The sequence below is a fragment of the Hirundo rustica genome, chromosome 2, assembly GCF_015227805.2.
Source record: "Hirundo rustica isolate bHirRus1 chromosome 2, bHirRus1.pri.v3, whole genome shotgun sequence".
NCBI classification, from domain to species: Eukaryota; Metazoa; Chordata; class Aves; order Passeriformes; family Hirundinidae; genus Hirundo; species Hirundo rustica.
The window spans coordinates 82,734,283-83,310,998 of record NC_053451.1 but is presented as its reverse complement, the minus strand read 5'-3'; the positions used below and the strand labels follow the sequence as shown (position 1 = coordinate 83,310,998).

Genomic DNA, 576,716 nt, shown 5'->3' with positions numbered 1-576,716 from the left:
ATCAAGTTCAGTGTTTTGTATATAAAATATAAGACTACGCATTTTGCTGTGAAGATTTAGAGACACAACAAGAAGGTTCCCATTGAGATCAGGTTACCGTGCTGCTCTTGATGGAAAGCCTTTTAGAGCTGCAGGGCTACTCTGGGCACCAGCTGGAACTGTGTTTGAATGAAGAACAACAGAAAAAAAAAAAAAAAAAAAAAAAAAAAAAAAAAAAAAAAAAGGAAATATTTCAATAATGTACAGAAAACCAGAACTCTGATATTTCTAGTTTTTTAATTATTTGCATTAGCAGTTCAGCAGTGCTCTTTGACTGCAAGAAGGGATCTCTACACGCACACCCCCCACCCCCCCTCAAAACCTTGGCTGAAAACAAGAAGAAAAATATGGCACTGCCTTTAACCTGAGCATGACATTTATGAGCTTCACCTTAAGAACAATTTAATACTGTGTTTTCTAAAAAGGGTAGAAATTAAATGGAATTGAAAATAAAACATTTCTAAGAGTTCAAATGAAGCAAAATATGTTTAAAAATTGGTTCAGATTGTAGTCCATAGGAAGCCTTCTTTATAGACTGACCAGTGGTAACTTTGTTATGAACTGCATTGGTGTAAGTTATTTTTCCCACAGACAAACTAGGATTTTTCTGCTGCATTAAAATAATCCCAGGGCACAACATTTCTGTGTCCTGACATTCTCTAGGGGACAATTTTATATTTTGTCACTGATCACAGAAAGAGTAACAAGCCTATCTAACTGCCTTAATTTGTTCTGGTGAAGAAGATTTAAAGCTACTAAAAATATATGTTGCAGGATTTTGTCTCTTTTCTGTGCTTTAAGATTCCTGTATGTTTTAGTGCCATGATTTTCTGAGAAAGGTGTAAGAATATGAGCAGGGACATACTTGGCGAGCCTGTAACTTGCTGTGGGCTCTTTTGTCTGATTTTCCTTCCTCATCAGGGTAGTGAGTTAGATGTTTGCGCAGCCTAAGTCCAGCACATTCATAGCTGTCAGACACAGAGGAAATAGAAATGTCAGCTGATAACTAAACATCAAACCTATCATTTTCAGTTCTCATAAAATAAAATACTGGCAGAGATTTCAGGGGAACAGAGAACATTTAGAGATGTCACAGTAAGGGCACTGGAGTTCAACCAGCTCAATGAGCAGCTCAGTAGCAGTATTTCAAGGGTCTTTAAGTTTGGGTTTTTTCTTTTACATTTGGAGGAATTGCTTTATGTTTTTGGTGCCTGTTTTTCCTACCTATTTGGCACATACAGTTATTTTCACTGGTTCTCACAGCTCTGCACATCTTCCTTTAAAATTAACTTTTTATCTTCAAGAGCATTTATCAGAGCAACACTGAAATCCAAAAAAAGAAGAGCTGAAGGGACAAATACCTAGAGCTGCTTTCATCAGATTGGCAGCCCAGCAGAAACCTGTACTGTGAATTAGTGAGCTTCTTCTCAAGACCCAGTCAAGCACTGATCCTAAAGACTTAAAATTAAACGAAAAGATAAACTCCAGTCTTGAAGAAATGAAAACAAAATACAGTAGATATCTTCCACCATATTTTGTCTTGATGCATGTTATTACTTCCATATTACTTCCATTGCATTAACAGTTTCTGATTCATGAGCACCAGCATAGGAAACACTCAGAGCTGATTCTACCAGCATAAACCCATTCACAAAAGGGTCTGATGACTCCATTTTTTATGACACCTTGCTACAGGTAAAGACTTCTTATGTAACTTTCCCATCTCACTCTAAGTAATCTAAAGCCATCATTCAGAAATCAAGGTTTCATCTTAGTGTTAATAGCTAAAGTGCATTTCTGCTTCAGCACTGGCATCCTTAGCGGCTCTTATCTGTCATTTAACATCAAGGTGGCAGTCAGGCTTTCCCACAAGTTCTATGGGAAGACAAATTCTTTTCCATGGGAAAAATCTGGAAGAAACTTTTCCAGATAGACGTTAGAGGTTTTTTGTTTGGTTGGTTGTTTGGTTGTTTGGTTGGTTGGTTTGGGTTTTTGTTTGTTTGTGTGGTTTGGGGTGTTTTCCTTTGGTTTTGGTTGGTTGGGTTTTTTTGGCTACGGTTGTATCCTTTTTCTTCTGAGAAATGCTGCAATTGAGTATAATTGAGTATTCACCCTCTCATTTTCCTCTTAAGCATGGTAGAATATCTACATGAATAATTTTAGGTCTCTTTTGAAACACATTTTGAAAATAAACAAGCTATGAAAGTCAGAAATCTTCTATACTGAATTTGCAATATAGCTAAAAGTATAAGTATCATTTAATTCTATTTACCTGACTCATTAAAGCCAACTTTGAATGAAATATATATATATATATACACATATAAATTGTGCCAAACAATATGAATTATTCTTGCCACATTTTCTTTCCAGATATGACACCTGGAATAAAGTCCTACTTGCTTTTAGACAAGATGTTTCCAGAATAAGCAGCTAAAATGAATAAGGGACCCAGGAACCTAAATTCCAAATAATGTATTTTCTTTACTAGTGAAATAACAGCTAGGCAGAAACTCAAGCACAAAGATGGTTAGGGCAATAATTATTTGAGAAGTGTTTTCTTTTTTTTTCATGGTGGCAATTATGTTTGTTTGCCTGATGATATTGGATATTGATGCTCATGATATTTTTTTTCCATAATGTCTTGCTGATGGTGCTTCCTGTAAATTGCTTTTTAACACAAAAAAATTTCTTTTTTTTTTTTTTTTTTTGTCTTGTTTTGTTTTGGTAAGATAATTGCAGGATCTATATCTATACATCTCTGTGGAGCCTGTTGTCTGCAGTTATACCTTACCTTGGTTTTAAATAACATTTGAGAAAGGGAAGAGACTGCTTGAGAAATTACCTTAAACACTGGGTCTTCACTTTGTCAGTCTCGAGCAGTGAGCACTGCAGAACAGCAGCAGGTTGCAGAGCGCAGATAATGCAGAAACCAAATGCACATTGTCCTATTTTGCTGTAATCCTTTTAAGAGCAAACTGCAGGGCAAAAGAGCAACGTAGGTGGCATTATACCAGATGCTTTTGTTCCCGGCTGGAAGAATGTAATTTTATAATGTATCTCTTATCAATTTAGTAAAATAATTTTTTTTTCTGTCCAGATATAAAACAGTTGTAGTGCTCCAAACCAATATTTAAATTTACTTAGTAAAATCACAATTTTCTGGATAGAAGGAAAATCTTAGCCAGCATTTCAGCATTGTTAATGAAGTTCTGTCATTCAAGCAAATGAAGAGGAATCTTCTAAGTCCAGGTGTTAGCTCAGTGCTGGGACTAGCCAGAATTGTACACAAACCCCTTTCTCCTGTGTTCTGATTAGCTAGCATTGGTTATGACTGGCTTTTTCTGTGAATCCAGAAGATGGTGAGTAACTGGGAGTTTAAACTTACGCTAAGCCCTATGCTTCTGCAGACAAATCACACCATAATGCTACTTGCAATTTGCTGTCAAAAGAGGTACGTTCAAAGTTAAACATGGGCAAATTAATTAGTGCACTGCACTGCTTTTCCACACTGCATCTTTGAAATGCCTACATCAGGTAGTAACCAGTGGAGGATGGGGGCCAGCAGCATTAAGAAGACAAAGATTTGGAAGCCAATCAGGGGCATGGAACTGACTGGAAATTCCAGCTTCAAAAAACTCTGACCTTAGATCCATACATATCTGAGGCTGTTTCACTATTGCATTGAAACTGAGGAGCATTTATAACTACTGGAATAGGGACTTTTGTCCTCTCTGAGCTCCAGAGGAAGAAACCTGCAGCTAATTGGGTGACAGGCCATTTGCTCTGACGATCCAGCTGGAAGGGGAAAGGAGGCACTGTTCTTGCACCTGCTGTCTAATGGCCTCCTGTGCAGACAATGAAGAGAGAAAGGCAGTTTAGCGTGCTGCTAAAAAATGGCTCGAAATCACTGAATCCATTTTGATCTGTCAAAAGCCCAACAGATCTCTGTTGCCTCTTGTAGCTGAATTTCAGCTGATAGCGCTGTGCTCTGAAGTCTTCACATAGCTGGAGCTGGTCTGTCATTTGGAAATTTACTTGTAATTTAAGACTTACAGGGCAGGGAGGCCTCACAAAAGATTTCAGGTGAACAGAAGCAGTGAGTACAATGCACCCAGTGGCATAATGCAATTATCAGAATTTCAGTGACATTTGAAATAGTGGTTTTAGACACTACCTCGTCACATTTAAGGTCTTCTGTCACAGGTATTATGCACCCAAAGAAGCAGGAAAAGCCATTGGAAAAGCCTATTAACTAAAAAAAAAAAAAAAAAAAAAAAAAAAAGGAAAAGAAAAAAAGAAGAAGGAAAGTTGAAACCACTTTTAGCAGGGTTCTATTATATCACCACAATAATTAGGAGCAGCAGAAAACCGACAGATTGATGTGACAGCACACTGGAAAGGAAAGAGCCAGTTCAGTTGGATCATTGAATCAGTGCTTAGTGCCTCAAATACCTTATATACCTCAAATGCCATTTAAACCAGTGTGTAAACTACTTTTGGCATCAGAAGGAAATTTCATGTCAATTTCTTTAGTAGCAACTAAAAGCTGAACCATCACTGGTTCTTAGCAGTAACTCACACAAGAAACCACAAAACAAGTTTGTTCAATGTTAATGCTAAGAACACTATGCTAGGACAATAGCAGAATAATTCAAAATCTATCTAGATTTGGTTCTCAAATCTGTTTCATCTTCAAAAATTCTGTTTAAACTTGATCACCACATTACAGGGCTCTCTTATTAATATAACTATTATTTGTTCTTGTTTTTCTAAATGATTTTAGTAAACTGGCAAGTATAGTAAATACTAAGGTGGGCTATGAAATTTGAAAATGTATCCTTTGTTGCATACCTGTCCTAAATAGAGAAAAATATCACTCATTCTATTTTAATTCCAATTTTTCAAGAGCAGAGGGCCATACCATTACAATTCTCAACTAAAAAGCTTTTCCAAGAGTAACTTGGCAGGCAGCAAATCCTGTCTGGACACCCCCAGTCCCCTCTGCTTAGAAAAGTTTATTAGAGTGGATAAGGATTTGCAATTAGAGGCCATTGGAAAGATTGAGGCTTGGGTTGGAAGAAAAGACCCTGTTTCCTACAGACAGGAAATTATGCTTTTCACCAGCATCTTTTCACATTAGAGAAGCCAAGAAATGACAACGCTAAAAATTTCATAGTATTGCTGCTGCCTATAGCATGTGGTATTATCATGCAATCTGTGGTAAGCATTCTCATGCCATTTGTTAAAACTGCAGTACATCAGATAACCCTGTACTCAGACATATTGATCAGGAAGTATAAAAATGTCGTTACCAAATCATTTCTCAAAAATTGTGAAAACTGCATTGAAAAATTACCTGACAAAGGGCCAGGTTTGCCAATCTCCAGATTTTATTATGGCTATCAGAATGTTTTTCTTAAATATCTGGTAATACAAGACCTTTGAGCACAAGGCTAACTTCTTACCCCTTTAAATTAAATAATGTCAAGTTATTTGATTTATTTGCAATCAATTCTATCAGCTAGTTGAAGGAAATGGATCATCAAAGTGTGCACCATGGAAATACAGAAAGAAAGAAAAACACTTTTCAAAACATTTTTCTGTTTCAAAGAACCTTTCAAGGCAGACACTGATTTGAATATTGAAAGTTTTCAGTGGCAGTAATGCATTACTTTATTTCCCATTTATGCACGCACACCTTGAGTCTCCTCTGGAGGTACCAATATTATATGATAGAACTTTTTCCAACCTCTACGTTAAATAAAATCTGCTGATTTTAAGCTCAAATGTGCCAACTGGGGTCCAGAGACAATTTTGACCAAATTAAGAAACAACAAAACTTGTTGTGAATGTTAAGAATGGACTTTAATTCGAACAATCTCATAGAAATTGTCATTCCTGCTTTCTGAGCCCGGAAGTGGAACAAGCTTAGACGTGCTGCACTGTTTAAACCAGAGCTTCCTATGCTGATGTCAAAGGCTATGGATGTAAACCTGCAAAGGATGAAGCTGGGTTTGCAATGGGCCCCAGGGAAAGACAGAGCCTTAACCTAGGTGGAATGGAAGAATCCTTCACAGGCCCAACACATTTGGGGCACCTGAACAAGGCTGAACAAGGCTGTTGAACAAATAAAATTGACCTAAGGCAAATACTTCATGACACTTGAAAAAAAAAAACAAACTTGAGAATTTTTAAGCTTTTGATTAATTTTGACAGCAAGAAACAAACTGCCATCTTTGTATGCCATTACCAAATCATCTATTTTGCATGATCAAACTAATTCAGCAATATTAATGATTGCACAATTAAGTACTGTTGAGCATGTGCCATGCTGCTTCTGCTTTACACAGAAAAAGATTCATGGTGTTTGTTATTTTCCTTCTGCATGCTTCACTGGTTTAGGTACAGAACATGAGTTTACACTAATTTAAAACAGTACTACTAAAAAGAGTACACACTACATGTATAGAGGGTTTATCTTTGTTAAAATCACCTCATTTAAATTTGATTCCTAGGCAGCTTCCACTAAACTGAAAGAAGTCCAATTTAAAATGATGAGTTTGCAATTGTTCAAAATCATGTATCAAATTGATCACTATTGTATTTTACAAAAATAAAAACTCAAGCTAGATTTTCTTGTGCCCTACATCTAGCATGGATAATCTAGCTTGATACTCGAAGCACTGGCACTCGGTGCTGCAAGTAGTTTATAAGAGAATGTTCACTTTATGCGGCTGTAAATGCCCACTTAAATTATAGCTCCATTCCTTTCAGCCTCTGTGATCAGAATCACAAATCAAAGTCTGTCCTAGCTTACACCATAGGGATTTCTTCTAAAATGGGTAGACAGAGGTCCTAAAGCACAATAAAAATGGTTACAGAAAATGATAGTCAGAGCTACTCTGCTAGTTAAAGATGGCTGTGTATGAGTTAGTATAAGAAGTTGTGTTATTTTGGCAGCACAGGCATTGGATTGGGCTGTCCAGGGAAATAGAATCACCATCCCTGGAATTGTTCAAGAAATGACTGAGGCACTCAGCATTATGGTTTAGTTGGCTTGGTAGTGTTCAATCAAAAGTTAGGCTCAATGATCTTGGAACTCTTTTCCAGTTTTAATGCTTCTGTGATTCCAAAACCACTTTATCGTGTCTATTTGAAGCCACTGCTGCATCAAATCTTGTATAAATTCATTGAATGGTTTGTGTGCATTATAAACATTTTCTTGGTTCCATTTGTAACACAAAGAGAATAGCAATATTTTCACATAGTTATTGAAATTTTTAAGTTGGATGGTACCTCTTGAGATCATGTAGTCCAACTTCCCTGGTCAAGCAGGGACAGATCCAGCAGTCCAGGAGATTGTCCAGCCAGGTTCTGAATATTTTCAGGGCTGATGATGCCACAACATATCTTGACAGCCTGTTTCAGTGTTTGACTGTCTTCATCACAGGAAAAAATAAAATTTATTGTGTTCGGATGGGATTTTTTTTTTTTTTTTTCTTGTTCTGTCATTGGTTAACATTAGGAAGAGTCTGGCTCCCTCACCATTCCCTCACAGCTGGTATTTCCATACCTTGAGAAGATATCTCCTGAGACTTCTCTTTTCCATAATAAAAAGTCCCACCTCTCCAGTTTGTTTAAATGTTTTCTATGCTATTCCTCCTCTATCAAGGGTAAGTCTTGGTCCAAAACTTCTCTCTGGCCTCAAGGGCACAGCCAAGATCCCTGAATGTCAGTTTTAATAGTAAAGACCTTTTTTAACAAGGAGGGAATTTTTCTCTCTCAGTTGGGCTGATTGAGTCAGAAATATGTCTGGGCTCTTCCCTCTATCCCTGCCAGGAATTGCTTATATGGGTCAGAAACTAGGCTTAGTCTGCTACTGTTTTACAGGATCTTGCTATAGGCTTAGTTCATCAACAAAGTGGAAGATTCTTGATGGAGCTTCCACTGTCTGCTATGGACTATAGTTGAACTAGTTTATTATTCCCTTCAGATTTCAGGCAAAGGGCTGATAAAGGCATCCAAAACAGCCTGGGACCCTGATCTGCAGCTGGTGCTAGCTACACGTACAAATGATTAAAGAAGGAGTGATGATCAATGCAGTGTGAATTATTAGTGGGCAGTTTCTAAATGAAGAGAAGTTAATAAAAAATAGGGTCCAATTAAGTCATGCTCCCTGTGTCTTATCTCTGCCTGCATACCTGATGCAATGGCTGTTATACAGGTAATCTGTCTAGCAAGTACAAGAGGAAACAAGTAGTTTGTTGCCCCTCTTGGAAGAAATTAGGTAGGAGAATGATGAATAAAAACTACTGGGAATGTGATTTTTTAAAATTATTTCTGTGAAAAAAATTGAAATCTGACATATTTTGTGTCAAAACTTTCTGGGTATAGTACTGCTGAAGATATGTGAGACTTTGTACTTCGGGTGCCAGAATATATGAGGCTACAATTCCTACGTGTTCCAACCAGTTAAAAATAAAATCACCATCTCAAGAAATGGTTTCAGAAACTTTGCTAGTGCAAACTCTTTCTTAAGGGAGTTCACATTGAAGCACCATTCTCTTAAAGGTGGCAGGAGAAGTCTCTGGTGCTCTTTCCACCACCACTGTCATTCAAACAACCAAAAAGAAAGAATTCAAGCAGTGGGTACTGCTTTTAGATGGAAGATAGAAATGCTGAAATAAATAAGACTTTTGGTAGGTAGAGTCTTGCCTCCCATGTAAATACTGTGAATTTTATATATTACCCAATAGTAAGAATAATTTAATTTATATATAGCTGTGGGATAAGTTTCCTGATTTTTGACAATAACAATTTAATTTGTCTTTGGTTTTTAAATATTTCTGCTAGGAAAAAAGAAAACATGCTAAATTTTTTCAGAACTTTTGTTCCTTGGCCATTCAGAAGAAAATAAAATCTGGTGTTTCAATCCCTTTTTGCATTTAGTCTCTTTACCTGGGTCTCTATTGCAAAAAATTTTAAATGGGTTGCAGGCACAGGTTTGACAAGCAGGAATTGGGAACCTAGAAAAATGGGTGTCTGTCCACTGGCACAGTGCCTGATCTTCTCTCTACTCCTGTCTCCAAAATAACTTCCCCTAGAATTATTAAAGAGGCTTTGCTATACTTTTCCCAAAACACTTCAGGCTTTAAATTATGATCTTATGAGTTATCTTTATTTCTATTTGTTCTACTGCAAACATAGTTGAAATTCTGTTGAAATTCCCAGAAAAGAAGGAGGGTTACTTATTCTCTTAAGAAAGTACATGTTCTGTGAATAAGGTAGCTGACTGGAAAATATTTTCTTGAAATTTTCATTATCAAAAAGGTGTGGAGAATATGAGATTGTGGGGAATACTGAACTATTTTATAGTTCAATATATGTTAATATTAAGGTTGACATGCCTCTCTTTTAATTAATTGGAAGGCATTATGTTTGTCTTGCTCTGAGATGAGACAATGAATGATAGACAAACATTTCAGCACTAAGTACCAATGGATTGACCACATAACTAAGGAAATAATCTGTTTATGGAACATGAAGTTTCTGCCAGATCCTTGCTTTTTGCAAAGAATGCTCAGGAGCAGCTGTTACAGAAAAATTTAAGCATCAGATAGGTTTAGAAGAAAAAAGTTGAGAGCTAGTGAGTCTAGCAATGTCTTGAAGAGAGTTGCAATCTAGAAGAATCACTTCATATATGGAGAGCAAGATGGCCTGTTACTCTGTAATGTGGCTGAGAAAAACTTTCTGTGAGAGAAATGATCAAATAAATATCCCACAACAAAATTTAAATTTATTTTGTAGTTTCAGGGCTTCCTATGAGTATCCACAATTCTAGAGTTTCCTATAAAATAGTTTTTGTGGTTTTTTTTTTTTAAACTGTTCTGCTATGGCTTCTGTAATGTGCCGCAGCTCCCACAGGGCTTTAGGAAAACACCTGTGCAAATTCCACAGCAAAAAAATTATGTTTGAAAGCTCTTATCTGATGAGAAATTTTGACTTCTGACAACCTTCGTAACTACAGGAAACTAACGCACATTTATCTTAAGTGTGAATCTGTCTGAATTTATGTTGTTACTTTACAGCAGACTTTCTGTTCTATATCATCCTTGAATAGCAGGTTTGGGGGTTCTGCTGTTCCATCTTTTATTCAATAATTTAAAAATCCCTTTAATAGTGGCCTCTCTTTCTTCTCTATTATGACTGAAGTGTGTCACTCCATCCACAACATCCACCCAGTTTGAGTTCATTTAACTTGAACATAGTCAAGTGGCTTCTGCACAGTTATATTAATACCCCACTGATGCATATAGAAGGATTGGGAATTATACTTTCAGTTTATTTCTTCTTTGACAAACATTTCTAATTTACCACTTGTCCTGTTTTCAATCAGTTTTGAGTTTCTGTCAGGCTGAGATGCATTCTGTGTTTAATGAAGCAAATTGTTGATTAAGGCCTTTAATATCATAAAAGTTATTTGGCCCTTATTTTCTATCCTTTTTACCACTGTTATTAAAGAAATAAGCTGAATTTGGAATGATGAGGCTGACAGCGATATTGGTAACAGTCTAACTCTTTATTGTGTTGTTTGTACAGCCTTTATTACACTAATACAACACAGTCTTTATCACTAGTGCAATCCTTTCTTCTGGGGCATAACCACAAGTGTTCCATATACTCCCTTTAATGTTCTAACTGTCAAACTTTTCAAACTCAAATTTTAAAAAAGAAAAGGAAAAAAGAAAAAAGAAAAAAGAAAAAGAAAAAGAAAAAGAAAAAGAAAAAGAAAAAGAAAAAGAAAAAGAAAAAGAAAAATAAAAATAAAAAGAAACAGAAAAAGAAAAACAAAAAGAAAAAGAAAAAGAAAAAGAAAAAGAAAAAGAAAAAAGAAAGAAAAATATGTGGTTTCATTGTAATCAGTGTCCAAAAAAATCAATATCTTCATTTTTCACTGTAATTAAAAAGATAAAATAGTTAATTTGATACACTTCATCTCAATTAGGTGCAATCTAACAGATTATTTATGAGTGGCATGTCATTTTTGCCTTTGGTAGAGGTTATTTCCTCCCATACTAACTTTGCTCATCAACTAGATTGGGACCTTAAACATTATTGAATGTTATCCTAAATTTAGCTAGATTCAAGTTCTGATGTTCCAACTATAGGAAAATGTAAAGTACCATCAATTTTCTAAAGTTATCAAAAATAATATTGGCATTAAAAGTTTAAAAATTGACAAAGCAACTCCCCAAGCCCCCAGTCGACTGCTAGTTTTGCTATTCTACTTGCAGTTGATGTTACCTAATTTTTTCTTTCTGTGATTTTAAATATGCACTATGTATATGGTAGACTCCCTCATTTTTATTTCATCTTCTGTAGTCAAACAGTTCTTTCTGTGCAGTAGTGATTATTACCTCCTGCTGTATTCACAGAGAGCAGCACTGTCTTACACTTCCCTAGACTATTATAAGGAGCTGTTATTTACACTTTGTGTGATAGTATCTCAGTTCCTTTGCTCTGCTTTCTCTGTGTTTGCTTTAGCATGATCTCATGTGCTCTGAGTTCAGGTGATAGGGATTTTATTCATCCTCCCACATGAGCTTTGTACAATGACATAAATACTTCTCCATCTTCACAGTACCAGATCAATCGATACAGTCTTGACTTGGTTTTTAACATTACACTGTGCTGTTGAATCATAGTTATCCAATGAGTACCTAATGCCACAGAATACTATTTTCCTTTATAATTTCCAGTGGATAAATTCCACTCCAGAGCAGAAATGCTCAATATTAAGTGAGTGACCTTGCATTTAATTCTCTTAAGCAGCATTTTTAGAATATACAGCATTAAAGACAGACAGTTTCCCTTTTTCTGAATCTTCTGCTTCTCTGCAATCACTCAGCTTTCCATCATCTCCAGATGTCATCAGAAGACTTCCACTCTTTGTCCTAGATTTTCACATTTAGCAGAATTTGCAAGTGACCTCAGGCTCTGCTCAGGAGCTCTGCTGATAACCTCAGATTGCATATTCAAACATACTCATTTTTCTCTCTCTGCCCCCCACTCCCACCCCCAAATGGGTCAGTCTCCTCTCCATCTGACAGGATTTTATTAATACCTACCTTCTTCAGCTGCACTAATAAAATGTCTTACATTACATCCCATCAGATAATTTGTGGCAATCCAGAGAGTTTAGATCAATTGCACCTCCTCTGTCTGAAAATTTATATAGCTCTACATGTGAACAATAAATAAGATTTGTTTAAACAAATGTCAAAATGGTAACAAAGAATCGCATATTAATGCAACTCCTCCAAACCAGAACACACAACTGTTCATGTCTTTTCAAGTCTTCAATTACATAAAATCTTCTGCTGCCAAACTCCTTCATTCTTCAATTTGTTGAATACATTGAAGCAGAACTGGAAGGAGAAAAAAAAAAAAAAAAATCATTCCTCTTTGTGGTGTATTTTGATGTTTGGAAAACTGTTCTCATTCCGACTTAGATCAAAACCCAGAAATTTGGGGTTTGCTTGAAAATAGTATGGGATTTTGGCATTAGGAACATCCACCTGTCTGCCTGTCCTGCTGCTCCTGGAAGACCCAAAGCTAGAGGTTATGGCACCCAGCAGGTGCTTTATTGAGGAACCACAGAGATGAGCTGGCAGGACACCAAGAAAAGTTTCAAAGCTTGTCTGATGGCAGATTTCCAATGGGAATTTGTCACAACTGGACCATTTTAGCAGAAAATTTGCATTCTGAGGAAGTAAAAAAACCTGCAAAACTAAAACATTTTCTTTGGATTCTCTGACCAGCTTTTGTTGCTGTGTCTTTCTTGGAGCAGCGCTCTGTCCACCCAGGCTAGCTCTGACACTGTGATCAGTCGGGGAAAATTCCTCTGGATTTTGGGAACCAGAGGAGAGGCTAAGGGGGGGTTTTCCCCTTATCACGGGAGAGACCTCGCCAAAGACAGAGAGGGGAGTTGGACTCAGTTGGAGGGAAAATCCAAGGTGTTCATTTAGTCCCAAGCGGGGACATCTGAACCTCAGGGAATCTCTCCAGCCGAGCCGCCCAGGGTGGTGAGCTCTGGGATTAAATACAGGGGAGGGACAAAGGGAGGAGACAAAGAAACATCCAATGAGGGACAAGGTGGGAGTGGAACAGGGTTGGAGGGACATTCAGAGAAACCAATGGGAACATAAAGGGAGGAACTTCCTCGGCTCCTGCCCTATCACTCGACGTCCTTACCCAAACTCTCTAGAAGCCGGGAGGAACAACTGAATGACAGGCAGGGCCCGTAGGAAGGGGCTGAGAGGAATATGGGAGGATTGACAGGGAAGGCAGCAGGGACAAACCTCGGAACATAACATTTCTGAGGAGAACAGGGGAGTGCAGAACAAACCAGTATAATGAAAATAAATAACATAAAATACATTATGATAATAACACAAAGCACAATGCAGCAAGTTTTAATGTTAATTATTCTTGCTATGGGAAAAAGCAGATAATCTCTGTGTGCTACACAGATTGTGAACTATTTACCTACAGAGCAAGTATAACTATTTACTTACAGAGCAAGTTGGGACTTGCTCTGAACACACTTCTGTGTCTCCTGTTGGGGTTTTGAGGGCACTACCTGTCCCTGCCCAGCTTCCCTGTGGCTTCACCCCCACCCTGCCCACAGCACAGACCCCATGTCAGCCCCCCAGCGCCGTCAGTCCCTGTCTCACTGGCATTGAGGCAGGTCTGGTCTCCTGCCCCCCACCGCCTTGCCCAGACATGGGGACATGACAAAAGACCTCCACTGCTACCAGGTTAAGTTGATGCTACATTGTCTGATTGATGCTTTGATGAGACATGCTTTCAAGCAGCCTGGTTAAAAGCATGTCTCATCAGGGAGGTGATATCTGGCTGGGTCATAGCCCTCTCTTCTGTCACTCAGAGCTGGCAGCAAGTCTTAGATGGTTAACAAGGTCCATATTTATCAGAACTCTCACTGTAGGTGAAAAGGAAATGGGTTTGGTGAAGCAAAAGTGCCTTGCCTGGGTCACAAGAAGCCACAAGGTCTTCATGAAATTCAAACTTTTCTCACAAATTGCAATCTTAAAGCACATTTTGGATTATAGCATGCTCTGGATTTATATAGTTTGACGTAAATGAATTAATTTGTTTTGGAAGTCTGGTCATAAGGCAAAATTGAGGGCATAAAGTACTTACACTATAGCTCTATGAATATTTTATATTTTGATAAATCTAAAGAATTGGCCCAGGATTTAACCATATAAAAATTATTCCTTATAATTAGCTGGTGTAAAGCCATAGTTGTGAGTGAACTAGGATTATTAACTCTATGTAAGTGTCTGGAATAAAATCTACTTTGAAATTTGAGAAGAACTATAAATATAACATTCGTTGTTTAGAAAAACTTCATGCTATGCAGTTGATCCATCTAAAAAAATACTAACGTAGGTAGCTTTTTTAAAAAATAAAAAGATTTTTTTCTTCAGTTCACATCCCTTTTCCTGTTCAATTTAGTGTGATCAAACTTATGAGCTGGAACACTGGGTGAGGAAGGTAACAGAAATTTCAGAATGCTGAAAACCAGGCTAGAATATAAGACAGGAATATGAGTATTTAAGTTGGTATTGCCTGCAGAAAGGATGTAAAATGATGAATAACTAAGTAGGTTAATTATAGCTTTCTTTGTTTTTTCTCATATTTAAAAACCTTTCTAAATGTGTTACCTATTTCTATTTGCCTTTAGATTAAGCTGATGGTGACTAAAAAGTATATATCTAACACAAAAGAAAATCTACTGCCTTTTTGTGGTAGTTCCTTTACCTGGAACTCTAAAATATTCATACCCAGCTTGGATCTCCAATGTATTTCCTTGTAGTAACATGAAAATGGTGCTGCAGGAATCAGTTTGAGAATCCAAAGAACCAAGATGAATAGTCATTTCTCAGATGTTTCATGAAATATTGTAGTTATTTAGGAAACACACATTAACAACAATTATAGCCAGAACGTAAAGTTTCTAAATTGAAACTTGCAAGAAAAACAATATTCAGGGCTTAGCCCCGCTTCAAATCCAATTCACATTTCAGAATATTTATCCATCCTTGTGCAAACAATTTCAAATGCACAGTTGCAAAAATATTTTTATCCTACCTAATATAAATGGTATTTAAAGCTTATGCTCCAAGACACAAACAAGTCATTAAGCCAGAGGAGGTATGAAGCAATATGTCCTAACAGCAATTTATCCTGTATTTGTCTATGCTGGAACTCCTTGGTCCTTTTTAAATCATCTGGTGCTAACCACAGTGAGACAGGATGCCGAGTAAAACAGGCTAATGGTCTGATCCAACCTGGCAGGTTTTGTAAAGCTAAGTCACAAACGGAGGTGGCTTTATCTTATAGATAACAATGGCAATTACATGCTTGTTAGTACATTTTGACCTAGTTTCCCCTTGATTTATGCACAAGGTGACAACTAAAGCTAATCTATGACAACTATTGTTAAAGCACAAATATTGTGGAGTTCTAGAATCATTTAAGAGCAAACACTTTTATTTTCTGCTGTCTCCAAATATCTTTGTAAGCGTCTATACATGAGTAAATTCTCTTTTGCCATTGTATCTCCCAGTGTGGCAACACTAATGGTATTTGAGTTTTGTATTTAACACAGAATATATAATGACTGTTTATTACCCTGTCTGCCTCTCTAATGTATTTATAAACTCAAATAACCACTGTATTGGGAGTTATACCACATCTTAGAAATTGTGACTTCCAATGAACATGGTATTCTTTTTTCTTTTCTAACACCTGTTCTTCCTCCCTGTGCACCCCCTCCCCCCGCCCCCCAACACACACACACTTTTTCCCCCCCTTCACTCTAGAATATATCCCTTTTGCTTCCATTTTGATTTCTTAGCTGAGAAAAAAAGTAAATTAAGACTTTAGGAATTGGCTTCCTGGTATTACTCGCTAGCAGGACTGTGAGGTCTGAAATATTACTTGAACCAACCTTTCTGTGTTTTATTAAGTCTTTTTGATGAGGTAGTGTGACCTGCAGAGATGCTATGTTACCCAAGTGATTTGCTGTCTTTGCACTCCTGAAACATAAGGAAGTCAATAATATTAAATAAACTTCTAGTGTTCACCTCCTGTAGGTTTCAAGTGCTTCCTGTCTTAATGAATTATGTTTTTCTTAAAATGTAAGCTCCCCTGGCTATAAACTGTGATGTTTTATGACTTAAAAAGTCCTGGATCCATTTATTTGTCTTCAAGAAAAAGCAGCTTGGCAATGAGTTAGGTGGCTCACCCTGCAGTGCATGGAGAGAGGCGGGCGCTGCCGACTGCGATGCCCCGCTGCAGCGCGCTGGGCTCCGAGCTGCCCCAGGAGGCTGGGGGACTGCAGAGGAGGTGACCTGCACTCTGCTCCTCCCTTGACTGCAGTACCCAGCTGGGATTGAATGGACAGATTTACACGATTCTGCAGTCCTTAGCCTGGTCACTAGAGTTCTCTGTAAGACAAGGAGGGCTAGGGCATGTAGTTATTTCAAAAAAAGCTACCAGTGAAGGTGATATTTGAGTGGGATGAGTTTACCCACTTTTGAAAGTGGGAGGCCTGAGTTCAAAGCCTTCTTCTGCTTAAAGAAGTGTGTTTCGTACTTAACTGAAGTTTCTTTAACCACCAGCTGTTCTGGGTTGACCTTTCTTCGAACTCCTTTCATTTTGCTATAAAGAATATAAGATTCATTGCCTCAGAGACATGGATAAAGGAGGAATGCCTGGGTCACAGAGCAGCACCCACCTAACTCAGGGAGAAGAAAGCACAGCAGAACTGCCAAATCAAAATAATAAAAGTCAGAATATTAAGGCTCCGTCTATATTAACAATTTTGGGCTTGGGCTGCAATGCAATACTGAGACAAACCTCTTGATTGCTCCTAATAGTGACTTGGTTAAAAAAAAAAGGTTTGGGTAGAAAAAAATGAGACCCCTTTCAGGAGTAATGACATTAGAAACTTTGCTTCAGGTGTTCACTAAATGCGGTCTAACCTCTGATGGGAAAATAATGTTCCCAGGCACAGACTGCTTCTTCCATCAGATTGAAATCACATGTGGTGGGGTGCCAGGTCCAGGAAACTCACTAGCTTGAATTAACGCCCCCTCCCCAGATTGCATTTATTAGAGATGTAGAATTCTCAGGAACTGCTTTGATCTTCTTCTGCTCTTCTTGTGCTGAAGCTTGGATCAACAGAGAAATAAATTTAAATTATATTGGGCCATAAATGAAAATTTAGATTTTTGAAATGGATGGAAGAAAGAATTCAGCCATGAAAATGGATGCTGCCTAAACACCCCTAGACTAGTTTTAGAGCAATATGCAGAAAAAAGTTGTTGAGATAGAAGCTATTGAGCCAAGAGGCAATGGGAAACAAGAAAAGATTGAAGTATCATTAACTCAATATGATTTTCTTTAGTTTCTTTGGTTATTTAACTAACAGCCCCTAATACAAGATAACACATAGTTTTCATTGAAGATACATAGGCTACACGTACAGTCTCTTATGTTCCAGCTATTGAAAGTATTGCTGATAGAATTTCTGAATGCCTTCAGATCATTCATTTTGATATGTACAGCGTCATCTGGGGAAACCACACTAATGTATCTTTTTAAAATGCCTGAATGGCCACTTGTAAATTGTTTCTGTTCTTATATGTAGTTCTGTTTTCACATGCAAATGAAATATTTAATAGGATATATTTCAGCAAAACTGCTATTTTTCTTTAACAATTGCTGGTTTACCTTTTTAGATACTTTCTTAAGAAAAAAAAAAAATCCAGCAATTTAAAATAAAACAGACAAGTAGATCTTGAACTAAACTCTATCAGTTGTTAAATGAAACTGCTTTTCAGTTATATTGAAATGAAAGTCCATCTACTGATAAAAAACAGTAGTAATAGAAGTATTGTCCTGTATTTTAGAACACTCTAAATCAGATAGTGTAATCTAAAATTGCATCTCGAATAATCTGCTTTATCTCCTACTTCTGTCATGGTTTCAGCAGTTAATAAGTGAAAAAATATACAAAGTAGAAACAATGAGTAGAAATACATAGTTTCTTGGAAATCTTGGAAATTAACTGCAGCTCTCTCTTTGAAAGCAGTTCTTGACTCAGAGGTGCCTTACTCTCAAAATGACATCCAATATCTAAAGTTAGATGCATGGGAGGAAGCAACATGAAAAGAGATCAGAAATGCAGCACTGAGCAGGGCACCCCCTAAACCAGCTTGATAGAAAATGCTGGGAAGTTCCTGGAATTTTGTCACAGGCTGGGGATCAGCCCTTGTCTCAGGGCAACGCACCGACATGCCTGTCTAAGCACAAGGAACATGAAATTATATCTTGTAATGCTTGTGTAACTTGAACTTTTATATTCATGCAGTAGAGTGGGAAGGTGTCTTTCACGTGAGGGCAATATAGCAGCTCCTCAGGCAGCACTGAATCTGCCTGTGCTAACATGATGCAGCTTTGAAGGCGAGCACAGTGTGCATGGAAAGGCACGGGATCCTTTTGGCTACACTAAGGAGCCGAGTGAGCTATGTACAGCAGATTGCAAGATCCATATGTTGAAACATTACAGTCACAATATATATGGAGGAATCATAAGCTAAAATTTGTCAGGAAAATGTGCATATCTGCTTTTACAAGCGGGCTTTTACAATTAGTACATTTAATATATCTTGTGATCAACAATGACATTTGGCCCTCAGCTACTGGAAAGTATACTGGAAAGTATACAAATTGCCAAACTCTGGACAAATTACTTTTAGTAAGGAACAAAAAAATAGTCTTAGCTTTTGGAGGAATATAAATCAAATCCTAGGAGAGGAATTGCTACCAGCTAGGCATGTCACTAAGTAGGAAATGTAATGAATACTTAGATGTTATTTTAGAAATCTTTCATGTGTGGTTGAATCTGGCCACAGCTGCTAGCAAGCCACACTGCATCCAGACATGAAGTTTCAGATATTTTGGATCAGAGAATAATATGGCAAAGGGTTCAGATGCACATCACATCACCCTATTTCAATCCAAACTTCCATGAACTTAAAGAAGATTGAAATAAATAGGAAACTTTTCCTTCTGCCACAGCAGCTGAACGATAAAATAATGGGTTTTTTTCTGCGTTAGTAACAAATTACATTTTGCATTATGGTGATATTTGAAAGCCAAATCTCTCTGTGTTAGATAATAGTCCTACCATTCAGTGAAATAATTTCTGTTCTGAAAATTTTACAGTGCAAATGTACAAGCAGAGTTGATACATAAAACAGAAGGTGGGGAACGGCAAGAAAAAAAGAGACTAGGGAAAGTTATACAATACCATTTCACATCACTCTTTTATAAAGAAATAGACTCATTTCTTATCTCTGGTTGGACTAGGACACAACTGATAAAGAAAAACATTTCTAGGTGGCAAGGCTACTGTTCAGATCGCAAGATACTGGCCCGGTTTCAAAATTCAAGAATCATCATACTGTGTGTAGGGTATTTTTTCCTGTAGGACTTTAAGAAATCTATGGCTGATATAGAAATAAAACTTTAGCATGTTGTAAGATCTGACTAGTTAACTGATTTAGGTTAGTGTTCAACAGCTTTTCTTTTAGAAAGAACGTGTGGTTTGAATAAGTCACAGATGAACCCAGCAGAGGAATCTGGGGTATTGTTAGTTAGAAATTTGCATTACAAGAGGGCTATTGATAAATGACAGGAGACAGGAGGTGTCTCTGTCAAAGGTAATTTAATGATTAGTATGCATTGTGAAAATTTGCAAGTTCAGTTTTGGAAGCAATGTTCTGGACAATTTTTCTTCGTGATTAGCTAAAATTAACCTTGGTACACGAAACTTTAGTAGGTCATCCATTCTTACAAGATTCAATGCACTTTAGGTTGTGCTTATATACTGGGACTGTATAATCCAGCCCATTTATACATGCATACATACATACATATGATATAGATGATATAGATATAGATATATAGAGCTAGAGCTAGAGCTAGAGCTAGAGCTAGAGCTAGAGCTAGAGCTAGAGATAGAGATAGAGATAGATACATATACAGATACAGATATAGATATGGATATAATTAGATACATATACATATACATATACATATACATATACATATACATATACATATACATATACATATACATATCTAAAATAAATTAATATATATTCCCTCAGATAACCTATGTCTTGAACATTTCTCACAATTGTTTATAATTTTTAATCTGAAATAAGTGAGGCTGGTTTGGCTGTCTGACAACACTACTTCTCCTAGGTTAGTTACCCTGACTGCCTGATATGCACTGGTTTTCCTGCTTCTGAACCCCTCCGGCAACCACTGGATAAGAGTAAGCACAAAATCTGCACTAAAATGTGGTGTGCTTGAATGTTAAATGATAAGCTTATTAATTAAATTGGATATTTATATATAAATAAAACCTACCAAGAATCCCTTCTATCTCCTTTTGTCCTGGTCATCAAGAAGTTGAGGACTCTTTCCCTGCAGGGGACCCTGATTTCTTTAGACTTTTGGACTGTTTTGTGGTGGCATCCACAAGTGCATCTTTACAAAGAACCTAACCTGTATTTTCTTAGTGTCATTCTTCAATAAGAGTGTTTGATCACACCCACATCACCACCTCTCCCTTTATAAATGTCATACTGTAATCTTGCTTTTGTTGGAGTCTAGGCAAGATTAGTCTCTTTAGAAGATTAGACCCATCTAAGGTTACCAGCTAAGGGCCTAATCTTTTTTAAAAAATTAAAAAATTTGGAATGAAACAGTCTTTACACTGCCTTATGTAATTTTTTCTCCTGTCTTATAGATGAATATCTGGAAATTGGTGGACTTGCAAAAGTAGTTATGCTGCTATTTTCTAACTTATTTTATTTCTGACTTTTTTGCCTTAATAATATTCTTCTAATATAGATTTTTTAATGTGTAATATATTTTACTACTTCTTCTTCTTTTCCCTAATATTTATTCAGCTGCAGTCTGCAAGCTGGCCTTGTGTGCTTTTGTGTCTTTAAATATTTGCTCTTATAGGAAGTCTCCTACATGTACATTTCTGGTGAAGATTCTAATGAGGTACCCCAGCCTTCAGGGCACAGCTCTGTCAGCAGGTGCTCCATTCAAAGGAATGTTCAAGCTTCCAGGTTATTTTCACAATAATGTAATTTTCTGGAATGATTCACCTTGCAGTGTGGGAAATACTGGCAGAGGGCCCAGAGAACTTAAGCATCTCTTTTTCTTCAGAACTAATATTTACATGTTAAATAACACATGCCTTATAATATAAATAAAAAGTTAACATTACCAATACTGCTGGCATTGTACTGGCAGTATTTTTATGGTGGTCAATTTTCTTCATTTAAAAAAAACCAAAATAGCCAACAACAAAAGCCCACTCCTCATGCCCAAATGTTCAAGTTGCTGTTAGACTTGTGATTACAAAAGCAGAGATGTTTAACATCAATTTTAAGCTTGCTAGATTTGCTTGCAGGTGTCTCTTTTCATTCTATTTTTTGGTTATGAAACAAGAAATAAACCTGAATAAATTATTCACTCTTTTGAATTTTGTGATGGCTGTGCACAGTGGCCACCATTAAACAAAGGCCCCTTTATATGCTTGCAGCAACACGTATACAGTATAAAACCACTGTATATTGCACACACATCTTTTTTTTTTTTTTTTTTTTAACTGATGATGATAGGTTTTTAAAATATTGTAAAAAAAGAAATGCATTATTAATCCATTTGATATTAAAAATCTTCCATAATTACAGTAGTGTCTGTAAAACAGAGTATGAATTAAAAATCGATAGAGACTTTGAATTTTAAACAGAAATTTAAAGAGAACATTATGTATCCAAACTTCCCTATTGAAAGTTCATGTTTATACTATGAGACATTGAAAAATTTTAGTTGAAAAAAAAAAATTAAAAGCAAAATAGCTTGGTTTAAAATGTCATTATGCCAAACACAATTTTAATCAAAATTAAGCAACCTTTCTTTAATCCATACCCTTTCAAATTTATGCAATTTTTCTCAAAGAAGACGTATGACCATTTAAGGTTTATAGCAAAGATCACAAATTTTTGTCATCTCTGTGTGCTGGTCCTTAGAATAATTGCAGCCCTGAGTCCAAAAATGAATACTGTAAACGATCTTTGCTGGAAAGTGTTTTTAAATGATCTTGCAGCAGTCAAGTGTATCAATCATCACTCTACTTTTTGACAGTGTTCTTCCCGGTAAAATCAATATTAAGTCGCACAGGTAGTACACTGTGAGAGATTTCCATTTTGTATCCACTGCCAGGAGTTACTGCCAGAGAACAGCTGTGGTGCTGCCCTGTGGGGACAGGGGAGCCAGGATACAGGAGCTGGAGGGAATGGTGGGGAGGCAGGCACGGGCAGTGGGATCATCAATCATAGAACACTTCATGTTGGAAAGGACCTTCAAAAGTCATCTTGTCCAACCCCTCTGCAATAAGCAGGGACATCTTAAATTAGATCAGTTTGCTCAGAGTCCTATCCAACTTGACCTTGAATATTTTCAAGGATGGTATATCTATAAGCCCTCTGGTCAACCTGTTCTGGTGTTTTACCATCCTCATTGTAAAAAGGTTTATTAAATATTTAAACTTAGTGTAAGTCAACCTTCTTTTAGTTTAACCAATAATGCTTGTCCTATTGCAAAAGGCCTTGCTGTAACATTGTAGAAACACGTAGAAAGTGGTTTTACAGCCTATCTCCCTTTGCTTTTGGTATCATCCACTTGCCAGTCACCGCAGTGAGGAGCTGAATACAAGCTGACATACCCATGGTGGTGTTGAAGGGAAAGTGGTGTCCTGCCAGTGAGTCAGGTGTGTGCAGCTTCCCTCTGCACGAAGAGCATATCCTCCAGGGGCCACAGGCAAGGAAGGCCAGACCTGAGAGTGTCAGTCAAACTGAGGTGTGAGGTCATTCGCCCTGTCAAGGGGTTTCTGAACCCCGGTCATGTATCTTCATGAAGCTTATGTTTAGACAAATAATTAAACGTACTTCCCTTATGCTTCGAAATTCCCTTACGCTTAAAAGAACCAGCAGAAGATCTGATAATAAAAAGAGGAGCACACAATGAATAAAAAACCAGCAGATAGTCAACTGGATTAAAAATTTGTATCAACAAGGCTAAATATTTGAATCTAGGTGATAAACATCTCCATTTAAAAAGTAAAAATCAATTTCTTACAGTAATTTTCTATAAATTCACTGATGATGAATGTTATTAAGATGGAATGTTTCAGATAAGTCTGAATATAGGTTAAATATAAATTCTTTATCATGACTCTTCATTTAGTAGACAAGATCTTTCACTGGTTCATTTGGAGAAGGTCATTTAAAGTCAATAAATGTTGGAAAGGCCAGATGAGAACATGATCTTTTTTCTTTTTTTTTTTTTTTTTCCCCCCATTGGAGGTATTCAGGAAATTGATCCAGATAAAGATATCTAGACAATATAATAGTAGATACAATTGCTATTGACAGCTTGTAACATCATTGCAGAATGTCTGAAATGAAGATAACTGAATTAATCATGGTTTTTTCATGTCTTTCATGAGATTTTAAAAATCTTTTTTAAAATTTTATGTGTTTGTGAAGACCATATGAATATCACTGTTTATGAAATTCATTTATAACAACTTCTTTAAAAAGCTTTTTCAAGTTTTTTTCTGAAACCATATTTTGCATGAAGAGCAACGGTGATTAAGATTTCTCTTTGAAGTTGAACACTTGTGGAGAAACAAATGAAACATTTTATGCACTTTTCTCGGTGCTTTAAGCTAGCCAAAAGTAAAGAATTTGCAGATGGTTTTGAAGAAGGTGGGAGGGAAAGAATCATTTAGCTCATTTAGAAATAAAATTGTGCCATAATGGTGAGATTTCAATGATGGATTTTGTTTTGAAATAAAACAGAAATAAATATTATTCAGTGCATGAGAACCCCTAGGTTTCAGGAAATTTGATGTGAGGCAGTTTGAAATCAACAGCCAAGATAAAGAGCTGCTGCCTGGGAATGAAAGAGATATTTACTGCAATACTTATCCTGGGGGAGATTAAGGTGCTGTTAACCACAAGAACAGAAGCATACCACTCAGTGGCACAACATATAATCTGTTTACACAGAATATGGCATAATGACTTCTGTGCTCAAATCTGAGATTCTGAGATGTCTGTTCTTTGGCACTAGCACACTACACAGTCATGCTAACACAAGTCCCTGGTTTCTCCTTGGCTTTGACGCAGCTCAGACACCACAGTGGACCTGAGGAAAGAGGAATCACACCAACCAAATCCTGTCTGGCAGCCCCAGCCTCTGATTGCACTTAAGCCCAGACTGATACAATGTGCCAGACACCCAGGTACCAAGTGACTCCTGAGAGGTAGCTGTTTTCACTCTTTACTGATATTTAGAAACCGATTGGCAGAATAATGCAAAAGGCTTTTGTACCTATGTAGCCACAAGCTGATGTTTGCAATTTTCCCCATCCCATTCCCATCCCCATCCCCCATCCCCATTCCCATTCCCAATCACAATTCACTACCTGTGTTCCCGTCATCTTCTGTTCTTCTGCCCCCAACCAGTTCTAGAGATGCCAAGCTGCTAATATCTCATCTGTTTCCTTATTCCTTTCCTGCACATAGCTAAACCACTAGGGCAGGACAGATCAGCCCAGCCCATGTCTCATTCAGCCTTTATCTGTGCATCTCTGTTTCTGTGAGCAGATACCAGTACCACCTTACCAGTGAGGGCTGGGCAGCTGTGCTCAAGGCCCCACCTACCTGAACTATGCTTTCAGATATGCTTTATCTTCCAAAGTTAAATATGCCTGTCATCAACACACCTTTTTCTCCTGAAGACAGAATTCTCTACCAGTTATATGCATAATTTAAAAAGCCATTTAAAGAAAAGACAAACCCTGGTCCCTTATAAAGAGTATTACAGTCTAGCAGGTGGTCTAAAGCTGCCTAGCATTTTTCCTGGTTCTATTTTTGCATTTCCTTTGAAATTGCTTCAGACAAATAAGATCACATTTAGGTACTTTGTGTATTTTGGTTTTGGGTGATATATTATTAGAACAGGATAAATGGCTTTCAAGTTTCAGACACAGATAGGAAGAAACATTCTGGTTTGTAGCATAGTAGTCATTATATCTGCTAGATTTTATGAGGATTTTTGTGAAAATAATTTCAACTGCAGCCAGCCTGATACTTCGTAATAAAACAAGAAGATTGATTTTAGTGATCTGAAAACAGAGGGGTAATTATATTCTCATTTTCGTGTTCATGATGTGCACAATTCTCCTATCAAACTTTAATGGTTGTTGCAAATCCAAAAACATATGCAAGAACATAGGGAAAACACCGCAAAGCTGTTAGCTTTGAAACTCATTGTCAGATAGGAGATATTATCACTATAAATCTTAACTTTCACAGTCAGCAAGAGCTGCAGGCTAGACCAGAGAAAAGGACAGGCATGGAACTGTAGCTGTGCATTAAAAGCAATACACTGTGCATTGATGAAATATGTATTGTGATTAAATTAATATTGAACAGAGAATTTTATAGCTTTTTCTGATTTTCTTTTCCCCAGGCAAAAATCAACACTTTTCTAACTCCAGTATCCTTCACAATTAATTTTCTGTAGCATCAAAAGAGCTGTATTAAACTCTGGGAAAAAACACGCTCTCTGCTATGGTGGCAGCAGGGTGCATATGGTTTCATAACAGCATTAAAAGCTCATCTTTCCTGCTCTCTCTTTCCAGGAGTTGCTGTGGGAAGGGTGACACAGAGGAGAGAGTGCAATCCCTGTGGTCTGTTTTCAGAGAGTTGTGAAAAAAGACCATGTGGGGGAGTGCAGGGTGTACTAACTAACATCTGTTCCTAAATGGATGCAATAACATCCAACCTGCTTAGCACAAACAAAAACATGTCAAGTTAAATAGGGTATCAGCAGGACTCTAGGTACAGCATGTGGAAGTCATGAAAATAAGCAAGTGGATCACTAACATTTGTGACACTGGTCAGCTGCATAAATAGGCTGGTGCATTCCCGGTGACATGTCCATTTATTAAAAACACAGGGAAATGTGGAACACCAGCCATTTGAAAATTACAGAAAAGAAGCCTGTGAAATTGTGATTTACAGTATGTGTTTATAAGAAGTCTAGAGGGCAGGTAAAGTGTTGTCTCTTGGGTTTTGACCCAATCAAAATTTTAAAGGTAAAACTGGGCAGTTTAAAAACATGAAAATAAGAGGAATGCGAAGTTTACAACCAGAGAGCTGGACTGGAATTTGAAGGGGTAGTCAGAGACAAACTCTTTGGGCATGCCACTGCCCATATTAGTTAGTGCTCCATGTTAAATCCTCCCTGCAGGAAACATCTCAAACACATCTCCTGCTTCAGCCTTTAGTTGCAAGTTTTCATTTCCCCAAACCAAGCTGTTCTAGAAGAAAAAAATATGATTTTTGTGTCTTCCCAGAGACACTACAGAGACACTTAACATGTTGGAAAACTAAATCTTTTTTTTACAGTAGGAAAACAGACAACAAGGACACAAAAAAGAAAAATTTCCAGGTTTTGTTTGTTTGTTTGTTTGTTTTTTTAAGAAAGGAAAACACTGCCTTCTATCAGAAATTAGAAGAGGGTTTGGAAGATAGTTTTATACTTTTCTGCAAGGGGAAATAGTTTTATACTGCTTTTCCAACAATTATGTTAAACATAAGTCTGGCAGCTTCATCTAATTTTTCAGTCGTTCTTCACTCAGTGCTACACGCTGAGCAAAATTTGACTCACTCTACTCTGGTAGTTCTTTTAGTGGGTTGCCATGAAAAGCAGCATGACATTTTAACCTAACAGCATGGGAGCAAATACAGTCATGCATCTCCAGTGGAAACAATATAAAATAGGAAGTAGGCAATAATACCAATACTATATGCATGATACTGCCAGCATCCTGTGCCATTAACCATGTGCTTGTAAACATTACAAAACAGAGAACACTAACCCACAGATTTTGCGTTCTTAAGGTTTGATTTTGTGGACCCCCTGTGCCTGGCAGCAAATTCTGCAATATCCAAACTACTAGATGCCACCTTGTTTTGATTTGCTTTTTGGTTTACAGCTGGATATTGATAAGTGAGTGCCAACTATCAGGTTTATTACTTTGGCTCCTTATTTATTTGCTCTGTTTATATGCAAAGGAAATAAACAATTCTCTGTTTGGCTATCAGAAAGTCTTTGGGCTGGAGTGTAAGGTGTGAGAGTCCTTAGTCTGAATTAATTAAGAGACAAGATCTGATCAAAGAGTGGCTGTAGAAGAAGGGAAATCCGCTTGCTCTAAAGAGACTGCCTATGAGAATAAACCTGTTAATGGAGGATGGTTTTCTGTGTGTAAGAGGGGTGGAAAGCAGGAAGGGAAAAGAAAACTAGCCAAAGCATGTTTTTCAAAGTTTTTTGTAAAACGAACTCCATGCTTTATTGTTAAGAGAGAAACTGGGAGAAGTATCCTTAAGCATTGCAGTTAAAGTGTCTGATCTCATTTTGAAATAATATCTTATACTTTTAAATTTCTTAAGAACACTTTTGACATGGAAGTCATTTTGAAACTATTTTTGTTCTAAAAAATACAGGAATTCTTTTGGTAAAATGCAGAGAGTAGCTTTCTTTGGGTTTGATGATAAAAATAAGAGTAAGAGAAAAAAGAGAAAAACATATGGAAGTGGCATATCTTTGAATAAATACAGAAGGATCACAGTAAAAATTAACCTATATTTGCAAATTTCTTGTAAGAGGCAGCACAATAACTCACTAGTATAAATTTCCATCTGTTGGGAAAGCCTGGATTGTATTCTGGGTTGACTTGTTGATTAGACAGGAATGCAGGTGGTGCTCTGCTCAATTCCTTCAGTAGCAGGCATGAATGCTGAAAGGAACAGGAAAACACACGTGATAAACAAGTGGATGAAGGACTGTTGTTATCAGCGCAATTTTTTTTTTTCCCACGGGGCAATTTTTATGGCAGCAGACCTGCTAGGGTCAGATGGGCTTTGTCTATCTAGTAAGGGCAAAAGCATTCGAGCCCATGAGTTGGCAGGGCTGAAATAAAGGGCTTTAAACTAGGTTTGAAGGGTGAAGGGGATGAAACCAGGCTTTCCAGAGAGGAACCTAAGGGTGGTAAGCCAGATTTAGGGTTGAAACCAGCTGAATTGCACATACATGGGTAACAAAACAGGAGGAGCTTGAAGCCATTGTACAGAAGGAAAGCTGTGGCATTATCACCAACATGGAAATGGGGTGGGATGACTCTCATGACTGCAGACAATGGATGGCTACAAGCTCATCAGAAGAGACAGGCGAGGGAGAAGAGGTGAAGAGGGTAACTCTGTGTGTTAGGGAATCTCTTGACACTACAGAACTTGAAGTCAATGATGGTAAGGTGTAATGCCTGTGGGTAAGTACCAGAGGGAAGGCCATGAAGGCCAACATCCTTAAGGAAGTCTGCTATAGGCCACCCAACCTGAATGAAGAGTTGTATGAATTATTCCATAAGAAGCTGGAGGACATTTCAAGATCTTCAGGCCTTGGTCTTGTGGGAGATCTTAACCTGTCAAGTAGCTCCTGGGAGCTCAACACATTGGAGAAAAGACAGGCTAAGAAGTTCCTTGGTGTATGGAGGATAGTTTCTTGTCAGAGTTGGCCAGTGAGATGACCAGGGCTGGGGCTCTGCTAACCTGCTTTTTACAAATAGAGGAGGACTGGTGGGAGATATGGTAGTTAGAGGCTGTCGGGAGCACAGTGACCATGAAGTAATAGAGTTCTCAATATTTGATGAAACAAGGAGAAGCATCAACAAAATTTCCACAGTGGGCCTCTGGAGGGAAGACTTTGGCCTCTTCTGGATGCTGACTTGGAGAGTAGCTGTGGAAGCAGCCCTTAGGATCTGGGAAGGATGGACATACTTAAAGAAAGAATTCTTGAAGACCCAGGAGCAGACTGTCCCTATCTGCTGAAAAATGAGCCACTGGAAAAATGACTGGCCTGGACAGACTGGCAGCTTTTGAGAGAACTCAGGGGAAATAAAAGGGTGTATCACCTCTGGAAAAAGGGAAAGGCAGCTCAGGAAATGTTTAAGGATGTTGTTAGATCATGCAGAAGGAAAATTAGAGGGGCAAAAAGTCAATTAGAATTTAACCTGGCCATTGCTGTGAAGGATAATAAAAAATGTTTTTTTAAATGCATTAATAGCAAAAGAAGGGGCAAGGAAAACCTCCATCATTAATTGGACCTAGTGGGGAGTACAGTTAACAAAGAAGAGGAAAAAGGCAAAGGTACTTAACACCTTTTTTGCCTCTGTTTTCAACAATAAGACAGGTTGTCCTGAGGACAATTGTCCTCCTGGGCTGGTAGATGGGGACAGGGAGCAGAATAGCCCCCCTGTAACCCAGGTGGAAGTAGTTAAAGACTTACTGAGCCACTTAGATGATCACAAATCTATTGGACCAGTTGGGATCCATCCTAGGCTGATGAGTGAACTAGCAAATGATCAGTCCTGGATAACTGCATAAATCCCAGATGACCGGAAGATGGACAATTTAATGCTCATCCATAAGAAGGGCAGAAGGAGGATCTGGGAAACTCCTGACCTGTCAGCCTGACCTCAGTGTCCAGCAAGATTATGGAACAGGTCATGTTGAGTGCCATCACACAGCACCTACAGGACAGCTAGGGGATTAGACCCAGCCAACATGTATTTGGGAGGCGTCTCCCTGCCTGACCAGCCTGATCTCCTTTTATGACCAGGTGATCCGTCTGGTGGATGCAGGAAGGGTGGTGGATGTTGTCCATTTCGACTTCAGCAAGACCTTTGACACTGTCTCCCACAGCATATTCCTGGCAAAGCTGGCAGCCCATGGCTTGGACAGGAGCATTCTTTGCTGGGTTAAGAACTGGCTGCATCCCCAGGCCCAGAGAGTGATGCCACATCCAGTTGGTGGGGAGCTGCTAATGATGTTCCCCAGGGATCAGTACTGGGCCCAGTCTTGTTTAATATCTTTACTGATGATCTGGGTTAGGGGATTGAGTCCACCATCAGCAAATTTGCAGATGTCACCAAGCTGGGAAGAAGTGTCAATATGCTGGAGGGTAGGAGGGCTCTGCAGAGGGGCCTGGACAAGCTTAATTGATTCGCCAAATACAACAATAAGAGATTTAACAAGCTCAATTTCCAAGTCCTGCATTTTGTCCACAACAACCCCCTGCAGCTCTACAGGATGGGGACAGAGTGGCTGAACAGTGTTCAGACAGAAAGGGTCCTGTGGGAACCAATTGACAGCAGCTGAACACGAGCCAGCAGAGTGCCCAGGTGGCCAAGAGGGCCAATGGCATCCTAGTCTGTATCAGGAATGGTGTGGCCAGCAGGAGCAGGGAAGTGATTCTTCTTCTGTACTTGGCACTGGTAAAGCCACATCTTGAGTGCCCACTGTGACCAGTTCTAAGACCCTCAATTTAGGAAGGATGCTAGAGTGTCTCCAGAGAAGAGCAACAAAGCTGGTAGAGGGTCTGGAACATAAATCCTATGAGGAGCAGCTGAGGCAGCTGGGGTTGTTCAGCCTGGAGAAAAGGGGGCTCAGGGGAGGCCTTATGGCTTTCTACAAGCCCCTGAAGGGAGGTTGTAGCCAGGTGAGGGTCAGGCTCTTCTCCCATGCAACCAGAGACAGGACAAGAGGACACAGTTTTAAGATATGCCAGGGAATGTTTAGGCTGGACATTAGGAAGAATTTCTTAATAGAAAGAGGGACTGGGCATTCGAATGGTCTGCCTAGGGAGGAGGTGGAGTCCCTGGAAATGTTTAAGAAAAGATAGCATGTGGCACTTAGTGCCATGGTCTAGGTGACATGGTGGTGTTAGGTCAGAAGTTGGACTTGTTGATCTCAAAAGTCTTTTCCAATATAGTTCATTCTGTGATTCTGTAAACCAAATTACTCTTCCACTGCTCATGGTATATACAGCAACCTTAAGCCTTGTTCTGAAAAGAGAATAGAAAGTGGTTCACAGTCAGTGCCAGGCATTCTCAAATACAGAGAATTAAAGTCTGTTGGCAAGGTTTTCTCAAAACAAGTGGAGTAGGCTTCATCTTGCATAATTCTCAACTTCCACAGCATAGATAGTTAGATCTGAATGAGCCAGGTTCACCTCACCTTATAGACAGTGTAGAGAGAGAATTACAACTCAGCTCACCTGTGATAAAACCATGAAATGATTAGGTGAACTATTATTAAAAAAATAGTTTCTTCATCCCTAGTTCCTTACAGAATTAATGGTCAGGTGTAGACATTTGCATTAAAAATATACATTCTGTTTAATGAATCCTCATGTGACTTTTCAGAGATTTCTCAAAGTGGTCTCAGTCTTCTCTGTATTCTAGCCAGCATGATGAGTAGCCACAGTCCCTCCTGTGGTGAGGGGCTGCTGGGCCTTTCTGGACAGCAGAGGTGGAGGCACATTACCGGACTTGGCTGAACACACCATTATAAAGCTTATCCATTTGACCGTGCTAGACCTACAATAGAGTAAAAATTTTTAGGACAGAGTAGTACTGTCAAAAGACAAAAGACTCCAAGTATTTCAGAAGGCAAAGAGTATAGAAAGCTTTATTGTCTAATTCTTATCACCTTTTATAAGGTGTTCCGATACAGACTTAACCTGACTGGTGCACAGGAACAACACCTCTCTAATCCCATTGGTGAAACCAGAGAAACAGCAAAACACCACCTAGAGAAAGATTGTTTTGGGAAGGATAGTGGTTTTGCCAAGATTGTTTTGAGAAGAGGCTTTCTCGAGAACTTTTCCCTTGGGAAACAGTTAGCACTGCTAGCAGGCTAAAATCTCTTCAGACTTATAAATGTCAGGCTCATATAGTACCTATTAAAACATTTTGTAAATTTGCTACTGATTGTTACCAGAGCTCATATTTAAGGAGACTCCAAGCTCCCACTGGTTTAGAGGTGATTAGGCCTTGTCTTTTGCATATTTTCAATAAGCATTGTCATTCTGATCTCAGCATGAATTTCATATTAAGTTTGCTTAAGGAGTAAAAAAAAAAAAAAAAAATGACACCTCCAATACTTGCAGTAACCCCCCTCCATATTTAAGTGAGGTGACAGCAGTACATCTCTCAAGTTTAGTCATTGGCCTGGCAACAGCACTGTGATATGGATGACAAATTTTCTTATCTTTATAACAAGAATTACTTTTTCATCAATAAATCCTTTGGGTTCAATAGAAAGAAATTCCTCTGGAATTCCTCTGGATTTACCTCCAAAGAGTTTTTACTATTATACTTGTTAGCTTTCTTTCCAGCTCTTAATTTTTTTTTCCATTCTGTGTAGAACTATATTAAAGAATGCTGTAAGAAAGCCCCACAGGTTAGAAAAAAAAAAAAGCATTTTTTGGAAAGTACAAGGATGACAAGGATTATTTAAACTTGCCTGAAGAATTGAGAGTTGGGACAAGCTCAACAAAACTCCAGGCAGCTTGGTAAAATGTGGTAGCTGATGGGAAAAGAGCAAAGGAAACTGCTGCTGTAGAAAAGAATAGGCTGAACACAGCAGCAGAACAAAAAATTCGCTTGCTGATAATGATGTAGATAATGTGTTACAATAAAGAAGTGTGAAGGACACAGGAGAACAAAAGGTTGACTGACAAATTGTATACAGTCTCTTTATAAGGGACCAGTAAGGTGAAAGCAGAGATCCATTCTAGAAAAAGCTTTTCAAGGCATTTTTATTTCCAGAAAGGTGAATGACAGCTTCATTTGTTGTCCTAAATGCTAAGATGCCTCTAAATGCAAAATGTCTATTTTTTCTACTCCGAAGTGAAACATCTGATTTGTGAGATATGTCTTCATTTTACAAATTACTTTGTGAAATTGATTAATTTTAAAAAGTCGTGGGAACTTTACGTAAATTGATACTGTACAGAATATATTTTAATTTACTAGTTAACATTTGATTTTTATGGTAATACAAACTATATTAAATGCAACTATGGTAAACTTATGCTGATGAAGAAGATTATGGTGATAGTATTAAATATTCCTGTACTGTAACAGCTACTGAGGAGAAATTAACAGTACTCTAGCTCAAACTAAGGCATCTATTTCGACAGATGTGATCATTGATCAGATTTAATAGTTGCATTAACTGTTCCTCTGCCTTACTATACTTATAAATAGGTATTTCGTACAATTTTCTAAACTAAATCTCCCTTGCTGCAAATCAGGCAGATTGCATTACTGAAATACAATAATTATCCACCTCTTTTCTCACTAACACAAGACAATTTGGAAGTGGAGTAAACATTTACATTTCAGAATTAAGAAGTTTGAATGAATAGGGGTTACTATTGAGAAGCTCTTGAAAAGTGAAGTCAAAGCACACCATGTAAGAGGGTTTTTTTTAAAAAAAAAAATTTAAAGTGAAAGTGATTATATTTGTAGGATTGCCACACAAAGAGACACAGGAGAGGATGGTATTATATGAAAAAGAGGCATGCTACTTTTTCAGTGAAAAGCAAGTTTTACTAGTTGATGCCAAAAGCTCATCTTCTGAATCATATTACCAACTGCAAAATGCTTGATTGTAAACATTTCAGTAGCAAATTACAGGATTAGCACACTAAAATTGGGCTTGACACAGCCCATCCAAGATAATTCACAGTTCAATGTGGAAGGAAATGAAAACTTCAATGGTACATACAAATAATAAACAAAGAATCAGAAAAAAAGATTGATTTGTGACAAACGCAATGGTGTGGCAAAATACAGGAGAGAAGGGAAAATGAGCAGTTTTTTGATCCATGTTGATGAACCAGGTGTGGTTAGAACACTGATGAGCAATGTTGATCCTTTATTTTTTTTCAAGAATGGTTAGAACATTTCTAACACTTGGATAGATCTGACCATTGAGCAGATTTCATAGCCTCAGTAGCTATTTCTTTGGCTTATGTCCTTATAAACAGATACTGGGTACAATTTTCTTAAATACATCTTGCTTGTTGAAAATTAGATTACTGAGATATATGAATGGTCAATCTATTTTTACAATAATTTAAGAAGTATCTGGAAATACCTATTACATTTTCTTACATTCTTTTCTAAGCAAATCCAATTTACTTTTATATATTTTTTTCTGGGTAATGTTTTCAAAACCTTGTTTTTCTGTTGTTCTTTCAATTTATTCCAAATTGTTGGCATCTTTCTTAGTGTGGTCTCTGACTTGTTTTCCAGATTAGGCCTACCTTGCACGGAGCAGTGCAAAATAATTGCTTTTCATAAGATAACAATGACACATAATAATGGGGTTTTATACTTAGCAAAGTGGCCATTGACTTTTATTGAGTCATCTATGGTTTTCCTGCTCCCTGGTAGAATATTCTCTGCCTTCCTTGTTTCTCTGTCGTGTTTATAAAAGTTTTCCTGAGTTCGTGTCCCTTATTCTTATTCCTTTAAGTCTTTTGGTTTTTTGTGTTACATCTCTATATAGGTACAAATTTTCTATGGGATTTGGTCTTAAAGAAAGGGATGCTGCATACCAATATTAGATTCTGTAGTACTGATGGCATATAATGTTCCCTCTTTTCTCTGTATTAAAATAGTTTGTTCGTTTGACTTAATATTGACATTTGTCAAAACAAAGCATGTGTGAAAAAAACAAAGCTTTTTCTGAACTTTTTATTTCCCTGCCTGAGGTCTATTCTAGCAATTATCTATGTGTTGTGGTTTCAGGCAGATTTTGGGAGAAACCCTCCCACGGGGCCCCCCTCCCCTCCCCCAACTGGTTCGGGAAAAGATTTCCTCAGAGAGAAGTGGAAAAAACCTGTTTATTAAACAGGCAAAGCACTCCCAGCACAATACCCGGTGACAAGAGCTTAGTGCCGCTTACGGAGGGATAACAAACTTAAAGAAAGTCTCCTCGAGGGTCGTCACTGTGCTCCACCGCTCCGTCTCCACTGGCGTTGGGAGAAAAGGAGATGTGCAGGGCTGGTCTTGGCGGGGTGGGTCCCCTGTGGAGGCCCCCGGTGCTTCCCCAGGTCCTTAGTCCGGAGAGGTTGGAACAGTTCTGAGGAGAGGACAGAAAAAAAAAGGAAGGAAAGAAAAAGGGAAAAAAGAAAGAAAAAAAAAGAAAAAAAAAGAAAAAAGCTTCAGCTGTTCTACAGCATCTAACTACGCTAGCACTAAACTAACTAACTGCCAGGGAAAAAAACAACAGAGCTTCTTTCATCTTGCAGTGTTCCAACTCCCCCGCTTCAAGGTCACTCCGATGAGCAGAGTTTTCCTGGGGAAAACAAATGGCGCTTCCCCTCCCCTTTACACCCAATAGACGATTGGGGGATACACAGTCACCCTAGGACACTATGCTGAAATTTTCATTTGTTTGAGCATTGTTATCGTTCTACTCCTTACACTTGTTCCCCACCTTAAAATCACAAAGTATTGCTTTGTGATCAGTTTTATCCATTGTGTTTTTTTCTACATTGAGAGATGTCTTATTCAAAATGTACTGTAGAAGAGCTGCTCTTAATTTTTGCTTCCAACTTTTTCAAACCTATTTTTTTTCAAATACATACTTTTGTGTATTTCTTTCAAAAGCATGGTGGTAAAGTCATCCATAACTATTTTTTTGCTTCATCTGAAAATTCACAAAAAGATAGTTTCAGTCACAATTTTCATTAATTTTAAAGTAAATTTCTACATCAAGCTTGGTTAATTTTGTTTTATTTTCAGCCACATCCTTTAAGCAGTTATTTCTTTCAATTCTTTAGAAACATCAAAAAGCCTGAGATGATAAAGGTTGTTCAAATACTGAATCAAGAAACAAGCATATGGTGCACTCATCTGTAAAAATCTTCATTCTTCTTTAAAGTAAATCTTTATTCCAGGCATTCCCCGAAAATCCTATATCTTGTCCCCAGAAGATCCAGAAGGTACCAAAGCAGAAACTAAAGATTTGTGCAAATTTCTTTCTCTTAGCTACATTTTTCAGAGGGGTATGTACCATGTGTATAAAACACTCCAAAGCAAGGAATGTTCTTTAGTACTGAAAAGGGTATTGAGCAGATCAGTACTCAGAAAAATCCAAGCATTCAAAGGTTGTCTCTTTTCAGTAATCATTGCCTGTTGCAGTTCAGGAAAAAATGGTCCTTGGAGACAGCAAGAGAGAATTCAGAAGCTTCAGCTCCTGACTATCTTTCTGCATAAGCAGAACATCTCAGGATAGGTAATATAATTTCTAGATCAGCTCTTTTTTTGTGAAAGGTGAAGGACTTGAAGCTGTTTTGGATTTTTCTGTTGTTTGTGACTGGTGGCTCTTTTTTTTTTTTTTTTTTTTTTTTTTTTGTGAAAAATCTTTTGCTCATTTCCAATCCTCTTTTCCTCTTGTGACACTTCTGGTCAAGTGTATTCTCACTGTTGTCCAATACTGTAAAATGTTACCACCAGTGAAGTTTGATATTTGTGTCATTCTTCCCATCTACCTTCTTGCTATAATATTATTAACTCTAAAATAGACAGTCTTTTCTCTTCGTAGAAACAGCAACGTTTTGTCAGCCCAAGGACTGATCTGGTCCAATATCTTGGCTATAACAGTGGCAAGGAACATATGCTTGAATAAAATGAAAAATAAAATGAATCCACTAAATACACTTCCTTTAAATACCTTACTGACTTCTGGCAATCAACAGTTTAGGGATTCCTGCTGTCTAGTCGTAATTACATTAGACAGTATCTATATCTATCTATATCTATATCTAATTTATATCTATATCTAATCTATATCTATCTATCTCTTTCCTGCCAGTTTGTGAATTCCAGTGTAATCATGTGACAGTGTGAAAATGGGAGGATCATTCACTGAGGTGCTTTACTACATGTAGTTTTCCCCACGAGACCAGACGGCTGCCGATGGCAAGAGTAAGAGTCTGCTCTCTGGCACCGGGTGGAATTTTACAGCTTTTATTCTCAAGTCCTGCCCTGCTTTGCTGAAGACCTTTCCTGGTGAGTCGCCGGTGCCAGAGAGCCCTGGCCCCACCCCAGCCATGGCTTTTTTCCCCAGGGGGCAGGGCCCAGAGGCAGGGCCCAGAGGCACCACCCAACAAGGGAGAAGTGGGAGGGGAACAGAGTTAGGTTACATTTCAGTGTGAGGGATGGGCACTGCTGGGCAAGGACAGATCACATGATACATAGAAAAAACATTACAAATGCGACGAACTATAAACCCAATTGATGCATTACAACATTTCTCCTTTTCTTATTAAATTAAGGAGGAGGAAGGCTCGGTTTGTGGGAGATGGTCAGAGTTCAGACCTTGAGTACCTTTAGAGTTGCAAAAGAAAAATGACCTTTAGTGCAAACTGTTTAGAGAAACACTGTCAAGGACTAATGATAATTAGAAGGAGAAGGTTCAGCGCTTTCTCCTCCTCCAGGCAGCACCGGCCACTTGTGGGCCCTCTGCAGGGGGTTTTGCAGTTTTAGGGATGAAAGATTTCACCCACTCAGCTGGCACCCACTTGAGACTTGGGGAAGTGGACACATAGGTGTACCTATGGCCCCAGGTTGTGTCTGGTTCCGTCCCCGCACCGGGCGGGAGCTGACCTCCGGCTAGCTCCGGTCAACACAACCACAGAAGGTCCCAGTTCGTTTCGGCTTCTCGGCTTAGCAGCTGGACCAATAGTGTCGTGACAGCAACAGCAGCAGAAGAGAAAAGGCTGGCTCTCAGCTTAGCAGGTTAAAAGATGTTTATTAGCTCAAGAGCTGAGGAGCAGGGAGGCTCAGAGCTCTGAGCTGAGAGGCTGAGAGCTGAGAGACTGAGAGAGTCTCTCCACGACCTTATAAGCGGGGGAGGGGTTCCAGGGGGGGTACAATAAGACAACAAATCAGGGGATTCAGGGGGTAACAAGGGGTGCCCACCCCCAAGCTTTGGACCACTAAAATCCAAAGCTAAAGGAATTCCCCCAGGGGGCCTATCACCTGAAGCCCTCTCCCTGAGATTTCGCAACCTGGGAGGGCTCCTCAAAGTGACAGACAAGCTGCCCCAGAGAGGGGGGTTGGGGCAGAGGGGATGTTACAAGTCAGGTGAGGAGTGGGAGGACTGACACAAAACACCTTATTATATAGGCAACACAAAAGGGATACAGAATTGGGGATACAGTGAAATGAACCATAACATAAACTTCTTATAAAAACCTAATAAAACAGTTCTGCACCACATTGGACCAGGTGACCTGATCACGAGGACTTTTTGTTTCTCTGGTCACTGGATCCATTACTATCATATCTGGTGACTTTTGCTGAAAGGCAGAACTGGTTAAAGCAGGATTATTTAGTTTAACATTTACATTTTCTAGTTTCTTTGAAAAATTCCCTTTGGACCTTTGAGACCTCCCGCCCCCATTGTCCCGAAAGTCCAGAAATTGCTTCTTTAAAGGGCATTGAGATGCCCAATGTTCAGCCTGATCACACAGGAGACACGTTGTTCCTCTCTTGGGCGGTGGCCATGGCACAGGTACAGGAGGCACAGTGTCTGCAGCAGCAGCTTTTTGTGGCGGTTTGACTCTGGAACTGTGGTTTTGATGAGCTTTTACGAAGGGAATCTTCCTGGCACACACCTGGAGCATGTCATGTAAAGCTGGAGCTGGTTCTATAGACAGGCTGAGGATAGCTGCCTTGCACCATTTGTCTGCAGCGGCCAGAGCCATCTCCTCCAGGACCTGTTCCTGGGCTCCTTCATTCTTAACCTGTAACTTGATAGCTCGGGTTAATCACTCCACAAGTATTACTAAAGGCTCTGATGGAAGCAGCTTTATTTTACTATAAGGTTGGAAAGACTAATCGGGCTGGGTTGCTAATCGAATTGGCAGATTCTTATTACCAACAGCCGTTTCAGGATTTTGCCAAAGCTCTGGAAGCAAATCTTTTTGGAGGTCTAAGGGAATTGAAGTATTTCGTGCTAAATTTGCTTTTAAACAGTTGCAAAAGTATTCTCTTTCATATCTGAATTTGGCCTGAGCTTTGCATAAACCCTGAATCACTTGTTGGGGGAAGGGGTCCCAATTACTGTGGACAGCACCCCCTCTTTTTGACTGTTGATATGTGACAGGGGTGGCAGAAAAATTGGGATTGCTTCCTGCTTACGCGTTCCTGGCTCCACCCCCACCTGCCCCGGGGCATGGGAACCGGGACTGTGGGCGGGGAGACCGTGGGAACCAGGGGGAGGGAGGGGCTGGAGGCTTGAGCCACGCGGGGAGGAGTCAGAGGGCGGAGGTTTGAGGGTAGGGGGCAGAGCCAGAAGAGAGGGCAGTGCCGGGCAGTGCAGGGGGTGGCACCGAAGGGGAGGAGGGGTCTGGGGAGAAGAAGAAATTGTGGGAAGGAGGGACAGACAAAGGGAGAGACTCCTCATGGCTCAGGAGCACATGGCTTTGGCCATTTTGGACAAAGAAAACCCCTCCATCTTGTGACCCCCCCCACCTGGGGACCATAGAGATGGAAGGTTTGAGCACTCGGACTGCCTGCAAAGGTACAAGCTGGGGAAAATTCACAAAGAACTGGCTTTTTTTCCTTTTTATTTTGCTTTTGCAATGCAAACTTAATTTTTAAGCTATAAAAAGCAAAATTTGCATCTTCTTTGTTATTAGAAGAGCCAGATTCGACTATTTTTTTTGTTATAGCCTCCCAAAATTCGGGGGAGCTTATTTCCTCTAATGATAAGTGTGGAAACTGAGAAAACAACCACAGAGTTAATTTTTTCAGCTGTTTCTTTGAATAATGGGTCTCGCCATCATCCAAGGTATACAAAATGTAATAATAGCCTCTTTTGTGAGGCACAGACAGCCTAGCACCCATTTTTGGCTCAGATTTTGAGATTCCGTGTCCTCTTTATTGTGACTGAGAAACTGAATGGAAAAAAAAACCTCGCTGGAGAGAAAAAAAGCCAAAAGGGGAAACAGTTTCTTTTTCCACTCCCCCCCCCCCCCCCCCCGCCCCAAGGCTGCTGAAAGAAGTGTGCTATTAAAGCACTTTGAAGGTTTACTCTGAAAGCAAAACCTTCCCCGAAAAAGAAAATAAAAAACCTTTTCCCTGAGGAACATTGCCTCTGAAAAAGATTTTCCCTTAGAAAACCGAAAGTGGTACTCACCAAAATTCCAGTGTTCCTTTCCTTTCTTTCTCAATCACTCCTTTTGCCTGAGACTGACCCTTTTAGGTGCAAAAAGAGCTTCCAGTCTCAGTTCCCAGGGTCATATTTCCATTAACATGTGGTCACCTTCCCTGGGAGCAGCCTGCCGTTCGGGGGGCTTCTTTGCAGCACTCCAATGGGGTTTTTGAGTCCGAAGGTGAAAACTGCAGCCCTGGCCTGTAGAGTCCTGTGTTTTGGAGACTCCACAGCGAACGCCAAGCCTGACAGGTCTGTGTCTCTGTGTGGGTGGGCTACGTTTCATGACTCACGTACCTGCGTGAGATTCCTCAGCCACGTGCTCCCCGAGTGGTTCTTCCAGCTTTTTGGGAACCTTTTGTGGCTTCAAGCCGCATGTTGTGTGCCAGATGTAGTATTTCCCCACGAGACTAGATGGCCGCCGATGGCAAGAGTAAGAGTCTGCTCTCTGGCACTGGGTGGAATTTTACAGCTTTTATTCTCAAGTCCTGCTCTGCTTTGCTGGAGACCTTTCCTGGTGACTCGCCGATGCCAGAGAGACCTGGCCCCTCCCCCTTTGTGGCTTTTTCCCCAGGGGGCAGGGCCCAGAGGCACCACCCAATAAGGGAGAAGTGGGAGGGGAACAGGGCTGGGTTACATTTCAGTGTGGGGATTGGGCACTGCTGGGCAAGGACAGATCACATGATACATGGAAAAAACATTACAATTCCGATGAAATATAAATATACAATTCCGATGGGCAAGAAAACCTCAGCTAATTAATAACAAGAAAATAGTAATCAATGGGCGCGGCAAATAAATCAAACGAGGATTAAAGATAAAAAGTGTCTTTTTTAGTTTTAGCTGTATATATACACATCTTTATAACTGATGTATACATTACAGTTTCAACCAAAAATTAATGTAAAACTAAGAAGTTATAGGATACACGTAACTTGAGAATGTTGAAGGAAAGACTTCTTGAGGTTCTGAGCACAGTCTATGAAGTAAATATTTTAAAAACCGTGGAGCCCCCCATACTATAGAGATGTGAGAATGCAATAACTTTGGTTCTGGTGCACCATCTCCAGCTGAACTGATTTAACTTTGCTGGTTTAGACTGTAAACTATGAGGTCCTCTGGAAAAAAGTTATTAAAAAACCCCAAGCAAATCACAAAAAAGAACAACAAATGCAACTGAAATGAGTGGAAACTGAGAATTAAACAGCTAGGCTAAATTCTGCAAGAGTCTATGTATTTTTTAGCTGGTGCTGCACATTCTTGAGTCTCATTACAGACATGCAGTTCCTAATGATCTTAAACCCTATTTTAAATACTTTACTATGGAAGTGTTCATCACTAGATAATCTCATTCTTGTAATGACTGCCAATACAGCCATTATGCTAATGAGACAGCTAGAAATGAAAGGAGATAAAAGGAAAAAATTATAGCTAAAATCCAAAGCAAATTTAATGCTTCTAGTTTTAGTTTAATTATGTTCTTCCAAAGAATTATGACAGAATTAAGAAGAAAAGAGAGTAAATATTGCAGATTAAAGAAAAAAATACTTTTAACACTCGTGTGAATTCTCATTAGCATTGTCATATTAAAGTAGGGCTTCTTCCTGAAAGATCTCCCTGAGAGACATTTTGACTTCAGAGTACTTTGGTAAACTAGATGACACTATGATAGTTAATAGGGAACATAAAACACCAAAGCTAAGATAAACCTTAGAAGCTGAATTGTTAGAATAGCATGAGAAACAAAAAAAAAATAGTGAAATAGAGTTTAATTTTTTTGCTTGAATGATTAAATGATGAAACAGATTAAAATAGTGAAGCATGATTCAACATAGACAGAAGTGGAAAGATTAGGTTGATTCTAAGATGGGTAACTGGCCTCTTTTTCTGGCCAAATACTTTGGAGAAGATCTTCATGAATACTTTGGACACTAATAGAGCATCAAGTCCATTCAATCTTGAAACTAGGTTGAGAGAACCACTGGTGGTTTTTATTTTATTCCATAAAGAATATATTATAGTGACTTGAGAATAATCTCACATTAATTAAGCTTCTTTGTTATCAGGAATGCCATAATCCAATATAATAATGATTATCAAATGCTGCTTCACTTTCTGCAATAGCCTGCATCACCTGTAGAAGAGTGAGGCAGAAAGAGTTTGAAGCACATTTTGACCTCATTCTGACAACTGGTTCTAGGTGTCAAGTCTGACTTGGGAAGGTCTCCTCCTTTAAGAAAGCTTTTATCCTGAAGAGAGACCACTCCAGAACCTGATTCTCGTTCATTAACCTCCCTTCCAGTTACTTTTCAAGACTCAAAACTGTATGTTGACTTCTAGTGGGGTTTCTTTTTGTGGTTTTTTTTTTTTTGTTTGTTTGTTTGGTGTTTTTTTTTTTTTTTTTTTTTTTTTTTTTTTTTTTTTTTTTTTTTTTTTTTTTTTTAAATGACAGCTTCCCAGGTGGTGATGACTAGTCCTGAGTCATATACCCATGATGTTTTTCATTCCATGACTTCAACCATTTCCAACATCCTAGCCTGACACATTCAGAAAAGTTGGAAAGCTTTAGAATATCTCTCAAGAGTAATTTGTTGTCATGATGACTACACAGAGCCATAAAAGTAAAATTCTGGAAATAAATAAAACTTACAAACAGCATGAAAATTGATAAAATAAACATACACAATTAGGAAGGCCTTTAACAATGCGCCATTAAATTATACTAGGTCAACTTAAATGGAAAGTAAGCGGCAGTTGCCATATTGCAGAACTCCCCAGTGAATCAGTTTTGATTTCTCTCTCATGATACTATCCTGAATGAGGTAAAGGGGGCAAGAGAACAATGATAAATATAGGGGGGATATTAATTTTTAAAAAAAAGGAAAAGGAAAATAAAATAACTTGGAAATATTGGCAGAACACTAGAAAACTGTATGTTAAAGACACCTAAACAAGGTAAAACTGAAACAAAGTGTTTGAAACGAAATGCTAGAAGATGCAATCTTTGTTATCATTGTGCATTTCATCAAAATCTAGTTGTTTTTCATAAATAGGTTTAGGTTAATTATATACAGAATATATGTCAATAGTATTACATAAATTTCATAGGGGAAAATCCATGAGTCTTGTGAGTCTTGTGAGTCTCCACCAGCATGAGAATTAGGGTAGCTAATAAGCTAATAATTAGGGTAGCTAATAGGAGAAAAAAAGACAGTTTTCAGGAATATAAAAGCTTGTTAGCAAGGCAATAATCTGATTTTCTCATCTGTATGAGATAACACTGGAAATAAAACCCTTAAATTGCAGCAATAAACTGTTGTAAACTAGGAGGAGCTAAGGAAAACAAAAAAAAAAAGAACCAACAAAAACAACCCAGAACTTTTGTTGCAATAAATGCATTGAACTACTCTTCTCAGGGATAATGCAGATTCTCTAGTATTGGAGGTCTTCAAAAACTGGTTAGTTAAACATCATCTAAATATTCTGTAGTCAATGAGCATAACTGTAGCAAAACTGCAATTCATACTTAATGCTGCAGACCTCTTGGTTCTTACATTTAGTTTAGATATGCTTTTAGCTAGTGATCTCGGGGAAAAAAAAGTAAAAATATGTATTGTTAATTGAATTATGTGTTTCAGGTAATAGAATACAGTTTCTGTAGTAGGAGATATAAGACGAATACCTGAAACAAGAAAAAACCCTCACCTGACAACAGCTGTTGAAACTCAGGAAAGTTCTAACTTCTTATATTTGCACTTTTTTATTCTGTCCAGTAGACGAGAATCTGAACTAAATGTGACCTGAACATAATCTGAACAAAATTTAATCAAAATTTAAATCCCCACATTTACAGTGGAAAAGATGACAAGGAACAGCGGGGCACAAAGATGTTAATTAGGATATGTAGCAGGGGAAATAAATCTGATTTAATGACAGAATATTTCTGTGCAAGCAAGAGAAAACCTAACAAGGCTGGCAAACTAAAACATTGAACAGACATGAAATAAGATTGCTCTGATTTGGGCACCAAGCAGAGAGAAGTAAAAGTCTATATTTTCATGCCAAAGAATTTAATTTAATCCAAGTCACAGAACAGTTTTTAACCTTTTTTGCAGAAACAAATTCTTCAGCATGGAAATGCCAGTGAAGACTGAACAAATGTGTCTCCTGATGTTACAGTCTTCAGCCCCCTCTTAGTCCACCCCCACAATTCTTCATTTGGGAGAAAATTGAGGCAACCCCTCCTACTGTCCTTTCTCTTCCAATCATCGACAAACAGATTCCCAGAGAGATATTAAGCAGTCTCAAGATACTGAGTTAATTTAGTTTGTTTATTGTTGTGGGTTGTATTTTTTTCTACACTGAAAATGCACTTGTTTTCAGTAAAGAAATTCCCTTCCCTCACCACCTCCAGCTTTCTTTAAGTGAGGCCATTTGTTTTCAGTAATGCTGAATTTTCTTCCCTCCTGTAAACATGTTCAGCTTTTGCAGCTAGAGTACAAACAGCAAATGCTCATCAGAATCGCTCACCTCTACTTTTTCTCTCCTTCCCCCATACCCTCAGCTCAGCTCTTTCCACAAGCCCAGCAGCAGCACGCCTATGTTATACATTAAAAACAGCCAGAAAAGGTAATATTCATCTGTATGCTGCCTGCACTCTCAGGAACTGCAGATTCAGAAAAATTATGTTAATTTTCCTCAGCTTGAAATTTTTGGAATTTCTCAACAGATGATAACACTTCAAAAAGTTGCATGGTTGAACTTATTAATTTTTTTCTCATGCTTTCCAACAATTATTGCTAGTGTATAACTAGAAGAATGCATCTAACTTTTCCTCTAAAAGGAAATAATATTTTCTATGTCTATATATTCATTTATACTTTATGTTTCTTATTTAACCAAAATTGACATAGTTAACCAGTTCTGAATAAAAACACCCTTCTAGCAACAGGTAATGAACAGTGCACCTATTGTCTAATCAAGGTGCCAAGATACCACGGCCTCCTGACAGAAATATGTAACCTTTATTTTATGTTTGAGTGTTACATTTCTGTGGTGCTCCATAACCTTTGTGTTACAAAAAGACTGCATCTGTGCTCTTTATGTAAAAGATTTTCTTTGTATTTTTAAAATTGGCAGCAGTGGGAGTTTTGCTTTTGCAGGATCTGGTTTAAGGAATACAATGACTAGGCTCTCAGAATGGAGCAAGATAGGGGAAACAAATATGAATATATACAGAAATTCAAAAGTCATCTGCATTGTCCATATTCTTCTTCTATAGAAGTGCAATGAGAGTTTTATTACTCCCTTTAGCAGAACTAATGTCATTCATTTTGCAGTGCTGCTTCTGACTATTTGATGTCTGAAGGCATCCATCCACAGCTGAGGGAATATTGAACAGAAAAATACAATGAAAATGAGATGTCGCATGTCTTTTCTGTAGCACAGTCTATATTTGAACAGCTCAGACTGTTCAATATTTTCTTTCTCAAACAAAAATTGTTTCTTCTTTGCATAATTTTCATATTTGTTATTTGTTTTGAATGAGCCAGGAGACAGCCAGTTGAGCAAACATCAGTATCACTGATAGCACCACTTTTCTCCAAGATCAGCTCAGTTATCTGATTTCTCACTGTCTGCTGTGGCTGGTACAACATTTAGTAAATAATAGTAGAAGTCCAGAGGTCAATTTATTCTGAAAAATCTATATATATATTTGATTGTAAAGTGTCTATTTGTTTATATAAGTGATAAAAAAATTATTGCTGTAAATTCACTAAATCCCAGTTAGTGGATTAGTTGTATTAAATTTAAACTCTTTTTTTTTTTTTTTTTTTTTTTTTTTTTTTTTTCCCTGAAATGGGTTGGTTTTACTCCAGTATATTTCCTATTTTCTTCTCAAGTTGCTGAGCCAGGTGAAATCCTGATTATCTGATCTGGTTTTGTTTTTATGTAATAGCTTATGTTCATCTTTGAAACTATGATCCATCTTCTTGAAAGCCTCCTGGCTGCATGATCACTATACTACAGTTTTCCATATGATTTTGAAGGATGTTACTCTGGTATTCCCCACCTCCACACCCTAAATCTCGTCATTCAGCTAGTTTCTTTTTTACCCTTCTTTTTCAGTCTGTCATCTGCTGAACTGAACATTCCAGGCTGGGAATGGCAAATGGGGTGATGTACTCACTTATGCTGGGGAAATCCTACTTTAAACATCTTAAAGCTGGAAAACTATGTCAAGCATTTATCACATGCACTTTTAAAGTCCTTTTGAAAGTTAAATCCTAGCATGCAAATTCTTCACCAAGTAGGTTATATTAGAAGTTCAGGACAGAACAGATGATTTGGGGGTGGGGACACTACAACCCAGACACTGGTTCCCACCATTTCTTTAAAAATAGTTCTTCCTAAGACTTTGCAACTATGCTCTGTCTCCCTCTTACTGTAACCTAAACTGTTCTGTTATGAAAGAAATTTAACTTAAAAGAAAGGGAGTTTATTGTTTCAGCAGTCTGTCTCCTCTATACTCTCATGTAAATCCTTCAGGTGTTTGAAGCTTCTAATGACCTCCCTGGTTTATATTACCCTACAGAATAGCCCCTTGTGAAAACACCAGGTAAATTAATTTTCAGGCCACACAAACTTTTAAGGTGTGTTTAAGACAACAGGACAACATGGACAGACTGTGAAGAAACTAATATATTTCACTGAGTACTGTCAATGTTCAGTTACTGTATGCTGTGATTTATATGCTGATTGAAGAGTCAAAGTTGAGCATAAAGTTGTGTCAAGATGTTAAAAGTTTATATGAATGAAACAATCTTTGGGGGAGCAAAACTGGAAATTTCTACTGTGTTTTTCAAGTACTTCATAACTTCAAGTTCAGTAATCTTTTCAAATCTTCTAGAAGGGACAATTTCTCCACTGTTATCATGATGTGAGTTACTAAAATTTAATTTCCCAATTTACCTTCTTGAAAAACACTGTTCAGTCCTGAACTGTATCAAAAGAACGCAAGACATGTAACATATTTTAGTATTAATTTTTCTTTGTTTCTGTATTTTTAGTTAATCTGTAAAACCGTTCACAATAAATGACAAATGGATCCCCCTTGATGTTTGTCTGCTGGCGTTTGTGTCTGTTTATGTTCCACCATTGAGATAATATTCCATGTGGTGAGAAAATCATTTCATGATACTTTTAAAGATGTTCAAGAAACTCCAGAGTAGTAGTCCATTGGGAAGTAGAGATAAGCAACTTCTGAGAAGTATGTGATGTTGAGGACTAAAAGTAAGTTTTTTCAGGAAGAAATGGAAAATATTTCTGAGACAGTTTACTAGATCTCTTTGTAGTGGTTTCTATAACCTTCCTTTGCTTGAAGGTACTGGGAGCCTGGAGCATTTGAGTGAGGTTGTTGTTATTCTTCAAGTCTGTCTGTCTATCTATCTATCTATCTATCTATCTATCTATCTATCTATCTATCTATCTATCTATCTATCTATCCTGAGTTGTTAAATAACCAGCTCCTGCAGCTCCTATGTTCTAGACAAAAGAGCAGCTTAATTCCCATAGCACTTCAATTTCTGTATGCAGTTGGGTTATACTGCACCTTCCAGAAAATGTGGTTGTGGTTATTATATTTTTTTAATATTGTACATATTTTTCATTCACTACTAGAGCACTGGCAGATACTAAAGAAATAGAGAACCCAATCTTTATTCTGTAAGTTTCAAATAAATGTCCTTCTCTAGGTATCTGAGAAGTGCTTGTCTGTATGTAGGCTTAGTCTTTGCATGTCTCACTGAAGCTGGGCCTTGGTACTTTCCTTGATGCATTATTTCTGATACTGAGAAGAGAGAGGTAACAGGTATCCTAACAGTAATTTCATAGGAGGAAGAAAAATGATGCCTGCAGCTGGGGCTACTTTGTATCTATCGGATTCTTGGCAGAGAAACAGATACCAACATAAGAGAAGTGCTCATATCTCCCTGAAAGTTTTATCCATTAAGGTCTTGTGTGGAGAGTTCTGAAGAGTTAACAGACACCATCAGCGAAGGAAAACAAGCCTTATTTAGCTCTTTGCAAAAACAGTTGGTAGGCATCTGCCATCAGTATTGCTGTTTCCAGATGTTGATCAGACATAGTTACACCTGTTGCAGCCCTTAATGAGATGCTCAAAAATCGGATATGAGTGGGATTATAGACACTGTCTGCAGCATTTGATTTTGGATTGGCACCTCCCCACTCTTCCTGAAGCAACTTTAAATGCCTCCCTGGGGTACTTAACTATCTCTGTATATTGTGTGATTACAGATATCTAAATCTGGCCTTTGAGAGCAGGGTATCTTGGTAGAAAAAGGTAGTTTTCACAGCAAGTCTTTCCTTATATAGCTCAGATTCTCAGTCACTCTCTCTGATCAGCCTTGTTTAGCCGGCAGTTAAATAAAGGCTCCACTTTTTTAAGTGGCTGAAGCTCTTGAACTCTACTTCATTTGCAGTATCTATCAAGAGATTGCTTCCTTGCTGAACATAGGGCAAAGGGAACTGTACTTGCAGATTTACTTTGTAAATCAGCTATTTATTTCCTGCTTGCTTTTTTATCTGATTTCATGCTATGCAAAAACTCTTTCTCTGGTTGGGAGAGTTTTTAATAAAAGTTGGTAACTGATGCCTAGAATGACATTAATACAGATATAACAGAAACATTTCCTGCTCCTTCAAGATCTTCAAAGAATTCAGGGGAACAGGGGAGGCTGCCATGATCTTTCATTGTTTTCCTTCCTGTAGAAGCTACTTTCAAATAACTAAATATTGCATACTTTGGAAACTATTTGGATGCTGCAAAACCAAGGAAAACATTCTCTCAGATTAAATACCCTTGCAAAAGTCATCTGGTGTAGTAGTGCAGCAACTCAGGATAATATTTCCTATGGATTGGGTCCACAGTGATAGACTCTTTGGAAATATGCACAGTGAAAATAATTTAAAAAAATATTAAAAACAAACAAACAAACAAAAAACCAAATAAATAAAAACCACCAAAACCCATAATACACCAAACTTTGGCAACTGTGAAAGTGCATTTCTGGAATTTGGCATAATCTAGTTAGACTATAGTTATCTCTTTCTTGAATAAAGGCTGGTGCTATTCATTTGATGTTGAGACAAATCAGAAACCCTGCTGAGAACTTTAATAAGATACCTAACAAGGGAAATTCTCCGCATTAGGCAGTCTGGCTAGCTGACAGTTACTGCTGTGCTATTTCAGGATGCTTTAATATGCCTCAAGTTAATATAATAGACCTCTAGGTTCCAGTTTTGTGTAATCTTTATGGAGACATTATGTGCATATGTGCGCATAAATGTGCATTTATGTCTGTACTCCACAAGATGAAGTAGTACAGCTGGATGAAGTTATATCACCAGGTGAAATTTTTGACCATAGTAATAATCTTCCACTTCAACCTATTAAAAAAATAAGATTGTGTTCCAGGGACAGAAATACAGCATTTAAATGCTGCTGTTGTATGCTAAGGATTTAATTGAAAATATAACTCGAAGTGACTTTCTTTAGGCCCAAACTCAATCGACTTGAAAATTAACAAAGAAAAAGGGAATGAGTTTGCAATGTTTTTTTAAAAAATTTAATTTCTTATACTGTTTCTCACTTTTTAAATATAAATTAACACTTTTAAAATTAGAAGTAGCTTTGAAAAAGTAGACTCTTGCAGTTTAAAAATATAATGAAATTTTTCAGGTTATTTTCAATTAAATTTATTTTCAAATAAATCTAAAAGTAGGGACAAGCAGCTTCTATTGAATGACTAAAAATTATTGACTTTTTTTTTTTTTTTTAATTAACAGAAGCATTTCCAACAATTGAAAAGTTAGCATTTGTTTTGTAAACATATATTTGTTACAAAGTTATATGGGAAGGGTTGGAGTAATTCCTTCCATTTGGCTTGGGATAGAAATATGAGAGAGTCCAGAAAGGCTATGATATATGAAGCATTTATGCTTTAGGGGACTTTGAAAGGAAGGACTGTTCAATATAAAAAATAAAGGAGAATAAATAAAAATAATTTTTCTCAATATTTGGCTTAAACACGCATGAAACTTTGGAATACATTTCTTAATGAGGGGGAGGTGCTGAAGCAGCTTGGTGACAAGTGCTCAACTAAAAATCTCACCTGATTTTTCTATACTGCTCACTTTCTCAGAAGAGATTCATCTGATCTTTGTCTTGCTGGGTGATTCATATTTCTTTCTACCCACCAAGACTTGACCCTCAGACCTTTGTTGCAGGCTCCATACTTGCCAAGTCCTCCCATAGGATTTGTTCATGTCAGTTTGCCAGCAAACCCTCTCATGAAGTTGTTTACCAGATATTTAAAATAAACTTGGGCACAATTGCTTTGGCTGTCATATAGTACCTTCTGGAATTACCTTCCTATAATGTCATTACTTACTTGAAGCAGCTTGAAGAAAATTGTCCTCTTACAAGAGGACTGTTGTTTTAAAAACAAATTTCTTTATTCTCTAGGTTGGATTCTTGTAATTTTACCTATTAAACCAGCTCTTGTTATTTAAACCAAAATGCTGCTGGACATGATTACATTTTTTCTATCTTTAATATAAATAAGGGAAACAGTTATAAATAGTTGATGAGAATCTGTGCATGCACAGTGTTTTTTAATTGTTGAGAAGTTTCTAGTACATTCAGCTTGCAGCTGGTTGTATTGTTATTCTGTTGGTCACATTATAGTTGGATAACTTATTTTTTGCCTTCCCAGCTATATTTTGGGCTTTGGATTATGCTTTAATAAGCCCAGATGGATATCAGCCTAAGTAATACATTTAAATATAAAATATGGATTAAACTCATTAAAAATATTGCTTCAGCGCCAATGTTGGTAGTTACATCTATTGAGTGATATTCCTGTAAATGTGTAAAATTATTTCTATTGGGTTTGGACAAATTGTGTTTTTATGCAAAATACAGTCCTTTATAATCACACTATCAAACTTCCTAATGAAGATTTTGTTCATCTCAAAACAGGTTCTGGGTTTATGCTCACATACCCATACTCAGAAAAATACTTAACTATGTGCTGAGTCTAAAGAACTACTTAACTTAAAATGCAGGCAATGTTCAAAGCAGATCTGTATACTTTGGTGTTTTATTATGGAGCTTTCATTCCAGTCTGAGCATGCCTCTGAGAATTAATCAGACAGCATGTATCCAAGCTCTGGAAGCACAGCAGAGCCTATCCCTGCTGAAATCAGCAGCCGGTCAGCCCATGGACTTCCTGCTTAAAGGAAGAGACAGTATGATATATTTGCATACAAAAATGAAGCATGCAACTCAAATGTTTGATATTGTCTAATTGCAAGTTAATAACGTGCTAATGGCTGTGACCCTACTGCCTGTCACACCCCTTGCTCACACGTCCCAGTTGGTGCACTGCTTGTGTGGCTTCTTGAGACTCCAGCCAGGCTGCAGTTCAATTCTCTGCTTTGGTCAGCACGAGATCTACCCTGGCACTCACAGTGAGGATGCTGCTGCCTGTTTGTGGTACTGGGAGATTGTGCGATTGTTTTTCAGTTAAAAGAGAATTGCAGTGATTAGTTAAAGCCCCTGAGACAGTTAATTTTTTTATTGAATAGGAAAACAAAGTTTTATACATATTTTTTTCTCCAAAACACAGAAAAAAGACTAGTGCTTCAGAGTCCTAGTAACTGTGGGTGTTTCTCAAGAGAAACTGTCAATTTATTGTTATTGTTAGCAGATGGTCCAATACCAATGACTTTTAATAATTGCTTTTTTATTAAATAGTACTATACAGCTGAAAAATAGTAAATGTTGTAGATATTTTAAATGTTGTAGATATTTTAAAAAGGCATAGAACACTAATAGTCTTGCTCCCAGAATGTAAATGTTTCAAAGGTTTTCCTTTAAAAAGTAGAAATAATCAGCTGTGGTAGTAGGTAAGAAACTGGAAAAAGTATATTAGTTAACTGAAAGCAGTATATAATACATGTTGCCAAATCCATTTTGCTGTACTTATATGATATTTTCTTTGATAAAGTATGTCAGTTTTTCGATAAAGGTCTTGCATTGCCGGGCAAACTCAAGAAGATAATGGAATAGTCTAAGAAACGTAGGGTGTACAAAAAGCTACTATAAGGATTATGATTAATACTGTTTTGGAAGGAATTTAGTAATGATAATATTTAGAAGTTTTCACTTCTAAATGCTGTTTAATATTTTTTGTTTCTTACTGTAGCAGAGAGACTAGCAATGTTCTGCTTTTTTTTTTTTTTTTTTTTTTTCCCCCATCGTAACGGTAGGACATATTATCAATATGTGGAAATTTTTAATGTCCTAAAATAACTAAATGAGATTAAATAACCTTGTTTTCAACCACTGTAATATTCAGTTAGGAACCATGTTAATGACTACTGGTGTAAGCAAGATTTTGGGCTGAATAATGGAGGGGACATAAATCAAAGGGTAGTATTAAGGCATGAAAGACAGTCAGACATCAGTGTAATGTGGCTGTGAAGATCACAGCCTTAAGATATACCAACTGCAATATTTCTCTAGAAAGAAGAAGATATAGTGCCATTGCAATATTCAAGTGAAAACTGAAGAGTTCCCCAGCTCTAAAAGATCCACCCTAGTTTATCTGGAGTAGCCTTGGAAAATATTACTCAGATGACCAGGAAGAGGAGAACCTATATTCTATGAATCTAAGTACATGGATTTTTCGGTCCAGTAGAACAAAGGTTAATTTCTGTGTTTAAATCCAAGAACCAAACACCAGGAGGGGAAAGTATTTTTTTAAGGATTACATTTTAAAGAGAAAAGTGACTATGAGCTGTTAAGGAACTGATTCAGGCCTGAAGTGTCAAGTTTCCAACCATGTTTAAAAAAAAAATCTGGAAAAACTTCCAATGGAATGGCAAGGCAAAGAATTGAACTGGCTTTGAATGGTCCTGCATTAATTCAGGAAATGGTTCATATTATGCATCAGGTATGGTGGTATCTCTATGGCTGCCCCATGAAATCAGAGTTTTGAAACATTTTTCTCCTTTTGCTATGAAGAGTTTTAAGTAGTACACCCAGGTTATAAGCCATGGATGGTTCACATTAGCAATACACAAAAATGTTTTAACATGAACAAAAACATAATGATTCTAATGAGGTTTTGACTAGTATTTCTTACAAATTTCAGTTAATCCACATCAAAATTCAGTAGCTCAAGGCTGTGTATTACATACATTTTTTCAGCGGTCACTTCCAAAAACTAAAATTTCTCCAAGGTTTCTCTATCAAAACATTAGACAGATATGATAAAACAATTATCTTAAAGTGACATAAATTTATTATTCACATTTTAAACATGGAAGTAAATGTATTCTCTACATTAATCAGCAGATTTAAAATAATTAGTTTCATTAAAACTCATATTATTAAAGATAATCATAAATTTGTCTTTACCTGAGTAATTAGCCATCAGTGTCTGCTTGATTCTTGCTTTTTCTGTACATATTTTTTTATTCCTTTCTATAGAGAGCTGAGGGTTTTTATCTCCTTTGCCCACTTCTCAGCCTCAACAGTTCTAAGAAGTGCCCTTTACATTCTTGCAGTTATGTCCACTCCATCTTGAAATACTCTTCATTTTTTCTTGTGTTTAGAGAAGGATGAATAACCCAATAATAAAATTAATTGTTCCCTAGCATTTTCTCCTAACAAGGACAATGAATTTTTAAATATGGAAAACAAGAGAAATCTTTGTATCACTATAGCAATATTATATAATCATATTTATAGTAGAATGAAAGAGAAAATTTTCTCTCAAGATCAATGATTACTCAAATAAAAATAATTTTATCTTTGGAAAGATGAAAGCTGTCTCTCTTTTTTGTATACTGAAATGCTTCCTTAAAAAAATTAGGGTGCTCACTGTTAATCATTATGTAGTTTGGTCAGATTCTGAAAACATAAAGATGTAGAAAATCAAATATAATGAACCATGAGAACAAATACAACTATGTACTGCATTAATACAAAGATTTTCATCGCATACAAGAGGTACTAGCAATCACACAGGCTTGCCTACTTTGATCCAAATTATGTGAGCACTTAGCCATAGATTGATTTTTAACCACAAGAAAGTGAGATGAATTACAAGGCACCCAAAAAATGCCTCCTGAGCATTAGAAAAGGAAAGGATGTTCTGCAGCTCAGTGCCCAAAAGGCATAACATAGCAAATGAACCAGGTGTGACAGCTGATATTCCCTCCCTGAGACCTAACCAACACATACACAGCACTTGAAACCTACACTTGAAACTAAACAAAATGTGAAGTTGATGAGAGTTTAATGAAAACAATGCCTAACTTCAATTAGTTACAGTAGAAGCTCACCAATTTTCACTTGGCCAACTCCCAAACTCCAAAATTTTAAAGGAAATGCTATCTCGCCCTTCATCTCAACAGAAAACAGAAAGTCATAGAACATTGTTTCAGAAAGAAGTTATTACCTTTCTGAAAAACAGAGCATTATACTAAAAAGCATGTACATGGATCTTGCTGCATCATCACAAAAATAACTGGTAATGCACTGGTCATACTCTTTGAGGCTCCTTTGACAGCGCTGAAAATTGAACCTAACCCATAGCGCTCTATTGTGCTTGTTGGAATGAGATGTGTAGTTTGTGTTTCCTAGGTCTTCATTTTTAGCCTGGAGAGCAAACTCCTTGACATAACTGGACCGCAAGTAGCTCATATTTGATTTTTAGTTTTGGTGCATTAGAACTAGACTGATCTTTTAAAATTTTTACATCATCTTTCCTAATGCATCCGACTGGGTTCACTTATAGTCAAAAAACACTTTATACAAATCAGAAACAGTGTCTAGGCCTAAAATAACTCTTATCTAATTATTCTCTCCATAAAAAATATTGAAAAAAAAATGCGGGATCTAAATTAAAGCGTTATCTAGTTCATACAGCACAGCTAAGCAGGTACTAAACAGGTAGCATATTCAGATGAAAAGCTGACTCAAGTGGCTTTTTGCTGAGAGAGTAGTCCCTAAGTGTAATCTAGAGGTAATCTTAAACATGCATATATTAATAAATAAATAAATAAACAAATAAAATAAAAGCCAACAATAGTGGTATCTTTATAACATGTCTTATACTTTAACTTAACCTTAAAGTGTGCTTTTATTACACACTAATCCTTTAAAAAAATAAAACAAAAAAATATCTTCTATTGGAACAAAAGATCTTTTAAAAATAAAAAGTTTCACTAAGAATGACAGAGAAAATCCAGGACAGAAGATTTGTCTAATCATTGATCTTCTGAAAATGAAATCAACAGCTCTGCGTGAATCACTTAGTTTAATTGTCACAAAGGATTTCACTTTCTCTGTATTTTTATGTAAGATACTGTCTTCAGTTTTATGAAATTAGTTGTTCACTTAGTGTAACATACTGGAATAATCTATGGCTTTTTTATCTTTTTTATAAGAATTAGTATTCAATGTGCAGAAGGTTGATAGCTCATGTAATTTATGCAGCACTTAAATTTTCTTTCTATTTTCTTTCTTTTCCTCCTTCAAATAGATTCAAGACTACTTTCATTGCACTATCTGCATAGTTAAAGACATTTACATTTACTCAGAGTTTGTAAACTGTATTTGGTGATTAGTCATATTCTTTATGGGCATTGCACAATGGTAATTTTTTTTAATTGGAACAATCATACACATCCATCTTAGAAAACAACACTTTCTAATTAATGTCTTTATATTTCTTTAGTAGTGGCTAATCCTGAAAATCCTTCTTAATGTAGAAGGTCTTTACTGAAGCTTCCCATTAACTTCAAGTACATGGAATCGTGATGTATACTGTAAAGGAAAATATGGACATCTGCCTATCAGGATATCTTTCTGTGCATATTTTTATTATTTCCTATCTACCCTAAGCTTTGTGATGTGCTGTTACTTCTTCTGACAGTTTTACAGAGTTGCAAGGGTTAGCAGTCTAAAAACTTGCTGCTCTGCTCAAGATTTGCATAGCATTCCACAGAGAGACAACAGTCCCCGACGCTGGTTCCTTATGAGAATGCCATCTTTACTTCTTCTATCTGAATCCTCATATTATGGTTGCTTTCTTGTTCCTTGTTAGCACATAGTCCAGGATAGATAATGATTGCCAATTTAGGTCATTTTCTTTTATTTCTAATGTGGCAAAGTAGGCCAATGATAAAGCAAAAACATTTTCTGTTTTGTTTTGAAGACAAAGATAACACTTCACTTAGTGGAATCTCAGCCGACTAACAGATTCTTTGGCAAACATTTTTAGAAAGATATAGCTGTAGCTATAATTGCCCTGGAACTGGCCTGATGTTCACAATATTTAAAATCTTCATTCTTCCATTTTATTGCAGGCAGAGATCTCAGCTAAGGAGACTCCAATACTTTTAGTATTGAAAAAATAACTTACTAAGAGGAAAAATGCCTTTAATTTAGCACAGAATGCTGTAAAAGAGTAAAATGCTTCTATGTTTCTGCCTCCTAAGACAGACCAAGATTTTCTGATGAATAAGTGTATATGAAATAGTCCTCCTGGTGCAGCAGTTACTTTTAACAAAGGGTAGAATCCAGTGCTCAGAGGTGAAGAATGAGTATACTCCAAGGTGCTCAGTAGTTGTTTCAGTTTGCATTGCTTCTTAACTAGATGTGTTTGAATACCTTAAGATGTCCCAGTGCATTCATTATTGGGACATAACTTTCAGGAGGTTCACCAGGAGGTTTTATAAGCGGATGAAATATCAAAAACATTTTTCTTTTCTAGTTGATCAGAGATAAAGAAAAGGCTGTTTTGTTGTCTCAATTTCTTTAGTACAAAGAACCTGACTATGTTTTCAAGATGTAAATCAGTTTTTTGTAAGTAGTTGTTTCAATTTTCACCAAGTGAAAATTTAGTTTACTTTTTTCCTTAAATAATTTACCTTTATTATCTTGGATATACCTTAAAGCTTTTTGCTTTACCTCAGGCTTACCTTGAATTATTTGCATTGCATTAATAAAGAGGTATTATTAATGTTTGTTACTTTCCTTGTCTTTACTTATTCTGTCCTGTGTGCCCATTTGTTAGTATTTTCTTCTCTTCTTAGTTTGACATCACTGCTTATTTTTTTATCCTCTCTTCCTTTCAACCTACCCTATCATCAAATATCTTCTTCCATCAGCTTGAAAGTAAATGCTATGGTATGTTCAGAGGGTGGGCTCAAGCCAGGTTACTGTTCTACTGATGTTTTTTACTCTGAACATAAACTTTACAATGTGCATTTATTTTTTAAAGATGAATTTAAGTACCAAATGCAAAATTTCTCCAATTTAGAGATTTTCTTATAAATTCAGATCTGATTCCAGGCACAAACATTTTTAATCTAGCATTGCTTGAAGTTAGCATTAGGATTTCTCACACATTGACTTCTTGACAGATTTTTTTTTCTTATAAACAATGTCATTTTCTTTCAAGCTGGAATTTCATTTGCACTATTTGGAATTTTCTTGATATATTATAACAAAGTACTCATTAAAAAGTACACTTTCCAGAACTGTTAATTAAAAGGGCTTGCTGGGATAAATAAACCCATATGTTGTTGATTAACCACCTTTTAGGGGTCAACAGTTGGAATCTCCTGCTGTGCTTATGTTAATTGTTGTCCAAAATTTTACCAGGAACTGCTTTGTCCATATGGCACTTGCTGAAAATGTAAGGCCTATAGAGAGAATGAATAAAACCCAAAGAAAAAAGATACCTCAGGCTGTGCTCTGTGCGTGGCAACTTCACAGTGGCACTTAACCTGCTCTGTATCTTACCTTATGTAAAACAGAGGAAAAACTAAAAAGCAATAGAGAGCTTATGTGGGTGTATGATGTGTGTATTCATCATTATCATGTCTATGAATATCTGCCACTATTTATAGAGAAAATAACTTACCTGCATGTAAGGAAATAAAAAATTATAGATTTTCCAACTAATGAAAAATATAAGGAGAATATGTTTTAAAGCCCAAAACAACATGGCAAAAACACACTGTTGACTTTGGACATGTTTTTTCAGCTGAAGAAAATTCACTTTTCCCTGTAATACCCAATATATGCTGACATTTCTTTTTGTTAGTTAATTACGCCCTGAAGATCTCTGTCTTCACGCATGGTGAATCCCAGAAGTGTGTATAAGACTGGAAGATTTGCCCTTTGATTCTCCTTTTTGAAGTTTAAAAACACACTCACTGAAAATTGTTAAATTTTTAAAAAATTCTTTTAAAATTCTACACATACAAATTTTTCACTTCCATCTTTCCCAATATAAAGGATTTATGAAATTATTTGCAGATGAGTTTAAAAAAGCCAAACAATCCCCAGACCTTATGCAGAGATTTAAATAAAACCAGAAGTTTTGCCTAAGGCTGTTAAAATTCAGTACCTATTGCACCAAATCTCTGCTGAAATTATGAAACATGGCTGTCCAAGTCTGAGCTTCAAACAGTGGTATCAACTGGGTCAACTCCAGCAAAAAAGGCTTTATTGATCATTTCTTTTACTTACTGTGGTTTTTTTTTTAAGAGAGAAAATCAATCACTATTGAGAAAGCCTCAAACTTTAAAAATCCCCAACTTTTGCTCCAAGAAAGCCAGAGAATATTGGAGGTTTTGATTAATTTAGTTTAGTTTTTCAGTTCAGAGGGAGATTAGGAGTGACATACCTAAATACCTGGATTGCAGTACTTCCAAATGCAGGGGTGAAGAAAACTGCAATTTTCAGCACTATATTTGCTGCCCAAAAGTTTCTACAAGGTGCACAGCTGACAACGGTATCCAATTGAAGATCTGTCTCTGCATACAGTCCTGTCTATCAAAGAATGAGAAAATCCTCTGACAAATCTACTGTAGTAAAACAGGATGAATTAGCATCCTTTTGTTTCACAGGCAGCCAAATGATGCTAAATATATGGCTGCCTCCACTCACACTGAAATGTCTTTGTCTTTAGCTCAAGAAAAGCTGGAGATGGCGATGAACTCAATGATGACCACACAAAGTGCTTGACTAGGTTTAATGCTCTGTGACAGCACAACCTCACAGAAGAAAGCCACTTACTCCTGGCCGAGTGCTTGTTCATATTCCACATTGGCAAAACAGCTTTGTCTGGAGAGAAAAAGTAATGAGATTTTTGGTTTAGGAAAAAAGAAATAATAATGAACTATTTAAACAAAATATTGCATTGAGGCAGCTGTGCTTTATACAGAGCCTCATTCTCCCCAGGCTCCTCATGGCTGTACACAGAAGCAATTGTGTATAAATATTGTTCAGCACAAAACCTCTTCTGGCTCCTCATTGGTCAGAAAAACTAAAACAAACACTCCAAACCTCAGTCTGCTTTTTCAGACTACTTTCCTTTTCCACAAGGTTAGTTCTCATCTTTTTTTTATAGGCCTGTGACCTTAAGGAGTATTTTTAGCTTGTAAAATAGTTATTTGGCTTAACTCTCCTCTATGAAGAGCAATTACAAACCACAAACAAGTCTTTCTGGATACAATGCTTCTGAAGCTATTCAAGCTTGAATCGGTATCAGCAGCAGTACAGTAAAACTATGGAAACAAACATGAAAATGGATTTCTTGCTTGCTTGCTTTCTCCTTTCATGCTCCTTTCTTATGCCATGCTCACAGTAGCTGTAGAGCTAGTTTCTTGACATTTCATGGTATCCCTCAGCATATGTTTCCTGGTTATTGTCAGGGATGATCCAGTGGGAGGTTTGCTTTGTTACCGCACACAGGTCCAGGTTTGGGGTAATAAAATGCTCCTTGGCCAGGGAAGGTGAAAAGGCCAGTAATGTCCAACGTCAGCCTGGGAAGTCCAGGTCTGGCAGGGACAGAGCTGGAGATAGGCATTCTGAGAACATCAGTGGGTCAGGGAATGTTGGCCTGGGATAGGCTGAAATGGAGTCAAAGGGATATGGACAAAGAGTGGGAAGACACTGAGGGAGGATGGGCAGCAAGAGGTAAGCGTGTTGCTGCTCTCAGGGCTGTGAGAGGCTATAATGCTTCTTTTTGAGTTTCCTCTTTCACCAGATATAATTCTAATTATCTCCAATTTTTGTATTTCATCCAGAGCAAGCAATCACGCAGGGGTCCCCCCACTCCCAAATTATTTTCAAATATTTCAATTGTTGGTGCTTTCCACTTCCTCTTAGCTTGTTATAAGTAATAGGAGGATAACTAAGAAAATAATTTTGCTAGAACTGACAGTTTCAGGCTGATTAGAAAACAGTTTAGGTGAGAGCAAAGGAAAAAAAAAAGGAAATTAGTTGTGTTCAGAGAGCTATAGAGAAATGGTTTGTGCTGGCTTGAAGGTAAAACCAGTGAGAGACTCCAAGTCAGAAAAAACAATTTAATAGGAGAGAAAAAAAAAAAAAAAAAAAGGTAAAATAAAACAAAACAAAACACATGCAATAGTACAAAAGATCACTGACAGAGTCAGAATACAACCTGAAACCATGGTGGTAGCAGTCCAGATGAAGTGGTCTTGTTGAAGCAGTGTTCCTGCAGAAAGTTCTGGTAGCTCTTGTCCTCTGGGAATCCAGTGGGTAAGGCTGCCTGTGCTGTCCCAAATCCCAGATTATATCCAGATGGGAATGCTTGGCTCCTCCCCCTGGGTGGAGCATCTCACAATTGACTGATATCATTTTATCAGTCTTGCAATGGGTCCTTGATTGCCCATTAAACAGAGATAGCTCCTGGAGGGAGTTATCTATGAGTCATGCGGCAGGGCATTGATGGGCCATTAACAGAAGATAGTCTGGAGGGAGGGGACACGGGAAACACTGCCCAACCTAGTTCCAACAGCTCATGTAGATGGTGATAGAATACATACTTTGGGCACATCTTACATTGTAACCTAGGACATGGTTAATTCATATTTCCACTAAATATCTTTTGTTTTTCTGAGATCTCTTAGGTATCAAATATATTTTCTAGCAGTCCTGATTCCAAAATATCCTTTCAGATTTTCTGGAAATAACTTCATCAGATGCTGCCCATATGCTAGTACCATCCCCAGCTTCTTGAAGTAATTCAGGCCAAAGTTTTTACAAGATATTCATGAAATTTGTTGAATAGTTCCAAAAGTGAGGCATAATCCTCTTCTCAGCAATGGTTGATGGTTGCTGAGGGTATGCTTTTCTCTCTTTTCTGGTGTACTGGGACCTGATGTGCACCATTGCTGGACTTCTCCAGCTAAAATAGGTTTGTTGGCTTCTTGGCAAACAACTCAACATAGCACAGGATAGACTTATAGTAAAAAAATTGAAATTAAATGTTTTACAATAGAAATGCCACACTTCTACAAATCCACTATTGGAAATTCAGGCTATAAGAAGAACCTAAAAAACCCTTCAAAATAAAGTTGGAACTTTTAAAAATGTATGGGCAATGACTATGAATGATGCATGCCCAAAAAATGTAAAAATAAAAAAATCAGTGGTTCAAATTTGCCTTTTCCTTTCCAAAAGCTTAGAATATTCCTCTTAAAATACAGGAGTTCTATATGTAGATTTTGACCAAACTCACGTGGGTTTTTTTTTGTTTTTGTTGTTGTTGTTTTTTGTTTTGTTTTGTTGTGTTTTTGTTTTGGTTTTTTAAGTGTCAGCTGGCTTGGTGGTTTTGAAGCTAGAACCAGTGTCTCTTTTGTAAGAAAGGTACTACCCTGAACTAATCTGCCTTAATGAAGTGTGATTCTCTGTTGATTTTTTTATGGCACAGGAAAGAGTATTATCAAAGAGTTGGATTCAAGCATCTAGGTACTGGATTTGGGGTGAAGGTTTTGAGAGATTACATTGTTATGAATGAAAACATTGATTTTTTATGTAGATTCTCAGCTGGTGTTGTTTCTCAATGTAGTTGCTCTGATTTATGCCATGCAAGGATTGACTTCCACTCTTTGTTCATTTTTACTAAAATTGTCTTCTTTTGTATCATTCATTAAAAAAATTATTTAAAATCTGGAGGAAAAGTGCATCTATAAATAAGGAAACTTGCAGATAATGCATTGTTTAATTTAGTACATATGCACACTCACATACTGAAGCTGTTGATGATAATATGTGCCCTGTCTAATGCTCAATAATCTGTTTTAAAATTTCAGAGCCATCTAGCCTTGGGTTAGGTAGTTCTGCATGAGAGCATATAACAAGCCAGAGTGACTGTGATGAGTATTCTCTACAGCTTAATACACTGCTGATCACTTATAAATATTCTACCAAAGTATGTTATTAGATTTAAATTTATCACTTTTTCTTTTGGTTTCTATTAGAAATACCTGCCCAAGGCACTCGGAGATGTCATTTTGCATAATGAAAGAGGGCTAACAGGAATGCAAATTTCCAGCAAATATTTTTCTTTCTTTTAGGGGCAAATTCTCATGAAATTTTCCCAAATAAAATTCTACTCCTTTGGCTGTTTGTCTCTATACTTCTATATGCTTTCCCTCACCTCATTTTGAATGTCAAATTCAATCTTGATCCAGAAAAAATAATTTAAATTTTAAAAAAATGAATTAAAATAGTAACTTCAAGTGGTTGAAAGTACTTGCAGATGAATTGAAATAAAGGATATAGAATCTTCATATTTCACATTACTCATCCTAGAACATTAAACTGGAGAGTTTATCCAAAGTTCTTACTGCTACACTGCTGACAAGGATCTAATTATAAGAAATAGAATTATCTTTGACAAAGTACAAATACAGTGCAATTGAATACAAGAACTATATTTCTTAGGTAACTAATAGGGAAAATCATAACATAAAAGCCCAGTTCTTCCTTGGCAATTATGCATGCTTAAAACCTTAGTGACACCACTCATTACTCAGCAGTACATTTGGAAACTAGAGAAGTGCTTCCACTTAAGTGCTTCTTTAGTGTTTACAAAAACCAATTTGAGGAGATGTGCAGTCATCTTCCCGTGACTAAGTTATCATTAAAAGAAACTGAAAACATTAAGTAAAAGGAAAAGATAGGTCAGACATACATAAGAAAGAATAAATAATCTGTTTCAAACACTTGCTAAATCAAGAAAGTATGTTTCATGAACATTACTGAGATTTCAATATTGTTGATGCTGACTCAACCCCCAAGTCCACATCCTTGCTTCTTGAACACAGATGCAAATGATTAGTTTTAGCCCTATACACTGATTATCTTTAATGTCAGGAAGATGAAGATAATTGCAGAAAGGGATCCATTTACACATTATTCCCCTCTTCTTTGCATAAATAAAATAACTTTTATCTTTCAATTTTTGGCATGTCTGTCTTCATTCTTGCACTTTTTTGATTAGTCATTTTTCCACTTCTCCTTTGTCTCTTGGCAAACTTATTTTGCCTTTCTTCAGCTGATTTCCTTGCACTATTTCTGGAACATTTCTACATTTTTTCCACTGCTTTAAATGCAAACTCTAGCTAGCTGAATGTTTTTATCTTGGTATTCCAATCTGATTGTACATCTGAGAACTAGCAAGTACCTTTGTCTCTAATTACAACAGAATTTGCATGGAGGTATAGAACATTGTTCTAAAACTGCCTTAAGAGAAATTCTAGGTCTTCCATTCCCCAAGTGGTTTTAACTAAAGTATTCCATTAACAAAAACATCTTTGTTTTTTTAGCCAATGTTTCATATAATTAATTTACAATGCTACATCATTATCTCCACTATTATCTTTTCTTATCAATACATAACTTACCATACCTCTATTTTAGTCATATTTGACTTTGATTGTCCAACTCTGGCTCTATTTCTTGTAACATTAGATCTGCTTTCTACATTTTGTTGATCCTGTCCTTCATTGTCCTGCAACCTACATTCAATGAGAGATGATAACTCAGATAATTAAAGAATGAATAGAACAGAAAAGCTAATTTATTAAATTAAAATGCAGTAAGCTGAATGTTACCAAAAACATACAAAAATTCACCCATTTTTTTCTGAACACATGCACTTTACCGTGCGGCTTGTCAAACCTGATAACTTCCTATTCCAATTTCTGTGCCACAGAAAACCACGGCCGTCAGGTTTTTGACAGCAACCGTCATCTGCACTGTAGATGCAGGTAGGCATCTCAGCCTCTAAATTCAATTGCATCCCCTGTCTGTGACTGGTGCGCTGGTCTAGAGTTGGGCAACCACTACCTTCCTTCCTCAGGAGGGAGGTGTGAAGGCCATGCTTGGCAGAAAACATGGTGTTCCGGTGGGAATAGTAGGCAAAGAAGGAGTTTGTGCGCTTTAGCCTCCACACAAAAGCATTTTTTAAGGACTCTCTTTTTATTATGTGGAATATTTTGCCTTCAATATGTGGTGGAAAATGTTATTTGTTCTTTTCTTTTTTTAATTCAGTTTCAAGTCATTTGCAGCTGATCACAAACAAGGGGGCTATTTTACTTATTGTCCTTCCATAAAAAAAAAAAAAAAAAAAAAAAAAAAAAAAAAAAAAAAAAAGACATTTTAAGCAGGTTTATGCAAGAAAATTTCCAATAAGCTTGTCTACTGCTATTAGATTAAAGTGTGTAAGACTGTTTTCCTTAATCATATGAATCAAATCAGTCTCTCATGGACATCAAGAAAATTTTCATTGATGTTTTTATTTACTATTTTGATATATCCACCTTTCTCTTTAATAAGGTGAGATATGATGTTGCTCATTCCTTTCTCATTTTTAGTGTTTTCCTAATTAGAAAATAATAATAATAACATAATTTAGTATAATTTTAATTATTGCTAATTTCATCTTTGTGCCCAAGTAATTTTTGAAATACCTTGTTTTATCAATCGCTGTTAAATTAAGTAGCTATAACCTCTGAGGCTGATATTCCTGTATAGCATTTGATTGTGCTGTTAGAAAGCGTCAGTGTCCGTTTTCATTCTGACAGTGGTAGAAAGACTTTGCTTCACTCTTTTTGGGTGTGTAGACATGCTGATAAATATTAGTCAACAGCTATGTGGATTGCACTAACTCAGGAACAGAAGGAAAACTTTTCAAACAAAATTGCTGTGATTTCCATCCAGTACACATGAGTGTCTTCCTTTCCACAGAAACATCCACTAACGTGTCATTGTCAGTATCTCATCCTCCCTCAGCAGTCAAAACATGCTTTGGAAATAAATGCCACCTACCCTTAACATACTCCAGTGTAACATGCAAACAGACACAGTATTTGTTGCACTCCTCCCATGCTGGGTGATTCCATCTGAAATATAGGTTGATAGCTCTCTTTCTCTTGCAATTTCATAGTGTGTTGCTGTGAAAACAAAATCAGTTTTAGTATCAGGGGATTTTTATTATTATTATTTCTTATGTTTTTCCTACCCTGAGTCTGCTGCTAGATTCTTCAGTTGCCATGGTGAGCAGGGGTGTAGGCAGTTCTTCTATCATAGAAAAACAAAACAAAAAAAAAATGAAATGAATGCTAATGTGAGGGAAAACTGGTAATATTTGTTTTATAACCCAGTCTGGATCATAAATAAAGAGCTTTCCACCTCAGGCTTTCGTGGCACAACACAGGAAAATATAAAAAAATTAGGCACTCAAATTAAGTGAAAGACCATGCAGCAGAGAATAGTCTGGTGAATAGGTAGGTGAAAGACTGGCACCACATTCAGGTCTCTTTGGCAATCCAGCTTCTGGTCTCCCTTATTGAGAAGATCAGCCAACAATATTTTTATTAGAAAAACACTAATTTGATATGTCAGTGTGTACTAGAGCCTCATAAATGCTAGAACCTCATAAACAGAGTTAAAATTTTACACACACATTTTTCTAATTTTAAAATTTCAGTTTATTATAGAATTATAGAATGGCCTAGGTCAGAAGGAATCTCAAAGATCACCTAGTTCCAACACCTCTGATGATGTGGGAAGGGACATCTTCCACTAGACCTGGTTACTCAGAACCCCATGCAATCTGGCCTTAAACACTTCCAAGGATGCAGAATCCACAATTTTCCTGGACAACCTGTTCAAGTGCCTCATTACTCTTGCAGCAAAGAATTTCTTCCTAATATCTATCCTAAACCTAGTCTTTCAGGTTGAAGCCATTTCCCTTGTTCTCTCACTACAAGTCCTTGTAAATAGTCTCTCTCCATCTTTTTGACAGGCTCCCTGAAAGTACTGGAAAGCCAAAAATATGTCATCCTAAAGACTTCTTTTCTCCAGGATGAAAATTCCAATTCTCCTAGGTTTTCCTCACAGAAGATGTGCTTCATTCCCCTAACAGGGTTTTGGTGACCCTCCTCTGGAGTTGGTCCAACTAGTCAATGTCCTTCCTGTGCTGGGAATCCCACAGCTGGATGCAGTACCTACCATCCTTCGGAATACATCACCCTTCAAAATATAACAAGTTTTCATGAATTACATAAATTTCTTCATATCTGTGTGAAATACTGCTTTCTTTTCTATTTTCTTCTTTCAATTAGAGCTTTATTTCTTCTACCTTTTCTTAACTTTATTTTGTTTTCTAATTTTTTAAAACACATGCGGAAGTAGAAAATCACTAAAGAAAATCCTAATTTCTTTGAAGAAAACTTGATTAGAGGCACTTAAAAGCTTTATCACAAGATATTTTTTCTTCCCCTCTTGCAGTCTTCTCTCTAGGAAAACAGTACCTGATAAAAAGTAGACTTTGTTGACTTTTACACAGGGAATGTGTTACATAGCTTATTTATAGTTACAAGAGTTATTCCAAGGCATAATTAACATCTATAAGCTATCTCAACAGCCTGTGCTCTACTAATGCCTAGCATTACTGTCATTGACTTTGAGTCACTAAAGAGCTTTCAGAAACTAGTCAATCTCTTAGCTTTAATTTAGACAAGGTGATCCTGCAGATTAGTTGTATTAAATCAATATCTCGTTGGAGGAACAACAGTATGTTCCCTCCCAGCTTATTAGTTATGTGCTTTATAGTGGAAAATTGTTCTCTTTAGAGCTGGATGAAATTTTGCTGTTATAGAAGCTTGTGAAAAGAAAATTTTCAGTTCTGCTTCTGAAAAATATCCATAATAATTTTATTTTCTGCAATTGAAAGAACCAAGTCTTCACTTAAGACCTGCTGATAAGTTATCAGTAACAGTCAAAAAAGTGATTTTCGGTATGTTTCCAATGGGAACTGCTTTATATTTATATACTGTGAAATTTGGTGGAATTAATTTTTATCTTTTATGAGAAATAACTTTTATTTGCTCAGCTTTAAGCTTATTGATAACTAAAAGTATGAAGTTATGTCACAAGAGGACACAAAGAAATACTTACAGAATCTCTTCACTCCAAGAAGAAGGCAGAAGAAAAGACCTTTATTATTTACAAAGACCTCACTTATATAGATTCTGAACAATGACCAGGGATTGGAGAACAAGGTTACCACCTCTCCATCCCACTGGCCAGGTTAGAAATCAATCAGTTGACTCTCATCAGAGAAGAATGTGAAAACAATTGTTTATAGGGCAAATTGTGAGAACTTAGCTACAGAGCTGTAAACATCACAAAATGCTCACATAATATAGCAACAAAGATAACTTTTCAAGGAAATTAAATAAATTGGTTTGCTTTTTTTGTGTTTATGTGTGAGATTAAAGGATAGCCAAGCACAGCAGTCACTAGACAAATCTAACCTAGGATGCACATAGTCTTCAGCTAAGGAATTTTTATGTCTTCTTGCCTGGGACAGGGAAATGAGCCACAGAAGGCCATGAAAACACCTTTTGCATGCAAAACTTCTTCAAATCTGAGGCTGAGGCACAATAATTGCTCATTGCAGTTATCCCAATAAATCCCTTTACAACTCAATATTGTAGGAACAATGCTCTAGGCAAGGTCTTGATGGCATGAAAATAAATATTTTGCTTTTTTTTAAGTTTTAAAATACATTTCCCAGAAGTTTTTTTCATATACTTAAAGATGAGACAAGTTCACTTGACAGATATATCCCACCACAGCTAAACTGAACTATTCAGCTGCTTAACAATAAGAATGTTCCAGTTTATTTGTTAATAATGTTTGCAGCTAGAAGTCTTTAAAAAAAGAAAAAAGTTAAATAATAAACCAAAGAACCTCTCACTAATTGGACTAATATCTACACTTAAAGGTGTAGAGGGCTGCAGCACTTCTCCTAGGAGGACAGGCTGAGAGAGATAGGGCTGTTCAGCCTGGAGAAGAGAAAGTTCTTGTGATACTTGAGAGCAGCCTTCTGTTACCTAATGGGGGCTGACAAGAGAGGTGGAGAGGGTCTTTGTGCAAGGGCACATAGAGATAGGACAATGGAGAATAGCTTTAATCTGAGAGAGGGTAGATTTAGGCTAGATATCAAGAAGAAATTCTTCACACGAAGGTAGTGAGGCACTGGAACACGTTGGCTATAGAAGCTGTGGATTTCCCATCCCTGGAGGTGTTCAAGACCAGGCTGGATGAGACTTTTAGCACCCCGGTCTAGTGAAAGGTGTCCTTGTCCATGACAGGGAGTCTGGAAGCAGATGGTATTTAATGTGCCTTCCCCAACCAATATTTCTATGAAAAATAAATCTTGATTTTTTTCAGCCATAAGTAATATGTTACTTAAGTAAGTTTGCTTTATACATATCTTGTCATTACTATCTTGATAGTATTAATCTATTTTTGCTTGAAATAAGAAGTCTAAGCTTTCCGGGAAAGCTAGTAGAATATTGTCTGAAGAAATTTTTGCTCTTACCTTATTGATTAAAACAGCAATTCTTTGGGATGATATAGAAGGCAAGAAGGTTTGGTTCAGCAAGCAACAGGTTAAAGTTAATTCAGGTGCAATAATTCTCTTGTATTATTTCCATCAGAGTGATTTGTACTAATATTACACAGAAAATATGACTAGTGATAGTATATTTATTGTAGAGCACAGAAAATGTTGAAGTCAAATTATGCAGCTCCAGTCATTTTTAGGGATAGAATAATCAGTGATTCACTTTGTCACAGTCCTCATGACCTACCTTTTTTTCATTTATGTGGCTGCCCATGATCTGTGCATGCCTAAAAAAGAATGAAAAGATACACAAATATAAGTACTAATTAAAAAGTCACATAAAAATGTGGTAAGGACTGGAAATATAAAACATTCATGCTGTTGTGAATAGGGCTGGATGCAGTTCAGGTATGGATATGGAGCCACTGTGGAGCAGTCTACTTTCCTCTCTCCCTTCGTCCCAGAGTACCTGACATTCTGGGTCATACTGGCATGGGGGTGGATAGCACAGCCAGCAATCTTCTGAAGACCTCCCTCTGGTTTAAAAAAACACCCATGACTGAAAGGGAGAAAACACTGTTACAGAAGTGTCAGTGACAAACAAGCTTTATGGGTTGAGATACAGATTTTAGATGAAGAAGAAGTGAAGCCTGACCCATATGTGGAAAAATGGCTAGGGAGAAGTTCTATACATATCCTAACAGGTTATGGAAACTATAGGGTGAAATACAGCTTCTACTCCCTGCATGGAACATGGTTGGCATGGTCCACAATGATTCCCCAGACAACAGCAAGCACCTGCTGAGGGGGTCAGAACAGACGGAGCAGGTGGGGACACCTCAGCCAGGCTCCGTTGCAATCTTTGCAGGGAGGAGAACTCAGTGGTACTTTGCAGCTAAGGAACCACATAGCACCTGACACTGAAGGGAGATAGATGACAGGCTGCTGAGCCAATAACTCCAGAATAATAATTTTCTTCAGATGAACTTGGTTCATTATAAAATAACTGTAATATTAACACACATCTCCATCCCAAAGTTACCTGCCTCTGAGGTACCTTTGCTTTTTTCCTGTGTATGCAACCTCAGCAGCCCTGAAGTGTTTTACACTCAACTGATTTGAAAGCTGCACCAAAATTTAACTGATCTCACCTACAAATATTGAATCCATTGGCATTGGCAGGACATGACAGTAAGTTAGGCCTTGTCTAAAATGCAAGATGAAAGATTCCAGCATACTCTCGTATAGTGTAGAGCAGCTTTGCAACAGACCCCAAATAGGAAAGGTATGTGCCTGTTCTTATGGAATGGCTCATTCAAAACAGCATCTTCATGTGACAGGAGCCAAAATATTCTGAGGTAAGACTTTTTTTAACTGTTTAAAAATAATTAACTAAATATACAGTGATCCACAAAAGGCAGCATTATTATTCTACCGTAACTGAGATACTAATCTGGTATATTATTAAGTAAAGTTTGAAGCTCTGTTCTTGGCTGTGTGTTGTATAAGAGTGGGGTTGTGTAACTCTAGGAGAGGATTTGAGGGGCTAAGAATTTCAAATTCTGTACCATCAATGATCAAAATACGGAACTTTAGAGGGACAGTGAACCTCCAACAAGTAAACTTAGGCAGCTCACAGTACTGGCAGCTGACTTCTACGGATCTCAGTCTTCAGTCTAATTCTTGGTGTACTGGGGGAGGGTAGCTACCTAATTTGAATTTTAAGTTGCATAGGATACCTTCTGAATTATTGGCATAAAGTCTCATTTGGACTCAATTCAGAGAAACTGGTTGTTGTTATGCCCTGTTCCCTTTTAATGGACACTGGTTAGCTCACTGAATCTATATTTCAACACAGTGTGCACACTCCTTTCCATAAAAATAAACCCACATGAGCTTTCATGCAGTGTCTAGGAGGTGTAAATGGTACTTTGAAGAAGAATCTACTTTTAGAGGCTTTTGGCATGCCTTCTCATTAAGCATTTAAGACAGGAAAAATCTTTCATAACAGAGGATCTTAGAATAGGTCAACCATTTTTATTTCTTCTCAGTTAGAGTTGAGCTTACACTGAAACTGTACCAAAAATGTCATAACTTGGGCCAGTCTCTGTGTTCACAGCTTAAGTAGGGACAATCCATGTTTCAAATCAGTTTAGGCTTATTGCAAGCAAGATCAACAGTAATCAGTAAAAACCAGAAGAGCTAGTTTCTGGCCTATCTTAAGATGAATTCTGTAATTTTGATTTTATCACCAAAGTAAGCCCTAGAGTAGTCAGATGTCAGTTACTACTTATTTGACATTAGAGGAGGGATTTTGTGTTGGATGGCAAGGCTTTTGTAGAAGGGGAGCTACAGGGGTGGCTTCTGCAGAGCCTTCTAGGAGCCTCCCCTACAGCTGACGAAGCCAATGCCAGCTGGCCCCAAGATGGATCTGCCACCGTCCAAGGCTGAGCCTGTCAGCAATAGCGCCTCTGGGATAACAGATTTAAGAAGTGGCAAAAAAACCCCTTTGCAGTTGCAGCAGGAGAGGAGTAAGAATATGTGAGAAACAGCCCTGCAGACACCAAGACAGTGAGGCAGGAGAGGAGAGGAAGTGCTCCAGGCCTTGAAGCAAAAATCCCCCTGCAATCTTCCCCCTGAGGGGGCAGAGATTATATGTAATGAACTGACCACAACACCGACAGGAAATTTGGCATATTTTGGCAGCCAAGGTTTTAAAAATTTTAAGATTCTAAGTGCAATACACCAAAGTGAGGCATGAAAAATCAATACAATTTCTGTCACAGGATTTTACAAATGTCAAGTCATTAGTTTTTAATGTATAAAAAAGATAACACTTTTGGCCGTATATTGACCTCTAGTACTGTGCTATACATTGATTTTGATTTTCTAAGAGGCCTAGATATTCCTTGGAGGTGTCTGCTCCAAGTATTAATCCATCCTGACCTGACCTAGCTCAGGAGATCTGATGGGATCATAGTATAAGATAGCATGTCTAAAGGCAGGTTTTCTTTAAAATATTAAAAAAAAAAAAAAAAAAAAAAACCAAAAAAAAAAAAAAAAAAAAACAAAAAAAAAACCACCAAAAACCCAACAATGTGGTTCTGCCATGTAAAAAAAACTATTAATAGAATAAAATATAAAACAAAAATGAAGATCAAAGAAAGAAAATTAATAATAAATAAGAGTATTTTTAAGATAAACAAAAATAAGAATCGTAAAGTCATTTGAAATAAAGCGAATTATCTAGATTTCCAAAGAAGCTACCAGAAAGGATGGGGGTAACAGGAGGAAATTGAAGGTTTCCTTATAAAATAGTCTCCAAAATAACTCATGACTGGAAGACACATTTTGTGTGTCTTCTCTGAACCTGCATGGAAATTTAACTTTTTTAGGAACACGTCAATAAATTAAAATAAATATATATATTTATACATCTCATGATTTATGGAAGTGGTTTAAGCAGACAAGTCAGTTATTCACTTAGTATGCACTGCTATACAAGGAGAATTAGGTCTGTTAATCACTTAGATATTTGTAAGTGTCACTAGGCAGCTCTCCTTAGCTTAGGTACTGAGGACTTCTGTATATTTCCTGGTGCTATGCAGATGTATTTTAGGACAGTTTTATTAGTTTCTTCTATCAAATTATTTGAACTACAGCTAGAATAACTCTCAAAAATTGTCTCATTGTTTGATGGTGCAAACAAGTACTGGAAGAACATCCATAAAGTAAGAAATACCTGCTCTAGAATGGAATGGAATGGAATGGAATGGAATGGAATGGAATGGAATAGAATAGAATAGAATAGAATAGAATAGAATAGAATAGAATAGAATAGAATAGAATAGAATAGAATAGAATAGAATATGTTCTCTGGGTTTCAGTTAAGACAGAATGTCCTAGCTAGATTTTTTAGAAATTACTATACAAAGTCTCCACTGGCAAGGGATAATATGTGTAGAACTTAAGCATAAAGAATTAGGGTGAGACAACAGAGCCAACTGTGATCTTATTCTCAAGAAAAACATTTTTTTTCTAAATGTTTGGTTTTGTGGGGCTGTAGTATGGTGCATTCAAAATCACATATCTTATTAGCTGTAGAAATCCTTCCAAGAAACTGATTTCATCAGACCAAACAAATATGATGGCTGATTTTTCTTCTTTTTCACTCTGCTTTATAATCCATCAAGGTAGCAACATCTTGAGGCATTTTCTTCACTCATTTATTGTTACTAAATGCTTCTATAACTGAATGTTCAGTTAGATAAGAGAGACTCAGAGGAGGGCATCCACTCTGCACTTGACAAAGTACACATCAAATCTTCTCCAGAGAGAAAATTTTTGACTCTTAGACTTATCTTTTAGAGTATATGTGATGTAGGAACTTAGATTTCCTAGAAGTACAGTGAAGAAGCAGATGAAATCTTGACACATCTGGCTGCAAAATGTGCTGCCATTTTAGCTGGTTGGCAACTGCAGGATGGATGACAATGTGCAACAGGTGTTAGAGTATTAGTCACTGTGTTTTACTTTCTGTGCTGAAGTATTTAGGAGTTATTTGAAAGATGAGCCTTGACAGCTCACGTAAGTTTTTTTCATTGTGCTGAAGCTGGAGAAATAATCAGGCCAAGCTGCTCCAAAGAAAAGAATGAATTGTCAGAGATTGTGTGAAGTCTGCCGTTAAAAAAGAAAAAATCCCTAGCACCTCCACATAGGTCATTATTTAAAGGCTGCTTGGGTAATAATTAGGACTAAAATTGTTAAGACTGCGTCCATGAGGAATAGGCTTTCCTCTGAGGGGGGCATTAGGCTTAATGCACAACTGCTGAGTAGCAGCTAGTTACTCCTGAATTAAGAGACATTTTCTTGGTGAAGATTAAAATGGAAGTCTCAAGCCTGCACAGAGGTGTCTTGTTGAAAATGTCAAGCCTGGAAGACTTTTAGGATTCAGGAAATTAGTTATTTCTCCTGGGATTTGAAGCCACATTTTGGATTCTTACTAGAGAGGAAATAACACTTTCCACTGAGTCAAATTCACAAATCCTAATATTAGAAAAAAATATTATTCCCAAATTCTTACTGAAATTATCCATTGCCCTGTTTTGATTAGAATTATTATTCTTCCACTGTGTTTCTATTACATATTCTTTTTTGTATAGGTGCAAATGTGGGATTTTCAAAACCACTAAGACCAGTTCAACATGTGGTGTGATATCACAGGTAAGTTACAAGTCTTTGAATATCCCCTCTATGACCTATCACCCCAAAAAACAAGGCCACTGGCTCCTTCAAAAGCAATTTATACTGAAGAGCAGTATATTCTTCTATGAGTGTTAGCCTAGCTTAACAGAGAGTCAGTGTTGAATCATTGGGAATACCTTCTGAATTCTCATTTCTCAGGGGAATAATTTTGAAATATAAAATTCAACTTTGTCTCTTGCCTCATCTATTTTTTTTTTTTTTTTTTTCCCTATGAATTCCAATTGGATGGACACTTCACAAAAACAAAATTCATGCCAGCTGCTCTGAAACAGGCAGGGTCATAACATACAAACACCAGAGCCTGAGCAATTATGTGATGACAGGAGAAGGTTGTGTACCTTCCATAAAAAGAAACACTGATCCTATGGAGACTGATGACTGTTCAAGGTGCAGTCATTATTTCCTTGCCCATGGGTTGAATAATGAATTGTACTTTACTGACAAGTGGATTTTCAACCTTCCAGACACCTCAAATCATGCTTATTTATACTCTAAGTTGAAAAGAGATCTATCAGTAAGACAAACATTTGCATGTGTTTCATATCTCCAAACACTGTGTTTCAAATCTCCAAACTTTAATTTGCCTTCAAAACTATTCTAATGAATGGTTAAATAATCGAAGAAAAAAGAAATCCCTCTGTATTGCTCAGATCCTAGACTTAGGACTGCTTGTTACAAAAGACACAGTTCAGTGCTGGGCAGCTGAATTGTTGCTTCTTTCATACCATCCTAGGCTTCTAATTAACTTTACTTTAAAACAACTTTTGATACCACCAGATTACCTTAAACAAACTGGATTTTAATATATGATACAGATTTTTTGGGGGTGAATTTCAAGAACTTTTAAAACTTGTATCTTATCAATACTTGAATAATGCATGTTTTTGCTGGCATCTTATTTGATGTTGAGTCACTAGGAATAAAACTGAAAATTTCACCTGACTTTTGAGAAAAAAATCCACCATGCAATATTTTGACTAAATATCATTTTACTTTATATTTGTCATATCTTGTCAAACTGTCTTATTCTTCTTATATTTTCCAAGCTTAGTTTCTGCATATATTGAGCAGAATGATGTATACTGTCTAAAGACACTAAAGACACAGTACCAGAAATCTGGGATTTACTGGAGACAGGTAACTGTGGAGGCAAAAGGTAACCGAAAACCTGTAGTTATTGCTGCCCCATCTGAAGACAGGAATTTTAGAATATGTGGCATAAAAGTTCCACGCCTATTCAAATACTGATTCTGAAATTCAATTAGAAAATGAAAATAGCACTCATAATCTACTGACATATTCTGGAAATTTTACACCAAAAAAAAAATTGGTGTGACTCACCGCAAACACTTATGTAGGATTTGCAGGAATAATCAGTTTGGCCATAGAAATATTTGATTCACAACTCCCAAGATGAAGGCAAAAAATACATCAGGCTGTCTATAATCTTGATATTTTTAAGATATTAAAACCTGAATGTTAAATATAGTGTAGTCAATCAGAATTATAAGTCAGACATCTTACATATTCAGAAAATAAACTTGTAGGAATTAAGAATTTGTGTAAGTAAGCCCATTTTAAACAAATTAAAATACACAAGTTAATTTAATTTTCAAAATAATTTTGTACTCTATTATCCTTAAAATCTTTTTGTAAAGATATTAATATTGACCATATCAATTTTATATAGATTTTCATATCTGAAAATGTTTCATATTAATGGGAAAAAAAACAAAAAACAACCAAACAAACCACAAATAAAGCAATGTACAATTTTCAAAAATCAGCATTATGTTCTGCAGTGGAGTTAATATCCCACTTTTTTTTTGTTATTATCTTTGGACACAAGTTTCCTTTAAAATTGCACAAAAGAGAAACACACAAAAATTCCCAAATCCTACAGCCAGTGCAACATGGACAGAACACATATTTTCAGGTGGCATTTTGTTTTTTGTTGCCCTGAGATTTTAGCCTTCTGATTGTTTGCATTTTTGTAGTGGAGTCTCTCACGAACTATAACATAAACAAAGTGATTGTATTTGCATTCCTCCTTGGAGGAGAGAAAATTGATGGACTTCTAATCTGACCAGTGGGATCGGAGAGGTAGAAACCTCATTCTCCAATCCCTGGTCATTGTTCAGAATCTATATAAATTGAGGTTGAGAAATAAACTCTCAGTCTTTTTGTCCTGACCACTTGACTGTGTGTCGTTCTTTTTGTGTCCGTCTAGTGACAGTTTTTTAAAGATGTCTTATTTTCTTTTGGCTTATTGTACCTGCCAGCACTAAAGTCTTAACATGATCCTTCTGTAATTCTATAGAGTGAAGTTGCTTATTTCACAGCAACATTTGGACTATGCCTGAATGTCTTCTGTATTAAAAACTATAGAAATAAACCTTCAATATGTATGTTCTGCCTTTATTGCTAATATTGGTTAAAATAGGCTATACTGGGGGCTTAATTTAACTAGGCAAAGTGAAATTAAATTCAGCTTCATTGATTTTTAGTGTCAGTGTGGAACATTTGCATCCATACACATCACTGAAGACTAAGTTACAATCAATGGGGAGAAATAAACACTGTCAAAGCGTGATTTGTCAAAGCTAAGGCAGATACCTGCTTCAGGAAAAGGTATATTTTACCATCCCAGTGCCTATTTCTCTGCAGTAGGTATGGAGAGACCCCAAAGTGACCAGTTCATATATCAATATATGCAAGGTGTTTTCTGCTTTTTATCAAATGGATCATAACTCAAGAGTCAGCCTGATCAAATTTAACTCTTACATATCCAGGCAAAACCTTCTAACTGCCAGTCTGTTTTGATGGAAAATCAGAAATCATAAGGACTTTTTAGCAATTAATAATACCAACTTGATTTGGCACAATTTGATTTTCATGATGATAGTTTCAGTTTGATTTCTATGCATATGACTGGAGGAAAAGAGAAATATACGCTTATCTCCTTTTATGGAACACAAGAGTGAATAAAGAGCTTAGGTGAGTCTTTATCTGTAATAAATACTGTGTTTAATTGCTTCTCCAACACATGAAATTTTGCAAGAATAATTTTACTTAAGCATGTTAAGTATCAACTCAAAATTTTAAAACACCCTCAGGAATTGCAATAGAAATTGTCAAACATGATTCTTAGCAATAACTAAAGACAGTCACCTAGTCTCTTTTAACGAATGTGCATCATCCATCAAATTCATGAAGAGATGTTTCAAACAGTCTTAACTAACAAAAACAAATATAGTCATGACATTCATTAAATGATTCTGAATACAATTAATTTTTCCGCATCTTACCATATATGGCTATAAACTTTTTTTTAACCACTCATACGCTCCTAATTTGTTATGAGAAACATTTTACTACTTTCTGCGTCTATTTCTTTCCCTCTCTGCTTTTTTTTTTTTTTTTTTTTTTTTTTTTTTTAATATATATATGTATTTTGTATTTCCATTTTTTCTTCATAAAACCAATGCTGCTTGGGATTTTGGTTGTCACAAATGACATAATTCTGAAGAGTTACTCTCCTTTACTACATTGTCCCCTTTAAAAATAATTAATCTGTAAAAACTTAAGAGATTTTTCACCTATGTAAAATTTTAATTTCAGAGAAAGAATGAACAAAAAATAGAAAGTTTTTGAACATGATTGAACACTTACTTGAAAGTATTATTAGAGGAGTTCCAGAAGTGAAATGAAACCAAAATGAGAGCTAATACTTGACAAGAAGAAATGCTGTACATTCTCAAAATAATTAGATGTTCAGAATAAGAGATAAACCAATCAGACTGCCTGGTTACATGAATAGATTGTTTGGGGCAATTGTACTATGGAAAATTATGAATTTCAGTGTTAAAAAAAAAAAAATCTGTGATACATTTGAGCATAAACAAAAAAAAATTAAAAAGATACTTTAAAAATGCTGAAGATATATTTGCAGAGCTTAGATAATGAGGAAAGAAAATATTTTTTAAAAAACCAAAAAAATTTAAAAGTGGGAGACTACTTTCATAGAAAGGATAGAAACCCATACTTTACTAAGATTGTGTAGAGGGAAAGCACTTAATGAAATTGACCTTTCTTCTTTCCTTTAAGATTTGTAAATTGTGTGTCCATTCCCATCTTTCAAGCTTTGCTCAGAAATTAAGAGTTCAGAGAAGAAGCCATGGTTCCATATGTCCAGAAAAATATAAAGGAAGAATGTGTAATTTCGTATGTTTTTGGTGAATAGTCACTGAAATGAAATTAAAAAGGCTATGTAAAATAAACTCAGCTGAATCAGATGCATGCTATTTAATACAGGGTTTATATATTTTCATATATATATATATATATATATATAATTTTGAGTTTTAGCTTATTTGCTCCTCCCAGAATGTGTAGATGATATGTACAAGAAAAACCTCCAGTTTAGTTAGGAGACTGTGGACTGTCATTTCAGTATCATTTTTCTATATCCTACTGTGGTGTCAATAAGCATACCAACTTGCGTTGTTGTCTTCAGTCTTAGATTCTAGGTGGTCATAAGTACTTGCTCAGCTGCTCTAAGTTGCATGAAGTGACCAATTCTCTTTGTGTGGAAGCACAACCATATCAATTGTTAGACTATCCTTGCCTTTATTTTCACCAACACACATTTTACACTAGGAGTCACTTTTCATAATTGATGCTTCCATAATGAAAGTAACTCCTACAGTAAAACTACTGAATTTATGGTCTTTCAAGATTTCCTCATGCTTGCTTAAAGGAATAAAGTTGAATAGGGCAGTCAGGATCAAAGAAAAACACAATAAACACTGATAATAAATTATCTCCTTCAACACTGTAGAAAATATCTATTTTCTTACTATTGCTACTTGATGTAACTCAAATGCAAAACAATGCAACATTGAATGTGAACAAAAATACTCAAGTGATTCATAAAAGTGAAAACTTAACTGCATGAGAAATGCACCAGGTTATCACTGCAGAAAAGTCAGAGTGTATCTGTGATCCAATGTGGTGGGGCAGAACTGTTTTATTAGGTTTTTGTAAGAAGTTCATGTTATGGTTCATTTCAATGTATCCCCAATTCTGTATCCCTTTTGTGTTGTCTATGTAATAAGGTGTTTTGTGTCAGTCCTCCCACTCCTCACCTGACTTGTAACATCCCCTCTGCCCCAACCCTCCTCTCTGGGGCAGCTTGTCTATCACTTTGAGGAGCCCTCCCAGGTTGTGAAATCTCAGGGAGAGGGCTTCAGGTGATAGGTCCCCTGGGGGGAATTCCTTTAGCTCTGGATTTTAGTGGTCCAAGGCTTGGGGGTGGGCACACCTTGTTACCCCCTGAATCCCCTGATTTGTTGTCGTGTTGTAACCCCCCTGGAACACCTTATAAGGTCGTGGAGAGACTCTCTCAGCTCCTCAGCCTCTCAGCTCCTCAGCTCTTCAGCTCCGGGTCTCTGGCCTCTCTGGCCTGAGGTTTGGACCAGCTGCGGACTTCCCGCAGCTCGACCTGAATAAACATCTTTTAACCTGCTAAGCTGAGAGCCAATCTTTTCTTCTGCTGCCATTGCTGTCATGACACTATTGAGTCCAGCTGCCGCTGAGAAGCCGATCCAGCAGGTAAAGATAGCCTGCGTGCTCCCCGGACTAGGAACATCTGTGGCTGTGTTGACCCGCGCTAGCCGAGGTCAGCTCCCGCCCGGTGCGGGGACGGAAACAGATGCAATCCAAAGTGATCAAGATGTTACACTGCTTATGCAAAGAAACAATAAGTAAGATAGAGAATGTTGTAATTACTTGATACAAGTCAGTGCTGTGTTTTCATCTAGGATATGCAGTCTTGCACTGCTCTGCTCAGTTCCAAAAGAAAAGCAAAAAGAACACTGTTAGGAAAGGGTGAGGATATTGAAGACCTCCCATTGACTCATATAGAGAAAAACCACAAAACAGGAAGAAAACAACCCAGCTGAGAACTCTACCTGGTTGAGGACATCATCATCTTTCAAAATGACACTGTGCTTCACAGCTAGACAACAGCATATTTCTTCCACATGCTCCTAGAAAAAAGTCATTCCTGAATTCATCTCCACCTGGAGAACTTTGTTATTGTCACAGCCTATCCTCTGTGTCCACCCTCTCCATACATACCTGTTGTGTTACTCCATCTCTTGGTCTTAGCACAACAACAGTGTTACTCTCAAGGCTGGCCTGGAAAGCTCAGAAATAACTCTGGAAAACAGTTCAAAATAAGAGCTGCAGCCTATATGGAATGACCTACTGGGCATGTCTTAGAATCCTTCTAGACTTAGAATAGTTAAGGTTGGAAAATACCTCTAAGGTCATTGAGTCCAGCCATTAACCCAGAACTACTATGCTCACCATTAAACCACATCCCCTCGTGCCACATCCACATGCTTTTCACACTTCCAGGGATGGCGACTCTGCCACTTCCCTCAGCAAGGGAAAGGAGGTGCTAACACAGTGACTGCAACTACTCCTGACTAATATAGACTTTGTTCAGTAATTTGTACACATTAAGTTAGAGTACTACAAGGTGTTCTACTCAGAATCCTTACAGAGACTTTCAATGCTTCTGGTCATAAAAAAAGTCAGGCAAACCAACTTTATAAGGACATAATGGAATATAAGGGCATACTAGAATACTGATGCTGCCCTGTTATTCAAGCAGCATCATTATTCTAGTATGTCTTTAGAAAGAAAAGAGGCAGGGTGTGAAGGGAAGAATGTGAGGGAAATTATGTAAGATATATATTTTCATCAGCAAAGAGTAAAAAAGATTAAGTTATACAGAAGTAGTGGAAACAGGATAGATAGAAAATCCATAACAAAGTGCTAATATGTAATTAGGTCTTCATAAATAATGCTTTTTACCTGATTTGTTTTTCATGTCTGAAATTTTTAAACTGATCATAGACTCCTGAAATGTGTGTTGTTCATGCTTATTTAATAACTATCCCTTTTGAAAGCTTATTCAGAAATTTTATATTGTCAAAAGGTATTTATTCAGACAAGGCACAGGATGTAGCTTCTGTTCCTGGATTGGAAAGCCCTTCCAACTAATGTTTCTCTGTATTTTCTATTTCATCTTAAATTGTCTGTGAATGTTTTTCTGGAAAGTAACTGAATGGATGCATGAACTCATACAGAGCAGTTTAATTAATAATTGGCTTTGTTTTGCCATATACCCTTACTCAGCCCTAGTGGTCTAGTGGTTATTAGTTATCACCAGTAGAAGGGAGTGATAATAGGTCACTAAGATCCAGTGCAGTGAATTAATTAGGCTAGCTACTGGAGAAAAAAAAAAAAAAAAAAAAAGAGGGGGCGGGGGGGAGTTTGACAGAGAATCCAAAATCTTGCTCCAATTATTCCATGAAATTAAAAACATCCCAGAATTCAGTTTTCCATCTCATGTCCTTATAAGTTTCCCCACTTGAGTATCCTTTCACTTATTCTGCATTAATTATGTACTCTCAGATCTTCATTTAAAACAAACAGTCTTATTATTACTTTGAAATTTGAAATGTTTGAAAATTCAGGGCGGTTCATGTGTATTTATTAAATTATGTTAAAAAAATAAAAAATAAAAATCATGCTTCTGTTTTTCCACAAGGAAACTCTCTCCCTCGAGGTAAGTTTGAAGCTACAATACCTCAGCTGCAGTAACGCAACCCCAGCCTTGAGTGAGCATTTCTGTGTAAGTAAAAGAGTTTTAATTTACCTGAAACATATAAGGAAACCTAACTAGAAAGTTCTGTGTCTTTCTCTTTGTAATTGGCTCATTGTAATATGATGGGGATGTCAGCATGTATTTTGATTAGTCTTTCCAAATACATACATTTTCTAGGAGAAAAATAGAGAGTGTCAGTAATACAGTTAATTTACTTAAAGGAATGCAAAGCATAGCACGAAATGTAGGCTGTATACAGGCAGAGAAATTAGCTTTCTGTAAACTAGTCCAGAAAGCTTTAATTAATATCAAACTCATACTCTGTGCACCTTGCCAGCTTAGATTTAAGGAAAAGCTTTGAGAAATATTTATCTGAACAGATGTCTCACTAAGATAGTTGTACAGAAATACATCCAAGAATTATCCAGTCCTTTCAAATTTAATGTTGCTGAGTTTATTTCATAATTAAGAACATAATTGAAAATACAAATGTTTGAAATATTAATAAAGCCTACACTGCTTCTGTATTATCCACCCTTAATAACTCTTCCATGTTTAGAAGGAGAACAGAGACACTACTTGAAAAATTCCTATTGCTTTACTGGGAGAAAAAAAACCCTAGTAATAGAGTACCCAAGTTTATAGCAACAGAACTTCGTTCCTCTCTTAATTTCTTTTTAATATCTAAATATTAAAACTGCACTTTGCTTTCTAATTTTCTTGCTGTAGCATTAGAATAATGGTAGAACCATTTTAGTTTCATACAGAATGCTTCTGCTTCTCCTAGGCACACAAGTGTCGAATTTAGGAGCTGAGGAACTACTAAATTAGGAACAACTGAGGGTGCTTAAATCCATATGAGAATATCTACAATTAATCCTATGATGGCTTTATATTCACTTGCTTTTCCCTCTGCCTAAAATTAAGTATGTTTGGACATTATATTCATAGCATCTATGGAAATATTTTCTCAAGATGAAATGTGTTCATCAAACCCGCCAAGTAAAAGATGGACAAATTTAAATCCCCTGATATGAAAGATTCCTGGAATGATCACATATGTGGAAAGGCAGGAAATTCCTAAATTCACCTTAGATTTGTGATTGTTATTTTCAAATGGTTCAAATATTTTGTAATTCGTGGTGTGTGGTGGCACAAGTTGTGATATTTGATCATAATCAAAAGCAGATTACCTTTCTCATCTCTTCCTGAGGATAGATGTCTGTATGTGCTTATGATAAGAATGTATTTCTTCATTCTTCGCCATGAAAATTTATTAACAGACACAGTTAATATTTTAAAGATAACTTTTCCTAAGGTTCTTGTTTGGATTACTTCTTGAGGCAAAGAGAGTTTGTCGTGTACAATTGTGTGCATTACCCTGGGAGCAGAATTCTCAAATGCATCGGTAAAATGAAAATCTTTAATTTTGGCACTGGAAAACTAAACTTATATTTTCTGAAGAACCCTGAAAGAGCCTTTCTCTTTTTTCTTGGCCAGAGAAAAGTCATCTGTGGTGGTGCAAGAGTTGTTTTAAAGTTATTTTTGTAAGTTTTATAAGAAGTATTTTGTAATGGTTCATTCCACTGTGCCCCCCGTTTTCTGTAATGGTTTCCCCCCTATGAGTTGGTTATATAACCAGTCGTTTTATGTCAATCATTCCTCTCCTGCACCTGTTCCTGTCAATCCCCCCTCTCTCCTCATGGTCACCCTGTCTTTCACTTCGAGATCCTTCCCTGGATTCTGGAAAGATCCGGGAGAGGCATCGAGTGATAGGCTGGTGCCTGGGAAATCCCCTTCTCACCTCTTGGGATTTGTTTGTTGTTCAGAAGTTGACACCCCTTGTTACACTTACACCCCCATGTTCCCTGACCCCTTGTCACCACCCCTTGATCCTCGTCTGTTTATAAGTCACTGCACAACTTTGTTTTGGGTTCTCTCTCTGGGCAGCAAGGGTCTAAGGCGGAGCTCCTTGCTGGACTCCCCTTTAATAAACCACCTTTAACCCTGCTCAAAGAGAGCTGACCTTTTTTCCGCCGCCGTAGTCATGATGCCATCAGGTCCACTTGCCTGTGTGGGGAACCAAAAACCCACTGGGAGGAGGTTACTCGTCCTGCCTGTAACCTCGACAAATCCAAGTTTGCCGGAGTGCAAAAACTGAGCTAGCCTGTGGTCAACGCCTGCTAGGCGTGAGGGACACTGCGACAGTCATCCTTACAATACAACTAGCTACTAAGAATAGTTACTGTTTCCCCCAAGAATCACCAGTTTATATGGTTCTACTATTCCAGTACCTAAAGAGGGAAAAAAATTCCTAGGAAATATGTCAAAGCCTTTGAAATGAAGTTATGTAAAGTATATAGACTGGTTTTGTGCCTTGGTGGACGTTCATTAAAAAAAACCAAAATCTTAGCAACTTTTACCATGGTAACTTTTTGAGATGCCTAATATGAAAAAATATGCCAATATTAATCCATCTGTAACTTCATCATCTGACAGGTAGGTAAATTATCATTAAGAATTCAAATTTCTGATAGAAAGCTACAAAACATTTTGAAGTTTTTGAGTCCTAACATCACATTTCTGGATGGAATTTCTTCATATGACATGGAGTTTTCCATATCACTTTATCTATAAAGCAAAATATTTTTTCCACTTTTCTTGTCCATTTTTTTGTGTCACGTCTAAACCAATCTATGTCTCCTTTGTTTTTAGAATACCTTAAGAAAAGAATATTTTCACTCCAGGGTTAAACTTAAAACCAGCAGCTCAAAGAACTGTTTAATTTGGTCTGGCCTGAGACCTTTTATGAGCAACACGAGTTTCACTGTTCTGAACCCCCAAATTTGTCTCTTTATTCAAGCTAGTCACTGCAGAAAGTACAGACTGAAAGGAAAGAGGGAGGCTTTTACAGTTACTGATAAATAAGGCAGCCAGAAACATTAATTTTAATTAAAAAGAAAACAAACTTGGAAAAAAGTGAAACCACAGTTTTCCTTTTCAAAAGGATTTGTCCAAGCGTCGGTGATGTCAATGAGTTGCAATGTCCCCACAGGTTATGTCTGAACAGTGAATTTACTGCTATATAACTCTCACCCTCCCTCATCCTGTACGTCTATCAACCACTTACTACACCTTCTCCTGATTTTAATGTATGTGCCCTGCACATCAGAGACTCTGGAGAGCAGCCTTAACCCTTACATTAGGAGCCAAATTAACCATGTCCCTCCTGGGGCTCAGTGGACAGAGAGGAGAGAGATGTTCTTCAGGGTGATGTGGAAAAGGGGGCTAATTCAAACTGTTCCCTGCAAGGGAGCTTCTCTCTCTGCACTGACTAAAGGAAGGACTTCAGAGATGAGCTATCTTACTTTAATGAATTCCTTCACAGTCTGTGTTATATCAGGCATCTAAGGTAAAGTGGTGACTCCCCCTTCATTTTTGCATTTTTGTTAACTAAAAGCGATACGGTCTGTAATTCAGGATTTTAAGGAGTTGTTGCCTTCAAGTAATGATAAGAAATGTTTTAAAAAAAGTAATGACAGTGAAACTGCAGTATCCTTTTAGAGAAATTCCAGAAAGAAGTTGAAGATCACTGCCCTTGTGAAGTGTTTTCTCTTATTGTTTCATGAAGGCCTTATGCAGCAGAGCTAGCCAACCTTTTATGAAATGATGGTCTGTGAATTCTGAGAGCATGCAGTTACCTCAGCAACACACAGTGCACTTCCACTGACCCTGGGCCAGGCCTGTTTGTGGCTTGAAGCAAATTATACCTATAATGGTGGTACTTAGAGGCAGAATCTCTCTGCCTATCCCTAGCAAGGCTCAGAATATGCTAGGTAAAAGGCTGGGAGGAGTATTTGCTCTGGTGCTATGGGAAAAGTGAGTGTCACACAGGCACAGCCAGCCATCCGGGGCTGCCTCCAGAAACAAAATAAAAGAGAACAAGATAAAAGGAAAGAGAAGAAAAATAAACTTCAACGGAATGGAAGAGTTAAATCTAAGACCCAGTGAAACCAATTAGGAGACTACACCACCCAGTGTAATTACATTTCTTTTCTCTGTCTTCCCCCACAAGATAAAAGCATGCAAATAAAGTACCTCTTTTCCAGCAATCTACTGCAATGAAAATGTAATATATTGCCAAATAACAAGTAATGTATTTTACTGGAAAATTAGAAAAACAATACTGTTTGTTTACTCTAAGACTGAGAGTGATTTGAATGATATCCCTTTTGTAGAAAATCTTTGTGTATTCAGAGAGATCTGTACGTCACTCAGAAACGGAGTGCAATCTCTTTGAAACAATAACAAATATTCAGTACTTAGGAGCTAGATGAGATAAGAAATTATATTATATACTGACCTACATAGTAATTAATTTTTTTATTATTTAAAGCACTACTTTGCAGGCATTACCTAATTCTTCTAGCCTCCTCTGTTTATAAATAGAGATATGTCCAGAGTCATATCCATCTAAAGAGTGGAAATAGACTAAAATATCAGGAGCTCTTTGCTTTTAGCCTGTGCTCAGTTCTCTGAATCTCTTCTAAGGCATATGGAACAGAAGCCAAAGTTTAGAAAATTGCTGGTGATGTTGCAGACAAAAGGAGACATTTGTCTTTGGGTCAGACACATTAAATTGATTGTGGGATGGCTCCAAGAAGGCCATAAGAGCTTGAGTCATCCTACAACTTGAGCTACATGCCTTCTTCACAGGAATAACCCTGGAAGGCAGAGTGAAAAAACCCACCCTATCTCTCTCTTCCTGGCAGATGGCATTGCAGCCAGTTGGCAGAAAGCGGGATATTACATTTTGATGGAAAATGATATGACCTAGCTCCAAAAATAATGACTGTCAATGTATGGTTCATTCATGCCTGCTTTACTAGTAACCAAAACTAGAAATAAAAGTTTTTGAAAGTGTCAAATATGTACTTCAATGCTCATCTGCAGTTTTTTCTGCAGGAAGAATATTTTACAGAGCACCAAGGCAGAGCCAGAAATCTTGCTGATTAATTTAAAATGATTGCTTGTCTTTTAAATATTACAAGGTGGGTGCAATAGTATCATGCTCAAACCCCACCCAGCAGCTCACTCCTCTCCTGTGGGATGATGGAGAGAATCAGGAGGGTAAAAGGGAGAAAACTCGTGGGCTGAGATAAAGAAAATTCAGGAGGTAAAGCTAAAGCCACATACACAAGCAAAACAAAACAAGGAATTAAATCACCACTTACCATGGGCAGGCAGGTGTTCAGCCATCCCCAGGAAAGCCAGGCCCCATCACACACAATGGTGACTTGGGAAGACACACACCATCATTCTGAACATTCCTGCTTTCCTTCTTTGCCCAGGCTTATATGCTGAGCAAGGCACCATGTAGTCTGGGATATCCCTGTGGTCAGCTGGAGTCAGCTGTCCTGGTTGTGCCCTGCTCCCCCGCTCCTTGTGAAGCCCCAGCCTCCTTGTTGGTGGAGTGGGGTGAGAGGCCTTGATGCTGTGTAAGAACTTTTCAGGAATAACAAAACCATCCCTGTGTTATCACCACTGTGTCCGGCACAAATCCAAAACACATCCCTGTGTCAGCTACTCTGATGAAAATTATTCTCAGCCAAAACCAGTTTTAGGTAAACAACAATGTAAAGTTAATCAGGGATATTTCTTCCATATTTAGTGTAAAGAGATGGTAGAAGATGGCTTGCCATACAAGAGTGTCTGTCTTAGAAACCTGTTTAAGGATGGAATGAGCTGTGTTGTGCAGGTAGCTGTATTTTCTTATTAATAACAAGATGAAAGAATAAGATGACTGGATGCTTAAGTCCATATAGCTAAAGCTAAATGAGATGAAAAGTGTTGAAATTGTTTATATTTTTAGGAGATATATATGCATGTTTCATAATGGTAATTATTCAAGCTATATTTAAGCTCTATATCAAATCTATAGATAATTATGTATGTTTTAGTAGTAGGAATATTTCTTCTGGTCAAACAAGAAACCCCCATATGTAGGAGTGCCTTCTGCATGCCCATAAAAATTCATTCATGCAAAATTTACACTGCAGCCATAAGTGCTTGAAACATAAAAATACTGGCAAACTTCAATATGGTCAATCTGAAAAGAGTTATATAGGATGGCATAATTCCAAGGAATGAGGAATAAAATGTGTGGTGAAAAATAAAGAGAAGTTTACTTGCTAGCGTACAATATTTCTAAATTAGTTCTTTCTTTTTTTCCACATCCTTCATACCACAGACATTCAAGTCTGAATTCTGGAATAGATACATCATATCAATACATCAGAAAACAAAACCTACCTAATGCAACCATTGCAACTAGGCTAATACAAGACATTCTAAAGAGGAATAGCATGCCTAAAGAGGAAACCAGACTGTTAATGAAACAGTGAGGTAATCTCTAAAAGTACTTTTTTTTCTTTCTATGAGAGTAAGAGAGAGAGCAAAGGAAAACTATTTGACTGATTAACAAAAACCTAAGACTTTCTAAACAGAGCACAGATGTTCCTTTTCAAGATTATAAAAGAATATTTCTAAGAAAAACCAAATATCTTTTTTCTATGAGTTGAATTTTGACAAAAGGAAGAGCCAGGATACCTATAAGATAACTAAGGAGAAAAGACGAAAAATATTGATGTCTGTAAAAGCATAAACACATAGTGAGGTTAATACATTTATTAGAAGACAGCAAATGTATACAATTAGTAAGACAGAGAAACAAGAAAAAATATTTTGTAAGACATAATCTACCTTTTGGTGGTGTTTTCAGCCCATTTTCCTTCCATCCCTATATAGGAGGAGTCTTTATTCTTCTCTCTGTTTCTTCTACATGCTTGGTTTGAAAACCCATTGCAATATTTTCCGTGATCCCAGCATGCTTTGGATGAGACCTTATTCTAACAGGCTAAATTGTGTGAGACATTTATGTTATCTTCTTCCTACTGCAGTCATGTGCAAAAGTTATATTTCACTTTTTTGATGGCTTCAGTTAATGAAAAATAGCTTTAGCTCATTTCAGAACATGCTCAAATATACCCACTGGATGTAATATTATGGCTGAGCCCTCATTATAAAGATGCCATGATAAAGATGACCTACAATTTTTGGAGAGGCATTATCAGACTCCCTATGCTATCCATTCATTGTTCCACGGCTGAAAATGTCAACAAACAAAAATATATTTTCATTCTCTAACAAGAAGTCTCATAGGATACCAAGAAAACATCTGCAAGATAATTCAATCCATGACCTCAGTATATTCAAAGTTTGTACTCCACAGCCTTTTAAAATCCACTTGAACAAACTTTTATAACTTGCTGAGTGATAGTTAATTCTATAATTTGTTAAGGAAAGCATAAAAAAATCAAACCAAAGAGACAGAATTGGAGGTAATGTGGAAAGTGTGAACAAAGGAGAATGGAAGAATCTTAAAATCTGCATTAGTGCTGTTCGAACAAGGATTAGAAGTTTCTGATAGCATTAACATAAATGTCCCATTGCTGAGGAGTAATCACAAAAATTTCTCACAAAAATTGAGCTTTCTGAAAAATACTGAATAGGAAACTAAGACATTAGGAATGTGATGAGAGAAGAAAAAAAAATCTTCAGTATTCTTAACTTATTTATATCTTACAACCATCATGGATATTATTCTTATCAAATATATTGAGATAATTAAATATCTGATTCACTTTCCAGGTAATAAGTAATATAATTCCCAAACTTTGTTGTAAAATGTTGAAATAAGACAAAAACTAAACAACCCTGAGGATGTTAAACCACATAAATGACATATCATTTTGCCTACAAAGAATATATAGATATCCCTATTGAAGGCAAATTCTTTAAACTGTTAAAAAATCACTAAGGGGTACTAGTAAAGGGCCTGATTATTTTTGCTTGGTATTAAAAATGGTGGATGACCCTCCAGTGCAAAGGTTAAACTGAGTATTTCTATTGATAATTTTTGCAAAAATTGCTCCTATCAGTAGAACCAATCCGCCTCCAAAATAAAATGAAATCTAATTTCTGAAAAATAACCAGCCTTTTACAAAAAGAAATGCTGCTTAAGAATTACAAAATAAGTTTCTTCTTACATAAAAAATATACATTACAAAGAAAAGATGTGTCTCTCAAACCTTTTAAAAGCATCTGAAAGACCTGTATACTGCCCTTTTGATGTTACATTTTTGTAATCAACAAAGCAAAGCAAAAGAATGATGCAAGAAATATAATTTGCATGGTATTAGGCAAAAATATAGCATTTACACTGAAACAGCAAAATCTTCTATTCAAAAAGAGTTTATTACCATTGTGTTGCATCAGTAAATATTTCTGCTTGTTAAGCTAAAGTATTTTCACAAAGAAAACACATGGTATGTAGGTTTAACAATAGCTCCAAGTACCTTGAATTTGTGCATGCTCATCCTATCAGACCTTGTCTGTAGTGCTTGATAAATCAGTTGTCTTACATATTATGAGTCAAAGAATTAAAGAACATCAGCTCTGATTGTATTGATTAAAGCACAGTGTGGCAGAGATGACACTGAACACATTACTTTAAGGAGATCCATCTGTGAAACATCTGGTGGCTCCACCAACTAGGGAGACAGGATTCCATGAGTTCTTCACACTTGCCAAGCTTTGAAACGCGAGTAATAAATATTCCCAGTAAAATTTGTAATTTCAAAGTGAAATATTTTGCACCACTGGAGTTATTTAGGAAGAATTATGACTATGGGGACATACTTCTGAAGCGGTATTTTAGAGGAAAGTTCTTCCCTTTTCTTCCCATTCATATAACTCATTAAACTACTTAAAATAAAATGTTGTTATTTAGATAAGATTTATGGTAACAAAATTTTGAAGGAACTTTGAGAGAAAGCAGCTACAATGTATACTTCAAATTCTTTCCCTTACTGCATACAGCTGCTTGATTTTCAGATATTATTTCATAGTCTTATTTTTTTTCCCTTGAGCTCCAAGACCTAACACTAAGGGGCACCAGAGAACTGAACTGCGTCTGTTCAGATCCATGAGGAACCAGCTACTGCAACTAAGTTGCAAGTTATGCGGGGTGCTAGGTGGAGAGAGAAAGGGGCTTTGGGCGAAACAGAGGAGGCGAAGCAACTGTTCCGCATGACGTGTTCTCTGCTACAGAAGACTGTCACCAGAAAAGCAAGGACATGATCATTTTGAACATACCAAGTGTCTTATTATAGTTTATTTCTAGGTGTTTCTCGCTCTATTTTTCCAGGCAGAATTTGGGAAACGTGTAAAAATATTACATGACATGAAAATGGATTTTGTTTGAGAAGCCAAGTATATCTAAACCATTCCAGCATACTGACTTTGAGTATATTTGCTTTGATCTTAGACAAATATAAACAGAGGAGCAAAGACTTAAGAATTAATTTTTATATTAAGTTTCAAAGAAGATCTGAATATCAGCACGTTTTTATTACCAATTCTTGAAGTTCCACTATGGAGGTAAAGAACTTTTAAAATTTCATTGTGTATTGCAAAATTACCTATTATCCTCTCATTTTCTCAATATGACAAAAGGAAATATATATATATATATATATATATATATATATATAAATATATAAAGCTTCTTTTTAGGTATGGATTCCAAAGCCAACTTTCTTCACCTCAAATTTGTCTGTCAGACACAGAACAATTACCATCACTGTCACATATCTTAGTAGAGTACATTCTGAAAATATCAGACCTGATGTCAGGAATCTGTTGCTTATCCCAGTTGTGGGGTTTTTTGTTTGTTTGTGGTTTTTGTTTGTTTGTTTGTTTGTTTTTTCCTGTATTTCTGCTTCAATCCCTTTATTCTAAAAAGAAATACGTACTCAAACTAGTAAAATGTAATTAAATAAATGATATTACATTTTAGAGCAGTAAAGTTGTTCTGAATGCTTTTTAAAACTTGGTCACAGTCTTGTCCCAAAACAGAACGTATCACAGAAAGGCAAATTCAGTACAAAATCCAGTATGCCGAATAATTTCAATCAAAGCATCAAGATCAAAATGAATAATGCACCATTAGCAGACAGTGTGAGCTGATTGGCTGAAAAGTGCAAAGACACATTCTTTGCACTGTTCGAGTACTTTTTGAGAGTTGAGTACTGTAGACCTTTCCTTACAATATTAGCACGTATTTCTGTGTCTTTAAATACCCTAACAAAATAAAATCCACAGGTAACTTCTGCTTGCTGTAGTATGTGACTCACAGATCTTGTAAGGCCTGATGAAACCATTATGATAACACGCTTTGACCCCCAGCATAACACAGGGCATAGAATCTTGCCCCGCAACTCATACCTCTGGTCTGTATCTTCTGCTTGGGTTTTACCATTTCTTTTTGAAAGACATCTAGCCTTGATTTACTGCTCAAAGTGACAGAAATTCCAACACATTCCTTGGTAAGGTTGCCCTTCTGTTAGCAACAGCTGCAGTCAGATAAGGTACAAGTTTTGTTCTCCTCTGATATGGTTTAGTCTCAGGTCTTTTCCCACTACACTTTTTGAAGCTGAATCCAAGAACCATCAGCAAGCTGTATTACTTTATAGACTATTAAGAAAAAAGGCTTTATTTGACCAAAAAAATGGGGCAAAGCTGCCTTTTTCAATGTATTGTATACCTTTTTCAGGGGCAATTATCATTCCCCCAGGATAGAGAAAGACTCTGGAACGAGGAAAAGTATGGTTTCTAAACCTTCTGCCGGTCCAGTGGAGAAATTAAAATACACCAGCTCTTCATCATTTCATGTTAAACCTCTAGCAGGCACCTTCTCTTGTCTTGTGCAGGATCCAAGTGTTTCTGTTGCTGTTACACTAAGTTGCATAAGTGAGCCGGAAGAAAGGAGTGAGAGACACATAGGAGTGTTCAAAGAGTATGTTTATTTGAGCAAGAGACCTTGATGGTTGGGGACAGAAGAGGTTTGGATCTCTATCATGGGTCCAAGTGGGCATCAACACCCTATGTGATTTCATCATCCTAGAAGAAGGGCTAAGCCTGGCCCCTCTGTCTTTCTCTCTAAGCAGTAATACCTAAGCAGGGAAACACATAGGCAGTATTTACCCAGCTCATGGGCTGAACCAGGGTTTTGCAAAACTTCTCTTGAGGAAAGAGCTTGGGGTTTATGGTCATTTTGCTTTCCAGGTCTCTGACTGAGAGACAGGCAGCTGTGTGTGCATTTTACTGTGTGACCAAAACTGGCCAGGATGCAGAGCCTGTAGTGTCATATGCCATTTGTGATTTGCTATGACAAGGACAGACACGGAAACAGACCTCTCCAGCCACCATCCTCTTTGGACACAGTCTTTCATGGCCACAGAGGGAAGAAGACCCTGAAGGAGAGAGGGCTGGACAGCAGTACTGAGCAGTGCCTTCGCTAAGATGAGTAGAATGAGTTGCACCGAGGAAGCCCTTTGGAGGGTCCATGTGGTCCCCAGTGCATCTCCCACGTCCTCCTCCTCAGGCAGGAGGAGGCAGAGTTGCTGCTGCTGCCAATGCGCCAGGATAGAGCGATCTCGGCGCGGGAGGAGATGACGCAAAAGGCAGAGCTCCCCCCAAAAAAGTGTTTCTCCAGGACGAAGATGGCGGCAACTTAGCCCAGGGGCCCAAGATGCCTGTGCCCATCGGGGGCCCCCAGCCAGGCAGTTCCGCCCCGTGCGCCCGGGGACACCGCGCCCGGCGGCAGGAGCGGCGGCAGCCGCAGCCCATTGTCACCAGCAGCGGCGGCGGCCCCGGCAGCCTCCTCCTCCTCTTCCTCTTCCTCCTCCTCCTCTTCAGCATCCTCGGCAGCGCTCCGGGAGCCCTGCAGCAGCGTCTCTCCAGTTAGAACGGAGCGGGGAGAGAAGAAAGAGACTGAGACAGCGGTGCAGGCATCTGTGCCGCGGCTCGGGGCTGAGGAAGAGGAGCAGCGGCGGTAGGGAGGAAGAGGAGGCGAGGAGCCCTCCCGTAGCCGTCCGTCGGCAGCGGGGGACGCGGCATGCGGTTGTCCGGGGGCAGTGGGCTTTTCTCAGGAGGGAGATGGGGAGCTGCGATCTGACCATGCCTGGGTGAGAGGGGGAAAGGACCAGTCGCGCAGCCCCGCCACCACCAGCTATCACCACCACTACCACCACCACCATCTCCTCTTCCTCCTCCTCCTCTCTCTGCATTATTGCTCTTATCTTCTCCACGGCACTCCGCGTTGGATGGACTGGGGCTGTTTGGTGTGGTGAGACCAAGGCAGAGCCACCGGCGAAAAACAGCAATATCTCGGAGGAAGAAAAAGAAGAAAGAAGAAAGAAAGAAAAAGAGAAAGAAAGAAAAAAGGGAAAGAAAGAAAGAAAGAAAGAGAGAAGGGGGAGAGTGGAAAAGAAAGAGAGAGAGAGGGAGAGCGAGCGAGTGAGAGAAGGGAAAGCAGGCAAGAAAATCCCCCCAATCTTTTAAGTCAATGCATATTGTGGTGACACTGGCAAAGGAGCCCTCACGGTGGAGTCGGCCAGGGCTGTGCGTTCCCAAAATATGACCAGGGGTGCTTGGATGTGTAGTCGGCAGTATGATGACGGCTTAAAAATCTGGTTCGCACCCCGGGAGAACGAGAAACCCTTCACGGATTCAGAGAGGGCTCAGAAATGGCGACTGTCCCTGGCATCGCTCTTGTTTTTCACGGTCCTGCTCTCTGATCACTTGTGGTTCTGCGCCGAGGCCAAATTCACGGGGACCGGAGAGAAGGAGCAGCCGCCGCCCGAGAAGCCGGAGCCCGCGGAGCCGGAGCTGCTGGCGGGCATGGGGGAGCCGGCGCCCCCCGCGCCCCGGCTCCTCGCCCCCCCCTCGCCCTCCCTCCCGCCCTCCCCCGGCAGCAGCGGCGGCGGCAGCCGCGGCGGCCGCGCCAACGGCACCGAGCCCCGGCACGGCAAGGCTGCTTTCCTGGGGAACTCCACCGCCAGGCCCCTGGAGACGTGTCCCCCCCCGGGCTCCTCGGCCGGGCAGTGCTTCAGCGTGGGCGACGCGGAGGCGGTGTGCCGGCGGCGAGGGGGGTCGGGGCGGCCGCGGGGCACGGGGCAGAGCCCGGCGCCCGGCTGGGACCTGACGGATTTTTACCTTTCCTTTTGTAATTCCTACACACTTTGGGAGTTGTTCGCCGGGTTGTCCAATCCGGACACTTTGAACTGCAGTCTGGATGTGGTGCTGAAGGGGGAAGGCTCCTGCAGCCAGTGCGTCCAGGCTTACCAGCGCTACGACCAGCACGCTCAGGAGAAATACGAAGAGTTTGAGGTTATGCTCCAGAAATATTTACAGTCGGATGAGTACTCGGTGAAATCGTGTCCTGAGGATTGTAAGGTAGGAGCCCCTGCTGTGTTTCCTGTCCCCGGCTGTCGGGCTGGCGTGCCTCCCTCGGTTGTTGTGGCTGCCGTGGACCCTGTTGTGCCTGCTTCGGTCTCTGCCCCTGGCGCCGCCGGCCGCGGCTCTCACGGCGCAGGCGATGCCGCGGAGGGTGTCGACCGGGGTGCCCCCCTTAGCGCATTATTAAAAGAGAGGAAGAGAGAGGGGGAAGCTTGAGAAAACGCAAAAAAGAAGTGATACTCGCTCCTCTGGGAGCGTAGCGCTGGATTTCCCCTCCTCATGAATATGCGATTGGCTCCGGCTCGGCTGCCGGCTTCCAGCGGGCTGGGATGAGACTTGGCGGCAGGCAGCGACAGGGTCTGCATGACAATGAGCGGGGCTCGGAGCGGCGACCGGGGTCGGGGCTGCCCGACGGCGCTGCCCCGGCCGCCGGCCCTCGGCCCTGGGTGGGCAGGGGGCCGCGGTGCCCCGCGGGGCCGGGGCCGCGCACCGGAGGCTCCGGGTACGTTCCGTCGGGCACTTGGCCCGGGGCTGTCGGGACTGGACGGCGGCAGAGCGGTGCGGAGCCGGGCATCCGCGGGAGCGGGAGCGGGCCGGTGTTTTCAGGCGCTCTGCCAAAATCTGTGGAGCTGGGGAAGGCTGGAGGACAAGAGTGTCTGTTGACGGGCGCTGGAATGGCCCTTGGTTGGGAACTGATGGTGACAGCGTTTTGATTAGCTGCGGCTGTTTCCTTTGGTGCCACTGCTGACGGCTCAGAGGGATCCAGAGGTTTTTCTTTTCCTTTGCTAAAAGGCAGAGGGTCCCACTTTGACTCTTGTAGTTGTTGCCTTCTCTTTAGTTCTGCACAAGATTAGTTGGCCTATCTCTCAAGACACGGCAGAAGAGTTGTCCTCGGTGCTTAAAATAGCGATCTGCACGCTTTTCCCCCCTGTTTGAGTACTTGGTAGGAGGTGGATGCTTCTGCCCTGAACTAATTATCTCAACTAGTGTAGCACTAAGCAGTCTTAACCAAATTCTGCTTTAGCAGTGGAACACAACAATGCATGTGAATCACTGCTTTAAACAAGAGGCCTGGCAGCACCTCTGTGCTCTGTAACTTCAGCAGGGCCTTCTGAAATCATTCCATGGTAACAGCCTATGCCTAAAAATCCCATTCACCAATAACTTAGTATAATTTGCACATATATTTACTGCAAAAAGGGATCCAGAGTCCCTCCAGAAACTGAAATAACCTGCTATCTAGTTGGATAAAACAGGAAAGTTGTATTCATTTTTTCTTTCTAAAGACCTGACAAAAGTAAGGTAGACTCACCAGAAGTGTTGAATTGACTGTTTTTAAAATGTAAGCTGTGTGTGTACACACTTGTATATATGCTATATACTCAGTTACTGATAATGTAAGCATATTTTATTTCCAGAGTGAATTGGATAAGCAAAAAAGGCTACCAAAAGTAAATAGCTGTCTACTGCTGTAAGGAAATCTTTGTCATTTCAGTATCTCTGTAATTAGAAATTGACCTACTATTCCATGCTGCCAAACGATCAGTGTTTGCATGCTTAAAGTGATTTTTTTTTTTTTGTATCACAGTTTAGTTTGACTGAACTTTACCACAAAGTGCTCAGTAGCTTTACATGATATCAGGGTGTAAAAGATGTTGAAAATGAACAGAACAACAAATTTATTCCATTTAACCTTTTCCCCTTCACTCACTCAATGAGGAGAAATACTTTTTTTAATGATAGGGCAAAAGTTGTTGACATTAAAATGATTGTGTGAAACTTTAATGAAGTAGACAAATGCCAGTGACCTACATATCTGCAGTTCTGAGCGCCAGATGATATTGCTTTATGTTTTGAGAATTTGGCCAACCAATCTGTGTTAAAAATTAAAGACACTTCAGAAGGGGAAAGGGAAAAAAACCCCCATACCATGGGTGCAATTTAGTCTGCTTTTCCTTTCTCCAGGGAATCTGGTGGGCAGTGCAGATGCCCACCCAGTGCGGGTGGGGAGCGCAGTGGGGTCAGCCGCGTGGCTGGGTCGGGCTGAACTTGGCTGGGCTGAGCTGGGCTGGGCTGAGCTGGGTTGAGCTAAGCTGAGCCGGTCTGTGCGGCCCTGAGAGGAGGGCCAGGAGACCGCTGTCCAAGGTTCTGCAAGACAGAGCGCGCACAGCCCGTGGCCGGGCAGAAGAGATGCCGCTCTCTGCCCCCGTGCCCTGATTTTGGTGCTTTTGGGTCCCTCTGGAGCCTTTTGATTCCTGCGGGTGGTTGCGAGAGCCAAGTGGATGGCACGTCCAGAGAAATGACTTGTGTGTTCATGTGCTTGTGCATGGGTTTCCTTAAGAGGTGAAACTTGAAATTCAAAACTCGAATACTTCGTGACTGTTGCAATATTTTTCTGGGCTTTCTGGTGCTTTATATATATGTGGTTTATAAAACTCAGTCAGGACATTCTGGTTTTGTGTGTGTGTAAGTAAGTATTCTCTTTTTTTGCATGTTGGATATTTAGCTAATTCTTAGGTAAACATCAGAATAGAAAATAACTTGACATCTAGCTATGTGGTTTAGGTACACATTATTTGGTGGGTGTCATGGTTTATGTGGTGACCTTCTTTTTCTTTTAAGCAAAGTGCTAAAAATAGTGCCTGTACTCAATAATCATGTGTGTAAGCCTTGGCTCAATGCAATGAAAGGCTTGTTAACTAGTCTATTTGTATTTAAGATGTCTATATCATTCTTGGAGGGCAGCTTTGTTCACAGGAAAAAAAAAAAAAAAAAAAAAAGTGATTTTCATCCAGTTGACCAATTATAGCTGATGATAAACAATAATAAAATTTACTCTGAATAACAATCAAGCATAAACTTGCAATTGGATGTTGCTTCCCCCTTTCCTAACTCACCCCAACAGCATACACCATCCTCAACTCAGTCAGTTCTCACAGTAATGTGGGAAGATTATGATGGGTTTCTTAGCAAGTTATGCCTTTCCAGAAAGTGCTATTTGTGATAACAAATAGTACATATCAAAAATACTTTTGATGCATGAGTATAAACCTCAGACTTTATGTTTTCATTTTTTTTTCTGAAACCAGAAGGAGATTAACTTTACTTTCAAAATATTCTGTCTTCTACTACATGTCTCCTGGTCTCTGAAGAATATTTTAAATTAATTGCTTTATATTGCAGAAGTTTGTAGACAGGAATTGTTTGATCACATTTAGCTATTCTATGTGGTGAGTTTCGGTTTTAATATGTAAGTATACTCAGGGGTTTTTTTGTTTTGTTTTGTTTTGTTTTGTTGTTTTGTTTCAAGTGTGCTGTCCTGTAATTAAGGTCTTACCATTATACTTTTATTGAATTGCATTGGGGTTTTTGAAAGTTTTGTAGAAAATGCAGACAATTTTTAACATTTAGAAAACAACACTTTTTGGTGGTATCAATGAACATGCATATGCCTTTTATATTGTTTGTATGTTAGCAGACTTTATGTGTTGTTTAGAAGCTTGGGATATCAGTGTTGTCTTGCTATAAATCCATCTGCAATTTATTTCTTATAAACTCTTCATAAAGTCTGATATATTGTTTCCTTGTCTTGATAGTCACATATTAGTAATGGCTAAACAGTAAACAAGAGAAATATCTGAATGTATTACACATTCAACTAGATGGTGAAACAAATTGCTATAACTTTATTGAACCAGTAAAGTAAGAGTAACTGGAAATCTGGATTCACACTTCTGTTTTTCTGTGTGAAATTTAGCTTAGATCCTTAAAAAGTGTTTATTAAATCATGTTATCACCTATTCTAAATTTGTGGTTATATTTGCAGGGAGTTTTCTTTGAAATATGTATAATTTCTTGGTTTACAGAAAATAATTTTTTATATGCAGTGTGTCACAGTACAGTATTCAGACGTTTAACAGAAACTATATTGGCTTGACGTTGGAAGACACAGTTCCTCATTATGACTTGACAGTCTTCTATCAGGGGAAATACTCAAGCTTTTATCCTTAAAGCAATCGCTCTGTGGAATAAAAGAAAATTCTGGCTACTTCTGATTAAGAACTGGGTCAAATAACTAAGTAGGACATAAAAATATAAATTATATATATATATATATATATATATATATATATATGTATGTATGTATGTATGTATATGTAAAGGATAGAGTTCATATCTTGGTGATTAAGTGTCAGAGGCCAGGGCTTTCCTGGCAAATGTTTTTATTAATGTTTGAACAAGATACCAGCCATCATTTTTGACACAGGTTTCCTTAACCTAGTGTGAGTCGAGAGTGTTTAAAATGTGGGCTTTCCTAGAACTAGTTAAAATATCAAAACGTATAATTCAGGTAAGTGCATTATAATCAAAATAACACTAAAATAATTCATTTTCCCTCAGAGAATATCAAAGAGGAAAAATATAAAGATACTAACTCTTCTTATATGAATATTGCTAAAAAGAAAATTTTGCCTGACATCCTAGGTACTCAACACATACACACAGATTTTTGTTTTTCAGGAATTAAATATCATTTGATAACTTCCAATTTGAAGATTATGGAATTGATATAAAAAAATGTAATAGAATACTTGAGTTACGATACAACTTAGTTGAAAAAAATGTGTCAATAAAGGCTTTCATCATTAAGCATAGATGGTACAGTTGATAGGAATATAGAGTTCATGTTTCTGTTACTGGAGAATTTTTTTTTTTTTTATCAAAGAAATGTGCTCAACTACTTTTATTTGAGTAAGAGGGTGATTGGAAGTTATTTAAAACAATTAAAATCACATTTCTTCTTAGATGTTATCTGGAAATTTCAAAGCCTATATGAATCATTACTTTCCTAAGAACTTTTTCCTAAACAGCATATGTAGTCTAATTAGGTTTTGATTTAAAATCTCTGTTAAGCTGGCAGAAAAGAGCAGATGAGAAATACAAACTCAAAAGCTCAAAAGATAAAAGAACTCTTCAGATACAAAAGACCACATAGAGCAGCATCTGCCACAAAGTTAGATATTTTAGTTGCACATCTTAGTATCATATTTATACAGTGATAGTTCTATGCAAGAGTGATACCTAAGCTAATCAGAAGAAACATGTACAAATTATACCTTGAAGATCTGTACTTGTGGTCTAATACAAACAAGAAAAATCCCCATATTAATTACTGAGCTAGTGCCTTTTCTGAATCCCTTGATATAATTATTTATTTTAAAGCTCTTTTTTTAAACTAATGCTATGCTGTATTGAAAAAAATACATAATACTTAAATGTTTATACTTTTAAAAACTTTGGTATAAAATGCTGTGAAACTAATGTGACTGTGTAAATTGATGTTTGCACAGTTTTATGGGGTTTTGATGTTACTTGTTCAGGTGTTTTGGTTTTCTTTAAGTAAATATTTAATTATTTTTCAAAACTAATTTAAGAAAAATATGTGGATGAATTTAGTATAACTCTTCTTGTAGTATTGGTATAATTCAAGCATCAGTACTGAGTCTTCACTAAGCGATTTGTATTTTGGCCTAAAATCCTGATGCAGCAGTCTGTCTCAGTCTCCTGTTTTGAGCTAGATGAATGGCACTGCACTCAGGGAAGACTACACACATACTTGTGGTCATTCAATTGTTTAAATGCTTTGCTGGATCGGGGTCAGATCTCTTCACTCCTAAAAGAGAAATCTCCCAGGATGTTCCTTCCAGAAGTGTATTAGCCCCACTCAACTTTTAAAAGTTTGCATCTACTTGATTATCAAGATACTCATCCCATTCATAGTGTCAGTGAGTACATCTTTCCTGAATGGGAGAAAAAAGGACTGCAGATTACTAGCATAGAGTAGAGGTGGATTCTACCCTAATCCAGTAACAACCATTTAATATTTCATGGTATTAGCGTTACATATCTTGGGACCTCATGGCTCTGCTCTCAATTTCACTTTGTTCATTTGTTCTCTTTACATCAAGCAGTGTGCTTCACATGCACCTTGCAGAGACTCTGACAGTCTTGCTTCTTCATTTCAAGTTCTTCTGGGAAAGGTAATCAAAATGCAAATTATAGTTCTATCACTTATCCTGCCTAAAAATCATTTGGTCTATACATAGTCATTTATAACTTCAGTCTTGTACTAACATCCGTAATGCATTTAGATCTTTCAATTGCCTAAAAGGGAAAAAAATAACTTAGAAGCTGAATTCTTAAATATTACCTTTTTCATAAATATCAGTCATAACACCCCCAAAAACAGAAAAATACGACGGGAAAAAAGAAAAAAAAGAGGCAGCAAGCTAGATATCCATTATGGATATTCACAAAAAATATAAAAGTTTATATTTGCTTTCTAGGCCAGTGGAGATATATAGGTAATTCTAGAGTCCAAGTCAGTCCATGGTGAAGTGGATATCTAAAACAGGTCAGATGGATTATGTCCTAAAATACTTACTTTATGTCTGTTGTCTCTAAAGAGGACATACTGTCATTTTATATCAGATACAAACACTTCCACCTACTTAAAAGACCTTAAAAGTCATATTAGATGAATCCTAACAAAGTGCTTTTGGTGTAAAAAATAAATTTGAATGAAATTATGTTCATCTGCAAAATTTTACTGCTAAAAAGTCTGTAAAATTCTGCTACTTGTGATGTCCTGATGTCACCTAGTGAAATCACAAGTCTATTTCACTTCTGTAATATCTATATTCTGTTGCTGAAGAATGTGGGAGCTGTGTAATCTGCTTCTTAGGGATGAGAATGGGAAAGGGCCTTGTATGACATAACTGCATTTTCATCAGTTTTTTTTGAGAGAGAAGACCAAAATCTTCTACACATGACTTTTCCAGTTGTTATTTCTGTTGAGAAACTAGACAATAACAATTGTGGGTCATCTTCTTAATAGACATTTTTACAGATAGATCTGCCAGAGACTATTTCTCTTATCCTCCCTTCTCTCCTTACAAGGAAGGTGGATTTTTTGGGGAAGTGGAGTGTATGAGAAAGTATGTATGAGAATTCCTTCCTTTAGTCCAAATCAGAGGAAACTCCCAAGATTACTCAAACTCCCTCACTCAAGAAACACATTTCTGCCACTTCACTACAGTAAGCATACTGTACTTTTCTATGTACTTTTCACTGTACTTTTCTCTTGTCAGAACTGTAGAGCAAATATCTCTAAGTGAGAATGTGTGTGAGCTTGATTTCCTTTACAGCATCAATCAGTTAGATGAAAACAAATGTTGTGAGGCACTGGAGACATATCCTGTCTTGTAGAGAGATTTGATTCATTTGAAGATACATTAAAAAAATAAAGACCAGATTTCTTTTTGGATTTGTGAGTTGACCTTGTTTGCAAACTGGGTAAGTATATGAAATATGTGAATTTCTCTAGAACACGCACACTGAAGAGCTATATCCAACTAGCTCCCAGTCCATAATGACAAAAAAAATAGGGCATGATGTAAGTGCCTCTGAAGTGAAGCTGATCAACATCTGATACTCTCCCGCCCTTCATTTCATCTTGTCTCCTCTCCTTCATCAAAACTGATAGACATGTATTGAGAGCTGTGTTTGATATAAGATTGGCCTAAAGCCTTTATGGAACAATCTGGTATGACCTTTGAAGAACTGATCGGATGCAACAAAATTGTTGGGATGAATGGTGATAATAAATGCTGAAATGACAAAATTCAGCAGGGATATATGAATATTTTGGTCATTTGAAGTGTCTTTGAGACCCCAATGGAAATGTTCACCTTTAATATATTTTGATTCTGACAGCTGATTCAAATGCTTTTTAGAAAAAAATCTCATGATTAAAAAGCAATAGTAAAGATGATCTGAAGTTACCAGCAAGAAATATGTTTCAGTCTAGGCTTTTAGAAGTCTTTAGGAGCTTGGAAGTCATTGTGGATGTTTTAAATCACTTCAGCAAAATTAAAAGGAAATGGTACCAGACAGATCACAAATTAAAAAAAGGTCCAAATTTTCACTTTTAGTGTATATTGGTATTTTAATGATTTTTAAATGTTATGATTTAGACAATTTCATTATTGATGCATTATATTTTCAAATGTATCAACTATAAATTTTTTAAAAGGGGGGGGGAAAAGAATTGTATTATGTTTGCATTTTGGAATGTGCAATATATTGCAGCTTTCAGGAGATATTTTCCATGGAGGAAGTATGATATCTAGAGTGCTTTTTAAACGTGTTTAATTCTTGTTGATCCTCTGCATGTTAGATTAGATGTTGCCTTCAATTTGCCTGAACGCTTATGTAAATGGTGTCTTGGGCCTGTCAACAGACTTAATCTCCGTTAAGCATCGTAATGAAGTATCTTTATTACATTTTAAAGATATTAGCAATCCAGAATCAGAGGACATTCTTTATTAAGCGGATGGGAAAAAATATGAGATACTTAGAAAAAAATGTTTTTCTCATTTTATTCATTCTTTTAGGAGAATAAGAGTTTCCAGAGTTTGCTGATTGATGATTTGCTGATCATTGCTCTACATTGGTTAGCTTACAAGTTCTACTCAAAAAATGAGACTATTTATTTAGATGAATGCTTGGATTTCAAGGGAGAACTTGAGCAACTCTTAAATACATTAAAATCTATATTAAGTTAATTACATATCTCGAACACGTCTATGTGTTGTAATAGACAAGTAAATGTAAGATGATAAATATAAAAAATGTATTCATGTAAACTTATTTTTCATGATGAACAGTATACCAGATGGAAAAGCTTTTACTAGTGTGGAAAGTATATTCTTAACTCATATTAGTTGATTTGTTGTGCTCATGCATCAAGAAAATATAATATTTTACTAGTATGACTTCATTTAGAGGGGCATTTTTTTCACTGTTAAAGTTACATTTTCAAAGGCACTAAAATAATCTCTGCCGAGAAAAATTTTTGTATTTGTATACTCACACACTAGGTTATGAAAACAGATGTTCTTTAAAATAAAACCCAGGTTGTAGAACAACAACAAAATGGCAAATGAAAATTCAATTTGTTTTTAGGCTATTTATATTGAGAATAAATAATACAAGTATATATCTTTAAAAACATACCCACAAAAATTACATGCAAATTTTGTATGAATACATTGCCTTCATATATATTTGTTGAAACTGGATTTCTGTATAGAAGGGCATCGGGGTAATGAAGACACACTTCTTAGCTGGAAGTAAAAAATCCTGTGTATTGAATTACTTGCAACTGATTGTGCAACTGACTGTGGTGACATCTGGTATAGCACATCATTCTTCAGAACTAAATTAGTTTTAAAATATAAGAGAACTATAAGTTCCAGCATATATTATCAAAAAAAGGCAGTAAAATTATGTATGTCAATTATAATCTTTATAATAAAAACATATACAGAGAATCCTAAATCCTTGCTTTGGTAAAGATTAAGATCTCTGAAGGGTTTGAAGAGAAGTATTACTGCAATGTCTGTTTAGAATACTGATTGTTAGTAAACTCCTTAAGCAAGTTTCTGGTGGTTTCCCAGTGGATGTGTCTGTACTGATTCTAGCCATGTTAAAGCCGGGAAATCAGTGTAATCAGTGGAAAAAGATCCATGTAATCAGAAGCTCATTTACCGTAGTTTTTTTTAATTGTTTAGTAAAGTATCCCAAATGCATCTGTTTTGGGATATTGCGAATTTTTTACCTCTAGAGGTATAAACCCATCCTTTCATGTTTTTCCTATCACACTATATTCAAGCTGTAAATATTGTGGTACAGTACTTTAATGAGAGACTGGGCAGTTTTTATTACAAGCAAGTTTTTTTTTTTTGCAGGAGGGAACAAGTATGGGAAGCTCACAGCATCCAGTGTGTGGGGATGTCCCAACATGTGCTGCCTGCCTGGAACTTAGAAGCTCTGCCCTGGAGCAGGGCCAGGGCTGAGGGTGTATGAGGATTAGATTCCACTGGCTTGAGGTTCTGCAATTAAAAAAGGGAAGCAAGTCAAAAACATAGCCAAGGTCCCCTGGGATGGCTTTTAAAATTCTTCATGCATCCAGAGATGAGATATGTTAGTTTCCAGTCCTGATCTGCTCTGGAGTTAAAGTCTTGATGTAATATTTCTACAGAGAATCTGACAGAACTTGGACCAGTATTATGAAGAAGTAGCAGTTTCTGAACAAGGTACATTTGAAATATTACCCAAGTTATATTGAAAACAGAAACTTTTTTTTTTTTTCCCCCATTTATGCTTTCTGATATAACAGTCCTTGGGGAAATGACCCCTATTATAAGCTGAGTTTAGCTAACAAGATATAGTATAGCACTGGTGTTCAGGATATGAGTTTTCCTGTTTTATACTCCAATTCAGTTAGAAGTGCATTATGACTTCTTTTATCTCTATTTAAATCTCATAATTGTTAAAGCTGAATCTTATAAATGCACATTTTTTGTTGCAACCTCACTATATTAATGGAATTAAATCATTTATGTAACAACAGATTTTAAAATCTAGGTACTGAGATTAATTCCTGGGACCAGAACAGAGTAAATGTACTGCAAACCCATCTCAGTATGACAGATATTAATTTAGAATATTGTTTTATTTTCATTTGTAAATACAGGCCAAGTTTCTTTAGTCAGCAATCCACAGTGACATAAACCAGGACTAACTCCATTGAAATAAATGGCTTTACTTGAACATAATACTATTTTGAGAGGAGGAACATGAGAAGTTTAAAACTCAAATATATGAATTCAGAAGGACAGTTTGACTCAGACAGATTTGCTTTACAAACCTTGCTACAAAACCCCAATATCTAGAGTGCTTTAAATACTCATTTTCCTGCCTTTAACTGACATTACTAATTTGTAATTGTTGTGGGATTGATGTTTTTTTTCTCTTTTATTTGATGTTATGCATGGTCTTGATTGTGTTCTCTTATTCTATTGATTTTTCAGACACTGCTGTAGAAAAATATTATGAGCTTAAGTTGTTCAGCTATACAGGGAGAGGAAAATCTTGAAGAAAACAAGGCAAAATTATTTGCCTTTTCCAGCCAAGAGTGTAGGTCATCCACCAGGGTTAAAAGGAGAGATGATGATCAACAGTATTGCTAGTCTAAATCCAGAGAAGATGCTTTGATTGTTGCATAGACATTCTGTATTTATGCTGGCATAAAATACAGATAAAATTTAAGCATAAGTTAAAGAACTGATCAGGTAATGGAAGTTTTGCTCTGTGGTACACTTCAACACTCATAAAAAAGGTAGTAATTTTAACTATGATTCATCTTAAATAAAAATTATAGGTTTGATACACATGTATGTGTGTGTGTGTGTGTATATATATATATATGTGTATATATATATATATATATGTATATGTCTTAAAGGAAAGGTTGATGTAGGCTCAAGCATTCTGGAGAGGCTAGCACAGTCCTGCAGTAGAGTCCTATAGAAATCTGAAAAGTAATGACTTATGGAAAATTAGGAAGTACAGGAAAATGTAACAATTGTTTCTAAATGGTCTTCTTTTTTCAGAATTTGTCTGTTTCCTGTGTGGAAGTGTAAATTACTTGGGGTATTTTCTTTCTTTCATCAATACTTCAGAAAGGTTCCACAGTAAAAGTGGAATACACATGCATCTATTGTTGGGATGCCCACTAATCTTGTCTTACATCGGTCTTCACAATGCATTTGTAGAGACCCTCTGTGGGATATTTTAGATTATTTTTGTTTCTACGTCTCTATTTGCACATTACAAGAAAGTTTATTTTTCTGCTTAAGTTTTTTTTTTTTTTTTTAAGACCAGCGTATTTTGATCACTGTGATTATCTGTGAGATCAAGTTCTTATTACTGCTGTATAATGTGATTTTTATATTTTTTCTGAAAAGGGCAGAATGATGTCAGCTTGTGCAACATAAGCATTAATTACAGTGTGACTTCCCAAATATTTATTTAAAACTTTTTTACAGTTTCTGTGTTTTCTTTCTTTCTAATTTCTACAGATGCAGTCCTCTTTTAATGATGGTATGAAAGTAAATATTTACAGCATGGCTTTTTTGGGTTTATAGGTCTTATTTGAAGAGAGCCAATAGAAGTTTGATATGGAAGAGATCTTTTTCTTCTTTTATAGTTTTTGAGATCTGCAGGAGGAGGAGATATGTTTTGCAGCTTGCATCTCAGAGTTTTACCAAAATCTTAACTGGTAGGGAAGATTAGTAGCTCATAGGAAGGAATGTGATAGCTGCGAATATCAGGAAGCTTTTTTTTTTTTTTTTTTTTTGAGTTCCTCTAAAATTGTACTGCTGAGTACAGGGTAAATTATATATTAATAAATTAATACAGAGATGTTTGAAATGATTTTATGATGTGTTTGAAAGAGAAGCAAAAGACCTGAAATCCTTTAGAGGGTTTGTGGGTTTTTTTCCTTTCCCTGAAGGTAAAGGCGCTACTGGGGAACCCAAATGTTACAGTAATTCAGCAGTTCAGGGGCCCACAGCATGCAGGTGCACCATGAGATGCAACTGTGATATTGCTCAAAGGGCCGGTCCTGCTTCACACTCTCTTCTTGACTTTGTGTCTTAACAGAGTTAAAAGGCAGCTGTTTGTTTCTTGCAGAGTCTGTACACACTGGGCAGCACAAATGACAAGTGCCTGAGCTGTGTACAGGCAAGCGGCCCTCAGGCTGTCTCCACCAGCATTTCAGTTCAGGTCTGGGGTGTGCTTTTGAAACTTCCCACTCACTCTCATTGCCACTCTTACTGCTCCTTGATTCACCACACAAACTGCATTGCTGTCTGCTGAAAGGCAGGCAGGTGCCCAAAAAGTGCACCTAAAATGAACTGCAGGCACTAAGGGATGTGCAGTCCCTAAAAAGAACTAGGGCTAGCCCAAAGTAAAACCGGCGAAGCACGTGTAATGTAGGTACCAGGCTCTTGGCACAACTTCAGTTTACTGAGTGTCTCTACAGAGCCACACTCCTTGTTAATATTCATATAGTTATAGTTAAAGAGGCTGAAATTCAACCTGGAGAGAATTCCCAAAGAGTATCTCAGCAAATTCTTTAGGACTGCATCTCAAGGCCCTGAGCCAAATCGCTGAAATGATTCACTGCACCTGGCTCTACATAATCATGGCAGCAGAGATCATGTATTAACTTTTTAATTTTTTTTTTTTTTCTTTTCTCTTCTGTTGGCATGCCTATGAAGGTGATGCAGATTTTTGCTGTATGCTTTCCCTGCACCTGCCAAGCCTCTGTGCAGCAGAACCACTGCAGCTCTGCTGCATTTCGGGTCTGCCTCTGTCCTCACTGTGGATTTTACAGCACCTTCTCAACACACAGACATAAGGCTGAACAGAACTGTCAGTACTTCTTTATGGCAATTCTAGAGTTCTTTGTTTCAGAATGGTGCAAAAATATCTAAATAAGCATGAAAAGGAAGAATTTCTGAGAGGGAAATTGGCAGCAGTGAAACTAGTTGTCCTGTCTTCATATAATAGTGTCCTCACTATGTTCTAATGTACTTTCTTGTTTCCTGCTAAAATAAATAAATAAACAAAAAAACCCAAACCACCTTTGATGCAGTGTTTAGGCTAGATTGTAAGAAGCCACTGAACTGACAGTTATTCAGGAAAACCTAAGTGGCTGATTTTCTTTTTTAATTATTTAATTTTCTATGTACGTGTAAAGACTTCATTTTCTTTGGATTTCTTCAGCGTACAAGACAAAGGTGTGTCTGTGTTATGGATTGATATTTTTCTTCACAGAGTAAACCTTTTTTCTTTGAATGTACTAGAAAGTACTGTGCAGATCATAAGAAAATAGGACATTGGAAGACTATTTCTCTGCTGATAGAATATTTGCTGTTAGCATACTGGGAAGTGCTACCTTTCCAGTTTTTATTATTTAGGTATTCTTATTGCAATATGCCCAGTGATTACAAGTAATTTCTTTTGAACCCTGACAATTCATGCCATGCATTGAATAAATTTAACGGACTTGTAGGAAGAAAATTAGTTCTTCTAGAGATCATATTCTAATAGTAAATATGTTCCTGATGATCTGTGGGGTTTTTAATATTTTTAGCCTTTGGTAATCATCAGGAAGCTTTCTTACCCTTTCCTCAACTTGAAACTTAAGTAGGGGTAAAAGGAGGTAAAAGTGATATACTGACCTAGAAGAAATGGATAAAGAAATAATTGGCTGAAATAGTATCAGTGTGTGTGATTGCTCAAAATGAGGGGAACACATGCCAGGTGATCAGCACTTTCTGCACCACCAGATGCTACTGACCTGACCAGGAACTGCAAGGGAGACCAAGCAGTAGAGACAAGACATTGTCCCAGCCAGCAGGAAAAGCAGTCAGAGTGGCAGACAGCCAAAACTGCAGATGTTTAGCTAAGGTCAACATAAGAGTAGACAGAAAACATGTTCATGTAAAACCAGTCAAATGCATCTCAGGTTATACTCATGTTGCTTTACCCTGAAGCCTGAAGGAGCTGATACTGAGGAATCACAAAACTGAAAAGAGCGTGTTTTTTGGCAAGCAGGCTGTAGGAATTGACATACTACACTGCTCAGTGATCTGCTCTGGGAATAAGCTTGGAAGGTAAAATGAATTTTACACCAGACCAGAAAATTGTTTGTTGGTTTGTGAAGTTTCTTCTTACTTCATATTTGGGCAGTAGTCAATTTATCATGCTTATGATTCAATAAAATACTCTTCCATATTCTTTTCTATTAGTGTATTTTTATACATGAAGAGGTATCCTACTGTTAGAGATAAATTTCACTTTTAAAGGTACCTAGAATGGTGTTCAAAAACTTAATTTTCTCTAAATGTGTAGCAATTCCACCAAAATTTCATCAAAATCTGGTTCTTGCTGTTTCACATGTTAAATCTGTTGGTTCTTTTTAATAACTGAGTAAAGATTTCTGTTCCTATAGTTCTTACTGAATTTTTGTGTAGCTCCTCTAATTTTATATATATTTTTAATATATCTAGTGGCAAGCTGTTAGACTGAAATGGAGACTAACGTAGAAGGAGATGATTATATATATAAGAATTATATTAAAGAATTATATTAAAGAATTAAAGAATTAGATTAACATTATATTATATTATATTATAGCCAAACCAGTAATCAAACCCAGGAAAACATAATTTTGAATATACTGAAATACTAGTGGAGGGATCTGTTTCCTATTTGGTCCTTTCACATACAGTTTTTGGGCTGTATCAATGGCTACTGACTGATGAAGGCATTTAAGTGCAGTTTCTTGTTTGACAGACAAGGATTTTATTTGTATATTGTCCATATAAATGAGAATGTCTGTACATCTGCTGCAATGCAAGAGTTTCCTACATCTCTAACACATTACAATGTGGGTGTTACCTGTGATTCTTGGCAAAAAGGATGCATGTATCAAGTCTTAATTTATTAAGATTTTGCTATTGGCAGCTGCTTCTGGTAGACAGAGTTTCACACATTACTGTTGCTTTAATTATCTAATGGACTCTGGTACAGGCCACACTTCCTAGTCTGATGTAGCAGTGTTGTCCTAAAGACATTTCCAACTTGTGCCCACCAATGGTAAAGATGACAATTGAAAACACCTTTTAGGAAATAGCTATCTTTTCACTCTTATTGTTCATCACTGCCCAGCCTTTTCTCTTTTCCCCTACCTAAGCTCTCTGCAAAATCAACTTCTCCTGATAAGTTTGACTGTGGGTCTTTGATGCAGTAATATTCTCTATTAGGATGGACAATTTTCTAAAAGGGGAAATAGATTGTGAGTATCCACGACTGAAGGCCTGCAGCTGAGAAGAGTGGTTTATGATATATAGAAGTTGGGATAAAAATAAGCTGTGTGCCCATGAAATAGAAGATGATAACTATAGAGGTAGCCAGACTTTTCACTTATTGTTTGTGTTGGTTTGATTCTGACTTGCTGTACTGAACAGTGTACTGTGAGGAACTTTTATATATAAAGCCACAGAAAAATCAAAAATTCCTCCATTAAAATGGTGTTGCCTTTCAAATTGGCAACATCAAATGCGGAGTTCTACATCTTTGAAATAATAATGAAATACAATTGTCTGTTTTAAATATGTTGTTTTCAGTTTTGCTGAATACTTTATTTGCCTTATGAAGAGAGTTAAGTAATTATATAACTTATTTAATTTGTGATTTAGATTTACTTATTTGTGTCTTTTTAACCTCTTCATTTAAAGGTGTCACACTTTACCCCTAAAAAAATCAATCTCAGCCTTTGTAGCCTTTATGCCAGTACGCTTCCCTTTCTACCTCTTTCTCAACAATATCTTTATTTTAGATTGTGATTGGTTCCAGAGGAGTATTTTCATTGATCTGTGCCTATCAAGAGCGTCTTCCCCCCCTTCAGTGATCATACTGGGTTTTTAATTCTAGATGAAGTATTTCATATGGTTCTGCCCCCTGTGCTTCTATTAGGCTTGGCAGTGCAGCATTCCATCTGCCATTGTTTCCCCTTTCACTGAGCTCTTTTAAGCAACCTAAAAGCTTCTTGGCCTCTTTTGGCCTTAATTAATCTAAGACTTCTTGTGTCTGCTCTAAACATGTCCATCTTATTGTTAGTCCCATTTCCAGATGACTCATAAATAGATTAAACACTTGCCTCCTTTGTAAAGAACCTGAGGGCACCCTGCTGTTAACCTTTAGCCACCTGGAGCAGTGACCAATAACAAATGCATTCTGCTTCTGTGTTCTCCTTTTTGTAGCTGATTCCTAGTCAATAACAATACTTTACTTCTCATCCTGTGATTACTTAGTTTCTCTAATAACCTATTGTGGGAAGCGTTCTCAAAGCCTTTTTGGAAATCCTGAAAACTTGTATCTGTGAGTTCTTATCTGCTGTTTATTAATATGCCAAAAGAGTACTGATAGGTTAAAGACATATACAGGGCATTAAGGCTTCTAACTTTTATCCACATATTTAACTCTTTTGCTTTTAATTGGCTCCTCAATTATTTCTGCAGAAATATGTGTGTGAAGTTGAATCCTTTCTCAGTTTCTCTCAGGAGTTACATGAAGATCACTGCTGTCCTGTGTGGTTCAGTATACTAATCAATTTCAGAGGGAAACTGCATAATTGTGTTTTTCCTTTGATTAATCTTAAATTGCTTTGGAAGTCTTGAATAAGCAGTATCCCATTCCTGAGATACATTGATCTTTTATTTATTGATCCATTCCAGCAATTCCTCTTTTGATAATTCAACCATCAGAAGTTCCTTTTCTTTATTTGGAAACTCTGATGAATCCTTGATGCTATGAGTCAAAAAAGTGCTGTAAAAAATAATATGCTTTCTCTTCTATATTCTTATCTTATTTAGTTTCCCCTTTAACTTATTAGGAGGGGAGTCTTGGTCTCTCTTGTATCTAGTTACTACATATTTTTTGTACCTCGTTATTACATAATTCTCATTTAACCATCTCACTTCCCTCTTCAGAGGTACCTGTCGTGTTTTATGCATCTTATACACAATAAGCACTTTGTGCCAGATGCACTGGAAAATCCACAACTCTTGCACTCCCAAAAGTAACTTGAAGTTTCCAAGTTGAAAGATCTGATTGGGTTGAAATGTAATTTATATTTTTTTATTTTTAGCTCTGTACCAATTGGAAGGGAGAGTAACAGGTTTTCCTCAAAGATGGGTGCAGAACTGGAGCCAGTGTGCTGGGTCATGCAATTGCATCATAGCTGGAAAGGGAGTAACAAGGTAAACTTACGTTCTGAAGAGAAATCTAGGACAAAAAAGAATCCTGGGAATTCTTAGTGACATACTGTTTCTAAGTACTTGTTTTCCAAATCTTTCTCCCTGTATATGTTGCAGCATCTATGAACGCACATGCCTCATTTTCTCAGGTGTCGCTTGATAAAACCATTGTTATAAGCATGGGTTCTGTACCCATTCATTCAGAGAAACAAGCAGGTTTGGGTTTTTTTAAAAACTCTCTCCTCCAAAAACCCAGCAGGCTCATGGATGCCATTCTCCCCTATTTGTATAATTGCCTGGTATCTGGAGAACTGTTAAAAGGTGGAGAATTTGCTGGTGTTATGTTCGGTGTCCTCCACAGCTTGAAGATATTCAAAGGCACTTGAACATAGTGAAGCAGGGGGAATAACATCGAGTGGTAGCTGAAAGATGTTAGATGAGAAATATGTAGCAATAAGTTGCTCAAAACTATTTGGTCTTTTTCTCTGTATCTTGAAATTTCCAATTAGATTTTGCTGAGGACTTTTTTTAATGACTAGTAATAATAATAATTCTAAAAGTATTTGGATAAAAAATTCTCCAACCATATCTGATGAATTTTTTTGTTTCATATATGTCTTGACATTATTTTCATCTGATACAGAACTCTGAGGCTGTACAATCCCCTCCTCCTTTGAGTAAAGAAAGGTGCTTTTATGTCACAGAAAGTGTGGAGTAACTGTTCAAACTCTCCTACCTGTCACATTAATGATATTGGACTTAGAACAGAGCAATAGTGGAACAGCTAGCCTGTTTGAAGCCATTCCCACCTGAGTATACCTACATCAATATAGGCCCTCCAGGGAATGTTTTACACCATTAAAAGCGACAAGGTTTGAAACTTTACCAAAGCTATATATGTGCAGCAAAAGACCCAGAGGAACTTTTGCCTCAGTAATAGCTTCTTCTGGGTCTTCCAGCATACACCAGGGCATACTACAAACATCAAAATATGCTCAGTGGATACAGGCTACATTTCAGTTCCTCCAGGGATGTTTTACAGTGATGGAAATAGAATCCCTTCTCTGTTCTACTCTCATAAGCATTCAAGTGGGAGTTACTTAGGAACACAGCCTCAGAAAACAGTGTCTAAAGGATATTAAGAGGAATGACCTGGCTTTCAGGGATGCTGAGTACTCACACGCTGAGTTAGGACACAAATTAGGATCTAATTTCTATCACATGAAAAAAGTTAACCCAGGAAGAAACACTTTTCAATGAAACTAAGACAGTTTAATGTACTTGGTAGGAAAAAAATGCAGTCCTTTTTGAATATGAATTTTTTTAAAAGATATTTTGATGTTTGCTAGTGATATTCTGTATACTTCTGTAAAATCTTCTTACAACCACAATAAAGAATAAAGTATTCCATCATATTATAAATTGTATTTTACTGTTGGGGTTATTTTTTTCCCCCCAAGCATACAACAGAAACAGTGGAGACAGTCTATAAGAAAGTAATTGTTTTCACTACAAGTGGTTTATCTAGAGATGTTACTGATGCACTAGCCAGGTGCAATGTCTATGCCTCTTCTCTTGAGAAAGAACATGCTCTCTATAGACTGGAAGGAGGTGAGTTTTCCAGATGGAAGCAGAGAAATTCAGACAGTGTGGTGTGCAAATCCCTTTAACATGAACCTGAGCTGCTTAGCTGGGTTAATACTAGGGATTTTGTGCTTGTAAACAACTCACTTCAAGTTGACATCATGTCGGGTTTTGCATTCTATTTGGATGTGATCAGTCTTACATGCAGGGGCAAAGGATTTTGTGATAAAGTATTTATGCTTTCTGTTTAGCTAGAAAAAGACGATGGGCAACTGAAAAAGTTTTATAATTTAAAAAAAAAAAATATTTACTTTGCTATCCTGGTTAAGCAGCATATTAAAAGAAGTTCTGCACTCCCTATGTAAAATAGTGACAATAGAAAACTGTTTGGAGGAATCATTCCTTACACATTACTTTTCAAAGAAGGTCAAAATCTCTATCACACACTTTGTGAACAGGTTCAATGTCAGTTTTCTTCCTTTCTGTAATGAGAAAGATATTTACCATTTGCCTAGTTAGGCTGTATTTATAAGGACCCTTTTACCCAAATGTTTTCCAAAAGTCTGTCCAAAGACTGTCTCACCTTTCCAAAAGGTGAGCCCAATTTTTTTAGGTAGTATTTCAGCCAAGAGAAGTCTCCCACAAAGACTGATTTTTTTCTTCTTCTGCTAGTCACCTCCCTGAGATGAATGGAATGCTTTCCAGAAGTAGTCTCCTCTTGCAGAAGCTCACCATTCAAAGGGTGAAAGGGTACACACAGCATCTTTACAAGGTGGAGGCACTTTCCATGCTGCTGCCTTTTGAAACAGGTGCAGCAGTAGCTGCTTCCTTGTAGGTGACGTTCCGTGGACAGAGCATGTCACGTGAGACCTTCTGGAACTTACTCTGGGGCATGTTCCTTTAGCACTTCGTGAAAGGAAAGCAATTGACTAGTTTAAAATAATTCCTTGTGGTTTCCCACCATAAAACCGGATACATTTTGCTCTGTCAGCCTGGAACATCTATAAGATGTTTCCATGCACAAGATGTTCCCATGTGCTGGCAGTCACTGGCAGTTGACTCAGTTCCTTGAGATTATCAGCAAGAATAAGCAACAGTAACTCATAGTTTTGCTTGTGGCTGGCATTAAGATCAAACTGAAATTAACATTTTTGAATGAGCAAAAGGGTTAACTAGCTTTTTGAGCAGTAGAAGTGTTTTCTCTACATAGCACTTAATTTTTAAAGGTTTTGGTTTTTTTTCACTAAATCAAGAAAATTAACATTAAAAACATAATTAATGAGCTCCCTGTGTCCAAAAGGAAACCAGGGAAAACCTGTTTTGGAAAAATGCCTATCACCTTTTTTTTTGGACAGAAGATTATATGTTTTCATACACATTTTAATTTTTAAAATGTAGAAACTGCAGTGCACTTGAAGATATTAAAAGGGAATCTGGATTAAGAATCCTCATAAAAGATCAGAATTCAAGGTACATTAAAATAATGATGTTATAAACATCTCAAATACTTATGAAGTGGAAACTTGACTGGGTATTACAGGAAGTTTAGACTGACTACCATTTGATGCTTTTGTTCTGTAATATCTGAAATTCTATATTTATGTAATGGAGTTTACAAGAAAATCATATAAAAACCTGGATGGATGGCTTTACTCAATAAAAAAAATTATATGCTTTATATGAAATCTGTTTTCTGTTTTGTTAATTCAGGGATCAAGTATGGTATCCCAGAGCTTCCTGGATCTAAGAGATCCAGTGTGTTTATTTCAGGCTTAATGAGGGTTAGTGAGGGTCTGTTAATTTCATAGGTCCATTATCCTCCCAGGGATTTTTTTCCACAGGTCAGTTTTCTTCAAAAAGGCAAAATAATTTGCTTTCAGAGAAATGTCATTTTTATTTTTGAGGGACCAAATGCGCACTGACAGGAAAAGTTAAAAGTCCCTTCTTAAAGATTGACTTTTCTATACTATAATGAAGAGTTTTTCCTGGAGTTCAATGATATTCTGCATCTTGAATTTGTATTTACGGTTACTACATGCTTTAGGCTGGTTATTGGCTGTTATTGAGTTAATGAAAACATAAAATTACCCATCTTTTCTTGATGTAAATAAACAATAGCACAGTGTCCCTTTAGAAGGTCTGAGTGCTGTAAAATATTGCACAAGTGAAGTCAGTTAAATCACTTTGGAATTCCAGCTATGAACAGAATGTGAAAACAAATTGTTTCTTTCAGTACTTTTCACTTCAACCTTAAACATTCCAATCACTCATAGAAGAATTAGATTTGCTAACATGAAAGTGCATTTAAGTAGGGCCCTTGGATAAGAATTGTGTAAGTTACCTTTTTTTCCATTACTGATTTTTTTATGAAGAGGGAATTTTTCAATGTGACCTTTACAATTGCATTCCATCTATGTATTGATCCAGGGGCTGAAGATGACCTAACAGACCTTAGAAGTGATATTTAGCTTGGAGCTGTTCTCCTTTGTCTAGAAAAAAAGGCATCCCTGAATTATGTTTTTTTCACTGGCAGAGAGCTAAATCATGAATCTTCTGTAAACAAGCTTTATGAGGGGCTTTGCTAGGATTTGAAGGGATCAAAAGAAATCCCCTTTTGGGCTGCAGAACACTTGGGTTGTAATTTGTCTTAGCAACTTTTGCTGTCCAAAAGCTAAGTGTCTGGTTAAGCAAGTTAACTTGGCTCCCTACATAGTTAATGGGGAGAAATGGTTTCCTCTCTTCGCTAAATAGGCATTTAAAATAGATGGGTTGAATTACCCTCTGGAGTTTCTGCACTCTCTCCATTAATTAGGGAGAGATTCATCAGTTCTAGCTTTAATGTCTTGAAGTTAGACTTCAAAGTCTTAGTTAAATACTGTGTATCCAAGAGGATAAAACAGCATTCCCAAAGAATCGTCAATCTTCCTCTCATATGGGCATTTGTGATAGCGCAAATAAATGTATGAAGGGAGCCTAAGGTGACAGATATCTAAGAAAGATGGGAGGTTACTCTAGATATCTAAAATTAAAAGAGATGAATTAATCTCTGGTTACTCGGACAGCAAGTTAGCCACAAGAGCTGCAGATTGGGGTGTTTCTATGCTCTGAGGAAAGCAGGGCTATGAATCCATCATGTTATAGATGTGCTACTGATCTCCCATTGCCTTTTCTCCTGATTTTGTGTTAGGAAAAAGCTATATGGTACTTCAAAATATGTTTGAGAAGTGAAGTGCCTCTGCAGGATGTCTCTGCATCAGAGCCCTCTGCACTGTGGAAGCTTTTGATTGCTGTGCCTTTGGATGCTTTCCACAGACATTCTGCAGGTTTAGATGTCTAAAAAGGGTAGGGCTGTTGTTTGCAACAAGACTTTGTGAGTGGAAATACTACATTTGCTACGTGCCAAGGAATGGCAGTTCAAATTATTTTTCCATGCAAAAGCAAGGATTAAGGAATTTAATGAACTGAATCTCTCAAGATGTACGTGGTTCCCCTTCTTAGAAAACGGTGTCATTCTGCATTATATTCTTTGTACTTCTCTACCATTCAATGATTTCATTTTAACCCACACTTAAAAACAAGCTTATCTTTAGCAGCAGTCTGGATTTCAGTACAAGGGGTTTTTTTGAGAAAATTTCAACTATTTACTATCAATGAGTCCTTGCTGCCTACTTTGACTGCAAATCTATTTCTCTAGGCTTTGGTTTAATGAGTAAATTAGTGCAATGTCAAGTAGAATACCGATGTGCAGGATGCCAGCTTCTATCCTTTAATTGTCTGTGTGAATATGCTTGTTCTCTGACAGTATTAAGAGCAGTTCAACACTACTTATTCTATCCACATTGTAATATTAAGCAAACATATGGAAACATGGAAGGACACATTAAGAAATGGTGGGTATTTTCCCCTTTTTCCTTTCTCCCCGCTCCCTACCTTTCATCCGGGGTCACAAACATAAAAGTGTGGGGCACAAAAAGAATAAACACTTCTCTGATTGTCTCCAGGCAGTTGTTCATAGAAGAGGGACAGTTAGAAGTTGAATAGTGACAATGGCATGGGGAAAGTCAAACAAAAGTTAAAGCTGTGGTAATGAGCCTATGGTCTTCCACTTACATACACTTTCTTACCCAGACAACTGTAATAAGATTACCCTAAAGTTCCTTAAGGTTATCCTTAAAAGTAATCCTGGTGATAAGACCATATTTTGTTGGCTTTATTCTATCTTTTTGAGTCCTGGACTTGATCTTGTTATTTTCATTCTCCATACACCTCTTTCCATGACTGTGTCCATGACTATTGGAACTATTCTATTGAAACCCCAAACAAGAAAGGAATGGAGACTATCAATTTATCTAACCCTCTGAGTAAAAATCACTGTGTCTCTCAAAAGCTCAAGGTAAGCCAAAATATTTAAAGATTGTGAAAATTTGCTAAAATTATTTTTTTACTTGATTCTATTTGCTTTAGTAAGGCTTATCTTTTCTTGTGTTCCTCAGAAACAAAGAGAATGAGTACTTGCCGCTTTCTTTCTGCTGTGAGAATTATTTCCAAATTGCCTCTAAAGAGCACGACTTAAAGACATGACATTCAGAAAGAAGAATGCAATGCCAAGAGTTAGCCTTAATTCAGTGCGGTTGATACGACAAAACATTAATCTTTTTTTAGGGAATCTTCAATGAACATATCTATATTAGATTTCCTTCCTTTGCTTGTACCCTGGTTGCTAAGGAGAATGAACGATAAACATAAGAAACATGCCCGATTAGCAGCACAAATGTAAGGATCAGGAAGATCAGGCTGGGAACTGTGCAGAGCTTCCCGAGAGGCAGAAGAATGTGTTCTGTATTGTGCTGAAGTAACAGGAGGTTTTAAGTTCTAAACCTCACAGTTGTGGGCATTTATAAATAAGTTTTCTCCAGGTGGTTTTTGTGTTATTTTTAAAATATTAGACAAGAAATATTTGTTACTTTTCTAGATAATCTATTTTTCTAACATTTGTCTGTCTATCTGACTTTTGTGTGAATAAGCATCTGTTTCTGAGCCTTACATCATCCTTTGTCCCATCCAAATGGATGTTCAGCATATGGTAGAAGAAAGCAGAAGACTTAATTAGTCATACTTGTGACATAATGGGGAATTACAATAGAGGCCACTGGAAAAGTGGTCACTGCTGTTGCATACTTTAGCTGAAAAAGAAAAAGGAATAAAAAGAGTTGACATGCTAGAAGAGGAAAGAAGGAAAAAATTATTTAAAAAAACATCAGTTGGGTTCTAACTCATAATGCTGGTTTACAGGGGTGGTATTGCAGGGCTAAGGCAGCAACTAATGAACCAAGAGAGGTGTCTGTGTCCATGTGGACAGGTTTATATGTGCTTATTCAAGTGGTTTTCCTATTGCACTTCCAGGTCAGGTGGGGTTCTGAAGGAGGATAGGGAGAAGGAAAAGGAAGAAGAAAATCTAGGAGAAATATAGGAAGTCTTTATCTGTTGTCAAGCTGAAAAAAACCAAACCAAACCAAAACCAAAAAACAACAAAAAAACCCAAAACAACAAACAACAACAAAAAACACCCAAACAAACAAACAAAAAAACCAACCCACAAAACAAACCAAGTCTTCACATCTCCCAGATGCAACTTGAAAGTCAGATGCAATTTTATATGAGCTGTAGTAATTTTATCAAGATCAAGCAAATTTCATGCTAAACTGGGTGAACCTCTGTCTACACAGAACAAGTGACACACTTTAACAACCACGATGTGGTTATAGGACTTACAGAAACTGAAGAAGCAACATAACCACAAAAGTAACTGAAAAAATGTAGGTCGCATTACGAAACTTTCAGAGCCACACTGTACAATTCAGGGAAATAATTAGTAACCACATCATCAAATATTATAATGATCTAGAAATGGACCTCACATTTTAGAAAAGCTAAGAGTGAGTCTTGAACAGAAAAATCAAGTGATATCAGAACTGAAGTAAAACTTGAACCTTTTATGCTTAAATCTCAAAGTTTGAAAGTTATCCTTTTGTTTATGAGGTGTGAACAGAAATAGGACCTCTGCTCTTGAGTTCAGAAGAGAAAAAGTATTAGCTATGGGATTTTTTTCTGATTCTGGGAAAATATTGCAAAATTCAGATTTTTCGGAAAAAATCATGTTCCAAATGAGTTTTCTTTGTAAGAATTAAATAAATAAAAGAGAAGATTGTAGTCTGGTTTTGAAGATAAGCTTGAATCTGAACCAACCATAAACAAATACTGTTATTTGAAGTCTATGAACACAGCATATGAAATTATTAACTTGTGTCATAAAAATGTTTATGGCTTCTTGTTCACTAACTCTGAAATCTAACAATGCGTGTTCCAACAGTTGAAAACGGATAATTTGTTAAAGTGTCAGTTTAGCATCTTGGTCAACAATAATATCAAGACCCCCTTAAGATGGCTTCTCAGATGCAAACAAGTACCTGAACTCGAGTTTGCCTTATCTGCAGTTTGCTGTTTTCTCAAAAGCAGGGGTTCAGCTCCTGTTGGCTCAACAAGATAGGGAAATAAGGCAGAAATTGCTATGCTGTTGCTCCTTCTTTTTTAACTGCTGTGGTCCCTTGGCTGTCAGTAAGGCTACTTCATGAGACAGGTGGACTGACATAGGGGATGTTTAAGGCCTGCAGGTTTCAGTTTTACTTCTGAGATGTTATTTCCTCATTTTATCTTTGATTGGCCTTGAGCTGAGAACAGAAGTTGCATGTATTTTGCAAACAGATTAGAAAAAGATATGCCACTCCACTATCTCAGTTACAATATATTAAAAAAAAGAAAGAATAGAAAATAAAGAATATAATAAGAAAAAAATATGGGTTATAATTAAAAAGAAAATAATATAAAAAAGAAAATTTTAAAAAAAGTAAATCAATACACTCTATACAGTCTATACTGACTTTTCTGTCTCTAAATCACAATATTATATGACTCCACTATAAAAAGACAAAAGGAATTGTAGAATTTATATATAATTCAATTTCAGAGAAACTTTAGGTATGCTTTAAAACATATTTGAAGCAATAACAAAAACTGCAGTTAAGACACACAATCACAATAAGATTGCTACTTAAACTCATGAGATTTTTGAAGGAATTTAGCTTCTTTTCTATCCCTTTTTATGGGTTAATAATGGCCTTAAATATGTTGTCACAGTCTAGGAAATATGTGTGTGGACAACAGGTTGTATTAGAATCATAGAATCATTAAGATTGGAAAATACCTGCTAGGATTATCTTCTGATCACCAACCCAGCACTATCACCATGTTCACCACTAAACCATGCCCTCAGGTGCTGTAAACATGTTTCTTGAACACTTCTAGGAATGATGATTCTACTTCTTCCCTCAACAGTCTGTTCCAATGCTTGACAACTCTTTCCATGGAGTAACTTCTCAAAATGTCTAGTCTAAACCTCCCCTGCTGCCACTTGAACCATTTCCCCTTGTCCTGTCTCTTGTTAACCTGGAAGAAGAGCATGACCCCACCTTCCTCCCCAGTCTGGCTCTAACCTTCTTTCAGGTGGCTGTAGAGAGCAATTAGGTCTCCCTTGAGCCTACTTTTTTTCCTGGCTAAACAACCCCAGCAACTCCTCCTAAGGACAAACTAAAGTTACTGCAGAAGTGGCAATGGATAATACTGGTCAGGGAAATTAAATGGTTTTATTGCTGCGAAACGTTTTCAGGAAATCTGGGGAAATCATATTAACCAAGGGAAGCATAAGAAGAGATGGACCTGTACTAGGGTAATATATATCAACTTGATAAGTATTCAGCTGGAGAGATCTACTAGAGCTGTGATATGTGTTTAATTTTATGCAGAGTGAGTACTTCCTGGAAAGACAAACCAAGACAGTGCATATGTCTTTGTGAGACAGAATCCTGAATTTAAAGTATCACTGAGTTAGAACTTCGAAAGCATTGCCACCCATCAGATGCCAGTAAAATACTCATGAGCAACTTATTGATTTGCTTCAAATACATTCACTGCTCTAGACAGGCACTAATGATGGTGATGGGGTGTTCTGTTCATAGAAATAAATAAATCTGACAGGGAAATATGATCATGGAAGTGGCCTATCAAAATGGTGTAGATCACTTTCACCTGAGAGCACTGTCAGTTAATCTGTCTGTATGTTTCTACGTGACCCTAATTGTTTTACCTTCTTGAGAAAGTGACTGAAAAAACGCTTGAAGGAATGGCTGGTGAACAGATGCAGCTTTAGAGAGCAGTGAAGGACAAGTGAGTTTCATGTCTGAATAGTTTAGGTTATTGCTAGAGGGTGAAAATTTAGTTCATACGAGCCAATGAGGCTTTGTTGGCGCGATGTTCCAACCAGCCATTCACAGGTGGCGTGCTATTGTAACTGCACTCAAAATAGCACTGGCTTTTTTTTTTTAAACTGTAATGATAATTACAAGTTTGGCAGTCAAATACTTCAGATCATTCCACTTTCAGCTTGTTTGGTGGAGTTAGTCAACGGAAGTACAATACGCTGAATCTCTGGCAACTGCACAGGAGCAGCTTTTGTGGCTGAGGGGTAGGTATTAAAAAAGGAAAGCTATACGTAGCATAAGCATGTATCATTTAGAATATCACTTTTCTTACTGTGTAGGACAATGGCATCTAAGATTAGCTAGGGGTGCCTGTGCGAGCAGAATATCACTAGTAACATTTCTCGACACGAGTCCATGGTGCTGTTGAGGAAATACAACACAGAGTGTTGACTCTAAGAATCTGTCTGACTTCTTTGGATGTTGTCTCATGAACGCTAGGTAAGAGGAACCATATCGAGTTGCTTTTGTGAAGCTGTGATATTGAAGTTTGCTTGGTTTTAAAAAGCTGCTTGTGTTAAACAGTTTGGGGAATGTGATAGTTCATATCTTATCAGCCACTCACATTTTTCCAGAATATTGTTTTTATATTTCATTGGATTAACTTTGACTGTATTCAGATAGAAGTACATTAAAAAGATAGAATTTAATTTAGAATGGGATTTTCCTCATTTTCAATCAATAAGAATAGTAGGATTTATATCTTTGGGAGCAAAACAGGGCCCCAGAGATATCATTATTTTTCCCCTAGAGAATGCAAGACACCACATTTTGGCAGTGGTAGCCTTGTCATTCATAGTAGAAAGATTTTTTCTAAAATAACTAAAAAATTTTGTTTTTAAAAGGTACTTCCAGTCTGACTCTCTACACAGCTGAACGTTGTCTAATAATCTGTTTCGGTTTATAGGTGGAGAGATACTGTTACCAAATTAGATTGTGATAGTTTTGTGAACTGACTTGGAATTAGTGCAAATGAGCACATAATAATCAGGGCAGTGAGAATTCATGCGGTTGGAAAATGGGTTAGCTAGTGCTACAAATCTGCTTCCCAGGAAAATGGCCAAGTAGAACCTTCAAATCTCTTATTTTTTGCTTGCCTTCAATCAGGAAACAGAAAAAAAGTGTGAATCAAATAATTTGTAAGTTAGTGATAAATGTGAACAAACTTGTAGCTAGTAGCCAAAGTTAGTGGCTGAAATCTGAAAGATCATTTTAAATTATATATTCTGGCTTCATTTCAAGCTTTGTTTTTTGGGTATATTTCCCAGGAACAAACCTTGTTAGGAAATATTTACTGGGGTAGAATGATAGAACTACTAAATCAATCTGGAATTAGGAAATGTTTGGCTAATTTCATTAGGTGAGGGAAAAACCTAGCTTTAGAGTCTGAAGGAAGTGGCAAACCTGGTGTGACTTCTGCTAAAAGGTATTGGATTCTCCTATCCTGTGCATATGTGTGGTTCAGGTACAATAGCATTGAAATTGCTGATGTTATGTTAGGCTAAAAGTTAAGGGAAAAGCAGGAAAACTGAGAATAAAGCTTATTAAACAAAAATAATAATTTAACTCTATATTCAGAGAGAATTGTAAAAGAAGAAAAATACGTCTCATATTTTTATCTGGAAGATGTAAGCATAAGAACAGAGGGAACAGCAAATGAACACATAAGTAACTTCCTTAAAAATCCTTAAAGTATGTTTTTTTACAAATATGATTCTCTGCTAAAATATCCTGCATAATTTGGTATTTCCAAGAGCAGTAAGTGTGGTTCTGGGAATTTTTTTTATTTTTTTTTCCTGTGTACTGTTCTCTTAAGAAAAAGCCTGTTTTTAAAAGGTTGAGCTCATTTTGATAACCAACATAAAGTACTCTTTAGGCATGTGATTTTGCTCAAAAAGAGAAAATTTCATGCTTTGTTGAAAAATACTTTAATTTCATTGTCACTACTCTAGACTTGCCCATCAATTTTATGGTACTTGGATAAATTTCTGCTGTCACAGATATGGACAGAAAAGATCTCAAACAGAATGTAGGTTCATCTTAGTCTTTTCTATAGTCTGCATAGGCAGGAAAGAAGGTAACAAAAAAAAAAAAATCTAAATATCATTATCAGTCTTTTTCTATGAGTATTCCTGCTAACAGCTTCTCTTGACTACTTAGATTACTCTGGAAAAAAAAACAAAAAACAAAAAACCCAAAAACGTAGATGTCTTTTTTTGGTCTTTAGTGATTTTTGCATCGCTCAATTTAGCTCTCTAGTAGTCCAAAGGAATGGAAATTGAATTTCAGAATTCAGCCTCAGGCTCTTCCGGATGTATCAGCTTTTTGCTATTCGCTCATTCCAGCACCCATGAGTCAGGACACCAAATGTTCTCAGCGAGGCTGCTTCCAGTGCCTCGCTGAAGCTGCAAACAGTTAGTCACAGATGAAAGCAGCATGGATAAGTATCCATGTGGCATCAAGAAAAATACCATGGAGATATCTTTTTCAGCTGAATAACACCTGGGTGAGATATTTACAGCCACAAGCAGCCTCATTGTATGTGAAAATGGGAAGGAACTTTCCCACCATAAAGCACTGGGCAAACAGGCAATGTCAAGACACGGCCGGGGTTATCTGTATGCAGAAGCTGGGCTGAATTAACTGTAGAGTGGAGAGAAATATTAAACCATTTGTATTCTTTGACAGTATATTCATACCACATTCAAATTACAAGAAGTTGTTGGATTTCCTTAAATCAAAGTATGATTTATATAATTACTGTATTATGATTATCTTTATTAAAGGACTTGACATTTTGTAATGATTTCTGCAAATAAAAGGGAAGCTAAACAGGATTTTTTTTTTCTTTTTTTTTTTTTTAATTTTAAGGGAACTGCTTCATTCATTATTTAAATGAATTCATTCATTGTTTGGCGTTCTCTGACTCAAGATTATGCTTGAATGGAAGATTATTCATTCTGATTTTTTTCAATTTCATTGAAACTTCTTGTAAACATAATCTGTAATACAGAATCCATCAAGACCCAAGATACAAGGACTCATATACAGAAAAAAAAAAAAAGTCCTCAAAAAATCCAATGCATTCTAATTATTGAGTTAATTAAAATATGCTGCAGTGATTTTATATGTTTGGTTGATTGGTTTTCTTCAATTTCTTTCATGGAAACATGGAAAATATTAAGTTTTGTTAGCTTTAAAAAACCCAGTTGCCACATTTATCTTGTTATCTAGGCAAAGTAATTTATCATTTAAAACCATATGTCATAAACATTTCTTAAATCTGTATATGAATGATGTTCAAGCCAACAAAAGAAATGAAGCAGAAAAAGAAAGAAAAGCAATCAAATTTTAGACCAGTCAATAGTAGAGCTCACATCATTATGTATGCATTACTTCTGTACAGGTAGTCTATGTTACAAATGCTTTGGCAGAGAATTAAGAAATGGAGAAATGTTGTTGCTTAGGAAGATTAATTGACAATATCACATTTATAACTCATTTTAAACCCATCTGTGTCTCATGAGAAAGTCACTGTTTTAAATTTCTGAACTGGTCTGTAAACAAGAGTTTTGCTTATTATTGGGAATGTTCAGGATGTAATTATAATTTTCTCTCTATTTGTCTCAAGAATGACCTTATTCAGGACACTTAAGAAGACTGAAGTCCTCTACTCTGCATAAGTGCTGCCTAATCCATTATGTGTTCTCCCTCATCATGGAAGGCAGTTGTACTTACTGAGTCTGTACAAAATGCTTTATTCCTCCGTGTACTATTGAGCTGAAGAATGTGTCCATCCTGTTCCACATTTTATGTTGAAAGAAAATAAAATGTCAAAGGGTCAGATTCTGCATTATAACCTAGTGATAGAAGTTTACTTGGTGAAGATCCAGAAAGCAAAGTCAACTAGCAGCTCTCCCAAAAACTGAAGAGTTACAAGACTGTAACTGTTACAAGACGGCTGAAACTCAGGATGGAGCTAACCATATTTGTGTAGAAGAGAGCTAGCACCAGACACAGTCCTGAATCTGGTATATTAAAGTCAAACAAGAGGAAAGTTTGACTGAGTCATGACAAAAACTCTTTATCTTTGTCATGTCAGGAGAGTCTGTGTCTGTGGAAAGGGAATTCTAAACCCAAAAGTGATGCCCTGAGTTTTATGGCACATGACCTATTTTCTTCAGACATGAGACTACTCTTCATTCAGGAAGCAGTCTTATGACTTAATCACCAAGATAAGGATTTTTATAGATGACTATTTCTTGGTCCCTCTACTGGTTATATACTACAGTGCAAGCAGAAAAACAAAATTTATGACCAACCTGACAACGGGCCAAGAGATGCTTTACCCTGACATCTGTATTTTTTAGTTTTGATTTGGATTTCCTTCTGGACCCTCTTTTATCTTTATAGTTTTTCCGTTTTTGACTCTACTGTGTTCTGTAGCATAATACTTGTCTAACTGGAAAACAATGACCATAAGTTCAACCCTTCCAAAATTCCATGAGGTTAGGGACCAGTATCCATTTTCTCGGTAGGTCCTATCACCAGAAGGCTATCATGTAGCAAAGGGGTAGCAGGATAATGGTATCTTTCAACTGAGATCTGACTAATTTTAATATGTACTAAACTAGCAAAAAGAGTGCTTTAGAGTACTTGCGTGGATGACTGTTTTCAGGAAGATGTGAAATTTTTTGAGTATATGTAATAGCACACGATGAGAAAAAGAGAAAAGTTCCACATAAAACTCAGAGTTTAAAATCTTTTTCAATCCTTACAAGGCATTCTTGAATTAGTTTTCTGAACACATTGCATTAAACTTGTAGCCTGGACTACTCTTTCCACTGAGAGGTGTGTTGAGAGTGGTTAAAGACTATTGTTATATAAATGACAATAAAGTTCTGTAAAATAGTAATCTGACACCCAGTAATCTTAAATCCATTTTAAACCACTCAGTTCTATAAAAGGCAGATCTGATTGCTTTTGCCTAATGAATTATTTTTTATTTATTCGGTTGACATTTACAATCAAATAACTGGGTTTTTATTTATATAAAGATAATTTTTTATTCATACAGAAATTTAATAAATAAAATTATGTCTTAATTCTTAATTTACTCTGTTTCTTTAGTTTCCTGTAATATGTTTTTAGATGTTGCTTAAATTAACATTTTATTAAAATAAATAAGTCAATCTCTTTTCAACAAGTAACATTAAAGTCTCTTTCAAGATTTCAATAGATGTTAAACCTCGCTGATTTAATGGCCTGACCAAATAACTCTTATGATGAGAGAAAGGAGACTTGTGAGATATCTGAAACAAATTTGCATTTTCACTGGACAAGAAGTTAGGAACAAAGGTGATCTTTATTTACCACTTGTGTTCATCAGACTTTAGAAGACATCTAATTGTGAGAATGAAAACAAATGTATACATGTTTCCTCTAAGCTTCATAATGACTTAAAATAGGAAACATACTTTATTGTGAGAGCAGAAATTATCCTGAATACCAGTATTTTTTTTAGTTGTAAAACTGGACAGTTAGAAAACTCACTGAAGTCCTCTGGCCAATACGAACATCTGTTACATTAATTATTAATCTGAACTTAAAAGTCAGTTGAGGTGAAACAGGAAGGTGGGTTTTATTGGATCTGTGATAGGTTATTAAATGGGACTTTTCTGTAGGTCTTGTCTTCTTGAAATGATTAGATAGTCTAAGTGTTTGGCTTAATGTGGGGGTTCTTTTGAAAGACCCAGACGACTGCTGATGACAAAAGGCAAGAGCCTGCTCTTTGTCCAGGGGGTGAAATTATAGCTTTATCTGGTTCAGAGCTCCTTTAGCTCCCTCCCGGTCCCTGTTCTGATGCCAAAAAGACCAAGCTCTCGGATGTCCCGGGGCTTTTTCCCAGGGGGGACGGGCCCAGAGGCAGGGACAAGCCACTGCCCAGCCAGGGATAAGGTGGGAGTGGAACAGAGTTGGGTTACATTCCAGTGTAGGGGATGGGCAGGGCCGAGGAGGGACGAACCACAGGATACAGTTTCCAAGGGGATACAATAGAAAACATTACAAACCCCAATATAAAAATGGAACACAATATAAACCAAATTAACACACTGTAACAACTTAAATGCAGACATCAGTTGTTGACATCCCAGAATAGATTAATCCTCTGAAAAAGGCTCTCTTTTTTCCCCCCTCAGCTTTGACTTTACTACAATGGACGTAGGACTTGGATTTTGCAAAGATTTCAATGTTTTATTTATGACCCAAGTTGCTCTTTTGAAATTAACCTCTTGATCATTCCTGCTTTTGAGCTTTGGTTCACCTTGTTCAATGGCCTCAGAGCATGTGAATCAGATAGATATCTTTGGGTTGAAATTCAGCTGGAAGCTGTGCTTCACCTGCTTACAGGCATTCAGTCTGTACAACCAGGCCTAGACATAATCTGAAATCCTTGTCCCCAAAACATAAATACAGCGTACATCAGAACACCATGCCAAGTCTTCAATGCATAAATTCCCCATATTGGGTTGCACTGGTTATTACTAGAGAAAACATCAAACGTCACTTCTTATTGATAATATAGACACCTCAAATAGTGCAGATAACTGATAAAGTCAAAAAGAGGTGATAGTAATATGCTGGTAAAAAAAAAAACCCAACCAACCAAACAACAAATTCGGCAATTTTTACATGTCATTACATAATTGAGTGCCATAAAAGGGAGTCAGGGCAAGAAGACACCTTGAGCTGGAAAAACAAATATACAAACAAAGATAAAACACTTTTCATATTTTCATTGTTTTTAAAAATCCAAAATAACTACATATCTAATACTCAGTTTTGGCATTTTTTGCTGGACATTTTATACAAAAATAAATTGGTTTTAAAATTTAATCTGATACCTAAAAACCTCAACCCCAAAAGTGCTCACTAAATTAGTGCTCATTATGTTAATTATTAGGGTGGTGGTTTTTTTCCAAACAATGTGAAAAGTATCAATTAAATTTGCTTCATCAGAAATCTGTGAAGAGACTGATGGTCTTGTTGAAACAGAAGTAGAGAGGGAGCAGTACAAATATAATAGTATTTCACAGGTTGATTTCCATCAATCATATTTATTATGAGTAATGTATAACATACGTATATTTCAAACCTGGTGGCACCACATTTTGAACAAAAATTTTTCCAGTCCTTTTACACAGAAGAAAGTTTGGCTGCTGAGTAAAACATTAAGGAAATTAGATGCAGAAAAAAAACAACCCTACCCCCCCCCTCCCCCCCAAAAAAATTCTGATTAAATTAACAAAATTGTTCAAAACCCATTTAGGTTTCAAAGCTGTAAAGCACTCCTGTACTTAAAAATTTAGGAGGTTAGGAATTTGGGTAGGGACATGGCAAGGTTAGGAATTTGGGTAGGGCCATGGCAACCGTGCTTTTGCTAGGAAGAATCCAGTTGAGAATACTTCTCACAATTTGGGTCTTGTGTCTATTTTGATTAGAACCCAAATCTCTGCCTGGTGCCCAGGTTCAGCCTCTTACAGATACCCTCCTTAATCAGACAGACCTAACAGCTTTTGGAACCTGTAAGCTCATTTCCTCTGGAGATCTCTGATGACTCAGGTATACTTTCAATTCCAATCCATTTTTTTTCTTCCACCCACAAGCTGCAAAAAATGTGAAGCAGACAAAATAAAATTCAACAAGAGACTGAGTTATAAATTTCTTTAATCTAACTTAATTTCTTTCTGGTTTCCTTTGTGCTTTAATTTGGAACAGTCTGTTTCATACAGTCCATGTGTGTGATTATGTCTGTTTTGTGTTTTAGTTCAGGTCTAGGCCTGAACAAAAACAAATAATAATGAAAACACAACATAAACACAAATCCAACTCACTCCAGGGAGTGTATTAGTTTTGAATCAAAAATCGACTGGAAAGCCACAGCTGCTTAGCAGAACAGCTTATATGGAGTTTATACCCATAAAGAAGTCAGAAGCGGGCAAAACACTCACTGCACATTGATGGAATACTGATCAGAAAAACATTAGAAACCCGTTAGTTACCTTTTTCCTTCAGAGCAGCTGATGGAGTTTTGGAGGCAGCTTCCATTTCCACCCCTAACGCTTTCTGCCCAACAGCAGTCATCTGTTGGAAATGTCCCATCAGGTATATATGTCTCAGCAGCAGGGCAGCGCTAGCTTTTGAAGACACATGGGATTGACCAGAATGCTTTTTGAATTCTCAGATTTAAGCCTGCTTCTCTTGGGCTCATTTTTGTATAATGATCCACCTGACTATGTTTGAAGGGTTTTTTTCTCCAGCGAGAAGAATATTGATGAAGAAATGAGAAAAGGGGCTTTGAAGGAAAACAGGTACGGTAAAACCTGTCAAATAACATTAATGCAGCAAGGTTTCCTGTATTACATTACTTTTATTTAATATTCTTATATAACTACAAAAGTAAATCCCCTGAAAATTGTATTCCCACTGACAGCTTCCCTGCTATTTTATGGTGCATCCTCTATAGTTAATGGTCTATCACAGTTTCCACTGCAAGTTCTGATTTGTCAAGGCTTTATTGTAGCAACCAAATTGTTAGAAAGGAATTTCATTCTGTAAGAGACTGAAAAATGAATTTTAGTTAAATTGATTTAGCCATCTCTAAATTAGAGCAAAGAGGGGTTTGTGGGTTTGTTTTGGTGTTTGTTTTGTTTTTGTTTTTGTTTTCCCATTTTTCACATTTTATCTATAATTTTTCTTTAATAGGCCAATTTCTTTTCCATTGTAAACTGGAATAGTTGCTCTGAAGTTGAAAACAAAAGATCTAGAAGTTTAGCTCCTGGCTAGAATGCTGTTTCCAAAATCACACAAGAATCTATTTTACTGCTTTCAATGCACTGCAGATCAGAGTCTACAGATATGTACTTGGTCAATTTTTCAAAATAAACCCAACAGTGGGAGAAATTTATGATGTGTGAAGGAGATGTACAGATGCTATGCATGTTAAAGCCCTTGACCACTTCCTGAATTACTGATTTTGTGTGTCATTTGCATTACTATTTGCTCTTCAGTTAACATCTGCAGCACCTAAAAGCTGCTAAAGGTCTTTACTACTTTTTCAAATCTAAATATCTATAATTTAAAAAAACGGCTCTTTTCCTACCTGCACAGACTAAAAGTACAATAAAAAGGCCGGCTGTTGTTCTGAATCCCTCATGCTTATGCCACTGAAGACAGAGTAGACACAGAGCTCTATCCTGGGCACCCTGATGAAATGTCAGGCTCTAACTTATTTGATACAACTTCAAGTAGTGCTGAGGAAAAATTAGAGCACATCATTTGCTAAAATGACACCCATAAGAAAATAATTTAATTCATAAACAATATAAACAATGGAATGAGTGACAATATAACTCCTACTTAAACAATTCATCTGTTCTTCTGGACAGAGAAAGACCATCTGACCAATATTGTAGTAAGAGAAATGCAATTTTTTTTCAACAAATAGAATACACCTGAACAGCTTCTTTTGCACCTATAAATCCATAATTTAGAAACAGTAATTGAATATCTGTTGCATATAAATTATTTCTATGGTTCAAAAAGGTACAAATTCCAATTTTTTCTTCATTAAGGTTAAACAATTGATTTTTCCATGTACAGGATTTGTGCTATAATTTTAAAGAACATCAAATAGGATAGACAGATTCAATGTTCATATTCAGTGCTAGAAATGAAAATAACAGTTTAAATAAACTGTTCACTAAGGTGAAAATATGAGTCTGTGAAATTCATAACTTGCTCATTTGTTTCTTTACTAACAGAGGAGTCTGATGGAGGGATGTTTTCCTTTGAAGTCCCCCTTCAAATTGTGTGGCTCTCTTATAAATAGAGTTCTACAGGATGCAGTGACCATTAGCAACTCTTTTTTTCATGGGATACTGCCCCTCAGCCTGATGAGATACAGTGAACTTCTGAATGGTGGAAGAAAAAACATTAGTTAGGCCTGTTCTATGAACACCTTTCAAGGAGGTGTGGGTGGTTTGGGGTTTTTGTTTTTTGTTTTTTTTTTTTTTTTTTTTTTTTTTTTTTTTTTTGGTTTTTTTTGTTGTGTTTTTTTTTTTTTTCTTTTTTTGTTTTTTTTTTTTTTTTTTTTTTTGTGCAGAGCAAAATGTGAAAAAAAAAAGCAACCTCAAAAAACAATAAGTGAAGACTTACATACATTTGTCTATGTATAGAATGCAAATAGTCTTCTGAGATGTGTATATATAGTAATTTGATTTTATCTGATAGTGTTCTTTCATTTCCAAGTGGCACTATTGATCTTTATTGTATATTATAGTCTAGAGCGTTGCTTATAGTCTAAAACTGCTGGAATTTTATTTTGGAAGTTTACTTTTTTTTATTGTAGAAAATGTGTAGTAATAGGCAGTTGCAATGAAACTAAGCTATCACAAGTGTTTTCTGACCAGATCCTCTTGAAGTAGTCCACTGCATTACTGTTAGGTTTTTGCCTGTCCTTCCCCTCCTTTTAGGACAACAGTCTGAGGAAAGCAATTACCTGGCTGTGAAACATATTTCTTGAACAGCAGGATCTGGCTCTGTGGCTTGCTCCTTATATCTACAGAACTATTCAACAAATGATGGCAAGAGGGAAAACAGTGACCCTTTAGCACCTGTCTTTTCTAGTTAAACTGTTGATTGTTTTTGCCCAAAGGCTGTTTTTTAGGAAGGTAGTACTTGGTTTGGGTACTTACATTAATTTCTTCTCTCCTGTGGTTGTTTGATGTTAAATCTCCGGTCTGTATATCAGTTAAACGTCTGTGTGTATGTAGGCTTGCAAAAGGGAGGAAAAAAAAAAAAAAACACTTTCAAAAGCACAAATATATATTAAAATGTCTTTAAATAAAGATGTTCCTTTTAATTTAAGTTCAGATAAAGATGTTATCTTGTTGACAAGAACATAGATAATTAATTTGCTTGTTCAGCTCAATCCAAAGAAACACGTATTCTGCTGATGGGTTGACAAATGGGGATTTTCTGTTGGTAAGTTCAGTGAAGAAAATGTGTGCTCTTGGTTTTTAATGCACAGAGATTGGTGAAGGATTAATTCTCTGCAAAGTTCAGAGAAGGGTACATGCCTGATTATAACGGCACAGGTAACCACCCTGCAGGTGTTTGTATCCAAAGGACTTAGGATTTTTCTACTTGTGTAGAGGAACTCCTGGATGAAAGTCTGCTAAGTGTAAGTAAATAAATCCTGATACTCTTGTTTGTAAAATAATTTTATTTCCAAATCAGTTCTGGAATGTATCTTAAAAATAGCAGGTTGATAATCAAACACACTACTGGATAAAGAAGATTAAAAAGCTGTCTCTGTGATCGATAAGTGAATATTTTTAGGTGGTGTAGAGAACCAACCTTGTAATTTTGTTCTATTTGCATTCATGGCATGTGATAAAATAGATTATAAATGAAATATTTATTCAGTATTTTACTATTATCTCTTTTTAATAGAGTAATCCAAAGGACATGTATGTGGGTGGAAAGGGAAATGCTTTTCACTGCCCATAGTTTTCCACCTGGCCCCTAACCTGGATGTAACTATAGTGGCCTGAGGGAAAGTTTATACCTACCAGAAGTGTGGTGTTTTCTCAACAAGGTGAGGCGATCAAATGGAAGGTATTGATTATGCCTGAAAAGCTCGCAGTCATGTCAGCACAAACATTTACATCAGATGTTCTCTCATTCATTTGTAGCGGATTCTCCGTTTGGAGCACAGAGCCTTTGTTATTCACTGGTAGCACCTGCCAGAGTAGAGCTGTGCACAGTCACATGCTTTGTTCACAGCTCCCAGCAAGCATGACTGCACTGCCCCTCTGCCCCTTCTCCCTGTCTTTATCTAGGGAAAAAACTCATGCGTCATGCATCTAGCCTTTCTTGGATTTTGTTTGTTTGTTTGTTTGTTTGCTTGTTTTTAATGTTAAGATTTTGCACCTGCACACTAAAGAGCAGGATGTCTTAAATCCTGGTCAGTGCCTGGCACTGCTTGGACCACCTGCCTTCCTCTGGTCCCTTACACATTAGAAAACCAGTTTAGTTCTGCTGGGGAAGAAAACAAGCAGCAGCCCCCACTGAAGAATATTTAATTAAAGATATCCAGGGCAGTTAGAAGTGCCCAGGCATCCCTGAAGTTTGAAAAACCAAAAGTCCAGACATGCCCTTCCCCTTTATGAGTGTGGAAGTCTGAGTTTTAGCAGTATTCAGGCTGCTTTGCACATGAAAAAAGATTCCCATCTAATTTTCTTATGTGCAATTTCTGTCTCCACTGGCCATAATTTTATCTGACTGTGGTCAAACCACCAAAACACCTATCATTACTGTGCTGGTGAGATTTCTCCCACTTCACTCACTTTGCCCATTCTGAAAGTGTTTGCCATTAAAATAATCTGTATTTTCCTTTCCTCACCTTTGTTCATTTGCATTTGTATTTTGTCAGTAAGTTGTATCCCACATGCTTCTGTTCATATGTGTGTTCCTGTTCCTATACATGTTCCTGTTCCTGTGTTGGACACCTCTTTTTGCTTAATCTAGTAATATATCTGGAGTCAGAAGGAGAGATTCTCAAACAATGCCTGTGTTTAAACCTAGATTTATCTTGATTGACATTTACAGCATTTTCCCTTGAAAATTCTCTTCCAACTCTCCTTGTGTGATATTCAGTGTCATATAAAACCTGATATTAGTTTGGTGTGCTTGCCTGGTTTCCTTAGAAACCTTTCTGAGTTATTTCCTGTAAAGGAAATTATCATCCCACATTTAGGAAGGTACAGTTACAACTGAATAATGTTTTGACAGAATTATCAAAATTAAATTCCACACCTTACTTGAGCACCACATCTGAATTAGTCTGATTTATATTTTCAAATCCTAAATGCCTTCTCACCAAATCTGAGCTAGAGATCAATGTCCATGATGTTTAGAAAGGCATCCAATGAAGAAAGGTTGTAGCTAATCTAGACACTGAAGCATAATATGAAGTAAATTCATTTTTAAATTCTGATTGTTTTAGAGACTTTTTTAATGTGAAACCAGACATTTGCATCAGACTGAGGAAATGATATTACACCAACAGTAATTTTTGTTACCAGCCTTTTTTTCAGTAGCATACAATGCGCCGAAATTTAGTCTGTCTCTGAATTTGGTCTCTAGCGCTGTGTGAGGAATAACTTCGTGATGTTAAAGCTTAGATTCATAATTGGCAGGTTCATTTACACTGGCTGATATTCATTTGAGACTTCAGATGCCATGGGTCGACTTAAGATGCCATGGGTCATGCAAAGAACTCAGACATGAAGCAGAACCATTTGATTTATCCTGCTTGCTTGCCTATGAGCATCAGTATCAGATTTATACACCTTGCTTTACTACTGGTCTTGCGCCCTTGTGTGTGTGTGTGCCTTGTGCTACTGTTCTACTGGAACTATGATGTTACAGGACTGGCAGTAACTGCTTGTTGTTAGTTTGCTTGCAGAAATGTAAACAACATTTTAAAAAGACTTAGATACACATTTATTATTAAAGCAAATTATTCATTATATGTATTGAGATAAATAATACTATATAACAATATTGTTTATGATAAATTGAATGTAATTTGTTGCAATTGCCCTCAGCCATGAACTCTTTACTCAAAATAACCCAATATATTGCAAATCTTTCAGAATTAACAAAGATCTCAAAGGCACTACTTTCCAGAAGAATAGCGTAGATATTTTTATCCACCTTTTTTAAAACGTATATATTGAAAAGTAATGTTCCTGGGTTTTCTGCTGAAAATTAAATGAGCTGAGCATTTCTGACTTCAGATAAAATCTGAAAATATTGGTCATATTAATGTATGATTGCTCCCAATTTTTTTTTTTTTTTCTCCTCCACATTTTATTTGTAAGGAAACACAGGAATGATGTGGGTTCATGTATATGTAAGCACTGGGGGCTGAAGCTTGCTTTTGTACTGTGTGCCCCTTGTGGCCAAAACATATTGTGGCCAAAAAATATAAAATATTGTGTTTCATTTCTCTCTCCTTCCTAATATAAACTGTTATTATTTGCCTGTGATATCAGTCAATTCTTTCCTTTATTTGTAAAATTTTTGCTCTGCAATTCTGTGAGTATTCTGCTGAAACGCAAGATTCCCATCTCTGTTCAACATAGGATTCTATGGTAGATGTTAATATACCCATGAATGCAAGAAATACTCAGGTCTCTTTGTAGAAATCTCTGTATCAGAACTATCCTGCCCCTACCAAGTTTAACTGTTCGTCATAAATAATAAATAATGTGTACATATGCATGCTCTGACATATTAAAAACATATACTGGTAGAACCTTACATGTTAAATACTTAACTTCATGGTTAGTAGTAGGCTGATGTAGTGTGATGATGTGGTTAACTAATTCTGGGCTTTTTACATGGTGGTATAAAACTCTCAAGATAAAAGCTAGAGCTGCTGGGCAGTGAAACTCACATGGATGCAGCACTTTCCTAGTCACTAATCACCTTGCTGCTGTTAATTTTTAAAATCTACTTAGGGTTTAGATTTGTAATCTGCTGGCTGTCATGGAATTGTATCATGGAATTGTATCATATAATTATAGAATCATGAAATGTTTTGGATTGGAAGGAACCTTTGACCACTAGATCAGGTTGTCAAAGGTTCATACAACCTGGCCTTGAACATTTTCAGGAATGAGGCCTCCACAACTTGTTCATGCAGTCTGTTTCAGTGTCTCACTACCTTTACAGTGAAGAATTTCTTCCTTGTACCTATGGTAAAGGTACTGTATTTCAGTTTAAAGCCATTCCCCTTTGTCCTATCACTACATGTTCTTGTAATATGTCCCTCTCCAGAATTTTTATTGGCTCCCTTTAGATACTGGAAGCCTGTTTTAAGGTCTCCCCAGGGCCTTTTCTGCCCCAGGCTGAACAACAGCCTCTCATCCTGTCTTCATAGGAGGCTGTAGAGGGCTGTAGCCCTCTAATCATCTTGGTGGACTCTTCCGGACTTGCTCCAACAGATCTCTGTCCTTTTGCTGAGAGCTCCAGAGCTGGATGCAATACTCTGGGTGGGGTCTCACAGGAGCAGATTAGAGGGGCCCTGCTGGCGCTGCTGCTTACAGCCCAGCCCAGGATATGATTGACTTTCTGGGCGGCAAGTGCTCATTGCTGGCTCATGTTGAGTTTCTTGTCAATCAACACCCAACAGTCATAGGACTATTACAAAATGGATTAATATTCTGCCATATCACTCTGATTTGAATTTGTGAACATGATGTAGATTATGTGGTCAAAATAGATAAGCAGTATCCCCTAGAATTTTGATATTTCAAGTAAGATTTAAACAGATTTTTTTTAAAAGCTGTTCCAAGAGAAGTGGTTGGGTTTTTGCACATATAAAATTAAAGTGTTGCAGTGCAAACTGCACCTGCTTTACAGATGAGATTAAAATCCAGGCCAATAGCAGCTCTGTCTTCATAAGGATAACTGATCTGTTGTCAAATGGGATTATTGAACCAAAACTGAGAAATTCAGTGTTCTTGATATTCCAAAGGGAGATTCTCTCTTGATGGATGATCTAAGTTGAGGAGATACCATGCGTAACAGCATTTAGATGAATCCCTCTGCTAGTAGACACTTTCATAAATGCTTTTTCACCTAACTCAACAATATCTAATCCATAATATTCCATAAAATCTCCAAGCATAAAGAAATATTTAGCAGATTTTATACATTATTTAATAAAGTTTTTTTTTTTTTAAATCTGAATGTCATGGGTTAGTAGAGTTTGGTTTTTTAGTTATAGAAGAATGTAGAATAAATTTCCAGGTCAGGACCTGGGATTTGCTTTAGAAAGGACAGGGACCTATCAGAGAGTTAGTTGGAATATTGGCATCTGTTTTGACCACTGAAAATTGTCACATACGACTTCGGAAAGTACCATATAAAACCCCTTGATTTCCTGTAGGTGGGTCTTTTTCCTCCTCTCCTTTGGCCAGAGAGAGACAGGTAACATCAAGCTGGGCATGCTGCTCCCCGCTTTTGGGGGGAGCTGGCCTGAGGCCTGGCCGGATTCCATCAGCTCCCGGGTCGGCGGGGAAGGAGAGATTGCTGCTTTACAACAGCTACTTTTTCTAAACTTCCCTGGAGCAGAGAAAGATCTCTGCCGTGCCCCTGATAAGAGCTATGGGCACCGTTTAGGCTGAGGCCACCCCAATTTACACCGAGGGGTGGGCTGAGAAGGCATTTATGATCTTGCCTGTTTTTTTTTGTGATTCTGGACTGCCCGGGTACTCCAATGTCTGATGTTTCTGTGAGTTCTTCCTCCCTCATCAGCTCGGCCTTGAACATCTAACACCACGAGCTACAGAGGGAACAACAAAAACTCCGACCGGATTTAACCCTTTCCTGGTAACATGTAGCTTCCAGAGCTTGGCCCTTATCTAAGAGAGTAAGAAAGGACAGACTGAACATAAAGAACAACAGAATGAAGTGAGTAGAGCAAGAGTGAAAAGACTATTGGGACAGAGAGTTGAAGAGTTAGTTGTTCCATTCTTACTTGAGCCACAGAAATGAACTTTAGATCATTCTTTTAAATCACAGGAAAGATAAGCATTTGGGGAGATGATTGTTTCAATTTGTGTGTAGATTTGAGCAAAGGTGTTTGTGATAGCCTAAGTAATATTAATTCTATAAGATGCTTGAACAGAGATAAAGATGAGACGCTCTCTGCACCAGTGAAGAAGTGAGAAGATATCTCTGTACCTTGAGATGAAGGATCCTTTGCTTTGGAGTTATTCATCTTTAAAAGGTGACACCCCAGTATGCAAAAGTCTAAGACCCATGACCCATAAGCAGCTTGGGAAACTGCTAATGGGAGGGTCACAAAGGCAGGTTTCTCCTGGCGGTTGTTTTTGTGACAGTTTAAAACCCACAAGAGAACTGTTCTAGGTTATCAGTGGGATCCATGACTCTAAGAGAGACTCTTCCCCTAAAGAATTCATGGAAGACTATTATCAGATAGTAAAACTGACTGAAAGTTACAAGTTTTGTCTCTATGTTGTTTTGTAAGAAAGTGAACAGTTTGTAAGGGGAGGGAAGAGTGTTTTTGAAATTTCATTCTGTTCTATTTTTTTTCCAACTTTCTTTTTTCTATTATTTTAATGTGTGTTAATAAAACTATTTGTTAATTTTTATGGTTGAGCCTGCTTTGTTTTTCTCCTAGTCTCTCTCCCACAAAAAGTATTAAGACCAGAATTTAGTGAATGTGAAACCACTATACTGAAATATTCTGTTAATGATTTTTTTAAAAAAAACCAAAATGCTTCTCAGATGTCCTTAAAAAAGATCCTACTTTAAGCGCAGAGATACAGCAATTATAAAATGTTAAGTCTCCAAAGTACATAATATTTTTATTCTACTTGCAATATAAAATAGGAAATGCATTATTTCTATTTATGGATGCAAAGCTTTTATTAACATTTTCTAGACACTGTCCAAAAGATTATTCTATAGCTTGGCCTTTCACATTGAGTAAAGAGTAGATTCTTGAATCTTTAGTACAACATGTCTGCATTGTGGTTTAGTGTAAGTAATAATAAAGTACTTTTTCACAATAAAATAAGGAAATATAGTGCCATTAAGTTGTCATGTTTTGCTGTATTTTGCTGTTGTATTGTGAACTGTGTGCTGGTCTGAACTGTAAAAGCCAAAATTATTCTGAATAGTTATTAGGATCATCAAATATAAGACTTCTATCCATAAAGAAGATTCCATTCCTTAATCATTTTCACATCACAATTGTAATAACTGTAACTCTAGCTGTCCTCTTTCTGAGGTTTTTCAGGTGGTTAATGAAGCTTGAGCATTAGCTTTTTGAAAAAAGATTTTTAAATCTAGAGACGAACTTTTTTTTTTTTTTTGTGATAAAAAGCCTGGTGCTTTCAAAACCTATTGTAAGTAGTATAGTGTCATCTCGTGCCTGGTGATAGGGCACTTTGAGGAGGCGCGACACAACGCCCGGGGTCCGGGAGTCCTAAGCAGTCACTGCTGGTCAGTGTAAAAAGGAGCAAACTGGGCTTCACATGCAGTTTGAGATTCCTTTATTAGCATCACATAACTCAAATACAGTGCAGAGGTGAAGACAGGGAACAAACTTGGACCATGTGTTTTAAGGGTCAGAATCAGGGTGGAGTTTGGGGTCAAGGAGTAAACAGGGAGAAGACCAGGCAGGGACACAAAGTGAAGTTTACAAAACATAAACACAATGGGAAGGTTAATTTGATGAAATTTAGATAAACAGACCAATGGAGCCTTGAGGAATAGGGGATTCCCCAAGGGGCAGTTCAGAGAGGGGCTGGCACCAGGAAGGATTGGCAGGGAACATTCGGGAATAGGGGTAGGTGTCAGAGGAGACAGACAACCCAGGCTAAACCACCACCCTGGGGTGGGGAAAGGAATTAACCATAGGGTATTAAAACACAAAATTGCACATTGCAACAGCATAGTGCATGCACAGTAGTTGAACAGACAAAAACAGTACTCTAAGGGAGAATCCCTGCACATTTTTGTACCTCTAAAGGAACAGTTTCCAGTGTTTTACTTCATTGATCTGCCTCAGGTACTGTTACACCGGGGTGGGAAGCAAACAAATTAATTGGAACAGTGGGTCTGTTAGCTTTACTGCTGATAACTGTTGATAGACAACAATAACCACCTCTACACTCATCCTTTCACTGAGTTCACATTAGCATACCCAGGTTCTGAACTAAAACAGTCTATGTAAACACATGTGGAAAAACTGCCATATGCTGTCAATTTTAGAACTGTTTTCATCTGTTGTGTTTGAACAGTGTAGCCAAAGTTCTGTTTTGCGTAGTTGAGCACTGGGAGGGAGACCAAGATGTCAGGTTAGTTAGCTAGTCACCCTCATTGCTCATATCCTAAGTGGTTATCTGGCCCAAAAGCCGATGTCTTTCCAGAAAACTGTCCTGGCAGGCCATGGCTGTCCATCAGACACACAACTCATGTTGTGTCACTAACAGCTGTTCTTTAAAAGATGCTTGCATGGCAATGCACAAGGTCCCAACATATTTCAAACTGTTCCATCCTTGTTGTATCTGGATTATTTCCTAGCATTAGGATTGATGTTTATAAAGATTATAAGAAAAAGAAAAGACTAAGCTTTGTGAGCAAGAAAAGATTAGCTGTTAGCTAAGGTGTATGTAACTTTCATAGAAACACAGAATCACAGAATGGTTTGAATTGGAAGGGTTCAAAAAGACCATTTAATCCAATACCCTTGCTGTAGGCACGAAATCTTCCACTAAGCCAGGTTGCTCAAAACCTCTATCCAACCTGGCCTTGGACACTTCCAGTACTGAGGTATCCATAGATTCTCTGGGCAACCTGTTCCAGATTGTCAGTCTGTCTGTTCATGTTTTATGTGTGTGATCTATCACATTTGGACTTTTTTGGTTGTTATTTTTTTGTTGGTTTGGTTTTGTTTTTTTGCTTGTTGTTGTGGTGGGGTTTTGTGTTTGTGGGGGGGCTTTTTTTGTTTGTTTGTTTGTTTTTTTTGGTTTTTTTTTTGTGTTGTTTTGGGTTTTTTTGCGGTTTTTTGGGGGGGGGTTGTTTTTTAGGTTTGTTTTAAATTTTATTTTTTATTTTGTTTGGGTACTTTTTGCTGCAGCTCTATGTGGAGTAGAAGAGATATTTCAAGTACATGTGAAATCATGTAGATGTACTCATGAAGATTACTGCTTCCATCAAGGCTATAGACACTTGCAATTCAGAATGCAAACTGGGAGAAGACCATTTTAGTTATAATTATTGATTAGTAATTTAGAGGGGGAAAGAGCGACAGAAAGAGATATTTTTAAAGTGCTATCAGCTTTTTAAGATTAAATGGAAATTTTCCCAAGTAAGAGTTGACATGAAATGGCAATTCAAATATCCTTTTTGTTTACTGAGATGTTTTAAGGCCTTTACCACCTGCTGAGTGCCTGGAAAGATGAATAAGCATTGGAGTGACAGGTTTCACACTGCTATATCATAGATTTGCACAGCAGGACAGAATGGTTTCCGACACTATTGGCTGATCTGTTTTTCAAATAGAAGTCTGCATTTAAAATTTTGAAAGAAAAAGGTTCTTTTCTTCTTTGCAGTTCAGAAAATAAATTATTTTTTAATGTAATCCTTCCTGGAAATTATGAAATTTCTCCAAGTACACAACTTTAAAAGAACAATATACTAGACAATAACCTGAAGAAGGGAATATAATTTAGGAGCTTAAACCCACAAGAAGAATATATGCATTTATATTTGTGAAAATTACCAGAAACCATTATTCTGTTTAAATTGTCTCCTTTAAAACTGTTCTTTTGTAAGACCAATAGAGATACCAGTTGGTGGGAAAAAAGGTAAAAGACACGAAGTAAATCATGTTGTAATTCAATTATACTGGGCCAAGGTAGGGTTCCCATGGTGGCAGCCTGACACATTAAGTGTTGAGACATTGGAATAATTCCTTTGATCATGTCCAAGTTAGACTCACAGCTTTTTATTTGGGCAGTTAATTCTCAGCCTTGGTGAGGAGCAAGGCTTGCATGCTGTTCTTTACCATGACTTGTCTGTGGGTTGTAAAAAAGTTTAATTTATTATTATTCAAATGTTCAATTACTGTTTGGCAAGCCCGTAAAGAAGCCCATATACAAGAAGTAAAATAAATACACATTTAAGTGGTTTATTAATTTCCAACAATAATCTCACAGTCATTGTTAATAGACTATTAAGGAAAGAAACACTTAAAATAAAACAGATTTTTTTTTTTTTTTCATTTGTAGAGCACACTTAATTTTAGGAACTTAGAACTCTTTCAGGTAATGATTAAGACGTGGCTATAGAGGCAACTATTCTAATTGTTTTTGTAGATAAAATTAATCAAGACATTGATTTAAGTTTTTGATCACAGACATTATATCTTGAAAGTCATCAGCAGAATATAACAATTTGTTCTTTCTTATTTTTTTACATAAAAGGACAGCCATAGAATTAAAAAAATAATAACAAATATTAAAAGTGTGATGTTCACCACACCAAGATAACTTAACAAGATGTTCTCAGTAACAGAATGAAATATAAAACTGCTGTGATGGTGTATAGAAGAAGATAAAAAATTTATGAGCGTGTAAAGGGTTACCTGTCTCTCAGATTTTAAGCTGCCATTGCTGTCCTCTTCACAAAAAAAGCCAATAAAGGCCCATCAGGATGCATGCAGCAAGGATTTAATTTTTTAAAAAAAATATTTTATGCAGGGAAAAAGAAAAGTTACTTCTTAGAATTACTGAAACTGAAAAAAAAAAAAAAAAAAAAAAAGCAGTTGCAGTGGAATACAGAAGACATGGATTCAATTTCTTACTCCAATTTGTTCACAAGATCTTGAAGTCAAGAACAACCCAGCCAAAGTGAGTACCTACAGGGTACCTTCTGGACTGACTGTGAATTTTTCTATATTTATGTTGTTGATGTTCTTCCTGTTTATGTAAGTAAACAGCTGATGGTGTAGAAAATTGAACCTGAGTCTCTTCTTCTTGAATGAACAAATTGATAACTAAATAGAATCAATGTCTCTTATGTACCTTCTCAGCTTTTCTTCTTTTTTTTTTTTTTTTTTTTTTTTTTGGCAACTACCACCTACGAAAGCCAGTGTTGTCTTTTCTTTACTACTATTGCAAAAGAACATAGTATAAGCTACAATTACACCTTCATTCTGGTAGCCAACATACTATATTGCCTTCAACGCTGTAGTTACTTGGTGCCACCTACTCATAATGTATTTATCCTCACAGTACTCCTATGATGTTGAGCAGATGGTAAAGTGAGTCATTAGGTACAGAGCTTGACTCTTCAAGATCAGACAAGATTGTGGGAAACCAGTCCTGAGTTTCCTTCATCTTTCTGCCAGACTCCTCATGTGTTCCTAGGAGCTGTGAGAGCCTTCCCTCAAGGGACAATGGACATTGGATATAGATAGTAGATAGGTTCTTCTTTACCTACACCCTTGGGGAAAAAAGAAAAGAGGAAGTCATGTGGTGGGCCATGTGGGTAAACATCCAAAAGTGGTGGTTCCAGCTTGGCATAGTTGAACAATATTGTAGAGTTCTCAAATTATGTTGATTATGAGACTGTTAAAGGCAATTTTGAGACACAAAAGAAGTGCAGTTCTCTTGCATTTCCTCTGACTCCAGCACATGTTGGTTCCTACTGAGTTCAGCCAACAGAAGATTAATTTTAGTCTATTGATTCTACTGGCAACTACTACAAGTGTCTCTTCTTGGATAAAGACACGGGAGCTGTGTGTGATGTATTACACTCTTTCCATATAGTCTTCTGCACAAGGTACCCATCTGGCAGCACTTCTGTGAGATGTGGTAGGTATGACTGAACGAGGCAGATTCTTTTCTGGGAATCTACTCATCCTCCTAGAGTGAGACACCATTGTTTCCTACTCAGCTCATTTGGAAACTGTGTTGTCTCTGACACACCACTGGCAGCCTTTCTGGCTGCAGAGGCGAAGATACCTCACTTGACACTCTTAAAGTGATTTTGAGCTTTCACATTCGCAAACGTGTATTCCATTAGCCATCTTGCACAGTAGTCACATATTAATTTGTGTAAAACATAAATGTCTCAGCATGATATGGGAAAGGTTCCCAGAAAGTACAAAAAAAAAGAAAAAAAAGCTTTTGGTACTTAGTGTAACTCAACAACATGGGAGCAGAATACAGTTTATTTAAGTATGTCAGGTGCTATCTTTTCCCAGCAGCCCCTAGATTCTGATTTCCTTCTCTTTTCTCTCTTCTGTTGTCTCTTATTTTGCCCGATATATTCACAGGGAAAAATACTGAATTATGAAACTTGATTTTTTAATATGGATAGTTAGGGTTTTTTTGTGGAATAAGTTTCTTTGGGATTTTAGTTTTATATTGCTCTTATATTTAAAACATTTGTAGGGAAATTTAGATTTCATAGAATATGCTGGTTCTTAGGATACTTTTGGTATAGATTGTTTATAGGATTTAGCATGACTTTAATGACTTTGCTCAATAAATTTAAAAAAAAATCACATCAGAAATCTAAAATTAAGAGAAAAAATCTAGAATTTCTTAGTTTTAATGAATTACTAAGGTATTTTATCTAACTTGGTTATTTTTTATTTTATTTGGATTAAAGAAAATCTGTGATTTTGATTTATCATGCTATTTAGAGTGGAAGGAATATTTAAAGCCTTGAAGTTTTTATGAGGAAAAAACCCTCATTTTCTTCTATGATCTATTTCACAATCTTTCCAATAACTTCTTGTTGTAAATTTTGGCGTTGAGACATATGAACCAACGGAGCTTAATAGGTATCTATCCTGAAGAAGTTATATTGCAGCTGATAGTGTGGTAAGGAAGATGTTTACTGTTTCTGTGTGAAAAGCCTGGCAAAGTAACACACAGGAGGGTACAAGACACTAAAGATAAACCATATGCTTAATGCTGGGCTTTACAGATTTTTTTTTTTTTTTTACATTAAATAATAATATTTAATATTTAATTATATAGAATGTATAATTTTGATGTTTTGGGAATAAGGTTTCACTTTTTTTTTTTTTAAATTCAGTTTTCCATTTCTAAATAATCTCACACAAACTCAGCAACTTTAAGCAATAGTTGATATAGATTATTGCAGAATTCCCAGATTTTTTTTGGAGATTATTTTTATTATTTTAAATTTGTTTTTTTATTTTTGTTTACTTGTGAATTTACTGATAATTAGAATAAAATTAAATTTGTTAATATAATACTAAGAAGAAGAAGGATTTATTAGACACAGTAAAAACTTACATGACCAAGTTTACCTGTAAACTTCTTGCCATTCTTGTAATTCAGCAGTAATTTAAGCAGTTATACTGAAGGAATAAGAAGAAATTTTACAAAGATCTCTTTTTATTAAAGCACCTTTACCTGTGCTACTTCATGGTATTTCATTTCCTTCTTCTTTTACAGAATTTACCCTCTCCACTGATAGGCGTCGGACTTAACCCTGTCCTTTAATGCTAGCATAGACATCTAAGCACATGGAAAACATCAGAGGCTGCTAGTTTTCTATTAATTTATTTTCAAGTACTAATATTTTCTGGAGGTTTCAGAATTCCTGTGTGTGAATTAATATGTGTTAAAATGTTATTGTTGTGCATGTAAAGTTTGTCAATCCCCTCTGAAGCTTTTCTATATTTCTAAAGTACCAGGGCAGTCATAGGAATAAATAAAAGTCTGCTTGGGAAGAAGTCACCACCTACAGTATGGAGGAGGGGTGTATTTTAGATGGCACTCTGCAGCTTTGGGGCCAGGAGCTGAGGGGCCTGCTTCCTGAGGAAGCCAGTTTGGGAAGAGTGCAGTTCTTTGCCCTCCAGGAGGTCCAGATAAGCAGGAAGTGATCTCCACTGCCAAATTATTTTAAGATTGGATCAGTAGGATGACTGGCAATAAACATAATCTTAGGTTTGAGAAATAAACCTGCAGGTCAGCAAACTGTTCTAGTTGGGTTGCTGACATCTGCCCTAGGGAGTCTGCACTGAAGTATAAAACATATGATGCAATGCTGCAGAACAAATTACATTTAAAACAAATGAAGGAAAGGACATCAAAATGCCCAGAAATGTCAAGCTTGGTAGAAAAATAATGACAGGAGATGAGCTGAGTTAGCACTAGTAAGTTAACGAGCATGGTATTTAGTCTTCAAGCAAGTGAGAGGCTGCTACAGAAAAAAATTAATGTCCAGTTCTCTGTGGCCTCTGGAGGTTAGCCAAGGCATGGGTACAGTTACTCCTGCTTTTGGACAGGTCTGTTGGTCATAACCCCTTCCACCATACATTTTGTGAGGGTGAATCCAGATATCATCATCTAAAGGAAGGAAAATTGACAAAGTGAGGAGTTTGGTGGTTTAAAGTTTTTTTGTTGAGGCACATAGCACATTCAAACTAAAAAATAAGAAATACCAACCAAACAGCTGAGGGCTTATATTAAGGCAGGGGACATGAGCCAGGTGGCAGGTGGCAAGCAGCTCCTTAGTGTCCCACCAAAGAAGAACTGATAATGGTATATATTATGGTTTCTGATATGATGATGGAGGATGGAACATTCTTTTTGGAGAAAAGTATGGAGAGATCCTTGAAACTGTTTGTCTCAACTGCTCTCTTCAAAATCTGCAATCTCAAAATCAAGTTAATGCTGCATAGCGTAGGGGGTTCAAAGACAGCAAAATCAAAAAATTTCTTGAGAGTTCTAGATTCTGGGGAACCTAATTCTGTCATATTTTTCTACAGGAAAAGAAAAATGAAAATAAATTTGTATTGATTTCATTGTTTTACATTCAAAAGCTATGCTGGAAATGCTTTTCAGGAGTTTCAGTGAGAGGCATCTTTGCTCCAAGAAATCTTATCCTCTAAATTTCAAATGTGACAAGACGAATGAGGATGACATGTAGTAAGAAAGATGCCGGGGTAAAGAGAACCAAAGAGCATAGTGATTAAATGCTACAGGGCTCAGGTTAGGCATAAGAATAAATTGCGTGAGATAACAAAGAAGAATAGAATGGTGACCGTGCTGTTTTGCCTGCTCTGGTCAATAAATAATTTCAGTAATGTTGTGAGTATCATCCATCTTTATATACCACATCAAGGGAGACCACTGACCTAAGACCTGTTGCTTCCGGGCTTCCTTCAGAGCCTCTCCTCACCAAGAGGCATGATGGCACCTCTGCTTTCTTCAACCAGTGCCCTCGTCACTCAGTCAAAATGTCTTGTGCTTCCCCATCACCACTGCAGTGCCAGAAGCCAGGCTCTGCTGAAGGGGACGGGCAGCATGCCACTGGTTTCATCATAGCCAAGATTTTGCTTGAGCTAAGAGTAGAGTTATGCCATGTTTGGCAGGCAAGCCCTGCTTGCTTCATCTGCCAACGTGGCAGCAAGGAAAGCATCTGGAAATAAGAGCTGGTGCTTCCGCCTTCCCCTTGCTGGGTGACACTCGTTCTGCCAGCCGTGGGGTTGTAGTGGGCACAAAATAGTATAGAGATGGCTTCAGAATGGAAATCTAGGCACATAAGCAGACAGCTTTTGGCCAGAGGAGTCACAATAATTTCTGGTAATAGAACCTGTCACAATAGTGCCTGCCAAGAGATGTAAAAAAATTATCAGGCACCGAAGTTGCTAAAGAGTAAGAGATAAGGCAGAAAGATAAAACTAAAAATCGAAGCATGTGCTGTGGATACTCTAGGGTATCTCATGGTCAAACCAGAAGCATTTAGTTTGCTTTTCACACACAATGTGGCAGATCCTGCATGGTTGTTCTTGACTGCGATGCTTATGATTTCAGATGCCGTGTAATTAAAAATAATACAGTTTATTTTTTTGAACCACTTACAATATCCATCTATTTATTTTTAGGAATACAAATGCTTCCTTCATGTTTTAGATTAAAATGGCAAGCTCATTAATGATAGAGAAACTCTACAAAATTATTCATTTTGAAATAATGACATTGTAAACCTTTTCCCAGGAGTCTATAAAGCAAACACTCCACACTGATATTTTGTTGCCAGATTTTGAATTTTGATTAAGGGAGGCTTATGAGATGAATTTTTTTTACCACACCAGTAATTCTCTTTTGAATATAGCTATTCTTTAGATTTTAAAATGCAAATTAAATATAAACAAACAGAGGTTTCATTTGTTGTAACAGAATATCAAAACATATGTAATTTTCTTTTTAATTAAAAATTTAGTTATTTGAGAACTTAAAAAATAACTTCTATGTCAAAATCGACTAAAATTATTCAGCTAAAAACAGTTTGAAATGAACATTTACTCATTTTAAAATAAAATCTGAGCTTTATGCCTTTGCAGCATTGAAGAAAAAGAAAAATTAGATATTATATTATCTCACCCATATGATTGTGAAATAATGACCTTTTTGTTTAGAAATATTTTCCCTATAAATCTTCATTTGTAACTACAAAGAGTATACATGACTAATGAAACTCAGAAGCCATGAAATATAAGTCTATTGCACTGTAAAATGTTTGCTTTCTGGAATTCCTTTTACGTCCAACTATTGATTCAGGTTTTCACATCTAAAAGCAAGACCAACTACACTACCTGACCCTGATCCCTTTAAAGCCCACTTTTTGGCTTGGCTTAAGAGAACGGAAAATGTGTTTCACGTTTCAAGTGGAGCAATGAGATGTGCTACAGAGTCTCCATGCTCCGTTTCAAGCTCAAGTGACTTCAAGCTCCTCAAAGTCCAGTGCAAAGAATCAAGTGGCTCTGCATAAACCCTTTTTACTTTTTTTGGTGTTGTTTTTTGTTTGTTTGTTTGTTTGGTCTTTTTGTTTGTTTTTTGGTGGTTTTTTTTTGGAAGTCAGATTGTTGGGAAATATGTTTTGTACAAGACTCTGTGGAAGCACCAGGGGACATGGGAGATGGTGCAAGGGTTAGGGAGAAGTTTTGTCTTTTGTCTCTGTAGCACAAAATCTGCTCAGATAGTTGAGGCTGCCTTGGGATTAATGTCTTATTTATGGAGAACTTCCCTTGCTTGAAATTTTCTCCTCATTACCAATGAGCAGATCTCTGTTCTCTTCTTCCTACTTCCCCTTCTTCTACCTACCTCCTCACTCTTGCCAAGTCATAGCTTCAGATGAGTATTTGTGAGAAATTGATATAGTATGTGACTGAACTGAGCTTACCTCTGCTGCAAAACTAATGTAAAACTCTTGCAATTTTGCAAGATATGACCTTACAAGGGAGTTCACAGCAGGTCCTTCTAGGTGACTTTTTGAATTAGGGCATCAGGCGACAATCCTAGGGATACACTGAGTACTGAAATGATTGTACAATTAATATCAATATAATTCCATCTCTCTGTCTCTCAATATAAATCTAGTAAATTGATATTAATACCACATATTGATATTGATGGACATGAGAGGAATCTTGTCTAATGAAAGTTTTTCCCACAAGGAAGCCTATATATCAAAACACAAATATTTGCTTAGTTCACCTTTATTTCCCATTTGAGGTGTAAATGTATCTTGTGGATACCATAGTGCTGGGTAGAGAAAATTTGAGAACTGAAAGCAGTGTATGTGTGCCCCACTTGTTTTGCAGGGCAGGCATGGCTGATACTGTGGTTATACAGTATAAACATGAGTGATATTAACCTCCTGCACACTCCAAATGCTATTTTGAAGGACAACTGCAGTTTGAAAGTTCATATAGAATGGAGAATAAGCTGTACGAATGCTGGCCCAAAATGTTTTAATGTTTAAGGAACAAAATTGGAAATATGTATATTAAAAGTATATTAGCTCTGATCTCTTATCATTTTTACACAAGTATATTTACCTAATTAACCCTGTGCCTATTCAAAAGAAAGTAACCTAGTGGTTGTGATGAAATATGTTTCTACTGAATTTTCTGCTAATATTTGGAATGGCACTTTTAAAACAATTATAATCAGTCAGTTAAATAGAAGATTTGTTTTTGAATTGACAGGAAGCTTATTCTATACCAAAATTAAATTTTCTAATTTCTGACAGGATGCTTTGACTAAAATGCTTCTATTTCCCTTCCAGCCTGGAAAGTTAAACTCAGAATTCCCTATATAGCTGTGCTCATCATTTCCATAAAACCACAGAAATTCTTATTTTCTGTTAGACAGAACCTATTTTATAAATTAGGAATTCAGAGTTTTCACTTAGAACTGTTTGAAAAATTATTCTAATCACATTCTGATATACATTCTCTCTTGACAACTGAAGCTGTATATAACAGGATTATAAAATCCATTTAAACAGACTTTGTTTGGAAGTGGGAAATACCTGTGGAGCTATATCAGCTCTGGAAGATATAGAGATAAAATCCTTTCAAAATAGAAAGCAGAAAGATAAATCATCTCAGGAAGAACAAGTAAACAAAATTATATTTGAAATCCCCAGTTGTAAAATTACTGTTTTTTACTGCCTAGCCCAGGAAAAAGAAAATAGTAGAAGTGAGACACCTGTGCCCATTGAGAGTGATTTTTTTTTTTTTTTTTAATCTGCAGGCCAAAATTCCCTCTTTTTTTTTTTTTTTTTTTTTTTTTTTGTTCTACCTCCTGTTTAGCTAAAGATGGGACAGGGAGGAATGTTCTGGTAAATGACACAGAAGGGGAACATTATTTGTAAAATACTTAAAACCACATATATTACATTTATTTTCCCCTCTGTCTGCATTATATATATATATATATATATATATATATATATAATCACGTTGTAAAAAACCTTCTTGACTTCAGTGAATGAAAGCAGGAATATGATAGCAGAGTGTCCTCTTAGGGATGGCAAAGGGCTTAGTTTATTACACTAGGATCTGAAGGCAGTGAGGAAACCTTTGTGCTTCTGGTCCCTTTTTGTCATTTCAGGATCGTTGGTGGACTGAGTTGAACTTCTGTGCTTCCCCCCCTGTCTTTTGACTGAAAAGGAATTTTGTGCTATCACAGTCCAGCACACATGGGGTCCCCCAGGGAGCCAGCCAGCAGGCCCCCCAAATGTGATGATATTTGGAACTACTATTTTAATTTTACTTTGGCTTTGGTTTGCAAGTACCAAAAATCTACAGAAACAGCTTATACTCTGATAATTTAAGAAGGAAGAGATGTAGTCATGCACAATATCCTCTCAGATGAGTCTGTTTGGAGTCAAGCTGGTATTGAGCTTCCAAATGAGCTGTTAAAGACCTGCTCAGATTTTTTTCACCTCACACAACAAAATTGCCTGCCATGCTGCTAAGAGTGCACCTTTTTGTGCACACTTAAGTGTTTAACACAAAGTGCTTCAACACAGCTTAATGCCTTCTTATTCTGAAGCTAATACACACTTTGAGAAAAGTGAGCATACACACAAGTTTAAAAGGGCAAGGAAAAAACAGATTTTCTATTTATTTATTTATTTATTTATTTATTTATTTGTCTGTCTATCTATCTATCTATCTATCTATATGCAGCAGTTTTTCTATCAAAATATTTGCGAGTTTTAAGACAGATCATAGCTGAGATTGGAAGGAGGGATGATATGGCACTAAAATGACAAATTTTTTCTCTGTTGAACGTTTTTGGTTAAGTTTGTTTGTTGTATTATTTTTTAAGCCAGATTAGGATGCAGCAGGAATTCGAAGGAAGTGATTTTCTTCAGGCTGCAGCTGCAGAGTCCTCTAAGGTCAATTTTCAGGGTGTTTACTTTGCCCAAAGACTCTTGTCAAAAGTCAAAACAATCAGTTTTAGATATACTCTTGAATATAAGATCTTTAATAGTCCTTTTAATTCTGAGGAAGGGCAAGGAAATAATAGCTGAAGATAAAGAAGATTTGATAGAAGAATACTTAAATGAGAAAAATTAGTAGTTGGAAAAGTGGAATGTCTTTTGAAGTTCTCTTCAGAAGCCCATTCTACTTGATGCACTATCTTGCATCTATATCCTATTTATCCAGTCTGTTACTGTTCAGACTATTTTTCTCTTCATGTGTCATTAAATATGCATAGATTTATATAGTTCAGTCTTCACACACAAACAGGCTCATGGGTTATATGCATAAATAAGTTGTTTGCTGGAGTTATCCAAATGATGAGTGATATTAAGAATATAATTCTGATTTATTTTATCAAAATTGGTTTTAGTTACTTGTTTTCCCCTTCTGTGGCTGAAGGGGCTCAAACAAAAAAAATACAGTGAAAGCAGCAAGCAAAAGATCAAGGACAGAATAAAAATAACTTGGAGGCTTGCATTCCTTTGTGCCTTCTCTTAGGAAAAAAAAAAAAAATCAAATTGCCTGAATCTGTTTGGGAGAAGACTCTAAAATGGATTCAGAATATGTGACCCAGTGATCCACCAGAAAAAGTTCTTTTTAAAAGTACCATCGGAAGTAGGTTAACTGGGAAATTTGCCATGCTGTGTATGCGTTGCTGGTACCTATGTTAAGCTTTAAATAAAATCTGTTAAGGAAAATTGTGGGTAGCGTTGGATGGGAAAGGTTAAAGATGGAGATCAGAATTATGGCAAAATGGTAATGAAAAATTTGCAATCACATTTATTCCTCTCACTTCTGTCTGGGCATATATTTCAACTTCCCAGGACTGTAACTTGAAGTTTTCAGTTCCACAGAAAATATTTCTGTCCCAAGGGCTACAGCAAGATCTGTGCTTCTATTTTGACCCTGATTAGTTTATTACTTCCCTCCAAGTTGAAATCACTGTCTGCGCATTACAATATGCTCTATTCTTGAAAAGGCTTTTAAATGTGGAACAATAACTAAAAATATACTTTACCCGACTTTAATATTGAAAAATGCATGGTAAAGCATTTTGAAATACTGTTAGCCAGTGAGTCCAATAAACACACACACCATTAAAGTAGAAATCATATTTATCCTAATGATTAACAAAAGACAATACAATTTCTAAATTGATTCATTAAATTATGTATTCTTTTTACAGACATAAGATGCAAGTGTAAATACGTTTTAGCATCTTTTATTGATATTATTTATTCCAACTTTTCTCTTTATTTTAAATATATATATATATATATATATATATATCCCATTCTACTTGATACAATCATTAACAATAGTCATTAACTTTTGGCAAATATTTGGTTAAAGCAAGTCGCATATATCCATAATTTGGTTAATTTTTACTTGTAAAACCAGAAACAGGCTGGAGTTGAGTTTCTCTTTGTTACCTTGGAAACAAATGGAGGTTTGACTTCAAGAAGCTCTATACTTGAAATGAGGGGTGGAGCTTTGATGTTGTGGTTCTTATTATGATGCAGAAAGGGAAGGCAGTTCTTGAAGGGATTCTGGCATCTTGCACTTACAAGCATATGGAACCTACTTAGCATAATAGCAACCAGGTAGTTTCATGTAATGGGATGAAAGGGAAATGAGAAAATGGCAGTTACATCAAGTCAATAGCTTTCAGCTTCTGATGTTGGGTTGGGTAGCTCATCCTCCTGCAAAGGTGCCTAGACAAAACAGGATAATTGTTGCTGCTAATTTATTTATCTTCCAAATATGGTAAGAAAATCTGCATTTTTCCTTGCCAATAATTTGCAGTAAAGCATTTTTGCTTACATTAATAACTTATTTGCAATTTCCCAATCAGTTCATGGATTGAATTAAAGTTTCTGATGTTTCAGGGAGTGCCTAGTAGGTAATTTTTTGTTCCTGATGAGGCAAGTTTTGAAATTCGACCAAGTATCCCTCTCTATTAAATCATTTGAGTAAGAAGACATTTTAAATAGTAGTTTGGATAATGACAACATCAAAATGAGTGATATTTTTTATAATTTTGTAGTTTAGTTTCTACTATCATCTTTTTCTTGTGTATTGTGAACAAAATTATTGATATATAACATCAAGACAATTTCAAAATAGAAAAAATAAGTTGTGGAATATTAATACTTTGTTGAATTTTACACAATAGAATGAGATAAAGGGCCTCAGGGAATTAAAGGGATTTGAATTAATTCTCTCTATACTCTGGATGTGGTGAGAACTATTAATATACTCATTTTATAGTAAATGTAATTAGGCTTTCATTCCACTATTGATAATACCTGATCTGTGTTCTGCTGGATGACCCAGGAGTGCTAATTTCATCTGAATGAGGAATGGACACACAATTTTATTTCTGGCAAATTAGTCAGAGCACATGTATAGAGTTTATGTTGACCTCTCACTTTTTTGCTGGTTTTTGCTGGGCAGCAGTGGACAGACAGTATTTGAGCAATCTCAGGCTTGCCAATGTAAAGCTAATTCACCAAAAAAGCCCTACTTTGCACTCCTTTGAATCAGCAGCTGGTGTTTCCACATGATCAGTGGTGAATGAATCCATGATGGGTTTGCTCTGACTAGGTATTTCAAAGCTGGCTTTGCTTTAGTATCAAATTCCATAATTAGGCATAGCTTTTGGCAACTAGTTAATATTTTGGAGGAATTCTGTAGGAATAGGAAAAGGGAAGATTAACATTCTGGTTCAGTTTTTTGTCTCTAAACAGTGGTTCAACAAAGCTTGTGAGCATGGGTTCTACTGAGCATGTGAATAGTGCTTAAGGAAAAGTCACCCTGAGCCAAATACTACAAATTTACTCCCAGCTGTGTGATTGATGAATAGTAATTGATTTGATCATTGTGGATGGATTTTTCTCTTATTATCCTCTTTCCTATACTTTCTGATGACCTTGTTTGATTTTATTAAAAACAATTAAATAAAATGTAGTATGTTCTTGGCATAATGCACATTAGAGTCATAGATAATTTCTCTAAAATTTGTATTCAATGTAAAAAAATGTATATCATCAGGAAAAACATTGAAAAAGGGAAAAAAACCACAATAAGGTAAACAGTAGCAATATTTAAATAAACATGATCAAGACAGCAGTAATTAGATATACTTTAGATTTCTCTCTTTCATTGCTATCTTCTCTCCTATATTAATATAATAATAAATTATTATCTTTGATATATACTGCTTCTGAAAACCATTGTTTGGTAAAGTATATGGCATGTGATTGTTTATATGACTAAGAAGCTGTTCACAGGAATTTATAGTATCAGTTGCTGATTTACTTTTCCCTTTTTATTTTTACTTCTCAATATCCTAGTTTCACTTAGGGTGGGTAGTGAAAGCAGCTTGCTGTCTGTTTCAGTTAGTTCGAGCTGTAGTCCCCAGCCAGGGTAATTTTATGGTTTACACGTATTAGCAGCATTGGCATGCTTGGGTTTCCATTTCAGCAGGAACAAGAAAACCAAATAAGTAAGCTGTTTCAATTGATTTCCTCTGTAAAAAACATCATGGCAACATTACCACTGAGATAAATCTGTGCATTAAATAAAAACCAAGCGCATGTTCCCTCCAGCCAAACCCAAACCACCACCAAATAATAGCAGGACTCAATTATGTGAAATGGTTTTATTTGGGTTTGGTTTTTTGTTTTCGTTTTTGCTTTTTTTCTCCTTCTTGTTGTCTTGCTTTTTCTTTAATTTTTTAATTTTTTTCCCTTGTTTTGTTTTGTTCTTTTGTGGATACTGCTTTATATTCTATTTTGCAGAATAAACTTTGGAGCGTCCTTGTCTCATTCTTAACTCTATTATTAATAAATAAGTGGCTGCTAATTTAGGAGTAGTTTTGTTCAAGAAACTTACTGCCTGTGAAAGGGTGTTTCAGGACAGTGTGGTCCTCAGCCTCATGTATGGCAGGAACTCTGACTCCTCTCTCACACACCTCAGGCACTAAGGCTCCATCTCCTATTGTGCATGTACTGATGGCAGTAGCTCTCCCCACCCCTGCCTGAGCCCAGCAGTGAGCCATCCTCATAGCCAGCCACTGCAGAGCCCTCACTGCATTCCTTCTTCTTGCCAGCTGGAGCAGATCCAGAAGATGATCATATTTGGGGGATCCAGAGAACTGGGAAGGCTTTGTCTCACTCCTGCTAGTGGTCGCTCTTCCACGGCACTTTGAAGTACTGCTGGCTGAGGATTGCTGTTGAATCCATGCTATCAAATGGGTTGTGCTTGCAACTGATTTGAATTAGCAGATCAAGCATTTGTTTCATGTAATTTCTGGATTCTAAGTGAAGAATGCAGAGCAGTGACATTATCCTAGAACTTTTATAAACCTGCTTCTTTCCTTGCACAATATGGGCAGTTTAATGGGATGATTAAGGTGATGTGGGTCTTCCTTGCTTCAGGGAAGTTGGCAGGATAGCCAGACAAATACAGCGCATAGATATACTACCATATGGCCATTTAAAGAGTGGTGTGGGCTTTTTTTTCTGATTAGATCCGAACTTTGACCTTTTAACTACTACTGATTTACTTACACAGAACGTTCTATTGATCTACTTACATCTGAGCTCATTAAACACATAAAATGAGCTACAAGGAGAGTAAAATATAGCACTATAGAAACTAACAGAGAGATCACATTGTTATAAGCCTAATACTGCTGTTTATTTTGTTCTCTGGAAGGAGAAACACTTTGGATGCCTTCTAGCATTCATTCTAGCATCTTCTGCACTGGTCTGTCTCCTGCCCCACAGAGTTTTAGTAAATGAAAACACAGTTTAATTTCTTCTCAGCCAATGAACATGTTCACAGAAATGCTCAAGTGCTGTACCAACATAAAATGGCAAAAACACTTGTGAATGTGCCCAGAATGTGTAGTGTTATATGCAAAAAATGCCAAGGCTCTAGTGGCCAAACAGTCATTTTTAAAGTGCTTTACAGTAGTAAAACATGCTTTCCTGTTGGATTGTAGCAAAACAGAATGGCTTTGTTTATGGTCATAGTCATTAATCCAATTTAAGAGGTGAGAACTTCCCACACAAGGGGTGATATAGTCTAGATAATTCCCGTACAAAGTTGGATGCATTTTTTCCCATTCATTTTCCTTCATATTTTCAGCTATTTGTTGGCTTAGCTACTCCTGGCAAACTCTGGGATAATTCCTCTGAGTTAGGTGACGCTATATTACCTCCAATTGTCATGAGGACATTCAGCATTTAGCATAGAAAAGAGATTAATGAGGTAGTTTTTCCTTCCTTTCCTTCCTTTCCTTCCTTTCCTTCCTTCCTTCCTTTCCTTCCTTTCCTTCCTTTCCTTCCTTTCCTTCCTTTTCCTTCCTTTCCTTCCTTTCCTTCCTTTCCTTTTCTTCCTTTCCTTCCTTTCCTCCTTCCTTCCTTTCCTTCCTTTCTTTCCTTTCTTTCTTTTCCTTCTTTTCTTTCCTTTCTTTCCTTCCTTTCCTTCCTTTCCTTCCTTTCCTTCCTTTCCTTCCTTTCCTTTCCTTACTTTCTTTCCTTCCTTTCTTTCCTTTCTTTCCTTTCCTTCCTTCCTTCCTTTGTTTCCTGGCCTTTCCTTTCCTTTCCCTTTTCCTTCCTTTCCTTCCTGTCCTTTCCTTCCTTTCCTTTCCTTTCCTTCCTATCCTTTCCTTTCCTTCCTGGCCTTTCCTTTCCTTCTTTCCTTTTCCTTTCCTTCCTTTCCTTGTATCCTTTCCTTCCTGCCTTCCTTTCCTTGTTTCCTATCTTCGTGCTTTCCGTTGTCCTTCCTTTCCTTCCTTTCCTTTTCTCTCTCTCTCCTTTCTCTTTCATTTTTCTTTTTCTCTCTTTCTTTCTCTTGTTTCTTTTTCTCTCTCTTTCATGTTTGCTTGCTATTGCTTTCTAACTTCCTTACGTTCTTCATTTTTTGTTTTCTCACTTCCTTGCTTTGCCTGGTTTTTTTCTTCCTTCCTCTCCTTCCTTCCATCCTTATTTCAGTGGTAGCCATAACTAACAGGAATACTAGGAAAAAAAAAAATTCAAAAGCAGATAAACAAGATTCTGTCTTCAAATAAGATGTTTCTTGGTTGTTTTAAGTGTGAACTGTGCAAAATTTATCCTTTTTAACATCATCTTAATAATCTTAACAATTCTGAAAGCCTAGCTAATGTTTTCCAGCTACTTGTCTAAGGACGAGTAGATGCTTTATCTGAGCAGTTATGCGCATGTATAGATATCAAGATCAGCAATATTTTTTTCCCTAATGCTTTGTTTCACAGTGTTCTGGTATTTTTTTATATTTTTTGTGTGTAAGTATTTTTATAGCATATATGTATAGCTATCTTAAGATTTATATATGCCATCATAAAACCTCTATTCATATTAGTTTTTTATATCCTTCCACAATTAAAATAGCTTAAAACCATGCATTTGTTGCTGTGCCTTGACTAAGGTTTAGAAGAAGACTAAGAAATACTGCTGACACCAAATATGATTCATCATTGACTTCAGAATTCATCTATTGAAACATTTGATATTTTCATTCATGTTTCCACTGATCATATAAAGTTATAGATGGAGAAGAAAAGATAATGAAAACAATGCTTTCTCTGTGGTGTAGTTATACTTTCAGGAATAATATTATTTCTTTTAGATGGATGTGCTTGGATTCAAAGCCACAGACCCACTGTAGTCCTGTGTTTGCAGGCTGCAGTGATTGCAAGGAAAAAAATGTTCTGTGTTTGTAGGATAGAAAGCTTTTGGGGGAAAAGTTGAATGGGTTCTATAAGGAGCCCATTTACAATGTGAGCCAAATAACCGAATCTTCTCAGAGGAAGACAAAAGCAAGCCAAAACTGATAGTAGAAGTCTGTAAGTCTGTAAGAAGCTTACTTGCTTTGTGATGTGGAGGGAGGAATTTATATCTGCTACATTCAGATTCTGGGGGCCTGGCACACTGTCCTTATCCTAAGGTTTTGTTCAGAGTTACGGAGATTTCTGAACATATTATTGCCAGACACCAAGCAAATCAATAACTGTTGCACTGCACAATTAGCTACAATTTGTATTAATCAGAAAAATAGGAAAAATTAAAAAAGCCTACTTTCTTAGATTCATTTGTTGTTTAAGAAAAATCCTGAGCAAGGACATGCTTGGGCAAAAATTACAGAATATGACCATTAGGCTTGTCTGCCTTGCTCTTCCTACCTCTGCTTGTTGTGTACCCAATTCCCTTGAGTATCGAAAATTTTGATGAATTGGGTCATATTTACGAAGCACTTTGAAGTTGGAAGGCAGTGAACAATTATTCAGCATTATAACTTTATTTTTGATTAGAGTGAGATACTTGCTGTAAAGCAATGAGTGCAATTTAAAGTTACCATCAAAGACTACAAAGGACGTGTACTCCTTTTTGCTTTGAAAATATAATTATCATGTGTTAATATAGTCTAGGAAGTAGGCTATCTTCTCATGCACAGACTCTTCTGAAAAATGGTGGAGGAAGCCGGAAGACCTAATTTCCTTGTTTGGGTTGCTCTGAGATGTATGTACTATAACAACGGGGAAATCTAAGTGGTTGCTCATGGGATGTGAAAGAAAATGTCTCTGTCCTTTAATCCTGCCTCAAGATTTCCTCTGTTGTTATGCACATTTTGAGAATATATTTCTTATTCTATGAAGTGAAAATTAGGTGTGAATTACAACATGAAAACAGAAAGAAACAGAAAGACTTTTTAAAGCTTTTTAGAGGAGTGACCCTATTTCAATCCTACAGTTATGGTCTGTCTCTCTTGTACTCCTAGATATCATCATAGTGTTAAGAATTATAGATTTAATAGTAAAATAATATTTCTTGCTCACGCAGATAATGCCAGTAGCAATACCAAGTAGTAATAAAGAGCCCAGAAACATAAATATACAAGAAAGTCAAAAGACACATTTCCAGATGATAATAAAGAGGGCAATTTCCATTATGTACATATATGCTAATAGCACTATGCACCTGATGCTATAGCTTCTGCCCAAATGAACCTTAACTTTGATACCCAATGTTTGGATGGTAAAGGTCTATTTTACTTTTCTTACAAGAAAAAACACAACTGAATGCTATGTTGGAGCTCTGAAACGTGATGATTGTAGTTTATTATAGCTGAGTGGACACAGATTAGTGCTTGTATGAACAGTGATACTGATCATCGATTCCAATTCAATTATCTGTACCTTAGGGGAAAAAATCATAAATAACGATGGAATACATTTTAATAGATTTATTTCATGCTTGTAAATCACTGCAAGCCTTTAAAAAACCCCACAAACCTACAAGAAAGACCTTTAAATCTAAAGTATACTACCAGCTTAGGTATGCTTATACCTTCCTTCTCCTGAGTGTGTTATTCAGACAGGAGCACTCTGAAGACAATGTAATACTTAGTAGGTGTAGACGTAGTGTGCTGAAGAAACAGCTTGTGCTGTTGTATTGTTCTGCTCATATTTTTCCCCACAAGGTTTTATAGCCAGTATGTGACTATTTCAGAGAATCACCAAATCACAGAATGGTCACAGTTGGAAGGGATGTTGCCACGCCACTGGCACCAGTGCCCTTTTCAAGCACGACCATCTAGAGTTAGTTGCCCAGGAACATGTCCAGATGGCTTTTGGACATATGCAATGATGGAAACACCACAACCTCCCTGGACAACCTGTGATCAGTCAATACCACAGTAAGAAGCCTTTCCTAGGCTTTAAGGGCACTTCCAATGTTTCAGTTTGTCTCTGTTCACCACCAAAAAGGGCCTGGCTCTGTCCCCTTTGCACCTTTACTCCAGGAATTTATACAGTAACATGGTCATCTTCTCTTCTCCTGCCTAAACTGTCCCAAGTGTCCCAGCTACACCTCACAGGAGAGATGTTCCAGTCCTTCAGTCATCTTAGTGACCTTCTGTTATACTCTTCTTGTACTGAGGAGACCAGGACTGAGCTGTAGATCACAGTTTGATCTTAGTGTTTTGTTTCTTGCAGCTTTTGGTAATTTAAGAACACTGTCCAAAAAAATGAACTTTGGCAGTAGTCTAGATAAAGCTTCTTTATGTTTGGGGGCTGTTGCAGTTTTCTATCTTTAATAAAAACCTTTGCCATGTTTGCAGCATTTGAATACCATAAGGACAATTATATTGATTCTACTAGCAAAACATGGGAGCACATTGTATCATTGATTTTGTATGTAATAAGGTTACAATGGATAATTGAAAGGAGAATTTAGCCCATTGCTCCTGAAACTTAATTTTCTTCCTCCCAAGCCTGCCTAGGCAGACCAGCTGGCTCCAGGCAGTACCTATTTAAGTGCAGAAATAGTGTTAAGCCACCTTAATGTGACAAATGGCAAAAAGCACTTTGTAAAAAATTCATTCAGAAACAAAAAAGTGAATTTTTGAGTGAGCTTGTGGAATAGAGAGGTCACAAGTAGATTTTTATTTTGTCTCCAAGGATTTAAAAACCAAGCTGGAGATCTGGGCTAAGAGGAGAGAAAAACCAAAGATGGTCTAGTAAAACCCTCCAAATGACTGTATTTTTGGTGTTAATTAGTGTAAAAAACTAAATTTTGTTTTGATTCAAGTAAATCTTATGCTGCACCGTTGGTGGTAGCTTTTGGCTACTCTCTGACAAGATGCTTTTTCCCCATCCTGCTTTAGATGTCTTGAAGAATGAATCCCACTGAACTAATGCACTTACTTTCGTAGTGACGGCTGCCAAGGTGCTGTCAAAGCCAGCTGTCTCATTATTCCTCTTTCATTACATTTTCTTGTTATTCCTTGTACATGCGAGAAGAACCATATTAAAGCATTCCCTGTGACTCGGTTATAATTGCACCCTCTGTTAGTAATTGCTCATCCATTCAAAAGCTTTGCTGCAATATTTTGAAACAAATTGACATCATTCTAGTTCTGCAGTTAATCTGCTATTCAGAAAGGCATAGCAGGGGGATGTCTTATTGCTGTACTTTCTATGCATGGGTACTTTGGAAAGAAAATTAGCTTTGGAGACACTGTTTGAACATTTTAATGAAACCATTATATCTAGGAGACTGTAATTTCTAGATTTCAGTCTGATACCAGCTACCCCTCTTTATAGACTATTGTCATGCTCTGGTTGTGCATGTCTTGATTTTGTGTTACATGTTGTGCGTATTTTACTTCAGTGTGCATAAGAAGCTTGACATTTTATTATGTGAAATGATAGAAATGCATGAAGAAATTTAACTGTCATACTGTCAACTTATATCGAAACCCTAATGGAGATCCATTATGCAAAGCAAACTCTCTGGAATGTTACGGTCAGGCTTCTGTAGAATGGCTTTCTTTGATGTTGTAGCATCTCATAAAAATAATGTAAATCACTAAACCAAAAGACCAAAAAGGCATCTACTGTCTCCTTCCTAACAGAAGATCCTGTTACTCTCCAAAATGTAATTCTTCACACAGAAATTTTAAAGATTTAGCTTGAAATACAGTGCAACAATGTGTACAAGCAGCATTAAGAAACAGGAAATATTTGTCTACATATTAGTATTTAGGAGCAATAAATATCATTGACAAAAACCCAATCTTGACTTGAATTTTAACATTGCCTGACTGTGAAGAGTGGGAGAAGTACTGACAAATGAATATGAACGATAAATTTTCCAGACAGCACGTAAGCAGCGTTTTGACAGTTAAGGATAATCACTATTTTAAAAAACATTTTCTGCCAGTTCTTGATTTGAAAGTGAATGCAGTTTGAAATTTAATATTTCCCTGTTCCAGTGACAATAAAAACCTTGTATACTGCTTGCAGTTTTGTCTTCTGAGCTAATGGCATATTGTCAAGGCTGTAAAAATTAAAATTATTCTTCACAGTGAGTTTTTGGTTGTTTTTGTTTTATTTTGCTTTGATTATTTTTTTTTTTCCTTGTGAAGATTCACCTTGTGTTTATAACCACTGTTTTCTCTTCTGTGAAAAACTTTCTTCTTTCACAGCCTAAGAAAATAGTGAATGAAATTTGCTATATGTCAGGATTATGGCCATTTTCTCCCCTCAGTTCTATCACCAGAGGGCAAAACACCAAGAAACTCAAGGAAATTTTGAAGTGTTTCCAAAAGTAAAGTGCTGCATCACACAACAGCAATGCAATCACAATCCCTTCTTTCTTTGCTTGTATATCAAAACATACAACTTTCACAATATGTCTTTGCCATTCTGAGAGTCAATATAAATTTTATGACATGGTATTTAATTTTTGAAAACAAGAATTATCTGCCTACTTTATTTAGCCTTAGACCTGCACAAAAACTAATATACTGATGATGGTGCCAAGGTGAGTATTTCATCAACTGTGCTCAAAACTGAAATGAGATTTTTGTATCCTGTGTTTTATTCTTCTTAAATCTTCCTCTGTCAGTAGGGTTTAGGTGGCCACTGGTTAATGTTTTCTGCTATAATTTTCAAAATTGCAGTAGGTATTATCTAGTATTGCATCAGGAGTTTTATGGATCCTTTCATGAAAAAGTTTATGTAGATTTGAGGCTGATCTTCTACAGGACCAAGTGGATACAGAGCTAATAATTTACAGGGAGACCTACATAATGATTTCTGTCCTAAAAATGATGTCAATTTTCATTAATAACAGTGTAACAACACAAATGATTTTTAACCAATTTGTTATCACTATAATGTAGCCTATCTTCTAAAAGTTGTATAATTTTACTCTATATTATTCAATATATCTGTGTTTGCATTTATTTTCTGGGCCATTCTTCTAGAAAATCTGATGTAGCTCTGGAAAGGTCTGGCTTTTGCAATAGGCAGAATTCCTGGATTTCATTCAATTGTTTGTAAATGTACAATGAATTTTTAACCTTTTCATGGTTGCTCCTGAGAAAACAGAGCTCAGATTGGGAAGCCATCCAGTTTTGAAAATCATATTTATAATTTGTATATTGTTTTTTTGGTTTTTGGGTTTTTTTTTTTAACAAAGCTTGGTTTAGCTATAAGACTTTTTAAAGAACTGTGTTTAGTTGACTTCCTTAGCTTGTTTTCATTTTTTAAGGTTTACAATGAGCACAAATCTTTCTGCAGTGAAATAAGCATATGCTATAACTGAAAAGTTCACTCAGAGGGCTCTTCTGATTTTCCAATTTATATCTGGGTATCTGAATTTACAACACATTTTTTAGGTATGACTGATTTGAACTGTAACTCCACTAGAAATGAATTAACTGTATGTGTCTCAGATATCTCGCTACTCGGAAAAATCTTTTTAACTAGTAATATTGAATGACTAGAGGGATAAGGGGAAAGCCTGCAGCATAGCACTGAAACATTAATTTGTTCTGTTAAAAAAGACACAATAATTAAGACATTAACCCCAGACTACTCTGAGAATATTGACTATAGAGTCAACTAATTTAACCTTGTTGCAGACATGTAATTAGTATTGATAGAAACAACTTAGAACTTCTCTTATTTCACTTTTTATAGTTTTCAGCGAACTGTTCTGTTTTGAATGTTAACTTAATCAAGGCAATATGACTTGAAATTATCATATTTATAGCCCACCACAATGGTCTTCAGGATGACTATTTAGATCTGTATTTAAAATATATCTGTTATAATTTGCAATATTTCACTATTACTAAACAAGACATTATATTTCCTAAGTATGTCTGATGTAAATGGCTTTAAAGTTAGTTGTTAATTTGCTAGAAACTTTATTTGTTTTATATTTCAAAGAATTTGGTCTTTTCTGTGGTAGTATGTTTTCCCATGTCTTATTACAGAATATGAATTAGGTTTTCTTACTTGTTACTGGAGTATTTATATGAAATCTTGAAAAAAAAAAAAGCATAGTGGGGGAATACACAATATTTTTTCATCATTTTAACAAGAGTCTATCCTTCATGTATCTTCAATAAAATCTTAAAATATTCTTCCAGAAAGATATGTCATATAGTGCCCATGGCTGGTGGTTGTAGGGGCTTACTTAGGTGGTGCATCTTAATTGGGCTTTGCCAAAACAAAGATTTGCTTCTCCTAACATTGGAATACAGCTCCAAACACACCTCTACCTCTCTACATTGTGGAAGTAAAAGAGATGCTTCCCAAACTGATGCACATTTATGATTCTTATTAGTTCTGGAGGGATTCAGGAACTCTGAAAAGAAAGCCAAATTGTTTACCACAATCTTTACCCAGTCATATATATTGAATTTTTCCATGCTGTCTGTCATATATCAGGATGCTTTCTGCAAATATAAAACCCCCCTTCCCTTTTAATATTCCTCTGAAGCAGAGAGGTCTGTATGCATATGTACATGCATACATATATATACGTACACTTTAAAATAAAATTTTCATAACATAAAGTGCTTTTAATTCCAGAAAAGGAAAGTACTTGTTTGTGAAAAGAAAGAGCAGAGAGGGAAACACTTTTCTATGTACTCTGTAAGTAGGCACAGAAAATTACTTTAATTAGTCTAATGATCAGTATGGGCTCTTCACTGACAAGAGAATGCTCCCTGGCTCATATTTGCTTATCTTCTGTGAAAATGGTAGCTCTGTGCTGTTCTTTAGCAAGCTGAACTTAGGTGGCCTATAAATCTTATAAATTCTATTTATCATTGCCTTCTGGAAAGTAATGTCATAGTCTTACATGGAAGGGTTTTAAGATTAGGTAATTTCATTCCAGAACCAGATGGGACCCACAGGACTTGGTCTAGCAAAGTACAAATAAGTCTGTCCAAAAAAAGTGTGTGTTCTTGGGTCTGTGGTATGTGGCAGTGTAAAATCAAATCTGCAATTCCTTGAGAGTTATATCAAAGCTAACTTGAATTCAGCCTTTTACACATATAAAATTTTTTGAGGGAAATATAAATTTTTACATGGTTACATTCTCTATTTTTATAAACAATATCTTCATAACTATCCATGAAATTATGAGAGTGCATATTATAGTACATATTTCTGATATTCAATCAGATGTACATGTACAAAATCCTTGCTGATTACACATAAGACCTTTCAGAATATTTTAAAAGCTTCTCAGATCTATAGACACAAAAATTCCATTATATTATAAGTCAAATAAACTCATGTGCTTTTAGTATGCCTATGAGTATTCTGAATGATGAGGACACAATAATTTCTCTTTCCTTAATAATGACTAATTTATTGATGATATTCCTACCTACTCCTGCACAATTTTGGGCCAATATGAAGGTTTAATGCTATGCATAATTTTCTTGAGAATACAGCACGGTTCTCAGATTCTTACTTGTGAAGATTTTTTTCTTTTCTTCCCTACACAATGCCTTTACATTTAAATATTTGACAGTTAGCACCTGTGCTATTGGAACAGCCATAATTCAACAATTAATTACTAATTACGGAACTTAGATTTGCCAGTGAGGTGATTGAACATAAATTGTATAATCATGTTAATTTGTCTGTGAGGAGAGAGCAGGGCTGTGGACAGATTTACTGGAAAAATAGTGACCAAAGAGATGACATTGTGGGAAAAACAGGGGAAATATTATGTGCACTGTCACTATAAAAATAATTTTGAGAATCTTCACACAGACAGTGTGCTGTAATGAATTGTGAAAGATAGCTGACATCATTGAACAGATAGCATCTAAGGGTTAAACACAGCAATGAGGATTTCGGCTGTAATGCCTGCAAGGAGAGCCCTGTGATTGGTATTGAGTAGTGCAATTGATTGGTCATCTGGAGCAAGCTGTCCAGAGTTCATATATTGCTGAAATTAAGGCAAGGCTTCTCTTATTGACTAGATTAGGGGGAAAGCAGTTGGGAAGAGTAATGAGAATAAATGTCATTGCTGAGCATCAGTAACATCATATATAATGCAATCAATAAATGACAGCATCACATGAAGACACTTGAGACACAGAAGTTAAGATACTAATTTGATAATTGAAAGGTATGGAGGAGTACTCTCAAAGGTAAAAGGAATGGCAAAGATAGATCCAAAACTGTCCACAAGTAAAAGAGGAGTATAAATATTGCCACAGTCCAGCTCAAGTTGAAAAGGGTACTTCCAGGGGTATCACATACATGTATATACAGAGTCCTAGGGAAATGAGTATATAAATAATAGTAGGTAAAACTCTGAAATGGAAAACCTGAAAACATTAGATTTGTAGATATGCACAGTATCTGATAAGAACACCGATGGTAGTTAGGGTTCTGTGTGCAATTTATAAAAGTGATAGCATTACTGGCATCACTGAAATTGAGTAATAACACCAAGTTAACACTTGCAGACTGATTCTGTATTAAATCAGTTACCACAGATATGCATTTGGCAGTCAGGCTGCTTATGTAAGCAGAAGCAGGAACCTGAACAAATTCAAAATGATAGTTCACTGATAATCACAGAATCACAAAAGGATTGAAGGAACTTTAAAGACCTGTAGTTCCATACCCTCTGCCATGGGCAGGAACACCTTCCATTAGACCAGGTTGTTCATACCCCTATCAAACCTGGCCCTGAACAATTCCAGGGACGGGTTATCCACAGCTATTCTAGGCAAACTGTTCCAGTGCCTCAAAGTAAAAATTCTTCCTAGTATCTACTCCAAACCTACTCTCTTTCAGTTTGAAGCTATGTTAAAAGTCCTGCTTCATCTCTCTTGTAGGCCCTTTTTAAGTACTAGAGGGCTGCCCTAAGATCTCCCTGGAGCTTTCTCTTCTCCAGGCTGATGAGTCCAAACCCTCACTTTGTCTGTGATAGGAGAGGTGCTCCAGCTGAAAAAGCAAAACTATGTAAAGAAGCAAGGAAATTAAAAGCACTTTAGTAAAATAATAAAACCAGCAGCATATTTTAGTGGCAGGATGGATTTGACTTTGCTACTGAGAGAATTTGACTTTGCTACTGTGGTCTCAGATCACAATGAAGTGCAGTTGAACTTTACCCAGTTACGAACTTAAACGACTTTCTAGGTCTGAGACAAATCAGTGTTTAAGTAGACACTAGATGTCATTCTGTTGTGATTTTGTAAACTAAAAATGTAAGCCAGCTATACAATCCATCATCACAGCTCAGTGAAAGCAGGACAAAAAGAGATAAGGAAGGCAAGACCTTCCTTGTTTTCCTGTATGATGAACAGATTCAGAGATTATGCGATATGTGACATCTGTGTGATAGTTTTCCCATGTGATAGCTGCTCTCGCAGTATTTTCTGCATTGCAGGTTCTGCATTACCTACACAAGTCCCTTCAAATCCCCCACAATTCAGGTCTGTATTAGTCCTTTATATAGCTACAAGAGGGTAATATTTGAGTTTCTGGTGGAAATCTTATGCACTGTTCTTAAAAAAAACCCCCAGCATTATAGCCCTTTAAAAATGCTTGTTTATTAAAAATGTGAATGATTAATGTTTTGGAATGGGCAGATGCTAAAGTGATTAATAATGTGTATAAAATGATAATTGACAAGAAAAATTAAGAAGACCACAGGGAAGAAATGAAAGAATAAATGTCAAAAACAATGATGAGATTGTAGAATGACAATACAAATGAAAAAAAGTAAAATATTAACAAAAAGATGAAACATTATGTTCTGAAATACTTTCTAATGAAAGGAAAAACAGATTTATTAAAGAACTCCCAAATTTAAAATTTGGTCATTAATCAAATTATCATCATCTCCTATGCAACAAGTATGAGAGAACAGCCAGGGTGTATATTCCCCTCCTGTTACGTCTGCCTTCAGACTGCAGGTGTGGCTCATGCGACTGGGGCAGCTTCTCTGCACCACTGGAGTCAGGGAGCAGAGAAGGCCATGTGTGAGCTCAGCCCAGATCCATGTAGGAGGGTGTCTTGGTTTGGCAAGACAGATGTCTGCCAGGGAAAGCTGGAAGTTTCCCTTGGAATGGAGAATGTAAACCCCCTCCCTCCAGATTATTATAATTTTGCATTTAAAAGCTTTCAGGAAAAGATATCGGAATAGGAGTATCAGTTCTTTATTAGGACTATTAAAAATATAAATGTAGTAATACAGAAAAAAAAAAAACCCAAACAAACAAACAACAACAAAATCCTGACAGTCAGAATATGACCTGACACCCTGTTGGTCAGGGTGTTGGAAGCCGTCCAAATAAATCCTCCTGGAGTAACAGATGTGGTTCTGTTGGAGTAGGGATGATTCTGTAGAAAGGGCCCAGTGGTGGCAAGATGGGTCCAGTCTTCCTCCGGAATCCAATGGAAAACAGGCTGCTTTGGTGTTCTGAATTGCAAGTTTTATACAGGTAGAAATGCTTGGCTCCACGCACTGGGTGGAGCATGTCACAATGGGATGATGTAATTGTATCAGTCATGTGGTGAGCCTTAGTGGCCCATTAACAGTAGATATCCCCCTGGTGGGAGGATGGGCCTGGAAGGGATAAGAACACTGCCCCACCTGGTTTTAACAGCTGGCCCATTAACAGAAGACACCCACCCCCTCCCCCTGGAGTTATGAAGGATGGGTTATACAAGAGATAAAGAAAAACACCTCCCCAACCATTTTCAATAGATGGAAAGTAGAATACACATTTTTTGGTTACATAATGCAACCCAAGACAGAGGGAGAGAAGGTGAAGAGAGGTGGCGGCGCAGTAGATGACTTCACTGACACTGGAATGCTTGGAGAGTCTGGTGGGCAGGGCACTCTCCTTCCTGTGCCAGTGTGGCAGCGAGTAACCCCACAGATAAAGCTCAGTCTTGACTGCTATGTTATAGATCCACACTTATGCTTAGGGACTGAGCCTCATTTTCAAAACAATTTTGTGAGGAAGACATTTTCTCAGCCATCATATTTTTACATTGATCGCTTTAAAGAGTAGCTATTAGCCAAGATTGTTGGAAGTTGTTCAGAAGGGAATGTGATTTTTGGAAAACTAATTCTCCATGGGGGAAAATAAAAGTATTTTGCAAAATTCTTGCCTTCTTTTGTTGTGTTATGTATGGTTTGTTACTGATCAGGGTCTACATTTGTTTATTCTTCGCTGATGTCCCTGGTTGGAGTGCACCCCCCAGGATCACTCGTCTCTTTTTCAGATACAGCCCATGAGACCTGCCTGCAAGATACATGTCAGAACTGTTAAGAAAACAAGAAGAGAACTCAAGCTGAAGCTAATAGGAAATAAGTCAGTAGCTAGGCAGATATGATACAATATTAAAATGAATGTACAGGAATTATTCTGTTGAAGAACATGAAAAAAAATTACGTTAAAGACAAAATATGGCACAAAGGCATGGCATTGCTTATAACATAATTTTTAGGAGCTTTTGTTTGTTTGTTTTGCTTCCTGATGTAGTAGAATCCCATTTGAAGTATGGAAAAATTCTAGTAGAACTAAAAAACTTTGATATATAATGAATTTTTTGAGATGTTCTGAAGAATGGGAATTTGATATTAGTTTGCTTCCTTGTTCAGATATGCACAGAGACAGAGGTGCTCACACACAAATTTATGCCTCTTAATGGTGTAGCTCTGAGAAAACCATGGTATTCAGGCTAGACTCTTGGGTGATGGGAAAGAAAACAAATATATACCACTATAAGTGGAAGTCAATTACCCTGAATTGAGAAGTAAGGGAATAAAAGATTATTTTTCCCACTAGTGTCCCAAAGTTAATTCTTCCCTCTTAAGCATGCATTAATTTTTGGCAAATATTTTTGTGAGGTCTTTTAAAAAATCCTTGTGACATACTGCTTTAGGCCTCAATTTGATTTGATTTGATTTTCTGTTTGATTTACCTTTGTCAGGGTTTCTCTCTGAATAAAAGGGTCCACAAGAAGTCTTCCCAGGCTGGCATACAGGTCCTGATATTTCAGGGTTTTTTTTTTGTTATTGTTTTGGAGGTATTTGTTTGCTTGTTTGTTTTGTTGTCATTGTTTGTTTTAATTTTTTGGGTTAATTCAAAACCTAAAGGAAGTGCAAAGGTGCATCCATAAGGTATTGAAGACTTACGGATATACATGGAGACAGAGTGAAAACTGTTTTGTCAAAAGATCTGGTAATGAAACACCCATGTGGATTCATGTACTGCTATCTGATAATGTGTACTGGGCCAATATCTATATTAAAATAATAATAAAAAAATTACATAGTAGTATGAATTTGAATAGGATATATGCTGATATGCAAATAATATTCTAGGCCAACTGATTAGCTGGAAGCTGAAGAAAATAACTCGTTATTCACAATGCTTTGGCACTATATTTACATAGGCATAATTTTAAGCACTTTGCAAACATTTCTGTATAGGTTTTTACTGGGATGAATTTTTCTTCATAGCAACATGTAAGGTGTTATGTTTTGAATTTGTGTAATTTGAGTAAGACAGTGTTGATAACACATTGTGAAGCTTTACTTTACATACTCAACTGTCTTTATCTCATCCCAGGAAATTTCTCACTTTTACCTACTTATTCCCTTCTCCATCCCACTGCAGGGAAGAAGAAAGTGGCTGCACAGGGCTTGGAGACCTACCAGGTTTATACCATGTAAATTTTGTAAATAATTTGTGGTATTTACTATGTTGGCAAAACTAAATGAACTAAAGCAGTATTTCAAAATAAGTTTTGTATTACTGAGTTGTAAACAGTGCAGTCAAGACACTCACCACTGCTTCTAAGAGGCAAAGAGAAGAGCTATCCTCTATTATTAACAGATAAGCAAAATAATGTAGAGTTCTTGCTCACACTTACTTTTGTGCTACTACTTTAATAAATACACATGCAAAAACCTTAATTTTAACAGGATTATCTTTCCTTTGACACCTTAAATTCCGCTATCTTCTTGTATTGGCTTGGTGATTTAAGTGTGTTGCAGTATTTTTATATACGCTCTGCTTTAACTACAGTACCACAAGTAACCTGATCTATTACAAGTGAAACAAACAAACAAACAAACAAACAGGAGAACATTAAAAGTTTGAAAATACTTTCATTGTAATTATCTTTAATAGAGTGTGCTTTTTCAGTGGTATTTTTGGAGTGTCTAAGTCTGGTGGTATGGTGAAAAACCTGCAAATTCCAAATTCCAATTAACACAAAGGGAATAAAAGGTGAAAGATTTGAGAATAGAAATCTGTTTAATTTTAGGGTTTTTTTTTTAGCTAGTGAGTTTCTTGTAAGTTAATGGCTGGCATATTGAGTTGATCTTAAAATGGACTGCAGACTATTTTTATATCATGCTGGCAGTATTACCAGTAGAGGTCTAGTACGCCTGCTGCAATATTATTCAGTGTTAAAGTGTGAGCAAATACTTGCATAACTGTGATATGAAATTTGGGGTTTAGGTTTCTATCCATGCAGCAAATGCTATTGTGGTAAAAAATGACAGCTTTCCTATGTTTCCAGATTTTTGTGATTGCTCTGTTCTTCTCATCCATATGTAAATGTTATGAATGCCAGGCAGGATTAACTGAGAAGTGAGTTAGAACTGGATGGAAGCCCAGTTACCTGATGCCTCCATGAAGTTAAGACAACAAAATCAAACCAGGAAAAAAGTTTTTCATCCAGAGGGTGGTTGGGCACTGGAACAGGCTCCCCAGGAAATGGTCACAGCACCAGCCTGACAGAGTTCAAGAAGTGTTTGGACAATAGTCTCAGGTACATGGTGTGACTCAGGGTGTCCAGAGGAGGGCCAGGAGTTGGACTCAATGATACTGATGGGTGTTCTCAATCTCAGCAGAATCTGATTCTATGAAACCTAGTCAGCAGATGAAATGCTCAACAGAATGTTTCATATTAATTTCATTGGTTAGGCTCTTTCTTTTATATTACCTTTTGGATATAGCATCAGTGATTTTTGAGGAAGAGGTACATCACATAAACACAGAGGTTATTGATCAGGACTAGTTGTGCCAGGAAACTAATATACAAAACTGACAGCGAGAACTTTGTTTATGGGCAGCATGCTGGAACAGAAGAAAGGCACTCCTGTTGAGGTGTTCTTTGGAAGACTTGGCAATGTTTAATAAGTAAGAAAGCTTTAAATCACTAGGAAAGCATCTAAATTAGTGTCTTGACTACAAGCAGCCCTAGTTATCTCATAGTTTCCACTGAATCATTTGATGCCTTCAACATTTGGGAATATGTCTCCTAATTACATGCCAAACTAGAAAATTTATTAATACATTTTTAAAGGAGACTGGCGTTGACATTCTCACATTATAAAAAAATCTGAAGCCCAGATTTTTTACTGATTTAAAATTATATTTATGTCACAGAATAAGACAGTTTAGACATAGCTAGTTTAAGATTTTTGATAACATGTACTATTTTGTCTCATGCTGTTAGACTCCTAATGAAAATCTTTTCTTTCTCCATGATCTAGTACCTGTAGCAGTGTCACTTTTTTATCAGGCAGCTAACAGTTTATTTTCAACTCCAGGACACAGTGTGGGCAGGCATCTACATGCAGCAAATGCTGCATGCACTCCTAGAGCAAGTACCTGCTAGGTAAGAGAGGGTTGTCCACCTGAAAACTGCAGGAGACTGATGAAGCTTTTGGTATCCCTGTTACCCCCTGCATTTCTTTCCACTGTTTCCAATGCACTAATCTATTTCTCAGAATTATCTCTCAAGCGCCTCCAGCAAGCTGGATTGATTTTGAATGAGCTCATATGTCATCATCTCTCCCATTAACAGTAAGGACACCATTCTCTGAATCGGGCTGTGGAGATGTAATCTATACAAGCTGCCTGTCTCAATCTTTTCTAGGAAAAAACTTTGTTAAGGCACATGGAAAATGAGATGAAGCCAACACTAACAGCTTTGCTAAAGGCAACCCATGTCTGACAAATTTGGTAGCCTTCTATGAGGGGGTAGCAGTGTTGGTAGATGAAAGAAAAGAAACATATTTCATTCACCTGGACTTGTTCAAAGCATTTTATACTGTTCTGAACAACAACCTTGTCTCTAAATTTGGGAGACATGGATTTGATGGCAGGGCCAATTGTCATATAAGGAATTGGTTGGATGGTGACACTCAAAGAGTTGCAGTAAATGTCTCCATGTCCAAGTGGAGACCATGAAGAGTGGTGTTCCTCCACTAGGACCAGTGCTGTTTAACACTGAATTCTTAATACTTTTTCAACTTCAGTGTGCTCTAGCATCCTCACTTACTATGCTTCTTACTAGCCATAAGTCTCCCTCAAACATAGCAAAAATTTGATACAAATATTAGGTTAAAATGATAACTAATAAGACATTATAATTTAAGCTTTCTCCATCCCAGAATTTTAGATTTATCATCAAGAAATATATTACTTTGCATTATTTTTCTTGTGTTCCTTAATGGCCCCCTTCACAGATTTGGAAACCACACAACTAGGTGCTTCTGTATATTATTGCTCTTTTTTTTTAGTATTGTCACTCTATAGAAAATTCGGAGTAGTACTCAAACTTACTGTTTTACCTGGAACACTACAGCCATTACAACCCTGGAGGAAGTAAATTCTTGAAATGCTATCAGCTTACCAACTGGTAAAATATTGTCAGTCTTTGTGGAGTATCAACATCGTATTTTGTAACTGAGTACATTGTCTATCAAATGTTTTAAAATACAAATGGATAGCAAAAGTGTTTATAGCACAGGATTGGAATATTTTAAATTTTATTTTGCATGTGGAAAATTATTTTATATGCATGAATAATTCTAAGATTTATAGGCCTATACATCAGAGTCTCAAAGTAGAAGGTAATAAATCCAGCTACAGAACTACTGTAAAGAAAGCCATCAGTAATACAAGACTAAGAATATGGAAAATGAGTAAAATTTTTTAATAGGTGTAGTGAAAGGAAAGATAGAGAGGAGAAAGGAAGCTGTGGGAGAAACATGGTATTGAAAAAGCTGTTTAATTTACCTGAATTTTATGACAGCTGTTTAGATTTTAACAGGTTGCTTATGGTTGCCCAGAATGGGATGCATCTTTTATGAGAACTAGCAACACCATTCCAGTTTCAGCACACTAAACAATTCCCACCTTCAAATTTAGATGGGTACATATGTTAATTCATAACCATTTAAGTACACAGCAGTAATGAGTTTCCCGCTAGATTAATTTGTGTCATATTCAGTGTAAACACTTGAGATCTGCTGGTAATCATTGTATAAAAGCCTGAACAACAGCATGATATTTCTCAGGAAAGTTTTTTAATTATCTGGGGAAAAGATAATCATTAACACCTTATTTGGTGTTTCCTTGAAGTAAGCAGAACACACATTTAAAAAAAGAAGAAAATAAAAACAGTTTGGGAACATGTCTGTTGCAATATAATTAATCATGTGCCAGAAAGAGTCTTTAATAATATGGTGTGAGCTGCCTGAGGCAGCTGGCTGAGTATCTAGATTGCATTGGCATTGCTTATTAATTTGACTGTATCATATGTTAAAAAGAAGGCAAAAATATTTTAAAGTCACTTTTTTAGACTTAAAAATTATATCAAATAGATGTAAAACCTATCACCTATCTCCGGGTGAAAGCACTGTAAAATATATATTTGCAGTTTAAATGGTTGTATGCATTTTCTGGATTGTTTGTAGTGGATTGATGATAGATACTCTGTTTAGACTTGGGTTTTCCCCATTGAATGCGGTGAACATTTTCCTATTGATTTTAACTGGAAAATACTAGACTTTCTAGCACGACTGCCCCTGTGGACGCTTGACCAAAATCAATTAAATACTGAGAATTCAGTTAAAAGACTGTGTTGAGAATATTGGGGTTTTCTGTCATAACACAGTGCTTTAAAACTGGATAACACATAAAACACATTTGAGAGACAATTTCAGTAATGTTGATTGATATTTGGTTGTAAAATACTCTTGTTTACAGTGGATTGTTATTGTCTGTGATGCAAGCACATAGTGAGACTGCAATTCTGTCATTCTCCTTTCAGTTTAAGATACAAAACCTGAACGCAACTGTATTATGCCATTTATAGAGAACACCATTAAAAAAAACCTTTAGAAATGCTTAAATAAACTTAAATGCCTGTAGTTGAAGCATGTAGTTTTAAATTTGCTTTTGAAGAATGGGAGTGTAATTCTTGGTAAAAAGGCTTTCCCAAACTTTCTCAGCACACCATTTGCATTTTGTCATGCAGAAGTGAGAAAACTGTCATCCAGTCCCAGAGCAGAGAGTGAACATTTTGGAAGGAAATGAGAGGCAGGAAATTACTTGTTAGAAGAAAAGAAACAGGAACCCATAGAACAGACAGTGTATATACAAACAGAGAACTGGAAAGGAATTCTTAAAAAATATATTAATTAAGGAACAGTTATAACACATATATAAATGTGATCTTCCCAGCACTTAATCCAAAGTTGTAAATAATGTTATAAAGGTGATAGCAAAATGATGATAATTGTTACTTATTGTATCCAGGAAAGGTCTGGTGCTTTTGGTGTTCACTTTATTCATCTAGAAAGCCAAGAGATATTGGAGGATGTCAAAAAGCAATCATTGTCGCCATCTGAAAGAAGAAAAGATAAAATCAGACTGCAGAAACTACAGTGTACTGTTTTTGTTGACAGTTCCTGACAAAATCTTGGCTAGATTTCTTATTGACTGCTCTGTATGACATGTCATCTGTTATGTTCTGCCTGATGTACATTCTGTGACTTCAGAACCAGTGATGTGCATATCAAGTGTTATTTGGTGTGTTGTCAGTAGAGAAAAAAAAAAAAAACCCACAACGTAGGCAGCATGTTGACAAAAACACCCAGCACTGTGGGTAGACCTAGCTAAGGGCATGAAAGTTTTAGTGCCCAAGGGACTATACTGATGTATTGAACTTGTTTCCTAATATTGTAATTCTTGCTGGGGGTTATGTATCAAGGAAATCACTGAAAAACTAGTGTAGCTTGTTGTTTGAAAAAATGAGTATGTTGTTTAGGAGAATAGATGAACAGACACCTGTGAAATTGATATCAGAAGCTGGAAGACTGACAGTAGAGTAGCACAAAGCATTTGGAATAGGAGTAGCTAAATCAAATTTCAGAAGCAAGGTGAAAATGACATTCAGTAGAGGCAAAAAATATCAAGTGCAACTGGCAGAAATTCCAGTCTCCTTCCAATACCTACATAACCAGTGGAGTGAACTCTTTTAGCTTGAAGATGAAGCCATTGACAAATTTTTCGTAGATTATGAAAGACAACAAGTGTGGCAAAAAAAATCACGTGTGTCATTTAAAGAATAGTTGAATGACATTTAGGTGATTTCCATATGAGGTGACTCGTATGGAAAGCAAAGCAGTGTTTGAGTCCTACAAAGCATCTGTTAGTGAGTGTGAGTAGTTTCTTCTAACATAAGACGCCAGTGGAGAAACTTGTGGGATCAAGGTATGAGGAATACATCCAGAAAAACAATGCAAATCCAGATGGCAGAAAGATAGATAAAAGAATACATGTTATAGCACAGTAGGGGCAGATATATAGTTGCAGATAATAAGAACCCCCCTGATGTATTTAGAGGCTGTTCTCAGAAGGGAAAAGAAGACAAACATGCATGTCTGCCTGGTGTGTGACCACTATACTTCTCAGCTGACGGTGTTTATCGCCTAACAAATTTGGTTTTTTGAGAAGGGCCCAGTGCAACATTGCAGGAGGGAGTAGCTACAGCCTATTGGTGATGTCCCATCAATGTTCCAGTCACAAGTAACATTGTGAATGAACTGGTAGCTCCACACCTGGTAGTGTATCTGTGCTAGCATACAATGCCTTTGGGGTGGCCTGCTGAAAATTAGGAACAATTGCTACCTCACCTTAGGTGCCTATGGTGTAAAAAAAAGCAAGTCTTAATAATGAAACATAGAATAAAACAGGGAACAAAACTGATAAAAAGGTAGTTGTGAAACTTCCTTCATGGTTTTAGTGGAAAGTGTTCAGCTTCACTCTTGTTTACAGACAATTCTTTCACGATCAAACTCAGGAATAGTGAACATATTGATTTGAATTGTATTGAACTCACATGAGGGTGGTGTGAAATATTACTCCAGATTTCTCAGTTTAAACACCGTTTCCAAATATTTCTAAATAAGTAAGCCTTCAACTCTGCCTCATAGATTATTTAAAGCTATTTTTCTTAACTAAATATATTCCTCACTATTTGGGCAGTGTAATCAAATTTGGTTTAGATATAGGATATCATTATATCATAATTTTGAAGACTATCATATATTATAACCACACAATAATTTTTGTAAGAAGGTGAAATTAAAGAAGTTGGCATAGAAATAAATATCTTAATATCTAAAACCTATCTAGAACTGCAATGAAGTTTTTCATATATAGATATATATATATATTTATTGAAATTACAGAAGTTGTCAGAGCTTAAGTTACATGACAGTATTTTTCTAGCCTTGTTTTAAACAAACATAGAAGCAAAGAATAATTGGAAGTATATGGATATTTCAAACAATGTTCACAAACTTTTTTACCTCAAAATCAAGAATGCATTTTGTTGGAGAGTCAGGCTGGTGTTTCCTTAAGTCATTTGAGGCGTCTTGTCTGTCTTCAACAGCGCAATCATACATAGCAGCCAGAGTAGATGGGTACTTTACCCTTTTTGGTTTCAGATTTAAGGCTAGAGGTATGTATATGCCACATAAGTATGTATAGTTTAATAGAGGAGCTTTTGCTGTGAACTTTGCATTCTGCACCATCTGTCACTGCCTACTTTCCTGCTGCAGAAGATACAAAACCTTTTTTACTCTCCAAGGATTTCCTGGAGATCTCTCACAGTCCTCCAACACCTCTTCATCTAAATAGTGCCTGCTAGTAGTTTTCACTGAAATCACAACTAGATATAAGTCAAATGTAAGCATAATTCCAAGACTTTCCCTGTAATTGTAGGACATGAAAGAAAGATGAAAGACTCCAAGTATTTCAGAAGGCAAAGAGTATAGAAGGCTTTATTGTCTAATTCTTACCACCTTTTATAAGGGGTTCTGTTAGAGACTTAACATGATCGGTGAACAGGAACGACACCTCTCTAATTCCATTGGTGAAACCAGAGAAACAGCAAAGCAACACCTGGAGAAAGATGGTTTTGGGAAAGGATAGTTTTTTTGCCAAGACTGTTTTGAGAAGAGACTTTCTTGAGAACTTTTCCCTTGGGAAAGAGTTAGCACTGGTAACAGGCTAAAATCTCTTCAGACTTAGAAATGTCAGGCCCGCACTTCCCTTCTAAATTTCTGACACTGTAGTTTAGGGAAGATTTCAACCTTTCCATTCGTATTGCCTTGTACAACAAAGTGAGTATGAAAACTTGACATTTTTACTGACCTTGGCAGGTGGGGTAGGGTGAAATGCAGACCTTACAACCACAAAAGAACAAGGCAATAAATTCACACATTGTGCAAAACCAGCAAACCCACAGAAATGCCAGGGATTTATCCTTCCTCTGACTCAAAGGGTGATGGAAGGCTGCAGAAGCAGCAGAGCCACGTAACCTGCTGTCTGTGGTACCTGATGACCTGTGGATGGGCTTGTGATATGTGAAGGCAATTATATGGTGTTTTATGTGGATGTCTTAGAGTTCTTATTAATTCTAGTTAGTTTCTTTGGCCGGGGAAAAGTTGTGGTTCTGGAAACCTTTGCAGTGTTTGCATGGGGAGTAATCTGCTGAACAGAACTAGACCTCACGCTGCACATCTGGCTTCATGATTTGGGAAGGACAGTGTTAATAGATATCTAAATCTCACATATCAGTGCAGAATAATAATTTGATAGTTCTGGTATATATAGAAAGGATCTGACCTTTCAAAGCTCAGAATGCATCCTTCAGCAACTGAGAGCCTGGAATTCAACAGTTTTATGATCACACTGAAACAAAAACATTCTAATCCCTTCTGATAAAAAGTGTTTACAGGTATATCCTTGCAATGTCCCAAATTTTTTTTCTTGTTGTGTTACTACAGAATTAGGGAGAAGTGAGAGAAAAGCCTAAACTATATATATATATAATTTTTTTTTTTTTTCCTCCCTAGAATCCACAGTCAGTACTTAAAATTAACTTGAGGACTGTCAGGTGTTTAAGCAATAAAGAAATATTTCTCCCTCTCCCTATCAGGGAGAGACTTAAAATTAAAAAGTTAAGTTATCAAAGATAACATTAAAAATCCACGTTTGGTTAATTACAAGAGACCTTTTTTTTGTTTTGTTTTGTTTTTTGTTGTTTTGGTTTGGTTTGGTTTTTTTGTTTATTTGTTTGTTTTGTTTTGTTTTGTTTCTGTTTTTGGGGTTTTTTTTTCTGTTTTGTTTTGTGTTTTGTTTTTTTTTTTTTTTTCCTTGCCTGTATTAAAACTATTTTTTCCCATGCAAACTTATTTAGTTTGGGGGGAAAAAAATAAAATAAAGTAAATTTCCATAATGAAATTATTTTTTCTCTAATTAGAGAAATTACATCCCTAAAAAGTCTAGTGGTCCTGGATATACTCATATCAAGTTCAGAAATGAAGTGACATCCAGTTAAATAAAAGAGAAGATATATGCTTGTAATTGCCATTTCAAGACATTTTTTCTTGTATCTATAATTATACATGTCCTGAAAAAAACCAAAAAAAAACCAAAAAACCCCCAAACCCCAAAACATAAAACTTGATTTTACAATGACATTTCATGAACTGACACAATTACAGCCTTGTCTGTTACTAGCAGCTGCAGAAAGCCCTGCCAATATGTGCTAAACAAGAGTAACACCAGTATTAAGATCTCTGGTTATTTTGCATCCCTAAGAAAAACATAAGGCAATTTCTACATAAAATGCCATTTGCATGTTTTACTTTACAAATATGATTGTGCCTATGTGTTAAAATATGTTTAATCTAGAGTGTCAGCCTGTTTATGCTGCATTCAAAAACTCATTTATAAGCACTTGCCTTCATAGCGAGGTTATCCACTATCAGGCTGTCAGCATCTGAAATTACTGCAGCAGAATTTAGAGTAATAATCTTTTCTTTTCAAGGAAAATACGACAGGTGAGTGTTAATTAAATGTCAGGGGAGAATAACTTCAGCCACACTTGAGCATTCTTTAGTCTACAATGTCTATAACCTGTGTACTTCCATCATTACATTCTGTCTTATCAATCATCTTTGCTGAAGCTTTCTCTGTGGGATTAGTCAGGTGTTGTGCCAGCTGCTGAACACACATCATGGGAAAAAAGCTTGTTCTATGGGAATCCCAGAAGTTATAGAAGCATGTAAATTACCTTTTGACCCTATGTTGAATGTTTGTAGATACCATAGTAGGGAAGCATTCATACGTTTTTATGAGCCTTTACAGACGTATGTATTGCACAGTCTTTAAGAATTCTTTGTTTTTAAACGTCAGGGAGATCTTGCACCATAAAATCATCTCTGTGAAACTAAGGCTTTTGGCAATAGCATTTGACAGCTGGTATTGGCAGGGGAAAAATAATCGGCAAACTGCTTTCAAATTATATTACAGTATTTCTTCCAATTATTCAAAATATTCCCAAGTTACATCCTTAAAACTAAATTTGAGTGAAGAGTTATTTTTACAGGGATTTAGCATACATTTACAGAGAACAGTACTAAAATTGTCAGTTTAGCCTAAGGGTTAAAATTATCTTCTATTTATGTATTTTCTGTTACCCTTTCAGACATTAACTGACCTATGCTTTATTTGGAAAATTGATATTCATATTGCACACCTCCCAATAATTAATTAGAATAGTGAAACCTCTCCAGACGTATTGAGTATCCTTGAGGTGAAAATACACATAATACAGAGAAATTCCTATTTAAAAATTCAAAACAGACCAAAGCATTAAGCTGAGTACTTAACTTGCAGGTAAGACAAATAAGTAATATATACATATATTAATGATAGTGCTAAATGCATGTACTGTATCACTCAAGAGTTATTGATACTTTTTTTTTTTTAAATCAGAATCACTAAAACTTTTGCATGAATACTAAATATGCCAATCCCACCCCCTGTTTAAGTCATCCCCAAACTATTTATGAATCTGTGATGAATTTGTAGGAAGGCATCAAATGGAAATAATGGGAAGAGGTGAGAAAAGTGAGCTGTGGGAGGTGTGAGATAGCTATGAGATTTAAGACTGTTCTTCCCATATGAGAGATCACTCTGCATGCCTTGCAGAGTATGCTAACTACTAAAATAGTTTGTAAAAGGGAATCTCCTCTGATGGGTATTTTCTGAAACTGATGCTGTATATTCTTTTTTTTTTTTTTCTCTCTCTTTTTGTTTGTTTGTTGTTTGTTTGCTTGTTAGTTTGCCTGGTTTTAGTGTTCCAGAAAATATATTTTATTTTCTAAGAAAAAATTTGGAGAAGCTTGTTTTAGTGGAGGAATAAGAATCCTAAGTGATGTGGGGTTTTTTTTTTTTTTTTTTTTGGTTTTTTTTTTTTTTTTGTTTTGTTTTGTGGTTTTTTTTGTTTGTTTTTTTTTTTTTTTTTTTTTGATTGGCAGACAAATAAAAAACATATGCTTGTGTAGTAAAGGTGGTGGTTTCTAATCCATTCTTTTATGTAGCTGTGCTCCTTCAGAGGCAAACAGGGGATGGAAACAGACTGTGGTTGATTTCATCAGTACCAAGTGTTCAAGAATATAGCTTGTAGTCTTCTCTAGGTGTGCAGATCACGGAAAAACCATTACTATATTGCCCCATTTTTGTCAGACTGAAGATTGCCATGGCTACAGTGTATGAATGCTTCACAACTGCTAATTAAATTCTTTTCACAGGACTCTTGAGATAGAACACTTTCCTTGTCCTCATTTTCTAGAAATGGAATTGAAATACAGAGGAATGAGGTGCTTTGTTCAAGGTCACAGAGGAAGTTGGGACAGAACTTGGAATAGAGCCTAGCTCAAAAATTGTGCCTTAACTAATATACCACTTCCCTCCCCCTGAGGTATCTATGCAAAGGTAGTCACAACACAGCTCTTGGTGAATCAAAACTCCTCCACAAATAGCAAGCAAAGCTTGAAAGGCTTAGTTCCAGTAGGAGTACCACTACTTCCTAAGTAAAGGAGTTAGTCTAGAAATGTTCTTTAGGAATATTTTGAAGTTTCTTCTTTAAACAAATTAAATCCAAATGAAATCACAGAGGGATTTTTTGTTGTGAATGTTATTCTATCTTGCTTCAGTGTTTCAATATGCCATCTAAAAGCATGTTTATCCATTGAAAATTTACAAGCAGATTTGTAGTTGGTCTCTGGAAAGCAAAAAGAAGTTGAAGTATATTATCATAGAAAAATATATTTTTCATTGTCTTTTATTTAAAATTAGTTATGTTTTGTGCATTAGCTAAATCCCATAATTTTTCATTGAAGTAAAAGAGATGGGGATACTGAAAAGATATCAGATTGTTTTTCAACAGTGTCTAGTGTCTGAAACAACTTTATTATCAGGGAATAACTGGACTGAATGCATGCATCCACACTGAAGGTCCATTTGCAGAGGCTGGCAGTCTTCTATATTGTAACAATAATCTGGTTTCTAAACAGTAAATCTGAAATTTTTGATTGAAAATTCTTGCTTTCTTGTAAAAATCAAGTAATGTGCAAAGTTATTAATAGATTCACTGTAAAACTAGTAGCCTGGTGAGAATAACTTGTTGGCTATCTAAAAACAGCATGGAAAGTGATTTTTTCCACCTTGTTCACTTAGTATTTAATACCTCATGAAATTACTGCAGTGGTGGATTTAGAACCTTACCATCCAGGTACAAACCAAGGCTCTAAAAGTTGTGTATATTGTTATCAGTCATTTGCACCTGTAAATTCCTAAGTCAGTACAACAATTTTTTACTAAAATCACTCTGATACTGAGAGTTTATCTAAAACACCTCAGAAAAACTTCTGTCTGGCTTGTGGCGTTACAGGTGCCTTGTCTTACCCAAGGTCTTCTGAAAAGTGAAACAACCTTCAAAAAATACATTTGTGCTGGATCTTTGTTTTGTAAAAGATGATGAAGTAAAATTTTATGGTTTTAACTAATAAGTTCTCATAGAAGCATCTTTTAATTAGTCACCTTAACCTTATTAGAACCAGTCTTTGTATTATGTAACATATTTGGCCCCAAATCGCCTCGTAGACTGTTACTTTTCCTATTGATCAAGCATTTCTCCACAGTGGTTTGTACAGTTAAATGCTGTGCACTGGAGTCATCTCTGTGTTTTGGAGTCGATTGAAAGAGACAGGGCAGCCGCTGCAGGTCGGATCTGCTGGGGGACCTGCGTTGTCATAATAAGCCTGTTTCTCAGTAACTTACAGCAATGAAGTTCAGAGGCAGCCATCTCTAGCAGCTGCTGAGCAGACTAAATATTGATTGGGAGGGAAAAATGAGGTAAATGTTGACCTTCTATTCATAGCCTGACATAAGAGTGGTTGAAATGATGCTCTTGCTAACACGGTGCTTTCCTAGTTATCTTGCATAGCAACAGGAGGCCGCCGTGCTTCCCTCCTGCCTCAGATCTTCCACTGCTGACTTCTGACATCAAGTCATTAACTTTGCTAGCCTTGCTCCTCCCATGGAGTTTCCTAAAGGAGTGAAAGAGAAATTCTTCTCGACTTGAGCCTCATGAAAGTCATGAGAGTCATTTTCAAGTGTAGTCGAAATGAAACTCCCTCAAGCCTACCTGTATTTTCAGCAATTAATGGAAGAAGTATTTACCATTCAAAAGGCTTTTGCTGTTTGGATTTCCTCCAGTTCAGAATCAGCTCTATCAAATTGGCCAGTGCAATTTATTATCTCCTCAGGGACATTCAGCTGTCCCAGCTAACCTTTCCCAGAATAGATCCAGCTGTGTCCTTCTGGATAAAATCTTTCCACTCCCCTAAAAATGCAGTCATTGTAAGGATGTCCTCAACAGAACTATTAAAGATACCCTTAGGCCCAGCTCTGCATTAATGACCTATAGCTCACTACTTCCATTTCAGCTGTATATATTTTGATGTGAGGGTTAAGAAGGATAGCATAGGTTAAAGTATAGCAGCAAGATCCCCAGGGAAACAAAAGTGCAATTATTCTGTAAATGGCAATTCAGAATTAATGGTCCAGGAAAATGACTTTGCAGAGAGGTTCAGCTCCCATGATTTTATTTGGAATTGACAGCAGTTAGAAGACAGTCCATTACATGACAACAATGCCTTGCATTTTTCTTAGCATGTTTAATCTATATATCTTGGAAATTTTCTATGTCTTGTCTCAATTTTGTAAATGCTGGCAATGAGAAATCTGGAAATGAAGGAATGAGTTTAATCTACTTGCTCAGAGACGTGTTCAGATGGTGGCTACTAGATGGAATTGCAACAGAGGCATCGTAGTTCTTTGGTGTAATATCAGTTTATTCTGACAGGTACTTCACCGATTGTGCTTTGAGCATCAGTGGTGAAAAATTACATGAATGATAGAAGCCAATGTTTTGAAGAAGTACATTTTACTTTAAAACATGTAGAAGTTCTGTATCAAAATATACACAAGAGAGAAAATAACCTCATTGAAAGAATATATTAGAAAACATGACAGGAAGGGAAATTTATTTACCCAAGGCATAAAAAAAGTCTTACCTAATAGAAATATTTCTATAATATTTAATGTAATTTTACACATAGCATGTAGATATCCTCATTTATATGAACAAGTTAAAGATAAACAAGAGGGGAAAGCCTACCTTAAATTATTACTTTCCTTTTTAAAAAGTCAAGGAAACTCTTAGGTCCAATAGATTATCTTGTAATGAAAAACAATCCTAACTGGGCTGGTGGAGTGGCAGTTGGGTTTTCCATTGACAGAGGATGGAGTTAGCACTTCAGACTGTTTAAAAACACAATCAGCTGAGCAGCGTAGCTCACAATGATTTATCTCTTTCAGGTGTATTTTATTGGTCAGGCTACATCCTAAATTAGGCTTGTTACTTATCAGGCTTTTATTCAGAAACTCATGTCATGTTGTTTTATGGTCATGGTTTTAATGCTGCCTTGATGACTGTATTTGTTGAATGAAGATTTAGGCTTTTCTGTTTGTTTTTAAAGAACTGAAAAGCAAATATGCTTTCCAGTATGTTGAAAATCTGTTGCTGCTTTGTCTTTATTCTTCCTTAGAAGGAGAGTATTTTTTCCTTGGGTGTTCATTTTTTGGGATGTTCATTTTCAGTAATCTCCATAATTTTGTGAAGTGCTGTAAGTAGCTGTGTTACTGGAGAAGACAGAGAATCTCATTTAGAACAGTTTATCCTCTTGGTTGTTCAAATCTGACATGGGCAACTTGATGTTGATTTATTTTGATTACAGTTTTATCAAAACACCACCAATAAAGTGTTAGAGATACTTTCTGTGAAGGGGTTTAGATTTCTTTCTTAATGGTAATTGCTTTCTAAATCTCTGTATGAATGTTGGTAGGTAAGTAGACCCATGTGTGTAAATTTTTCTTTAAAGTTTTTAAGTTTAGTTTGTATTTAAAAATCAGTTTCAGCCTAGACAGAGAAAAAGAAAAGACATCAGAGAGATAATTTTATAACTTCTTGATCTGTGACTTTAATTATTTATCATTTTAATGATTTTGTATTTAAAATGCATTCATTTTTCCTAGAACGCATAAGGAAATGCTCTCTTTCAGAAGCTGAGGTACCTAAAGCAGGTCTGTTTTGTTTTGTTTGTTTAACAGTTGATCTAATGGTTACCCTTAGTGATTATAAAGATGGTGTCTTGCCCCAGCTAGGATTTCTGTGTGCTTTACTAAGTAAATCGTTAATTTTATGGGTGCTAACATCGCAGACTACATTTATGTAAATGTAAACCAGCTGCACCTACATTTAAATCTGTTCTTTGATCTGGACAGCTATTCCTATGATTTAGTTCAGTATCCTGTCTTGAGCATTACTCATAACTATCTAGAATACAGCAGTCATAATGATATGGTGATTTGGGTGAAGGAAAGGAGAATGTGCAAAACACATGTAGTATGATAAAATACATGGAACTCATTCTGGTGGCATTTTATAAAGGATGACTAAGAATTTTAGAAAACTCTGTAAAGTAAAATTTAAAAGAAAACCCTTCTCTTAAACTAGTACCTTAAATAAAGATTTTAACATTCACGTTAGGGCAAAGGTTTACCTAATTGGGTCTTAGACTTAAAGAGTAAGAAATTTCATTTTTTGTGTTCACAACACATGCACAGAGTCACACATATATACATACTGCAACTCAGATCATGGTAAACTTACTTCAAAGTTTGCATTTTCCAGTCCAAAATTTTAATTTCAATATAATTTCATCTTTGCTTTGGATTTCACCTGAGAATATTGTGAGTCTGATCTTAAGTGGAGTGCTCACTATTCAAAATGTTTTTGTGAAGAACTCAAAAACCTCAGCAGCTCATATGTTAAATAGTTCACAGATTCTGGCTAACTTTTAATAACTTTTAATGTGCACCTGAGCATCTACCCAGGTGCATGAAGGAAAGCTTAGGCTATTTTGGATGCAGTTACAATGCAAATAAAGGTCCAAGGTGTAAGAAAGAACTCTAAAAGCTCAAAATGTCTCTTTCAAATGAAAAGCCTCTAGTAATGGCTCGAAGTAAAGTAAAGGCATGAAGGCAGAAGAGCTGCTTTCCAAGAAATTCTTTAATGTTAGTTGTATACAGAAAGGGCAGTGAGACCAGTGAGTTGCAGAAAAGGGGGCCACAGCGTTGCAGAAATTCTTAATGCTGCTGCCATTTATTTGGTAAGCCAATGAGATCACTTAATCTAGACAGCATTTCAAATGTACTTTAATTCTATCTACAGGATCCTCATCTCAGGCAAGGAAAGCAAAAAGGAGTACAAGCATCTCACCTAATCTTACAATCCTTGGGAACTAGCAGCTGTGCCCTATGCTGCCTGGAGAAACTTGTACCATGGATTCTGATAAATCCCCCACAAAGTGCAGTTACAAATATTTCTTCTCTCCAGAAACTACAAATTATGTGCAATTTATCTTGGAAAATGTAGAAATTCAAAAAGTAATTCTAAAAAGAAATTCTAAAGTAATAATAAGAGATTTGTTATTTGAATATAGATCCCATTTGTTTCTTTAATAATGAAAATGAATACTGGGGAAAAAAAAAGAAAAAAAATGATGAATACAAGTAGAAATAAAAAAAAGGTAAGACTAAAGAAAAAGTTTAAATTTAGCTTAACAGTAGATATTTTGAATTTATATTTAAATAATACTAATTTCATGATATTGTGAAAAGCAGACTGTTCACATGCTCATTTTATCTTTAATTGTAACACTTTTTCAAATATTAATGCTTGAAGACAGAATTTTTAGTGAATAATACCCCATGAGAATGTCACACCTGACTTATGGGATGACTACATGCAAACTATATTTTTATAGTAAAAATATTTTAAGGCACAATAGAAAATTCTAACCTTTACAGTGCTAAACTACAAACTCATTGAAATAAGAACTAAGGAAAATAATAGACCTTTTAGATCTAAAGTACTTTTTATCTTAATTGCATTTTTCTGGATATAATTTTGTGGGAAATGGAATCCTGAAGTGACAGCCACTTCACTCACCATCTAGGTAACAACCATCTATCACCTCCAACAGTTTCTAATCTGTCTTCAAAGTCTGACAGAGCCTTTGCTTTCAATTGATGTAACCATGAAACAGAAAAGCTTTATGGAGGGTGGAACATGAGGAAGACCTCATGCTAAGAAGTGTCATACCAGGTGAGTATAGGTACCTCTAAACATAGTGGCCACCAGGGCTTGGAGCCAGAGCAATGTGGGTTTTTTTTTTTTTTTTTTAATTACTTTCCATTTTCTACTTAAATATAAATTTAGACACCAAAAAAGGTCTTGAAAAGTCAACTGATTCATTGGATATGTATTTATTGTTGGCCCTGGATGATTCTATACATGAAGGCCTGTATATTGTAACTGATATAATTGGTTGCTGCTGTTCTAATTGGTAGAATTAAATTTGTTAAGACAGTTTTATTTTACTTCCTTTTCTGAGTGCATCAGCGTGGGCCAGCAGTTTCTTCATGTAGAAATTAAAGGAGGCCAGAACAAAGAAAAGGAACCACTAGGGCATATTATAATCACAAAACATCTCAACATATATTGCATCATATATTGCAAATACAATAAATTCCCGTTTCTTTTAGTCATGATCAGAAACTAACAGAGAGTTAATGCTGGTTTTCAACATATGTAGGCAGGATAAGAGTGGTTTCACACTACTGGGGAGTAATAATTTTAGTTTTTTTGGGAAGTAACGTATGAAGAGAGATTAATGAAATTCAGAGAACTGAGAGCATTGCAATATAAATTGCAGTCCTGTGGCTGTTTCTGTTGAAGTGGGTGCGTGTACCTCTGCACACAGGTAGCAACCCTTGAACAGCACAATATGGGGAAGAGAATTAAGAATGTTCCTTGTGGTCTGCAATATAAATTGCAGTCCTGTGGCTGTTTCTGTTGAAGTGGGTGCGTGTACCTCTGCACACAGGTAGCAACCCTTGAACAGCACAATATGGGGAAGAGAATTAAGAATGTTCCTTGTGGTCTGTAAAACTGTGAAGTAGCCCACAAGCAATCTGAGGAGATTAGCTACGTCCTGTTAAATCAGACATATACTGCTATACTAACATTTCATGTGAGGAAAAATGTTAAATAAAAGCTTGGTAGATACTGTGTACAATAGTCTTGCTATCTACCTGCTGCTGACTGCATTTCACTCTCTCTCACTGTCCATCTGCCTGTTCTATTTTCATCCTAGCTTGTGATGTACGTCATTGCTCTTTTCTGTGATGTCAACAGACTTTGTTGTTGATGTAAACAACTGTGGACTCTTAAAAGCCTGTGCCTTGTGAGTCATGAGTACCTAGGGCATCCAGGATTTTATTGGAATCTTTCATTCTGTATGTGGGTACCAAACGCTCCTTTAGGTACCAGTTCCATTGTGAGGAGAGAAATTTATCAATTTTTTTGTGCCAGGAAGAGAGTACTAAAGAAAAAACAGCAGTGAGAGCTGCTGATACACGTATCCAGGTACCTACCTAGAGTAAAGGTAGTAGTGCTTTTAGAAAACAGGAATACCAAACCAAGAGGGGAAAAAAAATCAAAAACTATCATCATTCTTCAGATATAAGGCTATCATAATAGGTGATTCTCTGGGAGACCACTAGAACCTATACCAACCATGTCTCAAAAAACAACTATGAAGACTTTCAGAGTTTCTGATTGGGAGCTCAGCTTTATGACAACTCCTTATGTACAGAAGAGACCTTTATTTCAGAATATGAGTACAGTTTGAACTGATAGATTCCTACAGCCAGATTGTAGTGCAAATATCACAGAGACTACAATGTTACTAGTTGTTTGGGTTTGTTGTTGTTGCTGCTTTTGAGAGAATAATTCAATTGTAGCAAACAGAGTAAAAGAAAACATATATGAGGGACTTCTCAACCAATAAAGACCAAAAGTGTAAAATCAGCTGAAGGGTTGTTTGAGGTCAATGTCTTTAAGAAATAACTTCATCTTGTAAATAAATATAAATAATAAATTACTTATAAAAGAAATTTTAATAAGTTCACATTCATGTCTGAATGTGTACTGCAAAAATTGCAACTAAATAACATTTTTTGGTTATAATAAATGCTATAATTTGAGTTATAATAACTCAAATTTAAGAATTTAAATCTTGAAAAGATTTTATATGAATTTTGAATCTTGTAATATACATGATATCTATTAATGCTTGTTTTACAGCTAGAAAAGTAGAGACACATGAATCTTGCCTCCCAGTATCATTTGTATTTTCACTTTGGGGAAATGAGTAATACGATTTCAGGCTAAGGAACTGCTATTTCAAACAACTACATTTTGCATATTTAAGTTCAAGAAAGCAGCTGTATATGTGTACTTTTTTTTCCCAGTGTTAATATGTAAACTGTAATGATCTTCTATTAGTCTTACAGTTTTTTATGTAAAAGGAACACTATCAAATTTATTTTCTCTGAAACTGTAACAAATATACATAGAAAAAATGTAATCAATTTCTATGTGATATTCAGTACCAATAAAATTCAGTATATTTTAGTAGTTTTTATCACAGTCCTTCCGATTTTTATCTCATGTGAGGTACTTTACCTGAAAGCTACAGATCCTAGGCTCATACAAGTTTGTTAATATTTTAGGTTTTAGTAGAAAAACCTAACAACTTGATGAATACCACAGGAACCCTCCAAGTGCCAGCACTAAGTTGCAATTAAAAGGAACCCTTTTTTTTTTAGGTAGCTTTTTTCACTGAAAAGTGAAAAATACCTTTTTTTTTCCTTTTAAAAGTACTATAATTGCAAATTTTTTTCCTCATGAGGGATGTCAAATCTTTGCCACATTGCTAATGAGAGCTTGTTATTTTCCTTATCTAACTTTAGCTCATTATAAATTGCTTTTTATATGTTTCAGCTAGGACAGCTCAAAAGTTCTTTCTTCAAAATTTTTATAATTATTTTTCTTCTTTATAAGTGCATCTCAGTACACTTTTTTTTTTAATTATTATTTTTATTTTTTATTTTGCATGACTTCCCTATCAGAACAAAGATTAATGAGTAATGTTCTGGGTCCTTATATTTGGTGAAAAATTCGTTTCTTGGACATTAATATTCCAAGCATGAGTTGTATTTTATGAGGAAAACACATTCTAAGAACTATGCTGTTGATTGTACACAGAAAAACAAATCAACCATAATTAAATGTCATGTTAAGTTCCCATGAAATGTCAGCGGGGAGTCACAAATGCACTTTAAAATACTTTGAAAACAAAAATTGCCTTATATTCCCTGGTTAAAATGATGTTATCAACAGGCAGACCTTTATCTTCATTTTAATCTTCTTCCAAAGTAATGAATGGAATTTGCTGTGAAGAATGCTGCTAATTGAAAAACAGTCTGTGTGTTTCAGTCCAAGATGTGGCCATTCCCCCTCACTCCTGGAAGCTTGCTTTCAGTATAACTCTTTGTTTTGACCTTCTGTAATAATGTTGTTTTTTGCACTCTATTCTGCATTAAAAATATGCTTTCTTGGGACTGACTGCATGTGTGCTGGAGAGGCAAGGACGCAGTGAAGGCTTGGAGAGCTGTGCTGGAGGTTCTTGGGGAGTACTGGGGTTCCTCATCAGCCACCACAGGAAAGGCTGACTGACTATTATAAAATGTGAAGTTTGAATGAGATCAAATTTTAAGCTTGCTTTCCCTCAGTAGCGTATTACGTGCCATTACACTTTTCCTGTTCCTCTTCTCAAATTGCTGACAAAGAGAAATCTTACAGCTTTTCCTAAAATCAAGATCCGTTTTGCAGTTTAAGGGTGACCAAAAGGAAAAACATCCACTTGAACTGTCTTGTTTAATTCTCCTCTCTTCAGAAGGAGGCAAAGATGCTGACCAAGGACATTCTGTGCCCTAAACCAGATATTTTTATCAGTTGTTTTTTTTTTTTCCCCACGACTTATGAACTTTAACTTCACAAGCAATAACACAGATGTGTTTTAACTATATATGGAACATAAAGGACTTCAATGTATGAATTATGATTTCATTTATTCTAAAATTGAGGAGAGTAGTTAGATTGTCAAAGTGGTTTTCATGCCTAATAAAAAATATACAGGATGAAAAGTAAAATTTGGTTTGAATTTTTAATCTCATGCAAAAACCATAAATCTCAGTAAGAAAGTAGCTGTTTCTGTTTGTTTAATTTTCAGTCTGGATTACTAACGCGTCCGAATGTCTCAATTTTTTCATATTTGTATCCACATAGCTTATGGTAGTAATGATAATGGCAAATGGAGGGCATTATTAAAGAGACCACTGTGAAACTAATGAAATGTGCAAGAAAGAGCAGAAAGGAAGTGGATGGAAATAATTTTGGATTATGACAGAAACTTGAATTTTTAAGGTTGGTTGGTTGGTTTTTTTCCTTTTTCGAAATCTCTGTGTGGAGCATATGCTTTTGTCATCTATTAAACAGCAGCCAGCCTCATCACTAAATTCTTTGTTTGAACACACAGCCAAGGCAGAGGTTTCACTGACAGAAGTATATTTGTTGCTACTTATCAGACTTGTGTTTTGTTCTCTTTTAGATAACAAAAGGTAGAGAAATCTTGAGAGATGTGTGAATGGATGAGCTAGAGTTGCTACAAGACAGGTTAGAGTTGGTTTGCACTCAGCAAAATCGGAACTCTTCTGCAGTTACGTTTATGTGAGACCTATTGTTCTGCCTGATTTTTTTTTTTTTTTTTTTTTTTTTTTTTTTTTTTTTTTTTGATAAGAGAGAAAAAATAAATCAGGATATGGCAAGTTCACTGACAGTTCTGTAAAAATGTTAATGAAACTTCTAAATACATACTAACACTGCTGTGTCTTCTAGGACACAAAAACTGTATTTTGGAAGGAAATTCTTAATTACAAGTAGGCATCCAGAGCCTACATCTGTTGATGTTTTGCATCTCCTCAGGAGCATGCATGACAGGCTTTCTTTCAACACTGAGCACTTTGCAAGCAAGTAATTTGGCATATTTAGGCATATATAAGCTTTCTGTTCTTGACACAAATGTGCTGCCATTGGTGTGCAACTTGTTTGCATTTTTACAGCTCACATCTCAATAAGTTTCAACTGTTTTATTACACCGATGGGACTTCAGTACCATTCAGATATTTCAATGTCATTTTTAGTACTTCTTTTTTTTCTAGTACTTTTTAAACAGATTCGCCACCTGTTTGCACAAAAAAGTGCCAAAAGCTGTGTGAGAGGAAAGATGACGAGAAGCTTTGTTGTGTGTGTGTGTATATATATATATATATATATATATATATATAAAGTGTGTATATATATATATATATATATATATAAAGTTGTACTGCACTTGAAGAGGTGTCCTATGAGACATTACTTGCTAAATGCACAGATTTAATGCAGAAAATCCTCTGTCTTCTCTTGATCAGACTCAGTTCCTAGGTGTTGGCCAGCTCCAAGTCACTTGAAAATTTGGGACAGACTGACAAACTCGGACCTGAATTCTGCTGATGACATTGCTAATCATATTCCTTGCATGGAACATAAATCAGAGAACTTTACAAAATATAGATAAAAAGCATTGATTGTACATTAAATCTTACTCTATATATATATATATACTATATATACTAATATCCTTAAAAGTGTCTCTTTGCTCTCACATTTCTTATATTAACTTCTTCGTTAACAACACACTTATATCCAAGGCTCTTGGGAAAAGATGGCTGGAGTTAAATGAGAGAAAACTGGGAAGTTATACAAGCATTCTAACAGAGGTTGTAATGATATATAAATTATAGGGTGAGACGTCCTTGCTACTCACTTGATGGAAGGTGGTTGGCAGCTCAAAATCGGTTCCAGGGTGGCTCCCCACACCCGCAACCTGCAACATTAAGCACATGCTAAGGGCGATGGAGTGGAGGGTGGGGCGGAGTGGGGACACCGCTGCCCGGCCCTGTTGAAATCCTTGCAGGGAGGCGCACTTATGGTACCTTGTAGCTGATAAAGAGCAAAGCAGCTGTCAACCAAGCTGACCTGCCTGCCAATCGAGCAGGCAGCTCTGTGGAGTCCCCGCAAAGGGACACTGATACACTGGTTGGGAATAAGATTCTAGGCTTTCCTGGGGAGCCGACAGACAAAAGAGACACTGAAGATTTGAGGAAATCTCCCCTTTTCACTTGATGGCTCTGAAAGAAGAGATTATTTGTAGTTTTACGCACATTAACTATGTGGGCAGGAACTTCCTACAATGTGTTCAACTGTAGCTCTGTCTAACTTTTTCCTAACCAGGTATGTAGAGAATAACTTTGGTAGAGCTGCTGCATCAGGGATGCAAAACTTAGGAAGTAAGATGCTTCTGTCAAGCAGACTGTTTCTCAGCTAATGTGCTGATGTATCAATGCATACATTCACAACTTGCACATTGAGCCTGTACTTACAATGTATTTTATTAAATTGCATTATTGAGTATTTTGATATTTGTTTCTCACCTAGTGTACTATTTTGTATTGATACCTTGTCTTTGTTGTAAAAATCATCATCATAAAAGCTGGAGTGTTGTCAGCTTCTGTCAGAAAGGAATGAGTGGAGTTTTTTCATGCATTTTCATTCATACTATTAAAAAGCAGCTTGTTTTACACTGTCTAGTTCATGTCTTCTATGTTTCCACTAAAGGTAATGAAAATTGCAATTGATATTAAATAGCAAAATAGCAAATTCAGCCATTATGAACGCATGATAAGATGAATAAAAAAACTCAGAACTGATGTTGTGAAACAGGACTTGGGAAAGAAGTTACTGCTCTATTAGGAAACCAGTGCAGATATAGAGGATTACTAGTATAGAATCTATTAAGTTAAAATTCTTAACAGTAAAAAACCAACCAACCAACCAAACAAACAAAACCAACAACAACAAAAAAACAGCAAAAACCAACTCACAGTTAAAATACATATACAAATTTTGTTTACAGGCATATACTTTCAAGTGAAATCGGAAGTAATAAATGTGCAAGTCAAAGCCCCTTTACTGCCTGTAAAAAAAATAGATGCAATGTAATGATAATTTTTTGCCACCAGAGAGCTCTTATTGTATTGTATTAACAATGCTATTCAAATATTTATTTATGGAACACATAATTAATTCTCAAGAAGTTAAAATACCTTCATATTGATATTCTCTCCTCTTTTTCGTTCCCTGCTCTACTTGCAATTCCCACAGGGCTATTTCCTGTCATCAAATTGCATTAAGGGGAAAAAAAAAAAAAAAAAGTGTCTGCATAACTGACTGCATAGCCAAAAAAAAGATTTTCTAAAATCACAAAAAATTAATTACTTACAGAAACTAGTTTAGCTTACCATTCTTTTTACATAATACATGTTTTAAAACCCTATCCATCTTCCCATCATATATTGTCAAGAAGTCCAAAACTGTGAAAACTGCAATATATTTAATGTGTGTGTTTTCTGGGAGGGAAAAGTGGCCAAACTTGAAAGAACTGATGAGGAAAGAGGTTGCTGAACAAAAGAGGAAAAAAAAAAAAATTCAGGATTTGGAGTTTGACTCCATTCAAGTCAATATTAGTAATGCATAATTAAATTGTTTATGGACAGATCCTGTTTCTCCTATGGCTTCATACATGATTTTTATCTATCAAGAGGCTGAGCAACTAAATTTGTTTTAGCAGAGACTTTCAAAAAATTAAACCATGCTACCTATGTATTTGTTTTCTTACTTGAGGCATTCGCATTCCTGCTTTAAGTTTCTGGAACTATGATATAAGGTTTCCTGTCTGGTATGGACGATAAAGTTATTTTTTGTTGTTTGAAGTTCAAGGGGTTTTATGGGCAATCCTCCAATGGATTAACGTTAACCTTTTCTTCTGCTGTTAGCATTTGGATTTTTACTTATCCATATTCCACTATCAGCCTACGTGCTTTCTATACATGATTCTAATTCACCTTTCACCTTGTAAATATCATATACAGACTGAGTGTGAGAAATGACAAAATGGGAAAAATATCACTTTACAGATGGCTTTGCACAAGTGCAGGTATTAGCCAAGGTTAAGGAGTATTAGATCAAGCCTCTTAGGAAAGGCTTTTTAATCTTCCCAAGTAACAATTTTTAAGATATTTTCACACATGCAATTTAAATTATTAATTTTAATTTAATTTATTATACATAACATAATAAAATACTGTTATCTTTTCCTCTTTTAACCTATTCCTCTGTTTGTCCCTGTTTATTTGTGCACCCCCATGTCCTGTGTAATACTGGACTGATTCATCACACATTCAAACTACTCCAGACACCTAATGGCCAATATGAATTTTGTGGGCCAAATTTAGTAAGTTTCAAATGCAGTTACTGATAAAACCAAATTAATCAACAAAAGATCCATACTCCTGTGTTAATGTGGCTGGCACAGTTTCTGCCAATTATGCTGCAATGGTATTTTATCAGTTTGACTGCTGATCTGTGGATAAAATAATAAATATCTAGCCTGAGTATTTTTCTTATACTACATATACGATGAAAAACTTTTCTAGTATCTTTAGTAATTTTAGTAAAAAGCTGATACGACAAACAAGTTAGGGTATTCAGGGCATTCTCCACAAAACAAAATGCTTGCTATCAAATCTTTAGCTAAAGAAGGAGTGAGATTTTCAGAAGTTCTTTCCCCCGTCATGGGAACCCCCTTCCCAGAGCTTCCTTACTTTTGAAACCCTCCATTTCCATCCACTCCTCAAACGTTAACCTAAAATCTTCTAAGGTGACTTGTACCCTGCGCATAACTGGACACCTGACAGTTCTAAGCTCCATTCCTCACGTCCCCTAACCAAGATTCTGAAACTAGGGATGGCATTTGTCCAGTCACAGTAAATGCATGGCATTTACCATACATGGCGGACCAAGGCATGAGGTCTAATTTCAGTGAGTCAATGAAAAGACATAGGTACAGAAAGGATGAGTGATTAATTCAGGCCTCCACCTCTACCTTTTGGAGAACAAGATAGGTGACATAATGCTGCGCTGCCTCCCACTCTTGTGGACCCTCCTCTCCTGCCTCCTTTCCATGGCTTTCATCCCTTCCCATAGAGTATGTGCACAGAGAGAGGTGATACAGAGGATAAATATACCACCCGTCATTGGAAGGAGCTTTCCCCACATCCCAAAACTCTGTCTCTGCGTGGGTTGTGATATCCCTCAGAGCTGACAGTGAATTTCCCAGCTGATTGCCATTTCTTTGAAGTCTGCATTAATTGTAGAATCAGACAGCTAAACTATCAAGGAGGCTGGATTTGATTCTATATTCCTGAAGAATCTCCATGAATCATTTGGACATCTGCTGTAGTTATTTAAGAAACAGGTAGTATATTCTTGTCCTCTCTTTTTCTTAATTCTAATGTCTAGCAGGATTTTGCACATGGGACTTGCAGTAACCCACTCATGGATTACTTGATGCTTAAGGTGATTTGTCAGTTGCATTTATCCGCTTTGAATTGAGATCAGCTGCTTGACTTCTACATTTTCACTTCTGCTACCAAGAAGAGTTTGGTAAGAGAAGTTACAGAATTACTTGCAGATGCTATGAAATGGTGGTGGTGTGCTGTGTGGTGTTTAATCCCAGAGACTGTAGCTAGAAATCCTCCTCACAGTGACAGCATTCTCAGTACTCTGTAAACCGTATTTGCTATTAGTAAATTAAAAAAATATTATATATGAGAGGTTTTCTTCTTTCTCATGCTTCCTATCATACCCATCAACTCCATGTATACTGTGTGAGAAAGAACTTTAGTGAAATACTTCTGTCACATGTATTTAATTTTGCTCTGCTTGGTTCCACAAAACAATAAGTACTGTCAGGAAAGGTCTGCTGAGCTGACAACTATTTCATTGTCTTGGTGAGGACTTCACTACTTGGCTGTCCATAAATGACATGTTGTGAAGTAGCTCTAGTGGTGACAGGTTCAAAGCTGTCGTCTCTCACCAGGGTTGTGTCTGCATATGTGGTTGGTGATGTCCAGAGAATCCTGCAGTTCCCACAAACCACAGTCTGAAATCATGATGTTTCAACCTAAGGATAAATCAAGAACATCCCTTCAGGCCAAGATATAGATTCCATCTGTGCTTCAGTTCTTCTTCACTGGTGGTGTGGCTGCAGAAACAGCCCAGTGCAGGCTGCAGCTCTGAAATACTGGGCTGCCTCAGGGTATGTGGAGGTCTGTGGCACAGGCCACCGTGCAGCAGCTGTGCTGCAAGCACTCCCCACATCTCCTCCAAGCTGGGGGTAAGAGAGAGTCACGCTTGAGGCTGCAGCCAGGACTAGTTTATACCACTATTTATACATCATAAATGCAGTGGAAAGTATTTGAGGATGGGTTGCAAATGGCAAAATTAGCATCAGTTTTCTGAAAGCTTGGTATTCAATTACAACAAATTGAAAACAATTTCTCTCTAGTTCAAAAGAGTAGGGAAAGAAAAAAAATGGGACAGATGAGATGAATTCTGAGCAGGATTTTGTAGTCAAAGTAAAAATGATAACTCGCCATTCAGATAATTTTTAAATTCATAACGTAGTTTCCAATCTTGGCTAATTTTTCTCAGTAAGTAAATCCACAACACACATTTCCAACTAATGGTGTATTTCTGCAAATGGGAGTTAAAAGTCTGATTGATATTACAATAATTAAAAAATATTTCTCTAGTAAGATCCTTAAGTAGGTGGAAATGTCTAATTTTATTTAATGCATCATGCATGGAAATCTTTAATGTTTCTTAATTTCAAAAGTATTTCTTCAAGTGGAAGAAATGTTTTACCAATCATTTTTGCTGACAGTCCAATTCTTAAGTCCATTTTCATCTGTTCAGTCAAAGCTTGGGCTTGATGATCTCAGAGGTTTTTTCCAGCCTAATTGATTTTGTGATTCTGTATCATGGATAAATTAGAGAAATAATTGTGACATATTAGGTAGATGCAGAAGTTTGATTTGGGGTGTTGTTCAGACTAATGCTTAATTAACTGTGAGAAATCCTGGGGAAAAAAAATTCCTCTTGTGCGATTTCATTTATATTGGTGACATGTATTTCATAAATTCACTTCTGTTCAAGAAAGGAACAGTTACAAAGCTAGTTGAAAGGGAAGAAAATATTTTCAAAGGTATTCTGTTTTTTAATTCAGATACTGCCCTGCTCTGACACCAGTGTGGTGACCTGGGAACTCTTTTATATGACTGCTATTTTCCCTTACACATTGAAATAAGGGAGAATTGAAGAAGTCACATTATCATAAAGAATGTTTCGGACTTTGTTAAAATTATTTCTGCAAAACTGAGGGAGGAAGATGAATTGTGTGAAGTTACTCAAAAAATCTCTTGAGATAACTCAGTTGTCTTCACAAGATTCAGCAAGTATCCTCCACGGGCACAGTGCTACTGACCGAGAAAGGACGGCAGCCACTGGTGGTTACTGTGACTTGGAGGCACTGCGCAGGGTTACAGCAGCTCTGCACTGCTGCTCCTGTGAGGTGACTGTAAGCATGGCCAGCAGCTTCGTGTCCTGTTAGTCAAGCAGATCAGGATCAGCCTCATGCCCTCAGCCACTAAAACAGCCTCAACAAGCCCTCTGCTATGCGTAGGCTGCAGGGAGCCTGCTGAAGAGAAGGAAGCCCTCTTACAGAGAAGTCTATTTTGGGGGGAGCCTTAGCAATCTGAATTGTTTCCTCTCTCTTAGTCATTGTTTCTGCCTGGCTGATATTTTGGTGTAATAAATCTGTCACCATTTCCTAAATCCTCAATTCATTTCAGCGTAAAACTTTATTGTGTGAGTGGTTGATCAGGTGTAGAACTCTTTTCCAGCTTCAAAGAGAGTTCCAAGCAGCAGCTAAAATACACAGATGTCAGTTCCTTATTTTGTGTAATGTCACATAGCTCTAAAAACAATTCACAAATGCACACAAGGGAAATATATTTTCTAAGGGATGAACAAATGATTGTGAATAACACAAAAATTGAAAAATAGCAGTATTTTTGAGGACTTCATTAGCTCAGACATGAATTTGAGCATTCAATAAAACAAAAAGTAATTTCAGGTTGTCGTATTTGTTATAATATATATTGCAATCCAAAAATAGGGAATAAAGTTGTTTAAAACAGTCATTGTGAAATGCCATTATGTAATTTTTCAGGTCAATCCATTGACAGAAAATTGCTCCCTAACCTGCAAAATCCCAGACTGTGAGTACAGTCTCTGAGTGAATTTAAAGTAATGGACTAGGTGAATATATTTGTATACGTAAACTGCTTTGCTGCAGAATTAATTTTAACCTGTAGAATGCAGAGTTTTAATTAAATTCTAAATTTCAAGATAATAGCCTTCAACATAGAAATTACAGAAAAACAAAATTATTTTCAAATATTGATTGAAGGAAAAATAAAGTATTTTGAAAATTAGGTATACTCAGGATGTGGAACAAAACTCAGATAGCAACTGATGTGAATGTGAGGAGCAAAGGTAAACCTACTAAGAAGTTTCACTAAACATGATATAGTTGTTATATAGCTAAACTAAGAGAAGAAACATGTTAAATGTTTATTGCAAGTCCTTCTATAATGGTGAGTAGGTCTGCACAGTGCAAACTTGTTTCTTAGTCAGAAATGCTTGTAAACTATCACATCTGTCACACAGAATGCTTTAACTGAAGTTACTTTGGTTTCAAATTATAAAATTTAAGCTTTGAGTTCACCAAAGTGTTCAGAACCCTCACGTTTTGTTGTTTTTTTTTGTTTGGTTGGGTTTTTTTTTGTTTGTTTTTGTTTTTGTTTTTGTTTTTGTTTTTGTTTTTGTTTTTGTTTTTTTTTCAATCTCTGTTTTATTTTCTTATGCACTGCTGCACTCCTGCCCAAGCCATGCCAAGATTCAGCCTCAGGAAATGGAATAATATTTAGTTATGTAAAAAAAAAAAAAAAAAAAAAAAAAAATTGATGTTGAAATCAGCACCATAAAGTCTTTCAGGACAGAGAAACTACCCAACTCAATTACATTCTCTATTAATTTTTGTTTTCTCAAAAAATAACTTTTTATTTGGATGTATGAATCACTGTTACTGAAAACAGAAAAAAATGAGCTGGATTCACCAGATTAACTATAATGGATTTTTTTATTATCATCTGTTCTAATTTAATCTGAATTAGATTAGATGTCTTTATTTATCTGTCTATAGAGAGCAAAAATGTGCAATTAAGTGTATGTGAGTTGTACCAGTTGGAAAACTGCAATATAAAATTTGTAGCCTGATCAAAATGAATCTGAAAAAAAGAGACAACAAATAAATACATACATAAATGCACATAAATACATATTATACTTATAAATGTGTGTGTGTTTGTGTATGCACTTAGACTGATTTATACATCCAAAATTACATTTTTAATTTTTATAAGTTTTATATTATATAGTTAGTCTTCATATAGTGTTATTGCATTCCCTGGATTTAAAAACAAAACAAAACAAAACAAAACAAAACAAAACCCAAACAAACAAACAAAAAACCCCCAACCTATCTAATAATTTTATGCATGTAAAAAAACCCCCTCTGTTTTGTCATGTTACAATAAAGAAATTGTATTCTAACCCAAACTTATGTTAATAAATTTGACGACTTTTTTTATCAATATGCAGAAAACATGGAATATCCATTTTTAATGACCTAATGATTTCATGGAGTAAAACATTTAAGATCAAATACTCTTTTCTTATTGTATGTGAGATAAAATTCCTTTTAACAGATGTACAGGATCCTGTTTGGAATACTCTATATTTCTCTCTTTCTCTGTTACAATCTATAAAATAATGACTTTACAGACAGCTTGTTGGCAGATAGATAAATCCAGGCTTCCAGCCTGTCTTTGTTTCTCACATGAATATCAGCAACAACTATGTAAAATCAGCAACATACAAGTTAAACAGAAGTAGCAGATGGGTGAATTTCACACAGTCTTTTCAAAATTTATATGGATGGGGGGAGAGGGCAGCATGAGAAATTACAGTGTTTTGTTAGTATAGAATGATGGAGTTGAAAAATATTAGCCTTTCACAGCAACAGAAAATCTAGAAAATAGGAAAAGATTCTGGACCAAATGAAATTATCTGAATACTTTCTTTTACCTACTTTGGCAGATGTAGGGAAAAGCTTTCTTTGCTGCTACTATTTTTTCTTTTCTCTGCATCAGGAATAAAATAATAGAAAAATTAATTTCAAAATCTCCTTCCATGTTAGAAAGACATAATAGACAATTGTTGGTCTTTAAATATTTTAACTGCTGATAGAATAAAAATTAATCTTATTTGGTTGCTATGTATTTGAAGTCTTTTGGTATGTCAAAAAGAATTGATAATACACTGTTGTTAATAACATCAGCTGTCAGTCTACTAATTTGGACAGCATAACACACACACACACCAGAAGAAAGAATTTTGCATTATGATTATCTTTAAATACTCTGTGCCTAAGAAACTGAGTTTAACATTACCAATGGAATCATCAGGCATATACAGACAATAGGCATTACACAATATACTATACATACTCCAGATACTGGCATGGAGGTATTTTGCATTTCTGTTAAGTGTAGCTAGTCATTAATTAGAATTTCAAGCTGCAACAACAGACATGACAGAAATATGTAGCATAATTAATGATTTGATTTGTCTAGAAATAAAAGTAGAAAAAAAGAGTAGAAATCCACAGGAAGAGAAATCCTGACAGGCAGTTAATACCTGAATTTTTCTGCAGGGTTGTAAATCATGTGAATCTTATGAGCAAACCAATACCTTGGTGACTAAAAATAGGTTTCATAGCTCATTAGGGTGTCTGTGGTTTTTATGCAGATTCCTTAAACAAATGTATATTTTACAATTTTTCCTATGTGCATTTGACTTGGAAAATCTATGCAGAAAGTAATTGGCAGAATCAGACTGACAATACATTTAATCTGTTGCAATGATATGACGAGCCTAAGGATGAGTTATTTATATTGCTTGGTATTGGGGAATTTCCACACCTATCTGTCAGAGAGAAAATTCTGCTCTGAAATTAAGGTTTGGGTGCCTTCACTTCTGTACTGCATATCTATATTTTGTTGCAAAGTCAATAGGAAGTGGCATGAAAAAGTACTGCACCTGTCACAGGGCTCATAATGGAATATCATTAGGTACAGTTTTTCATTCAGTCAAACAGAGATCTTATGAATAAATGGACAGCTATCACACAAAGCAAACTGAATTTTTACACCTAAACAACACCATTGTTATTAATGAGGAATTATATTGACCTGAAAGGAGTCAGGTCCATTTAAAAGAAAGTGCTCCCTAGATGCACAGGGTGCCTTCCTCCTCATATTAGATAGAATCAGAAAAGTGGAAAAAAAAAAAAAAAAGAAAAAAAAAGAAAAAAAATCAAAATATTAATAAAAAAGTAGGAGAAGCAGAAATATAGATGTTAATTAGTGCTATTTCCTCATATTAACTGAGGGAAGGAGTGGACCACAGTGCTCCTGTGACACTTTCACATCTATGTGCTTCAGTTGCCACACGCTGCTGAAGAGGTGAGTTCTAAACCCAGTGCTCCTCTCAAGGCTGAAACTGTGCACAAGAGAATGCGCTTACACTATTTGTTGCAGAGCGCCAAGTATCAGCACTAATTCAGAGTTCTTGATAATTTATTTTGTACAGAAGAAATGGACAGAGGACGTGTGTTCAGGTCACGTGCCAGAAGAAGGGAAAATAAAAGTCTTCCAATCTGCTAGCATCAGAGGATATTTCAATATATTATGTTAGCTAAAGGACATAAGACTTAACCTCAATGGATTTTTGGGAGCCAGCTTAAAGACCCTTGCCACAATTACACAGTCATTCTGTTAATTCACCTGAGTGCTTTAATCTTGGTGAGAAATGCTGCTTTTTTTCTTTTCATTTCCTACTGCAATTGATAGTCATTTTGCTTTTTCACCGTAGGGATTCTGATTGATATATGGAGTCATTGCTTACTGCCTTATTATTGTGGTGTGGATGAGTGGAACAGCCAAATGAGCCTAGAATAAGGTAGCAAATTTTTCTTTAATAAAAACCTGACTAGCTATGTTTAAAACAGTATATATTCTTATTTTTAAGGTGTGTATATACTTGCATTTTAAGTATATATGTATCTACACATACTTAAAAATTATAATTACAAAATGCCTCTTGTAAACCAGATGGTTTATGTTACCAGACAATTCTAGTTTACAAGTCATTTAAGAGTGTAGATAATTCAGACCATTGTCAGGCCTATGAGGAAGGCACTTCTTCATGTATAAATGTTTCCTGTATTTGAAGAAGTTTTGTACTGAATGTACCTGTGCACTGTTTGTAATGTAATTCTGGGGAAGCAGTAGTGGTATCAAAGTTCAAGAAACCTTGAAACTTATTTATCTTAAGATTTGAAAAGACATTTGAAGTGACAAAAGAAACAATGAAAGAATAAGAAGTTCCCAGACAGGATTTAATATAGTATGGAAATAAGGAAAAAAAAAAGACAAAAAACCAAACAAACAAAAAAACCCCCACAAAAACCCCACCACCACTTAAATTAGTTCTGTTTAAAAGCCAGTCTTGCAGACAGGAATTGAGTCTATTTTTCACCAGGTTTTAAATTAGGACTTTAACCATTGTACTGTCCTTTCAAACTAAAGTTGATGGTTAGGATGACCTGAATGATAAACTAGAAATAAACCCCAGTTTTTGAATGCTGGGAGAAATTCCACTGGCCTTAGATAAGATGTCAATGAAAAAACCAGCAACATGTAATTAATTTTTGTTGGTTAAAAATAACCAGTCTTAATAAACAGAAGAATATATTTGTAGTAATCTCATTAATGACTGTAGTATCTCATTTATGTTTGTAGTATCTCATTAGATGACTTCCTTCACAAAAGAAAAAGAATGACTTTTAAAAGTCACTAACATAAATATTTTGAATCAGACCCAGAATAGTCTCTGACCCCACAGATACATGCACTTGTGCAGATGAGCAATCAGACATTGAAGCAATTTTCAGTACTTCTGTACTTACTTGTAAAATGTTTGTTCTATTAGAAATATAAGGATTGATTTAAGAATATAAAATGATCCCCCACTCTTCCTTTCCAGCCAGAAAAAGTACTCACTTTTCTTCTAAAACTAAGATTTTGAGTCCTGAAGGTCTGGTTTCCAAGACCCTACACTTTTCTCACTTTAAGGCAACACAGACCAATATACCACAACAAAGGTATTTGGCTCAGCATTTTAGGTGTAAATCTGTGGATTGGAAGTACTTTCCTGGTTTGTTAAAAACAGGTGCAAGTCATTCAGATACTCTAAGAGTGAGCACTGGACACTAGTGTAATTGAAGCTTAATTGTAAATTCTCGTGCAAGATCAAATAATAAAAACATTGCTAGAAAACTCTGTGAAGGCTGAGGTCAAGTGGTGAGACACCATTAGGAGAAGTAATTGCACAGACTTTTTATAAAATTTGAGGGGTGAATGACTGAATTATACTAAATTGACTAAAGACCACAGATAAGCTGGATTTGTTGTGCTTGAGTCTGCACAACCCAGAAATTTGGGATCCCAGAATACACAGTTTCCAAATTGCAGGTTTGATTCTTCAGCAGCCTCCACACTAATGGCCTCTAGAAGGATTTGTTTGCATCCTTTTCCATGCTAGGTTTCTTTGTAGTGTCAGTCCTCTTGTCTTTTTTTCGTTGGTGTTTTTTGTTTGTTTGTTTGTTTGTTTTTTGTTATGTTTTGTTTTGTTTCTTTTTTAACTCAGCTACTCTAGATTAATTATCTTGTTAATTTGAAATATCTTTTATACAGGATGTCACCATGTGTTACCCTGGTTTTTCTGAGTTTCTTTATTAGCCTTTTGATTTTCATAAATAGAGTCAGATCTTTTAGTTACTGTACAATATTAAGAGCAGTTTTCTACCTTTCCCACAGACGTAATATAAACAAATCTTTTGGTTTTCATTCTTTGTCCTTTGTTTGCATATTTCTAACCTGAAAACAATTGTAACTGACAATTGGTCTGGCCACTGAGGCTGAGGGGTGGAAACCCCAAAAAGCCAATCTTCTGCTAGACCCACAAATGTATAAAAAGTAAAAATAAACAATAAAAATAAACAATTTTTTCTCTCCGCTCTCTCAGCTGGGAGTTGGGATCGGAAGGACTTCTGTGAAAATCTCTTGTCTGCGTGTGACTGCTTTGTGTGTCTCAGTGACAACCGTGGGTCCATTAATGAAACATAGTTGACAATGATGTTTTTTTATGGAGAAGACTTCTTGAGAAAAGGGGTTAGAGATCCAAAGGACCCAGTAATTTTCTTTCCAAAATTTCACACTTCCTGTCATAAATAGAGTATTCAAGGAAATTTTGACAGAAGCTTTCAGGCTTTAAAGAATTGCTCAAAATTAAATATTTAGTACAGTGTTGATACATATAAAGATCACACACAATTAAATAATAAGAAAATTCTAAATTCCTTTTAAATAGTTCAAACATTAATTTTTAAAACATCCCATATGTAACTTTGCATAATAGAAAGTGTATCTTTTCCAAGATTGAATATATATACACATCTTCAACTAGATCAGGTTGCTCAGAGTCCCATCCATCCTGATCTTGCCTGTTTCCAGGGATGGGACATACACCAGTTTCATCGCCCTCATGGTAAAAAGCTTCTTTCTTTAATGTATTTGGTATGTTCTGAACAAAGTCAGAGATATTTACTGACAGAAGGGGAAATGAAAACAGGTATTTTCTGCCTTTTTTTAAAGGCAGAAACTCTGAAAGCATCTTAATTAAAAGAGAATTTCTTGAGTATTTATTTTGAAAATTTAGAGATAGAGTTCAACTTTTCAAATAATTTTCCTCGGATTACCCAAATGCTTAAAAACAGGAAAGAAACTAATGTCAAACAGCATTTTGAAGTCTTTAGAGCTGAGATGAGGATGCTGAAATAGCAATAAAAATGGGAATGCTCTGATTTGAAGGCTGGGTTTTGCTCCTTGGCATCTCTCATCCATGCCATTGCATCAGTCCACATTCTAATAAAATGTTAACACAGAAATTGCATATGTGCAAGAACTTGCTGTGATTTCCATGAGGCTGACTTTTGCTGTCAAGTTGTTTGTGTGGGAGGCTAGAATTTAATGTGATGGGCTGATTTAACATGAATTGTTCTTAACAGGCTACATGCCACAAACCTCAAATAGAGTGCTTGTCAAGAGATGGCTAACAAAGACAGGCTAGGCAAAGCTGAACAGCCCAGGAGCTCTTTGTGTTCACGCAAGATCAGCCTTAGTGAAGTGATGGAAAATGAGCCCAGACAAGCCTCTAGGGTCTTCTGTTTTGTAGGTTGTTTACTAAAGAAAAAGAAAAAAAATGCTAGGAATCTTCTGGGTTCTGTGGGGTTTTTCTACCTGTTTGAGAAGGAGCTTCTTTCCCAGGCAGGGAACAAGAAGTGTGCATTTTCACTGCTGTGAAGGACTACTCTTAAAATCCCCAAGCTATTTTGATTTGCAGTTCCCTGAGCAGTAATGCAGTCCTCCTAATCAGGACATCACCAGGTTTGCCAGGCATTCTCTATGTGTATGGTCTCTCCTAGGTTAAATTGCTTAGTTTAGCTCTGAGAACTTCTTCATCATTGAAGAAGTACACTCATCATCTTCATCATGGGTGTACTGCTACTTAAAGCTTCTTTTACTGTTAGTGCCAAAGTATGTATTGACTGGCACAGTAATTAGCCAGTTCTCCCTCTGCTCAAATATAACCATTTTCTGGCAGAAAACAAATTTCTTGCCAAGTTTTCAGCAACAGTTTATGAATTTAACTTGTATTCAAGATTGTACTGTGTTGCTAAATGAAGCCAATAGCTAGGTCCTTCACTTTGCCTTAGTACAGGATGCATTCCTAAATAAGTGGTCCTGAACACTGAACCTACTTATACCTCCTTTCATCCTCCATAATTTCCTTATGAAATATGGAAATATGATGTTTGCTCACATTTTTTTCCTTCCTATTTGTGATAGCTTCAAATTTTGCAAAAAAAGAAAATATTTCCTTTTACAATAATATTGATTCTTCAATATGGTCTAATTTTTTTTCACCTGAGCAAGGAAACAAAGCAGATCCCATGAAGGTTTAACAGTGCAGTGCCTTTTTTATAGAGTGTATTCACATAGGTTTCAGATTAAAGAGATTGTGAAGTACTTTGGCAGGGTGTGTTAGCTGGGCATCCATTAAAAGTGACCTGAACAGGGCTGTAAGAATCTTGTGTGCTATACTAAAATATGTCCTTTAGATTATGTGCATGTTAATAGTATATTAGATATTTCTTTTGCTTTTGGGGAAATCTTTAGAAATGTAAAGATAATGTGTTTTAAAAGTGAAGACCGTACTTCATTGTTGTCTAAATCCTAATCCACACTTCTCTGTAACACCCTGTCATAATTACCTGCATTTTAATGAAATGCATTTCTGTGCTTGTTCAGTTCCTCTACAGTGAAGGTTCTCAGGTATGAAAAGATAAAAAAATAACACTGTTTTCATGAACATCAAAGGTAAAATCACCCTTTATATGTAAAGGTAAAATGTTGTGGTTTAGTCACATTTGTCCTTTAAGAGAAAGTGAAGCAGGAAAGGAAACAATGGAACAGCTTTTCCTTGACTTGCTGTGGATATAAAGACCTATAATTCTTTACTGTCAGTGATTTACTCAGAAATCATTCCAATACTTTTCAGTGTAGCACAGCATTAGCTGGATCAGCCCTTCTCTGTCCTCCCTTCTAACTGCATTAACCCGTTGTCCTTGAATTTCTCCTTCAAGTTGTGAACAAAGACCTCTTCAGCTTGGGTGGAAGTCGGAAATGTGTTATTGATTTAGTCATGAATAAATGAATGTGTGCTTGAATGTACAAACTAATAAGTAGATATATGCTATAAGTTTTGTAAATTATAGAAAACACTTTTTTGTTTTAAAGGAGTATGCACAAGAATGCCAAGAGTCAGACACACACATACATTATTTCCAAGCCTTTATAACCTTTTGAGGCTATCTGTATTTATGTGCTGAAGTAGGCTAATAGTGCATTTTAGAACAAGATACCTCTGAAAACACACTGCAGTCCTTTCTGGAGGAACAAACACTTGGGAAGAGACACACTTTTGAGGATGTTTCTCCCTCAGAAAATCAGGATTCCCCTCAAGAAGGTATCCTAGAGAAATCTGTGGGTTTTGTGAGATAGATACAGATTCAAAAGCCCCTTCCACACCAAGCTTTTAAATATAGGATTTTTGGGTTTTTTTGTTTGCTTGTTTTTGCTGTTGTTGTTGCTGTTTTGTTTTATTTGGTTTGTTTTGTTTGTTTGTTTTAAGTTGGTTTTAGGTGAAATGAATTATCTATAGTTATTCCATTACATTAAAAATTCTCCTTTATCTCTACCTGGTTGCCTTTATTTGCACATCTGCCTTTCCCTGAAATCTGTGCCTTTTAGAGGTCTCTTTACACAATAATACTAGTTATCCTAGTAGCTATGTGTATATCATTCATGTCTTGTAGAGTGTAAAAAGCATTGCAATTAAATTATTAATGCAACACAAAGAAACATATGCTTCTATCAGAACAGCTTATTTTGATAATAGACGGAAATAAATTTTATGTTGTAACAGACAACAAAACACCAGCTTGTTAAAAACAAAACTGAAGGTTTATTAGTTTAATTATTTTAGTAAAAGCAGCCTCCTCATAGGAAAATTAAACTGGTATAAAAGTTATGTGTAAATTAGCCTCAAGGGTAAAAAAATAAATTACACTGTCATACAGGCATGATTTTCTGATATTAGCTGTATATTAACCAAACAAAGTGCCTAGTAGCTGAAAATCAGAAATTAAGTGATGAGGGAAAAAATGTTATTGGACAGCCTATTCGAGGATTATTTACTAAAGAACCTATCAACTAAAATGAAATCTCTTCCCATTTTAATGGATGGATATTCTCCTTTAATTTAGGTGGCAAATTTTAAATCTAATGAAAAGGAGAAAGGAGTGTATTTTCTTAGCATAGTTGGGTGAAGCAGTGCTGCTAAACAGCAACAGCAGTTGCTGAGCCCTGGCAACGCTAATATTAACATTACTGAGTCAAGGAGATAAAGAAAATCATAGAGATTAAAGTTTATCATAGTTTTTTTACCAGAAATGCACAAAGGTTTCCAATAGATACACTTTACTGTTAGACAATATTTACCAATGCAAGCATATAATATTATGTTCTGTTCTTCTTCCATCCTGATATTTCACCCATTACAGAAGAAAAATACTGTTGCCATCATAGCTGGGTAGGACAAGGGGAGTGGATTTGGTAACTGAGGAGTCAGGGAATGCAATTATGCCATTGCCTTGTCTACTATTTGTCAGGAAAATAAATAAAGCTTCACTTCCCTGAATAAATTTCCACCAAATGAAGGAAAGAATTAAGGGAATTTGATGAAATCTGCTGTTGTAATCCTTTAGGAAATTACAACATTGCAAACTGTAATAATCCAAATCTAGACTATGATCCCTCTTCCATTCTGTTCAAAAAGAAAAAAAATCAAAATTATGGGCAGGTTTTTTTGCCTCTTGATTCTTTTGACTTTTTTTGGAGATATTTAATCTGAAATGTGTGAGAGAGAACTGTAAAACTTTTTTCAAGTTTTTTCACATTCAGAAATAGTGACATTTCTTGGTGTCTAGTTGTAATGAAGGAATAAGAATGTAATTCTTGAAGATGCATGCATGTATATCTATTTCAAAAGATTTCTTTTAAACAGTGATGTTTTAAAAGCAGTCATTTGTTAAGCCGACCAAAAAAAAAAAAAAAAAAAGTTGTTGTCTTTGAACTGAATTTATTAGTCCTCATATTTCCCATAGCTGAAGGACAAAAGGATGACAGTGTTTCTACACCACTATTTATAAACAAATATCTGATTATATAAGCAGGTAAATTAGAGTGCCTCAGACACTTTTCTGTTTCTCTTTTGAGGTTTGATCCATGGATCTGTCTTGTTTGTTTTCCTTTTCTATTTAAGTATATTGCATATATGTTGGTAATCTCTTACTTCCTAATTGTGTAGCAGAAGGTAGAAATAACTGAAAACATCCATCAGCTCAGTACTCTACATTGACTGTAATTTGCAGGTCAGATCAACTTCCTCTGATACTATTAAGGCTTCTAAATTTTAATCTTTCTGTAGTCTTTCCCTTTTTTCTTCTTCAGGGATGTATCTTTCTTCTCTAAAGGGTGCCCAATGTAAATTTTCTTCTTAAGAGATTTTAGATTATTTGTTATTAAAGATTTTAGATTAAGATTTTATTTTTGTAGTTATTAAAGATTTGATCATTTTCCACCTAGCACTGACTGATATACTGTTAGTTCCAGAGCATCCCCTATTCATGTTGTATTAGAAAAGTTTGATAGTTTGACACATCCACTTACAAGCAAAATTAATTTTTTGCTATCTGATGCTGTGTAGGGACTAGATTTCAATGCAAAATCTATTTCATTGGTGATCTGTGGCACCTTCAACAATGCTGAAGTAAGGTGGTTCTGGTCTCCCCCACTGGATTTCTGCCTCACAACGTGCATAGCCTTCTTTTAACCTTCACTTCATGTCTTAGACGAAAATGAAAGATTTAAGGATAATTATAAAAAACATGGTTTGTAATTTATCTTTACTAATATATACTCTCAGTAGCAACTCCATTTTAATTTGGGTTTTGTCAGGGAATCATTATGCCTACAGATAATTAACTAATACGTTTCCTAGGCTGTGTAACAGATACAGTTGTCACAGCATCTCAGCTTTGTTCAGCCTCAGGTGAATTACATTTCTCTCCTAGGCAGTTACCGCTAAAGACCTTGAAATGAAGCTTTCATTGTTTGCTGACTGCTTTCAGTTCTGCAAAATGAAACAGCAAACATTTTATTTATTCTTTGCTGTCCACATATGAAAAATTAAATTGTCTCTTTGCCATTCTGCCATAATGAAGTTTTAAAGGCAGTTAAAGCAGCTGTGCTTTAAAATACCTTTTAGAATCAGCAGGTTAATAAAATAAGTCCTAGAGGAAACACAGTCCAAATTTGATGCATCCATTATTATGTAATGTCTATAAACATAAAATTAATTAGGCAGTAGCATATCTTGATATTTTGGAGGATGACATCTGTCAGGTGAGCTTTGTGTATCCCCGCCTTTAGGGCCGAGTGTGCCACTGCTATCAGCAGGCTGCACATCTCACAAATGTAGCCCACAGCAAATCAAGAACTTGCCTGAAACGCGGCTGCGGCTGTGGCGAAGTTGCCACTCCTACTCAGAACTTCCAGAACTGGCAAACTCTAAGATGTTTTCACAGCCGTGCAAAGAAGCCTTCCACCATAAATCTGACCTTGCCCCTTACATCTGCCAAGCTACATAAACCGCATTTTGTAGCTGGATCACTTAGTGACGCCTGGAAGTTTTATTCAGTAGTGAATGAGAAATAAGTTATGTTAGGTTTCTTATCCTGAGCCCACACTCGACTTCCTGTGGACTAAAGATCATTCCATGCAACTTACCAAGAATAGTAAGAGATCTTTATACTGTAAATCCTTTTGCCTGCTTCACTAATATTACTTTAGATACGGTCTTAGTTGCTACAGCTGTCTCCTGGGCAACATCAGTTAAAATCCTACTTCTTCTAAGAGGGCCTCTGGGAGTTGGTTTCCTGTCAGAGCCTGTTGATTTCTGAGCTCAGCCCTTTTCTTGTCAGTTAATGGGTACAAATTGAGGAAATGGGCAGCATGTTAGAGCAGTGTGAATAAAGGAAGCATTGCTAAATGAGGTGGGTGGTGGAACCATCTGGACATTTGAAAACTTGCCTATTTCTCAGCTAGATAATTATCTAATTTCACTATTATTAGGCATGTGAAGTCCAAATGGCAATAACTTTGCCTGTGATCTAAAATACAATATCAAAGTGCCTGTTTGTTTTTTTTTTTTTAACATGTTAAGCTGGTTATTTTTCTCTGCTGCATTATTTTTAGTTGTAGTTTTTATTTATGTTTCTTGCGGTTTTACTTACTAATAGAATGTTATGTAAGTTATGACCTTTTTCCTTAACTTTAACAACATTTTTTAAAAAACTTTTGCATACACTTACAAATTAACAATAATTTTCAGGGCTTTCTAGACAGTGTGCATTAGTGATTGGTCACTGTTTTAAATTTTGGTTAGTATGATGACAATTGTGAAACCCTTCTATTAAGGAATTCAGTCTCTAAACCCCACCTTATAATCAGGGGCAGCTGCAGGATATACTGCAACAGAGTATGAAACAAGAGTTGAAACAAAGCATCTTTTAACCTCTTTGGTTCAACAAACAGAACATTTTTCCTGGTATCAGATTAAAAAAATATTCTTTGTTACAATTTCCATATAAATTCCTAGGGAGACTAATGTTCAAATGGAATAATAAGCTGGGGGCTTTTACTGGCTTGACAGCAGCTGTTTTTCCTCCAAGGAACTTGATAATATTCAGAGAGAAGGGCAAAGATGTAGATGCACCTTATATCTTTAAAACTTTTGCATAATTTCTGGGAAACAGATAGTGCTTGTTGTTTATTTGTTCACTGAACTTTACTAGAAAGTCTTTGCAGTGATAAAGAGATTTTCCTTCAAAATGCACATATACAAAATTTTACTTTGCATTTATAAATGAAGAGCATCAAATGGAACAATTTAGACATCTCCATCTCTTCAAAGAGGAGGAAAGAAGGACAAAGAAAGAGAAAAACACCAATGGACAGCCAGAACAAAAACTTAGTCTGACTGAAAATAAGGATGAAAAAGAAATCTATTTTTTTTTTTTTCAAATATTCATCTTCAAGATAAGAATTCGTTGTCATTTTATCTTCCATCATGAAGTTCTTGGTAAAATAAAATGAAAATTAGCAGTATTTATTCCAAATATGATTAATAATTATGATCATTAAATAGATAGATATTAAAAAAAATGTGTTCACAATGGCTTACAGTTTTAATCCCAGCATTAGAAATCTGTTAATACTTCTATTCCATTTTTTCATAGCCCTTGCTTAATCAGATACTGAGCAAAGACATCCTCTTTTCTACTCTAGAATGTATTTCCTTCCTTTGCATATGAAAATAACTATGCAGAGTCCCAAAATGCATGAACAGTATGGTGGGGTGTTCTCTGAAGATGCCAATTTTTTGTGTTTGAGAAAAAAGGTAAAAAGCTTTAGAATTGTGTCTCTAATATCTCTAACATGCTGTGGAAATTTAATGCTCTGGAAACTTTCTTCTTTCAGATCTCTTGCTGTCTGAGTGTTACTTCCAAACTTCACATTCATTGCTTAACAAAAGACAGTGAAAAATTAATTAAGATATTAGATTATGTCCGTTCAGAGTGCGTGGGGTCTTTCCTTTTTTCTAGTGCCCTCATGTATCTTTCAATCTAGTGTGCAAAGGGATAACAGCTGCTGGAAATTTATTGCTGGCTACTAAAGGAACACAGCAGGACTGTCTGGTTTATACTGGATTTGAAATATGGGGAATCACACTGGTTTGAAAGGGAAGGAAGACAATGTTTTTATGTAAGTAATGAAAGTCAGATAGACTCCTTTTTCTTTTGAAGAACAAATAGATGTTAATTTCTATCTCATTTATCCTCCTTCCTTTATGTACCCAGAGAAGTCAGCATTTTCAGTGGTGCCTTACACAGAATTTTGCCACTTCTGGTTCATTGGGACTTCTCTCCTGTCTCAGGGCAGTTCATCTAAAGAGGTACTCTATGGCCAACTTGTGGATAAATAATTTAATTAATGCCTCACACTAATGATAGTAAGCTGTCTGTGGCATAAAGTGACAAGAGTCCACCTCTTGAGGATATAAAGATGAAAATATGGAAATGATTTGGTTTATTATTGTTACTATTATTACTTATGATGTCATGGTTTAACCTCAGCAAAGAGTAAGTCCCACACAGATATTCACTCACTCACTTGTGGTGGAATGGGGGAGAGAATTGGGAGGATAAAAGCAAAAAAACCCCATGGGTTGAGGTTAAGAGAGTTTATTAGGTAAAGCAAGAGCTGTGGACACAAGCAAAACAAAACAAGAAAGTCATTCACCCCTTCCCATGAGCAGGCAGGTGTTAGGCCATTCCCAGGAATTCCAGGGTCCGTCACATCAAGCGGGGACTTGGGAAGGCACGCACCATCACTCCAAACTTCCCTCCCCATACTCCTTCTTTCCCAAGTTGTATATGCTAAGCATGACGCCATATGATATGGGCTATCTTTGTGGTCACTCGTGGTCAGCTGTCCTGGTCATTTGGGGTCAGCTGTCCCCTCCCGGCTCCCTGTGCAGCCCAGCCTGGGTGAGAAGCTGACAAGGTCCTGGCTCCGTGCCAGTGCTGCTTAGCGACAGGGAAAATTCATGCCTGTGTTATCAACTCTGTTTCTAGTACAAATCCAAAATAAAGCCCCATACCAGCCACTGCGAGGAAAATTAACTCCATGCCAGCCAAAAACTGCACAAATGGGAAAAGTAAGAAAGCAAAAGGCCTACTCCCAATGGAGGCATTAGGAAAAGCCATGGCTGTTCTAAAGGAATTAAAAATTCAAGAAAATAACAAGCTGTTATTTATATGCATTCTTTCTAATGAATTACAGAAGAAAACAAGAGGGACTTGTGTTCCTTTATCAGAAGAATTCCCAGAGGTGATAAATCATACAGAATTTTTGGCTTTTTATATCATCTGCAGTTTAACTTAATTAACAGAATTATTTGTGAATGAATTTGTCCCAGGAAGAAGACCAGGCAGGTTTTTGGCTATCTGTGCTCTAACAGTCTCTAACATCACTGAGCCGAACTTCTGCACCAGCCAGCTGCCCAGAGCAGCTTGAACACTTGCCAGGAAGGCAAAAGCCCTGTTCACCCAGCCCTCACCTCTGCTAAGAGCCCAAATCTCTCTTGTTTCTCTCCTGTGTTTCCGGTTTCATGCCCAGGGTATTGATTCGTTTTCACTGCAAAATGCCCTTCCCACACACACCCCATAGAGTACTGCAGCCACAAATTCAAGTAAGCTAGTGTTAGAAGACTCTCTGCACTGGCATAGGATCAGCCCATATTTTACCAATGATTCCATGTCTTGCAGGTCCCATAATCCTTCCACTCTTGCCTGCACCCTCAGTCTCATGTCAGGAGGGTGTCCCACAACTTTTGTACATAACCAGACACAAATATCAAGGCAGAGATGTACAATTTTCCTAGGTTTCTCAGACTGATTAAAGAACCTTAATTTCAGTGTATTCTGGAAACAGTGTATCCTGAAAACACTGCTGCAATGATTTTGGGAATTCTGTCATGTACTATGCCAGTTCAGAATTACACCATTAAAGATACAGCTGTACACGAGATTATTTTTGTAATGAAGATTGCAGCAAACCCGAGTGAATCTAGTAGAGGAGGGAGGAGAGGTCAAGAATGATGGAGGTAAATAACAATCTGTAAAAGAAAGAATGGTGTCAAGGATGTTGATAACCCAGTGGACTGTGACAGGCATAGTTATGCTCAGTCTCTGTGGGACATTTCTGTAAACAGTTGGATGCTCTGGAAGAAAAGATGTGGGAGCTAGCTGTACAGTGAGATTTGCAGAAACTCAAGACAAAAGCTGATGATTTTCTTAAAAATTCAACTGTTGGACAAGTTGGGACAAGCTAGACATTAGAGATAGGTTTAATGTGTAGCAGATATAAATCTATTTCTTATTTGTATGAGCTATGAATTTGCTTTTGAAGAGTTTTGGGCTGAGATTTTGGGAATTTTAGACATGAGTCTTCCTCAAGCTATGTCTGTGAGATATACCTGAATATATCTAAACTCACGTTTGCCTGTGTACAACAGTGAGAAATGGCATTACTATGAATATTTTAACCCTCTAATCTCAGTTTTAAACTGACTTTAGATCAATATAAATACTACCAGAAACAGTTATGAGAAATTATCAGATTCTGAGCCCCACCATTTCCTTGATCCAGTTTCTTGGTCCCTGCCCCATCTGTCAAGCAGTCCCAGTTCTTGTTTTTAAAGAAAACTATGTGACCTGTCCAATAAAACAAATTATGCTGGTGGAGTCACAAAGATGCCTAAGATTTTTGGATGTTGTCCCTCTGGCTCTGCTTTCAGACAAATTTTCTTGACAGAGATTTTCCCAGCGTTTTTTTGTGCTGAAACATAGGTTTGATCTCTAGTCACTGCTGGGCAATAGCTGCATGTTTTATGCTGTGTGCAGCGACCATAGGTCATGACAGTAAGAAGAATTTAGATTAGAAACAACCAATTTTGAAGGTTGAATGTATTATTAATTTATTATTAATACAGACAGACAGCATATAGGATTTGCAAATTAGCATCTAGGAACATTTAAGTTTGTCTAATTAAAAGTCCTTGCTGCCTCTAGGCAAAAGTTGGCTTATTACAGAAAGCTTTATGTGAGGATGGGACCAGAGGAAACACTTTTAGGGGTGTATGGTAATAAGGTAAAAAATTTATTTCTTGAAGTTAGTGAAGTTGATTAATCTTTTTTTTCAACAGGAAGCATTTTAAAAAGTCTTGGCTACCTAGGCTTAACTAACAGGGGAGCAAATTCCAGTATTCATCCCTTTGAAAACAATTCCACAGCCTAAACATTAATGCTTCATTCCTAGTGCTGTTTTCCTTCTTCAGAGTGCTGGAGGTACCTGTGCAAGTATTGCCCAGGATTTGCAGGAGAGCTGCCTCTCCCTGTAGCAGCAACAGGAAAGTCAGGGTGTTCAAACAGCTTCACCCCCTTAGCCTTGATGCTGCATCCTAGGTTTATTCTCCTTTCCTCATGAATCCAGTCAGATATCAGTCTTTCAAGAAATAGAAATACTTCTGGAGTCTTCCCTTTCTTTTCAAGATTTTTCTGATTAAGATTCTCACTGATCTTTCAGAGATGCAAGTTTTCTGATTAGGATACTCAGACACATCTTCAAGAGTCTCTTAATTACCCAGCACTCCTGGAGAGAAGAAGCAGGATTTGGGATGTCAAGCTGTTTCTTTTTTCCCCCAGAAGATAATCAAGATTCTCCAAGAAAGGAGGAAAAGGAAACCCATTTCTGTGTACAATTGGCTAGAACATTCTACTGGGGCTACAGAAACTTGGCTGCTGGTTTCCACATTTCTATTTTTGGCCAGTGGCTGTTTACAGAGTGAGCGAAGAACAAATAAAAAGGAAATGTTATACTAAGTGATATTGAAGTGCAAAAGCAGTGTGAAATGCATTCAAGGACTACTTATGTAGACAAATGATATCACTTGAGTTTTATCTCATTAAAAGACAGTTAGAAGTTTGTTAAAAGAATACCTCTTAATTCGGGCTATACAATTACTAATGGAAACTTGGCTAATTTTGGCTAAAATAGTTGAGGCTTAATTGACAATTCAGACATAGTTCTTTCAGCTATGCTTAAGATTGAACACAAAGTGTTTTCAATTAAAAAGAAATTAATAAAAGTGGAAGAAGTCTCCCAATGTCCATTAATGCCTGCATTTAAATATACTGGGGAACTACATGCCTGCTGTAATTCAATGTCTTCCTTGGAGTTATATGAAGAAACAAGTTTTGTAAACTGTTAATACCAAACATCCTTAATTTACATTAATGATAAAACTTTTAGTCAAAATAATACCTATTTTACTGAGAATTATTTTAAAATATTAGTACTAAGTCAAATATAATTTCAGTATAATTTCAGCTCACAAAGGTTTATGGCCTTCATGTAATAATGCTTCTCTTAGAAATTCCACTAATAGACATAATTAAATTATTAACTAATTAAATTATTGACTAATTGACAGAATTGAATGAATACTAAGCACAATCAACTAGTTTTAAAAACTTGGAGGGGGTGCTGCAATTTTCAGAGCTCTTACCTGTGTTTTGCCTCAGGACTGGATGCTTACCTGGGCAAAGCCAGCTGCAGGAAAGAGTATTAAATTTCTTCTTGAAGATAGCACAGACACTGGTTTAAGAGGGAGAGGAGGGGAGATCAGAAACAAGGTGTACATAAGGAAGTTTGAACTTCTGCATCAGCTGGCAGTGTGGGTGCCCTGGTGGTAACGTCACTTGGATGTAGTGATGCAATCCAAACAGGCTGCTGGAGAATTAGGCAAAGGAATGCCATGAGTAAGTTTTGGAAAAGAGTATCTGCACTTGCATGCAACAAGAAAAAACTATCTCCTTGAGGCATCCAGAATGAAAATTTGTGAAAGGTTAAGCACAGAAATTAAGACAAGGTATTTCCTGTAGTTACAACAGCATCAATAAACTCAGCAGAACCAGGACTCTGGCTTTGAGCACTGTCACATATTCATCCTTAATAATCCTCCTCAGAGTTTCATAACACAGCTCTTGGCTGTACCAACACATTTCCAGAAAGTGTCCGTGTTCACTTCAAAGATACTCTGATCAGGACATGTATCTAATATGTGCGTAAACAAGACCACATGCTTTGCTGAACACAATGTTTAATTATTGGGACACAAGCTCTGCTTGCCTCTTATTTCTGTTATTAGAGAATTTGCCCTTTTTATTTAGTAGAACAGTTGCAATTTGTTGGCCTAGTAGTACCTGAATCTGCTTGCTACGATTTCACATTCCTACATTTTAGCAATGGCAGGAATAGCTAACACTGGGTTTTTCACAGAATATACAGCTTTTATCTTATTTTGTAACTTACAGTTCCATAAATTTTGCTACTGTTTAATATCACAGAGAGATGTTTGGGTGCACATAGCTGTGACTATCGAAAGAATCCACCACTTTTCTTTCAGCACCAAACTAAAGGTTTGACATTTTGACATTTTGACAACTGTTTCTGGTAACTGTGTAATTGTTTGTAGAATCATTCATCTAATTTCAAGGAGCATTACTTCCAAGAGTGCACTCAATAATTTAAAAAGTGGTCCAAAGTGTTTATTAAAGATTTCAGTATGTGGGGTATGAGCTCAAGATTCAGACCGATTTTATTAAGTATGTCAATAAATGAAGGAACATTGTATTGTGAGGTCTAAACGCACACATGGTCAGGGAAAGCTGATCTTTCTCCTTTTTGTAGGGGTTTTGGTATAACATGACACTCAGCTGCTTAAGAACATTCCACTTTATTTTTCCTTTCAGTGTAACCTGCCTATTTATTCCTCTGGAAATTGGAAAATTAAGTTATGATTTTTCTTTTGAGAGCTTTCACCAGTCAGATTTGCAGGTAGTATTTCTCTCTCTGCTGTCTCTTCTCACATTGGTCTTCACTCTCACTGTTCCGTGGGACTTCTAGCTGATTCTTTTTGCCTCTTTGCTGGGTGATTTGTCTCTTAGAGGTAGATTTAAGCAGTTTTTATCAGTGAGTGAGAACTGATAAACTGGCTATTGCTCTGCTTCCTAACATTTAATATGTGTCATGGACCTACAGGTACTTCTGCAACTGGATCACTGAATAATCTGAAAAAATGCCCTGCAAGCAGAAACTATGATACCACTTCTTATGCCCTGAAATCAAACTGAATAGAATAAGATCATTCATCTTTTCTGGGGGAAATCTTTTATGAGGCTGTATAGAATATTTTATCTCAAGCATGGGTAGTAAAACGGAGATTGCAGATGTAGCTCCTATGTAGTTTTGTAATTTGTCTGCGCACCGGGAATTTGACCTACTTGATAAGACTCACAGCAGTTATTAACATTTTTAACTGCATGCATCGTACAGGCAGCAGAATCAGTGGGCAGTTAGATTTCCAGGCTAGTAAGTGAAAAGAAAACCCGGAAAGACAGTAATTTAAATAGAGATAATACATCAGGTAGCCAAGAATGACAAGGGTCACTGGAAGGACAGGTAGAATAATAAAGGACTAAAAGACAAGGGAACATAATTTGAGGAAATTAAATTGGAGCAGAAACTATAAGCATAAATTAATGTTAGCAGGCTGACAGAAGGAAGGGGGTTGTAAGGACAAGAGCTGAAGGATGAGAACTGTAGTGGGCTGTGTGATACACAGAGGATCAGTAACCAAACAGTAGCTTTGCAGCATCAAATCGTGTGGGAGAAGGACAAATCTCTCTGTACAGTTAGGATTTTAGGGCATAATATTGCAGAAGAGCAGATGTAGACACTGAAAGGGCTTAAAAAATGGCTAAAGCATAAGAAAATATGAAAAAGGAGCAGCAACTATGGTGTAAATCTTCCTGAAGTTCTGAAATTCTTGAAAGAAATACTTTTTGATGGTTGAAGACCTCTTCATACTGTTTACACATTGACTTCTCCCACATCCTGTGGCAATGAGTTTCATAATTGGGTTACTTGTCAAAAGAAAAAATAGTCCTTAGTGTTTGCTTTTTACCTTTATATTTTGTAAATTTTCAAGTGTCCAATAGGCCTTGCATGAGGAAAACAAACAAACAAAAAACCCCCCCTTCCTTTCTGCTCTTTTCTATGTTTTTTTTTTGTTTTGTTTTGGTTTGGTTTTGTTTGTTTGTTTGTTTTGTTTTTGTTTTTGTTTTTGTTTTTTTAACTTTATAATAGATTCCTACATATTAAGATTTAAGTGCAAACCTGTCCAGGTGCACTTTGGTGTTAACAATCCTTACTCTATTTGTCTTTCTAATCACTAGTGAAAACCACTGTATGTTCGGAGGCCCATCAACAATTTGCAGCATCTTGTTTTTTTCTTTGGTAACAGATAATTTAATGCACCAGGCAAATATAGTTAGAATGGTTTTTCTCTGTGTGTGTTCAGATACTTTTTATTGGTCACTAAAATGAAGGTTAAATTCAACCCCTTAACAGCAGGGGTTAACTCCTTCATTAACTCCTTGGTGTCAGCCTTATTCTTGATTACTGTGAATAATTTTAAAATGGTGAATACCAATCATATTTTCTTGGTCTCTGAAGCTTCTCTTGGCTTTAGTTGAAAGGCATTTCCAAAAACTGTTGTTTCCCCATTATGCTTAATCCATTTCATTCATATTCCATACTCACTGTTTCTGTTAAAATGCCCTATAATAACTTTGTAAATTCTGATTAAAACAAATGCTATTAAAAAACCCAAACAAACAACAAAAAACCCCACCATAGTTACTATGAGTCTACTGTCATAGTGTTACACTATCTATGTGTTGCCTAGAAATCCAGCATAACAGAGCACTTCAGAAACTGTCATAATTTTTTTATTAGCTGTTGTCCTCTCATACTGAGGCTGGTTTGAATGATAGTTCACTACTAATTTAATTCCTAGAGAAACTGAGTGATGGATCCAGTTTGTGGCAGATTTTTTACTGTTCTTTTTTTCTGAGTCTTTCCAAAATATCTTTGATAGATATTTGAATAGAGCAAGATATTCCAGCTGAGCAAGTTTTTCTCAGTCTTCCCATTTAGGTTAAAATTAGAAGCGTCCTAAGCTGTTTTGCAGTCAAAACTGATGCAAAAATGCAATTTATTTTTTTTTTCCTTTGACCTTGTACCAGTGAGGGTACTTTTTACACCTTGCTTGTCTGTCAACCCCACTGTATCTTTTCCAGGTTCCCTGCTGGTGTTGAGGCCATAATGAACATCTGGTACTTGATATGGAAAGATATCAGAGGCTGAAACAGGGTTGTAGACAGACAAGAGACACAGTGGCAATAAAATTTAAGAGAAGTAATTATTTTGGGATGTCATCAATAAGTACTGTGTAGGAATAGCTAAAGCAAGAAAAAATAAAGTTTTGTCAAAAAAGAAAAATAAGGTAAGAAAGAAAGGAGCTAGCAAGGTCCTATAAAATAAGTGAGGCAAGATTTTGAGACTTAGAGAAGATGGAGGTGGGTATTTTAAAAATATATACATTTCATTATTCCCAAAAAAAAAGAATAATTCTTTCCAAAATGTTCACTTTCCTAACTCTGAACACTGGACCAAGCCAATTGGAGGGACAACATTTGTTATCTTATCAGGTCGTCTAATTATCAGGTTCATGACACACAAAATGAACAACTGATATCTCCTGAGGGCCATTTCAGCTGACAGTGATGTCAGACCCATGCAGAGCTCTTTGACTCTTTTGGATGGTATGCAATCAATGAGATTAGTTGGAATTTGACACACTTGGTAATCAAACCATGTGCATAGCTTGTAAGGATGGATTTGAAGAGATAAAAGCTCTAGATATTTTAGTTTAAATGTTCTTAGTCCTCTAAGAATCTCAATTTCTTTGTTTGTAGATTATGAGTAATATTTACTTCTTCTTGAGGAACTGTCAGTTTCTACTCAGTTATTAAGTTGTGTCCAAATGAATCCCTATAGGAATGTTAAAATTCATAAAGCTCAAAAATTGAAAGGTCTGTATCAATGCTGCATAATTTTCTTTTTGGTTCTTCCAACACCAAGACAGAATATGTGGCTTGGATGTTCCCAGGCTTACATGGGGTGGCTGTTCAGAATATTGTATAATGTCCTGACTTTTCTTACCCGTTGCATTTCAATTGAAGTATGAATATCAACAAAGATTATAAAGGGCTCGTGAAAGTACAAAAAGTGGATCTCAATGTCAAACAGTAGAAGGTGAGTGTTTGCTGAGCATGTAAAAAGAATAGTGCGGGTGAATCTAGCTGGCAGTTTTAGCTAGGAATAATCCAGAGGAGTATATAGATAGCTGAGCTTCTGGAAGCATGATGTAAATACACTCTTCATACCTCAGCTTTCTGCTGAATTTCTTATGCATCTGAGCTGTTCCCAATGTAGCCTGTCTTATCTTGCCATCCTGCTTTGCTACATATAAATGTTGTTACCCAGGGAAGCCTTTTTTCGTTAGAATTATATTGACAAAAATATGTGTGGTTTTTTTTGGTTTTTTTTTTTCCCTTATCACGGAGCATAAAACTGTCCTACACGCCCACTGAAGGAGATGGCCTTATTTTGGTAGGGTAAACAGTGCTCTAGCCTCAAATGCCTGAGATGATTTGGAACAAAAGACAAATGCATATTTTCCTTATAAATTATTAAATATTCTGATGTCTGTGACCTTTGTTTCTATTTTCATCTTGTCATTGCTCTGTCCACCCTTTTTCCTTAAGCAGGACTATGGCGCAAGTGCCAGATCTTGGAGTTGTTAATTTGTACCCAGACAAACTAACACCTAGATTGTTAAATTCAGACGCAAGATAAACTATAAATGATCCACAGAGATCAAAGGTATGGGGTTTTCCCCCTAAATATTAAAATATATCAAAATCTATAAGCTTTTTTTTTTTTTTTTTTTTTTTTTTTTAATTAAGTATAATGGCAACTATATTTCTGTAACTTCAGAGGCCCTGTTTGTGTCAGTAATTTTATTTGAGTGTTCACTCTGTATCTGTAGATCAAATTCCTGGAAGGATTGTCTTCTGTTCTTAAAAGTAAAAGGAATTTGTAAATGTTTTCAAAATGAAGGTGCAGATGCAGTGACTTGTTTTTCTCTTATTATTTCCTCTTTTTTAATATAAGAACTTATTCTGGAGAGTATTTATTATTGTGCTAAAACCTGAAAATGCCTGGCTTTTTGCATCTCATTCCTCTGATAATATTTTGGAGGGATTTTTGGTTCCATATACGTCCGTTAGTGCCTATCATGTTAAGTGTTGATTTCCAATTATTTTCTACATGTTTATATTATCTATCACAACATGAATCTTTGAATGCTTTCCTCATCCCATTCTTTTCTTCGTAACATTGTTCTTTAAAACAGAAGAGGCTTAAATACTTCTTCAAAATATTCCATATCATCAGATGTTTTGTCTGAGAATGTGGACCTGAGTATGTGGTTCTGTGCATGGAAAACCTGCTAACATTTTAGTGACTTTAACTAAGACCATATGTCAATTTGAAAATTTAATCCCAGTGCCCATGCTGCCACTTGTACAGATATGGAAAGTTGCTGAAATCTTGTGTGTTAGTAGAAATGATGTGCTACTTTTAGAGGCAAAGCACACAAACTGTGTCTCAGATACCTCCTCTTGCTTGCTCTACAGCTTGGACTAACTCTTATGTTACTCCCAAGTTGCAAAGTCATTCAAATCCTCATATTCATAATGGGATAATTTAAAAGCAAGAATTGTTGCTTTTGCACAGGGAAGACCACATTATGGATGCAAAGCCACGTGATGTGCTGTCATTTGCTTGACCCTGAAGCAGATGAAGATGACTCTCCCAGAGCTAGATTCAACCTTCCTTCATTTTAGCTCCCAATAAATTTGTGTGGCAGAAACTTGTGCAACTTGCTCGATTTCTAAAGAGTATTTCAGCCATGAACAGGTCGTCGATTTTAAAGATAAATAAGCATCTAAGGTACCAGGGGGAATCTGAACATCAACAGAGGGTAGAATTTGCACTGAAGGTTTATTATGCTTCTTTTGGTAGCCTGACACTGTCTTTTCCTTTCTGTTAATAGGAGGTCTTCAACCAGTTCATAAAATCATAGAATCATTATAGAATCAATAAAGTTTGAAAAGATCATGGAATACAACAAGTAACTTAATAATTTCAGGTCCACCACTGAATCATGTCCCTAGGTTATTTCATTCAACTTAGCATGTAGGCTGCTGCCAGAGAAAGAGCTGAGGATGGTTAATATCTCTGAGAATCAGGTGTTCCCATCTATCAACTCATGCAGCTTCTGGATTTTAAATCTGCATGTTGTCTTCTCTGTTTCTATCTGATTACAAAAATCCATCGTATCATTTTAAGGAAGTCTGTGCAGCTGTGACAAATTAAAGCAAACAAATTACTCCCTAGACTAGGGTAGCAATGGAGAGATCTCAGAGGACCAAAACAAGTGATGAAGGTCTCATAATTTACCCTCAAGAAATTTGAAACCTGAGTTTTGTCCTAGAGAAGTCTGTGAAAATGTCTTCTTTACACTGAAATAGCCTTGTTAATTGACCATTGTTAATTGGCCAAAATCACAAAAGTAAAATTTTAAAAGATATCAAAATACTTGAGATAATTTGCAAAATTATCTTTCACTGTGGGAAATTAGGAAATTTATTTTGTTTTGGTTTTGGTTCAGTCAGCTCAGCAGTAAGCACTAAATATAGTGTGGTTGCTACTACTACTACTACTACAACAAAAAAAGTTGATAAAAATATTTCAGAAATTTTCTTTTTGCAGCTCCGTTTTTTCTTCTTTTTCAACCACCTATAAAATTGACTTTTCTAATTGAAATTTTGATGGGGAGGTTCTGAAAATCAAAGATTTATTTGATCCTTTCATATTAAAGTTAACTAACCAGTGTGATCGAAAACCAGATGTGATTGCCAAGCTAATTGTTCCTAGGCAAAAAATTGCATTTACAAAAGACTTTTCAATATCTAATCTGATTTAAAGACTTGTGGAAATGTTTCCTTTTTTGTTTAACATAAAGAATTTTGGTTTTAAGTTGGGAATAATTTATTAATCTATGTATTTAATGATATATTATGTTATTAATGGACAGTAGAGTAAAAAAAAAAAAAACAAAAAAAAACAAACAAACAAACAAAAAAAAAAAAAAAACAAAACAAAAAAACAAACAAAAAAACCCCCAGAAAGATAGTGCACTCCTAAGTGCTTATTAAATTTACTAAAGTTTAATATTTTCATGTTATTACAGTCTACAGAACTTCACTGATAATCTTGATGATATTTGATTTGCAGATTTAAGATTTATGGTGTTTTTCTGTCCAGTCCAGTCATACTCAGTGTTTATCTTCATTGCATCCCTTTGTTGTCTGGCACAATAAGGACCTGATATTGTGTGAAGCCTTCTGGGTCATATTGTCAAAAATAAAGGAGAAGTCTGATATTCATATATCTAATTGAGCCATAATTATTGTTACAAAAATTATTGTGCATCTCACCTATGTAAAATATTGTTCAATGGTAATTTTTTTTGTAAGAATTTTAAATGTAAGGCATAGTAGGAATAAATAATGGTTGTTATGGTATTGGCCATTTTTTTCCTCCCAGGATTCAGCTAAAGAACTCTGGCCTTGACTCTTAGAGATTAACAAAACACATCTGTTCTACTACCTGATCAATGTTATAAGTCATAAGCAGAGACTGTACCCATAGATAAAATGGTGTAATTGGGATTTTGCCAGCCTCATTAGTGTCATTGATTAGTGTGCATTATTCTGTTTTATTTCCACTTCTTCAGAAGTTATGTCTCATTCTAATTTTCCTGTTGCTACATTTTAAATATAATTGCAGTTCTGTGATTGTTTTGTGCTGTTTGTTTTGTGTTTTTTTTTTTTTTTTTCTTCTGAGAATAATTCTTTGAAATATGTTTAGGCTCAGATTTGTCATGATAGGATGTCTTTTGAAATTGTGTAAAGGAAAATAAAAGGGTAATAATTTACTAATATGAAACCTGAGGTAACATATAAAAAGTAGTTACTATAATGGACAGTGCAGCTGAGCGAGCCTGAAAATTTACAGGTGACTTAAACAGCTTGAACTACAGAAGCAGTTTTGCTGAAAGACTGGAAGACTGCCAACACCACATATAGATGCACCCCAGTTTTAGCTAGAGAAAGTCAGAGACAAAGAAACCTTGAGCTTTGGATTTATGCATACGCAGATGATAACTGTCTCATAAAGGAGATATTACAAAAGAGGGGACAAAGTCGAACTGATAAGAGCTTGTCAGTGTGATCCAGGCTCAGCCAGTCCCTTTCTATTTGAAAATTGTCTGAGCGCCACAAGTATGCAGGCAAAATGTTGTCCTGTCATACTGAGTGGTGAAATAAGGGGATGGGCTCAGAAATACAGTGAAAAGTATTCAGGATGCAGACACGACTGTAGGGTTGCATTAGTGTGGTGTGAGAAGTTAAAATCGTCACTCCCTTGCACCTCTCGTCTGCCCTCCAGCTATTGTCATACCCAAGGATGGAATCATCTCAGAGATTAATTTCGTTTCAGATCTTAAAAAATTAGGCAGATAGTCTGAGCCAAATGCGTACTTCTCTTTCCAATCAGTGCAAAATGAAATAGGAAACTTGAAGATGTAATTAGTCTCTGATTCTTGGCCTCAGTGAAAGGAACGAAATTGTTGGAGAGAAACCTCACAAACTGCAGAAACTGGAAAACAAAAGTTTGCAAATGAATATATGTACCTGCAAAACACACTGGGGGAAAAAAATAATAATTTTTGGGGGAACAGACAAAATTTTTCGTATGAATTTTAGACCCAACCTAAATTAAAAGTACCCCACAAATTCATTTTTTTTGTCACAGACCTGCTCTACATTGGGCAAAATGTGGTGTGGCCAAGAGGATTTTTTGAAACTTATATAAAAGACACATCTAAATTGAGATTAAAGATTTTAGAAAAAGTGTTTTGGAGACTGAAAAGCAGGTATCTCTAGCTTAGGAGAAAAACTATACTCTTGTAGTATAGTTTTGAACATCTGAATTATTTTTAAAATAATAAGTTTTTCTGTGTGCCCATAAATAGTAAAAATATTTACTTGCCTGAGCATCCCATTGGTCTGTGTATTAAAATAATAATAATAATAATAATAATAATAAATAATAATTATTATTATTATTATTATTATTATTATTATTATTATTATTATTTTCTTAAGGTTAATTTTATTTGTTGGCAGCAGTAGCAGTACACTTAGCATAACCCTTTGTAACTCACAATGTAGGGATTAGTACAAAATTGAATAGTCAATAGTGCAGAAGTGACTCCTACCTAATACTGGAGAATATTTCACCATTATACTAGCTTTGCTTATTAATTATTCACACCAGTAAAAGTACTGCTTTTTGGAGAATCTTCTTACTTATCCAGACACCATCAAAACTGATGCCAAATTTGTGCTTGAAAAAATTCTTGACTGAAAAGCCACCGCACAATAGTCACCTTGTTTTAGTATTCTGGGATGCTTTTTTGTACGTTTACTCAACACAGACACCCTCCATCAAAGTGTGTTTGCCTCTCTGCATCAGTTGCATTTGTTTGGTCTGCTCTCCAGACGCTGTTTGGTAACCCCGTGCAACACCTGCGGAGGATCTTCAGGTCTGGATGCAGCAGGTTGCAAGCAGACCTGTCAGTGTGGGGGTGTCCAGCTGCTGTCCTGACATCTCCTATTTGACTCCTGCCGAGCTGCTAGGACTTGCTATGAATTTTATGGAGATGAATGGAATGCGGAGAGGAGTCATTTGGGAAAGATTTCATGACAATTTTTGCTCTGAGCAGCTGGATGTCTCCAAATCTACTAGATCAACCCAATAGTACTGTAAAAGGGAAAATTTTAGTGATGGGTAAAAGGCATTTCCCGAGAATCAGTTCTTGCTATAGGAGTGACGTTTTCCTTTTCCAAGTCAAATGAAACCTCAAAGTATTTGTTATTCTATTTCTAATATATGTTTAATGTTTTAAATTAAATGATGTAAAATGCTTTGTGACATATGGATTGTATAATTACAGTGTTTAGTAGTCATTCCATAATTAAGCATAACTTCTCTCATAATCATTGGGGAGATAGATAGATAGATAGATAGATAGATAGATAGATAGATAGATAGATAGATAGATAGATAAATAGATAGATAGACCATAATGGTTATAATTCTAGCAAAGACTGTGGTTTAATATCAATTTGCCTTGTTTTGGTTTTCAGTCAAATGCACCAAGTGTGAGATGTGGTGCCGGAATACGCTGGCTGTAAGTAGTTTTAAGTTCCCCATGAGGTCAATGAAGTCTAGAAAGTAATTCAGCCTTTGTATCTGAAGAAGACACATGGCGGTTACATATTGAATTGTTTGCTATGTTTCACTAACTGCAATAGGTTACCCTCCACACCCTGTTACGGATATCATTTGCAGGTGTTTATACCTGAAATAAGTTCCCCCCCACAGTCTTTCTACTTGCAAAAATATCTTTTGTGTGAAGAGGAAAATTGAAGTTTGCTGCTCTAGCATTTTGGGTTGCAATAAATGTTAGCAAATAAGAAGAAGTATCAGCAATAACTCGAGCTGTTACTTTTATGGCTCTTTCGTTTCATGCATCTTTTGGGGGTTTTCAAATGTTTGGGTTTTTAAACAGCTTCTCTACAGATGTATTCTGTCTTTTGAGATGTAATTTCAGAAGATTGGGAAAAAAAAAAAAATCAGTAAATACATTAAAAGATACGGGCTATCTCCTGGCCTACTAATTAACGTTTTCAACCTTTCTAAAAATTCATTAAGTTCAAGGATTTTCCTTGAAATATCAGCTATCAAATTTTTTATTTTATTTTATTTATTTATTTACTTTTTTGTGAAAGAAATTTACTATTTGACAATTCTTATTACGGAGTTAAGTATAATTAACTAAATATGGACTGGCCTCTGGCATCTTTGTTTTGTTTTTTTTTTTTTTTTTTTTTTTCCCAGTGATTAGACATGACAGGATGTTATCTTCAACTGTGAGATGGAAGGTAATTCAGTTTTCAAAGAACTTTTATGTAATACTGATTTAATTATTATTTAAGATATGTGCCATGTTTTGTGTAGGGCATTATATGCTTACTGCTATTATTTATGATTGAGCTGTTTTACTACCTTCTAGGTATTCACAGGTGTGATGGGTTCAGAGAGATATTTACAATGAATAGTGGAAAGCAGACTGATGTTTTGAGATTTTAGAATTATGTTCTGCATTTTCTTTAGTGTTTTTTTGAGTTTGTCTTTAAATCATGCACACAAATGGCAAAAAAATTTTGCCATCAAAAAGCCTGCAGTTCGCTAGATGAGTTTGGAAAAGTGGCCTTTATGAGACTACATTGCAAGTGGAAGGGAATGAAGATTCAAATGCAGCATTTTGCTGTGTTGCAGTAGGTAAATTACTACTTCACTGTTGCATGAAATTGTTAAGAGTTTTGAAATATGTGATAGCATGTATAGCGAGGGAATAACAGTTTACATAATAGTTTTATTCCAGAAAATGAAAATCTCAGTTTTACTCTCCCCTCTGCTAGATTTGTTTTTCAGCAGTTCATTAAGAACAATGAAGGAGAATAAATGTTCCTGTTTTGTTTCATGCTCAGAGTGATTTTGGTGATGTAAAGTTTTGTGGAAATAACATTTTCCTGTAATTCAAACACCAACATGTGTAGACTAAATATGTCTACTATTTCTGCATTCTAGACTTTAATTTTATGTCATTTTATGGTTTTCATGAGTTTAGATGTTTATTTATTAAACTATTAGGCATTAATTTGTTTATTGGTAGTGTAACCTAAGGATATTGTTAAGAGTTCAAATAATAGTCCTTTTTTCAGTGTCTGGCACATCAAAACATTTACACATGCCTAACATGACTTCACCAGCCCTGTAAAACAGAAGGTATTTTAGTATGTACCCCAGGAGAATTCTACTTAACTTAGCAGAGCACAGAGAAATCTTCCTTGCAGCTATCATAGTTTTGGAAGAATTTTTAATATTTAAAGTCTCCTTATAGCAGTCTTGCCTTTCTCTTGTTATGAAATCCCCATCAGTTTTCTAAAGACAGTAAGTCTAAATGTAATTGCCTTTATTCTGTGTTGAGAAACAGTATTAAACTACTTTCTTTACAGAAAGACTAAATGCCTGCATTGGATAAAACATGCTTGGATTTTTCTGTTATAAAGCATGTATGAACCTTTGGCTTTCCCATTCTTGAGACCCCCCATGAACTCTGTGACAGAAGCAAAGAGAGGCTCAGCAAGGCTGTTGCAGCTTCTTTTCACTGATAGTTCAACAAGCTGAACTCTATTGATGAAATTTCAAGAGGGTCACCACAGAGAATGAAAATCATGGAGTAAATCATTGCATGAAAGGTCCATTGCTGAGCCTGACAGAGATCATAACAAGCTTCTTACTTCTTTCATAACATTAATCAATAGGAACATTTGTTAGGGGGGTGAGATGCTTGATTTTTTGAAATTTAAAAGAAGAGATTAGTTCAAGTCCTAGCAGACAGAGCCAGGATGGCATGAAGAGAATCATCAGAAATAAAACATATCAGAGAGGCTGCTGGGCTTTGAATAAATAGATATAGTTAGTATATGGAAATATGTGGATCCAAATGGACATTTTTGTGGTTTGGAATAAATATAGACAATACCTTCTCAACAGCAGCAAATCTGGCACAGTGTTCTAGCACCTAATTACTTACTCTAGCACCTAAGTAATGAGTGAATGCTTATTGAGCACAGCTGAGAAGATTTTCTTCATCTTTATGGAAGCAGAAATGCTTACTTTACATTTGGCTGTATTTTTGAGAGTGTTGAAGTGTTCCTGCCCTCTTGGTGTAGAAATGAAGACCATCATCTTAAGGTGTCTCAAGTTGCTCGTGCAAAAAAACCAAACCAAAACAAAAAAAACCACCTCAATGCCAAATTTTTAAAAGTGAGTCATGGTTCTATTTATAAGGAGTAGGTAGGAGGATATGAGAACTCTTCAAGTCCTCTTAGGTTTTAGGAAACCCACAGTGAAAATAACTTTTAGTTGCCTAATCTGGGCAAATACTGTGTGTCCATTTTTTCATGGTACCTCAATAAACTTCCATTCTTACTTCCTGGAGTGTTAATTTTGAGAAAAAGGAGGTAAAGAAGGGACGCTATCAGGTAGTAAAAAGTGGGAAAAGAAACATTTAGCAATCACTCGGTACCCCTTTTTCAAACTGTCTTAGAAACAGAATCAACTCTGATAAGGAGCTGAATTCCAAGCCATCTGTGAATCCTCAAACTTGTACACCCACAGTGGAAAATGGGTATAATTTGTTTCTATAGCTGCTTATGGGATCTGCCAAACTCTTTTCTTCCTCTTTTGGTTGCTTCTTTTTTCCATCTACATCCGTCTTCATCCTTATTTTCTCTGAATTTCTGACCAGTACGAAGAAGATAGAAGCACCATCTGTTCTTGAAAAGCTCTAAGTTTGGCTTCTTCTGCTGTTAATCAGCAGCAAATCAGACTAAAGCATAGCAACTAGTATTCTTCAACTATAATGTATGTTACAGCAAACATGAGCAAAAATTATATGGATCTGTGTTTAGTTACTAAACTAAATATGGCATGGCTGCTGTGGGATTGTTGTTTAATTACTTCAAAAAATATATTGACCAATCCATATTTTTCAGTCCTGAGGACATTTATATCTGTAAACAAACTATATCTGAACATTTTTCATTCTTTTTGGCATTTCATTTGCAGTATTTACTTAGGTATAATCTATACTCCAATTAACTTTTCCTCCAATGGTAACACTAAATGTTATTTTACAAGTAGAAATCATGTTAAAAGCTGTGAAGATTATTTTCTTTCTTTTTTGTGTCTCTTGGACAAACTGGTGTAAAATCATATAAAAGAGAATTCACACTAATTGTAAAAAATATGTTTCACTTCAAGACAGCATTGCTGTTAAAACTCCACCTGGCAATTACACTAATAAATATGTTAGTTAGTTTTTCCTTTAGAGCATTGGGAGTTCATAAGTCATTAGTAACCGTGAGTCCTTAGGTGCAAGTGAGTCAAAATAATTCAATATTGTGCATGACTTTGTGAAGAAATGTGATGAGAATTGCTGTTTGAATCTGAGTAGTGTGCTGAGTTTTGTGCTGTGACATTTGAAGACTGAAAATGCATGTATATGGAGTACAGTTTCCTCCCCTTGTGAAAATGGAGGAGTAAATCTTAGCAGTGTTTTGTCATGACTCAATCTTAATTTTGATCCTCTGCTTTTGTAACTACAGCATATCCAGTCTTTTTTCAAACCAATACAAATAAAAGCATCACAGTCAATTCCTAGTTTCTGATGTTATGACAAACTGCAGTGAAGGCCCATTATTCTGTCGCCTTTCAGTGAGCAGTAGATGAAGGAGGAATTTCACCCTAAGTGCTTTTTTCACTGGAATCTCCAGATGGTCTGGTGTTACTGTGCTGCATCCGATGCATTGACAAATAGGCTGTCAGTGAAGATTTTTCCTGTAATGTACACTGTGAAACCAAGCCATCTATTTGTTGATATACTTTGTTTGAAGTGTGTGCAATTTGCCATGAGACATCATGGGAAGGTGACGCATCTTTACCCCTGTATGAATGCAGTACTTGATTGAAGTGAAACTGATGTTGTTGTTCTGAGATGTCAAATGAAGTAACGTGTCAGTGAAGTAGCTATACAGAACTAAGTCAAAAGTATTCCTAATCTTAACAGGGTATTATTGGCTCTGTGTAGGCCCTCAATATTTTCTTATGTGGCTTGACTGGATGGAATTAGCTAAACCCATCAAAGTTTTGTTACCTGCCATTAATTAAAATAATAGAAATAGGGATCCTCTTATTCAGTTCCTCATTGGATTGAAAGCTGCTGCAACACTGGTGATTTGGAAGCTTGAGTAAACTGGAGGAATGAGAATCAACCTGTTTCACCTGCTTGGCTGTATCCCTTCATAGAACTTCACTGGAAGTAGCTTAATTTCCCTCACATTACTACTGTGGAGGATTTTGACTACAGAAATTTTCATGTTGACCATGTTGCATGTTGATAACTAATTAGTTTCAGCGAATCACATATGTTTTCTTGGCTTTGTTATTTTAAAGTGAGTCCTAGTTCAGGGTGACCAATATAGATCTGCATTTAATCTCACTGAATTACTTTTCCATTTGTTGGAAGATAATTTGTTCCTCAAACTACTTAACTTATAATCCATATGCATGTCAGTGGTTCACTGGAGTAGAATACAATTTCCAAGGAATGGGCGTACACTGTTCTCCCCCAACATCCTTCTCTAAATTGGAGAGAAATTGATTTGTTGAGTGGACTGTTGGATAAGAAAGTGGTTGGATGGTTGTGTCCAAGGGTAGTGATCAACCGTTTGGAGTCCTGATGGACATCAGTAACAAGTGGTGTCCTTCAGGGTGTCTCTATTGGAAACACTGTTATTTAATATCTTCATTAATAAAATAGATGAAAGGGTCAAGCGCATCCTCAGTACATTTGCAGACAATATCAAGTTGAGTGGTGTGGTTGCCACATTTGAAGGACAGGATGCCATCCAGAGGGACCTGAAGAATCTTGAGAGGTGCGCTCATGGGTATCTTGTGAGTTGTAACGAGGCCAAGTACAAGCTGCGGTGCCTGGGTTGGGTCAGTCCCCAATATCAATACAGGCTGGTGGATGGACAGATCAAGAGCAGACTGAGAAGGACCTGGGGGTGCTGGTGCACATTGCTGGTGCAATGTGAACTGGCAGTATAGAAAGCCAACTGTGTCCTGGGCTGCAATCCAAGGTAGCAAAATCAGCAGGTCAAGAAAAGTGATTCTGGCCCTCTACTTCCTTCTCATGAGACCCCACTTTATCCAACTCCGGGATCCTCAGCACAGGATGGGCATTGAGCTGTTGGAGTGAGTCCAGAGTGGTGTCACCAAAATGATTAGGGGGATGAAGCACCTCTGTATAAGGATAGGCCAAGAGATTTGTGTTTGCCCAGTTTGGAAAAGAGAAAGCACTGGGGTGCACTAATTACAGCCTTCTAGTACCTGAAGACACCAAGAAAGAAAGAGGGATTTTTTACAAGACAGTGCAATAAGAAGACAAGTGGGAATGGTTTCAAACTGGAAGAGGGTAGGTTTGGATAACATATTAGCAAGATATTCTTGACTCTGAAGGTGGTAAGACAAAGGCTGGAACAGGTTGTCCAGACAAGTTGTGGATGCACCAATACTAGAGGTGTTTAAGGCCAACTTGAATGGAACTCTGAGAACCTGGTCCAATGTAAGATGTATCTGCCCATGTGAGGGGGTTAGAACTAGATGATCCTCAAGGTCCTTTCCAACCCAAACCATTTTGTCATTTATTTTATCTATTGATATTATTCTTCCAGAAATATGTGTTTTCCTTGAAATGGCAACATGAAAGATACGATTCAAAGCAGTCTGTCACTACATGCAGGCAAAAAGGAGCTAAATACTGTCACTACCTACAAAAACCTTCCCATCAAATAAATTTATTGCTTTGTTTCACTCGTTCTGTAAGTGTATGTCTCGATTTCTAGCTGTAATTTTAATTATGCTTGAACCGATTTAGTATTTCCGGAAGTTAAGAGTTTATTGTCCTGAATACTTTTGGGGAAAAATTTGTAGTTTCTCACTTTAGTTTATAAAGTTGAGAGTCTATGTATTTATGTGTTTACATTTATTTTCATATTCTTAATTTATTTGGAAATGAAGATCCATAAGTAACGTATATGGCTCTCTATGCATAAGCTGAACTTCTGCATGTTCATTGCAGCATTTAATAAAACTTCAGAGTATCAGCGCTTTTGACATCACTTTCTGCTTTCTTTTTTTCCCTTTGACTCAGTCTGTTAAAATAATAATTAATTCCTCCAAAGAGATTGTTCTACAATTTGGTGTTCAGTGGTATGGATGCCAGCCACCATCAATGCAACATGTAAGGAAACAAATAACTTAGTGAGGCTTATTGTGTTCTACCCTACAGAAACAACTGAATCAGCAAGTACTCTGAGAACACAAACCAGGCAGTTTCACTTCAGAAAAATAGACAAGGAAGTGACTGGGAATGAGGTGGGCAAATCTAGTTTGCTTCTAAATGGTGTTACTATTCTTGTGTTAGTATAGGATGACCTTAAAAAAAAAATAGAAAGTTACCAGCAGGATTGACAGAAGGTGACTTTCAGAACCAAATGTCAGTTGTCGACTGAACAATCTGAAATATTGCAGACTAGTAATTTATTCAGATTGACTGAATTTATATCGGTTTAGTACATTTAATAATAAAAAAAAAAAGCTAGGATCATAAATATGCTGATCCTATAAACATTATGGGATGTAGAGAAGTGTCTGAGCTAGAGAAGAATATTTTGCTGCCTTTGTAAAATTCCACCCAGGTTTGACCAAATGGCAAAAATCCTAGTTTGGATAGGCTCAGTGACAGTTTTTGGCCTCCAGCTAGCTGATATCTCCCAGAAGACTGGCCTAATAATTTAAAATACTTGCATATAATCTGCTCTGGGATTTCAGTAATACTTTGCTCAGACAAAGAAGCGTTGAACACATCTCTAAAGGCTAAAGTATTTTGAAAAATTAGGTGTTAGGTACCTTGAGTTTGTTACCCAGTGTTGAAAGAAGTCTTTTATTTCAATACATCTCTTTTATCAAGCTAAATGTTCACTAAAATCTAACCTCATTGAATAGATACAAAGGAAAAGAAACCAGTCTTTTCAAACATTGTTGTACAGCTAATCACTCTAAAATCCTGCTAGGAAAGACTAATTGGGCCTTCAAATTAGGTACCAAAGATATGCAATAAATAAGTCCCCATATTAAGCAACTTCTGAAAAAGAAGGTACTGGATACTCATTTAATGAGAATCGCATATAGCAGAGTCTGTGTTGGAGAAAAAAATTGTACACAACCATAATATACATGCACAAGAGATCATTTTTATCGTTGCTCTTTCCTGGCTCTATGGGGCATGACTTTTAACTTTAGTAAACTTCTCATGTTTTTCAGATCAGAAATATATCGTTAAGTATAGCCCTTAAGATCATATTGTGTGTCTTCAAATTTAATAAAATGCATGATATTGCCTTGAAGATAGATTACAAATTGTATAGACAAAATATAAATATGCACAATAAATTTATTTAAATAGATTTGGACATGCTTACATATTATGTTATTTTGTTATATATTTTAAAACATTACTGTATTTCTGCTTCAATTCTCCTTTGATGAATTGTCCAAGAGAATGTAATGTATTTTAATTAAAAATTAGTAATTATATATTATTCCTCTATATTAATGATAGATTATTCCATACTTCATTATGTTGTATTTTTAAAATATGAGTATCTGAATAAATCATACTTGATTTTGGCCAAGACTGTAAAATGGGTTCAAATAGTCATTTTGGTAATTTCTGGGTTAGAACAAAATGTATGCTGAGGAAAGATGAAAATTACCTTTCCAGGAAAATTATCTGTTTGCATATTATTTTCCCTCAGACTCAATGAAAAAGTCATATGAAAAGTGCAGGTTTTTTCAAACAACAAAATATTTCAAGGACTTCCACTGTTTTTTCTTTAAGTGTTTGTTCAGGAACCTCTGTAAAAGAACAAATATCATTACAGAGTGTAAAAGTGCACCTAGGAGCATCAGTCCTGTTTTTCCTAACATTTCATCATATGATTATGCAGTATATGCTGCATCTTTAATGCTTGCTTTCTAAACCGCTTGTAGCTATTCTATGCCAGAAATGAAATACTGGAACATTAAGAAATGAGGAAAACACGTGACACTAAGGGAGCTTCAAAATCAGTAAAAATTAATTCTGGCAAAAAATTAATAACTATATTGTTAAAATAGGTAATTTTTTTTTCATCTGTCATCACTCTGAGAAAGAGATTAATTCAGTGTTCAGAACATCAGTCAAAGTGTTCGCATCCATAGAGGACATGAATTAATTTATAATTATCTGTATAGTATGTAGGAGCATTATGAATAATGAGTCATACAAAATGTGTATGGACTGGGAACGTGCATATGCATCCAGATAAATTTCAGCTCATATTCGAAGTACCTGTCTGTCTGGATTACTATAGTTGAAAAATGACATAAAACATTCTCTCTGACAAATCAGCATCATAAGAAGCTTGTTGTACTTCAATGTTACCTTCTAAAAACCAAATGATACCTGAATTTGACAGAGCCCTCTAACAAATGCTTCAATGGCTTGAAGATAGGACAGGTAGCTTCACTCCACTAAGGGTAAATTTAAAACTGTTATTATGCATTTTACATGCTAGCCAAAAGGAGAGCTGTGATTTGGAGCCATTAGTAAATTCAGACTGTTTTGAAATAAAATCTCAGATTTGTTTATTGGTTTTGCTCTTTGTTTCTTGTCAGTCTCTTAGAACAGGAGGAACTGTCCAACCTCAAAGAGTTACTTGTGAGGAGAAGTTATTTATGTTGCCTACTTTGGGCAGAGCAGGTGCCCTGAATTTCTAGGTGCAGTCTCTGAAGAGAGCTGACTTTCTTCAGGGTTGAGGTTCACAGCATTGCACATGTGCTTCAATTACATCGCCTGCTTTGAAGGTATCTGCCACCTTTGGTCAGCTATACAGGGAGCTTCCTATTGAAATAAGGTTCCTTAACTACATGCTTACATGTAAGTGGGGTGAGATGCATTTAGGTTTGGCCTTTATAAAATTCTCCCTCTTTTCTGCTTGTTTCGAGTTTCAGCATTCTTGTCCTTTTTTTTTTTTTTTTCCTTGTGGTTTTGGGTTGTTTGTTTGTTTGTTTGTTTGTTTTTCATTTGCTTGGGTTGGGGTTTCTTTTTTTTTTTTTTCCCCTTGTGTTGTCATTTTGCTCTCTACCCACTCTCCTAGTAGGTAGCATTTCCTTCCCTATAGTTTAGAGTTAAGGTTACAAGACAGACTAAGTAATCAGGCTGATTCTGTAACCAGTTCTTTAATAGCAATATCTGACTGTACTACTATCTTGTTATCTTAGGTTTATTTTCCCACAATTTGTGTTTAGCTACTCTTGCTTCCTATGCAGTAGTATCAGTCTTCTGAGTATTCCCATGATTTTAATATAAAAAGACATGAACACAAAAGTAAAGGGGCGTTGAATCTGTCCTGCCTGTCTAGAAATTTTAATCTTAGAATATGGCAAGAAACTGTAGTGAAAAACTTATTGTTTTCTTTGTCTTCATTAATAATCAAAACAAAGCTCCCTTCACTGTAGGTTCTTCGAATATACCGGACAAGCATAAAGGTGATTTTTCAATTTTTAGGATGTGCTTTTTGAGGAGAGCTGGCCTTTGAATTTTGTAGATGCAGATTATTCAATGTGGCTTTTTGGTAGCCGCCGGCTGTGCCTCCCTGCATTCTGTGGGGACCTTTCCTACTCCCAATGTACTGGCAATTGTACACCAAAGTGTTTCTTCTGCCCAAATCACTGGCAGTCAGGAGAAATTCATTCAGACCAAATGAGATCTCATTCTCTGAATTTATAGTGCATACTTCAAATGAGATCAACATTCATAGAATTAATGCCCTCTGCCCCAGTCCTAAGTCATACCACTTTAGTGTATTTTAGGTCTATCAAATGATGTTTCATGAATTGGTAGATAAGAGAATGCATATTTAATTGAGCAAGAATGAATGGATTTAGGGTTTAGGGTGGAAAAGCTGATGGATTTGGCAAGGAATTTACTTAGGTAAAGTCAGGTGGGTTGGCAGTAAGCAGAAACATATTTTATTTTTTGGCAGTAAAGCTGTTATGCTCAGGGAATATCATATGTCTTGTTGACTGAGGTGGAAAATTTTGGAGAGATCCTCTTGTAAAACTTCTGGAATTATATCACAACCTTTGTCAAGATGTAAATAATTCAGTATTGCAAAGTCATCTGGAGAACAGTCAGGAAAAGAAAGCAGGGATTTTTTTATATTGATGCTTTTCTTATATTCTGGAAAAACTAGTTCCTTGATCCCTTTTATATAAGCACTGGGACTGTACCAGCCAATGGGATAATGTTTTTAATCCATAAAACAAAATGCTATGCAAGTTAAAAAAAAGTCTGAGTCATTAATCTCTATAAAACAAAACAAAACCCCAAACCAAAACAAAAATCTTGTCCCCCCCCCAAAAAAAAAAAAAAAAAAAAAAAAAAAAAAAAGTGAGAAAAAGCAAAGAAAAAGGAAAAGAGAAAGAAGAAAGGAGGAAGGAGAAAGAGGAAGGAGAAAGAGAAAGAGAAAAAGACAGAAAGAGAGAAAGAGAGAAAGAGAGAAAGAGAGAAAGAGAGAAAGAGAGAGAAATAGAGAAAGAGAAAGAGAAAGAGAAAGAGAAAGAGAAAGAGAAAGAGAAAGAGAAAGAGAAAAAGAAAGAGAAAGAGAAAGAGAAAGAGAAAAACAAGTATTTAACTTACTGAAATGGTTGGACATTGTCTTCACCTTTCATTTATCTCTTTAATAATGAACAGTATCTTTAAATCATTTATCTTCCCTCTGTTCTTTCCTCACTTACTTTTGTTTGGAAGCAATGTTTCAAGGAATTTTTAGAAGGTAATTATTAAAATAGAAACAGTTTAATCACTCTTTCATCACAACTAGTATGATTCAGTTGTGGACAGTTTTTGGTTCTAACACTATGTTACATGTGGACACAATTAGACATCAAGACTAACTTTGGTGAATGAATTATTGCACAAATAAAGGTCTGTTAAAATTAGATTTGATTTTATTTGATTTAGGGTTTCATTTGATACCTCTAAAAGAGATATATCCAATACTTCTATCTTTAATGATTTTAATTTTTTTTTAATTAATTGTGGAGAAATTAGTGATTTTGATTGTGATCTTTCTATAATGCTTACCATTTATTTGGCATTTGATTAGCCATTGTTAAGACATTTGTTGTTCTACACAATTGTATTTAATGTCAACATGCCATTTGTGTAGGTATGGGTGATGCAACATGTATCTTTGAGGTGCATACTTTTTGCTCTGAGTGAGAATTTAATGTCCCATATGCCCAAAACCTGATGAGATCTTCTGATAAGAATAGTCTAAATATCCCCTCAGGGTGTATGCAGTAATATGTGCATATGTACATTTTTATTTATAAGTAGTTTTGGTACCCTGTTCCCTAGTGACCTATGTATATCTTTCCATCTGTGTTTGTGGGTAAGTGTGTGAACAGTGGTGTATTTTTATGAGTATGATTTATTTCTCTGAAAAAATCTACATAGCAACATACAATTTTACCCACATTCACTGCATGAAAGGAAAAGTTATGTCCCCATTTTTTTAAATGAAAATTTTATTGTTTAGTGGAAAATAAATTTTAGAATAGAATAAGGAACACTGTTAGCATTAAATATGGGGGGTTTTTGTTTGTTTGTTTGGTTTTTTTTTTAACACAGAAAGGAATCTCTCTAGTTAATCATAACAATTATTTTTAAGCTTGCTATAGAGCTGCTGTAAAATATTCAGGATATGTACTACATCAACTTTGAGACTCATTCTATTTTTCTATTTTTAAAATAATTTTTAATGTATATTGGGTCTAGGTTTGGGACATGGGACATTTCAAAGCCTTTTTTCCCCAGGCTGCAATTAATGAGAAAACATAAACATCTTTTTGATGTAAACCTTAAAAATGTTGGTTTATACTAACGAACCTGGTCAGAAATGTTCAGTTAGACTATTTTTCCTGTAAGTAAAAGTATTTTATAAGCAAACCTGAAACCTTTGGAATCTTTTCATATAATTGTGTCTTCCTTTTTTTTTTTTTTTTTTTTTTTTTTTTTTTTTTTTTTTTTTCCCCAGAATATTGAATTTTCATTTTGGAGTCATATCTGACACAGCAAATTAAATGAAGAAATTAAATACAATTTGTCTGTGCCTGCTGTGTCACAGTCATATTTCTTCCTGTCTGCAATTATTTCAGTCTTGTGATACACCAAAATGCTATCTAGTCAACTTTATTTTCTTCAAAGAGAATAAAGTGTTTTGAAACCATTAGACATATAGACTTCAGAAAATTAATTGGGAATTCAGCTTTGTTCAGAGTCTGCAAAACAGAGAAAATATTGTGCATGGTGATATTGTTCAAATTTTGCTATGAACAAAAAAGTGTACAATTTCCCTAAAGAGGTCAAATTTAAATTGCAAGCAAGCAAGCAATTTGTTATGATGCAAAATGCACAAACATAAGGTCTTGTAAATGATAAACATGGAACTATATTTTCTTCTTAATAGGCCAACATCAGTAGATTAGTATAAAAAGAAACTGTTTCTGTTGTAAAACTCAAATATATTTATTTTAATACAAACTAAGTAACTTTTAAGAACATCTTCTCTCTTTCTCAATTGCCTTGGAAGTTCTGTGCAAATGAAAAAAGGAGTAACTGGATTAAACAGTCTGAAATGAAAAACCATAATTTTCAGATTTCTTTTTTTTTTTTTTCCATCTCTTTCCTCCCTCTTTCTCTAGGCTGGGAAATAGAATTTCTATGGATTTCCTGGATTGCAGACTCTCAAATCTATAATGCCGCTTTAAATTTAGGGTTGTGTTTTCTTTGTCTTGGAAGAAAAAGCCCCGAAGCTATAAACATGCTGTTACTTCTGTTGTATCTCTTACAACGAAAGCCTTACCTGAAAATACCTCTATCTTTTCTATGATTCAGTAAAATAATTAAATATCACTATTTATAGATTGTTGTAATGTTTAAATAGTTTTGCTAAGTGAAAACTTCCATATGTGGCTGTAACTTTTCAAAATAAAATATTTGAAAACTGTGATTGCACGTCTTGTGGTTTTACTGCTATTCTTTACAAGCATTACAGTAACACATGGCGCACCAAGGAGATGCTAAACTGGACTGACAGCTCCTATCCAACACACCTTTACATCCATCTGTCTTCAGATAAATTCTTATTTTTGTGTTTGATGTTTAGGAAGTGAATAAAAATGAGGCTGGAAAAACAGAAAAGTAGTTTATTTTATGAACAGCTCCTACCATAAGTGTCATAATACAGGCTTAGAGCTGCATCTTTTTCTGTATTCAAGTGTTGACTGGAAAACACATAAGGTGCAGTGAAGAGAGAGATAAATATTGTTTTAACTCATATACTGAAGAAAGTGAAAATATGACTTAAGTCAAGGTTGGCCCTGCTAGTATGCATTACTTCTTGACACATTTCTTCTACATCACCTTTTCCTGCCTGGATCTGTTTCTGCAAGACCTTGCACGCATGAGTGCTCTCGCTAAACATGACAGGATGGCCGTTAGACTTGGCAGACCTGGAGCCAGTACCTGCCACATATCCCCGGCACTGCAGTGAAACCAGATGGGTGTCAGGGGACATCCGTAGCTCAGACCTTAAAGACTCCGTCCCTCCTGCTTTCACATAATTTTAAGTGTTTTTAATTATATTCTATCACTCTCAAAACCCATGAACATTGCTTTGCTCCTTACTTACTTCTGTTTTCTTGATCTGTCTCCTTTCTTTCTTTCGGAGCATAAAAAATTAAATTACCTTGAGTACAGTATCTGATACTATCTATATAGCAAATAAGGCAGTAAGGGAATCTGTAATTTCTGTGTACTAATGGGCTACCCTGTGCTGGGAGTCTGAAGGGCTTAATCTCAAACCATTCCCAGCATGGGAATAATATAATAGTTTAGCAGTGCATGCTCAGAGAGCGTAGTCACTGTAATACACACTGTCAGGGTTTGTTTCGGTGTTGGTAGTAAAGATTAAAGATAATAGCACAGTGTAATTGTCACAGAACTTTGAATATATTATAAATAGAAATCAGTATTGAGATTTCATCCTTTATCAATATGGATGGGAATAGCCCCTACATAGAAAGTGGATGTGTGAGATCAGGTCTCTCAAGATTCTCAACAAGAGGTCCCAAGGAATCTAATGGCAAACAAATGGAAGGGATAAAATAGTCCCCCAAACCACGAAGAAGGCTAGTGATTTTTTGGGGGGATGGGATGAATTCAGACAACTTGAGTTGCACCAGATATAAAATCTTGAATTGTTCTCTGATTTTGCTATCAAAATAGTATTTGATTTATCTCATACTCAATGACATCTTACGTTTTAATGTCAAAGGAAGAAAGCAATTATATGTGATAATACAAGACAGCATCTGGGGGGAAGAGATACTTAATTTTCCAAATTGTCCAGTGCAATGAAATTACAAGAAAAGCATTTCTAATGCGTGGGTTTTTTTTTCATTTACTCTTCTCCATTTCTTAAAAATAATTTTGAAGAAATAGTCTGGTGTGATGTTAAGTGTTTAGGTTTGTTTCTTTCTACTGTGTCAATCAGAACATCTGTTTAAAATCTTTCTGTACTCTGTAGGTGATAGGGATTTTGCAGTACCAACAATGCAGGAAGAAATGAACTTGCCCATTCGTATTTCCAGAGTGCAAATTTCTTTTATTCTTTCCTTTTCCATGTGTCACACTGCTGCAACATTAGTAATTTTACAACAATTTGTTGAGAATATGTCTAGCATCCCATTTACCTGGTTATGAACCACACCTGGTTGTGCTGGGATCAAGGTTTTAGATAAAACTTTTAAGAACTAGCAAAAGCAAGAAGCACTACAAAGAGGTATTGTTTAAATTCTTCTGTAATTTGAAAACAACCTCTTGATGAATGAAAATATCTTTCTTTGCTAATTTTCAGAGACATTTCACTTTTTTCCATGCCCCATAGGAGGAGTGGACTTTGTGGGTCTCTTTTCCTCCATGAGATGTTCTACAAATACTTTCAGAATGTGTTTCTTAGTGCAGTCACTGGGGGATATTGGCAGAAAAACATATGTACAAATATAAAACTGTTAGAGGCAGAGAGTGAAATAGATTCAAACTCTTTTTTAGAGACAATAAATTATTCAATTTTTACATTGCACAGAACTTTCTTCTGTCTTGCTTGGTGAGAAGCATTTTATATTGTGTTTTTGTATGGTTATGCATAAACCACCCTAGCATTTGCACACCCTTCTGGAAAAGGCATTGGTAGACTTTTTGGAGTCAAAGTATATTCTTTTTTCAAGTGAGAGCCATGGCTGCATGAGTTGTAAGGGTTTGGGGTGCATCTTCTTTATTAAAAAAAAAAAAACAAAAACACCACCACCACCAACAACAAAAAAACAAACAAACAAAAAAACCAAAAAAAAAAAACCCAAAAAAGCTGACATTTATTGCATGAATGTCTTTGCATTATTCCCTCAAGCACTTTTCCTTCCTGTACATAGTCAGTAACACAAAAGACACATCTTTTACAGGAGAGAAAGTAATGGTCTTATCTTACATAACCTAATGCAAAAGTGAAATCTCAATCACTTTAAGAAGTTTATTGTTTTCGTATTTGTTCAGCACTAAAAATAAAAAGCTATGGAAAGGTTAAAATTACTATTATATTTTTCCTCAATTCCACTCCCTAAGACAAGGCCATAAACCTGTAACAAAAACCCCAAACAAACAAACAATAACAAAACCAAAACTCCAACACCCTGCTGTATGAATAATTTATGTGTTCACTGTGTTCACTGTGTTCACTGTTCATTGTATGCAGAATCTGACTTTTAATAATGATGGAATAGTATAGTAATGGACTTGGTTGAATCAGTTAAAGGTAGGAGAACAGCAACAATTTTTCTCACTTCACTGACTTCCATCCATAATGTGATCATAAACTCACTTACCATTATTTTAGACTGTCGATTTTTATGGAGGACAGAGAAAATATTTTGTATAATACTGGTGGCTGAAGTTCTTATAAGTCTTAACCTTTCTTCACAAAAGGTTGAAACACCTGTCTTCCAGGACACTTTTTTTTTGTGATAGGAGTCCCTTTCTGAATATTTTTCTTTCCTGATTGCTGCCATAATTTCAGTCATTTATTCCCATTCTTTTTCTCTGGCCTCTCTTTCCTTGAAAAGAAAATTAGCCTTTTCAAAATTTCTTGTGACTAGATAGGATCCATTAGTATATTTTATTTCCCTTTCCATTCCCTTCTCTAGAAAATTATTCTCTGTGCACCTTAATCTTTGCATCTGTTATGGTGAGAAAAAAAGTTAGCAAGTTAAAAGCCAATGGGAAAAAGAAAATCTAAGTATATTAGCAAAACATGAATGTTATCCTTTATTTCCTACATCACCATTCATGAGATTGTCGAATAATGTAAGGGCATCACACTAGTGGCAGTTTTATAGATTGTGTAATATTTTGTTTAGTCTGTAGTGAATTTTGATGTTACTGAAACCTTTTACTATTCAACTTTGCATGCATGTAGGGAGTGTAGAAGTCAAGAATTGTGTTTTCTTGCTACTTCACAAAGTTCATTTGTAGTAATTTGGCATTTTGCATGAACAATTCTGCAGCATGCAGAATTGCTTTCATTTTCTTTACACACTGGCCATACAGTTTAAACAGTGTATATATATATATATAAATGGGGAAAAAATAACACTTTGATACGAGTATGGTAATCTTTGCTCCATTTATATATGCACTGCATAAACAGCTTTTAAATATGCTATTATAATATGCAAGAGTCTATTTCTGTCTGTGATATTCCTGTGAGAGTATCACAGATATTCCTGTGAGAGGGAAAGACGATCGTCTGCAAGGTGCAGTTGAGTGGGAGAAACAGTCTTGCAAGTTACTGTGGGTAATGGGGAGGCGAGAACCATGCTCTTGTTGGTTAAGAATAACCTTCAACAAGCACTCTTCAGTGTTTTGGCAGTAGTTGAAGCAATTGTCTCAGGTTTCCAGGAGTCTGGCAGGGCCAGCAGGAGAATTATGGATGTCTATGCCTATAGTCAGCTCCTCTCAATCTGTTGCCCATGTTGTAATGTATAGGTCAAACCTGAGTCAGCATTCATAAGCATTGTATGAAATTACAATGTTAGTATCCAAGCTGGACTAGTCTTCTGCACCATGACACTGCTTTTCTGAATGGCAATTTTTGCTGACATTTAACATGAATCCCAGTTGAAATTATCTTTCAATGCATGGATGTCTTGTTGAACTTCACATTCCTAGAGAGGTGACTCCACAATTGCCCATTATACAGTCTGTTTTACACAGTGTTTTTAATATGGAAGGCTGGTTCTCCAAGCTTAACTGCTATGACCACAACTCAAAGAGAGTATCAGGGGTTTCTCCAAACACTCACCTTGGGTCATAGTATTTTTTATGGAGGACCACTTAGTCCAGATTCATTCATGATGTTCCAGGGCAAGGAGGCCAGCGAGTATGGAGTCCATGTCATTTCCCGTTTCATCATTCTTTCAACAGTTTGGGGGGTAAATGAATAAATAAATGATCAATCAATTGTTCCTTGCACCTACTGTCTATATACCTGTAAAAGGCTGAATATATCTTATGTGCAATAGAGTACATTACTAAAGAATGTTCTGTTTGGGAGGGCACTGTGCCAGAATTTAGTCAGTTTATGCAAGGAGCAGATTTAAGTTATGATAATGCCAATGCAGGCCAACAACACACTTGTGTTAAAGCTGGTACTGGTTTTAACCCTAAAACCATACTGGTTACGTACCACAGTTTGAGATTATTGTAAGAATGGCATTACAGTATACAATGTAAGGATAGCCATACTGCAATATTGCTCAATCTTTGCTGTTTTTACGTCAGTTCTGTCTCATGAACCCATTCCAATGCTGCAGTCTTTCCATATTGCATCTTATTATATCAAGTGCCAAGAGCAATAACATAAAACCTTTGTTTTTCCTACATGCTCCATTTAATCTCTGAAAGCGGGACTCAGCTCAGTGGAGTGTGTACATACACCAGCATTATACCAGTCCCATCCTGGATCCACAGCAGCCTTTGCTCATAAATTACCAGACCACAGCAGTGCACAAGTGAAGCATATAGGTGAAAACTATGAGAGTTTAGTATCTAGTAAATCTAAGATTCACTTTCCGTAACATTTGCAGTAAACCCCTTCTAGATGGTTGTATTTTAAAGCTACATGCTCCAAAGAAATTTAACCTTGTCTTGGCACCAGCTAAAATAGGATGTAACGTGTGCAGAACTTTATATTGCATTTCAGTAAGTTGATTCATTTCTTATTAGTTCTGGGTGGATGTGTGTGGGAGAGGAAGTAAAAGAGAGGGTGAACTTAGTTCTAGGAATATAAATTTTAAAAAATTCAAAATGTAAACATGGTATTTGAGTATAGAGTGTCATATCTTCAATGACACTCTTATAGTAATTAGCACTTTTTGAAAGTGTATTATTTGCCTCCAGAAGAGGAAAATATGGCTTTAGTGGAGCTGCATGTAAACAGCTTCAAGTGCAAGTTGACATGATTTTTCCAAATAAAAAAATCTAGAATAGGCCGAGACCCAACAGTGCTTGATATAGAAAAGCTACTGTTGATGCATACATAATACATTTCTAGAAAGCTAAGAAAACCAGTGAAAAGCAATCTAAGACAGGACTATGGGCTGCCTAACTTCAGAAAATTACAGTGAATTGGGCTAGACTCTCCTGAAAATGATCACTTCAGAGGAACAGACACTTACAAGGGGTAATAGATCACTTCCCAATGTGCATGCCTACTTTGGCGGTAACTAAAGTAAAGTGCACATCACTCCCAATGACCATCATATCTATTTTCCATACATTGTTAACATCTTCTGGTAAAACAACTAGAAATAGAAGCTCAATTTTTCAACATTTTGTATACCAAACTTATAAACCTTATCTCTTTCAAAAACCTTTCTTCCCATGTCCCAAATTTGCATTACCAGTGGAATTTTATTATAATGATCTTCGTGTGTTAGCAGGAAGGGGCTTGTAAGATGGGATACAGGAAAACTGTCACTCACAATTGAGTAGGATTAAAGGTAACAGTCATGCTCCATGTGGCTGGACAAACATGTGGCTGTCAGGAAGAGCCAAATGTATTTGTTAAATTATTTACTTTTAAATTTAGCCCTGTCCCATCTGTAGTTTTTAATTATTGTACTTGTTTATTTGCTTTTATTTTTACAATGGTAAGCGGTAGGTGTCATGGCATATAAGATTCTATGTGGTTTTAATTTGTGGTCTCTCAAAGCAGTAGGCTATCTTTGGTTGGCATTTGCATGCTGTCCATGTTTCTTCTGAGTGAGCTCAATAAGTCATCTACCAACTTTTCTTGACAAAGAAAATCCATTTTTAATCTCAGCACCTCCAGTTTTACCCATTGCTGGTTGACATATTGTTCATGAGGAAGGCAGGAAGAAATGGAAACTAAAAATACTGGAGTAATAAGAAAAAGCTTCATTTTTTGAAAATGTCATTGAGGCTGAGATAAAAATTAAAACCAGGCACAGTATAGTTGTCACCTGTCATTTAAGTTTTTCTGCCTTATAGAGAGAGTTTCTAGTTTCCCATTTGTGTGTGCTCACTCTAATTCAAGCATTATTCAACACTTAACGTCCAGTAATAAAATGTGATCCTAGAAACCTCATAAAGAAATACTCTGCCCTTTACTAAATCCTGTGTTCTAAGTCAGCGTCAGAATGCTTTAAAAGAGAGAAGCTGTATGACTTGCCTTTCTAGGGAAAAAAAAAACAAAAATCCAAACCCAAAACCATTTAAGATTTGTGTAAGTTTGCCTCCTAAGATAAATTTCCACGGTGTGTTTTCTGTGAATCCATTAGCTGCCTTGTAGCTTTAGGAGTTAAAAAAATTAGTTGACACTGATGAAGATCTTGCAAAGAATAAAACAATTGAGGTTTAAAAGCAGAGAATAGGTCAGGTTTTGTGGTGAGTGACAATTGATCTCTAAAACTATGCAAAAAACAAAGACAAGAAGGGAAAATTTACTCAATATTCCTTTTGAAAGTGTGAGGGAAAGAGATAAAATTTCCTTAAAGAAAGAAAAAAATATATTTCTCCAAGAAAGTAGGCAATGTTAGAAGCCTGCTTCTCTCAAAAAACTTTCGCTTATGCTTTTCTAAGTTATGAAACTTTTCCACTTGAGGACTACATGTTCTTGTTTATCATTGATACTCAAATGATGGGAGTGTATATATGTATTAATTTACTCAGTATTACAAAAAATAATAAATATAAAAATTTGAAGACAACTAAAGAGAATAAAATTCTAGCATATCATCCAGTAAAAAAAAAAAAAAATATATATATAAAATTGGAAGCTTGCATTATATATATATATATATATATATATATATATATATGTAATGCAAGCTTCCAGTAACTTCAGTATTTTATATATTGTATGCTGGGCATCTGGTTACAAAAAATTTTTTAATCTCTAACAAAAAAACCCCCCAAACCTGTAAATAACCCTGCTTATTCAAGCTCAACAATTCAGTGCCTTGATGTTGACCACAAGGGTCAAAAATTCAGTGTTTATTGTCAAACCAGACACTGTGCAGTGAGAAAGATAGCAGGGGAGTTGCAGAAAAGAAGTTTAAAAGAGAGCAAAACCAGAAATCTGTTTAAAATAGTTGAGACAAAGTGTCTCTGTGCTTGAAGATGCTGTACTGTACTTTCTGTTATACAATACAAAGGAAAGTGATTATAGCAAATTGGCTGTGAAAACACAGACCAGTAACATTTTGTTCTTGTTTTCTTGTGGGGAAAAAATGTATTGTAGGCTCTGGGGACTTGAAAGGAAGTACATTGCGGGAGGTCTGCATGAAGATGTGGTTGAGAGATGAGTTTCCAAGTTGCTAAAGAAAGCATAAAATGAGCAATCCTAAAAATAGAAATGTGAAGAAATGAGAAGATGCACAATGGGTGAACCAAAGATGATGCACAACCAGTTAAGCTTCTTTCAGAATAAAAGAATAAGAAACAGTGTCAGATTGGAATGATTATTCAAATACACATCTCTTCTTACATTTTTATTCTTCATATTACTAAGTGTGTTTCTTCTCTTTTTGTAGAAATTTTTAGGAATAAATTGTATGTTCCATTTTTAGGGTCGCTATCTGTCAATGTACAAGAAACATGAAATGTCAATAGATTCTTTTGTTCTACTGAGGTTGCTGAAAAAAATAAATCTTGAAAGTAACTGATGAGAGAGAAAACTAGATATAACATCACCTTTAACTGATGGGAAAAAATATGAGATAGATATTGGTTCTCATTTTAGGGCAGAGAGGAACCTTAACTTAAAAAGTATGTTAGAATTTTAGAGAATAATTGTGCCACTAAAGCTACCAAGTGCACAACTTCACACAAAACACACAGTCCCCTAAAACCCTAGCCTATCTGCATAAAGATTCATGATATCAAGTCCTTCACAATCTGCTTAAAAAAACCCAAACCAAACCAAACCAAAACAAAACAAACAAACAAACAAAAATCACAAAACCAAAAACTGTGAAGCTTTGACAACAATTAACCAAACTTTTAATTACCTTTTGACTTAAAGCCTTTGGTTTTGCAGAAAAGTACATAGGGGTCCTGTGAAATACCAAGTTGTTCACGTGCCAGTAAAATGTCCTTGCTGTAAAGAAGGCTAATAGTGTCTTAGGCTGCTTTACACAAAGTATTGCAAGTCAAGGGAGGTGATCTTTCCCCTCTGGTCAACCATGGTGAGGGCACATCTGCAGTGTTTTTTCCAGTTCTGAGCGCCCAATACAAGTGACAGACATAATGGAAAGAATCCAGCAAAGATTCACTGAAGCGATTGAGGTCTGGTGCATCTCTTCAGTGAGGAAAGGCTGAAAGAGCTGGAACTGTTCAGCCTGGGAAGAGAAAGCTCAGGAGGATGTTATTATTGTATATAAATTCTTGAAAGGAGGTTGCAAGGGGACAGACCCAGGCTCTTTCAATGCTGCCCAGTGACAGGACCACAGTTAGTGGAACAAATTGAAACACAGGAGGTTCTCTCTGAACATCAAAAAATATTTTTTCCACTGCAGGTGTGACTGAGCACTGGCACAGACAGCCCAGAAAGGTTGTGGAATCTCTACCCTTGGAGATATTCAAAAGTTAGCAGAACATGATTCTGGGCAGCTCGCTCTGGGTGGCTGGGCTGAAGCAGGAGGGTTGGACCACACAGCCTCCAGAGCTCCCTTTCAACCTCAGTTATTTTCAATTCTATGATTCTTCAGTTTGTTGATAAGATAAAGGCTGGTCTTAATGTTTAGATTCAACTACAAGTATCTTTTCAAGGTCCTTGTTAAATAATATCTTTTTTCTCATTCTGTTCAAGAAATTCCTTTCTTCCTTCTTAGAGTCTCAAAATAATACCTTCTTCACTGTTACAATTGTCACAACTCGATTTGTATGCTCCATGGTACTCTATATTGTATGGATGGGTTTACAACAAACCGCTACATTTACAAATTCAAAATCAATTTCTAAATTTAAAAAAAGCTACAATAGTAACATAGCAAAACTTCTTGAATTATAAATATGCAAAATGTTTCTTATCCACCAACATGTTTAAAATCAATAATTTGTTGCTCAAATCAAGTTTATGCCCTATAGCACAATTAATCAATGAGAAATTTGTTCCATCATAACAGAAAAGTAAATGCAGTGAAATACTGCACAAATTCAAAGCTACAGAAACACATGAATATTAAATATACATGACCGAAATACTATGCATGTTGTGTCAAAGTTGCAAAAACTTTTTTTTTTTTCCCATTAATTTTCTTGTCAGTTCTGCTGAAATGTAGAATTTACCTTTTTATCTGCAGAAAAATTCAGGCCAAAACCCATGTTTATCTTTCTTGAAAAGATAAAAGCTAACTTTTCCAACTATGAAATTATATCATTCAAATGAATTACTCAAAACATATAGCTAAGGCTCTATTCAATTTGAGCTGACAAAGAGGAAATAGAAGTAAAATTTTTGCAATACAGAAACAACAGAGAGATATATATTGTATGAATACCTTTTTCAAACATCCGTCTATTTTAAAAGGAAATTTATCCAGTAAGGCACATAGGTTTCTTGTCTTAATAGCTACAATTTATTTAACAAGGGGAAACTATCAAAAATACAGTTACTTTCTTACATAATAACAGTTAGATAATAAAAAAAAAAAAATCATAAAATTGATGAAATTACATTTATCATAATGAAACCATATTATTTATATAAATTTATATTTCAAATATCCAGTACTTCTTTTCCCATTTGAATGCAATCTGCTGTCAGCCTTATGCAGTAAGCATCTGCAGTTTCCTTTAGCTGGCTAGTATAAAAAAAGAATTGTTAATATAGAATTAAAAGCCTGATATTTTAATAATTTTTATGGCATTTGGAAGAAATATCCATATTCTTGTTGTTTCAAGCTTGTGGATCTGTAAAGGTTTTCAAATTTTTCCTTGGCCTTTATTGTTTGTGCTTAATTCAGACATTAAAAATCCCCAAACAACCCAGAAAATTATTTCATGGGGTTTTTTTATAATGTTAGACACACGTAATGAAAGTCTAGTAATAAATTGAACAAGCTTACCTCATGTAACCATATGAATGCTGGAATTCTCTAGTTTCACTGGCTTTTCCAAACAGGGCATTTTCAGATGCTACACCACCTCCTTGTGTTTTTTCTTCATCTGAGTCTTGGGAAGATTAAAATTTCACAATGTGGCTTCCAGCTATACACTACTGTACCAGTGAAAAAGTTCTTCCAAAAATGTGGTTTGACTGTTGTGCTTTCTAATACTGCTTGCTCTCATTTATATCTCTGCTGCTCAAGTAGGCTGTTCTGACTGTCTCCTGAACTTCTTTGTCAGAACAAAATAGCTCTTGATTTCTTCTCTCAGGTCTTCTTACTAACCCTTCCCTGAGGTCAGATCTTTGGACAGCTTTCTTGAGCTTTGATGGCCCAGAACACAACACAATATGTATTGCTCAACTAAACTGCCATCTTGACTTAACACTTAGGCTGACTTGAAGGAGAATATTTTATTTAGAGGCAGGTCATGCAGTTTTATCAAAATGAATAAGAGATGTGAAAGTCTGAGGAGAAATTAACATTTTCCAATTGCTTTGTTCAGTAATATTTAAAAGAATCCAGATACTTTCGCATGTGAATGAGTCAGGTAGACAAATTCAAAACTTATGGGGCCTGTGATGTGCTGTCCCTAAGTACTGACAAGTGACTCAATTTGGAAGAGCATTTTCATGTGTATTTTAGCTAAAGTACCTCTGAATTTTCATACAGGATAATTAAACATTGCATGTCAGAATCTTAAAAGAAGAGTGTTGTTATTAGCCTTTTTAGAATTGTTTCAAAGCATATTTCATCTTAACCACCTACTTTTACAGTCTAGGTAAACATTAGCTTTCTTTTCATCCTTATTTTTAGCTAGTGTATTGTTTGTGTGACCATGAGAGTGAGTGCTTGCTTTGATTTCTCATGAGGCTGATTTCAAGCCACATTACTAGAAATCATTGCTCAAAGTTCACCCATAGACTGCTGAGATAATATGTCTTTATTATAAATGTATGCTATCAAAATTATATTAAAAAGTAAGATGGAGCGGTAAAGAGACCAGAACACACTTGTGATTATTTCAAGATCCATGCATGAAATCCCTGCTGCTCTATGAATATTCATCAACATTTTTCTACAGAGCTGAAAGTAAGAATCCAACGCATGCTAAAGATGTTAAAGAAGCAGGGTTTTTTACTTAACTTAATGAGTTAATTCAGAACACAACACTGTGGTGTAAGGACTTTGCATAGCGAACATGTTCACATTCCAGCTTGCTTCAGCTATATTTTACTGATGCAAGTGATACCATGCATTGCTGATTAGGTTCTATATTTGATATCATGCCCACTTTTATTCACGTTACCGAACCAAAACATGTATGCTGAGTCTTCAGCAGTGAGTCATGGCTGCCTTGAACTTAGCTGCCTTGTAAGTCCTGAGAGTGCCTTAAAGGCTACAGTAGGTAGTCTAAATTGGGTTACACACAAGCTCTCTTGATTTGAAGTACTTGGGTCGGGGCCTTCAGTGACAGGAAATTTGATTGGCATCAACAACTTGATTAGTGCAAAAGAACTTGGAGAATATATTATCATGCTATATATCTAAACTTTGCTATCTAAAAAAAAAAGTTGAAGGAAACTTGTAATAGATTGTTTTATCTGAACAACTAGTACATAAGTTTGCCCCAAGAAGATTCGGGGGTCATTTGAACAAGAAAATAATTGCTATAGCTTAAAAAATGAGCCTAGTCAGGCCTGGGGCAAAAGAAAAAAGTTATATTTTCAGGAAAACTCATCCAGCAGTATGATTTCACTGTTGCTACTAGTAGTATCCACTCTTTTTAATGGGTGATGTTACTTTGATATCTCAAAAATACTTCTGGAGAAATATTCAGTTCTTAGGCCAAAATTTCTCATTCAGTCTCTCTACAAGACACAGAGGGAGAGAAAAACATAACATTTTATACAAGAAAACATCGAGAAGAAATCATTTCAGTGACCATCTGCTATATAAATTAAAAATGGTAAATATGAATAAGATATTTAAATTCAGAGTATATGATAAAAGTCTATCTCAAATGGTAGTCTTTAAGTAAATCCTTTTGGTTTTATTTCTTCTGGAAGAATATGGTGAGGAGCCTTGTTGATATTTCACCCCAGCCAGCAGCCAAGCCTCGAGCAGCTGCTCCCTTACTCCTTCTCCAGCAGGATCAGGGTGAAAATCAAGAGTAAATGCTAGAAAACTCATGGGTTGATATAAAAACAGTTTAATAGGGAAAGAAAAAGCCATCCACACAAAAAAAGCAAAGCTAGGATTTATTTCACTGCTTCCCAAGGTCAGGCAGGTGCTCAGTCATTTCCAGGAGAGCAGGGCCCCATCAGGTATGACAGTGATTTGGGAAGAAAAAAACACCATAGCTCCAAGAATTCTCTCCTTCCTCCTTTTCTCACCACACTTTATATACTAAACATAATGTCATTAGGTCTGGAATATCCCTTTCTGTTGGGGTCACCTGTCCCAGCTGTGTCTCCTTTCAATCTCTCATCTACTCCAAGCTTCTTCACCAGCATGGCAGTACAAAAAGCAGAAAAGGCCTTGGCTCTGTGTAAAACCTGGTCAGAAATAAGAAAAACATGTCTCTATTGTCAGCTCTCTGTTCAGCACAAAACCATAGTCCTGTACTAGCCACTGTGAAGAAAATTAACTCTACCTCAGCTGAAACCAGCACAAGCCTTTACCACAAATCCCTTGAGCTGCTTGAAAGTTCTTTAAGGGTTCATTACTAGTCATCAGCTTCATCTTTAAATCCATTTTCAACATCTGCCTTGGAGATGCTCTTTGCCCTTCTGTGTTCTCTGAAGTAGCCAGGCAGAGTGCACCATCCTGCTCCTTACTGGTGAAGACTTCTCCAGGCTTCAGAAGTAAGTTCTGTCTGTATCCAGCAAGCAGCATATTTTATATAAATTTGTAAATATTAAATAGAAAAAAAAACTGAAAAAGTGAAGAAATGGGATTTTATTGTCTAAAAAATTGTTATTTGTTTTAATTTACAGGACTCTTCATGTGCTGATTCTGTATCTGCCAACAGACATTCTCCTGTATGCCACAGTTGCGTGCTGTCACTAGAGAGTCGCTGGACATAAGGCTGCTTGAGTAGTTTAAAAGAAAAAAGAGGAGGCAACAACTATTCTTTCTAAAGCTCAGTAAAACAGAGAAAGCCTTGAAGCAGAAACTTTTCTTTCTCAAGTTATTTCCCTTCATCAGTAACCACCCAGTTTATCTCAAGCAGAGGTGTGTGTTGCTTCCAATTTTCTGAGAAAAGCAGGTATGATACATAGATGCTTAGAGGATGTACACAAAGGAGAACATGCCTGCCTGCTGTAATGGACTTGAACTGATGAAAAAAGAACATCAAAATTCAACTTGCAGAGAAGACGAAAAGCCAGTTCCAAATCCTGGAGCAATTATGTGACTTTCTTCCAATTCATTCTCGCATCTTCTTACCGAAATAATTTCTTGAAGGAATTACTGAAAGAATATCTCTGAGAATGAAGCTTTCAAAGGAATATCTCAGGTCAGTGAAGAAACAGTCAAACACAATAAATTATCATTCAAGTTAACATGTTTTTATCATGAATGTTTTATCATTCAAGTTCATGTTTTTACCTTTTTTTGGGGTCAGGGGTTTTAGTTTGTAAATAATTGAGAACAATTTTTTTTTTTTTTTTTTTTTTTTTTTTAATCAGAACACCTTGCATATTCCAAGGGGAATTATATTTTTGGGCAGCCCTAGGAGGATTGCTTCAAGTGTGCCTCAGAGTTGACTCCTTTTTAAAAAAAAGGAAATAGTGTGACACTTGTGATCATGATTCTGTAATTTTGCACATTTTATTCTGATACTCTTTTTGTAATGTTATTTCAAAAGGCATAATAAAAGTTTTGTTTTAATGATGACTTCTATGAGCTGATGTTTTTCTATTAGGCCCAGCATAAGCAGAAAAAATCATAATCTCTCTTTCTTTCAGTAACTCAAATTTTGTCTTAGCTGCTCTTTTCTTGTGTTCTTCTTTCAACCTCTCCTAAGATATCCCAACAGCAAAATATCTGTATTTAGATTACAGATAAAAATTAACAATCACAGGCTAAACCCTAATAAATCTATTGGGAAAGCATATGTATCATAGAGGTAATTAATTACATAAGAAATATATGAGTGCAGAAAGAGAGAGAGAGAAAATTTGGATATTAATCTGTTGGAAGGAAAAAGTAGGAAATAAGGAAGATTCAGAAGAATCTCTTAGTATCATAGGTAAACTTTCATGTTCAAACCTTTTTTATTGTCCTTCTCATGTAAATGCCCTGTAAAGTATCAGTGGTGAGAAAAACTGCTTACAGTACACTAGTGTCCATAAAATTCAAGATGCTTAATTGAATGCTGCCCCAAAAGAAAAAAAAAAAAAAAAAAAAAAGACATGCAAATTATTATGTTTAATTTTTTTTATTATTTTGGAAATAGAAAACACTTAAACTTCATTTTATGCTGAATGCTCAGGATACAAACCAAACTAATCTTTTAGGTGTAAAGATGCTAGAGTAATATTTAAAGTGCTTAGAAGGTGTTAAATTTCCTCTTAAAAGAGCTTACTTTAGCGATAAATACTAACTTGCTTAGAGCCACTCAATTATTGCAACTGGGAAGACTGCAAATGTACTTCAAAATTCATGGATCAATACAGGAATTTCCACCCTAACAAGCTGCAGCTGTGCAAGGAGGCAGAGCATCATTTTTGTGCTCCTGAGGCTCAAAGCTTGAAGGACCTGGCGGTGTAAAACAGTAGCTTGTTTTTTTGCAGATAAGAAATGCAAAAAGTCAATAGACAGGATAGCATAGCATATCATATTTCTTCTACAACACTGTAGAAGAAATAAAACAGAGATGACAAAAGGGGAGGAAGTGTGTAACAAAACAACCAGAGCAGAAATGTGAGTTTTGAGACTTAGTGCACAACTAATCAATAACAACAGACAGACTCAGATTTGTCAGAAACATGAAATATCAGTGAAGTCTAGGGTTGGTGATCTTTCATATCTGTGGCTGACCCATATATTTTATCTCTATTTACTCAATCAATGTTTAGAATTAAGTAAAAAACACTAAACCTTTGAACATAGCTTAAGCTTGATTCATAGATAAAAGTTTGGGTGACATTTTTAACCTAGATGTCCTTTTTCTGTCCGTTCCATGTGTAGGACCTGATTGCAGTCTCAAAACACTAGAAAATTTGATGTGAATTAATTTTAAGGCAGAATAAGCCTGTTAATGTCCTAGAAAAGTGTGTCCACATTTCTTTTTGTGGGTATTGTCTACCAAGATTAAAGCCAGCACTTCCTTTTCTTCAACTGTGTGGTCTAGTAAACATTTATTCTTCCTAATTTATTTGGGAATTACGGCTGAACTGAGTGTACACTCAGCCAAAGAGAGAGATAGCCTTCATTCAGAATAAAACTTTGCTTCATGTTTTATTTGTAATCCTTAACTGATTACTGCATTATTTGGCGGAATGGAAGCACCCACATAAAATATGTGCAAAGTGATCTTATACCCTCAGTTTTGAGGAAGAAAGTTGGAGGGGTTTTTTTTGTTTTGTTTTTGGGTTTCATAATTTTTGGGTAGGGGGTTTTGGGTTGTTTTGTTTTGTTTGTTTGTTTATTTGCTTGTTTAGTAGCAGAAATCTTATTTTTAGCTGCAAGTTCAAATTAAGTGTACCTTAACTTTTATAAGGCAATGGACATGGTCCAGCACAACACTCCTGTCACTGAACTGGGGAGATATTGTTGAATGGACTATTGGAAGGATAAGGTATTGTCTGGATGGCCAAAATATTTATTAGCCTTTTCCAGTGGAGAAATTGAAGAAGTCCAATTTTAGCAATCACACAATTTCAATAAAACTTAAACAAGAAGAAAATGGGACAATAATTAAAAGTATAAATTTAAATGCTTAGATAAAATCTCCTAGAGAGAACTAATTTGGTTGCAACTTTCCTTGAAAATCTTTCCTTCCCCAGAAAATCACTTTATGCATGTAATATATGAATGGAAAATCAATTTACTAATTGTGCAACTTCAATGAACTTTCCTGTGAGCATCTTTTCACATATACATCAGCTGTCCAAATAGTAGTTCAAGATGAGACTTTTTTTAACAGCTCTTTAATATTTTCTTGCTGGCTGCTGAGAAACAGAGTTAGACAAAAACATAATTTAGGAATTGGGAAAAAGACTGTTGGATTCCTTGAGCCAGCAAGTGTGTAGGTTTGCATTTAATTCTCTGCATGTGGGGATCTCTGTTACACCGCAAATCCTGTTTAAGTGTAGAAAGCTAATCAAAGTCCTGCATGTGTGAAGGAATTAGACCTTGTTTCCCCACTGAGGTTAAATGCTACATTTTTCTCTGCTAACTCAGGTTTTATTAGCTTTGAAATATTTTAGATTAAGCTTTGCCTCGGGCATGTGGTGAGCAAGGTGATTTACCTTCCTTTATTTGTCATTGAAGCAGTGAAGGGAAATAATGTATGATCTAGAAGTTATCTTGCTGCTTAATAGCTTGGCAAGGTTATGCAATATGTAAATTACTGAAAAGTAGACAAGTTTTTCCAAGCAGCCACTATATCTATATATCAATATATCTATATATCTATATGTCTATATATCTATATATCTATATCTATATATATCTATATAGATATATATAGATATACCTATATATCTATATACCTATATATAGACAGATATCTTATGTACTTTCCATTCAGGAATTCAAACCTCTAAAAGGTTTTATTCCAAGGTCTACAATGATAAACTTCAAATAAAATTATTTCCCTAGGTCAGCTGCAGCATCTCAGTTCAGAGCACCACCACTCTTGGCTCTTCTCAGAACTTCTTTGGTCTTCAGAAACCTCTTGAGAACCTTCTTTTCAGACTCTTTCAGCCAGGATTTGACTTCTAAAACAGAAATTAAATAACCTGTATCCAGTGATCATTTCTCAATCTCTCAATGATTTTCCTTAGAGATGAATTCTGCCTACTAGAACACAAACTTCTGACACCTGATAAAAAAAGATTTGATTTTCTTTGCTTCTATGCAGTCTGAGTTTTAATATGTTAACAAGACAAAGTGCTGGATGGTTTGAGTTTGCTTTTTGGCGTTTCTTTTTGTTTAATTGGTTGGTTGGTTGGTTTTTTTGGGTTTTTTGTGTGTTTTTTGTTTGGTTGGTTTGTATTGTTGTTATGTTTTGTTGGGGTTTTTGTATTGTTTGTTTGTTTGTCTTATCCTAGTAACCTAGACTTTTTTAGGTGAAGTTCACGATCATGTAGTTTTACCTTGAGACATTGGGAAAGTTCAGAATCCTCCAATACTTTCCAAGTAAGTAAAGAGATTTAAGGCACCTCTGCTCTGTAGATATCAAGTGCAGAAAGTCTTGCTGTAAAAAATACAGTTTTGATGGGAGCTGTTGGGTGGTTTCCATGACTTTCCCACATAGCACCCTCTGCTCTTATTTCCTTCTGACATCTCAGACAAAGCATACTTAAAGTGGCAGCAAAATAATTCTCTAGTAATTTAAAAATAGACTTTATTCATATTGGAGAATCTTTCTTAGACTTAGTTTATCACAGAATGCTTTATTTCTTTTTGTTGAAAAAAATGGTGTCCCAGGCTTGTTTACGGGAAGTGCTCTCATGAAGGCAAGGCATGTTGCACAGGACAGGCAGAAGCCTCTGGAAACATTTGCATCAACAAATATTTTCAGGGAAAGAGTGCTGTACCTCTGTGCTACTCTTTAGCAATTTGTAGGGAAATGTTTCAACAAGCTAAGACATTTTGTCTGTGGTCATCCAAGTTCCACAACCTGGAACTAATGAATTTCTCCATTAATTTCTGCAGTGTCTAAATGAATGGGAAAGAAATAAGATTAAAAACCTATGGAAAAGTAACAATTTTACAAAGATGTTAATACTAGGGGTTTTTTTCAACAATTGCCTGGCACAGTGCTGGGTGGATGGATGGCAAAGAAGAAACCCTTTTTGGCACAGCGTGTGTTTGTTGCAAAGATTACAAAAGGTCTTCAGGAGGAACAATGCAATTTCTGACCATTGTAAACAATATGTAGTAAAACTGAACTGGGAGGTGAATAGGCTGCCTTCCAGCCCTCCTGCAGGTCCTAACAATTATTTGGTTTCTAATCCCAGCTTTCCTATAAATCTTTCCACTCTCTTATCTATATAAGTATCAAATGAATTACTCACATGAAATTAGCCTCAGCATGGAATCAATCTTGGTAATTTTTGCTTCTTATGCTTATGATTTTTACTCTTAAATAATATTAAGTGATCAAATCATAACATACTGAATAGTTCACATGTCAATGTATCCTCTGAGTCTGTCCTGGTGATATTTTAATTAAGAAATTATCATAATTATTTAGTAGGGTATCCAAGATTAGCAGTCCTTTAGAACATTTAAAAGTCCCTGTCAGCTTGTGGGAACACAGTTATCAGATGAACTTTCTTTTGTGTAAACCTGGAAGGTTAACTACTAAATCCAATCAGAACACTTTTTCTGGAAGATTTTATGCTATTGAAATGTCACAGGTTTTTGGGTTGAAAGGTACATCAGCATGTCCCTCATACACCAGTGCTCCAAGAAGAGCCAACTATGAGGTCAGACCAGGTTTCTTAGGACTTTGCCCAGGTGACTCTCAGAACCCTTCAGGGACTGGAGCCTGCCATACCTGGGCAATTCATCTCTGCCTGCTTCCTGCCTGTCCTCATAGGGAAAGGTTTCAGTACACAGCCAGAATCCTCCTCACTTTCCTTCATGCCTGGTGTACCTTGCCCTGCCACACACAGCTCTTGAAAAGCCTGTCTGACCCTCTACATCCCTCTACACCCCTAGCAGGCACTGGGGTGGCTCTGATGTCCCCCTGAAGTTGTCCATGCTCCAGACTGGACAAGCCCCACTGCCTCAGGCTCTGGGACAATGCTCACAGGGCACCCTCAAGTCCTGAGAGTTGTGGGGATGAGCTCACTTCAGGTTGTGTCTTTCCTGTGCTGGAAGAATTAGGGGCATTAAACTAGCTACCATATCCAGATGTGTCTGGCAATGAGTTCTGGGCAGAGGTGACAAGCCCTGCCCTGAGCCCTTGGCAGTGCTCCTGCTGACACAGCCTGGGGTGACGATGGACATCTTTGATGCCAGGGTTCATTGCTGGCTCCTGCCCAGTTCCCAGGGTCCCAGTGCCAAAAGCCTGCCTGAAACACATAAAAGACATTCCTGGTGTTTTCTTTGTTCACAGATGTAGTCATTTTAGCCCATAAGGCAATCAGATAAGATTTGCATGATTTATGCCTGGCGAATCCATCCAGACCATCCCCAATCATCTTGTTCTTCTTGTAGCAAATCAGTAGCTCTGCCAAACCAGAAGAAGGATGGAGAACAGAGAAAGCAAACTCTGGATTCAATGACATGGTTAAATTCTGATTTAGAAAAGTGAGATGTAGCTGAAAGTTTTGTTCTATTGATATGAAATGAAGAATTTCTGATGTAGATCATGCATGCAGCCCATGGACTCCAACTGGTAACTTTTTACAAAGCCACTCCAAATACTCAGGAGGACTTTTGTTCTCTGACAATGTTCTTTTTTTTCTGGAAAACAGTTCCCTGCCAAATGCTGTTTTCACTAAAATGCTCAAAATGCCTGTGTTCCACTAAGTAACAAATATGATTCTGAAAACTTCAGAAGTTGCCCAGAAAAACAATTTCTGTTCTTGTTCTGTTCTCTGTTCAGTTCCTGAGAATGCTAAATAGATTTGGTATAATGACACCAAGTAGAGGAAATTATGACATAAGGCCATAGTCATGTAAAGTAACACTGACTTAAAAGGAGCCTGGAACAGCATAGATTATGAGAAATAGAGGTTCTTCTGTACATGTGCCTCAAATAGGTTCCTTCTGAAGAGATTACAGACACTTTGATATCTGCTTTAGCTGGGGGGACACCATACTTCCTTGCTGGTTTATGTAGTCCTTCTCTCTAAGCTACAAGTTTCTCCAAAGAACTGAGGAGCACAAAGGTATTTGGCCAATGTATACTGAAGGTGGTGTATTGGGCAGGAAGGAAAAGAAATGTGAAAAAAAAAAAAAATCTTGTCAAATATTAATTTTAAGAGAGTGGTCATTAAAGATTGATTTCAATTTAAAAACCCAAACACTTTTCACCAAAACCACCAAACCAGACTATGGCATAGTAGATCTAAGGAAGTTATGAAGTGGTCTTGGCTAACTGAGTTAAATAGAGAGATATAGAGAAGAATAACTGTATAGTGGGAGTTGACTCAGGAAAAATGGCAGTGCTTGTCAACACAAATTATAAACATGAAAAAAAAAAAATACAAGATTTATTGTCATTTAAATTGTGTGGACCTGTGAAGTTCTTTGAAGACCTGCTGTATATTTCCTGGAAAAGGGTCAATGCTTGTTATTTGACATTATTTAAAATGAAAAAAATACTAAGGAAATAATTTTAGGGATTTTAAATGAAAAAAGTAATATGCGCACCTGTGTAGATGCACACAAAAATTTTGGGTATTTTAGTCAGTGCTTGGACTGCATGCTTTAGAAAATCTTGCAAACTGACAATAGAATTTTGGATAATGGATGTTCCATAAATACTTTACCTTGATGGGATATTTAAAATTGCCATTTAAAAGCAATTTTTAAAAGCATGAAGGATTTAAAACACTGCATAGAAACTCACAATTGAAAAGAGCAAATAAAATTAGCTGAACTGCACAGCCTTATTACTTTTTGATATGTAAAATAGTTTTGCAAATTTATTTTGGCTCATTATCTCTTTGATTTGTCCTATTCTTGCAAGTGTATTTTTATTATTATACTGTGAAATATTTTATGGAATGTTGCAAGAGTTAACGTTTCACAGTCTTTCCAAACACAAAGTACATTAGATAAAGGGCCATTCTACCTAGAATAAAATTGCTTAACAAATCTTTAGTGGCCTAAGTTTAATAATTACTTGCTATAGATCAGTTATTCTGTCCACTTGACATGTTGCTGGTGGAAAAGAGCAAAATCACTCAGACCAGCTTATCTACCCTGCCTTGCATAAATGCATGCCTTAGTGAGAACAGTAGGAGATGCATTGTTAAATATATTTTAGAGTTCAGATTGCCAGAAAATCAAGCTATAGAAGTGCAAATGAAGTGATTTAAAACATCAAATAATGTATTAAGAAATTGACCTGTACATGAAGCCTGGCTTTTTATCTTTTCTGTTCTGTTTTGAAATGAAACATTGTATTGGATAAAAGCAACAGGGTTCTATTAGACTCTTAACAGGCTTCCATTAATATAATTTGAAAAAAGGCAGTCTTTGCTAGCAAAGCAGATGGCACAGGTCAGTTCCCCTCTTTTCTTAAAAAAACCCCAACAAACGACAACAACAAAAAAACAACCAACCAACCAACCAAAAAAAACCCCACCTCCAAAGGAAACAAACAAATACACCCCCTAACTCCCTTTTGCATATTTTTGTAACACAAATTTTTCTTTTGGAATGTTTTTTAAAGTGTGCAAGGAATCTGGACTGTCTATCAAGTTGTAGTCTCTTGTGTTTTAAATCCAACTTTTCCCACAAAGGAATATGCTAACAGCATTAATACCTCCAGCTATATAGGTGTTCTGTAACACACTTTTATCTATAGAGAAATGTTCCTTGTGTTCAGCTGCTAAGCAAGATGGGAGACCCCACAGTGCTTCATGGCGTGAGCTGAAGCTGAGAAACCTTGCTATACAGGAAGAAAAGTAAGACATGCTTACTTTATATGTGTGCACAGCCAATTCCCTCTCCTTTCCCTGCTTTTTCACACCCCTGTCAACTCTATAAAACCACGTCAATGTAGACTCGTGAAGTCACGCAGGAGGCCATGTGACAATATCTTGCTGTTACTCTCCTTGTTATACCTAAGTATATTAGAAATACAATTAATTTTCTCATGAAGAAAGAGCAAAAGCATCTTGATTACTCTCATCAGTCCTCAGAACATATTGTTGCCTCACTTTTCTTTTTAACATATGTTCATGCATGTGTATGATTTACTACATTGTAAATAAGCAATTAAAAATATTCGATCTAACTTGCGACTAGGAAATTATGTTTATTGGTGGGAAGGAGAAGAAGGGAAATGTGAAAGTGTTTTATCTTACCCTGAAGAGACAATGGAAACATTAGTAAGAGTCAGGAAGAAAAATTGGCAGGAAACAACATACTTAGAATCATAGATTCAAAGAACCATTAAGGTTGGAAAAGAACTCCAAAAGATTGAGTTCAAGCTTAGACCTAACACCACCAGGCCAACTAATCCCAAGGGTCTAAGTGCACTGAACATTTCAATGTGACCCTGAGCAGCCTATTCCAATGTTTAACTAACCTTTCAGTGAGAAAATTCTTCCTGATGTTTAACCTGAACCTCCCCTGGCACAGCCTGACGCTATGTCCTCTTGTCCTATCACTGGTTTCCCGAGAGCAGAGGCTTACCTCCAAATCATTGTCTATGACTGTTGCGGAATTAAACACATCCTTCTGCTCAGCCAGGACCAACATTTGGCCCTGCTTTTTCTTGCATATGTAAACCAGCACCCAAATCCTCCCATCCCATGTGTTGCTTGAGATGCGGTAGGTGAACACCACTAAATAACTAAAAGCTACTATGAAACGCCACACACTCTGGAGAAGTAAGCATACATAACTCATATTCTTTTCTACTCTTATGCACCAAAAGAGTTTTTTCATGTTACTCTGGAGTTCTGTGATTTTAACCTCTCACATAAAGTTTTAAGAAGTAACTGTTATATACACTAAGTTGCTTCCAACTTCTTGCAATAAAAATTGCAGTTTCTACTGGCCAACCAAGTCTGAATTGACTCAGGCTAAATTCTGAAAAAAACCTGAAATAATAGTAATTAACTAGTAAATTAGTAAGTCATCACAGAACTCCTGACCTTCATTATAAGATTTTCTAATAAGTGTCATAGTAAGTATTATGATAATACAAAAGGAGCCTGAGTATTCGCTTTTATTTTAATCAGACAGCAGCTGAGAAATTATTGTAATGGAATCAAGATGGTTTCATCCTTGATCTCTCAAGGTCCTCATTTCCTTTCATATCTTCTCAAACTCACTCCTTAAATCCCATATGCCAGAGGAAATATTCATATATTCACTGTGTAATTAGAAAAATTCAGACCTCATTTGCTTGTATAAAGCATAGTAATTAGCTCAGTAAAGGATATTTCTTTGCTGCTGTTTTGGTTGTTTTCATTATATGCTGCCCAAGTTTTACTGAAAACCTCCAATATGTTTTGAAAAATTATAGACCCTTTGATGTCAGAAAATGTTTAGAAATGGGAAAAAAAGACATGTGCATGCGTGTGTACAAAAGGAAGTACTGTTATGAAACTTTGAAGGAATGCTAGAATATTTTATTAGTATATTTGATTTTATTCTGTCTTGTCCATTTCCTGTTATTTTCTTTATAGATCATGTATCTGTTTGATAACAATGTAATTGAAAAATGCTGGAAGGTGTGAGTATGTGGAGTGTTCACCTCTGTATGCTTATCAATCGTCAAATAAAAAAACCATACTGTGAATGATTTAATGGTTCTTTCTTTAGAACCCCTTTGACAGAAGGTCAAATGCACGAGTTGTGAGATGTTTCCAAAGACAACCTTCATTTTCCTGTGGATGAGTGAGTCTGGCGCCACTCCACAACAATAAAATAAAAAAAATACAAATTAAAAAAGTCAAACAAACCAATAAAGTGTGTGTGGCTTAACAATAGTACTTTATAAATACACATCTATCTATATATATGGAAATACATTTAGTTGTATTTTTATTTATAGTATAGATTAAAAAATGGGCATTTTTTTATTTGAGGGAAGACACCTGGTCTTGAGTAACATTGCTGCTAAGCCCACACGCTGAATCACCAGAAATCTAAAAATCACTGGCTTGAAAAGAAACTGGAATAAGTAACTCCTAATGTATATCTGGTGTATGACTCATAATCCAGTGTTTTCAGTATCTGTCTTAACCAGCTCCTCCATTTCTAGATAAATGATTCTATTAATGTCAAATAGTAAAACAGAGTATTTAATATTTAAATATTGAAACCAAGTTTTCTATGGCTAACTGAGCATAATGTCCACAAGGGAGTAAAAAATCCAGCAGGTGTTTTTATAAATGACAAATATACTGTTAAGAGCTAAGAGATGGATGTGAAATAGATGGTATTTATGTAGGATATGTATAGTGACAACAGTAGCTTAATGTTAGCTCAGACCTAACTCTACATTTCCTTTATTTTGCAGTTGAAGCTGGTTAAGTTTCCTGCACAGGAAGATATACTTATGAATTAAACCTTAAAATCAGTGGTTTAAAACCATATTTAAAAAAAAAAAAAAAAAAAAAAGAGAGAGAGATTAATATATATAATGAAGAAAAGTAAAAGTGTACTTATATTCAATAACACTTACCAGTGATGCTGGCAAAATTGAACTCTCTTAAGGCATAAAATGTAGCTCACTGTTGTTGGTGTGGCTTGGGAGACCAAATTTTTGTGAAACAGGTGATGTGTTTTTCTTTGGAAAATACATTGAAGCTGTGTTGAAGCAGAAGTTGGCCTGTAAGTGGGAAAAGGCCCCAAACATTAAGTTTTAACTATTTTTTTCTTCATTCTTCCCATCAATTCCATTCCTCACATAAACTGCTTTTGTGTCTATTTAAAATGTGAGCAGCATTCTTTGCAAAAGATTTTGTATCTCTTGCTAAGTCTCTGACAACAACTCTTCTATAGATGTTAAATTCCTTATGGTCAGAAGTCTTTTTCCTTTAGTCTGGTAAGTGCAGTCTCAGACTAAATACATCTGTATTGCTGCTTCTGGTACCAAGCACAATATTGTTTTATAATTTAGAGGCACTCCATCACAAGTTTTCAATTTTCCTTATTTTGGTGACGTTTAAAGTGTCTGGCTGTTTTTGGTTCAGAATAATGTGGTTGCATTGCCATATTTTATTTAAGAACTTAGTTCCTCATCCAGCCTAAAAGACCCTTAGACATCTAGGTGGCAACATTAGAATAAATATCTACTGATTACATGTCAGCTTCTATCCCATGAGAAAGCCTCTAAAACAGGAAACCTGAGGAGGTTGCATTGATTAATGCCTTAGTTTTGCAGGCAAAATGTTTCAATTTTGTGCTATGTACCAAATGTGCATAAAATTGTGACTGAATAATGTTTTAAATTCCTCTAAACTCCTCTCTGTTTGCTACCATTTTTAAAGGAGAGTGATATCTCTTCTTTCTTAGCATGTATTTAATTGAGAATAAATAAACCATGAATGGTCTCACTCGATATCTGTAAATGCATACTGAAAACCAAATGCAAGAAATACATTTTGTTAATGCAGGAAACATAAATGCTGTAGAATTAATTTTAGCAGCTAAGTGTTCATTTTCAATAACCTCTGTTTCATAATTCTATAGTAATTATTTAAATAATGTCCCTGGTTATTTGGTGATTAGCACACTTTAATGATGAAAACATTCATTAATTAAAAAGAAATGTGTATTTTCCTTATGGCATGGTTCTTCTCCCTTCCTTGGTTGGAATGGATAAAAAACTTAGAAAATTTAGACAACTACAAGCTCTGCACTTTGAAGAAAATCTCTGTGCTTTATCTGTCTACTCTACAGAACAGACAAATATTCCTTTTCTCTCATTAACTGCTTCTCTTCCTTCTTTTTTACAACTGAAGGAAAAACCTCCACTCTTGTTCTGTCTCATGCTAAAATATTACTTGGCATTAGCTGTGCTCCCAGTCTACGTCTCTGTATTTGAAACAAATGTAGAACCTTTCTATGGCAATGGGTTTTGGAGAAGTTTCATATCAAATAGAGAGTAGAGTATAGAATCTGTGCTACTTACTCCATCTCAGGTCACTGTGACACAGAGAGAGCTGGAACAGCAGCTTGAAGCTTAATGAATCAGCTCATATGTACCATTTGGATGATTTTTGATCCCAAACTTCCTTGGTTTAGTTCTGGAAAGAGAAGATTCAAGTGGATATGAATGTGTGTTCTTGCTAGTTTAAATTTTTAAAAGTTGGGAGTTTTCCAGTGTCTCTACTGCTTCTTATTTTTGCAATACAAGATCACTGTTATTTTCTAGTTCCAGTAACAGGCTCCAGCAAGCTCCTGCTAAAGAGAGATCTTCTAATTCAGGTGCTGAAACCAGACATAGATGGACCTCTTGTCCTGCTGCTCAAGCATGATAATACAGTAGAGAAAGCTCTTAACCTTCAAGAGTTAAACAAATTTATTTGTAGTCTAAATTATGTTTTCAGAAGACAAGGAAATGGCATGACTAAACATAAACCCAGAAAATTAAACGCCTTTGATTTGAAATTAGAGTTTTGTAGAAACTTTGCATTAGGGCTGTACACCAAAATAAATAAAATTAACTATTGAAATCATAATTATTAAGAGAAATATCAATATTCATCATAATACCAACCTTAAATCATTAATTCAGTACCATTTTATTTCCCAACTGTGTTAATATATTATATTAACCATATAATCATTAACCATTTAACCATCGCATACTTATTTTTACCCCGTCCTCAGCTTCTAAATAAACTCTCTGCTCCTCAAATATACTGGGATTTTTCGTACCATAAATAAAAATGAGGTTGCATTTTCCTTAAGCTGAAGCAAAGATTACCCAATTTGTAATAAGAAAAGTTATCTGCTTCATTAATTGAGAAGTCTTAAATTCTCTATACACTTTATGATATCAAACTCAGAAATATATATATTTAAAAGTTATTGCAAAAAAAATATTTGTCTTTACATTATTTTTTTAGATAAATTCAGAGTTAATGATAAGTAGATGACCAATTTTTAACTGAGTAGCTAAAACATAAGGAATATAGGGAATTTCTTGAACTGGATCTTTTTTCACTTATATGATATAAAAAGCTGCTCTGTTTTCCACAAAATTGCATTGGGTAACTGCAGAGAAAATACTTAATTTCATTTTATTGTCTCTTAAAATATTTTTACAAGATATAAATATCTGACCCCCCAAAGTTTTCAGAAATTCTTTTAGTTCCTCCTTTTTATGACTGAATCCTATGCAGTTATTATTGTGAATTAATGCTAAAAACATTTGATATTCGGCCTTAGATATCTAACTGTCTCTAAAGCACAGAGCTGTTCCTTTTTTTTGTATTTTTCCTATCCAAAAGTCACTATTTCTGCACAACCCCTTCAGTCCCAGACAAGTTTTTGTATATCCCAGTCACTTATTTGCTGTGCAACTAACAGCCTGTTTTCATTGACACATTTTCCTAAAATCTAAGAAAGACTGTTATATAGACAAGAAATCTGGGTTCACCTCTGCTGCTAGATGAAGTACATTATAGATAATTCTTCTACCTAGAAATCAGGTTTAACCTGACACTCACGAGTGCAATGTGCTTTTCAGAAAACTCCCGCAGCTACTCAATACGTAGGAGAAAGTTTTATTTCATGCTTAGATGTTTCTGAAAATACATTGTGAAGGGAGGATTATTTGTTTATTATACTTAAGACCCAGAGACTACTGCCTTCCCATCCACAAACAGACACATCTCTATTATTTCTTTCATGAGAAATGAGAGTAGGCTTAGATATATCCCTGTCAGTACACTGAATTTACTTGAAGTGATTTTGACAATGTATGTAGCAGAAAAAAATATGAAAGGAAAGAGATCAGCATAGTTCATCTAAATAAAAGTTGGTGAAGTAAAAACTTGTTTCATTGTCTTCCTCATTGGTTTTTGAAATCTCATTATCATCCTGCATATTCTTGATACCTCTGGATTGGATTATGTGTTCATTTCATGAAGAGAAGAAGAAGAATAGCCAGTGTAGTTGCCAGTGCAACTGCCTCTGTCTAAAAGGCATGAGCTATCTGGGGTAGGCACAAGCTGCTTGTTATCTGAGTTCAGCAGCAAGTCAACTCTTTTTTTCAATAGGAGGTTTCACTACAGTCAGAATCAGCTACCACGGTTTGTGGTTTTTTTAGTTTCTTTTTTGTTGTTGTTTTGGTTTGGTTTTTTGTTTTCTTTTGCAATAGGAGAAAGCAAAGCAAACTAAAAATGCAATTGAGGCTAAACAAGGAGAGGGGAATCAAGGGACCGGTTCTGAAAAAATGGCATATTGGCCAAAGTTTGTACCATATTCTGGAAGTATTTCCACAGAAGTGGAGTTTTTTGACAACAATGATGATTGTAGGAGTATTTTGAAGGATTTCAAATATTCTTTGCATATTCCAGAAGAAGTTCAAACTCATTAAGACTTACACCATCCTGTCTACTACAACAAAATAATTTACCTATGTTTACTATTCTAAGCTACTTTCTCAAGGTGGCAGGGTGTATTTATTAATTGTGTGTATATATATACACACACACGCACATATACATGTGTGTGTATATATATATGATATAGTATGTTATGTATTAAATATAATGTATGTGGGTAGTTTATATACATGCATATAAAAAGATTAATATTTATTCACGTCCATATTTTAAGAAGGAAACTACCCTCTCCTGGCATTTTTTTGTGAGCTTGTATCCTGGAACTCTTTTCTTTTCTTACTTTCATTTATGTTCATCACTGTGTTTTCTCCCTTCGGTCATAGAAAAGATCATACAGCGCTCCTCAGTGGGTTTTCTCCCTACAGTCACAGAAAACATCATACACTTCTCACGGGGTTTTCTCCCTGCAGTCATAGAAAAGATCATACAAGACTCTTTCCATGTCTACTGATGCAAAATCAAACATAACATTCACTCACTTTTTGTCTTCCAGTTATCACTCCTGCTGACCTTTTAGAATGTTGTCTTATTTCTCCTCCCTGAACATTTTTCCTTCCTTCACATTTTTTGGGGTTTTTTGGACAATGTTTTTGGTTTTAATACTTGTCTATCTTTAAAATTTAGGGAGGGAACCACTTCATTGCAGTTAATAGAACCCTTAAACTAATTTTTTTAATGTTGCTTTCCTGACTGGGGTCACCTCCTAATTTTTTTTTTTTTTTTTTTTTTTTTTTTCTTTCATGCTCAGAAGTGCATGGGAAGGACCTCCAGCTTTCCACTCTTCTTCTAGAGGTTGATAGCGCAAACTTACAAGTAGCAATGTAACTCATTAGAGTCAGTCTTGGGAAAAATGGATTTTTCTGGATCTTCTGAGAAACTAAATAGCATAATGTGGACATTTTTCATTGAATTTCAATAATTGTTTCTAAGAAAGTTTTCAGCATTTCTTATGTATAATACTTATATTGAAACAATTATCCGAAATACACTTTGAGGTGGTTTTGTTGTTGTTTGTTTGTTTGTTTGTTTTTTGGTTGGGTGGCTTGGTGGAGTTGGGGTTTTTTGAGTTTTGTTTTGTTTTTAATATTATTTTTATTTTCTTAATAGCAACCTTAGAATGTGTCATAGCATAAAAGAAAAATATTAGCTTACATACATGTGGGATAAGTTCATGTGCTGGTTAATTTTCTTCACAGTAGTTTGCATGGTGCCATATTTTGGATTTTTGCTGAAAAGACAGCACAATTTGCGATCTTTTAGACATTGCTAATCTAAGCAGTAGGCTGAGTGTGCACAAGAATTTTGGAGGGCGCAGTCAATCATTTGGATAAATAAAAAATACCTCATTAACACATTAACCTTGTTTTAACTCTTGTATTGAAATAGAACTAGACTGAGTTAAAAATAGTTCTTAATTTTTATGTGCCCATAATTTATAAATTTATACCTTAGATATATTTTTATGACCATTAATTACAGTCAGATCTGGTAACCTTTTATCATAATGATGGAACCTTTGCCTGAGTGGTGACTACTCAACTGAGAGGTGATTAAATACATATACTATAAGTTAAAATGATCAAAATAACTTCAAACTCCAGAAAAATAATGCCAAAATCTGTTTAAAGGAAATGAGGTTGCTTTAGAGAGTGTGGTGTGCTGGATCAATTAATGTCAGCAAGAGTTTTGTCATATCATCTAGTTATTCAAGCTTTAGGTCAGTATGGATATAAAATAGAAGTGGAGTGGGGTTTTTTTTCTTGTTTGTTTGCAGTAATAACTATGTTGCATTAGTATGCACTATAATTATATCGCACAAATACAAAAATCTTGTTTAAGAGTGTGTACTGATGCATAAAACCTAGAAGCTGACTGCAATATAATCAGTTCCATGAGGTAAAAGAAAAATTAACTTTATGAATATTGCTTGTGTCAATAGAAAAACACAAAAGAGTCTTTCAAATATGTGTTCTTGTGTCTGGTTTCTTTCTCACAAAATATTGTATTTGAGTAATTCTGTGATAGAAGAAAATTATTTACTATTGCTGTACTATTACTTTTTAAAAAGTATTGGTAAAAGTATTTATTGCTGTACCATTACATTTTATGAAACAAATTTGATATTAATCTGGCTAGGTGGGATCTGATCATGACACTTGGGGTATGAACAGTGTTGAAAGAGTGATTCCCTTGGCCCTCTGTGCTCATTAAAAAGAGAAAACACCACAGGACAATGGAAAATTGGTCCTCAAAGAGAGATACATACTTGAATATGTGGCTTTCACAGAATACTAGTAGTTCATCATTATTAGAATCAACGTATATTTATAGACCAATCCATTCTTTAGAATAGACGTCTGTTTTTTAGGAGCTGAGAGAAAGGAAGATAGAAAGTTATCATCATTGGAGCTTTTACATATCAACTGTCATAAAAAATTCAGGAGAAATGACAATGATGTTCAAAGCAGATGGTTTTGCTTTTTCTTTATTTTGATGGTCAGTGATATATATTTAATGGTCATGTTGTCACCATGGAAACTTAATGACTTCCTCAAGAAAAAAAAATATTCTTCTGTCCATTTGCAAAGACCTGCTGATATAATACACATGTAAAAACAACACGAATCCTAGTACCTGCTCAGGTGAAATAAACTTCTACCAAGAAGCTACATTCAACTCAATGGAAGCATTTCCTGCAACAAATCCAAAACCTAAAAGCAGGAAGTACAGTTTGCTGACAAGATGAATAATACTGTTGTCTTTCAGACTGATAGCTACTGCACAACCTTAACTTGACCAAATATATCTCATACAAAAAAAAAAAAGAAACAAACAAAGAAACAAACAAACATAAAAGCCACCAAAACCAACCAACCAACCAAAAACTCCCCTGCTGCTTATTTTGCCAGAACATCAAATTCGATGAGCAGACACTTCAAACCATGTTCTAGGGATACCATTGGCATAACAATGGTGGTTAGGTACATGAGAAAGAAAAGATAATGTCTTGAAAATCACATAAACTGTTATATAATAATAAAACTATTAAAAAAATAAAACATATAAGGAGGGTTCACTGCCATTTTGAATGGGTATTCAGATGTGAAAATAATGGCTGTTGCGTAAAAGGATTTTGTGTTTTATTAAGACATGCAAGTCCAGTTATTAGTGACCATCATTTTTATCTGTGGCCATCAATGGGATTTGCAAATTAGTAACATATTAATTGGAGGGAATTTAAGGTTAGATTTATCCTTTCTTCTCATTTTAATAACAACCATGGAGATGACACAATATAGAATAAGAAAGGCAGACTACAGCTTGAGCTTTTATTTCTTGCTAGCCAATAGAAAAATGACAAAGTGATCTGGCATGTAGACCATTTATAATTATAAGGTAGTTAAAAGTGGAGAAATTGTCAGTAACTGCAAGCATTTGGACAAAACCCCTACAATTTGAGTTAATTATCTCTCCAGAGTTCTTGTTCTGAGCAAAACACGTGTTGATGTAGTACTATTGTATTAGGGCTTTATTTATGCTTGGTTTTTACATAGCCTTATTAAAAATAAAAATAGAGATCCGGAAACAGTGTTTGAAAAGTTTGTTAAAATAGATCAACTGTCATTAAATAGACATTGGGATGCAAAGCATTTCTAACAGTCTGTTTTCAAGTAGCAACAGCAAAATCCAGAATCAAGAAAGGGGAGGGATGAAGTGTGTTTAATGGCCCTGACTGCGTTCTAAAGCAGTGCAAGGGTATGTAACTCTGCTGAACTCAGAGGACCTGTACCTGCCTTATACAACTAAATTTCTGAACAATTATGATTTAAGTCAGTGCTGCTGTCTCTGTTTTGTTTTGTTTTTTTTTCCCCACCGCTTAAGAACTGTCTTGTTTCTCAAACTGTGGAAAAATCCCAAACTTTGTGTCTTTCAATTATGTACTTTTTAAATACAATTAATTGCTATGAATTCAGAAAATGGAATCAAATTTGAGGGCACACTTGTCTTAATGGAAATATAAGTAAGCAGACCTAAATATTGCATGCAATAATGATAAAACACAGAATTGCTAATTACTTGTTAGAGCTAAGGTAGATAAAATTTTTGAAACACTCAGCAAACTTTAAAAATAAAATTCAGTAAAAACTCTGTTAAGTGAGTGTTTGTGCATCTAGCATCTAACAGTGATTGAAAAGTTGTTGTCTTCTCTTATGTATGGGAACACTGTTATTTTGATGAACTGTAAACTGTAATTATAATCAATGTGCACCGAGTATAACAGAAAGTATAAAATTAAATCATAAAAATACAACTTTCCAGAAGATTTCTTATGATCATAAATGATGGTGTCCTAATCTAGAAGCATGCAGAAAATAACATACTCCTACTTGACATAACCAGGAAAGTAAAAACCCCTATGTAGAAGAACATAGCAATTTTTTCCCCATACTTTTAATGCAAAAGCAGTGCCAATTACAGGAAAAAATTAGCTGAGTGGTATTTTTGATTTTTTTTACCTATTACTATTCAATACTTTCTTCATATCTTTCAATAAGTGAGGACTGGACTCAAAAGGAACACACTGCAATTGGACATAACTGGCTATTCTTCTATTAGACCTGCTGGTACCTGGTTAATGTTGTATTTAGTGATAGTAGTTGCTGGTTTTTTTTAGTTTTTTTACGGTGTGAAGCAGTCAGAGCTCTAGTTTCCAATCAATATTCCAATGGGTTCTTCATTTATGCTTCAACATCACTGACAGATGTGGCAACCTGATCTAGAGAAAGGTGTCCCTGCCCATGGAAGGAGGGCAGGAAGGAGGTGATCTTTAATTTCCCTTTCAACCCAGAATATCCCGTCTCTGCTCCCTCTGGTTCAATGCTTCAACTGAACAATAAAATATTCATTCTCTGCTCTCCTGAGACATTGCCTTTTGCATTCGTTTTCATCCTCTCAGTCTTTTGCACTCCCAGATTGCTTATGTCCTGTTGTGGTCACACACTGCAGTCTGCCAATATTGGTATTTTGGTTCAGGTCAGACCTACCTTCACTTTTGAAGGAATCTCTCAGTACTTGCTGGCTGGTTTTGCAGTGGACAGTGGACTCCTTTCAAGTAAAACTAACCAGCAAGAGACTCCAGAAGCTCTCTTAATGCATTCTAGGTGCTAATGAATGCTCTGTTTACCATATCCGAGCTCTTCAGCAGTAAACTTCCCCTGAATCATGTGCAGCGAGGTGTTCAGGTACTTTGCACCAGCTGCTCTGCCCTAGGGATCCATTGTTATTGCACCTGGTTGCTAATGGAGGTACAGTCTGCAAAGTCATCATCCAGAAGAAAGGTTTCAGCAAGATGGGTGGGAACAACTTAAGCATAAGGGTAAATCTTTTGTTTGTCTGAGGCTGTAGCAAATTCTGAACTCCAGGCCAGAGTCCTTATGAAAACTTCCTACTCCTCAGGCTACCCTAAAGACATGGGCAAAAAACACTCTTCCCTTATCAAACAGAAAATCCTTTTGTGTCACTGCCACATTTTAAACTTACATTATTTACACTAAGATAGAAAACACACATTTTAGAAAAAAAAAATTCTTAATATTCTTCCATTATGGATGTCTTTTGGAACAGGGAATGTTTCTCCTTGCTTTGCAATGGGAACAGTCTATCCGTGCCACATAGCAGGGAGGTCAAGTAAATTAGTCCTGCTGCAGGGTGGAGAATGTAGCTGCATGAATGAGCACTGAGTCCAAGCTGATAAATTGCCTTGTGTATTGATGTAACATGCCAAGGAAAGTATTTGGATGGAGGCAATTCTATCTGTGTTTTGCTCTGATCTCTGAAGTGCCTGCATATATATTTTATATATATGTGAGCGTATGTGTATGTGTGTATCTTGTATAGTTATACATTGCTTGATTTTTGCCATCATGGATATTTTTCCAACCTGGAGCATCTTGGATTTTCCATTTTGCCCTTGCATGACTTCTTTCTTTCCTTACCATTTGCTGAGAACTGCTTAAGCTGAATTTTCAACAATCTAGTATTTCATTACCATGGCATTTCTCAAACAATTAAGTCCTGTATTTCTTTTCCTAAATTAATGAGTTCATACCGGTGGGACTCTGCACTTCTGAATGGATGACTTGTTATTGGAAGTATTTTCTAAAAGGCAAATAATAAGGCAAATTGAACTCATGATTTTGTTACTCAGATTAGTCTTCCTACAAGGGAGAAATATGTTATGAGTTGTCTGGCTTGCCATTATACCTGATTTTATATCCATACCTGGGCTACTTCACCAGGCCTGCTATAACTTTGCTCAGTGATAGCAAGCAATGACTTTTTGTATCTCTTGGGTTCAATTCAGACCATCTCCTTTGTTTTTGGGGATTTAACCCTTTAGAGTAAAATTAAACAGCAAAAATTAAGGAAGCATTCTCTCAAATGAAAAGTAAAGTAAGATAAGTTGAATAATTTTTAGTTCAGAATGTTTCAGTCTCAAGTGATCAATACTATTTGCACAGTTTCTTTGGGATGGGGAAAAGTATTTGTCATGCCCAGAAGAGAGCAGTGCTCTGTTCTGACCTTTACTGTTATAACCGAAGAGAGCTGAAACGACACCCGAGCTCAAATGGTGAAATATGTATTGATGTGGATTTCCTACTCAATGTCTACCTACTACTTTTTGTTCATGTGTTCCATTTATAGATCTTGATACCACCCTGTTTTATGACAAGCAGACGACCTACAAAAGCAAGTTATGTTCCACGGTTACTGATGAATATTTATAACACAATTGAGAATGCTCTCAATATGATAAATTTTGCCAATTCTCAGGTTTTAATGTATAACAAGAAAGCTGAAATACATCATAAATTTGAACTACCAGTGGGCATAGATTCAATAAATTTGGAAATAATTTTAGGTAAAAAGTCAACTTAAATGATAGTTTATCATAAACAGTAACATTTAAAATCTATCTCAGAGCATGTAGATAATCAGCACTGAATGCTCATTAAGATTGTGGAAGAGCAAGACTTAAATGCTCAGGTGTTGCATCATGAAGATGTCTCTCTCATATTTTTGAACCTCAGACTTGTCCTGTGAGGGGTGGATAAGGTGTTTCAGCTAGAGAAAAGGGGAATTTCTGCAGCATATTTCCTTGCATAGGGTAAAAGGATTTTAACTGTTAGATGAAAGTGGCAGCCTCTCACCAGCAAAAACCAGTTTATAGCAGTTTTCTAGGACAAAAAGCAAACAAGTAAACAAACAAACAAACAGACAGAAAGTCCCTCACCAAAAAACCAAAACAACAACCAAACAAAAAACCCCAAACAAACCCAAAGAAGAAATTAGAAATTTAGATTAAGACAAGTTTTAGACGGCCTATAGGCTTCTATATAGGTATTTGTGCCAAGTTCATATGATACTCATATTATTTGGCTAAAATTCCTCAGTAACATGACTCTATGATGACAAACTGAAGAGAGTCATGTATATGATATAATTTAGGACCTTCCACAGGAAGAAAAGAGAAGCCTTAAAATGCATTCTTTTAGTATTTTAGTACAAAATAATTTTATATTTCTTTCAAATAAGACTTCTGTCTATAAAGATGCCAAAATCCAGACTAAAGATGTCTCAAATGATTTTTTTCTTTCCATTTTGTAAAGAAATTCCAGTAAAGGATTTTTTTTCCATCAGACTTGAAATAATATTTTTACCTTCCTTATTTTTTTTTTTTCTCTTACCCCTACTCTAATGAGTAGTTAGTGAACTGAAAAATTAATTATTTGCACAGCAATAGGGGAGCAGGAACAGCAGAGCTCTGGGTTGTTCTTCCTCTGGAGTCTGTAAAATAGGACTGAGAAGCCTAAGCTTTTTTTTTCTTCTTCTTCTTTTAATTTCATTCATTTAATATAATCCCTTAACAAATTTATTCAAGCATGACATAAGGAATTAAGAGTTTTCAAACTCTTTACTGATTTTAGTGGTTTATCTTCTCTGAATGACAAAGGTGGGTGGTTTGAAAATTTTAAAAATTATTTACTTCTCTTAGATTGCAATTGGATAGTGTCTCCCCTTTATATTGGTTTTAAAAATAAAATTTTAATTTCTTAATGTAGTAATCTCAATCTTGTTTTCCTGCTGCAACTTGTTTCATTTAACTATGACAGATGTTTCCTCAGTAACAGAATTTACATTGTTGCCATTGAGTTTTCAAATTTCTTGAGTGAAAATGGTCCTTTGCATTTACCAATTTACAATGGAAAAGCTGATATTTCTTTTTCTATTAAATTCCTTTCAAATTCCTTTAATGCAAAGCAAATATTCAAGTGATGGAATAAATATTTCCAATTATTTCCTGGAAGCCTGTATATGGTGTCTGTGACAGATGATAATAACATCTGTCTCCAACTTTCTTCTTAATAAGATGATTTTAAAAAGCTGAAGTGATTTCTTTTGTCCTCCCCACCATTCAGCTTTATCTGCTGAGCTCCCTTAAGTATTGGAAGAGTGTTAGAGTGCTTCAGTTAGATATTTACAGTTATCAGAACTATGAAGGCTTGTATGCCAGATTCTGCAAAATCCTGGCTCTTTGTATCTGTTTTTCTATTCTTTCTTTTTGGAAGGGTTTTTGGTATTGCCTTTTTTTTTTTTTTTTTTTCTTTTTCTTAACATCTTGAGACAATGCCAAGCTTATTCTTCTAGAATTTTTGAGTCTAGGGAGGCAAATTAAAAGCTTTGTTCCTCAGAACTATCTTATTCCTTATGTTACTTCTTAACACTTTCAAACAACAGTTTCAGTCTGTTATTGGGTAGCACTACGTTCCCACCTAAATGAGGGAGTCATATAATCATATAGCTTTATATTTAGATAAAATTTAGGAGTAAACCATTTTTATTTCAGATTTAAACAAATATAAATTTTTGGATTAAGTTCAAGTGCTTGAGTTTCGAAAAATGTCTAAATATCTGTACCTTCCATCACACTCTTATTTTTTAAAAAAACAAACCTTTGTCTGTTTCAGAAAATATTCTTAAGTTTGTTTGAAAGGCTTTGTTTTCTAGTAAACTTTCTTTGATATGTCATCTGCTGTCTTGTAAAGCATTTTAAGATGAAGTATTTCTTCAGATTCATATAGCAAAATTAATTCATTTCCTTCACTCATTTGTTGTTTATTTTTTAATATTCTAAGCAAAATATTGGAAACAATAATTTTGGCTATCTTCCGGGGGAAAGTTTCTCTAGTGAGTGGTAGCCCCCCCTAAGAATTCATTTTGATAGTGAGGAGAAGGAAAAAGGATATGTTAAAAACCACTGGGATGTGTGAGTGAGTGTGTGTGTGGTTTTGAATATCTGGTTTTTATAATGTGGTGTATTACTTGACTAGGTGGTAGAATTCTAGATAGGATCCAGCAGCAAATTCTTAGAGTACTGTTTCACTTTTCTTAGGAATACCCACTTTCTGGTTTTCCTTTTAATGTGTCCTGGCATGGCAACACCATCTCTCATGCTTTATAAATTTTGAAAAAACATTGCAGGCCTTTGTGGGTCATGACGACATATGACTAATATCTGTATATTTCGTGTTTTCTGTGCTGTCCTTTCAGACACTTATTTTCCTTTACATTTAACACAATTTAAATTTTTGCATACAGGTCAAATGTTTATATATTCACCTAATTTTCAAAAAAACTTTATTTAGGGTGTTTTAAATTTTAAAGTCAAGCTTGAGTGACATTAGAGAAATCATATCTTCTGAAGGGAAGAGTAATTTCTTCACAGAAATCCATGCCATGTTTATTTGCCTTACTAATTTGCCTCAACTTCTATGTTATTGTATTGCTACTGCCACAATTCTGTTCTTGTAAGCCTGTTCTGTCCCTCCCTGATCAAGCTGTCTTTTCTTATTCCATCTGTTTTTGAGCCTCATAGCCCTTGTTAGTAAGGGATTTTTTTTTCCTTCTAGGATTCCTTCATACTCTAAATACTTCTTTTTAATTATTAATTATAGCTAGCTGTTAGTTTGGCTACTGATGATCACCTGGAATCTAATTTGTAGTCACAGAATGTGTTAAATTTATACGTATTTTTGGGAAATTCCTGGTGCCACCTTTTGGTTCAATTGTAGAAATGCATCTGCAACTCCAGAGCAAAGCCAGTTAATATAAGTTAATTAGTTACTCAAACTTTTAGGTGTATACGAGCCTGTGTCTGACTTCATAGAACACACTACTAACTTCTAGTAACTTTATAAAGTTTTAAAGTATCTTTTTTCTACTTAAAAGATTCAAGTAAATATCAACACTCCTCCTCAGCTGAAAACTTCAGCAAACATTTTGGAAGTGGTATATGGCAGCTACTGATCCTTTCTGTTAATTTCTTCCCAGTTAATTGGACAACTTTTTTTTTTTTTTTTTTTAAGGAGTGTGCATGACTTTTAAACACATTTCCCATAATTGTTAGAAGTTATCAGCAGTTGTGCAGACTCATTTCTTTATAAAATATAAACTTAATCCTCATCAGTGTTTTGGCATAGACTTTAATTTGTGTGGATATAAATATACATCTAGCCTTTTCCTCTCTAATATGTAGTCTTACTGGAGAGATACAGTATTGTGCAGAAAGCTTTTAAATTACCCATTTATGTGGGAAATGCAACTTCATGTATTTTACCAACCAGTTCAAAGTAGATAGCAACAAGTGCAGTGCATTTCTGAGCATAGATGATTTTACTTCACAGCCACTGCAGGAATAGTGATTTTACAGACATGCAGATACACTTCTATTGTATTGTACTGTCTGGTGGCCCTGTCATACAAGTTAAGTTGGATTTGTAAGATTAATTCCATCTTAATGAGAAGAATTCATGCATATTTGTGGTTGAAAATTGAAGTCCTGGCAAAGATGATAGATGATTAATTACTATTAAATGCCTCTTGTTATACCTACTTGACAAAATCAATTTTGTTTCACAAATATGTAATATTTACTTGAATTACCTAATTGTTTCATTCTTATCTAGATTTAAATCTGACTAAATTTCTGAAATTGATTTACCTCATAGAATTATCTGCATGTAGATACTACATCTGTCAGATAGTGTGCTTCTTTCTAAGAGATAATATTTTGAAATTTAGCTGAACAAGAAGTGTTACTGCAAGCCTGAGATAAAGCAATGGTTGTTGCTTCTTCAGAAAAATCCATATACAAAGCAAATTCAGAACCGTATTATTTTATCCCCTTATCTGTTTTCATTGTTTTCTATGAATTTTCTATGAATAGAAAATTTCAGCACACTCAATTGTCCAGTTTATTAGAACAGAATATCTGTTAGACCCTCTGTGCTTTACAGATAGGGAGAATACAGCCAGTGCAGATGTGTTTGTAGTTTCAAAGTCATATTAGCACAGGTTTAGAAAACGGATCCTGTTCTGCAGTTTTGAACTTGTACATTTTTGAAGGCAGCATCCAGCTCAACGGTCTGTCCTCCAAAATGAGTTGTGAAAACACATAAAATTTACGTGAGCAGTACTCCATAATTATAGCTGGTAGGATTACTAAGGAATAGTAGTGTGATGAAAGGTCAAGTAGAAATTTTATATAGTTCTGAAACCTACTCTTAACTGATATATAATTTGGGAGTACTTCTTGCAATAATCAATCTGTTGTATGACACCTGTGCTGGTCTATTTACATGTCACATTTTACCTCTGCACAACATGTTCATCGAATCAGTGTGGATAATAGGATGTAAATAGGATGATATTTAAATTCTGGTGCTTATTTTGCACACACACAAGAGGGAAGAATTCAGGTCTGAAGTCACACATTAACTTCTCCCACTGAAACGTACTGGGTTTTTTCCCAAAATGGGATGCAGAAATGTCTTTTTCTCACCCAGCAGGTGAGGGCATGATGGTGCAGGCTGGACCAGTCATATTGTACCTTCTCCTCTGCTAGAGTAAAAGCCCAGCCCACTGCCCTGGCTTTGAAGAGAAGTATCACTGAGAAATCTCAAACATAAACCACTATATAAACCACTCATAAACCTGAGGTTTATGTTTTCCAGCTGGAATAATACTTTAACCACTGTCTGTGGGTTAAATGGGGCTCAGGATAATTACTTCCTTTCCTCACAGAGGTGTTGCAAGAATTAATTAGTTAACATTTGTATGGCTCTTCCAAGATACAAAGTGCTATACATGTGCTAATTAATTCAATTATTATTGCCTGTATGTCATTTGCACTGCCAGGAAATCCATACAAGAGTAACCCAGCCCAATAGTTCATTTTTATATGCTGCATCCTAGTCCATGGATTAGAAACACCTCTCATTTAAAAACAAACAAACAAACAAAAAACCAAAACCCCAATAAAAAATAGTAGAAGAAATAAAGGTGTGTATTGTGTAGCAAAAGAGTTTTTCCACCCAAGAGTTCCATTTTCATATTGTAAACATTAACAAAACACTGCTGTAGAGAGCGTTAATTCTCAAAACAACCATGAAAACAATTTTGCGACATAAAGCATTCTGGAAGCCAGAACTTCAATTACAGGGAAAATTTAAAGTTGCACAGAAAGATGGCCTTTGATAGGAGGCAGGGTCCCATCAGCTAAGAATGTATCTATAAGCAGGCTCCTGGATTTGGATAGAATTAAGAATCTGACAATATCTCTGCTAGAATATTTCCAGTAGTATCATTCGTAAGACTTGAGGCTAAAGCCACTTTATGTGATGACCTTACAAACACAAGAAGAGCAAGAGTTCTCTGAATGTATGTTCCAGGGTAGCACTTGTGTGTTGCAGGAAAAATAATGTATTAAAAAGAAAAGAGCTTCCATGTGGACTACGACACATGAACACTTATTTTCTTGAGATGTGTTTTATCTCAAAGTCACTCATATATCTTTTTAACAAGAAAAGACTAAAGCAATATATTTTACATACTAAGCAAGGAAGAAACAGAAACACCCAATATAAACCATTCCTAAAAACATGTCTGTCAAACGGAATTTTTATAATAGCTTATGGTTCCTATAGTATCGTCTTGTACAAAATTTTTTAATCAGTAAGAAGTGCAAGTTATTCCACTCTCCAACATCTCCGAGATGCCCAGCATCTTACTGATTCCTCTTTCCTAGTCCCATCATCTCTATGCAACCCTTCAATGTTTCTATTTTATCCTCATCCTGTCTGTATTCATCTTGCTTTTCCTTTTCTTCTCTATATCGCCTTTTTAATACAATTTTCTGCTATTTATATTTTTCTGAGACTGCATTGTAGCTTTTTCCTTGGGGTTTTTTGTATTCTTTTCCCTGAACTGAACCTGATTTTTTTTTTCTTTCTCCTGTCTCTTATTTTCCCTTTTTCCCTTGCCTTGCCTTGCCTTGCCTTGCCTTCCCGCACCTTCCCGCACCTTCCCTCGTAAATGATTCTCCTGTAACAATACTGTATTTCATGGAATATTACTATCACTGTGACTTATGTTCTTATGTGTGGAAAGCACTCAGAGTCGTGGGAGGATTAAAGTTTTCACAGTCATAAACCCCCTGGAGCTGGGAATATAATTTATCTCCCACCTCCGTACTAATGTTGTCTCTGACTTCAATCAGCATAACCGTATGCTTAAAGGTGATGTACGTGTTATGCTGTTCTGCTGATGAGCCCACCTCTGTTTAAAATTTTAAATCCCTGCTATGCTTGGGTGATTTCCATATAATGAAAGATACCTAGAAGAGTAAGAAAGTCTTTTTGTTTATGAAGATTTCTTCTCAAATAGTCCACATGAACTTGTTGCTATACAAACTGCTCGTCCTCAAAGATATGATCATTTCATGACTTGTGCTAGCAGCCACACTGTTATTCAACTCCAATTCATGAATAGCCCTCATGAAAAGGAGGAGGAAAGATTGAAAAGGAACAGTAGACTTCTGTGGGCACTGTGAGTAAAACTGATTTACTACCAGTCATTCAATGCTAAGATGCTTCATCATCTGGAAAGTGACACAGTGCGGTGATCATGGTGGAAATTCATCACCTAGAGGTGGCTGCTGGCACCTGTACCGTAGGGAACAAATAGCTGTGGAAGCTGTGGAACTGGCTGTGTTGATTCTGTAAGAGGTGTGTGCTTGCAATTCTGTGCAATCTGACTTTTCAGTTGATTCTTACAAGTGTGTTGAACACTTTCTGACACCGATCAAACATCTTTTCAGCTTCCCCTGCTTTTTTTTTTTTTTTTTTTTTTTTTTTTTTTTTTTTTTTTTTTTTTTTTGGTGGGTGTGTGTGGGTGTGTGTGTGGGTGTTCCTGCACTTCCACAGAGCTAGAAAGAGAAATTGTATGAAGTGCATAATATTTCATCTTGAAAGGTGTGCATGTGTATATAATATTTATATATATATTATATCTATATTATATATCTATTATATATATATATTAAAATTTATATATTTCTATCTACATGTATAAATTTGGCTGTCAGGATGCAAGATCAGAATCTACCTTAATATTCAGGTATTGTTCACAGTACAGTGGAATTATTTTTTATTGTAGTTACTCTTAGAAATACTCAGTCATTATTCTCTCTCACCTTTCTGCCTAGCTTAGGACTTTGCAATAAATCCTTTTGACTTTTACCAAAATGTGAGAAGAATATGATGAAGTAGTTTCTTTAAAAATGAAAAAAAAAGTGACCTCAGACTGCTGCAAGTCAGTATACAAGTCAGTAAAAATGAAACAAATTATTTTTCCAGCGACCAAATACCCTGGAAGATTTCTAAGGAAATATTGTAAATATTGTTCATACGAGAATCATTTTCAGGAAATGTTTTTCACAATGTCATGCCCCCAGTTACTGAAATATCTGAAATTTATCTTTATTTTTGGTTTATTACCTGGTGAGTTGCAGTCTTTGTAGTATTTGTTTTTCAGTCTAAATCCAGGATGCTTATACTAAAAGGCTAAAATTTTGTTATATGAATTCATGGTTCTTTCTCCTGTATAGAAACATCTTTTCTTCATACGTCAGCAATTTAAGTCACATTAAAGCACCTATGCATGTTAAAGACCCACTCTCAGTGCTCAGTTGCATATCTTTTTGGTATGGTTCTATGCCTAAATAGAAAATATACATCACATCTCCCATCTTGTGAAGTAAATCTGAAATATCCTTATAATCAAATGGAGACTTCAGGGGGGAAAAAAAGTGTGAATACTTTGAGAGGGGAAAAAAAAAAAAAAAAAAAAAAGGCAATGCATAAGTTGATTAACAACAGTCACATACCTCAAAGTCCTGCTTTCTACAATGCCAGTATTAAGCACTTTCAAGACATGTAGAGAGAAATTCTGCATTTAGCAAGTGGAGGGCTACCTGAGCAAAGGAATTGTTGTGCAAGATCCACGCATCTTGTACAACCATAGAGAGTTTTGGGTTGGAAGCGACTTCAAGACCATCTAGTTCCAACCCACCTGCCATGGGCAGGCGTGCCGTTCACTAGATCAGTTTTTTTCAGGACCCCATTCAACCTGGTCTTGAATGTTTCCAGGAATGGGATATCTACATCTCCAGACAACCTGTTCCAAAAGAAACCTCTCTGGGCAACCTATTTATAAAGGCAACTTTTTTTGCTGCAAAAACTTACTGGGTTCCTATTGGAAGGTCACCAATTCAAATACATTTCTAGTGCTTGCATTTTATAAATTTGCTACTTTTAAAAAAATAAATAGATTTGAAATTTTTTTTCAAACAACCGTCTTAATAACATCTTCCCAGGGGAACTGAATAACAATGAATTACATTTGTAAGTGACAACTGAACAATGGCCAACAAATTAAAGAAAAGGAGAAAGAGAGAGATAAATAAAAACAAAGGAAAAAGGTCAAATCTAAAGAAAATATTTGAAAATGCTAAAGCCAGACCTTTCACAGAAATGAACAAATGATACACAAACAATGAAGACACATGATGGAAAGTCTTGTCTGGAGTGTATTATATCTCTTCTCATAACTACTTTTGGAAAAATTTACTTTCAACTTCAAGCCTTTCCTTAAGGTAGAAGAAAAAAAGAAAAAAAAATTAGAGAATAATAATCATTAAAAAAAAAATCAGGATGGAATAGGAATTTTAGTAAAACACAAAATAAAAAAAAATTACTAAGTAACCCTGATGACTGTAGCTTTTATCCTGACTTTTGTGTTTTGTAGAAGTTCTGTCTGAATTAAAATGTGGGTAAGAAAATCAGGATTTACTGTAGAATGATTGCATATAAAAGGCTTATTTTTTCCAAGTGAATGCAGGTAATTAGAACCTGTGGATATTCTATTCTCAGCTGTGGGAAAAGCAGTAATGGTAATTTTGAGGTGTTATACATCACACTTCTTTTATGAGGGGTAAGGTACATTGTCTTCAACATTGCCTTTAAAACCTTCCTTGAAAAAAGCAGATTAATATGGTGAGGACATATGTATTGTTTCTCCTTCACTATAATTTCAAAGTGAGTATGTTGTTGAAAAACAGAAAAAGCACATTTCAACCTTTAAAGATTTTTCTATTTTATGTTTTGTGGCAAAATTACATTTCTCTACTTTCTTAATGGAAATTATGAAAAATTTAGGAGGCTTATTATTCCAACTGTTCTCTGCTTCTGAAAAAGAGGGAGGTAATTTGAAAAAATACTGCAATTATTTCATAGAGAATTATTTCAAGTGAAGTGGATTCTTTAGATTTTGCATCAGTGGGTTATTATTTACTCCCCTTAGAATTCACATTGTTTCACAGAGCCTGCTGTTATCACTGTTTTCCAGTAAATATAGATATGAAATTTCTTCTGAGTTAAAGACAATAAAAAAAAACAATTAAATACTTTTAAACTAAAGCCAGATTCTTTCTCCTAGATGTTTGCTTCAAGAAGGACTTTTCCACATATTAAATCAATTATGAGTATCCAATACGTCACACAAAGATACCACAAAGCAGTCAAGAGATCTGAAGGTGTTGATCTATAGAGAGGCTTAGAGAACCTTGAGTCAGAGGTAAATATGCTCGATTGAGCAAATACAGGGGGAATCTTGGCCTCATGGACACTGGTAGAATTTTTTTTTTTTTTTGGTCTTCAATAGAAATGAATGTTCCAGCATGATTATTTTGGCTGTGTTAGATTACTGATCCGTACATTATCACAGATACATAGTTCTAAGAAGTGCTATGCCCAGAGGGATGATACTGCTCCACATCACCACATATTTCTGCTATTTTTTTCGGTTTAATGTTCAGACGTGGTGATCTGGACTGAGCATAAAGATTTACAAAATGAAGTTAATATAGTTAATTGTATTGGGCACTCCCCAGAGATACAGGGTGTGTATTGGCAGGTTATTTTCACTCTATAATGGCTGAAACCAACTCTGAGTACCTCACAAAACTTTTTTTCAGTCTCTTTTTCATTCACTGAAAAGAGCTTCAGTGAATGTGTTGGATGCTTTCACACACATAACTGGTTGCTGTGCTTCCTTACGCTAGGTCTTTGAATACTCAAATTCTACTGCACCTTGCAGGATATTATTCAAACACACAGTGCAAGGATAGACATTGGCATGAGCTGCAAGAAAAACAAGACACAGTTTTCATTTCATTGCCCTTAAAATTTCAGGAAAAAAATGACTCTTCATACTCCTTTTTTTCCATGCTATACTGAAGGATTTTGAGGAATATTTAGGTTTTCACTTAAAAAAGAATGATATTTCATTTTGACAGAAGAACATCTCTCTAGCAATTCACACACACTCCAAGCTCAATAGAATAATTGACCTTAATAATAATTATTTTGTATTAATATATATAATATATAGTTATTTATGTAGTTATATAGCACAATATATAATGGCTATATAATATATGTTATTTATATTAAATATAACTTATAGATTATTATATATTATAAATTATTATATATTTTATTTTAATATTTATAAATGATAATAATGTTTCATTTGGATTTTAGTTTAACTGCTACAGACCATATTACATATATGTACAAAAATTCAATTAAAAAATTTATCTTTATTCTTCTGGGTTTTTTTCCTAAAAAGTTAATTAAGTACAGCATTTGTTATGAAATTAAGACCGCAAAATTCAATATCAGTTAGAGTTGATGGATTTTGCTGCAGTTTCCTGAAATCCAGTCACATAGTGGATGAAAATTAAAATATTTTTTGTTCTTGAGTGAAGTGAGTGGCTTGAGTGAACAGGAATCACTCAAGCCACTCCCAATTTCCTGTACTATTTAAAAGTCTCCCATGATTTTTGCAGCTTGAGGAAGGAATTCCTGTTCCAGTGGCTGAGTAGCTTTTTCTCCTTGAGGAAGTTCCTTTGTTTAATAGTTATCCTTATGTTACACTCCTGCAAATTAATACAGTTATTATAACATGTATGCCTTTCTCAATTTAACATGTCTCTCTTTCTCACTGAAGTAATGTTCTTTAATTTAATCACTTTTACCGCGTACAAGATCATGATCTGCTTGTTGTTCCACAGTTGATTCCCTAGTTTATCTCTTCTGAACTTTCTGAACTTGCCTCAGAAAATCCTAGTGGAATAAGAACACCATGCAGGAGGTTTAAGTTAATCTAGTGTGCATGCAGTATGATAGCCGCTGTTTTGAAGGACATATGATATGTTTTCCTGCCTTGCCATCTGATATATTTACATTCCTTAGTCCCCTGGGGCTTTGATTACTCCAAGTGAAAAGTACAGTAATGGAAAGAGTATAAAAAGTAATGAAATAGATAATAATTGGAGTTTCTGCATACAGGAGAGTAAATTCATATGAAGTGACAGGGCAGCAAGGAGGGTACACAGTAAACTCACTACCATGGACTTTAGGAGAGCAGATTTGTGTGCTTTCAGAAAACCAACCATATCCTTGCTGCATCAAAATCAGCATGGCCAGCAGGGCAGAGCTGGTGATTCTGCTCCTCTACTTTGCTCTGGCATGACCCAGTGGGAGCGCTGTGCCCAACTCTGGGGCCCCCAGTATAAGAGAACCTGGACCTGTTGAAGTGAATACAGAGGAGGCCATGAAGATAATCAGAGGGTTGGAGCACTTCCGTGAGGACAGGCTGAGGAGTTGGGGTTGTTCAGCTTGGAGAAGAGAAGGCTTCAAGGAGATGTTCTAGCAACTTCCAGTACCTAAAGGGAGCCTACATGAAAGCTGGAAAGGGTCAATTTATAAGGGCGTGTCGTGAGAGGGGAATGGCTTTAAACTGGAAGAGGGTAGGTTTAGATTAGATATAAGGTAGAAAGTCAGTACTGTGAGGTGGTCAGGCACCGGCTGTCCAGAATAGTTGTGAATTCCTCATGCCTGGAAGTGTTCTAGGTCAGGCTATGGAGTTCCAAGCACTTTGGTCTAGTGGGCAGTGTCCCTGCCCATGTCAGGGTGATTAGAATTAGATGATGCATAATTGGATTATGGCTATTCCGTGATTCTGTGATTCTATGACCTTCTATTAAATGGAAAGATTTTTTTTCTGTCTTTTTTAATTAGTAATGAGTGGCTTATGAAAGGAACTTTGCTATCCTTACTGGGTATATCCCAAAGTTCCATGATAACTCACAGTGCTTCAGACTTCATCCCAGTGGTGTAGGAATGGAAGAAGTAAACCTCTGGCTGTATTTACTTTCTTTGTTTCATGCAGGGTTCCGCTGTAGCTTAGACCTTGGCAGAACTGCTTATTTGTGCCCCAGCAGCCTTCACAGGTATTCTATAAGCTTCACAGGGAAAGTAGTTATCTTTCTGTCTCCCAAACAAGGAGGATCTGAAGAAATTGAAACAATGTATTTTTACATGAATATTTTATCCTACTTTAAAAAAATATTATATTTTCCATAATTTGATTAGGGTTTTTGTTTTCATTTTTGTTTTTTAGTTCCGCTAGAATTAATTTTGACTTCTATTTTATTTATTTCATGCTTTCAGGTATACAAATTTTGTGTTATTCATGGGCTGAGGCCTTTAGTTCTGTCTGCTGCTCTGTCATATTGATGCAGTTTTCTGAGTTTTATTTTGTAGCCATAACAGCACTATAAATGTCTAACATCTTACCTCTGAATTTTTAAACCCTTCAAAATTTTAAAAGTATTATTGTTTATAATCAGGAGAACATTGTCTTTTGAATCGGTTAGTCTCTATTGTCTCTAGGAGCTGCCTTAACCCACTGAATCCTTTAAATTAAAGACTGCTTAGAGTAATTATTTTTCTTTCTACTACTTTCATAGAATACTACTAATTAAAGAAATTTAAAAGGTAAATTATAAGTTCAGGTAATAAATTAGTTCAATTTCTTTTTAAAAAAAGTTCCCTGTTGGGAAAGAAATAATGTCTAGAGGTGTTTCCATAAAACAAGAACACAGAGATCATGCTTTGTTCTCTTTTGAACAGGCTCTGACCAAAGGGAAGATGTACTAAAAAAAAAAAAAAAAAAAACAAAAAGAAGAACCCACAATAATATTTTCTTATTCTCACAAAATCCTTGTGTATATGGACTATCTTTCCCCAAGGATGTCAGGGAACCGTTCCTTTCACAGTGTGTGAAGGGAAAAAGACAACAACTGTGATGAAGCTCATTTGCATCTCCCACTGAAAAACACCCAAGGACCAGGACATTAGATGGGTTCTTGCACAGCCTAAGATACATTTTGGCAGGAGCAGCTGTGTTTGCCACAGGAACTCCTGAACAATGCTGGACTATCTACTGCAGATTTCTAATAGTGTAGAAAACAAGCAAGTATTTAGCCAACTACTACTGCTTGCCATAACTTTCTGCCATACTGTTAGGTTTGCTGCCAAATGAGCCATTGTTCTACCACATTTTTTAATGAACACTTACTTGGTGTCTCCACAGAGCATTGTTTTTAGACGTTAAGTCCTCCCTGTGCTCCCCACAGTACAAGGGATTTTGTCTTAGGCCGTGGAAAAATGTAGCATCTCAGTTTCAAAAATGGCAGCAGTATTGTAGTCCCACAGGGGAGCAGCAGGACTGACTTTTGCAGAGATGAGGTTCATCATCTGTCTTTAGCCCACTGAAGAAACCTCTGAAACATGAGCTTGGCTGTTTCCATATTGGCATATTGTTGCTATATTGCTGTTGCTTCAGCAAGATGGATTATATTTCTTCTTTGAGAAATGACAGAAGTGACTTCTCCTCTAACCTCCCCCTTTCTGTTTCCAACAGATGGAACAACAGTCCTCCTGCTCACAGTAGGAGACATGGGAATTACAAGTCATCTAGCTGGCCATCAGGGAATGTGCTGCTGATACTTGAACTAGAGCATCAATAATTTTGCTGTACTGTTTGCAACTAGCAATCCTTTTGCCAGGGGCTGTTTTTGTATTTGTTGCTGAAATTTTAAATTCCTTCCATTTCTTCCATTCTACTACTACTTCCATTCTGCTAAATTCCTTAGCAGCAGTAGAAGCTTTCACAGGTTCCTGAGAATCCTGTCAGTTCCTTGCAGATCTGATAAACTTTTCATTGGTCTCTTGGAGATTTCACCTTCACTGGTGCATGGGCATATTCTAGAGGATGAAATAATGCGCAATCTCATGATCAAAAATATTAAATTCTACACGGTGTTCACAATTTTAATATTAAAATAGAATTTGAAAGGAAAAGAGTATTTGCACATGGCACCTGCAGGTAATCTAATGTTTTGAACCTGTGAATACACAAATAGGGGTTATTCCATTGGATTTCCTTGTTGGTTGAATTTGTGACAGGCAGGTTTTCATTTGTGCATATTATAGAGCCATGACAAAAATTAAGTCATTTTGATGGGTGAATTTTTTTTCTGCTTTAGGTTTGTAACTTCCAAGCAATTCTGTACATGATGTATTGTTACAGCCATGTCAGTGCAAGTTAAAAGAATTTAATGTCCTCATTTTTTTCAAAGCATTCAGATTTTATGTGATGTGAGATCTGTAATGATGTTGTGCATTAAAAAGAAAGTGCGAAGTGATTCCTTAGGATGAAATTCCTTTACAGCTCACTACCTTTCATTGATTTGAAAGGCTCCTTCACACATTATAAATGGATTTTGACCATAGCAACATTGCATTCTCTACTGCTAAAAGCTGGATTGCCTATGCAGTGGCAGCTTCATGACTTGCCAGAATGACTGACCTTGGGTGTGAATCCATATGTCAACTTATTACAAGCTGATAACATGCATACTGAAATAGCAGAAGCTAAGTTTCTTGTCAAGAAATCCTTTGACTGATAAAGGACAGAGAGATGAACTCAACTGGTCTCGATGATCCATCCTCAGAGGAACAGTAAAAGACAGAGAGGACTGACTGACTGCTGAAGGGAAGGACATCAGGGATATTTTGTGTGCATATCTCTTTAGCTATTATTCATTTATAATTCGCAGTAGGACTCCCTTTATTAAATGGTGCGAAAGCATAGACTTTTCACCAAATTATGTGCATCTCACTTGTCTACTTTGGTAATAGTATAAACACTGCATGGGGGCTGGAAAAACACACAGAAACAAACAATTTCATATTCTAAGAAAGAGGTCCAAAATATCTTGGCAGTGACCAGCTTGTCGTTTACTGCCTCTGTTGTCCTTGCCAGCATTTAAATTAAGCTGGACTAGAATCAAATCAGTTCTATCACTACCCTGTTCCAACCTTTGGTTAAGCTGATAATTTTCAACTTGTTAAAATATTTAATCTGTATCAAAAATACATCACACTACACTCCTTGGCACATTTTTGTAACTGGTGAATAGGACTCTATTTTCTTGCGTGTTTACAGAATGTTAATTCCATGGTGTCTTTATGAGACACTTGGTGCTGTCTGTTACCTAATGTAGAGATGCAAAACATTTTTTCTCCTCCTGAGAAATGTGATTTATTAGATTTTTTATCCAAACAGAATGCCTTTTCAATAGTGCCAAACGTGCACCATTCAAGAGAAACATTCATGAGAGAAGATCTCCACCACCACAGTCCAGATGATGTGTCTACTCTCTGTGACTCATAATTAATTTCCAACACCTCCTTTTAGATGGATGAAAGAAATGTTTGCATGTGTTTAATCTTTTTGCTCAGTGTTGTCACTGGTGACATATTTGTCAGTACCTGATGGTCACACTGAATAACTGAATAATGGCCACAGGCCAGACCCCAGCAGTATTTACTGCTTTATGTGACATGCTATAGTTTGATCCGTGTCTTTAGAAATTTTAAAATGTACAAAAACAAATTTTTATTGTTCTTTTTTAAACTTCAGGTGAAAATCAAAAGAAAAATTCACTAAACTAGTTACAAAACAAAGTGAGATTTCATATGTCCAATATACCAGATACCCAAACTTATCAATTAAGGAATCCAGTAAGTTATCTTTATTAGTGTCCTGCAGCCCAGACAATCACATAAAAGGTAATACTGAAAAAAATTGGAAGAAAATATTGCATCTGATGAAAACACAGTACAATGTTAACTAAGTTGCATTTTCTATTTGTTTCAATATTTTTTATTGGTGAAATTGAGCCATAGAGGAGTATGTGATAATTTTCCTCTTTATAAAGCTGCCCTGTAAAGGTTGTTGTTAATAGAAAAAACTGGCTGGAGAGGAGATCTATTTTGGCTGTTATATGGTATTCAGTATCACCTGACCTCAAAACACCTTTTGGAGAGAAAAAAAAAAAAAAAAAAAAAAAAAAAAGGGATCATACTTCATACTAGGCAGAATTGAAAAAAAAAAAAAAAAATTAAATCAAGATTACAAGAGTGAAGAATTTGGAATTATTATCAAAGAAAGAGTTAGAAAATATAAAATATCAAAAGCATCTGTCTATTCCCATGGCTATAACTCCAACTCTTTCATTTGTTGCTGTTTCATCTTCCCTGCAGCTTGTTTCTCGGGAGATAGACTGGAAGCAGATTTCAGCATCTCTTCCTCTTCTCACTTCTTCAGTTCAGGTGTCCTTGTGCTGCTGCTTTCACACTTGAAGCTGGATTTGATGTACATTTGCTAGAGGCATCAAGCAACTTCTTGAAAGCATTTACTGAAAAAATTCTAGGGAAAATTACTTCATTAAACTGTGAATGTGAATTGAGGATAAACTGGACACTCTTTCATAAGGTTCTGGTGGTGGACTTTATTAAAAAACACCCTCCTAAGCCATTTAACCATGATGAGAAAAGAAAGCAGTGAGGAAGGTTCTACTTCTGCTCTGTAGATTGTATTTTTGCTGTGTGTTGTGCCTCCACCTAGCAGAAATATAAACATTTTATCAAATACCATGATTTTTTTGTTGCAAACATTGCAATGACTATTTGTGAAAGAGACAATAAATCAAAGGTAAACTTGTCCAGCTCATAATAGTGTTATGGCTTCACTCTTATCATTGAGAAGGTGGATTTGGGTTCTTCTTTAAATAAGTTTTCAACAGTATAGCCAGCTTTTATTTTTTATTTTTTTTAACATATATTTTAAACATGAAATTTAAAATCCTTGCTGCCTTGTTTTATAGTGTTTTTACCAAATTTTCATTACTAGAATATATAGGAGAAAAGAATAGTGAGTAAAGGGCCATTTGTGTACCAGATTGTTCTGTTCTGTTGTTTTTATTTTTTTTGTTTTGTTATGTTTTGTAGTGTTTGGGGTTTTTGGTTTTTTTTGGGTTTTGTTGTTTGGTTTTGGCTTTGATTTTTTAACATTTCTGGTGTTTTGTTTTGTTTTAATAATACACAAAATTTTCAGGTGGCCAATGGTAGATTAAAGACTGGTGCTTCAAATATTCTGCCAGCTAGGACTCCTTTTGAATAGGGATACTTTAAGAGAAAGCCCTTTCAGCACTTTTTAATAGGAAAGTGAAGCTTTTGCCTCAAAAATACTTAATCTTAAGGTGATCTTTTGCATGTCTTTTTCTTTCCTCCAGTATAGATCCTTTTCTGTTTTCATCAATGTTTTATGAGAGGGAATGGGAAAAAGGACACGGAGAATAATTTTATAAACACCTTCACAGCTTGACAAGGAATACATATCAGAGAAAGCAGCAAACAACTTGTTAGGTATGAAACAGAAATAAGACATGTAATTCTCTGCTCCACACCTGTCATTCTTGTCCAAGGATATTAATAACACATGTATTATACAAAATTTGTGCTTAAGAAAAGAGGTATCCTATTGAAAACTGTGTTCCTATTTTTTTTCCCTCTAGTTCCCACCCCATTACAGCTCCTCCCAGTGTGAAGCTGTTAGATGCCTTTACTCAAATTGTGCTTCCGTGAAACTGACTTTTAATGTTAAATTTTAGCAGTATTTCAAATCTAGTTCCATTCGTATTAACTCAGTTTTACTTAAAATGCCAATATTTGAGCTAAAAGTTTTCATAGGCGCTTCCTGATTTATTTGCTTGCTCTGGAAACTGTGAGGAGAAGTACATGGCTGTTACACCAATGTGAGGATTGTTTTGTGCTATATACCAATTTCTGACATATGTTGTTAGTAGGTGAAACAACAGAGCAGCTGGGGGTACAAAATAAAAATTTGAGCCAGAAAATAATGGGAAAGATCCCTATTTATTGTGATGATAATAAAACTTTCTTTTGCTTAATCAAAAATATCTCTGTGCATTTGACTTGTGGATTTATTGATTGATTGATTGATTGATTAATGTTGTGCTTTTGTGACTGCATATATTGTAATCTAAACAGGTAGGAGAGTATACACTTATGTGAACCACATAATGGAGGGTCATGAAGGGAGTGTTTGTACTCTCTGACCTTCTTTTAAGGTATCTGATCATGGGCATCAATGCTGTGCTGGGATCACACTTAGAAAACAGTCCCTGCGTGGCATGTTGGGATGCAGGCTGCCCTTCTTCCTGGGTGCCCCCAGACTTCTGCAGCACATGGGAAATGGAGGGAATACACAGTGTGAGGAGTTCTGAAGAGCCAGACACATGTGTTGCCCTGATCATGGTTTGGGATTATCAGATAGCACTGAACAAGGAGAAGGATGGCTGTGAGTAAGAGCCTGCAGAAAATTCTGAAACTTCAGGGTTTTTTTTAAAATCCAAGTAAGTACTTTTTACTGTGCCTTGGGTGAGCAGATTTAAGTGAATAAGACATATTTAAATACACATTGAACTGAGCAGAGTGTCACCTGGAAGAAATCTTTACATTTTTCTGAATACAACAGGTCCCTGCAGTGTAAATTTCCACTTTGAATTTTCTTTTTTTTTCCCTCAAATACTCTCTTTAGATTTTTAAGTACACATACAACACACCGAAGAGATACGAAACATCGACAGTTTACAAACACCTGATATTTTTTCAAAGAACATGATTGAGCACTGAGCATAAAAGAGTTATGCAACTGTGCCTACTCTTGATAAGGAAAAACTAGGAAAAAGTGAGAGTAATAAAAGTGTTATTCTGTGGTAGTATTCTGAGATGGGAAAGCTGTCCTTCACGGTTACCCAAGAAGAGATGGCAGGGCCTGACAGTGAGGTTAATAGGGCCCTGCAAGCACAGAGCAGGCTATGATAAATGATGGTTCCTTTCTCACAGCGGAAGGGCAGTCCAGAATGCTTCAGGAGAGTGAGTAGACACTGGAATAGAATAAAATATCATTTGAACAACCTTCTGATTTTGTTTGTTACAAAAGGGAAGGTTTGTTACCTTTTGTCTAATTATTCTTCAAAGCATGGAATGTTCTTAGAATTTCTTCATTCCAACTCTGCCTTGATTGAACAAATAATCTTGGCTCCTCTTAGTTAAAATAACTGCATGAGAATAATTACAGGGTTATTCAGGAAAATAACCCACCATCACATTTCAAATAACTTTTTTTTTTTTTTTTTTAAATAAAAAAGGAAGGAGAAACTTCAGTTTTAATTAAAAATCAAGCAAAACTTTGCGGAATCCAGATATAGCTGTATACTAGATCAAGAATAACCAAACATTTAGATATTTATGCATTTAATTTTATTTCAGTAACTTTTCCAATCACATTTAATGGAAAGTGTGTTTCACAGCTGCTGGTGGCTTCTCATCACCTTTTTAGTGTGGTTATCTCTGTAGTATTGATTCTGAAATGTCGAAATTGAAAATTTGTGTGTACAGTGCTGACTTAGTTTACTTTAGTTCATTAAATCAGAGCTCTTTACCATTTTGAATGGCAGCACTGGAATACAGGTATGAACTGCATTATCAAATGGAATTTATTTAATGTCAATGTCCGAAAACATAGGTCATACTTGAGGACTCCCAGAGAAGACATACCTAGAAAAACAAATTTTAGCATATGTAAGCTTATTAAGCAAAGTCAAGGAAACCATAAACAAACTGGACACAAAAAACCAGACAAGGTAGTCAAGATCCTCTAGTACTTTAGATGGTTTTATTCTTACCTTACACTGAAAAAAACAAAAAACAAAACAAACAAACAAACAAACAAACAAGCCACAACACCACCTTGTATAAAGCTCTTCTTACTAATTCTAGATAGTATTTTAAAGAGAAAAATATTGGCTTTTTGGTAGTTTTTTTTTTTTAATTTAGTTTGCATTTAAAACAAGATAGCATTCACCACACACAGAGTAACTTAGAAGAGCTGGGGCTGTCATCCCTACATACAATATATGAAGAAATGAGGAGTAAAACGAATGAGCAGAATAACTGACTTTGTGTTAGTTTTATCAAGGAAGCATGAATTTGAATAATGACATTCCAGTCACTTTGGCTGCCTTGTTTATATACAATTAGGCACCAAGCTTCCGCTGAAATAAATGAGGCTTTGATTTTTCTTGCTAGCTACATTAATTATGCTGCTTTTATGCTTTTAACTAATGTGACTGTTCCTTTATCAGGTAATACACATCTGTGTTATAAACCAGCATTCACAAATACCTTTATTAGGTGAGCACTACAGTCATTAATAATGAGAACCACCATGATAATTTATCAGGAGATATCATGCCACAAGGTTCACTGGTTTCCCCGGTACAATCAGTAATTTTGAAAATGGATGTATTGGTTGTTTTCTAGTAAATGAAAGGAAATTGTGATACATTCAGTAGAAGATGTAGTATGTAATTTAAGGTATAATATGTAGATGTACTTTTGCTCATGTATGCAAAGTACCAAATCTCTCCCGAAGTCTTTGGAAATATGTTGCAGATGTGCTCACCCATCTTTTAAGTTGTAAAGATGAACTGGACATCTTAGCTTCTTTTGACACCACTCAAGGCAAGGCTCTTCATCTTTCACCCTGTTGCAAGCAGATTGGGATGAAAATTATTATTAGAGTTTTTCCTGCCTACAAATGTTAGTTTTATTATTCAATTTTTATTAAAGAAAAAAAACTAAAACAAAACAAAAACCAACCAACCAACCAACCAAACAAACAAAACCCTTTATTTTACTCTAGAGTATGTAACAGGAGTACAGCTATACAGAATGGAGTTAGGAAATGTTTGGAAATTTTAAATTTTATTTTGGTCTGAAGTGTAGTGGAGATCTGTAGATTCAGGACTCTCATCCATAGTTTGAGAAGAAGGTCACCTTTCAACAAAGGACTTCAGTACCTATCACTCAAGCTGGATCCAAAGGAGACCCTCCAATGTGAAATTTTAGGAATTGAGTACTGCAACCAGATGTACTGGATGAACACCTACGAATAAGGAAAGCCAAAAGCATTGATTCCCTAGGCTTAGAGAGTTATCCAAAACACATGGCAGAATTTTGCTTGAAATACTGTTTGGATCTTGTAAATTTAATTTTGCCAACATGATTTCACATAATTTCTACCTAAACCATAATGGCAAATATGGAGTGTTTGGCAGGTTTTTGCTTCTGGAAAACATTTCAGTTTGACACCTGACTGTAGCCATTTGTGCTCACAGATAGATGCACCATAAACCTGATTGTGGATTCAATGCCACTGGGAATAGATCTAAATGTTCATGTGTACTGTTAAACAATATTATGTGATTATTAGACAGGAAAAATGTCTCTATTTTCCAATAAGCAGAGTTCTTATTTAATTCAAATTAAATATATTTAAGATATAAATGCTGGTTAATGGAAACATGATCCTATTGGTTTTCTTTAAAAAATCATGGTGGCACACCACCCTAAAAGCTATAACTTGTTTTTTTTTTTCTTATGTATCCAATGAAGCTTACCAATTATATCCACTAAAGTGGGCTATGACTCTTTATGTGAATTTTTAAAGAAAAGTAGACAAGCGTACAGTAAATAGCTTTTCAAACTCATATTCAAAACTGCTCTTTACATAAGTTCTAAAGTATTTCTTGCAGACATATTTTTTTAATCTGCTGTCACTGGTATCATGCCTTAGGTGTAAGAGAAATTTGCCTACTGAAACTATGGATAGTCTAGGGAAAGAAAAGTTCTTGTTAAATCCCTTCTCAAGGGATTTGTGTTAAACATGACAAGAATCTAGAATAAGAAGTTATAATCCTGTTAATTTGATTCTTTCAAGTAATGGACCTGGGACACAAGGCACATTTTTAAAACAACACATTTTCAGTTTCTTCATTCCTATGTTATATTTTTTATAGCTACTCATGAGGCTAGTTCTCAATGATGCTGGAAACCTCTCTATATCTCTCTAAAGGGCTGCTTGATTGGGAAGGCTATGATCCATTGTGTCTCTTGAAGGAACACTTCCTAAATTAACAGGGATTATAAAGAAAGGAAGTAAGAATATCTCTGGTATGTCATAAAAGGTCAGAATTTTTTTGAGCCCGAATTTAGAAGCATATTATTTTATAGACGGCTTGGTTTAGTTCTGTCCTTTTTCATAGAATATCTTAAGTATTGCAAAATCTGATTAGTACTACTAAATTTTCTTGCCATATATGCATATACATCCCAAAAGAGTCTCTCTCTTTCCCTTTCACATTTTTTCTTTCAGATCAACATTTATTCAGCAAAAAAATGGGTATCTTTGTCAATTTAGGTGATGATGTACTTCCTAACTGCATAATTAATGCAAAATGAAAATATTCTTTGATCACAAAAAAAATGTCCTGGGGAAAACAAAAATCTTGTTTCTGATTTGATTGTTGGATTTTGTCACCATTTTTTCCCAATGTATCCTTTGAGAACATTAGATTTGCAAAAGAATAATAATCTAGATCTATGTCTTCAAATGTAAAAATGTTTAAAAGACATCACTTAAACTATATTCCAGAAAACAATTCACAGAAATGATCAACAAAGGTTTGGTTGATTTTTTTTTTCCTCCCCATAGATGGGAAGATGACTATGAGTATCCATGCTTGGATTTTTCAAACGTCTGTTTTAATAGTGGTCACTGGAGTGGTATTCAACAGAAAAGGATTTCAATACCATTTGAGATTCCCTTTCTTCTCCCAGCCCTTGACCTGAGTTTACTGGTCTTCAGATCACTGTTAATTGCTTGAATATAAATATTTATTTAATATGTTCGATACACATAAGCAATAAACCTCACTGTCAGAAAGAAACTGTCTTACTCTAGCAGTGATTATATCAAATCCCAAGCTCTCTGCTCAAAAGTAAGGATGAATAAGATTGTCCAGCTTCTCCATACAAGCTGTCTTCTGAATTTCTAAGTTGCTGGTTAGTGCTATTTGCTCCTGTATTCACAAGCCAACCTAATAAAATTACTAGATATTTCACGTCAGGAAATAGGAAACAATTTTCCTCTGGGCAGATGGGAGAAGATCATTAGGGAAGTGGCTGCATTTACTTCTGGATAACAAACTCTGCACTTCAGCAATTCAATTCATTACTGGCAACCTCCTTATCTCCTACTCTCTTGCTGATACCCTGAGACATATGGTCCTTTGTACAGAAGTGTTAAATGTGTTACATTTTACAGGTGTCTCACATATTTATTGTACAGAAGATAATAGTGCAGATGTTCTGGAGAATGCTTTTGAGTTCAGTCTCTATTGAATTGTTTCCCGCAGTTGCAGGAGACTGGATCTGGCAGCTGATGCAGTCTTTTCAAGCCCCGAGTTTAATGTCTTGAGGCATTAAGGAATTTGGGCATAGAAAATAAGAATACCTGAGTAGAGGTTCTGCCTATGCAACACACAAGATTATAAAAATGAAATTTTAACGGACCTTTACATTTTACTTAATGTGAACTTTGATAACATTTAAAATGGCAAAGTTTTGACCCTGCATCCCTTGAATGCTGTGTTACAACCTTTCCATGTTGAGATTTCAAAATATTTTTTGAAAATAAAACATCTTAATTTTGTAGGTGTTGGTTCTCCTGCAAACACTTTAGCTTGTGGAACAAAATAATGAGCATTTTTAGCCTCCAGCAATCTAAACATTTTAAACATAGATGGAAAGATATGAAGCATGTCTGTGATTGTTCTGGACATTTCTTATATACAAAAAAATTAGGAAGAGATAAGGAAAAAAGAAAGCCTTAGGATGCTGAATAGTAATGTTTAGATTGCAAGCGGTATTATAAAACAGAGAATGTCAGAATTCTGTTCCTGTACTTTCTGGTGTAACATCACAGGGGTGACACTCTGCAGTAATGCTTACAAGAATTTCTGATAGTGTTCAAGAGTATATAAACCCACTGACAATATGTAAGTATGAATGTGAGTATTTAACAGCTGAGTGAAACATCTGAAAAGTCAATATTGAGTTTTCTCTCCTTTAACAATGAGATTTCTTCATTGGAATTTAAAAAAAATCAGCTTTGCAAGTTTGCAGAAACTGCTCATGTGCCTAAAAACTGCTGAGATTTGTTGGAAGAAAAGGAGGGAGAAAGTTAGGATCAGCTGTCTGTTTTGGCAAATGTTAAGAACCAGTGAGTGAGAGGAGCCTCTGCCTCAATTAAGGTGCAGATGAGATCATATGCAGAAGTCAACAATACAAATTTTATTTAACAATAAATGTAGATAGAGAGATAGAAAGGAATAGAAAAGAGGAGATAGAGAAATCAAGCAGAAGATTGTCACCACCAATGGATCCAGAGGCATCCCACTTCTTCTTCTTCATACTCAGCTTCTTGGTCGTGGAATTCCTGACGTTGTTCAAAACTTTTCACCATTTATACATCTTAGCGAACATAGGAATTAAGGCTCATTGGATACACAGTTCTCTTATTCTGTTGGCTGAATGATTCCCTCACTTCTAATTCCAATTAGTCCCCCTGTTCAGTCTTTCTCTTCTTCAGAATTGGTTTCTTGAGCTGATGGGTTGCAAGTCCATCACCACAATCTCCCCCTGCCAGAACTACCTTTTACCCATCAGAGTGCATTTCAGCACAGTTGTTAACTTGGCTTTCCTTTTGTTTGACCAGTGATATACATATAAGCAGTTGCTTCTTTACACTGTTTCCCCCAGTGGGAATTTTTGTCAGGATGCGTTAACCAGGATGAGCTAACCAGATCTTGGCTCCACCAGACCTTGAGTTAGCACCATCCCATCTCTCCATTTTATGCTTATCGCATGGCAAAGCCCACAGACAACTATGATCTTTAGAAAACAAATATTGGACTGTCTTATTAACGCCTAGAGCATAGATTTTCAAATGTTCTTAAAGGAAATATACAAAGGGAAACATTCTTTTAATTTGAAATCTAGTCCAAAATTGCATAATTCTTACAGAATTCTACCCAAGAAGGAAAAGAAAAAAATTTTTAGGTTCATTAATTATTTAGACAAACATATGAGACATCTAATATTCATACTTCTAGTACTTATGCAGAGAATCTTTCTATAAAAACCTAAGTCTTACTAAAATGACAGATATGGCTTAAAATGTTCTGCTACTATTATCTGCCTCCTTTTCATCAACAGTGATGAAAAGCTGCAAGCACGGTAAACAAGATGCAGACGAGGTGGATCTTACCCTACCTGGGGTAATATTGGTCCTCTGAGTCAGTGCCTCTATGGTAGACCTTCATTGTCCCAGTCATGCTGGCTGAATACATACAGTGGGAGGAAAACTTGAAGTTTGTCCTTTTGACTCTTCATTTTGTGAAAATGAGAAAATTCAGTCTCATTTAGTCTATGAAAGATTGGCGTTTCCTACATGACATTCTGAGATGTCTTTATTTAAGTATTGATGGAAAAGGCCTCTCAAATTTTAATGTATATAAAAAATCATCAACTAATAATGTATCTTTGCCACCGAACCACTGAAAATCCCAATGAAAATCAAACCTGAATGGTAAATATTGTGTCTCTCAAGGGTTTCTCATTTCTAGCTATTTTAACATCAGCAAAATGCAATCTTAATGATGCATATCAAAAATATATGCTCAATACTTGTATGCTCTATTGAGGTATTCTGAATCATATTTCTATCTCAAACATCAGTGAAAAGTTCAAAATAAAAAATATCATTATTATAATAAGTTAATGCCACTTATTAACTTGAAACAAAATGAAACGTCTGCTTTATCATGGGAAATATTTAGCACCAATGTTTTATTTTTGGAAGTTTATTTAAGATTTTAATTGGAATTTCATATCAACTGACTTGTAGGAAATATCTCAAGACTAGATTTCTAAAATAATACAGAATATAAAAAATGTTAATGAAGAGAAAGTAAAATAAATTGTCAAATGTTAATATTTGTTGCAAAGTTGTATTATGTTGTACTTCTTTGCTCTTTGTCTTTCTTTAGTTTCTTTGGTTATATCTCTAGAGATTTCCCTTTACCCTTTAAGTGCTCTTGACTTATTCTACCTACTATCCTTTCCTCTAGTTACAGATGCACAGAAAAAAAAGTATTCAAAAATCTTTTTATCGATTAAATATTTTCCTTTGATTTCATTATTATTTTTAATCTTTAATTTTCTAAGCCTTTTTATTCATTATTTTTCTATAATTTTCTCTCCTTACATTTTTCTCATTTGTCTCATGTACATAAAATTTATCTGCCACTACCTTTCTCTAAGATTCTAAGATTCCCCCTTTCCTTTTTTTTTTTTTCTTCTTTCCTCTTGTCTTTTCCTACTTCTCATCCTCCCTCAATCTGTTGTATTTCCCTGTTTCCTACCATAAATTGATCATTTGTCTGCTAAAATCTGGATTTTAGAAGAGTGTTCTGAAACTACATCACTAGCAACAAAAGCAAAAGTTGCAATACCATTGCTTTCATTTTATATTTATGTTATGTTCATGGTTGTAGATTGTAGTGCAACACTCCAGAATGCTTTTATTTCAAAAGCTAATATTTATATTGTAGTGGAGCACAAATATCTTTTTCTTGGATAAGAAGCCTAGGACAAGTATTCAGATTAGTAAGCATGGGAGAAGTACAGAATGAGAAGAAATTAGGAAATAAGAGACAATAACATTATTTTTCTTTGGGAACTATTTCTTTTATTTTGCTCTGTGGTGGATCATGCTAGAGAATGATTAAAATATTCAGGGAAGTGGATGAAACATATTCAGAGGGAATCACAGATTAAAGTGTGATTCATATTTCAAGTTTCTACTGTTGTCATTCAAGATGGTACTTAATAAGAGCAATGCATTGAGGTCAAGATGAAACTCTGTAGTCAACATCACTGATAAGAGCTTTTTGAGTCTTAATTTGTGTATAATTAATTGTGTTCTGAATAGAAGTTTTTTATTTTTTTATGTCTTTTTTTTAACTCTGATTTACTAATAGTACAGATAAATAAAGAATGTGAATCTAGTGCTGTGTGGATAGCAGAAGGACCCGGAAATCACCAGAGAATCAGAGTTTTTCATTCACTGCTTTTTCTTTGCAGAGTCAAAGCTTATTCACTGCTTTTAAAAATTAATTGAATGCATGTAATGAATCCCATTCCACAGGTCACATGAATTTTAGGGAACCCTTTAGAGGACCACATAGACCCATATCTCCAAAATGTAAAAAGTTTTCCTACTGTGAAATTACAGACAGATAATAAGGAACATCCATATGACCATGGATGAAGAACTGGCAGGTCCTTCCTTCCAGTCTGCCCAGAGAGCAGGGTGGAATGACCTGTTAGGCAAAGCTCGTGCCTTCATAAGCAGCTGGAGAGCAAGCCTGCCCTGCTAGTGAAGTTCTGTAGTTCACATGGCAGCTGAAGGGGCATGCAGGACCCATGGAGCTCCTTCTTTCCCAGGTCCAGCTCACTGCAAGGCTGAGTACATGCTCCCAGCAGAGACATGCACAGTATTGACGTGGCTAGGTGTGCAGACTGACAAAAGTGTGTTGTTTTCCACACAGCTCTCTTACCAACATGAGCAGCACAGGCTGTTCCTCTGCTCCTGCTTATCAGGATGAGAGATAATTAATGCAGCTGGCTAACTGTTGCATAGCTACCCATACCTGCTCAATCCTCTTCTTAGGAAGTCTCTAAGCCACAGCTTCTCTAACAATTGGCAGTCAGGACTCATCAGCATGTGGTGTCTCATTCTTACTTGCCTTGGCCGGCCAATGTTGTCACCTTCTCCTTCATATTTGTTCTCTCATAGACACCTCATTCCCTTCCTTTCCTTACCTTTGATTCTTCTCCTTGGCATCACCTATTAAGTATCTCACATCCTGCAATCCCTATCTGATAAGTCTCATGCACTCCCCTACTCCTCTGCTTCCAGTCCATTGAGAGTCCCATGCTCATTGAGACAGCAAGCCCCTTCTGCTGCATGCAATTAGAGGGAAAAGCTCTGATCAGGGACAGAGGTCTCATGGAGTGGTCTTAGAGATTAACCATTAGATAATTTAGCAATAATGACTCCCACATGTCAGGTAGAATTCATTATTTATTAATAACAGACATGAATAAGGTGCACAGATAGTTTTAGGTACTTGTACCTGAGGAGAAAAGGGTCACACCTCTATTGAGACACCTGTTATAGGAGAGAGATGTCTCATAATCTCATGTACATATATTTTTCACCTCTAAGGTCTGTATCACTTCCTTCACCATAGATATAATTTGAATGAAGGGTTTTAAGCAGATGTCATTAACGTGACTAAAGCAGATGCTATGGCCCCTATATTATTTAATATACATAGGTATTAGAAAGGAAAATAAATAAGTAAATAACTTACTGATTGATGGAAGATGATTGGATGGAAATCTATTCTTATGAGGAGTTAAAATTAGTATTTGAAGTTAGTATAGTTTTGGTTGTTTGGAATATGATTCTACCACCAGTTATTTCGTAATAATATCGGTTAAAAATATTCAATATTGTTTAATTTCTGCTTTTTATTTAGGCCAGGAGGAATAAAATAAATACAATTACAATTATACAAGTAAATGTTATTTCAAACCCTCCAGCAGCAGGAAATAGCTTCTTAACAAAATTATGTAACAGCTTCTATCACTAGTGATCTGTGTGATAATGTTTTCTCTCTCTTTTTCATTTATCAATAAGTGTTATTTCATGGCATTTTCTTCAACAGATTGTGTAGTGAGGAAGAAGTAAAGCATATTTAGGGTACCCATATAAATATGGAAATAGTAAAGCAGTCTATGTTCTTTTACTTTGACACAGAAATGTCTTTGGTCTTCTTTGTGCAGTAAGTCAGTTGTCATCTATTTGTTTTGTTTTACTTCTAATCACTAGAATGACAAGAGGTTGCTCGGGCCTTAATGAAATAAGCACTTGCTTTACATTGCATCAGTATTTGTGAAAGACTGAAAATTCTGTCTGCAAACTAGAAATAAGGTGATTTTGTCATAGTTAAATATTATATATGGATTGCATGGTAGCTGCATAGTTAAACCAGCAACATTATGCAGTTAGAATTGCTGAAAAGTCAACTGGATTTTTTGGGTCAGTTCAGCTATGAACAAAAGAGGAAATAAGTATTAGCTAAGAAAAAAAAAAAAAAAATCAAAGAACATTGTGTGTATTGAGCAATACTGCAAATATGTGATACAGTGAGGAGGATGTTAATGTATATCCTTAGAGACCTATCTGGTAGCAAACATTGATGTAATGTGTGGAGAAAATTATTTTGCCCACAAGCTCCTGTGTACAATAAATTCTATGAATAGTTTCTAAAGGAAGTAAAAGGCATATATAAGTCCAAGATCAGTAGAATTCATTTTAGAAATGAGAGTCACTTTGATCCTATGACTTGGTATTTATCAGGTACAACCAAGTATTTATGACTCTGCCCCAGCAGTGGTTTCTCAGTCCTTGGACACCTCTGACTTGTATTGGAGAAAGTCTTTATGTTATCATACCTGTATTCTTCCTTTAAACATGTTGCTCTCAATAACTTATTTATCAGTCTTGTTGATTTTCCAGCAAGACCTACCTCAGACAACCTTTGAAGAGGTTAGCTCAGCTGTCATGAACCCATTCTAGCTGTGGCTATCAGAGGAATTTTCTAATCCTAGATGACCCCCTTACATCTGGGAAAAATGTGCAGTGACATTTTGGCAAAACCAATTATGTTCACATGCTTTTCCTTTAGAAATCAATTAAAAATCAATTAAGTCTACATGCCAGATTCTAGAAAAAGTCAGAAATCTGTTGTCATTTTCATTACTTTGTATGTGCTAACTTAATGTTTTCCACAAAATTCCTGAGCAGCATGTTACCTTACTTTTGAGAAGATTTCTCCACTCCTGCAATTGTTTTCTTACTGGAGATGGAAAGAGATATAAATTCTGTATATAATCTAAGAGCTAGTAACTTGTTTCCCTTTATGTACATTTTAAGTCTAGAATAAATAGAATTGAACATAAAGGAAGGAAATGATAATTTCTTATATTTACAGTAACAAGACCCAGACTACTAAGTCCTTGTATGATCAAGACTGCATTTCTTAAGAGTGCAAGGGCTTAATTAAGCTAGAGATCAAGACAACTCATACATTTTCCTATGTCAGATCATATTTGCCCTAGAGTTCTGTAAAAAAACCCCAAACAACAAACAAACCCATTCTAATAACATTGCAGCACATCTGCTAAGTCTAAAAATTCCATGTTCATTATAAAAAATAACTTTGAATCATTTGCAATTCAGTCATGTTTCAGTAATTGCTATCACTTATATTTGATTGTTTAGGAACCTTTCTCTCACCTTCCCCTGTCTTTCAATTTCCCCCACCTCCCCCCCCCCTTTTTTTTTTTTTTTTTTTTTTTTTTTTAATTGAGTAGTTCTTAAAATGAAATGAAGATTTAGAGATGGCAGCACATCAGGAGAAAGGAAAAGCAAATAATAAGCCCAAATATTCCTTCAATCCCTAAGGAACAGAAACAACCAGACATTGTTTCTGACTCACTTAATTAAACATAGTCTAAGCAAAGGTGCCCAGGTTGAGAAAGCAGCCTGAAATGCTTTAGAAAGTTCTGGTTACAAAGTGACAATACAGAAAATGTTACATATGGAAATGAAATCAAATATGCAAGCACATTAAGAACTGGTTCACCATTAAAAACAGTAATCTCATCTCTTGTCTTAAAAAATCACCCTCCGGAATATGAATTCCAGTTCTGACATGCACTCTTGGTTAAAAGATCAAGGAATCTAGGATCCCTGAAAGAGTGCAGGATATCACAGAATTGCAAGAAAATTTGGGTTAGCAGAGACTCCTGGTATTCCGCAAGCCCAGACACCTGCTCAAAGCAGAACTAACTTCAAAATGGATCAATTTGCGTAAGACTTCTAGGTCAGTTTTGAAAATCTCCAGGAGCCTCTCTGGAAAACACAGCCTCATGTATAAATACTTGCAACTGGATCATATTTTTTTCCTTTTTCCTCTGGCAGGAATTGCCATACTGTTGGGTTTTTTCTCCGAGATTCAGGTGGGTTTAGAGTCTTTTTGCCCTCTGCAAAGCTCTGAGCCAAACACAAGAAAGAGACGGAGTCTTCAGGTTCTGATTTTTCAAGGTTGCGCGCTTCGTTTATTATTTCTTATCTTACCATTTTCTCAGTGCCCCACAAAGGTCTGTGCAGCTGCTCAGGCATCTGCTGACTCCTCGACTCCTCCCGAGTGGGGCTGTCGCTATCTTTTATACTAATTGCTACGTATTCTTTATTTATCATTATTTGCCAATACCTATCACTTATACTAAACAGGTCATCTCTGCTTTGACCCAATCTCTTTAAACTACTTTGTGCCACCATCACTGCTGAAAATGGAGTGAGGGAAGAAGAAAGAAGAAGCAGGAGACAACGCCCCAAATCCTCCATCTTGCCCCCATTCACTTCAATTCTAAAACCCCAAATCTACTGTTTTTTCACCCTGCGATAAGCTAAACTACTATCATTCACACTTTTGTGGCTTGCAATCCTTCCTACAGTGCAGGAAGCCTTTCCCACAGACTGAGATCAAAGCCAATGTCCCTCTGGGTTCTGGGCCAGGGTCCCAGACCCCCCTGTCCAGGTCTCTGACCCTCCAGGGCAGCCAAAGGAATGCCCTGGACTCCAACACCATACTACATTCAACCTATTGCTTCTCTGTTTTCTAGTACACCTCAGGGAATAATATGACTCTGTCTTTCCTATTCCCCCATTTTCTGTAGTGGGTGAATATGGAGTAATTTACAGAGTTACAGGTTGAGCATGCATGTAGGTAAGTTTTATACACATAACCTGAAGGGCTCTGTGAAAGCTACTCTTCTTTCCCAGCCCCACCACATTCAGAAGAGGATTTCTGGCGAATATTTTACAATCATCTTATATTAATTTTCCAAGAAGAAAATGTTAGTGTCCCCTTCATAATGCCTTAGCATTCTCCACTTACTCTTTCCCAATGGTATAATTTCACTAACCACTGAAGAAGTTGGCATTTTTTCTCCTCTTCCTTTCTACTACACAGCCATAGCATATAAAATATTGTCCTTTTTTGTCTTGAGAGATACAAGACCATAATTTCTTAAGTCTCATGTGATCATGATCATTTGTACCTGAAATAATTTCAGTGCTGCCTTGGAGCAAAGATGCAGTTGGTGTAATTTTTCTCACAACACATTGCACGATAGAGTTGGCTCTGGTGTTTCTGATTTCCCAGCCTGCTTGTTTGACTAATTAGATGTTGGGCTCTGTAGATGGTTTTGAAGTTGTTTATTCCCTGTCTAATGACATTACACGTGTCACAGCAACTGGTAATGTGAGGTGCTCAGCTTAGAAAATACACAGGAAACATCTGGACACCGCCAGTCTGCAGAGAGCCTTGATTTTTCTTTACCACAAAAAAGCAACCTAGAAAGGGAGGGAAAGAAAGAGGTAAATAACAACATATTAATACTCAGGCATCCCTTACATACATTGCTAATACATGTTCAATATCTCAGAGAGAGGAAACAAAGGCCCTACGTCTGCTTCTGCACATCTTCCCCTGGTCTGCAATGTTCTGTATTCCATTTTGGGCAGTATCTACTTTCTAGTTTCTAGCAGATATCCTAGTAGTGTGTGGCTAACAGTAAATGTATATTCATAATAAGGAAACAACAGCTTTGGGTTTTCCAGTGGATTCTAGATTTATTTCACACATTTCTCATAAAGTAGTTTTGTATTCCAAATGATCACGTCTGGCAGATACCCAAGTAAAAGAGCCCTGCCAGCTGAAAGACACACTGCCAGAGCATTAATATTCATGCTGCATTTGGTCTTCTCATTTGTGTACTTAACTCTCTGAACCACAGGAAGGTCCGTGGGGAACACTGATGTGGGAGCTTCAGACTGTTGTGCATCAGAATTTCATTTAAAAAAAAAACAAAAAACAAAAAAAAAAACAAAAAAAAAAAAAAAACACCCACCCACGAATTTAAGAAGCTTAGGCCCACTACTGCCCTTAGAGAAGCTTAATAAATAATAGCTATCAAACATAAGGAGGGCCTATAACTGGAAGTTGCTGAAGCTGTTAACTATCTTAGTTTTAATCCAGAAGAATAGTAGGTTTGTGCACCAGCTTCTGGCAGGCATTTGAGAAAATGTAATGCAGTTCCTACAGACATCTGTAATGAGGAAAGTGAAACATGTTGTACTTTCCAATTAAAAGAAACTCACAAACAAGTCTCTTTTATAACCCATCAAATTTTAGATGAATTTTTGGTGTATTAATTTATAAAAGCAAATTCCAATATACTCTATATATATCTTTTATATATATATATATATATACACTCTCTCTATATATTCTAAATTAAATTTATTGGAAAATATATTATTGATATTGTAAGAATTTATTTTAAAATTCACTTTTTTATAACAAATTAATTACCAAAAAAAAAAAAAAAAAAAAAAAAAGTTGTTTTTAGCCTTCCCAAAATTCATCCTTGCATCCTCCATACCTTTAGGAATACCTTTTGCTATGTTCTCTGTAAAAAGCAAGCCATTGTGTAGTAACTAGAGGGTGGTTAGAGGAATTTTTTTATGGCTCTTATATGAGGAACTGTGGTCCAAACCTTCAAAGTGTTCCTAGAACTCCAGTTAAAACTGAAGGTAGTTGCAAAATTCCTCTAGTAGAATAACATAGATAAGGAGAAATCTTACAGTTTTTCTCTTCTTCATTCCAGATGGACTGTTTTCCAACACATACTTAAATGCTTTTTCTGGGCAGGGTAGGTTAGTGTCTTGCTGTTGTGCCAAGTACAGCATGGTTTCGCACGGCCACATGTGATAGGAAAGGCAGGCATGGTGAGGGTCCTGCTCATTGCTTACTGATCACAGTCAGCACAGTCCTGTTCTTTTCTTTAAGCAGGTGCAGCTTATGAGCCAAACATTTTTCATTCCATGAGGTAAAAACACTGGTATTCCAAATTAAGGAAGAATTCAGTGTTTTTAGAATGCAAAACCAACATTGACTAAAAATATCCTAATTCTTACTTCTGAAGCCTGCCACTTTAACTCCTTGGTGTTTGTCAGTTTAACTTCTTAGTTGTTGTCTCCTTCATCTAGAGATAAAATACTTAGCTAATTTTTACTTTACTTCTTCCTGTAGTTATAGAAAATAAAATAAAATAAAATAAAATAAAATAAAATAAAATAAAATAAAATAAAATAAAATAGTTTGTTGTGTAGAGAGAAGTTTAGAAAAAAAAAATATTCTGATACAACCAAGATTCACTTTAACTGAAATGTGCCTAGAAAAAAAAAATTGAGAAATGGATCCTGTCATTAAAAAAAAAAAAAAAAAAAAAAAAAAAAAAAAAAAAAAAAAAAAAATCAAAGATTTAAAATAGATTTTGTCAAAATACATACAGTGGGGTGTAACTAAAATGGCATTTTATGAGATTAACCTTTTTTTATTTCAAAATTTTGGAGGGACTTAGCTATCATTGACAAAGAGAATTATAAAAAGCATCGGATCTTTTTTTTGTAACAGAGGGCAAAAGGATAGGTCAGGGTACTGATAGGTGCTAGGAGAAGGTAACACTATCCCTCTGAGCTTCACTATCTTTTCTGCTCAACAGTACAAAGCAGGGATTTTTATGACAGTTTAACCTTTCCCAATCTTCATGAAGAATGCACAGCAAGTAACCATTAACTTTTGGAGCTTATGCATCATGGAAGATCGAGTATTCTTTAGCATGAATAAACCTCTGCTAACATTTTAGATTCTTCATCTAAAAATGTAGTAGGTGAGTAGCTCATAAGGCATACACAAGAACATAGCGTTTATCCAATATTGCTGTAACAGATTCAGCTTGTGGTACAAAAGAAAGATTTAAGGAATCCATTTCAGGCCCCCCAACTAGTTTGAAAAAGTAACTTGGTTATTTCAGACTATTTGCAAAGATGATTTTTACTCAATGCTGAACATGTAAATGATAAAAACCCATTTGCTCTTGTGCTATTTTGGTCAGTCACCAAAAACCACTTTTCCATCACACTTGCAGAGAAGCCCTAGTACCAGATTAGAAATCTATTCTTTGAAATTGACGAAATGTATTGTGTACCTTCTTAGTAGCAAAACTTTTTTACATCAACTGACAGAGACAGAAAAGCCTAAGAAAGGTTAAAGAGTCTTTATTCTTCTATATGCACATATTGATATGCTGTGGAATTAGCTACAGAAACAGCTACTTGACTCCTCTCAGACACATATGCCTATGGAATTATTTATGTACTTTCAGATATTCATGGCATTCTCTCTACCAAGATCTTATTTGCTTATCTTGAAATACTTTTCCAGAAGAAATCTGACACTTGCTTTCCTAGTAGACAGATAGATAAATAATAAATAGATAGATATGTTCTCTTTGGCTACATAAAACTGAACACTCACTCTAGATAAGAGATATTCTTTGGCTGCTATAGCACTGTGTGGGAGTATGTGGAAGGGTTAATCATTAAATAATTATGAAATGAAAAAAGTGATTGATTTATTTATCTAGTTGGTGGCAAATGAGAGAATTATAGCATAGCAATCATATTTTTAGAAAGTGATTTTTCCAGTCCATTTCCAAGCTCTGTGTACCTGTATTATTAAAACAAATCCCTATTGAGTAACCCTATTTATGCATCATGATTTACTGTCTACAGTGCTCAAAGCTGATGGTTGCCATCTCTTTTTGTCTAAATACCATAGATGCCTTGCTGCTCAGGCAGTCCACAGAAAGCTGTATGAGTGAAATTCTGGCCTGCAGCTGCCTGATTTTCAGTTGTGAAGGCAAAAGGACCTTTACGTAATTCTAAAAATGGCAATATTTTTCATTTTCCCTTAAAATTGCATGCAACAAGATGAAGAAAACCGCAGTAGTGGACAACTATGAATGTGGTATAACTAATAAAGACAGTGCTTAACCACAGCTCCATTTCAAAATGAAATGTGCTAAAGTTGCGTGCAGGTTATATTTACAAAAACTTAATTAATAAAAATATGCCTTTTCCAAAACATGCCATTGACCTCACACAATTCTGGTATATCATGATATAGTAGGCTACCACCCACCCCATTGCCAAAATGTTCTCTTTTCCAAAACCGTGGAAATTATTGCAGTAGAAAATACATTAAATCCTTTTTTAAAAATGGCTAATGTCTCCTGGGGGAAATTAATTAATTCTCAGTGTTCCATGCTGTAGAATAAAATGTGTGTTCTTTGGACTCCTTAAATTACATAAGACCTGGTGATAGAAGCAGTATGGTTGTACAGTAAAAAGTCAGAGATAAATACAAAGGGCAGCTGAACTAGTGGTGAGAATTCTGTGGTAAAATCACAGCATTTATTTAATTTAGAATTATATACATTTGCGGGGTATGGTATTTCTTAGGACCAGGAGTACATCAGAATTGATATTAAACAAATGTCTTAAAAATAAACGAAATATTTTTGTGGGTTTGGTTACTTTCTTCATTCTTTCATCAGAAGAACCTAAACACAAAACTTCCATATTTAAAATCACTCTTGTCTTGTAAATGAAAATCTAAAAATTCTTTCTCTTAACTGTCCTTGAAAATATTTGCATGACAAGTGAAAATAAGTCTTTATTTTTTTTTAAAGTCTTTTCAGGTTTCTTGGGGAAAGGCAGTTTCAGCTAGGTTTGTTATTTCTGCAGCTCAGTTACTTACAACTTAAATATTTGTAAAGAATGAGAAAAATAACTCCATTTTCTATGTCTGATTCTGAAACCTTTGTTCCCTTGCTTTGAATAGGCATAGGCAAACATGTAATTTGTCCTGCCTTTTTTCTAACTGCAAACAATAGATTAAGTTGAGCTGAACATGCAAGGGAAAAGACAAAAACAAAAAACTTTCGATTAGTGCTTTTTGTTTTGTTTTGTTTTGTTTTGTTTGTTGGTTTGGTTTGGTTTGGTTTGGTTTTTTTCCCCTGAAAATGCCAGAGTGTGGTAAAGCTTTTCTTCTTTTTGTTTTAATAATCATATCCAGTGGGTATGGCTCTCAAGGAAATTGAAAGGTCAGGACATGTACACACTGGGCTGGGGTGGTAGCATAGGCTTGTACATCTTCTGCCAGAAGCTTTTGGATCACAGCTGTAAAAAGATGCAAAAATTTTACTTGTCTAACACATAATCCACATTGTCTCTGAGATATTATTTCTTTCCAATATATAATCTAAATCTACCGCTCTGTTTCAGTTTAAAGCCATTCCCCCTTGTCCTATGCAAAAAAGTCCCTTGCCAGTTCTCTTGAATCCCTGGAGCCTTCTCTTCTCCATGCTGAAAGGCAGACCAAGCAGGGAACACTGGAGCCCATGATATTTCTGTGTTAGCTAGTGTGGATAAAACCCTTGCACAGCAATTCTTAAGTGTGAAGAAAATTACAGAAAATTGTACTGCAGAGTAAATTTTATGTGACAGACTTATCCCTTGTTATAAAACTTCTGCTTGTAAAGTGTAACAGTTTTTTTAATGTAACCCCCAAGATATAAATTACAGTAGATTTACTTACAAATTTACCTAATATATACTTCTCGGAACAATTTTCTTACATTTTGGTTACATTTTGTAATAGATATTAAATGTGGCTCATGGCAGTATGACTTTTTGATCATATCACAAGTTCACATATATGCAACTAGAAAATTCATGTGGAGGGAAACAAGCAGCTTAATATTAAAATTCAATTCATTGAACACTGAAGCATCATAGGAGTGTGATATTTAGTTTTACTGAAAACCATAAATATGTGTCTTAATTTGTTCATATTGTTTTGAGGTAGTTTCTGACTTGAAAAACTGTAGGAAACCCCAAAATTCCATTTAAATAAAGCACACTAACTTCAATCATTTATTGAACTCCTGAGTAAAAGTGTGGTCTTATGAATTTGAGTAATCACAAAGTTCATCAACAACACAGGAAAGGCCATTTAATTTCTATCCTCTGTTCTTTGGAGACATGCATTCAGCACTCTTGAGACAATAAGCCTACTTTTCATAATTGCTATATTTCTCATAAAAAAGTTTGTGATGAAACAATCATTTCACAGAAAAAGTATGTGATTTCCTACTTTCTAATCGTCTCCTGCCACACAAGGTTTTAGTTTTGTAAATTAGTAACAAACAAGTAATTTTTTGCCCATTCTATTGTATAAGGAAATAATATTAAAAATTAAGGCTTTTTACTCTACCTATGATTTAATTTGCAAAAAAAAAAAAAACAAAACAAAACCAAAAAAAACCAAAAAACCAAAGCTAAATCTAACTTTACTATTTCTAATTTTAATAGCAAAATTCATTGCTATGGAAAAAAAAAACTGCTCATAGAAATATTTCTTAGAAGGTTTACATTGGGACATTTTAAAGCAAGAAAACAAACATGAAAAATGTCTTTCACAGTGATGGTGAAAGGGACACACCAAGTGAAGGGGTCACTTCTCTCCAAACCTCACTGTATCTAACTGTATCTGAACTTTTTTTGTTTGTTTGTTTGTTTGTTTGTTTTTCTAGAAAAAAAATAATTTCAGTCAAATACATATACTATTTTGTGATGTCCACCATATGCTTTGGAAAAGTCATACTTTGGTTAAGTGTTTGTAAACATAACCTTCTTCCCAATTTAGCACACCCGAGAAACAACCTAACACTCAAAAAATCTTCCCAATGTCTGTAAAAGAATATATAAAATTCTAACTGCTAAATGTTATAGATGTGCTTTTGTTTTCCTTTGACAATTGTGTAATTTGGAAGAAAAATATTAAATCTAACTGTATTTAGATTTAATACTGGAATATGTTGGTATGAAAGGGTAGGCTTGTTACTGTTTTGCTAAAGCAGAACAGTGTGAGAGTGATCATGAGACTAAATGTGTATTAAATGCAGATGAGCTTTGGCACAAAAAGTGGCTTTCCTGTGTTCCTAATATCACTTCGATTCCAATGTTCAGCAGAGCATGAATGAAGTAAGGATGGAAATGTTATGTTTTGTCTTGCAGTGAGCTAAATAACACTTTAGATTTTGCGTAGCCAAATCTCCATCTGAATTAGAAACTATGTTCTTTACAGGGAAATATGAATCTTGCTAATTAGTGTATGGCTTGGTATAATTTAATTAGAAATGCTTTAAACATAGGAGGGTGCTTGTCTGATAATGCTGAAGAACAGAAAATCAGACAGTATGCAAAACTTCATTGTATTGGGTTTGCACAGCCTGTTTTTTGGGAGCGGGGGGACCTCAGAGGTGGTTTCTGTGAGCAGCAGCTGGAAGCTGCCTCCACGTCTGGCAGAGCCAGTCTCTGATGGCCCCAAAGATGGGCATGCTGCTAGCCAAGGTTGGGCCAATTAGAAATGGTGGTAACACCTCTGTGATAATATATTTAAGAAGAAATCCAAATAAAAGTTGTTGCACAGCTATAATTGCAGCTTGAGAAGACTGGAGTGAGACTATTTGAGAACAAGTCTGCAGGTACCAAGGTCAGTGGAGAAGGAGAGGGGGGGATGTGCTCCAGCTGCTGGATCCCTCTGCAGACCATTGTGAGGCAGCTGTGTCCCAGCAGCCCATGGAGGTCCGTGGGGATGCAGAGATCCATTTGCAGACCATAATCCCCATTTCCTCCCTCCGTGCCCTGCTGGTGTAGAAAGTAGAACTGGGAAAGAGAGAGGGGGAGGGGGAAGGTCTTTTTAAGGGCTTATTTTACTTCTCATTATCCTGCTCTGATCTTGTTAGTAATAAGTTCACTCTGTATCTTGAAGTTGAGTCTATTTTGCCTTTGATAGTATTTGAAGAGTGATCTCTCCTGGTCCTTAACCCACAAAACCTTCATTAAATTTTCTCTCTTCTGTTCAGCTGCAGAGGGGAGAGAGTAAGCTTCTTTCATGCCATCTGGCCTGGGTCAGCCCATGAAAGTGGTGGATTTCTATCTGAAGTTTGTCACAGTCAGGTTCTGCTTATTTGTGAACACTGAAGTAAGGGGAATTTCTTGAAAAACTCTGAACAAGGATACAATTTTTTGATGTACCACAAAATCCATTGTGAAGCTCATTTGGGAAGATGGGTACCTTGGAAAATAAAGCATGAACAAGTCTTATACTGCATGAATGAGATTTTTCAGGACTGCCTTAGCAACCACCAAGCAACAATCAGTTGATCTGGTATCAAGGATAGCTGGCAACATGGAACAGCTTGATAGCAGCTGAGATCTGATGGTTTGTAATGTGTAGGATGTGATTACTAATTCAAATTAGAAAGCAGTGGCATGTGCTTGTTTAAGATAGGAAAGACACAATCCTAGCTGAGAAACCATTACATTTTGTAGGACTGCATTGCAGCCTCAGCAAATAGACTTTTTGCATAAACTATTGCAATTACAAGGAAATAAAATCCTACAGGAAATGACAGTGTGAGTTCTATAAAGTCAATATGCATTTCTGCATCCAAGTATATATGATGAGTGTTGTGATTTTGTTTCCCTCAACTTTAAAGGTGTTAACTGTTTTTCTGTAGGATTCTGCTAGAGCCTGACAGATGCTGTTAGTGCCAACTTGTCACACATACCCAATTTCTTTGACTGTTGCCATTCCTAAAAGGTGAATTCGGAAAACAAAATGGCCCATGAAAATCCCTCCTCATGACTGCACCTGCCAGTGCTAGTTCTGGTAAAGAAGACCATCAACACCCCGTAGCTGTTTCCTGCATCCTTATCTTAATGGCCTCTTTCTTATCCTGGCTCTTGTGTTTTTCTCCTAGGTTTTTGTGTTTGGGGTCTGTTATGGTATAAATGGGATTATCTGTTCTGAAGCTGGACCATGTTGGTGTTAGGATAGGAAGAAACAGGAAGGTGTCCCAAGCAGGAGTGGAGAATGAAACCCCAGCAGAAGTTATGCTACTTGTGAGATTCTCTTCCAGCCTTTCATTTCTCTCTTCCTTGGTGGAAATATTTCTCTCTGTGGCAGCAAAGTTAACAGGCAAAGACTGACAAGAGATGAGCAGGGAGAGCTGGTTACAGCATAGTCTGGTGTATATATATATACTTATATATAGTAATAGCTGATTCACTGGAACATGGATTTCAAGGAAAAATCGGTTTATCTAAAACATGGGAATCACCTATCCAGAAATGCTAGAGCTAAGTTGGTATGAACTTTCTAGCAGTGACATGACAACCTCAGCTGCAGGCTACTATTCATCAGATAGCCTTCCCCTTTCTGTTGCTTACTTGAAATAACAACATATTCTTCTCTGCTTATATTAAAAATAAATATTTTACTTGTACAAGGATGTCAGGTTAAGCCATTTTGAGTTGGGGTTACCAAATAAGAAACTGATCAGAATACATCAATAATTTACAGACCTGAAGTTCAAGCATCCCTACTAATCCACATGCCTGCATGGTCCCATGCGTGCTGTTAATTTTATTCACTTTATGAATGATTTAGAAAAGAAAAATCTTCATTCAAAGTGAGTAATTTTCCCAATGGACATTATGACAGATTTTCTGACTTTAATTCAGTCAGTCAATTATATTGTATTGTCCATAATTTTTATACTAACTAGGGAAAATACAATATTTGAAAGTGTATTTTTTTTTTTTTTTTTTTTTTTTTTTTTTTACAATTTAAGTTTAAAAACATTTTTACTATGAGTATGATTCACTAGGGAGTGGATGACTTGCTTTTACTTCCCTTCCAAATATTTTCTGTGGACCATTATTGGGTGTGATTTCTACCACAACTGTCAGTGCAATAACAGCATCAATAAGTTGAATAGCACTTTTTAAAATCTATCCATTTTGCTTAAAAGCAAAACAAAGCAAAGCAAAACACAACACAAAAGTAAATATGTAAAAAATGCTCAATAGTACGGTGTTCACTATAGATTGGTATTCCCAGTCTCTGACAGGTTTGTATAAACTTGACACAGTCTTATGGCATTTGTTTATTAAACTAGAAAGATTAAATTTATTTTGATACTTCCATGAATGCAGTAAGTACAGTCTATACGTAAGGTCATCTACAAGACACTAAACTTTCTGAATCCTCTGGTCTGGTCTTGTGAGATACTAGTTTTAGTGTTGTAATCTGCTTTGGGGAAAGAGTGGTAGGTCTCTCAGCAGCTCTGTCAGTATAAAACTACTGCTCTGAATAATTTAGATATCACTGTAGTAAAAGAAAGCTAATTTACTTTGTTATGTTGTTATAGAAAGTTTTCTCCTGTTGAAACAAAATTAAAACTCTCCCAGAGTTTTGGAACTTGCAAATTGGCAATTATGTAGCTCTTAAAATAGGAATGGCAACAAACTTTCCTTCACCTTGACTGGTATCCTGAGCGCAGTCCTCCCAATACATTACTGGAATGGTTGGACAGCTCCTGGCCCCTGTTACCGCGTGTCTGAGATAACTTGTGTGTCAGAAGATGCTTTGCTGAACTGAAGAGCTCCTGAGGGATTCATTCACTCAGATGCCTCACCTCTCACTAAAGAAGGCACCAAATGCAGCAGAAAGAGATGACTACACAGAGCAGCGGAGCTGATCCACCACTGTAAGGAGGATGCAGTAAGAGCACAAAACACAGGGAAGGCTGAAGCCTAAGAGTGGTGAGGGCACACTGTGGCTTTATGTCTGAAGCTGCAGAACAGTACAGCAAATCTGGTGACACTCAGGTGTTGAGAGGCTTCGGTTATGCAGCAACAGTCACACATTTTTGGCTCAACAGAACAAAAGGAGTATTCACTTATCTAAGATCCACCTTATCTAAGGTGTTATGTATGGAAGGAGATGTATACATATATATAAAGTAGAAAATGTGAGTTCAAATAATATTTATGGGTTGGATATTAAAAGAACAGTTAATCCAATTTAAATTTGTAATTAAAATATTCTGTGTCTATTCAATTTCCAATTATCATCAAACTTTTTTAAAACAAAATGAATTGTTTTTAAAGTGTGTAATTATAGTATGAGCTTTTTGGCAACATTTTATTTCATGGAAAATATTTATATCCAGAGGTGGTTGGAAGTTTTAATTGATTTTTCACACATCAGTGCAGGCAGTTTTTGCAAATACTTCTTGTGTGTTCTCAGTAATGTCCCAAACCCAGATTTAATTTTGATGTGGCAAGGGAGTTACTGTGCCTAGAATTCCAACATATTATTTAAAATATTTTTCAAGTTTAATGTCAACTAAATTTATTTGTTTTGTGGGTGTTGAGCTTCATCTTATTTGCTCCAAGCATCTTCTGAGTTTTAAGCTGTCTATAAGCATGAATGGTGAGATAGAATAGTGAGATAGAATCTGTATTCCTGGCCAGAGTTTTCTTTTTGAAAAGTTTACTTTTCAAATCATCTCACTGAAAGACTACTTAAAGAATAAGTTTTTGATCCTTGGACATCAAATTCCAATTGGTTTTGAGCAGGGGAATTCTCACTGAAATTACTTTTGGTGTTTTATACATATAGCAAATATGTGTAGGAGGATTTACAGGATTTACCTTACTCTATGCCTCAAAAAAGCCTGATACAGTATCTGGCAAATGGTTCATATTTGGTAGATAATTTAAAAGGTACTTCATATTTTCAGCTTTCATCCTAATAGCTGACTATATACTCAAATAAAATCTCCTGGGTTTAAGCATTAAAGATTATGAAAAACAAGATGCATGAAAATAGCAGTGTGTAATATCTGTGTTTGCAGATTTTCCAACTGATAGTGCAAATTGATAGTGTAATTGCTGCGCTATTAATATTTAAGTATATTTATGCACTTCCTTTCTATTGTATTATGGGTTTCATTTCAATCAATATCTCTTACTCAAACAGGAAATCTGTGCATATTTATGAAATGAGCTCTGATATTATACATCAGCTGTGTTAAAGGGTACAAGTCAATATAGCAGAAGGGTTTGGTGAGGGGATGGTTAAGGGAAGATATGTGTTTTCTCTCAGGCCAATACTACCACTGAGGAGAAAAATTTGTTCTTTAGGCTGTAGCAAAAATATGTTTTTTCTTACCCCTGCCTGTGGGAGATTAGGGACAGGAGGTCGGAAGATATCGCATTGTACGGGCAGACAGAGCTGTTTAGTGTCCTTGATAAGCTAAGCAACACGTAATTTGTAACGTAAGCAGACGGATGTGATGTAGCAAACAGAGGTTTTATAACTCCGTGTAACCAGTTAATAAACGCCATTAGCCGTCCACCACATTGGTGTCTGTGAGCTGATGGACCGAGCAGCCTGGGTGTGGCTGCCGTGTCGTTCCTGAACCAGGTCGCTACGCCTCAGCGGAGGCAGCACCTGGCCATCTCACTCTAGGAGCAAATTCAAAGAAGAAGATTGAATCTTGATTGGCTTCATGTCTTCTGGGCAATTTTTAGTACCATGGTTTTAAAACTGGGAACAAACTCAGAGAAAATATAAGGTGTGTCAGTGTGACAGTGACTGGGAAAATATTCCTTCACAGTTACGTGTATGGGAGCTCAGTAACCTTTCGTACACACAAGATTCAGCAGTTTATCATCAGGACCAGAGAGGCAAGGGGGAGACCAGCTTTTGCTGCCTGAGGACATCTTCCTGTAGAAGTTTAATTAAAATGTGTCCTCCACTGTATTTTATCTTGTAAAAGACTGGCCAGTATTTCAGTTAATACTCCTATAAAAATTCCTTTGGCAAGTGTCTTTAATTGGACAAGAGCCCTGTGAAGCAAGGAGTCCTAAAGTCAAATATATGTTGCCTCTCTGGGAATCTGTGAGTGCTCTCAACAGTAGCAGCTGGAAGGAGAGGAGAGCAATGAGATTTAAACAGATTATCTCTAGATCAGAAACAAATGATCCAAATATTAAATAACTGTGGGTTTTACAGGATAATTTTCCAGACATATTTTAATCTCTAGAAAGTAAATATGTTGTTCATCCTAAAGGGTCTTTTATGTCACCAAGTTCCTGTTTTGGAGACAAAATTCAATTTTTATCTGATATATATGTATTTGTAGTAATGTTGAATTTTATGTTAAAACAAATCACATATCCACAGAATTCTATTTTCTCTTTATTGAAGTTAAAATATATATCAAATGCCAAATGATAGTGTTCCAAAGCTAGGGAGTTTCTTGTGCTCTTGCCTTTGTTGCCAGATCAGCTTACATTTATTGAAATGAATGAAACTCTGGAATTATGTAATTGAGTTGCGAAGCTTAGGTTATATATATCCTCTGCACTTGAACAACTATCAGATTGTAAAGGAAGGAGACTGATGGAAATAAAAAACGCAGTGTAATGTCGTTAACACGAAGCTCCAGTAAAAAACCACAAATTTGTAAATGAGGAAAGAAGCTCTTAGAAAGCAAAAGAACTCAGTCTGTTGGTATGGGTCTGTGACATGCTCAGGGAAGGAAAACTTACTTTAGCAAAGGCACAACTTATCTTCTCTGGGTTTCTGCCTCTATTTGTCTGTCCACACAACATTCTTTATTCCTTAGGGAATCTGTGGAAGGAAGCAGAAGCTTAATTAGATTGTCATTACTCTAAGTTAATGAGCATGATATACTTTAGGTGCTGCAAAATTATTTATTTCACTCCCTTCTACTATTTCACTTAATTTCCCCAAATTTCATGTTGTCTAGCCAACTGTCAGAGCAGTTAATTTTATTTAAGAAACTGAAGAAATACCCTTAATAAGTGATCTAGTTTCAGAGTTTAGGTTTTTTTTAAAAAAATTCATTCTCTTTTTGCCTAGTTCTCTTTCTGTAATAATTTAAGAGTTTTCTGAAATTTACCAAGCAAAACTTATTTTTGAGATGAGAATAAGGAATAGAAAATTTAATATGGAAATAATAATTAATCAGAAATAAATGAAAAAGTAAAATCAATGTGGAATTCCTAAAGTGGAATGAGAAATGCTTGAAATGCAAGGGCTACAAAGAAAGAGCAAGAGACTTGTTAAAATAGAAAAATAGTCTTATTTTTTTTCAAACTCCTCAGTCACATAACGTTGCTTAATATTAAAGTTCAAATTTTCCAAGTATTTATGATTGCCTAAAAATCTGATATCAATAAATGCTAATCAGAAAGGTGTAAGGAATTAATAATAAAATGTATGTAGTGACAACCATAAAATCAACCTGACTAATATCTTAATGGTTTTATAAGAAAAGAAGTACACATTTTAACATATGAACTAGCTAATATAGTAATATCTAGGTACTTAAATTATTTAAACTTGCTATAGTTTATTTCAATATGTCAAGTGTACTGCGACTGTAAGATGATGAATTATCTTTCCACTCTTCTCTCCTTGGGACAAGTTCCATTGTTCAGAGAACCACAACAAAGCCAGCTGGCAGCTAGACTAAGAAAAAGTTGACCCCAAATGAATTCTTCAGATAATCTGTTTCAAGAAAACTCCTTAAACACATGCTTCAAATACCTCTTGGCAGAAACTGAAAAAATATTCTGTAATAAAATATTTATCTTGACTTGAATGTAAGGATATAATGTAATTTGGTCCTCAGAATGTATTGGATGAAATGTGTATACTAAGTCTTTAGTGAAGACTGTCTTACCAGTTACCATGAATTATTATAAAGATTTTGTGTTATTTTTAAAATCAGAAACCTGATTAGTATGTGGTACACAGGCAAAGAAAACAATATTTCATTTAAAAAGTGTGTGTGTATGTGTGCCTAGATTAGAGCAAACTTGTTGAACTAATTTACATCAGATATAAATCTACATGCAAATAGGAGCATAAGGAATAGCAACCACATTGCCCAAGAAGATATCATATTGTGATGGTATTATAGTACTAGTTCTGTTGTCATTTCTAAAAACTATTTTAAAGAGAGTGGTATTGGACTGTTACCAGATAAAACAGTGGGCAACTCTGTGCCACAATCACTGCAAGGGCACAGCACAGAAGTTTGAGTAGCACAATGAAGCATATTTCCCTTTAAGGACAATTACTTATGCTGTGTATGAATTTCTCTGTGATCACATTTAGTTGATCACATTTAGTCAAATTAGTGTAAAGCTATTAATGTAGGTCAGATATATTTTGACATCTGCACCAAGCACAGGAGAAGACCATCATGCCAGTGTAAATATTCCCAATGGCTGCTGATCTCAATACCTTAGCTAATTCATTATCCTGCTTCTGCCTCCTTGGCAATCAAATTGAGGTATAATGACTGATTCTTAAAAGACTAAGACAGGGTATATCAGAACCAGATTTATCAGCACAGATGTTACACTGCAGTAGCTGGACTAAAACCAATTACTTTTCTTGCAAATTTGGCCTCTATATCTCATTTTCCTATGAGCACAATGTTCAGAATGAGGTTTGATTCTCACAGAAGATGGAAATATTATTAGATAATAAGATTCACATTGCTTGTTTAAAAATCTTTGCATCATAGGTAGGACAAAAGCAACACAAATTTGATAGAGATTCCCTTTTTGAGTATTTTGACTTATCATCCAAATTATTAAATTCACAAAATCATAAAATAGTTTGATTTGGAAAGGACCTTTTACATCATCTTGTTCCGACCCCCCTACACAGGCCAGGAACATTTTCCACTAGACCAGATTGCTCAGAGTCACATCCAGCTTGACCTTAAGCACTTCTAGGGATGGGGAATCCACAACTTTTCTGGGCAACATTTCAGTATCTCACCATCTAACAATAAAGAATTTCTTCTTACTACTTAATCTAAATTTACCATCTTTCAGTTTTAATATTTCCCTCCTTGCTCTCTGATCACCTTCATGGCTCTCATTCTCCCAGTCCCTGCTTCTGCCTTCAGCAATGTGCATAGTGTGGCTGGAAACTTCCTGGTAAAGATTGAGAAAAAAGTCGTTGGGTAGCTCAACCTTCTCCGTGTCCTGGGTAACCAAGTCTGTGGTTAAAAGACTAAAGTATGATAAAAGTATAAGGTCTTTGAATGTGAGTTTCAGATACATCAGGAGGTTGAAAAGTGGGTGACATATTTAAGTTGCATTTTATTAAGATGTTCAAATGTAGAGTTGTGGTTCAGCAAGTGGACTATTGCTTAGTGTGAAGTTTCATAAGTGCTTAGTGATTTAATTTGGATTAAATGTAAATAAATAGCATGTTTAAAGCATACTTTTACAGATTCAGAGTTATATATTAGATAGGTGCTTCAGGTTTAAAAAATCTACTGTCAGTCATCCTAATTGTGAATGGGTAGATGGCCAGGAAATGACTCTCCTGATTTCCTTCAGCTACAGAGAATAGTCTTTCCAGCTCTAGGTTTGTTTAGGGATTGAGGCTGAGTTGACATTTTGAAGGCAGAATGGACAGTGGATTTCTGAAAGGATGAATATTCAGTTTCTCATGCTTTTTTCTTGGGTCATGTGGGCAACTAGAAAAAAGAGATGTGAAAACAACTTTGGAGTCACCTCAAATACGTCAGCGCTGAGCCTTCTTCAGTTTCACATAAGAGGTGTGGAGATCCTAGCAGATTTCTGAGATATGTCAGGACAGATTCGATTAACTCCTGTAAAAAGCTGGAAAGGGGTTTCTTACAAAAACAAAACAAAACAAAACAACAACAACACAACAACAAAAACAACAACCAACCCCCCCCCCCAAAAAAACACCAAAAAACAAAAAAAAACAAACCTGTCTTGCGGCAGGCAGTGTCCTAGTTTTGACATGAAAGGCTGTAATTTTCTCAAGGTTGTAGTTAACAACTTTGTTCATGTGGTGTCACCAATGGATAGATGGGACACTTTTAGGTTGTCACCTACAGCATGGTGATATAATGCCATAAGTGGCCCAAGCACAAGTATTCACTGCTGTTCTACTGAGTGGTTTTGGTTTTTTTTCTGCCTAAGAGAATGCATCTTGTTGTCTAGAGAAGTACACCTTGTTTGCAGCCCTGGAGTAATCATCCAGGGGACAGGAAGCCTGTCTTTAAGACTGTTCTTGATCTAGAGGCAGTCCTAATCCAGATCTTATGTCTTGGGGGTTTCATCAAGGTACTTGTCCAAATGTTTTACAGAAGGAGGTTTCAAAGCTGAAAGCTGGACTCTTTGGAAAATTTATTTTCAATTTAATTGCACAGTCACAGATGCAGGAGAGAGCATACGAATATTTCTGTAAATTCCTGCACAGATTTAGGTACTGAGAGACCAAAATGTCATTAATCAAATAGTGGTTGTAGGAATGTTTGTTGTATGAAAACACAATGAATGAAAGAATCTTAAGTCAGAAGACAATTTTGTTTCAATTTCATTCTTTCTCTTCCTTTTTTTAATATTGGTTTTCAACATCTGCTAGAGAAATTTATATAAATTAGTTATGTACCCAACAATCAATGAAATGGCCATGTTTGGACAAATAGCCTAATTTAATGCCACATTGCCATTGTGTTATTCTTTCTAATAATAATTTCTAATGCATCACAAAGCAAATTGACCTCTAAAAACCAAGGAATAACTTTTAATATATTCTATTATCTGTGCTTTGAATATTCCTCTTTCAAATCCAGAAAAGACCCAGGAAGAAGGAAGTACTTATTACTGTGAAGTTCTGCTCTAAAATACAGGTTAAGTAATATTCTAGCAATGATTCCAACAGCTGAATGCCAGAATGATAAGCTTTTACCATATGGAAAAGCTTCTTAATTATGTATTCCATAATGGTCTAAAATTAGTTGGATGACCTCTTTTCTGACTATGTATCATTTTTCAAAACATTTTCTCTAGTATAATTGTTGGTGTCATAGTGATCATGGATACCATTTTACACAGAATTAGTGGAATAACAGCAGTTGCTGCCAGAACATTTTCTCACAACAACCAAAATCTTAGCTTTCCTTTTACTTTTGCTACAGTGGAGAACAGTGATAGTTGGGAGAGGTACAGAGAAATCCTGATTGTTGATAACAGTTGTATATGCAATGATTTTATGCTCTCTAATGAGAAAAATTCTTTCTTTAGCATAGCTGGCATATGGAACAGATACAGTTATAGTCCTTCACCCCCTCCTGTTAAATATATTGCTTTAATCTATCTAGCCTACCTACTTCAATATAAGCATGCCAAATTAAAAGGAGATCATTTTCAGAGGGAGGGAACTGTCTTTGTATCCAGTGGAGATAGGACAAGAAGTGGCGGCTTAACACTGTATCTCATCCAGAATGTCAGCAAAGGCCTGCCAGAGATTAGAAAGGTTGTGGCACCACCATCATGACAGGCGGTTTGAAGAGGTATATTTAAGTTATTTCAGATCCTGTTGTTCTGAGGTTCTGTGTCACTGAATATAGACACATGGGAGTAGTTCCAAACTCACCTTTTTTGCATCAAATTCATCCCTTTGCTTTTGTGGTCAAGATTCTGAACTGTCACTTCTATGGGGCAGAATATTTTCTCCTATTTTTTTTCCTACATGCATGCACAGAAAAATAGATCTCTGAAGATATTATGCTCTATGTTTCTCCAATATTTTTAATTTCTGTGTGTATTTGTCCATTTTCTTGCAATGTTTAGAGCCCTCTGCCAGTGCCTGGTCACTTTGGGAATATTTACTCTGGTTTGGTTTTGTCAAATATTGCCTTTTTATCCAAGGGTTGTCAAGTGTCTGTAGCTGTCTGTCTGCATATTGTGATGCATGGTGTGCGTCACCTGAATAGATAACTTCTTTTTTTTTTTTTTTTTTTTCCTTTTTTCTCCCAGGAAACTAAGGGTCATATGCATTAATAACACATGTATCCATATAGTCCATAGCAAAGGTTTTGTTTGTGGCTTTACCTCTGCAAGAGTAGAAGTGCTTTACTTCATTTCTACAATCACCAGGGATTCCCAGGCTGCCTGATTACTCCAGAGTCTATGATTTGATCTGAACTGTGCCTTTGCTCCCTGAAAACAACCTTAATGAAAAGAATATTTTGGGAGCTATGAAGGAACTCCTCAAGAAAAGAGACAGCATGGGGAGGCAGGAAACATGAGGAAACAGTCTTGCCAAGATACCAAGAAGGAGTGAAAGAGCCTTGTTAGCAGAGGAGAGAAATATGATTATGCAGCACCAGAACTGCAGCAGCCTCTGCAGAACAGAGAATAACAGAAGCAACACAGGAAGACAGAATTTTCCCTTTGAAGCCGTAGATGGGAGGCTCCCAAATGGGCGTGAAGATCTTTATTTTGTCTCTCACAATTGAATTATCAATTGCAGTGCCTTTGAGAAAGCTTTTGAAGGAAGGGGCATGAATCCTACTTTTATTTTTATGTATAAAAATGAAATGCACATTAATTAACCCAGTGTCAGTCTTCAATTAAATAAATTAAATTTAAGTTAAACAATAAAAATAATTAATAAATAATTTACAAGTCTGTAATGCTGGTTTAAATGGCTAAATTTTGAAATAGTTTAGTAAAAATTAATACTACAGTTTTAATGTGTTTGCTTGTCAGACAGTTCCACTATCTACACTAGTTAATACTTTCAGAGAGCTCTAGGTCTTAAGTATGAATTCCTTGGCTGATCTGTATTCTGCTAAATCTGGAAAGCAATACATTTTGTTAATCATCATATCATCATCAAAAGTAAGAACACGGTTTGTGATAGCCACTTTCAGAACAACACAAAGTCCCTCATTTATTCAATCAGTATTATAATTCTGAAAGTAGAGAATTCATAATATGTGCTTTCCAAAAAAATTCTTGGAAGAACAAGACATTCAGAGTGATACTGAATAGTCTGCCTGGGGAGGTGGTGGAGTCACCATCCCTGGATGTGTTTAAAAAAAGACAGGATGTGGCACTCGATGCCATGATCTAGTTGAGCTGTTAGGGCATGGGTTGGACTAGATGATCTTGAAGGTCTCTTCCAGCCTACACATTCTGTGTGATTCTGTGTGATACTTCTGAAATAAAACCAGCATTAAAGAAAAGAGTTGTTGTAGCACATTGGGATGAAGGTTTTGTTGTAGGCACATACACAATTTATTAGTATTACAGGCTTGATATTTTAAGTTCCTTTATCCTTTCCTAAAAACTGTAAAAAGAAATACATTTAGAGAGGATATCTACCTAGAAACAAATAACTAACTCAATGGTAATCTAATATCCTGGCTAAATGGTATTACACACAAGCTACAGGACAGATGGTGGTTTGTTGTCTAAATCTTGCATAAGGACTGGGGCATGAACACTACTCTGGCAGGAGCTGAAGTGAGATATTTTGCCCTGTGGGGATGCAAAAAATCTGTCATGATACAGAGGGTGCACATCCTGTCAATCTCTCTCTCTGGAGATATCCTTTCTTTTGCAATGGGATCATACATCTGACTCTGGAGGCTTTCCATCACCACACCTTTTTCTTACCAGTTCAATGCTAACATGATTCAGGAAAAAAAAGTTGAATTTCTCTACCACTATTTGGGAGCTGAGAGAAAATAATAAGAGGGGAGAAACAACATTTTTGCTCACATGTCCTGGCAGAATAGATTCCTCCTACCTTTTTCACTAAAACTATGTTATATACTGAAGCTCTGAAAAGTGGACAGTTTTCACTGGAGTTTTTTCGCATTTTGCATACATACTAAATCAGTTTTAGTTCATACTTGAAGCAATAGAACTAATGTGATGAGCTGATTTCTTGATGAAAGTCTGTGTTTATACCAAATTTATAGCTTGGACCATTTCTGAATATCCAAAACAAGGTCACAACCTGGTTTTGTAGTTTTCTTCCTACCTATATAATCTGAAAGGGATTTAGCCAATTTTGTTTAAGTATGATTTTGAAGACCTTCTGTATGTGTCTTAACATGAAAATTCTAAGTACCTGTTCTCTCCTCAAAACATATGGGTTGGGTTTTTTTTGGTTTTTTTTGTTTGTTTGTTTGTTTGTTTGTTTGCCCCTAAGAAGTTAGACAACATATTCTAGTGTTTTAGTTCATGATGTCTGGAACTTGAGGCTATGCTAATAATATGAAGACCCAAAACACCAATATTTTTTATTTATCTCCTGTGACAAACAAGACTGGCTAGCATTTTGAACTTCCAATGTATCTCCTTAATCCAGAAAAGATAGGAAAAAGTACCTATCTCTCCCCTAAATGAAGAAAAAGACCTACATGTATTGCAGAGAAGATATAGGAATGAAGAATGTTCTTACGACCATCACAGATGTTCATCACAAGCACTCAGGAAAAAACACAGCCAAGAATGGCTGTAGCACATCCATTTTTGTTATCTATAGCTTGTAGCTTATGTGAACTTTACTCTTATCTCTATATTTTAAGAGCAAAATTTTCAATGCCTAGAAAGAACCTTGGCTTTGCCACAACACCAACTATATGCATTTATATATTTCTAAATATCATTATTATAATTCCTTTTTGAAACACAAGAGAAAAACCATAAGCAGTTGCCAATATGAGGCAAGTAGACATATTTCAGATGCTTTCAATACAAGTTTCAGCCATTTAGACAATGGTCTGATATGGTTTTATGACTCCATTTCTTAGAGCTGCTGCTTTGACTCTTTCATTAGGCAGAGTGTAATAAAGCATCAGAGGAGGCTACTCCTCAGACCCTTATTCCTCATATTTTCTCAAGTTAAATTTAGTATTTTTCTTCTGAAAAACTCCCAGTTAAATTAATGAATAATGGTCTATTAAAGTCCTGCGGACTGCCCACATACAATAGGACTATCTAGTTCAACTAAGAAAGGCAGTGTTTGATCCATTCCCTTTATGATTTACAGTGTAGTCCAATGGGAATCCTTCCAAAGCAGTCAATCTCATCCTCCCCCACCTCTTCCCCTCACTCGCCCCAACTCACACATAGATGTAACAGTAGAGCTCTGAAAAGATTACTTAAAATACCAGAAGAATAAGTTTCTTAATTGAATTTACCTAAGTATACTAGACCCTGCAGAAGTGAAAAAAATTTGTCAAATACATGCATGTAAACATAAAAACAGTGGTTTGTATCTAAATGAATATGCATCTACATATCTATATATCTCATTTCATGAATGTATTTTAGCTATATATTTTGGTCTGTTTTCCTTTGAAGTTGAAATTAAATAATCCTTCACAAATACTTTTAAAAATATTATTTTTATTATTTTATAGCATCTCACCTTGGATATAGTGTCACAAAGTGAACTAGTGATGAGTATCAAACATAAAGAAAAATATCTCATGAAGGTTAACTGGAAAATTTTATGATCTAATACTGATGCCTTGGGAAGGCTGACTTGAAACAAAGACTGGACAGAGCTAGAGAATAAAGTAGGTATTTAATGAAAAGCCTTTAGGGTACACCTTGGGCAGGACAGCAGCCTGACCAGGGCTACACCCAAGGTGGACTTAGAATGGTCACAAAATTGTCTCACTTGTAGAAATAACTTCTCTGCTGTGGACTCCAGGACGGTGTGGATGAATGTAGATGAGAGATCTCTGAAGTTAGGTTTTAGAAGATGGGGTTTATTGTAAGGGATATGAGGCCTTGCTCTGAGCTGCCAGGCTGCAGCTCGTGGCAAGGCCTAGGAAAGTGGGGGGAGGGAGAGGTAGGGAGAGGAAATTCCAAGAGAGGAAAGTCCTCGGGGAAGGGTGCAAGCAAAGAGAGCATCCAGCCCCCTTGGGACCCCTTATCAGGGGTCTTCAAGGTGGGCTGGAACAGGGCTTGTGCCAATGGGGTTACAGATACCTGATACTTCAGGGGAGGGGTACAGGTGTGGGATGAACCATATATTGAGGGGTGAGACAGAGCATTCCATTTGACCCCTGGGTCTATCTGCAGGTGACCTTCAGCTGGTCACATAACTTTTCCCAGATATCCAGTAGCTAGGGCATCTCAAACATCAAAACTTACTTTCAATTCTATCTCACTTACAGACTTCACATTCTCAGAATCTAAGCAATCATATTTATAGGGCTTTCTGGCTTCATCCTCCCCAACACACACTTTTATAAGTTTTGGTCCATTTGCATACTGGGGTTTAATTGTCCAATTACAGCTTCAGGTTGTGAGGCCTCATCTTCCTTTCTCCTTCCTTCAGTCCACTGTTTGTGCTTTTGGGCCTGAAAATTGTACTCATTGTCCTCAGTCTTCATCAGGAAAAGGATTTGTTTTGTTCACTAACACTTAACATGAGGCTCAGAACTGCACACCTAGGCAGCACAGAATCTGAAAAACGTGAAAGCTAAAATTTAAGGCATCAATATGTGTCCACTTCATCCCCAGGATGAAATGAAACCTGTCAAACATTTGTGTTTGTTTTCCATTCCATCCAGTGGTCCTTGGTCTGGGCTGTCCCTGGGATTCAGGAGGCCAAGGCTCAAATTTCAGCTTGAAAAAGACTTTGTGAGAATTATAATTCTCCTGGGTCTGCTAGGTGAGTACTGATGGATGCTGCTGATTAAAAACAGCTGCCTCGCAGCCAAGCCTTTCTTGACTTTTCAGGAAATAGTCAATTTCTATGAAAATTGCCGTTTAGGCAAAACATTAAACATTTGCTGATGACATCAATTTAATAAAGAATTTTTCAGATCATTCAGATCCTTTTATACAGCACAGATCAGCATTAAAAAACTGCTGGTTTGATGCATAATTTCTTTTTTGTTTTTATTCAGTAAAATGTGACTGTTGAATGCTTCCAAGACGAGACAAGTGAAAAAAAAAAAAAAAAGGTAACAGTCTGAGATATGTATTTGGGGATAACATATAAACTGAGATTTTAAATAATTTATTATTTTCAAATAAATAAAAAGTAGTGCTTAACTGCTCAGAATACAGTTGCTGTTTTATTTTAACCCTGTTTAGAAAAGCATATTTGAATAAGCTAGTTTCAGTAACCTGTCCTAAATATGAATCTTTAAAGAACTTTTTCTTGTGTTGAGACTGTCCTCCAACAAATATGGAGACTTAGCTTAAACTTCGATGCCTAACGCCTCAATGCTGATTTCAGGATGGGCAAAACATAGTGTTGTTTCTACTTCTGGATCCTTTGTTTTTTCTGATTATCTGGATTAGACAGCACAAGAGAAGAAAGAGAAAAAGAAGATAGAAAGAACAATTCAAAGGCAAAATACCAAGACCTTGGTTAAAATCAAGTAGTCCAAATCATGTTTTCATATATGGGTTTATTTCAGTATTCCCCAACAGCACTCAAGGAAAAACAATAAATATTATAACAAAATTTAATAATAATATTGATATTATTTTAATTATTGTTCCTATTACTAAAAGTTAAAGTTGCTGTGTAATATGAATTAGCAGAAAAATTTCAGAGAAGTAAAGAGGTAATTTCTGTCCTATTTCTGCCCATTGTCAGCCGCTGAGGACCTGAAATGTGGGGTCAGTTTTCGTCTTAAAGTAGGTTAGTCTACACTCGTTCTCATTTTCTCCAGGAAATTTTCTCCTTACCAAGGTGGTCTATAAATCTATCAGAAGAAATTCCTTAAAAAGAATTTCTGACATATATTTTCCAAAATTTTCTTAATCAACTCTGAGCCTTTTTATATTTCAAAAATACTTATTTTCCACCATGAAAAACTGAAATTCTGGTGAAGATTTATGTAACAAAGTGAGTATGAAATGAGAGGATCTGATCCTCTAAGATAATTTTCTCAAGCTGCTGGCAACAGAAAAGCAACTTGATCCCTCAATTCAAATTAGAAGAACTTGTAGATACTGTATAAGTTAGCGGAAAGTTGTAGGTGAATGTAGATCAGAAGTCACCATATGTAAAAGACAATATTCACAGTCTGTTTCTTGCTTAATCAACCAACAGGCATCCTAGGTTCATATGCAAAAAATTAAAAAGTACATTTTTCTCTTAGTTTTGGCTTCATTTTTCAATTTCAGAATGGTTCAGCCTAGGTTTACCGTAGATGAGGTCTATTGATAATGTAGTTGTCTAATTGTTGCATTGTCCAAAGCCATAATTATTTAGATTTTAAAGTAATACCATGAATATACTGAGGAAAAGGTAGGAAACAAGGATGAGAGAGAGAGGGAATGAAAAAGGGAGGACAGGAGGCCTCAAAGCCTCTAATGAACCTTGCATTAGTTCTAAATTTGTCTTAGAAACAATTACGTACCTAATTCACAGGTACTATCCAAGAGTTCCTCCACTCTTATGTTCACCTCACCCTTCGTCAGGTCACACCCTTCCACAGTGAATAATCAGCTTCCTGATTTTTGTGCCCTTCAGTGCTTTCAATTTTTCTAGAGATTTGCTATTTCTATTTCATATTGGCTGTGATTATTTCTTCCACTGCCTTGCCATTCACATTTTAGCCAAGTGTTTTCTTGCTAGCTGGATCCTCTCAACTCATTACAGGCATTACTTTGGCTTCTGCTCTGAAATGCAGTAATGTTAGTGTTGTGCTGCAGTCTGTGTTAGTAACAGTCTTGTTGGAGTATATCAGTTCTCTGCCTGGGCCCTTGGAGAAAACTCCTAGGCACCTGGAGCTTGAGATTCCCTTTAGGTGTCAGACAGCCAAAAGTTAACAATTTCATCACTTCATTCTACCATTGCTATCTTTTATGGCCTGTATGTTTTTTCTTGATCTTCAAGGACTTGCAAACTAGTTGTACTCCTTTGCATTAAGATCCTTCCAGGTTGCCTTCTCTTTTCCTGCCATAAGAGCTGGTTTTAGATACCCTGCAATGTGTCAGTATAGAGATGGAAACAGCATGCAGTTAAAGCAGTTAAGATTTTTATTGCTTAATTCTTGGGATCATTGTATTTGATACACCTGCTTTCCCAGCTTTAGCTGGAAATGCTCTGTCTCTCAGACTTTGTTCCAAATATCGTGAGGGTGATCACATTCCTGTCACCTGACAAAGAAACTGCTACAGTCACAGATGATAAAATTGGAAAATGGGAATAGGCTCAGTGTGTTTGTCTGTGAGAGGCTGGGGGCACTCAAAACTGTCCATAAGGGCCTTTGTCCTGCATCGGTCACACTGAAGTTCAAGGGAACCATCAGCAAAATTAAACAGCAAGCAGAGGATTGCAGAGATTTCTGACACAGCAGAAAAGACCTTGCTGCAGGGCTAACAGGTCAGTGACGCCACCAGGGTGAAGTGCTTTCTCACCAGGACCTGGATCAGTGGGTGAAGTGTACAACAAAGAGTAACAAAAAATCAGGGCAGCCACTTGTCCCACAAAAAGGGTGTGCACAAGCAGGACCCACTCCTGGAGTATGGGTGAGCTTCTGAGCCACACAGCTGGGGGAAACCTCACTGGTGTCAGGTGGGTTGGGGTGGAGCTTCTTGGAATGAGATATAATTGAATTTAGAAACCTGGAGGTATGTATACATTTGTCTAATATTGTGCATTTTTTTGTGCTTCTGATCCTGATCCTGAGCATAGTGTTTGCTGATTAATTACACATCATTAGTAAATCAATAAATTGTTTTGATCCTGATTTAACTTAAAGTGTGGGAATGGATCAGTTTTCCCCAGGGTCAACAACTAATCCAGTAAAAATCTAGCGGGACTGCTCCAGGCTTCGGAGCAGGCTAGGTCACTGAGAGGGTTTACTAAATAATCTATCGGAAAAGGAGAGAGAAAATAAATTGTTCTTCTCATGATCAGGCCGATATAGATAGCTCCATATAGTTTATAGTTCTCATTCAATGACAAAAATTAAATATTTTCATAGTTATATTCCATGAAAGATAATTCACACAGCAACAGTTTTTTTTCTTTCAAGAAAATTTATATATTTCTCATAAGAAAATTGCAGATAAAAGTCTAGACTACTGAAATTTTCTGTCTAAGTTGTAAGATAAAAATGCTTTCACAACTTCTTTGGTAAGGTTTCTTAATTTCTGTTTCTAAAAATGCAAGTTTGGTATGAATCTGCTATTTCATTCTCTACAGATCATTTAAAGGATTAATCATTAAGAAAAAGACGTCCTTCATGCCAGGAATAAATAAATAAATAAATAAATAAATAAATAAATATTTAAAAAACCCATTTATAAGAGATCTGGAGTACTCTGGAGCTGACTTAAAAAAAATGTATAGCTAGGATAGTGTAATAATGTATCATAAAGATCAAGTACAGATAGCCATCCTTTGTATCCTCCATAGTAGCATTTTTATTGTTTATATTGTTTGCTGATTTATTAAAGTTCCTGAAATAACTTTGCTTTGACATGTTACTTGATGTACCACCCTGAAAAAGTCCCCATGAAAAAGAGAGATGTTTCAGAGTTTGTGGAAGAATATTTGTGTAGTAATTAAAAATGAACATATATAAGGTGGAATAATTTGTGGAAAACAAAAATTATGGTGACCTTGTCCAAAGTCTTTATAAACACGTTCATCTCTGTCTTGTGTGTGTCGTTACATATATTTCTCTTATAACTGAATATGTTTATTGAACACCATATCTTCAGCAGAGCCACATCTATCTCAAGATAGGTGTTTCTTTTTGTTTGTTTGTTTGTTTGTTTGTTTGTTTGTTTTATACATGTCTCAGTAAAGCCTTAAAATTTGGTTCAGGTGGTAGTAGTATATTTTTTTATGGATGTTTACTAGACTATAGCTTACAATTTCTGTCTACTGACTGTCTACTGACAGCCTATAATACATTATAATTATGTATCCTCAATAGTTAAAATGCACAAGCACACATAAAGAGAGGCACAGGAAGAAAAATATTCACAGTCTTTCAATAAATGTGTTTTAAGAAAAATATTAGATGTTAGATAATTTCTTCCCCAGGGAAATATTAGGTTAGATTTTTCTCATTTTCTAAAAGTACATGGTTTTCTTTATGCTTCCGCATAATGAAAAAATTAAAGTCAAAATTTGTCTGTGTGTGAAAGTTAGCTGAATCAGTGAGAAAAAGCTTGTTTGCAGAAAAGTTTAGTTAAAATAATTAATGTCCAGCATTGGTGGTGTTACTCTAGCAGAAAAGGCAAATGAGATAAAATGAGTATTATTTTAACAAATAGTGAGACAGGTAGATGCAAATACAGGTGAAAGCTTGCTCATGGTTTTAGAAGTGCTAGGCATAAAGATTCAAAAGTAAATGGTGACAAATTTTATCTTTTCACTGCTTGTAAAGAACACTATAATGGTTTTTCCTGCTATGTGTTTCTCTAGCACATCCTTGGTTTATTATATAAAATGCATATCAACATTGGTGCAAATTGACTGGGAAACAGAGACTCAAAGAAATTACAAGGGTCTGTGTGGGTTCCTGGGCAGCAAATAGAGGAGTATCTTACTTCAAGTAAGGCACTGCAGCATGCTGAGTTCATATGACTTGCTGCAGGGTAGTAAGGTTCATAAAATCAAGCCAGCTACATGGCTATAGATCTTCTATAATGTAACATTTATTTTTCTTTGCCATGGGCAATAGATTTTCTATTACTGAATGTGAACTAATGAACTGGCAGGCCAAGTCCAAGTTATCAACACCTGTTGAATGTGCTTCCGTGCTGTAACAGACAGGACAGCTCAGCTGGCAGTGTTCTGCCTGCCTCTGACACAGTGGAATTTCAGCCCCGAGAATGTTCTCTGTGTTTGTGCTGCTCGCTGTTGCTGCATCTCTTCTTTTGAAGCACCTTTCCATCATATAGATCTTTTCAGCCCACACAGTGATAGATTCTTGACAAACCTGGGGGCACTACACACCAATCCAGGAAACAAATTTTCAAGTGATCTCATTAGAGAAATTTATGGACTGTTTTTCCACAAGCAGAAGACTGATCTGACCACCAAAGCCAACAGTCTGCGGGCACCTTGCCACTCTGAACTGTACAGAGACCCTTGTGCCAAAATAAAATAAGTCAAAAAGGACATGAAATCCCACCCTTCTGATCAATCAACACGTGCTACTTAAACCACTTAACAGGGTCTCCCATAGCCATTAGAGACACTGCTGCCAGTCTAATTCTTGTTAGGGGGAAAAATGGGAAGATATGTACACTGGGATATGTTTTAGGGAACATGGAAAAATTGGGGCAGGAATATATGAAAGAACTATCAACTTTGTGGATCAAAAGCAAATGGAATGGAAAAGACTATGAAGCTATTATGGTGATGTGATTTACTAGTTATTGTTCATGTGCACAAAAATATATCATTTTTTATATATCCCATATAATAAATTGCCATGGGTTCTCTCTAAGAAAGAGAACCCAGTTTTCTTAAATTACATTTGATTAATGCTTTTGTTAGCTACATACAGGCTAATAAAAGTTAATATTGGAAGATGAAATGGTTCAGGAATATAATTACATTTATTAAGAGACATTATTAGGTAAAATTCAGATAGTGGTAGGTTTTTCATTATGCTACTTACATATCTGAAGAAATCAAAAAACACAATTTAATAGATTTTTCTCATTCAGTCCTGCTTGCAGTCTCAGACAGTAACCATTACAGGTGAGGAGCACTGTACACCAAGACTGTTGGTCTGTCATAGTCTTAAAATACAAGGAATGCTTTCTAAAGTTTCCATATTTTAACCATCTGAAATAGAACTAAAACCCCTAATTGTCCTCGTTTGCTATATTGGGCTTTGTTGACCAAAAGTCTTTCAGCAATCAGTGCTCTACATCCTGCAGCTACTTTCAGTGTCCTCTATGGTATCAACTTCATCTCCATCAATTATATATGAGCCAAGACAAAAGCACATTGTTCCAAATGCTGCGCATGAGCTGGCAAAGTTATGTGGCAGATTATATTCAGCTACATGAAATGTGGAAAATACGGCCCTTCCAGGTCTCCTCATTAGCCCAGTATCATAACTTTAATTGCAGAGTATAGGAGAGGAAAGCCCAATAGGAGGACAACACAAACCATTTCTTCCTCAAGTATAAAAACAGGCTTCTGTAGTACTGGTCCAGGGTTGGTTAATTCATCTAATTATAGTGATAGTCTTTCACGAGTTAACAATTGAACAATACAAATGAAAAGCCATATGTAATTCTAGTTCCATTTAAATCACATTATTCAGATAAGGGCATTGGAGTCTGATGTCCTGTGATGAAGTGGGGCATCCTAATTGTTACCAAGGTCTCAGACACATCCAATTTCTGGACAGCATTATATGGATTTTTTTTGTCCCTTTCAGTACTTTGAGGATTCATTAAATGTCTCTGCAGCAGTTTAGCTGCAGAATTTTGCTTTCAAGTATTATGCAAGAGGAATGTAGAAATCGACAGTGTTATATTCTATTGTTATAGATCTCTATTTTTAATGCTTTGGGACCATACAGGTTTTCAACAAATAAACACTGAGATGTGTGTTCTCTTTCATGGCTGTATACTTGCTTGCTGTATAATTTCACTATCAAAAACAAGTTTTATGTGCCTTTTTTTTTTTTTTTTTTTTTTAGGTGATACAGGAGGTAAACTTATGAAGTTTGATCATTTTTTTTAACCCTAGCTTTATTTTTACTGGTCTAGAGAAATTAAACCTAACAGTTTTGACCTGTGTATTCATTTCTTTATGCATTTGGTTGGGGTTTTATTTCGAATTTGGAGGCTAATATTAATGGAAAGCACTGGAGAAAATGTTTTGTTTGGTTGTTTGGTTTTGGAGCGTTCATTTGTTTGTTTCTTTGTTGTGTGTGTGTTTGGTTGTTTGGTTGTTTTGCTTTTCAGGGGTGGGTTGGTTTGGGTTTTGGGTTTGGTTTTGGTGGTTTTTGTTGTTCTTTTTTTGTTGTGGTTGGTTGGTTGGTGGTTTGGTATTTTTTTGTGGGCTTTCTTTGTTTGTTTGCATTGTTGTTTTTTTTCCCCCAGGTTAGAGAGATGAATACTTGGCATGATTTGCTTTTTCTTCGAGGCAAAATGAAATGTATGAGAGTTAAAATCCCTTTTAACTCTCATACAGAGGTGAAATATGGTCAGGAAACATTAACATATACCTGACTCCCAGCAAATGAAAGTACCAGTTCTTTGAAACAACCACTACGTTTTTACCCACAGATATGGGAACACTCATGATAAATTCTTGAAAAAGTACATTCTTTTTTAATTTGAAAATGTTTTGTTTTCTATATGAAAGGAAAAAGGCAGTTAACTTAGATAAAAAGCACAATATATAGGACCTAGAAATTCCATTTACACTATTCTCTAAGCCAATAAAAACAAAAACTCTTACCAAAATGCATGCCTATTAAAATATAGGTACACTATACTAAAAATAAGAGTCTTTCACTCACAAGCAGACAATTAACATCTTCAGTTTCATGAAACACCACAAGATATTGTGCATAACTTTTTAGGCTCTATACAACAAAGAACATTAAGTTGTATTATTCTTCTTCTAAAAAGTAAAACAAAGCTCTTAAGAAATAAAATCTCCTTCTCTGTCCTCAATTTTCCTCCTTCACATGGTACTTTTTTGCTCATTTCATTGTGGGAAATAAGGAAAAGCTCTTAGTTCAGTGGAATGGAAAATAAACAAATATGAAGGCACAATCTTACCTTCATTGTAGTCTTGGGGTCTATTCAATGTTTGAATAAATTTGTGGCCAAGAACCTAAAGTAGAGTTACTTGCAGATGTTCTACCAAATATGACCCAAAAGCTCTTTAGGGTCATTTTATCTTGCAGGCTTGTTGTATGCCAAAATTTTGAGTGCACCTATCCTGTTTAAAGTAGATTAATCAGCTTAAAAAACATCTTATAAAAAGATAATATCTTTTTTTTTTTCCCCCCAGATTTCCAATGCATGATTAAAACACTCCCAATTTGATTCTGAATATGATTCAGCTGGTGAATTAGAGGGAATAATGAAATGCCCCTATACCAATGAGACAAGGGGAAAAGGATCAATCAAAATAGGATATTTAATAACTATGAAATATGACATAAATATGAAATAAGAAATAGAATTATCTCTTAAGTTAAGGAAAGAAAATGGCTGATTTTCTGTGTGATCATGGTTCCAGATTTCCTGACATACATATTTGATAAACTTACTAAATCTGAGAATCTCCAACAGTATCTTGAGGGAACTGGCAGACAAACAGTCTACCTTCAAATTAGAGAAATGAAACTATGATGGAGCTTGGAGGTAAATTAAAAATTAATTTGATGAGCATTCCATGAAAATATTGAATCTAGAAGACAAATGGTTGTAGAATCATTACGCATTTACTCAGATGCACAAAAAAAACACCTAAAAAACAAAAGATCAAAATTCTATACACAAAAACTTTTAATGCTATAAGAGGAACAACCTCTTCATTTCGCTGAAATGTTTAGCTAGGTCAAAACAGTGATGTTAAATTTTAAATAACAAAAGAACAGAAACAAGCACATGTCTTTAAAATTCAGGGTTCACCTTCAGTTAAGTTACTTTTGAAGTAATACCTTAAATCTGCTCACAAACGTTTAAATTAAATTATTTACTTTCAGATTTACTGCTGTTACAGTTTTGCCTCCTTTTTACTGTGAGAGTTCAGGTTTGGTATAGAAGAGGGAGCTCCTGTCCAAAACTACTTGCAGTCAGTAGCTGCAATGAAATATTAATGACAGGTAATTATGATTTGTTGCAGAAGCTTCAATCATTGCATAGCAATTACTCGTCCACTAGCAAATATTTGACAAGCATCTCTTCATCATGGCAGTATAAGAATGACTCTGCTGTTCCTGTGAAAAAGTGATTTCATCTTCATGATGTCTCAGTGATTCTTCATATTTCAGCAACTCCCAAATTAAAATGTAATTGCAAGAACAACACACATATTTTTTGTTCAGCTGGCATACATAGAAACTCAGATTGTGAACCTAAAGTTGTCTTCGTCCTTTATTTTTCTATACGAATCCATCAATAATAATTTTTATAGCTTCATTCATTTATACCAGAACAGCTGATTTTTATGCAGATCTTACAGATGAAATTAAATTGTTGTCTACAGTGATCTGTTTCCCCTATCAATCTTCACTGCTGCTGCTGCAATAACTGAAACAGCGAAAATACTCTTATACTAATGAGGCTGACATTTAATCATGGTGTTGTAAACTAAGTTCAAAAAAACCCATCATTCTTAATTTGCAGGACTTTCCTGACTAATATGGCTAGAGTGAGCTGTACAATACTGAGAAATTTTACCTGAGAAATATAGACAAGGACCAAATCAATTAACAATTCTACTAATGGGAAATTTGACGAAATGTCTTGTTTAATCTCTTTAGAGACATTACATTGTTACTAAGAGTATTAAAAGGCAAATAACAATGAGAATGATGACTCTTGCTAATATTGTAAGAGAAAGATACAACTCTGAGAGTAAATATTTTATTTATTTACATAATAATATTTGCAGTCATTTCTTTGCTACATCATGTAGATTATTTAAATAAAATATCAATTAAAATTACAGTTTATTTTATTTTAAAAAGCTAGCTATATAACTATCAAATTAAAAATTTGAGATTCACTGGAACTCTTCTGAAGAAAAAATATAGCAAAGATGGAAATAACTCCCTGAGCAGAATATGTTAAGGTACTTATAGTGTTTGTTCTATGAGGATGATAATACACAGAATACTTGTAAAGTTGTGGGGGTTTTTTTTCTGTTATAAAGATAAATAATAAAAACATTAAGAAATAATTTTTTTTTTTTACAATGCCAGGAAAACATCCAAACCTTTTTGTTTGGCTTGGGTTGGGTTGGAGTAAGATACACAACAAACACATATGAATTGGAGTAAGATTTTTCTAAGGGACAGAAGAACACTTTGCTGTAAAAAAAAAGTGGATCTTATATATTGTGCTGAATTTGCATATGGTGATTTTTGCTTCCAGATCTGAACATCATTGATGTGAAACGAAATTGGGGAGTATGAGATGGAAGAAGCAGTGAATGAAGCAAAAGGCTTTTTGAAGCTAAATTTGTAAGCTCAGCCTGACTAGGAAGGTAAATCAAGCAGAACTGTTGAACTTCATGCAGGAACATTCTCTCCTCTTCTGCCCATTACTTCTGTATCTTATCCAGCAAGCTATCTATAGTTGGTACCTGTAAATTGTCAGCTACTTTAAAGCTGGGTTCCAAAAATCCAAATATGATAATTTCCATAGCAAAACAATGCTAACTATACTCTTTGCTCTCTGGAGTAACACCAGTCTTTTGACTGGGCCAATTAGAAGTAAAACAAAAAGGGAACATTGCATTTAAATTAGAGTTAAATTTCTGTCCTGAATTCCCTCTGCACCCAAAACCCAGGGATGCCCCACAGAGTATAATGAGGTGTTATTTTTTGATAGTTAAGAAATAGTTGTATTTTTGCGTTTGTTACCTGGATCTTATGCGTTTCTGACACATCCAGAAGATTATCACAAGAATTCTTAGGTAGGATTATATGCTTAATGTATACATGTCTGCATCTGAGCTAATTCTATAGAATCCCTTCTTAGACATCATAAACACACACTACTTGAGTTCAACTCACCTGCCTTGGAGGCAAAAAAAAAAAAAAAAAGTTAAAACATGCTTCAAGAACTAGACAGAATACTGCTGTTAAAAGGCAAGCTAATTTCTGCCAGTTTTGTTCCTTTCAATTGTCTTTTATTTTCACCAAAATAGCATTGTGCTGGTGTCTAACAGATTTTATAGAGTGTTGTTTAAGGAGTTTATGTGATAAATCATAGAAACACAGGGCACAAAGGAAAATCAGATCAAATTACTTGCTTTGCTAGGATTTCCAGGCCTGGAAACTGAAATCAGTAACTGCTCTCATGGCTCTGGTTCCTGAAATGAGCTGCACTGTGGAGTCATGCTAAACAGACTGTTAAATTGCATACATAAGGTAAAGCATAGATGTGCCACCTCGGGTTTGTCTGCATGAAGTTATATTAATTTTGCTGAAATTTTGCCTTTAACTAAGGTTTATCTTGTGCTGTCAGAGCCTAAGGCACAGTCTAGAAAGTGGGAGGAATTGTTTCTGTCATTGGACCGTGCGGGTGATATGGCTTTACACCTCCTACCTGGCAGGCTGACAGATGCCTGTGTGTGCCAAGGGTGTGCTTCTTTGTGGACTCTCTAATGTTCCTAAGCAGAGGCTAGCAGCTAGTTTTAACTTCGCAATTAGTACTGAAACTTCTCATTTTTGCACTGGACAAAATGTATTAATTATTTAGGACATAATATTTATCACATATTTGAAATATTTATTTATTTACTCTATTTATTTAACTGACCTAAACACAGCCCGAAATAAATTTGTTGAGTGCAAGCCTGTAACTCTGCATGCTGTCTGTGTCTCAGTATTCAAAAATATTTACCCTCGGTTCAGTGTCCACTACACTTTCTAGTTAAGGAAAGGTAAAAGCAGATATTGACGTTTGATCTGTTGGCTGACAATTAACTTCTTTCTCTCAATCCAGTGACTGCTATCTGCTGTTCATGTGGGCACCAGCAGTACAGCCGCGAGCAGACTGAGGAGTATAAAGAAAGATTACAGAGCTCTGGGAGTGGCAGTGAGGGAATTTGGACCGCAGGTTAGTTTTTCTTCAGTCCTCCCAAAGGGGGTGAAATTTGCAGAATCAAAAAGTGGTTACAGACCTGGAGCCACAGCCAGGGATTTTTCTACTTGGACATTGCCACTCACTTTGAAAAATGGGAGCTGATGGGGCCCATCTGTTAGAGAAGGAGAGGAACATCTTTGGTTATAGGCTTATCAAGATGGTGGAGAAGGCTTTAAACTCAAGTAGCCAGGGAGGGAACAATTTGTCCTGCTCCTCAATCTGTCCTGCCCCTAACAGGTGGATGCCAGGGTGAACCATAGATGCACAGAGGTTGCAGAGAGAGGTCACAGATTAGCAGAAAAGCACCTGAAGAGCAGTACAAATTAATTGCAGCCACTAAGTCAGCTTCATTGGAGCCCAGATTTAAATGGCTCTATGCAAAGCACATAGCAAAAACCAGAAATTAGAAATGTGCATGCCTGCAGGGCTTTAATCTTGTTAATGTCGTGGAGACAGGGTGAGATTGCTCCTCTGACTAGATTCTTAGAGTGGAAGGATACAAGGAAGGACAGGTACCAGAGGCGAGGAGGTGACATTGCCCTCCACATCCATGACCAGCTGGAGCGCAAGGAGCTCTCCCTGTGGAGGGAAGAGGAATTGGCCGAGAGTTTAGGGGTCAGGATTATAAGGACAGCTGGGACAGGCAATATTATAGTGGGGGTCTGCTACAGGAACACATGGTAAATAATGAGGTGATTGGTGACAGGCAACATGACTTCACTAGGGGCAAATATCTCCTGAAAAATTTGGTCACCTACTATGACGGGTTACAACGCTGGTAGATAAGGGAAGTGCAACTAACATCGTCTCCCTGGATTTGTGCAAAACATTTTATACTGTCCAGCATGACATCCTTGTCTTCCAACTATAGAAACATGAATTTGCTGGGTGGACTCTACACAGAGTAGTTTGTTTAGTTCTGGGGCCCCAGTCATAGGAAGGACCCAGATCTATAGAAGTGAGTCCAGAGGAGACCACAAAGATGATCAGAGAGCTGGAGCACCTCTCATAGGAAGACAGGTTGAGAAAGCTGGGGTTGCTCACTCTGAAGAAGAGAAGACTCTGGGGTGGCCTCACTGCAGCCTTCCAGCACTCAAAAGGGCCTACCAGAGAGCTGGGGAGAGACTTTTGACAAAGGTATGTAGAAATAGGCAAGGGGAAATGGCTTTTAGCTGAAAGAGGCTGGGTTTATATTAGAAATGGTTAGAAGAAATTCTTCACTAAGGAGTGTGTTGAGGCTCTGGAACAGGTTGTCTAGAGAAGGTGCGGATGCCCCATCCCTGGAACTGTTCAAGGCCAGGTTGGATGGGCCTTTGAGCAACCTGGTCTAGTGGAGGGTGCCGTTATCCCTGACAAGATGGCTGGAACTAGCTAATTTATAAGGTCCTATGGTTCTATGACTCTTTAAAGAGAATTCTGATAGGTTAAAACAAAAAAGTATCCAAACATTTTTTAATGAAGGCTTACTTCCAAAAGAACTAGTCTTTGATTAGATCAAGTGATTATCTTTTGGGTATTGAAATATTCCAAGCTGAAGGGATGCTAGTAGAGACTGTCTTCTTGTTTATATAATGCTCTTTTCTCCTTGTCATACAGAAGAAAGATTTTCTGTGCTTGCGAACATGACTGACTTTGCTTACAATATAGAATGTGAAGAGACTGAGGAAAGAATTCTGCAGTTTCTGTAAGCAGAAAAGAAGATTGAAGGAGTCCACTGGAAGTTGTGCAGTGGGAAATCCAGGTCTGATCTTCTTTCCAGAGCTCCAGAGCTCTGAAGTTAAAGATCAGAGGGCTCTCAGTTCTTCAATTTGAGCATTGTACTTTTTATCTTTCTTTTCTCCAAAGCTAACATATTTGCAAGACTGTTTGCATATCAGCAAACCTCAAAAAAAAAAAAAAAAAAAAAAAAAAAAAAAAAAAAAAAAAAAAACAACCACAACCCCCCCCCCCCGCCATGTTCTGTTGATGGCAAATGTGTTAAAAAGATAGAAAATTGCTTCCTCAGATAATATAGCAGATATGATTTCTAATTTTGATTTCATTAGGGATATCTATGTATTCATTTATGAGGCCAAAAGAAAAGATAAAAATTAAAGTAAACAAAAAGGAAAATTTTTAGACATAAATTTGTGAGTGGATTGGTTTAGGGCTATATATATATAAATCCTGATTTTACCTTTTGTGGCAATAAAAGAATTTGCAAGTAATCTAGAAATCATTTAACAAAGTAGTCTAACAAGAACTGAGACAGATACAGAAAAATAATAGTTTCAAGTAATAAATCTCCAAGATTTCTGAATAAGAACAAAGTTTCAAAGCTTCTGAGATTACTTTTTTTCAGTAATTTCATCAAGCTCAAGCTTGCCAGTTCTTTTAGCCAATTATAACATTGTACAGTTCTCAATTTAAAAGACCAATTTCTGATTGCATTTGACAGTTTTTCGTATCCCTGAAAAAAAAAAAATCTGCCTGTCAAATGCTTTCATTCAGTGCTAAAACAGATGCAAGGTTCCCAGTTTTCTTGTGCCTGCAACTCTATGCTTGATAAAAATCACCTTTGTTATTCTGGAATGCTTCATTTCACACACACACACACACACACACACACACACACACACACACACAAACACCAGAAAAAAAAAAAATCTGTACACTAGTATTTCAGAGCTGGGCCTTTATGTTCTTGCATTTTTAAAACTGCTTAATAAATGGTTTTTTCTCTTTGCTCTGCATATAAGAGAAGTACTTAACTCTCTCTGCAAGCATATTTTGTGTTCTTCTCTCCTTTCAGTAACTGTCAATTGCGGATCTTAACTTCCAGATTCTTACACAAAGAGATTGCAATTGCCTTTATTACAATATTATAGAAAATTCTTCCAAGTCAGTGAACATTTATATATATATATATATATATATATAATTCAGTGAACTGGAGCTGGATAAATCCTAAGATTATTTTTATACGTATTTGTTAAAAGCAAAAGCGTGCAAGAGGATATTGAGATTCTACCTGAGGATGTTTAGATTAACAGTACAAGTAGTGTAACAAGCACATTCAATTATGAGGCTAGATTAGCTCTCTTTGACAAGGGAAAATAATGGTAGGCCCCAAAGAAACTATGATGAACAATCCAAAGCAGACGTATTTTCAAGCAGAGCATGCTTGCATATGAAGGGGATCACAAAATTAAGCCATCGGTTTTCTGTGGTCATTTGTCATTAGCAGAGCTGTAAAATTACATCTCAGTGAACTGATTTCATAGTCTTTCTGCAGGGTCACAAACTAGAAGTCTGGAGTTGTAGTACTGTCACAAATGAAAACAGAGCTCATAGGAACTCAATCCACTGCTATTAGATCTAATGGACCTGCACTTGGAAAGCAAACTGAATAAAACCAGTTCCCAAGAATTCAAAATTCTCAATAACCATTTTTAATGGAAAGGTTAAACAACCACAAAAAATTCTACTATAAATTTACCATGCCTCAAAAAAAGTATTTTCAATCCTTTTTAAGAATCAACCCAACTTTCACTATCAAGCATAATATCTTATTTTATTAAGTTATAAATCAGGGGTTATTATTTAACTATTTAATTACAGTGTGATAAACTACACAGATTTTGGGGTGAATTTTGTTGAATGGGCAATAATGTCATGTTTGACAGTCTATTCATCATTTCTGATCCTTGTTTCTGAGCTGCCTCCAATTTCATTATTCTTTTTAAAACATTTGCAAAATGTTCTTAGTAACAAGAAAAAATAAATTAAAAAATAACTGAACCATCCTTAATTAATATTTCCCTTGTTCAGGTATCCAAGGACTGTGACAGTCTTTTGGCAATGGCACCACCCTAGAATCTATACTCCAATAATCACACTCATGACTCCACATTACATATAATTAAAGTGAGCATCTGAAAGGCAAACATACAAATATGAACTAGGAATAAAAGCCATATGCATTTCTATTCTGTATACTCTCTATATACTGAGTAGTTATATCCTTAATGTGAGAAGATTTATGAATATTATGTGGACCTAATTAATTTTGTTTTATCACTGAAAACAAGAAGTAATATCAAAGAAGCTGAGCAAGCTCTGTTGTCTGGAATAAATTATATTAACCTTTTTGAAAAACATAAACTAACAACGTTATCAACATGGATTAGAAAGTATTACCCCTTCCTTTGTAAATTTTATATGATAAATTATCCTTAGGTTATATTTCAAAAATGGTGTATGCCAGCATTAAAATTGGCATTAAGTAAACATTAAATTTTTTCAATATTTACTCCAGTAAGTTGTAACACAAGGCTGTTCCTTCTTATAAAGGAACTCTCTATTTCATCTAAAAGAGTGATACCAGTATTCAGCAAATATCTTAGATGGAAACTCAGGAGTGAACAATAGATAAAGAGAGAAATTCAATAACAGAATCATACAGCTGGGGAAGAAATAATTGGGAGAGCAAAATTCAAACATACTCTGAACTTATGTTGATTTTGCTTATAGCATAGTATATAATCAGAAGGGAACTCTGCATCATAAGGCAACTAGTGATAGTATCTTGTTTAATTGACTTTTTTTCACAAAGCTACCCAAGAAGTTTATGTTTTAAGTATGACATTGTTGCTGTTACTCATGCTCATATTTCAGACCTTTGGTATTGTATTTCTGAGACCAAAAACTTCAGATACAAAGATAAAAGGCTGATTCAAATCTCCTAGCTCTTCTGCAACTCAAAATCTCAGAATTTCTCGATGAGAAAGATCTTTGAATAAAAAAGGGTTTTTTGCAACATCAAGGTGATACACAAAAGCAAGGGAAAAAAGGAGAAAAAACCCACCATAGTACATTCTTTCTTCCCTCTTATTATTATTCAGGTACTTAACACTCCGACACGACTTCTGTTAGTTGGAACAGTGAGAGTGACTTCAGTCAGCCTTCTAGGTCTCTCTGGGGACATGAAAGGAAGGAAGGAAGTTGTGTTTTGGCATCCTTACACATTTGTTTATAATTCTCACTTCATTCCACTTCTGTCCATGTCCTTACTTCAAATATGATGAATTCTGGTAATAATCGTGATTAGAAAGGGCTTTAGAAATTACTCCTTCTTTATTATACAGACTTCAGGTGGTGGAGAACTTAAAGCATCCTGTACTATCTTATTCCTATATAAATATACCTTTTCTTCATTGATTTTATGATTCATGTATGCAATAGATTTGAAAATCCTTTAATACTCAGTATCAGTGATGTTGAATATTGTACAAAATCTTGAATATTTTGATGTTTAAGTGTATAGCTATGACTGACTAAAAAAATGAGGGGTTTACAAAGTATATCACGGTTTAAGGTTTGTTTTTTGTTCAAATACAAAATATATTCAGTTTTGTTCAACTGACAAAATATACATCCATGAAAATGATTTTTTTTGGAGTATTCATATCACTCATTTATGTTACTATTTTATAGATTCTTTATTGTCAAGAAAAAATGAATGACAGATATAGAGGAGTATTCAAAGAAACCACACTTCTATCACTTTTTTTTCTTTAAACTCCAATGGATTGTAAAAGGGACTGAGCCATTTTTGCACACTACAATGGGTTACTACATATAAGTGACACAGTCTTCTTTCTTTCTACTTTTATTTTGTTAATTATAGAATAGAGTTCTCATAGGCAGAAAAAACCCTTCTAAGGTTCCTATTTGACACTGGAGTCCAATAGATCATGTATATGTCTTTCTGCAAGCCTTGACCATATGCTGCCTTCCACTGTTGGTTTTAAAGGGATTCAGAAAGGATTGCAGTATATCTACTTTTTATATCTTAACTGAACTAGCTGTTATAAAACCAGGATTCCAAGCAGACACAGTTCCCTGAAAGCTGTACAGCTTCAGAATGCATAGGCTCAAGAAAAATATATCTAGGAGTAATAGTCGGCTCCTGGGAAATGAATGACCTGACAGAGATGCTAAGAAAATGAGGTTCAAGAAATATTTTATGAAAAGAGACCCCTGATTTTAGTGTCTTCAATATATTGATCTCAAATTTTTAGCCAAGATTTTTAGAATAGCCTAACGTCCTTTGCATAGATTACTTGGACTACACCCACAGAACATTTTCTGAAGAAGCAAAAATTTCCCAGAAAATGTTCTGTTTAAAGGGTTTTTGTGCCCTAACAGAAAGATGTCCAGCTGACTAATGAAAAGAGCTTCCTTGAAATCAATATGCTTGTGTTGTTTTTGAGTAAGCAAGGAGTTTGTGTAATAAGTTTCAAATAGAACTCCACCAAGAAATTTTCAGATGCTGTGTTGCTATAAAATTTATTCTGCTTTGTAAGGATTCTTATGCAGAAAATTATGAAGGAGTGAAGGTAGGTGTGCTGTCGCATTAGCATTCTGTTCATGAAAACAGTGGTAGACTGTTACATGCTAATGTGTACTGTAGAAAATCCTAAGAAAGATTTTAAATTAAATCAATTTATGCCAAAAGCATATAGCCTCTGTCTGCTGCTAAATTCTTGAGACTGAACTCCAGTGCATGTGAACTTTGCACTGATTTGAACTTGGAGATCAGCCCCAGAAAAGTGTAACCTCTTTTTATTTGGTTTCTGTCTGGTTTATTTTGAAGTCACTGCTGTCTCAGCAGATTAGATCTTGGCAGCTGTCTTCATGAAGAGATGAGATGGTGTATGCTACTGATAACATGAGTGTTTAACCAGAGAGAAAGTGAGAAACAGGAAAGTACAAGCAGATTTACAATGTTGTTATTATAGAGATTTCTGGAGTGCGGAGGTGGGGTTTTTTTGAGCAGGTGTTTTTTTGTTTGTTTGTTTTCTGCTTGTTTGAGGTTTTTGTGGGTTTGGGGTTTTTTTGTTGTGTCAGTTTAGGATTTTTTTGAGTCTTGCAGTAGACTATGAGTAGGTGGGAAGAACTGTGCAACCAAATCTCTGTAAGAAAGTGTAGACTGAGATTTAGATATGATTTTCCTGACATCCAAATAAACTGTTCTGGTAGGATAAATAGAAAAGTAATCTGATGACTCACTCAGTTCATAAGATTTTGATGAGGAATAATGAAGAACTTCTTTCTTTGTGTGACTTTTCATTTTCCCCTTCACATATTAAAATTAGAATAATCATGCCTTACCTGCCTTACAAGAGGAAACCCAAAGAAACATCCAACGAAATGTCAGTCAGAAATAGAACACAGTAACTCTGAAAATCTGGTGCCTTTATTCCTGCATTTTCTCAGTTGGCCATTGTTTCCTGACATGATACATTTAAACTATTCTTTTAAAGATAGTACATAAAAAAGGAGCATAACCACATTAGACTTTTTATTATTCCCAGCACTGTCGAATTTAGGAAGATTTTATGTACCTCTGAACACTTCTGTACATTTCAGAGAATGTACAGGAGGTTGGTTGGGTGGCATGATAGTTAGGAGAAACGGAATAGGTGTTATTGTTGTAGACACCAATGGAATAAAAAGGAATCTCTAATGTAAACCAGAGTAGTCAATACCTCTGTCATAGCATCCTACTGAACCAGTTTAATAAGGGCTCTACAAACAGAGTTACGCAGAAAATACTTTGCGGGTTTGTTTTTTTTTTTTAATTCTTGCAAAAGTCTCGAGTTGCTTCTAGCACTTTATGATGTCATGATGGCAAGAATGTTTCCAACAGCAGTATAAATTGATAAAGAAGGAAAGTGTGAGTCTGAATCAACTGATATATTTATAATGAATTAATTTGAAATGTATTTTTCTATTAGTTTTACTCATACTACTGAAAATCAAAATCTGAAAATTATCTTTAGTGTTCTGAATCCCAAGAGTGCCTATGTGGATTTCCAAGCCAGAACTTATTCTGATAAATAATGCTAGATTCAAAAACCTTGACCTATAAATCTTGACTTTTTTCCTAAAATACATATTTGTTGTCCTTAGGCAACATGTAGTCTCATATCAATTCATCATATAAATTGTACAGCTAACAGGTTCAAAAAGCAGAGTGCCAGTTAGATTTTATTAGCTATAGATGGAAGGGTATTATGAATCATTCACAGGTGTCAAACTGTTGCGAAGATCACATTTTATTGTTTCAGCAATCTCATTATAATGCAATGACCCTTAATATGCTAGACTTAACAAACAATTGCTTTTATGAATTATTATTAAGTAGACTGTTTATAACATTATTTTCAATTGTGACAGCTTGAGGAAATAAAGAAATGTTGTTGCATAATCTGTTCTCTGCCTCACAGGTATTTCCTGGTAGAAATGATCATGAGAAATGTAAAGTTTTTGAAATCACGTTATATGCAGGAAGCAGGAAGGCCCTTTAATTATGCCCTTAAGTATAGAATATTTGCTTAATTGCTTAGTAGCCCTTGTATCCTGAAAATTTAATTATGTGATGATTAACTATTCATTATAATATTTTCCTGTTATTATTCAGTACAAGCTGCACATTAACTTTTAAAGTCTTTATCATGTTAGGAATTAAGCAACCCCAATTCTCATCTCAACTCACAGACTGACTGTGATACTACAATAACTTATCTACTTTCCTTGCTCAATTAATAATACCTGATTCATCAGGCAAATCAGAATTGCCCATGGAAAAAGTCTGGCATTTTAAGCAGTGGCAGCTAATCCTGTTTCCTGCATCAGCCCTCTGTTCTGTTAAACAACAAGCTTGGTTTCCCTGGCCCAACTAGTTCAGTCTGGAAAGCTGTGATATGACACAAGCTGCTCAAGATGGGGCTTCAGAAGAGAATATGTAGATTTTAGAACCCTTTAACCTCCATCTGAATGTGAATGTCTAAGGTTAAAAACCAGGTGAAATGTGGTGTTCTTTTTATACAATTAACTGTTGAGGTCCTACTACTTGGGACATTAGAATCCCATCTAGTTATTCACTTCTATCCTGAAGTAATCCCACATGACTTCTCACTTCTCTGGAGAACATGCTGGTCATGAAGAATGTGCCATTCTGAGGGAAGCCCTCTACATCTCCCTTTGAAGCTGTGCTGCTCACTGCTCTGAACTCCCAGAAGAACTCAAGGGCAGTGATCAGCAGACCTTTGCCTGGCATGAGGAGATGAGCTGTGCAGATCTCAGATACAAAAATATTGTGACATTATTTCATCTTTGTAGGTAGCAGAAGTAAGCACATTGGATTCCTTGCTTTTCTTGTTCCCACTAGATAAACTTGGGATCTTGTTTAAAGCAAGGTGTCACTCTTGCTTTCTACCACAGTAAGTAATACGTGACTTTTGGGGCATTGAAAGGATTCCTCCCTTAGAGTAATTTTAAAATGTAGAAGAGGTGAGGTAAGTTTGGCCCCATTCACTTCCTAAACCCTGTGTAAATCATTACTTGGATTAGTAGATTTGCAGGAATGAGAGGAAGAAAGAGAAAGTAGAACATGGTCGTGCTCAACTACTCAGCTGCTCCAATACTTTCAATGATGATGGTACATGTCAGCAGTTTCTAGAATGAATCCACTGTATTTCTGGCAGTCAAAATATTGGAAAGTTAAGGAGTTTATAAGGATAATCTGTAATAAAACAATTTTTTAGTCATCTTTAAATAATTTTTGTTATATATTTAAACTGTATCTCTACCCATATTTTCTGGTTATTGGGTACTCCTGAAACTTTCTGGTATTAAACAACAACTTCTGAAGATACGACTTTGCACGTTAGTTCTTTTACAATATCATATTCTCTATATAACAATTTGGGTGTTGAACCCAAAAAATATCTTGGTCATGGTGCTAAACTTGTGTGTGTTATAAACAACTGAAATTAGGACTGAGAAGGAAGTGGGATAAAACTCTGTAAAGGGGAATTAGTGGAAACCAGTTCATTTGATGCTCTACCATGAACTGATGAAGGAAGACATTTTCTTTCCAGAAATTTTGGTTCCAAAACTCTTACAAAAGTTGCCATTTTTCATTCTTATTTCATTCTATTATCAACAGTACCACATGAAGCCACATGGTACCTGATCCAAAATTACCGGGAGGCTTATTTGGGGAAATTTTATATATGTCTCTTTAAATAATTTTGAATGACAACTTTATTAGATAGAATTAACACACTAGAAAAATATCTTATCTCTCATTTTATCATTGATGGTATCAATCATGGAGATTGATACATATATAGTAGACTATGCATATTTCTAGCTGGTATGTTACATATACTTCAATAATTTTATTTAATCTTTTCATGTGAATATTTCTATTTTAATAGTTAAAAACATGCAATGTTAGTATTCTAAAGTACCTTTAAATTTAATAACATTAATATCATGAGCATATTCTGACGGAGGGAAAACTAGCTACTTTTCACACTTTTGGCTCTGCTGCCTAAGAGCAAATTCATACTCACCCTTGTTTCTGCATTTTACTGTAACATTTACTTATGTAAAGTGTTACCTCCGCTGAGGTGTAGCGACCTGGTTCAGGAACGACACGGCAGCCACACCCAGGCTGCTCGGTCCATCAGCTCACAGACACCAATGTGGTGGACGGCTAATGGCGTTTATTAACTGGTTACATGGGGTAATAAAACCTCTGTTTGCTACATCACATCCGTCTGCTTACGTTACAGGTTAGGTATTGCTTATCTTATCAAGGACACTGACCAACTAAGAGTTGAGGGAGGGGTTCTGTCTGCCCGTACAGCGCGATATCTTCCGACCGCCTGTCCCTAATCTCCCACAGTAAAGAAGAGCATCATTATGAGTTTGAGTTTGATAAACACTGTATAAAAAAGGCTATAATGTTTTAAGCTCAGCAATGGGTTTTAATCTGAGTACTTAACAGCAATGAGACTCTCACAGGAAAAAACTTATGACTTGTTTTTCTAGCAGGGCTTTCTTTTCAGAGGTGACCTGTCAAGCATACTGTTAGATTTAATTTTTCTTTTTAGTATATGTTTTTTTAGATCTCTATAGCCTTCAGCTTCTCTACATGAACGTTTTAGATGTCTCCTCTCTCTGTTAGTGATTGGGACACAATTCTCTAGACACTTACTAGTCATTTGATGATGATGTAATTCTCTGTGCCAGCAGCTAAAACACTAATGGTTTAAATTAGAAAATGAGGCAAATGCAGTGTGCACTGAGGAAAAGACCCTCCCGCCAAAAGCACTATCCCTAAAACAAAAATTACAGTGCTAAGCTCACTGAATTGTAGTTCACCAGAACTCACGTGTATTTTCAAGTGATATCTAAGTATAAAATGAGCTCTCATGAGCTCTTTCTTAATGATTGCTTCTCTGTTCTACAAAATTGAATAAAAACCCTGCACCTAACAAGGTTTTGCTTTGTGTGGGTGTTTGTGTGGGCATGTACCATGCAAAACAAAAACAAATAGGAACCTATCACTAGGTTTTCTTTATGCTCTAACCAAAGTGATATTAAAGTATCTAAAACATCTATTGCTTTTTACTAGTTTGTGTTCTTTAAGATGCTGAAATGCACGATTTTCAAAGATTTTAGGAATGCAACCAGGCACAAGACAATTGATGAAGTTTAATTTCACATGGATAGCAATTATCCATAAGACTACATAACAAAAATACTAACATTATAGTTGAACATTTGGTTAACATTTGTGGAAAATATGCTGTTTATTTTATCATACTAAGGTTAAGAGTTACTTAGAGATGAAGTATTCCAATGTGAACTGAGGCATAATCTGTGTTTTCTTATTCATCAGACTTGTGAGAAAATAATCAAAACTGAAAATATTTACTTTCATTGTTTGCCTGTAGAAACTCCAAGGTTGCTCGTAATTTTGCTTTCTAAGATGGTTTAGCAGGGACTGATCCTAGAGTGCAATTCCCAGCCCATTGACTTGTGTCCTGGATAGGAATATGTTTTCCATATTGTCAGGAGTTCCAAGCTGGAGCAGCTTGAGACAGATTTTATGTCTCTTGGGGAAAACAAACAAACAAACAAAGCTATAGGCTGGTTTTGGTCCTTGTTAGAAATAACAATTAAAAAAAAGCTAATAACTATTTTTTAAATATAAATCTGAAGTGATAACAGCATAATGTTTTATCCTAGAAATGGATTCTTTTGCAATTGATTTGTTCCCATTTTGAAGGACCTATCCTCCATCGACTTTGTTATTTAGAGCTTTTCTTGTCAGAGTTTTTCTTGCCTTCTAGGCTTTGAAAGAGATCTGATTATCCTGAACTCAAAGCTGTTTTCTAGTTTCAGTCAGAAAATTGGGTAGGCTTTTGACTTTTTAAATTTGTTCTTCAGTTATTGGAAGATATTTTTTCAGAAGCTTAATGATCCTCTATATGCCTATGAGAGATTTGTATCTGTGTAGGAAAGGAGGTTAATGTCATGAGTGAAAAGTAATTTAAAATTGATTTAATTAGTCTACATTTTTGTCTCTCAGAGAAATTATAAGCCAGGATAAACTGGCCTGAACATTACCATGACTATAGCCTCTCAGGTACGTATTATTCTGGTTCAGGTTTCCAGGTATATACTGCATATTTCAAAGCCAGTTTTAGTACAAAAAGTGTTTTCTTAAAATACCTGTTGTGCCCATCAAATACTGAGGTGTAACAGGGGCACATTTTAAAGTTTTCTTTATTAGCAGAGTAAAGTATGTTGATTACATAAAGTTTAACTTGGAAGAGTATAATTTTACGTGAATTAATTATTATTTAGCTGAATTTTAGGCCACTATTATGTTGAACATTTAATAAAATGTTTTTGTTTCTACAAGAGACACCTGACCTAACAGAAGCAAAAAAAACCACCTTAAAATACTGAAAAAAGCTAGAGCTATAATATCAGTCCTTCTCCTTTTTATGGCTCTGCCTATGGAAAACTTCCAGAAATAAATCCAAAGGAATCTTTCAGGTGTTTGCTGTATTTTATGTTGTCATGGTTCTAATACGCATATTTTTGATGATACATTATTTTCGTTTTATATCCTAAAAGTTTCGTGTCCTAAAGTTCATTTACTTACACAATCAGCAAAAAAGTGCTTCTCAAAATAAAGCACTAAACAAAAGAAGTGATATGTTTTCCAAGATTTAAGGGCATAGGGATTTAATTTTTCATTTTTTTTTATTACCAAAACAAATTTATTTATAGGGTAGGAAGGATAAGCATCCCATATTTTGGGTTTTTTTCGTCTGTAGCTGTTTATTTTAAATAGTACAGCAAAAAGAGTTTGCACTGCTACATTATTTCAAGAGTGACAGCTGAAAAGAGAATTACTACTGAGAAACCACTTCAAGTTAAAATTCTGTTTAGCAGGAATTCTAATGTTCAAATTTTTCGGTCTTACAAAGTGAGCTAAATCATGAAATTCATTCATTTATGTATCAAACAAACATGTTTTGTTTACAACATCCTCTTGATCACACAGATATTAAAATGCAGTTGTACAGCACAAAAATCTTAACATACTAATTATGCTTATCAGGATTTAAGGAGGTTAATTTAATCAGATGGAAATGGGTGTGTCAGATGAAGTTTGAAGTAAATAATAAAACATATAATTGACAGCTTTCCAAATGCTGCTTTAGAAGGGCAAAGGAAAAGCATTGCTTGACCTTGGTGACAGCTCAGATTGTCAAGGCATTACTTTGGAGTACAATTATTGCAGGCCCACAGGTTAGGAATTGCAAACAAATGCAAATGCAGTAACAAAGATGAGACCATTACTGAGATGGTGGGTTTAGTTATGGAAAGTGATTTTTTAGGTGAAACATTTAGGTGAGCTACTACACTGTGACTTTAATAACATTAAAATCTTATTTTGTGTAGTTAGGAATGTTGCGTAAGGGAAATGTAAGATTATGGTTTTCCTTCTTTAATGTTGGCTCAGTTTCCCCAGGGAAGGTTTCTGCTGTTCTGAGCTGCTCAGCCCAGCGTAACATCACCCCATCGTAATAATTCACACAGACGCACAAGCAAATCAATGAACAACAGCTTACAGTGTGAGGCTTACAGAAAATAAGTACATTTTCATGACTCGGCAATGCATTTTATGATAGTTACTTTTGACCTGGATGAGGATATGTCTTCAGAGCAGTCTTAGGTTTAAGCAAATGAGGACGCATTGTCCAAAGGATACTACCATAAGAGCTCAAAGAGAAGAAAAATGCTTGAATTTTGCAAGCCTGCATGAGATTCAATGAAAAATAATTTACCTCCATGATAATTAAGACATCATTAAATATTAATGAGTAATAAATTAGTAATTGTATCTCAGTTTGTATTTAGATAATTGCTAATGATTTAAGTGAGGCTTGTCTCCTCAGTATGAACTGAATTACTATGTAAAGGCTGTTTTTTTTCTGGGAATGACTTAGCTGGGAAAAGTTGTCCCTTGCAGCAGCTTTCCAGCTTTCAGAACCCCTCTAGATTATCTCACTGGATTGACTGCTAGCACAGCTCAGAGGTCAGCATCACAGCTCCTAAACTGGTGCAAATCACATTCTGGTGAATTAAGGAAAACTGAAAATGTTTGGGTGGTTTTTTTTTTTTTTTTTTTTTTTTTTTTTTTTTTTTTTTTTTTTTTTTTTTTTTTTTCAGTTTAGAAAGTAAACAAACAGATTTAAAAGTCACTGTAGAGTGTTAAGACCCACTGAGCAATCCCTATGTACATAACTTTCAGTAAGCACCTAGAACAAACTATGCTGAAAGTGGGAGACGTTGCAATTACCATAGCAAAACTTTACTTACTTGTGATTTTCCCTATAGATTTTCTCTATAGTACTGCATGAATATAATTACATACACTGGGATTTTGTAATTCAATTTTTACAAGAGACTAAAACCCCAAAACTGTTGCAAGTATTTTATGATGGACAAAAATCTCTGTGTGAGATCACTTTTTTTTTTTCTTTTTTTTTTTTCTTTTTTTTTCTTTTTTTTTTTTTTATTTTTCCCAAAAGATAAAGTATCTCTGATAGAGCCTAAAGGATAAGATAAATTTGGGACTTTTGAACATCACTCCTTTACTAAAAATATTATCCTCTTTCCTAGCTATATGATATGTTATATATAAACAAAACAAAACCAATCTCCCCCCCCCCAAAAAAAAAATCAGCCAAAGAAAGATGAATGCATAGCTTCTTGTTAAGCCAGATATAAGAGTTTTAAAAATACAAAATAGTTTGTCATTTGAACAGCTTAGGGTTAAGTTGCTGGGTCAAAATGACATTCACTCTAAACCATTTGATTTGAGCTTTTGGAATTTTCTAAGTGTTTTTCTTTTTTTATTAATTTAGTCTTTATTTTCAAATGAAATGTTTTCTTGGATGAAAGAACAGATTTTTAAGCCAAATTTATTTGCAAATTTGGCACAAAATTAGTATTTTTTAAAATGTCTTGAAGTATCACATTTTTACACTATTTTTCAAGGGCAAGTAATTTATTCAGAGATAATGATAAATCCTGCACTTCTGTACTGAAAATGAAAGATAGTCCTACTTGTGGAATTAAATATGATGTCTTTATTGTTTCACTAGCTAGTAATTTAATTCTGCACCAAGGTCACAGGAAGATTATGCATCCTAATACTTTGTGCTAGGATTTAACAGCCTGAAGAATTTAGTCTTGGAAACGGCTTTTATTTATGCGTAAATTCAAGATCATTTAAGTGCAAAGCCACCTGCAAATAAAATCTTTATAGCTGGAAAAATCTTTTAAAGAATTCTGTAGAAATACCTCTTATTTAAGTAGCTACGAGTTGTCTAAACTCATAATAGGAAAAGATTTTGGTTTTTTTTTCACAAAAAAAAAAAAATCCACAAAGCTATTTTAACTCTTTTTTGTTCTTGTTTGAGAAAAGAACAGTAAGGTCTTTATATACTTTCTTGAATGCAAAATGTTGTTAAATTGTGAATGTCAGATAATGCAGGTTGAATATTGTGTAGAAAAAAATGAAAGTAAAGATAATTTCATCCATCATAATCTCATATTTCCAGAAATAAAGATATCAAGAGATTTTGGATCAAGAAATAATATTTGTCTCTTCATCTAGATCACACAGTGGGGGGACACTGAAAAAGTCCTAAATAGAATTACTGCAAATAGCATGTTGTTACTAGTTAAGAAGGATGGCTGATTACCATGCAGAGCAAGAAGTATCCAACCTCTGTGTATGTGGTTCTGATGGCTCCCACAGAGAATTCAAAGGTGAGACAATTTAATTAGGTTCAAAAGAACTCATTGGTTTTTCCATGTAGCTGTACCACTCACTGCATATCCACATTTTCACTTTAGATTTTACAGACTACTCATGTTTTTGACTGGAAACATATATCTGACAGTAGGATCACGGAGACTTTGCAAAGAGCAGGAGCAGAGTTCTGACACAGGAACATGGAATTCAAGTCAGCTCCAGTAGTGTCAGCAGCATTAAACTCCTGGAAAAGAGCTGCCAGAGCGTTACAGCCTTTGTCATCATCACCAGTCTAACACACACTAATGGATCTGGGTCAGGGAACAGACTGCATGCTGCCTTGAAAAGCTTTGGCTTTTTTTACAAATATCTGTCAAAAGATTGATGTCTAGGAATGTTCTGCAGAAGCTGTACAGTACTTCTGCACATAGTAGAGTGTCTCTGGAGGCTGCTAAAAGGGCTCATTATGACCCCTGCTATACAGAGCCATTTCAAAAGCTTGATCAATCTCCCAAAGCATGCCAAAATAACTTGAAGTTGTCCTTTATTCAACTGTCCTAGAAATCTAAGTCAAAATATATTGATAAAATGGAACCATTTAACAGAAATACTTTGTTTTATTTGGAAAAAAAATGAGTCAGGTGGAGAATATTACCTCAAATGATGTCAGCAACAGCAGGACTGGAAAGAATATCTATATGATTGAGTATATAAATGCTTCTTTGAAGTTCACTGCATATTTATGAATTCTGTTGCCTGTTTCTTGTCTGTTAATAAGGTCCTGCAACAAACATATGAACTCTGTAAGTTATTTCTAGGATGGGATCACTGAGTGAAAACAATCTGAGAAGCTGCAAAATAGTTATGGGACCACTCTTATAACTTAATAGTAACTTTCCCTTATCCAAGAAACTGCAGTGGTCATGCAGATCATTGTGAATTAATGAATTTGAAAAGGTTACTTTCTAAATCAGTAGCTGTAAAAAAATGAAAAGCAAGAAAGGTAGCTTTATGGACATATTCAGGTTTTAATACTTCGTTTTTTACCAAAATTTCAGACAAGGTCTGCAAATTGCTCTCGGGCTCAGCGCAGTCTGGTACAATGAAGCAGAAAGCAAAAATGTCCACTGGAGAATGAAAAGCAAAGGAAAGACCAATGGCTTTCTAAGATCTTTGATGGCTTACATGGGGTAAACTCCTGACCTTCAAGCAAAGAACGAGACTCAACTGAGCGAAAAGAGTAACTGAATTTCAGGAAGAGAAGAGTCAAAAATGGATTGTCCATTAGCTATAACTTTTAAAGCTCTGCTGCACCCAAGTTGAAGAAAAATTCTTAATAATGAGAAAGAAAAAAAAAAAAAAAAAAAAAGGGGGTGGTTTTTGTCAGTTTTAGTCCTAATTGCAACAACCTCTGTCTTGAAAGTGATGCTTTGCATGATTGGTTCCATTATGTCTAGTACTGAGAGTCTGAATACTTTCATCTGCATAATGCTGTGATGGAGTATAATTAGAAAAATGTTATTTTGAGTCTGAAGAATCTGTCTGTTTCCCTACCCATCTCAAAATTATTGTCTAATTAAGGAGCTGAAAATTCTATTGTGTCGTCAACAGTTCAACTTTTGTTATATTTGACCAAGTGAGCTAAAGCATAGTGAAATAAAGTAGCATATTGAAACATTTTTCTGAACACTTTTTTTAATATAGCCATCCCAGAGGGTGTAGCCTCCTAAATAGTTCAGAGAGAGCATTTGCAATTATAAAATCACTGTGGCACAAGGTCTTGTTGTATGTATACATCCTCAAGAACCTTACAAAACAAATTTTTGCTGGCATTAGCAACTCTGTAGTTGTTACTAGCCATTATTTAACTATTTCATGAGTCCAGTCCTGGTTATGTGATCTTGCTGTGATGAATAAGTGAGTTCCCAGTTCATTCATAACATGAGCTGCTATGTTCTGCCCTAAGGGTTAGGGAATTCTTAGGATGTCACTTCCTTATCCCCTGTGCCTGGAAGTAAGATATCTGTGCTATAGCCTATACAGTGAGTAAAGATGCAATGCAGCTGCAAACAGCTGAACAACTCAAATGAGGGTATCACTCTTGAAATATTACGTAGATATAATTACAACACCTTTCTAGAACTAACAATTTTGATAAACTTCTTGGGAAAATAAGGATCAGATGTCCTTATCTGATTACAGTAAATAACCTACAGGCATTCCAGTTAAGCAAATTACCATCCCAATTAAGATGCAGTTCTTGCTGATAAGTATCATTAGGTTTAATTCCATTCCTTGGGAAATGTCCTGATTAAAGCTATTTCTCAATTTAGTGGTATGTAATCTAATAGTTGAAGGGAGAAAAAAAGTGATATTTGAAGCAGAAATGTAAAAGAAAAGCTCAATAAATTGGAATATGAGCATAGGTTTGTATGAAATGCATCACAGTAAGCTCTGAAGGAACCAGAAGAAATATTGCCAAAATTGTTTCAGTTAGTGTTAATATCTCACAGGGAGTAAAAGAGTCAGTCTTATGAAATATGCTTATTTTTCTTTTCTTAAAGGTAGTAGCAGTTTGCTGTAAAAAAATCAAACGCCTCATCAGAGGGAGAAAATTAGAAGACAGGGAGAAAGAAAAATATCATCTATTTGAAAAAGAAACTTTTCATAGGGGCACGTCATTGGTGAGATTTTTTGTAGCTGAGGAATAATTTCTTGTTGAAATAAGATTGTTATTGATAGGCTATGCAGGGAGCATATTTGACCTGGTGAAAAGGTGGGAAGTAGAAGAGCAAGTTCAAATATATTGCACTACAGCAAAGCTGGATCTCCCATATTCAACTCAACAGTGTCCACTTATTACACTAATGAGGGCTTACTTGAGGAATTGCACCTTGCCATGAGGGAGGAAGAAGGCAGCCAAAAGCACAGACCCTCCCTTTAGGGTGTAGTGCTATCAGGGGGAGTGGGGCTGGCTGGTGACCTCTAACCAGTTCTCTAAACCTTTTTGGAAAACTGCTGGAATGTTAAAAGGAAATGCATTCAGTACAGCTAAAATGTTACACCTCTAAGAATTCACTGCTTATACTTAGAGCATTATAGATGAGAAGCTTGTAATTTTTAAAACAGCAAGCAAAAGTCCTAGAAAAACTACCAGGAATTTTTTCTGCTGTGGCAGAAGGGACAGAGAAGTTTTCTGAGTTCTGATCCACCCCCTGCTCCAAGTAGGGATAATGATAAGTCAGGTTGTTCAGGACTATACCCTGACAGCAAAAAAGAAAATGAGCTGGTAGAAAAAAGATCTGTGAAGAGACTTTAAGAGCTATCAAACCCCATAATTCTCTTATACTATTAGAGGACATATCCTATGTTCTTCTTAATTTGTGTTATTGAATATCTGAAATATTTAAACAGATTGTTTACCCTGTTCAAGATTGAGGGTTTTTTTTTATTCCAGTGGGTATTATAAGTTGGGTAAAGACACTCCTCATGTTGGAAAACTCTGAAAATATAAAAGATATGTATTAACATATAAAATAAGCATAGACTCTAATCTGCAATATGAAATCTAGAATTTTCTGTACTCCAAGAGGGATTTGAATACTTTGAAATATTTTCCTCATAAATTGAGGTTTCTGTGTTTAACATAATGTTCTGTCCAAAGCCTTCCTGGAAAACTAGAGCTCCTAGAAAACATACTGTACCACATAAAACTAGTGGTAAATGCATGGGGAAAAGCCTGTGCTTTTATATAATAATGTTGCATGTAATAGTCCAGTGTGCAAACGTAGATCTTGCATTACAGACGCCAATAGTTACACAATCAGCAAAATACTTGATGCTTGCAGGAACCTACAGGGTCACCACACAAAGTATGAACTCCAATATATTGCTGATAATTAAAAAAAAAAAAAAAAAAAAAAAAAAGGTGCTTGTAAATGGGAATCCAGTTTCCCAGACTACCTGAACAATTGTAAAAAAAGGGGGCCCCTGCATAAAGTAGCACAGTCAGAAAGGAAAATACAAACTGACCTATCACCACAGATACCTTTCTGCAGGATGTGACACTCTATAAAGGTCATTTTGCCCATCACTACAGCCTAACATTTCATAACAGTGTGATCCTCCTTGCTTGTGAAGCATATGCTAAACAGGAAGGGAGTAGGGAGTTGGCTGTTGTTTAAAGCTGACAGCCAAACTAACCCTCAGTGCTTAGCCTTCAACTGACTGAATGTCCAAAGGTATTGCTTGAGGGGTATAACTGTATGGTGTGTGAGTAGATATCAAGGCTGGTAGTCCCAGGTGCCATCCATCCTTGCCCTTTTTCACTCATGATCTTCTCACTCATAGTTGCACTTTGTTTTTTTTTTTAACAGTAGGGTTAAACAAACATACTTGAAATCCACTCCTTTTACACAAATAAGACTTTTTTTTTTGAAAAAAGAAATCTCAATTTTTAGGCAATCTTGAAACACCATGGGTCCTCCTCAGACTAAATGCTTTATAAATTTTCTACATGTGTGTACTTTCCAAAACAAAAAGCAAAGTGACTTTCTATGCTTCATAAAATCCCAAATGTTGATATCACCTCTTTGCTGCAATCAGGAAACATTCATCTAAACAAAGCTCAACTTACTTAGTTGTTGTTAACTTCTGAATTCTACTTTTTTTTATTATTATTTATGAGGAGAAATGAAAGCATTTCAGTTTTGTTTTTAGCACAGATGCCAACTGATAGGCAATTTGTCAGTTTAAAATAAAACCCTCCCTAAGCAGTGCTGAAAAATTGCTCATGGTTTAAATAATCAAGAACATTCTGAATCTCTGAGGGTACTGGAACTAGATGAGAAAGTAGCACAGGATTTTAAAGTAGCACAGTACTCTATAGATTAGGGAGGTATACTGAGAAAGTGATGAAGATTTTTTGGTGCAAGCAGTAAAAAATATTAAAAAAATAATAAAAAAATCTAATTTGAACAAAACCCCTAAAATATTGTTCTCTAAAACATGGAAACTACAGCATGTAGATCTCTAATATAATGGTCAAGTCAGGTTGTGGTTTCAAATCCACCTGTGTGTCATTAAATTTTTGGACTTGGATAATTGCTTGTCTCTGCCTTTCACAGCTATAGAATATCAGTACCATGGCCCTTGAGAATTCCAACTGAATGCTTTAGGGAAAAGAGGGAAAATAATCCTTAACTGAAATCATTAGGAAAATACTTACAGGAATAGGTTGTCATTTAGAATCAGGATAGAATAATGACCTGTTGAATAAATCATACTAAGGGACTGACCCATACAATTATTGCATGTAGAAACCATGTTTCTAATGTTAAATCAGCTCTTCTGCTGATATAAGACTGCTTGGGGAAAACAAAACAAAACTAAACGAAATGAAATGAAACAAAACAAAACAACAACAACCAACAACAACAACAACACCACAAATTTTGAGCTTGATGGGCTTAAATTTTGCAAAATTAAAACTTTAAGAGTAGAAGAAAAAAGTATAGAATAATCTCTACAGTTCTAGTTAAGAGTATAACTTGTAAATATAGGTGCATAACAACCAGTACAAAGTTTTGCAAAGTAGAAGGGATATAAGGTGAAAAGGGTAAAAAAAAACACAAAAAAAACAAAAAAACCCAACCAACCAACCGAAAAAACCCACCACCACAACAAGAAGAACAAAAAAAACCCCAAACAACTTTATGGAAGATCAGTAGTATTGGTGTATTAAAAGATGTAGCACCTGAGGGATGGAGAAACCATTCCAACCTGATCAGCACCTTCCCTGATTACAGTTGCCAAGGGAGATTTGGAGAAGTTAAAGCTGTGTTGTTAAAAGGTTTGAGGGTCCCCTGTACAGGAAGGGCATCAGCCTGTTGAAGTGAGAGGAGGACACCAAGATGAATAGAGGGATGGAGCACCTCTCCTATCAGAAAACTCAGACACAATTGGGTTCGTTCAGCCTGGAAAAGAAATGGCTTCAGGGTAACCAAATTGTGGCTTTCCAGTAACTGAGTAACTGGAAGCCACAAGGAAGACAGAGATGGAATTTTTACACGAGCATGTAGCAACAGAACAAGGGGAATTACTTCAAACAGGAAGATATTTAGATTAGTTATTAAGAAGTTCTTCAATGTGAGCCAGAACAGGCTGTAGGAGAAGTTGTGGTATCCCATTCATGGAAGTGTTCAAGGCCAGGCTGGATGGAGCTCTGAGCAACCTGGTCTAGAGGAAGGTGTCCCTGCCCATGGCAGAGGGGATGGAACTCGGACTTTAATGTCCCTTCCAACCCAAAACATTCTCTTATTCTATGATAAGCTTATTCTATTCGAACTCTTGTACTGAGCAGGATTCAGGAAGTTAGTCAACTGAAAGAATTAACAAGAGGGATGGCACTGAACTCATGTCCCTGTCATGCTTGTAGCTATCTGAGCAAATGTTGTTATGAGGGAAATGTTTCTGGGATGCTTTCCTAAGGTTTGCTCTAATTATGTTTAAAAGACAAGTATACAATTTAATCTTTGAATATGAAGAAGAAATGAGAGATGAAACTATCAGGCTCTGATAAAACTCTTGAGAGACTTGTCATATAAAAGGTCTGAATTCTATCTTTTTCCCAATTTGGAGAGTTCTTAGCCACATTTCATTAGAGAAAACAAACAAATAACCTGGTGATCAGTCCTCTGAGCATGCTAATGTGAAGTCAAAAATGTGAGTCCCATAGATTGCATCTTCCAAGCAGGGCGCATAAAAATGTTGGAATTGAGTCTGGTTTCCGATCCCAGTTTGTCTTTAATCCAGCAATTACTAAAAATCCTCTCTAGGCATTTTTGTTACACAAAATAAGCAACTTCAAAGCCAGAGGTCCTAGCAAAAGTAATTTACTTTTTTTTTTGCCTCCTTTTATTTAATGGTTAACTTGAAGGTAATGTAATGATTTTGTTAAAATATGCTGAATAATAACTTTTGTTGTTCTGCAATCTGCTGAATTCCTTTTTCTTATAAGGCAGCAAATGATTATTCTCTATATTTCCAGAGAATATTGGAGAGTGGGGAATCCTTTTCTCCTGCATCATCCAGCATGCAGAATTTTTTTGATGTGGCATTGCTTTCTACTTCTAGATGAATTAATAGAAAACTTTATGCAATTCTAACAGTGACATGATCATATTTCATACATTTGTAGTTGGTTTTTGGAAGTATTATCATGGAAACATGTATTGCTAACTTATCTTTCCATAAATGGTTTTGTTCAGCATCCTCTCTTTTAGAGACAGTGTCATTTCAGAGCCCTTGACAGTTAAATAAACATATTACATTTAAACGAGACTTAGAAACTTATTCCTTTGTCACTATCCTCAAAAATTGCAAACGGATTCTTTTGTCACGATCTTGAAATTTTGTGGCATTTGTCTTAATATTGAATATAGGAGCAAAATAGGTTTTCCTTCGCTCCTCATCTTCTGAGCTGAGCTCAGTTGTCATTTCCCTCCTCTACCCTCCCTGATAACTATCCCTGAATATTGCTCCTTTCCATCCACTGAGCCACCCTAGCAATTCACTTTTACCCTCTGTCACACTCAAAACTCTTTCATTAAACAATAGATTAGTATTTTTGTTTGTTTTTTATTTAAATGTATGCTACAAATTACTAATTTCTGATTAATGTTTGTAGAGTTTTACACAGCCTTATATTAGAATTATCCAAGCTCCTCACACGCAAAATTGATTTTTTTACTGTTTTTTATAGGTTCATGATTGCATTTTGCACTGACAGTTTATGAATAGTACACAAAACACTGTTGACAGAAACAATTTCTATGTATTTTTTTCCTCTTTTCCTTAATAATACCAGAATCTTCTCTTAAGCACTGCAACTTTTTCCAGTCCTTTTATGTAACATATGAACATGAATTGAAATAAGGATAATCCTCCAAATGGCAAAATGTATTGTAAAATTTCCCCCACGTGTTTTAATGGGAAAATACCTGAAAAATCATGTATAAAAGATTAGCTTCTTTAAACTAGCTAAAGAGAAATTTCTCTCCAGGTGTTATATATGAATGATTCCCCTTTTTTCTTTATCATTTAATATTAATGTTCTTCTCACCTTTTAAGGTGCACCTGTTTCACATGATGAGCACATTAAAACAATCTGCAGAACTGCTAAGGATATGTTGTGGCTAAGTCTGTGAGTTGTACTAATGAGGTTTCACTACTTGTAAGATTTAAAAAAGCCTTGTCTAGGGGGAACAGACCTGAACCACCTGAACAAGCCAAGGTTAGTGTTAACTCAGAAATTTCAATCATACACAATTTTCTACTTCGGCTTAGGTAAAGCCTTTGAAAGACTATATTGCTCAGTACCTGATTCAACATCTAACAATTTTCTTTATGTTTAATTGCTTGGTGATTGTGAACTTTTTCTAGGCTGGTATTTTACCAACTTTATTATGACTTAAAAGCAAGAGATAAGAATGAAAATTCATTGTATGAAGCAGATAACAAGGAAATATGACAGGTAAAAGCATAAAACTGAAAAATATAAAAAATATGGCAAACTTCAAGAACTAACGTAGAAGCCCTTCCTCAAATACTGAGCTAATTCTTTTTTTTTTAAATTAGTTATTTTTGGGTTTTCCATCTATCTCTTCATTGAATGTGTTTTCACACATATTCAATGAATATGTATTTTAGTTTGTTTTGTTATATTTTTTTGTTAAAATCCACTTTTACTTATATATCTTAGTCTAATCTCACTGGCAACTTTGGCAATTACATTTTCCATGTCCTTCCTAAGTCTGCTACGGTTACATTTACTTGTACATAGTTTACTTTGTCATCTAATATAGATAACAAGACCATGGGTGATGAGATAAATTAGACTATGCCAAGAGACAGAATATGCTCTTTGAATGTAAACTTATGACTATTCAAATAATTTACATTATTTACTGATCCTTCAGTAAACAGACACTTGATGAATCAGTGAAAAGTTAAGACCCCTTCTGACTGAAACCTTTTATAATTTACTGTATACTAATATATCCATGAGTAGTCTGTGGGCAGCTGGTTTACATTTTGCTGCCACAACAATTGATCACTGTTAGCCCTAGACTTTTAAAGCAGTCCTATCTCCCTTTGCTATGGGCATGCTAATACAAATTTAGTCCCATTGATGTAGAATGTTTCCTTCTTTCTTGGGACAAATGTAGAGTCCTGATATACCTCTCATTAGACAGGAGGCATAGACAGAAATTCACAGCCGTCACGGTTGCCTCCTTTTGAGTTTTTCCCTGGGAACAGACATATTAAAAGGGATATCCTCTCCACCTGGAAAAAAATATTTAGATTGTCATGAGGATCTGTTTAGCTTTGCATTTTTTAAACGCAGTTTTGACTTTACCGTGCAGGAACTGAAATGCAGCTTTCAGAACACAGAACTCTGTAAAAGGGTGGCAATTCAAAAAATGAAAACAGGCACTACTATACTTAAGAGTATAGTATTTAAGAGTAAGGCTCTTAGATAGTATAATTCAGGGGTAGGAGTGTGGGGGTTGGATAGAAGAGGTGTGAAGTTGTCATACAATATTAACAATAAAAAAAAATAAATAGTCTTATCTAGTTGTATTTTCTGATAATTTCTGTGATTCTACCAAGAAAAGCACAATATTTTAATTTGGTTTTGTTATTTAAGTATCAGATTCTTTAAGCTTGTCTTGCTTCTCTAAAGAGAAAAAAATATAAAATATTGTGAAAATTAAATAAATAGGTGGAGTCTCTATTTGGGTAATACTGAGGAACATTCAAGTCTTAAATCACAAAGATCCTAGCAAAAAATCCTGTAGCCATATGATCAAAAATAAACTAGAGATCTAATACAATATGTTGTTATGGAAACTGAATATTTAGATTTAATTTTATGTAAGCAGAACTTCAAGGATTATCCTGGGCAAATACAGTAAACATATTTGCAAATAATTTAAATATTCCAATCCAGATATTCTATCTCTAGTAATCATCTAGAGTTATGTTTACTCTAGAATTATTTAATATTCTGGGGTCCCAATGATTTTATCATTAATGTGGTTCTATAAAATTTGATAGTATTATTTTGGCAACTGAATACTCATCCTTATTGTCCAATCTGATTTCAACTAATGCTGATTTTAGGTTCTATTTTTCTCTACTGCAGCTGTATGTTCTTTTACCCCTTCTTCTGCTGCTTCTTTAAACAACAGTAATTTCCCTGTGATCTGCAGGCTAAGCTGCCTTTTGTTTTTATGCTATATGATCAGTGTACAGTTCCTTTATTGCTTCAATTTTTTCTTACACCAGAAGCAATCTGTGTTGCCTCTGAACAATTTATGGCAGTATACGGGAACTGAGGTTTAGGTTGTTCTATGCTGATGTATTTGTAAAGCCTGTCTTTATAAGGAGACTCTGTTTTTCACTTAGGTTCAATTCAGGTTCCCAAATCAGCTGTTTTTCTCCAATGATACAAGGTATTGAGCAAATGCTGAACATACTTAGCACGCAAAGAGCACTGCTCTTTCAATGAAAGAGGAAATCAGATAAAATATGATGTATATATGCGGCCTTCAAAATTGATTTTTTTAATGTATTTCTAACTGCGTTTGCCATTGTCAGTATCACATTTAATATGAAAGTGCATTGTAAATGTAAACAATCACTTGATTTTTCTCAGAAAACTAGATTTTTCACAGAAAATTTGAATTATCTGCTTTCTAATATTTTGTTTTGCAATTAGTAACTTCATTTACTAATGCAACTGCATTTTCTAAACAGTGGTTGTCTCCTTTATTAGTGTTTATTTCAAAAGGAGCAAAATTTAACCACCCTTTACTGTTAATCTTCACTACGGTGTGCAGGATCTCATTCTTTTATTCAGTTTTACTGTCTCAGTTTCATAGTCTTTCTATCTCTCACCTAAGAACAATTTTTCCACTTACATAAGAAAATAAGAAAAAATGGAAAAGCAACTTAGAAGAGAAATCACATTGTTTTCCATGTGCATAAGGAAAAGTGATAAACAGAGTCATTAAATATATTTGCAAATTTTCCTCTAGGGCAAAGTATACTTGAGCAGAATATTTTTTTCAATTTTTTTCTCTGCAGTAGGAACGGAAAAATATTATACAGTCTACTTTACAGAACTAGGGAAGTGTGGGTCTGTCAATCAAATTGGTTTACAGGTATGAAGGCAGAAAGAAACTCCTCACCCAAACCAAGCACAGAAAGAACTCGTTGCTGAAAAAATAACTGGCAGTACCTCCAAGGAAAAGCAGAGTTCATGATGTCTTGTTTCACTCCCAACTAGGTTGAAACAAATAGATTCAATTTCAATATAAGATTTTCCTGTCTGATAAAACAATATTCAATAGTTTTGCAACAGATTGTTTTTAAATAATAACACCTGTAAATCATAAAAATGAACCACCAGGAGGGTAGCTGCTGTAATGTAAGCTGTGCTATAGTTCCAGCTATGTTACATTAAATAAAGCTGAAGTAGTCTCAAATTGACTTCCATCTGATAGTCATAAGACTTTTGACATAAGAGACAAACTATTTTCATCATGCATTATAAAGTCTTTCAATGACATCAATGTTTGGCTGTTGGCACCTTCCAGCATGTGGTGCACCTAAAATAAAGCACACTGCTAAAAATATTTGGGCACTTTATGTTACTTATAAGTTTGTTTTCAAGTGTGATAGCCTAATACACATACTATATAGTAAAAGGCAAGATCCATTGTTATACATTAAAAGATCAGATTTTTTGTGATCAAATATATATTTTATGTAAAACTACAAAGTTACACCGGCACTGCGTTATCATGAGGCTTACGAAATACTAAGCAGAATCATAGTTATGATAAGCATTTGTTATGCTTATAAATGCTTATAATCTAATTTCAAAATATTATGGCCTTATTTCAGTATTTTTTGATTTATAATTTATTATGGTAACTGCATTAGGTGAAATCAATGAACCATCTATGGCAGTCAGTGATAGACATTCATAATAAATAGAAGGAAAAATTATAATGGATAATTGTGAAATAGCTACTTCATCTACAAAAATTCTTCATATTCTCAACATTTAGTGAGTACCTTAAATAATGTGAATTTATATTCATTAAAAATTAGCCCATTTTCCAAATCAAATTTCTACACATACATTAGCACCTTTTAGAAAGGAATTTTGGAATTTGTAAAAAACATCAATAGACTTCAGTTTAGTCTAACAGTATCTGAACTCAGGACTTAGGTATCATTTTATCTGATTTCTAAACTGGAGCCATGAATGATGAGAGCTGTCAGTCATACATCCACCAACAGCCGTGATTTCTCATATATGATGGTTAGTGACTTAGTCTCTTTATCCACCAGTCCCATGGATTTGTACATCTTCAGATTCTTAAGATAGGCACAAACCTGATCTTCTCCTACGGTGTGCAGTTCTTAGTTTTCCCTAAACCTTGCCTTTGTTTTTTGTGACTTGCTGGTGGAAGTTGAGGCAAAAAAGTCATTGAGTACGTTAGCTGTCTCCATGTCCTGGATAAGAAGGTCTCCTGTTCCCTTCCTAAGGGACCCACATTTTTTCTAGTCTTCCTTTTGTCACTGACAAGCCTATAAATGCTGTTGTTGCTTCTCTTTTTTTTTTTTTTTCTTTTCATCACTATTTGTTGATTTTTTGTTGTCATCAGTACTGAAAAAAGGTCTATGTGCAATGGATTAGTTTGCATCCATACATAAATATATATATGATTTGAACAATGTAGTGTAAGAACAATTAAATGCATACTACAACATCAGTTTTTATTTTAATGAATGATGACTATTTCCTAAAAATAGCCTCTTCCTCCCTAAACACTTCAAATAGATATCAGGAATGTTCTTAGAATCATTCAAATATTTTTGTGATTAGTAATGTACTTTCCCAAAAGAAGTTCCATTTTAGATGATATTGGTAAATAGTATGGATTGGTAAATACCCAAAGATGTGATTGAGTGGTCAAATCAAGAGCTGTCCTTTTTTTTTTTTTTTTTTTTTTTTTTTAAATAATGATGAACCTTTGGTCCAGCAATCTATTCTTTGGAACACTGAAAGGTACGTTATCCAACTTGTTGTCAAGATAGAACATAGTAACATAGCATAATAATTTAACTAAAATATCTTCTTGGTGAAATCTCCTACCCCAATAGAATGTTTGTGCTCTCTGAATATACTCCAGCAATTGGTTGTACCCATTGAACCAGACTTCTTGCTAGAGCACTAGTTCAACTAAATAATATTCCGGTCCAAAACTGAAGGAAGTTTCATAATTTCAGAAAAATATAACACATAACTGAAATCATCTTTAGAAACAATTTCCCAGTACTTTCTTCACAATAGATCCATATTTAACTTAGTTTCAAGTATCCCCAAATTAAGCTATTCAAATATACTTTTCTTAACAGCCATCATTATCTCAGGCCTAACTTAGCATGCCCTCTGATTTTCAATACTGTTCCCCTTGCAGAGTGAAGCTCTGCTTTATTATCATCTTCTGTTTAACTTATTTAAATATTCCCCTAAAGAGTCAAGAAACAATTAACAATCATGATAAAGTTTCTGTGCCTATGTGTATCCAATGTCAGCTTCGGAAAAGGGTAGAAGCTCTAACACTCTTATTGTTCATAAGTAAATTCTGTTGAACTTTCAGGTACAAATTGTTGTTCAGGACTGTTCAGTCTCTAGCTGTATGCCTAGTGAGTTTCTTCTTAGCAGTAACCCTCATTTCCCACACAAATCTCCAACTCCTACTTTATTGATTTTGTAGAGGTTAAAAAAAAAAAAAAAAAAAAAGAAAAAAAAATCTCTCCTCCTCTGGATGCACTTGCACATGAAATATTCCCATACTACAATGAGAAAAGAGAAAAAAACATACCAGCATTTTGACTTTCCTGTATGAAAGAGATCTAATGGTTGGAGCACCTTTAACTTTGGTCTTTGCTATTCTCAGTTGTGAGTATTGGTAAAAACAAGTCTATTGCCTTTAATTCTTGGACATTACTTTGCCCTAAAATTTTAGGAGATGCAATATTTTGATATTTTAATAAATTTTAAGTATTATTAAATCATTAATATTTAATAGTTTAGAAATATTGATTAATTATGTTGAATATTGATTTAATTTGTATTTCTGGTTGCTAAAGGGAAACTGTAAATTGATTGCAGAAAACCGTGTTCTCTATGGAAGACAGAAAAATCTGTACCATAGCAGAGCCTCACCCAATGGTATCCTGAATGAATGAAGGGTCTCTTATTGATTGCAGCAGTGTTTTTCTCCTGCCATTGCTGATAAATTCACATAATTACAAATGTGCACAGCTGTTTCAAAGCTCAGAGCTGATCCCTGATTACAATTTTTGCTGCAGTCACAGTAGAACCTCTGACACCAATATGATATTCTTCTGTAATTATTAATATTAGGGTTTTGACTACACTGATTTTTTTTTTTTTTTAATAGGCAGTTGGATATTAGAGGAAGGAGTTTGTGAGGATTGTCTGATTCTGTCACTTGTTAGCAGAAACTCACTCTAATAACCACTGCAATTCAGTATATTGTAATCAGGAGAAGAAAGATATTCATCGACTCTGCATGAAATACTGAGTGGGTAGCATTCACACCCTAGGCTTCTGGCCAAAACCAGATGCTGCAGCTGCCATTGTTTGGTCCATCTGGAAATTAGCTATAATGTGCTAACTTCATTCCCCCAAAAGGCCTGTGGCTGAATTGTCACAAAACTGAGTACAATATCTTGAGAAAGAAAAGCAAGACAAAAGAACTTAAAGATTTTGTTCAAAATTACAGCCTGCGATAATGACCACAGTATTTAAGTCCTTCAGTAGTTTATTAAGCAACATGACTAACACATTCCCAGAACTGGCAGAATTGTGTGGGATATGTGATAAGAGACATAAAACAACCCCTAAAACCCCACCATAAAACACCCATGATGGTCTCAGTTTCCAGCAATAGAACACACTTAAAATGAAGGATAAACATCTTGAATAAGTCTCAGTTATATGGCAGTGCATCTGCTTTGTATACCAGATTTTGGAAAGCTAAACATATCAATGAAGATCTGTATTTAGAAATAAACCTCTAACATTTCTAAGTCAATTATAGATCTTTAGGCTGGTCTTAGTGTGATAGTTTAAGTTAAAGTGATAGTTATAGGTGATAAAAAGTTATAGGTGATATAAAGTGATAAAGTTATAGTTAAAGTGATAGTTTGACTTTATTTATACTTTTTAGCTTGAATTATAAGCAGACAAAAAAGGGCTAGAAAAAAGGAAATATCACTATTTTAATTTTACCAACAAGAAAAGGTGATAACTTTTCTTTACCTCCAGTCACATAGCTGTAAGATTTTGAAAGGCTCTTCTGCCTTCCATGGATGGATATTCTCCTGCCTCTGACTCATAACCCAATGTTCAAGTTAGAACTGGGCATATATCCATCCCCTGGCAACTGATGAAACAAAGCTTTGGTTGCTAGAGAAAAGCTGATTTAACAAATTTAACCCACTGCAAGGTTCTCATGTGATACTCTATACAGAATCCACCTGGGAAGCCATGATAACACATGTTGTTAAACATAGCTCCCATGAATTAGGTATAGTCTTAAGTAAATATCTTTTCTGTATGGTGCAAGGGAAAATCAAGTCACTTCAGGATCCATGAATGCCAAGATCTGAAGTAGAAGTAATAATGTTATATGGCAGGCTGAAAATCAGCCCCCACATCTTTTACTGGTTCCTTTAACTGCTAAGTTTCAAGCATACTACTTCCTTAGTATCCCACTTTGCTTATTGCTTTTCACTCCTGTTGCTACATTCCTTCTTAGAGTGAATAAGAGGATGGAGAAACGGATTTCTGCCTCTCAGCAGCCCCAGCCTGTACACAGAGTACTTCACTATGGCTTCAGCATCCCTTTGGGAGTTGTATCACTTGTAGGCTCCATTTATATGGAAACAAACTCATAGGTGTTTACAAAATCTATGGAGTCATTTCAAACCTTTATGACTCTTCTTTCAATGAAAGCTAACTTCCCTTGAAAATTCCCCTACTACGTTAAGAAGGATATAAATCTGAAAAGCTGGGTTATTAGCTTGACTTTCAAATACTATTATTAATTTCAATTTTTAGTCTTCTTTATTCTCCTTTTTGTGAGAATACATCATGCTTGTTCTTTTCACAGAATGCTGTGATTTCCTTGTTCCGTCCTCTGCTTGGAAGAATAGATTTTATTCAGAATACAGACTCCTGTGCTGTGCATTTTCCCCGTTCTCAATACTGTTTGTTTACAATGATCAGGAGCTGCTGGAGAGCAGAACTGAATAAAGTTTGCTGAAAGCCTTGGATGTCAAATAATCTGGAATTTTTTAGTGTTTCATAGCAAGCTTTTGTACAGTACAGCAAGAGGATTGTAAAATCTTTCTTTCATGTATTGTAAAGAAAGCATGAAGTAAATAAATAAATATGACATTCATATTAGAATGCCCTGCTTGCTGGATTTCTGAACAAATTATATTTGTGCACCTTAGAAATTAAATTCTATCTTTCTTGAAGGAGGGAAATAACAGAGAGTTAAGAATTAGGGAGTTTTTGGAGCATATTACAGAAAAATAGCTACCGTTTTTCATATTTAAAACTAATTCTTATCATGAGAATAGGGAAGGAGTAAAATAGGGTGGTTTTATTCCTTTGCTTTTTGAAGAAGAAATTGTTAGTTTTAAGAAATTTTCAGGGAAAGCTTGATATAAGAGAAACAGGAAGTTTACAAGGAAAGTTTGATATTCTTATATAGCCAGTCCAGCTTTCTAGACTGCTTACAGTAGCCCTGGAACTTAGCTCTTGGTAAGTTCGAGAATTTTAGCCTCAGCTGCTTTTAATACTATTCAAAAATGATTTCATAAATTGATTTTTTTTTTTTTTAACTCATAAGAGGCTGAAAAATCATATCTAGTGAAGCTAGAGCAGGCTGTGTGAAAGGCTGATAGAAATGTCGTAGCTATTCTCATTCCATAAGCGGTTGCTTGATAGGATCTCCATAAAATTATTTAGGACTGAAAGAGGAAAACATTTTAGAGATAAGTTGAATCTAATATACCTCATCTGTGTGAGAATTCTGACATATCTCAGTTCAAGAATTTGGAATTAGAAAGAAAGATATGAATGAAATTCTGCCACCCATGCAGACAATATGGTATGATATGAATGTAGTCATTTAGTGGAGATAAATACTTTTGGTTTTAATTTATTCAGTCAACCAATGCAACATGACTGAATACAAAGATGTATAAATTCTTTTTAAAATATCTTAATCTTAATATCTTAAATACTAAAATTTTAATTTAATTTTAATTAGTCATTATTAGGTAGTAATTTATAATTCCACAGGTACTTTTAGGTAATTGGAAATACATAGAAATGGAAGCAGTACTGAAAAATTAAAAATAATAAGCATGGGAAATAGATAATTTAAATATTAATGATATATTAAAAAATAAGCAATAAACCAAAACTCAGAATCTTTAGATCTGAATTATAGATTTTTTTCTTCCTGTTATTCATAAGTCTTGAACTTGTTCTAGTAAAGATGAATGTTTTCTAAGCTAATTAATGAATTCCTGAAATCTAAGGGTTTGGGGGTTTTTACTTTATACTTTTTATTCATGCAAATCGGACACAAATGAAACTGTAATTTAAAAAAATGTGAAATACTGTGTGAGTCTGATTGTAAATTAGAGATTTTCAAAATCTTTATTTTCTCAAATAACAAACAGATTAGTGCTGGAAATCAGAAGTAATTTTTTTTTATTCCAAGTGAAAATCAGCTCATGACAGAAATTTATGGTAAAAATGTGGTTTGCAAAATTTTGAAAAAGTTAATATGCATCACACAAACTGTGGACCACATATGGTGGTGTGGACTTTTAAGATAAAAATTTTAAGTCCAGGGTAGAATTTGCAGATAGCTTTTCAATAGCACAGTTTTCTTTTTTCTAAAGTTTTTCTCAAAATTCTGTCATCAGAATTGCCCCAGGTGACCATATGAAAACACCTACAACATCAAGATGTATATTTTCATTGAGCTTTTGACTCAAATCAATAAATTGACTTTTATTTTCCCTTTAGTCCATAAGGCCTAACAAATCTGAGGTGTTGTTTATTTCCTGTTACTCCAGGCATCTGCATGTCAAGGTAAATTAAGGACTGAAACCCCTAATTTATCTTAAATACTTGTGAAGCCAAGGAAAATTATGGTGTTTCAGATGGCACTAAGCTAAGACCAATCCCATTCCCCTCTTTTGTATGACCTCAGATGTGCAGGCAGAAATCAGGTAATTAGAAAAAAGATTCCTTCCTCTTCACCTCAGCATCTTTTTTCTTTTGATGCTTTGGGCAACAGACCAGACAATAACAGGAAGCACAGTTTTACAAGGTAAATTTTATTAAAAAGACAAAATTAATACTCTGAAAGACAAATATCCAGTATGTCAATTACTGTGATAAGTAACAGTATGAGCTTGTTATAACAGAGTCATAGAAGATAATGAGATAATGCAAAGGATCATGTTAATCTGTGCACAAAATACAATTCATATTATCAGGAAAAAAAAAAAAAAAAAGAAGCAAAATAGTGAAAAATTTATCATAATCCCCAGAGTTCCTGACAAAAAAACATGCACAAAAACTGTTTCAGAAAGAGTTGTTTCATGTTTAAGGTGTTTCTTTTATGTTAACCAAGGAACTCTGGGCATTACAATCAACATCTGTGAATATCCATGTCCTCCCTTAGGTTTCAGAGAAGCAAAAGTTTTTAACAGCAATCAAGAAATGTTTATGAGGACAGACTTACTGGGTCTTTGGGACCATTCATCAGTGCTGTGGTAATTCTAAGACTATCCAGAAAAATTCTGATTAGCGGATGTCTCAAGAGGCTAAGACACTGCATGAAGTTCAGGAAAGCCCTGGCCCTGCCTGCAGCGCCTTCATTTGCAACTGAAATATAACAGCATATTTTTTTACTCAAACAGCTGTACTGAATAGTGTATCCCAGTAATGTTGCTGCTGATGCTATTGTGGTTGAAGAAGAAGAAACTGCAAAGAAAAAGAAAAAATGATGCACTGGCTTTCAAGATCCCTATAAAGCAACTCTTCTCCTACAACTCTGTATATGTCTCTTTTTCCTTTTTCCTACAACATGACTTCACCACATCTATTTTCCTCATCTTTTTGCTCCTTCTCCCTGCAGCATGTCTTTTATTCTGCTAGTACCAATTACTTTTTCTCTCAGAAGTAAATTTGTTAACAGTATTTGTTAAACTCTGGCAAATTTTGCTCTAGAATGGTAGCTATTCTCTGTATTTCAGAAATAAAGAAAAGCCTGTGCACCTAAAAGCTTGTCTAATTTTCAAGTTTTTCCTTTTCCACAGCTATACTATTAGGTCTAGTAAAAGATTTGTCCTTTATTACAAGTCGTCTTGGCTTGCACTATGCATGGGGCCTGGAACATGTAATAGTGAAGCTATACATACTGCAGTATAAAGTCAAGGGCAGTCCAGGTTATTATTACTTTTTAATCAAATTTTGTTTCAATAATTTTTCTCTAAGAATCACCTAGAGTAAATGTGCTTATATTTTATTTACATCTGGTAAATTTTAGAAAAATTGTGCTTCTAAATTATGTAAGACTGAAGCTACAGCGGGTAGCAGATTCTGTTAAAATGGTGACTTTTCTGTCTTAAGCATTATTTAGCTTTGTTTCACTTGTGTTCTCTCAAACTCTTAGAAGGTAAAAATGTCTTTTGTGTTCACTTGTCCCTCTGTGACTCCCTCCTTGTTCCCCTTCCTGTAGACAATTCTCTCTTTTCTTCTTCTCTGGCTTAAGGGGAGCTATAAATTCCTGAAAGAAAAGGAGAAAGAAAGTGCTGTAATTACCAGCACAGGTACTTATTGCGGGTAGGAACCAGCTGCCTCTGATTGCTAACAGCAGTGTGGATGCTTTAAAGTGGAGGAGGAAAAACTTTCTATAGCTACCTGTTGAAAACATAAGCTCTCATTCTAAGACTAAATGAGCTGAGGCAATGCCAAGGACAAGGAGAGAGAGGCGTTACCTGTACGCTGCAAGCTGTTATGGCTCTCTTTAACACTTGGGCAGGACTGTTGAGGAATACTCCTTTCCATAGGAATTTGTAATGCTAGAATTAGTGTGACTTTTTTTTTTTTTTCTTTTTTTTCCCCTGGGGTTTAGAAGACCAGTTTAGTTTTAAAGATTTATAGTTTTCTGTAAACATTTTGCTTCTTTTTATTTGAGCGTCTGTATGCATCTTTGCTTGGTTGTTTTTCAGCAAATGATATCTGACAAACAGTTTGTTACAGTGGGCAGGAGGAAATAAGGGATAATAAATGGCAGCTACCTATGAACACAAAAAGAAGACAAAGGAAAAACAATTAACTAAATCAGAAAATGTCACCTGTTGGACCCAGATGGGACTACAGTACTGCTGCTGTGTGATTCTTCAACTTAAGAGATTTTATGTTATTCAAAATAGAATCATCCAGGAAATACCATATCCCTGCCTCACATAAAAAAAAGGAAAAAAAAAAAAATTAGAAAAATGAAAATGTTTTCTGAAGGGAAACCCTGAAAGCTCTGACTGTGGCCCTGGGTTTTTTCTCTCTCTTTACTTTCTTTTCTTCTTCCCTCAGTCCATGAACAGGAAAACAATAAAAGGAAATATTTTTTTACAAATTTACCACTCAGTTGGTTCTTCCGTTATCTTTCCCTTAAAGAGTTTGTAGCTTTAGTCAAAGTAACTATATCCCTCTCTTTGGCATCTTCCTCCTCGAGAATGAATCATTGCAATAGTTGTTCCAATGTATGAACACAAGGAAAAAAACCAAAACTCCCACAAAGCCCCCTCCCAAAAAAACCCAACTCCCTCCCCCCCCAAAAAAAACCCAAACCACAACAATAAGACCCCCCCAAAAAAAAATAAAAAAAAAAAAACAACCAACCCCACCAAAAACAAAAGCCAGCTATAACCTACATTTCCTGCTCCACTTAAGTCCTTTGCTTTTCAGGAATTTATGTAGAATATGTGTCGATCATCCTTTGTTCACCTTGCATGCCATGCTACTCCTCATATTCTATTATATGAAAGACAGTCCTTTTCCAAAAGATATCCAAAATGAAGATGTATCTCACTGATTGAAGCTGCCTGCTGCTGTGCCTGCTGTCATTGCTCCTGTCACCAACATAAATGCAAGCAATCAGAGCAACAGGGAGGCAGACAGAAGTGGTGACAAAAGCAATAGAGCTGGGAAAAGAGACTGCAGTAATGCCACAGTTGACATAATTTACCTGTATGGGGAGAGTTCAACTCATGCACTGCTGTATTTTAAAACCTGGAAAATAAAGTATTGCTTATCTTTTTAAATTGCTTCTCTTTAGACCTTATGCAGGTTTCTGTGGGTATTTAGTTTCGAACTCTTCAAGTAGAAGCTAACTTCAGAAAGACTGTTCACCGAGCATTAAGTTTAAAATCAAAATGTGTGCACAGAATTCCTTTGTTATGCACAAGAAAATCCTTTTTTAAACACAGACACAGCCTGATCAGTCACCATATATATTAAGTGAACATCCTACATTTTTAGTGAAAGGTTGACAACTAATTTTTCAAATTTTATGGGCAAAGGGGAGAAGACAGAAATAACATCAGAGCTATGTCACAATGTGGTAATAACCTGTTAAGTATGCAAATCAAATAAAGAATGCAAACTGGTGCTTAGGGGTTCAAAGTAAGTTCATGAATGTCATTATCTCAGTTTCTCATATTTTCATGTTAAACTGTTCAATTATAACTTTGGTATAATTTTACAGATAAATTTAAAAGATAAATAGATTTTTTTTCTTTTTTGGATAGAGATCCAACTAAACTTGGCAACTTAATTTCATACAAAATTCTGTACTTTTCTAAGAGCTGATGAAGAACCTAAAATTAGAAAACTGGACTGAAAACTGATGCAAAAAAAGAGAGTATAATAAACTCCCAAATACCTAATTTTTTAAGAGCTTTCGTAAGAGTTAATTTTAAAATTGCTCATTAGCTGACTGAAGAACTTTTAAAGCTTACTCTGTTCTATAGTCCATAGCCTGAACTGTCCTGTATTTCATCCTAAAGATAATGGGGATTTGATTCTTTAACTGGAAGCAAAATATCCATGTTCAGTTTTCAGATCTCCTGTGAATGTCCCCATTGCTTTCAGCAAGTCTGTACCTCATTTTTTCATCATTAAAATGGAGCATTTTTTTTCCTGTCTTTTGAATTAAGAAAGTAAGTTGTTTTTATTATGTGCTGCATGATATCTAGCACTAAGGTTTCATGATCTCAATATCTATTGGCTCTTCTATAGAGAAATAACCTTTTAATTATGTTTGGGTTCATCTGAACAGTTTTCAAGGAACCACCCTGGATGAGATCAATCCCTTCCCTGCTTAGCTAGCTGTTCTACCTTCCACAAGTCCCATATGGGTGAACAGCCCAGAGGAGCAGCTCTTTTGCAGAGTCTGCCTATTCCTGCTTATGCTGCAAATGGATGAACATAGATGGTATGAGAGTGTAAGGCAAATTGCATTTTCTACATTTGCTTTACATTTCATACAAGAAAGATCTGCTCACTTAGTAAAGATGTAACTGACCGTACTGTGTAAGTTTTCTGTATTTAGACTACTCAATAACGGTATGGGTTATTTTCATAGTTATACCAACATACATCTCACTTCCTGCTTACTCAGTCCAGGTCATATTAATTGAAAACCACTTTTCTGAGTAATGTAACAGCTCACGGTAATAACATTCCTCTATTACTTTAGAAAATTAAAGAAAATAACTCCAGTCATCACTTCAGTGAAGAAGATTGAACTCCAAAACTGCTGAACGTGTATTCAGATTATGTTTTGCATTAACCCCACAATGGGAGAACTGTGCAGGGAAAACCATTGTGCTCGTGAGTACAATTGGTTAGTCATCTCAGGACAGATCTAAGAGTGTGCTTCAGCTAACTTAGTCACCTGCAATGACATAGATTCATGGAGGTGACATTTAGGAAACTTCCTGAAAGTCACAATTTATGTACATTGCATGGTCACCCCAAAACAGACAAGTGAGAGATTCTGTTCAAACACACATCTTGAAAGAGTAGGGACACAGGACTGAGCATAGCAACCTTGCCATACATTAAAAACCTTATGGTGTACATGCCTCCAAAACAATGCGTTTCCTTTCACATATTAGTATTCTCAACGATAACTTGTGAAAAACAGGCAAAACCCAGAAATTCCTGAAACTCAAAAAAGATACACATTCCAAAAGCTTTTTGACCTACAGTAACAGTAATAAATCTTACCACCTTCAACTTTCTAGCAGGAACAGTAAATCAAAAACTCAGTTAATCAGATACATATATTACTGGTATTCTATTTAGTTTTATTTCATAAATGATCCATAATACTTGCTAACTGTATATATTTTAGGCTGCATATCCCCGGACTGAATCTAGATGCTAAAAAGGTAATTAATTTGGCTGCTTTCCACTTCTTCCTCACTTTGGATGTATTTATGGGAAAATTTATTCAATCAGCACCTTTTCAGTATCTTTCATCTAGAAAGAATTCCTGCTTTAGGCAGAACATTGTCAGCAGGTCAAATGAGGTGATCCTTCCATCTCTGCTCACCTCTGGTAAGGCAAATTAGGGGTGTTGTGTAAATTCATGGGCTCTCAATGACAGGAGAGATATGGACCTACTGTTGCAAGTCCAGCACAAGACCACAAAGATAATGAAGGGACCAGAGCATTTGTCACACAAGAAGAGGTTGAGAAGGATGAAGCTGTTCAGCCTGGAAAAAACAAGAGATCTCATCATTGTGTGTAAATCTGTGATGGGTTAAATAAAGAAGATTGAACTTTCTTCTCAGTGATGTTAATGAAAAGAACAAGAGGCAACAGGCACAAATTGACACACAATAACTTCTGTTTAAACATTTAAAAAACTTATTTCTGAAGGTGGTTGAAAATGAATTGTCTATAGATGTAGATCCTGCATGATATTCAAAACTCTGCTGGTTAAAACCCTGAGCAACCTGCTGCATGTGACCTTTCCTCTGAGTGGTTTCATACTCAGATACCTTTAATAAAGTCAAACCAATTAACCAACAAGGCATGCATTTATTTGAAGCAGAATAGAATAACGTTAAATTAACGTGTACTGTTATGAATGTGAAATCTGGAAATTGAGAAAGCCAGATTATCTGTGTGCCTGATTTATTCTATGTGTTTCTTGTTCTCAATTCTATCCTTGTCAAAAGCCTCACTTATATCCGTTTAGCAAACCTAGATTTTCTGGGAAAAAATTAGAAGAATCACAAGCAATTTTCCCCTGAAATTTGATATAGAGGGGTCCTTATCAGCTTGAACTGCTGTCTCTTCTTTTCCCATCTGAACACTTATTTGTGATTTTTAGTCTGCTGGGTCCTCTTCCAACTTTTCATTAAGAATGAACCTATGAGCCTGACAAAATCTATCAAAATGTTCAGTTTATATCTCTGTGAAAATACTTTTCACATCTTCCTGACATTCACTGAGAAAGACCAACAAACAAATAAATTTAGTTAGGACATCAAAGAATTTCCTTGAGATTCTTCTCTTTATCCTACTCAGTGGTATTTCCCAGATTCCTCTTGATACATATGTCACCTTACATAGAAATGTGCATATGTCTGCATTGGCACTCATTTTGTTATTGTAGAGGAATCTGCAAAAACTAATTTCGTGTTACATGGTAACTTGAAGGTCTCCCCATGGCTTCCAGCATTATTTGACTTGACCGTTAGTTAAAGATCTGACAGTTGTTAGGAGCAATCTTTGTAAGTCCTTTGGGTGATAACTGACAAAGCTTTTATAGTGTGCTTCAAATTTATATTCCTTAACATCAGGCTATAAAATACCAATTTGTGAAAGCCTATAATTTACTAGGTGATAACAAGTATTCATGTCTTTTATTCTAGTGTTTTTGCTTTGAATGCCATAAATCAAACCTGGCAGAAGATGAAGAAGCAGCTTATTTTAAGGTGTATGTAGAAAGAGAATTAAAACCAAAGACTATAAATTTTCAAGATATTTATGGGACTGTTTTTCTTTGTGTCTCTTTTTTTTTTGACAAGGGCTGATTCAAGTGCAGTATCCCAGGACAGAAATGAATGATAAATACACATCCAGGTTTGTGGTTCTTATATTAATTTACAACATTACTTAATATATAATATATGTCAAAATTATATATTTATAGACATAATTTCTTCAGAGATATCCCTGTGAAAGCTTTATCAACATTATGTGCAACAGTTTCGGAAATATATTTTTGCTGTCACAAAACATGTTGCTCAATCCAGTTTAACCTTCTGAGATACTCCTAGAAACTGAACTCTATGCCTGGTATAGGGGAACCAAGTTCTTTAGTGCAATATGTTCAGATGTGAGACACAGGCTGGTAAAATATGTGTATGTACACAAAATTTAGTTTCAAAACATTCTGCAGAATCATTGATCCCCATAAAAATTAATGAATACTCTCACTCTGTAAAACAGTTTTAACTAATATTTCATTATGCTTGTATAGATAAAGCCTTGAACAATGTTTTTAATGTGACTGAGTTGTTTTTCATGGTGATACAATTTCCTGTGTTGGGATCCTAAAAACTGGATGTAATACTTCAGGGTGGGGTTTCACCAGAGAGAAACAGAGGGTCAGTGTCACCTTCCCCAACCTTCTGTCCCTCCTTTCTGGGCTGCAAGTGCACACTGATGTCTCAGCACCCCCAGGTCCTTCTCAGCAGGGCAGCTCTCAATCTGTTTATCTCCCAGCGTGTGTTCATGCTGTAGGTTGTCCCAGCCCAGGTGCAGCACCTTGCGCTTGGTCTTGTTCAACCTCACAAGATTCCCATGTCTCACTTCTCAAGCTCATCTAGGTCTCTCTGGGTGGCATCCCATCCTACAGGTGTGTCAACAGCACTACTCAGCATGGTGTCACCTGCAAATTTGCTAAAGGTGCACTCGATCCCTTTGTCTAAATCAGTAATGAAGATTTAGTATAAAAAGTTTTTAGTAGTATCATGAAATTTTTTGGATTAACAAAAAATTCTAAAGATAGGAGAGAAATAACAAGAAAAAAACTGCTCAGAATACAGCAATAAATGGTAACAAAGAGCAATGAGGTATTTGCAGACTTGTACACAATATGAAGTGGCCTGGTGAGAGAAATGCATCTCTATCACTCATGTACAGAATTCAAGCATTCCATGTGATACTCTAAGGTTAAGCTCTTCCTCCTGAGTTTTTCTCCAAGTCTCTGGTTCTTTCTTCCAGAAATATCTGGTTCTTTCTTCCAGAATATCAGGAATGGCAACTTCTTCCTTTGAGAGTCACCATTTGCCTGGTTTTCCCTATCCTAAAACCCTTATCCTTTGTAAGCTGCGGTTTCTTTGTTATTTGTCTGACATCTGTTATGATAATAAGAACAAAGTTGCATCCAGAATTCAACAACGTGCTGTCTATTCAAGTGTGCTTTCTGTCTGTGACCTTCATGCAGCAGCCACTGTCCCACATATCAATGAGTTCACAGTGGGAGTAGATGAAAAGGGTGTAGATGATAAGGATGGAAAAAGATTCAAAGCCAGAAGATTTTGAAACTGCATAAAATGCCCATTACTCTGGTATATAGGAGTTAGTGAACATCAGAAGATAGTTCACAGAACACTTCATGATGAGAAAGAATGTTTGTTTTATAAAGGAAAAGAACCTGCACTGATTGTTGATATTTTAAGAGATACCCACAGAGTTGACTTTTCAGATGCCGTGTAAGGTTTCATCAGTTGTCTCACCTCCAAATATTCTTGTAAGTATAGAAGCAGTATGTTTTAAATTTACAGAGTAAGACAAGAGTAGAGTGAAAATCACCACCTCAGAGCAGGTTGGGTTTTGTTTTATTTTGCCTTTTTTTTTTTTTTTTCTTTTTGGTCGTTGTTGTTTGTTTTTGGTTTTGTTTTGTTTTGCTTTGCTTTGTTGTGTTGTTTGGTTTTGTTTTTTTTTTCCTGAAGATAAACACATAGTTTTGAATTCAGAATGAAGGGGGGAAAGCAGAACCAAGCAATGTATATTTCTGGGTGATGTTTCCTTTTTTTGGTGTGAGCTATACAAAGTATCTTGAGTTACTATAGTTCTGGTGAGCAATTTTTGAACATGCCATTTTTAATTTAGCAAAAGGTTCTTGTTAAGAACAGAATGTTTTAAGGAAATGTAACTCTTTCCATTGTAGTGAGTGAAATTTCTGAGCATAACATAGAAAACATCTTCTTTCTCTACTTTTATTTCTTAAAAAGTCAGAGCAGTGAGCAAGACTAACAGTCAGAACTCTTCTTGTTGTTCATTCCTATATGTCAGAAATGACAGAAAGGGATTTCTTATACCCCCTCTGTATATTCTAACCAGCAGTACTGGGTATGTTATTCAGTCAGAAATTATCTCAGTCTCACCATAATATGAAATGGATTTTTTTTTTAATTTATTCTTTCCATAAAATGGTAATAAATGTATATTCAGCCAGCTATATTTTGGGTTTTCAAGTGAAGTCGAAAGAACAAGCTAGTTAAGAAAAGCTCCTTAGATGTTCTTTGCCTGAGAACTGTATCATTTGGTGCCATCTGATTTATTAAAAATGTATTTCCTCTTCATATGTACTAACAAAAAGGTATTGAAAAAGTGAGTGACATCAGAAGAAGACAAATCACATCAAATAATCTTAAATGCTAGTCTTTTCCCATGACCATTTTATCAGATTCACATTTAGGATATTGTACACAGACAACGGCTGTCTCTGGAGGAATAGATAGAAATGCAAACCCCGCTTCCCTGTCTCCTCTGCCACAGCCAAGTACACTGAGGAACAGCACCTAATGTATTGTGGCTGAGGAAAAGGATGGATATATGAGATACACTTAATTCAGGAAAAGCTGAAGCATCCTTACAAAACAGTAGAACTGTGTCAGCTAAAACAATTCCCAAAACAATTTCTCCTTGAGTGATGTTTCCTACATTTGCAGGAAATACTAATAAGAAAAGTTACTCAAATTCAGTCCAGAAATTCAGGCTTGGTTTAGAGGAAACTTATTGCTTATATACATAGAGACTTGCAGTTCAATAATTTGACTTGTTTAAACTTCATGTGGGTAGAATTCAAATTTATACTTGAAAAGATTGAGGAAATAAATTGATCTTTTACATCATTTGACAAATAGTTCTTTTGGCTCATGTTAATTAGAATGTTAGAGTAGCCATATCTAATAGTTTATGCTGGAAGACTTAAAATTGCAGGGTAATGCCTTACAAAGAAGAAATCAGGACATGTCTAACCTGCTTTCATAGATTCTCTCTTAAATATGTAGCTTTGTGCTGCGCCTAGTGGTACTGTATAGTGCTTGAAAAATCATCATGGTATTATTTATTATAGGCCTGACTGTTTTTCTCATAAAGGTTGTATTTGGAGAGAATGACATGTGTTGGTATACTCCAACAGTAAGTTCTGAATTAATTTTAACTTGTTAGAGGCCTGAATGATTTTTCCGAACATCATCCATAAGGTGCTTCAAGCTCTTTGCTCCCATTTAATGTAATAGCACTTGAGGGTATCCAACACCATTCAGGATCAGAACCTGTATTATATTAAAAATTTGAAATGCTGAAACATTTGTTAATAATAAAATATCACCTAGAGTAAAGAAAGCCTCAAGAAACCTTAATTGCCTATACTAAAAATAGCATTGTGGCAGAAAGCAAGAGATATTTAAACTCTCTTTTGAAGTGTTTCTTTTCTTAGTAATAACGTGTACTAAGGTACGGTGTACACAGTATTATTTCCTCAAGAGCTGAGCTACCAATTCAGACAAAACTTGTGGATCATTAAAGTTAGTGTTAGTGTGCCCTGAGGAGATTCCTTAAGCAAAAGGACATACAAGCACATTGAAAACATACTATTTACCATTTAGGCTGTGGAAACATTTTAATTCACATATTTAAAGTGAATTCAGGGAGTGAGAGCAGATGCTTCTTTTTTGCTGTCTAAAGTGTACCATAGCAGATGATTCAATAGCTTGAATTGCAGATCTGTCATTTCCATCTGAGATTTTATGTATAAAAGCTTGGAAGGGTTTCAACTGTTCAAACCAATTACAGTTGCTACTGCTAAATTGAATTTGAATATTACTTGTTTTAGAGTCAGTTACTTCCTTCCGGTTCATTTCTTTTTTTTCTTTTAATTTGGAGTGGGTAATATTTCTGCAGCACTACTAAGGTGAATAAAGAAGAAAGTAAATAAATGCACAGATCAACTCCTTGCACAGAACTCTGAAATATTCATTATAAAGAAATGGAAAGTAGGCAAAAAATGCAGGGAAAGAAAAAAAAAAAAAAAAAAAAGGAAAAAAAATTTCAGCATTTACTGTTTACAGGGATGGTAAGAATATCACAATTGCCCTTGAAAATATTAATGTTGGATGAATGAAATGACAAATTGTCAACAGCATGCCAGTAATTATGTCAAATAATTGTTTTTCTTTCATGCAAATAAAAATGGAAATCAACATACTTAACAGAGGATTGTATGCAGTTTAAGAGAGGGATAAATCACTTTGAAACAGCTCTGTGTATTTACCCCTAAACTGCAAGTAATTAAACAATAAATATTTGGATATTTCTGTTGATTCAATCCTTAGGAGAAAATTACTAGCATACCAAAAAAAAAAAAAAGTCTGTGATCTTGCTTGACTCCACATTCAATTTAATTTTTCCACTGCTTGGGAAAGATATTTACTTGCTTGCAAATTAAAACCATTTTGTTTTCTGATATTCAGAAATAAAGAACAAACTAGTTATCTTAACAACCGTTTCAAGGACAGCTCTGTATTCTTCCATGATTATGGATATTCATGTCAATGGGCCTACTCAAATAAAGAAATATGATTGTATGCAGGTTTAAAGAACTTCAAGAATATCATAAACACCTGACCTCAGCTTTCAATTAATGTAATACTGGTTATGCAAATTGGGAGGAACAAAATAGGCATTTTATAGAGGAGATGTCTGTGGTAAAAGAGAGACAATCTATCCTGCATACTATTTTCCCCATTATAGTCTTTGAAAAGTGTTTTTATAACAGTTATATCCTTTTATTAACCTGTTACATAGATTTATAGACAATTGACTAAATGTCCATCAACATTCATACTAACCTCATATAAAAACTACTTTGAGCACATTATAGAAAAAAGCAGCATTAGCTTAGCAATGTATGTATATAGTTATTTAATATATAACATTGCACAACAAATAGTGTTATAGTTATTTAATATATAATATTGCACAACAAATGGACTTTTAAGGTATTACGAATGTGTTGGTGCCTTCTCTTATGGAAGTATTTTCTTTCATTTTATAAAGGCAGCTGTGACTGCAGCCTCATTTTGTAATGACTGCATAATTTTAAGCATTTTCCCCAAAATAAATTATCTTCTCACTGTGTTTTCCACAACCTTTGTATTTTCTTTACTAGGACTATAAAATAGTTTGGCGTAATTAGCCTGCTCTTATCTGTCTAGACTTAAATTTTCTTTTCCTCCTGTTATTTCATCAAGTCTGATACAGCTAGTGCTAGTGACTGAATCTCTTTGAGATCTTGAAGCTATGAATATGCGAAGAACAAGGATAAGAAAAAGATTTTTGTATTTCCTTATCTAGTACACGAACAGATTATGGGCTACCTAAACTTGGCTTACATATCCAGAAATCATTGGTAATTTGAAATTAATAATTCTCTTATGAGATGATTTGGTATCTCCAGCATTGCTTGAACTGGACAGAAACATTGTACCTACTTTCTACCTTCCAGATGAAAAGATTTTATTTCTTCCAAATGGAAATATTTTTTGATGATGGTTCTTTTCAAAACTTGATCTAAAAAATCAATGAGCTCTGCTGCCCCCACTGACATGAGTAGAAGCTGTTCTCCTAAGGCACTGAGGCAATGATTCTCATGCCCCACACCACATGGTATTTGGGAAACAAAGACAGTACAGCAAGATGTGCTGCAGCTCTCCCCAAGCCTGAAAACAATGAAACACACAGACAAACAACGATGATATGGGTGGTATAGATTAAGCAATTTGGCCACATCCATGCTGTGTTAATCTCTGCCCCCTTCTCTGTAACCAGGACACCATCACATTGCTTATCAACTCGGACACCACTTAGAACTTTATACAATGTTATGGAAAGGATTCAGGCTGTTTTCTTTCAAACAGAAAGATGTCTATTGACGGTCCTACTACAGCCCCCTTAAGTACCTGTCATCCCTTCTTAAATGAACAGTCAACAGATCTGAGACCCTTCACTGAAGGTAGCCCAGTCAGACATTTCTGAACTGATTTGGGACTTTGGGAGAGTGAAGACATTGTTCCGAACAAAATTAGAAAAATGTCCTAAAAAAATGAACATTAAAAAAATTTCTTCTTCACCATTTTCTTCTTATTGCACCAAGCCATCAGATCTTAGCAGGCTGCCTTTCATGTTTTTTCAGGAAATTCTCAGAACTGCTTTAAACCTACTTTTAATACTCCTACTTTCTCATAATATCAGCCTTTGGCTTCATTGTAGCTTAATTACAAACTTTTCTAGTGATTCAATCTTGTAGGTCTGTCATTCTCCTTTCTGAGTCATTCAGAGATGTCTGGTAACAGAAGCAAAAAAGTATGTACAGGTCCAGGAAAGAAAGAACTTTTTATGGTAAATAAGTCAGGAATTCTCCACTTAGGAAACAAACAAAAAAATATATACTTGTTGAATAATGTGTTGTCTCATTCTTCTTAGATTTCTTTAGATTTCTTTAGATTCTCCAAAGTCCTCCCTTTTGCTTGGCTAACATCATAGATGAAACTACATTTTGTTGTTCCTTTATCATATCTATTATTCTAATTTTTTCAAAGCATCTTTTTTATTATAATAGTACTTCCCCTTCTTGAAGGGAAGCCATCAGTCTCTTGGAGAAATATGACAAATCCCTAAAAAATTACAGACTGGTATCAACGTAATGTTAAGATGTCCCACAATGGGACCGCCTCATAAAATCTTTGCCAAAAATTATACAAAATTTTCATAGCTGCCCCATCTATTGCTTTGGTAACCATTGAAGTTAAGTTAAGCTTGATCTAGGGAGTTCTTTTTAGTCAAGAAAAAGATTTAAGCAATAAAAATAATTTTTATTCTTACAGCACAGAAATTTCAAAACTTTTCTTTACACCATCTTATTCAAAAATCCATATGAGATATGCTGAAATATTCCTATAGAATTAGCTGATATACCTCTTATTGTATGTTTCAAGTGAAAATATTCAGGATAATATTTTTAAAATACTGTCACTTAGATCACTGCAACAATGAACTATGAGAGCTTGTCAACAAGTTCTCTATTTTGTCAGTGTTACTCAACAAAAAAATGTTTATTGTCATAGTCCCTCCTTTGACTTTTGGCACTGTAGATATCGTCTTAACTCTTTCCAAGTCACTGTGTGGAACAAGTGAACTGTGTGAGATTTTGTTCCAAGAAAAGATTTAAAATAAAACCTTTCTTTTCTGCTCACATAGCCAATCAATTTTTAACTCAGTGATAGCCTGCAAATTCTGTTTTACATGTGGGTTTTTTGTATGAACAAAAATGCAAGTTTCAGCTACATCATGTGTGAAATAATTCCATCGATGTCAGTATACCGATATGTTTTGAAATGTACACTGGAAAACCAAGGTTGGAATATGTCTCATTTCCTTTGCTCCTTTTCCAGATGTGGTACCAAAGGTGGTCATTCAACCGTGTGTTTTCCATGATGTAAAAGCCATTTTAAGAACAGTTGGGCACTAATTCCTCCATCCATGTAACAAATTATTGTATTCTCTGCTTTGTCAACTGTTAGTGAAACTCTAAGCTAAATACCTGAAATAATTCTGGTAAAACCTCAAAATTAAAATGACCATAAAGCTTGCGCTGCCTACAGTCATATAGGTAACATTAAAAAATTTGATTTGTATAACAGAGGGAAGTAGTAAGAGTAGAAAACTAGGAAGAAAACTTTTTTTTTTTTTTTTTTGTAAAGACAAATATTCATCAAATCTCTTTGGTTCTGACTTGTTTCTCATTCTCTCCTTCCTTATTAAAAAATTAAAAAAAAAAAAAAAAAAAAGGATAGTTAATCCTGTTTTTTATAGTACTAGTTTTTAACCAATTGTTCCTTCATTAGAATCAAAATAAAGTTAATTCTCTACTAAATTTAATTGAACAAAATTATGAGGGCTTAATTAATGTAGTTATGTTTGAAAAAAACACCACCAAACAGGTATGACTCAGATATGGGGATGAGACACACACACACACACACACACTCACACGCCTCGCATGCCCCGAAAGATGTGTAGGGTCTTAGAGCTATATTACAAAGTCCTTTCAGAAAAAAAAAAAAAAAAAAGAAAAAAAAATTCAGAATGACATGATTTAAATTCGTGTCTGTTATTTCTTAGACACACTCCTAAGATCTGAAAATTAGCAGCAAATAGCTTTCCCCTAGTTTGTTCTCATGATTTATTTTGCATGGTAACTGGGCACTTATTTTATAATCAAGAACATATTAGCATTACATATCTCAAGGAAGGAATGATTAGCTTTGAGAGAATATGGTCTAGTTGCATCTGTTTTGTACTGAGCTATTAGAGAATCTGTACATTTTTTTATGTAGCTCTATTATAAATGTCCTTGCTCTTCTGTACCACAACCAATTATAATTATTCTCCTCTTTAAAAACTGAATGTTCATCATGTGTGAATCTGTTTCTTCATGTTATTTCTGCAATGTGTTTTCAAGGCAAGGATAAATGGTTGCTGTAGTATTGATGGACATGGTTTCGAGATTGAAAGAAAACTGTACCAGGGTACCTTTCAATTCTAGCCAATCTCAACACTCAGTTTATTTGCAACTGAATAAACATTCATCCTCATACTCATGAAACTTCCATCATTCTTTTTTTTTTCCATGTGGTGGTGATAAAGAAAGTTTCATAGTGTAAAAGAACAATGCAGAAGACTTAAATGGGATACAGAGTGTCTTCTTCAGGTCCCTCCTCAGAGAGACTGAGAGGAAAGACTTATGCCTGGGTCTTCTGTCACTAGCTGAGTGTGAAAAAGGGTGTTTTCTTAATATTTAAGAAATCTTTAATGTGGTTCTAAGAAACTTATTCATTTTTTTCCCTAAAAATCAATGAATATTCACAGAATTATGTGATTTGCATGAACAGGAATTTCCCTGAAAGGAACAGAAGTAGAAAATTCCCATAGAGCTTAGTCAGCTGGTATAAATGGCATCATTGCCACTTAGGTCTCTTTGATATAGTTATACCTGTATATATTCAGGTGTTAATTATGCAGTGAAGAGTGTTTTAATCACAACATTGATACAGCAACAGATATTCCATAAGTTAAAACAAAAATTAATCATTTAATGCATGAATAATCAAACTTGTCCTAATGTAGTGTAGGAAAGAGTCAGAGAGCTCTAATACATTCAGGTTCATAGGAGAGACAAGGAGGTAGAACAATGATAAATTATTGTTGTTTCTGTTCCATTTATTTAAGAGCTGGCTAAAACACTGTCAACTAAATGGGTCATCTAACTTCTCACTGTAGAATGATTTTTCCTGAGGTTTCCCATCAGTGCTTATTGTACCTCATCTTTTCACAGCCCTGCAGCTGTGAGATTATCAATGTTATTTCTTAGCTATCTCAGGAAGGTGTTTTCACATGATGTGAGCTCTGCCAGTTCACCTGCATAAGTATATGTCATTTTCCCTATCCTATGGCCTTCAATTCAGAGCACTTCTCAGATCCAACACAGGCTCCCCACTTAGCTGTGCATCACGCTGTTGGCTCACAGTGTTCGCCACAAAGCCTTTTTGCTCCCCTGTTCTTTTGGTCTTTACCTAACCTCTCTAACTAGCAATGATAAAATGACTACAGTATTTCATTTTAAGTGTTATTTTTACAGTAAATGGTAGCACATTAGTGTGCAAATTTGAAAAACGTAATGGCAAAAAGTCTTTCATCATCAAATGACTTTGTAAAACAATATATATTTATTATATGGCAAATCATGAACCATATTATGAAATAAATGTTAAGAACCTTAAGTGAAAAGGACTAATTAATATGAAACATAATCAGGTCCTCCTTCTTCATATTCCTGCATAACACAATTAATAAAGAAACAAACCCATTCAATATAAATATCAAAGCATTCGCTAGAGGAGGTTTCTCAGGTCCTGTCCAGCCTTGAATACTGCCAGGGATAGAGCATCCACAACTTCTCTGGGCAACCTGTTCTACCACTCTCACAGCAAAGAACTTCCTAACAGCTAATCTAAACCAAATCTAAACCGTCTTTTTAGTTTCAATCCATTCCCTTTGTCCTGTCACTACATGCTCTTCTAAAAGGTCTCTTGTAGAAAGATGTAGAACCTACATCTTTCTTGTAGGTTCCCTTCACATATTGTATGTGAAGGCTGCAATTAGGTCACCCCAAAGCCTTTTTTGTTCCAGGCCAAATAAACCCAATTCTCTCAGCTTTTCCTTGTAGAAGGGGTGTTCCATCCCTCTAATCATGGTGCTGGTCCTCATCTGGATGCAGTACTTCAGGTGGGGTCTCGCCATGGTGGAATAGAGTCAGCATTACCTCCCTCAGCCCGCTGGCCATGTTGCTTTTGATGCAGTTCAGAGCACAGCTGGCTTTTTGGGCTTCAAGCACACATTGTACGGAAGCTTCTTTTGTCTGTGTGCTTAACGGAAAAAACTGTTTGAAATGGGTTAAGTAGTTTTGGGACCAGTAACAGCTCTCTTCAGCCTCCAGCCTGTCCATTAACAACAGTTTATTTAGGCAGGAACTAAATCTATCTCTCTCCAAAGACAATACCTTTTACAGCCAGTCTCCAATCCTAAAGCAAGGCCTGCAGGTGCTTTTAAAATAGAACTATTAAGTAATTATAGTTTTTCAACCAAGAAAATAAAATTGCAGTTCTCATGTCATGAAATAGCCAACATAGGGGTAAAGAAGAATTCTACCTTTATCACTCGCACCATGCTTTGATGTGATCTCACCATCCTCTCTGAGGTGAATTGATGTAGGCAAGCCTCAGCCACTCAGCTATTCTGACACAGACAGGAGAAGAGAAGGTACTTTATTAAAGGATGGAAGTGTCTAGTCCCCTTCTTTTTCTGCTCTGACTCCAAAACACTCTCAGGTCTTACTGTAGTCAGAAAATTGACTTAGTCTGCTGTTGCTGTAACCAGTAGCTAACCCTTGGGTCTCCCAAGTTTCCAGCATCTGGACGTGTCAACCACTGAAACTCAAAGCTCCTTTGCTGCTGCTACAAACTCAGATGTGCACACACACATCAAGGTGTACATACAAGAGCACTCACTCTCACACACATTATAGATTGCTACAGTCACCCAGTGTATACCTAAATCCCCTCATCTCCTCAAACACAGGGACTTGCATTTACCAAAGAGTCTTGCCAGAGTTGGACCAGACCTATAAGTTCATTTGTAGATGGACAGAAAGAATTGGTCTGTTTCTGGCATGCAGCACACAGACCTACACACACACACGAACTCTGAAGAGTCCTCTCAGGAGGAAAAGAGCTGGAAATTAGCTCAATGAGAAGAGAGGACAAATTGTGTTGAGAGGGTGCAGGGAATGACCTGACCAAACATTTGATTACCTGGCTGGAAGTAACTAAGTTAGTTAACTTCAGCAAAAAGGATATATGTTTCATATAAAAGATCAAGCCAATTTAAGAAAATTAAAACAGATGAAGAAAAAAGATTCTCTGCTTTGCCTAGCATGAGTTACCCATGTCTGTCACTAAAAAATTACTATGCTGTTCATCTACATTCTGCTCTTTTCCCAGTAAAAAAGAAAAAAAAGATGACATTTTGACCTTAATAAATCTATATTCAGGTTTACATCCTGTCTAATCAATACTGGAAGGTTACTGAAATACTTCAAATCAATCTAACATTTCTGTTTTTTTCTTGACACAGACATGCTAATACGACTCTATGTAATTGAAGAAAAAAAAGAGCGTAAAATATTACAGTCAAACACCCAAGAAACTTGAGGGGTTATGGGGGCATGTGGTTCTTGCTGGGGTGTTTTCTTATTGTTATTTTCTCATGACTTTTAATACTGGATAAACTGTTAGCACTCTCTGGCAATCACCTTGAAACTGCCTCTTTTCTATATTCCCTAAAATTATATTTTCCTTCCAAAATCCATCATACAGAAAATTACTTAATATCTATCTTGTACTACTCAGTAAGGAAGGATCTCCAAGCAAATAATCTTTTTTCTTTCTGTGTTCTTTGACAGCATATTATCAGCAGTTGCAGTGCTTCTAACATGACTCGATGAAAGAAACTATTTTTAGGGAATAGAAAGATTTTTGTTCAGGAATGGAAATTTAATTATCTCATTAATAAGTTAATCACAAAATATTTGGACCTGACACTCAGCAGTGGAAGTTAGGGCATATGAACAATGGAACGAGTAACAATATTGTTGTTGATGGAGATAATAATAATAATAATAATAATAGTAATAATAAATACTAAAACATGATGTTCTTAATCATCCAATGAGCAATTAATCTGATAAATTTAGAAAATCTTTGTGCTCCTGGAACATCTGCAAACAAATACTATTTCCCTGGAAAAGTTATTTTCATTGGTATATCTTTCAGCATCCAGAGAAGTTTGAATTGTATAAAGGGAACAAGTAGTCCTCAGGAGACCAGCTTCATGATATTGTTTTCCACCTATTGGAAAGATATTAGTGATTAAGACACAGCAACAAGAACATGATTAGGTATTCTTGGCTTACAAGGGCAATTATTTTTCCATTCACATGCGTGAATGAAAAATTTTCAAATTAATTTTGCACAAAGATGCATTGTACAAATATCCATAAGAAGTTGAAATAAAAGAAATATACACTTTTCTATTAAAAAATAAGGCATGTATATTATTAACATTTAGCATTCCTTTTGACTTTTACAGCACTTTCCTTATTATAGCCTACATAATAGGATATTTCATGACAAGGAATAGTAATGACCCTTGTTGCACAAGGTCAGGAGGAGTGACAAAACAAATTGCAGGTAGACTGTGTTGTATGACCATTGAAGCTTTTAGGGATGCCAGGAGGTCTCTGGCGCATCCCTACATAGAGCAGAACCAGCTATGAGATCACATCACCCTGTTAAGGTCTCTGTTCAGCTGGGTCCTGAAAACCTGCAAGGATGGAGCTTGCATAGCCCCCCTGAGCAGCCTGAAGAATATAGTCTTTCAACCTATCCCTAGGGCATATTTAGAACTGCTTGAAAATCAGTAATATTTTTCTGAATACCTTTTACCATACTGTCTTTATCACTGAGAAACACTTATCTTTATTTGAAGGTGGTGGTTTTTTGTGGTTTTTTTTTTTTTTTTTTTTTTTTTTTTTTTTTTTGTTTTTTGGTTTTTTTTGTTTTTTTTGTTTTTTTTTGTTTTTTTTTGTTTTTTTTTTTTCTGTTAATATTTTTCCTTGAGCAAAACCACTTTGCATAATGGAACATATGCAGAATTTTCTACATCCCTATTACTAAACCTTCTTAGTTGGTCTCAGTTTAGGGAGAGGAAAGGGTGCAATAGCTATATTAGTGTGCAATTGCCTTTGAGTGATTATATATCCTGAGCTGTTCATTCCAAAATAACACAACCTATTAGCTATAATGTATCTCAAGTTCATTGTTTCACTGTTACATACTCTATACTGAAAAGAACATCTATATAATGTCATTAAAAGATACTAGGCTGACAAAGTGTCGAATTTTCACATACTCTGTGAAAGAGAGATACTCTGGAAGATCACTGAGCACAGGTTTTGCCATCAAGTCAGAGCTTTCTGCTAAAAGCATTTTAAACTCTTATTACTAAAAAGAAAGAAAATAGTTGGGTTGGGTTTTGTTGTGGTGTGGTGATTTTTTGTTTGTTTGTTTGTTTTGGTTTGGTTTGGTTTTGGTTTGGTTTGGTTTGTTGTTTTCTTTTTTTAAATTTCATTTCACCAGTCACCAGCTAAGTTTTCAGTCACGGATGCTCATTGTACAATAATGCCTGATTTTGGTAGGACTGAACTGTATGGGTTGCACTCTATGACTGATTTCAAAGCCAAATGGCCTTGTTAGGTGAATTGTGGCAGTTTAGCTCAGCATTTTTGGGTGCTCATTTAACCATCAAAGCAGAAATTGTTCTCTCTCCATAAAGTTTGAGGTGTAATCTTTCTGACATTTTTCCTCTTGTTAGTGTTGAGGCTGGAGATTGTAGTAAACCTGTACACTAGATGAGAAAAGCTCTTCCTAGTCTCCTTTAATTTTCAAGGGGTAAAAAATACTCTAAGTATTTAAAAGTACTCAAACATTTCTATTTCTAAGTCCTGCCTAGTGTTATCTCTGCTGCATGTAGTTTCTTAGCTTGGCAGTAAATGCAAAATGAAAAAATATCTGTTGAGTTGTGTGAACTGACTGCAAAGGACGTGGTTCTGTAGAGCTGTAATAAAAGTAACATTACCTGGCACTACATTTGAAGTTATTGAGTTCCTCATCATTTATCCATAATTGAAGGGCCAAGGTCTAATTGTCAAATCCCTCACTGCTGAAAGCTAGTGTTACTTAGTATAGTCACTGGAACTTTCTTGTTTTTCCAAGTGTACACAAAATGTACACATATTCACACAAGGATATTTTAAGTCCCGGGACTATTCCATCCAACCTTAGTCATTTAACTGAATGCATAAATTAGAAATGTAGCATTGTCTAATGGAAAAGAGATAGCTTACCTTAAATTAATCTACCTCTTTTCAATACCTATCATGAGAGTTCCCATTCTCAAGCACAGGTACTCGAAGATGATGTCTCCATTTCAAACTTGATCTCAAACATCAGAACTCAACAATATTTGAACTAATCAATACAGAAAAAAAAAAAAAAAGACACATCGTAAACAGAATTCTATTAAAATTAGAAAGTGATACATAATTGTTACCCTGAAAAAATGTTTTCCAATTAAAAAAACCCAAAGTGTCAGACAACAGAAGTCAGAGTTGTTCTGCTTGCCTAAGTTCACTCCTAAGGGCAAAGAAAAGACCTGAAAAGGGAGAAGAAAGGACCTGAAAAGTTTCTGTTTCAAGACTTGTTGGAAGAGGATTTAACCAGGTGTTGTCAAACTTTTTTATTTATTCTCCAGCTTGAGGTAAAATAATAAACTCTGCCCTATATATATATATTTATATATATAAAAGTGGTAAAAATAAATGTATTTTTTTACATCCTCATTCTTTTTTATCCCCTTTTAGTCCATGGATGCATATTTCTAACACACTTCTTGCTGATGGATCACATCCCCTCTCTAACTTGAGAAATAATATTTTGACAGGCCAATATTAAAAATGGTTAAGAAATTATAATATGGCTTTTCTGAAACATTTTTTTAAATAGATAATTAATCAGAAAAGTATAAATTTTAAGGTGGCCACAGTGTTGCAAATTAAAATGAAAGAACACAACAATATTTTTTTCCATTTTTAATTCATTTTTAAATGTTGAAAAAGTTATCTTTTTTTCAATGTATATGCCAGGGATTATTCCTGAGTGTTTAACAAAGCTGAAAGCCAAGCTAGTTCTTCATTTCGATCCTGTGTATTAAAGGGAGAACTGAAGTAACAACAACTATAGTAACATATCTTTCTATAAATTATGTGGTATTCCATGTTCTTGGTCTCTTTACTAAGAGTTCAGTGACAACTTTTTACCTATTTCAGGTTTGTTCGAATATTTTTTCCCAGTCAGTTTTGTTTCCCTAATTCACTATCAATTTACCAAAAATCTCAGAGGAAACAGTGGTGTTGACTAAGGATTCAGATGGGTTACAAGGAATTAAATTCTGTATGACAGCTCTGTTTTGTTTACAAGGTATATATTCCCAAATTTTGGGTATTGCAAGGTTTAAGTTACACATTCACATTTTGACAGAAAAGCTATCTGAAGATCATAAAAATTCTTGAGGTTATCAGGTAGAAATTTGCAATCAGTTCTGGACCTAGTTGTCTTGTCTATTGGTTTCATTATTTTGTATGCAAAAACTTTACTATTCTTATGGCAATTTATAAAGGTTTTTGTGATGAGTACACACATAATGTAGCAGTTTAGCATGAACCAGGCATTTAGCAACTCTCATCATATAATGTGACAGAACTCCCAATTTCAATAAGATTTTATGAGTTTACAAACTTTTTAAAATTATTATTAACAATTAATTTAGGTAACCTTATTCACATTCATTATTTTGAAATATCTTGTATTCTATATTTATGGTGGAGCCATGACTTTTTGTCATTTAGTGTACACACTATCAAGAGAGTCTACCCTTTTGACAGTTATGGGCATTTCTGATGAAAACTTACCTGGAATGGTAATGTTTGGATTTATTTGCTTTCCTGCCTATGATTCCATACTGGAATACAAAACCTTTGTATTTTCTTTTATCTTTACGTGTCATACCAAATTTATCAAGTGCAAGCGTATCACTGCTTTACGGCTTGAGGTATAATTCCACCCATTAAGAAAATATAAAGTCAAGTTACTTTGGAAGATTATTATTACCATCTCTTCTGCTGTTTTCAGAAACAGAAGTAGTGGACTAGAGGTTTTCAGTATAAGAGTTTGAAGCATTTTCTCAAATCCCTTTCCACATCTGAGAGTTTAAAACTTTTTTCAGTATTGTGCTGCTTCTTTCATCATTTTCTCTTTAGGTGTTTTCTTTCTTTTTGTCATGAGTGGAGCATAGGACTGGGGGAAAAGAAACAAATAACATTTTCTGTTATACCAAAGAAAAGTTATTTGCTTTATCTTCAGAAAAAAAAAAAAAAAAAAGTGCTTTGTTTAACCATTCATAAACTGACTTCTTTCTTTGAAAGGCAGGGAGGAACTTGGGCTGGGCAGGTGTGAGAAAACGTCCTCTATAGTCCATATAGCAAACAATATCTTAATTTTGTTCTTGTGATGAAAGTAGTTGATCACTTAGCTTCTGCTCTAAGACAATAATGTAATTTACATTTCTTATGGCTTATGAGAAATTTCGCAACACAAAAGAAGGAAACTAAATATTTGAGTGGATTTTTTTCCCACTGTAGTGGTTTCACATGCATTAAATTCTGGTCTTAGTACTCACTCTTTTTATGTGGGAGAGAGACTAGGAGAAAAACAAAGCAGGCTCAACTTTAAAAATTAACAAATAGTTTTATTAACACACACTAAAATAATAGAAAAAAGAAAGTTGGAAAAAAACTAAAACAGAATGAGACTTCAAAAACACTCTTCCCTCCCCTTACAAACTGTTCACTTTCTTACAAGACAACATAAAGAGACAAAAATTGGAATTTTCAGTCAGTTTCACTATCTGACAATAGTCTTTCATCAATTCTTTAGGAGAAGAGTCTCTCTTAGAGTCATGGATCCCACTGACAACCTCGAACAGTTCTCTTGTGGGTTTTAAACTGTCACAAAAACAACTGCCCGGAGAAACCTGCCTTTGTGACCCCTCCCATTAGCAGTTTCCCAAGCTGCTTATGGGTCATGGGTCTTAGACTTTTGCATACTGGGGTGTCACCTTTTAAAGACAAATAACTCCAAAGCAAAGGATCCTTCATCTCAAGGAATAGAGATATCTTCTCACTTCTTCACTGGCGCAGAGGGCTTCTCATCTTTATCTCTGTTCAAGCATCTTGTAGGATTAATATCACAGTCCATCACAAACACCTTTGGTCAAATCCACACACAAATAAAAACAATCATCTCCCTAAATGCATATATTTCCCATTATTTAAAGGAATGACCTAAATATAGAGTTCATTTCCATGGCTCAGGTAAGAATGGAACAACCAACTCTGCAATCCTCTGTCCCAATAGTCTTCTCACTCTTGCTCCACTGACTTCATGCTGTTTTTTTCCTTTACGTTTACTCTGTCTTTTCTTACTCTCTCAGAGAAGAGCTAAGCTCTGGAAGCTTCATGTTGCCAGGAAAGGGTTAAATCTGCCCAAAGTCTTTGTCTCTCTCTCTGTAGCTCGTGGTGTTAGATGTTCAAGGCCGAGCTGGTGAGGGAGGAAGAACTCACAGAAACATCAGAGATTGGAGCACCCGGGCAGTCCGGAATCACAAAAAAACAGGCAGGATCATAAATGCCTTCTCAGCCCACCCCTCGGTGTAAATTGGGGCAGCCTCATCCTAAACAGTGCCCATAGCTCTTATCAGAGCCCAGCAGAGATCTCTTCCTGCTCCAGGGAACTCTGAAGAAAGTAGCTGTTGTAAAGCAGCAACCTCTCCTTCCCCCCTCTCCCAACCCGGGAGCCGATGGAATCCGGCCAGGACTCAGGCCAGATCCCCCCCAAAAGGGAGGAGCAGCAGGCCCAGCTCGATGTTACCTGTCTCTCTCTCTGGCCAAAGGAAAGAAGAAAAAGGACCCACCTACAGGAAATTCACGAGGTTTTATATGGTATTTCCCAAAGTCGTAGCCAACAATTTTCAGTGGTCAAAATAGATGCCAATATTCCAACTAACCCTCTAAGGTCCCTGTCCTTTCTAAAGCAATTCCCAGGTCCTGACATGGAGAATTATTCTACATTCTTCTATAACTAAAAAAACAAACTGTACTAACCCATGACACCCATTAACCTAGAAAAACAGGTTAAATTTTCAATTTGTTGATAAACATCAAAATCCCTCGTTAGCCAGGAAAAAAAAAAAAGAAAAAAAAAAAAAAAAAAAAAAAAAAGCTGATGTTCACCAGTAGAAGAAAACATGGTTTTGGTCTTATTTTTTGAATGTAGAACATAAAGACTACTCTCTTTGCTCAGTTCTCTCCTTAGGATCCTTTTCTTTCTTAAAACCTTACAGAAGATAGCTACCTAATGCTTTTATTTCTAATGGAAGACAATGTAATGGTCTTCCTGCATCATGCTTTGCACTAATCCATGATCCTGAATAACCATGTACTTTCATTGAAGTTGGTTTCATCTGCCATTTTATGACCTTATATCTTGTTACTCTCCTAATTGGACTGAATGTGAAGTCTCTTTAAAAGCTGATCATGGAGAAGTCTTATTTTGCATCAATAGAGGAGCATCATCGTCCCCAGAATGCTTAAATTATCGCCTGATTTTTAGCTTAATTAAAAAAAAAAAATACTGCTTTCATGTTATCTTTTCCTTTGTGGAAACTGGAAAGGAGGTAAAATACACCAAACAGGTGAGTTTATGCTTCTTTCTCCCCTCCCCCTGTATGTGTAAACAAGATTTAGATATATAAAGTACATATTGAGCCCTCTGCATAAAATATTAGTGCTGTGGGACTTCTCCATTAGACCAAAAAAGATTTTTACATTATGTGACTGTCTCATCTACAAAGAAGAGGACAGGTTTTCTGACAGAATTTTTTAATTTCCCCTTGAAGCTCTGTAATTTCTTTCTTTCTCCAGCCTTTCTTAAACCCAAGAACTAAGATTCCTGAAGGCTTGCCTCAGCATTAAAGTCTAAGGCAAAGAAGACATCAAATATTTCCACCTTCTCTGTGTCTTCCATTACCCATTTGGTTCAGCAGCAGTTTCACATTTTCTCCAATCTTCCTATTGCTGCTGTTGTTCTTATAGAAGCCCTTCTTGTCCTTGCCAGACTCAATTCCAGGTGGGCCTTGGCCTGCCTCTTGCATTCCTGAAAATGTTCCTATAGTCCTCCCATATGGCCTGTCCCTTTTTCCACATCCCATAAAATATCTTCCTTCTCTTTGATATTTGATAGAAGCTCCAGGCTCATCCATGCAGATTTCCTGTCCCCTTTACTTGGTTTCTTGCTTGTGCCTTTTTTTTTTTAATTTGTCCACAGAAGAAGAAATTTCTGTGTACAGTTTCATTTTTAATGTATCTACTTATCTCCAGCAGCAATATTTTTTGAGAATTTATAGGAGTGCCTTGTGATTTTTGTATTTATCTCATAAGTGAGCAAGCTTAATTATCTCCATTATGCTTGTAGCAACAAAGCTGATTTTTAAAGTGTTTTCCAGCCTCCAACATCTACAATACAGTATTTGACGTTCCCATCTTTTCAAAGTCTTATATCTGACAGAATTGTTTTCATTTTTTGTGTTCACTTAGAATGGTCAGAAGTCATTGCACAATTGAGCAATCTTCAAAAGCCTAAAAGTAAGCTCTGTGGTTTCTTGTGCATTAGTGTGACCCTGATTGGCAGCCAAACACCCAACCAGTTGCTCAGTCCTACCTAACCCAAAAAGACCAGTAGTGGAAATACTTACATACCAAAATAATAATGAGATAATAATTAATAAATAATAATAATCACCCACTAGTTACTGTCACAGGCCAAATGACTCAACTTTGGGAATTTATTGCTAATTAAATAAAAATTTAAATACTGACTGAAATATTCAGAAACTAAGCCAAATATTTAACCAATTATGGTTAAATCTGTCTATTTCCTAATCTCTACCTACCTTTTTTATTACTGCAGTCTGCACTCAGGCTCTTCAGCAAAGCACGGGAAACTGGTGACATTTCACTTCCTACCACTTGTGTTTCTTTCACTTTTCCCCCAATTCACTTTTCCTTATCCTCATTTCTACACTGCTCCAGTGTAGGTCCTCCACATATCACACTCCCTTCAGGAAAGTACCCATTCTAACACATGTCCTACACAGGCTGTAGCCCCTCCAGAGGTCTTACCAGCTCTGTACCTCCTGTTCACCTGACCCTGAGATCCCACCTCAGTGTGGGCCTCTTTCTCAAATGTATTTCCCAGAGGTATCACACACTTGGCTGAAGGGCTCAGCTGTGCCCTGTGATGACTCCATCAGTGGCACCTGGAGTTCCTGCACTTAGCACAGGGCAGTCCCAGGCCTCCTCTCACAGAGACCATCCCTCCAATCTTACCACTGTCCAAACTTAAAGGAAACAGATCCTGCTACAATATCCCATTCAGAAACTCCCAAACCTGATAAAAACACACATTAAAATCTACTAACTTTTCTTCAAGACAGAATTACTAAAGAACAAGAGTTTTTGCTTTTCTTACTGTTTTTAGTGGCAGCAGTAGTTTTGAGATCAGTTTGGATTTCTTTTTTTGTTTGTTTGTTTGTTTGTTTGTTTGTTTTATTTTGTTTTGAAAGGGTTAATGCTTATTAAGTGCCATACTGATTTAGGGAACAAAGTAAAAAAAGAAAGCAGGAACTGGGAGATTGGAAACAGATACTAAACAAAGGAACAATAATTTAAAATGTTTTTGTTTACAATAAACAAAATGTAACCAGTCAGCGGTAGATATTTTTTTAATCAGGTACTTTTTGCTTTTTAAATCAGATAATGTATGCCCTAAAATGCTGGAGATACTTTCATTTCATTTACTCAGGAAAAATCAACTAATTCTCTCTCTACCAATTACACTTTAAGTTTTTGCATCATGTTATCTTTCTTTGTTGAATAGCAGTACTTCCCTGTTAGTTCATATAGTATCTTACAAAGTAATTTTCCTCCCACTGGACGATCTGAAATAGAGTGTATATTAGTGGGGGGAAAAAAAAAAAAAAAAGCATTTGTATTTCTTCTTTCCATTTTTTTTTTCTCTCCCTATATTTTCTCCCTTACTTATTTTCATTTGTGATATAGTTAAAGACTATACAACAAACTTTATATCCCTCCTCGTCTAAAGCACTGATATTGCTTTACCTTTTTTTCAGATATTGTATTTGGATTTTATGGAGTCCCAGTAAAATAAAACCACTCGCTGTTTTTTTAGCTATAGTCATGTTTTACTGAGAAATTAGGATCTGCTACCTTGGGAATGGTTAATTTTATATTGAGATTTCAATTCCCATCTATGAATTTCCAGGGTTATTTTTTGTTTGCAAAAGAAAGTTACATTGTTTATACTGCAGCTGATGAAAATGGCCATGTGAATAAAGAAGTCTTTAAAATTAACGTAAAGCAAATGGCCATTCTCATTGTTTAATAATCTTTTACTTGTTTTTCTGATAACATGCATGTAGTTATACACAATATAATACTCTTCAATTAAAAAAGCTTTTTGGTATGCTTACAGGTCACTGGATATTCAAGTCCTTTATTGAAAATCAAGGATTACTTTTTTAATTGCTTTTGAAATGTTTACCCAGTGCAGTTCCAAAATTACTTATCTAAAAGAAGTGGATATTAAGCTCCTCTCCTATGAGCTGGAAGATAAGCTTATTTTATATTTGCTTACGAGGGATTTATGCAGTTAGTGTTTACTGAAGTTTATGAAAACAAAATATCTCTTCATAAAAGCATTACATCCTCAATTCTGAACATGGGAAACTGCCATGGTGTGCAAAATGCAGTGTGAGTAGGAATTTTTTTCTATTTAATCATTTTTTGCAAAAACCAAAAAATGCCATGGGTTTTATAGGGTGACTTGTGACTGGGCCTTTCTGGCACTGTACCTGACAAAAAGCTGTAGTTGAGGTTCCATTCAGAAAATTGCATAGGAATTGCAAGAAGACTGCAGGTTTAAATGCACAGTAAAAGCATACCCTGGTTCTAATAGAAGACATACAGGTTCTCCTCCTCTGCCTTGAGAGCTGACAATCATACTGATAGCAAGAGGGATGGAACTAATACCTGAAGGGCTGTTAATTTCGCTGTCCAGACCCCAGATCCAGTTTAAAGTTTTTCTGAGGGACAGTTACTGGCTTCAGGAACAACAGACTGACACCTTGCTTCAGAATTAACATGTGTCACTTTCTGGCTTCAAAGCTAAGGAAAACCAGAGTTTTCCAGGAGGAAAGAAGACAGGATGTAACGTGCAAGGTAATGCCATTTTGCCGTGGTTTATAGGTAGGTTGAAAGCAAATTGCATTCTGTGAATAAAACCTAAGTGTATAAAGGTTTACCTAGCTGAGGATGGCTGCTGCACTCACCCCTGATTTGAAAAAGTCCTTTTCTTTTGAGATTCTCTACGTTTTTTTCCTCTAAAAAAGCATGTGTCATTTATAATCACACATAAAAAAGAACAAAGAGAAGCCAGTCTATTGCTGTTTAATTTTTTTCAAAGCTTGTAGAAACAGAGATTTTGAATAATTTCATAAATTAATCTATACTTTGTGGTGAGTTTAGGCACTGGGAGCCAGAACAAATGGCAAAGGTTCCACAAATGGATTTGGATACCTCTGTTCTGCTTTAAAAAAGTATAAGAATAGTTCTCATCACTCTTGAAATGGTCAGCTTTCTTTAGGGATCTAAAGTTCTATTGTTAAGTATTTGAACAGACAGAACTTAATGAAGTTGGCCCTTTACCTTGGGCCTTCATTGGCTTAATGAAGAAAATCCCACTTCCTTTCCTTAATCAGGGTCCTTTAGGTTCTCAGATGAATGTTTCCCAAGCTTGGTTACAGGAATACATGCTGTATTTTAATGCTGTAATTAATTTTAATGATGTATTAATCATAATATGTTTTTTTTTTTATAAACAAACAAAAAACCAAACAACAAAAAAGAAAAAAAAAAATTACATATTCACTATCAGAAAATCACTAATTACTTTGCCTTAAAAAGAAAAGAAAAAAAGGAATTTATCCCAGTTCCTGTTCTGAATGATGTTCAAATAAATTGCACTGAAAGTAAGATTGTGAAAGAGAACCAGATCCTTAAACCTCAAATATTCCAAGACAGAGTTCTGGGTGGAAATACCTGCCTGTAGCTACCTACTGCAAATATCAGAGGAGGGAGCTTTCAGGCAGAGTTTTCCCAGAGGAATGATAATATCTCTTAATGCTGAATTGCTGCATGGAAAGCAGTTACGGCATCTTTTTTTTCAGTTGTTTCACAGTGAGTTTCTCCATTTGCATACCTGAAGACAAAGAGTATAGTCCATAATTTAGAATCTTGACTTGAGGTAAGCATATTCTTCCAGATTATCATTAAATTCTCCTTTACAAAAAAATATTAGTCATATTCATTTCTAGTGCTTTTTGTTGAGTTTAATCCCAGTTTTCTGGTTTACGTAAATCTCATTTTTAGCATTTGATCTTTCATTAAGATTGCATGGAATCTTGATCTTGAAAATGTAGATTTTACTAGTCTGGTAAAGTTGAGTCCAATGTTGTCTGTTTGGACAGTAAATGAAAGACATCAGATTCAGAGATTCTCAAGATGACAATGGGAGAAATTAAACACAACACTATGAATTCCAGTATTGACCCAATTCCTCTTAAATTCAGTGGGAATGTAGAAGAGGCGTATTTATAGAAGAAGTCATTAGTTTTGAAGAAATATCTGGTCCTCACTAGAGACTTTTGTAACCTCAGAAAGGTGAGCCTTGTGAAAGCTTATTATTTCACTTACAAGATGTGCTGAGGACTGTGGATGATCCACTTGAGGCTTCCAGCAAAACATGTCATTCACCTACAATGCTCTGCTAGCTACAAAAGCCAAAATCAAATCTTTTGTGTTCTAGTAGCATTTTCAATGTAAGTTTTCCCATTAAAGGTGAAAAATGTAATAGTAGTAATAATAGGAAAATGGATGTATCCTTTCATTTTCTGCAGCGCCTCATTCCCACAAATCATTATCCCTTAATGCACTAGAAATATAGTGGACTCACCTATGGAAGTTACTGAAACATCTCTTAATTTTAGACTTTGGTGATGAACACTATGAAAACATTGTTTTTAAAATTTTCTCTGTATTTTTTATCTGAAAGCAGTGATACATTTTTCTTAATTTCCAGGGATACAAGTAGTTTCATAAATAAAACAGCTGACTATTCCAAAGGAAATTGTTTCCTATATTGAATGATCTTTTTTTTTTTTTAAATCTATCTATATACATGGGAAAAATAAATGCTGATAATAATTCTCAATTAAATCATTCCCACTTGGACACTAGTGCAAATTCACACACATTGCATGTTTGAAAATGTTGTGAATTATCTCTATCCTGTATTTTCTCTTTGTACCCCTATTTTATTCTCCAAATCCAACAGAAAAAAATGGAACTGTCCAATTTATATCAAGAATGATAGAACTAATTCATACAGTGCATCAAGAAGTGTCATTCATCATTAATGCGATGAAGATAAATGCTGCTGGTGACAAAAAGGAACCTCATGAAGATGACTGTGGGTTGCAGGAAAAAGTAATATTAATTTGTCTTAGTGAATATAATGGTCTGAGAATTCAGGAAGAAATAGGACATTGGGTACATCCCTTTAAAGATATCTTTAAGACTATTTTCACTGTTACTCTTAGCATCCTCTAGGATCTATGAAAGCATTTGAATAATAGTCTGTAGTTAGTGCCTTTTTTAAATTTCACATTGGAGATTTTCCCTGCAGAGCTTTAAAAGTCAGAAAATTCTAAACAGTTGATCACTACTTCTTCGAAACAGGAAAATAATTTTAGTTGGGTGCATGAAGATATATTCCGAAAACCATGTCATAAATTAAAGAGACCATCCTTATATACAGATGATTTATTCATTTAGTCCATTATACATGACATTATCAATTCACAGGTTTCTGAGCATTTGTGTTGGCCAAGTCAATGTACAGGGATGCAAGATGCATCAGCAGTTTCTCTCTGATGTGGTCCAGTTGTTGGAAACCATCAAGCAGAAAAAATAAGTTAATTTTAATTAACATTAGGTAATGGTCTGTCAACAAGAATTTAAATGGTCTAATTTGCATGTGAGAGCTTCTGGATAGCATGTTTTCAAAGCAGCTCTTTCACTTGTCTGTTGGTGTGGGCTGAGCTGGACTGGGTTGGTTAAATGCAGCTGCCGTTACTACCATTGAATTGCCAATGACTAAGCAGTTAAACCACTAACAAAGGCATTTTTGAGGTATTTATCATTTATTTTCTCTACCTTAAAATCATGGGTTTGGGCCTGGAAAATTAATTAATTTATTTGTTTTTCTTGTTTACTGTGAATTATTACGAGCCTTTCTCTCAGAACTGACAGAATTGGAGCTTTTTTTATTCTTTCACAACAATAATTTTGGAGCAAAAATTGGCAAGTTGGGTCATGAATGTTCCTAAATAATATTCACACTCAATTGTACAGTATGTGCAGCTGTTGAAATAAAGGATATTATTTCCAACTTTGTAATATAATATATATTTAGAGTTAGCTAATTTCTGTTTATTGGAAACTTGATCTCCCTCAAGAGACAGGAAATAGGCACGGGCGTATTTGTTTCCTCAAATCTATTATGGAATTCTAAAAGATTGTGTAATCTCATTAAAAATAACTTTAAGTTGTTAGAGGTCTAGTTTTATAGTATTAGAAAAATAGTTTATTTTTAAAAACTCAGTGTTGTTTCTTCACATATAGTACTTTAATAAAAACAGCTAGCCTGGAAATAATTTAATAAGTGCTTGATTATGAGATGAAATAGCTTACAAGTCTTGTAAAGCATTCAGTAAAATCAGAAATATTTTAGATAATTTTGAAAAGCTTATAATAAAAACCCCACAGCCTCAGTGGCTGTTGTTGGCATTTGGCATCATATTTGGCAAAGAATAATTCAAGGTAATACTGGAAGGATATGGTAGGATTCTTAATTTGATGAAGGACAATATTAGCTTCTTCTGACGCAACAGCAGCATTAAAAGTAATATGCAAAAGTCAAAAATTATTTCACGCTATAACATTTCTTTTTTTTCCTTTAAGCTGTTTATACTTCATATTTCTAACGTTTTTCTGAAAATTACTAAATATTGCTAGCCCACAACACTGATGAGAGGTATTACTAAAGGAAATATATAAATGTGCAACTACTCATAGAACTAAATTTGGGTTACAGGTGCAAAAGTGAATTGTGCAGGCATAGGTAAAGTATGATGGGTTTTACATGTTTTCCTTGTGCCTTTTTTTTTTTTTTTTTTTTTTTTTTCCTGTTACACTGATAATCTCAGCACTGAATATTATTGATTTGCTTATTAATCAGACTCTTTTAGTTCTGGCTGGACAACAAAGGTTTATTTCAGAATACATGAAACTCTTTAATAAAAATTCAGTTAAAAATTTGTGACAATAAATTCTTTTCTTAAAGAGTGAGCATTCTGTGTGTAAAAGACACACCCTTAATAAAATCACCAAATACACTGTTGAAAAATACTTTGAAAAGAAGTTTTAATTGTGAGCTTCAGAGAGTACATCTCAGCTGTGATTGTCCATGCCTACAAAGCAGAAAACAAAGTGAACCATGCAACCCATATGTGTCTGAAGCTGTAGGTTGCGTGAGGCATGTGTGTATCTTCATATGCATCTTCACTTTTAGGAAAACGATGGTGCAATTCTTAGTGCTGTCATTTGTCAAGACTCAGACACAGGAGAGATATATTAGAAACCCATTTATAAGAATGCAGAAATGGTATTTATATTATAATAAAAAGAAAGAGAAGCCCCAATATTCATGTGTTTCATTTAATCCTGAAAGAGACTTTTTTGTTCACTACTAAGAAAATATAATATATAAAAGAGTGGTGTAGGTTTGAAGGGCATTAAAAGGCCATTCAAATTGCTCTCCTCTTAAGACCCTGTATTTGTTCTTAAAATATACAAAGCTTCAATATAATTGTGAAACAATAGATTTTTATTTGTTATATTAATTAGCTTTAGAAATTCATCAATAACAGATTTGACCATTTCAGGCTCAGAAAAGACAATTCAATTTCTTTTCAAATACATGTTTTTCCCCATAATATATTACAAATTGAGTATTTTGTGTAAAAAAGGAGAAATATTTTCCTATCTTTATGTTGCATAAAAATAATTAGCTAAGAAAAAAAACCCCAAACATTTGTCTTTTGAACGATTCCCAAATCCATTTATTTCCTCCCGTGCTGCTTGTACCAGATCTGGCATGTGTCAAATTCCACGAAAGGGACAAATTAGAATGTACAGATGTGCTGGACCTCTTCATTTCGCCAACCTTCCTGATAACAAGTGATAATTTATGCAGCGCTGGTCTGCAAAAGGCTCTGAATCCTCTCTGCTCTAAATCCTCTGTCAGGGCTGGTTTAACCCACAGCTGGGAGTGTTGGGTACTGGAAGACAGTAGCCAGCACATTCTGGTCACTCTCAGGTTGTCATCCAGACTCCAAATCCACCAGGATCTCACCACAAATACAGTCTAAATTTTGCTACAGAAAAAATATTCAGCAGAGACTCTTTGTGTGAGAATACAGAAGAGCACTCTGTGGAGAATTCAAAAACAAAGCAAAATATGTTGGATTCTGAATTCATGACAAATATGTGTCTGCCTAGTACCTGCTCCTGAGCATTTACAAGAAGGCAGGAAGGAATGTGGTGATATCCTTACACATCCTATAATTTTTTTAATCTTGACTGCATCAATATGTCGATGTCTGCGTTCATGAACTGCCATTGTTACGAAGCTGGGACAATTTATACGGATTATACAATTTACACCCACGGTTTGCAGGCATGGCTTGACAACTGTTGCTATACTATGTTAACTGCTGGCCTATCATTCCCAGTCTTTTATTAAAAACACAGTAATATGGTTTACATTACAAAATACTGCCTACACTGGTGACCTGATACTCCTTTACACTCCTTATTTCAGACTGTATGAAAACAGAAGAAATGGGCCATTCCATACCTTCTGGAATCAAACATTTTTACTGGATGCATTTTGTTTTCTTTATGGGAATAAAGGTTAATACACTAATTACCACTTCAATTGGTGCTATAGCCATTGTGAAGAGGATTGCAAGACTGACAGAAATTAACTTAAATGGCTTTTTTTACTAATTAGGGAAATAAGATTAAAATGGATTGAAAAGCTGCAGAAGACAAAGTCTTGAGTAGCCTCAAGGCCAGATTTGATCTGCAATTTCCTGTGTAAACAGGAAGCAGAAGCCTCCATGATCCAGGTGAAAATGGTCAGCAACCTTCTACAGTACTTAGACACGCAGATCTGTGGGGCAGGATGGAATCCACCCAAGGATACTGAGGGAATTGATGGGAGTGCTCACCAAGCCACTTTTCATCATTTATCATTAGACCTGGCTAATCAGGACAATCCCAGCTGCCTGAAAGTCAGCAAGTGTTACAGCCACGTACAGGAAGAGCCTCTAGGAGCATCCAGGGAACTACAGGTCTATCAGCCTGACCTTGATGCTGGGGAAGGAAGATACTTAATTTTTTAATTAAAAAATATTTTTATCAGTTCATTTACTGTTAGGCTTTTGTTTTTCTCTTTTTTATTTATTTTTTTCTTTTTGTCAGTAAGATAATATATGGTTTATATTTTTACAAGTGACTTGTATTCTCTGTTTCCTAAATGTTCTTTAACATTTCTGTCAGGGATACTTCCATGCACAGTCCTTGAGGTCACCTTTATAAATTTCAGGAATTTATTTTTAAGAAATCAACAGATACGTTCACAAATACGGAACTAAATTTGAATGATAGAGCTGCTGAAAACTGTGTGACTCAGGGGAACATAAACCAAGTATGAACTCTCTTGACAATTACAACAGGCACAAATTGATTGCTAATTAATTATTCTTAACAATTAGGTAAACAAAGAGCTCCTAGTAGCCCAGTCATGAACTTACATTGATTTCTGCTCTGTAAGCTTTCATATACTTTGTGGTCACTGAATGTTTTTTGTTCCATGCATTACATATTCATTTTGGCATCAAACAAAAGTACACAAAATTAAAATTCATGTTCAAAAGATTCATCTAGGTCTTCCAATGTCAATTCTATGCCAGAATTTTCTTCATACAAGTTAGCTTGAACTACTTCTACAAAACAGCACTACTCTTAATTAGAAAATAATATTAAGGAGTTATTCAACTGTATGGTGATTGAATTTATGCTTTCATTTTTGACCTGAAAAAATATCTGTGAATACCATGATAGATTCATTTCATTACTCCAGACTCTCTCTATTTATGTATTTCTTAATAACCCAGCATTGATGCTACTCTTCAAATTTTTCACAGCCTCTTCAAGACCTTTAGAAAGTGACATATCCTCATAAGAAAGAATGCAAATCTTCATGTATATTTCAGCTGTGCTGCATCATTACAGATTTCCTGAAGAAATTTAAACAAATAGTGAAAGTTTAAGGTTTTGTTTGTTGTGTTTAAGGAAGAAAAATCAAGAAATCAAGCAGTCAGGATTCTAGATCTTCAATACTTAAACCTTCAATAAAATTTTCAGAAAAATTCATTTTCACAAAGAAACTGCATCTCCACTTTCTTCTGAATTTAGTGATGTTAAGCCATTCATCAGGGACTGAAGGCTGGGGAACTAAAATTGTGAATTGGCAGAGATGTTTTGAGGTAGTCTGAGATAAAGCGTTGATGTGAATAATAGTTGATGCACATGTTTAGCTTTCTTGATGATGTTGGTTGCCTAGTAACCAGCAAAAGGCATAAGTCAGAGAGGAGTTCAAATGAAACAGATGACATCAATCTCAGCAAGGTGAGGAAAAGGAAAACCACTGATTAACTCACCCAGACTGGTATATATAGGAATGCTGTCATGTTTTCCCATTACTAAATATCTGATTCTAAACCTCAAACTTGTGGTAGTTCATAAGTAGGGATGGCATTCGCATATTTTTACAGATGGTTTTAAACGTTTACTTTCAGAATGTGCATAGTGTCCCTGCACAGCAGCACATATTGGAAAAATATAGTTTCCTTTGTTCTACCACTGGCTGTGCAGCAGCTTCTTCTATTTTATCACAAAGTTACACTCTATTTTGCATGTAGAGTCACTGGGCCTTCAAAGAAGGTTACTGGCCCTGTGATTTCCCCATGCATTAATATTTTAAAATATTAAGGGTTTTTTGCATATTTCTCTTACTGAGCCTTTTATTCCACATCAAAAAGTACTCATTAATTCCAGTAATGTTTTTAACCTTGTTTTTCCAGTTATTCAGAAAACTATGTATATGTATATGTATATGATCTATATATCTATATCTATACAAGACAAGAAACAGTCTAATTACAGTTGGATATTCATTTTTCCTACAAGCTATTAGGATTCACACTTTCTGTGTTTTTCATGGACAGGTTTAAAATTTCCATTAGGATTTTTTTTGGACAGTGGTAATAATTCTAGCCCAGTATCTTGTTTAAAAACTCAAAATTATTTATCTTTTCAGAGTCTTTGTTAGAGTAAATTATACTTTTTTAAACAGAAAATCACACAATGTTATTTAAAAATGGGTTTAGAGTAATGACTTTATTATAATGATGTTCAAAAATTATGAACCACTTTTAAATTTCTCTGTGTTATAACATCTACCTTACAGTTTTATATTTAGCCTAAGCTTTTCCTCTCATTGCCCTCTGTTGTCAATGTAGAGGTGCAGCACACCTTCCTTAGATTGTGTCAAATTGACATCTAAGAGTGATAATTGTTTCCATTAGCAATGAATGAAATACATAGCTATCACTGGCTAAAAACCTATTCTTTAAATACCAAATATCAGAAGGAACAAAAACACCAATTAAGTTTTTGGGGTGTTGTTTTTTGTTTTTTGTTTTTTTCTTTTATGCGTAAGTAACAATAATATGATGTGAATAACCACTTCACATTTCAGTTGCCAATGCTCGTTACTAAACCCAGAGTTGCTAATCCAGAAAACAAGCATTAGTAAATATTTCTAAAAATAATTGATTTCGGTAAGTTGCTCATCACCAGGGCATTACTGTCATGAGAAGATCCAGCCATGTTGTTCCATCTCTCTCATACATGAGATCAGCAACACACAAAATGAAATTTCTTTTTTTTTCCCCAGAAATAATTGTCCCTATACCGAATACTTTCTCCAAAGCTTGCAATAAATAAGGTGTCACAATACTAATAGGTTTCTAGTGTGAGGCCACTAAACTTTATTTTCTGCATATGACTTTAACTTTTTGAGTTCTCATCCTCTTTACTGTGAAAATCTCCACAAATTGTCTGTGAGAGCATGAGAGTAGGATCTCAGACCTCATATCAGGGAGATTAATTACTGGATGTTTACACAGAAGCTACAATGAGCAATTCTAAGGAAAGTCCCACAGGATCTTACATCCTGGAGATGAAACAGGCCTGAAGGGTCTATCAGTGGTAGCAGAGGTGCTGCCTCTGAAGGAGCTGAAGGAATGTTTATCTCAGACTGATTAATGGGAAAATTTAATTAATTTAACTCTATGCAATCTGAGATGTGTAATCTAAGATTGTTTTAAAGATTAATTACTTCAACCAAATTGGAAATATTTCAAGGCAAGATGAGACATAATAAAAATACGAGAGGCATCATTTTGTTATTGTTCATTCAGAAGAGTTCACCAAGTCACACTCCATCATTTACCAGCAATTCTAGCTAACCAGGCAAGTTCCAGAGGACTGGAGATTAACAAATGTGATGTACACTTACAAGAAGAGTAAGAAGGAGGATCCAGGTAACTACAAGCCTGTCAGCCTGACTTCAGTGCTATTACGGAGCAGATAACCTTGAGTGTCCAGCACATGTAGGAGAACCAAGGGATCAGGCCCAGCCAGCATGGATTTAGGAAAGGCCCAGAGAATGGTGGTGAATGGTGTCTCATCCAGTTGGCAGGCAGTCACTAGTGATGCTCCCCAGGGGTCAGTATTGGGGCCAGCCCTGTTTAATGTCTTCATGGATGATAAGAGCAAGGGGATTGAGTGCACCCTCAGTTGCAGACAACACCAAGCTGTATGGAAGGGTTGATCTGCTGGAGGGCAGGAGGACTCTACAGAGGGATGTGGACAGGCTGGGGAGATGGGCTGAGATGAATGTTATTAAGTGCAACAAGGCCAAGTACCAGGTTCTACCATTGGGTCACAACAACCCCATGCAATACTACACATTGGGAGAAGAATCTCTGGAAAGGTGCCTGTCAGAAAAAAGACCTGGGAGTGCTAACTGATGGTCAGGGAACATGAGACATTTTGTGCCCAGGTGTCCAAGAAGACGAGTGGTATCCTGGCCTGTATTGAAAATACTGTGGTCAACAGGAACATGGAAGTGATCGTTTCCTTGTACTTAACACTGGTGAAACGATGAAGTGAGTTCAGAGAAGGACAACAAAGCTGGTGAAGTGTATAGAGTGAATCATATGAGTGGCTGAGGGTTGTTTAGACTGAGGAAAAAGAGGCTCAAGAGGGACCTTATTGCTCTTTACAGCTACCAAAATGTTTTAACAAGATGGGACATTGGCCTCTTCTCCCAGGTAAGAAGCAGCAGAACAAAGGGAAATGGTCTCAAGTTGCACAAGGGGAAGTTTAGGCTGGACATTAGGAAGAAATTTTTCACTCAAATGGTGGTTAATCATTGGAACATGTTTCCCAGAGAGTGGTAGAGTCACCATTCCTGGAAGTGTCAAGAAACAACTGGACGTAGAACTTAGTGCTATGATTTAGTTGACATGGTGATGATCCATCAAAGGTTGGAGTCAGTGATCCTAGAGGTCTTTTCCAAGCTTAATTCTATGATTCTGTGATTTTATTCTATGATTGCAATGGAGCTGGTCCCTGCTCTGAAACACTGAGATCTTAGATGTCTGCAGTGAACTCAATGATCCAAAATGTCATTCTGAAAAATCGATGACAAATTTCACTGGAATCAAAACAAATTCTTCTTCAGTTATAGTTTACAAAGAATATTTTAGCCTGACAAATGAAGTTGAATATAGTTAGAAACACAGAGGCAGGGGGTGTATGGTGGGTTGGGGAGAAGATAATACTTTTTAAGGGAACTTTAAACAGGATATGGAAGCACAGAAAAGACAGAAGAACACGAGTGACTGAGCCTATTCCTCAGAAACTGCAGTCCATTATCAAACAGATGTGTTGCAGAAAAAAATCAATAAGACACTTTTTCTACACATAGCATAAGCCATAAAATGCATCTTTTGATATTGAGCCTCAATCAGAACAGTTAGAAAAAAGTAATGTTATTACTAGCTGCTTAAAATTTGTTTTAAATAATAACATAGCATTAAAGATGCATTTAGTACCATTTATCAGTGTATTTCAGACATGTTCTTCATTGAATTTACACTTTTCTGTGTGGAAATTAAAATTAAAAAGACTAACTTGATTTTTACTTCAAATAACTGTGCAATGTGTTTCAAGTCTGTACTTGAAAATGCACAATATATTAAAATTTTGGCTGGAGGTATGCAAGGGGGAAAATTATTTTTATTTCTGTTTGTTTTGTTTTGCTTTTCCCCCAATTTGGTTAGTTTCACACTGCATAAGCAATGAAGGTAAACAAACCTAAGAAGAACAGTTTATTTGCCTTAAATATGCATTAGGTGGTCATCTTCTGAATAATCCCATGGAGATGTTGCCATTATTTTCATAAGAGCAGGATGCAGAATCAATCTTCTAAGTTTAATAACTTGATAAAACTGAAGTCTTAATCCTATTGCATCAAAATCAGTGGAGAAAATTCCACTAGTTTCAGTTAAGGTAGGAACAAGCCGGTACATTTTTGCTTTAAATTTGCCAATAATATCCTCTTGGCTGTAATAAATCTCTCTCATATTCTTAATACCATAGGAGACACTGTCACTAAGAAAAAATAGCCTTTTTCCTGACAAATGTTGATAAAATCATTATTTTAACTTTAGAGTGAACATGCGGTAGAAGCAGCCTAGGAACTTTTAGTTTTATTTATTTTCAGAAATTCTCTTTATAGGTATCTTTAAAAATGACCTAGCTATTTCTTTTTATTCTGTTAATTCATTTAGACATTGTTGACAATGCCATCTTCCTCTAAACTCTCTTTGGGAGCTCTTTGAAAGTGCTAAGGAATTCCTCCTTGCTTTCCATATCCAGACACTTTTCCTTTTTGGAAGCTGCTTGATAGTTGAGACAAGTCAATGCATCACATATGTTCACTTTTGTACTTAAAAAAAAAGGGGCACCTTAAATGGAAAAGCAAAAATGTAAATTTCAAGTTTTGACAGATGTAGCTGTTCCAGAGTTTACTATTAAATACTGACATTACAACATGACATCCTATTTCATTTCTGCAAGAAGTTAGATTCCTTCACTGAGAACACAGTCATTTACTTAAGTTCTGGTATTTTCTTCTGTTATTCACGTTAAAGACTGTTAAATATAAGTTTACATGTATTATTACTGAAATAAAACACTTGCCATGCTGTTCAAGTTTACTGTAAAACACTCCTAACATTTTTCCAATTCTTCTTTTCAGTTACAGAACAGACAAGCAGGGACCAGTAGCCTGCAATGCAAACTGCTCCTATTATCCCAACAGTCACCATTGGAACTGTAAAACTATTATTTGGAGTTTTGCAGCATAAGAAAGTGGCAGCATGCCTTATAGGATGTTGTGAAACTAGAAAATGTAGAAACACAAAAGTTTTATTTGATTACCTAACACATCCTTCTGATAAAATGTTTGCTGTCTACCATTGCTCTCTTTAAATTCACTTAGACTAGAAAAGCTGACAATTTACTTTGTCATTTTCATGTTGTAAAAAAATTCTGGGGATAGAAGAGAAGATAAATAGTTCTGAGGCTGAATTTGAAGCTACAAGGAGACTGGGGTTTATTTTTTCCTCACAGGTTTTACCTCAAAATTAATTTATTTCCATACTATTTCAATTGTGATTGCAAGACTTCTACCAGTGAATTGTCAATATGAGCAATCAACCACTTGGTAAGACTGGTAGTTCATTAGAGCTAGATATGCGTTATAGCATATCAAAATCTGGGATTATAAATCTAATGTTTTTAACAGGACTATTTAGTCAAAATATACATATGATAAAAAAATACTTTCTATATAAGTAGCCTAAAGAGAGAATATTTAACCTCTCCTTTAAATTCACTGCACTGTGATTCATTGTAATTTAGCAATACTTTGATATCATGGATCATTCAGCATTTGAGAGCAATTTAGCATTTTCCAACAAAGATTTAGTATTTTCCAATTAAAGCAATACTAAACTTTGTGGAAAACAACTATAATAGGATTGTACACTTAGCTTCTTTGCTAATGACACCACCAATTTGTCTTTTTAATTCCAAAATGCTTTCTCATTAAGACCGCCTAAATTCCATGTTTATTTGCTACTCAAAGATATCAAACATTCACATTTTCTGCTTTTTGATCTTGCCAAAATCCAAACAGATGTCTTTTCCTTTTCCCTACATTACACCCTTAGTTCACATTTCTGCTTAACTTTTCCCTGGGTCTGAGGAATCATGGGGCTTCTGGATGGAGAAAATTAGAGATTCTGTTCTGGTTCCTGGACTGTGCCATGATTTCATATCCTGGATACAATAATAAACTTACCAGTCTCAGAAGTCAAAAATTGCTTTTGTCCTTTCAATGCTCTCTCTTCATCTGTGCTAGGAATGATTGCATCGGCTAGGAATTGCCCATGCTGTCTAATTTGAAAGAAATATCTATGTGTCCCAGTTAATACACTAATCTTGCTCTGCCTTGTTTATACCTGGTGGAAAGAGATGCCTTTTTAAAAAGTGATTCTAAGAATCCTAGATCTTCATTCTCTGCTTTAAGCCCTGAGTGGAAAAGTCTCTTCTGAAGAGATCTGTTGCAAGTACCAAAAAACAAGCTTTCTAACTCTCATACCTTAACTATCTTCTTAAAATTAGACAACGTGAAACTCTGCTTTTAGAGTGCATATTCTTGATCATGCTTTGGTATCCTCTTATGCTCTTTTGGCAGTGTCTCCTGTGGTATTAAGAATATGAGAGAGATTTATTATAGCCAAGAGGATATTATTTGTCATCTGCAAATTTACTAATGAAAGAATCAATACCCACATCCATATCATCAATAAAAAGCTTGAACAGAACTGGCCCCAGCACAGACCCCTGAGGGACACCACTCGTGACTGGCTGCCAGCTGGATGCAGCACCATTCACCACCACTCTGTGGGCCCGGCCATGCAGCCAGTTGTTAATCCAGCAGAGAGTGCTCCTGTCCAAGCCATGGGCTGTTGGCTTTTCCAGTAGTGTGCTGAAGTCCAAGTACACAACATCCACAGCGTTTTTCACGTCCACCGGGCAGGTCACCTGGTCATAAAAGGAGATCAGGTTGGTCAAACATGACCTACCCCTCCTAAACCCATGCTGACTGGGCCTGAGACCCTGGCCATCCTGTAAATTCTGTGTGATGAGACTCAGCATAAACTGTTCCATTACCTTGCCAGGTACTGAGGTCAGGCTGACTGATCCATAATTACTAGGATCCTCCCTCCCACCCTTTTTGTGAATGGGTGTCACATTGTCCAGCTTCCAGTCATCTGGAACCTCACCACTGAGGCAGGACTATTGGTAAATTATGGAGAACAGTTTCACAAGCTCATCTGCCAGCTCCCTCATCACCATGGGATGGATCCCATCTGGGCCCATAGATTTATGAACATCCAAGCAGCTCAGCAGTTCTCTGACTGCCTCTGACTGCCTTAGATGATGGGGGGACCATTCTTTTCCCTGATACCATCAACTAATCCAAGAGGACAGTTGTCTTGAGGGCAAGCCACCTTCCCGCTGACAATTGAGGCAAAGAAGGTATTTAGCACTTCTGCATTTTCCTCCTCTGCAGTTACTAAGTTCCCTCATGCATCTAATAAAGAACAAAGGCTGGTCTTACCCTTCCTTTTACCATTAATATATTTGTAAAACATTTTTTTATTGTCCTTTACAGAAGTAGCCATATTAACTTCAAACTGTGGTTTTTTTGGTTTTTTTTTTTTTTCACACGCTCTAGCAACCTCCTTGAATACTTCCTGAGACCCGACCCTCCTTCCAAAGATGATACAACCTCGTTTTATTCCTAAGTTCCTCCCAAACCTCCTTGCCCATCAGGCCAGACATTTGCCTTGCTGACTAGTCTTTCGGCACACAGGGACAGTCTGTTCCTGTGCCCTTAAGATCTCTGTTTTGAAGCACATCCACCTTTCCTGAACTCCTTTGTTTTTAAGGGCTGCTTCCCAAGGAACCCTTTGAATAAGGCTCCTAAACAGGCAAAAGTCTGCTCTCCGGAAATCCGATGTAAAAGTCCTATTGATGGTCCTCCTGATTTCACCAGCTACTGAAAATTTTATAATTTCATGATCACTCTGCCCCAATTCATCTCCAACCACCACATCTCCCACCAGCCCATCTCTATTATAACAGATCTAACATAGTCCTTCCCTTAGTGGGCTCCTCCACCAGCTGCAACAAAAGGTTGTCCTCCATGCACTCTAAAAATTTCCTGGACTGCCTCTTTTCTGCTGTATTAAGTTCCCAGCAGATGTCTGGCAGGTTTGAGTTGCCTACAAGAACATGGGCTGGTGATCCTGAAATATTCTCCAGCTGCTGGTAGAATAAGTTGTCCACCTCTTCCTCCTGCTTGGGTGGACGATAACAGACTCCCAGCAGGATGTCAGCCTTGTTGGCTTTCCCCTTAATTCTTACCCATAGGCATTCAACTTCATCATCATTAGTTTTGATTTCCATGGCAACAAGAGCCTCCCCAATATAAAGAGCCACCCCTCCACCTCTTCTCCCTTTCCTGTCTCTTCTGAAGAGCTTGTAGCCATCAAGTGCAGTGCTCCTGCTATGTGACTCATCCCACCACGTTTCCTTGATGGCAATTCCATCACAGCTTTTCTGTTGCACCATGGCCTCCAGCTCTTCCTGTTTGTTACCCACACTGCGTGCATTGGTATACATGCGCTTCAGCTGAGCTGCTGATTTCCCCCATCTCAGGCTTACCAAATTTGGGCCTGCTTCCAGGCAGCCCAGCTGCATCCCCTTCCCCCTTCAAACCTAGTTTAAAGCCCTCTCAACGAGGTCTGCCAATTCATGAGCTAAGAACCTTCTACCCTTAACAGAGAGATGTATCCCATCTGGTTCCAATAGAGCAGGTGCCATAAAAGTTGCCCCATGATCAAAGAAGCTGAAATCTTGTCAATGATACCAACCCTTGAGCCACTTGGTAATGTGGGCTCTCCTATTCCTTTCAATGTTTTTCTCAGCCACCAAAGGGACTTAGGAAAAGACTATCTGTGCCCCTGCCCTATCAACCACTTGTCCCAGTGCCTTAAAGTCCCTTTTAATTGTCCTCTTTTCAATCTCATCTCTACCAGCCTGGAGTATCAGCAGTGGGTAATAGGAGGATGAATCAGTCCAGGAAGTCAATCTAAATAGGACAGTTTGTATGCAAGTAGAACCACAAAAAAAGAGGTAAGCTCATGCTTTTTCACACTTCCTTCACCTTCTTTTTTAATGCTCTCCCTACAAGATGATAAGAAATATTGTATTGCAGTTTGCCTATTTAACCCAGTTTCTTCATTCTGAAATTGCTTAAATCTAATTTCTCAATGATATCCCCTCATTACCTACACCATTAGCTGTGTTTCTGATGCTACTCACAAGGAGAAACTAAGTAGAGGTCATTTATATCAGGAGAGTTCATTGTAAGAGGTTGTCCTGTGGAATTCAAGCCACATTACTAACAGTGGCAACTTCTGATCAAGTAGTAAGAGATCTCTTTCTCCTTGGAAGTTCTCAGGAGCAAAGAGAAAGCAAATCAATTACATGGTACCAGAGCATCCTTCTGTTGTTTAACCGCATTGCAGAATATTTTTATTTCAAGACTTTCATACAGGTCCAGGCACATTTTCCTAGCTATTCCTAGAACAGGAAAAAAAACCCCAAAAATGCACCCCCCCCCCCCAAAAAAAAAACCCACAAAAAAAACCCCCAAAACCAAAACAAACAAAGAAAAGAAACCCACACATTTTTTAAAAAATAATTAGATGTTTTGACTAATCACAATTCTTTAACTTCTTTATCTTGTTATCTTCTATAAATGTAGTGGATATGATTAGTTTTTCTCACATAAAAAAAACTGTCATTGATGAAAATGTTGTATAAGTAGAGCTTATATGTTCTACTTTCAGGAACACCATAAATAATCCATTCTGAAAAACCTTATGTGTGGCACTTGAGGATAATTTAGAGACCCAGAAAGCAGATAACCATAAATTTGCTACCTGCCTATAGTAAAGTGAAGGGTCATTACCAAAAGTTGCTGAAAGTCAGCTTAAATTCAGACTTCTTTCTTGTTGCAATAATTTAGGAGGAAAAATATATATTTTTTTTTACTAGGGCTGGTGATAAAGAAAGACCTATCTGTGATAGTCTTATTCAGTATAATTTTTTGTCTAATTATACAGTCCTGTTAGTGACAAACATTGTATTTTGTCATAAGAGCAGTGCTTCTCCAGAATTTTCTCTAGGAGGAAAAACCTTCAAATAGAAAGCAATCTAGGGTTTACCTGACAAAAGAGCAACTGTGAAACTGCAGCAGCACACACAGATCTTGTTTTAGGAGATGTACCTGGATCAAATGCTGCAGTGAGCCAATACCACACTAGAGGGTTGACAAGTAAAGCAAATAGGTTTGTCACCAGAGGGAATCACAGAGAAATCGCCTGTTAATGGAAATTCTACTGCACTGCCACAGATGTTGATTTATAAAGGCACTAAAACCAATACTATGTCAAATGTATTAGTCTAAGTCAAAGACTGTATTCTTAAAAACACACACCTAGATTCTAGCTGCCTAGGTTTCTACTGTTAAAATCACTGTACGCTTAAGGATCATCAATCCTTGTATGAGAATAACCATCCTGAAATCACTGAGCAACTCAATACCTCTTTTAAGATCTTTAGGATCCTCCAACCAGATTTGCATTCTCATTTCTTTTCTTTCCAGAGGGATATAACATAATTTGTGTGCTCAGATTTTCCTTAGTAAACACTGACATGACAGTGCTGTACAAGGTACACTAGGAATGGCCATATTCATTTCACTTATGCTTTTAGATAGAGCACTAACACTGAAATTTGTCCAATAACTCTGTAATTATGGCACTAATCCAGTATTTGAGAGAACTGGGTTCTCTGTTTTCCCACCTGTTACTCAATTCTCATACACTTTTCTTAGAGCAGCCCCATAATCTTTTGTCTCTAGCTGAGATGGGATATAACCATGTTTTCTGAATTACCACTCTTTGCGTCTGTCATGGGTTAGTACAGTTTGGTTTTTTAGTTATAAAAGAATCTAGAATAATTCTCCAGGTCAGGACCTGGGAATTGCTTCAGAAGCGACAGAGACCTATCAGAGAGTTAGTTGGAATATTGGCATCTATTCTGACCACTGAAATTGTTAGCTGCAACTTTGGGAAATACCATATAAAACCTCGTGAATTTCCTGTAGGTGGGTCCTTTTTCTTCTTCCTTTGGCCAGAGAGAGAGAGACAGGTAACATCGAGTTGGGCCTGCTGCTCCCCCCTTTTGGGGGAGGAGCTGTCCTGAGGCTTGGCTGGATTCCATCGGCTCCCGGGTGAAGTGGGGGGAAGGAGAGGTTGCTGCTTTGCAACAGCTACTTTCTTCAGAGTTCTCTGGAGCAGGGAGAAATCTCTGCTGGGCCCTGATAAGAGCCGAAGCCACCCTGATTCACACCGAGGGGTGGGCTGAGAAGGCATTTATGGTCCTACCTGGTTTTTTTTGTGATTCCAGACTGCCTGAGTGCTCCAGTCTCTGATGTTTCTGTGAGTTCTTCCTCCCTCATCAGCTCGGCCTTGAACATCTAACACCACGAGCTACAAGAGAGAGAGACAAAGACTCTGGGCAGATTTAACTTTTTCTTAGCAACATGAAGCTTCCAGAGCTTAGCCCTTCTCTGAGATAGTAAAGAAAGACAAAGTGAACATAAAGCACAACAGGATGAAGTCAGTAAAGCGAAAGTGAAAAGACTATTGGGGACAGAGGGTTGAAGAGTTAGTTGTTCTATTCTTACTTGAGCCATGGAAATGAACTCTCTATTTAAGTCATTCCTTCAAATAATGGGAAAGATATACATCTAGGGAGATGATTGTTTTAATTTGTGTGTAGATTTAAGCAAAGGTGTTTGTGATGAACTAAGTAATATCCAATAAGATGCTTGAACAGAGATAAAGATGAGAAGCCCCCTGCGCCAGTGAAGAAGTGAGAAGATATCTCTGTACCTTGAAGGGAAGAATCCTTTGCCTTTAGAGTTATTCATCTTCAAAAAGTAACACCCCAGTGTGCAAAAGTCTAAGACCTAGGACCCATAAGCAGCTTAAGAAACTGCTCCTGGGAGGGTCACAAAGGCAGGTTTCCCCAGGTGGCTGTTTTTGTGACAGTTTAAAACCCACTAGAAAACTGTTCTAAGTTGTCAGTGGGATCCATGACTCTAAAAGATACCCTTCCCCTAATGAATTGATGAAAGACTATTGTCAGATAATGAAACTGACTGAAAATTACAATTTTTGTCTCTTTATGTTGTTTTGTAAGAGAGTGAACAGTTTGTAAGGGGAGGGGAGATTGTTTTTGAAGTTTCATTCAGTTTTAAGGGTTTTTTTCAACTTTCTTTTTTTTTATTCTTTTAGTGTATGTTAATAAACTACTTGTTAATTTTAAGGTTAAGCCTGCTTTGTTTTTCTCCTAGTCTCTCTCCCACAAAAAGAATAAGTACCAAGACCAAAATTTAGTGAAAGTGAAACCACTACAGTGCCGCTTTGAGTAATAAATGCTACCAATAGCAGAAAAAGTAACACAGACACAGACAAAAGGGAAATTCTGTAATTTGGTAGTGCAGTTGGTGCACAGCAGGAAGAAGAGTGGTCTCAGTCATGGATTTCAGTGCAAGCCTTGCTCGCATGTTTTATGGGGCCTAAACAAACCTCTGAGGACAGGTTTGAAACTACCTAGACAAAAAATATTTTTTCTATCAAAAATCACACTTACAAATTGCTCTGTATTTCCCTGTACTTCACTGTGCTTCATTCATTAAATTGTAGTGGTTGGACAACAGAAATGGAGTCAACTGCATTAGTGTGTGCAATGGTTGGTTGGTTGGTTAAATTATTTTTTTAATGTTATTGATGGTTTTCAGTTTCTGTGTATCTTAAAAAGAAGCTGAATAAATACATGAATAGACATATTTAGAAAGAACTATGCCTCTTCAGCATGCTGCTGGTATCTTCTGCCTCCAACACAGCAAATAGGTTTCATAGAAATTTTATCCCCTGATTGTGTGGCAGTTAGAATACAGAGGTCGATACTGTGAAATGTTAAGCACATCTCAGCTTCTTTTTCCTCTTAATTTTATGCTCATCAGTTTTATGTAAATGCTGAAATGAGGATTGCAGTAATAGTCTAATTCATTCATGTTACCTGAACATTAATTCTTGCTTGGCTTCTTTAGAACATTTTTCTTCATTTATTCCCTCTGTACTTTCTTACAGGCATCTGTTCTTTTAGCCCAGACATTTGATTAAATCGCTACAGTTGTCATTGGAAAGTTAGAGTTTTGAAGTGCTCTGGTATGGGTCATCTTGTTTTGTTACTATTGGAGCTCTGTCATTTCTTATAAACTCTTGTGTTTATTCAGTGAGAAAAAAGAAGAGGGTAGCTCAATTAACAAAGATTGGTTTTGAAAAAGAGCCAAGGATTAATGCATTCCTCTCTCAAAAATAATTTTAACTAGAATATTCTTGTAGAAGTTCATAGATATGTTTCAGGCAGAAGAAGAATCTGAGGCCAGGATTTCCATATCCCATAACTTCTGGGTTTCAATAAAATGAAATATTATTATATTTTTAGAGGAGTTTCTTTGTTAAAAAATTCAAATATGTATTTCCAGCTTAAATATAATGATATCTTTGATACAGAGGAAACGTTTTTCAAATTTTTGTGTCTCAGGAAAAATCATCTTAGTGTTCCACCTGAAAAATTTTTCTATATTGGATTTTTCTTTTTTTACCTGCCAACAGAAAAATCAGTTTGAACAACCCTAGATCAGATTATAGATGTGCTTGTGTTCTAATGATTTTCAGCAATGAGAAATCATTTGCCTTTGCCATTTGTTCTTAAAAACAACCAACCAACCAACAACAACAACAACAAACCAAACTAGAAACTTTTCTAATACTAATATATTTACATTACATAAAAGCTACTATATGAATGCAAATTTTTAAAACCCACAAAACAAACATCAAGTTATCAGTTTGTCTTCTCATATTATTTAAAGGATAAAACAAGGTTGAGGGACAAAAGGAAAAAAAAATTAGATTTGCTTTCTTCTATGCCAACTGCAATAAGAAGGACCTCAGGACATAATAGTAGTGAATGCTCGCAGAAACAGAAGATGAAAATTGTGGGAAACCATGTAGATGTTTGGGACCAAAATTTTGTGTGGTTCCAACTGTGGAAAAAACTCAGTCCTACAGTCAATTTATGCTGTAGGGAGGAAGATATTTAGTGCATATAATCTTTATTTATTTATCTATCGTTTGCATAGAAGTTACGTTTGAAAGAAAAAAAAAAAATCTGGCCATGTCTTCTTTTGGCTTCTCCTAGATTATTTATCTGAATTTGGTGGTAAATGGCTTAAGGTTGTTGTGAGCCACCACGAAATGGCTCTACAGCTTAACTAAGGTTACATTCTTGTTTTAAGTGAAATTTCACATTCAAGATCTTTCAGTAATGGTGCAGAGAAAAGGTAAGAAATATAATAGTTGATGGTATAAATTATTTAAATGATGAAAAAAAATATGAATAAAAAAAGATCTACAGTTTTTCAGTCCTCTTCTGATCTACTAAAGACATGTCACTCTTTACATCACATCATCAAATTTAAACGTATCCTCTGCCAGGCTTGGGAACAGAAGGAAGGCAGGCTGTTGCAACAGAATACCAGTATCTTATTACTCCCTTTATGGATTCTTGCAAAGGTGATATTCTGAAGCAAGCATTTGAAGTCATTTCTAGAGCAAGCAGGATAAATGCAATCTATGCTTTGGATTACCAAACATCTTTTGTTAGTATTGTTGAAGAGGTAATATAGTACACCAAATCTATGTATTCTCTAATTCTCTACACACTTTTTGTACTCTTTTTTGATTGTCATTGTCCAGCTGTCTTACTACTCCTTCTGTTAGAGCCTCTGATGAGCACTTTTTGTCTGTAATCAGCTTCCAAGGCACAATTTTGTGTTGGTGCTGAAAAGCTGAAATTGGAAGAAAGCCCCACAGAAATGTTCCAAGCAAGTGAGGACAAGACCTTATAGCTCCAATGAAGGACTCTGTCTAAATCCAGGATTTTGTAGCACAAATATCTCACTAGTATAAATAATTAATTCAAATTATCATTTATGCTTTGCCACCACTCTTTAACGTACACGGGGTATGGTTAATGAAGTACAGGCAACAAAAGAAAAAACTAGCTTGTGCCTCAGACACTGATGCCGTGTCCTTAGATGCTTGCCATATCATTGTCAGGATTTAATTTTCAAAAGAAAATAGCTTAGCACATTTCACTGTTTTGAATTTCCAAGAATGGCCAAGTTGGCAGATATGCAAACCAATTTAATTCTGCCTGGCACCACAGTTCTTTCCCTGGTCCTCAAAGACTATTCTTTGAATGAAGTGAACCACAAAAGGAAAGATTACTCACTACTGGACAACACATGTCTTGTCTGGAAACAAATGTGGATGTGCTTGCCAGCTGTTAATCAAAGTATATAGACAAATAAATTATTTAAATGCTAGAGAGACTTAAATTTCAGTAGTAGCCTTCTGATCTTAGTATACAGCTCTCTTTCCAAGTATTACTCAATGCTCACATTGTTTCTACTCTTATTTTCATATTTCTAGTATGCATTTTTATACATACATTCTTTAATCATATTCATTATAAATGTGAAAGCTCCACTTGATGTTTTCTACTCAGCTAAACCAGTGCAGATAAATTGAAAACCTTTATTACACCCCTCTCCTCTCAAGAGGGCCACTGCAGCAGCAGTTGACATGATTTGAATCACTGAGATGTTACTAGCCGTGAAAACAGAATTTGAGTAAACAGTGTTTGCTGCATGATGTGGAACTACCACTGCCTGAATTCTAAATCTTTGTGAACTCTCTGTTACCAAGAACTGACACTGTGTTTGAAAAATTTTATTTAAAACTGAGTGAATCAACCTTTTACGTAATAAAAATATAAAAATCATTCAAAAAATTGCTTCAGAATGGGACGCATAGATTCCAATCACAGTTAATCAATGGCAGAGTTATTTTTTGGGAATTTCTATTAGTTACTATATCTTAGATTTCTGCCAATGACTCTGAATTTAAATAATAGAGCATAAAATTTAAATAATTTTAGTATTAAAAAAGGGTGGTTATATGTAGGTATTATATGCACACTCCATTTCTGATGTGGTACTGTTCGTAACTGAAATAAGCAAAGCAAATTTCTATAGTTTGAGACCTAACTTTTTGTTAACTCCAATAAAAGTCAAGCTAGAAAAGAAACAATAGAATGAAATTATAGTGATATGATAAGAATTTAACAAAAACATATTACTAGGATACAATTGAACTGATGGAAGAGTGCATTTAGAACTCCTGTGTATGGAAATTTACCAATTCTCATAATCACTGGGTTGTTAGAAAAGTCTGTTTTAAGATAAAACTACAGAAGAAGCTAGAGTTGTTTCAGTCCGTATCAAAAATGGTGTGCAGGAAATGTTTTGGACCGCTTACCATACCAGTTTGGTAGAGCAGTTAAAAAAGTTGTGTTTCAATACCTATTATTTTTTGGTGACTGTGAATGAGAAGTATGTCTATGTCGGCAACTTTCACCTTCTTACATCTTCCTGATCATTCCCAGCTGTTTGGGAGGCAAGTCCCAGGTTTCTGGATGGAAATCGTGTAGGGCCTGGTAGTTATATTATTGCATGGGAAAGTTTTAAAGACAAATTCTTCTTATTTGGAAAGCACAGGAGGAAATTTGGAAAGCTGCATTGGTGAAATGACTTGGGCTTCCCGTTCTTGTCCTACCTCCTACCTCTTGTGTGGCTGTGGAACTGAAGCTCTTTTCTGAGCATAGGGACCATGGTAAGTTGTGAATACAATGATGGAGAGTTTAGGTGCTGGAAAAAAGTTAGAAACAAAAGGATACCATGTTATTCTGGCATAAAAAAAGCTGTGAAAAAAGGTGCATCTAAATTTTTCTATCCAAGTTCTTTCTACTCTAAATACTTCTTCAGACAGTTGTTGAGGATATTGGCTATGCCACTAGGAAAACAACACAATGAATTTAGGAAGGTAAAGCTACAGATCAAGATAAGTTTCAGTGCTTCCTCACAACGAAGAAAAAAGGTATAAGCATGTTGTAAAAGGCCTAAGTATGATGTGTAGGAAGACTAATTTCTCCCCTTTCATATTCTGCAGATGACCTTCAAATTTGACAACTGCTTTGATTAATTGTCAATAGAAAAAGGAAAAGAGCAAGTATTCTATGAAGGGGAAGACAAAGTAAAATTTAATATAATTTCTCTATTTCCACTGAAAATCTGGAAAGTTAGGTCTTAAAAGATTCCCAAGAATGGGGACAAATTATATTTAATGTCTTTATTTATAGACATTGAAAAAAATCTCAATGGAAAAAGTTATACCTATATAATGAAAATGCATGAGGAACATTTAGCAATATAGCTCAGGCCTGCTGGAATTAACTGATCTCATATTGAAATACACTTTTTTATCTTGTGCAGTTATGTCTTCTGACAAAGCAGAAAAGCAGCAAAGTAAATCACAGGAAGCAAAATTTGTGCTATAGCTCAGGAAAGTGGAACATGGATGTGATGCCTATTCATTCTATCCATTTTAGCTCTCAACACAGTAATAATTGCTGTAGGCACACCTCTAAAAGCACCTTACCTTTTGTAAGTTGCTACAAACCATTTGTTAAGTTTCAAAACCAATCTGTATATTAAAAAAACCCTATTTGTTGTTGTCATCTCAAAATTGATTTTTCTCTTGTGCCCATAGTTAAATGGATTACAGGTTATATAAATGCAAGTTTTATCATGGTAGTAGAGAAGAACTGAAACAGCACAATAATTTTTTCATTAAAGTGTAAATGAGCAAATTTTAATAAAAGGTAGCTGCCTAGTTTGCTCCTGCTGCCTTTGGTAAATCTAAACATGTATATTCAAAACTGATGGTCCAACAAGCATCATTGCAAATTTCTTCAATTTAATCTGCTCTGCCTTCCTTTCAACACTAGTTACAATATTTTATAAATGAGATATCAGTCTCCTGCAGTCATCAGATGGTGGGACCTCATTAAAGGCCATTCGAGTGGGAAAGAAATTGAGGGTAGGGGGAAAGAAGCAGGAAAAATAAAAGTTCAGATCTGCTGGATTATTCCTGTTAAAGTTCACATCACACTTAGTGATTGCAATATACTTAATTATCTATGTTATTTATTACTAACAAGCTAAAAACACTATTAAAAATCAAAACTTTAAAAAATTAATTATGAAAACAATGTAAAAGAAGAAGTAGCATATACATCAGCATTTTCTTTGGTTTAGATACTTAATATGCTTTTCCTCCTGGAGCCATAACAGCTATAAACAGCTATGTTAGCTATTATATTTGCTACTACTTGCAAATAAGTTTATATTTTGCTATGACGCTATTAAATTAACAGCTAAAAGGTATTCAATTGATGCTAGCTTAAAGATTATTAGACCAATTGTGAGGGGTTAAGTAAATTTAAAATTAATTAATCATGAGATAGATCAGTAATAAAATAGAAAAGCAGCTTACAAAGACAGGCACTGTTTCTGTTTGCAAAAATGTTACGGAGGTTCTCTGTTGACATTTTATCAATGTTCCTACTTATGTTTGGCAAGGGAAAGTAGCCGACTAAACAAAGGCACTTTTTTGTACACTGGTTCTTAAAATGTCCCCTGAGATTTCCTGGCTTGCCTGGTGCTGTAGTAGAAGCCCTGTATGGAGCTATAGGTATGATCACACACTCAGAAACGTAGTATTTTATCCCTGCACTTCAAGAGAAACCCCATTTATTTTCCTGAAAGACAATTCAGGAAAATTTCAATACTCCTGAAAGCAAATTCATAATGATTTTTATGTCTTAACAGCAGGTTAAAAAAAAAAGCAAAAGCAAAACAAAAACAACCACAACAAAAAACCCAAACAAACAAAAAACCCCACAAAAACCAACCAAACAAACAAAAAATAAAAACAAAGAACAAACCAAAGCAAAAAAGCCCTGCAAACAACTCCAAACCTAAATAATCCCCAAACTCATAAATTAATTAATCTTTCATAATCCTTCAAGAGACATTTGGAACAAACTGAAACACAGGATGTTTTATCTGAACATAAGGGAAAATTTATTCACTATTCTTGATAGTGATCAAGAACTGGCACTATCAAGAAGGTTGTCCAGAGAGGCTGAGGAATCTCCATCCTCAGAGTTAGCGAAAAGCCACCTGGACATGGTCCCAGACAACCAGCTTCAGATGGCCCTGCTTGAGCATGGGGGTTGGACCAGATAATCTCCAAAGTGCCCTTCTGATCTCAGTCATTCTCTGATTCTTGATTCTGGGACAATGGGAGCAAAGAAAACCTGATTTCTTCTGGTATTCATAAAACACAGGTAAGAAAATTGCGTTAATCTACTAAAGGATATTTTAAGTACGTGAAAAAACATACAACTTCTTGTATTTAGTGCTTGGACTTGAAAAAGTGGTGTGGTGGTGAGAGACTGTCAATCTGATTTTGTATCTGTCAGTACCAGAGATTTTCCCCCAGCAAATATTAGGAGGAAAGCATCATGAATTTGTAATATTAGACACAAAAGCTAAATACCCTGTAATGTGTATTCAAGTAAGGATAGAAGCTCTTTAGAATGTACTTTGGACCAGTACACAGACACTTACCTTTTTGGTTTGATGATTTGGACAAGGACATAATGAAAGTCCTTCAGCATTCTTGTTTATGGATTTGGGTAATGTGTGAATGGAGTTGATTGTACCTCAGTGATTGTGTTTTTTTCTGCAGCATGGTACATTTCATGGACAACTGGTAATTAAGTTTCATCTGTATAACAACTTGGTCAGTGTTTAGATGCACTTTACATTTGTATTTTTAATAGAGTGACAATTTTTCTAACCTTTCATAAAGAAAACAGTGACACAAATATTTTTCTTGAGTAATGCAGATAAATCTTAGCATACAATTACTGTATTAAAACAGAGCTGCTAAAAGCTTGACTCAGGCTGGCTTCAGTTAACAGGAAGTTGAGCATGTTTAAGATTGTCTGAAGGCATGGAGGAGCCAAGAGAACCACTCAGGGTTACATTTTCAGGTAAAGGGATCACTAAATTTTGAGTCAGTCTACTGGGGAAGAAGATGCAGTTAAATAACCATTCAGAAGATCACTTACATTTTTGATCAAGCAGATCAGATGAAAAGAACACTTAAACCCATTGAAAATTAAAATAAACCAAAGGTAGATCATGCTAGACAAAGTTTGATTTCATCTTTGATAACTGATCTTCCAAATAGTCTAATCTATAGATACAATGCTAAAGCACGGATGTAGCACTACGTGGGAAAACACTAATTGTGCTGGGAAATAGAGCAGTAACATAACAATTACAAAGCAATGGTTAATGTATGACCAAACAAAGTTTCAGCTATGCAGGTCTGTATTTCCCCACTTTCCAAATCTTGCTCAAAACCACAACTGCCATCTTGGAGCAAACCCTGGTGAATTGTGTGGAGACATGAATTGCAAGACTGGAGAGATATGACTAGTGGAATTAAAGACCAGAGTTGAGAGGAATAGTAATTTTGTTGAGGCGATCAAGCTGTCAAAATGTTAAACTAGAGGGTATATATAGCCAGAAACCGATCAAGTAACATGTATGAGGAACTGAGTGTCCTCAAGTAGCTTACATGGACTAGGATGAAATTTATAATTAGAGGTATGCAATTAAAGATTAGTAATTAGTAATAATTTTACCATAGACTGTTTACTGGAAATGATTATGAGTAGAAAGTCTTGATTACACAAGTTGGACACTATCTCATGTGCACTCCAGCTTATAGAAAGGTCAAATTAATATTAGATAAAGGCAAAATTAACATAAAGACTTTGGAAAATATAAATATCTTTCTTCAAGTCACTGAGAAATTGCTATATTTGGTGCAGTGCTATCAATGTCCAAGAAAGATAAAGAAAGAAAATATTTTCTGGAAAGATGCTTCAGTTCCGCCTCCCCAAGCACTTCAGACATTGAAATCCTACTGAGGTAATTGGTTTCAGTGTCAAAGTAAGGCCTAAATAAAAGTTAGGCAGACAAATACCTTAGAGGATCCAATCCCAAGTTTTCTAGTTTAACGAGAGAATAGCTAAGAATGGATACGACTGCTCTTTTAAAATTCTTTAGGGACATAACACTTGTAAAGGAGAAGAAATGCAGGTAATGTTGGTATAAAAAAGAAATAAGCACACACAGATCATGACTAAATCTAGGCTAGAAACAAGTTCCTGACCACAAGAAAAATAAAGCTGGGGTGGGAGAAAGAAATGACGACAACCTTCTGACTTAAATAAAAATATATATAAATAAAAATATATATAAATAAAAAGTGTTAACACATTTTAGTATATTTATGATAGGATTATGAAATATACTGGCTAATCACAATAGGGCTCTACTTCAAACTTATTTACAGCCTATCTACTTTGGTCTAAAAGCATCTGGAGCTCAGTTGTTAATACAACTAGTCCTAAATATATCACGGTATATCACTGTGTTAAACCTCCTCCTTGCTTGGAGCTGAGAGATATGCAGAGACTTGAGCCCTAAATGGAAGCAGTAAGCTGAGGTCAGGCTTCCAAAGGGTATGTATTGATAAGAGGAATTGCTCCCAATTATTATTAAAAATATATTAAAAAAATCTTTTGTCAGCAAATTAAAATGATTGTGAATCTGGAAAGATTTCTAGATTGAGTTTGCAGAAGTACTTCTGTATGTGTTATTTTCTCTTTTTAGATAAATGACAGCATAATTAAAATAATTCTATGAACTGTAAATGATCTCTTAAAATTTTTTTGAATGGTGTTGAATTCAGTGAAGGAATCCCGAAGCAGTTCTTACAGCTTCTGTAGGGACTATATAATTCCTAAGGCCTCACTCGTGGAATAGATCCTTGATGGACCTCCTAAAGTTTTGCTTTCATCTGAAACAGTAAAGTGCTCCAATCCAGATCAGTGGGACATTTCTGCTGCTCTGAGTTAGGTAGTACTCTTGTCTTGTCTATCTGGTTTACATCTTCATTTTCTTTCCTCTATGAAGAAAATAAATTAAGACTGTAACTTTTTATCCTGTACTGGCTTGGTCTGTAAGGTACAAGCCAATTTCTTATATAAATATAAGAAATGTGCAGCTTGGGATATTTTTAATGTGGTTTCTCTTTCTGTGGACAACCATGGGAGGGAGAGGGAGAGAGAGAAATTGAGAGTTGAAGAAGAACAAAGACAGATAAAAAAGGAGAAAGAGACACAGAGACCCTGGTGACTAAGATCTATTTCTTCTTTGGTTGATGTCAGGGCCTTTCTCTTTCAAGGGCCAGCCAATGCAAGCACACTATCAAAAAAACAATTCAAACATTTGATGCTTTGTAGGAAAATGTCACTGTAGGTATCATGTAAAGACTGTGAATAGTTAGAAAACAATAACTTAAAAATGAGTCTGAGGTGTTTAAAAAAACACTGATTGGGACTGAGATTGGGATGAATAATAATTCATCTTTTTCTGCTAAAATTTAATATGCACGGTGCTGTGGAAATTCCTTGGCTAAATGGAAGTCCAGTCTCTCAGTTTGACTGTTGAAATAGTACCACTGTTTCAGATGAATACACTTGTCTACATAGTGTCATTTCAAGAAAAGTTGGAGTATTCTTAGTTAAATGAATGCATCAGTTATAGCTCAATAGCATTTTGCAAAAATATATGAGAAGTATGATAATAAGATGGAGTCAACAGCTGACTTTGATCAAGTTTCATTTATATAATTTTTACTTTACAAAACCAGATCAAAATACAGTTTTTGATCAAAGTGTGCTGCCATCTCCAGTATAAACACATGCACATCTTTTTGCCACCAAGACAGAGGTAGTAGGACCCACTTAACTAGTATGATTGCAACAGAATATTGTAGCTGTTTCTAACTCTATTTTGGATTCTGATATATTTTAGCTGAGATATTTTATTTACTCTATGCTATTTAAGGACAGACAACTACACAATATGCTTTAAACAATATCTTTTTACTGCTCTCTGAAAATAAATATCCCTTTCATTACTATGCATTTTGTAGGTTTGACTTAGTGATTCATGAAGCAAAAATTATAGGGTCAATTCCACAAACTCCAAATTATTTTAAGATTTTTATGTTATTTCATTTACATGCCCTTCATTTTAGCCATTAATATTTGGCATTGGAGCTATAGTACTTTGATTAGTTAAACAGAAGCTTAGTTTGCTTTTAGTTTTTGGTTTTCACATCAACATAGAATCTAACAACATTTAAACATGATAGGACTGGACTATTTATAGAAGGATTGCTTCAAAAAAACAAAACAAAACAAAACAAAATAATATAAATTTCCAACAGCATTCAACTTTGCACTTTAAGCATACTTACTCAGATAAATGGACAGCATTTTATCAGACTGATTAGAATTATTTGAAAATTTTCCCCACTGAATATAGTTCTGTAAAACAAATCATTGCTAAAAAAAAAAAAAAAAAAAAAAAAAGCTTAGCCCAGATACTCCCTCCATATGCAACAGAAAAGCAGTTCAGCTGCCCTACAATTAAACATGACCCTGATTTATAGGAGTTTATGTTTCAGTCTGAAATTAATTTGAAGCATCTGTTCTCACTAAATGCCAGTGATTTTTCTATGAGGAGGCTTTACTTTAGCCACAGTAATGCACAGCCCACAACATTTGAGAAGCCATTGAAGTCTGCAAAATATAGTTTTAAACATGCTGAAAAGTTTTTATAAAAAGCTTTCCTCTTCTGAAAGAAATTAAACAGCATCTAAATATTGGTCTATTAACCTTAGACTGCATTTTGGAATGTTGTGTGGTCAAGAAACATTCTAATAAGACAAGGATTACTGTATCTGATTGTATGGCAATAGGATCTTCTTTGTAATCTTTAGGAACTTTCTGGACAGAAAGTATGGTTCCCCCTTTTCAGAGGCATGCAAGCAAGTTCACAAGGAATGAGCATATTTCCCACAGCAGTATCATATTTCCTGATAAATTTGCTTTAACAAATGTGCTTTTCAAAAGATTTCAACCCAAATTGCTGAGGTTGTCCCAGGGATGTGGCATCTGAGCCAAGAGCTGATGACTCTACAAAAAATCAACATATTTGGGAATCTGCACTTGAGATGTACTTGAAAACTGGCAAAAACACCCTCAACACAGTGATGTGATCCACTTCCAGAGATGCTTGTTTTCCTGTGAACATTTGCAGGAGTGAAAAAACCTTTTAAAGATTGGGTGTACCAGTACTTCAGTCTGACATGACAGTGCCCATCACCAACATTAGATGTAAGAATAATGTAGACAGTGGTGAATGTAGTCATATTGTAGTCATTTACCAGACTGAAACACTGGGTGGAGCAGCCAGGACCACTGTTGCCATAAATCCAACATAACTTATTACTGGAGGGGGAGCAGGAGCTCTGTACCTCTTTGCAAACACCCTGCCAAAAGAAAGTGGTTCCTGTTAAACACCAAGTAATCCACAAAAGTACTCCAGTTCATTTTCAATCCAGACTTTGTTATGAAACTAGCCAAAGTTCAGACATATAGACTTTTTTTTCCTTATTTTTTAGTATTCTGAATAAAGCTAGATGTATTCTAAGCATGCTTTGAGAAGAAGAAGAGGGGGCAGAGGAGCCCTCTGCTTCAGCCTGCTCTGCTCAGTTTCTTAATTGACATAACTTCCAGGGAATATGCCATGCTGCCAGCAAGGAAAACAGGGATAAACTGGGACTCTAGTTGCATTCTGAAATCTTTTAAATGCAAAGGTGACAAATATTCCTGACCCAAGTGTCATATTTCAAAACCTTCTGTGAAGGAACAATCCTCAGTGAAGAGGATGTAGGGTGTGGGAGTTTTTGATTAGTGGGAGATAAAGAGACAAATACTCAAATTACCCCAAGTCTGTGTACCAGCTCAGCTTTGTTGCTGACTGTGTGTCATTTCAGCAGAGGAGCAGCCCAAGGGACCTGTAAGCAAGCTACTTGTGAACTGCTCAAAAACTCAGCAGTTGATGGCTTCTGCTGTAGAAAATCTGACATCCTCTGATCTGATGGAGAATTACATGATTTGAAAGAAAAACTCCCTGAGGGCTTGTTTGTAACTCTATGTCCTTAAATACTCCAAAAACCCCTGCTGTTTGGCTAGCTACTTTCATGAGGGTTTCAGTAAAACAACTCTTTCTTTAAGTGAGAATATTTAGGTGGCATATCTGCAATATTAATGAATTTCAGAAGAAGGTGAAGCTTCTGCTGTTATAAGTTTGATGGGGCATAAATTTATAATAGTTATTACTATCTAACAGAAATTCTCCTGGAATTTAATTAGAAGTTAGTTACACTGTAGGTGAGTTGCCGAGCAAGAAGAAAGTGCTTTTCACATCTTTGGAGAGATGGCTGTGCTAAAATTTAAAGATCATTCCTGTTGCAGCAGCCTAAACTGCATGTTTCCCTTGCATCCTCTGATGACTGGTTATTTCCTGCTAAATGATGACTGCATGTATTAGTTTGCAGACTCTGACTGCAGGCTTTTACCTAGTTAGACTGTGTCTGCAGGTTCCAACAACAGGCTCTAACTACAGACCCTGACAGACCTCACAGAAATTATTCTCTCCCCAGGGTCCTTCTTGTTCTCCTTCATGATCCTCTCATTCCCTCTTCCACAAGATTCCTCCCTCTCCTCACCAGCTAACCCATTCCCTTTTACCACACTTATCTTTATTGGATATGCTGACTCATCAGCAGTGAGGTCACCTGTATTCCCTTCTCCTACACATTCCAATTTTTTTAATAAAACCAATAGAAAGACAATAGCCTGAAAATGTGCTGCTTAATCTTATGTATTAAAAAAATCTACATGTATAAGTGCTGAATATTATTTTTCAAAGACAACTGCATAGTCCTTTTGCCAATATTTTTTTTTCCTCCTTAGTTTTATGCATACTGTTTAATGACATAAGCTCTCAGAGAGATTTAATGTGGCATCACTCTCCAACAAGCCCTGCAGCAACAAGACAGACAGGGGCCATCTCTGACAGCTGTAATTTATGCTGCTGTCAGTCTGCTTCTTTAATGTAAAGCTTTAGTAAATCTATTTTTTTTTTTTTTTTTTGCATGGCCTTTTCAATCATGACTGCTCTTGCACCTGTTTTTAGGTTCTGGAAAATCCCTGAATCTTGATAAATCCCACTCACTCCTGTCTTTCTTCATAAGATCTTTTTCCTAGACTTTTTAAGAAGTCAAAATGTTTTTAAGATGGTAGTTTAAGAAAAGTGAATGCTTTGCCAGCAAGACTTCTGACTTCTTTCTTGCATAGATTTTAAACACATTTGGATTATATTTTTTTTAATATATATATATATATATATATATATATGGATTATATATATATATTTGTATTATATATATATAATATATATTTTTATATATATTTGGATTATATATATATATATATATATATATATATATATATATATAAATATATATATATATATATAATTTGAGAATTGAAACCACTCATCAAAAGGTTTCTGGCTAACATTCCCTTTAAGACATTAGTAGCTCAATAATAAAGACTTTGAATAGCACAGAATCTACCACATGCTTTGGTAAATGGTCTAAGTAATAAATTAGTTCCTCAATTAAAATATTACACTCATTACAACGGCATTTTTCTATTATTATTTTGACTGTTGTAGATTTCTATTGAGTGTATTGTGAGCTTTTATGAACATAATTTTATTGTCTAACTGTTAATGGTTAATTTTTAATTTGCAGTGGATGTGAAAATCTGGGATTAACACTTCTTATATCAGCTACTATCTAGAAACTAAAATTGGATAACTTAAGTATGTCTTTAAATCTCTAAATGAGTCAGCTAGTAGGAAAAAAAATAGTTTTGATAGAGATCTGGAGCTGAAGATATGGCAGAGAGGAAACATAAAACAAATGTGAAAATAATAACATATAAAAGAAAGTATAATGGCAAATAACCCGGATGCTTCTATAGGAACACTTGATGACTGGTTAATGGGAGGATACAGCTGGCAAGTGAAAACCAAAAAAGATCACAAATAAAGAACATTAAATGAAGCAACAAAGAAAGAAAGAAAAAAAATCATTAATGAAAGTCTAAATGAAGATCTATTGCTGTAAAAAAAAAAAAAAAAAAAAAAAAAAAAAAAAAAAAAAAAAGGCCTGGATTTGTATTCTATTTCATACAATTTACATTGTACATGCTAAAGGAAAAAGGGTTGTAGTTTTGGAAACTTGTTGCTGAGAGGATAAATATGGTATATAGGTCTCATACAAATTAGTCTCAGTGACATTTTCTTTCCTACTTTTAATACAGATTAATTTGAGCTTGCTGTTTCCTGTGCTTCTCACACAGTTACCTGTTGCCATATATATCATAGATATCGTGGGAAGGATACAGAATCATGATCTTCTATAAGGTAGATATGAAAATGCCTGAGACAGAAGTATTTAGGGAGCTTGCAGTCTTTTTTAATGTAGCGAGACTACTTTAGTAGGAAACTAAAGAAGTTGGTGTTAAGTGGGTTTTTTATTCCTACATAATTCACTGAGATGTAAATGCATGCAATTAACTGAAGCAGGTTAGTCTCGGCCAGGCTGTTTCCTCTAAAGTTTTCTATTTTTTACCAGGACACACTCATCACTTTAAATAAGGACCTTCCTCCACAAGGAGCTTCTAATTGTACCCAGGCTCTATGTTCTAACATGATACCAAATTAATCTTAGGATTAGGAGATGATACTAAACTAGAAATACATGACCCCTCTTTACAGGTTGGAGCAAAACTGATGCAAGTCTTTGACATGTATTTGATCCTTCATTTGGTGAGGCTGAGATGTATGAATGGAAAATTATCTGCTCTAGCTTTTGGCAATATTTGATGTTCACAGGGAGCATCTGAATGACATAAAATCAGCAGAACAAAAATGATTTAGATTCAAGAAGCTGAACAGAATGTCCAGAGCAAACTTGCCTGCCTTCTCTTTCCCACCACTTCCCCATCCTATTCCTGCAAATATTGCTTCAATTGCCTGGTTTGAATCCAAAACAGAGAATCGTAAATTTGTTAAATAACTGGGTTTGATGCCAGTTAAATTAAAATAAGAACTACTCAGCTTTAGTGATGCTTCCTGGTTTTTGCTGTGTTTTTCTATGGTAATATTTTTTCATCCCTGGCTTCAGACTTGTGTTCTGTGCTCCAGGACTGCATCTGCTTAGGAAGTTGTACTTATGAGGTTGATTCTACTGTTCTGGTAATCAAGGGCCAAATAACAGTTAACCAACAGAAATAAGCTGAATTTGTCAGAATTTATTTGTCCAGTTATACTGAAAAAACAGTCACATTATATTGGAGCATTTCTTTATATTGCTTTTAATTTGCTGAAGAATAATATTAGGAAGTAGGCAAACCTTGCAAAGTTTCCTTGCAATATTCAACTCTGAGATCCTACAAGTGGAGCTTTCTTGGTAGTTCATAGGGAGCAACAGCAATTTATTTTGTAAAAGTTTAAATGAAGATGGTATCTTCATTGCACTTGTGGCTGACTTCAGCTTTCCTAATATTATATTAAGTTTTGGTAAGCAAAAAGGGGTCTTCATCTGCTCTGAATTTGGCAAAAAATCATAACACAACTAAATAAAGGTCCTAGGCAGTCTTACATGCCTTCTGCAGAAGCACTTCAGTTTTATTTCTTTTTACAAATATGATAACCAAATTAAAGCTAATTCAAATAACCTGCACATGTGATTACATTTCATTATTAAAGCGTGCACGAGTCTAAGTGATAGTTTAGTTTCATCCTTCCTGGCTTGTTTGTTGGAGTAGTTGGAATTCAAGTGCTGGTGGTTTTAAATAGTAGCACAATAGTGACGCAGGGAAAAAAATGTGGCATTTTTCTGATTTAATGGCTAACTTCAATGTAATCTGAACATGGGATAACCCCAGGAAGCACATTTCCAGCAGATAGTGCTGTGGCTGCCGTAGCATGTACAACTATTTGCTCTTTATGTTTGGTGGCGGTCACTAACCACTGCAGCTGGTGTAGGAGATAAGTTTTCCATTTTCACTCCATAGCATGGGGGTCTATAGTGTGAATGAGCCAATCTATCAACTGCTTGCACCAAAGGGAACAGTCATCTTTTGGACACTTACAGGCACAGTCTTCTTTCCTTTCTTCAGCCACCTACACATGATGACCATTCCTGCTTTAATGTCAGCCATCCGTTGGCTGAGCAAGTTGAACTGCCTCATTTTCTGGTCAGATGAGTGCTAAAGTCAGCATCTAGCAGGAGAGAATACAGGAGAAAAGGACAGCCAATTTTGCTGGAAGTGAGCCATTAGATTGGTTCAGCTTTATCACAAACTCTCACCCTCAGAGATGTAAATGTAAAGCTAGAAGTCTTCACTGCCAGTGAAGGACTTTGTGCAGAGGCAGCTGACAAGCTGGCCCACATTATCTCTGCTGACTCTGCTGTTGACCCCTGTCAGAAAGGCAGAGTCGCCAGCTGGGGGCTGTCGCAAGATTTGTCATCGTTTGCCAGTCAGTGTCCTCGCACTGTGATCCCTCCTGCGGAGTTAGGGACTCACTATGGTGCATTCATTTGGCCTTTTTGTTACACTGAAACAAAAGTATTTTGCAGAAATCTACAGGATCCCAAAGTTCCTTCTGTATAAGAGAAAGTTAAACAGAGTTGTTGTTTACTTTTGGAAAGAAAGGCTTGTTTTCTATTCTCAGGAAAAAACAGACAGAGAATGAGGAAAATGATTATTCTCCTTTTTTTTTTTTTTTTTTTTTTCCTCTCTCTCTCAACCTCTGCGTAAAATGGAGCTAGAGATCTAGTTCTAGTTCACTGACCTGTTATTTTCCAGCTAAATTTCATTCTTCAGTCCCTATGACACTGGTGAGTTTCAAGGGCAAAATAGTATGAAACTTGAAGTCTTAATGACTCTGTGAAGGTATGATCTCAGAGTAACTTGACTACATTAATTCCTATTAATGGCTGCTTGAAAGTTAACTTCAGTGGGTTAGAACTTACTTTACTAAAATTAGATTGAAAACCTAGCTATACTTCATCCATTTTTATGTGGATGGTTTTATATGTTCTGGTTGGCATTAGTATAAACATGTTTAGATAAATATATGTAGACATGGCCCACCCAAAATCCTCCTGGCAAATCTCTTGCAGCAATGATGAGAAATGCTGACAAAATGCATATCTACGAACTGCTAAATTTTAATAGTTTTGTAGATTATAAATAATGACTATGCACAGACCTTTCCCTAATGATGGAAAATGCACAGCATTATTTTCATTCTCTCTTCTACTATCTGGGACAGAAGATGAGTGAAGGATGAAAATCCATGAGTGTTTTTTCAGCACAGTGTACCACAGTCATTTTGGCTCATTGCATAAAAGTAACTCAGAGAGATGAAAGTGCCGGGAGGTTTTTGCAAATAGACTATCTCTATCTCATATTATTTCCTGTCTCAGGAGGACTCCCCTGCTAGTGAACTCAATAGTTCCATAGTTTCTCCACTGGGAGAAAAAAAAAAAAAAAAGTATCAAGTCCAAATAAGTTAATTGGCTGTGATGATTTGAATAATTGTATTTACACAATTTACAGACTTTGTTTCATGAGGTAGAAGTATTACAAAATTCATCTGCTTTTCTTTTTTTTTTTTTTTTTTTCCTTCTTCCATATTAAAGTCAATGCAGTGTTGCTGGCAAGGACTATTCTGTGTCCCTCCAGACCACAGACAGTAGTTAAATGCAAGTTGGGATGATGGGTTAGCAGAAGCCCAGGAGAGCCAGTGTTCTCTTCCTTGTCTTTGGGAAAGAGTTTATTTTGAACCAATGGAAAGTTACTCGAAGAAGTACAGACAAGTCTGTGATCCACTGGGTGCTGTATGCCAGTGGAAGCCTCATCAAGAAAGGGTATGTCGGGAGGAAAAACAAGTAAGACTCTTTAAGAGACAAATGCTGTTCAGAACAGCTGTTCAGGGAGCTTAGGCCAGGGTCAGAAATAACCTGACCTACCTAGACAGCTAAAGACAGAAAAAAATTAAATATGATACAAAGCTTCTGCAAATCAGGAAAGAAACCACAAATTTCAAAAGCCTTCTCCTGCTGAAGGCTGGTGCCTGCTCAGAGAGTAGGAAATCGAGACAGAAAGATGAATACAGAAATTATTTTCTTATTTCTTATCCTGCCAAGTGTTTTTTATCTTACTATTCAATGAGCTATGGTGATGGAAAAACCCTGTACTGATGTGGGTGTTTGATTGTACATATTGTGTTCATCTACTTTAGCCTAGATCACCTTTCTGTGGGGTTTTGGACATTTTGTTTTTGTTAAAGACACACCTAGGACTTTGAGAGGTAAGGCTGTAATCCTCACAAAGGGTTCCTGCACACATTTAGCCTTGAAATATTTGTACATACTGTCTTTAACCAGGGGAGGGACATGCACTCTAGTAGCAAACTAGAGGTTAGCAACTCTTAGTAAACTGAGACTCCATGTAATGCCATGGAAACAGCAAAAGCCCAATTACACCGATAGTTCTGCTCCTTCTGTTGGAAAAAATTGACTTCAGGTTCATAACAGATGACACGAACAAGATAAGCAGTGGTTCTCATGACAACTGCATCATCTTTTGTTCTTAGTTTCTCTTGTCATGAAGGCAGCAATGCGGAAGTTTTATTTTTATTATTTGTTTCAACTTAAAAAAATCTTATAAAATTATAGCTATATAATGATGCAGATAATTTCCTTAGTTCAGTAAGTACTAATGCAGTAGCATTAAAGATTTATTAGTTCACTACTGTTTGAAGTATAATGTACCAATTCATTCTAACCTAAGCAGTAAAAATAATCCCAGTGAAGAAAATTATGTCCATAAGAAGCCCACATACAGCAGATTTTCTTTCTGTTACCCTATACCAAGAATTTAGTTTCATTTCCTTGGTTTTTTTTCCTTAGTGTTTGTGGAAAACAGTGTTGGGAATATCAGAACTGAATTAAGAATGAATTTAAATAAGCAAACTAGTCTCACAGAATTGTTGCTTTCCCCTTCCTTTCTAACCAAAATCTTTTATTCTCCAATTTAAGCCAAAAATAACACCACCTCTATCCTCTGCAGCTATTTTGGTTACCTTATATGCATTCATACATAATTTCTGGTGGATTAAATAGTCACGATACTTTTACCTGCAGAAAAATTAAGGAGAAATATAATTTTTTATACTTTCAAAAAATCTCTGTCTCTGAAAAGGCACTCAGGAGTGCAAAATAAAAGCAAAATAATTTAATTCACAAAGTATTTTGGAGAAAAGTTATGATAACTCCAGGTACTAAAGACACTGTGGCCACCAGTTCTATGAAAGTACATAAGTTTTTCCTTGTAAAAAGACCTGAATACCCTTAATTCTCCTGATGTTGATTTCCAGCTGTACATCAGTGTATTTCTTAAGCTTTTACACACTGCAATGCTCAACATTTTAAAACCAAGTCACAAAGCAAAAGAGTAATAAAATGCTCCATGATGAGTATTTTTAACTTATACTTCAGTTGCAAACTTTCTAGAGAAATTATCAGTCACCCTTTAGCTTTGTCACTGGTATGATTACTGTGAACAACAGCATCAAGAGTACTCCAGAAAGACAGACCAAATACCCTCCAGTGGTAGAAAAGGCCTCTTTTTTCCCCCCATAATCCTGGTGCTGCAAGGTATGCCAGAAGAGGTGGAAGTGGTGGAAGGGATGAGGAAAAATCAAGAGTAGAGTATAATAAAAATCAACAATATAGTTTTATTGTTTATAAGATAGTAAGATAATATTAACAAGATAAATATATTTAACTGTTATATAGTGGAAAAGATAAAAGCTGCTAATGACTTAGTGAAGAACCTTGTAACTTTTCCTGTGCCTCTGATCCTATTCAGCCCCAGCTGCTATGTGCTCATCTCTGCAAGCCTGAGTTGTCAGAGGGATCACCTCTGACTGCAAAGGGACATGTACTTTGAAAAGACAAGCTTGCAGGTGGACAGGCTGACCAAGACCTGTTCCCAAGATACGTTCTTTTCAGTTCACTTTTGCACCAATTTGATATGACAACACATAGCGGATAAATTAAAATACACATGGTCAAACCTTCAGCATCAGTTTCATGAAAAAAGGCATATAGGACAAGATTAAAATGTCTTTCTTTCTTTCTTTCTTTCTTTCTTTCTTTCTTTCTTTCTTTCTTTCTTTCTTTCTTTCTTTCTTTCTTTCTTTCTCTTTCTTTCTTTCTTTTCTTTCTTTTCTTTCTTTTCTTTCTTTTCTTTCTTTTCTTTCTTTTCTTTCTTTTCTTTCTTTTCTTTCTTTCTTTCTTTCTTTCTTTCTTTCTTTCTTTCTTTCTTTCTTTCTTTCTTTCTTTCTTTCTTTCTTTCTTTCTTTCTTTCTTTCTTTCTTTCTTTGCTTTAAAGCTGTTAAACATTTTGGGTCTATTTATATTACCTTGGATGTTAATAGCCTACACAGGGGTTTTTATCTTTTCCTCTCAGACTTATAGTCTTGATTAGAAATTACTAAACCATCTCATTTCTGAGATTGAAGGATTCAATAGAATGGTGTATGATTGAAGAAAATAACCAGAAAGGTGGGAATAGTTTTAGAGGTAGCAAAATTATTTTTGTACTCAGGCTTTGAGCAAATATTATTATAGTCCATGGAAAATTGGAAAAACATAAAGGTATGATGACCTTTTGACATGCAAAGGTAGTTTTGTTTTAAAACTTTCCTGAATTAAAAGAAAGTATAGAAATCCAGCTTTTTTCTTTTTGATCTTAATGAGATACAACTCCAATTTTTTCATCAAAATTGCACAGCTCTGCTTTCTGCACATGGTCTATTCTACTAGTTTCCAACTTCACTCTGATCTCAGCTACTTGAAAGATGCTACTGAAGCATGTTGACACCATCTGTGCTTTCAGAAAATAAACTCTTTGATGATAAAAGTAATTTTTATTTTGGAGACAATTGGTTTACAATTTTCCATTTCACAGATAACCTTCTCTTAGAACCCTTCTCACAGCCACCTCAAAAAAACTTGGAAAAGAAGCTCCTCACCTCAGACCCATCATGGTTAAATGTCTTGTTTACCAGTTTAAGAACTGCCACTGACTTGATATATGGAATTGTTATAACTCTGGTTCATATTTTATTTTGTACTTAGCAACTTTTTCCAAAGTTGAATGAGTAGAACCTTGAGACAAAGCACTGCACTATTTAGTCTCTACAATGAAGTATTGTTGTAGCTCTACAGAATATATTAGTTCATGAATTACTGTATTATGAGACCAGCAATATCATAGAAGCAGTGAGTGTGAAAACATTTTTTATGGATTGTGTTGCAAAACAGAGGCTTATGAACACTTGCTAAACTTCAGGTATCTTTATACATATAGAGGCAGATACAGTTTTCTGTATCGGTTACATAGGAAAGATTAGAGTGCCTTAGTAAATATCTCTGCAGTACCTTGAAATATTGTGCCTTAAAATACTAACAGAATTAAGCAAACAGCTCTGGGGTTTTCTATCATCTAACAACAATTAGGAAAGATTTCAATTTAAATTTCATTAGTTTTTCCCAGTATTAGCCAAATTTTCTGGAAAGATCAATTGCAAAAAATTTGATCTTATCAGCTAGTTCCTCAGTTCTGTCACTCTGATTAATTTTAGAGTTTCTAGCAAAAGTTACATAGTTGATAAAATTTATTTCACAATATCATTGCTCAGTAGATTAAATAATTGTGATATAGGGGTTTTATTAGGCATTGTCTTTCTTCCTAATCATCAAAATGTTTATACATAGGCTTTTCTCTCTTCACAATCAATATAACATTTTATTCGTTTCCTATCAAATCAGAAGACTAATTGAAATGAAAATCATAATTGCAACCTCCTTCAATGAAGAGGCAGGATAGCAAACAGAAGGCACAAAAGAAGAAGCTTTTGGTAAAAATTTATTTGTATTTGGGAGAATTATGTTAAGATTTTTCTTCTCATGTTGAGAATGATATTTTTTTTCATTGTCATAGCATTTGAATTCAGAACAGTGTCATGTTCACTTTGAAATGTGAGGATCAGCAGTTTGTATACAAATATACAGAAATTATTCAGAAAGCAAATGCATTCTCAAATGGCAGTGTTACTATAGTTACTGCTGTTCCCTATACTGAAGTGAAAATATGAAGAATTACCCAGACAGTGAGAAGAATTTCCCTCAGGTGTGTATGACTAGCCCACAGATTGTTAGATAATTTTGAGTGGATGATGAAGCGTAATAGATTTAAAAATCATCAATATTTACTTTACATCTGCTAATTCAATTGAGGTTTTATTTTGTGATTTCTGATGGTCAACAGATTTTCAAGACATTTTCAGCTTTCACAAGTCTTCATTTGCAACATTTCTCCAATATAAAGCTCTCTTTCAGTACAGTTAGAATGAATAGAAAATAAAGGTGCTCAGTTATTTTTTTCTAAACTCATTATTTTGCTATGCTCTATACCATGAATATAACCTCTAATTTGTCTCAGTGTGAAGAAACACTGTGGACAGTAATTTTTAAACTGTATTATCACTGCAACACTAAGGCCTGTTATTTACCACAAACGTTTCTGCTTTAATATAAAAGCCCTATGCACACGCATGTAGTAAATGTAAGGTGTAAAGTGGTAGACAAACTAGAACCACAATGTAGATAAACTATAAAAGCAGAATTGCAAGATAAAAAAAAAAAAAAAAAAAAGTGTTTTTAACACTCCTAAATGTCTTTTCTTTTTTGGCTTCCAGTACTGAAGACATGAACAGAGCAATATTCTGGTTTAATGCTTAGGTAATTAAATCAGCTTTGAATATCATAGTGATGTTCAGTAAGAGGAAAGAAATATTTCTGAGTCTATATAATCCATGCAAATATTTTGTGGCATATATTTAAGAAAAGACCATATTTTCTGAGACACATTTTTTTGAGAGGTTTACAGAACATGAAAATTTGTCTATTACTTTTACAAAAATCCTAATTTCTCCAGATTTATTTCATTTTGATACTTTTAATATTTATTGCATGTGCTGTAATGGGGTTATAAAAGTCAGACTTCTTGGAGGCAAAGGGTGCAACACTGATCCTAGGTGTTGCAATGTTGATTCTAAGTTTCATGTCTATTTTCCAGTTGCTTCAATATTATTCTAAGGCTGGATGAAAATATAATTTTCTTAGTTCATAAAAGTTTATATATTTCTGTGGCACTTTTCTTGATCTTTGGGCTACTGAGAGATCTAATCTTGCAGAGATTCTAATGTGGAAGTCCACAACTATACATATAGTTTTTGCTGTTCTTAAGTCTAATGCCTTTCAGCTATAAAAATTGGCAAAATTATCTGATTAATTTAAAACTTTGAAGAGGATATCAAGGCAGAGTTTCTTGGGAAGTTATTCTTTCGAAGTTTACAATCTCTAAAATTCTTTTAGTTTTATATTTATTCAATTTTCAGTCTCTAGGCTCATTGCAAAACAAAAAACTACTTTCATTTTTACGCTTCCTGCGTTGATGAACAGATGAAAGTATGTTAGCTTACCACTTTTTCTTTGTAGAATCAAAAAGAATTAAAATTTCCTACTTTCAGCAACAACTTGAACATATCTTGAAACCATTGTTTATTAAAGGAATCCCATGAGGAAGAGCAAATGTTTTTTAAGAGGCCAAAACCCATCATCCTTTTGTATTCAACGTTCAGTTTCTTGCTCTGCAAATAATTTTCTAGGCAGCAAATGTACCTGCTTGAATGGTAACATAACAACCTTCAGTTTGTAACAATATTAATATTGTATTTTCTCATGTTTTATTTGCTAGTTTTGAAGACAGAGTGAGCACAATTCAGAAAAAAAGAGTGAAAAAAGTATGCTCTTCCCTTTATTATGCTCTCCCTAATCAATGCTGGGTTTTGTGTCTGTGAAAGAGGGAAAGCAAATAAATTATTTTTTTCACGTAGTCAATTTAATTTTCATTAATAGCAGATCAGTTGAAGAGTTCTACTTCTCAGAAATTTTCTGCTGCTGCTATCAGTGATGCAAATTCTGCAGATATTACTCTTATGACTCTCATTTTTACTTGGTCAATTATACATTAAATTCAAAGGATGCGTAATTGAGGAAAATTGACTATAAATAGGGTAAAATGTCAGATTTGGGCAGTGCTAATGGACTCCATGTAATAACTAGTATATTAAGATTAAAGGACTTTTTTAGCCCTAGACACTTAGGCACCAATCTATCTAATCCAGCTTCAAATCCATCCATATCTTAAGTGGGCTGAACCAATTTCTCTCTCAATTTCTCTCTTCATCTAAGGAATGTCCCTTAGATGTCTAATTTAAATTCTTAGTTCAAATGAATCCTAGGATTTTGAGAATCCAGTCATAAAATCCTTTTTGTACTAATCTAGTTCTGACAATGACAGAATGGCCATGCAAATCCTATTATCCTTGAGGCAAAGAGCAGTTTATCATAGAGGCATAGACTGGTTTGGATTGAAAGGGACCTTAAAGATCATCTTGTTCCAATCCCCAGACAGTGTGGGCAGGGACACCTTTCTCTAGACCAGGTTGCTCAAACGTCCATCCCATCTGGCCTTGAATACTTCCAGAGGTATAGCATCCACAACTTTTCTGAGCAACCTGTTCCAGCATCTTACCACTTTCACAGTAAAAAATTTCTTCCTAATATCTAAACTAAACCTACTCTCTTTCAGTTTGAAACCATTGCCCCTTGTTCTGCCACTACATGCTCCTGTCACAGATGACATAACAATATAGCAGCTATCTGTAAGATTAATCTTGTAGATTTTCTGTTTCTTTTTACTCCCAGAATATATTGTTTTCCCAGGAGGTAGAAAAAAGCAAGTACAAATCCTGAGATTCACAGAACAAAATACAGAGCTAAACAGTTGTTCTGTGTGTTACAATACTCCACTGAGCAGCATTCAGTTATAATATTTAGCTAACGCCTGAACTGTGCTACTGTTTGGATGGAGCACACTTAGGATATGTTCAAAACCAGGTCATACTGTATATATTGAATGTTACCAGTAACTAGGCTATGCCTGCTGCCCTTTTGGATTATTTATCCACCAACATTCATCTGATAATGTAATTGGTATGAATTTTCATAAATCATAACATCAAAGTTTAAAACAGGAAAATGAGTGATGTTACTTACTCATGCCTTCAGGAATAGAAATAGTACCATATAACTTGCCTGGTCAGAAAACCAAATTCGGCAAACATCTTTTAGTATTTAGTATTATTATTATAATTATTATTATTATTCAGTGGAAAGCAAGTATTTACTTCAACACAATGTTTGAAATATATAATTTATCTGATAGCAGGTGTTCCGACTAGAACTATATATCATAAACTATTTTAAAGTTAAATCCTGATCCTTTCAATAGTCTTCTTTGAAGGAAAGTTGGAGGCTTCAGCGACCTAGAGATCTGTTTCATTCTGATGTTTGACAGAATAGAGACCTAATGAGCTTTCAGTGATCTTGAGGAGTTGAGAAGGGGAAATTGAAGAGCCTTGTTTACTAACAGAAGTTGTTTGATATTGATTCAGTGTAGCACAACTGTGTCATCACACTACTTGCCATCCACAAACATTTCTTCAGGGGGTAAGGTTTTTTCATTTTCCTTTTTTTCTTCCCTAAAGAAGGAGTCAAATGAAAGTTAATAGGAGAATAATTTGATATTGCACTTTGTGCTTGTGTTGTAGCATAGGGTTATTTTGCATAAATAGTTATTTGCTTCCATAACAGTTCTTTACATCTTCTTGGGATATTACAGTTTAATATCTACAGTTTAAAGTAGATGTATCAATTATCAGGGTCACTTTCATGTAACATTTCTATGATGTTTGCTTTTCAAAGCCAACTAGCACTTCACGAGAAACATTTGTAATCTGTACATGAACAGCAGAGGTAGAGGTAGCTTTGTCAAACACTGCCCTTATGGTAACTGCTTGTTTGTATTCTAGTATAAAAAATACCTTTAGAGAAGTTTCGTATACAGCCAAAAAATTAAATTTCTAGGGTTCGCCCATTTACTGTGTCTCACAATTACTTTTGCTGTTACTTATCGGTGTCATTTAAAGGAGACTTTTGGTGACCACCCTTTCCCATACTACATACTTTTTTTTTTTTTTTTTTCATATTCTTCTTTATATTGTTCTAAGACCTTTTAATTCTTCTTTTTAATTTCTAATTATTTCTGTAAGTTTGGAGATAAAATTAATGGTGCAATTTCATGTGTATCTGTGCTATATTTTCCTATTGTTACATGTGGGCTTGTTTGGTTTTTTTTGTTTGTTTGTTTTTTTGGTTTGGTTTGGTTTGGTTTGGTTTGGTTTGGGTTTTTTGGGTTTTTTTTCCCCTCTTATACAGCAGTTAGATTTATTTGCTTTTATTAGCTTTTGTTTTGTTTGTTTGTTTTTTTTATATTAGGTATTAGGTTTTTTTGACCTTCAGAACATTTAGGATTTGTTTCTATATTTTAAAAATTAAAGTAAGCACAGAGCTTTATACATTTATCTTTTTTTATTATTATTCTTTCTCATTCTTGTTTCAAAATTACAAGTACAAAACACAGATTAATATAGTGCAAGTGCTTCTTTATTTTCCTGAGAATTATATTATTCTAATGTTAACAAATTACTTTTGAAAGATATGTAATGGATATAGAATTACAGACATGAAGAAATAGTGGATTTTCATAAAGCTGAACATCAGATGCTCTGAAGCTTTTTTAAATTAAACTCTTTTTTTAAGCAGAATTCAAAACATCAGACAAATTTTGGATTTCTCTAGTCTTACGACAAATATTACCTTTTAAACAAAGAAGAGATTGGATTTGAGATAATAGGAAGCTATGCAATGCAGTAGCTGATGTTTTGTTTTCTTCATCTTTGATAATATCAGGTCTTTGCATATGCAGAGGTAGAATGAAGACATATGACAAACAACAAAACGGAGCTGTTTCCTTCGACTTTATTAAGAAAATTATTATAAAACCACTTTTTTTCCCAAAAACAACTCATAAAAATAAAAACATGTATTAGTTCCTCTTTCAAACTCTGTTTTCCTATAATCAGTTTGGAAGGATTTTCACTGATTTATGTAGTGAAAAATTAAATAAGTTACAGAGCTTTCAGATTACTGCCTTCATAATACAAGAGGATTTATTACAAAGGACATTTCTATGAGGAAAATAACTCAGCCAATAAAGAAAAATGATTGCAGAAATCTTCAAAGTACATAAATATCAATGTAGCCATATTGATCAGTTCATTATATAAAAGAATCTGAACTGGAAAGCAGAGTACACATGGCATTCAGTAAAGAGCTGTTCTTACTAGCTATACTGTAGAAAATTCTATCTAGAAAAAATCAGGTACATCAACAGCAAACAGATCTGAGAAAAATTATTGAAAGAAGGACACTTGAAATTATTTAAGTAGATAAATTTCAAGAACATGATATATAAATCTTTCTACTCACAAATAGATGTTCTCAATAAATGTTCTCATAACAATATAGATGTGGGTCTCAGTCATGAGGGTCTGTTCATTCAGTGATTAGAGGAACTTCTTGGTACTCTGAATGAAGAAAGCAGCTAAATGTAGCCATAATTTAATGCTAAGATGTCTTGTGCCTGTCAGGAAAATAAGAGGAAAAAGTATTTTTGAGAGTCTATCAACAAAGATAGTCATCTGATAACTCTCAGAAAACTCTGTGATGAAAGGGATATGCCTGTCTGATTCTCAACATCAGCTGGTGGGTGCAGACATTCCTGGCACTGTGAGGAACTGTAAAGGCACTTTGGAAGACATTGTTTGGGTTCATAAAATTAATAATAACTTGTTCTAGGGAAAAAAAAAAAAAAACAGAAGGAGAAACTTTTAGAAGAACATTCATGAAAAATTAAATTCATGTTACTCAAAACTGGTGAAGACTTAATTACTTGTAACTCAACAGAAAATAAAACATACTTTTAAAACTTATAAAAGTTTTGAAAGTTTTGTTGTTTTGCTAGCTGATGAGATGCCAAATTGGTGCCATATGATTCCTTAAGATGGAAAATTAATGTTACAGACAGTAGAAATATTGAAAAATATATTTAAGTATGGATGATAGGTCTTTCACAAGATTCCTTTAAGTTTCTCACTGTTGCTTTTGTTTAAACAGAAAAGTTTGGAATTCAGGCAAATGCAGAACTAAAACAAATGCAATACACTTTACAAACAGTGCTGTGTTTTGTAGGGCTTGAATTTTTACTTATGTAATACTACTGGTTGACTTCATCAGATGTGGGAATAAACTGTACATGAATCCTGTTTTGTCATTTCAGACTACCAGGGGCCAAAACTGGACTGCAAGATTTGAAAAATCTTATGGTTAGAAATGAAGAAGTTTAAGCCATATTTCCTTATATAAACTACTTCTCTATTAAAAGAGACAGAATGAACAGACGGTTGCTTTTGTGAGTAATAGAACACAAGAGAAAATCAAACTCAGGCTTTAAGGCTTAAAATGTGTAAACCGCGTATGTCTTTCTAAATTAAAATACATTTCAAATAAAAACCAAAAAAAGTCGTAATTAAGTAGTTTTTTTATCCCGTACACAGTGACTGACAAGTGATTTTGCCTTTTGGCTCTTGTTGAATAAGCTTACTTCCAAAGAAGACATGAATGTTCCAAAGTACATAATTTCCTGGAAGACACACTGAGAAATTTCAGAAAGCTGATTCAATGTTTAAAGAAAATAATACTCAAACCTTAGCTAACCTAGCTGACATGTTTCGGGTGGACATTTAAGACTTTTTATTGTTTTCTAATGAGCTACATTCCTCACAATCTCTAATTTAACAAATGTATCTAATATTTACCTGAATAAGTGTAACGCTTTACAAATGACTGAGCATGCCTATTAGCATGTTGAACCTCTGTGAAGCAGCATTGCACTTCATATAAAGTCCTGCTAACTGAACAAGGAGTGTGCCATTCGGTAACTGCATGCCTGACTAACTTTTGAAATCCTTATTTTTCTAGGTGTGCACTGGTTTAATAACTGATCTGAAGTTGAACTAATCTCTAGTAGTTGAACTAATCTCTAACTGTACTAAAGTAAAAGCACCATTTTTAATTCTACGGACCTGCTGCAATGGTCTTTCAATTCATTGCATTTTCCAACAGGTTTTATACTCGAGTAAGTCTTTATACACACAATCTTTATATTGTAAACAGGATCAAGATATTGAGGGATTTCTTCTGTTTTATATAACCTTCCCAAAAAGCCGCACACCGTTATGTTTATTGAAAGTAGAAGAAAGTACAAAGCAAACAAGTGAATAAATTGGTTGAATTCTACAAAGGGAATTATGGACTCACATAATACAATAAAAATTGGGATTTATTTTTATGCTTAGACTTGCATACTGAAGTTTAGAGTGGCATAATAATATTAGTACTATCTGAAAGAGAATGCTGTTAATGTGAATGAATTAGTAGTGCTTTATAGTTATATTTGCACAGATAATTAATATATATATTTTATCTTCATCTAGTTATTTAAAGGGCTGTGACTGTCATTATTCTGTCTGTAAAGAAATAACTGTTACATGAGCCATTAACAGTGAGATGTTATGAGCAGTTTTTGTCATAAAAAGCTCATAGAAAGGCTGACGTTCAAGAAGTTGCTCTAGCTTTGGACAAAATAAGAATGTGGAGTCCAATGTTCTCTTTGCAACAGTTCACAGAGGAGCCTAAGAACAAGGCAAGTACACAGGAGTATTTCTGCATTAAACACCTGTACCTTCTAGCAATATGTGGGTTTCTGGAGCTGCAGAACATATCTTTGTATTTAGCAAACTTTTGTATATTTTTCTGCATAAATTTGCCCTTGAAAAACTTTACTTATTGCTTTTCCACATAAGAATACTGATTATGCAAATGTGACTTTTTCACTTTAATAACTTTTAAATTACCTATTGGTCAGCTAGGAATAAATTCTTCAGAGCAGCATATTCTTAACTGTTCCTCCTTTATCACATAAGGCAGGAATTAAAATATACAGCTTACACAGGCTATGCACAAACATATTTTTGCCAAGCTGGCCAGAGTGATATAAAGCATTACTGTCTCCATCTGTTCAATTACTACTTCTGCATTCTGAACACTATGTTATTAAGAAATCTCTCCTTGTTCATAAAACAAATTAGCTTAAATCACCCTCTCTAGTTATTAGTCTGAACTTTTTTATTATCTGAGATAATATATTGTGCTCACACTATAATTTATGGCATATCAACCGTGTTATTTAAAATCTCCAACATAGAAGAGGCTGTAAAGACTTTGACCAAAACTGCAAAAGTGTCTATCTGAAAATGCAGTTTTCTTACATTTTGTTTATATATTAAAAAAAAAAAAAAAAAACACAAACATTTTAACCTCCCCAACACCTCAAAGTAATAAAAGACAGTGCATTCATTGCATTTGGAAGTATGTTGTATGTGGCCAGGGTGTGAAATATAGAGTATTAATTTAGGAAACAGGATTACTATCTGATAAATTTACTTTGGTTCTATCTTAAAAATTGATAAGTATAGGTGTCCTTTTATTACTAATTTAAGTACACCAGTAACCAAGAAAAAAGCAGGATAGCTCAGAAATTTTATTAAATCATCCTGACTTTTTCTTTGCCTTCAGAGTGATTTCAAAGATATTTAGTTTAGGGTTTTAGAACAGAAACATTCAAATTCACTGGGTTTTCACTGAGGAAAAAAAAAAAAAAAAAAGAATTTTTGTGAGGTTTTTAATGGTTTTCATGAAGTTTCAGGTTTTAGTCAGCTCAAATATTGTCAGAGACAGTGATAGCTCTGAGGGATGAATGTTTGCTGTTGGAAGTGATTAACTGAAGAAAAAGTTCCTCATTTGTAAATTTGTCTTTGCAATAGACATCAATACTTGTTACAATTAAAGACAAGAGAGTATTACACATTCTGTTATTTTAAAATTTGTTTTCAGTTTTGAAGTCAATTAGATTAAATCATATCTCAAAAATCACAGGAATGCAATTTATCTTTAACAATATAGTTACCCAATTCTTGATTACATGAGAAGTTGGAATTTTTATATTATTATCTGGAAAATGTATGTTCATTTTTATATAAAAATAAATGTGCATATACACTCTCATATGCACTCACACACGCACTTATTGCCATTTTCATGTACTTTTTAAAACTTCTTTTGTGTTTTTGCTTAGCCCTTTTTCCTGGATGATAACCTTTGGTTTTATTCTACTTAACAAATAGATTAAAAACAAAGTAAGAAATACTTCCATATTAATACATCTAAATATGTTAAAGATATGTTAAATAATTTAAATTATATTGTTAGTGCTTTGTAGGCTAGTGCTGCGGCATGTTTCTTACTAATTTCTGTCCCTGACTAACCTAATTTTTACTGACTAAGCAATGTTTCAGGTAATTAATTTCTATTCTACATTGGTTTACGCTGGTTTACATAATCTTTTTTTCTTCCCCTGCACAAATTATTAATTTCTGCTCTATAAAAGCTTCATTATGTAGAAGTCTGAAAATTTTAGCATATTATCCCTTTAAAAAATCTGCCAATTCCTAGTTTACATTTTTCATTCTCTTTTAATGTGGATGTGTTAAAAATAATAATAAAAGTGATTTCAATTACAATAGAAATTTGTCTTGTAGATATGCTCTCTCTAAAGGAAAGGTGTTTGAGAAAATTTAGAATGTTCATTCTTAAGGTAGAATTTCTCTTCTTGTATTCCTATATTTTTTTGTTGTTGTACAATTGAAAAACGTCAAAGACAGATTTTCCCAATTAAGAACATGCTGAATAAATGACATTGAAAAAGGTTAATGTCACTTTTCTCTACAACTTTTCTATATAATGAATGTAATTTTAAAATTTATTTATTTTCTAATGCTGATTAACTTGAAGATGCTCTGACCTGAGTAAGAGAGGGTGGAACATTGCTCACAAGTATTTGTGTGAACCTGTCTTGGGCTGTCATTGTCTGTATCTAGGACTGTACCGTCATCTCGAATAAAAATAGAAAAGTGATGATTTTGGTGGACATGTATAAACATTCCTCCCACATGCAGCCTCCAGCTATTTTATGAAAAGGCAGCTCACAAAAACAAATGAAGAAATACAATTCTTTACTATTTCAGAGTAAAAGGAAATCCATCTAAATCACGAATTTATTTTCGCAGTAACAGAACACCCTCAGAGGAGCAAAGACTTAGAAATTAGGCATTTATTTACCTGTTTATCTTACCTAAACTTTTCCAGCCATTGACTACCATTGTAGCAGTTCACCTAAACCAGAAATTAAAATAGTTCAAACATGCTTTTCTTGCACTGAGGACAAATAGCACAGCTTAGATAATGGTCTTGTGTGCACTGCACCCTGGAAGCAGTTCTTCATCACTCAACACCCCAAAAAATTCCTAGGCCTTAACTGAAAGCATTGAAGTTGGCATAGATCAAATATGCACTAGGGAGTGTACTAGCAACTAGTAGACAAAGATCATCTTGCCTCTGGTGCTGTTTAATTTAGCCCACCAGTACAGAGGGTGATGCAGCATAGCTGTTCTAGACAGAGATCTTGGGATCTGTTTTATTCTGTAAATATCTCCTATATTGACCAAAGCAAGAAAGCCTCACCCTGGATTTTTTGTGTCACTTGTTATGAGAGGTGTCTTTGTTTATTTGTTAATACCCAACTGTAAATGAGGAAGTTGTTCTTTGTACCTGCTGTATTCAATAAGTTCAGACTGTAGCTTCAAAGCAAGCAGTAACTTACAAGTTCTGACTTTAAAAGGGCACTATAACCACAGATTAGCTTGATTTGGAGGTCGACATTCTGTTTTGCTTCACTAGCTCATGAGCCAATAATCTTTGTTCTAAATTAAAGTAATTGTTTTGTGTAACATCTGATAGAGGGCTCTAGTCCCAAGGTCAAAGAAACAAAAAACACGTAAAATGGAATCCGTCATTATGCCATTATACCATCATATACATTAAGTTTAAAAACCAGCTACCACCATAAGTAAAACAATCAGGAGGACGGCTCCTGTTCTCCCATTCATTTTTCTATTAGTACCTTTAGACATGGAAAATAAGGGGGACAATGTAGGTGTCTTTAAAAGAGAAGGAAATTATATGAATTTTCTTATTTTATTTAAACATATAAGTGAACCTTGAAAGCTGAAGATTTCTATTATATGCTCATTTGTCTTCTCTGAAACTAATGATTTCCACCCTGCCCAAATTGCCACTCCTTCCTTTGAGAGTAGCTATTACAACTTTCAGCCTAATAAAGATTTCTATCCCAACCTGTCTTCCGCAGGGGGAAAAAAAAAAAAAAAAAATGTTCAGACCATCTCTCAGTCAGACATATTAATTATGATTATAACATGTAGAGGAAATGAAAGTTGCTTGCTAAATTCATAGTCTGCTTCAGATGTACGTGTATTAAGATTCCTCCAAGAATAATTTTTTGCCCTTCTCTGATGGAACACTGAGTTCCTTCACTTTCTCAAATGTGAGCTGCCTCGTTTTAACACAGTGATCAACCACAGTACAGATATGTGCTTTCTATTTATATCCTTGATGTCATTTGTCTGTTGATGAGAATAAAAGCCATCAGCCATAAAGTCTATCTGTTCATTTCATCAGATAATCTTGCATTTGAAAATAAGATGGATTATATCTTACTCTATCAACCAAAGAAAAAGGAACAACATATCAAGTTACATTTTTCTATTAGTCATTCTCAATATGGTGTGATAAAACCAAATTCTCTTTTCATGAAAGCTCATTTTTGATTTTGATTGCAATGAACAGAATGATACTGCCATCCAAGGAGTCTTTTACATTCAAACTACCACAGAAATGACAGAACATCTTGAAAGACAATAATAGGAATCCCTTTTTTGAGTAGTGGTAATGCCCACAATATAGTCATAAATATATAGTTGGAAACTGGAAAAGTATTCCATACCAGTGATTGCATGTATTAACTTAGATTAGTTGTTTAGTAGTACTCTGAGCAGAAGATGTAGAGACAAAATAAATGTCAGTAAAATCTAATAAAAGCACACAAACAGCAACAGTTTAGAAAGAGCCTGTTCAGCGACTCACAGTTACACTCATACTCACGCAGTCCCATCTATTTGCCAAATACAAATAATCTGTTTTTACAGAGCATGTTCTTGCCACATTGTTCTCATTATTCATTTCTACAGAGTCTTGTTGAAGCAACCACTTCAGTCTCTAGAGCTGGGAGGAGACCTCATCAATGTGCATAAATTTCTGAAGGGTGGCTGTCAAGGGGAAAGAGGCAGGCTCTTCTGTGTGGTGCCAAGCAATAGGACAAGAGGCTATGTGCAGAAACAGATGCACAGGAAGTTCCACCTGAATATGATGAAGAATTTATTTGCTGTGTGAGTGACCACACACACTAGAACAGATTGCCCTGAGAGGTTGTGGAGTCTCCCTCACTGGAGTTATTCAAGAGCCATCCAGACAAAATCCTGTGCCATGAGCTCTAGGATGGCCTTGTTTGAGGAGGAAGGGTATACCAGATGACCCATTCTGACCCATACTTCCAACCTTACCCATTCTGTGATCCAATAATTTCCATAAGTCTTCTATTAGATATTTACCAAGTTCAATTTGCTTCCTATGCAATTATTAACTAGTTCTAGTAGTAGTAAAGCAACAGAACTGTCCTTTCTACATGCTACAGTGGATATCATTCTTATGTCTATCTGCATCCTCAAGTGCTTAATTATGTTGACTTAGGCAGCTGTGAAATGCTAGTTTATTTGCTTGCAGCCCAGTTATAATGCTACATTGATGTACAAAATTATACATGTACAAAAGATAGTCTGAATTTCTTAACATCAGACAAATGACTGCTCCCTAGGAGCTGGCAGTACTGTACATATAATGTTAAGGTATCTGTTTCAGAAGGACAAATAGTATGGAGCATGCCAGCTTTTCATAAGAACACAGTATCTCATACATCTTTATGTTTCATATCAACTACCCAGAACTTCCTCTCTGACATGATAGTAAAATTCAAGGGTTTTTTACATCTGATAGAGGACTTTCCAGCAAAATGTCCTTTTGCTGAACGTAGTGTTTCAGAACTTGAACTTCTCATGGAAGCATATCAGTTCCGGTAAAGCTTTCAGTAGGTCAGGTAAAATTCAGTTTAAAAGGATATTAATAACAGAATTAATTCTGTTCAGAGAAAATGAGCAGAACATTACAAAATTTGTTTCCTTTAATATTTATGAGTTTGGATATAAATTATTTTTGCTTTTGATAAGTGTGGTCATATTTGCACTTGTCAGTACCATTCCTTCAGTTCCTATTCTGACAAAGATCTAAACAAAAATATCCCAGTCCAGGATCACAAACCATCCAGTGTAAACCACTTTTCTGTATCTTTTGAGAAAAGAAAATTGGAACACCAAACAACAGCAATGTCAGGCCCACAATATGACTTCGAATTAACATATGCATTATCTCAGAAGGCAATTTGAAACTAAGTCCTCAGAAGAAGCAATTCCAGCCATTACTTGATCATTTGCAATTTTCTTCTTTGTTAAGCAGAAAAAGTTAAGGGTGTGAAAGAACTTTCCAATTACATATTCCACTCCCATTTTATTTCATGCAAATATGTTGATAGGAACATAAAAAGAACCTGTATCTTTAAAATTGAACTTGCTCTTTTTTGAGGAAACTATTTCGAGAAATGCCACTATAACTGCCAGTTCCTCAAGCATATGCTCAAAGACTACCGGAAGACTGTCTTCAGAGTTAGTCTAACAATCATAAAATGATGCTGCAAAGTACCCACTTGTGTTTAAGCATGCAAACAGTCATTATACATACTTTCTGACTGTGGTTCATAATATCTGTTGGTTTCTGAGCAAAATTGTAGACAGTTAATAACATATTCATTCTTTATAATATGAAACCCAGATGGGAGAAGGTTTCTCTCAGTGATGATTGCCATTGTGTGCTTATTAAGTATAGCAGAAAAAAAATCATTAATCAAAACATAATTTGGCAAATTCTTGATTATACCAATATGACTAATTGGAAAATAACAGTCATTCAGGAAAAAAGGTACAAATTTAGAATATGACTTTGCATATTTGATTGTGGTTAATAACAAGCTCAATATAAAATCAAAATACAGGCTTTGGAAAGCTAAATAATTTGTGTTAGACTGCATCAAAAGCAAAGGTATGTTATGGTAAACAGTTATAATCTTTATTAGTCAACAGTGAATAATCAGAATTCTATCTCTTTGGAGATTTGTGTCATAACTTCTAGTGCTCAGGCAAAAGACTGGAAGTGTTGTGGGTTCACCCTCTCTAGATTACAGGTGCCCACCACAGAGGTGTATCTATCACTCCCTTTCTCAGCTGGACAGGGGAGAGAACATATATTGAAAAGCTTGCGGGTCAGAAGAGACCCACAAGGGACAGAACAACGTCACCCACCAGTTACTGTCATGGGCAAGACTCAAGTTGGGGAAATTAACTGAACAACAAATCAGACTAAGAAATGAGAAATAAAATGAAATCTTATCACACCTTCCCCCTATCCTCCTTCCTTCCCAGGCTCAACCCTATTCCTTATTTTTCCCTAATTCATCCTCCCAGCATCACAGAGGAGTGGGAAATGAGGACTGTTGTCACTTGAACACACCTTGTCTCTGTCACTTCTTCCTCCTTAGAGGGAGAATATCTCATGCTCTTCCCCTGATCCAGTGTGGGGTACTTTGCAAAGGAGACAGGCCCTCATGAACTTCTCTAGCATGAATCCTTCCCGTGAGCTGCAGTTCTTCACAAACTGCTCCAGTGTGGGTCCCTACTACAGCATGAATTCCTTCAGGAAGAGGTTTCTCCAGAGTGAATCTACCATGGGGTCACAACTCCTGCCACCAAACCTGCTCCACTGCAGGCTCGCCTCCCCATGTGGCCATAAGTCCTGCCAGGAGCCTGCTCCATCATGGGTTTCCCATAGGCTCGCAGCCTCTTTTAGGCACTGACCTGATACAGCATGGCATTCTCTATGGGCTGCAGGTGGAACTCCACAACCCCATGATCCTCCACAGGCTTCAGAGGGAAAACCTGCTGCACCACGGTCTGTAACATGGGCTGCAAAGGAATCTCAACCCCAGTACCTGGAGAATCTCTTCCGCCTTCTTTACCATCCTTGGTATTGGCAGGACTGTTTTGCTCACACGTTCTCATGCCTCTGTCCAGGCTTCTTTCGCACAGCAGTTTTTACCCCTTGTTAAATCTGTTATCCCAGAGGTGCTACCACCATTGACGGGTTCAGCTTTGGCCAGCAGTAAATCCATCCTGGGGTCAGCTGGCATTGGCTCTTTTGAAAATGGGGGAAGCTTCTAGAAGCTTCTCACAGAAGCCACCCTGTAACTCCCTCTCTACCAAAACCTTGTCACATAAACACAGTACAGCAAGATATTGTTTCAAAGGTTAATTTTTTCCAAGAGTTATTCACAGTGACATTACTTCTGCATGTCCCTACTGATACATGCTATTAAAGTAATTTTATTTCTTCATTAAATTTGTAGAGGTAAAATTGTCTATTTTCAATTGAAGTGTTTTCTGTCTGCAGTTTTGAGAAAGAGTTCCTTTGGTGTATTTAAAAGTAATAGGAAAGGGATTTAGTAACACACACTGCTACTTTTGCTCCTGGAGTACTTTGACTCCCGTGGCAAAACATAGTTTATTTGGGGGCTATGAGTAAGAAGTGATTCAAAACACTCAAAAAATGAAAATTATTAATTGAACAGTGTAAGAAGTTTATCAGTAAAATTGTCTCAATTTTATTGAAAGAGTATTTGTACATTCTGCCATTTGAGGTGAAGATATTTTCATAGAACCGTAGAATAGAATATCCTGACTTGGAAGGGATCTGCAACGATCATCAAGTCCAACTTCTGGCCCTGTGCAGAGTCCCAGGGTGTACCTGGAGCATTGTCCAAACACTTCTGTCAGGCTGGTGCTGTGACCACTTCCCTGGGGAGCCTGTTCCAGCACCCAGACCCGGCCCCGGAGGAAGAACTTTTTCTTAATACCCAATTGTGGTGGTTTCAGGCAGATTTTGGGAGAAACCCTCCCACGGGGCCCCCCTCCCCTCCTCAAACCAGTTCGGGAAAAAAGATTTCCTCAGAGAGAAGTGGAAAAAAACTGTTTATTAAACAGGCAAAGCACTCCCAGCACAATACCCGATGACAAGAGCTTCGTGCCGCTTACGGAGGGATAACAAACTTAAAGAAAGTCTCCTCTTTAAGATGGTCACTGTGCTTCACCGCTCCGTCTCCGCTGGCGTTGGGAGAAAAGGAGATGTGCAGGGCTGGTCTTGGCGGGGTGGGTCCCCTGTGGAGGCCCCCGGTGCTTCCCCAGGTCCTTAGTCCGGAGAGGTTGGAACAGTTCCGAGGAGAGGGCAAAAAAAGCAAAAAGGAAGGAAAAAAGGACAAAAAAAGAAAAAGAAAAAAAAAAAAAAGGCAAAAAGCTTCAGCTATTCTACAGCGTCTAACTACGCTAGCACTAGGCTAACTAACTGCCGGGGAAAAAACAACAGAGCTTCTTTCGTCTTGCCGTGTTCCAGCTCCCCCGCTTCAAGGTCACTCCGATGAGCAGAGTTTTCCTGGGGAAAAACAAACCGCGCTTGCCCTCCCCCCCTGCACCCAACAGATGATTGGGGATACACAGTCACCCCAGGACACCAACCTAAACCTTCCCAAGACAACTTCAGGCCATTTCCTTGGGTCCTGTCACTGATTGCCATGGAGAAGAGATAATCTCCTTCCCTTCCACTTCCCCTAATCAGGAAGATGGAGACTGTGATGAGGTCTCTTCTCAGCCTCTTCTTCTCCAGGCTGAGCAAGCCAACTGACCTCAGTCTCTCCTTGTAAGGCTTTCTATCTAAGTCCTTAACCATCTTCATAGTCCTCTTTTGGACACTTTCTAGTATAAGCAAAACCTTTCTAGGTCCTAGAGAAAAGAAAATACAGATACATTCTCAGACCTGTATATCTACATTTAAGTCTGTTATGCAGTTGATAATAAAACATTTCTGGGAAAGTAAGTTAAGCAGAAAGACACAGGAAGAAAGGTGACAATATTCTGCTTCCTTTCACTTTTTAATCATTAACTATGTTCTCACAAATATGATCTCATCTAGTACTTAAAAGATAAACACTGACTATTTCTAGTCATAGATTATTAAATTCATTAAATTAACAAATGTTCACCTTTATGTTATGCTTTTAGAGTATATAATACATAAAAACTTTTCATTCTCCAGTGTTGTTTGTGGTCAATTAGAAAAACGGCAACTTATTTCTTTACATCTTCCTGTGTTGTGCAAAGCATTCCCAGTGCTAAAAAAGTAGAAAACTGCTGGAAGGATTAAAATTTGGTTTCAAGTGCATATGATTAAAGTGCTTATGGTAAAGTATGAGATCCACAAATATTCATTAGAAGTCTGGTTTAATTTAAAATCATTATTCTGAACTTGATTTTAAACAAAATGCAACTTAACAAAGGATTTGTTCCAACAAAAGAACAGCCTAAAGCATGTGCACAAAAAATTCAGTGTTCTATGAAAAATGTATTAATTACATTAATAAATTGTATTAACGTGAAGCTGTAGGACCTGTATGATTGTATTGCTTATACGCTTTTTAACAAATAGGCACAAAAAATGAGATATGCCTGAACTATGAGCATAGGACAGCACATGTAGGTGAACTACATATGTGTGAACAGAACCAGTTGTCTGTACAAGTGCCCAGTTTGGGAGCTTTGGGACTTTTGGTTTGTGGGGGTTTTTTTTGGTTTTTTTTTTTTTTTTTTTTTTGTTTTGTTTTGTTTTGTTTTGTTTTGTTTTGGGGTTTTTTTGTTTGTTTTTTTGTTTTGTTTTGGTTTTTTTTTGTTTTTTTTTTTTTTTTTGGCACCTGTAATTATGAACAGACTTCATTCTTGTTATTAAGAAACCTCCACCTTTTAATGTTTAACAGTACTTCTACATCCAAAATAAATGCTAGCCTTGTGTAAATTATTTTATCATGAAAATTCCTCTGGAGCAGCTTTTCACATCGAGAGTGAGAAGAATCACACCAAAATAATTTGGTTTTGGTGGTTTCCCTATACTATGGTTAGATTGTGTACTTTTTCTTTGATTGCCACTGAAGTTTGAGAGATAGGCTGGGCCTTCTTATGTATCAAATTAATTGCTTGGATGACTACACAAAACATATTAAAAAGTGTACAGAAAGAGTGTGCCATTAATTATAAGGATTAAAGTTTCAGAGGAATTGCATGCATTACTGTGGATTATCAAAGACTTTCTTTTACTTTGAAATGGGTTTTCATTTGCCACTGGAACCCAAAACTTGTAATACTTCCCCAGTTCTTATAATATTTTTTAAACTTAAAAAGGATTGTAGGTTACATGAGGTTTGGATACTAGGTATTGAAGTTTCTGGAGATACATAAAATTTGAAGAATTAAACAAGCATATTTCTTTTGAAAACCTAAAAGATACTAGAATTTTTCATGGAAGTTTGCAGTTAATTTAAAAAAAAAAAATATTTCTTTGATAAATTCATGCTAATGGATAAAAAAGGTTTTGAAGGACATTGTGAGATCTTTACACCAAAACTAGATGTTGCAGGTATAATACTACTAAAATTGCCATTATTAACACAAAGAGTATTTCCATCAAGAATTTGCTGTTTTTTAATTTTGACTAAAATAAGAGAACATAAAATACTGTAGCAAAAATATTTTACATTTTTTTAAACTTCAAACCCATTCACTTTTCACTAGATTAGAACAAGTATTTTAAAGTTTAAAACATACTTTTATAAAATCCTGAAAATTAATATTTTAGTTTAGATATTTTTGACAGAATCTTTTACCTCAAATTTTTCTCTTTTTTTTCCCTAAGATTTTTTTTTTTTTTTTGTCAAAAGAAGCTGTCTTTCACTTTACCATACAGGTCCTTCACTTACGATCAGAATATTGAAAGCCAATGTTCACTTTTCTAGGAATTAGGGCAAGGAGAGTTGCCAGTGGCTGTGGAGTATCTTTGCCTTGTTCTGAAGAATCAACTGAAGGCACACAGAGAGATGAATCAAATATTTTTTCCTACTCATTTCACTACTATAGGAGAGGGAAAAATGATTTATATTTGTTTGGTTTTCTTTCTAGATAGGGAAACAGTTCGGTGGTCACCTCTTTCCTCATTTCTGAGGATCTACAGATCCAAAATAATGAATACCTAATAAAGACTCTCTTATAATGGCTATGTTACTATTGTTAAGCCAGTTACTTATTAAAATGGTAATCTTTAATTATTCACACAGATAACCTGATTTACAGAATGGGATTTTTTATCTCACTAAATATTTGATCACTCTTATTTCTTTAGTAAATCTGTACAGAATTATGTATGTAAAAAAAAATTCCTTTCTCTTAGAGGAAAAGTATTTAAAAAATCAATATAAACCAAACAAATTTAATTCAGAGAGGAAGTTGATTTTTTTTTTTTTTTTTTTTTTTTAAGGAAGGGAAGAGAACACAGAAAACTGACTAACTGAGGCCCAATAGTAATATATAATCTTGAGTTCTATTCTGTTTTCCACTGAGGAAAGAAAACATCTTTCCACTTTCACATTAAAAAGTAGGTAAGAATTTTTTTCCTAACAAATGTTATAGTTTTCATTGTAAAACACTGTAGTGGTCTTAGTTAAAACCAGGCAGAAGCACCAATTAATGTAGTGTTTTCACATTCGCCAAATTCTATTTACCAAATTTAGTGTTGTGGTCTTAGTGTTCCCACTGTAGTCTCTGTGGGAGAGGATCAGGAGAAGCAAAGCAGGCTCAAGCTTTAAAATAAACAAATAGTTTTATTAATACACAGTAAAAGAATGGAAAGGAAAAGTTGAAAAAAAAACAAAAAAAAAAAAACCAAAAAATGAAACTTCAAAACAATCTTCCCTCCCCTTAAAACCTGTTAACTTTCTTACAAACAATATAGAGAGACACAACCTGTGATTTTCAATCAGTTTCACCATTTAAACATAATCTTTCATCACTTTGGGGGAGAAGTCTCTCTAGGGTCTTATGGAGACGTTGACCACAAGACAAAAAACTGTCTCATGGCTGTCAATGTCACAAATCCGCAGCTGCCTGGAGTTTTTACAGATTGTGCAGTTCCACCCATTAGTAGCTTTTCCAGTAGCCCTGGCTACTCATGGGCCTCTCAGTATATCTGCAGTACTGTTTAAGGATGCTTCCTCTAGTATAAAATAAGGATTCTCTTCTTCTATCTCTAAAATTGTCCCTATCTCAAAAGAAATAGACTTCCTTTTACCCCAGCAGATGAGGGCTTCAAATCACTTCCTCTCTAAAATCTTCATCCCAAAGGGTGAGATGTCCTTTTAACCCAGGAGAGAGGGGCTCTAAGATTCCCAATTAAATCTCAATTACATCAATCCCCAACTTTGACTAGAATTAGCATTCCCTCAAACAACATTAAGATATTACAAGAAACAGTCCATTTCTCCATAGTTTACACCAGAGAAGTCCAGTTAAAAATGTCCACTTCCTCAATCCCTCCTTCCAATACTCTTTATCGATTATTTCAGTCTTGCTCCATTGACTTCATGCTGTGCCTTTTCTATGTCCACTCTGTCTCTTTCTTCTCTCTCAGGGAAGGGTTAGGCCTTGAAAGATTCATGTTGCCAGAAAAGGGATAAATCTGCCCAGGCCTTCAGTGGCCATGTGATCACTGCAGGGCAGCAGTCTCTCCCCTGCTGCATCTCAGATGAACTGAGTTTCTCCTCCTTCACTCTTTTCATCTTCACCTGGGAATCACTGGAGGAGTCAGGGGGAAGAGCTCTGCCCACCCCTCAGTGATAATCGGGGCGGCCTCAGCCCATCCAGGCCCACAGCATTTATCAGGGGCCCGGCGGAGATCCCTCCATGCTCCGGTGGCTCCAGGGCTCTGGGGAGGTTTTAAAAGCAGTTGAGTTAAGCTGCAACCTCTCCTCCCCTGTTGGGAGCCAATGGAGGCCGGCCAGGCCTGGGGGTCGGCTCCCTCCAAGTGGGGGAGTGGCAGGCCCAGCCAGCCAACGGGACATCCTGACTCGATGTTACCTGCTCAACTAACCAGCAGGAAAAGGGCTGACTTGAACAAAATCAGGATTTATATGGGTACTTCCCAAAGTTGCAACTGACATTCTCAGTGGTCAAAGGAGATGACAATATCTCAAACTAACCTCTGATAGGTCTCTGTCCTTTCCAAAAAAATTCCAAGGTCCTGACAGGGCAACACTCCACATTCCTCCCTAACTAAAAACCAAGCTATGCCAGCCCATGACAAACATGTATTAGACAGAGTAATAGATGAGCTTGACACTTTTAATATGTTCTGGTAATCCATTACATAGCCACTTAGTGTGAAGGAACAATAAAGCTAACAAAAATAGCTGAAAAGTAGGTTCCCTGGGTTTGTTCTATATATAATCATTTGACCAAAACCAACAGAAAAAGAATCCAATTTAATTGTTATAAGTCTGAGCTTGAATGTTCAAAGTAATAATTAGATTTTTTTTTGTTAATTTGTTACCAACTTCAGTAACTTTTTAATTTACTAACCATTCATTTCCATTGTCAGCCCTAGTATTGGAGTGCTGACATTTTGCTTTGCACAGGAAAGAATTCTTTTTAAGGATCTCAGTAAGAAAAACAAGAACACTCATTGGTTAAATGGATGGTTAAGACTCAAATTGTAGAAAAGGTGTTGGCAATCTCATATCACTTCTGCTGCTGGGAAACCCCAGCTCTTTTAACATTGGATAAGTTTTTTCTCATACAATGCTGCTCAGATCTCTTCTGTGGGGAGGTTCTCCAGCCCCAGCATTGTTTATATCTTTACAGCATTCTGAGACATGAATAAGTTTATCAGTCTTTAACCTGTACAATGCTGAACATTCTAGAGGGCACCCCAGTGTTCACAGAGAGCACTGTGCTCTTGCACTGTTCTGCGGGAGCAGACCTTAAAAGAGGGATGTACAGGTGCCACTGGCAGAGTCAGCCTATGCTCATGTCACAGTATGTTCTCAAGTTATCTTGTAGCCACTTGCACTAACATATGAGTCTGCAACCAAAGTCTTTGGTTAAACTCTTGTCATGGGTTGGCACAGTTTGGTTTTTAGTTATGGAGACTTGTGGAATGTATTTCCTGGTCAGAACCTAGGAATTGCTTTAGAAAGGACAGGGACCTATCAGAGGGCTAGTTTGGGATACTGGCATCTGTTTTGACCACTGAGAATGTCAGTTGTGACTTTGGGCAGTACCCATATAAAAACCCCTGATTTCCTGCAGGTCAGCCCTTTTCCCTTTGGCCAGAGAGAGAAAGGTGACACTGCGCAGCGGCCAGGGGTCAGCCGGCCCCGCTGCCCTGGCCGGGGCTGGGCTGAGCCGGGCCCAGAGGAGCGGCCCTGGCCGGGCTGTGCCTCCGGGCCCCGCTGCTGCCAGCACGGGGCCGGGCAGGCTCTGCCGGCCGGGCCCTGGTACCAGCCACGGGCCTGGCTGGGCCGGGACCGCCCCGATTTACACTGAGCGGTGGGCAAAAAAGGCATTTGTGATCCTGCCTGGTTTTCTGAGTCCGGCCTGCACAGGTGCTCTGGTCTCTGATCTTTCTGTGTGAGTTATAATCCCCCCTCACCAGCACGGCCTTGAACATCTTAACACCATGTGCTGCAGTGAGAAAGAAAAAGACTCTGGGGAGATTTAACCCTTTCCTGGCAAAGTGAAGCTTCCAAGGCTTAACCCTTCCCTGAGAGAGAAAAGAAAGGGACAGAGTGAACAGAGAGAAGATACAGCATGAAGTCAGTGGAGCAAGAGTGAAAAGACTGTTGGGACGGGGGGTTGAGGAGTTTGTCATTCCATCCTTATTGAGCCATGGAAATGAACTTTATGTATAGATTATCCCTTTAAATAATGGGAAAATATGCATTTAGGGAGATGATTGTTTAGATTTGTGTGTGGATTTGAGCAAAGCTGTTTGTGATGGACTAAGTGATACTAATCCCATAAGATGCTTGAACAGAGATAAAGATGAGAAGCCCTCTGCACCAGTGAAGAAGTGAGAAGATATCTCTGTTCCTTGAGATGAAGAATCCTTTGCCTTTGGAGTTACTCCTCTTTAAAGAGTGACACCCCAGCATGCAAGAGTCTAAGACCCATGACCCATAAGCAGCTTGGGAAACTGCTAATGGGAGGGGTCACAAAGGCAGGTTTCCCCAGGCGGCTGGTTTTGTGACAGCTAAAAAACCCACAAGAGAACTGTTCTAGGTTGTCAGTGGAATCCATTACTCTAAGAGAGACTCCTCTCCTAAAGATTGGTGAAAGACTATTTTCAAATGGTGAAAATGACTGAAAAATCACAAGTTTTGTGTCTTTATGTTGTTTTGTAAGAAAGAGAACAGTTTGTAAGGGGAGGGAAGATGTTTTTGGAGTTTCATTCTGGTTTGGTTTAGTTTTTTTTTTCCCCAGCTTTCTTTTTCCATTCTTTTAGTGTGTGTTAACAAAACTATTTGTTTATTTTTAAGCTTGAATCTGCTTTGCTTTTCTCCTAATCTTTCTCCCACAAAAAGAGAATAAACACTAGGACCACTACACTAAATCTGGCAGCCAGAATTTAGCAAATGTGAAACCACTACAATTCTGCCTAGATGCTGTTTGAAACTACTGTCTCCTACTGCAATATGTTCCATGATAGCCCATGATACATTTGCCTAGGATAAAACCTTATCCCAAAGGAAACCCTTCTCCAGTGACACATCTCAGAACCTTTTGCCTGGCTTAGCTTTGTTCTTCTCTAAAAACAGCTTTTAATAAATATTTTACTGCTGTCTTTCAAATTTCCTAGCTGTTGTCTAGAGTACCCTGTGGTCTAAAAGATTATCTGAAATAGTCTTAGCTAAAGACTGTTTTCCTCTCTGACCAGCAACAAAAGAAAACACTTTCTCTGTAGGAATTTAACTTCATACTTTGCTCCTGTATGAACCCATAAATGACAGGCACCAGCATGGATACATAATATATTTACTAAAGTTGTCATATCACCCAAAGCTTTCTGAATTTCTGGATCTTTTCCTTCTCTTCTTTTTTCTGTTTTCTGCCATGAAATATAAATAATTTCTTTATGAAAATTCATGTCCATTGATGAGGTTTTAATGAAAATATGTTCATTCAGCCGTACCATCAGTTAATTTTCTCTGGAAGACTTTCAGTGACATAGATCTAATAAGTAATTGCAATGAGAACTCTTAAGTAAGGGCACAGCTAGTGAGAGCACAAAAAATAGATCCTCTTTGATGCAACTGGGAGAGTGAGCTAGAGTCCAGATACTTTTGGGAGTGAGTAAATGTTAGCTCAAATGCTCTAAATTCACATTCTGCTATATACACTTGATTTCTTCCATAACAAATAATGTTGTAGGAGAACATCAGAAGTGGAGGTGTTCCTCCAAAACTACCATTTAAATTGGAGAGTACTGTATTCTACTGAATTTCAGGTGAACTTCAAAGAATATTGTAAGGAATCCTGAACATGTGGTCATCTTTATCAATATCCTTTCTTTGATGAGATCACAGCAAGCATCCTCTTTTCTCTCCATTATCTGTTATGCCAAAAACTTGCTGGAGTGTCAGCCTTTTTTACCTACTCAGTTGTGTGCAGAGGCACATTGCTTGTGTGATCACTTCAGGTTAAAACAGATTAAGATGCAGAAGGAATTTAATCAATTCTAATTGGCAAATCTGACTAACTTTGACTAAAGAAGAATAGAAATATACAGGTAGCTAGTATTTCAAAGGAAGCTGGTTGTTAGATGTCAGCTTCTCAAGTACAGATATGTCTCTGCATGATACTTCATGGTGGTAAATAAAGCCTTCAGTTTCTACTTCTGAAATCTAGATCGTCTCTCAGTTTCTGTGCATCAAAACTGTTGGAGCAGGGAACAGGCATCTGTTGTCCCTGAAGTGAATCAATTTCACTAATGCTAACCGAGGTACCTGCTTCGCTGGTAGGTGTCTGTCTTTGAAGGCATTTACAATAGAATTTTGATGGGAACTGAGACATCGAAATCCAGGTTTAGATTATGACAATAGCTCCTCAGGACCCCAAAAGCTGTAAAAATAACAGGTCCTGTCCCCTGGCATAAAGCAGGCAGCTCATTTAGTTATATAATTTTCAAAAGATGTTTACAGACTGATTTAAAATGTATATTTTACTGCTATTCCAGACCAAAGCAGGGAGGAATGGAAAGGAGAGTTCATGCCTAGTCACCTGTATTATTACCTATAATCTTCTTTAGCTGACTATTAGATAACAAATACTCTGCTACCTACCAGCTTACTCTTACATTGTGCCACCGGCTGCAACGTGTTGAATATTTGATTTGACATTCACATTTTGATTATGGCAGAAGCAAATTAATCTAAGCTGACTTAATTGGAAATCATGCACTTTCCCAGGCAAACTCTCAGACAGGTAGTATAAATGAAGCTGTTTAAGGATTTTCTGACTGTAAAATTGAAAGAAAAAAAAAAAAAAAAAAAGTAATTTTAGTAAGTTACATAATGTTATGAAATAATAGAAAATGAACTGTCATCACCTCCGTCTCGTTATATTTTAATTCGCAGCTGAAATGAGCCCAGACTACCTCATTTATACCAATCAACCTCCTCCACTTTATTCCTGAGCTGAGTGGTTCAGGAAAGCAAGACCCATGTCTAACCAATGCAGAGAAAAGGAAGTATTGCCAAAATTTGTCTTCAGAGGACTCCTTAGAATTCAGGACAGCCAACTGGGGGATACTTTAGAAAATGTATCTCCTTCCAACATGGTGCAGAGTACTTAGAGAAGCTTTTCTTTAGCCTCTACTGGCCAAGAGTAGGTACTTCAGGATTTTTAATCTGATTAATTCATTAATGAACAATTCCATGTTGCATAGTGCCATCCTGCTTATTTGTTTTGACATAAATGTATCATTTGCTGTTGTCAGGGAAAGGAAATAGACTTGCCATAAAAATGTTTAAGGAAGTAAAGAGTAGTCAAGTAGGATTAAATATGCATTTAGTTTAGTATTCAGAAGTAACCATTAGCACATGCCCAGAAAAAAACCAAGAAACTGGCAAGAACAACAATACTTGATAATACTAGAAATAAACTTTTCTACTGTTTTTAGCACAGGAATTTTCTGAAGAGGAATGACAAACCTGAGAGAGGATCGATGATCACAATTCTTGTGGCTTTCAGCAGATTTCTTTTTAGAATACACAGGAAAGGCATCTTATGACAGCAGTAGATGATAAAAAACATAACTTTCATTTAACTTATATATTTTTATCATATCCAGAGACTGCCAGTTGTGTGAAATAAATGAGATGAAAGACAATGAGATAATAAAACAAAATAAAATATGACTTTGCTATGAAATAAGGTATGAGCAAAACAATTTGGACTTATTTGAATGGGAAATGTTTTTATTCAGAATCCATTTCAAAACTGCTTCAAAAAACAATGAAAAACACTTCAATTGAAGCATTAAACTTTCATCAGTCTTCTAATTTTCATGCCATCAAAAGTGTGGTATAAATAACATGAGCAAAGGGATTGTAATGTTTAGCTGGAAAAAAAATTCAAATTTGTGGGATTCAGATGTTTAAATAAACTTTTAAAAAGAAAAAATATTTTTAAAATATGTTATTTCTCCTAAATGTGAAATAACCTTTATTCTCTATTTTTTTTTCCCCTTTTTTCTTCTTGTAAACCTGCTTTTGGTATATCAAGTAATTATTTGTTATTTTTTAAATCCAAATGCCTTTGTAGAGTATTGGCAAGGCTTAATCAATGACCATGTATAACTTTGAACTAAATATTTTTATGGGAAATAAAAATAGGCTGTTCTAAAATAAACTGAATATTCCCTTGTGTTGGGAACTCTTTAAAATAAATTATTCTTGTTATTTTTAGCATGGCAAAATTTTGAAAACAATTAGATAACAGTGTATTATGGAGAAGAGTAAATGGGTAAGAGTAATTCAAAGGGACACAGATGCAAAAGTTCTACCTAATAAAATTATATTCCTTCCACATCTCCCCTGTTCAAGACGAGGTGCTATATAAAGTAGCCAAAAAGATATTTAACATGTGTTTCTAAACTTTAAAAAGTATATCTGTATAAATAAATAGAAAATTATCTGCTCAAACTTATGTAATGCATGGTGGAAAATAATCAGCAGTTAATTAAATTTAATTTCAGCTGAACTTCATTACTTGTGCTTATTGTACATAATTTTATTTTACTGGAAGTCATCTGAAACAAGTATTTCAAGTTACAGATTTTCTGAATTTTTAAATTTTCTTTGAAAGTATTTCTTCTTTTTCTATTATTTTATAAGTTACTTTGCTTTCCAGCAGGCTTGTTTTCTAATTAGCAGAGAAAACATAAGGGAAAATTCCCTAGAAAAGTCAGAGACAAGGCAGAATAAATAAGTATTAAGACATCTGCATTTAATATCAGATTTAATAATTAATAATTTTAAATTACTTTTCTTACTATAACAAGAATCTCAGCATTTTCTTTTCTCAGATAATTTTGCTTAAGGATTCCAGTATTGCTCTCTGCTATACAAGTGTCTGCAGGAGCTAAACAAAACCATTTAATTACTTCTAATCTTTTTAATGCTGAAAGCACTGTACTGGACAAACAAAACCATTTAGTGCTTATTAATCTGTTTCATGTTAGGAGCCTGTGTAAATACTTTCTAGATCAGTTTTTTTAAAATAATTCTAAATTATCTAAGTATCTAAATTTATTGGATGTTAATGAACCTTTCCCCCAGACAACCATTTATGACTGTGATTCTTCTGTAGCTCAGTGAGAGGGCCTGGAATAACAAACAGGATGTCATTCCATATAACTAATAGGTGTCTGGCACAAGAGAGATTAATTTTTCTTGGAAAGTGTCTCTTTGTTGACTTCAAAGGGAGCCTGGATGACTAGGTTATCTTAGAAATCTCAGCCAATCACTGTTTTAACAGTTTCGGAAGGGATGTTCTAATTGTATCTATACACATCAAAAGAAAATGAAACAGAAAATATTTTCATTAAATCTTGCAAATTATGAAAGATCGTTTGAATGGGCAGCAAGAAATCCTCTAGTCCATCTGCCTGTTCCAGCTCGTGCACAATAACCTATCTTGGTGCAATGTGTCACAGTTAGTGACTGTGTGTATGTCTACTCTCTCTGTAAGTGTCGTTAGTCCAGTGTCAGCTGGGACTCTGCCTGGACCTTATAATAACCTCTGTGCCTGGACTTTGGCCAAGAATCTGTAGAACATTTCAACAGGTCTTTCTCCCCATCTGGTGTGTTAATTAACCTTTGTTCTATCACAGGCTCCTTCTACTGCTTAGCATTATCATAAGAATAAAAATGCTAGCAGTGAAGAGGGACTGCCAAAGATACATTTAAGTTCCATAAAAACATGATGAAGGACATTCACAATAAAAGCTCTGTCAGTGTAGTTTTATCACCACAATCTGTCAATCTGTCACTATTCCTGGTATACAATAATGTTGAGCTTTTGCAAAAAAAAAAAAAAAAAAAAAAAATCAAGCCTAAGAACAAGTTAAAAAGAAAAAGCAGTTTCATTTCCATTTTAAAATTATTTTATTTTGTCACCAAGCAAGCTTGGATGAACTTGAAATTCATCAGACTCTTACAGGAGCAGCTGATATTCCTGAAAAGTGAACACAGAAAGGTAAAGATGCTGCAACATATAACTCCCTCTTTAATTTGTCAGAAATTTTGCAAATTATTTTCCAGGTCAGGTGTAGAGGGAAGCTGAATAAGGACCCATCACACAACAACCTTTTAGTGCATAGAATTATCTCTAATGACTATCTCTATCTCTAAGCATATGAAGAAATAATAAAACATAATAATTGTAGTATTCCATTTCTTTATAGTTTGAAAAGAACAATAACTAGTATATTTAATTACAAGTATAGAGAATAAATACTGATGTGTTTCCAATCACCACGAGAATATTTGCCATTACAAGAAGGTATTATAGAAGAGAGGCTTTACATACTTAAGGGATTGAATCAGGAAACAGACTAGTGTTTTTGGACAAAAGAAGATATTCTGGTTCTAGCTAGAAGCAAAATAACATATCATTTGTGTTTAAAATCTAAATATTTTAAGAAGAAAAACACATTAATTTTAAGGAAATACATAATCAGGCAGTGTTCCATACCTAGGCACATCGCAATATCTAGGCTACAAAGAGTTGAAAATAGGCATTTACAGTAATATTCAGAACACCTAAATTTAGGTGATTAAATAAATCCTAGATTCAGACTCTGGTCACACATGGTGCATATATCAAAGTAAAGAGGTACCGCAGAGGAAAATCCTAACTTGGTTTTGTAATGCCATCCATCACATTCTCTCACTCTTTCTTTCTGTGGAGTATAATGGGAAAAGAAAGATTACACTGCTAATTTCATCACTTCAGTAATTAAAATTATATAGAAGAGAGCAAATCCTTGAGGTTCAAAAGTGTCTCCAAAGCATCATTAAAGCACTCTTGTTTTCATTCTTCTTCAAAACAGAAGATTTTTTTTCTTATAAGATTTAGTCTCATTAATACATATGATAATGTCTTTTCCACTTGACTCTATTCAAGGAGGAAAATTCTAAATTAATCAAGCAAAATTTTTTAATATCACAGTAGATATTTGTGGCTGTAATATGGAAGCAGGTTCTTCAAGAAAAAATACATCCTGTATATTCACAGAACAGAAAGGTTCAAATATTCTTGGCAATGACACATGAGACTACAGCAAAAGTTGAACAGTAAGCAAAGCAAATTAATACTGAAGTCTCAAAGACATATATGTCATTGCTGAGGCCCAATAAAGAAGAATCAAATATATATATAGGTATGGGTGCATGCATGTATATATATATGTGTGCGTGTATATATATATACACACACACACACGGTATCAGGAAAAAAATGGTAAATATTACATGCTTTCTTAGAAGTGAGAGGAAATAAATACTAGAGTGCATTTAAGGTCCAGAAGCAACTTCTAAATTGTTTGATGTTTTCAGTGAGGCCACATTAGAGTCCTTTGCTCTGCAGAGAGGATGCAAGGGATCTAGTCATTGTATGTCTTAGTGGGTTGCAATTGCATAGACAGTGCCATGGTGCTAAGGAAATGAGGCAGAATGTGGCAGGTACAATAAGGTTCTCATATTATATTTCTGCTCAGGATTTTTTACTATTCCTTTCCACTTGTTTCTAACCTGTAAAATGACAATTTTATTCCTTCACTCATCAGTATAGGTAAGAACCAGTATATGACAGTGAAGCTTTTTTTAAATCAAATTGCATCTTATCCCTGAAGTGGTTGATACCTAAAATAGTAAAAAGAAAAAAAAAAATCAGATATGGACTTGTAAAATTTTACATTTAATGTAAGATTGGTTAGTGTTACTGAAGGACAAGAGAGTAGAGGAGGACTATTCCTTAGATTTTTTTTTTTTTTTTTTTTTTTTTTTTTTTTTTTTTTTTTTTTTTTTTTTTTTTAATTAGCCTGGCGCAGACAGACATTTACCAGCTACTGAAGGTGACAGCCACCTTCTCTGGTTTGGGGGAAAATGGAAAATGTTCATGTCTCTGCAGTGAGGACTCATAGGCATTTTGAGAACCTTGAACTATCCTCTTTCCTGAAGAGATTAGATTCTGTGTAGCTGATAATGATCTCCTTAAGCTCAGTTTGACAAAAATCAACATAAATTTCATGAATGTGCTTCAGTTTTCATAGCAATAGAGAAATTTTGGTATATGATTTTACAGGAACCTGAAGGCAGAGTGTTTCCTTGGGTATATTATTTACATTGCAAAGAATAAAGTAACAAAGGCCAGTATCTCAAAATTATTCTGCAGTTCTTCACATATATGTAGAAAACAATAGTCTTCTCCATCAAATTTGAAATAAATATTTGAAAAAAAGTATATATTTTTAAATCTGGTTCTGTTTCTTGTCTCTTTAAAAATAACTGACTGATATACCACTAAAGAGAAATGTAGTTTATGAGCATGCATGTGTAAACAGATGTTCTTTATGTCATGCCATAAAAGAACTGATTCTGAGGGCAGCATATTAAAGAGATGTGTCTTTCAATGCCTTTACAAGACATTTTGATACAATTATCATAACTCTCCATCTTGTTTTGCACTTACAGAGTCACTTGCATTTTTACAGGTATACAATTTTTCATTTTGAGGTAATTTTAAATAATTTATGTCTTTGGTAGGCAGAATAATATTTTACGCCTTTGGTAGGCAGAATAATATTTTACTATATATCAAAAAATAGATAATTAAATTAAAAGCTACTAAACATTTCCATTAGTCTCAATCATTGTGACAAGAAGTCTTATTTCCAGACTTTGTGCATGATTCTAGGAAATATGAGACTATTTCATATCTAGAATTCCCTGCATGAATTTCCCTTAGCACACTGAAAACTTTCATAAGTAAAACTAAGCCAACTGTGTGAGAACCAGGTGTTTTCCCATTACATTTTATGTCTTATGGAAGAAATCACTCAAATCATCCTCCTTTTTAGTTGGAACCTTTCATTTGTTTTCAGGAAATGATACGCCTTTAATTTTCCACAGTTTGTATTAATGATTAAATAAGAATTTGATCAGAATTTATCTTTAGCATAGCAATAAAATGGCCTATTTATTTTCTGAATAAATTTTCCTTTCAGAGAAGTCTGCAGCTCATCTTGGGATTAATGACATAACAGAAATGGAATTAATGTAAACTACAGATTTTATGAAATGCTTATAGACAGCTGCTAAGTTGGTAAGATGGGGAAGGCAGGATAGGAGCTTTGCTTGCTGCTCTGAGTTGCTTAATTTACCACCATTTAATATTTATTAAGATATTGTATTACCTTTTAGTTTTACTGCAGTACTTGTCAGAATGAGTTTCCAAGCATTCAGAGTCTCCAAACCATGCCTGTTATTATAAATAAGGAGTCGATCCAAAATTCTCAGTAGAATATGCAGCACTGATTCACAAAAAATGTTAACTACCCCATTCCCTTTTCCTGGAGTGAGGAGAGGTGGCTAAAAGTTATTACCGAATAAAGAAACTGGAGGACTTGTTGGAATTGGGACTCCTGTTTTGCTGCAGGGAAGTGAAAAGTTGAAGGCTGTGATGGCAGCATCCTGGGTAGGTCTTGCTTCTAAGCAGTGGTTGCCCTCCCTCTGAAGAATTTGTCTCCCTGAAATCTGAGTAGAAAATGTGTAATTTCACATCTCTTGTTTGGCTGAGTAGACAATAGGATATGAACACTGTATCCACAACTTTTTTGCTTTTGGATTGTTAAAAACTCTTGTATGATCTCAGCAATAAAGGGTAGAAAGCATATTCTATGTTTTATATGTCACTTCTCAAGAGCTTGAAAATTATGCGGGGAACTCAGTTTGGGATTTTTAAAATAATTGTGAGGAGAAAAATTAGGAAGTAGTGTTGAGCTGGTGTACCAAGTCTCCTTTAGCAAATTACATTGAGAAAAGGAGTAAAACAGCAGGAAATTTACAGAAAGGATTTACTTTTTTATCAACTTTCTCAGTTTCCTTGCTGCTGTGCTCCCTTCTGTTATGATGACTATTTTATTTGTAAAGCAAGCTCCCAGTATTTCCAAAGTTTGAAATAAGCTTTTTCATGTTGTACAAGACTGTAAAAACAATTAACAATACATTAAATAATGTCTGCTGTACAACAAACACAATATATTTTAACTACATTTCAAGATAATTAATTTTTATAATGATGATTACTATTACTTCTTATGCACTTTTTTTTTTTTCTGTGATTACCTAATCTGTTGCATATGAGGAAGTAACTTGACCGATACCCTATGTTCTGTTTCATCATATTAATTTGCAGATAGGCTTACTGGGAAACTTGTCATTGTTTTTTTTGTTTGTTTTTTGTTTGTTTGTTTTGTTTTGTTTTTGTGGTTTTTTGTTTGTTTGTTTTTGTTTTTTGGGTTTTTTGGGTTTTTTTTGTTTTTTTAAATAGAAAATACATAAATATGTTGACGTATAGAGAAAAAAATAGAATAAAATTAAGCTTAATGGCATAATTTTTTTCTTAACTTTAGCTTGGAGGCTTAAAGTTTGTGGAAAAAATATAGATGAATAATCATAATAAAAGAAAAAATGTTTTCAACAAATGTATCTAATTTATCCATATGACCTTCTTCTTTTTGGAGGTCATCATAGTCAACATTTTCAACCCCAGGGCAGTCTGATCCCTTGGGACCCTGAGAGCACCAAGCTGGAACGACAGAAATTCACAGGCTGGTGGCTGGAACAGCGAGGGTCCCCAGCAGGCGGGGGGGGGTGGTGTCCTCGCAGGAAAATGTGTGTGGGGGGCGGGGTGTCCCGGCAAAGTGAGCAGTGCTGAAGAAGCTGTGACCGCTGGACAGGGCTGACCCAGCCCCAGCAGGGCAGGTGAAGGAGCTCCAAATTCCTGGGCACTCCAGCAGATGATGGATGGCGGTAGAATTCCCAGGACCGGACCCTCCATTAACAGTGGACTCTTCATGCAGCCAGCAGCCACCCGACCGTCCTCTCTGATGCCGAGAGCAGGAGAAAAGCGCACCCAGCTCCTTGGAGCGCTGTGCCTTCCCCCCCCCCCCGCCAGACTTAAGTGATCTTCCCCCTCCCTCCCCACTTCTTTTGTGTGGGTCAAGCACCCTCCAAGCATCAGTATTTAGTCTCTTAGCAACTTATGGGGGGGAAAAATTCTATAGGAAAAAAAACAAAAACAAAAATACAAACCTAACCCTCAACAGCTGGTATAGCATAACAGCATAAATTCTCACCTGAATTGCTGTGGTTAAAAAAATTCCTCAAATTTAGCATGCAATTTGATGGTAAAGCTGTGCAACCTGAAGGCTAGCTCTTTCAGAAGAGGACACTGCTCACTTTTCATGCTGGCCACACATTTCCTCCTCTCCTCTTTATTTGGTGGCAGAACAAAATCTTGCCTGAATGGTTGGTGAACCATTCCGGAAGTTAAATGGTATAAATGGGTTTCTTATCTTTTTCATGTCATAGTAATTTTTTATGACTTAAGTCCCCAAATGGACTCACTGAAGGTTCCAACCGTAGGAAAATCAGGGATTAAGTGAGGTGAGAGTAGAAGAGGTCTTCTTTTCTTCTTTTTGTAGTAGAATCATAGAAGAAAAATGGTTTGAAGAGATTATCGACCATGGTCTAGCCCAGCCTCTCACTCACAGGAACAGGTTAGGAGTACTTAGTCAATAGATTGGCAACATCAGCCAACACTTTTTGTTGGATTACGTTGGTGGCAGATAGCCCAACACTAAATCATGAGGCTACCAGTCCTGCTGATGCAGCAGTTCGGTGTCATATGCAGCCTTGCTGCAACTGTATGGCTACAACTGTGGATTTTACTCTTCTGTGCATTAGTGCATCTAGACACTAAATGCAAATTCATCTATACCGAGGAAACAATCAACAATACTGAGGAAACAATCAACAATACTTAGGAAACAGAGAATCTCTTGAAGAAAGAGATTACAAGTCTAAAAAAAAAATCTATAAAGTAAATTATATCCCATTCATTCTCCACATTCAGCCCGGACACTTTTTCCTATCTCAAGGCAGCTTTTGCAGGGGCAAGCAGGGGATGCCTCTGTTTAGCTTATCTTCTTGCTTCAGGGCATTTGTATGAAAGCTATGTTATGGGAGGGGAAAAACATAGCCATTATACTTTACTGCTATCATATATCTAGGATTATTTTCTGAGAATGTTTCTTTTTTTTCATGACTTAAATCCAGCCATGAAATCTTAGCTCCTCATGAGTCTTCTTTGTGATATTTTTTGTATTAATCATTGTATCTGGTTCTATTTTTCTTCTGCATATAGACAAGCAATCTATACACTAGTGATTTTTCTATCTCCCCCTCTAAGGAAACACACACGCACACACACACACACACACACATATATATATATATATAAATAAATTGTATTAAAATATTTTGTAGCAGATGGACTATATGAAAATATTTTCTAGAGACAATTAATCTTTGTGCTATTGTGCTGGTACAATATATGATCTCTGTGATTATACATAGGGTTATCTTTCAGGCATAGATCATTTCTTCATTTTATTTATGCTCCTCTCAGACTGGTTGCGTATAACAAGCATTCTGTCTTGCTAATTAACTCCAGAGATCCCTTTAAGTACTGATTAAGTTCTATTATTAAATTATTAATACCTTTCCCTAGTGTTCTAGAGGCTTTTTGGTGGGTTGTTTTTTTTGGTTTTTTTTCCTTCTAATTTTGAATGAATTCTTGAAGCAATAAATAATCTTACAAAATAATTTTTCTCTTTTTTTCCTGTGCACATATTTCAAGACTGTCAGACTGGGAAAGTATTAGAGTTAAAGGTTATAAAATAAGGGATTTCACCTGGAATAACTTTGAAGTATGTTTGTAGTAATACTTTCATACTCTAAGTTATCTATCATTACCCAATGGATTGCAGCAGTTTTAGTTACTAGACAAAGAACCAAAAACAAAACTACATAACACTCACAAAGAAAATTCCTTTCAAATACATGTAACACTTTATGCTGTAAAATTATTTGATGCAAAAGAAATAAGTTTTTGAAAGAGAGATACATATTACACTGTGATTTATTCTATTTTTTCGTGCTTTGGTTATCCAATGTCTTTCTAAAAAGTGAGAGTTTGCATATTTATATAAGGGAGGATTAAAAGACACAAGTGCAGCATGACAAGACACACACATAAATTTACACACACATGCACACAAATACATTTGCTCATTTATGCTATACCCTGTACATTCCTCTAATTCCTCTGTTAACATAAAAAGATTAGTATTAGTAGTTAATAAATTGGTCACAAAATTGTAAGATTATTTAGTGCTGAGCAGGGAAATCAGAGATATTTAACAGCAAAGTAGATATATTATATAAAAATGCTTTATTTTCTATTTTTTATATACCTCTGCAAAAAGCACATATTCTGATTGACTCCATCAAAAGATGGGAAAAAGCTATTCAAAACCTGGGGATTAAAAACTATAGAGATCATACTTAAAAAAAAAAAAACAAAACCCCTTCATTTTACTATTTTTATAATGTTGCTTTTTAAAATAAACACAATAATTATAAATGGAAAAATATTTCAAGTTTTTTTTCAAGTACATAAAATTTAAATTGGTATGCTAGTTTTTATATCAATAAGACTAAGCAATTCTTTTTAAGAAGAGTTGTTTTTCTGGTTGTTCTATCTTAAAATTTTTGTTTTATCTGCATTAAGTGACCTGCTATAAACTTTGGCTTTTGAAGTCCAACTGTGCCTTTGTGAACCAAGCACAACTGAAGCCCCATGTACACACTTAAAACAGTAATAGGATGTGACAGCACAACATGATTCAATCATGTCAGAAGATGAGAGTTGTATAGAGAGATCGGTGGTGCATTTTTTCTAATCTTTCTGAATGACTGTTGCTTTTAGCACTTTAGACTCATACAAAAGTAGAAACTGCAAATTCTGGTCTATTGGAGTAACTGGGTCTTAGAACAGGTGAAGTATGTGTAGTGTTGTAAAGCATGACTTTCTAATTCTGTAAATGACAAAATCTCCCTGATACTGACATTGCAGTATCCAAAAAAACACTTATCTCTGTCTTACTGCTTTTTTTTGGCTGTCTCTCACTTTTGATTTTATTTTCAATTGTTATCTTTTGCTTGGCCTAACAGCCATGACTTACATTTAATCAGGTCTAAGAGCTATGCATTATATTTTATAACTCACACTGAGAATTCAAGTGACCAAGGGTGTAAAAACTGAAATACACTTCAAACAACCACAGGAAACATTTAGTTCCCTCTGTAATAACTTCCATGTTTACACTCTGGTGGTACGTTTCCTGCTGCTCCACGCTGCCAGGTGATAACACCTCTTGCTGTTTAGCAGCAAATTACAGATATGGGAACCAAAATTTCATTTGGGTACCCTTTATCTGCTTCAGAAATTAAGGATTAAGCAAATAATAATTTATTCAGTATTCTTTCATTATTACCCCTCCCAGCCCCAGAGAATTCATAAACTGATTTGCATCTCAGACATTTTTTTTATGGTGCAGTCATGAATTGATTGTGCTTCATTGAGGGTCAAAACACATGAAGCTGATGAAGAATGAGTAAATATATATTGAAAAATGTTATGCATCTCAACACATCAGCTTCAGAGATCACACTGAAAATCAAAATGCATATCATGCTTATCTTAAATAAAATATATTTTATTTTCATAGAATGGTAGAATCACAGAATCATAGAATAATTTGGGTTGGGAGGGGCTTTAAAGATCATCTAGTTGCAACTCCCCTGCCATTGGCAGGAACACCTTCCACTAGACCTAGTTGCTCGAAGCCTAGATACTTTCCTAGATACTCATGAAAAAAGCAGTGTTTGCCTGTAAATCTGTTGAGCTGTTGGGAAACCAGATAGAAAACAGCTCATAATTGCAGAAACCATAAGTTTTGTGTGATTGTCTTTCAAGGTGCTTTGCAGAGATTGAAAAGTTTTACTCATAAAAACCTCACCAAAATAACAAGAAAAAATGTTAAGTAACAAAATGACAGAAAATTAAATCAAAGAGGGGGGTGAGGCGTTTTGCAGAATATTTTGAGGAGGCAAACTATAAGCAATAAAAATGTGTCAGGTGTGACTTATTAACTAGCAAACAATCTATTCAGCTTATTTAACTCCTTTACATATGTAGACTATGGCTTCTGGAAAGCAATTTTGCTTTTTTATTTTTTTAAAATTTATTTTATTTTAACACATTAAACCAATGAATTGAACTAATCCAGACAGATTGTATTGACTTCAGTGTTGTTCTACTGGGAGTAGACTGCCTTGTAATATTGCAGAATGAATGAACCTCCCTGGATCTATTATTGCTAACATCCTTCTCTGTAAATCCCTCTTTGGGGCTTTTGGGTTCAGTTTACCCTTAAAATTGTTATGTCTTTTGTAAAAGTTAAAACTATGGTGAATTTTCTTCTAGACCTTGAAAAACATGGTTTTTTGGTTTTTTTTTTTTTTTTTTTCATTTACTGATATGTTTAAATTTAGTCTTTTGAAATATTTCATTTTGTTAAAATTCATTCACATTCCTATAGAAGACGGATAGTTCATTGCTATCTTTTCAAAAAGGGGACAGTTAAATCTGCTTTTCAAAAAAAAAAAAAAACAACTATTTCAAATTAACAGTTAATAATTATGGAAACAGATTTTATTTAGGATAGTTTGTTGTACTTCTGTCTCCATAGTACTCCTGTTAAGAGCAACAGAAACTACTTGTTATCCATTGAAACAGATATTTTCAGCTGGTTTTGGCTGATAGAAATATGGCAGACCACACATGTGAAGACATACGGCACTCTGTTGGCAGATTGTACTCTACAGGTGTCAACTAGGCCATTTTTTTAAGATCCTGTATTTTTTCAGTAAGAGTTAAAATTCAAGTTCTGGATCTGGATTGAAGAATTATGAAGAGGAAATAAATTTCTACAGATATGACTTTTTAACAGCACATTTGAAACTATCTCTTTGGAAAATGTTTAGTTTGACATATGTAAAAGTTAATTTTATGCTCCAGCTTATTTTATTAAATCATATCATGCCTTCATATTTGAAACATATTTCAATGTGACCCTGGACTCATGGAAGATAATCTCATAAAAAATTTCAGTTTCAAAAATTTTCTACCAAATTGAAGTGCTTAAAATATCTCCAGCTGGAATTTTAGCCCATAAAATAATTGAAATAGCTGAACTGTCCTCTTAGCAGTACACCTGTGTCCTAAAAATCTCAGTCCTAACCAGACAGCTCTACTGGATGCACAAACTTTGGGGTTTGCTGTGGTAATTAAAGTTTTGGCTTATCTAATCATGAACTGTGAGTGTAAAATTTTGTGGAGATTTTAGGGATTGCTTAAGATGAGAGGTTTGATAATGATTATGTTAATTACTTTCTCTATGACGCTAACCTTATCTTTTACAGAAAATTATAGCAATAATGTTGTACGTTGTGTTGATAAAGAAAATCTTTTATGTTCTAGAGTGTTTTGTTTGAGCCTTAGGATAAAGCTATAAAACAAAGCAGAATTATTCTAGCTTGCCCAAACCCTAAACAAGATGCCCTGTGTTACATAAAAGGTACCTCCAAGGCATGAAATAAATTTGTTCTAAATCAAAATGCATCAGTTTTACTGAATTTAAAATTAATAAAGAACATCTCTTTTTCCACAGCTGAATGATGGCACATGCTGGCTCAGCATAACCACGAAGAAAAACTCTGTTAAGATATCTACAGCAAAATCACAGATTGCTCTTAATTCATGCATACAAACAGCCTCATAGTCTGGACTTGGCTAAGTGCTTTACTGTCTCTTTTTCATTAATTAATATAACCCAGTACCTTATCTTAAGTTTTGCTTGTGGACATTATGAAATTGCAAGTCTGACTTTGAGAAATGCAGAATCTAATGGAGAAATCTTTAAAATCACATAATTCATAAGCACAACAGCATTGGGGATGCTTAATAATCTTTTCTTATTACTCTTTAATTATAATTGATTTTAGAAATAAAGATATTCTGGCATAATATATTCTCAATTATCCAACTTTTTATGGCTAGGAGAAGTTGTGGCTATTCTGAAAGCTTTTCCTTCAGGAAATATAGCTTAATTTTAGTACGTCTTCAGGAAAAAAGATAATACTAATATTTACAACTATTTCTTGATTTTGAGAGGTTTTCTATGAAATTACTTTCAATCTTGCTGCTTAATAAGCCATAATAATAGGCTCTGTAGGTCTCAATAGTTCTAAGGATACTGTTAAGAAAATGGATGTAAAGAAAAATTTTTGGTTGGCAAAATAGTTTGCTCGAAATCTCTTTATGAGCAAAACCCTCAGCTTTCCTTCAACCTCCTGCATTACATACTCAAGTTCTGAACAATTTCAGAAGAACAAATTGAAATTTCTTTCCAGGTTAATCTCCTGAGGAGTACAGCATTCACACGGAGATTAGGGACCAAGAGGAGCAGACTCTAACATGCCTTATTTATTATATATATACACCATATATATATACACACACATACACACACCATATATGTATATATGTGTGTATATATATATAGTCTTCTAAGAGACTTTGAGGGGAAACCAGTATGTCTTGGAAGAGAAAATGGAGATTTCTCCGTCAGCATGTCCACATCCTACTACAATACAGAGTCAGGACATAATTTCAGTGTGTGGGAAATACTGAATTGAGAAAAGGTTCTGATTTTGAGGGTTTTAGATATGGTTTTCAATTGAAGATATGCTATTTGAAATAGATCTTATCTGGACAAGAAAAGAGATTACTGTACTGGAAACCCCTTTTTTAAAAGACCCTGAAGACAGATTAAGAGCTTAGTGCAAAGACATAAAGTAACTTATAATACTAATCATCACAGAATCACAGAATCATTTTTGGTTGGAAAAGACCTCTAAAATCATCGAGTCCAACCTTTGACCAACCACCCACCACCTTGTCAACTAAAGCATGGCTCTAAGTGCCATAGAAGGTCACAACCACACATTCATTACCTTCACTATAATATCTTTCCACTGCATGTAGCTCCAGCTGTTGTAGGTCATGATGTAATTCCTCCTTTAAATGCAAGAGGTCAAAAGTTTTGTTTGACTGATCCGAAGCTCCACTGTTATATGTCCAAACTTCAAGTTCATTCAGCTGGATGTGCACATCAGCTGTTACAATTATTGTGAATTTGAGGAACTCACCTAGAAAAATTCAAGGACATGTACATTTTCCATATTTTATATTTATATAACAGCAGATAAAACAAATTTCATGAATATGCATTTCATTTATTTTGGGTGTAACTAGAAGATCAGAATGACCTGCTTATATATTTGTGTTTAGACTGACAGAGCAACTTTAGTATGTAAAAAAAATTAGTCACTAAACTTTGGCTGGTGTTCACCCAAAGTACTTTTCTCCTTATTAAAGAAGAAAATAATTTGTTTGTCTTTCCCTAGAATTTTGATCAATATCAATTTGTTGAGATTTCCTGGTTAAATTTAATTTCTGTCTTCTTAGTTTTTTTATAGCATCATATCAGTGTATTCAGATTTTTTTTTAAGATTTTTTTTTTTTTAATTATGTGATGTTATACACTGAGCAGAGCTTCTGTTGTATTTTTCAAGTTTCAGAGAGTATCAAATATTTTGGTTTTATTTTAATTGGAGCAATTTCCTTATATTATCCTATTGGGATAATGTTTCAATAATATGAGTTGAAATTTCTAGAGGTGCTTTATCCTTCAGTGACTCTTCTATATAAGTCAGTTTGCAGATCAAACATGAAATTCTTGGGTTTCTTTGATCTTTTTTTTACTGGATACTTTAATGACTGTTGGATTTTATAATCCATGCAAGCATGATATTTTTTCATAGCAGTTTCCTCTTTTTCTTCCCTTACACATTGCATATGAAAAGAAATAAACTGATTCTCAACTGATTCTAAGTATTGCCTATTGACAGAGCGACTGTCTATTTATAACCTATTTAAAATTAAATTAATACAGCCTGTATTGTGAAGTTTGCTATTGCTTTGTACTATTAATTTCAGTTAACTGTGTCTCACTCACCAAGATGAGCAAAGATATTTCAACCTTTAAATTTAAAAAGACAAAAATTACGTAAGAAAAGACGAAAAATAATATCAAGATGTGATGGCATGAATGTAAGTTCTTTCATCAGATGAAATTCTTGTGAAAACATATATTTCAATTATTTTAAAACCCATATCCAACTCTTCTGGTTGTTCGGAGTTACATGAAGTAGCCTGCTGATTATGTCAGTGCTAAGGCACTGGAAGCAAGAAAACAAAAACATCAAGCACAGAAACATGTGAACAAGTAATTTTCTTGCTTCTCCTAGAAGCCCCAGAGTAGGCTAAATGATCTGTGCCTTTGTTATTCAGCAGGACTCTGAATCTGAATCTGGATCAGGTTGTTGTAGATCGACCATGGATGTAGCATCTTTTTGAACCATCAGTATTTATGGATCCATTAGTGTTCCAATTATTTAATGTCTTTCCTGGCCTGAATTCTAGTTCTTTTTGAGTGCCAATCACAGAACATCAACAAGGCTTTTCTTCTTAAGGCCTAGACAGATTATAATTCCAGAGCCTTAGCTGTTAGACAGTCCTACTCCTTCTACTGATAAGCAAATCCATATTTTCCCATATTTTCCCATGTTTTACATTAATGAAAGTCAGTGGGTGTTCCAGGGTACACAGAAATAGTTGAAATAATTCGATAGCAATTTCCACATTATTTTCCTCTTCTCCATGGAGCATTCAAAGGAATTTCCTTAAAGCATGCATTTGGAAAAAAGAACATTGGCCTTCTTGGATTATAAAAATTGCTAGCTTTCACAAAACTCTGGAAATCACAATATTTTCCATTTACAGTTGATTTAGATAACATATCAATCATAGCAAAAGAGTGTTTTCCTTCTCGATCTTCATTTTCCCCTACACATATAATTTCCACAAAACTGTAATACACTCTAAAGCGTATTACAAAATAGAAAAAGGTAGGTTGTGAAGTGTAGCCATTTTCCTGTATTTTTTATCTTTCTTCAAGCTGTGGATTTTTTCGGAAGAGAATACCAGCCATTTCCATGACTAAGCAGTTTTAGAGGTGCTTTTGGCCTTGAAGAGAATAAGCAATTGTCCCAGGTTCCCTTTCAGTTTGACTCAAGGCTGTGTGAGGTAAGATGTAACTAAATATAAGTAAGTAGATGTAAGTAGAGAGGAGGGAAGGTCTTCTACCTTCCCTCCCTCTTAAATCTCCACAGCTGTACTGTAGACTCTGGTCATTGTGTTCCATTTAGTTAAAATGGATATAGAAAATAAATACTTTTGTAAAAGTAGAAAAATAGCAGAAGTCAAGGAATAGCGTGGAATCACTGTTTTATTGCCAGGAGAACAGATTCAGTACAAGAACTGTGTGTCCTACTATCATTGTCCTTGCCCTTGTAGAACTTGGGTATTTGTTTTGGGGTTTTTTTATGTTCTGATCTTGAATGGCTTTTCCTTCACACCACAAAACAATGATGTGGCAAAATGTACCTGTATGAATTCTTTGGTAATAAGCTTTGCTTGTACTCATGACCTCAAGAAGTGGCTGTGCCACAAATGTCCCTGAATTGGTAACAGCTTTATTTTTTTTTTCTTTTCCTATTGTAACATTTTTAGTGGCTGTTTATTAAAGTACTTTTCTGAATACATATATATCTTAGAGTGCTTGCTTTCACTGCTTTCAAGTGCTCTGCTGTTTACTGTCCTTAGCTTCTGCAGTAATATAATGAAGATAACCTTGAGTTTTTGTTGCTTCCCCAAGTGTCTCATATTTTAACTCACTGTGTACTGCAGAAGCCAAGGACTACAGTGTTTTACTCTGGAGGTGAATCTAGAGTGAAATAGAATTTCAGCAAGTTTTATGAAATGTCTCACATACTGACCATATTCATACTACCAAATTAAGCTCAGACCTAAAATGTAACACCTGAAAATCATGAAGGTCATCACTCTTTCCTGAAGGGGGAAAAAAAAAAAAAAAAAAAAAAAAGGCAGAATATCTGATACTTAAAAAGAAATCCAGAGAAGTAAAAAACCAAAAAAGCATCCTAATTGTCCACGCTGTTTAATGCTTGTCTACTCAGCTCTACCTTTGAACTGCTACTAATACTACATCTACCACAAAGGCTAAAAGCTCTGAGCAGCATGTGATCCAATTGTTGCCATTTGGTCTTCACCTTTTACTTACCAGACCAGAGAATACCTTTTGTAATATTGATATTGTTTATATTATCATCAGGTTTGCATTCTTGCTTTACAGTCTTTTTAGACAGTGCATGAATGAAGAAAAAAAAAATTAATCTAAAAACTGACAGGAAATACAACTATTTTATACAAAGCATGAGGAAAGTTATGTGTGACAGTATTCCATTTACAGTTTATGCTTCAGTCTTGATTGGGAAAGGCCCTCAGGGACTTGCTTAACTTGAATCCCTCTGAAGTCAATATGTTTACATGTGCGTAATATCTGTGGTTGTTTCACAAAGTGTTTTTTTTAGTGCATATGAAGGAAAAATAGGGGAGTATCTACAGAAATATTACCAGTCACCTCTGTCTCAGCCTGATAACAACAGCACAGAATGCATTTGGGAATGGCACATGAGGGGTTTTTGCTTGGACATACAATGGCCCTGCTCTTTCCCAGAGACTGTGGTATGTGCCTGAGTGGCATCTCCCAGGAGCAGTTCAAGCTGTGGCAAAATTGTCTCCTCGTTCCTACGCTCCAGAGCTTAGTGCTATGTAAGGAGGGGGATGCAACAGCACTGTTCCCTTCTCGTTGCACTTCAAGGGGTTCTGTCAGGCATGTCACTCTGCAGCCTCTGCATCCCCCTAGGTAAGTCCCTGTGTCAAAAGCTAGGTTTTTGCCAAAGTGTTTTAGTTTAGAGGTGCTCTAATCAGATCACATCCAACATTTAAACCACCTTAAACCTATCACAATTCAAGCAAGATATCTGAATTTTGCTATGCCCTTCCAAATGCCTGGTGCTTGCCTCAGACTCAAGTATGAGTAAAGAGTAAAGACACCAGAGCTTCCTGTGGCTTTTAAATTCCTCCATGATATACAAACTGCTCTTATTAATAACAGGAGGAAATTCCATCTGGTGAATCTCTGTTAATGGCATTAGTGAGGGTTTAATTTGGCATGGAAATTTTCATTGGGGACCTGTTGAAATCTGCACAGAAGGGAGTCTTGTTTTTAGCACTGCTTTGAATGTCTGCTGAAGAATTCAGGAAGTCTTTTCTTCCCACCCTGATTGGTTTTTCCTTCATAAGGAGAAGGGGAATTCATTGTGATCCATGGAGGTTACTGTTCTAGAAAGCTAGGAAAGAACACTTCATCAGAGAAAACAAATACACTTGTAGAAACAACAGTGAAATTTGATAACCTTCTAATCTATTTATCGAAGGGCCTGCAGTTCCATTTCAAGGCAGGTGAAGCAATACTTACTGAACCCAGAAAATGAATCTACCTCCACAGAACTGAGATAACTAAAAAGGGAGAAAGAAACAGGCACAAAACTGTTAGCACCTGCCAAGTCTTATTAAAAGATTAGAATTCTTAAAAAGACAGCGAACAGCTCAATATTTTCTTTTAAGTTTCTCTTGCCTGATATCTCATGCATGCTGCTGTGCACTGCAGTGAAACAAACAGGTCACATTTCAGCTCCTCAGAGCTTCAAAAGCACTTTATGGCATAAAGAGCAAGTAGCTTCTCTTCAGACTTTGTAATTTTTTATTTTTTTTTTTTTAAGAAATGTATCTTTTTAAGAAATGTGTCTGTGCCCAAGTGATTGACTATTAGGAAACCAAGTGAGGCTAAGCATTGGCAAGAAACTTAGTTCCCGATGTGACAGTAGAATTACTTTACACATGAATGCTCAGTGATTTAGGAATTGTTCTGAGATACACAGAAATATCCTACAATTTCAACAAGTTTCCTCTTTAATCAGTGGAAAACACAGTTTACAAATAAGCTTCTTGTGAAGCAGTGATGAAAGCAGCACTGCTAGTCATGCAGATCAGAGAGCATAAATTCTGTGAAGCTGACAGGAATACAGACAAATGTTTTAAAATGGAAAGAGCTATTTCTGGCAGAATGGGGGGCCTGCTTCCCCTGTGAAATGCTAAAACTTGCAGGGGGAAAGGTCTGCAGCTGACAGTGTGAACCACATGCCTCCTGAGAAGGGAGAGTTATCTGGCCCATTCAATTTGTTGTTTCATCAGTCTTTAGTTTAACCAAAAATTAGATCAAACAAAGGCTGAGGGAAGACTGTTCAGTTGCAGAAAGAAGGGCACTGAGCTGCCTGTAGAGATGTAGTCTATCCCTGGATGGGAGTTGGAAAAGGACAGGCTTAAGGGGAGCAGTGCAACCAAATTGCAGGGAAGTGGGGTGATCACGATCTCAGTAACACCCATGGCTGGGACAGGACACGCAAACCTGCAAGGCTGTTATTCTCAGATGGACAGGGAGGTACTGTCTCATCCTCAACTGTCTTCCCTCTGTTGGAAGCCAGGCAACCTGGCAGAGCTCCAGGCTCTTGCTGATTGGGCTGACATGACCAGGCCTAACTTCTGTTGAATTTGGCCCATTAAAAAAAAACAAAAACAAAGAATAAAAAAACAGAACTACCAACCTCTGCCTTTGTAAGCCACCACTTGGAGTAAGTACTGCATCCAAATCTAGGGTCCTCAGCATAAAAAATGGACTTGTTAGGGGGGGCAGAGGAGCCACAAAGGTAAACAGAGGGATTAAATGCCTCTCCCAAAAAGAAGGACTGAGAGACCTGGGGCTGTTCAGTCTGGACAAGAGAAGACTCTAGGAAGACCACATTGTGATATTTTATTACCTTAAGGGGGCTTACAGAAAGGAGGGAGAGGGAGTTTTTATATGGGCAGATATTGACAGGGCAAGGGGCAAAGGTTTTAAACTGAAAGAGGGCAGGTTTCGATTAGACAATAGGAAAAAATCCTCTAGTGAGAGGGTGGTGAAGCACTGGAACAGGTTGCCCAGAGAAGCTGTAGTTACCCCATCCCTGGAAGGCCAGGCTGGATGGAGCCCTGAGCAACCTGATCTAGTGAATGACATCTCTGCCAGTGATAGGGGGGTTGGAACCAGAGGGTCTTTAAGGTCCCTTGCAACCCTAACTATTCTATGGTTTTATGAACCTAGGTGACAAATGTTACTCTTGAACAGGTCTTCACTTCACTTACCAATATTGTTATAGTGTTTGGTCCTTGGTTTTTTTTTTTTGGTTTTTTTTGTTTTTTTTTTTTAGCTCTGAGACTACACTACTTATTCAATTTTGCTTGAAAGTGCAGATAATTGATACAGAATATGTAGATGCTGATTGACCAGAGATCACACCCAGATGTAAGATGCACGTGTGCAGAAAATGTCACTGAAAGAAAAGAAAAAATACCTTTGTGCAAACAGAAGAACTCTGCAGAGAAATATTGATATTAAAAAGGTTACCTTTTATGAAGCATCCTAACAATACTGGGAGTTGAACTTAATCCATTACATTTGAATGAAGAAGACAATGTGAAAATAGTTTTGGTGTACACAGCATTTTAACTTTAGTTGGTTTCCCCAGTTCCTGTTCTATTCTTTGAAGACGTACAAAAGGAGGCTTAATTCTCAACTTTCTCACTGAGATAAATCAAAGTACAGACACATTATAAGAAAAAGTAACCTGACCTTCTTCAAAATGAGAATGGAGCCAGCACAAGGGACAAAGCAAAATGTTTTATAACTTCATTAAGTCTCATGGATGCTTTTACACAAATGTCCATTTGCACATTTTGATCTTTATAAATATATTGCCTAATGATATTGCATATTCAATATAAGAATGTGAATGTTTCTCTACAGGTCCTTTAGTTCAGGCCTATTCAATAACAAAACATCATTCAGCACCTGGATATGTGTTGCAATCCCATAATTGCATATAATAACTTAAACTCAATGTGGTCCTCAAAGACAAAAAATGCTATATTTATTTCCTATGATGCATCATTTTTTAGTTAAAGCAAACCCAGATTTTAAAACTAGAATAATTTACAATTAAGTTTTAATTTAACAGACATTATTGATCTAAGCTCCAAAAGGATTTAGTGATTTTTTTTCCAAATTTGTTTTCAATCACCTTGTATTCAATTTAATTAATTATATTGTGTGCCCTCAGCACTTTTGTATTTAATTAGAATACATCAGAGAAAGATTTTTCTTTAAAATCTTGAATTATCTTGTAAATGTTTATTTATGGAAAAGCTGTTGCAAGTGGATGTAGAGCAGCTCAGTCACTGTGAATGAAGTAGAAATAGGAATCTTTGTGTGTAATATGCATTATTTTAATGGATTAATATTAGCTTCTCATATTCATGTTTATTGACCTCTTACTCTCTACTACTGTTCACATATTTGTCAAACACTTTTTATGTCTTCCTGTAGGTGGTGAGAGTTACCCAGTGTTGACAATGCATTTGAAAATTTTAATTTAAAAGTATAAAGTATCTACATGGAGCTGCGCAACACTGGAAATTGTTAGCATTAAACAGTCATAATTAATTTCCATAATGGAATTATGTTTAAAATAACATCATGATGCAATGCATGATTGTTAGTAATAAACTCTTTATCCTGGACTGTCTTTTGCCAGTGCTGGTTTCTCTGCTCTTGGGAAACTTGCCCTACTTGCAAATTCTCTTCTCATCTTTTTTACAGAAATAGAGGAAACAACTACATAAATACAACAAATCTTGTGACAGCTGCCATATTTTACAATTTCTATCAGAATCCATAAAATTTAGTGTTTTCTTTGAAATTGCAATTGTAGTGGTTTAAGAACAATCAAGACATTTATCTATACAAGAAAGAATTCTTTTCTTTAAAAAGGGTCTATTTTTAAGTTGTAGAAGACCTTAGGAAATATGTTTAAATTTGCTTTTCATCATTGCAAACTTTTTGGATAGTAGCTTTACACTAATTCAAACCTTTTCTATCACAACATAAGGGAAAAAACCTATTTTTTTTCCCCAATTTTCTGAAAAAAACTAAAGAAAATGGATGGATCAAGCTAAAAAGGTAGTAAAATACTTTCTCTGAACATGACTGCTAACTGTAAATAAGTAAGAATAAATATCAAGCGGTAGTCTCTGAAGTTTAGAGGTTCTAATAACAATCCAATGATATATAAATGGAAACCATTAAGAAGAGAAATACAAGCTCTTGACAGCAAAAAGATAACAGACATAACTTAAAACAAAAGAGATTCTAAAATATAATCAGAAAATATTTTTTACCCATGAGGATCATCAGGAGTGGTACAGGGAGCTTCTGCATGTTCCATCTTTGGTGAGGAGGTTCAAGAAAAATCCCTGAACAACTTGATCTCATCTCACAAGTGGCTCTGCTTTGAGTAGGGGGTGCTGTAGAAATCTCCCAAGGCCCTTTCCCACTTGGATTATTCAGTGAATCTATTTCATGATTCGTCAGACCTGTTTCAAACCCACCATATCATATAGCCTTTAGTGACCATTTTTGTAACGAGAGCATCTTTTCATTCAGTACATGTCTTATTGCTCACAAATGTTGAAATCAGATCCCCAGTTTGATTCTCCATTTTGTAAAAGAGAATTTTCAACATAATGTTTTATAGGAGTACATGATAATTAATCTAGCTTCATGATTTTCTCAGTCTCAGTCTCAGTCTTGGGTTTTCAAATGTTTGGAATAGGTAATGTTAAAACATGACTTTGCATATGCTTAAAAAGACACTGCTCCATGATACACTGTTTTCTGTTAAACAAAGGAAATACATACAAATCAGTCAGTCAATCAATCATGTATGTCAGTGGTTTGTTCTGTGGTTCAGTAAACAAAGGATTTAACTGATAATGTCTGTAGAACTTTTGAGAAGTGTAAAACAATTTGGAATTAACATCAGTACACATAGAGCAATTAATCTAATATACATCAATTAATCGCAGGTACTAGAGTGTATAAAGAGAAAAAATTTGCTCTTGGTTTTTTTCTCTAATATTTCCTAGCAATTTTTCTGAAGTGATGAATTCTGATTTCTCGTTTCTTGTGTCTTTTGCTTATAGACTATTTCAACATAAATAAGACCAGATTGAATGAATCAGTTTCCCAATAAAAAAATAAGAGTTGCTCATTATGGCATTGAAATGAGTCCTTGTCTTATCCTGTACTTCAGGAGAAAAAGATAATCAACTGTCTTCATTATAAGATTTGTCAGCATGATAGAGCTAATATTAATGCATTTTAAACTGACAATAAATAACAGGGCTGACATTTATATACAACACTAGAATGTGACAGGGTACTGTATGTGGTGATGTGTGTCATTGGCTGATACAGACTGAACACATTATCCCCACTGCTCTTTCTGTGCATAAATCAGTGTAATTATTTAATCTTTAATTTTAAACAACTACCACTTTAGTTTAGCTCCTGCATTTCTTTTTTACAGGAGCAAGACAGACACTGGAATTATTTTTTCATCTCACAAGGAAGACTTCCTGATGGGAGAAATTATGTAGCAAATTTTGACGCAAAATTACTTTGCACAGTTTGTTGCAAAGTCCTTGGCCTGTCTTTCAACTGGTCATGTTCAATTCAAAAGCAGAATTTTATGTCAAATAGTTGTTCCTATTTTTGTGGCTACAGCACTGTCACCCTGGTTTTTCTGAGTTTTTTAAAGCCTTTTGATTGTTCATAAAATGGAGTCAGACCTTCTAGCTACTGTACAATATTAGGAGCAGTTTTCACTTTTTCTCACACATGTAACATAAACAAATCCTTTGTTTTTCATTCCCTGTCCTTTGTTTGCATATTTCTAACCTGAAAACAATTGTAACTGACAGTTGGTCTGGCCATTCGGCTGAGGGGTGATAACTCCAGAAGCCAACCTTCAGCCAGACCCACAAATGTATAAAAAGTAAGAAATAAACAGGCAGAGGGCTCTCCGCCTTGTTCTCCGCCTTGGCTCAGCCTTGAGCTGGCTTGGAGGAACTCTCTGCCCTGTGAAAATCTCTTGACTCCGTGTGATTGCTTTGCGTATCACGATCACACAGCACTTTTTGGAATGAGAGTTTACCAATAATATTGTTAGTGGCCAAAGTCTAGCATATTTGAACTACTTAGAAGAGGTTAAATTTACAAAGAGTACTTAAATCCACCTAAAGTCCTAAAGTCTACTTGTTTGCATGGATGCATTTCCTGTAATGGAACAATTGTATTTTAAAAATCAAAACCAGAACCAAATTTTACAATGGATAAATTTCTCTAAAAGGCTCTTTTATAGGGAAAATGCAACATTTCCCAAATATAGATATCTCATTGCATTCTGTGATTCACTTGTGCCATGATCTGTGGATCTAAGGCAAGACTACCCAGTAAAATTATTTTAATAAACTTTCCTTACTATTTGGATATATTTTATATCCTTAGAATTGATAGCAGTTTATCAATAGAATGTGAATAAATATATCCCCTAATATAGGAGTTAATAGTAGGGAAGGATAATCTCTTTAAATCTATGCATCCCTAGGGTAGCTAGGTTCTTACAACAGGTAAGTCACAGTTGGAGCCAATGTGTCTCCATTCATTAAGCAGGGGAAAAAAAAAAAACAAAACAAAACAAAAAAAAAAAAACCCAAAACCCAACAAAACAAAAAAAAACCCCAGGCACCTGAAATGTCCAGTTAGTAATGCTTCATTTACAATTTAACTGATATAATGTCCACCTCTTCAATACAAGTACAGCCTTGCTTGAGCTAAGAATAAAACTTCCTATTAGAGACTGGAGGCATGAATTCCACCTGCACTTCCCTTTCCAACAGTTAAAGCACAGCCTAAGATATTTGGTGCTGAGAGGTGTTTGAGACAGCTGCAAATTCACCAAGTGTATCAAGAGAGATTCACAAAAATAATCCTAAAACCGTATTTGACAAAACAGATCCAAAATGAGAGGGTAAAGTATAGAGACTTAAATAACTACATTTTAAATTATTGTACCCAAAAGAACAAAATCTGTTTTCTTATTTCTGGTCGAAGTATTGTAGACAACAGAAGTGAGGTGATATCAAACTGGGGAGAATGGAGATGGCAAAATATCTCTATATTTTGAGATTATACCTGCAAGGAATTGAATGAGTTTAAAGAGAGAGAGGCTATCACATATGGTGCTGTAATTCCTAAGTCTCCTTAGCCCTTTCTTTCTCCTTTTCCCTTGTACCACTCTAATTGTGTTATTATTCAGTTTGCAATAGCACTTATAAACTCCTGGCACTAGAGATAGTTTTGTTGACGTTGAAAGCAAGGTCCAGAACAGCAGGATTAGAGAGTTTTCCTTCTGAAGTGTATCCTGGGATTCTGTACCTAAATCTAGATGGCTGATCTGATGAACTGGCTGCAGACTTCAGAATTTTCCATCTTGTATTTTCTACTACACTGAGTGGTAGAGTGTTTCAGTATTCACACCAGACAGAAGGTCATTTGGAAGGCATAGATAATCTTTGGCTTTGATTGACCCTCTGGCCAGGTCCTGTGGCCCACTTCTCTCTCACAGACTTGGAGTCTCCCACAAACACATGTGCTGGGGAGGTTTAGATTGGATATTCCAAAAAATGTCTTCCTTGAAAGGGTACTCATGCACTGGAACAGGCCGTCTCTGGAAACTGTAAATCTTAAAAAAACCTGTAGATGTGATGTTTAGGGACATAGTTTAATGGTGGACTTGGCACTGTAAGGTTGATGATTGGACTTAATGACCTTAGAGGTCTTTTCTATTCTTAATTATTCTGTGAATCAGTCCTTCATGTTGGTTTGAACCATGACTCTTTCCCTCCATTATACTCATGTTCTGAGCTTTTCCTCTCCCTAAAACTCAGATGCCTCTTGCCATCCTCTGATATTCCAACCCACAATTTTCTACAAACAGGATTTTCTTGAAGGTTGATTAATACAGACACTCTTTCCTTAAATACTTTTTATGTTATTGCTGGTCCACAGAGCATAAAAATACAATGTGGGACCAATTAGCTCTATAAGAAAATAGTGCCCAAATGCCTTTAATCCTCATAAAGCAGGAGTGGCCAAGAAGAGTGAAGTTCCTGTTCTAGTAACCTCCAGGAAAATAGTTTACTGGGAAATCTCAGTAAGTTAGATTGCCACTATTCTCCAAAATGAGGCTGTCTCACAACTCTGGTCAAAATCAGCTTCAATTAGAACACAATGTAATACCCCAAATTGCCACCTGTTCACTTGAGACTAACAGTTCTGTAAACAAATATAGTGGAGAGATTTATTATTATTATTGTTGTTGTTGTTGTTGTTATTACAATGTTGAGACTACAACAGTACAAACCAAGCAGGTTTTATCTAGTTTGACAAACTTCTGGGAATTCAGCATGTCCTGGACTTCTGATTTTGTGACCAGTTTGCTTGTATTATTTTAACCATATGACTGCATAAGTCATTAATTCTGCTATACACAATGGGATTTTTAGTGTCTTAACACCCATAAAACCAGTTGACTGTAAACAGATTTTATTTGTAAAACTTAAAAAATTTAAAAATTTACATTAAAATTTAAAAATAAAAATGTAACTTTAAAAAATATTTTAGTTCTAGACATGTCAGTAGTCTGCTTCATTGTTGAATTTTTCTATTGCAGTTAATCTAAATAATGTAACCTGATTCTGACCAGGAATTGTTGTTCCTACACAAATCTGTGAACAAATAGTAGTAATATATGAGTGCATTTAGTGCTAGTGAACAAGGGAAAGAACTGAAAGCAAAATATGAAGATTAAAAAAAAAAAAATCAGCTAGCACAGCATGGTTGGGAATTAATTTAGTATAGCTAAGTCACTAAGAAGAAAAAAAGTAGACAGGGGAGATTTGCTAAGTTTCCAGGCAGCTTGTTAGTATTCATGAGAGTGGATCTATAGTAATTATCATGACACACAGATAGTTCATAGCCTAGATGAAGGATTCTGTGTGTCAATCAGTGAAAATGTAATCACCTCCCCCCCCCCAAAAAAAAAAAAAAAAAAAAAAAAAAAAAGTCTGAGGCTGGTTTATGAGCTTAACGAACTTTGAAGGCATTTGGAATTTAGAATTTTTAGAACATTAATGGCAAAGGAGCATAGGAGCTTAGTGTATTATTTTTTCATTCTGCTAAAGAGGACAATTTTGCCACTCTACTCAGTGATTGTCAGGCCATGCCTGAAATACTGGGTTTTATTTTGTTTCCTCTTATACAAAAAGATTTGGACAGGCTAGAGAAGGTCCAGAGAAAGGCACAAAAATTATCAGTGTGGAAACTGCCATAGGAGGAAAGGCTGAAAATCAGCCTTGAGGTGAAAAGATTTAATGGAGACCTCTATGGAGACATTACATTTACATGACATTACATTACATTTAATAGAGACATTACTATGCTCCAGTATTTAAAGTGTGTTATACGTGTTAAAGAAGATGGAGACTTCCTATAGTGGTTTAAGCCCAGCTGGAAATTAGATACCATGAAGTTGCTCCCTCAACCCTCCTCTCTGCCCCTCACACTAGTGGAATGGGGAGGAGAACCAAACTAAAACTTTTAGGTTGAGATAAGAACAGCTAGATAATTAAAAATAAAGTAAAATACACTGGTAATGGTAAATTCTAGCACTAATGATAATAAATAAGAAAAAGTAAGTGGTGCACAATACAATTGTTCACCACCAGCTGACCAATGCCAGGGCCCCCTTCCCAAACCCAGATCAGCCTCCACTTCAGGGCAACTTCTCCCATTTTATATTCCAGGCATGATGTTCTGTGGTGTGGAACATCCCTTTGGGTCACCTGTCTTTGCTATGCTTCCTCCCAGTTTCTTTCATACACCTCCTCACTGGCAGAGTGTGACTTAGGATAAACACAACTTAGCAAAAGACCAAAACATCAGTGTGTTATCAACAACATCCTCATTCAAAATCCAAAACATAGCATTGTAACAGCTACTGAGAAGAAATTAGCTCTACCCTAGCTGAAACCAGGACACTTACTTTTTACAAAGAGTCACTTGGAAAAGAGAAGGGGTAATGTAGTTAAAAAGTTACTTCTTGGGAGATTCCAGTTAAGCGCAGGAGGAAAATTTTTCACAAAAAAGAAAAATCAGCCATTGGAAAAATCTCACCAGTGAAGTGGGGGACACTTAAGATTCATCTGGAGAGGGTGCTGGGCCAAGTTGTCTATTTTGGTGCTAAGAAAGACTGGACTAGGTGGCTATTGATCTATTAATGTTTTAAGATAATTCACAGGCTTGCCATTGTACAGATTGCTATTAGCAAGGGTGAAATTCCTGGCGTGAGGAAAAGCAACTGATAGCAGAAAAAATATTATTTGTTTCTGTGTTTTTATCCCATTACATACTCCACAAAATACCATTGTGTACAGCACAGAATGACAGACTATGCTGTCAGTGCTGAATTCCTGAGATGGCTTTGATATTCATAAACACAGCATCTGAATTTCAAAAAACCCAAAACCTGTCAATATAAGGAGAAATCTAGATAAATCAAAAGGAAAATTAGCTAGGTCACAGGTTAGCAGAGAAAGATCTGCAATTATTGTGCTGAGTGCATTTAGGAAAGAGGTATTTTGGAGGAGTCAAAGGAAAGCTACCAGGCATAACGGGTTTTGATTAAGGAACAAAAATTTCAAAAAAGTGACAGGGAAAACTTAAAAGTAGCTATGTTTTCAAAAGTTTTAAAGTGTCTAAATTCCAAACAAATTTAAAGTTCAAAAATAGTTTCTGGCCTAATTTTAAATAAAGATCTGCTAATGTTTAAATAAATAATAAGTAGTGTTTGTTGCTTTAAAACCATTTTGATTACATTTTCTATATTCTTCTGCTTTTCTTTTTTCTCAGTCATTTCTGGGAATGTCACACAGGAAACACGGTGTATGCTTCTGATGTTCCAGCTGGCCAGAAGCCATCTAAATGTGCAGGTTTAAGCAGCACAGTAACTTTAAGTCTATGAATTAACAGTACTGCACAAAAAGACATAAGGATTCCTTACTCCTCACTCCCAATTATTCTCTTCTCCCAGGCTTGCAATTCACAGGGCTGGATCACAGGTCTAATTCAGCTGAGAATGAAGTCAGTAAAAAAGACCTAGCCTTGCAAGGACTTGTATTATAAAAAAGCTAATCTGTTTTCCTTTGTAATTTGTCCTTCAGGATTTTTTTTTTCTTTCTTTTATTAAGCATTTAAGGTCTTCTTTTAATATATTAGACACATATCTTTTTTTTTACTTTATTTTATTAAATGAAATGGCAAATCAGACCAAGCATTTTCAATGGCTGCTTTTGTAGGTTTCCCAATTGCTTTGACAACAAATATGAGCGTTCAGTCAACAACAAGTAGAAGCTTACAAAGCCTTCTGAACCTCTAATTATGCTTTGGACACACATAAATAAGACCAAAACATGATTAATTTGCAGTTGTCTCTCACTGAAATTTGGAGTAATTCTCTCGGTGGCAACAGTCCACAGGACAACAGTCATTCACAGGGCTTTATCAATTAACCATCCCATCCACAAGCTTATTCCCATGGTACTCAGCAATAGCCTGTGCAGAGGAAGAAGCCAGAAATTTCAGAATGAGGCACTGTAAGGCATCCAAGACACTGCATGCATCTGCATTTTAAGTATTTAATACTGTAACTTTCCTGAAGTAAGTAATATAAGTGCCTTTACATATGCTGAGAAAAGCCTAGAAGTTCTTCAAAAAGACACCCAAGTACACCCCTGCAAAGTATCTAAGGTGAACCAAGTTATGCATCCTGAAAATCTGCAAAAATATTTTTCTCTAGAAAGTATGCTCTGGCCTTACCTTGGAAAGATAATTTTATGAATCTTAGTATCTTGTTCTCAAGAAAATGCTCTCTGACTGCCAATCCCACACATTGCATGGAAAAATATTTCTGTCTATTATTTCTGAAGTTATATTTTTCAATTTCATTACTCCTTTGGCCCCTGTTTCTGGAACATAAAACAACAAGATCAGAAAATTGTCCCTCCTCTCTACAACTCTTACAATTTTATAAATCTTTTCCTGTAACCATTTTTTTTCTGAAATTTCATAACTTAAACTTTCAGTCTTTGTTCAGAGGTCCCAATGACAGAAATGTTGTCATCTCTAATTCTCTGCCTCCCTTTTGATGTGGGGTTATCTGTTCCTGGGTGGAGTATTTCAGGTAGGCACGTGGCATTGGCTGTGCAGGAGACCTTTTCTATCTCATTTCTCAGGTGTCATAAATCCACTTGTCTTTTCCACCTGTAAATGCACAGAGCTCACTCAAGAGCAAGATCCAGATTATTTTTCAGGACTAAAACATTAAACATAAAATCCCTTATGATATACAAGCAGATACAATTTTCTTTACAAAATGTCTTTTCTTTCAGTTTGTCAACACTGAACTTCAGCAAGTTTTCTGTTCAGCTTGATTTCTTTTTTTTTAACTTAACTTTTTTTTTCTTTCAGTACACTTGTTTTCTTCTTGTTTACCTTTCTTTCAAATATGTTAATACATTAATAAGCAAAACACTGAATATATATGAAAGTCTGAGGCACCCTACTTTTAAGATGAAAATTGATTTTTTTCCTTGTTGTTTCCCACTACCTGTTTTGTATGTGTGACTGTGTACTACCCTCAAACAATATTAACTTCATTTGTTTATTACCTTTCTTTAGAGACCTGAAAACTAAATAAATTGTCATCAGGATGACGTTTTTATTTTTATGCTTTGGAAGAGTTTGAATTCATTAGAGAGAATTTACCTTTATAGAGATGAGGTTGTTTAGCCTTTCTCATATCACCTTCTACATCGTTTTATTATTCAGCTTTTAAATATTAAGCAACTTACTGGCTTTCAGACACATCTTTGGCTTACTTGTCAGAGAGTTTCTGAATGACAGGGAATTATTCTGAGGTACAAAATAAAACATTTTCTACTGTCAAACCTTCTAATGTATTAACTTCTTTTAATGGCAGACTGTATAATTTCTGATAACACATCTGATGGTTTACTCTAAGGCTCTTTGGTAGTCTTCCAACATTGTCTCCTATTTGCTGAACAAGCTGTAGCAACAATAAATAAAAGTAAATTTGAAGGGCAAAATATTTTCCCTGATGCTACTGACCTATGCAAATTTTTGGATATGTCAGCAAATACTTACATTCAGACTTGACCCAATGTACCACAGGACATCATCTAAGAAAAACTGCAATGGAGTAAATATTTGAAAATCAGAGAGCAAACAACACTTGTTCAGAGGGAAAAACTTCCCTTTGCAACAGCTTGCATAAATACCAGTTTTGCATGGATCAGGCATGCCCCTAAGAAAAGAGGGGACATATGTTACTGTAATGGCAAAGTCAAATACATATAATGCCATAAAACCAGAGTGGTAGTGATGTAATGCACTCATTACAAGCTCATCTTGTTTCATTTGTGTGTAACCCTTCTACAATACCTCTGTGGAATACACAGTGTTTTTCTGGGTATTGTTACTGCATACCAATCAGTGAAGGAATATAAATGAGTTATGAGAACATTGAGCCCCAAATCCTCTTATTCTCTCTAAGGTGGCACCACATTTAACAGAGAGCCTCTAAAGGCTGTAAATAAATTTATATTGATATGTAATTTATAACAAGAATATAGAATTTTCAGAATAATGTCTAAAATTGAGATAGCATCATATAATCCAACAGGATCAAATAGAAAGAATTTTATAGTAAACACTGCACATTATGATGCTGTGTTTTATTCAGTTTTCCACAAAAGTACTTCACCAAGTAGCAAAAGGATTTTGATATCTCAGATAAAAAGCATATATTTAGATTTAATACTAATTAATATGATGGAAATCAGGCAGAGGAAAAACTAGGGATATTTCTCTTTATGGAGAAAGCTGCTAGTACAGCCATTCACACAGCAGTATCACAAAATGCAATTAGATAAGATGAGGGGGTTTTGTTAGCTGAAAACAGTACCTAATATGACCTGTCTTGATATTTCCAGTTTTCAGTCCAGCATAAAAAGTATCAGGCACTTTGAAGACAAGAAGTGCCATATGCATTCTAAATACTGTTAAAATCAGTTATTTCTTCTGCAGACCTGTATAGTAGCGCTAAAATCTGACCCTCTCCTCTCAAGCTGGAATCACTGAGACATTCCTGGATCTTCTCTGGAAACTCTGAAAGCACAAGAAAGTTTGAAGAAAATGGATCTATTTTTTCCTTCCAAAAACTTCCAAGCACTGACAGGTTAGACTACTGCTAACACGCAAAAAAAAAAAAAAAAAAAAAAAAAAAAAAAAAAAAAAAAAAAAAATATTGGGAAAAATAAGCAAGCATTTGCATTTTGGAAATGCAGGATAAGAGAGGAGGAAAAGGGAAGAATATATAAGAAGAGAAAATAACTGTATCATTCATATCTTCATGACAACTGAGTGAAGCAAATATGCTCCAACTAAGCAAAAGAGCAGCTTTTATCAATCAGAAAGGCTAGTCACATCACTTGTTTCAAAGACACTAAAAGTGGGTCTCTGTCTGCTTGCTTAACAGCTTTGAATTCTGCACCCATGATTAACTCGTGGCCTCACTCTTGAACATTCAATAAAAAATTATGTAGTCTATGAGCTCTCAAAGACTGAAGACTACAGCAAGGAGTACCTGTTGACTATGCACCAATCCCATCATCAGAAAGTTCTTGTGATTTTTTTTTTTTTTTTTTTTTTTTTTTTTTTTTTTTTTACGACCAAGTCTCCAATCTCATGCTCTGGATGTAAACCTTTCTCAAAGTGATATCTATCTCACTTTTTCCTAGAGAAAGCCTGATGGAGCCCTTCTTCCACTATGTATAAGACATAACCACTGGTCTGGCACTCAGAATTAGGAAGTCGCAGATCTATCTTGTCTTCAATGGAAACATAATTCAATACTTCATTTTTGTTTTGTTTTGTTTTTTTCTGGTTGACCGACAAGCAAGATTTAGTGCCTTAAACTGATGAAAAAACATTACTAGTTTATGAGATATAAAATATGTATTAGATTTTAAGTGGCAAAACCTGATAGATTTAAGTATTTAAGGAGGCATTTCTAGTTTCAATAGCACTTGAAAAGTTCCACTTTAATCTCTGAATGTCATCAAGAATATCCAGCAATAATCTCTGATTTTTATAAGGCTCTTAATAGTGGAAAATTTACCTGACAGAGATTTGATTTTGTGTTTAACTTCATCAGCCATCTCTGGCTACAGGAATGTTACTTTATATAACTGCAGTGCTTGAATAACTGGATAGGGTTGTAACTATCTTAAATTTGTTTTACTTATCCTTATGTATGAGAAAATGTAGCAGAAAAAAATCAAAAATACACCTCAAATTCTCTCCAAGGTAAATCTCCAAGGTAAATCCAGTTAAAAAAAAAAAAAAATAATAATAATAATAATAATGATAATAATAATAATAATAAATTAAGACCCTGTTGGTGAAGTAGAAATTTCAAAGACATCTGATTAGATTATGGAGAAAAATTACAAGATTTTTAGAAAGCAATATGAGTTTAAAGGTGGTTAAAGATTTGAAGTTTCATAAATACTGTGTTATATGTTGCAAAAGCTCTGAATACTGAAGTTATAGATGGGAGCGGACACTGGGGGCAAAGCTGTAGACTGTGGTGGTTCTTTAGAGAGACCCAGACAACCGTGGATGGCAAAAGGCACAGAGCCTGCTCTTTTTCGGGGAGGGGGGTGTGTGGAAATTACAGCTTTATTTGGTCCAGAGCTCCTTTAGCTCCTTCCCCGTCCCTGCCGGTGCCAGAGAGAGCCCAGCCCCGCCCGTCCCGGGGCTTTTTCCCAGGGGGACGGGCCCAGAGGCAGGGACAAGCCACTGCCCAGCCAGGGATAAGGTGGGAGTGGAACAGAGCTGGGTTACATTCCAGTGTGGGGATGGGCAGGGCCAAGCAGGGACAAACCATGTGATACAGAGTCCAAGGGGAACAGGGGGAAACATTACAAATCCCAATATAAAAATGAAACACAATATAAACCCTATTAACACACTGTAACAGTAGACAGTTTGCACAAATCCTTAAATAGACACGTGATGCTTCCAAATCTTCGGTGAGAAGAAAAGTGAGATTTTTATTGCAGTCTCTGTGCTGGTGATTATCAGATTGACAAGTGAAACAGCAAAAGGTATGTGAGAGTTGTCCTTTGCTATGCTATCCCCTATGATGACAAGCATCATTATACTGTGGCAAATGTTTATTCCCTTGCAGTGCCACCCCAGACTGGAGAAAGTCCTCACTTGAGACATCTGCTTTTGGTTGAGCTTATTGTTGACCTTAATTGTGACCTCTTTGGAGAGATTATTTTGACCTCCAAGAAAATATGAATTATCACTTGCATGGTCACAAGTTGTCACGGCTCTGATTGCAATGTCATATATATTCCCATCTTGTCCAAATTTGGCTACCTAGGCTCAGCTTTTGGTGTGGATGTGTGGCCTTAAACCAGAGCTGTGTGAGAAAAAAAAACTGTGAGAGGAAAAACCTCCTTTCCTTGAGAGCTGCTTGTCAGCTCAGCCACTTACCCTTTTTGGACCTCTGGATGTCTCACTTCAATGTCACAACAACAGCATGCAACTGTGAGGTCTTCATGTCAATCTGTAACTTAAATCTAGTGTAGGAAAAGTAGCACAACTCTAGGACATTGAGTGTAACAGTGTTGAATAGTGCAGTGGAGCCTCTGGCCCTGTTCTTGCATTAGAATTGTCTAGAGAAAAAAATATGGACAATCTGCTTTGCCTCTAGGTAGTTTACAACATAATAAAGTTCTCTTAATAGGTTCAATTAACCATGATTAAAATAAACTTGATATAATGAAACATATCAAATGAAAATATACTTGATATCTGTGATACAAATTATATTGATAAAAACCACACCATAACTGGCTCCTTTCTTACTTTTAAGTTCTGGGGGTCTTTTTTAATATATTTAGGCCCTAAAGCATTTTTCTTATGTTTGGCGCGTAAGAAATTTTCTTCTTTCTTCTGGATTCATTATCTCCTTGTCTTTAGATTTCATCATCTTATTTACTGAATTTTCATAGAATCAAGAATTAAGAATTAGCACATAGAGTGTGCTGAGGTCAATAACCTCTATTTGGGTTATTGAATTTAACTTCTGGCCCTTCACAGGGCAGCCGAAGAATAACATCACGGAGCATTGTTCTTGATCTCTGTCAGGGTGGTGCTTGATCCCTTCCCTGGAGAGCCTGTTCAGTACTCAACTACCCTCTGGGTGAAAAACCTTTTCCTGATATCCAACTTAAATGTCCCCTGACACAGCTTCATGATATTTCCTTAAGACCTGTCATTGGTCACCTCAAAGAAGGGATCAGCACCTGCCTCTCTACTCCCTGCATGATCAAGATGAAAATTCAATATTGAAGTTGATAAGTCTTATGCTTAAACAAGTTACAATTCCAAATGGAAAGAGAAATTTGAGGCATAGGGCACTTTTTCTCTCTGCATGTTTATATCAGCTTATCACAAGTCCCCTCATCTTCCAGGAGTCTGCAGTGGCTGTTGGAAGTTGATTGGAAGCCCTCAGAACCCATAAGGGGTTCTCTCTTCTGAGCGATGACGGAGATTAGAAGGCAGTAAAAATCATGTCCTTAATAGGAGAAAGCAAAGGATATAAAGACTCTCCTTATCTCCTGCATACACTGTTAATCAGTGGTATCAATCTTCTGAATACTGTCATGGTGAACTGACTTACACAGACTACCATCACTTCAGAAATGATGTAAAGCAGAGTTGAACAAAAATACTTTCCAGTCTTAACAGATTGCTTGGTTCATGAACTCAGGTGTAATTTTAGAAGGCTGTAAAACTTTAAAAGAGGCTCCTGACCATTGTGAGCTGACTTGAAATCAGTGACTCTTCATTTTTCTGGGGAAGCTGACTAGAAAAAGATTATTATTATTATTATTTATTTTTTATAATTTGAACATTTTAATATAGTTTATGAGTAAATGGAATACTGTTAAGCTCACAAAATCAAAGATTAGTGCCTTTTTTTTTTAACAGACTACTTATTTTCATAATGAGTTATTTAATCTTCAGTTTCCTTTAAGCTCACCCAAAGGGACGTTTATGATCTTCAAAAGAAAGCTTTCTTGCTATATTAGGCAACAGCTAAAACTGAATTCTGATACAGAGGATGAGTTCAGGTTTTAAGGCATTATAAAACAACAGTGAACTTAATCATCATGATGACCTCAGTTGATTGGATGGATAATCACCAGAAAGACAGGACTGGTGGATCAGGTGTTTGCACATTTTTCCTTGCAGAAGTTTGATTTATTTTGGCAGATAGAAACATTATAGGTCTCTCCTATGTGTGTATATACTTTCTCCTTAAGGTTACCAAAGTGAGACATTGATATCATCTCCTCTGCAGTGTCTCCTGAAAGAAAGACATTAAATCAAAGAAACATTTTTCTATTAGGAGCCAGCATATTTGCATCTTTCAGTTCATCATTTCCAGTATAAACAACAAAGATGTGAGCAGAGCATTTTGCTATTCCACGTCTCTATTTCGTTAAAAGAAATTTTGTTACATAGGGTATTAACTGAAGCTAAGATCAACAAAATTCTGGCAAATAAGTTTCAATCTTGGTTTATTTTTCTCTGTCTTCAAATAAAATAGTATGTGCATCTTTCACATGAAATTATTCATATAATGGATAAAAAGGGAAAGAAACAAGTCAGTCTATTTAATTTAGGAAACACCAGAAGTTTTTGGTTTTTAACACAATAGTTTGCATTCTGTGGTATCAAGATCTTAAAATATTTTATCTTATCCATGCAGATACAGAAAATATTCATTACAATAAAATATGAACAAAATCAAATGTTAAAATCACCACAAAACAGATATGTTTGTTCCCAATTTACTGTAAAATTCAGGCATAAGTATCCATAATATGAAATAGGTATTCTCATTTCCAGGTACAGTCTTATAAAACAAGGAATTTTAAAAATACACATAGAGTGGAATAACTGAAAAATATTTCTGCTGTACAGACATTGTTGATATTTTTTATTCATTCTAGATCAGATTTAAAAAAAAAAAAAAAAAAAAACACTAAAATCTAAATTCCCCAGGGAAAAAACAAAAAACAAACAAAAACCCCAAAACATAACAAAATGAAACAAAAAAAAAAAAAAAAAAAAGAGGGCAGGAGTAAGGGTTGGTGTGAATGTATATACAAAACTTCTCCAAAAAGCAGAACACCTAGGAATCAATATCAACAAATAAACACAATAATGTGACATGCACTTAAATGAATGGTTTATGAGGAAGGTTTGGGTGTACAAACAGAATGAGAATAGCTTATTTGGAAAGAAATATTTTAAACCTAATAAAAAAATAATTTCCCAATCAAAATGATTTGATTTTGATAATACTGAAACAAAATTAAAATCATAACTCATGGGAAAAACAAAACAAAACAAAACAAAACAAAAAAACACAACCTCTTTTTAGAGACTGTTCTTATAAAATATCTTAATTTTGGCAACCCACATATTTGAAAGCCACTGGTTATATCTTTCCTACTGCATGTAGTGAAGAATGTTTCATTACTGATGGTACCACTGATATTCATTGGCAAAAATACCTTATGGAGGCTCTTGCTCCCTCCTGTGTGGTCACAGTTGCTGCATTATTTGTGTGCTTTACCAGCCCTCTCATGAGGCTGCCCAAAGCCTCAGAATGGGACTGGGAACAAAGCCCAGCAAAAGAGAAATGCCAACAGCAGTCCCACAACTCTCATGGGCAGAAGGCTCTCTGTAAAAGCTGATTTTCATTCCATAGTGCAAATGCAAAATGCAGTCTTCCTTAAGTCAGACTGCCCTTAATACTCAAAAATGACAAAGTTCCTTGGGGAGTCCACTTTTGTCAAACTTAATCAGGTTTTGTATCAGTTATGCATCCATATTTTGCTTACACAGTCTATATAAAATGCACTTGTAAGCTATCTAACAGACATCTCTGCTTGTAAAACATGATATCTCAGGTCCTAATGCACAGAGCAGACACTGATACTGACCCAAGTATTTCCCAAGGAGGATGTACTGTCTCTCAAACCAACACATAATACCGTGGTGATCCAAGTATAAAAAGCCTTTTACAGGTTGCACTTCTCCGATTTAGCAATGCTTTGATGCTGTAAAACTCTCATAATATTTGAAGTGATTTTTACAACAAAATTTTCATCACTGAGAGAAATAGGTCTGCTCTTCTGAGGTTCCTCATTGCTACATAAAATCCACAATTGCAGTCTCATCCCCTTATTTCCTATATATAGTGTTTAATATATTCATCTTTTGCCTGGTCAGTGTTCAGGAACAGTTCTAAGTGAATGAGTGAATATCTTTATTGGTGGAAGAAAAGTTTGAGAGGTTTTTTTAGTCTTTGCCAGTTGTTTTTCTCCAACTCCATTATTGACAACACCTCAGCTCATGAAGTATTACTATGGTTCTTAACGCCCACACTTTGAGATTGTGGAATACTTAAAAAAAAAAAAAAAAAAAAAAAAAAAGCCAAAATGAAACAAAGGAAGTTAGGCTGAAGCAGATACTTTAAGAATATTTCATAGAAATGTTGAAATGAGGACCCTCAAGACACAACATTATTGGCTGTGGTAATGTCACAGAATACCACAGAGACAACAGTCCATCCAGGCTCAACAGCAACAACAACAACAACAACAAAAATCCCAGGGGACTCAAACATGTGGCCTAACTTTAAATTCACATATAGCACCTTCAAATAGTTCGAACATGCATAACTCTATAAGTCAGGCAAAGATTAGGCAAGTGAAATAGACATCACCCTTTGCATATAAGTGGTACCTTCTGTACTAGAATCTTTAGGGTTACAGAAGATCATATGCTATCACTGAGGCTGACAAGGAACAAGTCTCATTGTCCGTACACAGCTCATTTTTTGTCCATGAGTAAACATGTACCGGGCACCACTAAGGTAAAATGTATTAAAACTTGAAGGCCACATCACTATTCATTTTTAAATGAATGCTTTCTCCATCCAATTTTGCTGAAAAACTCAGCTTACATAACAGGTCCATGAATATTCTTGGAAAAATTAATTAATTAGTCAGTCACAACCTGAGGTACTCCTGAGTATACATAACAACTGCAGAATTTATCTCAAAATACTCACAAACTTTGAGAGAAGATGAGCTGGAATCATATCACACTTTCTGAAGGAAATTCCTTTTTTCCAATAAGGTATAATTTCCTGCTGTCATTGAAGTGCCACTGATCAAAACACCTCTCAAGTGCTTAAGGGGCCTATTCCTTTCCAACTGGTATGTGAAATAATTCAGTTGTGTTCTCTTTGAAGACTTCATTTTCACAGTGAGGGATGAATATGGTTGCAAAGCATCAGTTAAAAGCAGTTAAAATTTATTTTTATTCAGAAAAAAGTACCATTTTGAGAGAGAGAATTTCTGTTGTGATTTCTCTCTTCCCACTTTCTTTCCCTCCCACCACCCTCCACATCTACACTGTAAGAGCTATTTGATTAATTTTTAAGTTTCCTTTTGTGTAATTATTATGATAGCCCAGACAATATTATCAAATTTTCCTCAGTGAGGAAAAAAGTCTTTTCTGTGGAAAATAGTTTATGTACTTCCTGGAAATGGCAGTCAGAAATAACAGGGGAAGGGGCAGAAGTGAGCTGAATTCATCTCTTGAAAACCAGGAAGAAATGGCTTTTGTAGAGAATGAAACTGATTGAGTTTTTCCGCTCTGTTCTACTGACACCTCTCATGGAGTGCGACTCAGATGATTAAGGCTACATACTCAATCTATTTTGACAGAACATAGGTTATCCAGAATCACAGGTATTATGTGTAAAAGGGTGAGTGAGAATGAGACGGGCAAGAAGGGAGACTCTGGGCATTCACGTATGGGACTTTATCTTCCCATTGATTTTGTAGTCTTAGCAAACAGAATCATAGAATCATAGAATCATAGAATCACAGAGTCATAGAATGGCCTGGGTTGGAGGGGACCTTAAAGGTCATCTTGTTAAGATAATATTTGTGCAGTTGCACAGCCAGTTGGAAGTCTGCTAGTGTATTGACCAGAGCTGTAGTCAGCCAAAGCACTGTTCTACCCAGCCATTCTGTCCACACTGGGGCCCAGCAGCTCCTGGACCCTCTCTAGGGGATTAATATAACAGTATGAACCAAGAACTCTAGGTTGTCTTCCAAGACCAAAAAGAATAACTCATAAACTGTCTAGCCTCATGTGTGATATGAGATACAGAACATCTGAAAAAAAGAAAATATCAGGACTGCCAGTCTCCACAGAGACAAAAATAAGTGTTCTTCCTAATGTCCTGTGAGAAAAAGCACACAATATGCCCTTTCAGTTTCTCAAAATTCTCCACATACACACATTTGCTTTTTTCCTGTTAACTCTGAATCTTTTTATTATTTCTAATGATTTGACAAGTAGATGAAATTTAGTGTCTCGTGTGTTTGTGATGCTTTCATTCTTCGAATTGCTGAACTTGGTTATTTGTGTTGGGTTATTGGTCACTGAAGTGATAAAAAATAATCTGCTTGAATCTTGTATAGTAGAAATAAAATAAATGCCAAATAATGAATAATTCTGCCCAATTGATAATAAGTTTTTATCACAAGATTGTTTATAATTTAAAACTACCAGTAAGATTTTGATGATGATCATTCTACATAGGCACTCAGATATATGAAAATAGGTATATAAAACCAGAATTGATTTGTGCACTTTTTCAAAACTGCAATTTTTTATTTTTTTTTTTCCTACAGGTACAAAGTAAGGTAAATTTATTTAGGTGAGCAGAATTGCAACAAAATCCTTCTGACATTTTATATCTATGTTTCTGTACATGAAAGATGACTTTATTCTTTTGTGATACTTCTATCTTGCCATCACAGTGTCTCATCTAATAGCCAGGATTATATCTCTTTCAAATACAGAGTGTCTAAAGATATTTTGATGGCAAAAAGATTAAAAAATCAGATATATCCAGCTATTTAGTCTATGTATGTGGTTGCCATGAAGCATCAATAATCCAGTTTATCATAGTTCTTTCCCTTGATAAAAAAGTAAAAACAAAACAAAAAGAAAAAAATGAAGATCTTTCCTGTTCTTTGAGTTCAGTTTGACAGATTTCTATTAGGAACGATGATATTTCAAAGGTTTCAATCATCTTCTAAGCCAGCTCAAAACACAAGACAATTAAATTTTTTTTCTACATTATATATATGCAACATGTATAAAAGATCATAACGCTTAGAAAAAAATTTGTAATTCTAAAAATTTACAAATCTTCATGTGTTAGTTTTGTTTAGTTTTGGTGGCTTGACTTCAATGAATAAAGTATCTGTAAATAAAAAATATTTTGTATTCTAAAACTCTGAATTATTATTTTTTAATCACTAGATTTCCTCTTTTTTCTTCAAAGATTATTGACAGTTGTTTATTCTTACATTTTCTCTCTAATGTATGCATCTTTCCCATCTTATAAATCAGTTTAGTTCAGGTTTTGTATGGAGTTATTTTTTAGCTTTGTTTCCTTTAATTGAGGATATAATACAGTGAGAGCTTCATCCACTGCTGCCACAGCCCTTGAAATGTAATCAAAGACATTTGTTTTATTGACTTGAATCTTGAAAAAGCACATGTTTTGAAAGAGCAAGGATTCTGCTCAAAGTCTTTACTTAATGAAAAATCTAGAGGATTTTTTCCTTTCTCTGGCCATTTAACACATGGCTTCCTCACCTTCCATCTTTTCCACTGACACATTGAAAATTACATAGGAAAACACTAATAGAATTTAACTAATACTTAAAAGTTTTTTTTTATTAAATATTTTATAAGATAAACATTTATTGTGTTTATAAATCTTTGAGTTTAGCTATTGATGTTCTTGAAGAAGGAAAAAACTCTCATATTGAAGTATAGTTTGTGAGGTGAAAACCACACGCAATATACAGGCCGATGTGTATTTCACTGATAGTTTCAGGCCTTGTTACATAATGCATACTTCAAGACTCTGAAAATCAGCATTTTAAACTCACTAGGAGGTAGAGCAAAATTCCAAAACAAAAAAATCTAGATAGAAGAAGGAATAGTGGCTGATCAAAGGCCATAATATCTGCTTTACTGTTAGGAAAATTTCAAGAAATTTCAGTTCCTGATTACAGACTTCTACTAAAGCTAAAAGCCACCTCTCATTGTCCCTGAAACTGAGAAAAGACTTTGTACTGCTCTGGATCTTCTTACTCAACTGGGTCAGCCACGGGACTCATGCAAATGCTGTCGGGCAGAGTTATATGGACAAACCTGAGATCAATTCTCCCACTTCCATGCTCCTTCCTGGGTAACACATATTTAAACATGAAAGCAAGATGTCTGTGTAAAACCTTTGATGCCTAGAAAGTCCACGAAGGGTAGGAGAGATTGTTTGGGACGTTTGTTAGGAAAGCAGGCATTTAAACCATGTCTGTAGTGGTAAGAGCAGAGAGGCACCACATTCTGATCTACCAGCTAACCCAGCGCAGCTCAACTGCAAACACATACATCATTTTCATTTTTCTCCAGAAAAAGACAAAACTGCTTACTAGGTGCAGTTCTTGGCATACACCTTTTTCCAGACATTAGCTGAGTGCTCTCTGGAAATGCAGGCGTTAACGCAGGCCAAAGCTGTGAAGGCAGTGGACTGACAAATAGGCGCCATGAATGAGCATTGTCTAGGAGTCTATGTAGCCTTACTGGGTAAAACAGAGCAAAAGGGAACCAGAATATTAAAAATATCAATATAGACTATAGAAAATTTTGAAATCAGTTGTGGGGCAAAGAAAATAAGGGAGAATATAGAGTGGGAGGCATTCATCTGAGAAACAGATCTCAGGAACAGGTATACTCATGCATTCTTTAGAAATACGGACAAGAATTCAAAAGTAATTCTCAGACAAAACTAAGGATCTGTGAATCAGAGCAGGAAGATGTTGTGTATGAATGGAGATTGGATACACAAAAATCTTTAAAGAAGCCCACAATTGCATTATTTACTTCTGCTCCTGAATAAACATTTTCTGTCTTGCTTCGGTAGATACATGGTTTTGCTAATTTTCTTTTTACTGTGTATGGTGGACTGTTCAGTATACTTCCTGAAAACTGATTTGCAATTTCAAATATGAGTCATAAACCAACTTCTATTAGATCTATTTTATGAAGAGAACATGTGGGTTCATACAAAACAGGTCTAAGATCAGGAAAGAACCTCTGTGAATGTGTAACTGTTACCAGTCCCAGCATTGCTGTTTCCAACCAGCTGACTGTGATTATTAATTAAAAATAGAAAAACTGTTGCCTTATTTCACCTATCCTTGAATCCTGTGTGCAGTTTTGGGTATCATAGCATAAGAAAGATATAAAGCTATTAGATAGCATCCAAAGGAGGGCAGAAAAGATGGTGAAGAGCCTTGAGAAGAAGCCACATGAGGAGTGGCCTGTTCAGCCTGGAGGAGGCTGAGGAGAGACCTCATTGCAGTTACAATTTCTTGTGAGGGGAAGAGGAGGAGTAGCCACTGACCTCTTCTCTGAAATGACCAGTGACAGGACCCAGGGACTGGCCTGAAGTGTCAGAGGAGGTTTAGGTAGGAAAAGGTTCTTCACCAAAAGAATGTTTGGGCACTGTAACAGGCTCCCCAGGACAGTGGTCGCCAGCCTGACAGAGTTCAGAAAGGGTGTGGACAAATCACAGGGTGTGACTTTTGGGGATGGTCCTGAGCAGGGCCAAGAATTGAGCTCAATAATCCTTGTGGGTATTTTCCAAAGTAGTGTCTTCTGTGATTCTGTGATTTATTGTTGCACGTCAGTAAAGCAACTGAAGCATCAGAAATGTGGTGGGTGATGTAATCAGCAGTGGGAAAAAGTTCTGTTTAAAAGTTTATTTAAGAACAAAAGGTACACACATTTCCTGGTCTTCCTTCTCATTAATCATTTACTGTGGATAAGAAACCGTAGTAAGCAATTGAAATTGAATTTGTAATTAAAAAAAAACCATGTTCTACAGAATGCAGTAAGCAAAAACTGCTATAAAGAGGTAATCACGAACCATAGGTTAGAGATAAAGACTTAATGCTATCACCTAGCAACCTTACTCATATCTGCTACTGTTGCAAACAGTTTAAAACAAAAGTTTGCTGATTCTGGGTGGTGATTCTTTGGTGATTCTATATTGAAGTTAATTATAAAATTTCAACTGTTATTGACATCCATAAAATTATAACCAGTGAGATGAACCATACTGAAATCAAACCAACCTCTCATCTAGATTGGTCATTTTGTTTACTTTCTCGCTTAAAAATTCAGTATAAAGTTTTCTTTTTTATTATGTCACTCCTAGAAATAACGGAAATGATCCACTGATTATATTGGTTTTCAGTCTATGCTTAATGAAAGAGAGTTACTAGGATTTTCAGAAAATTAACAAATCAAAAAAAGGTGTGGGTGTTTTTTGTTTTTTTTTTTTTTTTTATATAACAACCTAGATAGCAAGTATCGACACAGTAAATAATATACTCCAAAACAGTTAAGTGGAAAATAAAATGGTGAACAAGAAAATCTCTGTGTACTCAGTCACACAGGTTTTTCATCACCTTTATAGACTGGTGTCCAACTTAATTTTATATTAAACTTCTTTCTCTCCAAAAGAGTTTAATACTAATAATAAACATCATTTTTTGGAAGACAAAATGTAATAAAAATTAAAATCAGCATGTGTATTTGCTTTTCTGTTTAAATAGTGACAGTAATTGCAATAATAACAAGTCCTGCAGCCACAACTATGCAGCCTCAGATGAGAACATCTTTAAAGTGTTCCTTTTAGCACCCAAATGTAGACACTGGTTTTGACTGCAGCAGATTTATGCCCTAGTCTACAGCTGTTGGTGTTCGGGTACCCTAATGCATGTTTTACTGCTGTGGACTGGATAGGGTTTTATTTGAAGGGAAGCAGCACCATCTATTGCAACTTGATAGCTTAGCTCTAGAGGATATAAAGACAGACTTGGCCTGAGCCCAGTTTTCAACTCTTTCTTGCATGCACTTTCATAATTTTGTACTTGTTCAGCTGCAAATGAGATTAGCATCTCGGTTAGTATATGGTGGTGCAGGGACAGGGCTGTGTTCCACGCATGCACAAGTCTAATAAAAAGTCACATCTAAGAGACATAACTGTTTACAAACTAAGATAATATAATAACATAAGCCTAATCCTGAATAACTGTTGTTTTTAAATTACTTGGCTGGAGTTTTCATTTCTGAAGAGGGAGGACAGTCAAAAGTTAAAAGCATATTTTACCCAGGTGATATTCTCTCAAAATTTTCTTCCAAAAGCAGCATTAATGTAGGTGTGCAGTACAGTATGTTCTTCTAATAATGACAGTGCTATTGTCATCCATCTATATTTCTGGTTCTTCTCTTTTTTCCAGACTGTCTACAAAGCCTGGCTCTGTTCCCAGTATTTTGAAGTCACACAGTTTCACTGCAGCAACAGAATTCCTTGCAAGCAATACTGTTTGGAGGTTCAAACGAGGTGTCCCTTTATATTACCAGACAACGATGATGTCATCTATGGAGGACTATCAAGTTTCATCTGTACAGGTAGAGTATAGAAAAACTAATTTCACTTGTTTTCATAAGTCTAAATGTCATGGATTTAAGTCTAACTCTGAGAGCCTGAAGGTATTCCACATCAAAAAGATTTGTTGGAGGTGCTGGGATTTGAGCTCAGACCTAGTAATGCACAGTTATGTTACAGCCTGCCAGTCATCAGCTTTACAAAACAAAATTGGTAGAAAAAAAATTGTTCTGGTTATTTTTTACAATTAATAATTTGGCAGAGGATTTCTTTTACTTTAAGTCATGTCATACTCAGAGTAAAGAGGTTGCATGTCATGCAATATTCAGAAAAAAAGAGAATGCAGGTCCAGTTTTCAGCATATTCACCTTTGTTTGCCTGCATTCTTATGCCAGATGAATCAAGAATCTGAAGCATAGCATTCAAAATTGTGCAGCAGCTCTCAGAAAGTGTTTAAGATAAGATGTTTCACTACTGAAGAAATTTAAGAATCAGTTGTTCACCTGTGAAGAACCAGGCTTTGTTTCCTGCTGAGTCTGGTTACATTCCCTGAATATATTTTTCATTTTAAAGGGTATTGTTAATGTGTATCTCAGGTATCACAGATATTTTTTTCAGGAATAGATGGAAGTCATCCACACAAAATTTCAGCTTAAACCAATATTATGTTCAGATTTCTGGTGTGTAAACTATCATCCAAGAATCTTTAAGATATTCAGGCAACTTATTCCCAGTAAATTGATAAAAAAGGATTTCAGCACAGATCATTTGACACCCTCAAACAAATGTCAAAAATTAAACTGCCTTCCCCTCTAAATTAGGGGTCCATTGGAAATTTCTATACTAAATAAATTGTCTAAGGTAAGCTACTTAAAACCAGAGTCAATGATAAAAATCCATAAATGTCATATCCCATCTGAGATGGGACATAGGCATAAGGATCATGGCAACTCACTTCACCTTATACCCTGTGTTTAGATTTAGGGTGATTCTGGTAGCAAGACACTTATTGGATACTTTTCTTGGAGATTAAACCTATTGCACACAATCAAGCAATATCCATTCATACGCAGAGGAAAATATAATGAAAAGTGAGCTGAGTTACAATTCTGAATCACCAAAAAGGTGCTTAGCACTTCAATACTTTTTTTTTTTTTTTTTTTTTTTTTAAATATAGCCTAAATATAGTATATACATACTTAGTGAGCAAATGAACATTATTTTACAGTTTAAGGTAGTAGAGTAGAAGTGACATTCTTCGGAAAATGTTATTTACCACATGTACACAATCCATTTGTGTATGTGTTTATGTATATGCACATGTATACATACACATGCACTATGGCAAGAAACCAAACCAACAGCAGACAAAATCATCTTGGCATGTATTTCAGAAAATCTGTTAGGAAATACATATCCTAGTATAATTCATAATCCAAATTCCTTCCTAAAACACACAAAATAGGTGGTTTTGAAAAGATTACTGATATCTCTGAGTTTGGGATGAAAAAGATGGGGAGGATTAAACTCATTTTATTGCAGGTATTAATAATGTCGGTATCTACACATCAACTCTGTGACTAAGCTCTCACTAGAGTCATTGGTGTAGTCAGTAGAGCTGAGAGCCATTTAATTCACCCTGAGTAGGCACCTGCACCTGATGAGAGGACTTGCTCACATCGCTGGCTGTACTCTATTTGCTGTAGCTGCTGTTAGTCACCAGGGTCTTATTTCACACACTTAAAATCAGGGTGACCTAAATCTCATCTCAGAAGTCCACTAACAAATGTTTGGTTGAACTTTTTGTCTTCTCAAGTCCAAACCCAGCAGTGGCAGGGCAGAGCTTGTATTCACAGACCCACGGGAGTCAGTATGCTGACCCTAGAGAGTTGTGTGCAAGGGAAGATGGTGAGGTCAGGTGCAAGGCAGCAATTCAAACTCTCTCTGGAATACAGGCCCCTTTTCATGCTTATTAAGCAGCAGCTCACTGTAAGAGTGCTTCCTGCCACTAAACAATGAGAAATTAGACTATAATCTGCTGCAGGAATAAAGAATTATACCTCTCTGCAGCTTAATGAAAACAGATTTATTTCGTGCAAAATACAGTAAGCTCAGCAGCAGACAAAACCCTTTACCTCAGCATAGCTTGTGATAGATAACTTGAAATCCTTTTGAAGAAAAATAGCGGAAAGAAGGTCACCCATGTCTTGAGGGACATCTCCTACTGCACTTTTTGTGAGCTTCTGTCTGGTATATACCTTCTGAGATTTCTAGTTATTGATCTGCCTCTTCACTAGAAAAACACAAAAGAGTAAGGTCAAAAGGTAATTTTATTTAATATTTAGGTGTCAAGTAACAAGAAAAGGTATACACAGGAAAGCTGATTTTATTTGGTATTGACTACAGCCCAGAGCTCATGATGAACACAAAAACATTACCTGTAGTTTTCCAGTTGCAGCCCAGTAGAGGTTGGTGTGGCTCCATACCCCATGCTGAGAGGTTCTCTGGCTGTAGGAGCTGCCACCTCCCCTTTCAGTTCTGTCCTACCACAACAGTAAGTCAGAGCACAAAGATCTGCTGGAGATGAGGGCATGGCAGCACTGGTGGACAACAGGAAGCCCCCACTTTTTTTTTTTCTTTCTTTCTTTTTCTTTTTTTTTTTTTTTTTTTTTTTTTTTTTTTTTTTTTTTTTTTTTTTTTTTTTTTTTTTTCAGGCCAGGATTTTTGTGATTTTTAACTTAAAAAAAAAAAAAAAAAAAAAAAAAAAAAAAAAAAAAAAAAGGAGGCTGGGAGGCTGTAAAAGAAAATAATAACAAGGGCTTTATCCTTCCCTGGAACACTCATATGATGAGAAAACAACATAGAATTGGCTATTTTTCCCCAAGAATTACTGCATTGTTATGTCTGTCATTAAATTAAAAAGAAAATAATTTCTAGTTTATAGTATGGATTAATAACAACCATTGTTGTTATTGAAGACCTCATATGTTAAGTAACAAGTATTCTAGCCTAAGAATATCTAACTTGATCACCTCCAAAGAAAACATGTAATAGGAAAAGGAGAAGGCATGCTACACTCATTTTTTATCACCAGAACTCGTCTCTTGTAGAAATGCATATGAGGGTGTGGAACAACTGCAATGCAAGAGAAAGTACTTAAGAGATTAATCAAAACACTCAGAATTACAGTGTGGTTCTGGTTATGGAAATATGCAGTTAGATATACAGAATTTAGTGTTTCCTTCTTGCCTGCTTTCTTCCAGGACATAGAAGGAAAAAAGTTGATCCTTCCATCAGGTGTTGTGCTGTAACATGCTGGTTTTCAGATTCATTAAAACTGAGTGATTACTTTCAGTTTAGACCTTTGTAGTTCATATCCATACAACTAAAGTTTCCAATTTTTTCAAGTTTTCCAATTGGTTTCATCCAATGCTTCTTTCTACAGCTCATCTGTCTAGAACTGCTCATGCAAACCAGAATCTCATTTGAGGGAGATAACAATAGTTTTCGGGTGTATATACACACACAGCTAATTCCAGTGAATTGGTCCCATGCAAAGTTCCAGGTCAAGGTTTTTAACTGTAACTTCTAAGAAAACAGTGTTCATACCAGCAGGATTGTTTTCTATTCCTTAAGGAGATGGGCTACAGCAACATACTACACTACGCCAACCATTAATGTACATTTGGTCTACAAAATTAGACTACAGGGAGGAAAAATCCCTTCAGAGGCATTTAGGGTTGACATGAGATAGATACTCAGTACCAGCTGCCTAATTCTACAGATCTTGCCATATTCCCAAAATTACTTATTAATACAGACATTGCCTATTCTGGCTGCTTGGAGAAACTGCTGTCCACATGCTAAGTCTGGACCAGCTTAGAATGCAGGCTTAGGGGTAATTATGTTCCTAAGGGTGTTTTTGTAATTACTGTGACTTATGGTCTCTTTGTGCCCTGTGACATAACAGAGCCATCACCCAGCATCAATTCTCAGGCCAGAAATCCCAGCCACATGCTCATGCCCTTTACCTGTACAATAGATATCATGGCACTTAATGGAGAAGGAGAGCTCCTCTTTTGAGGAAAGGAAGGGAATGTAGTGAGCAGAGAGGTGTTGCATTAATTTCTTTCAAAATTAGCATGACATGCTTACGTACTTCCTAAGAGCAGTGCCATCAGATCGAGTCTTCTGCCAGCAAGAGGAAAATCACATTTGTCTATACTCCTGTGTTCTGTTCTCCTGTATTAAAACAGGCTTTGGGTACTTTTCAATCAGAAGGGAAAAAGACAAGGGAGAGAAGAGGTAAGTAGACAGGCGATTCAGGTGCTTTAGATCACTAAAATCTTTCAGTTCATAATAATTTAGTTTCCTAATTTTATGTGTTCTGATTAACATCTCAGTTGCTCGGAACACAGCATGAGTCAATTTTTGGCAATTAACAGTAACATATGTTTATGTGATCCATGCAAAGTGACACTTCCATGGAAACTCCACCTCCTTTAGAGTAAAGAATTCGCTGGAAATAAAACTGTCAGTCATGCTTCATAGCACACACTAATGTTTCCAAAGGCATAGTGAGAATTATTACAGAGAATACTCAACAATCTGTAGAAGAAGTTTGATGACTTTAGAAAGCTCAGCAAAAGTATTAGGAGAAATTCTGTAAATGGTAGCTTCCTCTCATGGGGCAGATGTGTGACTGAGTTTCACCAACAGGTTTAGCTATAGTGTGTCTCTTTCAAAACAGATGCCCTGATTTCAGTGCAATTTGAAAAGCAATTTCCTTGAGAAAATGCGATATATAGAAAGCAAGACAATCTATCTCTTTTGTAGTACAATTCAAGAAGAGAAAATCACTCTGAATTCTATCTGCTTTATGTTGTTCTTGGCAAATTCAAAAAACCCAAATATTTGATCTAAATTCTTCCTCTAAAAATATCTCATAATAATGTATCATTTGCCTCCTGACTGCACCTCTTAATAGATCCTAAAATATCAAAATATTAAGCTAGCACAGACAGCAGGACAAATCCCTTATCTGCTTACAGGGAAAATTTGACATGGCTTTGACAGCAAAATCTCTCAACTAAATTTAAGTCTAGTGTTCTTCTAGTCTTGAGTATTGGGGCTTTCCCATGAATGAGGTCCCTTATCATAGTAGGTTTAATAGCTGTAAATATTCTTCTCCTATAATAATGACCCAGACAATTTACTTATTGATATCCCTAAGCTTTCTGTGGTGACACAATACTTAGATATGTATAACCCTTTCCTACCATAGCACGATAGTACCTCCTTTTGATCAAAGATTCTACATATAGAAGCAAAACTGGAGAAGGATTAGGAAAAGATAAATGCTTTCTAGAAGCATTTTTCCTGTATCTCAAAACAGTAGATGTAAAAATCTTCATTGTATAGTTTTGAAAGTCAGATATTTACTCATTTTTTCTGACTTGCAGCAGCTCAGTTTTAGAGGGGTAACACTGATTTACACAAGCAGTAGGATATTGGCCCTATGCATAATTTAGGGAAAAAATCATGAAGAAACATATATATACACACCCACACACACACATATATATATATAGTCATCTTTTTATATATATATAATGAAGAAACATTATTAATTCTTCTTTGATGTGGGCACATACACATAGGAAAATGTTCATGAGTTGACTAACCGATAACCAACATATAGTGATAAAAAATCTTATAACAGAGCAACACAGATCTCCAATCCAGATGTCCTCCAACAACTGGAGCTGAAAAATAGAAGCTAGCCTTTTCAAAAGAGCTGAACAATCTTAGTCACCAGTTTAAGAATAATCTATTTGAATAAAGAATGATTTAGTCATCTTCAATATTCTTCTACATATATTTTTTTTTCATTTTTTATAATGTGGAAGGTATAAAATACATGTCTAATCATAATGATGTGTCACAGACATAGCAATTTAGAAACTGAGAAGACCATCTGGATAAGATCAAAAAGTTCTAGCTTCCAGATCAGCTGTAGCAAGCAGGGAAATCTAGTCATATAATATCTAATGTGTTCTCTTGACTTTTGTATTTGCAAAATGTTAATACTGAAATCTCAGAAATAATTCCACAGAAACAGAAATGCCATGCAGTGTGTTGCATTCACTGATACAATTATGCCAAGGCTGGATGGATCACTCTTGTCAGACATTATTTACTTGGGGCTCCACAATAAAATGCAGTATTCAAAACTTCTGATATACTACATCCACTTACCTTGTTTCAAGGTCTTTTCTTCAAGCATGAGAAGCTTCATATACCTCTCAAAAATAATCAGAAATTTGTGTGAAAAATGGACTCAGGTTAGAATTCTATAGAAAGCGAAAGGGGAAAAAACATAACATATCATAAGATCTGTTTTGTTTCTGTGTTTTCCCAAGTACTTATCCAGCAATGACAATGCATATATCAACCAGACCAGTTTCCTGTAATGCAGAATACTATGGCTCCATAACTCTTTCTATACAAATAAACCAAGAAGCCAAGTCAGACCACCTGCTGTAGATTCAAATCCAGCCACAAGTGTCACACACACATCCTGATAGTGCAGAGGAAAGTCATAGGAATGCAACTACTGCATTTACGGGCTGTTTCCTGCAACTCCTTAGGCAGAAACTACAGCCGTCTCTGAGTTAGATGGTGATGTAGCTCATCTGTAGACCATGCATGCATCAACAGTCTTTGTGATTTCAATTTTTGTGTAAGAACTTGCTTGGGCTTTGCTGCTTTTTTCCCCAAGGCACATTCCACAAAGTGAATATGATATTCATGCTGTAACTTCTTTTTTTTCAGTCTGATTCAGCTGAGCAGAACATACAAGATTTATGTATACATGTCTCCATTAACAATCTCAGAGGAACCAGTAGCCTTAATACTTGCATCAGCATTGATATCACACAGTCCCTACAGATGTATACTTCTGTGCCTATCACCTCCATGTGGGAAAAAACCTACCTGGTTACAAAGAAAAGAGAGAGCTTTTACACAAGGTTTGTGAGTGATAGTGTATCTGTCTGGAGAATGGTTTGAAATCGAAAAGTCTCCTTGCAAATTCTAGATCTTTGGTTATAATAAAGGTCCAAGTACCTCCATATGTACTAAGGTTCCTGCTGGTGAAATATAGCTGAGTGCTGGGAAAAGTTGGGAAATGAAGACACAGAACTGAGAATTTTAAGTAAAAAGTGAAAAGCAAAGTACATTTCAAGCCAGTAACAGCTGACCAGTCAGCCTTAGAAATAGTTACCAGATATCCAAGTAATATAAAATAATGATGTCTACAAACTGAACTATAAAGACAAATGAGGAAGAGGGAAGCCTTGGTGCTTTGGTGGGTACAGATATTGTTTTTATTTCTTATACCCATGTATTTAATATTTAAAGAGAAAAAAAGTCAAACAAAAGGGAGAGAAGCAAATGGACATGCAGTGGGAACAAGGACAGGTAACCTTGGAAAAGAATAGAGATTAAATCAAGTTATATAGGAATGGGACAAGAAAGATCAAGAGGAAGCTGGAAGTGAACTTGTCAAGTCATAACTAGAAGGAAAGAATAATAAAAAAAAAGGGCTTCCATACATATATTAACAAGGAAAGGAAGGCCAAAGAAGGTGTATCCCCGTAAACAAAGTTGGAAAACTGATAACAATGCATGAGAAGGAGGCTGAGGTACTCAAAACCACTTTTGCCTCAGTCTTGAATGGCAACCTCCCTTCCTGTATCTTTTAACTGGATGGACAGCAGGATGTGGACCAGAGCAAAAGTCCCTCCCACTGTAAGTAAAGATCAGGATCACAACTGCCTGAGGAACATGAATGTGCATAAGTCTATGAGATCAAAAATGTTACATACCCAGAGACCCAAGGGAATTGTCTGATGTAGCTGTCAAGCCACACTCCATGATATTTGAAAAGTGGCAATCAAGTCAAGTCCCAGGTGACTGGATAATGTTTGATTGGTCAGAGAACATGCTGGGAATTACAAACCTGTCAGACTCACCTCTGTGGCTGGGAAGATCATGGAACAGATCATTCTAGAAGCTGTTCTAAGGGACATGGAGAACAAGGAGGGGGTTTGAGACATCCAACATGGCTTCAAAAAGAGCCAGTCTTGCCTGACCAACTGAGCAGTCTTCTACAATGAAGTGTTATTTAATATCTTTATCAATGAAGAGATTGCGTTCACCCTTAGTAAATTTGTAGATGATACCAAGAGGATTGGAGTGGTTGACACATCTGAAGGATGGGATGTCATCCATCCAGACCCAGACAAGCTCAAGAAGTAGGCCCATGGGAATCTTAGGAGGTTTTATAAGACCACGTACAAGGTGCTTGGGTCAAGGACACCCCTGATATAAAACTGGCTGCGGGATGGACAGATCAAGAGCAAGCAGCCCTGCCCAGAAAGACCTGAGGCTGCTGGTGGATGAGAGGCTGGACATGATCCAGCAATGTGTGCTCTCAGCAAAGAAAGACACCTATGTCCTGGAATGCATCAAAAGCAGCATGGGCAGCAGGGCAAAGGAGGTGACACTAGTGGTCCACTTTGCTCTGGTGAGACCTCACCTGGAACACTGCATCCAGCTCTGGGGTCCTCAACACAGGAAGGACATCAACCTTTTGGAACAAGTCCAGAGGAGGGACACTAAGATGATTGAAGGAATGGACCACTTTTCCTATGAGGAAAGACTAAGAGAACTGTGATTTTTCACCCTGGAAAAGAAAAGGCTTTGGCTGCCCTAATTGTGACCTTCTTGAAGGGATTCTGCAATAAAGATGGAGAAAGACTTTTTTAAAATAATGAGTGGTGATAGGACAAAGGAGAATAGTTTTAAACTGAAAGAGTAGGTTTAGATTAGATATTAAGAAGGAATTTTAGGAAGAAATTCTTTACTGTGAAGGTGGTGAGGAACTGAAACTGGTTGCCCAGAGAAGTGGTGGACTCCACATCCCTGGAAGTGATCAAGGCCAAGTTGGATGGAGCTTTGAGCAAGCAGATCTGGTGAAAATTGTCCCTGCACACAGCAAGGAGGTTGAAACTAGATGATCTTTAAGGTCCCACTCAACCCAAGCCATTCCATGAGTCTACGAATATTTTGATAAAAGAACCAACCAGTTTTTCCTCCTTGGTTTTCCAAGAAGATGTGGCCAGCTTACATGGATTTCTAGTTGTCACACATTTGTAAACCTCTGACTTACTAGATGGACTAATTAGATCTAAGGTGCAAAAGCTTATATTTATGACTACAAACAAGTATGTAGTGAAGAACATGTTGTGTTCAGTACAAAAGCTCTTACTGAGTTTACCTAAATCTTCTACACTCTCATATGAACAGTGGCTCTGTAGTTAATTGTTTATTTAATATGTAACTGCAAATTCAAAACCTAAATTCAATTGCTGAATTGAAATGAAGAATAAATGTAATTTTACATTAAGGAACAAGTTCAATTCATCTTTGAATGTAGAGTTTTCATCAATTTATTTATAGTACAGTAGGCGCATATGAACTATTTAAATACCTATTGATTGCCAACTTATATACATAGCTTTGATTTCAAAGGAAGTCTGGGTTTTCCAGTAAAAAGATAGGCAGAAAATATAGCTTGAAAAATAAACAAGCCTCAGTGGGATTAAAGCACTAACCATTCTCTGTGTCTCCTCAATTACTACTAATCATTTGAGCTGCTGCAGTTCACAGAACAAATCACGATTCCCTGCTTTAGGAGGCATTGCCTGTATGTTGCAATGTTTAAAAACAGACTTATGCACACAAACACCAAAAGATGGGTCTCAGAAAATACGACAGTTTTATTGTACCTTCAGGGAACAATTGTCCAGAAGTTCCAAAATGCAATAGAATTTCTTAGAGAAAAATGGGATCCTTTCAGCTATCATCTAGAGTGAGAATTTTTAACCTTTGGAATGCTACATTAAGTTTCTGACTGAAGAAGTGGAAAAATTGGTCAGGCTTAGCATAAGATAGACTCTGAATATACAGAACATGAAAGAAGTTGCTTTCATTCCTGTATCTTAAAATTTGCTTAAGTACAAAAACAAATGCAACTTTATTTGGACTCAGATATAGCATAGCAGACAATTGTGACAGCTATGTAAAGATGTGTCAGTCTAGTCATCTTAACAGTCTCAGCATATCTAACACATTTTTCATTTAGTTGCAGATCAGTATTATGGAAGTAGGAACCAAAGCATTCACATTTATCATATTTTAAGGTGCTTTTCTTTACAGGTTATTCACAAAACTTGATGTAGTGGTTTCAGGCAGATTTTGGGAGAAACCCTCCCACGGGGCCCCCCTCCCCTCCTCAAACCAGTTCGGGAAAAAGATTTCCTCAGAGAGAAGTGGAAAAAACCTGTTTATTAAACAGGCAAAGCACTCCCAGCGCAATACCCGATGACAAGAGCTTCGTGCCACTTACGGAGGGATAACAAACTTAAAGAAAGTCTCCTCTTGAGGGTCGTCACTGTGCTCCACCGCTCCGTCTCCGCTGACGTTGGGAGAAAAGGAGATGTGCAGGGCTGGTCTTGGTGGGGTGGGTCCCCTGTGGAGGCCCCCGGTGCTTCCCCAGGTCCTTAGTCCGGAGAGGTTGGAACAGTTCCGAGGAGAGGGCAAAAAAAGCAAAAAGGAAGGAAAGAAAGGACAAAAAAAGAAAAAAGAAAAAAAAAGGCAAAAAGCTTCAGCTATTCTACAGCGTCTAACTACGCTAGCACTAAACTAACTAACTGCCGGGGAAAAAACAACAGAGCTTCTTTCGTCTTGCCGTGTTCCAGCTCCCCCGCTTCAAGGTCATCCTGATGAACAGAGTTTTCCTGGGGAAAAACAAACCGCGCTTGCCCTCCCCCCCTGCACCCAACAGACGATTGGGGATACACAGTCACCCCAGGACACATGAAAAATCTGGTGCCTGGACCTAAGAATGTTACACCTAAATTACTTTTTTGAAAGTAGTATTATTTTTATGTTATTTTGGAGAAAATTTAATTCTTGTTCCAAGGAATAAAGCTGATTTCAGCACAGATAGATTTTTTTCCTAGAAAAACCTAGTTCTACTACAGAGTATATTACTGCAGAATTTAATATATGATCAGATTAAATGGAGAAAAGGTGTTTGTCTATTATGTTAGGCATTCTTGCATTTGAACACTAGCTAAATAGCCAAATTAGCTTATTTTAATTTTTCAGAGGAAAAAGTATGTGAGAAGCAAACAGAACACTCTGGTTATGAAAATCTCCTATATTGTAATGCAGACAACACTGACAATTTCCAAAAAGATAGGGTTCTTAGTGTTCAAAAAGTCATAATCAGATCATTTGAACTCAATAAAGTTCAAAAGCAAAAAAGACCCTAGCTGAACAATCAGAAATATCAAGAGATCCGATCATTGTGTGACAAGCACAGATTGTTTTCACCTCTGGGATATGTTGAAGGCAATATCCAGCTGGAAGAACTCAGATGCGGTAGGATAAACAAGTAGGTTCTGAACAGCTCTGTTTGGAAGCTGTTCCTGTGATGCAGTTTCATTTCCATAGGTTTGAAAATCAAAATAGCCAATATCATGAGTACATCATTATTTGTTATTTAATGCCTGTCTTTATGTGCTCAAACAGAAGAATTTCAAGGTCCAAATTTTGTGTAAACATCCTGGTTGATTAGTTCTTACTTCATCATTGGTTGTTACTTCCAAAAAAGGAAGAATTCAATCACCCTTATCATTCAAATATCAATAATTGCTTTTTAATGTTGCTTCTTTACACAATCACACTCAGCATCATACTTCTGTTGAATGATCTCTTCATTCTGCTTCCTGTTAGATGATGCATATTCCTTCAACTTCTCTAATTATACAGAATGGCAGGACTTTTGAGGCCCTCAGTTTCACCCAAAGATATGGTGAGCTTAGACAGCTAAGACTAAATGTTGACTGTTCCTTCAAGCTACTACTTCTGCCAATCCTTGTGCTTGGTATTTATTTTTCTTTTGTGTTTACCCTACAGGGCTCTATGAAAACTATCCAACCAATGCAGAACCAGAATGCTGTGATGTCAGATGGGGACTATTATCAGATCATCAACCCAAAGGGACTATAAAAACAAGTGGCTCAACAATGTGTCACAGGACATCGCTCACGGTTTCATCAGCATCAAGACTGTGTAACAGCAGACTTAAACTGTGTGTTCTTGTATTAATTCTCTTACATACAGTACTTACAGTCTCAGCAGCACAGAACTCAACAGGACTGGGCTTTGGAAGTATAACAACTTTGGAAGATAATTCAACCAATGAGGAATAAAAGAAATTATTCATCTTACATGATAGAAACACAAGAGGCCCAAATTACTACAGTCAAAAATAACAAGGACTGAGTGTTTACCCTCAGATCTCTTCTTGAATGACCTTTTGGGTAAAATGAAAAGAATGGGCCGCTACCCAAACAACAAGGACACACAAACACAGCTTTTTATTGACTAAAAGGCTGTTTGGTGACTTAACTTTCTCACACCATTTTATACACTGTGTTTTAATGTTTGGAGTTTCTTTTTGTTTGGTTGGTTTTTGCACTTGTTAATACAGGATTTTATTTTTGGGACAGTTTCTCAAAGCTAAATTTAGTCTTTTCTCTGTCAATATATTTCTAGTCATTGTGTGTGTTCATCTGATAGTTCTGTCTTTTATGTCCTGTCAGTTTCTATTAGAGGAATGACTGCTATGATATCATGACATAGCAAAAAAAAAAAAGGAAAAAAAAAAAAAAAAAAAAAAAAAAGAAAAAAAAAAAAGGGGGGGAAAAAAAAGGTAAAAAAATAAAAAAATTAAAAAAAAAAAAAAAAAAGGAAAAAAAAGGAAACAAAACCCCAAAAAAGCCCACAGAAAACCCCAACAAAAACCCACAAAAAGAACAACAAAACAAAATTTAACCGAAAAAGAGAAAATAATAAGAAAATGTAAAGAAAAAAAAGCAAAACCCACAACCATGAAAAGAACCCCAAACAAACCTTACTGTCCTCTTATCCATGGGAACAATTCATCTCCTTTCCCCTTCCCATCTACCGTCACAGACAACATAAATTTGTTTCTGTCTGTGTAATCACAATGAATGGGTACACAATTCCGGTGTGCCTCTGCCACTGTTGCACAAAACAGTTGACTGAGCAAACACAAAAGGAGCATGAAGGGGGTGGTTCCTTTTAGCTGAACAAACAAGCGCTCTCCTTACAAGGTGGGATCGGACAGTTAAAAAGTATAAAGAAATATATAACAAACTGTTGCTCCAATACCCATTTTGAAGAAGTCCAGTCCTTTCTCACTGGTCAGTTGAACAGGAGCAGCCTTTTCTAGATATGTTAAGTAAAACCAGTTATGCTCAGCAAGTTGAATAGTTGGGAAGCCTTCATATTGGAGGTGAAGGATTGACATTCATTGTGAATCACGTTTTGAGTTCTTCTGCTGTCACATAACCAGCAGTTTTCCATAACAAATGGGAGCCAAGAACTTCCAAAATTCAATTCTTTTTGTCACAACAAAATTTCACTAGAAGTCTTTTAACTTCGACAATACAAATTATCTCCTTGGTTTGATTCCATTGCTTTTCTATAATCTACAAGTTGTTGAAAGTAACTCTAGTTTATTAAGGATGCACAAGAATGTGTTAGCACAGATAAAGAAACTATTTTTTTTTAAATATATAGGACAACCATTTTCATAAATGTGCAATAAAAACAGTAAATATATACTAGGATATGAGTAGTTAAGAGAAAAGATTGTAATATGATTTCTGGTTTTTCATTGCTTGGGGTGGTTTTGAATTTGTTTACTTTTATTTTTGTGGGAACATTTCGCCTGCTGAGTGTATGAGAATTTGCTTTTTAAAAAGGCTTTTTAGAGTTTACAGTAGAATCAATGGAAGGAAAAGTTAATAAGGGCTGTTTTTAAAAACTTTACATTCCTTCCTATTCTCTAACTACACTTGGGAAGTGCACTTTAGAGATGTTTGCTGTGTAGCTGGGAAATGAAGGAAAATGATAGAAAATGTTCTCATAGGAAATAAAATATAGTTACCTACTTTCTAGCTATAAAATACCCCTTGATAAATATTAATGTTGTAAGAACATTTAATCACTGGTGCATAAATGCATTTTTGTATACAATTTACGGTCTGTTAAATTCTGGAGAAAAACAAAAAGAAGATAACCATGCTGCTTAAGCAGTTCAAGATGCACATGTTAAGCCGCAAAGCTCAAGTATTTTGCAAGAGTATTGTTTTTGATAGTGTTTTGCTACAACCTGGACTGAGGAGCCTAAAACGATCTGTGCAAATATGACAACCACCAAAAGCACCAGCTATTGCAAAATTCTTCAGCACTGGTTTGTTTCTATAATTCCTCCCTTTGCTTCCTTGCACATGCTATATTTTGTTCAATAAAACATGGTGCTTTTTTATTTATTTTCTTTTCTGTTAGAGGCACATGTATTAATTACAGTGAATTGATGCAAAATTGGGGGAAAATGTAGAAATGCAAAAGAAAAAGCCTTAATTGATGGTAGAATGTAGACTTTTGAAGGATGGAAATGTTACTGGAAAGAGGTGGAGCAATAACTGGGCAGTGCTCTGGTACTGTACAACAGCTGATAAGTCACACTACTGAGAAAGCTCTTGCTAGGTGAGCTCTTGTTCAACTGACCTCTTAATTCTAGCAAGTGTATATGGTCAGTAAACAGTTTGTTATAACCTTTATCTACCTCTGCTGTGCAAAGGCCATCCAACATTCATTTCTGTGATGTTCCTCATGATTTTTGTTCAGACCATTACTCACTGTCATCTATTTTTACACTGTACCAATACGGTACCTAGTCTGGTTCATCTTGATTGAGTTGACACCTGAAGAAGAGTTTTTTTATTATTTCTCTTTTGCTTCATGGTGAATTAATGTAGAAATCTATCTTCAAGGTATTTTATTTATTCTTTTCTGCTCTTCTTCATTCTTAATCCCTTATTTTTTCTATAAAAATGTTTTCAAGTGGTGTCTGAAAGATGACTCCTCCACTGCTTGGCTACACTCAGTCATATGTCATACTATATGAGAGAGACAGGAAGAAAAACAGTAACAACAACATCACATGCATAATGTAGCCTAATTAAACTTGGGGAAAATGAAGCAGAAAACAATTACAGACTTTCAATTACAAGTACAAGATGTAATAAATTCATGCCCCTCTCCCTACCTGGAGTTAGTGCCTGCAGTTCAATGGTCTGTGAATTTTCTCTGTCATCTTTTTGAGGTCTATTTCTTTAATTTCTGAAACAAAGAGTCACATTGCAGTTGAATACTGCTGGGGTATCTGTTGCCATTTTCACTCTTGCAATGTGGTAAGCAGCTTCTCTTGGTGGTACCTGGGACATCAGGAGTAGACAAAGACTCTTCTATGAAGTTAAGCAACATGTAATCATGTATGATGCAAAATTCCATCCCATCCATTCTTCATTCGTAATAGTTTTCCTGGCACAAACTTAAGCATGCTTGATATTGTGCACATATTACTTTTTTTCAGAATAAATTTGCATCTTGCCACTGCTGTAACTGCCATCTTGTTCCATTTCTCCTTGTACTGTATGCCTAATACATACATGATAAAGAGCTGGCTTAACAAAGAAGTAATACTAAAATCTTTCTGCAAATGACTGATGAGAAGAAAAAGAAAAAAAAAAAAGAACATTTATTTTATGGTCATATGGAAGAAATTAATTTCCCGTCTTTTATTGTCTTATTTTCTGCAATAGGGAAAATGCAGATTCTGTGCAATATGTTAATACTGCTAAGCCAAATGTCATATAACATAATCAGAGCTATATGTTATTCTTTATTGCGTTTGCATTCAGTAATACAGTATATTGATGCTTTTCTTTCATTAAAGAGACAGTATCTTTTTTCTTTTTTTTTTTTTTCTTTTTCTTTCTTTTTTTTTTTTTTTAATATAGCAGGTGAAGGCTGTCCTTCTGCACATCATAATTTAAAGACAAAAAAACCCAACAAAATGTTAGAATGAAGTTTTAGTTCTATAAATGATGAAACCAAGCCATTAGCTGCCATAGAATCTGTGGAACAATAGTTACAAACCAAACAAAGATATTTCTTCTAGAAGGTTAAAAATAATTTTATTCTGCATGATTAAAGAAGAAAGAATAAAAGAATGAGAGCTGTATTTCAAACAGCAGAGATAGCAGGTGTCATCTGGTACATGTTGTGACTCTCAGCTTATACAGTTATACTTTTCTATTAAAGAGTGAGGGACAAAGCATTGGCTTTTGCTCTCTCTGTATTTACTATGATAATGAATGTCCTTTCTGTAAGTGTTGCCTCTGCACAGAAGATACCTGCATATCATGAGACCTGAAGATAGTACATGCATAGAAATTTACATAGTGAAATCTGTCCTGAGTGACTATTCGAAGCACAAAAAAAAATCATTTGCAGAGTAGACCTAGTTTTTAGGAAATGTCAAGATACATGTGAAGAGTCACCTAAGCAAGGGCTCTGTGAAGGTGCCTGGTCCTTACTGCAGCTTTCACAGTATGTCCAATCAGTGCCACAGCCTCATGATAAACCCTACTCAGGCAGGCTTCAAGCTGGGCTCAGAGTCATGCTGACTTCAGTGAGCCTTGATACAGGTAAAGGCATCCACCCACAAAAAATTCATGGTATCACATATGTCTCAATTTGCTATCCCATAATATTTAGTCAGGAATTGCTCGTGGGCATAGTGCATAAACTGAAGATCACTGGGTTCAGCCCTAGCCAAGTTTTGACAAGAGATTGGCAAAAGCATAATAGTGGTGAATGGTTCTATTTTATTATTATTGTCTACTCATGTTAGTTTGGTGAAGGAGTGGTTTCAAAATTTAACTACAAGCACAGAGGACAAACTAAGAGAAACTTTATCATTGTGGAGAAGAAATTAAATAGCCTTTGTGGGGTGAAAAGAGACTTTGTCATCTTTCAGCAGCCATCAGCAGTCTTTTAGAAGAGCTTGGGAAAATACTGTGTCCAGTTCTGAGTATGATAATTCTCATTAAAGATAGATGTTTTAATGAGAAATAGGAAAATAGGACTGGGGTACAAACCATCTCAATTGATGGATATAATTTGCCAATATTTCCTACAACAGCTGTGAGAAATTACATTACTGAACACCTCTAGATGTCCAATACTTTACAGCACTTTATCAAATGTTAACTAGCTTGAGGTCTCCCTGGAAGGAAAAGAAAGGAGAGAATTACTGTCATTCTGGGGGAAAAAAAAAATAAATAAAAAAAAAAGAATAAAGGGCTTGGCCAACTTGGAAAATCCATTAAACAGCTATAATTATTCAAATTACAACCAAACTTTAAAAACAAAGCAACAACCAAAAAAAAAAAAAAAAAAAAAAAAAGCCACAGGTAGGTGTAGATATAGATAGAAATATACCTATTTCAGAAAAGAGAGACAAAAATATGTGTTCTCTACCATTATTACAAATACAGCATACTGTAGAACAAAAAGGCCAAAGGATAAGACCTATTTAAAAATAGAGCAAAATTGCTGTATTTATATTCCTTACTATGGATTGTGAATTTCCAGGTAGAATTTCAGCTGTAGAAATAGATTTTGCAATAAAAAAAGTAAATAATTTGGGTAAAAGGGACATGTTTGGTTATTCTTTCCACCATACTGTCTCCTATGAGTTTAGTTATTTTTCTGAATTTCTCCTTGAAATTCTTGACTTATGCAGGAAGATCACAGCAGTTCCAGTGGCTGTCAGTGGCACAGGAGGTCTCAGTCACAGGTCCTAAGGGATTGTCTGCAGCAAAGTGCAGATTCTGCTTCAGCATTTCAATCCAAACTCTATGTTCTCCCTCCCTCCTAACAGTGTTAGTCTCTTGGACACACATGAAGTGACTCTGTTTCCTCTTCCGAGGGGCATGTGCTTGGCCTGCTCACACCTTCAGCCTCAGTCACAGGGTCCTTACATAGGTCATAGGAAACACTGCTGTGCTTTAAATGCAATATGTGCACTGAACACTCCAAACAGCTGAAATAGCATAAACATAATAAGTATGATTTGGAACCAGCTCTCTGAGTAAGCCGGCTGCATACGTCTCTAGACCCTATTGCTATTTTCCCACTGAGAGCTATCTCAGCAGAAGGGGTTTATCAACAAGTCTTTGTCAAATCTCTCTGCAACAGCTAGAAAATTACTCCTCCCAGCTGCCCCCTCATATGATTTTGACAGGACTTATTGTCCCTGGTAGGACAAGATAAAATATGTGCTGTCCCACTCCTGTGGAAAACGAAGGACACCTGGATGAAGACTAGAACACCAGCTGGGACAACAGTAAGACAGACATGCAGACCTCTCCATGGAGTCTTTAGCAGTGGAGGAAATTGAAGATAGAAAAGGGTACTGTCTGTCAAAGGCACAAATCAGGAGGCACAGGGATATATTTTCATAGATCACTACAAGACATATTTGAATGTAGTTTTAGTCAGGACAACACTGAGCATTGCAGCACCAAAATTTTATGTGTCTTATGGGTGGCGAATATGCACCTCTGAATTAAGGTGGATGAATACACAGTAGAAGCTGAGGATACAAACCATGAATCTACTGAGGAAGGTACTATTTAAGTCAGTGTTCTGCGTAAAATGGGGCAGCCTTATTTTACTTCACCTCTCTTGGGGTCAACCTCAGAGCAACCAGGAAGTTCTGTGTCTAACTGGGATTACATTTCTGAAGATATTTTACAAGACAGGCGCCTCCACCAGATTTTTTTTCATGAAATGCAGATGTAGGATGAAGTGGCAACATGATACCATCTAGAATGCAGATCAGTTCTTCTCTAATCAGCAGGCTACTCTTATTGAATGAGAAATAAAACTTTTTTTTTTTCTTTTCTAGTGTTTCTCCAGTGGACACAAATAAATGAACTAATAATTGGTCTATTACAAATGTACGAGTTCTGGTTACTACACACATATAGGAGAGAGATGTTCTTTTCCTCCTCTGAGGAATGTTGATAGATTATATATTAAGCAGTCAATATTCTGCTAGTATTATGTAATTTTGACAGCCTTTACTATAGGTTCCACAGGAAATTCAAGTTTCCTCAGTTCTAGTTGTTTCATTTGATGATGAAGGGCACCTAGCACTTTACAAGACCAAGTTCCTATGTGGCAGCGGCACTTAACTATTGTGAGCTACTATTCAGTTTTCTAGGAAAACTGTGAATAAAAAGCAGAGCAGCTACATAAGTTGGAAGATATCAGACCTGTGACAAATAAGAAAAATAGTCATTAGGTGTTGTCATTTTTGTAGAAAAACAGTAAAAACAAGGAAAAAAGAAAAAGAAATTGTCTTTCTCCTTCCCTCCTTCCACATTTTCATTTCTCTGACAGTGTCACCAGCCTGAACTAGGATTTAATTTTGCCTTGGTACCCCTCTGAAAAATTAAGTGCATTTGATAAGAGGTAAAATTCTCCTATGTCTTTTTTCCTATACATGTAGAATAAAAAACCAGAACAAAATAATAAAAAACCCCAAAACAATTAATGAAACAAAAATATTTATTTTTTCATCCACAGAGAGATGTTCTCACATCATTTCTTATTGATTATTAGTCCATAAGTTTGCTGAATTCAATGGGACTCATGCTTTTCATTTAGATGGAACTAGGATTAATGCCATGGATCAAAATCTGCCAGTTTCAGAGCAAGTCCTTCCACTGAATTCAGGGAAGATTTGAAAAGCCCAAAGTACTTTTGAGCACAGATAAACACATGGATAAGATAAAGAAACATGTGATCAGCTGAAAGATTGAAATGTTCCTAAGGTTTGTCCAATGGTTTGGTCAAATTATCTGCAGCTCTATGCAAAAGTCATGTTGAGCCAAAGCTTTGAGCTTTGATTTGATAGACCTTTCTTTTTCTGAAATTTAACAAGTTTCATTCAGGGTTTGAATATGCAAAAATTTACACAGGAGTATAAATACAAGATGAAAGACTGAAAAAAAAATATAATATTTTCACTCCCACAAGTGAAAATAAAACTAAAAACTTCTGATTTTTTTTAAATTAACCCTTAATAACAATTTATTTATATAGTTCTTCAGAGGCTGTTGGTTTCACTTGTTTGTTTTCCTTTGTTTTGTTCAAAACCAGATTTTCGGCCTTTTAAAGATTCAGATTGAACTATGCAGCTACAAATTATGTTTCTGTTAAAAGATTTGCAATTAAAATTATTCTACTTTTCTGTTCCTTCCAAATTGTATGACAGAAAGTTCATATTTAAAGTAGATTTAAACAACTGTGTTTAATCTTGTTTCTTTTTACTTTTCTTTGTTGTTTTTATCTTCTTTTTCAGAGTAAAGGACTGGATTTTATTTGAAATGGGCTAAGCTGGCATCAGTGTTTTTTAACAATATGGAATGTCCTATGATTCTTAGCATTGAAAAGAGGGCTATGTGGTCCTGTAAGAAGGAAAAAAAAAAAAAAAAAAAAAAAAAGCAAGCTGTAAATTGTAATAATATATTAAATATTGTATTATTATAGCAACTTTAGTTAAGCAACTAATACTATCTTTAATTTTTTACAGAGAACTTTGATGAAATAATTTATTACAATGACTCACAGAAAAAAACTTGTTTTCAAAATGACAGGAGAAACTGTTGAAGATTGTGAAAAAAAATACTAAAAATAATGCTCTACTAAGAATAAATTTAAAGATACAAACAGTGAGTCTGACTCTTTGGGTCAGGGGTTTGTGACTGAAATGAAATCCAAAGTGTTGGGGGAAACAATAACTTTAAATAATGCTTAAATTTAAACAAATTTCCTTTCAAAATAAAAAGAAAAGAGATAAAAGCCAAACCAATTATGTTCTGGCCTGGACTGCAGTTATCTATTTCATAAATTGCCATTGACAAAAATATAAAGATTGAGATAATTTCCTCATATTCAACTGGTTTCCCAGGCTGTGCTGTATAACACAGCAACAGTACTTTACAACTAATCAGTTCAGATCTCTTATGAAGGGAATAAAATTAGAAGAAATGAAAAATAATATCCACAAAAGAAAAGCATTTAATTTTTAGAAGATATATATCAAATTTCAATGGTGCAACATCTGCAAAAATACATGTACATTTACTACCTATGGGATATTCAATGAGGGTGTGAATTCATAACTGGCACTAGATACTTGCCCATTTGCTTGCACAAGGATCAGTTCGTCTCAAAAAGGATTGGCAGCTGAACCACAGTTCAAAGAGGTGAGTACAGAGATTTTTATGAGTCAGATTTCAAATGTTTTAGGAACTACTTTGGGTAAGTGTAAATGGTAGCAACCTGCCTGTGGAAATCAATGCTGACCCTCCTGATAACATGAATTCAATGAAGCCATTTTAAGGTACTACAGCAATTCAAATATGAAAATAAAAGGTTATTTGGAGCAATCTGAGCTGTAAATATGGTGGGGAAATAAACCAGAAGTTTCACAGTTTCCTCACAGATGTGCAACCTAAGATTGCTACTCACACCTTCACAGCCACCTAACTTTTGCAATAGCCCCATTTTCACAAAGGTAGGTACCTACAGTGGGTGAATGAAGTCCCCTACAACTATTATATTTCAACATAAAGAGTACAAACAAGTTTTTACAATGTACAAACTCCTTTTGTCTGTCATGTCTGTGTTGAAACCAGATTTTCCTTGTGATGAATAGCATCCAATGCTGTGAAGGAGACCAATTTCTCCGATTCAGTAGATTAAAATCTGAGGTCCAGCAATGCCAGTTTTTCATTAGGCTTCCTAGAGGGAGACAGAGGACTACACTTGATTTCAAACCTATAGTCAAGGTCTCCTCTACTGCAAGGGTATTGAGGTTTCATTGTATGTGTGCAACATCATCAGGCATAAAGTGAATGCCGGATAAATGCAATTCCTATTTTAATAAAACCATTTGGGGCACACAATGAAATATTTTCTCTGGCTGGCCATTTTTACATGGGGATGAGAAAAAGGAAACAGAGCATGTGTAAAACAAAGTAAAACTCATTAAGCATTTGATATATGTAATGTTACTGCAAAAACCCTGTTGGTATTGGTTTTTTTCTTTATAACATTTTTTTCATATTTTTTAATTTATGGAGGGATTGCTCCATTTTTCTTAATAAAACCTCACAAGATTATATTAGTCTATGCTCTATACTGAAAATTACTTTTTCAAGCCTTCACTCCTACCCACTTATCCAGTTCTCTTCCATGCCCAGTTGTTTACTATAGCTTTCTGTTTAATGTACCTTGAGCATTTCAGAGAATCATGGAACGGTAAAACAATTTAGGTTGGAACAGACATGCAAAGATCACCTAGTTCCAATGCTCCTGACATGAGCAGGGGTAGCTTTGCTTAGACCAAGTTGCTCAGAGCTCCGTCCAGCCTGGACTTGAATATTTCCACAGATGGGATATCCATAATTTCTTCAGGCAAACTGTTCCCATATCTAGCTGCTCTCATCATTAAAAAAAATTCTTTCTTGTGTCCAATCTATACCTACCCTTTTCCAGTTTAAAATTATTGTTTTAATAGTTAACAACTATTTAATTTAACAACTGTGGTGTTGCCTCAGTGTCTCTGTCTTGTTAAGTCCTCTTTATAGTTTGAAAGGATCCAGAGTCTTCTCCAATCTGAACAACCCCAACTCTCTCATCCTAACTTCGTAGGAGAGATGTTCCAGCCCTCTGACCATTTTAGTGGTACTCCTTTTGTACACTCTATCTGGTACTGAGGACCCCAGGGCTGTATGCAGTACTCCATGTAGCATCTCACAAGAACAGAGTAGACCTTCATCCTATCTATCATGTTCTTTTGATGCAGCCCAGGAAAGAACTGGCTTTCTATATTGTAAGAGCCTGCTGCTAGCTCATGTACAATTTTTCATCCACTGATGTCCCTAAGTATTTTTTTGTTTGGCTGCTCTCAATTTGTGCATCCACCAATCTGTATTGACACTGAGAATTGCCCCAAACCAGGTGTAGGCTCTTGCACTTGGCCTTGTTTAACTGAATGAGGGCCACCACACAAGGCCATCAGGTTCTTCTTGAAATCTCTTTCCTCAAGCATATTTCACCACTCAACAACTTGGTATCAGCCACAGTTGCTGAGGGTACACTCAATCCCACTGCATCTAGATGGATTACAGGCCACAGAGGGACACCACATGCCACTGCTTTCCACTTGGATATTTGCTTACTGATCGTAAGACTTTACACATGGTCATCCAGCTAATTCCTTATCCATTTAACAGTTCATCCATCAAACACATATCTCCCCAATGTAGCATCAAAGATGTTGTAAGGTCATTTCAAAGACCTTATAGAAGTTCAGGTAGATGGCACTTGTAGCTCTTGTTTTGCCCACTGATGCAGTCACTACATCACAAAAGGTGATTAATCAGAATTATTTGTATTGGTTAAGCTATGTTGGCTGTTTCAAATCATCCCTGTCTTCCACGTGCCTTGAAATAACTCCCAAGAGGATTAATTCTATCATTTTACGAGGTGCAAAACTGAGAATGATTGGTTAGTGGTTCACAGGGTCATCCTTTTTCACTCTGTTTAAAAACGGGTGTGCTCTTCCCTTTTTCCAGACACTGGGACTTTGCCTGATGGCCATGACTTTTCAAATTTCATGGAGAGTGGCAACTACACCAGTTGATTCCCTCAGGACCCTAGAAGACATATGTTTGTGCCAGATTCCTCAGGTGTTTTTGAATCTGGTCTTAACTTATGGTGAGTGGGACTTTGTTCCCTTGGTCCTTGCCTTGAGTTTCAATAACGTGAGAGATTTGCACTCTTAGAAGTCTTTATTTTTCCAGAACCAGAATGCACCTCTTCTTGTCAAATGCGTAGACTACTTCACCTTATTTTAATCTAATAGTGATTTAACAAAGATTATGAGGAATTATATTTTTTCCCCAAGGAAAATTAAAACAGAGCAATATGGAAAATTAAGCATTTTACTTTACTAATGCTATTCCTCAGTTACTTCAGACAAGCCTAGGCTTCCTCAAAATAGTTTAGGAAGCTACCAAGAGAAAAGTTTTGATGAAAGCAAGCTTAAATTAAGAAGAGCATAAATGTTGCAGAAATAGCTAAAAGGAGGTACAGCTAAATGTACTACAGGTACATGTACTCAGAAACTAGAAGAACTACTAGGCATAGGAACACAATCATGTATGAAATTTAATAACAGAGTATGTACAATAAAAAAATATAATATGGAAACCTGTGTCTAGTACTCTAACAAGTGATAATCTAAAAGAATCAAGATTAACAACAAAATTTAAAGTGACAGCCAAATTTTTCAAGCAAACAGAAGCTGGTTCAAGAATTTAGGATTTTTTGTCATTTAAAAACTATTTGTAGTTTTGAGGAGTATGTTATTTCAGGGCTGTGCTCAAGGGGTTTTTCCACCATTTTAAAGGCATCCTCTACTAGTACTGAAACTTATTTTTCAGGCTACTCTGGAAAACTTCTTCATAAGGTGACCAATCCTTTTGTCCTTGATAATATGCTGCTCTGAGATTACACTCACAGATTAAAAAAAAGAAAAAACAAAAAAACAAACAAACAAAAAAAAAAAAACCACACAAAAAACCCCACCTGCTATTTACATTAAAAATATCATTCCCAAATGATATACTGTATATACTGGATCTTTTTTCTGAGGAAACAAAAATTTAATATTTGGAAAAGAAGAAAATGAACAGCCAGTTATGGAATACAGAAAATCTATTGTAATTCTTTAGTAAGAATTGTGTTTATCCAATAGCAAAGTATTTCAATAAACTTACTTTAAATGATCCAAATTATATGGTATAAGAAATACACCTTTCTTGTCAATATTAACTTTATTATTCCTACCATTATATCCAGTATCAGCTCCAAATCAAATATATCTTTTATTTCTATTACTCGATATATGTTAGGAATATGATGTATTCCTACTTTGTCAAAATAATATGTAATTACACAATTATGTCAAGGTGTCTTATGATTGTGATTACATTGTAAAAATTCAGGTCTTCCACAAAGAGCTGTAAAAATCAGCCTTGCAAAAAGAATATAATGTGTATTAAGAACTGAATCCAAACCCCAAATAGTTTGAAATACCAAAGGATACATGGAAATCATGTCAAAATCAGTGTAGACTCATGTGACTTACAAAACCTGCGTTTAGGAGAATGGAAGGAAACTGGGACCGTGGCTGGTCTGGTACCGAGTCATCCATACAGCTCAAGCCCTCTAGGTCCTAAATCCAGTCACACAGTTATTCCCACTCCATTTGATGGAACACCATAGGATCAAAGGGAGTGTGACTTATTACTGCCTGCAATAAGTAATTCTCTAAATTTTAGTCCTCACCGTACCGGTATGTGGTTCTTGGCTTCATTAATATTGTGAATTTCTGAACACAGATGTACGCAATTTTTTGGTTACCCAAGGGGCTGATTTATGCAGCAGGAGGAATCCTGCTGCAGTCAAGAAGTACTTCCAGAGCTGCTCTGTGGAGGTTTTTGAGATTGTATTAGCTCCATGGGGTTTGGGGTGAGTTTTTTCTGTACCATTATTACATGAGGTGTCATGGATGTTGATACTATACCTTCCAGTAGAACAGAATTTGGGGTAAAAAGTACCCACAGGAAAGCAGTTATGGATTTTCCTTCATCCAGGGCACTGAGTTCAGCAATAACACAAATCTATCCTGCCTTTGAACTTGCACAGTATTTTATTAAAGCAAAGATGGATATGAAACAAATGTTCCATATGGTCTGAAAATTCTCTTTCTTTCTAATGTTTAACATTTAGAAACTTGAAATTTAATTTCTCTGCCAGTTCCTGTATTGTGTTCAACTGAATCAAAGACCTAGAGCTAAACAACCTCTACTCTTATTTTCTGGAAATCCAAGTTCCCATTTAGGTGTTGATGCTCTGTCTCCTTAATAATTCAGGCCCCATTTCAATTCTTAAGAGATGTCCCTGAAGTATCAAATTTTAAAATAGAATAAATCAGTTTCTACTTCAATTAAAATACATTAAACTATCCATTATAAGTACAATAAATTAAATAAACAAATAAATATAATACAAATTGAGGCTGGAACTACCTAGCTGACACCTATTATCATCTCTGGGTCAGATAAATATGATCTATAGAATATGAGGAAAAAGAAAGTTCTTCATTTAATATAAACATACTCAGAAAACTGTTTAAGTTAGTCAGAGGAAATGCAAACTTCCCCCATTCTCCATATTTGTAAAAATTCCATACTTTTGCTATTCCCCAGGATTTAGGCACCATATTCAATGCTGAAGGGAAAATATAAGCAAGAATATCAAATGTAATTTCTGTCTTAATGTGAGGTATCTCTTCTCCAAATGCCCAAGGATATAATTGAAATGAAGAAGAGGAGATTTAGCAATATGTCTGATATTGGGGGTGGTAGTGGTAGTGAGTTAATTTATTTTTTTTCCTCATCTTCTTTCCTCTTGACCTCCTTGTACTACTGCACACTCTCATACTTTTTTTCAGTAAAGAAGTTTAAATGTATGCAGCACATATGTGATGGTGGTTTAATTTCTTTCTGTGGCTGAGATCTGCTTCCTTCCTGCAAGTGCCCTTTCAGGCTGGGCACAGTCCCATTGCTCTTTGTCTTCTTTCACCACCATGTATGACATATTTCCAGTTTCAACCTCATGGGCACAGAAAAGGAGAGCCTGGGAATAAGAATGAAATAGTCAAAAGGGCAGATAAATTTTCTTCCTTCGTATCCTTTTTCTTCTCCAGCTCTCTGCTGTAATACATTTCACCTCATCCATCACATCCAGGGACTTCATGACTCATTACCTCCTTTTTCCAAAAGGCAATCCTCCAGGGATATGGCTGCTCAGGACACCTGGCCCAGAGAAAAGGAAGGCAGAGTCAGATGTTCCATCCATCATGAGGCATAGAATTTCCAAATCCCAACATTTTACTTTGCACTCACAACTTTTCTTTAAATTTGAATACTTTTTTTTAATCATGAGAGAAAAAAAAATGTAGCCAGTTGTATCTATTTTTGAACAGCATAGTGATCCCAGGATTATGAATTTAATTTTCTGTTACTACTATTAGCTTGTTTCTTGAAATAATTGGGTATTTGCTGGTGAATTTTTCATTACTGTAAGCCTAAATAGTCCTTGATACTGTGTTCATCAAAAGACAGAAGGGAGATTTCTAATCCAGCATTTCAAAACTTGACAACATATTCTCTTTGCTTGCTCTGACTGTTATTTCTATAGCAGAAATTCCTCTAGAATCAAATAATACATCTAAGACAAACAACAAAGGCAAGAAAAGAACTTTGGAGGGGTTTGTTGTCAGTTTTGATTTTTTACAAACAAGTGTAGCTTTTTATAAATAAGTTTCACTCCAAACACCAGCTATTAAGAAAAATCTACCCATGCATGATGACTGAAGGTAATTCAGGGACTCCCACGTGAATGGCATATTAACAGCTCAAAGCTCAGGTCCTGCATTCAATGTATTGTTGTGGGTTTTGTTTGTTTGTTTGTCTGTTTGTTTGTTTGTTTTTCCCATCTAAATTGTCTTTAAAACAATGAAATGTGAGGAAAAGAATAAATGACAATTCTGCATGCATTTCTCTGCCTAATTTCAGCTGGCTTTTCCTCAGGACGTTACCTGAATCAGCTTCTGAAAACTAATTGATTTTCTTTACTAGCCACCAGGTGGCAATCATAAACTTCCATAAACTTAACCTGCGCCATCAACTCTTCTGAAGCAGCTATTGCAGACAGAGAACATGCTGCCAACAGAAAACAGAAAAAGGTATCTCCATGGTGACTATGCTACTATGTTGTTTGTCATGGGTGAAACTAGATGAAACCATGTTCGTGGTTCTAAATTACGTATTACTTCTCATTAAGCCCTGAGCAGAAAACCTTGGAAAAAATGGGTTCTGCTGAAAGATGTACTTTGTCTCTCAAAGAGCCTGTTGATAGCTTATTATCCATGTGGCATTTTCAGCCTTCTGGACAGTGACCATAATGAACGTTCCTGAAGAAAATCTATATGTATTTTTAAGTTGCCTTTTCTACCCGAGTAAAATCTAATAATAATTTGGCTTAATTTGTTTTTCTCTCTCTCTATCAGGCTTTTGAGTGAGACATTACAAAGCTATAGCAGGCAGAGAAAGAGAATCTGCACTCTCCCTCTCCATGTGATTAGGATTTTAAAGGACAGAGAGCTCCTTAACAGAATCTTGATTTTCAACATCATTGTTGTACTCTGAAAACCGAAGATGGAAACCTCTGGTCTGCATGTGTGTTTTATTTCGAACATTCCTGTTGAGAGAGATATAGCTAGACATCAGGTTTTTTTTTTTTTTTTTTTCTTTTTCAAAAGTGTTTTAAGAGCCTAAACCCCACTGACTTTTGATTTTCATTTTGTTTTTCTTACAAGGCTCTTGCTACTAGATCCTATAGGTCTTTCAAGTCTTAGCTTGCATATCTTTGGATTCACTTCTACTTAGTTGCTAGCTTAGTTACAGTCAACTGAATAACAAAACAACAAAACAAAGACATAAACAATACAGTGATTTTACCTAATCTGATAGGAATGTGTATTTTGGTTAGGCTACACTTTGTTTTGTCTTTAAAAATATGTTATTAAAAAAAAAAATATATTAAGACACAGTAAGAATATATGGAAAACAAAAGTTAAGTAAGTAAAAATGTGACAGAAAAAGAAAATGGGGAAAAAAAAAAAAACAAACCAGCATCCAACAGGCTTGAAAGACATCAGAATAAGAGCAAAGAAGTAAAAGATTTTTGTACCCAGTTTCCTGTTTGCTGGTGAAAGTTACTTTCAGAAACAACAGCGTTAAGAGGACATGAAAAAACAGAGGTTTAGAGGTTATAATTAGATCATCTTAATCAACACAAGGTAGCATAAAGATAAGACAAAACCTAATAGACTGATATTGTCTTTGCCTTAATTATTTACCATTTTCTATTGTAAGTGTTCTTCAACATTTTCCTGGTGCATTTGTTAGGTACAAGGTAGAAACTGGCAGGTTAGGTGTCTGATCGGATGTAGAAATTCCTGCGATGATATAGTCTTTTGCTGTCTTGGGATTTTTACTTCCCTCCAACACACACGCTGCTTTGTGTGTTTTTCTCATCCCTAAACAAACCCAAATTTCCAAGGTATATTTCCATTACAGTTTTAAATTCCTCTCTGTCATTCAAAAATAAGATAAATTTCAATTCTTATAGTCAAATCCAGAAGAAGAGCAAAGGTTTAATATTAATACTTGAAAAGAAAAATCTAGTACTTTCTTATTTTAAAGAGAGAGGCTATCCTCATGCAGTCACCATAAAAAATACAAGGACTCTCTAGGTTCGTGAACCTGAGGTATTTTTCCCTATCGGTAACTTGTGGTTCTCCGTAGGAGCAGTTAGATGGCAGTGTTGTTACACTAGCCAAAGCAACCACTCATTTCTGGTTTTGTCAGAAACCATCACTTCAATCCAACATTACAAAGTCAAAGCATAATTACCACTAATGCTCCCCCTCTCTTGAGCAATGCCATCAGGGTATATCTTGCAAATGAATGGAAACTGTTAATTATAATTATATTAGACACCCATATTGTATGTTTCAGCAGTGCTGGTGTCATCGTTGGATCTTTGTTTATCATTACACAGGAGATATTAAATAAAAGGATGGAGACCACAGTGACAACACTCCTTTATAGTATGAAAATTATGCATCCTATTTCATTAACAGCTCAGCCCAATAATTTGAAAGCACTTGTAATTGGATTGTTCAGTGCCCATATTTTACACATATGTCACTAAAAAAGAAGTAAATGTTTAATTAATCTTTTTTTAATGTTGTTTGAAATCTAATTAAGATGTTTGCTTTCATTGACAAAGCAATAATATTTCATATTTATTTTGCCTTGAAACATATATCTTCATTTTCAACCCAACCTCCAAGGAACAATTTCAAATAGAGCTATAATGTGTACAGTACAAAATATTGTCTGTGAAGAAACTGGGGAATAGCATGTGCTTTCTTAGCTCTTCTTTTTTCTTCACACCAATTTTCCTAACTCTGTTTTCCTTTTCACAAAAACCTTAGTTTATTCTTAGCTTCCTGACCTTTCCAGAAAAGACCTATCATCTTTCTCTTAGCATTTTATTTAGCCAATCCTCCACATTCTGTCTGGTGCACCTCCCTGACATTTTTAAGCTATGCTGAATCCTGACTTCTTCACTGACTCTGCAGGTGTGTTACTTTCTTCGAACTTCTGCTGAGTCTTCCTAGAACCTGCCTGAAATTAGTATTAGGAAAGTATCCCTTTGAGCACCCACAAACACATTCATTTGTACTACATTAACTATGCCAATACAACTAAATTACTGCAATGACACCCTCTGCAGTGGTGATGCAACCATACTGCTGTAGAATACTTCCTGCTGGCTGTAAATGTACATCTTTTCCAGCTATAGCAGGGCTGAGTAAGCTGTTAAAGCCTCCAGTAGATCCTTACTTAGGTCTTAGCAAAGATCTTTACAAGTGTTTTCTCCTTCTGAAAGTCAGCTTCCACAGTTCTAAAAAGTTCCATTCAAAATGAGCCAAATCTGCAAAGACTTGCTCATCATTTTGAACTGATTAAACCATTAAGCATGCAACTTTTCCCTAATCAGACCAGGATTATAAACAGGAAAAGAGCTATCTCACAGAAAGGCAAAATACAGGTGCCAAGACTCAGCTTTTCCTCACTGTAACCAACAGAAGGTTGTTCAAATAGCCCTTTACTGTCCTAAATCATACTGCTAAATAGTTGGTTGCTCATACCCATTGCAGTAGAGCATTTGAGTGACACACAGATATTTCTCCTTGAAAGGCAATGTTTGGGTATCTTTCTTTTAGGCAAAAGAGTTTACTTCTCTTTTTTCTCTCTTTCCTGGAACAACTTTCCAATATTCCTCAAACCTAAGGTGTTCTTCTAACAGGATTTCTGCCATGTGGCCAGTAGGTTGGGAGTTCCTGGAGCTGCAAGGCAAGCTGAGGTGCTCAGGGCTGCTGGGGACTGCATGCACAGCAGCGTACCACTGAAAGCAGTGCTCCTTGGACTCCCCAGGTTACCAGCGTTGCAGGAGATTGCTATAGGGACTGCCCATGGAGGAAGGAATCAGGAAGCTGGTTGTTAATGAACCAGACTTTTCCTAAGAAACCTTCCTGGATGCAGTTGGGAAATTAGAAGAATTTGACATGTTTTGGTGGAACATTTGAAATGTTGTTAAATGTTCATTTCCCAGTGGAAGGTTCCCAGACAGCTGTCATAATTTCAGTACAAAAGAGATAAACAAACAACTGAAGACACCATAATCATTCTCTTCTCTTCTTTGCATTAATGCCTCAGAAATTCATTTGCCATAAAATCCTTTGAGTGTATTCATGTTATCTGAACTTAAGAGATAATTCTGTTGATTTTTTGGCAGTCTACAGATAGAAATCATCTCCTGGAAGAAGTGATAGAGATTCTGCATGAATATATGATGAATATATCTTCATTCATCTGCAACACCCAAGCAGAGTGTCTATTATATATTTTTCTCCACATAAATGATCACTCATAAGCATTTATTAGCTCAGTGTTGACATTGCCAGGTATTCTGAGTCAGCTCCCATGTCCTTGCTATGTCTCACAGAGATTTATATGTAGATCTTCATATATGCAACTCTCAAGAAAACAAATTATAAAATAGAAATGATAATGGCATATTTATGGCTGATCATTATGGAAGATCTTACTCCAACATCTTTGAGGTTGTATTGTGGCCCAACATAATCACTGAAAGTCTCTTAGGGAGAGAACTAAAACCTTTTTGAGTGCCACATCACGTAGAAATTCTCGTGGTAAGAACATCTAAGAGAGGTAAAGCAAACGAAGGACTCTTTGCTGAATATAAACAAATCTTAAGCAAATAAGCCAACCTGGACATAAAAGTTTGGGAGACCTAATGTTAGCTGAATTGAAAGTTAGTCTGTAATCTCCATACAGACAATCAAGGTCCCTTTCTCACAAAAAAAATATTTCCTTCAACTTATTAGGACCATGCTGGCTACATATGAACCCATCAAATATAATGTCGATATCGATCTCTTTGATCTCCATGTAACCTCTTTATCAAAAGCTAGTAATATGGTGTCCCATGAATATATTATAACACAAGGCCATTCCACACTTCTTGTTTAAAGTCAAGTTCAACTCAAAGGTTTTTGTTCTCATATTTAAAGCTCTCCAGGAAAGAGTGACCTAAAACTTTTGCATTTATTTAGGGCAACCATTTTTCAGTTTAACATGAAGATCTGTCAGTAGGGAGACAATTGAAAGTAAAAAAAAAAAAAAATCACATTGAATTCTCCATAGGAGAGATATCACTTATGTGCAGTAACTTGGTGGCCAGTTAAGAAGGTTGTTGGAGCTCCCAGTCAATCCCACAGGACTTTAGGATAGCTTTGCCATCATTATGTCTAACTCTTTGTGGTATGTATGCATATACCACAAATCTGTATTTGAAAGTCAAGACAAGTAGATATAGCTAGATGTAATTCATTTCAGTACACACAAGCCCCAGGTTTTTATTATTCTCAGTAACATCACACATTGAAAAATAGACATTCATAATTAAAACACAAAAAAAATATTAAAATAACCCATATCTCTCTTCAGGTGTATAGGAACCAGGGAGACTATAATTATTGATATGTCTGTTAAAATCTTGTGAACTTTTCCAACTTCATTGTTCTTGAGGTTGGATAAAGAGAAAGAGAAACAAAGAAACAGGGAGAGAGTGAAAAAGCATACAATATTATAATGCTTTTAAAAGAAAATAACAGTGGGAAAATGTAAAATAATGGACATCCACCACTCCAAGGTGGTGGTGAATGTCCATTCACCATGGTGTTTCCTGTCCTCAAAGCACAGGAAGCCATATTCAAGCACACTGCCAACAAAAAAAACTAATAAGAATTTGTTTAGATTAGCTCTGTATTAAAGTCAAATGATTTTTCTAACATAACCCAACAAAATAAAAAGAATTCCATACAACAATTTATGATAAGCAAATACAAGGCCATTAGAGATCTTGAAATTGAAGAGATGAATTTCGAGTGTCTATTAGATATTTTGAATTTATGATTTTCCTTACCACATTCTTTTGTTTCATGCAAGTTGCTTATCATTTTATATGGAAAAATATAGATTTTAATTATTTTTTCAATTAGCAATTCATGTTTGAAAGGTAGAATAATAAAGCAGAAAAATGAACATTATTTTCTTTATTCAAAATTTTCTCAATAATTCCCCATTTTATTTTGGGCCCTAGTTACTCCCCGGTAGGGCTACTGCAAGTCTATTACAGAGAGATATTTTACTCAGTCAATATAAGAGCAAAAACTCAAAAAGGTCGTAGTTTTTGGATATAGCAGAGTTCACAGCAGGGAAGCTAATACTAGGTCCTACTAAGGAAGCCATATGTGAATCCTATTTAGATGTAAGGATATGGATCTACTAGAGGTGGACCTTGGTCCTACTTTATCTCTCATCCAGTCTAATGATCCCAATATTACAGGGGTGATCCAAAGACGAACACACTGAAATGTCTTCCTTTCTCCTACAAAGGATACCTTTTTTTTCATCATATCCTTTAGTCAGGTCAGTGTGACCTAGCTTTACATGAATGACAAAACTCTGCTAAGTCAAATGCTTTCACTAGTCAGGCATTTTTACTAGTCAGGCTAGTAAAACGCAGGTCTCCAGCTTAGGATAACGCAACTTCTAAGTTTTCTGAGTGGATTTTTCTTACATATTTAATGAACAAAACAAGTCTTACAGACTTAGTCTTACAGACAAGAAAGGCAAACAAATCTACTCATTAAAGATTTCAAATATCCTTTGAGATTGGTTGTGATTAGGCCACTCGAGAGTTCATGTGTGTATCTGTGTCTAAATAGCAGACTACACTACTGTTTACAAGTCCTCTGCAAGTAGATCCTGTCATGACTGTAAACAAGGTCAAGAATGAATATGCCTAACACTTTTAATAAAGTTGCTGTCGCTCCTTGTTTCAAACTTTGTCTTTTAACTTGGGAGTCTCCCATTCCTCTCAGTTCCTAATTTGCCCATGGCTGCTACTGTTGATCAGCCTCTCTAGTCTAGATTACCACTGCTGCTACAAGACCTCTCAAGAAACCCTTTTTTCTACTGCCTAGTGTGTTTGTATTAAACAATGTAATGAGGCATTTTGTTGTAAATAATATAACCAAAATAACTGAGTAATTGAGGATGGAGTCAGGAGAAAAGCTTGCTTTAGAGTTCCTACATATTAAACAGACATAGTTTTTTATCTTTTTATCTGTCTCTCTCTCTTTTCTTTTTTTTTTTTTTTTTTCTTTTTTTTTTTTTCTTTTAATCACTCCCTTGAATCTCCAGAGCTTTCCCCTCTTCATCTGAACAACTGGGTAATTTAATTTAACGGTGATGAAAAAAAATAAAGTCTAGTTGGGTGCTGCTTTGTTTACTCAATTGTATTTTTCAATGCAAAATGAAACTAACTGAAGAGCTCTGAGAGAGAGTATACGGCAGGCAGAACGCAGAACTTTAAAAGCTGACTTTATTTTTTTCATTCTTCCACTTCAGACATTAAGAAGCTCTCAGTTGTATCTGTCAAGATAAAATAAAACTGACAAGATGGCAGAGTGAGAGAAATAAGGCTGTAGATATGTGAAGAAGACTGAGTAATCAAAAAGATAATTCAGAAGAGACAAAAAAGTGATCATGGAATAAAAAAAGATGTCTTCCTTTGTAAGATAAGCTAAAAAGAAAAATAAAAAAGCACAGCACAAATGCATTGCACTTTGCAAGATACTGTTTAATAAAACTCTTTCAAGACATTCAAGAGTGAATGATTCTACAAAATCTTTTGCACTGCCAGTAGTAACTGATTTCAGGATTTGAACTGTAGGTCTTTATGAACTCTACAATAATTAAAAAAAAAAAAAAAAAAAAAAAAAAAAAAAAAAAAAAAGTAAAGGTCTAAATTCAAAGGTCAAATACAATTCTCAAAATATAATTTTTTAAAACTATTAGACAATGAAAGTGAACCATCTAGTAAAATAATGGTAAGGCCATGCTCATTGCAGCACCAAGGTATAGGCAGAGACAGCTGATCAGTGTACAGGCAACAGCTACTGTATATTAGTTGGATTTGGTGCCCAAGGCAGAGGCAGATATTTGTGACCAACTAAATGAAAGAAGCTGATGTCAGAGGGTGAGGAGTTGTGAAGACTGACCACCAAACTTAGCCTTCTTCTTAAACTGTAAAGTCAACCAATCCATCCTGTCAAGCTCTGAGCCAAGAAGCTCTCAGGAAGAAAGGTTGAAGACTCCACACCTACAAGGACCCTGGCAGCTAAAGTGGAACCGATTAAGTCCTCATGAAAGTGTAATGCCTAATAGAAATATACTTGGTCATGCAACAGAGGGATGAAGCAAGCAAAGGTTCATGTTAACTAGTAGTAGCAAAGACTGTTTAAACTAAACCCTACAGCACAGTTTTTCTTAGATGGAATAGGATGCCAAGGAGGAAATTATGTGACAAAAAACTGTCATCACAAATGGGCCAGAAAGGATGTTTTTCCATTACTTGATTGCCATGCACTAAACTTTTTCACTACTCTTACGCAAGGAAAGTTTTCACTTACTTCCTGACTTCCCTAGCTCGGTGTCTACTCTTCTGAGATCAAGCAGCTGGAAGTGATTTTGTCCCATCTTGCAAAATGAGCTCAAAAAGCAAGGCAGTAACATTGATTTCTGGAAGGAATGTCAGGTCCAATTCTCCATCTGTCTTGTCCATTTCTTTAGCAACAAATTGACAGAAATGAGCAAGACATACAAAGGGAACATCACTACATAATTACCTTGTTGTTTTCTGCTGTTGGCAACAGCCAGAGACTGAATTCTGATTCCTCTGAAATTTTTAGTCTGATTCAAGATGCCCATCCCTGTATGTTTATATAATAGCCTAAGTCCAAGATATTATAACATTTTAAGCCTAGGAATATTCCCAATAACTTCAGAGACATCTGTACTACTGCATTAATATTGCTTTTTAACTGCTCTGGTCGAGTCGGGCAGTCAAATGTTACAGCTCTGGAGATATTGTGTATGGGAATATAGAATTTAAAAACACTATTCCTTGAAAACTGGAGAGAGAGCTCCTGGGAGAAATTGTCCAAATAGTTAGAGGTTTGGTTAGGAAAGCTAAATCACTGGCAGAAGCAAATCTGACCAAGGACTTCAAGAGGGAAAAAAAAAAAAAAAAAAAAAAAAAAAAAAAAAAAAAAAAAAAAAAAAAGATTTCTTTATGCATCTATACACGTCAGCAATAAAAAGAAAGAACAGGAAAAATGTTGGTCCTCACTGGAAGATTATGGGAGACCTGTTTTTCCAGGACATGGATGAGGCTGAGGTACTCAATGACTTTTTTGTTTCAGTCTTCAGCAGCAACTGCTCCTGTCACACTGCCCAAGTTGCAGAAGGTGAAAGCAGGAACTGGGAGAATGAGCTGCACACTATAGGAGATGACATTCAAGAACATCTAAGGAACCCTAAGGTGCACCAGTCCATGGGACCTGACAAGATATACCCAGGGTCCTGAGGGAAATGGCTGATGAAATAGCTAAGCCACTACCCATCATATTTGAGAAGTCATGACCATCTAGTGGGGTGCACACTCTCTTGAAAATTGGAAATATAACTCCCATATTTAGACAGGGAAATAAGGAAGACCCAGGGAAATAAAGGCCAGACAGTCTCACCTTTGTTCCTGGTAGGACCCTGGAGCAAATCCTCCTGGAAATTATGATAAGGCACATGGAAAATAATGAGGTGATTGGTGACAACCAAAATGACTTAATTAAGGGCAAATCATGCCTGACCAAATTTCTGGCCTTCTACATCAGTGGTGGACAAGGAGCATCTGCCTGGACTTGTACCAAGCATTTAACACAGTCCCACACAACACACTGTTCTCTGTACTGGAGAGACATGGATTTGATGGCTGGGCCAGTTGGTGGGCAAAAATTGGCTGGATGGTCAAGCTCAAACTTTTGCAGCCAAGAGCTTAATATCTAAGTGGAAAGCAATGACAAGTAAGGTCAATATTGGAACCAGCATTTTTAAACAACTTTATTTGTAATACAGACAGTGGGATTGAGTGCACCATCAGCAAGTTTGCTCATGACACCTAGGGGTTACATGAGGTTGACACACTGGAGGGAAGGGATGCCTTTCAGAGGGATCTTGACAGGCTTAGAAGTGTCCGTGTGAGTGTGAACATCATGAAGTTCAACGAGGCTGAGTACAAGGTTCTGCACCTGGGTTGGGACAACCCCAAGTGCTAATAAAGGCTGGGAGGAGAATAATCAAGATGAGCCCTAGGAATAAAGACTGGGGAGTGCTTGTGGATGAAGAACTCAATGTGACTCATCAATGTGCACTTGCAGCCTGGCTACCTCAAAAGTGACATGATCAGTGGAGGTGATTCTGACCACTCTGTCCTTGTGAAACTTCACCTGGAGTATTTCAACCAGTTCTGGGCTCCCCTCAAAGAAGAAAGAAATGGACCTGTTGGAATGAGTCTCCAATGAATGAGGAGTCTTACTAAGTTGACCAGAGGACTGGAACACCTCTCATCTCCTAAGAAGACAGGCTGAGGAGTGGGGCTTGTTCAGCCGGGAAAGGAGAAGGCTCCATGGAGCCCTAAAGCACCTTCTAGTACCTAAAAAGATCTTACAAGAAGGCTGGAGAAGAACCTTTAACAATGGCATGTAGTGAAAAGACAGTGGGAGAACGATCTTAAGCTGAAAGAGGATGGGTTTAGATTAGGTGTTAAGGAAGAAATTTTTTACTGTGAGGGTGGTGAGGCACAGGAACAAGGTGTCCAGAGAAGCTGTGGACTCTTTATCCCTGCAGGTATTCAAGACCAGACTGGATGGAACTCTGAATGTGCTGGTCTAGTGAAAGGTGTCCCTTGACAAGGGCAGGGGATTTTGAGCTAGGTGACATATAAGGTCCCTTCTGGCCCAAACCAGTCTATGATACTGTGATTCTTGTATGAGTATATACAAGAAACGTTTTTTGGAACCTTACGCAGTTGTTCTTTGTTGTTTGTTTGTTTGTTTGTTTCATATCAATCTCTTTATAGTGGAGAAATGTTGTTGCTTACCAGTTAAGTTCTGTTATGTAGAAAGATGCAGATATAACTGATCCACACTGAGGATGAGTATTCAGTCACTGCCTGAAGAGGCATATTTTATTTCTATGCTGTATATACAGGAAAGAATTCTTCCAGAAAAAGAAAGAAGGAGCACAAATACAAATCTTGCAGTACTAAAATTTGTAGGAGGAAATCTCCAGAAAGAACCTCCAGAATTTACATTCTGAAAAGTATAAGAATAATGGGAAAGCAATGAAGTGATATACAAGATGGGTATTTTCTTATGAACAGATAAAAATACTGACTAACACATACTACCTGGTACATCCTGGAGTAATGTATAATAACTGAGAATTGTTTCTCATTTCACATGGTTGTTTCAATGTCCTTAGTTAGATTCATCAGGTTATGAGAAATTAAACACTTGAAAATAAGTGCAGCAGATTCCCATGTTCATTTCTTAACCTCTCATAAAATTCATTTAGATTCCAGATGAAGAATCCTCCATTAGTCATGAGAACTAATAGGCTTATAAATTCATTAATTTTGGATAAGCTTTTTTTTCCCCCTAGCAAGTTAATAAACACAGTTTTCAGTTAGCTTTCTGTCTTTCTTTAAGCAGATAAGAAAGAGCTGGTTCCATTACATTTTGTCTCATTTTAATCCCTCACTGTTACAAGAAGTGGAAAATGCAATTAAATGCAATTCTGAAACCTTTCCCTAGAGAGCTGTTTACAATATTGGCTGCATTAAGCAGCCCATGTGAGATGATGTATCTGCTCTTCCATATTCATGATAGCCTTAAGAAACTTCAAAATATATAAATTTATTTTTAGTTAAAGAACATACACCCCACAATCAACAAAAAAATCCAAACCAATAAAAACAGCCACCTTACCTTTTAGAGTAAAAAGATGTTTTAGAAGAAATGGTAATGTCAGACATGGATTCCTGGCAGATTTACAAGCAGACCATTGTCAACAAATAGCCCATTGTCAAATGTGCCTTAATTTTTGTTCTCACGCTGTTTTCTCCCTTCCAGAAACTAAAAAGTCTCTAAACTTCCATATTATTTCAGTTGGCTCACACAAATTTCGAATGTATGTAATTTTCCTATCTGTTTATTCATTTTAAGCAACAAAAAGAAATCTGATAGCTTGGACAATAGATGTGCCCTAAAAATGTTATCTCCTCATGCAAACTGTGCTTAGATAAGCATGGTGGAATATATCTCTATACCCCTATATCTGTAGGCTTCTACATGCAAGGTCATCATGTCAGCTCTTTTTTTTAGTTAGTGGGGGGAAATAACTTTTTTTTTTTTTTTTTTTTTTTTTTTAAATGATTGACCCATCTGACTTGTTCAAGGCTTCTATCTTAGGGTGGGACGAGTTACAACTATGTGTTGAACTATTACCTTCCTAAATTGTCCAATGCTTGCAATGGTGCAATCAAGCCTCCAAAATCACCAGGTTTTGGGGTTTTTTTTAAATCTTGGCCTTCTCATTGAAAACTATCAGAAAACACAGGTTTGGAATTCTAATGACTTAAATATAAGTTTCTCAAATAATTTTTGAAGCACAGAGGAAGTGAGAATGGTCACAACAATAAAAGATTACATGCAAGTAATAAGGTTAAAAAAGAAGAAAAAAAGAACACTCAACATGAAAGCGTCACAAATAGTCTAATATACTGCTGTTAAGTTTCTGGAAGAATCTTCAACTAAGTCTCTTAAAAAGGAAAATCTTAGGGTTTGGTTTTTTTCTAGGGTAAGAAGTGCTCTTACAGACTAGCAAGCAATCTATAGGTAGGATACAAAGGACAGGAATGCACATTCAATATCCAGAACAATGGCATGTATAAGCAGCTTTACTCCAAACCTGGCCTAGCATTCCTACAACTTCAAATAATCCTAAATATCTTGGGGAGCAAAAGGGTGTAAAAGTTGCAGATGACAAAGAATAATTTCAAAACTTGTTATAAAATTTAAAGTGAGAAGTCCAAGAAGAATTCATAATATATGGTGAAGTAGGTAGCAAAATAAAATTAAAACTCAGCATCAGTGAGCAGAAAGTGCTTCATGTGGAGAAATAGGGCTACAAAAACGTCTGTGTAATGGCAAACTCTAAATTTGATATTACTTGCTCAGAAAAGCATAACAGCATCACAGTATATCACTCACAAAAATCGCTCCCAAAAATATCAGCCTAGCAGTTAGAAGAGACAAAATGATCAAATATGAAGAATTATGAAGGAAGAATTTGGAAACAAAGTAGAAGTTTTACTGTCATTATGCTATTGTATAAATCTATTTTAAGTCCCAATCTATGAATACTTTACAAAATTCTTGTTGCTCGCTTTCAGAGATTCAGAGAGACATTGGAAAAGGTACAAATAATGAAGATAACATTGACAGAGGCTAGAGTACATGTTTTCTGGTTAGAAAAAGACAATAGTCTTAGCGTAGATAGCAGTTAAATCAAGCATGATAAGGAAAAACTACTAAGAAATTACTATTTACTGTTCCTCACCACACAAAACTGAAGAGCACCTACTGATATCACTATGCAGGTATCACAGAAGAGAAACAACCTTTCACAGAGAGGACAATTAAGCTGAAGAAGATGGTGGAAGCTGTAGTTCAAGAGCTTACCAAATAGGATTGAGTATATTGGAAAAGGAGCCAAAACAATGGTCAAAATTGAATTTTTATCTTAGTTTCTGGTTTTACCTGGAAAGTATAAAAAAAGGAAAAGCATTTGCTCATTTCTTAGACTTTTTTTTCTCAAATATCTAATACTGGCCATCACTGGAGAAAAGATGCTGAGTTCTCAGGCCAGTTTCCAGTGCCCCTAAAAAGAACTATTTAGAAACTAATATCTAACAATAGTTAAGGACAACAGTTAAGAATTGGTGAATTATTTAACAATTATCCTCTCAATCACCTCACCTAAATGAAATGTTTGCCTCATTCTGGTTGGCTGGCTAGGGAAAATTCACTCCCAAAAATGAATTCTAATAAGGTATGAATCAAAAATTTTATTTTCTACTGGAAGAGGATGTGCTTTCTCAAAAGACACGTACATACTCTGAAATGCTGGAATTACATTTTCAACAAGACATCTTTATTGTAGCCTCAAAGTTTTTATGGTTTTGTTTCTTTGATGGCTGAAAATGAAATGAAAAAAAAGAGACAATTTAAAATTGTTTATCTTGAATAACAGGATTCTAGTTTCGGTGACAAAATCTGTAAGTTGGATAGTTTAACAGTATAGTGAGAGTTTACTTTTCTAAAGGTGTATTTGTAAAGCACAACCAAAGGGTGCAAAGGGTGCCCTCCCTCCAACATAAATTGAAATTAAATAATATGTATTTTTTAATTTGAATTAGTTCAAGTTATAACCATGAGAGATCTCATACTGGCTTCCAAGAAGTGAGGTAGCGGTGGTTTGTTTTGTTTTGTTTTGGTTTGGTTTGGTTTGGTTTTTGGTTTTTGTTTGTTTGTTTTTTTGTTTTTGTTGTTGTTGGGGGGGTTGTTTTTATTTTTTTTTTTTTGTTTTGGTTTTTGGGGTTTTTTTGGTGGTTTTTTTGTTTTGGTTTTTTTTTTTTTTTTTTTTTTTTTTTTTTTTGTTGTCGTTGTAGTTTTTTTTTCCCTACAAAATAGTAATACATTTTCCTGTTCTCCAGACATCTATTATCTGCTCTTAGCCTTGTTTTTTGGGTTACGTTTCCATGCAACTTGTATAGCCTATGTGATAGACTTTTATTGATTCAGGGTCACAGAGAGATATTTAATCCCTGACTGTTAGAAGAACTTGATAAAAGCTATTAAATTTATTTCTGAGGTCTTTCATATCCTTTTGGAAGAATAGGAAAGATTTTTTAAACCGTCTGAGAAAGTGAAGCTTCTGATCTAGTAGCAGGCAAATATGAAATAAAGAAAAAATCATACTGTACATATTTTTTCCCTGAAGGGACCCATATGCACAAAATTTCTGCCTTGGGATAGCTGTGTAAAGTGCATTTTTGCTCTCTTTTCTGGCATATCATGTCCTTTGATCCATGCAATGTAACAGAGAATTAGGAAGAGTGTTCAGTAGAAGAGTTTCTGTGAACCCTTAAGTGTGTTCTCAGGTTTTTATGCTTTTTAGGCCAGACTTCCTGTATTTTGAGTCTGTTCTGTCATTAAAAGAGAAGGAAAAATTTCCTCACAACCATAAATTTAAACTAATTTTGTCTTCTCTTAAATTTCAAATGTCTTTCTGTGTTATAAATTGTTGTAATATTTTGAAAGAGGTTGGAACACAAGCCTTCACAATTGACAGTTAGTACTGTATCATAAATTGAACAGGAAATGGTACCTCAAAAACACCCCCACAAGGAAAAGAAAGTTCACAATTTTAAGCTATTGCACACATAAGATTGGTAGGAGATTTTCCAGAAAAATAATTTTGGGTGGGTTGAAAATGAAAGCACAGCAGGGTCATCTATCCTCCTGGCACTTGAGAAATACCCTGCAATATACAGTTCAATTCCCTTCCAATTGTTCAGCTATCTATATCATTAACCCCGCAGCCAAGAAAGTAAACAGACCAGCAGTTCTAAGACTGCCGTTCAATGCCACAAGGAATTCAGACTCATGTCCCTACAATTATCTCCACTGCTAATGATTTGGAAGAGAAGTGTTTTTACAAGTTTGGGTTGCTAATACTTGAAGGCAGCAGGATCCGTTGTCTTCGATTGTTAAATTGAAATGGACTCAGTTTTCTCCCATAGCTAGCAACTTTTGCACATGCATTTGATGGGTTTGATTTTAGTTTTAATTTTTAGCAGACTAAAAGCAGGGGTTGCTGTTGTGTTTTGTATCTTTTCTCTGTCTGTTTGGTTTCTCAGTTTTTGTCACAAAGTAAAAGAGTAAACAAAGTAAAACAGAGTGTGTTGACTGCTGTACAGAAAGAGGAAGCTTGTAAAAGAACTTTTCTACAGGAAACTTTATTTGAATAAGAATTAATCAACTTAATCAGTCAACGTTTTGGCAAGTGGGAAAAAAAAGACTAAGTAATACCTTATCATTCCTATATAATAAGAGACCTGTGAAACTTGTTTGTTAGGGATCAAGAGATCCTGGTTGCAGATATTTGCTCTGCAGTTTGCAGTTTTCTGTTGAATAAGAAATTGTACACCAATTGTCTCACATCCTCTTTTGGAATTATTCCTACAAGGTAAAATATGTTCTAGGGATGTTTGTCACATCATCACTTTGTCACTAAGTACAATTTGTTCTAGCTGTTGTTAATGAATGAATTCTTTGTACAGCTAATGGGGAATCAGGAAAGGTTAGGGAGGAGGAAAGAAAAAACCAAACACCACCTTGCTTTCTTGCTGTGTAAACACACATCTTTCTTGGTGTGTGGGTGTCTCCTCTTCCCTCTGCCTGCACTAACCTACAACCTGGCTGCTGAGGCAGTTTCTTGAAGCATGAAAGTGTCAGCTTTGTGACCATCTCTTTCCCCATTCCCACGGGACTACTGTAAACTCTTGGTACTTAAACTGAGGATAAATCACCGTTTTCTGGTGATATTTAAAAAAAAAAAAAAAAAAAAAAAAAAAAACAACAAAAAACTGTGGCAGCTACAAACAAATTCTGTGCAGAACCCATTCTCACAAGCCGTCATTCCAAGAAAAGCTTCACAGGGCACTCAGGCAGAACGGTATCTTGTTTCTTAATTCCTGTGTTAGACAGGCTTTACAAATGCAGACACACAGATAGCATCTTATGGCTTCTTTAAATATTTTAATGTAAAGAGTAAGGTATCTCCTTAGTAGTCAAGGACTGAGACAGATTTTGCAGAATCTTCAGTCTGGATTTCAGTGTATTAGTTCTTTGACTGAGTCAAAGTTCAAAGTTTAGATCCACTGCAACTAGCAGTGGCTGGCTAAATTGTTGACATTTTTAGTTTCCACCGTCAGCGGTGAAAGGTAGGGAAGCCTCTCCAGGAAAGCAACTGAATTTATCCTAAATTAAGCTGTCTAAATTTTTTTCTGGAATTTCACTCAACTAGCTAGAGAGAAAGCCAATATATCTCAGGTGGGAGTGCTGGATCCTGGAAGACTGAAATCCAGAGAGATGGGGTTAGAAAATGAAGGTGTTCAGATTTGACTTGAGCCAATAAAATGTATATTTTATGCTATATTTTATTAAATGTATAATGTAAAAGCAAAAAGAAGTCACCATCTCAATATTTTGTGGTTTGAGGACTCTGTGCAGGCTGAGTTCATTCTAGTCTGTGAACATCTAATGACAAGCAAAAGTTTGAATCCACAGATATAGGCACAATGAAAATTTCCATTGAATTTTCAGTCTAACTAGAACAAAAAACATTTTCACAATCTATCTAGAATTCAATTCTTTTGATACCTGTTTTTCTGTTTTACAGGTGTGTCAAACCTAAAGCTTTTCTCATGAGCATTTTGCATAGTTATTGAATGGAATTTCTGAATGTGGAGAGATTTTCCAGTGTGAAGGTTTTCTTAAAAGGGGACTCTTCCACTCTGTTAATAGGGAAACAAGGGTTATGCTTTAGAGTGATATGTGTTGTGGTTCACCTGGAGGCCCTACTCTTTCTACCAAAACACTTCTTTGTCACAGACAGGTCACATGGATGTTGTTGGAGAGAGGAATGTTCACAAAATATTTCATCCCAAAGGGCAAAATACATTGCACAAAGGGATTTGCATGCACACTGGGAGCTCAGATGATGCTATTAAATTATATTTAATGAGGGAAATTCACATTTTTCAATTTTAAATACGGCTATCACTTCCACTTTTCTTATCTCTTTCTTTTGATTTTCTTAAAGCAGTTTCCTTCCTATTTTACTGCCTTCCCTTCTTTACTCTTTGTACAGATCATCTTTTGCACTTCTTTCTCTTGTGCCTTCAGTTTTCATCTGACTCAAGCATTTTTACAAACTGCTGCCTTCCACAGAGGCTCCTAAATGGAAAGTATTATTGCCAGGTGGCAGAAAATTGAGAAATTATGTGAAATGCACAGAATCCATTACTTTATGCTGCCCATGATTTTCCAGTGATCTTGACTACAACTTCAACTATCAAAAATGCAGTGATTACCCTTGCTGCTTTTATACAGGAGAAAGATTTCTGGGGCTCTGTAACATGTTCTCTAGAATAAACTATCACAGACATTTTAAAATGCAAGAAATTGCCTGTCTGCATAATGTATGTGGGTATTCTGAGTACATAATTTCAGCATAGATCAGTAAATTTTCACAGTCATTCTGAATTGCGCAATGTGGATTATAAAACTGGATTGCAAGGACTGACTTCTGCTCTGATGTCACTTCGAAATAAGCTGTTTTTACAAGTAACTGTTCCATATTCATATTCTTGATAGTGAAATTGCCTAACAGGGTAGCACAGCTCACAAAATAAAGCATATTTGGGGTAGGGGAAGAAGAAAAGAGCTTTTCTCAAAAAAAATCCTTAACATATATAAGCATGAAAGTATAAATATTCCACATTTGGAAGTAGTACCTAAGTTTTAGGGGAATTTATGAAATCTAATTTAATCTCTTACACTGAACTTCATTGGGTTAGTGAAAGCCTGTAAGGAGGATGCAACTTCACAGTTGGTTTAAGTCAGCTTAAGAGAAGTAGTCTCTCTCACCTTCCTGCCCTTGGTTATGCCTTCCCACCTCTTTTCTAATACTATTGCTAGCACTATAACACTCGTGACGCTGCACTGTTAGCTGAACAGGGATCTGATTCAGTGGAAAATTTGACACACACACACATACACACACAAAGAAGCAGACAGACAGGCTTCATAGGGATAGATTTCAGCTGGATCAGTTGTCTGATTTGGTGACAATACAAACGCTAGAGCTCATGCAAGAAGAAGATCAAGAATGATGAAGTAGAAGAAAAACACCCCTTTATTGTCACAGGAAAGAAATGAACATTGCACACTCATTCCATAGATATACAGCAATAATAATTATCAGTGCTAGCTACTGTGTCTGGTTCCGTTCCGCACAGGGCAGGGGCTGACCTCCGGCTAGCTCCGGTCAACACAACCACAGAAGGTCCCGGTTCGTTTCGGCTTCTCAGCTTAGCAGCTG

At 35.9% G+C, this 576,716-nt stretch overlaps 1 protein-coding gene across 1 annotated transcript; it reads left to right on the top strand.

The window, feature by feature from the left end:
- The first annotated feature begins 93,970 nt into the window (after positions 1-93,970).
- Positions 93,971-542,795, top strand: NALF1 (NALCN channel auxiliary factor 1). Its single transcript, XM_040057343.1, has 3 exons — positions 93,971-95,528; positions 529,985-530,156; positions 542,185-542,795. Exons 1-3 carry the CDS (start codon positions 94,710-94,712, stop codon positions 542,478-542,480), a joined length of 1,287 nt encoding a protein of 428 aa, XP_039913277.1. The 5' UTR covers positions 93,971-94,709; the 3' UTR covers positions 542,481-542,795.
- The last annotated feature ends 33,921 nt before the right edge of the window (positions 542,796-576,716 follow it).

Excerpts from the sequence above, each read along its gene's own strand:
- NALF1 (XM_040057343.1), top strand. The coding sequence starts at position 94,710 with ATGACCAGGGGTGCTTGGATGTGTAGTCGGCAGTATGATGACGGCTTA. Across the intron at positions 95,529-529,984 it reads CGTGTCCTGAGGATTGTAAG|ACTGTCTACAAAGCCTGGCT; the intron begins GTAGGAGCCCCT and ends TCTTTTTTCCAG. Across the intron at positions 530,157-542,184 it reads ATCAAGTTTCATCTGTACAG|GGCTCTATGAAAACTATCCA; the intron begins GTAGAGTATAGA and ends TTTACCCTACAG.